Genomic DNA, 576,716 nt, shown 5'->3' on the forward strand with positions numbered 1-576,716 from the left:
CTCTGGTGCGTGACGTGAACTCGGATGACATTAGACACACGTTAAAGTTAAATTTCACAAACGCTGCACCGATCGAACATGCCGTGCAACAAAAAAATGGAGGGAACTAAACGCAAATGGTCACTCACTGTATTCACTAATTTGCGTATAACATCAAGTTGCCTAAGCTGTCCTTGATCGCTTTCGCATTGCGCATTTGTGGAAATGCGGTCGCCGTGGCTGGGAGTCGAGTCTGCGCGCTCGTTCTCGGTTAAAGAATGCCAGGGACTGAGAGCCACTACGGTTGAGTAAATGTATAAGCAGATGCCTGTGAGGCGAAATGGAGCGATAACTAAAAGGTGGTAAGTGAAATTCTCGTTACGCGGTACTAAAGATTAGATGAAAATTTAAAGGGGATGCCTTGAAGCCGACTATAAGCATGTTTCGTTCGCACCCCATGCTCCGTGCGCGCATCAGTTCAGCCGAGCATTGGGCGGAAGCGAAGTTTGTGCTCGTAGACGTCGTTCGCTTCTGCGCACTGTGCATTCCCGTACTGTCTTATTCGGTGTCGATGCTGGCCTCTGGACATCTCACGACAGCTCACAGTAATATTTAATATCTGATATGCAAATGGCTCAGGCACACTCCCAGCATTTATGTGCGAGAGCCTCTGAAGTCTTGATGAATTATGGTTTCCAGGAATTCGCGTAAGAAACGAGGCTTGTAAACCCTTGCTAATATCTGTGTCCAGCCGTGGCATTAATGTGCCGTGCTTAAAAAAAATTGAGGGGCGGGGGCAGGATTTGTGAGTTCCAATCAGCACACAGGTAAATTTGTTTTGGCTGCGACGCATGATTTATTAACTGGAGTTCTTCCCATGGTATTTAGAGCGGCTATACTACCACACGAGATGCGCTGGTTAACGGCTCTGTTATCTACTAAATTATGCAATGAAACAACAAATGCTGCCTAAGTATTCTCACTGCGACAAACATGTATCGCCAAGCCAACCACTCCTTTACAAAGGCTAATAGCTTTCTTGAACCATTCGGTTATTCGCTTACATTCACGACAATGACCCCTGTCAATGGTTTCTGCACATATATTTTTCTAGGGTCTGCCTTTCGTCAACGCCAATTTCACGCTGATTTTTACTATGGAGTGACTTTGTATCGCGAATTATACATGACGTCGAACGCTGCCTAATCAACTCTCATTGATTATTACTTACGTGTATTCATCCGTGACTTGAGTCACGAAAGATTCAAATGTAGGCTCCACGAAATGCCTGTGAAACGAAAGAAAATTATGAACACGGAGTTTAATAACATGTAGCTTTAATGCTCAGTGCAAAATAGGCCAGACAGAGCGTCATACAAATGATTATCGCTCTTTACTTACTCTTCTAGGCGAACGCGCTGTCTTTGCATTTATGGAAGGCTCTGTCACATCCAGTTCACGAAAATAAAATTAAACTTGAAGTGTCCATTGGGTATTTCTGCATAGCCACATGTTCCTATCACACCACCGTGCATCACTGTAAGGACTGTATCTCTATTACAGGGTGAATAAATCAAAGCATTGCTAGGAATGATTTATCCCCTTCTGGTAGCCAAATTCAGTCGTCTTTACATTTTTTTCTGACACAACTGAGACATCAGCCAGAAAGACCCCACTTTTCTATGGGTTCTGAATACCTGCTTCATCAGACACTTCACCGATGAGCCCGCAGCTAACGCGGATAAATTGCACAATCATTTGCTGCACCTTGATTGAGTGAAATATGCTTGCGCCCCCCCCCCCCCCCCCCCCTGACTGAGTACACTTCCTTATACGGTTTGATTTTGCTGCGAACCTAGAGTTACTGTATATGGCTGCCATATATATATATATATATATATATATATATATATATATATATATATATATATATATATATATATATATATATATATATATATATATATATATATATATATATATATATATATATATATATAGTAACTCTAGACATACCTTTCGTACCGCGACCTCTTGAGGTCTGCACTCTTGAGTCGTAGCCCACTGGTTAACACGTCTTTCGGTTGACCAGCGCACTGCATCTTGGTCTGGAATACCGTTTCGGCCAGCTGGCAAAATCTTACTTTTGTTGCACTGGTGTACGTACGGCAAGAGCAATTAAATCTTCATTGAATTGCCAGTGCCTAATTTATTTATTTGACATACCCTCGGGGCCGAAGCATTAGAGAGGGAAGTGGGAAACAAGAAATACAAAGGGAGAAATAGATAGAATGAAAGCAGCATGTGAATTATAACAAATCAATGCATGGTTACTATAAAGTAGCAGGTACAAAAATTGTATTTATCATACAAGTTAGCTATAACCAAATTAAGAATGAAACGTAATAAAATAAAGCAAAATTAACCATCTTTAACATAAACATAGCAGGTACAAGATGGGCTCCATATATGCAATATTAGCTATAGGATTTTTAAAGACTTCGTGATTTAGAATTGTAGCAACATTTTCGGTAAAGTTATTCCACTCGTCAGATGTGGGTGGGAGAAATGACAATGAAAAGGAATTAGTTCTGAAAGGAGGTGTGCCGACTTTGTTAGCATGGTCTAATCTTCGGGATATGTATTGCGCTGACTGAAGCAGTTTGTGTAATTCTGGGTGATGAAAGATTTTATGAAAAAGACAGAGACGAAGTTGTTTGCAATGTGATGCGAGAGAAGATAATCTCAAACTTGATTTCATGGCGGTCATGCTTGCAGTTCTGTTATAATTAGTAGACAAGATAAAACGGACTGCGTTATTCTGGACCATTTCAAGAGAATGAATAATGTTTTCATGACCTGGATCCCAAACAGGCGCGGCGTATTCCAACTTTGGACGTAAATTACGACGAAAGAAGCCCAAATCTCTGTTAGCGTTGCTTACGACGTAAGCGCAGTTCAGGCAATGTTGCTGTTAATACGTACACCAAAGTATTTGTAGCTAGACACGGGGTCTAGGGGAACGTTGTTAAGAAAGTAAGCGTGTGGCGCTTGATTGCTTCGTGATACACGCATGCATTTACACTTGTTAATGTTCAGTTCCATACACCATGTCTTGCACCAACCTTAAACAACGTTAAGATCATTCTGTAGAATAATTGCATCGTTCACAGTTGTTACTTAATAAAATTGGCTCTAGTTTTCTTAGACATTCTTTGGCTTTGCATTGTCTTTTCCTGCATTTTAGGATTTACTGTATTAATCTGCTGAAGCCACTCAGAGTGGTGAGAACATCTTGTGCTGAAGTGACTGCATGCTCTTATTATTTCGCGCGAAGCTTCTGATATATCCCAGATATATTGCGTAACCGGCTGAACCTAGATTTCGTTCATATGTGGTCCAATCAGAAGGAACACGTTTTAGACGAATTTGCGGCGTCATGCGGCACGTCGGCCGGTTTTCATGCTTTGCTGGCCACTTCGGCCGTCCGCGCCGTGACCTAGCATGTCAGCGCTGCTATCGAAAGCGTGAGCAGACTTTGGCATCGAACGAGTGACGCCGGCCGACGCCAACGCCGAAAATCCATCGAAAACGTGTTCTTTGTGGTTGGGCCTGTACGCGAACGCTCAAACTTGTTGCTTCCAATAAGTTCGAATGCACGTTCACTCCTTGTTGACGGCACTAATGAAATCTGCTCAGGGCATGGAAAGATTGATCATCATCATAATAATAATCATCATCATCATCATCATCATCAGCCTGATTACGCCCACTGCAGGGCAAAGGCCTCTCCCATACTTCTTCAACAACCCCGGTCATGTACTAATTGTGGCCATGTCGTCCCTGCAAACTTCTTAATCTCATCCGCCCACCTAACTTTCTGCCGCTCCCGGCTACGCTTCCCTTCCCTTGGAATCCAGTCCGTAACCCTTAATGACCATCGGTTATCTTCCCTCCTCATTACATGTCCTGCCCATGCCCATTTCTTTTTCTTGATTTCAACTATGATGTCATTAACTCGCGTTTGTTCCCTCACCCAATCTGCTCTTTTCTTATCCCTTAACGTTACACCCATCATTCTTCTTTCCATAGCTCGTTGCGTCGTCCTCAATTTGAAAGATTGATACTGCGCTGTAAATTTGATATGTAAGTTGTGCATAGCATTCACTAAAAAAAATGTCATGCGTAAGAGCAAAATGGGGCTTACCTTGATGGCGCGTAATGGCACTGGCAAGTCGACAGAGATTCGTGAGTGTCCCAAGAAAAAGGATCACCTGCAAAATCTGTCTCGAGCTGCTCGTACGAACCTCTGAGCAGCGGCCTGCACATAATAGAACTGAAAGTGTTAGGAACTTTGCAAGCAGCAGAAGCCACTCATTTGTTTTGAAGTGTGCTCGCTGCTCTGACCTATATAGTTATGCATCATACACGAATAAACCGGCGTAGGCAATACACTAGCAGTATTAAAGCGAATGATAAGATGCTTTAAGACTAAATTGAAAGATTTCAAAGCTCTATATGAAATTAGCGATGCTTTATATAATAGAAATATTGGTGATATGATGTGTTTTGAAAAACTTGCCCATGGGCCGCATGTTCAATGCTAACGCGGAGGGGCACTGATGGCATGCAGTGCTACAATGCCGCTCTCGTGAAGTCATGGATTTTTACCGCCGCTTCTCGGAGCTAGTTAACTGCTTGTCAATAAATAAAAGGTCATATTATGTTCCAAACTAAACAAAGACTACATGTGAGAAGTTGTTTAAATTTTCCTTCCACAAAACCTCAGCACGCGTAAACCCAATGAAATTTTGGACATGACGTTGACGTCATAAGCTCTAATGTTCCAGCGTGAAATAAAAGGAAGGGAAGCTCAGCGGTCATTTTCGTTACTAATACCATACCATTCACAATAACCTCATGGAATCAAGCTTTACAGCGTCGGATTTAGTGCCTCAGGCTGGATGGTATATTTAGTGCGTGGTGTTCGTTAGACAAAATTATGTAATATGCAGGTGTAGGAATTGCCAGCTATCACTGATAAGAAGCCAACAAACGAAGATTACTATAATATGATTACTAAAAGTCGGGCCCCTTGGTTAACCCCCTTTCTTCTCGTTCAGCTATCATTGAGTCATTCCAGAAACTTCCTAATGCTGAATAACATATACTTATAACCAGCGTTCTCACATTCAATAGCATTCCATGGTAAGCTCGAACAGAGCCCATTTCAATGTAGTCATCGTAATGAAAGAACCGATGGAATCATTAGTTGCACAAGTGTGCCAGTAAATACCTTATTCCGACAAGCAGCGCTAACATTGTTATAAGCACTCTGAATGGCCTTCTTAGCTCAAAGGTCTTCGGGCTCGGTAGTACCACTGCGAATTTAGACGATATTTAACGCACGTTAGCAATAAGTAGTAAAAAAATAAAGACCAGAAATGGCTGTGGTCGACTGCTTTTATGGTGACGTTCATAGCTTCTCCGTGAAGGCAAACAGTAATCTATTCTTCAGAAAAGAATTTTTATATGGTAATAATTTTTGTTAAGTTATGAAAAAAATTCGAATTTTTAGACAACGAAGAAAAGCTTGGTATCTCTTACATTGTTTACTCGAGAAATATCGCTTAAGAGGAAGCTTTAGCTCGGGCCCAACTCCAACGCGGCCTATTCAAATACATGTAAAACGTAAAAATGTTTTTCTGAGATAACCCCTAGAGCGATTTTAATAAAGGTTGTTGTATTCGAGAGATAAAGTTAAATTCTAGTAACCGTTAGAAGTGCAATTTAGATTTAGGGCTTGAATTTTGTTAAAAAGATTCTCAAAAATTCGTATGTTTGAAAAATATAGAAGCAAGAACTTTATAAATTAAAAGCTCTGCATCAAGAACCGATATCGCAGTGCTGTAAACGGCAACTATTAGAATATTCAAAGCGGACAAATTTGATATGCCATTTTATATCTTGCGTGAACTTGTTACGTTGGTTACAAGGGTTCTGCAAAAGCTGTATTTCAATGTTACGAAATTTTTGAGATTCATGTGTAACATATTAATTTTCGCCGCTTTAGATTTGCTATTAGATGCAATTCACATAATTGTGATATCATTTTTCATTGCTGAGTTACAGAGTTGCAAACTTGATAATTTCGTTTGACGAAATTATCAAGTTAATGACCTAAATGAAAAATTCAAAACAAGAAGTCACTAGATTTTAAGTTTTTCTTTTAAATGCAACAAACCTCGTCAAATTTGGTGCAGTGGTTGCCGAGAAAAACTAATTCTCCTTTTACATGTATTTAGACAGGAGCACCCCAACTAAAGCTTCCTTTTAAGTTTCACCCCAATAACCTAACATTTAGGAATATCGAACCCAAACCTTTGAAGTTCCACACTTGACCAGATCACAATCAATCAATCAATCAATCAATCAATCAATCAATCAATCAATCAATCAATCAATCAATCAATCAATCAATCAATCAATCAATCAATCAATCAATCAATCAATCAATCAATTGATTGATTAATTCAGTTCTATTTACAGCAGTGACGATACATGGTGAAAAAGGGCGACCAGAGAAAAAGCCATTTTGCTGCGGCCTGATAAGGCTTGGGACGCCCGACACAACGGCGACAGACTGGTGCTATAGCAGGGAAAAAAGTACCGTCGACCAAAAAAGTTTGCGGACTGTAGGAACAGAAAACGTTGAATTTCTGACTAGCTTGTATCAGTAGTTAGTAAAAATGTCTCTCTGAATGCTGTTCGCGTATACTAGAGACACCGGAGACTGGAAATGTGAATACCAGGCTGGGTTGTGAGGCTGCGAATATTTAAAGCTCTTTCTGAGATCCCATGCTCCGTAAACTTATTTGTTCGACATTACATATGTAGTAATATAGAGCAATGTAAAGAACAGCGCTAATGTATTATGTAATCATAGAAACTCACACAAGAAAGATTAGTTCCAACATTTGTAACAAGGCTTTTGGACTATATCACAAGAACAAAAATTTTGCTTATGACTGCAGCAATAGCGCCACCATCACGACTTTCGCGTTTCAAAGATTTGATCGACGGAAAATAAGCGCACAAGAAGACACACACGAACAGCCGAGAACGACACAGGACAGGCGCTATTTTTCCCTACAATAACGGAGACACACATGTTGACTTGTGACGATGAAGTAGAAGGTACACATGTAACTCCGGACCAAAGATTTGATCTAAACAGCATGCGGGGAGCACAGCCAGAGGGTCCTACCAGGAAAGGCTTCTGGTGATCATGCTTCCACCACTGGACCACCGGTGTCGTGGCAGGCACAGCGCAGAACACGACGCTGTTACACAAGGGGTGGTGTGCACAGTAGGCCATGATCTGCTGAAACAAGGCGTGCGTAGCATGGACGCTCGCTCCCGCGTTCGCCGATCCCAACGTCCGGCGTCCGCCCGTGCGCAGCATTCACCGCAGCAGTTTCGACAACACCCTTGGACCCCGCAGCGAGCGGGCGCGCCATCGCGCCACATGCAACTGTGAGAAAGGGAATGAGCTTTCTTTTTTAATTTTTTTTTTTTGCGTGGGGTAGGGGGGGGGGGGGGGTTCGGGCGCCATAACTACGATATGCTTATGAGGTACGCCGTAGTGGGGGACTCGGGATTAATTTTGACCGCTTTCGCTTTGTAGCGATCAATGAGGCTTTCTTGTAGCAAGTGCGGAAACCTGCCAGGATGTTCCACCTACCCCGTTGCGAGGCACCAAACTTGCCTCCGCAGGACCACGTTATATGGCAAACAAGCTGCGTGCTCGTCAGAACATTGCAGCAAACTCACAGAGAGCCGTAGCAGAGGGCCCGCGCGCGGCCCACCATGTTTATACGCGCGTCGTGCGCTTGCCGACCGCGTGTTTATCCTTCACGATGGTGGCGGAAAGCCGATGTGCGTGCAGGGTTGTCGGCAGTAGGCAAAACGTCTATACACAAGAACATAACTTGCAAGTTTCAAAGGCATAATATTCTTCTAAAAAATGACATCAAATACTGGCATTCGTTCGGTTAATTTGCAATGACAACTAAGCTCTCGTACGACTTTTTGCCGCCTTATTGCACAATTTATTAGAAAAAAAAAGTTGTGGGGTTTTACGTGCCAAGAACATGATCTGAACGTGAGGCACGCCCGTAGCGGGGAACTCTGCAATTATTTTGACCACCCCGGGTTCTATAACGTGCACCCCAAAAATGCACGGTATGCGAGCGTTTGTTTGCATTTCGCCTTCATCGAAACGTGGCCGCCATGGCCAGTAGCCAAACCCACGTCCTCATGATTAGAGGCACAATCCCATAGCCCACTAAAAAATGCATGTGTTCGAGTAGCAAACTTATTGCCTGGATGGCCTGATCCGTGGTCTACATTGGACGTACGTCTGAATTGGGACGCAATGTTTTCGAGCAGCTGGGCACGTACCTCTGCTCTCCATTGCCCTGTATCCAGTGCGTTGGTTCAGCCTGCCAAGGAGCGCCGACGTTTGCCAGTGGCTCGGTGTAGTAGAAGCCTGCGCCCCATGGCGCTTGTGGAAGGATGTCGCTCCTAGCGGCACTGTAGTACATGTGGCTGGATGGGTCCATGGCTGGTGGCAAGCCCTGGACGTATGCTTGGCCAGAAGTCTGCGGATGAGCAGGTGCCGGTTGAAAGTCGGAAGCCGCGGAATAGTTCTGAGCTTGCGGGTAGGCTTGCACCTGCGGGTGCAACTCAGCATAGCTCGCAGCCTGCGGATAGGCATACATTTCTGGATATTTGGGTGGTTGTGGATATTCGACAGGTCGCGTGTAACCAGGGTCCTGTGCATAGCCGACACCTTGGCTCGCAGGCAGCGAAGGGACAGGCATTTGTGGTGTGGTAGGAGCCTTTGTGTATACTGAAGCTTGCAGGGTATTGCCAGTTTGTGGGCGATCAGCAGCTTGCAGATATCCAGAGGCTTGTTCACGAGGAGAGCTCCCGAGTTGCTGGCCGGCAGCCATGTCGGGGCTAACATTCTCACCGTTTTTGCCCAAAGCCGCAGTGGCCTGCATCGTGCCTTGGCAGATTGGGAGTCAGTTGCCTTGACGCTTGTAGTCTGAAGGGGTAAAGCCTTCCTTAAGCAATGGCCCGTTATCTGCTTCAAGAATTACGGCAAGCTAGATTTCGCCCGAAGCTTACATTCTTCTCATCCGCGGCCTGTCTCCTCATAAGACGCCTCTTTCACAGGAACAAGCGCAGCGCTCCGTCTCTTGTAAAAACTGCTCCTTGTACGATTTTTGCTCCTTCCGTTACTTCGTTGGCAAGAAATCCTGCGACGATTTCTCTGCCGACAGCTTCAAACACTTCTTGACTGACGCGACACTGCTTCCTAGGAAGAAAAGCTATGGCGCCTTCGTCTCATAGCCCGCCAAGAACACAGCACCTCGTTCTTCTTCCTTGTTGCAGTTGTTGCCTTTGATGTGCCGCCTCCAAAGAGGACAACGACGAAGCTCCATGCAGCGCTAGCACACGCGCTCAGGCACAAGCGCGCCTCACGCGTCGAATGTGCCAGGTTTTCTTTCAACACTTGAGCTGCGCTGCGCAGTTTTAATGCTCGTTTTAGCTAAGCACATTACAAGGAGCTACAAACGGCTGTGCGGATGCAACATCGCGAATTCGGAATCGTTCCAACCCACAACGAATTTTATGTTAAGAATCGGGCGTTCAGCAGAAGCAGAAAATTATTGGGTATAGGCTGTATCGGGGACACAGCCGCAGTAGGGTGCGTGAAATGCATTGTGCGTGCTGCTGTCACAGAGTTGCCGGGGAGTGTGTGAGCGCAGTTAAGTATCTCTTCAAATGTCGCTTTTTACGAGCTTCGACTGTTCCAGCAATTACAGGCTTCCGTCTCAACAATTCCAGGCAGCGTAGCGAGCGTTGCCGATACTTTCAGCCAACCAGGATCGAAAGGCGGCTGCAAGTCTACGGGAAAAAAAGGAGCTCACCCTTTGTGCACCATTTATTCGTTCACGATTCTCTTCCTCAACCGACATTGCTAAATTCAACCATGTTGCGTACAACATGATGCGGCGAATCGATAATCGTTTCCCATGGTTCTCGTTGCAGCTTAGTTAAGCACATCCGTGTTAGGCAGGATTTGTGAGCGGGCTACAGTTTGTATTCCATAACTAATAAACTTGAATCGCGAAGGAGCAAACAATGGTGACAGTACGGACACTGTCGTCCCTGTTTTCCAGTTCGCACTTCAAGTTTATTAGTTATAGATTCATATCTCTCGTTTCACTGTAAGAAATGATACCAATTATATGTAAAGATGAGGTTGCTGTGCTATTGTCGATTACCTTATAGGAACACTCGAGCATATCACCAAACTGCGCGTCGGACGCTTTAGCTGCGCCATGCAGGTCGTGTGTGACCCTCCAAGATTGGTCAATAGATTTTTTTTCTTTTTTTTTCTTTCTTTTTTTCACTCACGTTTAATCTGTTGTAGGTCACCAGAATTCGTCAACCAGGTTTGCGGATTGTATAAATTGCTTAGGATCGAACAAAAAATATTTCATTTGTAGCTTAGTGTGGTTTCCGTTCCTCATGCAATGAGGTATGCAACCTTCAAGGTATACACTGTGGTCTTTGCGTCGCATCAGTATCGTTCACAGTCATCTTTTACCACGGTCCACACCAAATATATAGCATATATGTCAGAGTGTCAGTGTAGTCGACGTGTTGATTTCTTAATCTTGGGTCCAACAAAGAGTTTCGCAATCGACGTAAGTAAAGACTTGTTGAGCTTTGCACGAAAACATTCGAATGGCTGGCGCTAAACCTAATTGACTGGCTCGATATAACTGGCCGGATTCAGAGCTAGGCAAGAAAGCAAACAGCTCAAATAAGAACCACGACGTATGCAAGCAACTGCGTGCACAAATGGAGCGGCAACCGATACCTTATTTAGGATTAAGATCGTTCAAGACATATTATCCAGTTGAAGTATACCCTCAGGTGCCTTAATTGCAGACTGCAGCGAAGACAGTCATAAATAAATTGGCGAACAAGTAGTTCCATTTGTGCTCAGCGTCCCGTCTCATGCTGGTTTATATACGCAGTGGCAGTGCAGCAAGTTTCTTTAGACGCATAATTAATTGTGACATGCGCAAGTCTAATTATCTGTAACTCGTGCGGAAATCTTAACGGACAAATCCGAAGCTCCTTAAGTGCAGCTGGCCACACTATAGTGCACCTCTACTTGCAGGAGTATTGCCACGTAATGGCTCTAATTCATCGGACGTCTGTCAATAGCTACGGTAACCTGAGAAGACGCGCCCAAGGCCGACAGGCGCTGTCCCGTATGGACCACCGCGACGGGCAGCGAATTCCCACCGCCACCGGTGTTTTCCCCTTTCCGCGACCGCTGCGCAAGGGCACGCGACGAAGCCGGCAGCAGCTTGCCGACAAACACTTCGGACAGGGCGACAATGCATGCGAACGCCTGTCCGAAAAGCATCAGGTAGAAGATTGCTCCCACGTCGGTGAGCTTCATGGCTGCCACGACGGTCGTCGGCGCGCCTGCCGATTTACGCAGCGCCGACTCCATGGCGCGGCGCTTCCAGTCCTGGGGCAGCCCGGCCTCCCACAGCCAACGGAGCCTGTATGGACATGCACGTCGCTCAATCGGTGACTGAAAAGTAGTGTACCGAAAGACCATATTGGGGAAACATTTTGGCGCAAAAGATGGGCGGGCACACGAGGGGAGACAAATAGCTGACAGGTGCCACCAACAACAACCCTTAAATATCTAAGGACAGACAAGCAAATACGTATATACACGCGTACTGCGCAAGCGCGACATGCCGGTGCTCAAATCGTGGCAGCATATTGGAAAAATTCACAAGACGTCGCGTCTCACATGTACACAAGGATACGATATGCAACGCTGACATGTCCATCCACTTTTCCTTTCGTTATATATAAAACAAAAACGCTTCTAGTAACTCGCATGCGACAGTGTTCCACAGTTAGTTACCGAAAATTCGAAGCTTTTGTTTACGCCCACATGCGGTGCGTGCAGTCTTCTAAGAGGAGACAGGACGTGCGTCGAGTGAGTTCCTGAACAACACTTTGCAATGTGGTGAACGCGGTTTAAATCATGGATCCGGGACCTCAAGGAGGTGCGACGTAATGCTAACGCATTTCTCTCACATTTACCGTGAAATTGTCAATAAATTGGCGAAACACTTCGAAACGTGAATTAACGGCCTTCGAACTCAGTGGAAGATAGCAGCAGCAGAAATTTTGCATCATGCTTGCTCTTCACAGTGACAGTTTTATACGTGATCTTTAACTTCATTGAAGATAGCATCAGCGCACACGAACAAACTCTACTAATTTCATGGTAATGATGAGCTTCACTAAAAAACAAATATGCATAATATAAGAAAAGGCACTTCAATTGTGTTCACGCCTAGGTTCTTGCAGTGCAATAAAGTGGCTCATCAGCGCATTTACGCTACAATAGGGTACTGACAAGGTGACTGGACCTTGCTAGCGCAAGATTCAGGGGCATCAGTTTAACAGTTATTAATGCCCATCGTCAAACAATATAAATACCGGAGTATATACACAAACGAAGGAAATACCTACTCAAGCATCCACCAAGAAATCTAAAGATGAAAGGGAAGCGGAATGCAGCAATAATGAAACAGAAAACTTTGGGGCTGCAATAAATACGAGATGGTGCGAGGAATTTGGAAAAGTGTAATGGTGCCAGCGCTAACATACGAAAATGCAATTATGTGCTTTAAATAAAACGTCTCGTCGGAGTTGGAAGTTAAAGGTCGGTGGACCTATTGGCATTGGGAGCCCACGCTAAAACCACAAATGAGGCCACTGCCTCATTTGTGGTTGGGCTTGGATGGATTGGACATGGGTTGGGCTTCTTTGGAAGTCAGAGAAGTGCAGAGCAAAATTAGTTTTGAAGAAAGAACAATAAACACGGATGAAAAAAATGGCCGGCTAGAGCGCACAAATATTTGTACCTCGAATGCGTGGACACGTAATGGAGAAAGGCGTCAAGAAAGTTGGAAACCAAGTACAGGCTAAGTGGCTGCGTAAATAGGCAAACAGAGGAGTGATCAAAAAGAAAGTAAGAAAAACATATACGGTAAATTGGATACTAAGGATGGAAACAAGAAAGGCCATGGAGATTTGCAAAAACAGCAAAAAGAAATTCATGTGGGAAAATCTGTACGATAACACAAAGGGCAGTGCTTTGCTATTTGAGGCCCGAGCTGGCTGGGTAAAGACAAAGACCTACCGGAGCAAGTATGGGCGACGGGTTGAGACATCTGTGAGCTATAACAGAAGCCCAGAAAACGAATCAACACCTCGTAATGGAATGCCAAGGTGTCACTCATTGAGACCGGTAGGGAACGTGCACTTTCCAGAAGCACTGTGATCCAAAGAAGATGGAAGTCGAGACAAATAAGAGACGCTTAGAGTATTGGTGCTAAAAAAAAGCAGGGAAGAGGCTGATAAAACCGGAGTCATGGCTAGCGTAGTTAATGGTACAGTATAGAAACAGAGGTATGTTTTAGTGACGAAAGTAAAGATAGAGATCACATCGGCAAGACGCTACACGATAGATGTAGTAACACCTGATTAGATTAAGCAGGGCAGGCGACTATTTGTCGCCGCCCCGTTTCAAAGGGGATGCCAATAGACGTCACCATCATTTCTCATCGATGGACGGACGAACCGGAAATGCCACGTTGGGAACACTTAACATATGTATACCGGCTACCACGGGCAAAAATGAATACGGCCGTGCTTACTGACCGCAGGTGAATCTTCTTGATCAGGTCCTTGTCAAGCGTGCGCCGCACGAACATGGTGAACTCGTTGTTGAGGAAGTAGTCAGTGCCCATGTAGAACTCTCCCTCGAAGCCGTTCGGATAGATGCGCGCGACGGTCCAGTGGAGCAGGATGTCGTCGCAGAAGAAGATGGCTTTCTCTTCCAAAAGCAAATCGAAAGCTGGTTTGCTCAGGACCCAGCTGGCCGGTGCCACAGCCTTCCAGCGCTGCACCTGTCTCCAGAGGCGCTGATAGTCAGGTCGAGTTGAAGTCTGCAACGACCCCGAGAGAATTAGGGGCCGTCTCAGTAGAGTACTTTGAAGATAGTAGAGACTGACTAGCATTTAAACGTATACAAAGTGTCCTATGAACACTACTATGTAGCAGGCAATAGGGTGCTGTGCAGTTCCTAGGGCAGCACATAAACGGATACGCGCCAACTCTCCCGATTTGTCCGGGAGACTCCCAAATTCGGATCAATCCTCCCGATTTACGGACGTGACCATAATTCACCCCAAAGACTGCCTCAATCCTATCCCGAAAAAGAAATACAGAAAGAAACGTATTATGCAGCACAGCCACATGGCAATTACCATTATGCCCTACGTATCTAGCCGAAGTCAGATTTATTAAATCAAGCCATTTATGTGTCAAAAGTGAAAAATGGGATGGAAGCATGACTAAATTCAGAGTGCGAACTACTGGGACACAAGCTAAGGCACAAGAAAAGACAGGACATGGCGCTACTTGCAACTGAAAGTCTATTCGAAAGGTTAGAGACATTATAAACCCGACATGTACAATGTCATCAAACGTCATCAAACGATATAAAAGCAAATAAAAAACACACAAAAAACAATGAAGATGACTATTAATCGGTGTTAGCACACCAAAATAATTGCACCGTGTTAGGTCATATCTAGAAAAGATATTTCAGTGTCATGATGCGCTATAGAAACATGACTGACACACCCTGCCCCCTTTATCTTTATCTCGTGGGCCTCTACAACTTCTCTTGTGGTTCGATCTTTGTACTTAAGAAGGATTGTTGTATTTTCAAACTTGGGTGTGCATTTTCCTTGTGAATTAAAGTCTTTTACGTGCATTGCAAGATGTGTGTGCGCAATTCCTTTTGTGGAATTCGAATGTTCCTTCAGCCTAGTGCTAAAACAACGGCCAGTTTGGCCCACATATGTTTTCCTGCACGAGAAAGGCACCGAATACATCACTGAAGTTGAGCATGAAACGAAATTGTTTGCACGATTTACACAGCAACCAAACCGATTGCTTACATCTGTAGTGCAGCTGCTCGATCTTTCACTACGCCTGCGCACGGCTGAACAAATGGTGACGAGCTTGTTCTTCGCAGAGAAAACGGCACTCACGCCATAGCGAGACGCTAACTTCTTCAACCTATGCGACAGGCAGTGGACATAGGGGATGACGGCCAGCTTTTCCTTCTCAGTACCCCTAGCTTCATGTGTACGCTTGTTTCACTCCCTGCTTCCATAATCCTTCGAACGATTTTTCCCCGACGCAGATATGACGGCTTGTGGGAACCCCGCCATCTGGAACCGGGCTACTTGGCCTGACACGCTTTCGCTTACTTTGTGGAGGTACGACTTCAACAAAGCGTTCCTTAAGCTAGACAGAGCAGTACCATTCTTGATCAACTTGGAGTGGCTGGAACGAAAGTCTAGGATTTATGTGTCGGCAGTGTAGACATGCATAGAAGAGTGCGCGCGAGGCAAAGGTCCGAGATGCGTCGCGTGCATACCCGCCGGGGTGGCTTAGCGGCTGTGGTGTTGCGCTGCTAAGCACTAAGTCGCGGGATCAAATCCCGGCCGCGGTGGCCGCATTTCGATGGAGGCGAAATGCAAAAACGCCCGTGTCCCGTGCATAGGGGGAACGTTAATGATCCGCTAGCGGTCAAAATTAATCCGGAGTCTCCCACTACGGCGTGCCTCATAATCAAACCATGTTTTTGGAACGTAATGCCCCAAAATTCAAATGCGTTGCGTAATAACCGATTTTTTAAAATAAGAAATAAAAAAGCCTTGTAAAGCGGTAAAGATTATTAAGAGTTGAAAAGGGCCGCTGTCACGGGGCATGGTACACGTTCCTTAATTGAAGACGCGCCTATGTCATGCCGTCTCTGGTCAGAGTACGAGCGCCGATACATCTAATAAGTGTACTGGCAGCATTTGGAAGCTGTTTCTGACGTTGCTGTGGCTCAGAAAAGAAAAAGAAGAGCGAATTTGTTTTTCTTTTGTCCGTCTCTCCGGAGCCCGTCTACACGGTGACTCTTGGAAATGATTATGCCTCCATGGTTGAAAGAAGGGCAGCGCTATACAGCAAACACCAGGTGGCAGCGTCAGGCAGCAACGTCCGCGCAGACACCTCGAAAGCTTCGCGTTGTCAGGGTTGCGACACAGGCGTAGGACCTGCGCAATTTCTTTCTTGCCACTTTTTATCCCCTCGTATTCGTACCTTGGACGAGGTGAGAGATGAAACTGCACCGAAGCCTACGAATAGATGCAGGCGAAACCAAACCGAAGCAGCAAGAAGCTACCGCTCGTGTATCAAGTGACGAGGGCATATTTCTCCTTTACATTTTTTTATGACTAGGCTTCAAGATTTTTCACGTTACGCAACGCTTTTAGTTTTCTTTTTCCGCCATGGCCATAAGTGGCCATTATTTGGACAGCAGCACTCACCGTGGATAAGATGTCTTGATATTCTCATAGTATCTTTTTTACCAAACTCAGCTGTGGAAGTAGTGAAAGTAGCATCCGGTAATTCAAGTTAATCCTTACCATAGAGTGAATTTATGATGACAACTTGGCTTTAACGAACATTTATAAAGGAAGCCACGTGGCTGCTCCAAGGCTAAAGAACAAGGAAAATAACAAGTGTGAAAAAAATTTTTTTTTTGCTTTGCACAGAGATGAGCCAATGGTACCGAAACCTTTGCTAGCAGAATCATCATTTCATAATTATGTTAGGGTGGCTTCAAAACTATATACGAAAAGTTAAAATAGCGAACGAACAAAACGTAAGGACGTCTAAAAACTGCAGTGTCAACGGCATGACTTAAATTTGTAATCCTAGATTATAAGGTTTATTCAGGGCGAAAGTGTTTAACCAGAGAATACTTAATTGGCATCTGAACATCACTTGAACATCATTGGCGTCTGAGCTACGGACTCTTTTATTCTTAGGCTGTTATGCAATGGGGAGGGGGGGGGGCTTCAAAATTAAAAAAAAAAGTACAGCTGAGTTCAAAGAGCTGTTACCCTCAACTAGAAAGAAAATTACGCAACTAGTACTCAGAAAAATAATCGCATTGCGGGGAGAACACGACAATGAATAACAAAACAAGTGAAAAGTCACAGAAGCCACTACGAGTGAGACGGCGCCGGCAGTACGATACACAGATTGGGCAATGAAACTTGTGAACTGGTTGCAAGGTAGAACATTCCGGGTGTGGATTGGATCGTCGAGGCGAGACCTATAAGGTCGGAGTTTCGGAAAGAGAGGCAGGGCTGAGAGAAAAGTGAATCGCGCCGCCTTACGCTGAAGAGTCGTTCGTAAGTGCTTCCGCTGATGATGAGGGGTCGGATCTCAGGCCGCGCCATGACGTCCGCGAGGGTGTTTATGCGGCCAGTTTGGTCCTTGACCATCATGCTGGCCTTCATGATACCCGTGAATCCGGTCATGACCACCATGACCACGATCCACCAAAAGGAGGTCAGCCAGCGACTGTACGAATCCTCCGGAGGCGCCGGTGTAGCTGCAGGGTAAGCCACTCTCAAAGGAGCCTTTTCTTCACAGACGCTTGATACGAAGTGTTCAAAACGTCTCAAGAGTAACCGGTCACTTTGTCAGCTGCTAAAGAAACGGTGTGCTAGGATTACTTTTTCATTTTTAAATATTGCGCGCAGGGCATCTGAGAACGATAAGCCGTCATCATCTGTCCTACGCATCCTCTTCCTCTATCCATTGGGTCACCAATAGTCATGACGTAGTCACGATTTTAAGAACAAATCTTTTACTTAACTATCATTTACAGCCATTTGCAGACATGTAACGGATGCAAGATTTGATTACGTCATAATACTTCCCTTTTTTTTCAGAATGTTTAACCGCTCAATAGCCACTCAACTTAAAGAAGTACGGTAAGTATTTACAAAAAGCTCTTAAACTATAACTGTTCGCAAGAGTAAATTCCAGTTAATTACGAAGCTGGACACATATATTTTTAGTGAAGGCAGCCAACAAATGCGAAAGAACATTTACGAACAACAATCGTTGTGAATCAGGCCCCTAGTTTTATGCTGCAAGAAACATTCGCATTTAAACATATTTATCAACCTTTTTTATATAAGCATCAATGAAAATCTTCCAATTCTGGAATGTTACAAGGCTCACGCTTGCCTATTTAAAAAATAAAGCAGTGCGAAGTAGTTTGTGAAGTTATGGAATAAATGTGATAAGAATTCTGCCATCCTGAGACTAACAGCCATATTGTGCTTATACTTCCACAAAGCTAGGTTACTGAGCAGTCTTTATTTTATTAGCTTTGTAGGGGCCTGCCTAAAAATGCACGGCCAAATTTTTCAAGCGTAAAACAACGAAGCCGGCGACATTTCTGGTTTTACAACACTTTCTATGTTTTAAAGAGACGGAAGAGCTAGACACACACCATTGTGTTTGGTGGCTTACCTTCGAAGAACAAGTTTCCGATGAGGTCAATGAGCTGGTCAGCGAATATTCGCAAACGACTTCTGCCGCCTGCCAAAGGAATCGAGAGCAAGATGGCGAGGAACACCATGCTTGTGATGAGCGTCGCCCAAACCTGTTTCGACGAACAACAGGCGCACAAGAAAGAGCTTAAGGCATATGCCACATGTTTGATCCATCTCTCAAACATTAGACATGGGAGCGCCTCTGCAGAGACGGCAGTCTTCGATAATGCAGTAGCCTGCAGTCTTAATACTTAATAACAACAATATCACGATTGAATAAACGTCCAGGTGCTGTAACTTGTTAATTTAAAGGCCCCTCGCCAGGCCCCATCGGAAATTTTAGTTTTACACTGGAAGTTACGAAGGGAGGAGCAGTACACCGCAATTTCTTTTCTTCAAGTTGGTTTGTTATTCCAGGAGGCAGGAGGAATTAAAATGTCACACCATCATGCTGACAGGAGGTGAGCTTCACCGTCAAAACAGACGCTCCTCCTTTTGCCTCGACTGGCATCCGCAAGTGACAATAGAGAGTTTTAGAATAGGGGCCCCAATATTTTGGGGCCCCAAAGAGCTTTGCGGGTGTTAGCGTTGGGGCACGCAGGAGTGAAGAGCTTTAGAACAGGGCTTTGCGTTTGCAAATAGCGTCTTGCGCTGACAGCGCCACTACGGCGTCCAAGAAAAACGATTAAAAATAATTAAATAAAATATACCATCTTATGATATGAATAGTAATTTTGACTTGCGTGTATTCGCGTTTAATTACAATTTAGAGGTTATTCTTCAAGCAGCAAACAATTAGTTGTGCTTAGTTTGGAGCAACAAAACCAACTCTACGTGCCTTCACCAGCCAAGCTTAGCCGTGTTAGGCCTACGAGCCATAAAATCCACACTCGAATTCGGAATCAGCGGCGTCTAATGAATCAATCTTCATAACACACGCTAGTTGAGAGAAAGCGATAACTGCAGTCACTACTCCTAGCTTGCGAACTTCACGCATTACCGCGAATCGAACCCAGTTTGGTGCTAGGTTAGAGCCGTCGCTTCGATGGGTGCCGCCATGTTTGTTGACGCAAAGCTTTTGGGAACGCTATTTGAGCTCCCGCTAAATCGGTGAAATAGCGTTCCCAACGCAAAACCCAAACGCAGTTTGCGTCTCGCGCATGCGCAGTGGCTTCGACGCTATTTCTTTGGGGCCCCAAAGCGTTTGGGGCCCCTATTCTAAAACTCTCTATTAACTGGAGAGTTTTAGCGTATCGGGTATTCCGGTATATGCAAGGGCGTTTGCGTAATACCTAATATACCAGACGCTGGTGGCGGCATCTTGTGGCTCTTCATCCAACAACAATGCCTTAACATGTCAGCATTGAACCAAGCTTGCGTTCACAGGGAGATGTTATGCAGCTAACACGCTATGTGTGTGTCAGAACGCCACGGCAAACTCGACGAGAACTGAAGCAGAGCCCGCGCGGCCAACAGACGCGCGCCCTGTGCTCGCCCGCACGATACCCGCAAGTCTGCTCTGTATACGATGGCGGCTGGAACTCAATGTGGGCACAGGGCTGTCAGCGTTATGCTAGAGGTCTTATGAACCAATGAAGAGGTATTGTGAACCAACTAGTACAGCAAGCAATCATACAGGTCTATTAAATTGAGTGTTATCAGTTATATCACTTGAAAGAATGACACTTTAGCATTGTGAACTATTGCCTTCATTGTCAGTGCTTCAATCCGACTCTTTACGCCTACCGCAAGACAACAATATATGTGACGTTACGCAATGACGTCATGCAATGAAGGCATTGATGTCACGCTTTTGAAGCGAGATAAGTGGATGTAAAAAAAAAATCTACCTTCCACAGCGATTCTGTCCGATAATAAGCCGTCTTTTTCTATGATAGTGTTTCAAGGGTATAATCTGCAAGTCTAATTTGACTGGCATTTCACTTTAACTGTGGTATAAGGAATGGTACAACGAAGATCGCTTGTCTGAGCAAGGCTCACAACGAAGGCGCAAAATAAAACAGCGGACGAAGGAAGGCGACACGGGACAACCACGCAGGCGCCTTCCTTCATCCGTTGTTTTATCTCGCGCCTTCGTTGTAATCATGTATAACCAACTCGCCCACGAGCACGTGCTCAGTGAGCAAGGCGGACAATGTATCCTAAAAACAGGCGTGGAACAATATTTGATGCTGATGAATAATTGCACTGGAATGCAGGAGTGAATTACAAATTCACAATAAACACAATAGTAATTTCTTAAAAGCAAGCCCAAAAAACAATAGTGAAGTGAAGAAGATTATTGTTACTATACTTATTGAACAAGGCACAGAATATGACGTATTAGCCGAACAAGTTGGGGGACCATGATTAATTTTGTTTCGCTTTTCGTTTTGCATAATGAACCCTGCACATCTTGGTTTCCTTTGCACGTCAATCAATCCCATTCGAAGCGTATTTCTGTAGTACTGTCGAACATAAAGAACATGGTATGGTGTACGTGCGCATGCAAAAATGTTGGATATAAGTCACTAAGCTATATATTTAGAGCAATGTGTCACTTTCCTCCTCCTCCCATGTATCCCAGCGTTATTCTTATAATATATAATTCAGGTGTTCTATATGTCTTTTTTTTTCTTTTTTTGACAGCTACCGGTTAATTATTTTGTGTATTATATGCATACCCCACTCCTGCAATGGCCCAGCATTGGGCTGATAGTATAAATAAATGAAAGTAAATATGGATTCGCAAACAAAAAGTCAGTAGAAAGCCTACTAAGCCAAAGCGACATTTTTGTTTTCGACGCTTCTGACACGAGTGCGCGCAAGAGAACCAGCGTTAGAGAAATCTCCTCCATAATTGCTAAGCGCACATCGAACACTTTGAACTCGTGTAAAAAATAAAAGAAAAGAAGGTTCCGGCGCTTTTCGCGCACAGTCGAAGCAGTTGCGCAACACACGCGCCTGTGAATCCAGCGCGGTGACGTAGGCGAACACGTCTGTCTTGAAGAGGCGCTTGGTTCCACCGCACAGAGCGAGATGAATGAAGTAGTACTGCGGCAATGGCTGAGCGACCATGAACCGGCTGATGGTGGGCAGGATAGGTCCTATCGCCAGGTCAGCCTCCTGCGGCACGGGAAACACGGCGCATATAGCAGAGAATCAGTGATTGCATTGACGTACGTCGACACGCGTTTCTTCCAACTCTTCAAAACCTCTTGTATGTCTTTTTTTATTAGTGACTGATTATTGCTAATGAATGAATCAAGTTAATGAAACAGGATTCAACGACTGTTTCGGCATGCTGGCAGTAATGCAACTTCTTACCGTCTTTTGTGATCTCGAACAGTTACGACTCATGACACACCACAAGCCATCGTGGGGAAGCGACAAGAGAAGAAACATTTCACCACTATTCGAGGCGGGAATCGGAATCGTATCACTGTCGTCGATATATTTCGCACTTTACCAGAGTACTCAACCGGCAAAACAAGCCGAGAGCACTCACCTTCTTTTCATTAGCTTAGAAGTACTACATGCCTCAACTTCCGTCGTCGCTATAGCCATTTTTTTCGGCGTATTCGTGGCTTCAGTAGCCTGTAGTTGTTACCGCATACTCTATATCTTCATCGTCGGGACTTCTGCCTTACACAATCAAGGCACGTTTAGAAGTGGTAACAGTTGGTTCAAACAAAAGTTGCTGTTGACGAGCCTAAAACACCACTCTCGGGATCCAAAGTGTCTTGGTGTAGATGACTCACTTGATTCGCAGTGCAGAATTTTATTTACTTTTCTGGATTACGAGCAGCCATGAGCAGTATTTGGGGACAAGATGCGAGGTGCCGCGAGATCGGCGACGCGTTGTGATATTAGAGTGCGGTTAACGTACGATTACAAGCTTAAAAACTAAATATGGAATGGTTAAACAGTGTATGGCTATCCCAGTCGTAGGAGTTATCCATGTGCAGTGTTCAATAAATACCAAAATTAGTGCACTGCGTAGTATATAACCTGAAATCATTGAATATGCAAAAGAGATCGCTAACATATTGTAATTCCATTAAAAAAAATGCCCATGTGCTAAAAAAGCAGCTATCTGTTTACAGGTAAATAGATGGTGTACTACAGTGTATTGTCTCATGCACATACGAGCATGTATCAAAAGGTAGTACAAATGCTTGTTGTCAAATTTGTTCTTATTTCGTTGTATTGAATTTTACTGATTGTTTGCTTTTATGTAAATGTACCTAGTGTTGTTTGACACACATTACTGTATGACTAACACATGCGTCGTACGTGCTTCCTGATCGACATAAAAATAAACATCTTGGGGTCTTTATTATTTATTTACTTTGCTGACAATGATGTACTCAATCTTATCGGTACATTGCACACTGTTTGTTTCGAGTTGAAAAATTAGATTCTGGAGCTCTACCTGCCAAAACGACGATTTTATTATGACACACGCCGTGTAGTGAGGGATTCCGGATTGACATTCACCACCTGGGGTTCTGTGACGTGCCCTCAATGCACGGTACACGGGCGTTCTTGGGTTTCGCCCCCGTCGAAATGCGACCGAAATGCGGCGTTTGGTGTTCTGCTTGGCTGTACGTGTCCGAAGTGCAGCTCGAAGAGTAGGCCTAGTCAAGAGAGACAGGTGTTCTTATTTTGCCTCTCCTAGTGGGAATTTCTCGAAATGTCCGAATAAAAATGAAATTAAATGTGTATCAATGTACGTAGCGAAGGCGTATAGGCTCTACACAATGCTGAGCAGCCGAATGTAATTTGGCATTCTCTCGCGGGAATGCAATCACTTTTGTCAAAAGTTTACCTGCACCTAATACAAACTCGTATTTGTCAGGAAACTGGACCACTTTTGTGTCCGCCTTTCGGGGGCGATACTTACGTTGCGGCTGATCTTTCCCAGACAACCAGCCCAACTTCCGTTTGGGAAAGTGCCCGCGTAGATCTGCTCCTTCGGCACCAGGACGATGTGCCTGCGTAGGCGACATTCTTTACTCATATGACACATTTTTGGTGAACGTTTAATCTTTGATGAAGAGTTTGTCAGCGTTAACTAACATTTCAGTAACTTGTCACCACTTCATGCGCTTTTCCAGCGCTTGTCCGGCGTCTTGACATTTAGCGTGGCGGTTACAAAATGCGCTTAGTGTCAGTTATCAAATCTTACTGAACATAGGCATATGAATCCGCGTCCGTCTCGGCCGACTCAAGACCGAAACCGAAGCTCTACTTTCCTTCCAATGACGCGTGCTTCCCGAGTTGCATTAGCGTTCACAGAGGAAGAAAAAAAAAAAACGCTTCGCTGCGTATCAAACAAAGTTTTCACGGCGTGAATAAAAGACTTTGTAAAACATCGCCTTCAGTACAGTGCTGCTTCTTTCTAGAGGTTCTGAGAAAAATACAACGTGCACTGCAACAGCACGTGTTGCCGGAGCTCAAAACGCCCGTTGTCTCATTAAATTATCTTTTTTAAGGCCGGCGAAGGACGACATGCCAGGACAACAAAGGACAGCTCATCTTCGTCAGGCGAACATGCGGTGAACAAGTGATGCGTCGCGCCACATGCTGTCAAGTCTCGACTTAATTATTTCCTTCGTGACCAATCAGATGGTGTGTGTATATATATATATCGCACCTTCTCGTTTACTGCTTGTTGATGCATCATCCATCTTGCGCCCCCGTAACAATTGCCACGCTTTCATGTACGCTAGTGACATGACCACGTTTTGTTACACACACATTGAAATACCGTGATAACATCAGCCAATAAGCAATGGCACTACTGTATTATAAGCTAATCTATTTCACTGGATAACCTATTTTTGCACAATCAGTGGATACTCCCGCGGCATATAGAATCGAAGCAGACTGCTCTTTCAAGAACTTGGCGCTCTTTGGCCCCATCTGACCTTTGCGCCAACAAACTCTAATAATCAGCATCATATTTAAACAAGAACTTCTCATTTCTACTTGTACTTTAATTAAAGGTGTCAAGTCTCATACATAGCATCATAAACAGCTGCCCACTGGCAATAAGATCGTTCATAATGCAAACCACTAACACTATAAATGCAAGCAACCTAAATTTCAATCTCTCTGCCACACCTAACGTCTATGGTGAACTTTTATTTTTGCAATTTTGTGGTGCGAAAATATGAAATACGCAACCACTCTGCACTCAAGTGGCTAGGAGTTTCGTAGTTGCAGTAAAATGCTTCTTGTTTGAAAATATTATACACACACCTTTTATTTCCTTTCGTACTTATTTTTATTAAGTTTCAATCTTTGCCATGCCTGTTGAAATGAGCTGCTACTGGCCCAATGTTGTTTTCATCAATCAATCAATCAATCAATCAATCAATCAATCAATCAATCAATCAATCAATCAATCAATCAATCAATCAATCAATCAATCAATCAATCAATCAATCAATCAATCAATCAATCAATCAATTGATCGATCAATCAATCATTCAATCAATCAATCAATCAATCAATCAATCAATCAATCAATCAATCAATCATAGCAAATACAGTTACTGTAGCACCGACTTGATAGCTAGGGTATTTATGCGACTGAGCAGTACCTAACGCCGTCTGCACTCCGATTATTGCTGCCGTAAAAAAAAAAAGTCCATGTATTTAAAGTGTACATAAGAGAACTTGGGGTGACCAATACTCGTCCGATGCCTACCTCCACGGCGTCCCAAGTAGTTGTGAACGTGAATTACTATAGTTCTCTAAGTAAATGGATTTCATCATGGAAATAAGTTTAAAATTTAATGCTCTAGCGCTTACCAATATTTATACCCTCGAAGCACTAATCCTATATATTAAATGGCATGTGAACATAGGAAAAGCTGAGCAAGCTCCCTGTCTCTTTGTGTTTGTGCTTTTGTGTGTGCGTGTGCGCGCGCTCGCGCTATGCGGTTTCACGTCTCACTTGGAAATTAGGCCCCGCGCAGCTTCGTCGAGAGACCACCCAGGTTCACTTCGCGTGCTGAAAAATGCTTCATACACTTTCTACTTTGAGACACGCTGTCGAATGTGCCTCGAGCGCATGCATACCAACTCACTTGATCATCAGTGACTCCACAAGCAAATAGTAGACGTATCCGCCAAGCCCAGTGGCGACAACTGTCCCGTCGGGGTCACGGCGGTATCCAATGAGAGGCCGCATCTGAGCCGGAGCGATTACACAGCTGTTAACAGTCGCGCTTCCACATCCTACATAATGATTTAGCCCGCCTTTGAAGCTGGGTTACATGAACAGGCAGAGACAGCATTGCGTGACAAACTATACAATAACATCTACAGTTTTACGACTAAAGCTACACAACGACTCTTAATGTCGCACCGTTTGGGTACGGATAAATATCGACCCCCTGTATTCTTTTTTTTTTCAAATAACAGTTGCTTGATATCAGCACGATGAAATTCCTGCATTCCGCCCGCATTCATAACTCGTGACCTCGTGCTCGCCGCACAATGCCATATCCACTAAGCCACCATGTCGGACAGTAGATAATTGGCTATCAGGCAAACCAAAGGTTCACTGATTAACAGCTTAATTACTCAGTTCATGCCGCAGATTTAAAAACTGTCATTTTCCGAAGAGTATTCACTTTTGTCACATCCTTTAAAATACAATTTTGCGCCCTAACATAGCGAATCATGGCCGCCTGGTTAAGGTGGCCATGGTTCATTAAAAAAAAAGAGAAGAAAAAAAACGTGCCGGTTATTTGGACCGAAAGCTTCGCAGTTGAAAAAAATTGTTCTGGTCCGCGGATCGAACCCGGAACCCGCGCCTTTTCGAGAATGTTTGCCTTTCATGAAACTTTTTCCACCTTGCGGATTTCCGCAATACAGATTTGCCATATTAAAAGTTTAATATCAACTTCCCCGAATCATTTTGTTTCCGTAGATTATTGCCACTGTGACCGCGTATATTAGCACGTGAAGCACAGTTACCTCCGTTAAGCAGGCCCGGAGGACTCCAGTGAATGTGTCGTTCATGGCTCAATTCTCCTGCGAACTGCCCACTCTTGACCGTCGTGTTGGTGCCGGCAAAGCAACTGGGCGCTTTGATTCGAAGCAAGTCGTTGGGTTAGTGCCCGAAAATTAATACATAAACTAAACAATGCAGAGATGAAGGTGGTTCAGTCACTCCGCCGATGGGAGTACTGTCGATGAAACACTTCACGATAGCTATCGCAGGGACGACTCAACTGCTACCCTCATATAGGACCACGGGATGTTCATTACGCAGTTCCGTCTCTATACATTGACATATATAAGCATACGAAGAGTGTGGTATAGTGTACTTAATATTCTCTCCGTTTATCAGAACAAGAAATCGCTTTGAGATGAAATTAAATGTAAACAAATATCAGTACCTGTGCTCTTATCTATATCTCCCGTTTTCAGCTTTCTTTCTGGCAACGTTTTCTCGTGTAGACCTTGTTTACGTTCGCGTAAATTTGCAAATATTAAATTATTCAGAAAACAATAAATTTTTAGTAAAATTTTCGGTTCCTAACTTCTCGTATATAGAATAATTTGCCCATTTTTGCATTGGAACCCATGTTTAAATTACGCACGAAAAAAAAAACGACTCTCCCCTATGAAAACTCCAAGACAATTTTCGCAAGGATTACACTGTGAATTTGCCCCGCGACAGTCAAAGCTTCGCATCTGAACATAGCAGTGAAGTTCAAACGCTAAACATGTTTGGTGACAGCTTCACTAGTGCAGTTCTATCGTTTTGACAGTGGAGTTTTGTGGATCACGTCTAAATTACAAAGTTCTAGATGACTGTAATGCGAGGGAAACCCATTCTACATTCCTCCTAACACAGTCACTGACATATCGGGCATCTGAGTTGGCGATTGACCTGCCCCATTTTATTACAGACACGTCGCTTGTCCCGGCGTTAGCGGAGTTTGCGTAACGAAGGCAGACACACACTGACGTCATGCAGACGAAAAAACTGATGTCGTACAACTGCTGAACCGGTATGACAGTTTCTAATCGGCTAGAAAGGCGGGAGGGGGACAACTGCTTTCCGTCGAATTAATCGAAGGTGAGGCGTTTGCATCGCTGTTGGCATCTCCGACCTCGTAACGAAGCGAAGGTCAACTTTGACAGCAGGTATTTAGAAATACGCGTTTGTTAGAATCACAAAACGTACCACTAGTTCCTTTTGCCTGTGGCTGTGTCTTCGTGCTTGTGTTCGTGTTGAAAATTGCGCACTTGGCAAGTCGTGTTACCTTCAAATTAGAACACCTTGAGCTTAAATCTATAGACAGCAATTAGCGGTACAGAGGTGTGAAATAAGGATGAATCTACAAAAACAATATATCCACGCATACTTGCAATTGATCATCGCTTCCATTCTCTGCTGCGAATCTTTCCAAGGTTTGCTTGGTATAAGCAAAGCAAATCGACAAGAGTATCGATGCACAGCTAAGGCCTCACTGACAACAGTGAGCTGCACAAATTTTGTGTGTCCGTGCACGGCACGTAAGTGCCAGAAACGGTTGTCCGTTTTTAAGTGCGGACACTTAATTCGTCCCAGTCACGCGTCAACGTCTTGCACATGGCGCACGTTTCCCACGAAAAGCACTACTGCACCAGGCCCGTGGGTTCGCACTAGGAACATGAACGGGTGATCGGCCGTGAACTCGACGGCGCGCAGGTCTCGGCGGGTGACGACCGAAGCTGAGCCTGCCGCAGCCTCGGTGCCTTCCTCGGTCACCTCAAGAGCAGCTCGGTGCAGAGCCACCGAGACGCCGCCGGTGAGCGAAGAAGCTGAGCCGCCGCAGCCCGGGTTACCGTGGGTGGCCTGGCTGCTGCCACCGCCGGTAACGGCGACGCCCGAGAGGTCGGCGCGCGAGCTGAACAAATCGGTGACGCCCAGCGCAGACAGGGCGCGGCGCAAGTCAGATGTCGTCGACAGCTTGAAGCGAGGCAGCTTCAGACGGACCTGTGCGAAATCGCCATGCACAAAGTGATGCGCACTCTCAGGCAGAGTTGCCACACGCAATAACGGCCATCCGCAACCAAGTGTTCCTTCCAGAGGCGGCGCGCAACAGCCTCGTTACAGCTACCGCTAAGAGAACTTGGGATGCGACCTCAAGGCCGAACAATAAAATGTCACGACGCGTCAGCGTGCGGAGCCTGCATACCTTGGTGGAGCCGCTCACGCTGGCGATCATGGCGGCCAGCTCCGAGGGCGTGATGCGCCGTTCGAGGTCATCCAGCCCGTCTACCTTGTCCGGCAGCAGCACAACCATGGAAACGTTCTGGTTTCTACGAAAAATGCCGACGGTTAGTTCAGCCAATAGCGATATTGATATGACTCTATACCACAAAGGTGACAAAATATGATCCGTATGACTGCAACAGAGCAAAGAGTGAAAAATACAGATGGATAAAGCCAGCAAACCGTAGTTTTTTGCAGGAGTAGCTTGGGAAACACATGGTCATCAAGGCCATCGTATTTATCAGATTACTCGTTGAAAAAATGAGTGCTCGGACTTCTGGAAGCTAGTGAATTTTTTGGGATGTCGTTTTAGAACTACTGGTCGTAAGACGGATCGATCGGGTGATTTCTTGACGCGCGGAAACGTCGTGGTTGGGAGTGTTAACGAGCCCGCCATAAGCAAATCAAGAAAAAAGAAGTCTTACACATGGCGCCCTTGCACTTGTTGCACACTTTTGCTAATAAAACCGTTCGCCTACTATGACCTTGTTGCAGCAATATCTTAAAGATTAGACAGTTTAAGAGAACGGTGAAATGGGATAATTGGTATTCATTTATAGTTACTACAGTGCAAAATACAAAGACGAAGGGGAGACACGAAGCGAATGGTTTGTGATAAACCCATTCATAGTTGAATAATTCATAGAAATAATAATCGCCTATGAATAACAATTGTCTAAAATAATAAAAGCAATTACCCAACAATAATAATAGGAATAATAATAGAAAGCTTTTTAGTAAACCCAAGAGGCTCAATTAAGATCCCGCCGATGACTTGATAATGAAATATGCAAGACCGTCTAAAGTGATATGAAAGCAGATGCCTCGTGGCTCTCGGGACAAGGAGTTAGACCCTAAGAAGTCGGAGCTATTTCTCTCATGAACCACACAGACTAGCGGTTTTTTGAACAGTTGGCGCATTCGTGTACAACTTTCCAAGTATAAGCTGGCCAAGTTGATCGCTCAAGTTATTGAACCTTTTGGCTATTCGAGGTTTCGTTAGTGGGATCGATCAAGCGATCAAGTCCTCGAGGTTGGCCTCAGCTTTCTAGTGTCGCAAAGATGTTTCGACTTCCGAGTCTGACGCACGCTTTGACTCTGACATGACAGAGTAAGTCACGGAAACATCTCGAATGGAATGTCACAGTTGAAAAAGCTCGTCAGCATGAATGAAGCGATTTAGAGCAAAGCATGGGGTATGGACTATCCAGCGTACAGTGTACCGTATACCGCTTCCATCGCTTTCTTCTTTGCGCCTTGCTAATGTCTGTTTCTTCTCATAAAGGTCAATGTCTCGCAAGAGATGGAGAAAGGTGGTGGATGTACACCATTCACTCCTTGGAAGTTACTGACCGCGGTCGACTGATTGACACCGTATCTAGGTACATAACTGACGATGGGAAACTACCTCAAATTGACATCACCATTAATAGCACACTAAGCTCCCTCACCGTCACAGAGGCCGGAGTACTGAACCTTCTCCTAAACCTGGACACAAAAAAAGGGCCAGACCGGGATAAAATACCCAACGCTTTCTTGAAACGATACGCAGAATGCATGACGGAGTACCTCTGTATAATATTTAACAAATCATTAGCATCATCTGTTCTCCCACAGGATTAGAAATCTGCAAAAGTTGTCCCAATGCATAAATCAGGCTGCAAAGACGACCCGTCCAACTTTCGGCCGATTTCGCTTACGAGTACTGTGTGCAAACTTCTAGAACACATCATACTAAAACATATAACCGTTTTCTTAGAAAAGGAGAGTATCATATCACCATATCAACATGGCTTTCGCAGAGGCCTTTCTACAATCACTCAGCTACTGGAACTAACCCACGACATATTTAATATCGACCAACAGAGACAAACAGACCTCATCCTACTCGATTTCTCGAAGGCATTTGATCGGGTATCACAAAAAAAGCTCATAAGGAAACTTGAGATTACATTAGGTAAAGGCCCCATAATTGACTGGATTTGCGACTATCTTACTAACCGTACCCAGTTTGTGGAAGTGAACCGAACGATTTCCCAGACAGCCCGGGTAACATCGGGAGTCCCCCAAGGAAGCGTTCTGGCTCCCCTTTTATTTCTAATTTTTATTAATGACCTACCCGCAAAAATCACAGGAAACATTAGGCTATTTGCAGACGACTGCATTCTTTATCGAAATATTAACTCACATGATGACCACATAACATTAAACAACGACTTGAAAGCTCTGTCTAACTGGTGTGCCCACTGGCAGATGACCATCAATACTAAGAAACCTGCTGTTCTTTTAATCACCAGAAAAAAAAGTAATTCGAGCTTTATGTATACCGTTAACGACGTTCCACTAATACGAGTTCATGAACACAAGTACCTCGGATTAACGTTAACACATGACTTCAGATGGAACTCCCATATAAATAACGTTACAGCGACTGCAATGAAACGCCTTTTCTTTCTTAGAAGACACCTTCGACTAGCACCACCCGATACAAAACTTCTGACTTACAAAACTTTCGTCAGGTCAGTCCTTGAATACGCAAATGTTATCTGGTTCCCATACACTAAACAACTTATTAAAAAACTAGAAGGTGTACAAAGGAAAGCTCTACGGTATATATACAATAAGCATAAATTCACAGACTCGCCCACCGAACTACTTAACAAAGCCGGAATCCTAACAGTACAAGACCGAGCTGTACTAGCCCGTTCTAAACTTATGTACCAGCTCTTACATAACAAGCTTAATATTGATACCTCTAGATACATCTCCAGAAATGAAACACGGCCAACGCGGCATAAGAACACACAAACACTCAATGAGCATTCTTTTCATACCGATTGCTTTAAGAACTCATTCTTTCCTTAGCGATAAGAGAGTGGAATAAACTGAGTGAATCCATTAGTAACAGCTCCTCATTAGATACATTTGCTAATTCAGTGGAAAAACGTCTCCTTGCCTTACAGCTCTGATTTACATACTCAGGTTTGTTACAGATCTTCATAGCCTAACACTTTAATCTAAGAGTGTTCTTTTTGTATGATGCATTTATACGCATGACTGCATCCTGCTTTTTATATCCCATGTGTTCTCAGGTTTTTTTTCTTTTGCTTGTTTGGTTTCTTCTTTTCTCAGATTCTTCTTCAGTTATAGTATATTGTTCCCAAATATTGCATTTGTGATGAAGTACTTAATTCTTTTGTTTAGCGAAACCAAAACCTTTGCAATAACACACTTATGATTATATAATGTATTTATATTCTTTGTTCGCAAATACTACCATATGTACTTGCCCTTCATGTTATAATCCCATGAGGGGTTGACAGTATGGGAAATAAATAAATAAAGAATAACCAAGCGCTGCCACCAACTCCATAGGAATCGGGCGTTGATCTCGTGCCCTTGAGGCATGGCTCTGAATTCTATCATACCTGTACGGAATCGTGATCAGACTGATTCCAAGGCCCTCGTGGCGTCCGACGGCGAAGCGTCCCGTCCTGTACATCATCTTCACCTTGCGACTGCGCGTGGGCGTCTCATAAAAGGGCTCCAGCGTGGTGAGCTCAGGATCGAACAGCTCCGCCCAGCTGCCTCTGAAGTAGACGGCGTTGACAAGCGCCACGCATGTGGCCGAGTCCACTGAACCGGGCGGTAGAAGCTCCACAATCTTGGACGCTGTCTCTCGGAACACCCACTCGTTGATGGCATGCCGCGCGGCTTCAGGGTCGGCGACGAAGTCGACGTTGGCCACCGAGGCCCTGTACGACGAGTTGACAAGCGCCACGAACTCGGGGGACAGTCGTACGTCGAGGCCCGCGTACAGCCGGTTGGCAAAACGAAGACTCATTTCAGCAGGACCTTCTGTTTCATCGATGTCGAAGACATGGCTGAGACTCCTGATAAGCGAGGCGAACGCGTCGTGGATGGCGTGGTCGCCATCCAGGGTACCGAAACGTGCACTCGGAACGCTCCCGGAAGATTCCTGGGAAATGCATCGGAAACCTTCTCGGTTGCAAGCTGACAGCTATTGAAATCTATAGATCTTCGGAACTCAGCCTGATCCATCATCAACCCAGAAAGCTACGCGTACTCTAATCGCATTTCTAAAATGAACGAAGCTGAAAAGACGTTGATAAATGCACTGCGTCTGCTAATGTGCGAGGGAACTATCTCTCACCTGTTGCTCTCTCCTTTCTTTATCCCTAATCCCCTCTTCACCAATGCAGTGCAGGCAACTCGACATCCATCTGGTTATTAACGTCCCTGCTCTTCCTACTCTCTCTCTCTCTCTCTCTCTCTCTCTCTCTCTATATATATATATATATATATATATATATATATATATATATATATATATATATATATATATATATATATATATATATATATATATATATAATAAGGAAATGAGTGAATAGGTTTATAGTTACAAAGCAAGATCACGCGGAATTAAGGCGCACACAATGACGAGAAATAAATCCAACTACGATGCACTAAGAACAGATTTTCTTTTTCTTGCTGTAGCTCTGGGCTACGGCGCGCATTTTCGTCTTGACATTCCAGAACAGCAAACATTATTTGTAGTCAAGTTTCCAGCCAGCTTACACGTACAACTGAGCATCCCCCTGTCTGGTCCACTTGTCATTCGGGTATGAGTAGACCTCGCAATAGTGCTGCCGTAACCAAGCGCCCAACACGGAAGGCTACATGCATTACGACGCAAATAATTATGGCAGATTCATCCGCCAGCCACGGCAGCGACATGCCTGGCAGCTTATGGTGTAGCTGAGACTACGAAACGAAGTTCGCACACTGGGACCCTATTGAACTAACAAAACATATCAGAGTTAGTGACTCCTGCTCCTGAGCCGCCTCACCGCGTCACTGTCAAGACAGCCGACAAAAAAGCCCGTGACTGCGGGCTGCCTATGGCTCCTGGTATTGATAGGTAGCGATAGGTTTGTGCACAACGCACAACAATGGTAAGTATAGTTTCACGTACTGGTGATGAAGGCGAGCCTTTCAACTTTGACAGAGTGCTCATGAAGGAAAAAAAGGAACGAAAAGAGGGGGTACGCGACAATACAGACTCTGCATGTATAGTGACAGTGTGACCGTATACAGTACTTGTATATCTTGTTTACGACCATAATTCTGGGTAACTTTAATGCCGAAAAAAAGAAACGCATGTTTCGATGATCAGTTAACTATTTATTAAACAAACGTATTGATCGCATTGCGTGTATTTTTTTCATCACCGAACTGTTAAATAATCGACATGTTGATTTATCTGCCCCGAGATTATCCAAGTCGGAGCATATGTTTGCTAAGAACAGCGCATTGTTATTTCAAGCTAGCGTCCGCATAAACGGAAGCTTTAGAAAATTCAAATCTTCTTATGGTGGGAGTGATATTGAAATGCACATTGAATGTAGCCAGCCCCCCGTCTGCCCCATGCAACGGCGAGGAAAAGTAAGAAACTACCAAGCTTGGTGAGCAAGCACCCCACGCTGCATGTGCCCGTGCCTCGTGGGACAGATGATGTTGTCGGCTGATGTGCTTGGCTTCAACTGTTCTCAGGATTTCGTCCGACCCAACGGCCTAGGCTGCTCTAAGTTCGAGGAGTCTTCTTCGGTTTATCGAGAGAATTGAAGGCGAGAGCTTTATCACAGCGCATAGAAATTGTTCCCACGTGGCACGTCCGCCCTTCATTTTTTTTTAATTTTCGCTCCCGATCTTTATCTCGTAGTCGGACTTGCCTATAATAGTGCCTAGCCCGACGGTCCACACAGCACCCGTGACCGCTGAACCCGATCCGCGAAAAGTGCATACGCAGACTTTCACCCAGAATGCGTCCCAACACGTTCGGACGTCATCGGGTAGAGACACGACACGTAGAATAACTGTGTTTACATCCCTTCGAACCTTCTAGGCGTCTGGTCTGTCTTCTGCGATGCCCACCAACACCGAACTCGCTAAAGAATTGAGCATCTCGAATTACTGCTAAACAATACGCTTGATTCACTTGTCGACAGTCTGGCTGCCAAAATTGGGAAGAGATTTGATGATCAGAGAATCGGCAACCTTGCTTCTCTAGCTGAAAGCGCGCGTTTCATGAGCGAACAGTATGGCAACTTCAAAGCGACATTTAATGAACTGGTATCCACTTACAAAGCGGTAACTTCTCAGAATCAAGCGTTAACAAAGAGAACTGCTGACATGGAACAGTACGGCAGGGTGAATAACAACGAAATAAAGGCATTCCGTTATCACAGGGAGAGGAATGGTCTGCGATTTGGAAGAAGGTTGCCGATGCAATTGAGTGCCCAATTTCTTCTAGAGATATTGACATATTTCATCGTGTGGCAAGCAAGATGTCGGACAGGAACATCATTGTTCGCTTTTGTTCACGTGACAAGAAGAATTAATTTCTTCGCAAGGGTCGCAAAACTGTTCTGCCATGCTCCCAGATTGGCTTTTCTGGTAGAACAGATAGTCCCATTTACATTAATGAACACCTCACAGTCGACAACAAATGCCTATTCAGCATGGCTCCTGCACTAAAGAAAGAGAACATATGGCAGTTTTTATGGACTGAAAACTGCCAGATTAAAGCCCGTAAATCAACCCATAGCAAGGTCTTACGAATAAACTCGAAGGCTGATTTTCAGATCTTTGCGCAGGCGTAGCTTATTGCTACATTTCCTGTCCCGCGGACTGATTGCACACTCATCCCCGAATACTTTTCATCATGTCTTTGCTAACACCAGCCGAAGTTAAACCATTGCTTTCATCTTCTAATATCTCTATTGTTCATATCAATGCGCGAAGTTTGCGCAAGAAATATTGATACCATTTCTGCACTTACTGACTCACTTTGCCACTCGTTTTCATTTATTTGCGTTTCGGAAACATGGCTTGATAATGCGGATAGCAATTTATACGGTATTTGTCCATACCAAGCAGAATACTTCCATCGTGGTTCCACTATATTTGTTTCACCTCATATAAAGTATAAACGTAGGCTTGATCTTTTTCTTAATGTAAATCACTGTGAATCGGTATGAATTGAAACTGACTCACATCTGAATTCTCATAATCGTAACAGTTTCTTTCTTGGTTGTGTCTACCGCTCCCCTTCTTCATCTATCCCTAATTTTCTCGGTGAACGCTCCAAGGTTTTGCAAAACATTTCTCATGAAAATAAGCAAGTCCTATTTGTCGGTGATATTAACATTAACTTACTTGACGTCGATAACGGAAGTGTAACAGCTTATACAGACTATTTTGCTGGTTCCGGACAGGAATCATTAGTTACCTATCCTACTAGGTGTTCCACTCATGATACCAACACGCTTCTTCACCATGCTCTAACATCGCGCCAACTCCAAATTCTGGTGTCATAGATACTCAGATCACAGAGCACAGTCTCCTTTCAGGCCGAAATACTTCAGTCCAAGCCTTGCTATATTTCCTCCAGTTTTGACTGAGATAGTTTTGTTAACGCTATAACAAACACTGATTGGTCTGTAATTGATTCCCTGCATGATCCCGATCAACCTCTTGAAAATGTTTGTTGCATCATTCTAGAACCCGTTCGCGCTAACACAACTACCGTCAGATGCAGGAAACATTTTAGGTTTCCCGGTAATTCGTGGGTAACAAAAGGTTTACTGATTAGTATGAGAAAAAAAGAAAACCTATACAAAAAGACTAAAGAGAAACCTTTTAATGTACGCTTATCGGCACGTTATAAAAATATTGTAACATCTTGAATAACTTGCTAAAGAAGTGTAAACGACAGTACTACGATAATGAATTTGAAAAACACAAGAACAATCCCAAAAAACAATGGCAACTTCTTAATGCGTTCATGAATTTACCTAAGTCCAGTAATACTGCTGACAAAATAAATTACAACAATAAACTCTTACTGATTCTTCTAGCATAGCAAATAGTTTCAGTGACTACCTTTTTAACATATACAGCAGCTGTCATATGACCGCTACTTATTCCATTTATCACTGCAATCGTTCTTTTTTTTCTCTTTCCCGTAACTGCAGATGAGTTATGCTCCATGGTACTAGCTATGAAGAATGGCTTAGATAATATTTCTGTACTTCGTCTAAAACCTTTTGCACCACTTATTCTTGATATACTTTGTATTATAATAAATATTATTATTAAATGTGGTAATTTTCCCACTTCGCTTAAGAGGGATACGATTATTCCTGTACATAAGAAAGGTGATAAAACGGAGGTGCTTAACTATCGTCCTGTTTCTATTCTCTCGTCGATTAGTAAAATTGTTGGGAACTTATTTTGTAAGCGCCTAAATATTTACTTTTAAAAATTTAATTTGCTGCAGTCTTCTCAATTTGGTTCTCGTGCTGGCAGTTCTGCTAACTTAGCTTTAATATCCCTAACCGACTACATTCGTCCCTCGATTGATACGGGTAACTTCTTTGGTTGGGTATATTTGGACTTTTGATACGATTAATCATAATGTACTTTTTATTAAGCTAGAAGCTTTGGGAATTACCGGTCAAGTGCTAAAACTCCTAAAATGTTACCTGCACGATAAAGAACAAAAAAAAATTTGGAGGTGCTTATTCTGATAATAAAGTTATTAATCAAGGTGTACTACAAGGCTCCATAGTAGGTCCCTTACTATTCTCCATTTATATTAATGATTTACCTAGGTGTCTTAAATGTGCGCATTCTGTACTATACGCAAACGATATTAATATCTCCTTGTGTGACAAATCTTCAACAACCTTAACCCTTAAACTAAACAATGAGCTTGAACATATTGTTGCATTGGTGTTCTTCCAACCATTTAATTATCAATCCTACCGAAACTTAATTTATGATTTTCCAATCTAGCCACTGTATAAAGATAATTCTAGATGGTCATCACGTTCCCGTCTCAAACTGAATTATTTTTGGGCATCAAATGAGATTCTAACGTAAAGTTTCCTCAACACTTTGCCTTCATTAAGCCAAAGTGTACTTTCGGTATTAGAACATTAATCAAATAAAGAGCATATTTCTCCAAAGACGCGTTATTAGAGTTGTACTTTGCTTTCATTCAAAGTCACAGTAATTACGGCATTGTTTCCTGGGGAAATACATATTACTGCCATCAGGCACGTACGCAGGATTTTATTTCGGGGGGGGGGGGGCAACCCAAGGCAACTTTTCTATGCAAATGAGGGGGAGGGTACTTCTACTAGTACAAATGTAAATAGTGCCCACCGTCGCCATAAAGACGCGTAAACCCGGAAAAGAGAATTGAAATAACGTGTATCTCACAGGTACGCCCTTTTGATATACCTCTTCTTTACTTGGCAAACAAAGAACCACATCAAATGGACTCGCGCATTAAAGATGCGCAGGAAGAACTTTGCCAAGAACAAGTTAACGAGCGAAAGTGCAAAATAAAGATCTCTAGTAGCGTTTTTCGAATTAGCTCTGGAAGAATTATAGAGAAATGTATATTTGCCGAACAATCACATTTCTTTTGGATCCCTCGTTTACTGCTCTACCAAGTGCCAAAACCGACTCGTGTTGTTATTTGGGAAGTTGCGTAACGATGCGTGGTCACCAGTCCCGTACAGCCGCGTAGAGCGCAGGACGCTGCGGTTCTAGACGTACTGCGCCCACCGTGGAAGGTTAGAAAAACACCCCTATTAGCACAGCAGGGAAATAGCTACGTCAGGCGGCTCTATTGATAACTGTAGAAGCGTCATTAAAAACACACGGAATTATTCTCCACATTAGGCGGCGTTTTCTCTACTTGCTTTCTTAAATAAAAAGTTGTTGATCCATAACTATTTTCACAAACAGTTTTCGCTTTCCCTCCCTGTTTGGCCATTGCCTTGGCTTTCTCCCTTAGCAGAACGGTTAATTTCTCATCTCCTTGCGACTCTTGTTTCCAGTTGCCAATTTCGCACGAAAAGGGCTGTACAATTAGGGAAAAACCAGACGAGGTAACGGGAGAGAGAGAGAGAGGGGGAGGAGGAGGAGGGAGAGAGAGGAATACAGGAAGGCAGAGACGTTAACCAGTCAATAGCCTGGTTGGCTACCCTACGCTGGGGGATGGGAGAAGGGGAAGAGAGAGAAGGGAGAGAGAAGGTGTAGATACGTGTACGGACATCACTTGAATTAAAGCCGCTCGCGCAAACCAGAAGTTCTGAGAAAACACAAAAGTGCCTTCACTGCCTTCTGAGCCGATGATCGGTCGGGATGGTGCTCTAGTATTGTCTGTTCACTCAGAGGACGATTATCTAATTTCCTCAATGTGTTGGACAAAGATTGTCTTTGTGCTTGAAATTGAGGACAATGGCACAATAAGTGGTCACGTGGTCACAATAAGTGGTAAGGTAACGGGAGACAGTCATATTGCTTATGGGTTGAACGGTTATTGCAGAGTCTGATGATGGACGCTGTCTCGCATTATCTTATTTTCGATAAACCCATTACCCATATCGCGGGTGTATTGTTCCGAGGATCTGCCAGCGTCGCGGCGAGCCGTCACTCGAGGAAATAATGAAGCAAAAGGAAAAGTTAAACGCAACTGGCGCTTTCTCTGGCCACAACTCGTTCCATGAGCATACAGACCAGCTGACTATGAACCGAATCCATTTCCTGGCCCCTGGATGGGTCTAAACAAAGAAGGTTGAACTAACGAAGCAACTGCGATGCGCGTGATCGTTGAATAGATGGTGACATAAAAATTGTGTTGGGCATTATAAGTAAAATAAAATATGATAATTAAAACAATAAACTACGCTCTGCCTCCTGCAATAGATGGTGATAACTGAATTCATCTTGAGTTAATCGCGCGGGCACCGAATCGATGAGAAAGCTGGCCTCCACACTCCAGGAGATGCAGATAACTACCGCCAACCAAAAGGAGTGAAAAAATTGACAACATTCCACTCTGTGAAGATGGAATGGCAGCGAAAGCTGACAACAGTCAAAGCTTTCAAACGAAAAGCTGTTTGTGCTTTGACCCGCAGCTGTTTCAGCATAGCGGGTCAAGTGATCCACTGCAACAATAATCCAGCGGTTGCCTGCTGGAGTGGAGGGTAGCGGTCCGTAGATGTCTATACCAACACGATCAAGGGGCCGACGAGGGCAGGGAAGGGGTTGTGACGGGTAGACTTGTCCGGGAGGTAATTTTCGGCGTTGGCACTGAGCACAGGAGCGAATGAACTTTCTGACGTAGTTATACATGCCGCGCCAATAAAATCGGATGCGTAGCCGAGCATAGGTCTTGAAGAGGCCGGCATGTGCGCACTGAGGGTCTGCGTGGAAAGCGTCGCAGATAAGGTCACGGAGATGGCGGGGTATCACGAGAAGCCACTTGCGACCGTCAGAGAGGTAATTACGACGATAAAGAAGGCCGTCGCGAATGCAGAAGTGGGTAGCCTGGCGGCGAAGAGCGCGAGATGGTGAAGAGGTGGATGGATCAGAAAGGATGCTGATGAGAGCACTGATCCAGGGATCCTTGCGCTGCTCCGACGGCATGTTGCGCAGTGCATGAGATGGAACTGTGGGCTCAAGGGCGGATAGGCAAGCGCAGTCAGCGGAGACCGGTGAGCGAGAAAGGGCGTCAGCGTCCGTGTGTTTGCGGCCGGAACGGTAGAGGACGCGGATGTCGTACTCCTGTAGCTTAAGGGCCCAGCGAGCAAGTCGGCCAGATGGGTCTTTAAGGGTAGACAGCCAACAAAGGGCGTGATGGTCAGTGACGACATCGAAAGCGTGGCCATACAAATAAGGACGGAATTTTCCAAGGGCCCAAATAATGGCTAAACACTCTTTCTCTGTAACAGAGTAATTAGCCTCGGCCTTTGTCAGAGTTCGGCTCGCGTAGGCAACGACATATTCATCAAAGCCCGCTTTTCGTTGTGCGAGTACGGCGCCAAGCCCGACGCCGCTGGCATCGGTGTGGACCTCTGTGGGCGCTGCAGGATCGAAGTGGCGGAGGATAGGTGGCGAGGTTAGCAGGTGGCGTAATTTCGTGAAGGCGTCATCACAGGCGGGTGACCAAGCGGAAAGTTCTTTGTCGCCACTTAGAAGGGCTGTCAGGGGTGCACTTATGGAAGCGAAATTTCGAATGAAACGTCGGAAGTATGAGCATAAACCAAGGAAACTTTGAAGCTCCTTTAACTTCTTTGGTTGCGGAAAGTCGGTGACAGCGCGGAGCTTGGCTGGATCCGGAAGGACGCCGTCTCGTGATACAACATGGCCAAGAATAGTGAGCTTTCGGGCGCCGAAACGACATTTTTTTAAGTTAAGTTGAAGTCCCGCGTCAGTGAGGCATTTGAGAACTTGCTCGAGACGGCTGAGATGGGTTCGGAAATCAGCAGAAAAGACAACTACGTCATCCAGGTAGCATAAACATGTGTTCCATTTGAGGCCACGTAAAATATTATCCATCATACTCTCAAAAGTGGCTGGGGCGTTGCACAGGCCGAAAGGCATTGCGATGAATTCGTACAATCCATCAGGTGTTACAAATGCTGTTTTAGGTCGATCAGATGGTGCCAAGGGGACTTGCCAGTATCTGGAACGTAAATCCAGCGAAGAAAAGAACTCAGCTCCCTGCAAACAGTCGAGGGCGTCGTCGATGCGCGGTAACGGGTAAACGTCCTTGCGCGTTATCTTGTTCAGACGTCGGTAGTCGACGCAGAATCGAATAGAGCCATCCTTTTTCTTAACGAGGACGACCGGTGATGCCCAGGGACTGTTGGAAGGCTGCACAACGCCACGCTTGAGCATGTCAGCAACCTGATGGTCAATGACACGGCGCTCAGAGGCGGAAACTCGGTAAGGGCGCTGCCGTAAAGGTGCATGACTGCCGGTATCTATCTGGTGAAAAACGGTCGATGTGCGGCCCAAACCGGAAGCATGGCTGTCGAAAGAAGCGCTGAACCTCTGCAGGAGAGCAATAAGCTGGCTTCGTTCTGAAGATGACGTGCCATCGTCGATGGAGCAGTGGAAAGCGTCGATGAGTGACTGATCAATCGCAGAGTCACAAGTAAGTGCGCCAAGGCCCGCAGAAGTAGAAACGGCAGGAGTGTCAAAGATGCAAAAGGTGTCGACCGGTTGAACAAGGCCTAGGCATTCACCATGAGATAAAGCTAAAGGGCAGGCTGTGGGATTGTCGACGACCATTTTCGTGACGCTATTGCGAAGAGTAAGGAGAGCTAAGGGCAGCGGAGAACATCGGCGGCGAATGAACAGCTCAGAGGGCGTAAAGAGAACAGTGGCATCAGAAACAGCGGCGCACGACACAGGCACAAGCAGGGAAGAGCGTGGAGGGACGGAATTGTCTTCGGACACAAACAGTTTAACACTGGAAGGGTCGTTTTCGAAAAGCTCGACGTCGGGAAGTGCAGAAAGTTCGAGTTCGGCGTGACAACAGTCAATAACGGCGTTATTATTTGCAAGGAAGTCCCAGCCTAATATGATGTCATGGGAACAAGTGGGCAGCACGACGAATTCGACGGTATACAGTAGACCTTGAATGAAGACGCGAGCAGTACAGGCAGCGAGAGGCGTTATATTTTGAGCGTTCGCGGTTCGAAGGGAGAAGTCGGAGAGAGGCGTCAAAACCTTTCGTAGTGTGCGGCAGAGTTCGGCGGAAATTACGGATACGGCGGCTCCTGTATCTACAAGTGCCAGGACGGCGATTCCTTCGACAGAGACTTCAATGACGTTGGCTGGAGAGGGACGAGGACTTGGGCATTGCGACGTGGACGCAGTTCGTGCCTCGGGAACTGCGGCCATCAGTTTTCCTGCTCGGTGGACACGGGACGACGCCGCATCGGAGAAAGCGAGCGACGACGGGGAGATGGTGAGCGGCGAGTAGAGGCGGTTGGGCGGTCAGGGGAAAAGGAAGAGGTAGGAAGGCTGGAAGGCGAAGAGGAAAACGGAGCGGGGAAAGGTGGCGCTCGCCGGATGTTCTGAAGAGGAAGCATGCCACGACGACAATGGCGCGCCACGTGACCAGCACCACCGCAAGCAAAACATATTGGGCGGTCATCGAAGGTGCGCCACTGGTGGGGGTAAGGTCCGAGTCGCGGTTGAGGATTCGGAAAATGCTGTCGGTCGGGAAGCGGCATAGGAGGAAAATGCCGGCGGTCGTGAAGCGGCATAGATGGCGGCAAAAATGTCGGTGGTCGATGCATAGAGGGCGGCAGGGGCGTTTGTGGACGAGATCGGGAAACTGCTTCAGCGTAAGGAGCCGTGACTGGTGTCTGCTCAACGGCTGGAGGAACGGCTTGAGAGACTTGTTCTTGAATGAAGTCGCGGATCGTAGGATGCAAAGCAGGGGGTGGTTCCTGGACAGAAGATATCAAAGATAGCTGGCGGGCGACCTCTGCGCGAACGAATTCCTGGATTTTTACGAAGAGAGCAGCATGGTTGTCGTCGACTCCAAGGCTTGATAGAGAGTCGGCGAGTGGGGTGGGACGTCGGGTGTGAAGCCGTTGCCTGCGCAACTCGTCGTGACTCTGGCACAATTCTATCACTTCAGCGACAGTGTGAGGACTCTTCGATAATAACATTTGAAATGCGTCGTCCTGAATACCCTTCATTATATGTTTTATCTTCTCCTCCTCTGACATCGACGCATTCACCCGTTTGCAAAGGTCGACAATGTCCTCAATGTAGCTTGTGAAGTTTTCTCCGGCCACTTGGGCTCGTGTGCGCAAACGTTCTGCACGAAGCTTTCTTACTGCAGGCCGACCGAAAACTTGGGTAAAGTTGGTCTTGAAGACCAACCACGAAGTGAGGTCGGCTTCATGGTTTAGAAACCATAGTTTCGCAACGTCCGTAAGATAAAATGCGACGTTTCTCAACTTGGTAACGTCGTCCCACTGGTTATGGGCACTCACTCGCTCATAAGACGAGATCCAATCTTCAACGTCTTTGTCATCTGTGCCGGAGAAGATAGGGGGATCTCGCTGACGCAAAACACCGGCACAAACCAAGGTGGCCGGCGCCGTTGGAGGAGCTGGAGGAGTGCGTGCGTCGTCGGGCATGATGGGGGGTAGAGTGCGACTCCGAAGTTCCCGGGTGGTCGAAACCCCGCACCTCCACCACTTGCTTAGAGATTTATTAGCGACGGGCGCGAACGGGTAGCTGTCACAAGCTTTCGGCGAAAGACAGCAACCACGAGCTCATGCCGGTGGCGATAATGCTGTGGCGCAGGCGGCTACTCTTCTTCGTTACAAGTGTTTCACCTCCGCTGTGGGTCGGCCTGAAGAGAGTGCAATATTGGGCCGACCCGCGGCGGAGGTGAAGCAGGCGTTAAGCACCCATCATACGTGGGCCGCTCCTGGAGATAGGGCTACACCAGGCCGACCCTCGGCGGAGGTGAAGCAGGCGTGCATTTAGTCATGCCCTTAAGATGTTTTGCATATTTAACTAAGTTTACATCGTTCATTGCACTACATTTGCCATTTATATGTATTGACAATTTTTTTATGCACCACAGGCTTGCATACTGACAATTCTTCTCGCTTATTTAATTTTTCTATGTTGTATATTTCGCGATTGTGTTTGTTTCTTTTACCTAGCTTGCTCATCTTTCATACGCTTCTCCATTGTTTTTATCAACCGAGGGTCCCTTTGCAGTCTTTGACTTTGGGACCGTTGTCTGTATATTGTCTCTTACCCATTCATTGTATGTAAATAATAATAAACTGGAACTGAAACTGAGGCGGATTTCATCACCCATTTCATGCTGTGTGCACTTCACCCTATTGCCATTCCCCCTAGCCCCTTTGCTCCCCACATTGCAGTATCCAAGGTCGGTGGTTGAATCCAAAAGAAAACGTAAAGTATTACAACATGAATTTCTTTGCCTCGGCAAACTTCCTCCTCGTCATCATTTTTTCAGGCATGCCTCCAGCTGAGCCTCCCCCTCCTACAAGTACAGCAGACTGCTTCTTTGTTCTCTGTCTCTGTAACGACAGGCGTCGAACGCAGGCGCTGCGCGTTGAGCAACTGCTAGGCGTCTACGCGAGACATCCTGCGTCCTATCCGGTGCCGCAGCTGCATTACAGCGTACGACCACTGCACTTACAAGGCACAGCGCATGCGTTAGAGGAGAGGTACTCCTCCAACATACGGGCTCTCCTATCGCCTATACCAGTATACTCCAACCACTGCTGCATAGTCAACTATACTAAAACACCGCAGACACCAGCAACATCCTGTCCCAATCTACGCGTGAGCAGGCAATGTTGCTAGCACAATATCGCTTCTTATTCGGTCAGTAGCACGCGGATGGGGTCAAAACGTACGCCTGTGACGAAAAGATCTCGGATCTGTTTGGCGGTGTCGTTGCGGGCTCCGGCAAGCGTCATTCCCAGTGTTGCCGCGATGGTGAGCGGCGAACACAGCAGGTTGTTACCGTTGGCCTTGCTGTCCTCGTTGAGAAGCTGCTTGTACAGGTTCACGGAGAAAGCGAACAGTAACTGCCCCAACGCAGCTTCCATTGCCGCACTGCGGCAAAACAGTATCGGTGAACATTTATGCCTCGTATGGCATCACATAGCTTTTTTACGATAGCAGAGTGTCGATATTACAGAAAAAAAAAAGGGGAAAGAAGGATGGGTGACGCTGCCAACTATAATTTGCCAAGCAGTCACTAGCCATGCCATAGACTAGATTAACGTAATGAGTGGTACCGGCTAGCTAATTGTTGGTTAAAAAATAGGCGATTCAAAAGATAATTGGCAACGGATGTTAGTCAAAGAGCGGCCTTTATTCCTTTAGCGTGTTCACGCTTATACAATCTGAGAGGGACAGTACGCACCCGCCTATAATAGGATGACCCATAAAATTGAACAAACACGTGTGAAAGTAAACCCGCAGCAATAAGCTGAAAGCCAGTCATAAATATAGCTAATATAGAAATTGCTTCGAACATGAAAAAGATGCAGTAGTACACTAAGCGCCATGCAATGGCTAATCATGAAAATTGACGACAGAAGCCCTTTTTGGACACTGCGCTCCTTCGATTTAGACTTGATAATCCACTCAGAATAAGTGCTCGACAAAATCATATTTCGCGATGCAAACATCCCGGTGCACAGTTCGCAGTGACTGTGATCGAGGTTTTGCAACGAACCATGGGTGCGGCGTAGTCAAAATGAGTTTTGTTTTTCGACAATATGCGTGACAGATTAAGCGTGGTGTTACTTCGCGATCTCCTGCTGAACCTGCTGCGACCTCACTGCAAACTCCCCTAAATGCGATGATCCACAGTTTGGAGAACACGACGTTTAAGGTGTCGCGAAGATGGCCAACATCTGTCCCATTGTGGTACGTGGAACACTGTGAGCGAAACAACGTGTGACGAGGCGAACAAATCCTAGCAAAGCGTTGATTTTGGTAACGAGAAAAAAATAGCTTTACCTTGGCTGTCTATTTCACGTTGAAGATCAGTGCTACGATGAACACTTGGTGCGTAATCTTCTTCTGCTTCAGTGCCTGGTCGCAGGGTCATTTGATTGGTGGGTTGATCCTGCGTTGCAACCCACTACAGGGGTTAGGCCATGAATCGGGGCGCGGTAGAAAGAATCAGAAATACCTTTTGTAGATATAAAAGTGAGATATTAAGAGGATATTTATAGTACTTTAATGAATAATAATAATAATAATAATAATAATAATAATAATAATAATAATAATAATAATAATAATAATAATAATAATAACGTTGCCTAATTGTCTGAACTGTTATCTGAATATTAAGAAATTTGTTAAAGAGATGCTATTCATACAGTTATTTATGATGAGAAAATTTATAGGAAAATAGCATGGCAACATTATTGTATTATTTAGAAATTAAACATACGTTCTTGTTGCAGTAACCTATAATGCAGACGCACTATAGGGAGAGTAGCAGGGAAAGCGTAAGGCCCAGCCGAAGCTGGCGAAAGGGAGCTTCCAGATGACGTTCCCTTTCATTTGTTACATGCTTTCAGGTTCACTGCAATAATAACATTGAGGGGAACGAGTCACACTGGATTAGTGTGAATAAAAATTAAGCTGTAGTATCCAGCAATGCAGTCTGGTACATGCCACTCAAAGTTTCTTTTTTTTTTTGTGCAACGCCACCTGGTGAGTCAAGAACAGCTAAGGTGCAAAAACAATCAGCGTTGCATAAGACAGATTCGCATGGCGTGGCCCTCATGAACAGAAGGTTTTCTGAAACGTAGCAGCAGTAGTGTACGCCGAAGGTAGTATAGAACGCTCAAGACTGGAGGCACTTCCCTTTAAGGGATGCCACCGCAAGTGCGTCCGCTGGCTGATTTAATACTCCCCCCAAATGGACGAGGCGCCGAGTGTTGGTCAATTAATAAAATTTTGGAGAACATTAGATTAATTTAGAAATGACAAAGTGGAACAAATGGATAGGGTGTCAGCCATGATAACTGCTGAAGAAATAGACGCAGGGATTTCTTTTCTTTTGTATATTGCTAGGATTGCACAACACTTGAGAACTAGCTAGTTGGTATTCCATAGCCAGTAAACTCGGAGCGCAAGATAGAAAGCAGTGACGACTGGACGGACATGGACAAATGCTTGTCCTGTCCCGTCCTCACTGTTTTCTCCTTTGCGCATCATGTTTATTATTTGTTAGAATCATCGCCAATTACTCTGCCTGCGATATTAGTGTGAAGTGGAGTAGCGGAAGGGAAAAAGACCAATTTAATGATGATGGAAAAATTCCCGCGCCTCCTTCTCTTCGCTGACGGAAGAATAAAAAGAAGAAGGATCTGATGATGATGATAATGATGATGATGACGACGACGACGATGATGATATTAAAGAAAATGCGCGTTCCTGATCGGGCTCAAGTAAGGCCCTGCGCCTGCTTGGCCTTCTCCGCCCAGACCACCAGTACAAGCTGTCGGTCGACGTCCCCGGCCCTGAGCCAGGCGGTTCCATCAGTCTCTCTACTGACCGGGAAATAAGAAAACGGAAGCGAGATGCATTTCCACATTATGTGTGTGAGTGTCCCTGTTTGTGAACAGCGCCTACAGAGGTCGCTTTCCTTGACCTCTGTGATTTTGTTAATGTACTTTGGGTGTGGGTATGTGTTTTCTTGGAGTATTCTAAACGCGACCGCTTGCGTTTTATCGAGTTGCTTGGCCGGTGGTGGGAGCGTGCGACGCCTCAAGCGATGAATATGGGCTATATTGTGATATGTCCCGCAGGGTTCCTCGTGTCTGTCCTCCTCGTTCACGCCATCTGCATCCGCGGACGAGGCTCGGTGCGCGAGATCTCGAGCCAAACTGTGAGCTGACGCGTTGCCGGGCACAGTCGCGTGAGTCCACACGAGGGTTTTCCAGCCGCTTTTAAGAGGCGCCACCTGAGGACACGCGCCTGCTGGGAAATTCTACCGCGGACGAAATTGCTGATGGCCTGCTTGCTATCGCTGGTGACGGCAGTCGCTGCCGCATGCGTGGCCATGGCGATCTGGGTTTCCTCCGCTTCCACCTCTCGGCCAGCCGTGATTGTTATGCCTTCTATAAATCGTACATGGTGATCCGCTACCACCGCGGTCGTGAGGTCGCTGCGAGGGTGTCTCGCCGCGTTCACGTAAACCAGTCCAGCTTGCGAGCCGTAGCGTCGCCAAATGGCTTCGCTATGTGCCTGCCGGCGGCCCTGATGGAACTCGGGGTCAATGTTGCGGGGTAGAGGCAGGGCATAAATATGCCCCCTGACCTTTCGCGGAATCGTCACATACTCTGTAACCTCGAGGATGGCCTCCAGAGTGAGCTACCGGAGGAGCGTGCGGCCCGCTATAGGGTTAGAGAGACGACGGACTCGGGCTGTGTGAAGAGCGTCTAAGAGCTCCTAGATCATGTTGTGCATGCCTAAGGCCCCTAGCCTTGCGGTGGCCGCGTGGTCCGGAAGGCCCAGGGCTGCCTTTGTGGCTCGTCTGATCATTGTGTTTAATTTAGCTATGTCTGTGGCAGCGAGTTTGACATATGGTGTCGAGTACATGGTTCTGCTGGTTATGTACGCCTGCACAAGTCGAAGCAGGTCGCCCTCACCCATGCCGTGGTGCCGATTTGCCACCCGGTGAAGGAGCTGTAATGTGTAGTTGGTCGCCCTCTGGAGTTTCTGTAACATGATCGAGCTCGCAGCGCAGCGTGTTCTGGAAGTGTAGCCCCAGTATCTTGATACTGGGACGCTCAGGGATGGTAAGTCATCCGACCCTAACTTCAAAGAAGTGCCTCTACCGTGGTATGCCCCCCAGGACAGCTACTTATGCCGGGCTTTATCAGGAGGTATTCGGATTTTTCCGGTGAGCACGTCAGGCCCATTGACTCCGCATAAGCTTGTACGACGGCGATGCCCCGTTGCATGACCTCTTGAAGAGTTCGTGGATCATCCGCCGCCGCCCACAACGCCACGTCGTCCGCGCAGAGGCTGTGGTGAAGCCCGGGGATAGAGCACAACAGGTCCGGGAGCCCGCGCATCGCCGCGTTAAAGAGAAAAGGGGAGATGATTGATCCCTGCGGCGTGCCTCGCCTCCCCAGCTCTAAAATGTCAGTTTCGTGCTCTCCGACTTTGATCCGGCACTTCCGGTCGGTGAGAAAGTTTTGTACGCATAGGTATGCTCGGTTTCCGACCCCCAGTTGGGTCCGGCTTTCGAGCACCACTGCGTGGGCGACATTGTCGAAGGCCTTCTTCAGGTCGAGGTTCAGGAGGCATCGGCGAGCGTCCGCAGGACTTCCGGGTTGCATCACCCGCTTTTTTAACTGAAGGAGTACGCCTTGGGTGGACAGGTGTGTCCTGAAACCGAACATGGAGAGGGCGAACTCGTCCCCGTCCTCTACGTGTTCATTGAGACGGTCCAGGACCACGTGGTCCATCTGTTTGCTGACGCATGATGTGAGCGAAATTGGCCTGAGATGGACCCCACTTAGTAGTTTGCTGGTTTGGGTATCAAGACGGTTGTGGACGTTTTCCACTCTTCCGGGAGGGCGCCAGTCTTCCAGCATTCGTTCATGTACTCGGTGAGATGCTCCACCGCGGCCTCGTCCAGGTTGCGCGGGATCTTGTTGGCGGCGTCCTGCGCACTACGCGGTTGTATGGGACTGGTGACCACGCATCGTTACGCAACTTTCCAAATAACAACTCGAGTCGGTTTTGCTACTTTGTAGAGCAGTAAACGAGGGGTCCAAAATAACTGTGATTGTTCCGGAAATATACATTTATCTATAATCCTTCCAAAGCTAATTCAAAAAACGCTACTAGAAATCTTTATTGTGCACTTTCGGTTGGTAACTTGTTCTTGGCAAGGTTCTTCCTGCGCATGTTTCATCGCGAGTCCATTTCATGTGGTTCTTTGTTTGCCAAGTAAAGAAGAGGTGTATCTCACAAGTGTACCTGTGAGATACATGTTATTTCTATTCTCTTTTGCAGCTTTACGCGTCTTTATGGCAAATGGTGGGCATTATTCACATTTGTACTAGTAAAGTACCCTCCCCCTCATTTGCATAGAAAAGTTACCTTGGATTGCCCCCCCCCCCCCCCCCCCCGCAAAAATATCCTGCGTACGTTCCTGCACACTACTGATGATATACAACACCTATGTCAGGCCAATATTATAATTTGGGTGTGTTCTGTTCTTTGGAGATGCCGCTTACACAATTCGTCTCCTTGTTTTAATTTCTGGAACGGGATGCCCTCCGCCTCTACCTCGGCCTCCCCAAATTCTTACCGAAGGCTGCACTGTATACCTGGAAGCGCGAGTGCGTTAGTTAATGGGTAGGCTTCATCTACTTGCTGTCCAAACCTCTCTGCAACTGCGCTAATGCCGTTCTAGAAGACACCAGACAGTGTTTATTAGTCAGCCCACTTTATTTTTTTATGTCCATTGGCCCCGTTTTCATACGCCACAGGTGGTTTTTACGCAGGTAACTCCAGCCCTTGAATGTTAAACTCTATAACTGCAGCAAAGCCTACTACTGTCTCTCTAGAAATTATTTTTGATAACATCTACCCAAATAATGCGAGATTTTATCTGCACGAATTCTAAATGACTTGCTGGATGGTTACTTGACTCATATTCAAACCAACGCTATATAATAGCTGCAGATGCCTCGCAGAGCAGCGAAAAGGCAGGTGTAGGAGTTTTTTGCTCATTCGCCAAATTGATCCTATTCGATTAGACTTCCTGATTTTACTCCTATCTACACAGCAGAATTATTAGATGTAGTTCTAGCATTGCGCAAATGGAACACATGTAATTCATCAGTAGCTATTATCACCGACTCACTCTCTCTATGTTCATCGCTGACAGCGTGTAGCGACAAAAAAATTTTTCAAGCATTATATCTTTTGGCTCCGTCTCATTTGCGTTTGCTTCGTTTAATTTGGGTGCCTGGGCACGAAGGTTTCCTTTTGAATGAGTGTGCAACCTCATTAGCAAAGGCTTCCCTGGGTGGCCCTTTAGTATCTGCCGTTCCCCCAACCGTCTATACGCTGCTGCTAGGTTTAGGAGATTGACAATGAAGAATGAGCTACGTAAATCTAGTGTGGCTTCGCATTCTGATTACCACCACCTACTATTCCATCGGAGCCGTAAATTCTGCCCAGCACACAAATTAGAGATTACATTAACAAGGCTACGCTGCCGCATACCGACACTAAATTTCTATGCGCGCAGGACTGGCTTGGCGGCATCTGCTTTGTGTATACAGTGCGGGGAACCAGAAACAATTGATGACTTTCTCCTTGCATGCCGACAATTCTCCTCAGAAAAAAAAGAAAGGGGGGGGGGCGCTCGAGGACCCTCTAAACAAGCTTGGCCTCAGCATGAACGTCCCCGTTTTGCTTTCGTTTGGAGCTTTCGCATTGAGGTAAAGCGACCAGAATGTTTGCACTGCGATGAAACACTTTATCAGTGATTTCAGTCGGCTGCCCTCTTAAAACGGCCAATTATAATAATTAATTAGAACACCGAGCAGAATATATCTTCCCCTACTTTTTTCTTTATTTTTTTTTCCAATTCATTTTTCTCCAAGCGACCCAATTCTTGGCCGATCCCCCACAGTGGGTAAGTGCCATTTGTACAGATGATCCTCCTCCTCCTCCTCCTTTTCCTCCTCCTCCTCCTCATCATCGTCGTCGTCGTCAACAACAACAACAACGCTGCACACGGCCGCGAATCATCACACGCATGCAGAGGAGCTGGCACCCACTATCCCACTATGGTGGGGCCAATGCTAGAAGGAAGCGTCACGCGAACTAGGAGCAGTCAATCTCCCATATCTGGTAAGTGTCATTCCCCCGGTATTCTCACGTGTTATACCGGTGTCGTGTGACGCACTTTCAATCGCGATCGAGCCCGATCAGGATCTGAATTCTCGGCCGCGATTTGCTCCCTCCCACATCTTGCGCAAGGGAGCCAATAGTAACCGAGAAATTCGATCCCGGTCGGATTCGATCGCGATCGAAAATGCACCGTGTGACTCTCGTATTACGCTTCCTCTCGCGACTACGGCTTGACACTTCGTGTTAAAGGGACACTAAATAGAAACACTAAATCAGTTTAGCTCGTCTAGATATTCTTTCAAAACCCTGTTTTCGAAAATTGAACTGTAAGCGGTCGATTATAAGAGAGAACATGGAAGTCAAAGTTAATTTTTTTTGGATTAGTAAGATCCTGATGAGGGCTAGTTGGTTCATATTTAGATCTGACGTTGAACCACAGCGCTTGTTTGTGTTTTTTGTTTCCTCGTGTCCTTGTTTTATTCGCGCTGTTCAACCTCATATCTATTTTTGTTTTTGTTTTCGAGCGATACGCCAGCGCCGGTGTACGTCACTGAAACGTAACGGATATATAAATGTATATTTTCGGAGTTGGGCGATTGTGGCGATTGTGGAGTAAATGTTCTGTGCACTTGCTATAAATTCAGTCTTTGGCTCTTTTAGAATAAAATGCAGTCCATCTTTGCCTATTAAACAACCAACTATACCCCAGCAGACGCTGTCGAAATGTATTACGAGACGGCGAGCTGGTGCGAGAACTTCAAGGCAGCGTCGCCACCAGTCTCCAGTGTTGCCAGATTGGGCTATTTGTAGCCAAATTGGGCTACTTAAAATATTTCCTGGCTGCTTTTTAGATAATTTGGCGTTGTGGCTATTTTTGGGCTATACGCTCCCTGAAATTTTTAATGGTAAAAAAGCGTGTTTTTGGAAGAGCGCTACGTTTAATTAGTAGCTGCTGCAGCCTTTTCGCGGCTTGCTTGCATTCTTTGCTTCCGTCTACGTGGCGTGTTTCCGTGGAGAATGTCGTGGCTTTTATTGGCTAGGGATTCTACGTACGGCGCATTTAGCCAAAGCCGCTCTCCTGCTCGCTTGCTTGAAAGTGAAACTATGGTGTCTGGATAGTGAAACAATGCATGCATGAAAGCTGCTGCTGTTGTGCTCGCTCTGTGTGTTTGTCTCGCCTCTTCATTTGTGCACAATGGGGAAGTGGGCGAAATACCCAAGGAAATACCAGAAAGAATGGGAGCAGAACCCAGATTTCAAAGGTATCTGCTGTTAGCTAATTTTATAGTCTACAACAGGTTTATAGCATAAATTCACAGTTTACTATTTTTTTAAATAGACTGGATCATGCCTTCGAGACAGGAGGGCAACGGAGACGCCATCGACATGGTATACTGCAAAGCATGCAAGTGCAAGCTGAGGCCGCACGTGTAGGACCTCAAGGTCCATGTTACGAGGCACAAGCACATTCAAAATATGAAATCGATGAAGCTTGCATCTGTAACCAGGCCTATCGACTCGCACTTCAAGCCCGGGCCTTCGAAGCCAACATCAACTCAGCTGAAGATCGCAGAGCTGCGCCTGGCAGCGCATGTCGCCGTGCATAGCTCGCTGTGCTCTGCGGATTACTTGGCTCCACTGTTGGCAAGTACATTTCCCGAGTCAAATGTTGCGGTCGGAGTAACGCTTGGACGCACCAAGTGTACGGCTCTGGTCTCAAAGGTTCTTGGACATACCTTCCGAGAGATGCTACTCGAAGACATCGGAGAACAGCCCTACTCCCTTATCATCGACGAGAGCACGGACATTTCATGCGAAAAAGAGATGGGCGTTGTCGTTCGGTTCTTTTCTATGAAAGCAGATGATTTTCAGACCAGGTTTTTGGGATTGATCCCTATCACTGACGCGTCTGCTAACAGCGTGTTTGTGGAACTTAAATCTTTTCTTGAGTTATGCCACCTAGATTTAACAAAATGTGTTGGCATTGGTACGTACCTACGGTGCCAGCGTGATGTGCGGCCGGCACCACTCGTTATATTCTCTTCTAAAAGAGGAAAACCCAGAACTTATACTTGCGAAGTGTACTTGCCATTCCCTCCACCTAGCCTGCAGTGAAGCAACCGCTGCTCTTCCTGCTAACATTGAATTTCTTGTGCGGGAGTGCTATAATTGGTTTTCATGTTCACCAAAACGGCGAGAGCAGTATCGCCTTATCTACTCTGCTATCAATGAGACCAACCCAATCAGGTTGGTCAGCATAGCGAACACTCGGTGGCTGAGTGTTGCTGCAGCTGTGAATCGCATTATCGACCAGTGGACGGAGCTGTGGTTGCATTTTCAGATAGCTCAAAACACAGAGCGGTGTTATATAGCACGACTACTGCACGAAATGTTCCAAGACGAAAAAAATTATCTGTACATGCTTTTCATTCAGCCCATCATCTCGGAATTCGACAGAGTCAATAGGTTATTTAAATCGGAAAATCCTGATCCAGTTAAGCTTTTTGAAGATTTAGATATGCATGTCAGGTCGATGCTGTTTAGAGTGGTCCTGAAGGAGCATGCTTGTCCAACTGCAGAGTGGGAGAAGCATTTGCTTCACGTACGTGCGTGTAACTACGGAACTGTTTTCTCTGACGCCTTTCACAAGAGCTCGCTTTCAGACGGCGAGAAGGACCAGATGCTTGACCGCTGTCGTGTGTACCTTCTGGCGTGTATCAAATCACTGCTAAAAAGGCTGCCTGACAACCTAGAGCTACTGCAGAAATTCAAACTGTTGAGGCCCAGATGCATTCGTGACACGCTGTTTCGTACGTTTCACAGAGTCATTTCCATTGTTGCAGCACCGAGTAGTACATCAATCCTTGAAAGCGAGTACGGAACTTTGCAGTCGATGCTCCCGTCTCTCGCTATGAGTGACAATGTGAGTGAATTCTGGCGAGCGGTCGCGAAATTCACTAACAGTGCAGGCGAACCTCTCTTTCCTAAATTGTCGGCAGTTGCCGTCGCACTTCTGTGCTTGCCAGTGTCAAACGCCGCTGTAGAGAGAGTTTTCAGTCTGGTGACCGTAACTAAAACAGACCATCGAAACAAACTAAGCGTGCGTACTTTGGAAATTATACTCCGTGTGCGATGTGGCTTAAATGAGTACGGGTGCTGCAACAATTTTGAACCAAGCCCGCGTTTCTTGGAGAAGTTTAACAGTGCTGTCATGTACGAGTAGTGGTGTGAATGAATGAAGGGCATAAACTGGTGTGCGGTAATCTGAAACATGTTCCTTGAGTGGCCATGTGTCAACGCGAGTAAGATTTTTATAGCCTAGTGATCTCGCTTTTTTTTTTACGAATGCGATAGTTTTCGCTTTCTGCTGCGTCACTTGGTCTAGTCAACTGTAGGTATCTTTTGTAACAAGTTTATTGTTTTCTGTTCGAATTTTAGTTGCGAATAAAAAAACTTCATCTCACTGTCCGATGGGTAATGTTGGCTACATTTTGGCTACTAACTGTCTTGGCCTGGTTGTGTGGTTGGCTAATTTTGGGCTACAATTTTCCTATACCTTGGCTACGGCACTCTGCGCCATATGGCAACACTGCCAGTCTCTCGTTCTATAGCCTCCTCTCTGGCTGGCCGAGCCTCTCCTCAGAGCCAGAGAGCCTTAGTTATTGGTGTTGCAAAGAATAACAAAGGTCAAATTATTTTTCTCTTTAGTTAAGCGCTTTCTCAGTACACGCCGTGTGCCGCTGCAGCGCGACTCTATCCGCCAGTATTCCCCTCTGAACCAGGCGAACGAACAACGCTCTGTGCAGTGTGAATGCACCTGCAGCAGCTGCAAGCTGAAACGCAGAAGCTCCGAATTCGGTTTCTTGAACACCACGACGGCGAAATGCGGCAATGTCACGTGCCGCGATCTAGGTTACTGCATAAAAAAAAAAGCCTATAAGACAGTATAACATTGTACTAGGGCGTCATTGCCTCTTACAACGTGGTAACTACTTCATACTAGCAGCACACCTTCATCGAGTTTCTGCACAAGCGTTTTTTGTTTGCGCAGTTTGGTGCCACGAATCGCTGCTCTGCAGCTTTGTTGAGTAGAATTAGTGCCAGTGCCAAAAGACGATGCACGATCTGCATCGGTAGAAGAACGAAACTTTATATGCAGAAAAGACTTCGTTGCCCTTAAAACGGTGCAACGACTTATGGTGGGGCAGCTATTTCAAGGCACCGCTGGCCCTTGCATTGTTACGGCATGAATCCACCATAGTGGTTTCACATCATAACCACCATAGTGGTTACGGGGAGTGAAAGAGAGAGAGAGAGAACATGAGTCTACAGCGCACTTGCACATGCACATGGTATGAACCATAGTTATGCTATGAACCATAGAGGTTCATAACACACTATGGAGGATTGGCTAAGAATCGGGGGACCTAATAAAAAAGGGTTAAACGAATCTAAAAAGAAGCACTATTGAAAAAAAAAATTCGTGGTTGCAGCATTTCGATGGGGGCGAAAGGCGAAAATACCCGTGTACTTATATTTAGGTGCACGTTAAGGAAGCCCTTAAATAACCAACCCTTATATATCGATTTCACTGATTACGAGAAAGCGTCTGATTCAGTCGAAACCTCAGCAGTCATGCAGGCATTGCGGAATCAGGGTGTAGACGAGACGTATGTAAAATACTGAAAGATATCTATAGCGGCTCCACAGCCACCGTAGCCCTCCAAAAAGAAAGCAACAAAATCCCAATAAAGAAGGGCTGCAGGCAGGGAGATACGATCTCTCCAATGCTATTCGCAGCGTGTTTACATGAAGCATTCAGAGACCTGGATAGGGAAGACTTGGGGATGAGAGCTAATGAAAAATACCTTAGTAACTTGCGATTCGCTGATGATATTGCCTTGCTTAGTAACTCAGGGGACCAACTGCAATGCATGCTCACTGACCTGGACAGGCAAAGCAGAAGGGTGGGTCTAAAAATTAATCTGCAGAAAACTAATGTTTAACAGTATCAGAAGAGAACAGCAGTTTACGATAGGTAGCGAGGCACTGGAAGTGGTAAGGGAATACATCTACTTATTGCAGGTAGTGACCGCGGATCCGGATCATGCGACTGAAATAATCAGAAGAATAAGAATGGGCTGGGGTGCATTTTGCAGGTATTCTCAGATCATAAACTGCAGCTTGCCATTATCCCTCAAGAGGAAAGTGTATAACAGCTGTGTCTTACCAGTACTCCCTTACGGGGCAGAAACCTGGATGCTTACGAAAAGGGTTCCACTTCATTTGAGGACGACGCAACGAGCTATGGAAAGAAGACTGATGGGTGTAACCTTAAGCGGCGGATAAGAAGAGAGCAGATTGGGTGAAGGAACAAACGCGTGTTAATGACATCTTAGTTGAAATCAAGAAAAAGAAATGGGCATGGGCAGCGCATGTAATGAGGATGGAAGATAACCGATGGTCATTAAGGGTTAAGTACTGCATTCCAAGAGAAGGGAAGCGTAGCAGGGGGCGGCAGAAAGTTAGTTGGGCGGATGAGATTAAGAAGTTTGCAGGGACAACATGGCCACAATTAGCGCATGACCGTGGTAGTTGGAGAAGTATGGGAGAGGCCTTTGCCCTCCAGCGGGCATAGCCAAGCTGATAATGATGCTGATGATAAAGAAAGCCAGGTGGTCCGAATTTCCGCAGTCCCCCACTACGGCGTGCCTCATAATCAGAAAGTGGTTTTGACACGTAAAACCTCATAATTTTCTTAATTGAAAATTTCAATAGCTGAATGAAGTCAGATAAAATTTAAGAATTTAGCAAGGGAGTCGTCCTGATGCAATTATGTATCTTGTCACAGGAATAAGCGACTTTCTTTTATTCACCTTTTAATGACTTGCCCATAGCCGCTGGATGGTATTTATATTGTCACGGAGCACCCTCTTTTTTCACTGACACGCAGATCTTTGAAGATGTTGCGTTACTCTCTCATATTTAACAAAGAAATTTTAGGTGTAGGCAATTGGTTTTGCACATATAACTGTGTCTAAAATGGTCTACTTTCATTTTTTTTTCATCATTTATTGAATAACAGCATTAAGTAACTTACGGGAGGGGCTTGGGGGGAAGGTGGAGTAAACCGATTTCGTTTGCCTCTGGAGCACGATCTCACTCTAAAACAGCGTGGCTCATACCACCTCATGCGTACTGGTTGCTGCTATACGCCCGTGCGTGAGGCCAGATATCGCTAGTTCAAATTTAGAGGGTGTACAATCTGGTCTAAACGCGCACCGAAATCCTAGCTCCACGGCCAGCTCTGTAGCTTGAGTCTCTTGTCAAACTAGAAATAAAGGAGAAAAACGTGTACCCCACGTTGCGAAAAAAGTGCAGCTCACATATAAGAGCCGGTGTAATGTAATTGACATTGACGAGAGCAGTTGTGGTAGCTGTTTCCACTCTTCCTGCCTTGCCTCCTTGCTTTTCGGGCTTTTTCTTTCTTCAATGACGCGGCTGTGTTATAGGTTGTGGGAGATGTAGGGGTTCTCCTCCGTACTCTTGGGACAAAGGAACGACAACACATTAGTGCAAGCAGTCACAAGGGCATTTATTGCACCTTTCATAGATCAATGCCTGCTAGCCGAGTTGCTATCCCCAAAACATGCCGATGGGCGCGCGACAAATCTAGAAGTCCGACTTACCGCGACCGCATTGCGAGCGAATATATTCGCCCCATGCTGGATCCCAACGCCTGGTCGTTCGCGTGTACAGTCACGCGAATGGTGGCACGTTCGAAGGCGGCCACGCGTGACAGTCTCGCAGAAGCATCCGACGGCGCCCGCGCCCGCCGACGACCTTGAACCCAAGAGCACGCGCCTTCTCTCTCGGCGCCCGAGTAACCCCGCCGCGGCGCGATAGTCGCGCCATCTCTCGCACGGCGCTTGTACCACTCCGACCGCCGCGGGCGCCAGGCCACGTGGGCCGTGCGGGAAAACAGCATCTCAGGGGATGCGTGAGAGTCGCGCATCCCCACAAGGTTCCATCTGTTTTCTAGTGCAACACGTCCTGTATCACTATAGAGAGCGATGACAGTCTGTCTTGCGGCCATGGAGCCATAAACTAAGAAAATGGCGCAATTGCGGGAGGAAGCACTCGGGAGGAATTTCCGTGACGCGAGCTGCTTGCGCTGTGTCATTCAGCAGCCACTTGTTTACTCAGAAGTAAGCTACGGGCGACCCTCCTTGCGAGATGTGCGTTGCGATGCCTGCTCGTTCGGCTGGTGGGCGTGAGGTGCGGCTCGATCGAAGGCGGTAACAAGACAATCGAGCAGGACTCGCTCCAGGGGTATGTGTAACCTCCTTGTTTGCACTGTGAAAGACAGTCGAACGGACCTGCTGGGGACCTCGGGAATTTACTGAATCGCTGCGCTCATCGAGCGAGAAGAATGAGGGAACTAGCCAAGAGGCTCATTTTTTTAGTTACAATTATAAGCAGAGAATGAAGCCAGGTAAAGCACAGGGGTAATAATTTTTTTTAAATTTATATGTATAGCCTGCGGTTGAAAGGATATGTCATCTCGTGCGATTGGCTGCACCAGTAGTGACGTCGTTGCTCTCCGTCGCAGCCGAGCGAGCGCGCACTCCTGCTCCGAAATGGGTAGGCCACGCGTCATACCTACTCCTGAGGAGCTAGCAGCTTTCGATCAGCAACGCCGCGAGCAGAACCGGGAACGAATTCGTTTAAACCGTGCCGATGCTGCAGCCCGTGCACAGGAACAGGCTCGTGCAGCCGAGCGCAAGCAGCAACTGCGTGCCGAGGATCCGGCAGCTTACCAAGTCGTCGTTTAATGAGCCGTCGGGATTAACTCAGTGATAAACAGCGGGACCGCACGTTCCAGCTTCGCTGGTTAACCGTACGGAGTGCTTAGGCGGTGATTTTTTTATTTATTTCCTTCATTTCGTTCTGACTAACTCAAAAGGAGCCTGTTCGAGGGTACTGCTTTATAAAGCGAAAAGGAGCGCAGCCACGTGTTATTCTCCATATTTCGCAGTGCTTATTTATCCGTCGGAAAAAAATTAGTACGCTATTAGTACGTCGCTGAAACTACCGCAATTATATGTCCCTTGGCTGTGCCTACAAATGCCTCATTGACACTTTGATAGTTATAACAATACGTCTCGAGTTAGGTAATTACAATTAGCTAAATAAATCTCAGTAACAAAAAAATTACTGGCAGCTACTCCATTGTACTGGAAACAATATGCACTACGTCTTCTTTGAGTAACGCATTGGCTTTTTTTTTTCTTGGTGCATGATAGTTTTTGGGACACCCTGTATATATTTATGACCTCTGCATGCAAGTGACGATGTTTTCATTCCTAATAAATGTTGCAAATTATTAGAAGTGTTTTTTAATGAGTCGTTAGCTTTGCTTACTGGAAAGAGAAGCGATACTGAGACACATATATCATTCACATGCATTTCACACACCGTTGATAAAAAACTGTGCCGAAGGGGTGAGTCTACAGGTTTTTTTTCAGAGTCAAAAAAGCACCCAAAGCATTTTGAAGCGTGGTGAATATTTTGCAACATATTCATTCTCTAAGCACAAACTATCCATACCTTTAGAAATAATTTTTAATTGGCTGCCTCGTTCTCTTTAAAAAATATAGTAAACCTTGTCCGGTGTATACATTTAAATATATTGTGTATGTGCATAGTGTTTACAGCGGAAAATTAAAACAATGTTGAAGTGAGAAAGTATACGGACGAGGCAGTCGCCGATGGTCCTTCTAATGCGCTTGTTCTATTGTCAGGATTTGCAGAAATAAAGCAAACTATGAATTAAAATACGTGCACGTCCGCGCCAACAATGATGCAGTAAGCTATTAGCCACAATACAATTTTAAGTGAAAAGACCGAGGCAAGTGAAAAGAATCCTCAAATGATGTGGGTGACAAAACTGGCAATGACACGTTAGGTGGGGGGGGGGGGGGGGGGGTGAGACTTCGGCATCGCCGGAAACTTCGGAGGGGGCTCGAGCCCCGGAGCCCCCCCCCGTAGTCGGCGCCTACGCTTGGCAGTGTTCTTCCTGCGCTTCTTTTTTACGTGACTCCATTTGACGTAGTTCCTTCTTTGCCAATTAAAGGAGAGGTGTATCTCACAGGCTTATCTGTGAGATACACCTTATTTCATTTCTATTTTGCGCGTTTACGCGTCTTCATGGAGAATGGTGGGCATATTTGAAACAGAACAGCGCGGTTTTCACGGGGACAAGCAGGGAGAAACGACACGGACGAGCGCTGTTTTAACGAATGGTGGGCGTTATTCACATTTGTACTAGTAAAGATACCCCCCATTATTTGCATAGAAATGTTACCGTTAAAGTTAAGGTTTCCGTAGTCGCCGGGTGGCGGATCACCCTCTCCTTCAGGTGTGCTCGAGGATGAGAGGAGTCGCCGCCGCTGAGACACCAGGCTATCACGACGAAAGACCACACAAACTTTGAAATTGCCCTGATGGAGAGAGTTCCACTCTCGAAACTGTTGAGGCAAATAAACTTGTCTTCAAGTTTTCGTTTACCACAACGCCTCCCTTGTTCCATCATTTCTTCAAATAACAACTGGGCCATTGATCGCATATCCTCTCCTTATATATATATATATATATATATATATATATATATATATATATATATATATATATATTGTGTGTGTGTGTGTGTGTGTGTGTTTGTGTGTGTGTAAGCGAAGATATGTATGAAACTGATCATAAATCAAATAGCACGTAAAGTGTAGTCAGAATAGTATGAACAGCAAGAAATAAAAAGGACTTTAAAATAATAAAGCGGTATATTTAGTAGTCGACGTCATCATAATTATATCACGGCGGCACTGGAGACCATTTTTCTATGCCGGTTAGGCCAGTGAAAATGTTTTCCTATTTTTCGACAACGTCTTCACTTTTCTTCACGCTCGACACACTTGCAACGCCTTGCTATATTCTAGGCACTTGCCCAACATTCAAATTCCGCGCCACTTGAACCAGCTTTGGCAATGACATTATCTAAAACGAGTACTGATCGTAAACGTAACAAGCTAGTCAGGTATAAAGTATATATATATACAACTAACAAAAAAGGAACATTATTTTATGAAAATGTGAACATATGTTGACGGTAAATTGACAACATCGCTTTTGCCGTTGGCAACAAAGGACATCGCCGAGCATTCAGTTTTTGGAGTTTACCGATGCTGGGTAAGGTTTCTTCGCTGTTTACAAATTGTCGGTGACTTCAGCTTCATAGGAAAGAGTTATTTTCTTTACACTAAGAATGTACGGAATTGTATGATTAGAGAGGCAAACCTAACGGCTGTTTCATAACCTTTGAAAACACGAATTTTTGATGCCTCGCCGGTGTCAGCTACGATTTTTCCAACATGGCAGCGAACCATGCTCGGGCGCTCGGTATTTTTACCTGTGTATATAATACGGAAAGCGCTGTATATATCATCGCAAAATACTGTCCGAAGTTTGTACAAACTGAATACGCGCGATCGGTTACTTGGATTTGTCTTCATTGGCTGCAAACGAAGCATATAAGCAGACTAGCGTTGGCTCGGACGCCGGGTAGTCGTTTCCGACGTGATGAAATCAATGCTTTCAATATTTTGCTCGTGAGGCTGCACTGGATTTTCTGAGTTTCTGTTGGGTTCTCGCCATCCGGTATTGTCACTTTAGCGTTTCAGTTACTTTTGGTCTTTGCTTGCAAGCTTCATCAAAGTTCTCCGCCCTTTGAGAACGCGCGCGATCGTTTCAAAACGGACTACGTCATAGCTTGGTTGCGTACTGTTTTCCACGCTAGGCACGGAATTCGACAGCGTGTTGCGTCTGGCCCTGCCAGATATGTTGCCTGTTTGTTTAAGATATTGAGGCTAACAACACAAAACTGCCGGCCTATTTCCCATTTCGGTTGCTGTGTTGAGTGCACGCGTTCATTTTTGAGAGCGGGCGTTGTGCTCACAGCTGAACTTATACATAGTGTGTGCGCTGTTACATGCTTAAGAAGTGTAACAGCCAGCGGCAACAAGCCGTTGCGACCATACACACCGTACACAAATGACGCTAGCGCGCTTGCTGTTGCGTGTGCGACATTTTATGTGTGTGGCCGGAACGAAGGCAATCTCGCATTCAGACTTAACTTACGGTGCCGCATTGCACGCGGCACAGCTCCTTTTTGAGTCATTAAGTCGCAGAAGACATTTCTGCACACATGTTAACATGGTATTCATTGAATGATGAACTTGGAACATATCACTAATGATACGGTTTTGGGATAACTGCAATGCCAAAAGGTTAAGGTCGTACGCATACAAATATTTAACTGTGCTTACAAAACAATAATTGCATGCTGTGCAGCCTATCAGTGAAAGCTGCTTTCTAGAAGCAGCGCTTCCACAGAATAACTGTTTTGTTCAGTGAATTTTACATACATAATTTTACAGTACTGAGCAGTGTACGCCAGTTTGAACAACCCATGTTTTGCTTCTTCGCATTTTTACATCAGTATACTGTGAATTGCTAAAAGGAGGACTTACATAAAGTGTTTGTCTTGTTTTTATTTGTTTATTAGATAGCTTTGACCCAGTAATTATACTATAAAGGCTTAATTCCTCAAGAGCGCAACAAATAATTGTCACCTTTTAAAGCTACAAGTTTTAAAGTGCAAGCGAAGGGCAGTGCAGCTTCGGTCGTTAAAAAGAAGACTATTCACGCCACTGAAATCTGATGTGGTAGTCTCTTGGCACCCGACACAACCGACATATGCACACACAGAAACACACCATGACCATGATGCTGACAGTTGAGTCAATTCAGGGCTTAACAGAACATGAGGAGAGAGCAGGTTGCCTTGCAAGAGATGTGCACAGATCAAGATATGCACAGTTTTGGCTAGTTTGGTAGCTCACAGTTGCATGGTCATTGTATATTGGAGGCAGTGCACTTGGTGTGCATCTTTAATTTTTGCGCCAGTACTCCTGTAAGCTTGGTTGTTTGAATGGCTTTGGAAAAAGCAGTAAGAGCATGTGGCAGGTCACATCAATAGTTGTGTGCACAGGTATGCCAAGTATAGTTTAAACATACTTGGAGAGAATAAATATGTTTATTTTATGTAAAATATATTACCTTATGTCTCAGCCCATTCCCTTCATTGTCACGCTGGCTTTATTTTACCTGGAGACATTCATTTGCTGCTGCTTTACACGAGGAAAATGGCAGAGGTGTGTGTGAGGCAAAAAAGAAACGGGTATAAAATAAAAAAAATGCAAACAGAGCTCAATTATCTGACCAGCATTTCAAGAAAACTAGTGTTATACTAAATGGTTATAACTTTTGTTGGCTTTGTGAGGCCTTGCATTGTGAGCCTTTGCCAAAGCCAGTGCCTGCAACAGTGCATTGTGATTTCGTGCAGATGAAAGATGACCATAGAGAAAAAACGATACAACCCTCGCTGCTTCTTTGATGTGCAGATCGGGGACGAGTCTGGTAAGTCACAGTGGTTTGGGCCCGGGAAGTCGCTTCTTGGGTTGTTACAGATGGGTTTCAGGGGACCAGAGTAGCAGAAAAAGAATTTTAAATGAATCAGTAGCATCTAAACATAGGATATTGGGGGTAATAATGGAAACCCCATCACTTAGATTGGCCATTGGTGGAATGGGTGACACAAAATTAATAGAACACAAAAGAGAAAAATTGTCTTCCACACAACTGTATCACACAAAAATACAAAGGAAAACAGTATTGGTTTCCTTTGAAGCTTTGTGCTGCAGTCAGGTGGATGACAATTTTTCCCTTTCATGAACTTTCCTCCACCTTGCGGGCTTTTGGAGAACTCATTTGCCAAAAATAATAAAATTGAAAAAAAAAAATATACAGGATACGGTCTGGGGTGTTAAAGCATGTAGTGCACAGTACATTAATTGCTTTGTATCTTGGTTCTGAGGATTAGATTAATTTCTTTTGTAAAATATAAGATGATGCCATTATAGAGTCAAACAGAGTCTTAAGTTTGGAGAATTCAAGTTTATGGTTCAGGGAACTTATTGACATATTTCTGCTGGTGCTCAATCAGCGTTGGTGCTCACTATTTCCGGAATTCCAGTTCAGTATTTTGACCTGCTGCATCACTTGGTAGGATGGGCATTAAAATGCCAACTGCAATGAAACATTACTGTATAGACTTGCGCAAGGGCTGCACCCCTAACGCAGAAGCAATCACTTTTGATGCTCCATGCTGCGCACATGCATCGGCAAATTTTCATGCGCTGCTCGTTTCCGCATGCTGCTACTAGATGGCGAGAGCTGTGTGTTGGTCTCTGATGCAATGGATCCGGGGTGTGCACGAGTCGCCGGCTGTGCCGACACCCTTTTGACTAAAAAGTTTCAGTCCTGACTAAAAAGTTAGGACTGTCACAACTAAAATGTTTCAGTCCCGTGTAGGGGCCGCACCTCATCAAAAATTTTGCAAATATGTGTGGCCCTTACACGAGTCTGTATGGTACTTTGGCTGAATTGGATATAAATGACTAGTATGCACTACTGAAGCAATCTAGGTAATGCTGCAGGACCAGGTATAAACAGATGCTTGCACCTGGTGGTTAGGAGATGTGATGCAGATCCCTGCACATCGCCTTCTAGATTTTCATCGTGCCACAGCCACTGCCTAATCTTGGGGGGTCATGCATAAAAGTCACAGTAGTTTTGTACATTCTGGCTTTGGGTTATTTTTGGCAAGCGGTAATTCTGGGGTGTTTTGCTTTCTTTCGGTTTTGGTACCAAAGGCATCTCTTTTCATGACACATCGACTCCACTCATTTCAAACCTAAAATTTTGCAAGGAGGCTGCTCTATACCTACAACATCAGAAACTAGGCTTTATGGTGTCCAAACTTTCGTAGTAGTTGGTCTTTAATACCCTTTGCTAGTTCTAGACAGTCTAGTGCTGGTGCTTTCACAATGTCTCCAGCCTACGCTTGGGAAATCTTGCATACATCTTCTTTTTGGCAGTTTAGCAGGATGACCTTGCCTATTCTTTATTGGCTTTTTGTGGGGTACTGCATCTCGAAGTTGGTTTTCCTGATGCAAAGGCTGTATTCCAACTTAGCGCTGCCTAAATTGTAACACTTCGTCTTTTTAACTATCTTTGTGTTTCCTCGCCCTACTGTACACACTCTCTTGTCTTCCTCCCCTATTGGGGGTGGGGAAGAGAGAGCTGTATAAATTCTACCTAGAAAAGTAGTTGCTGCCCTGATAAAGACAAGTATTTATTGAAACATTGTCTCCAGTCACTTCCCTTGTTCATCCACCGTTGAAACTTGACGAAGTCGTGATCAAGGAAATTAAGGTAGATTCACGCAGTGCTTGTGTGTGAACATACCTTAATTTTGTTGTCCTTGTCTTTGTTAGTACTGTTTGCATCAAGTATGAATGTACACCAGTTCGTCCAAGTTCCTCTGCTACTCCACTGTTGATCACTTCTCAGTGTGATAAGCATTTAGTTTGGTCCCGAGTGGTTTGCTGTAACAGGTTCCTACTGTACTTCCTGAAGGTGACGGCTAGTGTTCATACTTTTCGGAAAGCTTGAGTGTTGCAGAGGAAGCTTAAGCACAGCACCGCTGGATGGCTTAAACTTATCCCAGGTCATAAAACATAATTACTATATTTTTCACTGAGGGTGTACATGTGGAAGCAAAAGTCTGGAGACCATGACTGCCACAGATAACTTTTTTCGCAGCCTAAGCGTGCACCTTGAAATCGAGTGGTGCAGTGTACAGGCTGATGTTCAACCAATGAAACACATATCCTGTTTGGTAATGCCAGAAGAAAATTAAGTTATTTTGATGGCTGCCATTGTTCACAAACCTTTTCTCCCGATGGCATCATTGTGTGCAGTATGAAGAGAGCTCTGAACCAATAAGTATGCCTGGTGCACAAATTCAAACGTGAAATTTGAACATGCATGATGTCATGCTGTGTAGTAGTAGGTCCCGTGGAAGTTTTATATTTCTTTGCATACATTAACCAAATGTTTCCTGTCATGTTACGTGGTGCTGTATGTGATTAAAAATTAGTTTTTGGCACAAACATTCTGTCATGTGGTAATACCTTAAATATACTGTAGGCTTACCTTAAGCTATGTTGCCATGTGAATTGGAGTCTGTATGTTCACTTTGGACATATGCCTCACATACGCATGAGTGAGACTAAGGGCTCTGTAATAGTTTTCTTTTCTCTCTGTTGCAGCGGGAAGGATTGTTTTTGAACTGTTTGCAGACGTCTGTCCTATCACATGTGAGAACTTCCGGGCCCTTTGCACAGGTTTGTATAGATTTACTATGCTAAGCTTATTTTTGAATTTATATAAATTTATAGAGCTATGTACAAAGGTTGGATGATGTTTCACAAGTTAATTGAGCACAATATATAGACATTATGTAGTGTACACCTTGATGAAGGGTGTTAAACCGAGCTTGTTTAAGCCATATTGAGATTAGCTCTTGTTTTCTGTTTATCTTTTATTTTGGCTAAGCCCTCTGCCAGTGAGTGTGCCTTTTGGAAATCTGGACACAGGCTCTGTAGCTAGCTAAGAATGCACCCTGCTGCTAGTGACCCTCAATAAGCAAGTGTTTGACAACAGTGTCTGCTGTGAAGACACCACCTGCAGTTTAACTTCTGTTACCTTATACCTAGTAGTAACTCACTAGCTTTCTTTTAATTTCATTCTTCAGGAGAATGTGGCATAGGAAAGACAACGGGCAAGCCACTCCACTACAAAGGTGCAAAGTTTCACCGTGTCATTCGCAGCTTTATGATCCAGGGGGGAGACTTCTCTGTTGGTAAGCAACACTGTCTTCTTTTTACCTTTTTGTTGAATACCTGACGTGACTCTGAACAGTTGTTGTAAATATAATGCTAGCAGTTCTTCTCTCTCTTTCTTTTCTCAGTAGCTGGAGGATGAACAATGCAAGTGTGCCTTCAAGATAGATTAATAAAGCCTTCACATGCCTAGTGACATACACATATTTGATGGAACGTGCAGTCACGTGTGTCTGAGCTTTGCATTTTTGTTCTCTGGTTTATGTAAGGTGCACTAATAGGCATTAAGTTAGTGCAAAACACTGGACTCCTGAAAATGGCACTATACATGTCATCACGCTTGCAATGCCCTTGTTGGCGACTGCGCTGAGAAAAATATTGCTGTTACTAGTGGTGTCAAAACAGCTTACAGTTGTTCATTTGCTCGTGTCATACGTGGCAATGTAAACTTAAATTTGATGTACGTATTGTGGCGAATAAAGCTTATGGGGCCTTAACTCTTTCGTTACCACACCTATTCAAATCAATCACCAGTGAACAATCCTTTAGATGGCCAATTGCGACTTATTGGAGCCGTTTCTTATTCATATAAGGCCATTAAGTAGTTAGTACAGGCACTGCACTTTCAGAATAACTTTAAATTTTCGCACTCCGGCGATGTCGTGATTTTTGACGGACGTTTTTGCAAACTAATGTGCGTATGTTGTAGCGAAAAGAGGCGTGGCTGTCACCTTCTACTGCACTCGAAAAAAAAAGCATGCCACTCACGATTACGCCGTACTAGCATAAAGATCTTGTAATCAAATGACTCCCAGCGCATCACGAATTAAATTATGTCACCGGCTTTGCTGTCCAACAGTGTCGAGCGGTGATAATTATCCGAATATGACGCCGCCTGTTCACTAGTGAGCTTCGGTTTGGACTCCGAGTCATTTTATTCCACTAAAGTATATTTCTGAAGGTCCGCCACATGTCCAAATGTGGACCTGGCTTTTGCAACCAGTTTTCAAGAGTTTCGGTAATGTTTCTCGCGTAAAATTTCAGCAAGGAGCGCTGCCGGTGTCACTGTGCAGTTATCGAAAGCCGTTCCCATGGCGTCGTCCCGTGCAGCTGCATTGCGAGAAAAGCGTCCTGCTCGAAACTGTGCTGCACCCCCACTTGAATTTAGTGATGAGGACTCGAATTATGATTCTGAAGATGACAGTAAAGCAGATTCAAGCTCTGACGGTGAATGTGTTGAGTCAGCATCGGACATCTGCAGCTGTTCACTAGCAAATTTCCTTTATGGCCTTGAGCCGTCTCCTTCCTTGTGCTCGCTTATCTGCTGATCTTTTTTCACGACCTGAGAGCTCAACTGATTATCTTCAGGGTGCATACTTTGCTTGGTTATGACGTGCTGCCATCGGGAGTAAAGAAACTTCTGTTCACGCCAAGAAGGCCCAGCACTATGGATCAGCACAACACATCTTACAACAGTATGGGATTTCTTTCTACTCTTCTTCTCTGCAGAGGTGATAAAGACAATGTGCAAAAATGCAAATAGATATGCTTGGATGCATAATCTTGTAGTTGCCCGGCTACGCTGAAAGCAAATTGTCCTGGAAGAGTTGCATGGCTCTAGACAAACTGGTGAAGCAAGTTCCTTGGACTTCTCATCGGACCATCCTCAGAAGGTGCCGAAAAGGCGGAACTGCAAAATGGGCTACGAAAACCTCAAAGTTCAACAAAAACCATGCGTTTTGTGGGAAAATTGTGGAGTTCATCTATGCTTCACAAAATCCAGGAACTGCTTCATTGCATGGCATGACCGATGAACTGGTCTTAGTTTCATTTCTGTATCGGAAGAATGGCGGTGTACTGAGAATTTCATTTTTTAGACACTATTCCTAGTTTATCTTTGAAATGTATATTCTGAATTTTCTTTGATATTTATATTGTCATGCCGTGGGCAGCTCCAGTTATATTGCTCAAGAAGAAAGATGACTCATGGTGATTCTGTGCCGCCTACAGGTGCCTAAACGCAGTGACAAAGAAGGATGTGTATCCTCTCCTGCGTATAGATGACGCCATTGACTGTTTGCATTCTGCCTCGTAATTCTCCTCTGTCGATCTGCACTCGGGCATACCCAGACAAGGAGAAGACTGTCTTCATAACGCCTGATGGACTCTTCAAGTTTAACATAATGCCTTTTGGTCTGTGTAATGCTCTGGCAACATTTTTATGGACATGGATTTTATGGACAACATTTTTATGGATTTATGGACATGATTCTGTACACACTGTGGTGGGAAATATGCGTGTGTTACCTGGACGACCTTGTCAGTTACGGCAAGACATTTCACGAGCACAACCAACGACTGGAAGTTGTCCTGGACTGCATACGGCAAGCTGGACTGATATTAAACTCCAAAAAGTGCCACTTTGGTGAGCATCAGACACTTGTTTTGGGTTTCCTCGTCGACAAAGAAAGCATCCGTCCAGACCCGCAGAAGCTTGCAGCCATTCGTGGCTTCCACCAGCTGGAGACGGCGAAAGACCTCAGCAGTTTCCTGGAATTATGTTCGTACTTTCGCCGTTTTATTAAGGACTTTGCACGCCTAGCTCAGCTGCTCACGGCACTCCTTCACAAGGACACACCGTTTATATGGACTACTGAGTGTGAGTCTGCATTCCGTCAACTAAAATTTCTGCTCACCGCAGCTCAAATTTTGTGCCACTTTGATCCTGAGGCCCCAACTGAGCTTCATACCGATGCTAGTGGTCTAGGCGACGGAGCAGTACTCATACATATACATGGCGGACGCAAACAAGTCATCGCCTACGCAAGCCATACTCTTAACAAGGCTGAGCGGAATTATACCGTAACCGTATTGGAATGCCTCGCGGTAGTCTTCGCCACTCACAAGTTTTGACCATACTTGTATGGCCACCACTTCACAATAGTGATAAACCACCATTCTCTTTGTTGGTTGGTTGGACTATGCGATCCATCTAGCCGATTGGCTCGGTGGTTATTACGGCTTCAAGAATACAGCTGTTTCATCACGTATGAGAGTGGTCGCTGTCGCACTGATGCTGATTGTTTATCTCACCTTCGGTCAGCAAGCATGCGAGATACGGACGATGATTTAGATGAATACCTCCTTACTATCTCTAAACAGTTTCCTGATGCGACCGCCTTCAAGCGTGAGCAAAAGCATGACCCTTCCATTAGACCTATTCTTGACGCCGCTTGGTCACCAGCACGAGGCTCACCTTCATTAAATTGTTGATGGTTTATTGTATAAGATGAATTATTCTGCTCATGGCGCTCCACTTCTCGTGGTTCCCCAAACATTGAGAGCTATGATTCTTCAGGCCATGCACGATTACATCACGTCAGGCCACCTTGGCTTTGCTTAGATGCTCCACCAACTGCGCCAACGTTTCTATTGCCCAAGCTCTGGAAGACGGCGAAGTAGCACGTTTCCAGCTGTGCAGTTTGCCAACAACATAAGCAGTTAACGCCTTCTGCGGGTACCCTGCAGCCAGTTAAGCCCTCGACCATGCCATTTGAAAAAGTTGGTCTCGACTTGCTGGGTTCGTTCCCCAAGTCTACTACCAGATGTCGCTGGATTATTGTGTGTGTGGACTATTTGACCCACTATACTGAGACGGTGGCACTTGCTTCGGCCACAGCAGCTGACGTGTCATCTTTCCTGCTATACTCCATGATGCTCCGCCATGGTGCTCCATGCATTGTGATTAGTGATCATGGACGGCAGTTTACTGCGGACGTTGTTAAAGAACTACTACGTCATTGTAGATGGGATTACTGGCACTCGACCCCTTACCGCCCGCAAACAAATGGCCTCACTGAGCCCACGAATCGTACCCTGACCAACATGCTTGCCATGTATGTCTCCACAAATCACTAAAATTGGGATTCTTTTTTACCATTTGTTACGTACGCTTACAATACTGCCAACCATGAAGTCACAGGTTATGCACCTTTCTTCATTATGCGCGCAACCCCCAAAGCTTTATCGACACTATCCTTCCCTGCTCTCCACATGATGACTCTTCCGTAGGCCAGACTTTATGTTGTGTCGAAGAAGCCTGTCGACTGGCCTGCCTCCGGACTCTTTCCTCTCAAGATTGTACCAAGGCTCGTTATGACGCTCGACATATGCTCGTCACATTTGCTCCAGGGGACTTTGTTTGGCTTTGGACACCGGTACGGAAAAAGGGGCTGTACACAAAATTTCTGTCATGGTACACTGGCCCATACGTCATACTGAAACACTTGAGTGAAGTGACATAGGTCATCGTAAGACTGACTTCGCACCACCTGCGGTCACAAACGCAAGTCATGCACGTTGCCTGATTTAAACTGTACCACTATCGGGCTACGAAGCTGTCACGCTGCATGACACAGCTGAAGGAAGAGAAAGTAGAGGTCTGCATGAGGAGCTGGCTGCTGCCTGTTCGCCTTGCATGACTATCCTGTCCCTTGTTCTATGCTAACCACCTATCATATTGTATAAACCCATCCCATCTGTAACAATTTCTTTGAAGATATGTTTTTTTATTGTTTTGATCAACTGGCGGCAATAATAGCCGTTTCTAGAATTTTTGTTTTATTTTATAATTTTTTTTGGCAACGTATGTTTTTGGAAAGAGCATTTCATATGCACAATATGCTATGCTGCGGTGTGTGCTGGAATATTATATGTTGTGGTAAATAACTTTTTTCTGAGACCTATAAAAACAACCATTTTCTCGCGGTAACGAAAGAGTGAATGAGGCGTCAATATCTCCTGTCAAATGTGCCCTACAAGAGCCCTGTTGGTCCTTCCCAGCACTTCGCTCCTTTATAATTTTTTAAACACATGTGCCTTGAGATACACAAAAGAAAACTGTTGAAAGTTGTTATACTGGCCAAATTGTCTCCCTTGGCAGCGCAGAAAATAAACCTTACGTTCAGTCGTGTTGGCTGCTAAGCACACTGAATTACAGACTTCTTAACAAACAACTCCTTTGCCAATTCTTGCACTACGAAATCAGAATTGATTCCTGTTGCGGCAGGCCTTTCATTATGGCACAAATAATATGTGGATAACTCGGAAAACATGCAGAGAGAACCTGTAGTGTTTGTTTCACCTCTGGACGTACGCTGTTTATGATTCGCTGTGCTGACTGATGATTTGCCTGTCATTCTTTCTATTGGTGTTGCCAGGTAATGGAAGCGGTGGGGAATCCATCTATGGTGGGACCTTCAAAGGTGCGTTCCATGTTCTTTATTGATAAGGCTTAGCTGAAGTTGGGTTGTTCGGGCCTGCATGCCATAGAGGGAACATGCACTAACAGCACTTGGGGTCAGAAATGCATTATATATCAGAAAAATATAGAGTTCAAGTCACTCTTAACCATCTGTTATGCAGTACCGGATAGGAGGCAGCCTTTCCTGACTCCTGTTTTTCTTCCCGCAGAACTGAATGTATACATATAGCTTGGCTTAGAATACAGCTGCTGAAAGAAGCTAGTCAATGAGTATGCTTCTTGATGGTGTGCATGAGTGGAGGAGCGTCTGGCAGAGGTGACGGGGAGGGGGAGAACAGTTAAGAAAGTAAAAGAAACTTGCTACAGCTGCCATTGTGTAAAGGGAGTGTTCAAGCATTAGCCATGGTGCAGGCTAGGCGATTTCGTTTCCAATCTCAAGCCTGCTGAATTGCTTGAGGGTCTGGAGTTCCTGCATCCTGAATGACATTTCAGTTTGAAGGATGTATTGTAGCATTCTGGTTTAAAATACTACGCTCCTCTTCGATGCTCGAAGTGCTCACTGGCTCTTCAAGTGTACACTGGCACATGCCATGATGTTAAAAACCACACAGGTAATGCGATGCGACTACAAATGCCTGTCACTGACACACAAAAAGACAGGCAAAGCGTGGTCACATCATAGCATAACTTCCTTGATATTGTGGCCGCAATATGGGGGTTCTGCCACCCGTGATGCGTGGAAGGAAACACCATCCATTGGGAGTTGCAGGAAACCAAGATTTGCGCCACGTGACGGAACACTCCTCTTTCATTGGTGGAAGTGCACAGTCATGCACTTCCACCATTGAGAAAGGAGAGTGGAGCAGGTCTGGGAGATGAGAGGTCTGCAGACCATGCCAACAACACGAAACTGAAGAATAAGCTAAGAAAAGCTAATGCTTTAAAAGGAGCTCACTCACACCAGATGTGTTCCACTAAAGTGTGCATGTAGCATCCAGTCAAGTGGATCTACAATGAACGCCTCTACAGTGAAGTGATCTGTATATCGAAGGAATAATTCTGTCCCGGTTCTATTGTGAGATGGGTGCACTACCTTTACAACGAAGCGACTGTGTGATGAACGATTTTTGGAGGCCCCAAGCACTTCGCTATAAAGGTGTGTGACTGTACATGGTTGCAACATTAGGATGCTCATTTGCTGGAATAGGAAATTCTGTGTGAGAGTATATTCTCTTTATTCAAATGTTATTCTCATTATGTATAACATAATTATATCAATTAACATCATGAAATGTGTAGTGCATGCTTAAAAGAATGTTGTGCTTGATTCTGGGACAGATCTTAGTTCTTGAAAGCTTATTGAAGGTAGTGAATCATTTTATATCATCAATTTGATTGGTGTTGTGGAACAATTGCCTTGGCACTTGACTAAACGCCGATTTACGGCTCGAGCATAAATCGGCCTTAATCCTTCGCCACAGAGAACATTTGCATAATGCCTTTTAGGAAGATGACTCATCTCAATTATTTCTGTGCATTCTTGCACATTGTTCATAACAGTCCTTTATTTTATCGCTCTTTGGTTTCCTGCTAAAGCAGCACAGGTCTGGTCAAGTTACTGGAAAACAAACTTGGCTTTGTTCCCATTTCAATTATTAACGCTTTTGCTGTCAAGCTGTCTAAAAAAGAAGTATGGAAATTTCCAAATCCTTTTATCCTGCTAAGCTGTTGCAGATTTATTTTAATTAGAAAAGTACTTTGAATGTGCTCTGGTATAGTAATTAATGAAACACTTTTCTACAGAAATGCCATGAGGCTTTCCCTTAGCACATGTTACAGCTAGTGCTTTTAGACACCATGTTAGACTGCATTGGCTTTGGGATCGGCCCATGTTTTTAGCAGAGATGGTGATACCTCCAAATTGGGTTAAGTCCGCCTATGATGCTATTGCATTAAAACGTTCCTAGTACCGTTCGTCATAAATGACACATAATCCAGAATATTGACAACCAGCATGGTTCCTTGGCATGACTTCCAAGATTGGGTGGCATCTTGGACACCATTGTCTGGGATTTACATCATATTTGCTAACCAACAGATGCATGTGTCATCTTCTCAGTTGCTATTCAATTGCTGCTTATAAGAAATTTATACAATTACCAGCCTTACAGCATTGCCAAGTTAGCTTCAGTATTACATTTTTAACTTATTTTGCTGAAGTGAAGTTTTGTTGTCATTGGCCTTGAAGAGAATATGGCAGTTTGGGTGTCGGCTGTGCCGGTGAAGTGGTGACTAAGTTGCAGTCTATTACATTGAAATTCTGTTGACACAGCTGCTTATTCTCTCTGGTCATTTTCAACGCAGATGAGAGCTTTGAGCTCAAGCATGATCAGTCATACCTGCTGTCCATGGCCAACCGGGGCAAGGACACTAATGGATCGCAGTTCTTCGTGTGAGTTAAGCAACTGCTGTGTTTTGTGTTGTCATTTTACAGGGAAATACCCTTTCGAAGAACATCGTTCGAGTAAAGTAATCGGGTAAAGTTATAAAGCCCCAATGGAAATACCACTGTACTTCAAGCAGAATGCAGGAACCTTTTCTTTGTAATTTCCATCGCTCTTTATTCACTCAGTATATCTGCCATTTAGTACAGTTCATGTGCAGGTCATTTGTTTTTTTCCTCTTTTGTTAGCTCTGTTTTGTGTTGTGAAATTAAAAGGTTTCAGTGTCTAAGAGCGGTAAGACTCCATGTTGTCGAACAAAAATGCTCAGAAATGCAGGAGTTCCTCGGAAATGCATTCTTATGTAGGGCTAAGAAGTATTGAGTCCGATGTCATTTGAAGTTTTTAATTGAGTTGTCATTAGAATAATTAGAAGTATTTTATGCAAGTACGACAATATTTTTCTGCACTGACTGTATGTTTTTGTTTAATTTGCAGAACAACACAGCCAACACCTCATCTTGATGGGTAAGCCTCATTTTCTGCCCATCATGTCAAAAACCTAAATGAAATTTGAGGATTATGGTTTTGCAGTAAAAGGCATTTGCAATGATGCATTCATCTGTGGATTGCCATAAACTGGTAAGCAAGCATTTATTTACTTTTAGTACTTGACAAATATGGGTACCACAGAGCAGGAAACGTGGAGTTGAAGCAGTGCTTTGTCATCTGGCCATGGAATGTCGCAGATGCTTCTGAACACTCGGAGCTTGTCACATGCTGACATCATTTATGGTATCATCAGGCCATTATCTTGGCAGCTACAGTTGCTAGGTTCTGGTTGTCGTGAGAACTGAACGTGCTTTCACTCCATGCCAACAGATGCCACCCATCTGCCCTTCTCAGGAGCTGTAAACCTTATCACCAGAAGTATCTGAGAGCTTCTTTACATGCTAAAAATGAATTTAGAACTCTTTTTAAAATGCATGTCAAATGTACTGCTTCTTACTATGAGGATAGAACTTTTTCGTAATAACTGTGCCCTTGTGGTAAATTTTTTTATTGCAATTTCCACTACTGTAGAGCCTTGTTGTCATGATCCCATTATGTATGATTTCCCAGCACCAACATTCGCGATCAAGAACACATAAAATTTTTGGGACCACAACATTCATGTGGGGACGAATTACCAGCGAAGCTGTTCAGGCTGCATACAGTGAAATCTCAATATAATGAACTTCAGAGGACTGCAGTAAATCGTTTGTTATTCTGAAAAGTCACTATAGTGAACGCCACAAAATTTACCATTCCATCCATTAACCCATTAGTTCATAAGTTGTCACCATATGAGCTATCCATGAAAATGTCACAGTTGGCTTCCGGCCCAGCTGTTGTTATTTTCCATAGATTCTGCCTCCACACACTTCCAAAGCACTGTATAATAAGAGTGACGCACGCAAAACAGACGCTGACTCTGAGAAAACTACCGACAAAAGGTAGCTCCATGTTGCCTCCAAAGTGCAATGTTTCTTGCTGTTTGTTTTTCACATTCCTTGCCGTAGGCAGTGCAACTGCATCGCTCGAGGCAGACACTTGACCTATGCCAAAGCGCAAGCACGCGTAAACGACACATTTCCGGAAAGTGCAATGTGTGACCATGTGGCAACCTCGTTAACATCTGCGCAGTGGCGCCATCACTATCTGCCGAAGCAGTTTCACCACACAAAACTTTGCTGATGATGCTGGGGCGTGACTTGAATCTGTTCAGCCAACCTATGCTGGCCTTAACGTCATCTGTTCCTATCATGCAGGCATAATCGAGCACTTTGTGCCGCACAATATCACCGCTAAGGGCAACTTTCTTGGCCCGCATCTCCACGAACCAGGTGTAAACTGCCTTGTCCAAGGCCTCGTGCACCGGCTGAGTCACTTCCTTGTACTTTGCTGACGTCCCCAAAGCTAGTGCTTTGGCTATGGCATCCTTGCTCTTCAATATTGTCAAAAGAGAGCTTGCCAGAATTTCAGATTCTTCCGTGATGACTGACTTTTCTTTCCAGCTTCAGCCTGGGCAATAACTCGAGCCTTCTCTTCTAGCGACAAAAACTTGCGTTTCGTCAGCTGCGACATGCTTCAGCTGACGATCCAACAGCTTCAAGAGACAATGACCAAATGGCATGCAATCGTTCGTTGTCAATCATGTGCACCCTAACGCCTCGTCGTAGCCTACCGGGATTTGATCTCGCAACCACTACTTCATATAGTAATTGGTGTTGTACACTGGAACCATTTTCACGATATTTTGCAGAAAATGAATAATTAGAAATACTATAAAAGTAAAATTATTGTGTGCATGTTATATTTATGTGCACCATTTTCCTTACCAATATGACCCAAAACGTTTCCTTGGAGCTCAGATGCTCCTCCACAAGAGCATGTTGCATCGCCATCACCAACGTGGCATGGTGGCTTTCTGTTTTGTTTACGTTGCGTCATGGCCTGAGCAGCTCCAGTTTGTGTAGTTTTTTAATGCTATCAAGGTCAATGGTTTGTCAAGGCATGAAAAACAGTCTTAGGGGTTTCGATGAGCTGCAATTTAAATAATTTTGCTCATGTCTGCTTTGTAAAAAGTACTAAAAGCTTTACGTGAGAATGTGTCCATGAAGTAGTTCATTTTGGAGGGAATTTCGATGCATAATGTTCTATGGGACATTGACGGGGAATGAAAAAAATTTCGTAGTGGCAAAAATTTCGTTGAAGTAAACTTCGTTGTGCTGGGATTTGACTGTATACTCCTATCTCATGGACACTTTTTAATGGATATTGAGTGTAATGGCCTTTGAGAATTGCAAACTCTAATAAACATTTGGAAGTTGTGTCGCTGCTACATATAAATCCTGTTGGCCATTAAGGTGCCTCATTTATCTGGCACAAGTCCCTGTGCAACCATAACCAGTGATGAACCTACATCCCCAGATGTGACCAGCTCTGAAATTTAAGAACTTAAAGAGCCCATTATCAACGTTTTAGCACTTAAGGTAATACTGTAATATAGTTTTTAGTTGTATTGTCACCTTCATCCATTTTTCAGTGATTGGTTTGATTTGCTTAAGTGTTCTTGCAACAATGAGAATGCTGGCTGTAGTATTTCAAGACCGTGGTATTTTTGTTGAGATGTGGGATTGACAGTCATTGTTGATGAAAGGAAAAAATAATTTTTTTCAGGGTAAATAATATTTTTATTCTTTTCTTTTTCAAATACTTTATTTAAGGTGCACCTATGTAATACAAACCTCCACCTTCCACTCAAAGGCGTTTGAGATTTCAATAGAGTTTCATGTAACTGTTGATACAGTAATCGTTAACCTGACGACTATTGAAGCTGCCTTTGTTAGCAGTCCTTGTTAGTAGTCATCACATTGAATTGACAGGCTTTCAGTACAAAAGCCCTAAGAGGGCCCACGTAACACAAGTTTCAGCGTGGCATCCTCTCTCATCTTGCCTGGTATGACCCTTGATGTGTGTCTCGTGATGTGCAGGGTGCACGTGGTGTTTGGGCACGTGATCAAGGGTGAGGATGTGGTGCAGGCCATTGAGTCCCAGCCTGTTGATGGCAACAGCTGCCCTGTGCAGCCAGTGATCATCGCCAACTGCGGCGAGCTCGTGCTAAAGCGCAAGCACAAAGGTGCGTTTCACGAAGACTCATTGTATCATTGGCACCTTGTTGCTTACTATTGTGGTTAAAGGTTCTTAACATGGTATATCCCAAGAAGTTTCAGAGTTCCTTCCACTCTTGTATCAGAGAAATGTGATGTTAGCTGATGGCCTTTCATGCTGTACTGGGATAGTCTTCCGCTTTGCTTACTAGATATGTAGCTTCCCTCCTTGCTCATTTTCACTGATAACTTTTTGTAGACTCTTAAGGGATGCGGGAGATCAGATCACGAAACTAGAAAAAAAGAGTCTATTTTTGGAAACCACGTGTTTCAGTATCTGCAACGCCTAATCTACATTGTATAAAAATTGTTTGGCTGAAAACGCACTAAAAGTGCCTGAAAAAAAATTTGTTTGTCAGTGTGCAGGGCAAGAAAACAGCTTTAAATCGCACAAAATCACCGCTATCTTGGTATCATTGAAAAACTCAGTTTCGTCGCTCTGCTTCTGAATTCTTTGGTCATCGCCATCTTGTAACTAGCACACAAACACAAAAGAAATGTGGGTCAGGTGGAAGTGGTCACACGGGCCCTCTGATGAAAGCGGGTCTTCGATTGGCTGCCGTGCTGAAAGCCATCGCCCTATTGGTTGCTGTGGCCACAGCGGGCAGCCGTAGTTGTCTGCTTGGCAAACCATGTCAGGCATGCTGGCGTCTTCATTTGATGCGCAGAATTCGGATTTCTGAGAGCAGTCAGGTTAGCGATGGATCGTCGCTCGTTTGAGGAGAAATTTTGGACGAAGCAAGCCTTTGAAAAAAAAAGAAGCGCTCGTCTTCTCCAGTGAGAAAGAGACGGTGATTAGCATCCATGTTTTGCAAACACAGTTGTGAAATTGAGTGCATTCGCTTTGTTAACTTGCAAGAGTTCTAGCAGGAGCCAGCAGGGCGAGAACTTAAAGAGTGCATGCATTGGTGTTGCTTTGTCATACTTTCAGTAGGGGCGTGCGAATATTGAATATCATTGTATCGAACTGAATAGTGAACGTTTGAATCATTTGATTTGCGAATGGTATATCTACTATTAGATTTTTTTGAATATCCCATATATTTGAGGTAGAGAGCTGCACAGTGCCATATGTTGCATGTGCCGCGGAGCACCTCGTGCAAGATGCCGTCCAAGTGAGTGTTTCAGTCATTTATGGTGCAAGGAATGGTGTGCGTGCCGTGGATGGGCTGACGTTGTAGGGACATCGTCACTGTGAGTGCTCGCTGACGTCGGCCTGAGGCGGGGTCACACACACAGCACCCGAACGCCGCAGTTAGCAGAATGACGCTACACTGGCCTGGGCCGCGTCTGCCGGTGCAAGGTTCATCTGGGTAGACAGGTACAATTGAAATGATACTGCTACATGGAGAGAGGGAACGGCAACAAAAGCTGCATGTATTTCGTCAAGTGCGAAAGCATGTGCGAAGATCAAGCCGATTAGCTGGCGATAGGCAACAGATCGTGTTGGACAAGTGGCGACGATCTTCGTGCTGCTTCAACAGCTGTAAATCTAATACCAGTGTCACACATACACTTTTGATCAAAATCGGGGCAGATCCAGATCAGATTTTACACGGCCCAATGATCCGGATAGAATTATTATCATCGGCCGATTGTTGGCAACACTCAGAACTTCACAATGGCTTGGCTACAAATTCAGATTTGCAAAATATGGTTAAATTTTGACAATATTTCAATTTTACAGCTTATTATTGCCGATAAAAAGGTTTTAGTACGTTTTTTATTAAGCTGCCTTCAGTTTTTGTTTTTAGTGTTTTCAGAGTACTGTGCTGATAAAGTTTCATATTAGTATAACTAGAGGGAAATCTGGTGCTGCGATCGTTCGACCATCATGGGAATTATGGGAAGTACAGGCTACGGATTGGCATTCTGTTGACTGGCGAACTAATCTACAAATATTTTTTGGCAGTTTTGGTTTTGCTCCAAGCGCATTTGCTATAACCTGCAGTGGGACTGTGCAACGCAAAGCTTTCTGCCTTTGTTCTGTTGCTCAAAGTGGCGATAGCTTGCTCGGCCAGCGGCTGGGACGATGTTTGTGTCACGGTGGGGTGTCGAAGCCCTGACAAGAAAGCGACGGCATCGTAAACGTTGAAAGAACATGTTTTGACCGTTTGGACCTTGGTTTGTTAAGTGTGTTAGGTTGGCGCTGTAGCATTACGTGCTTTATAAAACATCAGAATAGGAAAAAGAAGGCACTACTGACACAAGAAATAGACAGTTGTACTTCTAGTGGCTTAACAATCAAATTTTATTGAGGGCTTCATTATGCATTGCTCGTTTATGTTCGGATTGAAATGCGTGTTTTAGGACTTTGAGAACACAAACTTACTTGTGGTAGGAAAGGTTGCTGCTTCCTGGCTGTAGTCTAGTGTCGCAAAATGGATAAGTTCAAAGCCACGCCGTAACGCTTCGGAAGCGGTACGTCAACATACAATAAAATGAAGCTACTCGTGGGAGGCCACAAGCGTCCTAGCTAGCCCACGCGGTGACGCCAGCATTGCCAACGTGCTCTTGCACACTAGCACTCACCTCATCCAGGATGGCGCAAAGTTTGAATTATCGGTGGCGGAGCGGATTTCAGTGTGAATTAGCGTGATGCGTTACATATTGCTTTCAATACATTGTTGGACAGACCGTGGTGGCTACTTCGAATTATCCTAACGAGCTTTTACTGTATTCGGTATTCACACACCCGTATATTTTAACTGCATGCTCGATCAATTGATGCTTCATAAATCCCATCACGAGCACTTGCCTGAGGGGTGGGTATGTGAAGGGTGGAATTGATTATTGTTAAGACAGTGATCCTCGATGGCAGAATCAAAGCTCACTAAGTCATTGATCTTTGCAATGTGTCACCACGACTGGATATAGAGTGAATATGTTTGCCCCATGTTGGGCACCAACACCTGGTTGTTCGCTTGTGCTGTCATGCGAACGGTGGTGTGTTTGAACAATCGTGTTCATCCATTCTGACATCCTGCTCCTAGGCCTTGTGAGACGGTCTCACAGAAGCATGGATTGGCGCACGCGCGGAACATCCACGCCGCTTACAGACCCTGAGCCAAAGAGGAAGAACCTCCTCCCTGTCATGCCCGACCATTGCCTCCTTTACTAGATGCCTGCAGAATGGCTCGAGCTCCCAGCATAATGGGCCTGCCCTCAGTTGTGAAGAAGCGTCGCAAGGTGGCGCTTGCGACCGACATTATTATCACAGTCGACAGGTGCTGCCAATGGCTGGTGACCCAGCTCATGGTGTCTGCTTGGTCGGTACCGCAGTGAAACGATGGTCGGCACAATCCTTTGGGTGCGCTTTTTAAAGGCTGGTTGTTTGGCTCTAGAATAGCTGTCGTCTGTAATGCCTGCAAACATACGCTGAGCTATGATTAAGGTTAATGGCCTTCGACGTTGGCGTGCACGCATGATGAAGATTTCGGAAGCCACGCGAGGTAGTTCCCAGTTGTTCCGCCAGCCACATGTGGCGCTCGTGACCAAAACTAGTGAAGAGGAGGAAAGGGAAAGTGTCTGGCAGCTGGTCTTTTGCTCATGCAGCTGGCATCTAGTAAAGGAGGCAATGGCCTGACTAACCCTGCTACTATTAGGTGGCGATAGCAGTGCAACCCCCGCGCTACCTTTCATAATATGCTGCAACCACACCGACCGCCGCTGGCACTTAGCTGTGGGGAGAAGCTGGATTACAGGAGACGCAAGAGCCATGCGCGGAAAACAGCATCGGGGGACTCGTGATAGTTGAGCATCCCCACAATGCGGACGGTTAAAATACCATTCCAGAAACCTCTCAGTGCTTGTTTTGCGCACAGAAAAAACTTAGTGTAAGAGAAAATTGCATCTGAAGAGTACGGATACCTTTAGTGCAATTCAAATCGCCCGCCCCCAAGTTGGGGAGTGGTGACGTTGCATAAGCGAGCTCCATCCTTTAGAACCCTCTGTAAGCAAAACGGTGCCCTACAGAAGGCGGTGCAGTTTTTTGTGCAAAATACAAACACATAGCCATTGAGAAACCGAGCCAAGATGTTGGATTCACTGCTGCAGCTGCTTTTGCTCAAGTAGCATGGACTGTTTGGGCATCCCACGACATCACGTAGACCTGGAAAGCTCTGCTGCTTGCGTTTTGTGGGAGTTTTGCGAGGCAGCAAAACCAGAGTAGCACTTAGCGATAATGAAACTACTGAAGCACAAAGGCACAGGCAGTGCAGAGTTGTCTGAAAACGAAACGTTTTGACCACCCGCATCGTTGTCAAGGGTAACGTCGAGTTGATTTTTTCTAAAAATCGAATAGAACTGGACAAGTAGCATTTTCTTCCATCTTATAATGGAATGCAATTAACTTTTTATGATGAGAAGTTGAGTGCCAGCGACAGAAATAAAATGAGGAGTGCCTTCGTCATCGGGCTAGTACTTTGATGTCCCTGGTGAGTCTTAAATTGTGTCCTGCATTTACCTCAATTTCCCGATTACTAAAACATTGTTCTCATTAATATTGAGGTCGTAGGTGTCCTCGAGCATTGATGTATCACTTCAGCTTGACTTAATATTTGCCTTTAGTGTCCCTTTCATCTTCAGTTCAGTCTTGTTTGTGTGCAGCAGTATAGTATCGTCCTGCACTTAAACATATCAGATCCAGACATATTCACATGCTTATATTTCTCTGTCATTGATGCTTCAGGGACTCTCAGAACTATCATATGATAAGGTCACCTGTACACACTTACAGAACTCGTGCCATGGTGTACATTCTGTCAGTTTGTGTTGTCCTTGTAATCTTGGACTGTTCTTTTTCATTTTATATGTATGACCAACTATGTCAAATCACGTTACAGCTCGTAACTATGCACTCATACGAAAGTTTTCCATGTATGGCTGCCCCCTTAAATATTTTAATATTTTAATGGTGATATCACAGTGCAAGTCGATGGCTTTGATGGTAGGCTGTAAACAATGCCATGAACATGCTTTTGGTTTCATATCTAATTGTAATGCGCAGGCGATTTTCGGACCCATTTTCTCTGAAAAAAGGTGCATGTTAGGTTCATGTAAATACGATATTCAATATGATAAAGTGAAATAACATTGCATCATGTGTTGTTGTTCTGGAGAATTGCATGCATCACAGGATTAAGTAGCATAGTGGTTAATTTAGGCATGGGCCACTATTCTGTTTGCTATTGTTGTGGAGTCATTTGATAAGCACAGAATATCAAATGCGCTATGGACCGTACGAAGGACATGTCGTGGTTCTTCATACAGCGATAAAGTGTTGTCTGAGAGTGATGATGATTGACATTAAGAAAATAAATTTACATTCTGTGAAGGTAAAGTTTGTTGGTTTCGTCCTTTTCACATTGCCAGAATCCTACGCTGGTATAATCCTAGGCACATATAGTTTTTCTTCTAAAGAATCGGGCGCGTGATAAATTTCTGTTTTATTTAAGAGCTATAATGTAATTTCTATGTTAGTTTCCTACTTTGAACTCTTAATCCAGTGTAGAAAATGCTAAAAAAAAAATCCCAAATAAATCAGCTGTGTTTTGATATTTTTTTCTGTCTCTTGTTTAATTTGACCTGCTGGATAATTGGACCAATTTCGTCAGTCCTGCCAAGATCGAATTGAAGCAAGTTAACTGTATTCGGACGGTGCAGGCTATTCGTCTAGGATCATGCATGGTATATACTGTTTCACAGCACAAAAGTGCAAGTGAGTGACGAGAAGTCCCGTTGAGAAACACCCTGCACCACAACCTCTCGGTGTTGCTATTTGTGCAGACAAGAAGCACAAGCGATCAGCATCCAATGCACCCAGTACTGGAGCAGAGGAAGGCTCTTCGGGGGAGAAGGCCTCGGAACACAAACACCGCAAGCACCACAAGCACCACTCCAAAAAGTCCCGCAAGGACAAGTCACGCAAACGGGACGCCAGGTGGGTTGTCATTGCTTGCATCTGTGCATTTGTGGTGTGGGTGGATTGCTCTGTGTTTGTAGAAGGTAGCTTGCTGAGTATGTGTCTTCCATCGTGGACTAGTCTGTTTGGTGTAGTTATTCAGCAGAGTTCATGAGGATCCTACACCTTTGAAAACTCTGAAATTTTTTGAATTGCTTAAACATCCTTGAATATTGCTTTAGGCCAAACTTAAGTGCAGTTTTGTTTTGACACACGTAGTGGTAGCTCAGTGGTTATGGCGTTGCGCTGCTGAGCTCGAGGTTGCAGAATAATCACTGCTGCAGCGGCTACATTGTAGTGGGGGTAAAATGCAAAAACATTTGTGGCTTTTAGGTTATGTACTCGTTAACCCTTTCGCTGTCGGACGTTTCTGGCCGTGACGCACCCCCAGTGTCGGCTTGGTTTCAGGGAATGAGCATAACAGGGAATGAACATAGCAATTTATTTTTGATTATGATTGGCATACAAATAACATAGTCAATGCAATATGCACATTTCAGTGTTCTGCAGCTGTTGTTAGTAAACATCATCATCATCATCAGCCTGACTATAAAATCTGTTCAACATCCGAATCTGACGATGCGGAACCCTCTTCGTCTCAAGCGACTTTGTCCGAGTCCGAATCCGAGCTCGGCTCGTATTCTGAATCGGAATTCAGCCACCGCTCCCATGAGCAGACGAACGTCCCGCGCGCCGAGCCATCCGAAAGTAACCGCGCGCAGGGAGGATGCGCTTTCAGTCGCCCGCGCAACGGAGAGAAATGGGACGTTGCGTGATCAAGAAGACAGAGGGAGATGAAAAAAGGCTAAACAAAGTTCGAAGGGCTTTACGTTTACTGCTGCAAGTCGGAAGCGAGGGTGCGGCGAGAGAGCGAAAGCAGCAATCGAGTCACCCTTTTTGGAGAGGCAACGGCACGTGCGCCTGAACTTGACGCGCCGTAGCAGGCACACCAACAGAAGAAAAATAAAAACCTTCAAACCAGCGGAGATTACAGAACAACCCTTGAACCCATAACCACACGCGCGCGACGCATGATCCAGCGAACGCGGAGCCACCGCGCCACTCAGCAAAGAGAAAGTGGGGAGTGGCAGTCGCACCGTACTCTTCAATACATGGGTTAACACAGGTCGGAGCGAATATACGAACTTGTAGAAAGAGTCAACAGATGGCGTGGCCAATCCAGGAGCGCCTGTTTTTGCGCTCAGGCGCGAAATTTTGAACGCACGATAGAGAACGTACCGGTACGTCAGTGACACCGTGGGGGGGAAGCGCGATGACGTACCGGTACGTCAGTGACAGCGAAAGGGTTAAAAAACCTGAGTTGGTCAAAATAATGTGGAGTTCCCCACTACAGCGTGCCTCGTGATCAGATTGCGATTGTGACTCGTAATAACCCAGAATTTAGTTCTTTTAGCCCTTGTAGGACATCTTGCCTTCTATTTATCTGACTGTCTTTTCTAGTTTCATTTTTAATGTAAAACTTGTATGTTTAAATGTCATAATGTGTTGAGCATAATCTTGCTAGTCAGTTACTTCTTTTCTTGATCAGGAATGTCCTTTCTACGTGTAGCTTTATATTGTATTGAACGATTGTTTGTTCAGCATTTGAAAACCGCTTTTTCCTACACTTGTAACATCATGTTGCTACGCTTCTGCTTTCTTGTTATTGCTGTGCTTTTTTTGAGCTAAGATTTCTCTCTGTCTGATTGGGGTCTCCCTTGTGGCAGTGGGGACAAGCAGGCAGACAAGGTGGACGACGACGCCGAGCAGTCCTTTGTCAAGCCTGAGGAGATACCTGAGGTCCCTGCAAACAACTTTTTGATGCGGCGTGTGCCTGATGAGCCGGCACCTAACTACATGTGAGTGCAACGATCTGCTGTTACTGCCAAAACTATCTTGCAGGCCGTGGCTGTCATTTCCCTGTCTTCTCTGCAGCAAATATGTCCAATTGAACAAGCCACACAAGGTGATGAGGCACGCCTCGCTTTGTAGCTTGACGACTTCTGAGGCTCGTTTAATTTAGGGCAGAGCAGTTAATGAAAGAAAGCCAGGAAAGTCAATCACAAAGTGATAAACGTAAACACTGGTGATCCTCCTGGAAGCAGCTCCTTAAAGCAAGTTGCCTGTACAGGTTTCTGTGCTCTAGACTGTGGGGACCCCTTGGACCTCCGTCTCCGGTTCACAAAACGACTTGGGTCATTAGGCCATGCAATCGCGGGGGGCACACTATTCTAGCCTTATTTTGGATAGCATACATTCCCCGCTATCGCTGGTGCCGGAGTGACGCAGAGCCTGCTGCTTGTGCACGGAGCTCATGTTACGTCGTGCGCCATGCATATGAACAGTGCCCGAAAACCGGGTCCCTGTTGCCCTCTCTTCAGCAGCTCTCTCTTTCAGCATCTGAAGCACACAGGCGCCTTCGCCTGGCAGGTTCAGCTTTGGTGCTCTTGGTTGTTAGACATGCGGACCCACTTGGTCCCGTGCCCCTTTGTGCGGCGGAGCTAGCTCAGAAGAGCCTGTGTGGCTGAGTGGACTTCCTGGGAGCTTTCATCCATAGTCTGAGACTGACACCCTAGTGCCGTAGCCCTTGTATTGTACCCGCCTTTTGTACATAACAGAGAATAGACCCTTTCGTATGTACCATGGCTAGAGTCGTTTCTACGCCTCGCCAGTGAGTCAGCGAAGCTGCCGCAGTGTCCCTTTGCATGCACTGTGGAGTGGGGACAAGATATGTGGCTCCTTAGAACTTGACTAGCTGGTACCAGGGACGTTAGCCCGAACTCCCACAAGATGAGCGGGCTGGGTACTGTGTATAGCCCCCTCTGCAGTGCCTTGCCATGTATGGTCGTGTTCAATATGAGGTGCAAAAACCGTGCCTATGGTTGAAGGTGCTCCAAGATTGCACGGTGGCGCTGACATACTAAAAATGGCAGAACTATACACACTTTCAATTATTGGTATTTATGAAACCAATTTTTCATACGTCAGAGCCATCATGCAATCTTGGAGCTCCTTTGACCACGAGCGAGCGCTTGTGTTGCAGCTCATACTGAATGCGACTGTGCATTGATTGGCCACTCTTCACTTTTCAGCTTCTAAGGTTTACCGCGCTTCATTCCAGAATTGCTGGGTTTACACGTCATACTCTGCATTGACAAGTGGTCCACTTTGTTTCATTGCCTGCTTTCCTTGAGCTTTGTTTTTTTCTTTTCGATCTGCCAGATATTTAGAGGCAATTGCATCTACAGTAGAACCTCGTTCACACATACTATAAAGAAAACACAAGAAAACATAGTCGAACCAACTTATAACGATCCCAAATATTTTGGTCTATCAATTATGACGATTAAATTTCAGTGCACTTAAGATTTTCCAACTCTGCCTATTGAAACTGCTTCCATTTATGATGAACATTTTTTAAATTGCCATACTGTTACAATGAACGCTTTGAATCTAGCCAAGGTAGAAAGAGGGCGCACGTGAAGTACCAAAGGACGTAAATGTGACCAAACTGGGTGCATGGGAGCACCCCTCATTCCAATCCAACCGTGACGGTGATAAGGCCTTCGAGATGAGCAAGCAACTGCCAGGCGCGGATTTCAGAAGCCGTGAAGGAAGTCACTCACTTTTGAGGCATGCCTTCAGGGAGGACGTGTACAGTATAAACAGCATGGCATGGGGGCATGCACTGGCATGTGTGCCTTTGCGATATTGGATGCCACGACGGCGGCGGCACTCTCGTCGACACCACGTGCGTTACACCTATTTATGTCCTTCCACCATGGGTACAACGACCGCTCAAGCGTTCCTGTCATTAACTTCGATACTCACATGACCCGAATTGGCAAGCACACTGTGCTACGTGCTGCCGCCACACAAAGTTGCAAAGGGTCGGCAGTTACAACGCCGTTATCAGGAGTTCACGATTTACCTACGCTTGGTTTACGCATTGCTGATTGCTGATAACAGTTCGCATTGATGTTCTACCTTTCGGACCTTGTATTTTTTTGCCCATAGTAATAAGTAATGTAAATTTCGCGGCTTCCTCAAGCTTATATTTGCGCTGCTCGAATTCGGTCTGGGTCAGCAGCTCCTTTGAGTGGGGCATTTTGGTGGGAAGTTTTGATGTGCCCACTTCATAAGAAGTGTTTTTGTAGCAGGAGACGCCAGTGCGATGTGCGTTCACATTGGTAGAGCTGGTAGGGCTTGATTAACCAGAGACGCACTGTTTTGTTTTTCTAATTCGTAGTGTTTTGAGACAGCAATCGGAAGCACGCTAGAATACAATGCTGCCAGAGCGAAATATGACACTCACTTCTTGCCGCCTGCAGCAGGGAACTGCGGCGTGCTTGGATTATCGCCTGTTAAAAGTGTGCAGTATGTCACACGCACTGTGAAACAGATAGGTTGAGATACTTATCACAATAGGGTTCGCGGTGATTGCTGTGAATGTAAGGTGTGACAATCCGCGAGGAATTTTGTTGGTACCCGGCCCAACGGACCGACGGGCGAGCCGACCGATGGGCCGACCGACGAACCGACCGACCGACCCTCTTGTCCTGCCTGCTGTTTTCGTTCTCATATCTAGCCCAACAGAAAACTCTCCTGGAATATGCAGTGATCATCGCTACTTGGCAGGCTGGTAAGGCAGCAGAGGAGTAGGTGTCGAGACTTCAAGATTTGTGCCATTGGGTTTGTTTCTCTTGTAAATCAAGTGAGGCAGCTCCTGCGTGATAGAGGTGACAGTGTTGCTGATGCGGCTTGTTTTCATCTTTGCAGGCAGCAAGGCCGTAGAATGGGGAGCTTCTACAGCCGTCGTCCTCAGGTCTCCCGCTCAGGCCGCAAGATCAAAGGCCGGGGCTTCATGGTGAGTTAGCCCATACTCCGTATGAAGCTTTTCTTCCTACTGCTGTGTAACAGCATGAATGTACGGTAGATAACCTGCCCACCGGTTATGCTGGTAAGAGCACTATGACATAGATGCATGAGGTTTGATTCCTGACTGCACTGGTCATATTTTGGCTGGTAAGAGCACTATGACATAGATGCATGAGGTTTGATTCCTGACTGCACTGGTCATATTTTGATGTGGACAGATTGCAAGATTCCTTGTGTGCCAGGCTTTGGGTGCATAATAAAGAATTCTTGGTGGTCACAATCAACCTGGGGCCTTCCACTACAGCATCTCTAAAATCCTGTGTGTGGTGTAACACTCAACTTGAAGCTTAGTGTGCAAGGGAAGCTTCGGTTGTAGCCACACTCACTTGGACTGCAACCCACAGTAAAAGTATATTGCAGCGATGGCAGGTTTAGGTGAGTAAGGCATGACAATGTCGTACACTCGAGACATCATTCATTGCTTGGATGATAAGCAAGCTGGCTCTAAGCGGAGTGGCATACTTTTATTTATTATCATACTCTCAAGGCCCGGAGGCATTACAGAGAGGAGGGGTGATTATTACAAATAAATTCGTTGATGAATATTCTTGAAGTTTGTGGCGTCAGAAATGGCAGTGATGGAGGAAGGGAGGTGGTTCCAGTCATTCGTCGTTCGTGGTAAAAAGGAATAAAAATAAACATTGGTGCGACAAGTGGGAACTTCAACCTTAAAACGATGATCCGTGCGTGACGATATGTGATTAGTGACGATATGAGATTAGTTCTTCCTTAAGTGTTTCGTTAGTGTAATAAACCGTAAGGAAAAGGCATAGGCGAAAGTATTTATAATGTAACTCTAGGTTAGGCAAACTAAGGGTTAGTTTCATTGACCAGACACTTGCATGATAAGAATAATTAGAAAGAATAAAACGTGCAGCTCAGTTTTGAATGGATTCGACGGTATTCTTTAGCTTTAGAGTAGAAGGGTCGAAAATGGCGCATGCATATTCGAGTTTGGGCCTCACTAAGGATTTGTACAGAAATAACTTGACAGCTGCAGTTGCCGACGAAAAATTACGCCGTGAAAACCCAAGCATGCAATTAGTGTTACCGTAAATGTCATTTATATTAATGTTCCGGTTAAGATCGTGTGTAGTATGGATACCAAGATATTTGTATGGTGAAACATTTTCTACAGGTATGTTGTTAATATTGTACGTAGGAAGGGTGGTATTTCTGACAGCATGCAGACACACGCATCGCCTTACATTTATTAGAATTGAGCTTCATTTGGGATCGAGAACACCATGATGCTACTATGCCAATGTCTGATTGAAGAGTATCGCAGTCGCAAGGGTTAGAAATGACACGATAGAGAACACAGTCATGGGCGAATAACTTAATTGATGATTTAATTTGGTCTGGGAGGTCATTAATATAAATTAAAGATAATAATGGTCCTAGAACTGACCCTTGCAGTACACTGGAGGTTACTCAACCAGTGGAAGACAAACATTCGTTAGCATAAACAAATTGTGAACGGTTAGACGAAAAACACTTAATCCAAGCAAGCACATTAGGATCAATATTGAGGTTACCTAACTTAGTTTGAAGTAATGCATGTGAAACAGTATCAAAGGCTTTGGCGAAGCTAAAAAAATGCAGTCAATAATAATGTTAGCATCCATCGCCTGGAATAAATCATTAGTGAATGACAAAAGCTGTGTTTCGCAGGAAGAGTGTTTTCTAAGTCCGTGTTGGTAGGGGGTAAAAAATAAGTTTGACTCAAGAAATTAAACCAGGTGGGAGTAAACTATGTGCTCCATTAATTTGCAGGGAACGCTGGTTAGGGGTATAGCTCTGTAATTAAGTGGGGAGTAACGATTACCAGACTTATGTATGGGAATCACCATCCCTGCCTTCCAATTGTTCGGAAGGATGGTGGTTTGAAGTGATTGAGCAAAGATTTCGCTCAGAATTATAGATGAATAAGTAATAGTTCCCTTAATAAATTTCGAGTTGATACCATCTACTCCAGTGCATGCAGAAACTTTTGAGGTCTGTATCAACTTTACAACGCCATCAAGGTCAATGGAAATAGGAAACATTGGAAAATAATATACGTCAGGAAAAACAGCGCTTGCGTACAGCACAGAATCCGAAAATACAGAGCTGAATGCGTCATTCAACACTTCACAACAGATGCTGCGATCGACAGGTTCGTTGTTGAGATCGCACAGTTCAATGGCACTAGATTCTTTCCTGTTGACCACACTCCGAAATTTCTGTGGGTTGTCTTTCAAGAAAGAAGGCAACGTGTGCTCATAAAATGTTTTTTTCGACTCAGCTACAACATTCTTGTAGTCGCTCAGTGCTATTGTGGAAGCATTCCAACGCTCATGATTGCCAGTTATTTTTGCTTGTTAGAAAAGCCTTTTCTTTTTGTTCAGTAAACGTATAAGACTCAAGTTGAACCAAGGTGTGCGAGAATTAGAATAAATAGGTTTTTGCGGGATGTACCGGTTAATTAAGGAGTTGGCTTTTTCTTTGAATATTCACCAGTTTTCTTCAACCGATCGGGAGTGGGAACTTGGAATGTAGCCAATGATGAAAGATTCTAGTTCGTTATTAATGGCAGCAAAATCAGCATTTCTATAATCACGAATAACTTTGGACAAGGTAACAGACGGGATGGTTAGCTGCAAATTACACTGGATTATACAATGGTTGCTAATACCCGGTAGGTAAGTTTGAGGCGAAACAAATTTCGGGGATGTAGTGAGGATTAAATCTAGGATAATAGTCGAGTGTGCTGAACGTCAAGTAGGCTTCAGAACAAGCTGGTGCTGGTTAAAATCGAGGCAAAGGCTGATGAATTTGGAATATTTAGAACAGCACTCTTGGGTTGAAGGGGGATCAGTATGCCAGTTAATGCCAAGAAAGTTAAAGTCCCCGAGGAGTATTAGTGGCGTGGATGGGTACCGTAAAATGAGACTATTTAAGGCATCCTGAAGGTCTAAATAAAATGCGTTAGGTGAAGAAGAGAGCCTGTAAACGACGCAAATAATAAATTTATTGCGTTTGAAGCCTATGCGCGTGCGCGCTAGCTCTAATGGTGACGCAAGCTGGGTTGCAGCAGTGGTAATTGAGTCACGAACACCGATAAGTACACTGCCACCAGACCGCACATCATGGTCATGTCGATAGAAATGGTAAAACACCCTCGCATTCCAAAATTTCACGGTCTTCAATTTTGCTAGAAAGCCATGTCTCTGTCAAGATAACAATATCGGCACTGCACGTGTCAACAACAGAAGATAAAGCATCCCGCTTGTTGCATACGCTGCAAATAGTTGAATACAAAAGAGATATTTTTTTCCACCGGACCATGACTCCGCTATGTTTGGGGATTGCTAGGGCCATCAGAAGGTGTATTTATGACAGAATTTGTTGAATGAAGTTTGTCTATGGCGATTTCGCAGACTCGATCAGTTACCGAACAGTAAACGTGAGTTTTTTTTTGCAGATTTGTAGACTGTTAAAGGCGTAGCATATATTTCTGTCTGCTAGCCTTTCCGAATTCAATCAACTTTTTATTTGACAAGCGTGTGGCACGGCAGTAGTCTTTGCTAACACAAATACCAGAACCTTTGAAATTTTTTCGCTCAGTGAAAACCTTTTGCTTATGCTTTGAGGACGAGAATTTTACGGTTGTAGGCCGGTGTTTATTTACTACGTAGGAACCCAGCCTGTTGGCGCGCGATATGGCTTTGTCTATTAAAGTTATCTGTAGTAAACTGGTAAGGCAGTTTACCCTTGTAGTTTATCACTTACCCTCCGTAAGTGATAGAAGTTGGCTTACCTCTTGTTGAATATGGTTGGGCAACAAGCTCATTCATGAGTGATGGGGGCAAATGTGATTTGAAATCCTTACACAATTTTATCACAATGGTTTCATTAGCGAAGCGCCATTGCTGCATCCATGCATGGTCTAATGCAAATGCTACATCATCTATACTGGCATGTAGCGCTACCGGACACCATCACCTGAAGGCAGTCGTTCTGGAAGCGAGACACCACCTCACTGGAGGCAGGCACAAGCACGGATGCGGCCCCTCCGTGACTACCTTGAGCTACAGGATGGCGAGGAAGAGGGTGGCCGAGAAGAACAGTGAGTGTGCTTTGGCAGACCTTTTGTACTTGCCACTGGCATTGTACAGCTAGCAGACCCACCATGTATGCCCCACAGCTGCAATTTCAAGTGAATATAGCCACAGGGACCGGTTGTGCATCTTTGTTAAACTGCTGCAACACAGTTGAACCAATCAATATCTGATGCAAAGAGTGTTAAGCTGTAGCAGCACCTTTGCTATTTCTTGTGGAATTCTTTGTGGGGATGGGGCCATAATACAGTCCCCGGCCAATAATTCGAACACGACAGGGACTGCCAAAAAGTCTGCATAATCGAGAGTCCAAAATATTGGATTCACCGGAAAAGAAGTGCCTTTATCCCAAAAGTAGTCAACAGATTCAACATTGTGATCTAAAAACAATGTGTTTGTCTCTACTGATCCAGGTTTACTGCCATTTGCGTGCTGCACCTAAAGCTAAACCACGGTCAATAATGTGCCTATGTATCCCATAAAAGGTGTGTAAAAATGTGTGCTATCCCCCACCCCTCCCTTTCCTCACATTATCATTGTCACAACAAAGATTAAAGGATGCGACAACTCAATATCCCAGGCCATTGTTGCAGTGCACGCCTCTGTGTTTCAATCTGCATGAACACAAACGCAACATTCTGGTGCACGCGCATCGGGGGGGGGGGGGGGGGGTATTCTGTAAGAGTCCAATTAGTGGACTGTCCATTTCAACTGCTGCTGATTAGCTGGGGCCGCTCTTCCAATCAGCACATCAGCAGCAGCCGAAACGGACAGTCCATTAGGTGGACTCTTGCAGAACACCCCTCCAGGTCTCAACAGTTTGCCACTAAACCTCGCTGCTTGCAGGGTACCTGAGGAGGGAGAGCTCACCAATCATACGGAGCAGGCCTCGAAAGAAAAGGAAAAAGAAAATAGATCACGGCGTAGGTGAGATGCACACCACACATCTTAAAAAGTTACTGTTATAGTAATTTTTGTTTAACCGAGTGGCTGTCTCTCGTGCTGTTCCAGCAGTATTTCCCTTGTGTGCCATTGAAAGGACAGCAGACACAGTTGGAGAAAAGGGATGGAATTTTCTAGCAGTGAAAAGATAGGTAATGCTGTTGAGTGTGAGCTTAAATTAGATGTAGGTAAACAGTCTGTGTGCAGCAAGAGAGAAACTGTTATGTTCTCTGTCCATTACTTAATTTTGCTAGTCAGTTGTTAATGCCACAGAAGTGCACTGAAAAAAAAAAAATTTTTTTTTTTTGATCAAGTGCTTTTAAAGTGGCCCTGAACCACTTTTTATCGATGAGGAGAAACGAATTTTAAGTTAAAATAGGCTAGTTCAGAAATACTTTGCCACAAAACAAACTTCAATGCGTTCAGCAGAAGTGGAGTTATTGGCAATCAAACACGGCCTTCGCGGTGCACCTTCCTCAATGTCTTGCACTGCAAAGGCTATGGCAGAGCAGGGCGTGCCTACAGTGCACCATCTTTTAAATGTCGCCATGGCACGCAGTTCAAATTTCATTTTGTATGTTACCATAAACACCGCTAGTTCAATTTTGGTGCCTACGACACGCTAAACATAAGCCAAACGCAGTTCTCCTCAGTGAGCCACAGTGCGCTTAGCCAGTGGACTTGTCGCAGCACCCCGTGGCAGCTGTGGTATCTACACTATCTATGGGAATCCGCTTTATTACGAAATAAAGCGTCCAGAAGAGTCTGAGGAGAGGCTTCTGTTGAAAAGAGAGCATTTGAGAGAAAGGTGACATTGCGCTGTGCTTGTGAGCTCTAACTGCCTACGAAAGCAAGAGTACGTGGAGATGTTCACAGCAGCGTATGCTCTCTGTGGATTATGTTATTTCACCACGACCAAGGAGTGGTTCAGGACCCAGTATTGTATTGTAGAAAGGCATGAATTTATTCGTGTCGCTCTAAAGGTGGTATTGTAAGCTAGTCTTAAAAGGGCAAGAGTGTCAGAAAGGGGATCTTATGAATGCTAGAAATATGGTGCTCCATAAAATATGTAGCTTAGAAAGCACAGTGCAAATGCATTTTTTGTTTCTATCTTTTGTTCTCGCAGCCCAAGTCTCTCAGATAAGCGGCGAGAGCGACGTGATCGGAATGTTGACCGCAATCACGACAGAAACCAAGACAGAAACCAAGACAGAAATCAAGACAGAAATCAAGACAGAAATCGTGACCGCTACAGAGACAGGCGAGAACGCCGCGATCGGGACACAAGCCGTCGGTCACCACACCGAAACACCCAGGACGAAAACCAGCCACTGCCTGGTGGGGACGAGCAGCCGCGGCGGCGGCAGCGTAAGTTTGAGGAAGACCCACGGTCCAAGAAGACTTCGAGGGAGGAGCGATCACCAAGAAGACGTTCCCGTTCACCTAGGGAGCGGCAGACACGGCAGCGGCCCAATGAAGACAAGAGTGGTGGAAAGCCATCAGGGTCTAGGCAACACGATGTCCTGACAACATCCAACAAGGAGAGGAGCCGTGAAAACAAGGCAAAGTCTCCTCAGAGCAGTGTAAGCATTTATTTCACATGGAAGACTTGCTCTGTTGTTGTTTCTTGTGTCCTTCTTTTTGTTTTTACAGCCAAAGCCACTTATAATGATACAGTCGACTACCGTTATTTCAACCCTGATGGGACCGCCAAAGTTGATTCAAATATCTGGCGGTTCGAATTGAACAAGGTGCAGAAAAAACATCATAACACACTGCTAATTCATTTGGCAGTACTTGCCTGATTCTAAAAGCCCCGAATCAAATGCACGTCTGCTTTCTATCTGTTCAAAGTAGAAAATTAACGTAGAAATTACGTTAAAGCTCCTACACAAAGTAGAAATAGTGAAGCAAGAAAAATGGGCGCTGGTCTACTATGTGTTGCACAGTGGCGGCTGGTTTTCTAAAATCAGTTCCACCGCAATACAGCCGTGTTACGTGGCAATGCATACAAATGCGACATACATACACATACATGTACCGGGGTAGGGTTGGGGGGGGGGGGGGGGTTGGCTTTGGCCTTGGCCTTGTGCACAGCGTTCCTTTTCTCTCAATTCGACACGCTAACACACCTTCCCTCGTTGCCGCACCCTCCCGCCTTACACCCTCTCCGCTTTAGAAGAACTCCACCTATATATACTGTGGCAAGGAAAGCATACGTCACCTTGAAGACAAGTCCACTTGTCGAAACGTTGACTCCTGCATTCACTTTTTTCACATTTGCTCATCATCCACATGCATGGTTTATGGTTCAATTTTCTTGGGGGGGGGAGGGTGGAGCCCTCATTAGAATCAGGTAAATACCGTAATCAGTAGGAGTGTGCAAATGTCGAATATTGGCGAACCGAATCAGATAGTGAATGTACGAATAATTCTATTTTTCAAATATTCGATGTATTGTATGTAGAGATCCGTGCAGTGCCACGTGTTGCATGTGCTGCGGAGCTCCTCATGCTTGATGTCGCCCAAGCGAGCGTTTCACTTCGTTTTTTATCCGCATAACGACCCAGCTAACGCAGGTGTGAACTTTGTCACTGCGAATGCTCCTCGACGGCGGCCGGGGCTGCCTTGGTTGGTGCACGGTTCGTCCGGGTCAACAGGACTGATAGAAATGTTAATGCAGCATTGAGACAGAGGGAACGGCAACGTAAGCACTGCGTATTTCGTAAAGTGCAATGATCAGGCAGATTAGCCACCGATAGGCACACAGATTGTATGTAGAATCTTTGACAGGTGGCAAATTACTCCAAACCTGACAATGAAATGGAGTGGATGGCGCATGCTCTTTACTGTCAGTGCCAGCAATGCAAGTCATGTGATGTGCGATCCTTTTGTCTGTCATGCAGACTGGCCTTACGATAACCCTGGCTGTAAAGTCTGGATAGCCCCTCTGCATTTTAGAGAGAAACTGGAAAGCAAAACTTTCTATGCAATATTATGGAATAAATGAAATAAATATAAAAACAAAGAGTTCTGCGAAATGTACGAGGGCGAGTCAAATGAAAGTCAGCCAATGCGAATATATCACTAACGGCGTACTTTGTTTAAAAGTAGTCTCCATAAGCATTTAGACATTTGACCCACTGACTAACGAGCTGCGTGATTCCCGTCTCAAGATTCCTTGGGTTGCTGCTTCAAAAAGTCTGTAACTGACTCTTTCACATCATCGTCCGACACAATTCTGGTTGCTTCTAGCTGTTTTTTCAGATGCTCCAAAATGTGGAAGTGACAAGGCGACAGGTCTAGGCTATATGGCAAATGTTGCAGCGTTTCCCACTTGAACATTGCCAGTTTTATGTTAACGACATCAGCAACATGGGGTCGGACGTTGTGGAGCAAGATGACCGCATTCCTCAATTTTCACGTCATTTGTTTTTTATTGCGACAAGCAGCCGATCCGACGTTTTACAATATCCGAAACGATTGAGTCTCTCTAGGTTTAGCAAATTCGATCCTGACGACCGCAAAAAAGTCAACACCTTTTCGGCAGAAATGACAGCCTTTGATTTTCTTGGGGGTTATGAATTAAAATATTTCCTCTGTAAGCTTTGTCATCATCTTTCAGGCTCATAGTAGTGGCAGCATGATTCGTTCCCGGTCACAATTGCAGACAAGTCGTCACCCGCATTGTGATATAGGATTAGATGAGTCAAGGCAGCGCCGAACTTCTCCGTCTTCTGGCCATGGTTCAAAATCTTGGGCACCCATTGCGCACACAAGAGCCGATAACTGAGATGTTCACGAATTATGGTGTGACCCGAACCATGACGGATGTTCACACGTCCTGCCAATTCACCGATGCTTATCCCCCCCCCCCCCCCTCGACTCCCTCTGATGTATCGCGCGCGACAAGAGGCGGCGAGCTTCCTCTCTGTTTTTCTCCCTTGCGCACACAAGATTGAGCCACCCCATCGTCAGCAAACCCATGCCACCCCACCCCCCTTACGCTTTCCCTCACACATGCAGCATGCAGTCATGATGTTTTCGCCCTTGGACTTTATACGGAACATGAGGGCGACGGCAGGAATGCGCCTGGAGGGTCCACATGATTGCTACCGCAATAATATAACGAGTATCCGCCAACTGAAGCGTCCCTTGGTTCATTACTTTCCACAAAAGAAGTAACAAAATCAAACTTTCACCATGCGACAATTTGCTGCGTCGCAACAATGTATTTTTTTCTTTTGTAGGGCGGGGGTATGGAAATGAAAAAACGCAAGGAAGGCATGTTGATTATAACCGAATGCCTACTTTGGGCACCTAATGCGGCTACCGAAGGAATATCGAAAACGTGAGATGATTGGTCCACAGATAACCATAGGCATGCTGCGCGGTATCAGATCCTAATTTTACGGATAAATTCCGCTCAAGCGAACGCGTTGCAATCCGTCGAGTCCCCGCAGTGATGGCGGCGAGTAACCATGCATTTGTTTCTTTTTTTCGTCTGCTAGCCAGAAAGCGTCCAAAACTATGCCAGACGATAATCCACTCAGTCAGAGAAAAACGAACGCGCATCGAAGTGCGCTGCGCGGGGATCGGGGCAACACGAGAAAAACGCATGCGCTCTGGCTGGTTCCGGCAGCCCGCGGGTAGCGAGAACAAAATAAAATTGAAGAGGCTCGATGTGTTCTCAGGAATGAAAGTCAAAGTAGAAAAATAAATAAGAACGTAGTTACCTTTGCTGGCTTTAGTACCTTGACATGGATGCTTTGGCACAGGTGAAAGAAAAATGTTGATATTCTTTTCTGTGACATACTGCCACAAATGAACCACCACAACCCTTTGTCTCATCGGACCTCGTTGCGTGCTTTGTAAACTTGTCTGATAGTGTGTTGATTTGGCTTGTCTCGATGTATGGTCAGATGTAGGACTTTAGAAAAGTCAACGCACCTTTGGCTTCAAATGTTTATAACAACATTTAGCCCACAATGTTACGGAATTGAAAATCTAAAGCACGACTTTGGAAATGTCAATGAATCTTTCCCATCAACAGTTTATGAGAACTTCATGCCCATAAAATTCCAGAATTGAAATCATGCGCTCCGTCGATTGCGCGGCGTCCGCGAGATGCCACGACGAGCCCGCTTGCCATCAAAACGCCCTTGAAACTTTGTGCTCGGGAGGGGCTCCTTGCGCTACGATATGCGACTCCCTGTGCATGGGCGTTGCCGCTAAATCCAGTCCGATTTCGCAATGTTCGTGCTGAAATGTCTTTTCGAGCATGAAAAGGTCATTCTAGAATAAATCCAGCATGATTTCCGGCACCGGGGGTTATTTTGGTTGGCGGCGCACGAAAGCACGAAAAATTTTGGGGGGGGGGGCTGAAGCCCCATAGGCCCCCCCTCCCCTGGCTACGCCCCTGGAAAGGGTCACTAAAGTCTACAGGTTTTTTTCAGGGTCAGAAAAGCATGCAAAGCGTTTTGAAGTGTGGTGAACATACAACAACATATTCATTCTCTAGGCATAAGCTGTACATAGCTTTAGAAATAATTGTTGTTTGACTACCTCCTTCTCTTTAAGGATACCTGTATAATAAACTTTGACCTGTGCATATATTTAAATATATTGTGTATGTGCATGGCATTTACAGTGGAAATTTAAAACAATGTTGATGTGAGAAAATACGGGTGAGGCAGCCGCTTTTAGTACTTCTAATGCAGTTGTTATTCTATTGTCAGGGTTTGCAGAAATAAAGCAAAGTATGAATTAAAATCCATGCGCATCCGCACCAACAATGATGCAGTAAGCTATTAGCCACAATAAAATAAGTGAAAATATTGAGACAAGGCAAAAGAAACCTCAAATGATGGGGGTGACAAAACTGGCAAAGACACGTTAGGGGTGGTGTAGGATTTCGCATTGCCGGGGGGAGGGGGGAAACTCAGTCCCCCTGACCCTCCCCCCCCCCCCCCCCCCCCCAGGAAACTTTGGAGTGGGCTCGGGCCCCGGAGCCTCCCTGCAGTTGGCGCCTGTGGTTATAACAATTAAATTTGGCTACTGGGTGTGTGCCGGAAGGAAAAAAAAAAAGCACAACATCCTTGAAAAAAAAAGGAAAGAAGGAAAAGAAAACGAATGTGAGCCACTTTGCTTCTTCCTACCTTTTTGCCTTGTGCCCTGCATGGCATGCCTTCTAGCAGCATAACATTACAGGCCTTCCTACACCCCTCTCCCGTCTCCTTTCCATCCTTCTCCCTTGCACCAAGTGCGACATCGCTAGCGTCGGAGAGGCTAAAAGGAGACTGAAGAGGAGGGATGAAGGAATGCCGTGTAGGGTGCACAGCACTAAGGCGGGCATGGTGACTCGGCTGGCGTTTTCTTTTTTTTTCTTTTACTGAATTTTGCGTTACTCTTCTTGACCGCACAGGCACTCTGCAGCCAGATTTACTTGTTATAAGCAATAATATGGCATGGGAACATTGTAGTAAGCGGTATATTTTATCATAGAACACAGACAAAAGGAGCAACACAAGGAGCAGTGCTCTCTAACAACTGTACTTCTTCCTGTCTAATGAAAATTTTTCGATGTTAGTCCCCTCTACTTTTTTAATGCAACCCGGTTATAACAATTATTGGTTATAACAATGGGATTTTCTCGGCACTTCACTATTGTTATAGGTGGACATGGCTATTTTATTAAGGTGTATTCTATGACTGTCTTAGGCAGCATGGAAGTGAAAATGGTGGCATTCCTCAGGATACTTGCATTGGCTAGAGGGCTGTTAAGCTTTTTCGTTGTTGTATTGGAGCTATGCGTGCCAGATATACAGGGCCTAAAATGTATTGACATTGTAAATGTCAGCAGAGCTGAGACCTACTAACAGCAACACATGAGTGCCTAGCCAACAGTACCATTCACACTATTTGCTGACCACAGCTGCCTCTATCTCCTATGGTGCTAACAAGGGTCAAAAAAATTGGGAAAGATCCGGAAAAATCCTGTGGCATGATAAATAGCCTGTGTAGCTAAAAACGCATGCATCTCATGTGTGCTGTTCCAACTGTGGTGACTATGTGTCGGGCTGCTAAGTGCGAGGGTGTGGGATCCAATCCTGGCCACGGTGGCCGCATTTCGATAGGGGCGAAATCGGAAAACACCCATGTACTTACATTTAGGCACACGTTAAAGAACCCCATGTGAGTGAGGGAGTGAAAGAACTTTATTTCAGTCCACAGAAGACACAGGAAGACCCCTGTGGTCCAAATTTCTGGAGCCCCCCACTGCGGCGTGCCTCATAATCAGATTGTTGTTTTGGCACATAAAACCACATAATTTAATTTAATTGTTTTCACTATGACCGTGTGCATCCTGGGATTGAGTCTTCATGTGCGAAAGCCCCTGTTCATGGCCTTCTTAATGCCGGATACATTCCACACTTCTTATGAAAGGTATTGCAAGGCCCCATTAAAGTATGGGCATCCTCACATAACTTACATCTTGACATCTCTTGTTTTTTGTCTTTGTGTTTTCTTCCTGGACTTGCAAATGATTTCAAGATGCTCATGGGAAGTGGCGCCTCTCTGTGCTGCTGCACAGTGCTAAGGAGCATGTGTGTGTACGTGCAGCACACACAGTTTTGTGCTTACTGCATGCTTCTGGTCACATGCATTGTCTTGCTTCCCATTGCAGTGCCTTCCAACCATTCATGCATATGCTGGCTGTCTTCCTCACTCCTAGATGTTTAAAACAACTTTTTTCATCCAATAGCACTTGTGCAGACATGTCATACCAACATGAGCCCTTGCATCAAGTGTGGTAAAGTTGATGCCTGTGCCAGAGGACAACTCGACCTCTGCAAAACACACTTTACTTGCTAGTGACTACTGAGATGGTTATCGGAGCTAAAATAAAGGCTCATTAGTTCAAACATCCCTTTAATAACTTATTTATATTTGCACCTCACCTGTGATGGTATGTGTTATGGTGCTGCTGTTAATATGGAAAGCTTTCTCTTGGACTCCCTGTTGTGTGTTGTGGAGTCGCCCCAGCCACAGCTGAGGTATTTTTCTTCGTCCTTTTCTCATTCCCATGACGTTATCCTTATCTAGGCGATAGGAATACTAGTATGAAACTCCACATCATCTCTGTGATGGATTCTGTGCCTTCAGATTTAGTTCTGATGCAGTACTGTGCCTCATCACAGCATCCCACTCACTGGTGCACTTGATTAGTTTCACACCATTCTGACAAGTCATGTGCATGCCTGGCCAAGGCCTTGCAGCTGCTCAAAGGCCTTCAACATGCCTGGCTCTGTGGAAGCTTTCCTTGAGACATGTGACAAACTTCCTGCCAAGTTACCATAGAGAGTGCTGCTGAGAAATCATGCAGCATTCAAAATTGGTTCCTCCTCAACCTTAATTGCTCTGTAGCATTGGGAAACAATGAACCTGCTAAATGCGTCGCTGGCAATGTCCACTCTGCAGTGCTCCGGTACGCACACCTTCAATTCAATGTTCTTCATGGTGGATAGTGACACATGTTGTGCTGAGCGATAACAAATGAGAGGGTTGCAGCGGCTGCCAAGCCTAGTGATTTGGCAAAATACTAGGCTTATGCCTGCCAACATTTACAATTTTATTGTTAAATGTTCAGTTTTTAGAGTGTCCTAATGATAAGAGCCCCTTTATATTAGTAATTTAAACATTTATATTTAATTTGCTTCCTAGTTTAGGATAAAAGTGGTTACAAAAGAATACAGAACACATTCATGACAAATTTGTTAGCCTGATTTCTTGGTCAAAACTTAGTCTGACTGAGATAGTTGGTTCATTGCTCTAATAGGTATATTAACGGCGCAAAAGAAAAAAACGAAAACATGAGTAAAAGCATGCATAAAACACATACAGAGACCACTGCTGTATTATTCAGACCTACTAACAGTGGCCCTCAAACTTATTGAACCAGCTTATAAATGAAACTGAATTTTCTGCGGCCATGACATGAATGTTTCATGAATAAACTTTGTGAACATTTTTGTTTGTCAGTGGCACATATTGCTCTTGCTGCCACTATAGAAGAGTGCCTTGCTGTTCACAGTGTTCTTACAGAACAAACCCTCGAAATTTAAAATTTAAATAAACAGTCAACATTCTGAGTAATAAAGCAATTTTAGTATCTTTCACCATATTTTAGTATCTTTTGGCTTCAGACAATTTCTTTATTTTTTTTTTTTAGCTGTTAAGTTTGGCAGGTCCACAGACTGTTCTTGCATTAACTCCAGCTGAAATGTATAATAATGGCTGCTTTGCATATGTTACATTTTCTGGTTGGTCAGCGGGACACGTAATTACAGGTTTCTTTCATCTTGATGAGCGCAACGAAAGCATGGTTCAAGAATTCTATATGCAGCATTGTCTGCATGAAGAAGGATCGTGACCACATTCGTGTCGGCCAGGATTGGCACTTGTTTGCAAGTCTAAGGAGCACAGCATCCCCCATATTCATGGTCTGCATAGGTGGGGCCTCGAAGCTCCAGCCATCAGGCCCCTGCCACAGACTAGTCATTCCTCCTCTTCTTGTCCCAGTGACTCTTTTTTTTATCTTGACGATAAGAATATTAGCATCAGACCCATCAATGTGTTGTGTAGATTTCGGTCACTTGGCCACCTGCTGCTGCCACGTGCTCAGAAGCAACAACGGCTGTCCATTTGCATTAATCCAGCTAAGCAGTGTAGTAGCCACTCTAGACACTATGCTACATGAAAGCCATTAACAACCATGTTGAAGCTACAGCAAGTCACGTTTTGAATGTAAACTGTGTGATAAAATTGTGCACATTTAAAAAAATAATCTGCTGGCTATTTTGCACTGTCAAAAGCACCCCAAGGGGTATAAAAATGATTAAGGATGTGCTTCTAACAGTCTGCAGAACCTCACTTCTCTTGTATGCAACAAACCTAATCAAAATTACTACACTGCAAACCAAAGTTTTTTTCATTTTTGTGAATTTATATAGCAGCTCCTGAAGTAAAACTTGCTGATAAAGGTGATGGGAAAAGCACATCTTCTACAAACTGCCTTTCTCGAAGTTGACATCTGAAGTATATTTCATTTCAGAGTAGGAGCTTTCATCACTGTGCTCACAGGTGTCTCTCTCCCAACTGCTGATTGAGCAAAGTGCTGCTTAGCTTTGGTGACCCAAACTGAACCGGCACACTCAGCATGACATGGCTGAGGTCCAGGTTACAATTCTTGCAGATGCACTTAGATAATAACTACAAAACCTTGGGCTGCTGAAACAGCAGTCTTATATGCAGATAACCACCATCTTGTGTTTGCTGAGGCATTCTTACATTTTGTTTACTGCTTAGTGAGGTGTTTATGGTGTATTCAATTTGTCATGTGTACTGTGTTTATAACATTGTATTTTGTATTGCTTTACACTGCTTTCCACAAAGAATCAGCTCTGTTAATGGGTTTATCTGTGATGTTCTTGTGAACAAGAAGCTTACAGTGAGCTTTTGTTTCCAGAAAGACAAGCAACAAAGGTCGCACCTCTCGCATTCTACGCAGAGCTCTAGACCTACAAGACCTCACGTGAGACGCTTCTAAAGACTTCTTTTGTGTGTGCTGGGGTTTTGTTCAAAAGCTGCATGTACACTCTGAGGTTTAACGCGAAGGTGCAAGATAAAAAACATTTGTTGCAACCAACCCTATGTCACTTTTGCTCTTTGTTCGAAAGGTGTCATCTTCTTTGAAGCCAGCCTCAAAGGGATCAACAGAGACAAACCATCGTGCTGAGAAATCGAGTGGCGGTGCAGCAGCATCTGCCGCAACGGGCCGGCAGACAGCGCTTCGGTCATCTTCCGAGAAGGGAGCAGCCTCATCCTCTTCAGCGCAGCAGGGGTCTACAGTGATGTCACGTCCTTCGCGCAAGTTTGAAGAGAATCCACCACCAACTCGAGGTTCCACAGAAGCAGCAGTCGAAGAGGTGGCGTCTGCAGTTCTTCGCTCTAGGCTTCCACTGGCACAGCTGCTCGATCCAACAGAACCACTTCCACCAGGTGTGGAGCCAGATGAGGTGAGGAATTTGTCCATAACACCGCTACATTTGTGAGCTTGGGGTCGATAACTAGTATTTGACTGTAAACAGCAGTTGTGAGTTTTCGTTCATCACACTTTAGGTCAGGGATGGCACAATGTAACAGAGGATATAAAACAGGATCAAACTACTAATCATGCAGTTTTATTAGTTTTGTTGCCGCTTTGTGCAAGTGAACATATTATACTTGCCAAGTGAAATCTTCATACCACAATGGATTATGTCCAGTATGAGTAAAATCAAGTGTCACGAAAATCATTTTATATATACTTGTGTAAAGCAAAGAGTTTTTATGTGAGGAGGATCCTGATTGACTGATATATCATGATTGACTGATATGTGTGAGGATCCTGATTGACTGTAGTGAAGATTTGCATCATATATGATGTAGATTTGAGACCTTACTCTGTGATTGAAGGGAACAGTGTCTAGAAAGGTAGTGCTGGGTATAAATACAGTTCAAAAGGATCAGAATCATTACAGTCTCTAGCTTTTTGTTTGTATAGTGCTTGTTTAGTACTTGTTGAGAGCACAATAATTTAACAGTGAAGCTGGGCTGTCCGAGCAATGATATAACTTGAATATACATCTGTAATCTTACCTTGTACCTGCATTTATAAAAATTGTAAAGCGTCAATTGCATTTCGTGATTTTTGCAAAAAGCGAGCTCAGTTATGATACATGGAAAAATTTTCCATTTACAGTGGTTTCGAGTCACATAGAATGAGATTGAATAAAGTGATTGTACACTTTTTGTTTGTAATGGGAGCAATTACTTGTTTTTCTTTTTGCCTGCTATTATAACTTTAATGTTTAAAAACAGCGCTGAAGACTTGCACCAGACAACAGAAAGGAGGATGGGATGCACATGGTGCTGCGTGTGTCCCTTCCTCCTTTCTGTTGTCTGGAGTAAGTTTTTAGCGTTATTTTTAGACATTATGGAAATCCACCAACTCGCCCAATCTGCCGTTGTTCTTTAGTACAACTGCTTTTATTTCCAGATATCATCTGGCCTGAACACTGCCAGCTCCTTGCCCCTGTCACAAGTCAAGTGGAGCAGGTGAGTAGCATAGCCTATGCTGTCACTTACGAAGTGTAACAGGGGACATGGTGTAAGAAAATTAATTTTGAAGCACAGGCAAGATTTAAATAAAATTGTGAGACCATGCTCACATTATAAGTATAATGTGTGAATACTCAAATATTTGATTTTGAAGCGGGTAGGGAACATTCGAATGATTTTAATGGACATGGTGTAAGAAAATAATTTTGAAGCACAGGCAAGATTTAAATAAAATTGTAAGACCATGCTCACATTATAAGTATAATGTGTGAATACTCAAATATTTGATTTTGAAGCGGGTAGGGAACATTCAAATGATTTTAATGCGAATCGAATATCTAGTATTTGATGTCTCTAATATTCGGTATACAGTAGAAACTCGTTGATACGTTCCCGTTATGCATGTTTTCCTGGCACCAGTGTTTGCAATTGAGAACACAAAAAATGACCCAACAGAGTTACTCATTTGTTACCAATTGGTAACAAATGTGAGCATCATGTTTCGCTTCGATGGCAGCTGGTGTCGCCCACCTGCTTGATTTAATTTCAGTTTCCCGTCGCCCTCTTAATACACCGCGCAATAGGAAAACAATGAAATGCGTGTCGAGCTGCAACGATCCGCACGACGCTTCGCATTACATCGATGGCAACAATAGTCGAGTCTGTCAAAATTTTTTAGTTATTCCAGATCGTACATTTTCCTGGTTAGTATGCTTTTTCTTGCGTTTTTTTCCAAAACATATGAACGAGGTTCTGCTGCATTCGGTGAATGACCCGACTGTGGTTGGTGCCTCGACTCGTACAGCATTCCCACAGAGTGCGACCTCAGCTGGTAAAAGATTTAGCAGCATTGATGGGAATGATAAAAACGATTGACTTAATGCAAGCAGAGGGAACAACAAAAGCAGTGCATGTGGAAAGCACAGGAGCCTGTGTGAAGATCGGGCTGATTAGCCACCGGGAGGCATGCTGATTGTATTGGATACATGAGTTCACTGTTCAGGCACGCAGATTTGTGTAGTTCGAAGCTTTCCGCCCACGTGCGAGCACATAGATGAACTTTGCACACATGCTCCTGGTACTTGCTGGCTGATCAACCGCAGACCTGAACACCGCTTCAACGGCTGTCAACCTAACCTGTATGCATGGTCTCGTGACTGATCACTGGTGAACCATGTGCAGAAACATATGACTGACAAGCGTTCCACAAAGGTTTACAGCCTTTTATCGCATCGGCCAGCAGTGAATTTTCCTCATGGCCACACTGTCTAGCCTGCCAGCCCTAGTCAGAACTGCTTTGCTTGGAGTTGGTGACCAAAGTTGGGGACCACCCCCTTTGGTATATAGAACAGCTTTGCTATTTCTTAGCTTCAGAAGCAAAGAAAGCACTAGATTCTGTTCCACAGGCACATTTTATTAATATAAAATATATGATAGTTATTCAAAAAGTAAGGGTCGTTAGGCTCTAAAAAAAGTATATATTCGTTAGTAAAAGTTTTTATTGGCAGGTTTAGTTTAGTACAAACCTACTTCACTTTTCTACATATTCACCATTAACTCCTAAGCATTTTTCGTACCACTGCGCCAGTTATCCCTCTGTATAGAAGTTTGCTGCCTGGGAATTGAACCAGTCGACAACGGTGGTCTTGAGTTTCTAGTTTCTCGTCTTCATACCGTTGGCCCCTAAGCCACTGTTTCAAGTGCAAGAAGAGGAAATGATCACTTGGTACAAGGTCGGGTCTGTAAGGTGGGTGAAAGAAAGGTTCCCAACCAAACTCTTGAATCTTCACCTTGGTTCAGGCAGCAGTGTGAGCATGCGCATTGTCATGGAGGAGGACAATTCCAGATGACAGTTTCCTGTGCTGTCTATTTTTGATCATACGTCTCAGTTTCGTGAGCGTTTCTAAGTATACGTCAAGTGTAACTGTAGTCCCACGTTCCATGAAATCAAACAAAAAGATGCCTTTTTCGTCCCAGAAAGCAATAGCCATCATTTTCCGACTGGAGTAAGGAGATTGCTTGAATTTTTACAGTTTTGGTGAAGAGGGGTGGTGCTACTGCATTGATTGTTGTTTTGCTTCCACAGTGGCGTAGGATATCCAAGTCTAGTCGCCTGTAACAATGTGCGAAAACTACTAATCTCCGTCTTGTTGGTAGCGGTCCAAAGACACTCGTCCACTTGACATTCTTTGCTTTTTTAGTTCGTTGGTAAGCATTCTTGGGACCAACGATGCACACACCCTGTGATATCCTAGCTTTTCAGTTACAGTCATGTAAATTGTAGTGTATCCAACAAGAGGAAATTAATCATCCAGACCACTAACTGTCAGTGGTCGATCTAATCGCAATTTCGGGTCTTTTTGTTGAACAGTTTCATTGGTTTGAATGCTGGGCCTGCCACTCCACTCTTCATCGTGCACATTTGTGCAGCTATTTTTGAAGTCTCGACACCATTCTCTGACCTTTCCTTCGCTCATCACTGTAGGTCCATAAACTGGGCACAACTCCCCATGAATTTGATAAACTGATGATCCTTTTGCATGCACAAATCATTTAATTACAGCTCGCACTTCACAACAGGTGGGGGCAACAATTTTTGCGGACATTGTTGTCTACATTTCCTGACAAGCAGGCGACTACTGGACCTAAACACTAACTTCGTTGCCTTCGTGAAGAATTAACAAATGGTGTTGCACAAATAAAACTTTATTCTGACGTGTAAATATTTAAACATAAGCAAATGGCTCACACATTTTGAATAACCCTTGTATTTTTCGGACCTTTGTATGCCAGCACTGACAACAACAGAGTTGCTGGCATACTAATTTGGTGTTTCCTTTAGTAAGAGTAGAGCACACTACACATCTTGATTTCTAGGTACTTGAGTTACTGATAGCTAGCAACCTTCTTGTAACATAATCAGCCTCTTCGATTTTCGGAGTTCTGGCAGCCCACTGGCAGCTGGACGGCACCCAGCTAGTCCCGGTCCTGATAGGAAGTCACGTGTGCTGGGATCCCAAGACAACCCGAAGCTGCTCGAAGTTTGCGAAATCGAACGTCGGTGCAGTTGGTCGCCGAGTAAATTTAAACGTGCTACCAGCATGGCAGTGCCAGTGAGGTCGGCGTGCGCTCGGTGTAGTCGGCCCCATTTATATGCGTTGCCAGCTTGAAAATATACAGTTGCATCCAGGGATACGATCACTTTCGCGAGATTTCGTGCGACTTGGCGCAGGACGTGCATTGGGCCAACCTCACTTTGCACAGCACCACAGGTAGCCTCCGACGCGTCCGATACCAAGATGCGAAATTGCACGTAAGTGATTGTATCCTTGAAAACGATCACTCGAGAATGCCTGCTCGCAGCGATCATGTCGCCCATCGGCGACATTGATAAGTTGGCGTTGTGTCGTCACTTGACAATAAAAAGGCAGGATAAGGGGTACGTCTTTTACACTTAAAATTTCGTGCTGACCTGCTTGGGCTTCAAGTTAAGAAGTTTGTTTTGGCCGATGGTGCTTCTCTTATGACCTTAAGGAGCTGGGGATGCGGCTAGCGCATGAAAATGCATGCCGCCTGTGACCAGCTAAAAGTTTCACACAAAAAACAATATTGGTCACGATTATGAGAGTAACAAGCTAATGTATGTGTGCCTATTATTCAACCATTGCATTCTTAACATCAACAGCCTGCAGTTCGAACACATATCAGTTTCAAGCTGCTACCCAAGCAAAGACGGAGGCTATACAGGCTATAGCTGCAATACCTTTTCTAACTGCAGAAGAAGGAGCTATTGCCGCATATATACGCGAGATATGTGAAATGGTACACCACCAGAGAAATATCAACTGAAGATGCACTGCAGTGTATATGAATGAGCATCTACAACTTGTGCAGAACACGATGCAGATAAAATGCACGCGTGAGAGCGCGGCGCGCTGTTCACTGCTAGGAAAAAGCCTTCACGGGACACACACACACACAAGAGCTTCAAATGGTTCACTATCACTTGTATTGCACCGCTTCGCAATGCGGAACGGTGCGTTAGAACCTGAGAAGATAACACTAGAAGTAAGGAAATCTGAAGATGACCATAGCCAGTTGGCTGAACAAGGTGAAGTCTTCAAGTGCCCGCATTGCAATCTACCAAGTCCCCACAAACATGGCGCCGAGCGCTCATCGCCTCTATTAGTCGTCTGCTAGCCAGAGAACTTCCAGAGAGCAGCCAGACCGAAATTATCTTGGCTGGTTCTGGCAGCCTGCGGGTAGCCATAACCGTCCAGCCCGAGTAAAACGAAAGCCCAGCGGAAGTGCGTGGCGCAGTGGACGGAGCAATCGAAAAAAATGAAGGCACTGTAGCCAGAAGGCGCGGGTAGCCAGAAGTGAAAAATCGAAGAGGCCCACTATGTGTAGCCTCCTGAGCATGTGCAGCATCGTGTTCTTTTCACAAAATTTGTAGGCATAAATATTTTAATACGAAAGTGTTAAGGGCCCCGTGCCGCAGAAAATCCGGCATCGGCGCCCTGCATCGGACGTTGCTCTGGCAAAAATAATTTCGAACCTGGTTCCGAACCACGCATACCCAACCACATTCTACCACCAAAGTTGCTCATACCTTGTACTTCATTCTTTACAAAGTTATTCGTCGGAATTTTGAAAACGGCAGCCCACAAACAAAGCTACTGGAAAGAAAACACCGACGGCGCATATCTTTTATGTTAGCTCTTCTCAGACAGAAATATTAAAAGTGTGAAGCAATAACAGGAGATGACCCACGCAAGAGGCCGCGTTTCTACCAGAAAGCTTGCCTTCGTGCACAGCGTTAGCCGGCAGCTTTTTCGGGTAAACATTACGGTTACATAAGCTGCAGTTGCCGGGAAGCATGAAAAGCAGTCAGAGTGCTTTGAATGCTTTCGCGTTCCACTCTTAAAGGCGAAGCTTAAGTGTCCTCCAAATCTTTTTTTAAGTTTTCTGATATTCGATTTCATATACGACTTTTTTTTCTTGATTCCATTCGATATTCGATCTGTGATTGCTTAGAGAGATGTTTGTTTGGAAATTAACAAATGGGCTGTGATGCTTATGCTTTAGCTTTCCTAAAGAGGGCACGTCATTTATAGCTGGTTATTGTTCATATTTTAGTTTTGTTTACTGCAAATATGCATGTGATGACTTAAATTAAGGAATTTACTTTTTAATATGTTGCTGCCTAAGCCTGATCTGCATAAAAATTAGTACCTAGTGGTTGACTTTGCTTCCGGCATGAACTGTGCTTGCAACGTCAACGGTGCTTATTTAAAAAAATTTTTTTTTTGCTTTTAGTGGCGGTTCTTCCAGCGCATCTGGTGTGACGCCAGTGCCACCATCCACCAGCAGCCGATGGCAGAGTGCTCCCTCCACGTCAAAGCCCACTGAATTGAAGCAGTTAGACCGTTCATCCCAATCTACATCGCAGTCATCATCGGCATCGAAACCATCCGCATCCACTAAAGAGCCAGAGAAAGCGGGACTGGCAGACAAGGGACCATCGGTAGCCAAGTCATCTTCAGCGACTATCAAGCCTGGGCGCACAAGCCAGGCCAAAGAAGGTGCAAGTAAGGCCGAACAACCAGCGAACAAGCCAGCAGTCACAGCCACGAAGGGGGCGGCGGCATCAACCAGCAGTTCCCGATCTACTGCCAAGACAGCGAGGGAGACATTACGGCGAGAAAAGGACGACTCGCCATCCTCGCGTTCCCGCTCACGAAGCCGCAAGCGAGGTCGGAACCGATCATTGTCACAGCGTCGGCGCCGACGGTCATCGTCTTCATCGTCAACGTCGTCTTCATCTTCCGACGGTGGTGGCAGTGGTAGCAGGCGGCGAACCAGGGGCGGCCGGAGTCGACGGCGCAGCAAGAGTGCCTCAACATCAGATGGTTCACGTGGTGGGGGAAGCTCCCGCAGGGGCCGGAGGCGCCGAAGGCGATCGTCCAGCTCCAGTTCGAGGTCGTCAAGTTCAAGTTCAAGTTCCAGCAGCGACGGCCATGGCAGTAATCGCCGAGGGCACCGGAAGAGGTCACCAGGTCGTCGCAAGAGCAGGCGCCATAGGTCGAGCTCCAGTGGGTCAAGCAGCAGCGACTGAAGCTTTATTATTGCAGTCAATATCATAGGGTGAGAGGAAAAAGAATGTGCTGTAAGAGACCTCTTCCTGTTGCAGCAAGCTGGCTTTCTTGCATGCCACTTTTCACTGGCGTTGCTTTACCGTTCGTGCCCAAGGCAGCCTTGTGCGATTGGTGATGTACAGCTCCGGTTTGTGCAAGCCCTGTGGAACCGAAATGAGGAGCAGCTGGTGCGCAGTGAAGGTTGTAGCTTGCATATTTCAAAAATGGTTCCTGGCTGTCGGACAGTGCCATGGCCTCAGAGAAAAACTTGGGAAGATGGCACATTGTCTGTTTCTCCACTCTGTCCTTGACTTTGTGATATGGCAGCCTGCAGTAAGGAAGTCATTCATTTTTCAGTTAATGAAAAATGATTGCTCATTGCACTGTTCTGTTATTTTCTGGTTTCCTTTTGTCTTGATTTCTTCTTTGTGCAGTATCATCAGTTTGCGTAAGCAAGCGCCCATTCCTGGCCTGCCACAACCGTAAGATATGCGTCATGTTACTCGAGCAAGCATGAATTGTTGTCTGTAATTTTTTGGAGTATTTAGGAAATGCTTAGTCACCATCTAGGTGAATGTCAGCCTGCGTGTGAATTCCTGTAATTGGATTCACCTAAGGGTGATCGATTTCAGCTTGTCCATATGCATAGCGATTACTTGGCTGTTCATCAAGGCAGACCTTTGGAACACTGCCATAGTCGGTCACCTGTTATTTCCATCCCGACGTGGTGGCGAATGACCAAAAACGCAGCTGTGGAGAGTCGCGAGTGTCTATTCCTGCATTTGAAGTAAAGAACAGCAGATCGTCCCAGGAATGGCATCCTGTGAGCCTGCTCATCTGCTGGACTTAGGGCTTCATATGGTTCTAAGTGAGTGCGAGGTCACTGTCTAAGACTTGTATTTAAGAAAGACCGTGTAGATTCCACAAAGGCAATGCGATCCATCCATGTGCTGCGTTGATGTTGGATAGGAGGACATGTCCATGGAATAAAACCTTTTATATCAAGGATTCTTATTTGAATCCGGCCCTATGGGGCTGAATGGTATGCAAGCAAGAAAGCATCATTTACATAAGAAATTTTGATCTCGTATGACAACAGTCAGGTGCAGATGTTCTTAATAGCCCCTACAAGCTACTTATAAATTGTCATTGAGCAGTGGTAGGAAAACTCTTAAGCAAGCACAGTCAGTGAACTTCGTAAAGAAAAAAATGAATTATAAATGTTACCAGGTTGGGATCAGCAAGGAACTGCTCGGTTAAAAAAAAACTTTTCATTTGCCATTTAGTCATTGCATGCATTGGCGTGGGTACCACTAGCAACATTCGTGATCATTTGTTTGAGCGGTGCGTGGCATGCTATATTCTGTAGGCTTGGGAGAAGAAGTATGGATATGTCATTTAGTGCCTCCTTGCAAGTTCGGTTGGTTTGTAGTCGGTAGCTTGGACCTCGGCTGTAGGCATTCGTTCACTTTAGCAGTAAGCGTCTTTATTTTGTTTTATAATATTGAGGACCAGAAGCCCCTGTGCTCACACTGCTATAACATTTCACAACACCCTTGTCCGAGCTTACTGTATAAAGATTTTGTTGCTTGTGATAGCGGACATCATAAAAAGCAGTATTGGTCGCATTCTTGTCCTGGCTGCCTTTCCTCAATTTATACTGTGGCTCCGGAACTTCTTTTTACAGTGGAAACTATTATTGTAATGCAGACCTAGTAAAAACCTATTATGAAGGCTTCATAGTGTTGCAGGAAAGCTGCACTTAATGAATAAGGTCTTGACGCTGAAACTGTCATCTGCTACTGAGCATTGTCTTTTCACAAAGTTGTGCTAACATCATTTTAAATACCTGGCTCTTGGCTGGGTGTTTTTCTCTTTGCAATTGAACACCTTCTGACCTTGCAATCTTATGCGTCAAAGTGAATGTCGCTTTGAAGCATTTATTTCTTGCAGGTATGCTGTGAAAAGTGGTAACACAGGTGCAAAAACGTGACTCAAGCACCTACAGAATGAGAGTAGTTGGCTGCCTCCGACTTAGCCATGTTTTCTTTTCAGAGGGACAGACAACACTGAAATTTGCCAGCATTGGAAATGAGAAATTGCAGATGTTCGCCTGGTTCCTTACCTTCCCTGCTACTCTGGATAAAGTGTGAAAGAGAATACAACACACATAAGAAAGCACACAGTGCACCAACAACTGTCTGCAAGATCTTGTAAATCCCTGCTTAAGCCAAAAGCATGGTGGTGAATTGCCCAGAATAGGCCACCTCCTCTATAGCTCTGAAGCACTACCCAAGCTTTGAAAGGACTGATATTCTGGACATGACTTCTTGGTTGACTGAATTGAATGGCCAGATATGACTGCAGCCTGTAGGACCCCGAAATGTTGTCATAAGTGTACTGTGTTCTGCCATGCTGGCACAACAATGTTTGGCAGTGTTTGTGGGTTTCCTAACTACATTTACGACCGCCTTAGATGTTCTTTCCTTTTTTTTTTTTTTTTTTGCAGCAGTGCAATTTCTGGGCAGTTTTGCTTTCTATAAAGCTATTTGCCTAGGAACAGCAGTATGCAAAGGTGCAGGGGGCACAGATAAATCAGTCTAGTGATAGACACGCAGGTGATAGCACTGGATCTGTGGCTACGGGCCACAGTGGCAGATTGTTCCTTGGTATTCCGCAGTGTCAACCGCACATTTGCATGCTTGTGTAGCAAAATGCTGTGTTTTCCTTTTTTTTATGCAATGGGTTATGAAAAGTGAGATAAACTCAAACAATGCTGCTTTTGCGGCAGAGTCTTGAAACAGTTAAAACTGACATTGACTTATACAACCTGCGTCCTCCTCTTCCTTTCACAGCCAGACCATGTGTGCTTGTGACACTCAATGTGTCTCGTGTGTGTCTACCTTTGTCGTGTGCTTTTGTCATATTTGCACGCACTGTACAATATTTCATGACATTTGTTTCGTGGAATTCACAATGTCAATTAAAAGAGTTCACATTTTTCTCTTGCCCCGCACCTTGTCTCGATCCTGGTTTGGCTGGAACAAAAGAAGCGGTTATTTAAAGCGCCTCGAAGCTCCTGATTGGTCTACAAACATTTCACGGTCTGCTTTTTTTTTAAGCGAGTAGTTTCTTTTTGTTTTGTTTTTTGTTCTTTTCCCTATTTGTGTGTTGGACCACAGCCGAACTTTCTACACCAATCGCATGTACTCGCGCAACTCAGTTGCGCGATGCATTTGCCACTGAGCACCAACTAGCTCTTTGAGATGCACATGCTGTCGGGGGAGAGCTTTGTGACATCTGGAGGTTTAGATGCTGTAGTGGAACACACTGGAAGGGCTCCCCTCTTTAATCGCCACCCACTCGACCTGTGGTGGCAACAGGAGTGTCGCCTTCCACACCGGCGCCATGCCGCGGTTTGTGCTGCTAGACACGACATATGTGACGAATGCGCTTATATGCGTTGGGCACGAGGGTATATGATGAGTAAAGTGATGTACTGGGCTAGTTGGTGCTCATTCAATTTAAACTGCTCTAATTGGCTCTGGTCACGGTAAATGACATGGACACCACTTGCCACGGTGGAGACATCTTCAGGGAGTGTGCCGCTGGTACTCTAGCCGAAGGACAGTGTTGCCATAAGTTTTTTTTTTTTTTTTTTTAAGTATGTTGCTAAAGCTTTTGAGAATTTTGGGTAACAGTGGTTTTGGAACACTATTACGCTAGCATGGCGTAAGTCATTCACCAAAACGTCTCGCGTTTGTCTTGGGTCCATGTGAGAGAAATAAACTGAATTTACCAGAAGTGTGTCGTGGACCTTGACTTAACTGTTATATTTGCATATCAACGCACGATAACAGCTGAAATTTGGTGTTTACCCTCAGATTGTTAGGTTCCACATGCAGCACGATCTAATAGGAAACAAAAGCAGTCTGAATTTCCTAGCATGCAAAGGCTCTTGGTCTACATTCTCCCTGAAAATTTTCGTTCTCAGCGTTCTTGAAAGGATGCAAAGTCGCACGTTAAAGGCAACGCCGGCAATTTCTTTATCATATCAAGGTAATGGCATTTCTAGGTTCCTGAAACCCCTCTGACACGCAAAATTGTTCCACAAATTAAAAAAAGCTTTTAAATAAGCAAAAAGGCGCGATAAACTTGGGCGACACTTTACCAGGAAACGGTTGCGGTGAACGGTATGCACGGATGCGAGCTTTCTTTTTTTTTTTTCCGCCTGGCCGGTTGGCCGGCGCTGCGATGGTAGAAACTAGTGTGCTAGGATACGGCTTGGTGGGACGAACAGCTGGGGCGGCGCATGCTTTTCAGTGAGGTGCGCGACAACGAAAAATGCTGTGGCGGTGCTGCGATTGAAGTGGATTGGGCCACATCAAGGTCACGCCATTGGAAACTGCTGGTGATGTTTCTCAGAAGGGTCATTCATACTACTTCGCGTACTGATATATGCGTTCGGACCGCTCAAACTGTGTTTATAATTGCATGTGACAGGTATGTATGCCTGTCACATGTGTTGCTGTATGTTCACCTCACTTCGAAATGCATTGCCTTCTTTTTTGACCCGGAAAAATGAACAGATGCCTTTCTTTCTCTTCATTTTATTTTTTTTAATGCAGCTCGGTGATTGCGCAGCATTGCGGCCGCAGTGTCAGCTTTCATTCTACTATGTTATTGTACGGTTCCCTTTGGAGAACAAATTTTTCTTGTTCTTCAAGCAGCCTGTATCTCTCGTGTGTATTTTTTCTGCATATAGTTTTCCATAAGTAGGTCTTTCAAAATGCAGATGGCAAAACATGTAAACTTCCTGCTTGCCGCTTCAAACAAATAAAACGTGGCCCATCTGGCACCCTGTACTCAGATTTATGGGAAGTATTATAGAAAAAAAAAATGCAGTGCAACGTTCCATTCATGTTTCCATAAGCGGCGACTATGGGAGGGCGCTGGGGCCCGAGCCCTTTGGGAGATTTCCTCACGGGGGGGTGGATGGCGATGCTGAAGCCTACCCCCCCCCACACCTAACGTGGCGTTGCCAGAGTTTTGTCACCGACGTCATTTAAGGTTTCTTTTGACTTGCCTCGACCTTTTCACTTAAAACTTTATTGTAGCTAATAACTTACTGCATCATTGTTTGCCCAGGTGTGCACAGATTTTAATTCACACTTTGCTTTATTTCTGCAAATCTTGACAGTAGGAGAACAGGCGTGTTAGCAGTATCAGCAACGGCTGCCTCATCTCTATTTTCTCACTTCGACATTGTTTTAAATTTCCACCGCGATCACAATGCACATGTACAATGTATTTAAATGTATATGCAGAACAAAGCTTATTATATTTTTAAAGAGAAGGAGGAGGTAGCCAATTAACAATTATTTTTTAAAATATGGATAGCTTATGCCTACAGAATGAATATGTTGCTGTATGTTCACCTCACTTCAAAATGCATTGCCTGCTTTTTTGACTCTGAAAAAAAAAAAAGCCTGTAGGCTTTAGTGACCCCTTCGGCAGAGTATATTATCAAAGGAGTGTGAAATGCACGTGAATGATATGTGTCTCGTATCAGTTGTCTTTCCAGTAAGCAAAGCTAATGACTCATTAAGAAAAACACTTCTAATAATTTACGTCTATAAGGGATGGAAACATCGTCGCTTGCATGCAGAGGTAATAAATATATGCAGCGTGTCCCAATTAACTATTGTGCACCAAGATTTTTTTTAAAAAGCAATGCGTTACTAAAAAAAAACGGAGTGCATATTGTTTCCAGCACAGTGGAGTAGCTGCCAGTAATATTTTTGTTGCGGAGATTTAATTAGCCAGTTGTAATTAATTATCTAACTCGAGACATACTATCATAATTATCAATGAAGCATTTGTAGGCACGGCCAAGGGACATAAAACCGGTATTTTCAGCGACGTACTAATTGCGTACAAATTTTCTAACTGATAAACCCTGTGAAATATGGCGAATACCACGTGACTACGCTCTCACCCGCATCATAAAGCAGCGCCGTTGAACAGGCTCCTTCCGAGTTAGCCAGAATGAAATGAAGGAAAAAAAGAAAGAATCACCGCCCGGGCATTCCGTACAGATGGTTAACCAGCGAAGCTGAAACGTGCGGCCCCGGTGTTTATCACTGGGTTAATCCCTACGGTTAATAAACAATGGCTTGGTAGGTTACCGGATCCTCGGTACGCAGTTGCTGCTTGCGATCAGCTGCACGAGCCTGTTCTTGTGCCCGGGCTGCAGCATCGGCACGGTGTAGACGAGCTCATTCCCGGTTCTGCTCACTGCGTTGCTGATCAAGAGCTGCGTGCTCCTCAGGAGTACGCATGACGCGTTGCCTACCCTTTTGGAGCCGGAGAGAAACTGATGCGTGCCCGCTCGGCTGTGACAGCAACGACGTCACTACTGGCTTAGCCAACCGCGTGCCTCTTTTTCACTTTGTTTTTTTCGTGAGTTCGCGTGGGGTTGTGGCGGAGGAGTTTTCAGCGTACAGGCGACAGACGGAGGGACGAATTGGCTAGCCATATACAGCCTCGCTGTAAAACATTGTGATCGAGCTAGTGCCTTATCTGCCACGCCTTGTCTGAAGTAACATGTCGCGTTTGGTGTTAGTTGGAAACAGCATAGATAAAGTGCATGGATTGTTCTTTTTTTTTTTTTGCCACAAAACCTATCACCACAAAAGTGAATTGACAACGTCAGTGCAAATGTTTATAGGTGCGTTTTGTTTCATCCCAGTCATCATGTCTTTCTCTAATGAGCAGAAGGTAAAAATGATCCTTGCCTTGGGAGCTGCAAATGACAACAACAGGAAGGCCGCAACTATGTATTAGTCATGGTAAGTGTGGCGGCAGACCAAACACATTGACTATCATCAGAAATTATGAAAACTTGAGACAAACCAGCAGCTTCAAGAAACAGCGGCATAGGACTCCCTCCATCTTTGAGTCCTAGCCTATGTACAGATGTTCTAGCATTTATTGCCTCAAACCCTCATGCTAGCATGCAGGACGTGGCCACCCAGGTACCAATTTCCCAAGTCGTCAGTTTGGAGGATTCTAAACGATGGTCGTTCACCCGTACCACCTTGCACCAATGCTTGGAAGATAGGGACCTGTAGAATCGTCTAGGTTTCTCGAATGCGGTCCTCACAAAAGCCAATGAGTCACCTGACTTTTTCAGCAACAACATGTACACAGATGAAGCCAATTTTCAGAGAAACGCCCGGGTAAATTTGTATATTTAACACTATTGGAGTGACTACAATGCACACTGGGTAAAGCGCAATTGGCACCAGTAGCAGTGGTTCAATGTGGGGTGCGAAATTTATGCTGGTGCTATAATCAGTCCCATCTTCAATCGTACTGATTGGACAGCGTGACGTGGATGAAATCCTTGAAGGAGTGGTGGATGAGCTTCTCAGCGAAGTCCCGCTGTCACGTCTTCGACTTAAGTGGTATCAGCAGGATGGAGCACCAGTACACAGCTGCAGCCGAGGACGAAACTGGCTGGATGCAACTTTTCATGCGCAATAGATTGGAAGGCACAGGCCTGTAATTGGCCGGCTAGGTCACCTGACCTCTGTCAACTCGATTTCTTTCTTTGGGCTTAAGTGAAAGATTGTGCTTACATGATCGAGATGGATGTCAAATTAGCTCAAGACAAGGATAACGGATATCTGCCCTAGGATTCGAGCATCGGTCGTCAAGAAAGCCACTGAAGATGTGATAATGCGGACTCGGTAATGCGTAGCTGCAGAAGGAGACCTATTCGAACACGTCCTCTAGGCAGCAGCTGGTGTTCAACGGCGCTTACGAATACATAGATAGTAAGGGCAGGCGGAAATCTGATGTACTTCTTTTTTTGTGTGCAGGTGTCCCGATCGCCATTTCAGCTCATTTAGAAGTGGGTATTTACCTTCTTGAACGCATCGGTTTTGTCTTTTCACAACACGTGGGTCACTTCCCTGTCTCTCTATTTCCCTTTTATTTTTTGCCATGAGCCTACTTTTGGAGCAGGTATATACTCTCATAGAAACTAAAACCGTCACTTTAAACTGTCGTATAGCTGCGTGCGCACTCTGTCAATGTGGAACGAGCAAAGCCGGGATTTTGAAACGTGCTATGCCTATTACATTGCTTTTCACGTTTCGTGAGTTGTCAGAGTGGTGCTTCAGCCGCGTTATGTTATCTTTGTTATCAATGTGATCAGTCGGCCTTGAGAGACGGATAATAAGTATTCCGTATTCTATGGTACAATTGGTATAGAAAGGGACAAATATATAATGCCGCCTCATTACCGATCACAACGCGTGGACCATGCGCTAAAGGTACAAGAAGTTCCATGCAAGACAGAACATTTTTTTCAAAAACTATACAAGAATGGAATAGGTTACCTGCCAGTGTCGTCAACGTCATGTCAAATGATATATTTTTTGCCCTGTTGAAGTGACTCAACTAGCCCGTTTCTTTTACCTTTAGGTTGAATTGCCCATGTATAACTTACCGTGTTTTGAAAAATCTGTAACTTCTGTTGAACTTTTGTCGTTTTTTTCACGTCAGGTAAAAAAAACATATCTTTTGTGAACGTTTATAACTGTTTTGTAAAACCTTCCCCGCCACTGTAATGCCTTTTGGCGCCTGTGGGTACTGAATAAATAAATAAAATAAATAACGTAGAGAGGAAGGAATAGCTTCAAAGCAGCAAAACCTGCTGTTGGTGCTACTTCCGTACCATTGTCAAGGTGATGCGCTGTCTCTTCGGGTTTGCGACAGCCAATGCAGTTGCCTTCAATCAGCTTATTTGAGGACTCTGCTTTATGATGCTAGTGGGAGCGCCGTCGCATGGTATTTTCCATATTTCGTGAGATTTGTTTGCCAGTCGGAAGAAATTGTACGCAACTAGTATGTCGCTGAAACACAGCAGTTAGATGTCATTTGGAGGTGCCTGGGGGTGCCTACAGATGCCTCATTGACGCTTTGATAATTTAGGACAGTACTTCTCGAATGAGATAATTGCAATTGTCGAATTAAATTTCAGGAACAAAAGAATTACTGGCGGCTTCTCGACTGTACTGAAAACAATATGCGCTAGGTTTTCTTCGAGTAATGCAACTGCTCTTTCTTTAAGTCTTGGTGCATGATAGTTGGGGCACCCTGTATAATTCACTCAGTAACTGAAATGAGACCAAGGGAATCACTCGAAATCAGAATCAACAGCAGTCATGCGCAGGAGCACTGATACTTGGTCTCGGCGAAGCAGTATTAGTGATAGCGAAGTATACAACAATTACACGAAGGAAGATTAGATGACCGAGAGATGCTATTGGTGGTGGGAGAGCACTCGGGCTGTGAAATTAAACTGTCTCCTACTGTGAGGTAGGAGTCAGATATAAGGCCGTCACTTCAGTGAATAATTCTTTGAGTTCATATATGGGGTTCGGGAAGCTGGTAGGGCACCAGCCCGACCAGCTTGTCTTCACCCTCCCCGGAAAAATGAAGACTTTCTGCCTATGCATGTTTCCGTCTTCCTCGCGTCACAGAATCCTGAGTAATTGGTACGGGTTCTCTTATTGTGGTCGGACGTCGGGCACCGAAAACAGTTTCAGGTGGTCATTATATGGTAATCTGTGACCCGTGAGCCGTGTAAAATTTCTTGTCCAGTCCATATGCATGCTTGACAACAACAACAACAACAAAAAAAGAAAAGAAGAGGCGGGGCGGAAGCCTAATTAGTGGCTACATAGTGGATATGGCGTTGCGCTGCTAAACTCTAGCTTACGGGTTCAAACCAGGCCGCAGAATTCGATGGGAACAAATTGGAAAAACACTCGTGTACTTCTTTTTAGGTGCACGTTAAAGAACTCCAGGTGGCGAGAACTGAACAGGGTGCTTCATAATCGTATCGCCAGACGTAAAACGCTAGAATTTGTTTAATTACAAACAAAAAAAAAAAAAACAAGGAAGGTAGCTACGTCCTTCGGCTTTTTTTCTAGAGGTGTAAACGAAAGAAATTATTCTTGAGTCTGATTTCTGAGAAAACATGTTACGCTTATCTTACATTTCATCCCTAAATGTAATGCCGTTTCGAACTGTACGTCCGCGCAATTAAAGCTTCTGTATTATAAACAGCTGATTTTATGTCCAGTGCACAATCATAAGGATAACGAAGTAATTAAAGGAACGGCATGGCCTCACCTACTGGTAGATATATTTGTAGATCTGCTTTCGTTGAAGATAAGTGTACCACATTGGGCACCCAGTTTTAATGGGCTGCAAACATAGTGAGACTGTCAAAAAATGTTTTCCTTGCCTGAATCAAGTTAGCAGATTTACAGGATGCCCTAAAACGGGGCGTTAATTATGTTGAATGACAGCTAGGAACTTGTTCAGTAGAACCGATTAGCACCCCCGCGTTGATTATTTCAGGAACTGGTGCGCCTCTGTGCAACAGCCACTACTCTCCAGCAGCACAATCATTCGCAATAAATGTCCTCACTTTCATCGGCCCCTCGCCTTCGAGACTTCAAAAGTGCTGTTATGCGTTATATTCGAATGGAAACGGATATTCGATCATTTTTAATAGTAAATTCTGAAGTCGAATGCGATCTGAACAGCAAATACCATTTGATTAGACTATATATGTTCCTACTTCATTTCGCCTGCTGGCACGTTGAAGGAGATCGCCAGACAAGGCACGGAGATTACTTTGGTAAAGACTTCCCGGTCTCTCCGATTCAGTCTGAGTACATAGGCAATATCTTGTCCCTAACACTGTTCATATTGATGTCCAATAATTGCCTTGATTCCTTTTCTCGGCAAGTTGATTGGTTCATGGGGCTGGCGCAGCTTTTAAACGAAACATGCTTTATTCCGGTCAAGAGTTTTCACTTTTTCAATCAGTGCATTCAGAATATTTGATCATTTTTCTGTTGCGTATATATGTCGTTAATATATATGTCTGTGTACCCTTAGATTTACCTATAGAAGTGCAATTGGTCTGTGCATATTTTTGCGCCACACAGTTAATAAACCTGGTTTATTTCACTATAATGCTGTTTTCTTAATTCCTCTGATAAATATTACGCCAACAAGAAGCGCACGTAAAATGACACGATATCCATAAAAAAATTTTACGTAGTGCCATGTTGCAGTTAGGCGACTTCTGTGGCAAAAGTTACGTGTTACTTTTAGAAAACAATGGTAAAAATAGCAGTTCACCTGAATAAAACTACAACTGTTACCGGCCGACAAGAGCCGCGGGTGCATCAAAGCAAGTAAGACCAGAAACAAAATTTTACCGCACGGACTTTCTGCGAGAAAAACGGCGTACGCCTGCGTCCGCGCTGAATGAACGCGCGCTCGCTAGCAGACGACGCACTTGACAACGACAGTAAAATTGAAGACGTCATATTGTGTAACCCATGCCTGAAATATGTATACGTAGCAAAAAAAGGTATCAATATAAATTTGCTATTGAAATAAAGCACCATTACATGAGGCTACGCGTGCAATATGTCCCAGCGCCCGTAGCGAAACTATATGTTGAATATGCCGCGAAGCGTGTCTCCGCCCCAATCCAGGTAGAGTCACTGGAAAAAAATTAAGATTGTTTCCAGTGACTCTACATCAAATTCGCTCGCACCGCCCTCGCATAATTTTTCTACAAGCGGTGCCTCAGCAGAAGAGCGCCGAAACAGAAAAAGGAGGAAAACAAGAAAGAGAGCTCGCCATGCAATAAGCTACATAAATGCGCAGGGCGGCAGAAGGAAAGAAAGGTGGGGAGAGTTCGAGGAGCAGTTAAATAGAGAACAAGTAGGAGTATATGCGGTTACAGAAACGCACCTTAGAGACTCGGAAAGGCCGCCAGTGATGGAGAATTATGTTTGGGAAGGGTGGCAAAGGAACTAAATCGCAAAGAAAGAAAGGGGGAGTCGGTGTGCTCATCCATCAGGGAGTCAAATGGAAGAGTAAATTCAAAATGTCAAGAGAATCTTTGGTTATCCTGTACAATGAGTGGAAAGAAAACTTGGCTAGGCGTAACATATTTGTAATCTGGAAATAATTGCACAGGGGAGGATCAAGAGTTAGTGGAATGCCTAATTCTTGATATTAAGGGTTTTGGGAATGATGCCAAAATAATCCTATGAGGGGAAATGAATGCCCACATACAGGATCTAGATGGCTATACCGACAACAACTGAGCAACATAATTTCGTTATCTTGAGTACAGGGCCTAGATGTGATGGGCAGACCACGTGGGAAGTGGGAAACCGGCGATCGACCATTGATTACTGTCTGACGACAGAAGGAATTCATGATAAGCTGAGAGAAATGGTCATTGACGAGGAAGGGTATAGCACCATAGACGATACATAAACCATTGTTGGAATCTCAGCGCTGACACCCGTTGTTGCAAATGGGTCGCAAGCCCCAAGGGTAGCGTTGGCCTGGCGGCCTGGGGCACAACTGGAAGCATCCGAAGGTCCTGGCAAAGCATGAGCCGACTGGTAACAGAACAACTTGTTTATTCTAGCATCGCAAAAGAGCGGGCGGTCAGGTCGACCGAAGTGGAGAGACGGGAGAGCACGTAACTCAACAGAAGAAATCGGAGCCTCTCTCTTGGCGTCCGGGGGCAGCTGCTCTTATACTCTCGGAGTTGAGGGCAAGAGGAAGGCCTCGTGACGAGACCACGTGACGGCGGGGCACGGACAGGCTGAGAGACACGTTGAGACGAGTGTAGTGACGCATCCGCCAAGCCGGCGCCGGTCAGACCTCCTCGCTTCACACTTGGGGAGCTCCTCTCCCCGGCTGCCGCGCTTTGACAAGCGTGGGCACACACACACACGCACACACGAAGACACGTGGCACTGAAACACGCCTGGACGCGCTTGGCGGGGAGGCTTTGCGGCAGCTCCGAACGGGCCAAAATGTCCGCCGCTTTGAACGAAGCCCCGGCGTCCGTTGCATCCGCGCCGGCTATACCGCGCGTCGTAGGCGAAACGTAACACCATATGGTTCCAAAACGATCCAAAACCATATGGTTCCAAAACGTTTATGACCATAAACGATCGGATCATTATGAAAATGGGATATGTAGTTGGGAAAGAGAGCAAGGAGCGAAGAATACCCAGTGCAAATTTGAATGCTGAACAAATAAATATAGTGACACGAGTCGAGGAAGAACTTAGCAAATGACCAAGCAGAGTGGGAATATAGTGAGCTTCTAAGTGTAATAACGACAGAAATACGGAAAGAGAAGCAACATGCTCGTTGGAAAGGAAAAAAGAACCTGAACATATGGTGGAACAGGGAGATACAGGAAGCGATCGCCGAACGACAGAAAGCATCCCGAGAGCACAGGCAGGCAAAAAAAGCGCAGTTGCGGCAGGATGAAGTAGCCAGTAAATGGGAAATATACCGGGAGAAACAATATATGGTTCAAATACTGGTTCAACCCAAGATAAAAGGTGAAAGTGAATGTTGGTTGTCAGAAACACACGAGAAAAAGAAGGCCGCACCTAGAATATTTGGAACCACATGAACTTATATGGCAGGAAGTCTGGCACAATACAACAACATATCCTAGATAAAGATGAAAACAGACTGGATGGGAACACGGCATTAAATTACATCCGAAAAATAACAGCCGAATATTTCCAAGGCGATAACGAGGTTGTATTTGAGGAAAAAGAGGGCATGAAAGAGAACCAGATGGATAAGGAGCTGGTGCTGACAAATTTCAACTGGAAGAAAGCCGAAGAGATAAGCGCACAGCCACAGGGCTAGACGAGGTTCCCATTAGGCTGATTAATGAACTAGGAACAAAAAGTAAGGAAGCTCTGTTGAAAACAGTAGCAAAACTTTAAAAGATAGATGAATACCAGACAGGTGGCGACTAAGTAGAATGAATTTAATTTATAAAGTTAAGGGGGAGAAAGACTTCGCTGATATAGACCGTTGGCCATTACAATGGTAATATACAGGTTAGCAGTGCAGGCAATTAAATTAAAGCTGCAATCGTGGGCAGAGAATAATGTCATTTTGGGAGAAATTCAGCATGCCTCCGGAATATATGTAGGCGTCTGTATGATAACTTATTTGTCCTTATTACATCGGCAATATACAGGTTAGCAATGCAGGCAATTAAAGCTGCAAGCATGGTCAAATAATAATGGCATTTTGGGAGAACTTCAGAATGGCTTCAGAATAGGTAGGTGTCTGGATGATAACTTATTTGTCCTTACTCAGTGTATTGAAATATCAAAAGTAGGAAGCAGACCATTATATCTGGCCTTTTTAGACATTACAGGAGCCTATGACAACGTAGACCGCAACATTTTGTGGGATATTCTGGAAGGCGAAGGCTTAGACGATTGTATACAGCTTTTGAGGGAGATTTACCTAGAAAGTACCGTTTGCATTGAATGGGAAGGGATGAGGAGTGAGAAGAAAGTTGATATCAACAAGGGACAGAGGCAGGGGGGCCCTTTATCCCCACTGCTGTTTATGATGTACATGGGGAGGATGGAGAGGGCGCTAGATAGAAATAATATCTGGTCTAATCTCTCATACAAACAGGTGGGCACACTAATAGAGCAGCAGTTTACAGTTTTGTTTTATGCGAATGACATTGTGTTGCTAGCAAACAAGGAAAATGATATGCAACGTATGGCTAATATCTGTGGAGAGGAAGGCGCGCGAGAATCTAGGTTTGAAATTTAGCGTTAGAAAAACAGATGTTGTTGTATTCAGTGAAAACAGTGAACAGAGCGTCAGTACAGGGCCAGGAAATACCTTACGTGAAGGAATATAGATACCTTGGTATATGAACAAACAAAGGCAATAGATATATGGAAACACAGGACAAGAACAATAACAGTAAAGCGGAAGAGAAATGTGGCCATAATGAAACGCAGAGCGCTATGGGGATACAATAGGTACGAGGTGCTCCGGGTTAGGTGGAAAGGTGTAATGGTTCCAAAACTTACATTTGGAAATGCGGTTGTTTGCTTGAAATCAGGGGTACAATCAGGACTCGATGACAACCAAAGGTCAGTGGGCGCCTCACATTGGGCACTCATGGGAAGCCTACAAATGAAGCTGTGCAGGGTGAGAGGGGCTGGAGAAGTTTTGAAGTGAGGGAAGCTCACTGTAAAATGGATTATGAAGATCGAATGAGGATATGGAAGAAACTAAATGGGCTGGAAGAGTGTTCAGGTATTTGTGATTCACAGTGGAGGAAAAGAACTAGGAAGCTTACCAGCAAGTACGCAATTGGTATAGTGAGTATTGTGACAGCAAAGCACGTCAAGCGCAAAGTCAGAGAGGCTGAGACAATCTTGTGGGTGGCCCCAATGGAAAAGAAACCTGCTATGAGTAACTACTTAAGAGGAAACAACGAAATCAGGAAAGAAACAATTTATGATAACTCAAAGCGAAGCTCTTTACTTTTCGAAGCGAGATCAGGATGCCCAAGGCGAGATACAACAAGGAAGAAGAAACATGTGCTTGCTGTGACAAAGCTAAGGAAACTATGGAGCATGTTTTATTAGAATGTGAAGATATCTCCGCAGCGGTCTATTTAGGCACCTCTGGCCTCCTTGAAGCCCTTGGGTTCAGCCAGAGCAGGGAGAAAGTAAACATGTCCGCAATAGAGATTAGTAAGAGGTGATTGAAAGATTGGTGGAAGAAAAATAAGAAAACGACAAAAAACAGACGCGTACAAAAACAAAGTTCACAATAGGGGTTCAAGATGTTTGGTTATGGAAATTCATCGGTTTTTTTTCCTTTTACTTTTTCTATCTTAACATAGGTAGGACATTAGGCAATATAGTAAGAGCTTGGTGGCGCAACCCATCACCCCGTTCCAAAGGGGACGTCCATGGCAGTCACCCATCCATCGAGCCGTTCGGCCCATTGTCTAGTACACCGTAGTAGAAATCCAGCGCGGCGCGCTATGGTTGGTAGCATTAAAGCGGGAGGCACATGGTGCGATTTTGGGTGCGATCGGTCGTACGACCATTCGCATCGGCAACCGCACTCAACAGGTTCCCAACCAAATCCGCCGCACGCGGCGCCGAATCGCACGCCGCGCATGCGACCAACTTGCTGAATATTGTCGTGCGACTGCCGCATCGGTCGGGCGACCGCAGCCAATGACAGCGCCGGTAGCGCGAACGTCACGGCCACGTCGTAGACCCGACGGGGTGGAGCCAGCGAGCGAGCGCCTCGCCGCTCCGATCATGTCTGTTTTTTTTCTCCCTGTTCGAAACGAAGGTCTCTTTCGCCGCTGACGGCGGCACATAAATAAGCTGCAATTTGTTTCTGACACGAAATAACTTATAGAATAAAGTGGCCTCGAAAGAGTGCATGTTATAAAACGTTGCGCGATATAGTAAATCGTTGGCGTGATTTCTAATCGGACGTGGTCAGCGCAGACGCGCCAGCAATCGTCTATACGAAGCGGGTCGCCTGACTGGCGTGTTTACTCATCGCTACTAACGGCACCGAGAAAACTAACCGTATTTTCACTTAAGATAAACATGAATGTTCAGACATTGATTGTGCTGATGAATTTAGGCGCTTTATTACGAGCTGCGGACGCATCGGCATGGGCCCCCGGCCTCGTATAGACGGCCGGCGAGCTAGGCCTACACAGTCTCCCAGCAATCGCAAGCTCGCCTGGCATGCTCGTTCGCTTCCGTCGGCGCCAATGAAATCAAATGTGCTGCAATTTAAGAGTCAGATAAGTGTGTACATGTTGTGCCGACTAACATAGGCGCTTCGTTATACGAGCTGCAAGCGATCGTGTCACAAGCGCCACCGCTGTCGGATTCGACGGCCGAGCGAGCTATGCTTGCCGCTGTCAAAGGAGCCGTTACTGCTAACGCGGCCTTGCGGAAACACGTCTACAGTGCTTCCATAGGCGTGTTTATATTGCCATCGTTTGTTTCAAACAAGAGAGCTGTGCAAATACGTTTGCTTTCACTTTCTGTTCGAAGTTATGCAGCATTCCGAACTTCCACGCAGGGGCGCCGGTTCTGGGCGGAGCTACCCGCCGCTCGGTCATTCGTACCATGTGTCCCGAATCGCCGCATGCGGCAAGTCGCATACGACGCGCTCATGGTGAACATGGTGAATCCGCCCGTCCGTCCCGCCCTCGTACTCCCGCGCGTAGGTGGCTGTCCGGTTGTTTGGACTAGAGATGTAAAATTTCATGAAATTTTGAGAAGCGTGAAAAGAACTGGTTTCTTTCATGTTTTTTTGTTCAGAAAGGACGCGGAACATTTGAAAAGAAAGATGATTGTTCACAGAACTATGAAAAAACCCGACATATTTATTTCTCTAACACTGAAAAGAATATAACTGTTACGTTATTGCATCCCAGAAGTTCCAGCAGAGCTTCAGGGTTCGAAATCTACGCACGATTTGACGTCAAGGCATTGATTCCTCATCTAAGCGTCAAGACCGACGTTTGTGTCAATCTGTACGTGTCCGATTCATTCCCGCTTGATGCGTCAACGCTTCGCTGTGCAGCGGCCGAAGCCTTTCGGACATGAGGTTCGAGTGCACGTACACAAGTTCTTGCTCGCGATCCCCTGCGAGCCTGTTGCGTAGCTTGGTGTGCACACTTTCAAACTCGGACCAATTTCTTTCACATGCCGCAGAAGAAGGAGGAATCTGCAGTACGGGACAGGCGAGGAGGCTCAAGGGTTGGTTGAAGCAGTCCTTGCCACCGCGTGGATGGATCCAGGTGCTTCGCAGACTCCCAAACTCCTTTTGACCAAACTTATAGATAAGTCAAGAGAAGTCGCATCGCAACAGAAGAATTTATACCGGGGAAACTGTTTTTTCCTTTTCTCAAATTTTATCCTGGTTGAAAAAAAACGAAGAAAGACCCTACTTCTCCTCCGAAATTTTCAATGTTTTTTTCACCGCTTACATCTCTATAGTCTGGACCACATACGGACGACCGTTTGCAACTTTGCCATACGCCCGCCTACTCGTCTCTCATTAGCTGGTCCGAGGCGGACGACGTCGGGCGTCTTCACGGTAAACATGGCGCTTACTTGAAGCGAAGCGGGGACGCGAGGCCTAAGCTACAGCCGCGTTAGAAAGAGTCTATTTCTTCTCGTCTTTGGGATTTTTACTACAGTTATCCAGCACCCACGGAGATAGTCATCGAAAGCAGCAAGCCAATGTACCCTACCAGGCCTCATCAGTGCGTGCGATCGCCAACAGAAACAGACGATGGCAGAGAGCCATGGGCAGGAAGACGAAGATCCATCTCTGTGCCAGCCAACATCGGCAAAGCACGACAATTGTCGCAGACAAAACCCAAGACAAACACAGTCATGCAAAAACCCGGTGATACATGCCTCTAGTGTCCGGTCTTGTAGAACAGGCAAACATAGAGCACTTCATGTAGGAGTGCTCGGGCCTTGGTGATATTCGGCACCGGGTAACCGAAGAACTCCCTATAGATCAATTACCGCATTCCTTCAGTGGGGCCATTCCAACTAGGGAATGGCCTCAGGAGCGAAATAAGACAACCTCTATCCTGGTCTTCACTGACAGCCCTTTCAAAGAGCAAAACGTGAAGACCGCGGTTACTAGTAGGTATCTGGCTCATTCAAGTCATTTACAACAACACCGATTCTCAACGAGTGGCTGCACGTGCCCATGTTCGTAGTTATCGCGCGATATTTCCATTTTCCTTTATCGTACGATATTTTCATTTCTCTACGAGCGGTACCGCCTGTGCGTTTCGTTTATTCTTTTAGCTTTAACCGTTTTTTTTTTTTTTTACAGCGAAAGCTGTATATGACTAACCTTCCGTAGTTTTTTCGGCGTCCGTCAACAGAAAAAATGCTGGTGACAGTGCAGAAAGGGTCCAAGCTCAATGGCACATACCCCTGTGGGCTCGGGAACCTGTAACGTGGCTTTGAACTATTTTTGTCACACGTGGGACACAAAGAGGTCCCAGACACACGGGTAAGAACAGATGCTTTTGAAAAAAGAAATTAAGAACAACATGCGTACGAGGAGCGCCAGAGGGAACAGCAACGAGGATGCCAACGGCGGTGGCGCGAAACGACCACCGACGAAGAACGTTCCCACGATGCTGAACGAAAACGACAATCGCGAGCCCGGGCACCTCCGAACGAACAACGACGCCAGACTCGCAACGCAATACGGCGGCACAGGTATCGGATGCACCGCGTGAATGACTTCAAAGGTGTGGATGCCAAGTTCCAACGAAACTTTCTGGATAAACATTTCGGATTTAGTCGCAGAGTGCGCGACCGTCTGTGGTTCGAGAACGACCTGACGAGGATCGGAAATGTACGAGGCATGACTAATGGGGACCGTGCGCTACAGGCACTGTCCCGTACGTTCCTAGACCTTCCCGGCGACCGTTCTCGTGTTGCTCAACGTTCGTCATGCGCATCATGGCAAAGAACTCCTCGGCCGCGAGGATGCCTTCGCGCTTCTTCACCGCGGCGCACGGCGAGTCATTCAATCAATGAAAGCTGACGGCAGTCAAAGCTCTCAAAGGAAAAGCAAAATGCTTTCGCCGCCATTCCATCTTCACAGAGTGGAATGGGTGTCATTTTTCAATATCACCTAGCTTAGGCGATCTTGAAAAAAAAAAATAGTTAAAGCTAAAAGAATAAACGAAACGCACAGGCGGCACCGCTCGCAGAGAAATGAAAATATTGCACGATAAAGGAATATGGAAATATCGCGCGATAACATACGAACATGGGCACGTGCAGCCACTCGTTGAGAATCGCTGTTGTTCTTTGAAAGAACGCAATTCGGTATGTTAAGGTGGATTGCATGAAAAAACCGGTATCACTTTCAGGACAAATCAAGATGTCCATGTAGCTAACTGAGAAAATGGGCTAATGAATTTTTCATTCTTTTTCTTTCTTTTAATTTCTCTTGTTCGATTTGCGAAGTTAAAACCGAAACACAGTGAAGTCATATCTGCCTAGCAGAAATCCTGATATTAGGATCACTTTCGAATATTCCTTATCCGTCCCCAAATTGTGCTAAAATATACACGGGCGTTGCGGTTGTCGTTCCTAACTGTATATAATAGGGAGGCTCTTGTGAAGCAATCAACAGAAGTGCCAATGTATTTGGTACCAAATCTTTGAGACTCAGATGATAAAAGCGGTGCTCGTCTTTGAATTTCCGCTAAGGCATTACTTTACAGTCGCTCATTTCCAGGGCTGGATTAACCTAAGTACTAAGGGGGGCTGCAGCCCCGGGCCCCTCCGACATCCAGGGAGCCCCATGGCAAATGTTTCCTTGACGGGTCCCTCAAGAATTTAAAAAGTCCCTCATCTGGGCCCGTCGGAAACTTGGTTATGCAAAATAAATTCTTAAGTTTCGTCCAGGGAGCGGTGTACCACAAGAATTCTTAAAAAGGGTTTATTAGTATAGCCGAAATCATCATCATTAGCCTGTTTTATGTCCACTGCAGGACGAAGGCCAAATGCCAATAATCTGCCAACAATCTGTGGTGTGACGAGGTGACCTGGCCTTTCCTCCACAGAAGCACTTTTCCTTTTCTCGACCAGTGACGGCGAGCGACCTTCCTTTCTTGCCTTTCCTCATACGCGAAGGGGTTCACATGCCAGTGCGTGCGCTTTCTGGTATACGCCTGGATTGTATGCCACACTTACAGAGCAATTTAAAGTGTCCATGCATAACTAAAATGTATTTTTGTTTTGTTTTACAACACGCGGTTCTCTTTTTTCCTAAGCGATGGCAATGGAGTAGTTCGTGGATTAACTTCACGGTTATATGATAGTGACGTGCCCGTTAGAGAATAAGCATTAGATAACAACCCAACAGAAGAAAATAAGAATGTTTTCTCCAAGCAGAAATGTTGCAAACGTTATATCAAGATGCAAGATGTCTTCTTATGTACGTTCATAGGCATATAACTTTCTATCTGAGAATGAAATCGAAAACAGCAGGCGAAACCTGTAACAGTCTAAATATCTGGCATCTTTATTGATCATCGTGATCGTCGTCGTCATCATCACTGGAGCCGCATGACATGGTTGGATTCAGGCCAGGGCTCAGTACACAAGATGTCATGCTCAAACTTAAGCATGATATCCTAGACCGATACAACTCAACTGACACCAGGGCGATCCTAGGCCTCGACTTCACCAAGTCATTTGACAACGTTAGCCATAAGGCTATCTTGGTAGGCCTCGAAGAGGTAGGTGTGGGACACAGGGTATATGCATACGTCGACTTTCTGTCACAGAGGGAGGCGAATATAAAATTTCTGGGTGTAAAATCCCCTCCCATCACACTTGGGAGCAAGGGGACCCCGCAAGGGTCGGCGCTATCACCATTCCTATTCAACATAGCGATGAGAGGTCTCCCGGCGAAACTCAATAAGATTAAATCGATTAAATTTAGCATGTACGCGGATGATATCAACATCTGGGTTAACAGTGAGAGTGACGCAGCCACCGAACTTAAACTACAGATATCGGCGAATACGGTGGAAGAGTATGCGGCCAGCAGAGGCTTGGCGTGCTCGCCACAGAAATCGGAGCTGTTAATCATTGAGCCAAAACATCAAAGGGGACACGCTGGGAGCAGCAGACCCATCAATGTTTTCGTAAACGGAAATGAGGTTCCCAAGGGGGAGGAAATCAGAATTCTGGGCATGCATATCCAGAGAAATGGATGCAACCTCACGACTATCAAGAAGCTAGAAGGATATGCGGCGCAGGTCACGGGGATCTTTCGGAGAATTTCACTCAAAGGCAGGGGCTTCAAAGAGAACAGCCTCCTCAGACTCATGCAAGCCTTCTTTAGCAGCCGAATAGCGTATGCCACACCGTATCTTCTGTTTAAACGAGAAAAAAAGGAGAAAATAGATGCCATCATTTGGAAGAGCGTTAACAGAGCCCTAGGGCTCCCAGACTCGACCTCGACAGACCTCCTCCTCAAAATGGGGGTTCACAACACGCTAGTTGAGCTCACTGAGGCAGTGCGAGTGTCTCAGTTGGAAAGATTAAGCCAGTCTAAAACAGGGAGAAAAATCATGGAATGGGGTAGGAATCCAATGCGACAGGGGTCCCCCGACTGACAAGAAGGTCATTCCGTTGGACGCGCGTAAACGCTTCCGAATCGTCCCCCTACCTAAATATATGCAACCTATCTACAACAAAGAGAGGAGAGCTCACAGGGCTAAGGCTCTAGTAAATAAACTTAAAAAACACACCTAAAAAAAACATAAAAGAACTTAAAAACACATAAAGTAGCGTACGTGGACGCCGCTTGCGGCAGAGACGGGGCTGCGGTATCGACGGTGGTTGATGGCGACGGGTGCGTTAAGATAGCGTGCTCCACATGCACGAGGGATGCCTGTGCAGCCGAGGAGGTTGCAGTAGCGCTCGCTTGTGCGGGTACAAAAGCGGGAGTAATATTATGCGATAACAAATTAGCTATCCGAAATTATAACAAAGGGAGAATCTCGGAAGAGGCCTTCCAAATTCTACTCAAAAACCCTCCCAGGAGGGACATAACTTTTATTTGGGTTCCGGCCCATGAAGATGACCCAGACAACGAAGCCGCTCACGAGCTCGCCCGAGCACTCTACCACCGGGCAACTCTAGAGCAGCCAGTTCCAGGGATCAAAGATAGCATCATCACGTACAGGGAAATTGTAGATCATTACAAAGCCGAAAGAAGGATCTTTCCGCCTCCGAATCGGTCTCTCTCTGGAGGACGCTCGCATTTGGCGGCGCCTCCAGGGAAACAATTATACATCACCACATTGGATCTGCTTAACACAGACGAGGGACTATAACGACGCCCTCTGCAAAATTTGTAAGCAAAAAGGTACGTTAGACCATATAATATGGGAGTGTGCTAGCTCCCCATGGGCCAAGGAAAACATTGACAGTAGAGAAGCCTGGGAGGCCTTGCTCCAGAGCGAAGCTGAAGACGACCAGCGTCGAGCAATCCACCTGGCCGTTGAGGCCGTGAAGACTCACCGTCCTCAACGCGCGGGGACTGCTTCGTCCTCCGCCCCCTACCTAGGTGTAGGTTAAGAGGCGGGCACCCCAGCTTGGTGGAATAATAAAGTTTTCAATCAATCAATCGAGGCAAATTTAGCCTCAGGCCGCAAAATTTCTTAATCCATCACTGATCATGTTTACAACTTCTACACGTAACATGAAGTTAAAACTTAGCATGTTTGTGAATCTGTTCAATAACAACTACTTGGACATTGCGATTTTCTATGCAAGTAATGTCTGCATATTCAGATAACCCAGTTGATCAGATCGAATATCGTTTTCAAGGCGATTAAAAAAAACTGCACTAACTAAAATAAATAAATAATACACAGCATATTGCAAATTCATCTATATTTGAGCTTGCTTTACGGCTTCATGCCCAAACAACAAGGACAAAACGGGGCGATCAAGAGCGTACATCAAAAGGCGGAGTTCTGTCCGCTCTTAATTGTCCCATTTTACGCGCAGTTCTTTTTTTCGTCACACTTACCGCACGTATGTGCGCCGTGCCGTGTGCCATGCATCGTGCTCCATGCCGTCGCAGCATATGAGCATTCGACGGGTCAAAGGCAAACATTATTTTCGAAAGCTCCGGAAGCGTGAGCACATCTTCGCTATGCAGCGAGAGACTTAGTAACCTACGGGGCCATGCGATAGCCTTTAGCAAGAAATCAATATTTTTTTGGTTACTTTTGATGCCTTATTATTTATCATACGTGAGTTCCGAACAACAGCGCGTATAATGCTTCCCTAGCGCTGCTAAAGCTTTCGTTCTCGGCCCACGGGATCTTTCATGCTACGTCACATCGACTGCAGCGCCAGTCTTTTCAGTGGAGGTGCTCGCACCCCCCCCCCCCCCCCACCTCCCTTCAGACGTGCCAGTTACTGGCTCTGCTCTCTACGGAGTTACACTAGACAATAACAAACTCTAACTAGATATCCACACTGCAGCAGATGTACGCCTTGAAGCGCATCATTTTTTCAATAAAGCTAATAGCTTACGTTTACAATCATCGTCGATGATTTCTAGAGATCCTTTTTCCAACTAGCAGCTCCTTGCTGTATAGTCCAGCTATCACCCGGGAGAAGAATCCACACCTATAGGCAGATGGCGGCCTCGTTCAGCAATCTGTAAAGAATGAAGACCTCAGTGTCTTTTAGAGGGACATTAACATGAATATTAAGTTAAGCCGGATTGATAAATTACGCCTCTGGAAAAACAAAAGTATCACTCTTACCGTTACCGAATTATTGGTAAGCCAGGAAACAGGCAAATGCGAAAGAAAGGCGGTGACAGCACCTTGAGGCTTTTGCACTACCTCCTTGTGACGTAATGGAGTTTGACAGCGCCTGCTATGCGACTAGTAATTAACAGTTTTAGTGGTAAACAAGGATCGCTTTGCATATTACAGGGACCAGAGGTTCCAGCCTAGTGAATTCCGAGGTCTTTCTTTGAACAGGATCGCCCAAACTTGCGCAACATATATTAAAATCTGTGACGTCGAACTAACATAGCGGCATAGCGGCGCTGCAGCTTGGGTGCGAAATTCAAAAAGCAAATCGTTGCCCTTCATTTTTGCCGCTAATAAGTAACATTTTTTTTCCATAGAAGAGATGAAAATCGAGTCTGGAAGTAAGAATTCACCAGACTGAATTAAATTAGTGCTGCTCTCTGGCGTCCCTTTAAAACCACAGAAGCAGTCTTGCTTTGCTACATGCCTTTTTCTAGACACGGGTGCGCGCATGTTTTGGTGGCGCGTGCCATGGTGCATATACCGGACTTGCCAAGCCTCGGGTAAAGGGGTAAGGGCTGCCATTTCTCGTCGCCAAGCGTTGAGTATTCCGCAACTTGGCAGACGCTGGTACATGTCTATTAAAGGCTTGTTCTATGGCATTGGGAGAGGGGGGTCACAATTTCGCGATTACACCTTTTTCCTGCTATCGCGTATAGTTATCGCCTCATTTTGCACATACTTGGGCATACGTGTGTGTAGTGGTCGCGAAAACAACCGAGCTTCCTCTTCACTACAACGTAGTGGTCGTGGCAAGGCAGCGCGAAACGGTTAATACCTTTCTGATTTGCCTTTCCGATTTGGCTTTGCGAGCTCTTCGAGATCGGCACGTGTGCGCTACGGGAAAACCATTTTCTCTCTACGTAGCTGATAGCGCTCGTTCTCAATGCATTCACCTATATCTCTCTCGGTCACTGCTGTGCATATACTGTATACGCTGCAGTGGCCCTTACTTATTTTGTGTGTGATCCCACAGCGTTAGCCCGCACCTGCAGCTTTCCCCTTGCAGTGTCAGCGTTTCTGGTTGCTGTCATTGCGTTTCTATGTAATTACGGGACAATTAACCGCGGCCCTATATTGTTGAAGAGGCGGTGATGCCATTTGCTCGTTTCGTCGCAGACCTTTGAGGCATGCGACATCTCTACCGCCCACGGATTCCCTGAGCTGTTCATGGCTGCCATCGCGTTGCAGACATAGCAGACAAATTATGAACGAGACAAGTAGCTGTCACAGAACGAAAACACGGAATTTCGCGTAGCTCGAAAAAAAAAAGAGGCATGGAAAAGGGGGTCATGGACAATAACTTTTTTGCCATTTCGAGGTCATTAAAAATAAAGCAGCCCTCATCCTGCTCGTCAAGGGACACCTTCAACCAACTGCATTAAATACGAAATGAAAAAAAGCATTTTAGCCCTGTGATGTATACGTGGACGACCCTTGTAGGCATGATGGCTCAAATGCTTAAAGAGAAGTCGTTACAGACTCATTTTCGATGACCTCGTATGCCACTTGCCTCATGGCAACTGGCATAGAAAAATATCGACAGAGCATTATTCTCCCCAACTCTTCGCAGACATCTGCAAGCCGCGAGGTTACATTGTTGTGGTGGCGACGGGTTGGTTTCGGGGCACGTTGGCCACTGTACAGTGACTTCCATTCATTGCGATTTTACAAATCTGTATATGCATTCATAGAGGTTAGGAGAGATGAAAAGACATGGTTTCGAAACTGCCGCCTTACCTGTGTCCTTGAGCGCAAGAACCGAGAGGCACGTGCTCGCTAATAGGGCTGCATCTCTGAACCGAGAGGCAGCCTCTCAGAAGAGAATGCGCTGCCGATCACTTCGGTGCATAACATGCAGTACACCTGCATCATTTAAAAAAAAAAGCTAACGTTGATTTAACGTCAAAGAGCGGGTCGTTGCCTAGGAACATTGCTGGATGTAGTGGAACTTGTTGATGGCGTGGTAGACGGAAGTGATTTTTTTCTGTGAGCCCCTAATTCACGACATTACAGCAACACGTGAAGTACAGCCAGTGTCTCGTCACATTTGCCACAGATAGGTGGCTCATCACCAGCCAGCAAGTAGAAGTGTGAACCATACGTGCGGTCGATTCTCATTCGACGGAAGATGACCTCGGTTCGTCGTAATCTTGATATGGGTGGCCAATTCCCTAACTGTGGTTTAGTGATACGCAGCTTTTTAGATGTTTCAGTGTCCCATAAGCGTTGCCAATAGCTCCTACTCTTTTCTTCCGCAAAAAAGGTTTCAAGTCTATAGCAGGGACAGCTACACAGAAGTTGGTGGCTTTCGTAGTCCTTGATGTGATGGTTTCATCTGCAAGCATATTGCCCTCAATATCTCTATGGCCAGGTAACCAGCATATTGTAATATGCCGGTTAGAGATATACATTGTACATAGAAGTGAGTAAAGATTATTAAACAGGGGATTTTTTTATTTTTAGTGAACATTATGGATCTTACGAGACTTAAGGAGTCAGTAAATATAGCAACTTCTTGTGTCTGTTTTCTTGGTGTATTTGACAACCAACAATACTGCATACGTCTCGGCCGTGAATATACTCATTTCCGGATGTAAAATATCTGATTCGGAGAAGGATGGACCAACTGCTGCGTAAGACACGCCGGCATGAGACTTAGATGCGTCAGTGTGAAATTCTTGACACGAATATTTTGACTGTAGTTCGAGGAAATGCATTCGAATATGCGCCTTTGGAGCATATTTTGTAACGTCTACAAATGAGGTGTCACATTCTATGTCCTGCCAGTAATACGGCGGCAATGGCGGCGCTGGATCAATCGGGCTATGCTGAAATAGTTGGACATCCGTTTCCTCGCTGAGGCTTCTCGCGCGCAAGGAGAAAGGCTGTCTCACTGCAGGTCGATTATAAAAGAGTGTGGCGCTGTTCATATCGTTTACGCTAGAATGAGAGAGATCTATTTATGTCATCTGTTTAACCATTCATTACATGCGAATTCCTATCCAGATGTATTCAAAATGGCCAAAGTTGTACCAATATACAAATCGGGCAACCATAATATTCCCAGCAGCTACAGACCGATATCCGTATTGAGTATGGTAAACAATATCTTTGAAAAATTAATCGCTCAATAGCTGAAGAACTTCCTTAGCAATAATAACATAATTTGCCCGGAACAACATGGTTTCGTCCCAGGGAAATCCACATCAACAGCGGTGCTTACTTTATCTCAAATACTGAACTCTGCCCTCAACCATCAAAAGATTGTTATTGGAATTTTTATCGACATAAAAAAGGCGTTTGATGCCATTTGTCACTCGGCACAACTGAAAAAACTGAAGTGCTATGGTATTATCGATGGTGCTCATGACTTCTTTTCCAGTTATCTCACATCGCGAAAGCAAAAAGTACTAACTGATGTTTTTTTATTCGCATCTAGGAATGTCACATGTGGTTTACCGCATAGATCCGTATCGGGTCCCATTCTATTCGCTCTATATGTTAATGATTTCCCGCGAGTTCTACAATCATCAAAAACATTAATGTATGCGGACGATACTGTAATTTTATTCACAGGTAGTTCACTTGAAACCTTACAATATACTGTATCGAATGAACTGCTGGCTGTTTCAATGTGGTTTCGTGAAAATCAACTATTACTAAATGCCGATAAAACAAAATACGTTATTTTCCATTCACGAATGAAAACTCTGAACTACGTTTCAATTAGCATATCATTAAACAATCGAACCATTGAATGTGTTCCGACTATTAAGTATCTAGGCATTATATTTGACAGTAACCTTAACGGGAGATACCAAATCAATACCGTTTGTAAAAAGTTGTCATTCAACTGTTACTCTCTCATACGAGTACGTCAATCCTTTGATTTGACATTGCTACGAATATTATATTTTAGCCTATTTCACTGCCACCTTATACTGCAGCGGTGGCGTAGAGGTAGAACACCCGCCTCGCGTGCAAGAGGTCCGTGGTTCGAATCCCGGTGCCGCGCAATTTTCCACAGGATTAAAAAAAAAAATCCGCGTGTTGATAAAATTGCATAAACAGGCCTAGAGTGTGGCCTGATCCCGGTGACCAGAACCGGTAACGCACTCCCTCACCAGAGCAGGATTGGCCACCCTGGTGCAGCACTTGGCCACAACCTCCTATATGAACACAACAATCAAACCCCGGCCCTCAGCCCCCAGCAGCTGCGAAGCAACTGACCACGGCGGCGGTCAGACCTGCGACGCTGCAGAGGGTGCTAAGAATCCCTGGCTCCGGACAGGCCGCCATTGGAATATGAACCTGGCAACGTTTAACGCTAGAACGTTATCGAGTGAGGCGAGTCTAGCAGTGCTATTGGAAGAATTAGAGGGCAGTAAATTGGATATAATAGGGCTCAGTGAAGTTAAGAGGCCAAAAGAAGCATATACAGTGCTCAGAAGCGGGCACGTCCTGTGCTACCGGGGCTTAGCGGAGAGACGAGAACTAGGAGTCGGATTCCTGATTAATAAGAATATAGCTGGTAACATACAGGAATTCTATAGCATTAACGAGAGGGTGGCATGTCTTGTTCTGAAACTTAATAAGAGGTACAAAATGAAGGTTGTACAGGTCTACGCTCCTACATCCAGTCATGATGACCAGGAAGTCGAAAGCTTCTATGAAGACGTGGAATCGGCGATGGGTAGAGTGAAAACAAAATACACTATACTGATGGGCGATTTCAATGCCAAGGTAGGCAAGAAGCAGGCTGGAGACAAGGCAGTGGGGGAATACGGCATAGGCACTAGGAATAGCAGGGGAGAGTTATTAGTAGAGTTTGCGGAACAGAATAATATGCGGATAATGAATACCTTCTTCCACAAGCGGGATAGCCGAAAGTGGACGTGGAGGAGCCCGAACGGCGAGACTAGAAATGAAATAGACCTCATACTCTGCGCTAATCCTGGCATCATGCAAGGTGTGGACGTGCTCGGTAAGGTGCGCTGCAGTGACCACAGGATGGTAAGAACTCGAATTAGCCTAGACTTGAGGAGGGAACGGCAGAAACTGGTACATAAGAAGCCGATCAATGAGTTAGCGGTAAGAGGGAAAATAGAGGAATTCCAGATCAAGCTACAGAACAGGTATTCGGCTTTAACTCAGGAAGAGGACCTTATTGTTGAAGCAATGAACGACAATCTTGTGGGCATCATTAAGGAGTGTGCAATAGAAGTCGGCGGTAACTCTGTTAGACAGGATACCAGTAAGCTATCGCAGGAGACGAAAGATCTGATCAAGAAACGCCAATGTATGAAAGCCTCTAACCCTACAGCTAGAATAGAACTGGCAGAACTTTCGAAGTTAATCAACAAGCGTAAGACAGCTGACATAAGGAAGTATAATATGGATAGAATTGAACAAGCTCTCAGGAACGGAGGAAGCCTAAAAGCAGAGAAGAAGAAACTAGGAATTGGCAAGAATCAGATGTATGCGTTAAGAGACAAAGCCGGCAATATCATTACTAATATGGATGAGATAGTTCAAGTGGCTGAGGAGTTCTATAGAGATTTATACAGTACGAGTGGAACCCACGATGATAATGGAAGAGAGAATAGTCTAGAGGAATTCGAAATCCCACAAGTAACGCCGGAAGAAGTAAGGAAAGCCTTGGGAGCTATGCAAAGCGGGAAGGCAGCTGGGGAGGATCAGGTAACAGCAGATTTGTTGAAGGACGGTGGGCAGATCGTTCTAGAAAAACTGGCCACCCTGTATACACAATGCCTCATGACCTCGAGCGTACCGGAATCTTGGAAGAACGCTAACATAATCCTAATCCATAAGAAAGGGGACGCCAAAGACTTGAAAAATTATAGACCGATCAGCTTACTGTCCGTTGCCTACAAAGTATTTACTAAGGTAATTGCAAATAGAATCAGGAACACCTTAGACTTCCGTCAACCAAAGGACCAGGCAGGATTCCGTAAAGGCTACACAACAATAGATCATATTCACACTATCAATCAGGTGATAGAGAAATGTGCGGAATATAACCAACCATTATATATAGCTTTCATTGATTATGAGAAAGCGTTTGATTCAGTCGAAACCTCAGCAGTCATGGAGGCATTGCGGAATCAGGGTGTAGACGAGCCGTACGTAAAAATACTGAAAGATATCTATAGCGGCTCCACAGCCACTGTAGTCCTCCATAAAGAAAGCAACAAAATCCCTATAAAGAAAGGCGTCAGGCAGGGAGATACGATCTCTCCAATGCTATTCACAGCATGTTTACAGGAGGTATTCAGAGACCTGGACGCAACGAGCTATGGAAAGAAGAATGATAGGTGTAACATTAAGGGATAAGAAAAGAGCAGATTGGGTGAGGGAACAAACGCGCGTTAATGACATCTTAGTTGAAATCAAGAAAAAGAAATGGGCATGGGCAGGGCATGTAATGAGGAGGGAAGATAACCGATGGTCATTAAGGGTTACGGACTGGATTCCGAGGGAAGGGAAGCGTAGCAGGGGGCGACAGAAAGTTAGGTGGGCAGATGAGATTAGGAAGCTTGGAGGGTCAACATGGCCACAATTAGTACATGACCGGGGCAGTTGGAGAAGTATGGGAGAGGCCTTTGCCCTGCAGTGGGCGTAACCAGGCTGATGATGATGATGATGATGACTGCCACCTTAGCTATTGTTGCGAGTCGTGGGGCCAAACGTACATTACATACCTTACCCGGTTATTCCGATTACAAAAACGAGCTGTTCGTGCGATTACTTTCTCCTCGGTGTTTCATCCCTCTAATCCTCTATTTCAGAGGCTGCGTATACTGCCGTTTACTGACATTCGGGACTACAAGATTTTCTGCTTAGTAAATAAAATAATAAACACAAACACACCTCTTCCGCGTGCCATTTTCACGTTTCCGTCGTTAAACACACGGCATGCACGCAACGGTAACCTTAATCTCCCTTTATGTTCGAATGTGTGCGGCGAAAGATTAATTCAATTCTCTGGTGTTAAGCTGTGGAACAATTTGCCTCTTGAAATAAAACTCGCAAGAAATTTTGACATCACATGCAAATGCCACTTCTTATCTTGTCAAGCACGTTCTTGAGCTTTGTTTTTGTTTTGTTCGTTTTTAGCCCAGTTCTGTGATTATATTTAGTATTTACCGCTTATGTATGATACTTTCGCTATTTTGTTTTTATAAGACTACTAATTATTGAAATACATTTTTTGTATTAGGGGGGGGGGGGGAGACCCATCACTAGCCGCTTTAGGCTATGGGACCAAATATCTTTGTACCCACTTTTCCTATTATTGTGTAATAAAATTCCCCTTTTGATTTGATTTGATTTGATGCTCAAAGTTGGCACTTACTTTTAAAAAGCTCGAATGTGACCACTGCATGTGGATTGACCACCCGCTAGCTTCTTCGTAGAGGCTTGCTACAGGGCTTGTCCTGCTGGCGCCTGTGGCCAGTCGGATGCCTAGATGGTGCACGGGATACAGTGTCTTTAGAGCGCTTGACGCAGCTGGCTGGACACTATGGCGCCGTAATCCAATCGCGTACGTATGAGGCTCTTGTTCATAAAGTTCATGAGGTTCATGAGGCACTTCCTATCACTACCCCACCTAAAGTGTAACAGCATTGTAGTAATGACCATTGTTTTTAGGCATTTGTTGTTAAAACATCTTATATGTGGGATGAAAGTTAACTTTGAGTCCAGTATCATGCCTAGAACTTTGTGTTTTGTGGTCCGCGGCACGAGCTGTCTGTGCAGTTCTATATTGGACTCTACAAGGCAGCCTTTTTTTTCGTGTGAAAAATACACATAAACATTACAGAGAATTTAGCTGAAAGCCATTTTTTTTCTGCCCATTTACACACCTCGTTCAAGCCAAGCTGAACATGCATGTCGCTCACAGATAGGGAGGTTACATGACTTGAATCCTAATTGTATACATCATCTACGTATACGGAATAAAATATATTCCGCAGTATACATGACCGCAAGGAGTGAATTTTTACGATAAAAAGGGTAAATCTTAATACCCCTCGTTGTGTACCCCAGTTTCTTGAATAAATGGCCTGGATAGAGCGTTGACAACTCTAGCACGAAATGTACGGTGTGCTAAGTAACTTTCAATTACATTCAGCACATTGTCTCGAATACCCATTTTTGAGAGGTCTCGTAGAACAACATATTGCCAAGAAGTTGTGTCGTATGTCTTTTCTATGTCTAAGACCCGCCGTGGTTGCTCAGTGGCTATGGTATTAGGCTCCTGAGCACGAGGTCGCGGGATCGAATCCCGGCCACGGCGGCCGCATTTCGATGGGGGCGAAATGCGAAAACACCCGTGTACTTAGATTTAGGTGCACGTTAAAGAACCCCAGGAGGTCGAAATTTCCGGAGTCCTCCACTACGGCGTGCCTCATAATCAGGAAGTGGTTTTGGCACGTAAAACCCCATAATTTAATTTCTAAGAACACGGAAAGAAAGAAGTGCTTATGGATAAAGGCGTCGCGAATGTTTGTTTCAATACGCACGAGATGGTCGGCAGTCGACCGACCTTCTTTGAAACCGCACTCATAATGATCAAGCATTTTGTTCAGTTGAAAAAAATGTGAAAGACGACGATCTATCATTTTTTAGAACAGTTTGCATAAGCAGCATGTGAGCGCTATATTGGGCGGTAACTTGATACGTCGGATGGCTGGGTCATCACTCTGTTTCGAGACCGGGACTAAAACCGCTTCTTTCCACGTGGATGGAAGATATCCGGCAGGCCAAACAGAGTTGAAAAGTACCAGCAGTGCCACCTGTGTGTACGGCATGCAGGTTCCTAATCGTGTCACACACGATTCTGTCAGCTCCCGGTGCCGAGCGCCTACATGCGCTCAAGGCAGCTCGCAGCTCGGCAATATTAAGCTGACAGTTGTGCGGTTCATTCGGTCGGCATTTACGGTCCAGTGATTTAAGTTCTGCTATTGGTTGTATTTAAGAAATGGTTATGAGTAGCGTATGGAGATTGATAGACGCTCAATGTGTATGCCAAGGGCGTAGGCCTGGCTTTCAAAAGTATTCCCTTGGTTATTGACCAAGGGCAATGGGTGGATTTGCTGCCTCTTTAGCCTTCCGAGTCCATTCCAAACTTCCTGCTCTTGTGTGTAAGAATTTATGTTTGATAGAAACCTCTCCCAGCTTGTTCGCCTATATAGCCTGCCTCCGCGTCTTGCTTTCCTGTGACTTGACGTATTTAAATTAATGAGCGCATGTATCTCGGTACCATCTGCGCTGTGTGCAAAAAAAAAAAAAAAAAAAAAGAAAATGCCTGCGTGTGGGCATAATCTATCGACTGAAATGTATGACTTTAAGTGAGCTCCTAGCATGTCTTGACTACTTCCGAAGCGGTGTGTATACATTTCGCCATGACCAAAAGGCAAACCACTGAAATTATCGCGTTTTAACGCAGATCCCACCTGTCTTTGGTAAAACTGAACTTCCTTTTTTTTCTTTGCTGTTCTACTCACATTTATGGCATGATGATGATGATGATGATGCACATAAACATGCAAAAGTTGGGTCTTAATAAAGTTGAGACCAGCAAAGGGAAGCAGCAGACACAACACCTGCGCAACGGATTATTTACTTATGCACGCTGGTGTTTCGTACATTTACAAGACAATGACTAATAATTAAAATTAAATCATGGTGTTTAATATTGGTAAGCTGCCCAGCGCCTTATGAAGGACACTGTAAGGAAAGACTCCGCATTAATGTTGACCACCTAGGGTTTCTTACCGTGTCCCTAAAGCACGGTATAGTGTTTCTACATTCCTCCCTCATTTGAATTTACGCGGCGCCATTTGGTACGGCTCCACTAAGCCGCCGTGATGGGTATGGCTGATAGGTGTAGAAGTTCATCTTGTACATCGTTTAAAGCTGCAGTATAAATGGGGCGCAAATGAGTACCTTCACGACAATGCAATACAAATCGTTGTCCGAAGACCTTTCACCTAAGCGAAGTGCGCACCGTGAAAATGTGCATCACCTCTGATAAAATATTCGTTTTCGAAGAGTAATACAGTTTTGTGGCTGTTTGATGTACGGAAGAGGCACACTTTTACGAAATAACTACATCATCATCATCATCATCATCATCATCATCATCATCATCATCATCATCGTCGTCGTCGTCGTCGTCGTCGTCGTCGTCATCATCATCATCATCACCATCATCATCAAAGACTATGCACTAAGAACAAGGTGCCTCACGCGTTTGAATCAGAAATATGTGCCTTTTCAATGGGATGAGTCGTGCGAAGCTGTCTATTGTGAACTTGTAAAACTAGTATCATCGGACTCCATCTTGCGAATACCGGATTTTTCTCTACCTTTCGTACTGAACACAGACGCATCAGATTATGCTGCCGGTGCAGTTCTATACCAGAAATCCTCAAAGCAAGCTGATCAAGCCAAATACTACATTGCGGAGTATTATAGCTATAACTTGAAACCCGCTGAAATCAATTACTCTACCACAGAAAAGGAAGCTCTGGCCGTCTTAAAAGCTATGCAGTACTTTCGCACTTACCTGGAAGGTGCCAAATTCATACTTTTCACTGACCATCAAGCACTGACTCAACTTCTGAGCATGACCCAGCCAAGAGGCCGCATTGCTAGATGGGTGAACTATCTACAACAATTTGATTTCGTAATTTCGCACCGCCTTGGCCCGCTCCTCACTGACGCTGATGCACTATCAAGATTACCTGTACACGAATGAAGCAAGAATCCATAGGCAATCAATCATATTAAGTTGTGGGAAGGTACAGAAGAGCTTCAGTTTATCAATGGAAAGTATCACGTACCACCAGCTATGGTTCCAAGGATTCTCCATCTGTACCATATTACTATTATTAGAGCATCGCACGCGTAATGCGAAGAGGTGGGATCGTTCCCCACCTGCGGCAAGTTATTTTTTCATCCACTTTCATTGCCATTAATTTATCATTTCTTTAACTGAGTTAGTAAGTACAAGTAATTTCCTTTATGTTTTCCTTGGCGTCTTTGGCTTCACATGATATGATTAATAAAAATCGGACCCCTTGGTTAACCCCTTTTCTTCTCGTTCATCTGTGCCACGACACTCCTGGATCGGGAAGAAATGATGGCGCACTTATAAGAAATTGCTCATGAGATTCACATGACCGGGCATGAAAAACGACATCAGCCATTACATTCGCACATGCCACCTCTGCCAGGTGAACAAAGTTAAATTCAAGCAATAGACAAAAGTTATGACAAACCCTCAATATTCAAGCGTCCCGTTCGAAGTAATTCGTTTGGACTTCGCAGAGCTCAAAAAGAAGGGCGAAGGAGTCAAGCGAACGCAAGCTTTCTTGCTCTCCATAGATGAGTGCACAAGGACGATTGCAGCTAAAGCTGGCAAAGAAGACGCAAACAGCGTAATAGATCTCCTTGAGGCTGAATGTTTTAAATAGACAAAGACGCTAGTCTACAACAACGGGCCGGCTTTCTGGAGTGCCAATTTATCAAAGTGGGCACAGTCACACGGGATAATGATCAAGTATTCTCCATACCACCGGCGGCAAACGGCCCAGCGGAACGTGCCATACAAGACGTCAAAAAATATCTGAAGGTCTACCCAGACTTTGCCGGTGGCTGGGATGCTGTCTCGAGGCCGCTGTGGAACATCACGACAGGCAGCACACCACTGGTTTAGGCTGCAGCGCTCATTTTGCCACTTCGGGTACAGCGCCCATACTTGTAGATCGTGAGCTAGGCCTTCTAGAGAACCTCAAACTCGCTGAAAGTAAGAAAAACTGTCAAAGAACAGGAGGTCTACAAGCGCCGCATGAAGAGAAACTTTGACAAAAGGCACAGTAGCGAGATACCAGACATACAACCTGTAGACTGTGTCCTTGTAAGGAAAGGAGCTGTACCTTCGAATTCTCAATTTTACAGACCATTTCAAGTGATCAAGACTGCACCCCAGCATGGAATATTGAAGAACGTCTGGTACAGGGGAGCCTCGGATCAAACGGAGTGCGCCTCTATTGGAAGCATGTTCAAGTATTACGCCAGGAGGTGTAATCAAAAAAAGTCTGGAAGAGTGAAGCAGTCTGCGCTGGATGCATGAAAGACGACGTAGAAGTGGGCTAGGCGTGAAGTGAGGACGAAGAAGTTAGAATAAAATGGCGGGCGACACCCGTCTCACTGAGATTGTCTTTTCTATGCCGTTCTAGTTAGAAACGCTACAATTATTATTATTATTATTATTATTATTATTATTATTATTATTATTATTATTATTATTATTATTATTATTATTAATGGAAACACAAGCAAACAAAGGAAACAGGGAGGGAGCAAGCTGTCAACAGCCACCGAGAGGTGCACAATTAACGCCTGCCTACTCTTTCTAGAGGAGGGAATGAAAAAGAGGAGAATAAGGTAGGAAACAGAGAAATAGGAAAGAAAATAGTAAATAAACAAATGACAGACACGGACAAAAGGAAGTAGGAACACGGAAAAAATCACTCCATGCTGACTTGAGGGAACCATGTAGCTCGGCAACAACGCTACGTTGCTGTGCTGGTAAAGCGGGGACGATTATACTTTCTAAGCAGAGTTCGTAGATGCTGTCACTTCAAAAAAATAGCGATAGGCCACAATTACGATCGCGGCCGTTGATATACAAGCAGTGCTCTTATGCAGAGAGAACAGACCACGCATGAACGTTTTTTTTTTTTTTTTTTTGCCAACCAGCGCCCACTTCGAAGGTGCGGCAGATGGGAGGGGCACTCGCAGTGACTTCACGCTGTTTGCACACAGGGAGAGGTATTCCTCCGGACGAGGTCGTAGGGTCGTGGCGGTCTTTGCGACAAATGACATGTTGCCTCAGAAAGTTTGTGTGTGCTGATTTGAGATGTGTTTTCTGAACACACCTCACCTTCGGACTATAATCATGAAAGAGTTCTCTAATGTCATCGAGGTTATGGAGAAGTCCCCTAACGTTCAATTGAAATATTTGCGTGTCCATATTGACAAGAAGTTTGTTTTGTGTGTTCAGGAAGTGTAAATCAGCTTACAGAGCCCTTGTTGGGCCCTGTGATGTGGGGTTTTTCTTTTTTGGAGCGATCGCGAGAATCTCGCCGCTCCATAGGCGCTAGCGGTGCAGTCTGGCTGGTTATGTCCATAACATCTTGCGAGGCGCTGGAAACGTGCTTTTGCGGGTGCTGTGTTTGATGTGAAAACCTCGACCCGTGGGACGAGACCTTTGAGGACGCCATCCCGGAGGTCGATGGCTCCATCTACCGGGTGGCGGAGCAGCGCTAGCTGCAGCCGCCGAGGAGGCGGATGGCGGCTCACTGCGTGTGAACCAGGCAGCCGCCGGAAGCTGTTGTGTCGCTGCCGCTGACGCACCACATCGGCAAAGGTGCTCCTTAGGAGATATGATACCCGCCTGCGTGCTTCCTTGAATTATATATTTTCTTTGACTTTGATTGTGAAGATTTATTTCTTCCAAGACGTACAGGACCGCTAGTATGCGGCATGCTCGCCATCACAGTTGACACAGTGTGGAGTGTTCTGACATGTTTCAGAATGTTCAGTGGCGCTAAACTATAGGCACAAGTCAGCCGGACTAGACAGTTATGTGAACTGTGGCCAAACCTTCGGCAACTGAAGCATCCGAAAGGATTAGGCACATATGGCCTAACACGAACTTGAGGTACCCGGCCTCGATGGACTCGGGCAGAACAGTTGAGCCGAAAGTAAGTGCTAGTTGTTTGGTCTGGATTTCTTTTCCATCACGCCTCATCTTAATTTGTTTCCCACTAATAACCTTCTGATCACATCTATTCTTCCCCTTTTCCCCTCCCCAAGTGGAGCGTAGCCAACCGGGCAAGTCCTTGGTTAACCTCTGTACCTTTCGCTTTTCGTTTCTCTCTCTGCCTCTAGCCCTCTAGGAGATTAGCCTCAGATAGATCCAACAAATCAGCATCGGAGACGACGACGCGGGTGGCATTCACGGTACGGTGCGGGGTCAGCTGTTACTGGAACATCCCCAAAGGACATTAGATTGGGCAGTTTTTCACGTTGTTTCCGATCGCGGAACTCCTGCTGCGGATCACCACTTGCCATTTTCGATGCTTTGTAATCTGCACCGAAAATTTCAGTCAGGGATATCGAGACGGAGGAAGGATGAGATCGTTCTCGCCGTCTTTACAGCTTTGTCAGAGTGGATGACATATATATATAATTTACATATCTGGTACGTCCTCGCTTCTAAGGGCGATCAGGGTGTTTGGGAAAAGAACTATCCATAGGTGTTTACTGGCACTACCTGACATTTACCTGGAAACGCCTATGGGCGTTGTCAGGTTAATTTTAGTATACGCGTGCATAGTCGGCCGTTCGTCGCCGTGACTACATAGTCGTGCTGGGTGTTATAAATATATGAGTCCGGTTAGGTATAGATATGTTCGGGCTGCTTTGTTTAATGCTTTGGCATACAATTGTTCTACTGTTTACAGACACATATTTAATTCAGAGTGCACAGACATCGTCAGTACTGCTAGAGATAAGAACGGCAAAGTCGTACTAGCAACACTTCGTTAAAGGACCCAGGGCATCAACGCTGTGTTGTTTGATTGGTGAGATGTGTTCACTGCGCTACTTCACATGCTACTGCGTAGGTAGTTTGATGCGACTGAAATAAAAAGACACCGTCATGTCATCAGTTTAGCTGTTTCAATGTCTTAGCGCGGAACTTACCTAGATTTAAACAAGCTTCCTCATTTCCCTAAACAAGGCATTGGATCCCTAGATCTAAGGAAATTTCTCTAGATTTGGCAGCTTTGGTACCGAGGGCTTGGCAGCGTCAGTGACAGCGACTAAGCACAGTCTCGCGGAATGGCGGACGTGCGTGCGCCGATAGGCCTTGCTGTTAGCAAAATGCATAAGTAGCATGGCAGTACACGATACATTTGTGCACATATGTGTTTATTTATTTCCTTATTTATTTATTCAGACCTGGGTAACAGTCTAACACCCGTTACAAAGGGAGTGGTCACAAATCATCATCATTATTATGTATGGAAGCTACTTCTTTCTCCCGACGCGCTCTGCAATGACCGCTTGTTGTGCCGCTTGCGCTTGTGAATGTTTGGTGTTTTATTTATTTATTTTATTGAAGGTGCTCACAGGTTCCGTTGTGCAGCTTGGCGTGATAGGGGTTAGGAAAGGCTAAATATATTCTAAAGGAGTTGAGGTCAACTCGGTACATAAAATTTGACAGCAGGAAATCAAATGTTATGCAATAGTTACCAGTAAAAGACACAGTTGTTGCTTATACCCCTCTACATGGTAAGGCTGGAGAAAATCGACAACTGTAGAAATGCACGTGCAATTCTTGCAATTAAGTGTCCCACATGAGAAAACGTATCAAGGTCAACTTACTCCTTCCTATCAAGGATACAATTCAAGTAATACATTAACATTATGTAAAAAGACGGCTTACTTCATTTTTATAAGTGACAGGATCGTCAATGTAATGGATATAGCAAAAATAAACTACGAAGCGATTAGTTAACTAGTCGCGCAATGAATTGGCTAATATGAATAATACGAACTAACAGTTCATTAATTAATTGAGAGTTGATCAATTGGAACTTATTGTTGCCCAAGATGTTTAATTATTTGTATAAATTTAAGTAGTCAGATAATAAAAATTAGTTTAATAACCAATTAAAAAGTTCACAGTTTCGCCGGAAAGACGAAGCATCGACTGCGTTAGCAAATTAACAGATACCTATACGAAGTAAGGATAGTAGTTTTATTGGCCGTACAACTTGTAAACAGAAATACTAAGTCAATTAACAAGCATAGTGTCATGCACGCACAAGCAGCGCGTCTCATTGGATGACCGCGGAAACTCGCTATCAGAACGCTAGAGTGAGGAAGCGCGGCAGCAGCAGCGAGTGAATTGACCTTCGTGCTGCCTCTCGCATCAACGCGAACTAAGCCGCGAAAAGATAGCGCAAGGCGGACTCTGTCCCCCTCGCAGATGGCTTTCAATATACAGCGGCCCAGGCGGGCAAGCGGGGACGCCCGTGCCGTCCGGTCGCTCTGGCCACCCGAAGTAGAACGCACCCCCCTCACTACCCTCACCCTGGAGCGTTGCGTGCAACGGAAGACGGCGCGCTTAATCCCCGCTTGCTTCCCTTGCGTGCGCGAGATTGAGCCGCGATCGCCGGCTCAGCCTTCGCTTTCACTCGCACATACAGCACACGGCGCGCGGCGACGATTTTATCGCCCTTGGACTTGATACGGAACCTCACGGCGACATCGATGGTGACGCCGACGGCAGAAATGCGCCTGGAGTGTCAATATAATTGCTATTGCAAGGCTAAGTAGGCGTGCGTAACAATATTGCGGTGACAACCACTGTATGTAATTCAAACTGGAATAACTCGGGGAAAATCAAGCCTTTATTGTAAACGAATGTGTCGCTTAAATTACATATAAACTCAATAAAAATATTACCGCCCGAAGCACTCCGTACATATGGCAAACCAGCGAAGTTGAAACGTGCGGTCCCGGCGTTTATCACTGGGTTAATCCCGACGGTTCATTAAACGACGGCTTGCTATAAGCAGCCGGATCCTCGGTACGCAGCTGCTTGCACACTCACTTGCGCTCGGCTGCATGAGCCTGTTCTTGTGCCCGGGCTGTAGCATCGGCACGGCGTCGACGAGCTCCTTCCTGGTTGTGCTCGCGGCGTTGCTGATCGAAAGCTGTCTGCTCCTCAGGAGTACGTATGACGCGTGGCCTACCCATTTCAGAGCCGGAGAGAAACTATTGCGCGCTCGGCGACGACAGAGGGCAACGACGTCACTAGTGGCGCAGCCAATAGCGCGCCTCTCTTTCTCTTTTCTTTGCGCATGCGGATGGGGTTGCGCCGGAGGAGTTTTCGGCGTACAGGCGACACACAGACGGACGAATCGGCGAGCTATACGCAGCTTCGCTGTAAAAAAATCGCGAAGAGCATAAACTAACTTCGACGCACACGCCAGCCGTGAACAAATACCACAACTGACAACAGCAGAATGAGCGACAGGTGGCGGCGGCGGCGGCGTTGCTTTCGCGTAGGCTGGCATCCAAGTGCCAGATCCTTCCACGCTTACCACCTCACGCCAATGCATAGCGCGCACCGCTCCTGAACACAATTTCTCCATCTGGTATAGTGCAGCACTGTGTATGTACCGCTCTTCAATATAAATAAACCTCTCGCCAACTTGGGTCACTGAATATGTGGCACAGAGTGTGCGGCATGCGAGGGAAGGCCACGCTTCTCGTCTCGGAGGTCACGTGCGGGTTTTCGACAGCGCCACTAGATGGCAGAGCGTGTCCAGAACGAAACGTGATAGAGGAGCCCGGTTGTCGAATGACGCGTTTCTCAGCGGTCGCCACGCACCGGCGGGGCAGGCATCGCGGCGCCGCCGCTAGATGGCGCCAAGTGCTCTTAGGGAAGCGCGAAATAGGAGCACCGCCGCAGTACAGTGTGTTATATCGCTATATTGGTTCAATGCCAAACGCGTTCTCATCGACTATCATCGTGAGGTTGGTACTGCAGAATTTTTGATAAGGCACCAACTGTGTATCACTTAACTATACACATCTTAAGCTGTTCCATGTGTAGTATATAGTTGCAAGCGGATGCCTTTTGCCACTACTTTGGTGTGCGAAATGCACTGGAGGAGGAGGGAGGCAGATATATCTGCTTGTAGGGCATCCATATATATATATATATATATATATATATATATATATATATATATATAGGACAAACACAGCGCTCGTGTTTGTCCGTCTATCGCTGACCCTTTATGCTTTTTCTTTCCGCACTTCAGCGCTTCGCGTTGCAGAAATCATACCATAAACTTAGACGAACTACTTCAAATCGCTGTCCTTATCCAATGCATCTACGTCGTATAATGGAGTTCACCAGTTCCAGTTCAGCTGTTTCGATGTAAATGTATGCAAATCACCGTGGGGCAATTAGCCCTAGAGCAGGTGCTTTCCATGACGCATGTCGTGGGTCGGCGCACGTAGGACAGATCACTCGTAAACGTGTACGTCCGCTTCGACGCCGTGCGTGTTATGTTTATTTCCTGATGTCACACAGTTTGGTAACAGCAAGAAATTTCAATAAAATAAGCGGAAAACTTCTCTTCGCCGAGAAGTTGGCACCGTCGGAAAGAAAGAAGGCAAACAAGCACGCAAGCTAAAGGAGTGAGCCAGACGCAGTTGTCTATCACGAAGGCTGTAAAATTTGATATGCGTTCTACCGCAGTTTTAATAGTTCCCCCGAAGGACCGAATTGAATGTGTCCCGTGCATTGGGGGCACGTCAAAGATCACCTGGTGGTCAAAATTAATGCGGAGTCCCCCACTACGGCGTGCCTCATAATCAAATCGTGGTGTTGGGACGCCAAACCCCAGAATACAATTTAATTCGTTGCCGAATTGAAAAAAAAATGATAGTTATCTGAGCACAATACCGCCAGTGTGTCAAGCGACAGGATTCGACGCAATTTTTGATAAGTTGAGAGACAGTTGTGAAAGGCTCACACATGTTCTGCTGCTTCTCCGTTGTTCTTGACATGCATGCCACGCCGTTAATTTTGGCTTGTAATGATGTGGCCGCGACTATCCGCTGTTGACCGAACTTGATACGGCCAAGTTGGGTGGTATAAAAATTTTGCAAATAAAATAACATTACAACACGCTCGAAAAACTTGTGTGATTTTCCTTAATTAAAATTATTGTTTCTATCATTCCAACGTGTCAAAACGTCAGTAATGTCAGTATCATAAGGAACTGCAGCGTTACCGCGAAATGTAAGAGGTGCTAAATCGGGGCTGCGAATTTAATCTTTCTATGACACATCAGTGAAGGAACGAAATAAATAAAGCTCTTAGGAGCGAATGTTGGGAAACTATTAAAAACTCAGAATCGCTTTCGTTACGTCAGCTTATCCGCTGTCCGACTCATCTGTGCCCAGGTCACAGATGCGCCTGTGACAGAATATTGAGGAAAGGTCTGTTCTAAGGATTTCCAGTAGCCCGTCCTTACAGATTCTTGAGAAAATGTGTGCGCCGTTGTCCCGGAAAATAGGGAGGGGACACTTATTATTTCTTTAAAGCTATCAACAAAGCCTGATGGATATATTATTAATAAGAAAAAGCAAGAGAAAGTGGATACAGTAGTATTAGTTATGCATCAAAATGTAATTTACGGAAGAGCGCTATAGTTTCACTCTGCCCTCCCCTCCCCCCTCCCCCCCAAAGAAAGAAGAATATATACGAAAAGGTTCCATCAGCTTATACAAGCACAAACCCTGAAGAGTGGTGCTGACAATATTGGCGGCAGTGTAATCGACTCGTGCATTGTACGAACTAAAAATAAATCAAAAATAATTCTTGTAACAATATTCTGTCGCGAAGAAATCCCGTTTCAGCGAACGATGAAAAGAAAACGATGAAAGAAAAAAAGGGAAAGAAAAGATGAGAAAAGTCAGAAAGTTAAACAATATTGCCGAGAGCTGTAAATAACAAACATGCATCGGACAGCGGCTACAAAGCGCCGGGCTGCAATTTTCGCACCAAGAAACTCGACGTTTATATGCATAGGAATCATATATACATGCACGCACTACGCGCAAACAAGATTTGCACGTAAGCTCCCTAGCTTGACGCCATTGCTTTCTTTTCTTTTTGGAAACCAACGAGTGATTGAGAATTATTGTGCAAGTGGCACAATGACGGTGCATGTACACGAGCAGGGGTCAAAGTAATTGATATTTTAGCTTTGTGAAGTTGTAAGTGCATGTACATTTCATTAAATGTGGTATCGTTTTTATATAGCTCAATTTCCTTTGCACTGCTCGGCATCGCGAATGCACCTGTCGCGTGCACGTGTGATGAAGTACAAAGAATACATGCTAGGTTGCGGAGCCCGATTTGTGTACACGTTTCGGTCCACGAGCGACGCCTGAAGGCGCTATGCCTCGTCTGCGAATGCCCATCTCCGTCGACCTAACAACAACAACAACAACAACAAAGCACTACTTAGGTGCCCTGTTGTTCTTTCGTACTTTTGAGTGGTGCAGAATGGATAAAATGGAAGTGCACAAAATCCCGCCTACTATATAGCTAACGGTGCTTATGTATGTTGCTTCAATATGGCGATCAACCCGCCATGGTTGCTTGGTGGCTATGGTGTTGGGCTGCTAAGCACGAGGTCGCGGGATGGAATCCCGGCCATGGCGGCTACATTTCGATGGGGGCGACTTGCGAAAACACCAGTGTAGTTAGATTTAGGTGCACGTTAAAAATCCTCAGGTGGTCTAAATTATTCCGGAGTCTCCCACTACAGCGTGCCTCATAATCATATCGTGGCTCTGGCACGTAAAATGACATAATTAATTAATTAATTAAGTTAATCAATATTGCCATCAAGAGGTGCAACACATACAACAAAAACTTCGCCAGCTTATAAAAAAAAAAGAAAAAAATGGAATATATATATATATATATATATATATATATATATATATATATATATATATATATATATATATACGGTTGATCAGTTGTACTTTTACCGGAATTTAATAAAATGTCTTTGGCAGAAGGTACATTGCTTCTCCCTGTGCTGGATTATTTGAAGAGGCGGACATTAAAAGCAGGAGAAATCGAAACTCATTTTCTGTTTCTATCGAAGCACATTCAACAATTAACTTCATAATTAATTATATTACGACACTATTGCAATTTACGCATTGTAGCCGGTGAGTTTGCAAGACGTATCCACTTTAAATTAATTTCCGGAAGACACCGGTTTAGCAATAATATTTCCCAAAGTGTGGGGCAAAATACATGAGCGAACCGCTTACTCTAGGGCTCCAAGGCATAGAAGAGCGTCTTGTTAAAAAAATAAGTTGAACAGTGCATTTTTACGGCGATTTCGATGCCATATATCTCCAAACTGGTGCCATTCTGGAAATTCTTTTCAAGTGAATACTCCTTGCAAGCTCACCACCTAGAATTAGTAAATTGCAATAAGTGCTGTGAAGTAGTTAATTAACAAGTCAATCAGCGATCTTCTTGTTAATCAGTTGAATGTGTGTTTCAGCTTCCCGTGCAAGTAATGCCGCCTCTGTGAATAATTCCGCTCAATAAGGACCAGAACTATGTTATCCGTGACATGCATTTGTTTTTAATTCCTTAAAACTTAAATATGATCACAGCGTATACGTATGCTGTCACAACACGGCCATCTACACCGAATGTGCAGTCCGCAGCACCCCTCTACCTCGACGGACGAAAACAACACCGACGACACGCGACCTTGAGTCAGGTAATGAGAACTGTGCAGCAAATTTGAATTTATTGTGGAATGAAATGAGGTCAGATGAAGTAGGGAAATGGAACTTTTGCAGAAGCAGAATGGCCCGGAAGGCACTCATGATAGTTTGCTATGACACTCGAAGAATCTGCGATGTGGCGCATTGACGTGCAGAGCAGTTTCATTCAAAAATTACTAGAAGGCAACTCAGGCGCGGCAATCGTTTCAGCTACGATGTGAATCTAGGCCTGTTCATCTGCGGTTTGTCGAATCTTTGCGCTTGTAGCAATTCAGACGTTCTTGCGTCGTTATTTTCCCACGGTATATGTTTCTAATTTTCTGCCGTTGCTTCCCCAGGATGAAGGAAAGGGCCTGTATACGAAATTAATTCTTTGGAAACAAGTGTTATACGGGACAATGCATAGGCCAACAAACAGAAAAATGCAGCATTATTTTGTCACACGTATACATAGAGAGTCAGAAGGAGTCAAACTCGTTTTTGTATGCGTGTGTTCAGTTTTCGTCTAGTCCCATATACAAAATAAACTTGCCTTTGTCGCTCATAGACAATTTACGTGTTTGTTTCCTTTCCTTCTTGTATTTTTTTATGCTTTTTCCATTCTCCGCATGTGGCCCTTTTCAGACTATATATTATCTGCACAAGCAGGTGGTATAAAACACCGTGTTGTCGTTTTATACCTTCTCTTGTCCTTGTCTTGTGTTGCGCTGTAACGAACCTTACTATGAATCCCAACCAACCGGTCCAACTTGCCGTTTTTTACAAGCAAAGCTGTCTGATGTGCTTTATACATGTACGTGTTTTATGTTTATACGCAGATGTTGATTCGGCGTGTATGTAGCATTTTCGCCCTGACGTTTTAAACAAATTCTCTTAAGCTCACATAGCGATGGTTCCACCTCGCCTAACTGCTAAGCAGCCACCTCCCGTGGTTCTATAGTGAAGCAGATCCCAATGAATTTCAAGTTATCACACGTAACGACATCTACAACGGAGGACTAGCAGCCCTCCGGGCCGCATTGAACTATGTCACAGATGAACCGGTACAGAAATGGTCATGTTCTGTATTCCCAAAGCAGCTCATCGCAGCCTCCAGTCTGCTTTACGTCATATAACATACAAGCAGATGGTTCCCGTCATAAGGGAAATACACCATCTTGCTCTATAAACAGGCCGCGACATGATCTTTCAGTGATTTCAGGTCCACTGCGGCATCGTCGGCAACCACATTGCTGGCAAGGCTGCCCGGTCTGCCCACGAAGACACGCAGATACTTCCAATACCTTATGGCGAGAACCGATGCTGCCAGGGAACTTCGCCTGCTTGCCCGAAAAAAGACAGCTTCTCTGGCGTTCTGAGAGTGTCTCCAATTGTTAACTGCGTAAATTGAACCCATCGCTATGGCAGCAAATGTAGCTTTTCCGGCTGCGAAGCAACGTCGTTGTACCGCCTATGGCTGGGAGTGGCATTTGCCAAAGCTTACACTCCTACTTTGTTGTAATGGCCGATAACACGACATGCGACTCCTGTCAGTGCGAGGAAACCATTGAGCACCTGTTGTGTATCTGTCCTCGCGGCGACGTCCAACGCCTCTCTCTCTCAGTACAACATTAAACTGTATGGACTAGAGACCGTTCTCTGAGCCAAATAAAGTCTGACCGTGGCCACATCCGTCGATGCTATCCGCGCTCCGGTGCAATTCGTGAAGTGTACCCGCCTATAAGTGACCGTATACATATTCCTCCTGTGAATCCTTCCTCATGCACGCAGTTTTCCTTGTCTCGCTCTTTTCGTCTTTATAATCCCCCTTTCCATCATCCCCAGTGTAGGGCAGCAAACGGGACGTTCGCCTCGTTGACCTCTCTGTCATTTCTCTCCTTTCTTTCTCTTTGTTTTCTCTTTGCCTTTCCTGTGTTTTCGTGCACGTGTGTTCATTCAATATGCGATATTTTGGTTATTTAGCCTTATCGATGCATGGCATGCAGTTTACTGACTAGAAAGAAGTGTGAAACGGCTGCGGTTTTGTTGTGAAACAACCCATTTTTATCGCATGAAAAGTACGAATATGAATCGTGAAATTGTAGTGTAGCAGTTCGGCACACCCTTCGAATCTGTCCTGGATTTCAAATGGAAACGAGATTATCATCGACATTCTTCCAACTCACTTACGACCTCAATTTCAAACTTCCGCCACGCCTCGCACCGCGTTCGCAGCTTGTGCCACGTTTTTAATTGTGCTATTTTATTGCTCACTGTCCATTCTTTCCGTGTCGCTACGAACACAGGCGTATGCGCAACTCTCCTCTTCTTTATCCTTATAGTGCTGCTATTATAGCAAGGCGCGTGATTCCTCTTTCAATTACTAATGGTTTGCTGAGGCAGTTTTAGTAAGAGCCGCGGAGCTACAACGTTTACTGCTGGGTGTTTCTCTCTGCGTGGCGCTCTTGTTAGAACTCGTCACGCAAGGAATGTTTTCAACTTCCGCGCATGCCATACGAGCACGAGTTGCGTGTGTCATCCTGCCTTATGTGCCATTGTGTCAAGGCTAAGGATTGCATGCATATAAAAGGCGCTTACTAAAGGTTTCTCAATTATCAGAACACGTGCAAAAATATGTCAAGATACGATGACAACTATATATATGTGCAATATACAGACAACTCAAAGTGGCTGAGTTCATACTGTGTGAATCAATATCGTGTATCTATGTTCAAGTTAGCTATTTTCCCCTCTTTGAAGGATAAGCTTTGCATGAGATGTATCACTTATTAGGGTGACCTCCCTCTACATAACTTGTACATTGGCCGCGGTTGCTTGTATAATACAAGCCTGCGAGAAAGTCTGAGAAGGCACCTCAGTAAATTTATTTATTTATTTCAGATACTGTCAATCCCAGCGGGATTTTTACAGGTTGGGCATATATTATACACTCACAAATAGCGAAAAAAACAGGTTTACATGATTTCAACAATAATTGCAATCGACACAAAGCAGATTTACACATATGGTAGGAAATAAAACAAGGGTACATTTCATTTGGCAAAAGGGGGTGAAATTACATAGGCAAATACAATGCTCATACAGATTTCATTTTATACAATGACTTGAGTGGTGTTATTTCCGGCTAACGTAATCTAAATATTGCACAACAGCTCTTCTACAAGGGTTATAAATTTCGGCAACGATGTGTTAGTCGTTATGAAGGGGTCCAGGCTATTCCATTCTCTTATTGCAAGAGGAAAGAACGAATATCTAAAACAGTCAGTGCGAAATGCATATTCTTTAAGTGTTAATGAATGCTTATGGCGGGAAGGTCTGGTGTCAGCTAGGGATATATACAACGAAGTATTTATTCGTAATGCATTGTGTATCAATTGGAACAATAATTTTAGTCTTGCTAGCTTGGCGCGGTTTCGCAGAGTAGGAATACCGGCTTCTTTTAGCAGTTGGGTAGGTGAATCGCTATTCTAAAATAAGTCATGCTTCTGGTCTACAGATAAGGTCACCGCCCGTAGTTGTGAACATATTAAATTATCTCTTGCCCTGAACATCTCACTTATGTAAATGCAAAGCGTAACTACAAAATTTGCATGTATGTAGGGCTATACTTCGATAACATTCCTTATATTTTCTGCTTCTTGTTCGACGATTGTTCAGTCGCAAGTGAGACATAGTCACGACGCATCAAGAGATTCACTAGAGATCATTTTCTTAGAAAAAAGCGCTGCTCGCGTTTTCATTGTGTGGAATAGAAAATAACACTTTATTCCTGTTGTTGATGTAAAAGGAGAGGGAAAGAAGCTACAGATGTAGCTTGACAACACCTCTTTCATCTCATGCATGAATAGAGCAAACGGCGCAGTTAAAAAAAATTCTTAAAAACAAAACAAAACGCAAAGTACAATTGATTAGAATATGTAGATGTATATATTGCATAAAAAAAAAGAGAGAGAAAAAGAAAAAAAAACAAATTATTACAGCTAATGAAAGTAACAAACTCTCAAATGTACATGCCATAGGGTATAATAACCAGAAAATAAAGCAACATCTAGTGAAGAGAAAACACTCGCAGTCAAAAGTAAGTTGCTTAGAAGTTCTCTGCTCACAGTGATTAAGTATTATAACAAACTTACATTGCACATCGTTTATTCAAAAATAAATTTCAACCAGGCTAATGAAACACATATAAATAATAACGTTAGATCGTTAGTATTCGAGACTTTAGGACTAATCACGTTGTATTTCCTCTTGTGGAGAGGAAATACAACGTGAAGTTACGGTTGCGCATTAATGTTGACATACAATATTTGCTAAATATAATTATAACGTACAAATTTTACAATTATATGTGCTAATGTTTGTAAAGGTTTTTGTTGTTACATGTTTGCTATTGTCCAAATTCTCGATGCCACATGGACAAGAAGTGACTGCGAAATCGCTGTTCCGTAAGTGTTCCATATTAACGGGAAGTTCACCCCTTCCTTTCTCACTCGTTTTATTTCTTTTTAATTATTGGTGTCTTTTTCTGCCATACTATTCCTGAAGTGTATCTACCTAGTTTTATTCCTTCACTAGTATGCTGAAACTAACGTACCCCCTATTTTCCTTAAAAATAAATAAAGTATAAGAGAAATTGGCAAAAACACCTGCGAACATTGTTGTTTTTCACAGAGCAGAAGCGAAATTGTCTTGCAATAAAATAAATATCGGAAAAAGCCTTCGAATAGCAAATGCGACAGTCGGTCATAGTTTCTGCTAAACACAACAAAGGTAAGTTTCGCGATGTCGTTTAATCACTATGCACGTACGACAAGGCTATATAGCTTGCAAAAGTGATCTAAGCCCACACTTCTCAGATAGCGCGACGGCGGAAGTAACTAGCGATGAACGAAATGCCTGCCGATAACGTCTGGAATTTGTCCTTGTGACATTGAACTACATAGATAAGGGAGCGCCTCACGAACAGTAACTGCAGGAATACCGTTTTGCACGCTGTGAGAGCGTCGCTCCATGTCATACGTCAGATCCTCCATCATATTCGTTTTTTATTTGTTTCAGCAGGGTGGTCACAGTCAACGTGATGTACACTGAGTATGTTCCAGAAACAAAGCCAGTACACTCTAAGAAGAAAAGGAGGAAATGGGGTATCGAGGTTACTCCTTTAGGGGAGCAACTGATCTGCCACAACCATTCCTCCCTTTAGGGGGTAAGTGCGTGGGGATGAACTGTTACTCCCCATGCCGTTACTCCTCCGAGGACTAACAGTTGCTCTTTTCCGATGCTCCTCAAAGGAGTAACGGTCATTATTGCCGATGCTCCGCAAAGGTGGAATTAATGAAAGTAGGCATTTATACGCTAATACAAAAGATTACTGAGCTGAAAAAAAAGGTGCCCGAAAGCAGGATTCGAACTCACGTCCACACGCTCCCATGTCAGCTACTCTAACCACTGCACCACGGCAGATTGGTTGACGGGGTATGAAATTGAGACAAGTTAAGCCACGGAACGCAGGTGCGGCAATGTAAAAGCGACTCGGAATTTTGTGTGTGCTGTGCGGGGAGAGTGTAACGCTGAGTGTACTTGAAACCATAAGCGAGTGCGAAAAGAAGTCTGCCCGAGTATTTTTAGGGTGCTTTAAACTGAGGCACTACACGATGTAAACGTGTAGCGAGCTCAAACGGGGCACCTAAGACGACAGAGACGGACAATTGCTCTGTCGCTTAGTGTGTCCCGTTTGAGCTACACATCGCTTCAGTTAAGTTCGTAATCTCCTTGGAACGGAAGGAACTTAGGTACAATTGACCAGCAAAATCTGGCAGTCTATCAATGACTTGCGCGTTTAATGTGTATCGCTCACTTATGGGGTGCGCACGAAGGGCATGGCTCTTCACATTCCAACTTTAAATTTCACGCAATTTTCTCACGAAGAGGCAAAGTGCTGCTTTGCATGTAGTTCAATGGACAGTGCACGAACTTCGAACTATTCACGATTTATAGACAATACAGTTTTTGCCGCATCACTGCACGACACGGACGAAAACAGCGGAGCGCATGGGGAGTAACTGTTGCCGTTCGTCCTCCCGTTGCTCTCTTTCCGACCAGAGACTAAACACTTACTCTCCAAAATTTGCACACGGCACGCACATCCATGCAGTTACTCCCTTGAGGGACGAAAGCGCCCTTTTTGGGACTAACTGCGCAGTTACTCCCGTTTTCCCCGGAATTCTTCTTAGAGTGTAGTGTGGCGGGCATATTACGGGCCGTTTCGAGACGCTATAGACGCTTTGCGCGCACTTTGTGCATATGTGAACAATAGTAAACATGGCGCGAAAACCCTGCTTGACCTTGAGCCCTGTTCGGAAGCTTCTCCAACCGGCGCAGAGTGCACTGAGGCAAACTGTACGCATTACTTGTTCTTAAAACGAACCGGGAGATTGGCGCGCAGGCAGGACAGTGCAATGCGCTCGGCCTTACCACGCAATCACCGGTTACTAAAGTTTACAGTGGTGTGTATCGAAGCCCGTGGAAGGCATGGTCGCGGGACCAAATCTCTTCCACAGCGGTGGCATTCTGATAGTATTGTAAAAAAAAAAGAAAGAGGAAAACTGCTGTGTGCCAACACCGTCCATTTATTATATAAGCCCAATGTTTATCACGAGCTCTCCATTATGGCTTTCGTCATGACCAACATTAATTTTTGCAACTTTAAGCCGCACGTGGGCAGTCCAGCAAGCCCGTGAGGCGGCGTTGAGGCAGGGCCTTGACGTTCCCCCGTGGGAGACCTGAGCCCGGGTCGCGTTAAACCTTGCCGGACATACAATGAAGTTGTATCCATCCATCCATCCATTAAGCCGCACCACTGACCACTTCAGTGAAGCGATAGAACTGCAAGAACGCGACAGTGAGGACAGAAAAGGGTATCCATTGTGACGAGCAAATTACGTGCAGCGTTTGCGAAGGACCGTGCTGAGGATTTCTTCGGCGTGCATTGAACCAGGGCATTGCAGAGTCGCGGGAGCATTTTTTGCATTCCATGACGGTCCATTCCGTGACGACGAGGGAGGAAAGTTCATGTTAGCGTCGCGGGATTCTTTATCCGAAAGCAACCATAAGAGATTTTACATGCGTTTGAAGAGTAAAAATTTGGCCCAGTATATGAACGCGATCTTCAGCGTTACTCCCTGCCTTTCGTTTATCCTTCTCGCTCTGCTTATCTTAGGGGAAATCTTAGGAGAAAAGGTGAGCGGGAAAGAAAGTAACGGAAGAAATATATTAAGAGGTCACAAATAAGGAACATTATGAATATACAGATGGGACAATGCATTGAACGTTATCAGTCATTATATATATGAAACCGAGTTGTGAAGGCGCACGTAGCCGTGTTTCGTTATTATGGCCCTGGTCAACAAGAAGTATTTGAATTCTGGAAGCTTTTCGGGGCAACCAATTTTTTTCGTATTCATTTGTGCCTGGGCAACATGTGAACTCGAACTCCGGGACAATACACCTGTCGTAAACGCACAGAGCTCGTGCGATCCCACGTATGTTTGCTTGTTCAGTATGGGTGGTGTCGGTATGGACGGAACCTCCTCTAAATGAAGGAGCGAAAAGCCCCGCACATAAAGTGCTTGAATGCGCGCGACATTCTTTGAGCTTTCTTTGAAATACAAACTTTCTCTGAACGAAAGCTGTCTTTGGGAATGTCATCAACACGAGGCTTTCATCATAGTCCGTCACAGCCATGGTCACAGCACTGCACTGCAATTTAATAAAATAAAGCGGAGAGCAGAATACCGCGCTTCAACTCGCTCAAGTTTTTAAAATTTTAATTCGAATACGCAGTGCTGCGTGCAGAAACAAACTCTATTTACACATTTGTCCCTTCAACAAGTGTTCCTAATAACGAGTCATGACTGTATGTACCTCTGAATGTGGCACAGTGGGAACTTTGGTCAGAGTCTGCCTCCCGTCGCAACCTTAGAACATTATTAGCACGTTGGTGGGATTCTTGGTGCCGTGTAGTTTTAATTGTCTAATAGAACTGAATTCTAGGATTTTACTTGCCAGAACCATGATCTGATTATGAGGCACGCCATAGAGTGGGAGGCTCCGAAATAATTTTGGCCACCTGGGGGTCTTTAGAGAACCCCTCACCAGGTCTGGCCATTTCAAGCTGACAATCGCGGTCCATACAATGTGCGCTAACGATCGTGTCTGCTAAGTGTTACCTCGCTACGCGCTGCCAGAAAGAGCTGAAATTTCAAACCAAACGTCGTTTGCCTTTTCCCTCGCGGTCGTCGCGCTCCTACCCAGAGAGGTGACGTATTTGCCCAAGTGCGCCTACGTAGATGTATATGATGTGACGTCGCTCATAGTGACACGTGACTTCGAGAATCATTCAAGGCAACATCTGTCATTTGTATAATTTGTTACTTCAATAAACGAATTCAAGTTTAGAATGGTATCTGGATAGCGCAGAAAAAGACGGACACAAGAAGACACGGAGACTAAGAGAAGCCCATATTGCCACCCTCGTTAAGTTTAGAGAAATAATAAAACACACAGACCTAATGTCTGCATGTGTTTTTTTTTTTACTTCGTACTGTAGCAAGAGATATGTATACTTCCCTTTAGTCTGCTTGTTTCCACATCGTTCAGTCGCGCGCGCAGACAACAAAACTATGTAATTTTCTACCGTGTTCCAGCACGCGATCATGCTCTGTGATCCGCTTCTGTTTGCCTCAGTGTTCATGCATCACTGACTTATACCGCTAGTCAGGTGTTCTTGTGCACAGCGCGCAGCAAAAAAAAAAAAAAAAGTGCGCCACACATAAAAAAGGCAGGAAAAAGAATAAGCCGGCAGATCCCACGCCCTGTAGGAACCGATGTTATGCGAAGCAGTGTGCGGGGAGCCTACCAAGTTACCGAAACGACCATGAGAGCACCAAGACGTAGACGGCTATTTCATGACCTACATGACACGCATGTCATGACATTCACGTCATGACCTATCATTTATGTTCGTCATACGCTCTTGTCATATGCCAATTTTGGTACATATCAAGACGTAGGTGGTTGTTTCATGACCTACATGACACGCATGTCATGACCAATCATTTATGTTCGTCATACACTCTTGCCATACTATGCCGATTTTGGTACATGGCAGGACGTAGGCGGCTGTTTCATAACCGAAATGACACGCATGCCATGACATTCATGTCATATCATTCATGTTCGTGATATACTATTGTCATACTATGCCAATTTTGGCACCTACCAAGTTAAAGAAGTTGAAGCTAAAGTTTATTGACATTTCGGAAGCTTACAGTACATTTGTGCAGGATGAGTGTACAATCGGAGGTCCCAAAGTAAAAACTGTCGGGTGGACGTCCCAACAAAAAGAATGCAGGCGTTGAGTATATTAGTCAGCAGACAATGGCGGATTAGCGGGATAAAAATACATTATCAACATATACATGAATATTGTGGCAACAAATAAGAATAATTACAGGTTGTTTTAATACAACGAAATCAAAAGAAGGAAAACGAAGATATCAAACCGCTAGATTATCTAATAAATGAATTTTAAGACATCGACAAAATGAGTACATTGTACATGGTTTTAAAGCAGAAGGTGACATGTTCCAAAGTGACATACATTAAATTAAATTATGGGGTTTTACGTGCCAAAACCACATTCTGATTATGAGACACGCCGTAGTGGAGGACTCCGGAAATTTCGACCACCTGGGGTTCTTTAACGTGCCCCTAAATCTAAGTACACGGGTGTTTTCGCATTTCGCCCCCATCGAAATGCGGCCGCCGTGGCCGGGATTCGATCCCGCGACCTCGTGCTCAGCAGCCTAACACCATAGCCACTGAGCAACCACGGCGGGTAAAGTGACATACATGAAAATCTTGCTGTCATTTGGTCGTAATGTTGTCGTACTTTAGGTAAAAGTAGGTCGTGGTTGATGGAAAACCTGGTGTTGTTGGTATTCATAAGCCTAACATCAGTAAAACTGTGAATAGATAATCACGATTTGTAAGACGAAACATAACGATCACTAATTTATGGCTAATAAGTTTGCTTAGAGGTAAAATATTCAGGTTACAAGAAATGGGGGCTGATGGAGATTGAAATGAGTGGGAGGTGATGAGTCACAAAAGTTGGTTTTGCAAACGCTCAAGTTGTCCAAGATGCGACCAATACGAGGCAGTACGAAAGATGACTATGAATAAATGCATAATATAAAGAAAGAAGGATTTCTGTTTCAAAGTAATATTGAGTTTTCATGATAACATGAATGCCGAAAGAAACTTTTTGAATCAAGGACTCAGCATGCTCACGGAATTTTAGATGTTTATCCAAGATGACTACAAGAAATTTTGTAGACTCAGATGTGTGAATGAATGTCCATTAAGTGTCACCGTTAAGGAATAAATGTTTAGCGATAACTGAGGGGAATGAAACACCATGAATTTTGCCTTCGATGGATTGATTCGTAATGCGTTCGTTACGAACCATGAGATAACATTGTTTAAGTCGACATTTAGTAGCTGTTGTAGCGTAGGTGCATTCTTATGCGTGATAAAAATTGTAGCGTCATCAGCATAAAGGAGAGAGTTAGTGTGTTTCAGTTTAAGCGGTAAGTCGTAATGAATAGCAAGAACAAAAGAAGCCCCAAGATGGATCCTTAGGGAACGCCAATGTTAGTGATTTTTGGTGTTGAGAGACAATAACTTACCTCAACAACCTGCGTCCGATTTGTAAGATAGCTTTGAATAAGCTGTAAAGGTGGTCCAGATATTCCGTAGCAATCAAGTTTGTGAAATAGGATGTGGTGATTAATTGTATCAAACGCCTTAGTGAAATCAATAAAGCGGGTGTTTCATGACCTACATGACACACATGTCATGACATTCATGTCATATGACCTATCATTTATGTTCGTCATACACTCTTGTCATACTGTGCCAAATTTGGTCCCTACCAAGTTAATGAAACGACCATGTGAGCACCAAGACGCAGGCAGCTAGATAGACACTGTCAAAGTGGCAAATGTTCGCCAAGAAGTGCTTTGCATTTACGTAGTTAAAACAGCGCCATATAATGGCATATATATAATGTGTACCTATATAATGTGTACCACTTCGTAGAATAAAACAATTGTTGGAAGTTAGCGCTGTGCCCGCGTCGTACCTCTGTCTCTCGTCCCTTTTTGTGCGCTAAAAACCTAAATGTTATGGAATACCAACATGCCCAAACCTACGCTCTTTCAAGTTATTATAACAGGTGCTCTCCTGAGGCCTCCGTTTGCCGGTTACATGTGCACTCCTGGAGCAGTGCTTGTAAAAAATCCAATCTATAGTCGTGACGAAAAAAGCGACCCGCGACTTACACAACACCAGTCAGAACCTTCAGACACAGCCATCACCAAATGGGGCGTCCGTGCCCACTGCCTCACCGCGCGGGCAGCCAGCGGCGGAGCTAGACCGCACTCCGCAACGCCGGCATGTCTAGGGGACAAACGCATACAACACACGCTAAAGAAACCTCCTCCGCAGTGCCTAGGCAGAGTCATAAATTCAAGGAGCAAAAGTTCCCAGATTTTCTCTCTCGCGCCCGCTCTTACTCGCGCCTGCGCACAAACGACTGGCGATCCCTCAAATGAACGTCTCGTGCTAAGAGACACGACAGCGGTTGCGGACAAGCTTTATAAACTGAAGTTCAGGGTACGGATGGTACGTTTTTACGATTTCTGAAAACTGGATAAATTGAAGTTCACAGTACGGTACGGTACGTTTCTGCGATTTCTGAAAAATAAACACTACGCGAATTTGTCAAACGGACTCGCACGGCGTGCAGAGTCAAAGCTGCATTAAAGCAGCGCGTATAGTAGAACCGTAGAATCTAGACATTGCACTTGGACCCTTGTGTTACCACCGTGGTAGCTTGGCGGATACGGCTATGGCTCTAGGTGGCGGGTTCGATCCCGACCGCGGCAGCCGCATTTCGACGGGGGCGAAATACGAAAACGCTCATGTACTTAGGTTTAGTTGTGCATTAAAGAACCCCAAGGGGTCAAAATTATTTCGTACTTTGCCACTACGGCATGCCTCATAATCCGATTGTGGTTTGGGCACGTACAGTCCCACAATTCATTTAAAGCTTAAAGGAACACTAAAGGCAAATAATAAGTCAAGATAAAGTGATAGAGTAATGCTCGAGAATCTCTATAATATTATCGCGAAGAGAGTCTTAATAATCGAGAAATTGAGGTAAAAGCAGGACATGATTAGAGGCTCCCCTGGGACATTCAAGTACTTGCCCGATGACGAAAGCACTTCTCAGTTAAATTCTGCCACTAGTACTCAAGCACTCGTTACAAAAAACGTCCTTGTATTGTATTATAAGACGAAATAAGATGCTACTTATCCAGTTCTATTTCTTTACCCCGACAACGACGCGGGCGGTCGAAAGGTTTCATTTTCGCCCGACTCCGCGCCGCCCACGCGTTTCACCGGTTTCGCTATCGCGTAGTGCCGCGCTGGTTTTGCTGGCTCGCGAAACTGCAAGTAGCAGAGAGTTTAACTTCCATGTGTTGTCGCGGGATGTCCGAACGGTCTACGCCACTTGACCAAAAAGCAGCTGCAGCGGCGAATCCACCGCTTTGTCTTTCAAGGGTCTTTATCTGCCTTGGCTCGGTACCGCCGTCTGTCGGGCGCCGTTTTATTCACCGACGGCAGCGACGGCAGCAAAGGGTTACGGTGGCCTAAAAGGGTAGTGATTGCGTATGCAACGTCACCACACCCCCGGTTAAGTGGCGGTAGATTTGAATTTCGAAAAAGGTATCCGAACCCTTAAGATACAATTTTTTCGTAAACTGTCTTTTCATGGCATGAAACAAGCGTTACGAGGTTTCTGGAATGGTATTTAAACAGTCCGCGTCGACTTAGTATTTGCCTTTAGTGTCCCTTTAACACTTCTGCCACCATGCGATGTGCCGTATGAGGGAATGACAATACTAACCTTCTCTGAGGTTATGAACAATGGCGCACAACAACGCGCCTCAAGCAATCACGTCTCGCTGTGTGTTCTGTGTACTACGAAGCATAGGAGGAAAGTTTTCGTTTTCCCGGGGGAAGGGGGGGGGGGGGGGGGGTCTGCGACTAGCTTTACAGTTCAGTTTCACAGCCTCAGTCCTGTCGCACCACCAAGAATCTGGCGTTTCTCGGTGGTGTAATCTTTCTTCGTGTAATTGTCGTATACTTGGCCATCACTAATGCTGTTTCACCTTTCCGGCAATACTGCAGCCTCTCTCTGTCTTTTTTTTTCTTTATCTGAGAGTTCGAGTATAAGGGCTCCTGCGAATGACTGCTGTTGATTCTGACTTTGTGTGAATCCGGCTTGGACTCATTTTGGTTACTGAGCAAATTATACAGGGTGCTCCAACTATCATGCACCAAGACTTAAAAAAAGAGCAGTAGCGTTACTCTAGCCGCCAGTAAATTATTGTTACTGAGATTTATTTCGGTAATTGCAATTAATTATCTAACTTGAGAAGTACTGTTCTAATTATAAAAGTGTGAATGGGAAATTTGTAGGCCCTCCCAAATTACTTCTTACTGCGGTGTTTTCAGCGGCGTATAATAATTGCGTACAATATTTTCTGACTGGCAAGGAAACCTCACGAAATATGAAAAATACCACGTGACTGCGCTCCCACGCACATCATAAAGCAGCGCCTTCAAATAAGCATATTGAAAGCACCTACGCTGCCTGTCGCAAATCCGAATAGACAGCGCATCACCTTGATCATGGTACGGAAGGAGCACCAACAGCAGGTCTCGCGTTTCGCAGCTATTGCTTACTCTCATTTCTCCGTCACACTTACTATCCGTCTCTCAAGGCCGAGTGATCACATTGATAACAAAAGCCCATTCATAACGCAACCGAAGAGTCCTCTGACCACGCATGAAACGTGAAAAGCAATGGAATAGGCATAGAATGTTTCAAAATCCCGGCTGTGCTCGCACTACATCAAGAGTGCGCGCGCAGCTATATTTCGCGCCAGATACTTGCTTCGGACGAAAGCCAAATTAAACTGATGGTTTTATTTTGATGAAAGTGTATGCGTGCTGCAAAAACAGGTTCGTGGTAAAAAAAATAAAAGCGAAGCAAACAGACCGAGAAGCAACCCAGGTGTAGAGAAAAGGCAAAACCGATGCATTCAGGAAAGAAAAAATACCGCTTCTAAATGAGTCGAATTAGCAATCGGAATGCCTGCACAAAAAATACAAAAAGTAAAACATCAGATTTCAGTGTGCCCTTATTCGTAAGTCCCGTTGAACACTAGCTGCTGCCTAGAGGGCGTGTTCGAATAGGTCTCCTTCTGCAGCTAGGCCAGTATACTGCATGAGTTCGCTTTATCACATCTTCAGTGGCTTTCTTGATGACCGACGCTAATCTGACGTCCGTCTTGATCATGTAATCACAATGTTTCACATTACCTCAAAGAAAGTAATCGAGTGGAGAGAGGTGAGGTGACCTAGCCGGCCAAATTACAGGCCCGTGCCTTCCAATCTATTCAGCATGAAAAGTCGCATCCAGCCAGTTTCGTGCTCGGCTGCTGCTGTGTGCGGGTGCTCCATCTTGCTGACACCGCATAAGTCGAAGACGTGCCATCGGGATTTCGCCGAGAAACTCACCAACAACTCCTTCAAGGATTTCGTCCACGTAACGCTGTCCAGTCAGTGTGTTATCGAAGAAGATGGGAGCGATTATAGCGCCGGTGTAAATTCCGCACCAGCATTGAACGACCACTAGTAGTGGTGCCGCTTGCGCTTTGCCTAGTGTGGATTGGAGTCACTCCAACAGTATGCACAAGGCACACTTACCTGGCTGTTTCAACAACTTACTGGCATACAACAACATAGTCATTCTCTAGTCATAGGATATATCCATACCTTTAGAAATAATTGTTAATTGGCTACCTCCTTCTCTTTCAAAAATATAATGAAATATTTCCTGTGTATATATGAAATATATAGTGTGTACAGTGTTTATAGTGTAAATTTCAAACAATGTTGAAGTGAGAAAATACGGATATGGCAGCTGCCGCTGGTGCTTCTAATGCGCTTGTCTTTTTATTGTGAGGATTTGCAGAAATAAAGCCAGTAATGACATTTAAGGTGTGTGTGGGGGAGGGGGGAGGCTTCGGCATCGCGAGAGGGGTGGGTGCTCGCCCCCCTCACCTGAAAACTCCGGAGGGAGCTCGGGCCCCGAAGCCACCCCTCCCCGTTCCCATAGTCGGCGCCTATACTACGAAGACAAACAGCAGTGCTGCACGCAAGGTAACATTTACCATCAACTCACCGCTCTTGTATTGCACTAAACGCCGAAGAAATGATACATCTGCCGTCAACATCACCGCTAATTATCGTCAATCAATGCAAACAGCACTGATAGCTTCGCTTACATAGATTCAAACAGCGCGTGGTATCCGCATAATTTTTGCACTTCGTCCCCATTGAAACGCAGCTGCCGCGGCCAGGATCGAACCCGCGACCTCGAGCTTAGCAGCACAACGCCACAGCCGCCGGGTACCAGCGCTTCTGTGGCCTTCTGTAGTTGTGATACGCGAGCAAGATCTTGTCCAACGAGAAAGGTTTTCCGTGTAGCTGGTTTTGAGCGGCGCAGTTTAGTGCGTTGCCTGTGGTTGCAAAGGAACTGTAGGAGACTTTCTATGTTGCTGTCTGTCCTTTCGAAAATAAGAGGATTGTCCTTCAGCCTTTTTAAGCTTTGAACTATACTTATGCGGGGGGCTGGAGAGGGGGGGGGGGGGGAGAGGTGTTCTTGCTGCTACAGGCAGTGTCACCCTGGCAGTGAGGGTCGGCAAATGTCAGTGTCTCATCGAGCGCCGCTGTTCAGATAACGGATCGCGCTTTCGAATCATACTCTCGAATAAGAGAAAGCATGTCCCGTCCCTTGACCTTTTTTGATATTCTTTTCACGCCGATTGAGGGCAAAATAGCATCAAAACTTTCTTGTGTCGCCTTCGCCAGGATCGCCCCCTTGCTACCACCCTCCTCTCCTTTTTGTGCTAGCAACTCGTCAGAGCGTCCTCATTGCATTCATTGTACTGTGCAGGTCAAGTTCGTTATCACGAGAATTAGAGGTCGGAAAGTCCTGAAAATTAAAGGTCGGTCCTGCGTCAAAACTTGATTGCTTTTCGAGCGATCTTTTTCGCCAGAACTGCGTGTGTATGGTTGAAGAGCAATTCAAGGCTCGTATGCGGCAGCCGCGGATTCTTTCATGAGAGAGAGAGCACAGACGAAGCCAATTAGTTCGCTGTCACTGTCCAATTCTGCGTGCGCACAAACGTCAGCTGGCAGGGAAACGAAGCAAAACAAGTAAACTAGTGTTATGTTTGACCTTGCGATCGAGGTATATGATCGTACTCGGTACGTAGGCCTTGCGAGAATATTGGATTCAGGCAGCGCAATTCTTCGTCGTTCGTGAACTTTGCCAATATGCTTTCTATGTAGACGCTACATAAAGCAAGCTAGGGTTGACAGAAATCTAATAGAGAAAAAACAAGCACGATCGCTACCTGCTCGGGTCGTGAACGCGAACGCCAGCATGCATTGCCGGCGATCAGCTGTCGCTGTTCACACGGACAAAGCAGTCTTTGTCACGCCGGCGTGTTAATGCCGGGTGCGCTACAGTTCGGCAATAATAAAGCTAGCGGCCGCAGTGAGCCTTCTCGGAGCGACACAAACTGTCGGGGTGGTTGGGGAAGCTATCGATGCGTCGCGGTGAACGTGTCTTCGTTACGCATGCAGACCAGAGGCCGGACTCAGTTTCAGGAAACTCCACCAAGGTCTCCACCACTTGTCTTTAGCGTAAGCGCGCGTCCCTGCTATCTGAGTGTGCGCCCTGCGAGACCAGAAGGGAGCCGTTCATTTCCTGGTTAGTGCGGCGTTGCGTGCAAGTGGCTCCGCTAAATGGCACTCGCATAGAAAGTGGGAAATCGAGTGGCGCGTCGCCAAGAGAAGCCGCATGTATTCTCCTCGAGGGCTTGTCCCGCCATATACATGCTGCGCCTTTGGTTACTTGAGTGGATGCTGCGATTAGTCGTGAGGCAATCCGGTCATTTGATGATCTTGGTAAAGTGCACTATAATCGAAAAAAAAAAGTCCATAACACCGCTTCTTTCTGTTGAGTTGGTGCTTTATAACCTTGCCGTTCAGCGGGCGTTATGGGACACATCACATGGACTTTATTGGGTCGCACACGACGTATCATCATGTTATGTCCTTCGTATACCTGTAGCAAAAAACGGCGGTATCAAGAAAACACGCAACTTACTGAAGACGGGTATTTGCCTAACAAATACCCGCGCTAATTAATTGTAGTAAGAGCCGCATTAGCTCTAGATATCGTTTCATACATTTAAATTGCAAACATAACTTGTTGCACGAGTTAAAGTTGCCGCGCGACTGGCCTTTCGAGGCGCTTTGCGTGTATTCGGGGGCTTCTTTTACGCTCGAAAAAAACACTTTTATGTAGGACGTATTGAGCAACGGAAAGCTGTATCGGGAGTTTTTTCATGATGCACTACAATTTTCTCATTGACGCTTTTCATCTAATTATAATATTTGAGAAGTTGAATAATTAATAATATTTTCCTATACCAGGAAAACCGATAACGTCATGATCATCCGATCAGATGGTCCGAAAATACGCACCGTTGACCCCGCCTTCGTGGCAAGGAAGCGCAAGAAATATATATATATATATATATATATATATATATATATATATATATATATATATATATATATATATATATATATATACGGGAACAAAGGGGGTTAACCAAGGGGCCTGACTATTATTAGTCATATCATAAGAAGCCAACAAACGACGCCACCAAGGACAACATAGGGGAAATTACGTGTACTTAATAATTGAAGAAACGATAGATTAATGGAAATGAAAGTGGATAAAAAAACCAACTTGGCGCAGGTGGGAACGATCCCACAACATTCGCAAAACAACTTGCCGCAGGTAAGAAACGATCCCTCAACCTTCGCATGCGAAGGTTGTGGGGTCGTTTTTCACCTATGGCAATGCTTTTTCATCCACTTTCATTTCCATTATTGTTATCGCTTCTTTACTTCATTTATTAAGCATAAGTAATTTCCCCTATGTTGTCCTTGGTCCTTGGTGTCAATGTTTGTTGGCTTCTTATGATATGACTATGTGTGTGTGTGTGTGTGTATGTGTGTGTGCGTGTGTGCGTGCGTGCATTTGTGTCAAGACATTCTTTCTTGAAGCATCTGGCTGCAAAATTTGAACGAAAACAAGTAACAGTGGCAAGCGCAAGGTTTTCTGCTGGAGTGCTTAGAGAAGACACGCGTATTGCTGTACAGTGCAGGCAAAGCAGGCAGCGCGCATAATGACAAACGGTGGTCTCGCACAGCAGCGGTCGCAAATGCCTCGCTGCCGTTTCCTACGCGTGCAAGCGCATCGTGCACATTGCGCCATCGCTGCACACTGTTCACCGTTTACTTCGAAATGCATTTATTTATTAAAGCGAAGCTTTCTTTGCATTTTGCTTCGACTTTCTCACTGCTGCTGCTGCTGTCCAGCACACCGCGTTGGGGGGTGGTTCAGGAAAGTGGCAGAGAATAAACGCGAGGAACTCGCTTGGACTGCACCGCGTTGAATGTGTACAATACCCTCTGGAGCTCCCGGGTCGTCGCCACATTAGCCTCTTGACAGCTATAATTATCCGCTAACCCCCGCAAGCGCTTACCTTTCTACCAACGTGCAAGTCCAGAGGGAAGCTAGATAGAATGGAAGAGAGGAGGGGGTACAGGAGGCAGAGAATGGGCAGAACCGACGTAGTCGCGAAGCGAGTGAATAACAGCCTTGCCACTCTTCTCTCGCAGTTCCGATACATATAGAAGAGGGGGGGGGGGATAGGGAAAAGGCTACTTGAGAAGGCAAGGAAACGCTGGATAAACTTAAGTTCAAGGTACGGTACGGTGCATTTCTGCTATTTCTGAAAAATAAAACTATGCAAATCTGTCTATCGGACAACTTACACAGGGCGTGCAGAAGCAGAGCCGCATTAATTAAAGCTCACCGCAGGGTCTAGGCTACACAACGGAAGCGGTCGCACGTCAAATCAACACTTCTGTGTAGGCCGCGATAGTTTTGCGGCTACGGCATTGCTCGAGGTCGCGCATTTGACCGAGGCAGCCGCATTTCGACGGGGGCGAAATAAAAAACGCTCGCGCACTTTGATTTACGGACACGTTAAGGAGCACAATGGTGCCAAAATTAATCTGGAGTGCGCCGCTACGGCCTGCCTCATAATCCTATTGTGGCTTTGGCACGTACGACCCAATAATCTAATTAAAGCTTAACGCTTTTGCCATGATGCGATGTGCCATGTGAGGCAATGACAATGCTCAACATTCTCAGAGGTTATGAAATATGGCGCACAACAACGCCTCAAGCAACCATCACTCCCTTTGTGTTTTGTGTACTACGCAGACAAACAGCAGTGGCGCACGCAAGGTAACGTTTAACATCAACTCACCACTCTTGCGTAGGACAAAACGCTGAAGAAATTAAACATTAGCCGTCAACATCACCGCTAGTTATCGTCAATCAGAGCAAACAGCACAGAAAGCTTCGCTTACATCGATACCCGCAATGCGTGGGATCTGCATATTTATTTATTTATTTATTTATTTATTTATTTATATAACGGAAGAAGCGACAAGTGAAACTTTGGGTGCGTACTGATATTAGACGAAGAATTCATTGGGCAATCGCGGCAACGCATGTTACGATCAATTGGAGTAGTCGAGCGCAATACAGGGGTATACACGATAGAGGATCTGCTCTATAGATGAAACGCTACGGAATGAAAATAGCGCATTTTCTACGCACTAATATGCGGGGAAGCGCAGTCACTTGCCGACCTCCGGGCTTCCTGGCCGTGGCTGAGTAAATGGTTGAATGAAAGATATTGTGGTGGAGAGAGAGAGAGAGATGAAGCAACGCCCTCTTCAGGCGCGACTGCTGTTGGGGGTCGTCCCGCGTGCAGCGTATATGCGTAAACCCTATTGTGCAAATATTGAGCTTTCTATATATGTAGGCGTACGCTGAAAGCTAGCATTTTTACATACTTGTGCAACGCCACACGGATGAGGGACAAGGAACAGGCGACACGATTCTCGGCGGTCAGAGCCCTGCTATAACCAGACTATTGCGTGGCGACTTCTTTTTCATCTTGTGTGTTGCCGTTCCATTACGGCTGGAAAGCGACACATCCAGCTCCACGGTCGTGAGTAGCGTTGGCTAACATTCCCAATGCTGTAGGTTTAGTACATGTGTACAAATACCCCCAAAAGTTAAATGACGTGCGCGTAGAGTTTGTAGGCCTCATACAGGGGTTGCGCGTTCAGCTACCGCCGGCGTCAAGTTGTCTTCTTTTCCACTTTCGTTTCCATTTTTTCTTCATTATGAACACGAAGGTTATCACCAGGTTTGACCCGCTTTCATAATTCATGAACACTTCAAACAGAAATAGTTATTTTCCACTGTGCCTTGCTTGACTTCATTGTCTACTGGCTTCACGTGGTATACGGCGTTCGGGTGCAGAGCACGAGGATCCGTGGCAACAGCCTGTCGAGGGGCTCGAAAAGAAAGAAAGAAAAGGAACTGTTACGTGCTCGTCAGGTGCACGTTAAAAACGCCAGCTAGCCAAATTAATCCGGAACCCTCAACTACGGCGTCCCTCATAGACCCAGTGTCGCTTTTGGACGTCACGCCCCGTCATTTAATTAATTTAACCCGCGAGTTCTGTTCATTGTTCTTGATCAGTCCAAGGTAAGCAACGCCGTGTGTGAGCGCGGAGACTGACAACTAAGAATTCTCGCCTCGAGGCGAACACTAAATGCGATGCGTGTGGCCTCGAGGCAGGGACACCTGCCCGCCCGACGTCATGTTCCCTGTCTTGAACATTTGTCGGAAGCGCAGAACTGCGTTCGCAAGGCCATGACAACGCCGCACCGTCGACACTATGTTCTGTCCATACCCTCCCTTTCCCAGGCAGCGGTCGTCCGCTGGGAGGCGGCGTATCGGAAACCGCTCTCGTATTTCTGTTGCGCCTGGGAACGGCCGGGCTCAGTCGCGTAACCGACGCGTGGATAGCGCGTGTTGCTCTTTTGCGCGTGCAACTTTTGCGAAGAGCGACGGGACGCGGAGCGCCGGTGTGGAGTGCCCGTCGTCCCTGTTGTGACGATTTAAGAGACCTGCTCGAGGGAAGCCGCCGTTCGACCTGACCTGAAGTCATGGCTTTGAAAACATAGGAAGCTCTACCTGCGCACTCGTGTGATTAGCAAGCTGCGCGTAACTTGGAGTGGAAGACAAAAAGGAATAAACAAAGCGGAGCTCAAGTCAGCCAACGTTTACGCCGTTGCCAGCGTCAAGACACCACAGGGATCTTTTGTGCACAGGCCTCCGGACGTGCCTTCACCTGAACGAAAGCAGCAGAAGAGGGCACTCTTTGGTCTCAGCGGTATTTGGCCGGCCGAAAGCGAGCACATCTCGAGGCAGGGCCAGGAACTCCCACGAGTCTCGATCGTGTCGCAGCTGAGGTGGTGCTTCGAAGTCTACGGCGACACCGCCATCTGTGCCCGAGAAGAGGGGCGGCTTTGATTGCGCGCCCATTATCGTCACAAGACAGCTCGCGCAAACACGGTCGACCTTGCGCACACGCTCTGTGCCCGTCGGCAGGTTCCCTTTCTCGGGCGACGACGGTCCGCTGTTTTTGGCCCGTTCGTGGTGGCCGAGGCCAAGGAAAACAAAAACCTGTCCCGACAGGAGGAATTCTAAGTCCTTTCGTGCGGCCCCTGTGCTCTCTCGTTTCGTCCTGGGCATCATCGCCTGGCGGGTGAACAACGATCTCGCATCGCAGTCCTTTCTTCCCCACGGGTTGCATACCTGGTTGCCCGCAGAAGCGAAAGCCGAAGCAGAGTGAAGTCCGGGCGAAGGTAGTGCCGCATTTGCCCCATAGTCAGTACGGGGGTGCGGGTGGTGCTCTCTGGGAGAGAAGTCGGTAACCCTTCCCCGTTATTTTCAAGCGACGGCCTCTCAGGCTGCCCTCTCACTCACCGCCGCCCTCGTGGCGACGACCGACCACGCTGCAGGAGAGAAGGGGTTGCGCGCCGAGCCGTCCTGTGAAACCACTTTCCTTCGCAGAACACGCCGCGCACGCTCGCTTCGCCGAAGCTCGCGCCGGGCGAAGCAGGGACGTCTCCTCCGCGTGGCAGCAGACGGGTCGACTGCAGGAAGGGCTTCGCTCGACGACACCCAAGTCCGCAACTGCCGTCACACAGAAATCGCCCAGCAGCGAGAGTCATGCGGTGAGAAGAAAAAGTGGCGCGCCGGACTCCCGCTTTCTGCCGTCGCGTCTAGTGGGTCCGCAGAGGAAGTCCCCGGACAGCTCGCAAGGGCCGTGAAATCGGCACACATTTTCTTGTTTATTCCGTGCTTCGTGCCACAGGCGGCTAGCAGTCTCCCGTCGCAAGTGCGTGCCCGCGCTGCTCTGTGCAAAGACGCGAACACTCGCCTTCCACGACGCCGAGCAGGAAGGACTGCGGGTGGACGCCGCGCACGCAGTGCCCGGGCTTGCACTGATCGTGCTGGTGGCGGCGGTGCTTGCCTCCGCGGATTCCGCTGACTGCTTTCGCCGGGCTGCTTTCCAGTTCCCGAGAAAGGAAGATGGATTCCGGCGCAGTTCTTCTGAACGTTTCCAAGTTGGACAACGACTCACCGCCGAAGTGTTTCGAAAACCTGGCATTGGATGTCCCAAGTGGGGTAATCGACGACGCGATCCGTAAGTGTTACCAATATATCCTTGTGCGCTTCCCAAACAGCTCTAGAAACGCATTCCCTGCTGCACTTCCTAGAAGTATTGCGGGCACGTCAGCACATAAGCACAGGCAGCACGTCGTTTCCTGGCTGCACTGTGAAGGCACTTTCGCTTTCCGACGATGTGAGGACGTCGTCACGTGCATACATAATTTGGAATGGCTGCACGTGAACGCGAAGGTTATTGACGTTACAATGAAGCTGCTCATGTTGCTGCACTACCAGTGGCAATTCTCCTTAATAACATCGATGCTATCGCAGTAGTGACACCGTTAGTGTAGCGTAGCGTTGTAGTAGCACTATAGTTCTGCTGTTTGAACAAACGTTCACTCTGAAATAAAATGTATTGGAAGCACGTTTTGTGAAAGAAGAGGTTACATTATAATGTAGTCGCTGTTGAAATAGCAGTCATAAGAAAACTGCGGCATAACCTGCCGCATTACGCTCGCAATGCCTGGGAAGACTTTGACATCATTGTCGCCGGAGATCCAAAACATTGGCGTGTGGATTCTTTTTTCCGTACTGCTTTCTCGCGCTTTATCGGGGTGTTGTTTCGAAACTCTGCGCTGAACTCGAACTCTGGCACGATTTCAGGTTGCTTCAGACTGCTGAGGCAGACAGCCTGTAACAGCCCGAGCTCTGCTTCTATTTCCATTAACATCCGGAGATATGGTGCACGTGCCCCGGAAGTTCTGTTTCCTTGGCTAGCGATATGGGGAGAGCGGCTTCGCTGCACGCTCTCCACCGATTTGCCAAATAGCTCCGATAACTTATTATATGGAATAGCTTATTTTACAACCTTGCTGTGCGTAGTTTGCATAGATTTTCGAAGTTTGCACAAGTCTAACTCGTAATATTTTGCAAGTGCTAATCGATGACGGTCTTGGGGATCTTCTGCGTCTTCGGCTGCACGCTTCGGAGCGCTCTGGCAACGCTTTGCGAGTACTATAGGAAAACAGCGAACGCATATCAGGTTAATAGGCGAGTCTATAGCGATAATCGGGCTCCGTTATCGCTAAGCCCACTTAGGTCTGTATTAAAGCTTAATTGCGGTTTTCCCCCCTAGAATGCTGTCGGAGCTTTATGAAACACGAGTTGGAATAACTGACAGTGCTGCGTGCGCGGCTGCGAAGAGAACATTGAGTATTTTTTTGTGCCGCTGTCATCGATTTCAGTCACAAAAACACACTCTCACAATCGCATTTGGTACGACTGGGCGATCGGCTGCTGTTCGTGCAGGCGCTACTAGAACACCGTCCCCATGCCTGGTCGGCCTACAAAGGGCGACTGGCCTGTGTGAGCGCCTTTGACTGCGGCATGCTATCCGCGCGCGTGCGCGAATTTACCGCCATCTTTCGTTCCCCTATATCTCTCTCCAATCTTTATATTCCTTTTTAGTCTTCCCATAGCGCAGGGCAGCTGACTAGACGCTTTTCTTGTTAACATCCCCACAAGCAGTTGCGGCGCGGCAATGTAGAAAAAATATTTTTGAAAATTTTTCATTCCGGCAGTGACACATGTCCAGCACTTCTTTTCTGACACGTCGTAGACTGGATTAGAAGCAGACTGGGTGAGGGAGGGGGAGGGGGAGAAACAAGAGTGCAGAGCAGTGCAGATGGACAGCGTAGATTTAATCTAAGCGCGAATAAGCGCGCTTTGAGGGAGCATCGAAAGTGGTCCACACTGTTTTGTTAGCGCGGTTCAAGCGAACATGTTAGACGCTCCTTGTACTGGGATGAGGACAACGACAATAACAACGGCCGCAGTGTCGTTATCAATGCCGCAGTGACGTTATCATCAGAGTCAGGTGCGTGAGAGCTTGTGTTAACTTCAACTGACTATATATTAAGACGAAAGCCTTTCTAGGTTCATGGTGAAGTTTGTGTCAGCAGACCTGATGCCGGAGTGTCAGCCGAAGCGTCATCACGCCATATGAAGACAGGTTAAAGACAGATTAAAGAATGAAAAATTATTGATAGTGACAGTTAGTGAATAATGTTATCATAGAGATGGTTAGAGGTTAATAATGACTAGTAATGACTGCTAATGACTTGTAATGACTACTAATAACTCCGAAATGACAATATGTCTAGCGACGGCTTGTAATGACCACAATTGATTAGAAATGACTAGAAATGTCTAGTAATGACTACTAATGACTTGTAGTGACTACGAAATGACCAAAATGTCTAACTAAGGCTTGTAATGACCACAATTGATTACAAATGACTAAAAATGCTTACTAGTGAGCAGTAATGACTAATAATGACTGAAATGATTTGTAATGACTATGAAAGGACCAATATGTCTAACGACAACTTGTAACGACTAGAATTGATTAGAAATGACTAGAAATGCCTAGTAATGGGCACTAATGACTAAAATGACTACTAATGACTTGTAATGACTACTAATTAGTACGAAATGACCAGTATGTCTAACGACGGCTTGTAATAACCACAATTGATTCATCATCATCATCATCAGCCTGGTTACGCCCACTGCAGGGCAAAGGCCTCACCCATACTTCTCCAACAACCCCGGTCATGTACTAATTGTGGCCATGTCGTCCCTGCAAACTTCTTAATCTCATCCGCCCACCTAACTTTCTGCCGCCCCCTGCTACGCTTCCCTTCCCTTGGAATCCAGTCGGTAACCCTTAATGACCATCGGTTATCTTCCCTCCTCATTACATGTCCTGCCTATGCCCATTTCTTTTTCTTGATTTCAACTAAGATGTCATTAACTCGCGTTTGCTCCCTCACCCAGTCTGCTCTTTTCTTATCCCTTAACGTTACACCCATCATTCTTCTTTCCATAGCTCGTTGCGTCGTCCTCAATTTAAGTAGAACCCTTTTCGTAAGCCTCCAGGTTTCTGCCCCGTAGGTGAGTACTGGTAAGACACAGCTATTATACACTTTTCTCTTGAGGGATAATGGCAGCCTGCTGTTCATGATCTGAGAATGCCTGCCAAACGCACCCCAGCCTATTCTTATTCTTCTGATTATTTCCGTCTCATGATCCGGATCAGCGGTCACTACCTGCCCTAAGTAGATGTATTCCCTTACCATTTCCAGGGCGTCGCTACCTATTGTAAACTGCTGTTCTCGTCCGAGACTGTTAAACATTACTTTAGTTTTCTGCAGATTAATTTTTAGACCCACTCTTCCGCTTTGCCTTTCCAGGTCAGTAAGCATGCATTGCAATTGGTCCCCTGAGTTACTAAGCAAGGCAATATCATCAGCGAATCGCAAGTTACTAAGGTATTCTCCATTAACTTTTATCCCCAATTCTTCCCAATCCCGGTCTCTGAACACCTCCTGTAAACACGCTGTGAATAGCATTGGAGAGATCGTATCTCCCTGCCTGACGCCTTTCTTTATTGGGATTTTGTTGCTTTCTTTATGGAGGACTACGGTGGCTGTGGAGCCGCTATAGATATCTTTCAGTATTTTTACATACGGCTCGTCTACACCCTTATTCCGTGATGCCTCCATGACTGCTGAGGTTTCGACAGAATCAAACGCTTTCTCGTAATCAATGAAAGCCATATATAAGGGTTGGCTATATTCCGCACATTTCTCTATCACCTGATTGATAGTGTGAATATGCAAACTTCTTAATCTGATCTGAGAATGCCCCCTGCGTATGCAATTGATTACAAATGACTAAATATGCTTGCTAGTGAGCAGTAATGACCTATAATGACTGAGATCACTACTAATTACTATGGTATGACCAGCATGTCTAACGACGGCTTGTAATGACCACAGTTGATTACAAATCACTAAATATACTTAGTAGTGAGCAGTAATGACTAAAAGAAAGAAGAGAAAGAGAAGAGGCAAGGAGAAATAGGCGAATGATAAGAGGAGGAAGAGTAGCCTTTCGCCGTTCACCTCTTAACAGAAATCTTAAGAGACCCTGTAAATTTTACTTCAAGCTTAAGATGTAATAGACACATTGTTCCCTAAACGTGCCAGTTTTTGTATTTACACTTTTCTGAGTTGCGCACTCTAACCTTTTTACGTGGTCATCGTAAGCGCATTTCCTAAATAAATGGCACAGCAAAAACAAAATACTGAATTTGTGAGAACATTTGTCATTATTCTTGAAACAAACTTCTTCGCCATCCTTCGGACCTGATGTTGCCCGAGGGCTTGTTTGCACTCGCTCACGAATGTGGACTGTCGGAAAATATATCTGTCAAAGCGTATTTTTGAGAACCAGGACAAGCGGCGGATACATTCCGACGTACATGAGCGCCTGACGTTGATTTCTGAGTGAAAAGGGAGTACCGAGCAGCATGTGGCAGACAGGAAAAGTAGCACCTGTCCGCATTGTGCGCATTCCTCTCGCTGATGGCATCGACATGCGCGCGCATTGTGTGCGCGACTCGGCGTTAGTACTGCATTGAAATTTCGCATCAGGGAACCAGTACACTTCGTTTTCCTTGAGGGAATTTTTCTTGAGTCGCCGTCACATCTTCGTCATTCAGGACTCACATAGTTGCAGAAGAATGCAATTATTATAACAGTAAAATGAGGTAAATGGACTGTTTCTACTGGCGCCAATAAATCATGCTTGAATGAGGCAGAGCAGATTCCGGAGAGCAAAACCAGAAGGTTGCACTCAAAGTAACAGAGTGCTTTGACAAGTGCGAGCTAGATGTTTTTTGCAGAACGTACCATGCAGCTATTCGAATCTTTGACGTGTTCAAGTATATTTACTGAATGTCGCCGCTCAACAGGAGAAGAAAAATGCAAAAACAAGAAAAATTACTACAGTGTGAAGCAAGATCAATGTGAGCCGCATATAGAAAGCGCATTTATGCGAGCGTATTGTAGTAAAGTTATAATTATTGGTGTTCTTACGCTATACCGCTCTGGACCTAACGACAAAAGAGTTCTTGCGCGGCGGCCTGTAAGCGTTATCAGTATGGGTGATCTTCGCAACGGCTGCTGTATACACACCGCTCCAATGTCTCACGGCTATATAGAGGCAGCAGGGAAAAAAATGTGAGGAAAAACACCGAAGAAAGGAGAGCCCCGAGTCAAGGACGTACTCGTGTTCTGTGACTGGCTCGGCTGTTTTGCGTCCAATTGCCAGGGCCTTTTGTCATTCGACGCTGCGATCATTTTCACTAGCTGGCTGTCATCGTCATCATCATAAGGTCCACTGCAGGTGGAATGCTTTTCCCGCGATCCTTGGTTATTCTTGGCCTGGTGAAGTCGAGTTCATTCTATGCTATAGGAAGAGAGAGTCTGTTTATTGAAGAATGAAGTGGTTCGCTGAATTCTCTGCCATGATCAGCGTCGGCGGCTCAGTGGCTTATGACGTTCTGCTGCGAAAACGAAGTTGCGGTTTCGATTCCCAGTCGCTCTTCCCGAATCCATATGAAGGAGGAATCCATATGAAAGAGGATGGGGAAACGGCGCCGCGGTAGCTCAATTGGTAGAGTATCGTACGCGAAATGCGAAGGTTGTAGGATTGTTCCCCACCTGCGGTAAGTTGTTTTTTCATCTACTTTCATTTCCATTAATTTATCGTTTCTATATTTCATTTATTAAGCACAAGTAATTTCCCCTATGTTGTCCTTAGTGTCAGTGTTTGTTGGCTTCTTGAGATAATTCTTGAATACAATAATACACGCACCGCGTAAATATAAATGAAAACCGTGTATATCGAACAGGGTGTGCGTGCTTGTTGCACGATACCACGGGCGTTACTGCATTTCGCCACCGTCAAAATGCGGCCGTCGCAGGCGGGATCACCAAAAATGAGATTGTTTCTTTTGCTCAAACAAGGAGTGGTATGCATAGTTCTTCAGGAGCGAATAGATTAGAACGTTGAAAACCTGTCATAAAGCTACCGTGCTGTTTAAAATGTATCTCTGGAAAAATACTTCAAGATACAGTCCCATGGACGCACACAACGTCTGCACATTAGTACAATCGGCCGTTTCTCAAAATAACGCACCGTTCATTTTCAGTTGGTACTCAAAAACTAAGCACAGTTGTCTAACGGGTCTACAAATAATCAACTGTTGCAGTATAGCTTTTCCACAGCCTTATAACGTCGTAGGACATATAGGCGCGAACTCCTTAGCTTGTCTCTTATCGTGCCGCGTTGTACGTCCCCTGTTCACATAAGCTACAGTCACAACGTCGTCAAAATGTACTCTCTATGTTTTCGTCATCAATGTCGGCGATCAGCACTTCGCTTACTGATGCCGCTCTAGAAGATGGCTTCGGCGACAAAGTGCGCGCTACAGGCCTTTATTGGCGTCGACACAGGCTTGTTGATCCGAAGCTTCATCATCCGCTTCTGTTTAGAAACGCGTCCTTCGTAAAGGAATGATGACCTATTCCATCCTTCGGCTCTCGATTGGTGCACTAATACACGCAACATATCCTCTTGTTCTTACATTTCTTTATGGCTTAGGCACAAGCTGTCAACGTATCAGGAACGCGCCTACGTATGCGGATAATCCTTGAAGCATTTCTCTCACTGGCCGCTCCGCGGCGCGATCGTCCGTGTGCATTGCGAATAGCAGAAGCAGGGCGTCTCACAAATACCACTACGTAAGGCAAATAAACGCGACTTCAGGAATATGGTGTGTCGCCGCATTGCTCAATTGCTTTTCGCATTACCGTCGACAGTCATCCTGAGACGAGTTCTGCCGAGATTATTGTTTTGTTTCTCTTTTTTTTCACTTTTTCTTTGTTTCCCTTATTTCCTCTCTCTTTGCTTAGGGCAGCAAACGTAACGTACTCCTGCTTGATTAAAAAAAAATAACATGAAATTACGGGGTCTTATGTGTCAAAACCACGATTTGATTACAAGGCACGTCGTAATGGGGGGCTCCGGAATAACTTGGACCGCCTGGAGTTCTTTAAAGTGCACCTAAATCTAAGCACACGTGTGTTTTCCCATTTCGTCCACATCCAAATGCGTTCTGGTTGATTTCCCTGCGTTTTTTTTTCTCTCTCTCGAAGTTGTGCCCACGTCTACTTTGCCCACTTTGTGACTCAACAAATTGAGCATCGGCGCATAGCAACAGCTCCGTACAGGCGACGCCGCCTGCCCGCCGGTGCCTTGCGAGAGAGAGCGCCGGTACAGCATGATTGGTAGTGACAGCCAGCGAGCACGCTATGGGAGCCAAACAACCGGACTGTGAAACGACAGCGCGTCTGCCACATTTCGATTCCGAGCACTAGCCACGCATTTCGCGCTCAAAAAGGATTTAAAATATAAAGACGAGAAAAGAAGAATCACTGGAGCGGTGCAGCAGGCCAATGTGCGCGTGCTAACTGCCCGTAGACAAAAATGTGGATAATGTACCAAGAATTAACTTTGGTCAGAATCAAGAGATCTGGCTCGAAGACAAAAGGAGAGTTTCTGTTAACGAATCAGTCATATGAGCAGGCAACCGATGAACCAATTTGAATAAAATTTGTTGCAGTCGCAAAAACAAACATTTTCGCTTAGGCTGCACACCACATCACAAAAACTGACGAAAACTGCGCATCAAATTAAAAACGCGAACTCTTCCTTTGCATAGCTGAACTTTAGACTTTCTTTTTTTGTACTCCGTTGCTTTGGACTTTGCTTCTGTGTTGTTTTGTTACTTTTGTTTCACGAGTGTCCTTTTTGTTTTTCGTTCTGCTGTTATGTTTGTAGCATCGGGACGATGCTTTTTGAAAGGGGGGCATTGACACGTGTACTTCTTTGATCTTTTTCGGCTGACCGCTTTTCGCCACCTAACAAATGTTATCGAACAGCGCAGGAAGCGCCAGCGTGTATCAGAACTTTCTCGAATATTGTCGATGGTTCTTTTTGCTGTCTGTTGTCACCGAACCTTGTGTAATCTGATTTCATGTATGCGCGACGCGAATGGTGTAGAACTTCCTGGAAGACATGCGGGTCCCAGCGATTACACTGGAACATTCGATGACTGATGTATAAAAGCCGACAGGCTGGACCCGCTGATCAGATTTTCGACGATCGCCGACTGTGTTCGCCACTGTCGTCGTTCTTTGAGTGTAACTTGCTTTTGAGGACACAGGTTCGCCCAATAAAACGCTAGTTTCGTCATTCACAGTTATGCAGCCTTGTTCACCGTCACTACCACGTGACAATCTAATGTTTTCGCATTCTCACACGTATTCTCACACGTATTAAGCATTCTTAACTTTTCCTGCCGAATATTTTTTCAAGTTGTTATTTATTGCAACTCACTGTGGTGGCATAATGGTGGTAGCGCCATGCTCCGCTGAGAACGAGGTCGCAAGTAGAATGCAAAACGCTCGTGTACTTATACATATTTAGGCACATGGTTAAAGTGCACCCGATTATCAAAACAAATTTGGGGCGTCTGTCGTAGTCCAGGCGCATAATAGTTGCAAAAAAATTGCGCTTCGCCTTACGATAGTTCTGTAAACAATTCAAGTTGTGCTTTATTGTCACCCGTACAACTGAATGCGCGCACCGATTCGTCATTCCGCTCAACACTGCGTGCTTGAGTTTGGTTAAGTTTATTGCTCTCAAATTCGATGTTTTATAATTGGTCACTCGCTAACTACAGCCGCGCTTCCATTACAGCCGAGGCATAATTTCTAATGAGAGGCACTATTGAAGGCCTGCGTGTTTGAAGGGGCCACACATAAATGTATAGCGAATAATATATGCGATATGTTTGCAGACAATTATTCTATATTTTTTTTTCTTTATACGGCGTGATAAGAGCTGTCCAAAATGTTAACACAGAGGGAACATGCATGCCTCTTTGATGGTGTTGGCTTTGGCGAGAGAAGCTATTCGATGATTTATTCCTGTCCTTGCTACTCGTATACCAGCCAGGCGCATCGCCGACATTTATAACACTCTTGCGGGGATTTAGTTCGCATCCGGCAGCTTTAATTATACGACCTCGAAAGCTATGGCACATCCCACGGTCAACGTTTACAAAAAGAGCTATCCGTGGTTCCTGTCCTGCAAACGAACCAATCCGTTTTTTTTTTTTTTTTTTTTTTTTTGTGAACACCAGTGACCCAGATGCGCTCCCGCATTTTTTACCTGCTCTGTATATTAGAGAATTACGAGTCTTATGACTCACCACCGCGCTTCGAAACGTACAGAGATCGGAAGCAAGCAAATGCTGTCGTAGTCCGCAGAGTGACAGGCTTAAATAAGTAACATTGGTTGCTTATCACACAAGAGCAAGAATTGTAGAAAGAGACAAGAACAAGAAGTGTGATTATATTAGATGCAAAAAAAATTGAAGGATAGGCTTCTTTAGGGACGACCATCCCGAATGTGTTACTGAGGCAATAATACTGAAGAAGAAAAAAGTCAGTGATGAAAAATTTATGAAGAGCTATTTAACCCCGGCTGCTATCCAAGAATGCGTGTAGCCTGCTTTGGGAGGTGGTTATTTGTAGCACTATGTGGCACTACGTGTTATGCGTGGCATTCCCTTTACCACCATGTCTTACACGTGCGCGGGAACAAACCGCTGCTCCGAGCTCGTGCACTTCCCCAAAGAACACAGCTCGCAACTCCGTGCAGCGTCTGCGACCGTCTCTGGTTGCCGTTGTTGTTTACACGTCGTTATTCCCATTTCTGCCCCTAAATGGCTGCGGCGAATTGGCTTGGGAAGTGGCGGGGGTGAAAAGGTGAGGGAAGCAGTGATAGGGGAGACTTAATTATCGACGCAGCGTCTCAAACAACGGCGTCTGCGTCTTCGACTATACAGGGTCCTGAATACTTCGCTGCGCGCGTTCGAAAAAAGATATCCCGCTCACCGCTGCACTGTTCTTGCTCAAATTTTGCAGAACGATCGCACTTTGGCACAGTTAATTGCCTGGTTTTCAAGAAAAACGTGCAAATTCGCCTACGCTTACGGGGATGGGAGGTGCTGCCGCGACGGCGCAAGTGTAGACTTGTTTCGCCGCCTGCCGTCAGCCGCAAAAAGCAGAGTTTCAGCGAGGGCTGTCGCGTGTTGCTCGCTCCTGGAACCATAGAGTTTCCTACCTGAGACGCTGCAGCTGACGGCAGGTCGCAAAACAAGTTTACGCTTGCGCCGTCGCGGCAGCAGCTCGCATCCCCGTAAGCGCAGGCGAATTTGCACGTTTTTCTTGAAAACCAGGCAATTAACTGTGCCAAAGTGCGATCGTTCTGCAAAATTTGAGCAAGAACAGTGCAGCGGTGAGCGGCAAATCTTTTTTTCGAACGCGCGCAGCGAAATATTCAGGACCTTGTACTCCTTTCCCTGCATAGCAGTCAACGCTGTGGTAGCTTAGAGAGACTTCTTGCACTGGCTTCGTTCGCTCTTGGCTATAGTTCGATCTTTTTTGACCGCAATTGCACGCACTGTTTTTATACAGTCTCAGTTTTAACCCTTACAAACAAACACATTGTGGTATTAGGTTGCTAATGCTGTTGCTAATGCGTCGTTTTAGACGATTTTTATTTTTAGTTTTGTTGTTCTTTTCGGGTATTTTTGTTTGCAACCCATCGCGAGAAGCCTCACGTACATGCTCGCGCGAGCGAAGCGTGGACGGAAGGCGCGGAGAGATGATTTTCCTTGAACGAAATTCTTGCATAGCTTCCACAGCGTTGACTGCTATGTGTGGAACGGAGTATGGAAGCCCTGCGTGTCACGAGGGAAGAATGTGAGAACACCACCCTTACCATAGGAACCACCGAATAGTGGTATACCATGTTACCACGCTGTTTTTACCGCAGTGTCAGACTGAGCTGTCTTCGGAATCGGCTCACGAAAACGGTTAGACACTCGCAAGAAATGACGGTTACTTTCCAAGGGATCTTAAACTCAACATGCACTAGACAGAATAACAAGACGCGAGCACGTATAGGTGAAGCCGTATGTAAAAGGTAATAATAATAAACCACCCTATTCAAATGTCCACCAACAACTGTGAGTATACAACAACACTTTCCAGCACGTATTTCTCTGTTAAAAGAAGACGCACACACAATGTAAATGTTGGAATGCACAATATATATATCGAATGCACATGTTGGAATGTATGTGAAGGAATCTTTCATGAAGCGTTCAACTAATTAAATGCTGTGGAACTAAACATAATTCGTAAAATTGCCTTTATTATTATTATTATTATTATTATTATTATTATTATTATTATTATTGTTGTTGTTGTTGTTGTTGTTGTTGTTGTTACTTTAATTTCACCTCAAGTACGCTAGTCAGGAAAAAGAAACTATGAGAAATAAGATCTCAACATGCACTACACACACAAATATGTCCCAAGCACATAAAAGGCGCCACTGTTCGAGCATTAGAAACGGGCAGTAGTCTATTTCGTGGGACAGACATGCATAACGCGGGGAAGTGGGAGTGCGTACAAGTTGTTCCATGTTTACATATATAGGTACACCCGTGAGCAAAAGTATACAGACCACAGGGTCAACGGAAAAAGCTAAATTTCAGTGTAATTAAGATGCATAAAGTGAAATTGACGAGTTCGCTGGCAAGTTCTCAATGCCAACTTTGGACTGCAGTTCTCAATTTGAGTTGTATTCACAGGCAGAAGAAAAAAAATTGGTTATATCGCGCAATTCCTGGTCCGTACACTTTTGCTCACGGGTGTACATGCAGCATACATATTTAGACACAAATAAGACCGCAAGGGACCGCCTTTATTTTAGTCATATGCAACGTGTAATCTCATGCAAAAAAGAAAAATAATTAAAGTCTGAACCGCTAAATATAATGCGCTTTTCTATTAAGACGAGGTATATGTGTGCTTTAAGGATACCTAATATGCAAAGCCAACGTTATAGCAACATGCATTATGTCGCAATGTATTGTTTGACTACGCAGAACAACCGATGCGCTCACTAGCACTATTTCTTATAGCCAGCCGGAGCATCCATTGGTGGGTGGTAGAGATGGTGAAGCTCGTGGGCTGCACTAAACTAGGTGTAGTCCTTAGTCCTGGACGTCATTGGTCGAAGTCACCGCTCGAGCCCGTTGGGCCAAAGCTCGTTGTTATTCTAGTCCGGAGCTGCTGAGCAGGGTCGCCTTCCAGTCCTCTCGAGTTGGGTGGGAAACAGGGGATAGCTTGGGATTCTGTTGGCAGGCCCAGACCATGTGATATATATTTGCCAAATCACCACCGTGCTGGCATTGTCTATTGATTTTTGGATCGAAATGCTTAACTATAGCTGGGCAGAGCAACGTATTAGTTTGGAGGCGCGTTCTTCTGCTTTGGATAGGCCTTTCGCCTGAGGGGGATATACCCGGCGCTGCTCGCAGAAGTAATCTCGGATTGCACTGAACCGTAGTAGAGGGGTAGGACATTCAGGATGTTTAGGACAACAAGGATGTTCCCAGGGAATGAGTGCGCGGGCCGCTGCATGTGCAGCTTCGTTACCTCGGAGGCCCTGATGGCCTGGAGTCCAGATTATTCGTTTTGACGCGGGATCTCGGTCCCTGATGCAGAGTTTGAGAATTTTGTTGGCTAGCGGAGAGATTTCCCCTGCCAAGTAGCTTTCACAGGTCCTTCGAGAGTCTGTAAGTATGCATTGCGATTGAGGGTCTGCAGCCGCCAAGGCGATAGCGACCTCCTCTGCTTGGTTTGGATTCGCGGCTCTAAATGAGAGTCCATCCAGCTGGGAATTACCCTATGTATAACCGCCGCCGTGTGATATCCCCGGGGCGATGGTCCGGCTACATCAACATAGTAAACCCCAGAACGGGAGCCAAGCTGTCTTTCGTGCGCTTTGGCACGCGCCTGTTTTCTTCCTTCATGTGTTTCCTTCGCCATATTACGAGGGAGGGGGGGGCACCGAGAGTTTGGTGCGCCAAAGCTCTGGAATGTGCTCTGTGCGTGTTCAGGTTCGCAATTCTGTTGAATGCAAAGGCGGTCGAGGAGGCGACAACCCGGGGCGGTCTGCATAAGCCACGTGTATTGATTCGTCAGGTGTGCCTCCCTGAGCTCCTGAATAGAGTTAAGGACCCCCAAGGCAGAGAGTTTCTGATTGGAAATTCCAGCGAAGCCGAGTTCGAGACAAGCAGGTCGCCGCGCCCGCGTTTGATAATTGATGACTACAATTAACGCTCTCGGGCAGTGCTTTCGAAATTAGAAGCTTATTTGACCGATTATCTCTAAGCGTAGAAACGTTGAGCCGTTTTCTTTCAGTAATAGTTAAAAAAATTTGTTCACTGTTCGAAGGCGGATGTAAAAGTTCCGTCACCAGTCTGGAAGTCTTGTACGGCACCATCTGTAATCTTTTAACATTGAATTTTCGTCGGAATGTTTCTCCTAGCGAACGCTTTGACCTAAGAAAAATCATTTTTTTGTACTCCGACAACAGTTCGCTAAAGACGAAATTTTTTTATTAGAGAGTTTTAGAATAGGGGCCCCAATATTTTGGGGCCCCAAAGAGCTTTGCGGGTGTTAGCGTTGGGGCACGCAGAAGTGAAGAGTTTTAGAATAGGGCTTTGCGTTTGCAGATAGCGTCTTGCGCTGACAGCGCCACTACGGCGTCTAAGAAAAACGAATAAAAATAATAAAATAAAATATACCATCTTATGATATGAATAGTAATATTGACTTGCGTGTATTCGCGTTTAATTACAATTTAGAGGTTATTCTTCAAGCAGCAAACAATTAGTTGTGCTTAGTTTGGAGCAACAAAACCAACTTTACGTGCCTTCACCAGCCAAGCTTAGCCGTGTTAGGCCTACGAGCCATAAAAGCCACACTCGAATTCGGAATCAGCGGCGTCTAATGAATCAATCTTCATAACACACGCTAGTTGAGAGAAAGCGATAACTGCAGTCACTTCTCCTAGCTTGCGAAGTTCACGCATTACCGCGAATCGAACCCAGTTTGGTGCTAGGTTAGAGCCGTCGCTTCGATGGGTGCCGCCATGTTTGTTGACGCAAAGCTTTTGGGAACGCTATTTGAGCTCCCGCTAAATCGGTGAAATAGCGTTCCCAACGCAAAACCCAAACGCAGTTTGCGTCTCGCGCATGCGCAATGGCTTCGACGCTATTTCTTTGGGGCCCCAAAACGTTTGGGGCCCCTATTCTAAAACTCTCTATTGTGCATGCTATAGGTAGGCTACATTAGAGCCAGCTATCCCAAAGTCTCAAACTTGTTACTCAAGCAACAGCAAAAGAAAAGGAAAGCAAGAAGAAATGATCAAAAGCATTATATATACATTCATGAATACAAGCGCATTCGACAATAGTTAGTAAACAACAAAACTGCGTCATCTCACCAGCGTCATTTCACAAGTGCTTTGGTGGCGATCCAATTCATTTCGACGCATATCATTTCAATTCTCTAGAATAACTTTGGAATACATTGGTCATCTATTACGCGAAAGATGACATTGTTTGATTCGTTTTAGATACGATTTTTGGATTGCGGGTTCTTCAGCAGCCACACATCGCATAATTGCGCAATTAATAAACAACAACAACATCAAATGACAGCTCGAGTGAAGCTTTCCATATTTCTGCATATCAACTAGACAGAAGTTACCGACTATCAAGCAAGTCGTCTACGGTAGCCACGTTACCGTAGATGGTGTATTCCGGCTCTGAATTGGAGCCGTAGCTGGCTCTACGATCTATGAAATTACGAAAACGTCGACGATCGCACCATGCTGGCCATGAGGTCTCTTGCTGGCCATGAGGTCTGTTTTCAATCGCTACCGAGCCACATTGGAATCTCAGGGAATAAGGTGGCAGACAGATTAGCTACTGCAGCGCACGCGTTAAGCACTGTTGCGTATCAAATTGGCAGACTTTCCTCCTGTACCTCGACGGCCGTTCCGACGACTATTCACCTGCGCGGGTACCCCAGGTGTGTCGTGGCACCCGACGTTGAGGATTGACGGGCAAAGAAAGAAGCGCCCTTCATGCTGTCGAGAACCACCGCCTTCGGTGAAAGGCGCAGCGAATGCGCCGACCGCCGACTTCCGAGGAAACGGTTCCCGACCCTTGCCTCCCGATTGCCTCGCAAGCGGGAAAGAAGGTGGGACATCATGGGAGGATATCTGCGACACAGTGCGACAACATAAGCGGAGTGCACCGAAAAGTTCGACAACTCTGGTTTGCCGGGACAAGGTCATCCGACTCCGAACTGCGAACCGAATCAAAATCCTAGGAGTACGTTGACACCCGTGATAGTTTTGCATGAGACGCCAAGAGCATTCTTCGCACCCTGTTTCACAAACATTGCAAGGGCACGCAGTTCGACGAACACGCAAAGCTTTCACTCCTGTACAGAATTGACCCATTTCTGTGGGTTTCGCCTAACGAAACGATTAAGCGCAAGTTGGACACGCTTCTCCGTCGTCTACACTTTTGTGTAAGCTAGACGGTCTACTTCTTGGGTCACAATCAAAAGAGAAATACCCCCACGGTACAGTTTCTGTGACAGTTCCGACGCCTCATTGGATTATATTATCATAGAGTGTCCTCAATATGAGACTGCATGTGCGTGACCGTTTGAACATCATTGACATACGTTCTCTCGCAATGAATAAAGTGCCTGGACCGTATTCATGGTCTGGCAAGCAGAGGCGTGCCGTCAGTGCCCTTCGCGATTATTTAGTGGACGCTAGAGAGAGAAAGAGAGAGAGATAAAACAAGAAGAATTGCAGGGAGGTCAACCAGACGAGCGTCCGGTTTGCTGCCCTACGCTGGGGGAAGGGAAAGGGAAAGTAGAAAGCGGGAATCTTATTGATTATCTATAAGCGAGATTACGTGTTTCAACTTTTCTAGAATCCTTTTATATAGCTGATGTCGCGGCCGTGTTGTTCTTATACAGGGTGTTTTTTTTTAGCTGCGCCAAATTTTTTAAAGACTGCCTATGGCAGATAGCACAATTCTGACCCTTGATCTAACCAATTCTGACCAGTTCCGATATGATAATTTTCAAAGGGTGCGACGAAATGCATTGGCGTTCGAGTTACTTTTTTAAGAAACCACTGTTTTATTCATTGAAGCACAAAAGTAACTGGAACACCCATGCATTTGGTCGGACACTTTGAAAATTAATTAGAAAATTTTAACAGCGCTGACACATGCATCCACAATATAACAAGGACGAGACACAATATTAATACCGCGGAACTGGTGCTAAAGAAACTAAATTATGGGGTTTCACGTGCCCAAAACCGCTTTCTGATTATGAGGCACGCCGTAGTGAAGGACTCCGGAAATTTCGACCACCTGGGGTTCTTTAACGTGCACCTAAATCTAAGTACACGGGTGTTTTCACATTTCGCCCGCATCAAACCGCGGCCGCCGTGGCCGGGATTCGATCCCGCGACCTCGTGCTCAGCAGCCCAACACTATAGCCACTGAACAACCATGGCGGCGGGTAAGAACTGGTGCTGTTCAAGAAATTTGTTTCAAGTGGATACGCCATGCGAACTCTTCGGCTATAATTCGTAGATTGAAATATGTGGCGTAAATTAAGTATTTAAAAGTTAATTATGATAATTACGTCAATTATTCATTTGAAGATATTGATTTCTCGTAGAAGTAATGATCGCCTCATAGAGTAATTTAGATCAAGGGTTAGAATTGTGCTATCTGCCATAGGCAATATTTAAGAAATTTGATCCAGCTAAACAACATCAACAACAAAAAACTGTATATGTATACATGAAACAGCGTGCGGACTTTTTCAATCCTGTTTGATGAGTGATCAGTGTGTGCTGGTATCCGTAGAGACATTCTTTGTATGGTTGTGGTCATGCGTGCATAGGGCTTGTTAATATTTTACTCTTGCTTTTCCTTTTTCTTGCTGCTGTCTTTTCTTTCTTGCTGCATCTAGAACAACAATAACGATGACGATACTAACAACGAGAGGTGTGAAGTTGAGTACGTGCGCTGAAACAACAGAACAATATCTGAACTTAACGCTTGGTAAATTATCTCGCTTATATTATATCCCGGTACTTCTAATTGTCCCTATTGAACATTTGAAATATATGTTCTTCAGAATGTAGTATCAGCACAGGAGCGCAATGGCTCGTTGTTCATCCTGCAGGGGTTGCTTGAACGAAACATGCTACTCGCGGGTAACTTTGAGTGACAGTAAATTGCCTCAAAGTAAGTTTTCTATAGTGACGAAGGTAAGAACGCTTCGTGCCAGTGCCATTACTCTACAGCTTGTACCGCACGCCACCATAACTGAGCTGAAGTTCACTTAAGGCATGTGGATCAGTTATGCTAGCGCATGCCTGTTAAGTTGACATATGACAGATGCGACACGAACAGCTGGGCTTACTACATTTTTTGAGTAACGGTCACTTTGCAACTACAAGAGAACAAGTGAAGGGCACAGGATGCAGCTCGGATATATAAGCCAAGCCTCAGTGATAAGACACTGTCATACTGCATGAATAGTAAATTGCAGTGATACCTGACACCGCAGAGCGCAGCAGTAAAAATTTCGTACCATTTATTATGTTATCTGTCGCTAATGCAGTTTGGCTTTTGTTGAACAATGAAGCACAACTGCCGTAGGTCGTTAACAGAGGCTAACAGTAACTGCAGTTCGCCCGTGTATACCTATAGGACAGTACAGTCAGCGCGAAGATTTTATATTTTGGTAAATTTACCCTCGCTCGAATTCTTCGTGCAAGCCACCCCAGGTGTCCTTTAATTTGCGCAATTGGCAGCGGAAGCAATAGGAATAGGAATGTGAAAGTGTATGCGTTGCACACGTGGTACACGAAGAACGCAGAAAACGAATCGTATCTAATACGCCATGCATCGCCGTTTCGCGCGCTTCACCTTGAAACACGGAACGCCCTGAATGGTGATAGGAGCCCATTGCCTCTCCTCTCTCACCCGCTGTGCATTATTTTTGTAGGTTTCACATGCATTTTTTAATGAGAACAATCAGTTACGAGGGGCCTCAATCGAGAAGGCCAAAACAATAAACGTGGGCGATCACTTAAGCTGGGGTTACCCCGCTGGGAAAGCCTGTTGGGGCTAAAGCCTCCTGAGGGCCCCCGGCTCCGATGTCTTGCTGTGCTAACAACTGAAAGTACACGCAAGCATATTGCACATGTACGGCACAGCGCGCCGCGGTACACCGAAACAATACCCTGCGATGCAATGCGGTCGCTGCGAACGGAACAACGAGCACGTGAGTTCGCCGTTGGTGGTGTCGTGGTGTGTTGCGTGACTGTGACGCGCGCAGTGTGTATCATTGCAGTCTCGTCATTCCCATACGGAGTAATATGCTAGGCGTGCCGCCAGGCAAATCTTTGCAGGAATAACTTATGACCCTTTGTCTATCCATCTCTTTACGGCCGTTGGTCAATTAACTGCTGCGCCGATTTTGAGACGTGTTTCTCCAGAAAAAAAAAAAAGGTTTAAATTATGTGTAGTGATAGACCGAAAAATGTCGATCGGTCGATAATGATTTTCGAGGTTTCCTATAATTGCGATATTTTAAAATCTAAAGACACAACATCTTGAAAGCTCGGAGCCTGGCACCAGGAAATGTGAATACCCGGCCGTATGTGAAGTACGTCCAATTTATGTTTAGAGCTTATTGCAAATGTGTTTTTAATTTACCTCTCCTGTCGTCTTTCTTGTACACGTCTTTTTCAGTTCTCAGACACAACGCCTCTACATCATGCATGCGTGGTCATTGTTAAAACGAACTATTGTTATTCAGTGCTACGTGGTCAGGCGGGCCTTTACTTTGTGAGAATTTTCACCAGAACATTACAGGAACGACGGTGATGGCATGTGGTGCTTGTGAGACGAAGTTACTTTCTGTGCAAGCGGGGCAACTTGAAAAAAATTAAATAAGGAAGGTTAGTACGCGCTTGGGGACCGGTAATTTGTTGGTGCATTACAGATCGCGTGAAAAGTGTCCCCCACTAGATTAAAGAAAAAAAATTCTTCAAAAAAAGGTGGAAGCTTGCGTCCGCTGACAAGGCGTACTACTCGGACGTTTCGTGTTTCACGCGCAAGTGTTTTCACGCGGTATAAAGCAGACCCTTCTTTCCGCAGAGCGAAGAAAACAAAAACAAGAAACTTCGCCTTTCCGCATCTACCAGGCCTGCTGGTGTCTTCGCGCAGGGTGTTCTAGGCCTGATGTTTTTTTCTGTTGCTTTGTTTTTGCTTGCTTCCGTTGGGCGGTGCCCTCGGCATTAGGTCAGTTGTCTTTGCCTACAAAACTGTGAATGTTTGAAAGATTTAACAAGGCGCGCGTTGGAATATGTTGGAAAAATACCAAGTATGATTAAGCAGGGGGAAACACCAAATGGAACCAGAAATTTCTAATATGTCAAAACATTTGGACGATATTTAAACCATGCCGCTCGACCAAAATGCGTTTTGATAGAGCAGCCGTGCTTAAACGTTCCATCTCCTTATAGGTTAGGAAAATCTAGGGCGCAATGTTGCTGCGCTTCTTTCTGTTCCTTTCTATATATATTTCTTTCTTTTTGCATGTTCGTCCCCACGCGACAGGTTCATGCCCCATAAAACTAGATTTAGCTCTGCACTCGTAAGGGCAACGCTATGTTTTGTACTCTCTCGGAGTTATGCCGACAAACATTATCAGAGATTCAATGGCAAAAGAAAAGAAAGAAAGACAGACCACTCGCTCGTTCGCTATGTTAAACTTCTGCAGTGGTTTGCTTGCTAAAAAAGCCGCAATTTCGCCGCGAAAGGCGAAGCACCAATTGCGAAAGCAAACTAGTGGACAGCTATACGAAGTAAGGATAGCAGTTTTATCGGCCGTATAAACTCGCAAACATAGTCATAATCGCTAAATTAACAAGCTTGGTGTCATGCACACACAAGCGAACATGAACACATCTCACTTGATGACCACGGAAACTCGCTTTCAAAACGCTGAAGTGAGGAAGCCATCAGCAGCAGCGAGCGAATTGACCTTCGTGCTGCGTCTCGCTTCAACGTGAACTGAGCTGCGAGAACACTGAGCGTGGCGAACTCTGTCACCTTCGCAGATATGGCTTTCAAGATTCATCGGCCCGGGCCCGTTGGCTTTATATGGCGGTTCCCGCTGTGACCGCTCAGTGGCTATGGTGTCGGGCTGCTAAGCACGAGGTCGCGCTATCGAATACCGGCCACGGCGGCCACATTTCGATGGGGGCAAAATGCGAACACACTCGTGTACTTAGATTTAGGTGAACGTTAAAGAACTCCAGGTGGTACAAATTGCTGGAGTCCCCGCTACGGCCTGCCTCACAATCATATTGTGGTTTCGGCACATCAAACCCCATGATTTGTTTTATTTATATGGCGGTGATCAACAAATATCGAGCCCCTCGGTCTTCCTTCATCTCGCTCCCTAGTTTGAACAACATCCAACACACGCATTCATTTTGCTGCACGCATTCCCCTATACGAGCGCGAAGGCTACTGTACCAGCTGGGCAAGATGCCTGCGCAGCTTTGTGGTTCTGAGAGAGAATGTCGCCGCCGCAGGCGTCCGACAGGATGTTGATGGCGCTCTCGGGATGGATGATTTCGTCGGCCAAGGTCTCGTTGCTTTTTGAGCAATTACGAAATGGCAGGGAAGCGCAATACCTTGCCGGCCAGGCCTGTACACTCGGTTGCTGCTTTCGCGCTCTTGGAAATTTAGCACGTGCCTATACAAGGTGTATCGACGACATATTTCATTTTATTTGAAGGCGAAAGCCTTAGATCTATATGTTTCAATGTCGCATTTTCAGGTACAGAAAATAGGAGCGGTCGTGCTCGCCCGTTCGTCATCGTCTTCTTCCACATCGCTGCCACATCGATGCCGCTGATCATGCCGAAAAAGACGAAGTTAATTAATTTAAAGTTAATTAAGGCACTCGAACCCACGACCTCCAGTGGGGGGGAGCCGAACCCACTTTTGCTGTTAATTAAGGCGAAATATATTAGGGCACACTTAATTAGGGTAGCTTTAATTAAAGTACTCGAACCCACGACTTTATGGTGAAAACATCAAGTAATTTGATGGATGTCTCTTGAGCGCGCAGGCTTTCGCCTTCACCTTCTTTGGTGTATGCGAAAGTGGCGTGCAAATTTTTTTTCTTCGTTCAACTCTCTTTTTTGTTGCTGTTGCTCTGGCTCCTTATCAGAAAATGAAAATTCACGGCACGCAGTATGCTGCCAGAACCGCCGGTTCTATTTCCTATGAAGTAAGCGCATACCCTTGTGAGGCTGGCTTGAGCAGAAAGACTCTCCGTGTGCTATTAGCCGATAGTTGATGTTGGCTACACCAAGACATGGCGCCCAGGGTTCGAATATAACCACCGCAAGCGGAGAAAATTGCATTACTATTTATGACAAATTGACAGCGCTATAGCTATTCTCGGCTCGGACTATAGTCAGTAGGGCTTCATGATATAAGAATAGCACAATAGACGTGGCAAGAAAGAAAGGACAGTGCGTCAGCCCTTTCTTTATTGTTCCGCCCCCTTGTGGTCTTATATCACGCTTGTGTTGATTTTCCGGCGACGTTAACTGATTTATATTGGACCTCAGGGGATTGCTGATTGCATTCACAATACCGCTGATCATGAGAAAATGAAGTATTGTACTTTATCTGCTCCACAAGGTCGTGTAGAGACATATTCTTGAAAGAAAGCGGTGTCTCGGAGAGTTGCTTTCATTTTCAAGTTTTCAACTTTATTTGATGAGTGTGAGGACCCCCCTCACCTGTCTCATCTTCTCCCGGCGGTTCGCTGTGCGGAGAACGTAAATGCGCGTTAGACCAGCTCCAATTTGACTGTTCGTTCACTTCTTTGGGGTGAGAAGCTCAAAAAGCATGAGCCGCTAGCCGCGATCGCGCCAGGTTAATATTCCGTCATATTGTCCAATTCACCATTTTGTCAACTTTGATTGGCCCATAGAGCTGCTACGGTCTCCATGATTGCCTCCGATCGCCGCGATTGCAGAATTTGACAATAAGGCGAAATTTTGAGAGTGTCCAGGGTTGTTACGAAATGTAGCAATTTTATTCAGATTTTTTGCTTTACGCGCTATTCCGGGCTGCGCTCGGACCATTGACGTATATTGACCTTCACGTTCAGCCGGTCGTGGTTAATACGGAAGGAACAAAATTGGGCGAGAGGAATCGCAACATTGTACCCGCCCAGCATGGCATCCGCAGCCGGCGCGTCATGGGATGACACATGCCCCCGCACCAAATCACGTGAAGCAAACTTAAGGAGAGATCAAGCGCCCTCCGGCACCCTGTTTTGCTACGGCGCGCTAAATGGGGCGAAATTGTTTGTGCTATCAAAATTTTTTGTCTGTTTTAATAGGTGAGCGTATTGTTCCTTTTCGTGTCTGAGCCTGTTGTTCCTTGTTCGTGCTCTGCTAACGTCATAACCGTGATCAGACGTCCGTGAACGGAGGGTGATAAGAAAGCTATAGAATTGAGCAAAAATACTCTTACATTATATACCGGCCTTGATTTCCTACGGGGTGGCCATTAGCTGCAAACGTGCTATTCGCAATGGCGGCCTAATATTATAAATGAGAAAGTTACTTAGCAAATCTAAGTAATACGGCTAAATGACGCATCAGGAGTGTTTCTTGTGCCAGCTGCTGTTGTGAACCTCGGCCAGGAGAAAATATACCAGTGTGCCTCTAATTGTTTATCTTTAATGATTAGAAACTGTCACCGCCGAAACCTCCCGGTATAGATAAGATGACTTTGAACGCGCTAGTGTCGCCGTTTTGAAAGAGCCATGCGTGATGATTATGCTATTTTGTGCGCTTGAGCCGTTAGAAAAATGTCTACTTGCCACTGAAGGATGATGTCCAAATGAAACGCGTTTGCATGCTTGGCGTGCTCACTGTTAATTCGCCACTATTTTGCACGACGCTTCCGCATGTGCCAGTTCGCACATGTTCGACATATGGTTAGCGACATCTCCGAATGCCTCGGAAGTTTCTGGTGTTGCACTGATGGACGTTGAATGCGCGGCATCCGACATTGCGTGAAGAGTCCGGTTCTGAAGGCCAAAGGCGATGTGGGATCTAGCGGACATGTTGGGTGAACGTAGCGTAGAGACCGCGTGCTTCCTGTCACGAGAGCAAGGCGCCGTTCTCAAGGCCAAGGTCACGCCACACGTCATCGGTGCCGAGTGGAAGCCTCGCTCTAAGGGCCCTCAAACAGCCGTTGCTTGTTCGACGAAGCCTTGTCCTTGTGCCGCTTGAATGCGGCTGTTAAGAATACTAATGCTGACGCTCGTCACGTTAGTCATCTCCAGCGATACCTGTGAGAAGGAAGGATTAGCATAACGAACGTTGTTAGTGCATTCCACTGGAACGTTTCATTTGTGTGCTGTCGTATAGGTTTTTGATGTGCTTCATCACATGACTTAGAAGGCGCACTGTTTCGTACATGTGTACAGAGTTATTTGTGTGGTGTGGATATCAACGTCCGCTCAAGATGTAAATACGCGTGCAATGGAGACTTTCCATTTACATCTAGTAATAAAGGTGGCAGAGTCTGGGGAGAGGATGTTTTCACGAAGATGGGCTTGTTGCGGAATTCGACGATCACATCGATGATTTTCTTTCGTTTCTTCCTTCTTTTTTTATTTCTGACTGGCTTTCGCGCTCCAGAGATGTCGATCTATTCTTTCCTATTTAAAGTTGTACTAGCTTACACTGAAGGTCATACACACGATGAAAAATATCGGAGAGCTTACACGTATGAAATCAGCCTTGTAGCCTTCAAACGCATCAATAAACTGAAACTGAAACTGAAACTGAATAGCTGCTGCCGGTTGCTTTTGCTTTCATATGTGAAAACTCGTGCAGTGAATTAAATAGCTGGGAATTTAACGTTTATTGACGTTATTGTCAGTTATCAATTTGTAGGCTGCGTTCAGAAGCAACCGATCGAAATGTTGCCATCAAGCTAAAGATATGCTTAGTCCTTGGGGTAAGAGCAGTGAAGCTGGATCTGGCGCACCTAAAGGTAGTCATGTTCCATTTTATGGTATAGACAGTCTTGAAATACTGGTTTTCTTCAAAAGAATGCATGTTTTCTTTTTAAAGCGAAGTTTGGTGGCGATTTTGAGTGCGATCTGTCGTACAACCATTCGCATCGGCAGCCGGGCTCAACAGGTTCTCAACAGAACCCGCCGCATGCGGCGTCGAGTCGCACGTCGCGCATGCGACTAACTTGCTGAATATTATTAGAGAGCTTTAGTTTAGGGGAAGCAAGCGGCTTGCGTTGCCAAGAATTAGGGGCGACGGTACTGCGCATGCGCAGACCCATACGTATGGGTCCGCGCATGCGTAGTACCGTCGCCCCTAGTTCTTGCGCACGCAAGCCGCTTGCGTCCCCGAAACTAAAACTCTATTAGAGAGTTTATCCGCGTCTCCCATCAGAAGCATTGCAGAAACTGCAGCGCTTCCCTTTCTACTAACGTGCGAGTCCAGAGGGGACATAAAACTGCAAAGAGGAGGGAGGGGAAGAGGCAGTTCTCATACAAGGGGGGGGGGGGGGGAGGTGACGTGAGAAGGCAAGGAAACCCTACTACACTGCTACTACGACAGCGGTTGCGGGAAAACTGGATGAGCTTAAGCTCAAGGTACGGTAGAGTAAGTTGCTGCTATTTCTGAAAATAAACATCATACAAATATGAGAAGTGGACAAACTACGCAGAGCGTGCAGAAGCAGAGCCGCATTAATTAAAGCACACCCCAGAGTCCAAGCGACACTACGGAAGCGGTCGACCGTCAAATCAGCATTTCTGTGCCCACCACGGTAGCTTTGTGGCTATGGCATTGCTAGAAGTCGCGGATTTTATCCCAACCGAGGCAGTCGCATTTAGACGGGGGCGAAATAGAAAACGCATGTGCACTTAGATTTTGGGAGACATTAAAGAACATTACGCTGTCAAAATTATTCCGAAGCCCGCCATTATGGCGTGCCTCATAATCCGATTATGGTTTTGGCGCGCTCCCATGTGTAGGGTAGCAAACCGGTTGAGCTAAACTGGTTAACCTCCCTGCCTTTTCTTCTCCACTTTTTCCTTCCCTCTTTCCTTGGCACGTACAGCCCCGTAATCCAATTCAAGTGTAATACTTCTGCCAGTGCCTCGCTACCTATCGTAAACTGCAGTCTCGGAAGAGAACATCAGTTTACGATAGGTAGCGAGGCACTGGAAGTGGTAAGGGAATACATCTACTTAGGGCAGGTAGTGACCGCGGATCCGGATCATGAGACTGAAATGATCAGAAGAATAAGAATGGGCTGGGGTGCGTTTGGCAGGCATTCTCAGATCATGAACAGCAGGTTGCCATTATCCCTCAAGAGAAAAGTGTATAATACCTGTGTCTTGCCAGTACTCACCTATGGGGCAGAAACCTGGAGGCTTACGAAAAGGGTTCTACTTAAATTGAGGACGACGCAACGAGCTATGGAAAGAAGAATGATGGGTGTAACGTTAAGGGATAAGAAAAGAGCAGATTGAGTGAGGGAACAAACGCGAGTTAATGACATCTTAGTTGAACTCAAGAAAAAGAAATGGGCATGGGCAGGACATGTAATGAGGAGGGAAGATAACCGATGGTCATTCAGGGTTACGGACTGGATTCCAAGGGAAGGGAAGCGTAGCAGGGGGCGGCAGAAAGTTAGGTGGGCGGATGAGATTAAGAAGTTTGCAGGGACAACGTGGCCACAATTAGTACATGACCGGGGTAGTTGGAGAAATATGGGAGATGCATTTGCCCTGCAGTGAGCGTAACCAGGCAGATGATGATGATGATGATGATGATGATGATGACTTCTGCCACGGTGAGATCAGCCCTGTGATGTGATGACAATGCTCGACCTTCACAGAGGTTATGAAGTATGTCGCACAACAACGCCTCAAGCAAACACCTCTCCCTGTGTGTTCTGCGTATTACGCAGACAAACAGCAGTGGTGCACGCAAATTAATGTTTAACATCAACTCACCACTCTTGTGTTAGACTAAACGTTGAAGAAAGTAAGCTTTAGCCATCAACATCACCGCTAATTGTCGTCAATCAAAGCAACCAGCACGGAGACCTTCGCTTACAGTCGATTGTCACAGTGCGTGGGACCTGCATAATTTTTTTATCCAACCTCACACACTCATTTACCTATTGCAGAAAGAGTCGGACCTCTACCTTGTGCCATTCAAAAGTTATAGCCTAATTTGTGGCGTACACTGAACTTGGTGAAACCAAAATTCACAAATTTGTATCATTTTTTACTTTACTTTTTCGAATATTAATAAGTAAGTTAAGTTTATATTATGCTCATATCTATAACATGCGGTAGTACATGTAATATTTTCCTACATTTTGTTAACGTTTGCTAAAGCTCACATTAGGGGGCGCTTCAATTACCTGATTTGGCAAGAGACATAAGATGCATCTGCGTTCCAGAAGTGCTGAGATTCAAGGCGGATGGAAGCATTTGCAGGCCAGCAGATGGAGTAACCAAGAGTCGCTTAGAGTATTGGTGGTAACTGTACAACGTAGAGACATAAGCTTTAAGGTAGAAATAACGGATCAAGGAAAGATAGGCAAAACGTTAGACACCGATAGATGTAGTAAAAGCTGATCAAATCAAGCAAGGCTAGCTGACTGCCACCGCCCGCCTCAAGGGAACGCCAATAAAAATCAAAAGAATAATTGGCAAAGGGTAAGAGAAGAAAAGCGTTTGCCTAAGCCTGCCAATCTTAAAGTTTGGCCCCTTTGATGCAGCCTAAATATTCTTTTTTCAAAGCTTTAGACGCATAAAGAGTACTAAATGGTATTTCTAACAAGGTACAGCACTGCCGTAATTTTATCTCCTAAAATAAATATATTTGCCTTTATTTGGCTCTAAGCCCACAATGCGGTTTGTATGTTTCTGTCCGTTTACGGAGGAGAGTTTATGGAGAGTTAGTGGGCCACTAGATACGTGCTGGCTGTTGTCTTGCCTAGCAGGCAACGCGGGCCACTGGATGTGTGACCGAACTTGCTGCTGGCTGCACTCTGGCCTAGTCGACATCTTTGGTCACTGCAGGCGTACGTGTCACTGGGTGTGTGCCCGAACAGACAACTTCGGCACTGCATATGTGGTAGTGGCATGCGCACATTCTTGGCCAAGTCCCCGTAATGAATATACGGCACAAGGCGTATAAGGCCTTAAATATATTAAAGCCATAGTGGAACATCTCATAATGCAACATTACCCAATGGCCCTCAGTCCCCAGCAGCTGCGGAACACCTGAACAAGCCGGTGGTCAGATTTGTAACGCAGCGCAGCAGAGAGTGCTAAGAATATCTGGACCCGGACAGGCCGCCAATGGAAACGGACCCTTGCAACGTTTAACACCCGAATACTCTCGAGTGAAGCTAGCCTAGCAGGACTCTTTGAGGAACTATCAGGCATTGTTTGGAATATCATTGGCCTTAGTGAGGCTGGAAGAACTGGTGCGGCTTATACAGCGCTGACAAATGGCCACGTCCTCTGCTACAGAGGGCTACCAGATAAGAAGCAGTTCGGAGTAGGATTCCTAATCCATGAGGACATAGCAGGAACCATTGACGAATTCTAAAGCATTAGTCAGAGGGTTGCAGTAGTCGTAATGAAGCTGAATAGGAGGTATAGAATAAAGGTAGTAAAAACCTGCGCTCCAACTTCCACTCACGATGATGAAGAAATAGAACAGTTTTATGAAGATGTTGAATTAGTGATACGAAAAGTGGAAACTCAATTTACTGTAGTCATGGGCGACTTCAATGCAAAAGTGAGGAAAAAGCAGGCTCGTGAAAAGACAATTAGCAACTACGGTGTGGATTCTAGGAACACTCGAGGAGTGTTCCTAGAACACTCCTCGAGTGTTCGAGTGATTTGGGAAACGAATAAGCTGCGAATAATGAACACCTTCTTCAGGAAGCGTTGGTACAAAAAGTGGACCTGGAAAAGCCCTAATATTGAAACAAGAAATGAAATTGATTTCATATTTTCTGCCAATCCCAGCATAGTGCAGGATGTAGAAGTGTTAGGTAGGGTAAAGCGCAGTGATCATAGGTTAGTGAGGGCTAGGATTCACCTGAATTTGAAGAAAGAAAGAGTAAAATTGGTCAAGAAGAAACAGGCTAACCTTGACGCAGTAAGGGTAAAAGCAGACCATTTCAGGTTGGCATTTGCAAACACATATGCAGCCTTAGAACAGTGTGATGAAGATGGCATAAAGGCAATGAATGAAACCGTAACCAGCCTGGCTCCAGAAGCACCAATTGAAGTGGAAGGTAAGGCGCCAAGGTAACCAGTAGGTAAGCTCTCCCAAGTAACAAAGGACCTAATAAAGAAACGACAAATACTGGAAGAGTCCAACTAAAGAGATCAGATAGAATTCGCGGAACTGTGAAAACTAATCAACAAGGAGAAAACTAGGGATATTCGAAATTATAACGTGAGAAAGACTAAGGAAGCAGTAAAGAATGGACGCAGCCTGAAATCAGTGAAGAGGAAACTCGACATTGGACAAACCAAGATGCATGCACTGAAAGATAAGCAGGGTAATATCGTCAGTAATCTCGAAGATATAGTAAAAGCAGCGGAAGAATTCTATACTGACCTGTACAGTACCCAAAGCAGCCACGGTACCTCCATTCGAAGTAGTAATGAACAGGTTACAAAGGCTCCTTCTATATCCAGCGATGAAGTTAAAAGGACCTTGGAAGACATGAAACGGGGAAAAGCGGCAGGAAGAGATGGACTACCACTCGATTTAATCAAAGATGGAGGAGACATTATTGCTTGAAAAACTAGCGACCCTTTATACGAACTGTCTATCGACTTCAAGGGTCCCAGAGAACTGGAAGAATGCCAACATTATACTAATCCACAAAAAGGGAGACGTTAAAGAATTGAAAAATTATAGGCCGATTAGCTTACTTCCAGTATTATATAATGTATTCACCAAGATAATCTCCAATAGAATAAAAGCAACACTGGACTCTAGTCAACCAAGGGAACCGGCAGGTTTCAGGAAAGGATACTCTACAATAGATCACATCCATGTCATCAATCAGGTAAACGAGAAATCCGTTGGGTACAATCAGCCTCTCTACATGGCTTTCATAGATTACGAAAGGCATTTGATCTAGTAGAGATACCAGCAGTTATAGAGGCATTAAGTAATCAAGGAGTACAGGACGCTTGCGTAAATAACCTGGAAAGTATCTACGGAGATTCTGCAGCTACCTTATTTCTCCAGAAAAAAAGTAGGAAGATACTTATAAAGAAAAGGGTCAGACAAGGAGACACAACCTCTTCAGTGCTATTCACTGCGTGCTTGGTATAAGTATTCAAGCTGTAAAACAGGGAAAGCTTAGGAGTAAAGGATCAATGGCAAATGTCTCAGGTACCTACGATTTGCAGATGACATTGTACTGTTCAGCAACACTGGAAACGAGTTACAACAAATGATTGAGGACCTTACCAGAGAGAGTATAAGCGTGGGGTTGAAGATTAGTATGCAAAAGACAAAGATAATGATCACTAGGTGGGCAAGGGGACAAGAGTTCAGGATCGCCAGTCAGCCTCTAAAGTCTGTGAAGGAGTACGTTTACCTAAGTCAATTACTCACAGGAGACCCTGATCATGAGAAGGAAACTTACAGAAGAATAAAAATGGTTAGGAGCGCATTCGGCAGACATTGTCCGATCCTGACTGCAAGCTTACCCATACATTAAAGAGAAAGGTGTACAATCACTGCATTCTACCGGTGCTGACAAATGAGGCAGAAACTTGGAGACTGACAAAGAAGCTCCAAAACAACTTGGAAAGCATATTTAGCGGCAGCGAACAGGGACAGAAGGGAGATGATACCACAATGCGCTAACTTCAACAACTTGATTTTCAGGAAACACCCACCTATTTAACCCATACATTGTGGTGTCGTCTCCCTTCTGTCCTTGTTCGCTGGCGCTAAATATGCTTTCCAAGTCAGTTTACCAACACGCCCAACAAATAGCAATGCTCGAAAACAAGTTAAGGATCGCGCAAAGAGCGATGGAACGAAGAACGTTAGGCGTAGCGTTAAGAAACAGGAAGAGAGCGATGTGGCTCAGAGAACAAACAGGTATGTATGATATTCTAATTGACTTGGAATAGAGCTGGGCAGGTCAGCAAAGGTAAGGTTAGGTCGGGTCGGAAAAGAAATGAAGCTGGGCAGGTCATGTAATGCTTATGTTAGATAACCGGTGGACCATTTGTGTTACAGAAGGGGTTCCAAGAGAAGGGAAGCGCAGTCGCGGATGGCAGAAGACTAGATGGGGTGATGAAATTAAGAAATTCGCAGGCGCTAGCTGGAATCGGTTGGCGTAGGGCAGGGGTAATTGGAGATCGCAGGGAGAGGCCTTCGTCCTGCAGTGGACATAAAAGATGATGATGATGCTTCTGCTGCTGCTGATGATGGTGGTGAAGATGATGCAACATCAGCAACTGACACCGCCTCGTCTAGCGCTGCCACTTGACGGATAGCTATTGCAACGAAGTTCCAACCAGGTTACTATATAGGGGTAGTTGGGGTTGCTACAAATTTTCGACTGAATTTGATGTGATTGCAAGATATACCACGTCCTGGTACTGTTTGGCGTTGTAGATAGCAGTGAGGTTGCCACTTCGTCTCTCTGCTGGTGGGCCCGTAAGGTTTCGTTATTCACGGGTGGCAGGGGGATACGCAGCAGGCCAGAAGAAATCTATTGCTGACATTGACGATCATTTTCGATGGTTTCTGCCTCCTTATATTTTGTTAAATACTTTCTCACCAGATGATAAAAGCTTTTCAGCTGCAGAGTCACGGAAAGACATCAGACTTCACAGCTTCCTTCGGCTCAGAGCTCGTTCAGTGCAACAGCGGCATTGTCCCACAATGAAGACGGCCCTTTTTTTTTTTGCTTGCTTGCTTGTGCCTCAAATGATTCGGCTCATTCACTGCGAGGGAACGGCCAATAAGCTGAAGGGGTTAGGGTGGTTAGTTGGAGGGAGGGGGGCAGTCGAAGAATAGCACGCTAACTTAAAGCGAGAATTTGGAAACAGTGAAGAAGAAACGAGACACAAACTAGCGTAAAGACTAACTGACTAACGCGAACTGTCCGCTTTTGCGACACATTGCATTGAACCCCACAAGCTGCACTAATGCCAGACCACCGTTGAAGCGACGTAATAGTAGGGGCGTTTTACGTAGTTAGACGCACATGCAGCAAGGCGGTTACACGCGTCACTCTGCGCGTCCTTCGCGAAGGAGGACAAGCACTGCAGCCTGGAGTGGCAAGCTCTGTAACCACCCTTATGCACAAAACTGACAAGAAAGCGCCTTTGTGTGCGTGCGTGCGCGCGCGCGCCTGTATGTGTGTGTGTGTGGCCAGATTCCTCGAGCGATGATTAATGAGCGTGAAGTACTTGTTAGAGGGAATGAAGTACTTGTTAGAGTGAGCAGCCTCTAGACATCGTAACATACTGCCTAGACAGCATAAATTACGTTAACGCATGTTTAAGTGGCTGTGTAAATGCACTTATTAAAAGAAATATGTGTTCCCCTCAGCTGTCGCCTTTACATCTCGTTCGCTGTCATAAGCGAGTATTATGGTTGTTTGAGTTATTTACTGTTTTAGGTAGCTTCTTCCGGTGAATTGAACAATGCGCACTGCGACGAACGAACAGAGGATGTGCATGCGCACGGCTGTGACGGCTTGGCGAAACCACGGCTTTTTTGACCGGAAACGGCCGGTGTTATATGAGCGTCCTCATCCAAAGGCGTGCCGGTGGCGCAAATGTTTTTCGTTGCGCGTGTTTTACGACACGAATACTTGCAATGCGGATGCCACATTTCTGCCCCAATTGTTACGTCATTCCTTCGCACGATAAAGGTTCTGAGGGGCTTCGGACGTTGGTTATCTAAGGGGATATATTGAATAAACATTTCCCATAGCAGATTCTTCTCGCTGGCGGCCGGAATTCTCTGCCCAGACAAAAAAAGTTCTCCTCTAAATCTCTAACAGAAATAGTAACACGGAAATAGTTTTAATTTATGTATTTCATTGCATTAAAAACATTGACAACTTTCGTCGCCCGCTTTTTCACAACACTTGAATGTAATATGAAGAGACAAAAATGCCGTGGTGCGAAGAAATTGTGTCGATTGGCATCCTGTGAACAATCTTAAAGCATTTTTTTTTTGCACGTGTAAGCAAACGTTAACATCTACTGACTGATGTGAGCAGATGCTTCTTAAATAAGCTTTACAACTTGGAAGCACTAGAACAAAAGCTGATGTGACATGAATTGCATCACTTAGGAGATAGAAGGTGAGCAATATTGATACATTGCGCATAGCTCTGAAGCAGGCACGTACCCTATGGGGGGCCCAGGGGGGCCCGCCCCCCCCCCCCAAAATTGCGCGGCATACCCCCCCCCCCCCCCCCCTCATCAGCCCACGCCACCACTCCTCACACACATTCCTGAAGCGCCGACAAATCAATCTACTTGGCGGTCAACATTTTGCCGTCTTTTACAGCGAAAGCAGTGTACGACTAACTTCTGTAGTTTTTTTCGGCGTCCGTTCACAGAACAAATCATCATGTGGGCCGATCCTGCATGGTGATAGTGAAGAAAGGGTCCGAGATCAATGGCACATACCCCTTTGGACTCGGGAACCTACAACGCGCCCTTCGGAGTCTTCGGGACGGGCCCATGTATGGGGAGCTCTTAACGCCTGCTTCGCCTCCGCCGCGGGTGGGCTCGGTATTTCAATATTTTCGGTATCGGCCTACGTATCCGGAGTTCTTAATGCCTGCTTCACCTTCCCCGTGGGTCGTTCCGGCATTGCACTATCTTCGGGATCGGCACACGTATGCGGGGTGCTTAACGCCTGCTTCACTTCCGCCGCGGGTCGGCCCGATATTGCATTATCTTCAGGCCGACCCGCAGCGGAGGTGAAACACTTTGCTTTTAGTTTGAGAGCTTTGACTGTCGTCAGCTTTCGCTGCCATTCCAATCTTCACAGAGTTGAATGGTTGTCAATTTTTGCGCTCCTTTTGGATGGCGGTAGTTATCGGCATCTCCTGGGGTGTGGAGACCAGTTTTCCGATCGATTCGGTGCCCGCGCTACTAATTCAAGATGAATTCAGGCAGGGCGTAGTTTATTGTTTTAATTATAATATTTTATTTTGTTTATAATGCCCAACAAAACTTTTATCTGACCATCTATTCAACGATCACGCGCATCGCTGTTGCTTCGTGAGTTCAACCTTCCTTATTCAGACTGATCCAGGAGCCAGGAAAGGGATTCGGTTCATAGTCAGCTGTTCTTATGCTCGTGGAACGAGTTGTTGACGGAGAAACTGTCAGCTGTATTTAACTTTTCATTTTTCTTCATTATTTCCTCGAGTGACGGCTCGCCGCGACGCTGGCAGATCTTCGGAACCATATATCCGCGATATGGGTTAAATAAGATGGAAAATTAGATATTGCGAAACAGCGTCCATCATCAGACGCTGCAAAACCCATAAGCAATATGACCGTCACCCGTTACCTCGTCTGGTTTTTCCCTAATTGTACAGCACTTTTCGTGCAAATTTGGCAACTGGAAACAAGAGTCGCAAGGAGATGAGAAATTAAGCGATCTACTAAGGGAGAAAGCCACGGCAACAGCCAAACAGGGAGGAAAAGCGAAAATTGTTCGTGAAAACATTTATGGATCGATATCTTTTTATTTAAAAAGGAAGTAGAGAAAACGACACCGGAAGTTGAGAATAACTCCGTGCGTTGAATGACGCTTCTACAGTTATGAATCGAGCCGCTTGAGAGAGAGAGAGAGAGAGAAGAATACAGGAAGGCAGGGATGTTAACCAGTCAATAGTCTGGTTGGCTACCCTACACTGGGGGAAGGGAGAAGGGGAAGAGAAAGAAGGGAGAGAGAAAGTGTAGGTACGTGTACGGACAGCACTTCAGTTAAAGTCGCTCGAGCAAACCAGAAGTTCTGAGAAAATACAAAAGTGCCTTCACTGCCTTCTGAGCCGATGATCGGTAGGGACGGTGCTCTAATATTGTCTGTTCACTCAGAGGACGATCGTCTAGTTTCCTCAATGTGTCGGACAAATACTGTCTTTGTGCTTGAAATTGAGGACAATGGCACAATATGTGGTCAATGTTCTCCTCGCATGCGCAAACATCACATGCAGGACTATCAGCCATTCCAATTAGTGCTGAGTAGGCATTCGTGAAGGCCGCTTGACGTATCCACTTCCCTGCTGTGCTAATGGGGGTGTTTTTCTAACCTTCCGCGGTGGCCTCAGTACGTCTACAACCCCACAACGTCCTGCACTCTACGCGGTTCTACGGGACTGGTGACCACGCATCGTTACGCAACTTCCCAAATAACAGCACGAATCGGTTTTGCTACATTGTAGAGCAGTAAACGAGGGATTCGAAAGAACTGTGATTGTTCCGCAAATATACATTTCTCTATAATTCTTCCAGAGCTAACTGAAAAAGCGCAACTAGAAATCTTTATTTGGCACTTTTGCTTGTTAACTTGTTCTTGGCAAGGTTCTTCCTGCGCATCTTTCATGCGCGAGTCCATTTGATGTGGTTCTTTGTTTGCCAAGTAAAGAGGTGTATCTCACAGGTGTAGCTGTGAGATACACGTGATTTCAATTCTCTTTTGCGGGTTTACGCGTCTTTATGGCGAATGGTGGGCATTATTCACATTTGTACTAGTAAGAGTACCCTCCCCCTCATTTGCATATAAATGTTACCTTGGGTTGCCCCCCCGAAAAAAAGTCCTGCGTACGTGTCTGCTCTGAAGTATACCACTAACTTGCGAATATGACTTTTGCAGAGTTCAGGTAAACAATGTAACTATTTCACGTAGCCCCTGAACTAGCAAGTCGCATTTGTCTAATTTCGACAATTTACTAGATGCACATTACACAACCGCTACATCTTGTTTTGGTGTGGAGTAGCGGAGTTGTTAACTTGACGCTTCAGTCTTCTTTTTTTCGACTTTACCAAATTTTTTCATGTCTTCAGCGTAGTATGTCTGTGTAGTATGCACAGTGCAGCATGTCTCTGTACAAGTTGAAGACGTATCTTTATCTCTGCACAATGTGGTTGCTCAGGCACTTGCACGCAGAATCACAATGTATGGTAGTTTTGCTTTTAATGTGTCTCAAGCATGGTTACAAAGGGTTGGTGCAATAATGAAAATTATTCTGCGAAGTACCACCTATGTTATTTATGCATATTCAGGAAACTTCCTTCATAGCTTCTGTGTGCGTTAATTGCGGCCGTCGCTCAAAATTAAATTTATTATAAATTATGGAGTTTTACATGCCAAAACTACGATTTCATCATGAGGCACGCCGTTGTGGGGGACTCCGGACTTCCTGGGGTTCCTTAACGTGAACCTAAATCTAAATACACGTGTGCTTTCGCTTTTCGCCCCCACAGAAATGCAGCCGCCGTGGCCGGGATTATTGCGGCCGTTACTCGTGCCAAGAGTAGCTGTGGCTGCTTACTGGGACAATATATCAGTTTTTAAATATAAAAGATAATAACCGGTGAACAATGTTATTCCTTGCAATGGTGCCTTTTGTATTTCTAAATTTAGACCTGAGTATGGTAAAAAAAAAAGCGCTCTTCTTATGTTCGCAACATGCCCAATAGTCTCGTAATGAATGCAACTGAAGTAGGAAGGAAATGCAAATTAAAATAGTGACTACAGACTCTATCAGCTGATACATTATGCACACCTAGTATTAACAATATATGCCGCGTACAAACTCAACACTCTTTTCTTCTTAGATACAGCATGAAATATGAATTTTGCAGCCTTGTTGGTATGTTCTTTTTATTTTGTAACTATTCATTTTGATATCCAATGAGATAAAATTGCTCATTAGTGGTCCAGTCTTACAAGCCAACGTGCGGTGGACCCGATATAAGCAGCCGACTGCACGTCACCTTTCCTGGAAAGGTGATAATAATAATAATAATAATAATAATAATAATAATAATAATAATAATAATAATAATAATAATAATAATAATAATAATAATAATATTTATTTATGCACCACAAGAAAAAAATACATAGTAAGCGGGCCTGTCGAAGCCTAAATGGCTTGTGTGACTAGGCGCGGCAGTGCCGGCAACAGCGATGAGGTCAGTGTGTGTACATACATGCGTAACCTTAGTGCCGACAAAATATTGTGCATAAATGAAAAATAAATACATGTCAATACAATGTAGCGTGAACATATTTTCACGCTTATATAGATGAAAAACAGAAAATTTTGATACATGGTAGTCCAACATAGTGAAATTTTTTTTTTATGCTTACATAGAACAAAAAACAAAAATTAAAAACAAGTTATGGCAACGTAATGAACATTTTTGTAAGCTCATAAAGATATACAGGTTAATACAACCAAATTACTTCACACAAACACATACCCATACATAAAAGAAAACTCAAATGGAAGATAACATCTTCTTTAAAACCTTTTTTGATTGAACCGAGAAAAATTCGTCAGGTAGATCATTAAAGATTTTGGGCACATAGACGCATCGCCGTGCCTCGCCATACCGAGTTGATGAACGAGGAACATTGAAACGAATGTTGTCCCTCAAAAGTCGAGGAGCTACATATTTTTCTCGGAATTGGTCGTTCCAAAAATGACGAAGAACAACAGTTTGCTTAAATAAGGACTGAAATGAAGGAAAACCTAACGCGGAAAATGAATTGTCACCTGACATCTGGCCGCAGCCATAGGTAACACTTTTCAATATATTTTTTAGTAAACTGTCAATTCTCGTCTGCCATCTCAATGCGCAGAAAGCGAAAACGGTGATTCCGTATCGCAAGATGCTGTATGCGAGTGCATGCACTATGGTTTTCTTTACCGATAATGGCGTGAAACCTTTTATATTAAAAAGCAACCAAGCGACACTCCTAAGTTTGCCACACAGATATAATAATAATAATAATAATAATAATAATAATAATAATAATAATAATAATAATAATAATAATAATAATAATAATAATAATAATAAATGTATTGCCATAACAAGTATACAGAGTTATCATCAGGCCTAGGTAATAATATAGTAATATTATTAGACAGCAATAATAATAATAGACCTTCTTATATTGTGCCCAGGAGCATTTATGAAGCCTTTGTACTGGTGCACTTAGAAACTAGGACGAAACACAATGCACCGAAAGGAAAACTGTGGCAGACAAAACAATATCACGTAGAGGAACCAACACGAGATATAATGAAAGCTACGGTGTCAAAGCTAGTTAATCTTGCGATATGGTTATTGCCGCCGTCATATCGTTGTCGTGGATGTTAAAGGATACATCCCACGTAAAAAAAGAAGTAGCCTGCTTAACTTGTAGTCGTCCTCATCTCCTTACAATCACCAATTAAGCGTTAAGAAACTTTGTCAAAAGCGACCCTCACTACTGCTAGCCAGTGTAAGAGTTTGTTGTGTACGAACTTGCTCGCTGAACGCGGAGAAGTCTTGGCGCAGCAACGCTCAACGCGTTGTTCTTAATGGTGCGCAGCGGCGGTGGACTTCAAGACCAAGGCCGACGCGAACGGCAACGGCCGCCACAACGGGTTTAGGAACTTCGAGAGCATCGACCTGACCTGGAGGAACCTCTTATACAAGGTCAAGAAAGGCAAAGGTATACGCGCTGCACACCGCGGTCGCAGATGAAAATTTAGTGACCAGATCTGTTTTGGATGACGCGCTGTCTCCGCAACTATATTAGACTAGCTTTTCTGACTTTTATAAAGCGAGCAGAAGCGGTAAGCCTCGTGAGCGGTGTTCCCCCGTTGAACCCGTTGCAATGGACTCTCCAGGCAGCGAAAGGTCATGTGTCACTCTTGCTTGTTTCTGTCTTATATAGTGTACCAGCAAATTATTGTTCGTGAAAATTCTATACCCAGCTCCATCTCCTTTCTTCTCTTCTTAATATAATAAGATACCTTAAAATCTGGCAGCATGAAGACTGAACCGCAAGCACTGATGGGATTTTCTTGCAAATACATAAGTACTGAAGAAGTGGATAGTAGTTCAAGTCGAGGAAAGTGCAGAGCACTCAAGGAAAAAAGGAAATGACTGAGAAGTGACATTAACGCTTAGTTTTGGATTAGACTGAAGGTGACTAAAAAGACGGAATCGAAAACGGCACGCCTCAACTGCTGACCGAACCCGCAACTTCTGCATGCCGTGCACAACGTTGCACTTATAAGCACGCATTGCTTGGCTTCATTGGTTGCCTGGAATTTCTGGTAGTTAGGAGTTAATATTCAGAGTCACACTTGTTTCCTGTAATCTATCTTACTGCTTAATTGCGAAGTTTTAGGTTGTTAACTTCTTGCGTCGCGTCCTTGCATAAATGAACAATGTGATTCGGGCAATATTTCTTTATCAAAATGAAGCATACTAAACGTTCCTCACTGCCTCGTGACTTCTTAATTTGCATTCGTCTCTCAGCCCGCAAGTACTTAGTCAACAACATGAGCGGTGAAGCACGGTCCGGTACGCTGACTGCCATCATGGGTCCCTCTGGCGCGGGCAAGACGACGCTGCTCAATTTGCTCACGGGCTTCTAGTGAGTGAACCCTCTTTCTCAATTCTCGTCCACAGATACAATTCAAGTTGGTCAGGCGCGTTTGTACGTAATCATCCTTATTGTCATGTTGATAAAAGGGAGTTTTAGAATAGGTGCCCCAAAGGTTTTGGGGCCCCAAAGAAATAGCGTCGAAGCCACTGCGCATGCGCGAGACGCAAACTGCGTTTGGGTTTTGCGTTGGGAACGCTATCTTACCGATTTAGTGGGAGCCCAAATAGTGGCCCCAAAAGCTTTGCAAAACATGGCGGCACCCATCGAAGCGACAGCTCTAACCTAGCACCAAACTGGGTTCGATTCGTGGTAATGCGTGAAGTTCGCAAGCTAGGAGAAGTGACTGCGGTTATCGCTTTCTCTCAACTAGCGTGTGTTATGAAGATTGATTCATTAGACGCCGCTGATTCCGAATTCGATTGTGGATTTTATGGGTCGTAGGCATAACACGGCTAAGCTTGGCTGGTGAAGGCACGTAAAGTTGGTTTGCTCAAAACTAAGCGCAACAAATTGTTCGCTACTTACAGAATAACCTCTAAATCGTAATTAAACGCGAATACACGCAAGTCAAAATTACTATTCCTATCATAAGATGGTATATTTTATTTAATTATTTCTAATAGCTTTTTTTTTTGACGCCGTAGTGGCGCTGTCAGCGCAAAACGCTATCCGCAAACGCAAAGCCCTATTCTAAATCTATTCACTCCTGCGTGCCCCAACGCTAACACCCGCAAAGCTCTTTGGGACCTCAAACTATTGGGGCCCCTGTTCTAAACTCTCTCATAAACCATAACTGCACGAGTTGCGCAGTCTGACGACGACATTACGTGCACGAACGAACACTGCGCTATAGCGATGGCCCGAACCAGATAAGCATATCTCACCTCTTTCATAAACGGCACGCAGCTTTTACGGAGACCGGAGATACAACTTTTATCGAGAACTTGGCTGGTATCGTGAGAAAACGAGACATAAGTGGGAAAAAAGAAAAAAAGAAGCCAGCGTGATAGCGTTGCAGAAAGCATCGGATGGTGATTGTCAAAATCAAGGGATAGATTTTCGTTAAACGTGCTCAGATACGCTGCTGAGGACACTTCTCGGCTAGCTATGTTGGTTAATGCTACGAGGCTGTGTGGTTTGGATGAGACTTTGCGCTGTATCCTGGACCGGCCCGCGTTACAAACCAAGTTAAAACCCCGACCTGACACATATCGTGCGCCGGTATCAGGATTGGCCTACCAGTTCACCATCTTTGATCACACCGCGTCCGCTATCGGTCCACTTTCCTCGGCCAGACAACCGTCTAGGCAAAGTACGGGGAACAGGCAAAGAGAGCTGCTTCGATTTAAATGGCTTCGGGATGAGCGTCAGTACAGTCACTGGTACGCGGCAAGCAGTGACCGCTTCTGGAAGCCCTCCATTTATAACTTAGTTCAGACGCCTTGACTTAACTTTACTTCCAGAGGCCTCATTGCACAAGAATGGTGCGGAACCGCATTAAAGCGCAGAGCGAGAATCTGAGGTGTTCCCATATATGCGCTCCAGGTGATTTCATGCTGAAATACGCAGGGACTATACTCAAGTATGGAAGTCTAAGACACGTAGGAAAGTTCTACATTTTTTGTTGTGCAATATATTTCGCCAAAAGGGACTCGTAACTTTAATGGGCACTGCATCTCCGGACGCACTGTACACGCGGGATTTATTAGCAGACAACGCTGTGGACACCGCATTGAAAACATACACAATGCGTTGTAGACAACACGAGCGATCGTCTCAAGGAACGTTTAGCAGATTCGCTTTCGTTGCGCCCCGAGAGAAAACTTGCGTGGCCGCGATCTGAGACTAGGAAGTCCACCACTTCCGCCAACTTTTGTCCCGCCCGCTATTGTCCCGCCGTCGTGGAGTCATGGACTCTTTTCCGCTTGGTGCGGCGTTTGGCGCGTCTTCATTACGTTGCGCAAGCGCCGTGACCTCGGCGCGCTCACGTATCTCCGCCCACTCAAGTCCGGCCGGTAGATGTACGTGACGGCATGTGCATGGCCCACGAAGAATTTGTGCCCACGTTCGCATTTAAAAACCGACTGGTGCTTTTCGATTGAAGACGGGGCCAACGTAGTTTGCTTCTTCGTCGAGATAACCGTGTTAAAGAATATCTGTGTGTCACGGGAAAAGGAACACGGTTAACGCAAGCGTTCGCCTTTATATTTTACCATTTTGTGAGAAATGGACACCGTAGCTAACGCTGTAACATTAGCCATGATGCGCATCCTGTTTGTATAACAGAGCAGCCCTAAACATAAGCGTGTGCTTACAGTTTATATCCGTCCAGGAATGCTAACATCGCATGTGATACAGATTATGCATTATGGATAGCGCTCACACCGGGCCTTATACACACTTTAACATTACAGGAAACAGTAAACAGGCCCGCGCTGACACCGCAAAAGCCACGCATGGACCTAATGGTTACATAACCGACGGTCTGCTCAGCTATGCGAGTGCAGCGCGAGCAGATGTCACAACCACACTGTGCTCGTATTAGCTGTATTTCACTACATAGGTCGTTTCTAAGGCAAGGTTTTTGCCACTCTTGGCAATTAAGGGGACAACGGAGCTCAAATGTGTAGTTTAAGTTGTCACAAGTTCAGTTGAACCTTGGTATGCAGCATAAGTCTATCCCCCACTCCAGCATCTCTCATAGCCCCAACGTTGCTTTGGGACGTTAAACCCCATGAATGAATGAATAAACGAATCAATAAATCAATCAATCAATCAATCAATCAGTCATTCAATCAACCAATCAATCTCTGCCAAACATGTACAACAATTGAACCTGAAACGCTGTACTTGCTCGGGTCATTCGAATGTCGCCGCATCTAATAAGGCGAGACAAAAGAGCCGGAGACTTCAATGCGGCTAGTGCTAGTTGTGTAGGGCGCACTAATATCATTCTCACGAAGCAATCTATTCGTTTTGCAAAGATAATTTTGCGATCTCGCGTACATACTCTTTATAATGTACCGGCCTCTTTCCATACATTGACTTGCAGCATCTAGATCTGCTTTCTAGAGTAAGACAACACGCTTCCTTTTTATAGCCTTCATACCAAAACGGGTCCTCCGAGACAATGCGTGGCCCTATAGCAGACACAGACGTAGCGAGAGAGCGGCGATGAATAGGTTAGTTAATTTCTGTCTTCTGTGCTCATTTGTGCTACAGAAGCATGTAAAGTCTCAGTTAGAACCCACTTACCAGGCTTGTTACTGTCGCCAGACAAAGTTCATTTCTCTGATTTTTCCCTCCACAGCGACAAGGGCTACAAGGGCGAGGTTCAAATCAACGGTTACGTGCGTGACCAGGCGCTGTTCAACAAGCAGAGCTGCTACGTCATGCAGGAGGATCGACTGCTTCCTGCCCTCACCGTTTACGAGGCTATATTCATGAGCGTTGAACTGCGCATGCCCAACATGGCACCAAAGGACAAAGCTAAGAAGGTGAGCCGGGGATAGGGCAGGCTTCTGTAGTTGTCATACTTGCAGACACACTTAAGAAAGCGGGTTACAGAAGCCACAATTTCAGGCTACTTAGGAATGGGGGAGGGCATTTCTGCACTTCACAATCACTTGCATAGAAAAATTAGAGTTGGCCGCAAGGTAAACCTTTCTTGTTAGGTTCGAGCTTTAGCTCCAGTTTAACTCTCATTTTCATGTAAACATTGGTGTAAAACGCAGATATGATCTTCTCATACAGCCGCTAAACCAATCTTCTATGAATTAAAGAGATAAAGTGAAATTCTATGGACTATCACACTTGAATTATAACTTAGAGCTTCAACATGCTTTATTTATTTTTTTCGAGAAGCCTGACCCTCGGCATAAGCGTGCCTATATAAAATCGTGGAGGCACTAAACATGTAGGAATTGTAGGAGCGGCTTAGCGAACCTAATATGTAAGAGCCAAAATAAATAATTATGCCTGGCTCTGCTATCGCAAACACAAGAGACCAGCAGAGCTGGGGGAAGTTAAGGCTTCAGAAAAAATCCATGCCGTCTTCCTCTGTGGGGGGTTTCACTTGGGACTGGGCGCCATTTGAGGCGCCCGCCGCAACAGGAGCGATTAGTTGAGACGAAATATGCGTCGGTGCGGTGCGCCAGACGCTGCACCGACGAGACGCGGCGGCAACCGCCGCGCCTTAGCTCTGATGCATGCTAGCTCCGACGCCGTGTACCTGCTGATCGGTCCGGGTCAAGCCCATATCGGCGGGTTCCACACCCATATGGGCAGAGCAAGAGCCATTTTGACATATCACGGAAGGCTAATGGCCGATTTGGAATAAAAAGAGATTGGAATAGTTTTACGTTATAGCGACCCAGGGTCGGTATACCAGGTTATACCGGGTTATACTGGGGTTATACTGACTCAGGCTCGGTATAACGTAAAGTTATTCAAATCTGTTTTTATTCCAAATCGGCCATACGCCTTCCGTGATAGGTCAAAATGGCTCTTGCTCTGCCCATATGGGTGTGGCACCCATGTGCACCCATATGGGCTGGACCCGAACCATTTTGACCTATCAGGGACGGCTAATGGCCGATTTGAAATAAAAAGCCGATTGGAATAGTCTTACGTCATAGGGCCCACGTATCGTCTTGAAATCCGCCAAAACGAGCGCGTGGATTTTTATCAGAGGGCAATGACGGCGGGGGGGTCACACCACCTGTGTCCCTGCCGCGCCGCTCCTTCTCCCCCGCTAGGCTGCACCCACCCTCGCCGCGTCGCTATGCTGCGCGATGCTATCCTTATACTTTGCTTTCACTCTCTCTCGGCGAAGCTGCGAACGTCAAGAAAAACCCAGCGAGGTTCCAACAGCTCCACTCTAATAATTGTCTAGTTTGTTGAGCTCGTGTTTTGACAGTTCTTAGAATCTTCCCTCAAGCAGCCCTTCTTCCTAGGCAGAGTAACAATTGGTGAATATCCGCTGCAGATGCTGGGGCCTCTAAATTAACGCTTATTTGTATTGTCGGAGATTGGTAAACAAAAAGAAACATCAACCACCATTTTTAGAGCTTATTAGCCCTGCATCGAGAGCAGATATGTTCAATAAGTAAATTGTCTTAATTAGAAGGTCATAGCTGTTTTCATTGCAGAACTATGTAGTTGCGAACTGCTTGATTGAAAAAAAATTGCCACTGCTTCTCACAAAATTGAAAGTGTAAATAAAAGATCTGGTTTGAATAGAAATCCCTTAGGGCTGAGTTTTCTATAAAACAAACACCCCAAAAGACCACTGCATAAGTTCTGACTCGTAGAACGTTCTTTCAAATCGCTAATTATATGATGAACCAAAAAAAAAAAAAAGAAAAACGAAGGTTGAACTTTTTTTTTGAATTGGACGCTAAATTTGCGACAGTGATGACATCAGCATGACTTAAGGGATGCTACGGTATTTCCAATGGTCAGGGATTAATTTTTTTTTTCTTCTTCGTAACAACTCTTGAAAGTTGTCAGGCTGAGCCCGTACTCGCAAACGCGATTTAACTTTTACCGACAAGCACATAGCTAGCCATAGCACAGAGTGAGCAGGCGCTGCCAAAATCGATTTGTATGGAACTGTTGCAAGAACTTGTAGGTGCTGCCGGTCGCCCGCCTTTAATTATCATGTTATTCCTGGTTTATCAAAAGTCACTTCAAGTGACACTGACATATTTCTAGAAGTTTAAATAGCAGTTTACCCAAGTGTATATTACTTTTTCAGTTGCCCTCTTAAATTGCGCAGCTCTCTTTCAACAAAATTCCCACTGTAACACAACATTATGCTTTTGTACTATTTTTATTGGAATTGACTAAAAGCATGTTTAATATTAAGTAAGAAAACTGGCATGGTATTTCATACGCATTGAGTAATTCCTTGCGTAGCGCTATCGGTCATCATTTAGCGGCACTTATTTTTTCAAGCTGATACTTGAGGAGAAATCGTACTATATAAATGCATTGCTTTTCTTAGACACAGCAGAGGTAACCCAAAAGCCACAGAACCAGGAATTTGCTGAAGTGTGCCTTATAACGGTTCCACGGATCGCTTAAAGAGGCCCGGAAATAATATTTTGAACATTGCAAGAAATTGTTACCTTTCTGGCGTAGAGGCTGCTGCGAACATGTGAGCCAATTGCTGCGGCACTGCATGCAGCAGGTAATTTACAATATCGTGACAAAAACAGCAAGGAGTCTCTCGCTCTCGCTTCCGCAAGGCTATTGGCTGATTTTCCGATCGCAAGAGCATTCTAAGTAAGACATAATTTATAATTTCGAGTTAAATAAATGAAAAAAATATATGTATATCTGCAATCTCAAAAAAGAAAAAAAAATCAATTAATTTTTGCACTGCGCGTAGCTGCGCCCGCTGTGCGTGGCCTGCGAGATGGCAGTGGCGGTGGCGGCCTGCGTAGCGCAGCCTACCGCGGCCGCCTCGGGGTGGTGCCGAGACGAGCCCTTTTGCCGCTGCGGCACTCAATCTTTTTTTCTTTTTTTTTTTTTTGCCGGGACTTTTCCCTTCTGCTTTCTCCGCTGCGGAGCCTCCTGTGCGCTAGCGGAGACGAAGAGAGAGAGAAAGCCGGGTATCGGTGCGATAAACTGCATATATTTGGAGGTCAATAGCGAGGCCATTCTATGATTAGCTGGGAAAGTGTTTCCGGGCCTCTTTAAGTACACAAATACTGGCCCCGAAACCTGACATTTTGGAGTGTTGAAATCTGGTACAGAATCCTCAAGAATACTGTGACATCAAAAAGTATCACCGATAATGTATTTGTCTTAAAGTTAGTCATAAATTTTAATATTATCGGATTTTAATATAGCGTGTATATTTCTGAGGGCCACGTGTTGTTTCTTTTCCCGTTTGAAAGTAACGCAGAGGGCGGAATGTCTGGGCGCGTACAGGAAATTTACGTGAGTATATCTTTACATACTTGCCTTCTGTGTTCTGGCCTGCACTTCAGCATCTGTGTTGGAGCTTTGGGCGCTTTGAGCTAACTGCAAGTCGAAAACACGGAATTAGCGCAAGTGTGCATTTTGATTTGAACTCAGAGATGAGGCACGATACACTGGGATACTATATTTATGGGATTTTCACACTGTCATCAAAAAAGAAGAGAGACAGGAAGACGTCATTTTCTTTTGTGTGTGTAAGAATGGTGCACGTCTAGCGCGTGCGCGAAACTTCTCATCAGTTATTTATATTCTGCAGACCGTCTTTTAGTAGGAAATGGTTGCGTATACGTTGTTAAGAACTCAGGAGTGTATTACCCCTAAAGCCGTTTCTATGGCTAAAACACTCTACAGGGAAGCGCAGATGTGAAAACTTAGAATCGGAAGACCAGTTAAGCAGTGACACAGCCGGTTATTGATGAACAGATGAAGTGTACGACTGAACGATACTAGATGAAAGCAGAAAAAACAAATGTCATCGATTACTCCAATACTTCCTCCACCTTGTGCAATTTGGCAGAACTGATTTGTAAAGGCTATTGTATGACAGGACAATAACTAGGATAGGTAGAGAGGCAACAGCTCAGCACCGCAATGCACCGCAAAGCACTGCTCTGCACAACACAACACTGAACAGCACTGAAGTCACGGCACAGCACAAAGCACATCCACATAGGGGAGATGAAACGTCAAAATTCTACAGTATGCATCAGGCCATTTCCTTGCACAATGCCTATATACTTCTTATTCCTGAAATTAATTTTGCTATTATTGGTTGTGTTGGTCCTCGTAAGGGTGCAACTACTGCTCCTAATAAAGCCTAATTGGACATGTATGTAACTCCTTCGGCTTCCTGTGGTACACTTTTAATTTGTTTCTCGACTGGTGCAGCTTAACTGCGGCGAAGACGAGTTCAGCAAAAGGCTGGATGGCCGTCGCAGAGTTCTTCAAGAAACTTGATGATGATGATTATGATGATGAACTATAGGCACTTATCTAGCGGAGGATACGCCATGCATCCGCTAGAAACATAATTTATATACGTCAGAAATGTAATTTGAGGCACATTGACTGTAGGACCATAGGGGAGCCGGTTTGAGAGGCCGGTCCTGGACTGCCGAACGCACTATCATAGTGCAAAAAGCTGTTCGTTTTGAGTTCTACACAATGAAAGTTGTGCGAAAATATAAAACAAAAAGATAAAGGTCATGCTCATCTGTTTTCTTTTTTTGATGACATTGAAAAATGTTGGCCCTTGGTCGACTGTTTTTCCAGAATGTTTGATTGTAATAGGGGAAGACAGAAATGACACGACACACAGGGAAGCAATAAAGAAAATATTAGCGCCGACACGCTGTTTAGGTGTAGGAAAAGCAATAAGACATTTGCTACGATGAATGCTAAACTGTGCAACTAAGAACGAGGGAACGTTAGAATACTCAAATAAATAAAAAAACAAGCTAGGCGTCAGTAATCGGACACAATGTCACTCTACATCAAGAAAGGTACTAAAGCTTTCAGCGCTTTCCTTTGCTCGTATGAGTCACTGCGCGGCCGAAGCACTTTTGCTGCAGTAATAGGATGATCATCAAGACGATTCACCGTTAGCCTCATAGCACTAACTTGTGGTTCGCCATAGAGGGCATCTGAGAAGTACGGGCTTATGTACAGGCGCCGACAAAAGTGGTATACTCCACGCAGCGGGAGCCGGAGCAACGGCAAACTAGTGTTCCTGTATATGCTCCCGCAGGGAGCAGAGTTGCGCATAGGTCCGCCGCCGTGATCCAGCTCTGCAGCGAAGCCACTCCTCGCGCGCGCAGGAGCCAAATGCCGCGCGGTATTCCGCCTTTTTCTCTAGTGGTCGCGAGCTACAAGCGCCAATTGTTCGCAGGCGCTTAGCAAAGGGCACTTCTTAATACAGGCTACGCTCGAACGAGTCATTCGTGCAGCCGGAGGGGGTGGGCTTCCAACCAACCGAAACTTTGTATGTACCGATGTAAACACGCATAAACAAACACGCACGAACGTACAAATAGGGGGTAGGACCGCCTTTGATTCCCCAAAATAAAATACTCCCGTGGCTCGAACAGCTCCAAAGTTCGCTCGCAAACGCGCAGTACGTTGCCACAAAAAGCGGTGCAATGATTTTCAGCATGCATATGAAGTTGTCTTATCACGGTCAGAAAGCAAGAAATGTTTTAAAGAGTGTTTAAAACTTCACACACGTAAGGTGGACACTTAGCGCATTTTGGCTGCCGAAACAGGCCGATTAATGACCGTCGCCAAGAGAGCTATCGTGCTTGCAGTTATGTCAGTGACCGTTAACAGAGCGCCATTTATCACTAACCATCGTTCACAACAGCTGCACGTTTTCGATACATGCGGTGCTGACACAGATTTAAGCGCATTTCAAATGTTGACATGCGCACATTTTAAGCAAAGCTTACTTTTATTTACTATTACTATTTAGTACTACTTACTATTTAGTAGTGCTTACTATTTAGTAGCAGCAAATCTGCAAGTAGAAAAAGAGTCAAGATGCAAGAGCTTCTAGCTGCTCCTCTGAACGCAAGATCGACGGTCCACTGATTGCAATGGCGATGGTACTGACGGAAACGACGAGTTCGCATGAGTCGGCGACGCGCCCGTAAAGTTGGCTTCGCAGCGGAGCGGATCATTTGACGTCATTTTTCGCGCTCGGCCAATAGCGGTGCGAGCGGTGCCGGAAAAGTTATGCGCAACTCTGCTCGGCAAACTGCATCGCAACGCCATCTACAGGCAGCATCTGGGATCGAGACAGCCAATGGGTGCCCTTCATTATCTGCAAGCATGTCGCTTGACTCGTGTTAATGTTTCGTGCTTCAGCTCGCCAAAATGCCGAGCGACGCCGTTGCAGTAGCAATCTGCGTGGAGTATACCACTTTTGTCGGCGCCTGTACATTCTCATGCATTTGCGGTCACGCTTGCAATAGAGCATTGTTGTTCCGCCAATCGGATAAACCACATGCAGCAATCAGCATACCTCCTTAGGTGTAATGCAACACACATTTCTCGACGTTCTCTCATCTTCCTTTATATTCCTATTTGCAAACATGCCAACCTGTGAACTTAAAATTCGTAAAATCCCGCGGATGCAGTTTTACAACATGTACTCCCCCCCCCCCCCCCCCGGTGATGTCTTTCTGACGCTTTAGGTAAAGTAAAAATAAATAAATCGCCCTGTTTCTAGACCACAGTGACTTTTTGAGCTAATTTGCAGTTGCCAATTTTGCCTGCTTCAGGAACTTGTCTGTACATTCGAAGGACGATGACTGAATTTTTTTCACCAACAGAATATTTTTTTTCGTAAAACTAGATGCAACATTCGTGAAATCCTAAAAGGAGCCCAAATTCGTAAACATTACGCAAAAATCTGGCAGTTTGGCAAGTATGCTATCTGTCAAAGAGAAGAATTTCCTGGTCACAAAAGCTTAAGCGTTTACTACGTACATTACCGCTTCTAACATCTCAGACTTTACCCTACTCGGAAGTTATAGCAGGACCCTCTTGACTAATAGAGCCGCTGATAGTATGAGGATTGTACGTCTTTCTGGAAACAGTGGCCAAAGTCGGGCCTGGGTTTCAGCCAGTTTTATTCGCACATGAAGCCATTTTCTGCTGCATCTATTCAACAACCATTTCTATCGATGCAAGTAAACTTAAGTGGCATAATTTATGTTACGTCTCCTGTTTTATTCATAGGTTGAGCGGTCGATCGAAGAGTGGGGCCTGGAGGTGTGCCGCAACACTCGTACAGAAAACCTCTCTGGCGGCCAACGTAAGCGTCTGGCCATCGCACAAGAGTTGGTCAACAACCCTCCTGTTCTTTTCCTCGACGAGCCCACAAGGTAAGCTCACAGATATTGTTTTGAGAAAGGTAAATGACGCAGTAGAGGCACGCTCAAATTATTATGGCAAATAGAGAGAGAGCTCAAGTTTGCATATGCAAGGTGACTTGAGCCTGCTACCTTTTTCATTTCTGCGGTTGCGCTACGATATAGAGCCAGGCAGCTGTAATCCACCATTTTTCATTTTTCTGTGCTGCCTTCTGCCGCACGCCGCTGGAAACGTTTTGGAACGGTGCCGGGCTTTCGCCTGGTGATTTGAGAACCTGCGCCCGTGTAAACTGTGCGTCGGTTGTGTGATTCGTGGATTGCGATTAAATATTAATAGCTTCTCCGGTGCCACATGTCGCTCCTGCAAGCCATGTAGCACTCACCGACTACTTGGCAAGAGGGCCCGAGTGCGCTGTTGCGCTAACAGTGCGGCCGATAGAGGCGTATGCCGACGCGGCTGCATTGGAATTTGTTGTCGCTGACTTCTCGGCGCTTGCAGCTCGCTTTTTAGAGCGCAGCTCTTAGGTGCCCGTTCCTGCGGCGAGCGTCGGCGTCGGCGCCCCTCTTAAGCGAACGAGCACAGCGAAGAATGACAGCGTTAACTCGGAGCGCAGCGGAAGATGAAAGACGGCGATAGCGAAGAGAGCGCGAGGAGGAAAACGGAGGAGGAAGGTATGGCGAAAGCGTGAGAAGAAAAGCGTAGTGCCGCGGAAGACGGGCTCTGCGGCGACGATGGCTACGAGGTGGCGCAAAACAAGCGCGCGTCGTCCACCGATGACACCACCAATACCATATATGGAAACAAAGTGCTGCATGAGCGGAGGTCTGTCTGCGGCGACTGCTGTGAATCGCACCCGCGCGTCACCCACGCGCTGCCTCTCGCGATCTCCTGATTAGCGAGGAAGTCACACCACACTTTGCTCCATTTGCAACGGGCCGCAGAAGGCCGATTGTCCGCGCCAGCCAATATATCGCGAAATGAAGACACGTGTAGAGCTGCGCTTAAATTTGACATAGGAAGTATCCTAATCGTCGTTGAATTTTAAAAATTCATTTTGCGCATTCATTAGGCATTTCGCATATTCAAGAAGCCTTTAAGCGCAGTCTTCCCCGTCGGATTTACCAAACAGTGCATTTGTTTACATCGGCATTTACAGAAACAGATCCTTGTTAGCTTCAAATATTGTGGAAACGGAGCATCGCTCGCATGAAATAATGTCGAAACATAGCAAAACATATATTCTGTGCATATGAGCAGCGTTGTTCCACCCTGAGACGAGTGAATATGTGTGGTCGAGCCGCTCAAACAACGGTGGCTGTACACCGAAAAATAATCAAATGCAAAAAATAATCTGAGTATCTCCAAGTGACGGCAAGCAACATTACCTTGGTTCTGCCCAGTTCGCGGCATTTGCATATGTTTTATAATAATAATAATAATAATAATAATAATAATAATAATAATAATAATAATAATAATAATAATAATAATAATAATAATAATGTAATAAGACGGCACACTTCAGAATCATGCAGTTATCTTCATTATTTGAATAAGTATTGCTCACGAAGCACATCTTTCCCCAATGAGACCGCAGTTACAACTGAGTCATTACCATATCCCCCATAACAGTGAAATTGTTTGGTTCACAGAGGTTCGGTATGTATGTCTGTCATGCAGTGGCCTGGACAACGTGTCAAGTCTGATGTGCGTGCAGATACTAAAGCGGTTGGCCTCTATGGGACACACCGTCATCTGCTCTATACACGCACCTAGTGCCAAGATCTTCTCTTACTTTGACATGGTGAGATGAATCTTTTATCATAGCACACTGTCATTTACCATACATTCTAGATGTCTTCTTTGATAAACAGGCCTGTCAGGTCAAATGTTCCATCGAAAAATGTACGTCTGCGGGCTTGTCGTCATCCACAGAGATATCCGAGGGAGGCTTCGACACAGTTTCAGGGGCCATCGCTGTGATTGTCTGAGACATTTCCATTTCCAGCACTTAGGGAATAAAAAGAAACACCTGGGAATGAGACAGAAAAGATGACAGGAGGAAGGACGCGATCTTCCTAAGCATCCTTGATAGTCCTTTCGTGATTTCTGTGTCCTTCTAAGGTGCATGCCTTGCGTATTTCACGCACAGCTTTGGGGAAATCTGACTTCTGAAATATTTAGTTCTTACTAGTCGTCATATAGGATTGTTATGCACTGATTTTATCAGTTGAGCACTAGCTACAATAAAGGGCAAATAAAAACCTCTTGTTTGATGAAACCTCAGTACAATAAACCATACATTTACAGTAAAGGAGCAATGCACAATGGGTTGTTTCGTGTTATGTTGTGAACGCATTTGTTGTAATGTTTCCAGACTGCAATAAGCAACTAACTTGACACAAGCCATATTCGCACGAGAAGCAGCGTTATGCTAAAGTTGCTGCGTCAGAGATACAGGTGAACCCTACGTGTCGCTAATAACTCATACTTTTCTCTTCGCAGCTGTACATGGTTTCTGCGGGGCGTTGCATCTACAACGGCGAAGTGGATGACCTGTTAGGCTTTCTGACGAGGCATGGTCTGCAGTGTCCGCAGTTCCACAACCCTGCCGACTACAGTGAGTCGCACATACGAAGAGAAAAATGAGTCAATTTGTAATATACTCACAATGCATGGTAGCCACCGTCCACTCACGACGTTTCTGGCTCTAATTTTGTAAGGCAATCGATAATTGAGAACTAAAGTTGAGAACAATTTGACGGGCAAATACGCACAAATAAGGCACTGGATACATCTGTCAGTTATTTTGCGGGCAAGATTTATAGACTTCTAAGCAATTTAGTTGAAGCAGCTACATCAGCGAGCTATACCTTTCTTCCCCTTAGGTCAAAATTTTGTTTGGTAGCATGCGGGCTAACGGAAAGGAGAGCTTATTTGACCACAAAAGGAGTATGCTTGCGTAAATTACAAGATCAGTTGCTTCATGATAATACCCGCGATAGAATGAAAAAGCTCTGCGTCTGTTTTTCGACGTTCTATTTCGTCACCCTTTTGAGCACAGTTTCATTAGGTAAGTAGGGAGAGCACATGTTTATTGCAGTGCTTATCTAACGTTGCTTTTTTCTGCAGTTAGCGAAGTGGCGTCTGGCGACTACGGTGACTACCGCGACGTACTGAGCCGCGAGTTCGAGCTTCCCTTGCCGGACGGCAGCACTGCCGCCAAAGGCACGATGACAAAGTACGGCGGGCTCATCATGACCAGCGAGGTGCGTCGAGTGGTCCTTGTTCGACGGTGGCCATCGTACACTGCGAGCCCCTTAACTATTTGTCAATATTACACGAAGGGAACACATTTGTCTCACTAGTAAGCTGTTCATAACAGCCATACGTGGCCGCACCAGGAGGGATAACAAAGATGACTAGGTCAAGATTATGCTGAGCCAGGAGGCCTGAGCCGGCCAAGAAGATTCGGTCTGGGGCAAGTTCCTATAGCCCTGATAAATATTTCTTCCTGGCTCTCCTCCTGCTCCTTCTTTATCAGTGTTGCTCGCACTGGCCTTTCTGTTCTTGTGTTGTGGCGACCGTTTTGTCTATACATACGATACCATTTCCGGCGAGCTTAATTAACCCACAAAGGCAAATAATGAAAACTGATAATGTGCTGCATGCGCTAGTTTACTAACAGAGGGGCATGTGCACGTGAATGTTGACGTCATGTACGTCAAACGTACCCGCACGTATGTAGCACACATTTAGGAGGACGCTTTAGCTCGGCTTTACCTCTTGTAATCAAAATACAACAGAGCAACGCTCTCTTTGGTCGAGTGTCGGACTTCAACTAACTTTATCGCAATTCAGACAGGAAGTTAACTTCTACAGACCACTCGTCATCCGATTTTGATTTAGTTCCTCGAAATTTTTTCAAGGTTTTCCAAATGTTGGTACCAAGCGATCCAGTAACCCGATAACTGTTGACGCAGCGTGTCCCATACGCAAATGGCTACTAGCATCCGACATCAGGGCATTGGCTCGAGAGACTTCAAAGGCAGACAAATATTATTTAGGTGATTTCACCAGTGGGTCTGAATTAAAGTTGTCGAATGTATATTGAAAGCTGCACGAAGGCTGTCGACGGTAAGTTAGAGGCAGTCGGAGGCGACCAGAACGCTATCGAAAACGTGAATCGGGGAGTACCGCTGTGGCATGCGTACGAAAGTTCAAAAGGCTATCACCGGTCTATTCTATCGCATGACGAGGCGAGCAAGTCGAGCTTTGTTTGTTCTTTTTGTGGCGGATGTCAGTGCTTCCAAGAAGTTGCTGAATAAGTTAACAGCGCACTCGTTTAGACAATGTGCACATTTCTTTTAAATCATATTATTATGGCTCAATTGCTTTGATTACTGTCAGCCTTTGTATTACGTAAAGTAGGCATAATTTAGCACATTCAGCAAGCATAAAGATGGATGGTAAGCAATGTAATTTTCATGTTCAAGTAATAATTCCGCAAGTGAACTTAGACGCGCCAAGGCTTAACGTCATGTTTTTCACGTGTTTTAATGAGAGAGAAAGCGTTTTTTCAAAGCCATTTTTTCTCCTACAGGAATAAATGTTTTCTGTAAGGAAATAATGGCGATGAATTAACTAGAAACTTATCATGTACCCTCGTCCAGGCTTTCTGGAAACTAATAAAGGTTAAAAATAAGGTTGATTCTGCGTCAGTTGTTTCTTCCCAGCATTCCTTAGGTAGTGCTCACAGGTGTGGACAACATAATATTTATTCCTCCCGTCTTGTTCTTTCTTTTTTAAATCTACAGCAAAAGGCTGAGGCAAACCGGATGTACTCTTTCAAAGTCAACCAGTTTCATCAATTCCAGATTCTCCTGAAGAGGTGCTGGCTTTCAGTTTTCCGTAACAGGGTCAGTGTTTTATTTATTCTATGATCAAATATTTACTTTCTTGTTACCATGTATTGAGCGACGTCTTTTTTTATAAATGACAGAACACCCGCAAGTGTGCAACTTCATTAACGCAGGATCAACAAACGTGAAAGCCTTAGAATGCGACAGTGTTGTGACAAAATTAATTTTTGACTTTGCACAAACCCCGTACTCATGAAAAATAAAATAGATACAATGAATTTTAGCCACTGAAACACTTTAGGTCTCAAAAGACTGTTGCAACGCTCCCCCTCCCTTTCTCCAAAAAGAAGAAAAAAAAAAGAAAAAAAAAAGCAGTGCCATTCCACTCTGTGAAGGTGGATGACTAGCGAAGCTGTTTAGCGCACGACACATAGGTGACTCAGAACATTGAACAAAGGTACGGACATATGTAGTGTCCTAAGCTGTGGTGACCGTGGGAATACAGGTACGCACGCACATTCGCGTATCACCTCTGTTATTAAATGTGTCCGTCGCGCCGCGTAATGGCTCATAACCCTTTAAAGGGCCCCTCACCAGGCCCCATAGATAATTTTGGTTATACACTGGAAGTTTTTACGTGTCCTCTAGGGAGCGTTCTGCCGTAAAAATTTTTGAAATCGGCTCATTAATAGCCGCGATAGAAATATTTCAGTGCCGTGAAGCCATAATTTCAGGAGGCGAGCTCCACTGCCATACCAGACACTCTCCACTCGCCCCGTCTAGCCTCCGTATGCGAAATTCCTTCCCTGCGTTCTCTCACACCGAACCTTGAGGATGGGCCCCGCTCGCATTTTTTTTTCTCCTCGCTTTCTTGAGGCGCGGCGCGCCTCTGCTGACGGCGTTACGTGCGAGCTGTTGCGATTGTCTCGTTTCGCGCAGCACACGATTTTGCGCGCTGTGCACGAGGACGTCTCACTAGCGATATAAGTACACGAATACTGAGGCAGACACAAGCGGATCACAGAGCATGAACCCACGCTGGAACATGGTAGAAAATGGCATAGTTGCGGTGTCCGCGCGCGCGACTGCACGACGTGGCAACAAGCAGACGAAACGGAAGTACCTCTCTCTTGCTGCGGTGTGAAGTAAAACAAAAACATGCAGACATTCGGTTTGTGTGTTTTGTTATTTCTCTAAGCTTTAATTCGTCTCTTCTACCAACATATTTTTCGAAGTCACGTGTCACCAAGAACGACGTCACAGCGCGAACACGTGTACGTGGACACATTATAGTAGGATACAACTTAAAAAAACAGCAGTTGGCAACCAAGGCACACGGACCGCGCGGGGTTGTTACTCCGCCAGCCAATCACAGAAGCGAACAAAATCGTCGTCAGGCGACCATTTCAAAATGGCGTCGTACTTGATACGTCCGGTGCGTCTGCTGTTCTTGAAGAGTGTTTTCGTCGGCGGAAGCGATGAAGTGTGCAACAGACATGGACAGAGTGTATGTAGTCTGAGCATATCACTCTTCAAAAGTCAGCGGTGCAGTTAATTTCACTGCTGACCCCGTTTTATTCATGAAACTTCACTGCCAAATGAAGTGAAACTTGACAATAAATAGTTGCAGCGAAGCATGCGTTTTATTTCATTTCAATGAAGAATTAGGCACGTACAAAATTATGCTCTTTTAATTTTATTTTTGTGGTAACCACCTCATTTATGAAACAGGAAAAGTTTGAAGTACGAACTATTTGCAGCCTCGCGGTGGAACAGTGGCTGGCGGTTATGGGGCCGTGGGCTGGGCTTCATTGCAGAATTGAGTTGTATCCGACCATAGCACATGTGCGTCATCCCCCGGCTTCGAGCGCGGCGGCCGCGAGGAGAAGGGAAAACGGCGTTCAGTGAGAAATTTCAGATCTTTCCGCGGCGCGTAGCGATGTAGTACTTTGCAGACACGACCGTTATCGCGCATTGTAAGCTCTGCGCTTGTCAGCTCAATATGGCCAAACCTGGTAAGGGTCCCTTCAAGCAGTGGCTCATACCCTCGCAAATGCGGCCTCCCCATTACGACGACACAAAAGTGAAATTCTACGCTGGAACGACGAGCGGCAGCAGAACAATTGCTGATGATGATAGTTTTTTGCACAACGGAACCAGCTGTGGAAGAAGACGACGACGAACGCGCGAGCAGTGGAACTAGCGTGTTTGCGCGGTTGGCGCCGAGAAATTTTTAGCAGTCCTTTTTGAAGAAGTTATACAAAACATATTTTTCAAGAACATCTGTTCTTACCCTTGTACTTAGGACCTATTTGGGCGCCACGTGTAACAAAGGTACTTCAAGGGCACGTTACAGGTCCCGAGCCAACGGGGGTATGTGCCATAGAGCTTGAATCCTTTCTGCACTATCGCCTACACTTTTTTCCAGATCTTAGCCATAGACAACTTCGCTGTAATAAGAAGCTCTATATATACAAAGCCAAATGCGGTAGACGAGTCTTCAAAATTTGTTTTAGTCCTTCTCTTCTGCAAGATGACGTTACACCTAATGTCAGACATTTGGGAAAGCATTATAGAATATGGTGATGACTATAGGGCAGCGTTCGATGTCTGCTATTCAACCTAACTTTTGAGTGCAGCTGATGCGTTTTTTTTGTAGTTTCCAAAAAGAGCTGGTCATCTACTGTACCGCGTATAAATGATGCACGGGGACTGTTGCTGCTAAAATATGTTTAGCTGAAAACACGTGCGAAACTATCGCTCCTTATTTCATTATGCCTATAAATTAATTAGTTATTATTCTTCATAATTTTCTTGCTTGGAAAGGACGTTGCGCATTGGTGAGGCTGATATTTTCTAAGCGAGCCAGACTAATCCATGCACCGCCTATTGCTCACATGATGTTTAAACAGTTCGGGCGCCAGTTTAATCCCTTGTAGACGTGACCAGAGGGCAAATTTTATCATGTTATCGAGGGGTGCCGCATCTCAAGCAAGACATACAGGTTTATAACATTATCTAGTAATAAGTCCTAATGAAATGAACCGAGATTCACAGCTGCTGATTCCTCAGTCTAGACTAACACAACGCGTCGCTAGTGATTAGGTAACGAAGCAAAACAAAGAGACCTTTGCACTGCACTAAAATATTAGATTATAACACCACCGCTCTGTCGACGAAGATCACAGTTTCGTCAGTAAGGGGCAGAATAGGAATTGCCACCGTGTGCAAGGAGTTCAAATTAAAGCATATACGTGTATAATGACATTAAAACTACGCGTGTACTTAAATAGCATACTGTAGTGTGACGTCATCACGCCACTACCCAGTTCATGATAATAATGTTATTATTATCATCATTATCATCACCACCACCACCACCACCACCACCATCATCATCATCATCATCATCATCATCATCTCACTACTTTTTGAGCACCCATGACTCACGACAAAAAAGATATATTATTTTCGAGAGTGAAGAGGCTCATGAGTGGAGCGGCGACTATATTCTCGCTGAATTCGGTAGCTCCGATCAGAAAAGGAAAAAAAAAATTCAATTATGGGGTTTTACGTGCAAAAACCACTTTCTGATTATGAGGCACGCCGTAGTGGAGGACTCCGAAAATTTCGACCACCTGAGATTCTTTAACGCTCACCTAAATCTAAGTACACGGGTGTTCTCGCATTTCGCCCCCATCGATATGCAGCCGCCATGGCCGGGATTCGATCCCGCGACCTCGTGGTCAGAAGCCCACACCATAGCCACTGAGCAACCACGACGGGTAAGGAGAAGGAAGTGGACCCGTTAGCATAAACCTCGAGCGTATGTCAGGCCTTTGTCGCACACACAGCGAACAGCCCCGTAGCCTGTTTGAGGCTCCAACACGCACGAAAGGCATCGGTAACGGCCTTGAAGTAACCCTTCGCAGCAGAAAGGTTACCAGGATGCCAGTGAGCATGGCGAAAATACGAGCGGTTGATATGAAAATATCATAAAGCACATAAGAAATACATTTCTAGCCGTTGTTTTTGCGTGTTTTACCTGTGTAATCTTGCTGTGAATACGAATAATTTTAGATAGTACAAGTCACCTAATGACTAATTTAGCCTGATTTATTATTTATTTAATTGAAGCACGCAACATTTGGTCTCCCATGGCCACATCTACTTGTCTGTGGAATAGCGGCCACATTTTAATTCAACGTACTTTGCCTCTTATAAGGCACTTTGGGGGACGTATAAGTAGGCGAGGTTGTCACCTACTTATAACAGCCTCGCCAGGCTTTGGGGCTGTTCAATAAAAGGAATACGTGTCGGTTGGTGCGAGATGAATCAGTATAGCTTGGTTCTCTAACCATCAGACAACAGAGGCATGCATAGAATTAGTTAATGTGCACTCTCCTACCCACGTGACAACTATAACGCTTAGAGAAGGACGGCACGTGAGAGAGCGTATAGATGAAGCGGGGCCCTACTGTCACATTCAAGAAAACACAGATTATGGTTACAACGCCAAAACATTTGTTGCGTCAATCCGTCAACCACGCAGGATGGAGTGTAGACGTTGAGCACACGACGCGGCACGGATGAACAGATATTTAGAGGTGTCCGGTCTTCCTATTGGATAAAATGTCTTGTGGCTTCCACAGTGCTGCAGGGAACTACTGAGGTAGAGTATAGTTGTGGGGTGCATTTGCCGCCATAAGTAAATATATCAGATTGAAATAAACTATACGATGCGAACGCAGTTCTAACAGACATATGAGTTCTAGACACGGCATTTGCAGTGGCAAAGTAATATTTTCGTCAAATTTCAATAAACATCCAGAGTTTTTCCGGAGGTTTTGATCATATGGCGATGGGATACAATGCAAAGTTAGATCACTCTGTGAGTAGGTCTTTACTCCGGGGAAGACAAGCGTTCGCAATGTCGTCGTGCGAGTAAGCAAATAGCTGCGACCTCTCATCATGTGCTGTCGCGTGAGAGCTTTAGGTCGTCTAAAGGTTTACGCGATGAAAGGACGCAATTACACAATGAAACAACAGACACTATCTAAATGCCCACAATGCAACAAATACACGCCTTCAGAGGCACGCTTCCTTTAATACAGCTTTCTAGAAGCGTTCGGCAGTTCACTTGCATTGACAATCATCGCCAATGGTTTCGGCGCCATTATAAGGCGTTTAGCATTCTTTAGGAATGAACAGCGATTTCGTGTGACAGGCTAACCGTTTTCGTGGGCCGATTCCGAAGGTAGTGCAGTCTAATAAAGCGGTATATAAAAGCCGCATGGTGGTACGGTATCTCCATGCTGTGGTGGTACCTTGCGGTACCGCATGGTGGAACGGTGGCATGGGGAACGTTCTCACATTCATTCCTTGTGACAGGTAGCGTCTTGAGACGCTGATCTGCGACCAGAGACGTTCGCGGACGCTGCACGGAGTTTGGAACTGGTCTTTGAGGAAATGGCGCTCGAAGTAACACTTGGCTCCCGCATACGGGTAAGGCACGGTGGCAGGGGAGCAAACCATAACACGTTGTGCCACATAGTGCCACAAATAACCACTTCTCAAGGCAGGATACACGCATAAATGGATAACTACCGGGGTTGCTCCTTCATAAGTTTGTGTTTTTGTGACATAGACGCTATGGTTACATACAAAACATTAAACTGTGTACAGTGCCGCCACATGTTTTTCTACGTGATCGATAGATCTGCTGATTGCATTTTCTTGGGTGCAGGTGGCCACTCCCTTGCGGCTTGTGGCATATGTGGGCTTCGCGCTGATGCTTGTCATCCTGTACTACGACATTGGCAACAAGGCGAGCACGGTCACCCACAACGCCACAATGTTCTTCTCCATGTGCTGCATCTGCGTCTTCCAGACCATTCTGCCCGCCGTCATAGTGTGTGAGTCCCGGCACGTGCGCAAGAACGAAATATTGTACAGCTTCGCTCGCCACTCTGCGTGACTGTCATTGTAGATCTATTGTTTTAGACCAAAAAAGGGCGAATAAAAGACACTTCGCGTGTTTGGCTTTGAACTACGCATATAATCAAAGAACGGGCCGACTTCTTTGATCATTCCACTTCTTCACATTTTTCATTTTTACAGTTCCCGTAAACATCTCAGTACTGATGAGAGAGCAAAGGAATTGCTGGTACAGCCTCAAAGTTTTCTACCTGGCGAACTATGTCACGGAGATTCCGTTTCTGGTGAGTGATGACGTGCTGCATGAAACATGCGAAGTTGCTCGTCGTGCAGCTTACGCTACGGCGAAGTGTATCAACTAGAGTTATACCAAGAGCGACTTATTTATTTATTATTATTTATTACATACTGTCAGCCTGGATGTCAGGCTTCAGGCCGGAGTGGGGTACATAACAATACAGTATATAGGAATACAATGTACATTTGGTCGAGCAAGTACGGCATTGGAAGAACCCACATAAGCCATACAAAGCGAAGTACAAACAATAAGCCACGACAATGTGAACTATCGTTAGCTATTGTGGAATGCACTTAAGAAAGAAGACACCGTCGAACACTCAAACACATTGGCAGGTAGGGTATTCCATGTGCGAATTGTGCTCGGGAATAATGAGGCTTTGAACACATTTGTTCTGCACAAGAACTCGCTCACCTTTGAATGGAAAGAACGGGTTTGTCGCTGGGTAATTGAATGAAAATAAGCATTTTTGTTTATTCCAAGTTGGTTATGGTAAATTAAGTAGAACATTTTCAGTCTTTTCTGGTGTCGTCTTACCTGTAGGGTCTCTAAATTGGCTGTTTGCAAAAGGGCTGATGGGGATTTTTCCCAACTATAACAATTATATATGAACCCGACGAATTTGCGTTGGACACTTTCAAGTTTGGTAATATTGCACTTTGTGTGTGGATCCCAAACAAGTGCTGCATATTCTAGAATTGATCTAATGAAAGTTTTGTACGCGAGCAATCTAATTTCTGTAGAGAATTTACTAAGGGTTCTTCTTAAATACCCAAGTTGTTTCATTGCCTTATTTACAGTGTACGTTATGTGGTCATTCCATTTCAGATCTGATGTAATTATGACTCCTAAGTATTTGTATTTTATAACCTGAGATAAGGTGTTTTTATCGATGGTGTAGCGGAACTCCAAGGATTAACTTTGCGTGTCACATTTATGGCTACTGTTTTTTTATAATTAATGCACATTTGCCAAGTTGAGCACCAGGCTTGAATTTTACGTAGAGACATATTTAATAATCCCTGATCGTCGTGACATAAAATCTCATGGTAAAGTATACAATCATCGGCAAACAGACCTATTTTAACGGATATATTGGCAGCAATATCATTTATAAAAACCAAGAAAAGTAATGGTCCCAGAACGGAGCCCTGAGGAACACCGGACTCTACAGGGGCAGGGTCCGAACTGATTCCATCAGTATATACTGTTTGATGCCTGAATGATAAGTATGCCTCTAGCCATGCGAGAAATGTATCACTTGCGACGAGTTACCCATCTAGTTCAGCATGCGGCACTGAGGCTGTTTGCATAGTTAATAATCTGCAGTGCTTCAGGGGTAACAATTTGTACCGCAACCGAAAAGTGCCACACTGTACATTAGGTCTCACTGTATAAAGTGCAAAAGCTAGTTTATTCGTGATTATACATTACGTGCAATCGTGCAATCCAAATGATTCATTTCATTTATTTGGGAATTTGTTGGAACATTAATATAAAGGAATATTGACAAGATTACTAGCTTGATCTACTTGCCCGTTTGCAAACTGACATCTTCGAATAAGCATTAACAAATAATACTGCCTGGAACACACTTGAATTTGACTTCTAAGACCACGCATATGTAGATGACTTCGAACTGCCTTGCAAGGCTCATAATGGGTGTTGGGACGTGGGCGTGTGCGGAAGCAGCTAGGAGGGCAGCTTCTATCAGTTCCAGCCGCTCAGTCTACGTACTTTGAGGACGTAGAGTGAGCTGTGAACTCACATGTGGCGTAAACCGGTTCCGCCGAGCCACGGCACGCTCATCCGCGGGATGGAATAATGGTTTGGTCTGTCATATGAATTCAGCCTAAGCACAGAGCTGCCTGACAGACGTGATCTAGGGGTCTTGTGAGGTAGACTCGGAGCCCTGTTGTCATGACCATATCGCTGTGCCCTTTTCGCTTGGACTCTTTCCGAGTGCAGGTGATACCGAACGCTGTGCTGATCGCCATTGTGTACTATCCGACGGGACAACCGAAAGAGCTGTGGCGTGTGGCAGGCGTCATGCTCTTCTGCGTCCAGATATGCGCCGTGTCGCAGGCAATGGGGCTCATCGTGTCCGCAGTGTCCAAGCTACAGGTGAGACGTCAGGTTGCCTAGCAAGCCCCCTATAAAACGAGTGCGAATCAGAGAGGACGAGTCGCTTTTTTGTTTTGTTTAGTGAGCTCGTGGCGTGATCCTTTACTATCAATGCCGTCGCGCTGCTCAGCGTGAGTGCTTTATTGAATTGATCGCTTTCGGAGATCTCACTTTCCGTGGACGCTGATTGGCTATACACCGGGTGGGACTGCCGCCGCTCCAGTGAGTCTTCACTCCAGACTGCACGCCACGCAAAAGTGAAAGTAACCCGAAAATGATCGATCGAGAATACGCCGGGGCTACAAAATTGTGCCTTCCGTGAAATACTATTTGTCTGCTGCTATAATGTTTCCGCATTTACACGAAGGGAGACTATAGTAAAATAGGACGACGCAGGGAAGCAAGAAGTGGACGAAATGTGTCATCTATGACTGGTATTAAGTTTTAGAAATGAAATGTTGCTCACACGCAGAAAGCACCCAATCCTGTCCGTAATTAGCAAGTGGTCGCTGCAGACGCGGAAATTTTAGACAGGCAAGTGTTTTTTCTTCTGGTGCCCGAAGCGAACATTTGTTGATATATCACCGTCGTTGAAATTCAGAAGAAACGGATCTGGGCATGGAAATGCTATAACAGCTGATTGACGATCACCAGAGCTAGAGAAGGCATAGCAGAAGAGGTAAAAATGATCTCTAATCGGCGATTTGAAGGTGGTCGGACAGCGACGCTGTAAACAACCAGAACGATTACCCATTGCGACGTTGGTTGAAATAATTCAAGTGGCGACATTCACATGTACTTTACCTGGTTATTAGTCTAAAACGTTTCGACAGCCTGCGACTTGACTTGCGTCGCTACTTCGTGCACCTACAAAAAGTGTTTCAGAGAGAAGAGAAATTCGCCGTGCCTCGTAAGCACGCTGCTCTTCAGGAGTCTCACTATTCGTGGCCTTCCCATAGCACTGTCCCAACAGATATCAGTCGCTAGGTGGGTTTTTCTTTTACGTACGAAATTGTAGTTACGTCAATTAATGCTTCGTATGCTACAGTCAAGCTGCCGCAGCCGCGGCAGCTTGCGCGACAGTAATCTTTACTGGGAAACGCATGCGGCGAGGAGCGCTACGTGCTTCGCATCGGATGTAGGTGCAGGAGTGCCTTATCATCAGTTATAAACGAGAAGAAAGGGGGTTAACCGAGGGGCCCGATTTTTATTAGTCATATCATAAGAAGCCAACAAACACTGACACCAAGGACAACATAGGGGAAATTACTTGTGCTTAATAAATGAAATAAAGAAACGATAAATTAATGGAAATCAAAGAGGATGAAAAAACAACTTGCCGCAGGTGGGAACCTAAGAAAGTGGATGGGGAAACGGCGCCGCGGTAGCTCAATTGATAGAGCATCGCACGCGAAATGCGAAGGTTGTGGGATCGTTCCCCACCTGCGGCAAGTTGTTTTTTCGTCCACTTTCATTTCCATTAATGTATCGTTTCTTTATTTCATTTATTAAGCACAAGTAATTTCCCCTATGTTGTCCTAGTGTCAGTGTTTGTTGGCTTCTTGTGGTGTGACTAGTAAAAATCGGGCCCCTAGGTTAACTCCCTTTCTTTTCGTTTGTTACATAACGAGGGTCTAGAATCCGGCAACATTGATGCCTTCAGGTAGCATACGTTAGTTTATTGACCAGTTGCCTTCACCCAAAAAGATCACGTTATCGTGACGCCTGCGTCCGCCGCCAAGGTCTGTGAGTGGTGACGCTGGCTAACACTCCCAGGGTTCTGCTAGGACACATAAATACCCAAGAAAGTGGATGGGAAAACGGCGCCGCGGTAGCTCAATTGGTAATCAATTGGTAATCGCACGCGAAATGCGAAGGTTGTGGGTTCGGTTCCCACCTGCGGCAAGTTGTTTTTTCATCCACTTTAATTTTCATTAATTTATCGTTTCTTTATTTCATTTATTAAGCACAAGTAATTTACCCTATGTTGTCCTTGGTGTCAGTGTTTGTTGACTTATGATATTATCATCAGTTATGTGGTTCGGATGCTTGTTTTGAGCTCGATCTTTATTGAAACGTGTACTGTTCTGTATGTTGTATGCGTGATTTCAAAGAATGTATGTACTGTTCGCTTCACTTTGCTGAGTACTTGTGGCCTCTGCCTTACCGGAGTATGAGCTATTATATTTGACGGTATGAGTCATAGAAGGTGGTAGTTTTCTGTTGACGTTACACCACGCAAGAAATACCGGGATCCTTGCCACAGACAGCTTCTCTGTAAAAAGCATAATCGGTGCTGACAGAGAAATAAATAGAGCGGGTGGTGTTGGAACTCTTAAGTAGTACATGATGGAAGCCATTATTGTTGTAAGGCATGGATGGGTGACATTTGCCCTGCAATGCACTTGGTTGAAGATGGTGACCCCATTAGGGGCTGTCGTGTCTCACGAACGTTTTTTACTCGTCGTTCAAAGTACACTGCTTTGTTGCACAGAAATTTCTTTCTTGCGTATCACACAGACGGCGGTGTTCCTGGCCCTGCCTATCGTGTCGCCGGCTTTCTTCTTCTGCGGCTTCTTCGTGCCGGCCCACCTGCTGACGCGGTACGCGCGCTGGTTAACGGATATCTCGTACATCTACTACGGCTACAACGGACTACTGCTGTCGGTGTACGGCTATGGCCGCCCAACTCTTGAATGCGACCAGTTCATTTGCCTCTATGAGGACCCCGCACAGTTCCTCGAGTTCGTCGGTGCAGCGGACAAGAAGTTTTATGTGTTGGTGCTTGCGCTGCTTGCTTACGAAGCCATATGCAGGACCATCGCTTTCATCCTGCTCAAGATCAGGTTAGCTAGAAAAGAGTGAAGCGTTTCAGTTCGAGCGGCTGCGAGATTACCTTTCATGTGTGTGTGTGTGCGCTCGCATATGTACAGTATGGTGTGCGAACGTCGGGCATTTGGCTTTGTTTTTTGTTTTTGCTTCAGCCGCTTGCAAGCGGAAAGCATGGTGACTCGTACGGAACTGGCACCTTTCAGTGCATTCCGCGGCAAAATAGGCGCTGCTGAGGAAGCTAAGTGAGCCGACGCGCTGGAGTGGTGTGCCGACCATTGGCGGTTGGCGGTCGAGACTACAACAATGCCACTTAAGGCGGCTCTCCACGTAGTGAAACGGATACCGCTCAGAGCGATATACGGCTGTGACGCCACGTGCAGTCTCGTCGCCTGTGTCCTGCTGAAGATCATAATAGGCTGGAATGAGTGCAGTTGTCGATTTGCACGTTTGCGAAGTTGCTTGTGTGCGTTCGCAGATTTTTATGTGACGGCGAGTGGAATTTTCTTTTTTTCTTATTTGAGCTGCATCAGTTTTACATCAGCCTGTGCGGGTAACATAAAACTTCAAAACATGTGGCACATTTGTTCATCTTCGCATAAGACAGCATGATAGACCATTTGGGTGAATTTTCGTAAGAGTAAGGGACGATGACACGCATGCACGTTTTGTTTGTGCGATTAGCATCCTTTGTGAACTACCCCCATGGCGGTGTGTATCTAAGCTCTTTGGCCCAGTGACCCAAGTTGTCTGCTAGCTTGGGCCACACAGTATGTACTGGCTGTTGTCTTGTCGAGCAGACAACATGGGCCAATGGGTATGTGACCGAATAGACAACTCGCTGCTGGCTGCTGTCTGGCCTAGTTGACAACGAGGATAGCTGGGTATGTGCCCGAACACACAAATTCGGCACCATGTTTGTGATACTGGTAAGTGCCCATTTTTGGTCAATCTCGCAATATGAATGGGCCGAGGTGACACAAGGGGCGTGTATCATTAAACATACTAAAGCGGCAGCACCCCATCCGCAACAGAGACCTCCACTTCGAGCGCGGCCGCTTGGTGGATAGCCATTGCAAATAAGTTGCGGCCGGGAAAGTAGGGACATTACGAAAATTCAGCGGGAGTGCAGCGATTACAACAAGGTATATACTATCGTGGTATCACTTAGAATTGTGGTAGGCAGCGAGATTGCCACTTAGCGTTTCTGCGGTGGCAATCCGGTGTGTCGCTGCATTGCTTTAATGCTAGTCGCATTATCGTCGACATTCAGCATGAGATGAGTTCTGACGATTGCTTTTTCTTAAAATTTTTGAGTTTCAATTTTATTTGCGTTCAGATGTCCCAATGCTTTTTTATCGGAATGGCGGATCTATGAGTGAACGAAGAAGGCAGCGGTGACGTCACTCTTCCGCCTTGGACTACACTTACAAGCGATGCAGCTTGCGGTTCCTGCCAATTTCTCTAACCTGGCTCCTTTGGCACTTACTTTGGTTTTGGTACACTGACTATAGGTAGCGTCAAAGGAGACCCTTTAGCCTCTTAATTAGGAATAACAACACACTCTAAGATATTTTAATGTAGCATACTTTCAAAGTTTTCTAGTCCTAAACGAGCGGCACATATGTGTCGGTCCACCCAACGGCAGTAGTCTTTTTGGGTACTTGATTGCCTACAAGCGTCAGTACTTCCAGGCGACTCTGAAGCTGCGGCGTAGGCAGGGGCCCGGTGGCACACCCAGGCCCGTGCCCCCCTCCCCGAAATTTCTGCGTTAGTACGGGGCCTTCCTAGCCCCCCCCCCCCCCCCCCCCCCCCGTTTTTCCCCTTCCCGGTCAAGTGGGTGGCCTCTCCCCTTTTTACTAAAAAGCATTTTTCGCTGCGTCATTAGGCTGAAGGCAAAGTTTTGTATACCAGAGTTGTAATGTGCCTGCTTTTGTACGCACGTACGACAGTGGCGTATAATTTACTGGAGTTGCGAATAAGCATTTTTATTTTTGATTATTTTAGCAGTTAAAAAAGAAAGGGGGTCGCATTGTCGAAGCACTTGTAAACAGTCTTATTTTCTTTATACGATGCACACCACAGGGTATGCAGAGAAACGGCATCAACCTAAAAGGTTTCCTCTAAGCGTCCCCATCGACAGACATCGCACAATCTTGAGCCGCATGTCAAATATGACCCCGTCCTTGCGCTTGAGATAATGTTTGTAGGACAACGTATGAGAGGCCATACTGGCTGCTGACGTTTTGCATTGTATTTGTGGAGTTTCTAAAATATTTTGGCTACGAACGCTTTGTGCAAGTAGTAAAGCACAACAGAATAAGGTCTTTCACCGAGGGCCGAAAAGGGCGAGCTCTGCAGTTGCAGTCATCCTATGTCAACCACTGCTAAGCACAGCGTGGGTGTTCTACAGCTTAATCGATGACAACTTAAATATTCAATACCCGCTGCAACCACGAAAGGACAGTGCACCTGCCCTACACCTCAGGAAAAGAGGCGAGCCAGCTGGAGTTCGCTCAAAGTTTGATGACTTTCATTTGCTAACGTGACTGCTAGACTAATTGGAAAATAAAAGCTCATTGTCAACCTTTGGTTGAACACTGATATCACGGGCGCCTATAAAAGTTGCCAGGATCTTCAGGTTTCATCGTAAAGCCAGTGACACAAAGACAGATCTGTACGGAGAAACGGGAATTTTAAACAAGGTAAATTGCTTGACGTCACGGAAATAAACTAGCCTAGTTTGAAGATGCGTGCTTTCGGGTGCCTACGCGTGCCTACGGGGGAATAGCTTTTTTGCGATCTATGCAAATTGTGTTTGAGTTAGATAGTGTACATATAAGCTTTCATTCTTCGGTTGTCACCGACTATAGGCATGATGAACAAAGTCTGAAAGGACTCACCAAGGGCGGGCAGAACCATTGGAAATGCTGTAAATGCGCTCCACACCACAGCGCTAGAGCAGCGAGAAACTGAAGATTGCAACGCGACACTTAAGCCACGTGTCGATCTAGTCGTACACTATGCGCCTTTATTTGAAGCGTCATTAAGCATAATAAAGCTTACACGAGTGATGGGCACTAAAGCATAGAGAAGATTTCACATACGTCTCAGCGCACAGACTTTGCGAACCTAATCTTGCATCACACGTGCTCCTTCGATGGCATGTGCCCGGAAAGGACAGCCGAGCTGGCGAGTGTTTGCACCAGCACGTAATAAACCGCAGATCTTCGTTCTTGTGCAGTAGCATTTGCTTGGTGATTTCTGCTTATCGGTGTCGCTCTTTCGGCGTCATTGGGACGAAGGCTTCTCATCCACCCTCATCGTGGAGACAACCCAGCCGCATTCAACGGTAAGGATGATTATGAAAGGATTAACCGTTTCTTTCTTCTCGCACCAAGTTACCCGTGAGGCAGCTCGTACGAAGAATTTTATTCGCAGGTAAATTTAACCGTGAATTAAATTAAATTATATGGTTTTACGTGCCAAAATCCCGATCTGATTATGAGGCACACCGTAGTGAAAATTTCACTTCTGGAAATTTGGCCCACCTGAGGTACTTTAACGTGCAGCTAAATCTAAGTACACGGGTGCTTCCACATTTCGCCCCCATCGCAATGCGGCCGCCGTGGCCGGGATTCGATCCCGCGATCTCGTGCTCAGCAGCCCAACACCATAGCCACTGAGCAACCACGGCTGGTGAAATTTAACCATAAGAAAAAGCCACTTGGGGTGCCTAAAGTGGCGTTGCGCTGACCTCTACAGAGCAGGAAATGCCAGGTGAGGGGCACCGTGAGAAATATTCATGCTGTGCGAATCTCTGCCACGCCTTTCTGGTCGTGGATAAACTTGGCACGGGGTAAAGTATTTTATGCTCGCGCCCCTTATTCTGTGAGAACGTCGCAGTGGTGGGCTACGTATTGTTTCGGCCCACCTAGAGCTGTTTAGTGCTGGGAATATGTCGGCGCAGGAACGCTTTTGCAATACCGGCTCCGTTTCTAACGTTGCGCGCCTGAACTGCAGATAATTAAAAAGGGTCACCTTGCTCTGCGCGACACAACACTAAAGGCCTCCGCAGTGGGTTGTGGAGTCGGAGTTGGCACGCAAATCACCTTATGTATAGAACCTCTCTATAGAATCGCGTGATCCCGAATTGTTGGTTGTTCGAGGCTTGCAGGCAGAAAACAAGAAGGTCGTACGGTCTGTAGGCCGTACGACCTTAAAATATATATGTACACAAGGTACCAAAACTCTGGACCGTACTAAAGCTTCCATAAAAACCCATACTTTCAAAAGGCGGTTCACAGAAAGTGGCGCCATCTGTGTTGACGCGGGCGACTTCCGTGGAACAAAATCAAGTATGGCATGACTTCACTCGAGCAAGAAACAAACACACACACACACACACACACACACACACACACACACACACACAACCCCACGTTTTTGGGCTTTGTAACTCTAGCGCATGCGTGCATATACGTTATGTGCGTATCTGCGAACATGGCAACCTTGGACGGCACCGAATCATAAATGAATATGCGCCGAATCACCTTATCACGGTTGACTACGCAATAATATATACATAAAATAAATAAATAGGTTAAATACATAAATAAAAAACACGTGTCCTTTCTTCTTGCCCTCTGACGTCAATTGCTGCCAACAGAGCGATGAACTCATTAGGCTCTTTAATAGACGTTCATAGAACTGGCGCTACGCACGCCACGAGCGTGGACAAAAAGAACACCGCAACCGTCGTGTCCGTTCGAGTTTCCTTTTCTGCTCGGTGTTATTTTCGTCCCCGCTGAAGCTTGTGCTGAAATGGCGCAAGAGCAGTGAATAACTGCGACATTGACGGCATTGGCGGCGCTTGATAATGACCGCATTGACGTATACCCTTAGAAACCGAAGACACCTTTTTGGCCTTTGGCGACGCTAACTATATAGTAGCCGCACGATGCTTCCTCTTTAGCTGTGCTGTGCGCACCAGACGGAGGGAACACTTTTATTAAGTAGAAAGGCGCACGAGTTCAGCGGGACCAAGCAGACAAAGCTGTTAAAGTACTAATACAACATAAGAATCAAGCTCGTACACGTACTTGATACATAATTGTTGACAGCGAGATGATATAGCAGCTTTTTCATGACCAAGCGTCGGTACGACTTCTGACACGGCATACCGAAATGGTAGCTCTCGCTGATATACGGGGTGTTCAAAATTAAGCTTTAAATTTTTTTTCAAAGTTAGGCACTGGGAGGCGGCGAAGACCACCTGTGCAACGAAGTTATGTGGCCAGCGGGACACAAAGTGAGATGACGATTATCGCTGTCAGCAGACAGACCCATTAACTAAAATTTAATATTATTTTTTTGTTGACTGCAGTTAGTGCGTATGTGTGTACCGAAAGATTAGAGGCAGTCGTGTGTCTACACAGTATCAGTTGGAAGAATTCTTCTAGCAAGGCTGTGCTCCGAGATATCTGACTCCAAATTTTAATTGTCGTTCGCATGATTGCGCATGCAAGAGAGCGAGGATCGGCGCAAAGGTCCTCCCTGATGTGACGCGGCTGTTGCGTGCGGCGTTTAGTCTGACAACAGGGCGGAGGCATATATGCAAAGATGATAACTGTTCCCCTTCCCTTCTCGGTCGGCACTGGAACAGGAAACTGGAAACATCCAGAAATATCACTTTCTGGTGGAACCTGAAGAATAAAATATATACTTGATCAAGTACAGAACCATGTTTTTCTTTAGTTAACCAACCGCAGTGTCTAAGCACCCTCTCAGGGCCGAAACTCCCCAGTGGGGAACTACAGTGCGTAGAATTATTTGTAATCATTACTTATGAAACCTACACTCTATCCTTGAAACTAATACTGCCATATTTTAACAGGTAAGCAACTCCAAAGGCTACCACGCACACGATGTCCGTTTCCCCTGTAAGCTCTTTTTTACCACCAATGTTGTGTTTGATAAAAAATTTTCGCGCAAAATTTGCCCGCCGAGACGCTCGCCTGCGTTCCAACGCGTCCTTTTCAGACGCTTCTCCTGTTATCGCAGATGGAATTCTCTGGTTGCTTGCGTTTTCCACGCGTTCCTTCCTGCACAAGCTCACGCCTGCGTCCTAACTGCGCCTTGGTAAAGCCAAATCGAAACGCAGCAAGCATCTCAACGCGCTCGCTTGCCAGTGACGAATTCGTAAACACGCTATGCCACTTGTGGATGCATGCGTCCGTGGCGTAATCATTCCTTCGACGGCTGTCGCGTGCTTCGTATGCTAGAATCGTGAGCTCCCTTAGAGCGGCGTCAGTGGCCCTTGCTGGCCGCGGAAATAGGATGAACACAAGTGGGAGCTGCGACAACCAGGCTATTCTACTACAGCTACCCACAGTGTGAACCACATCATGTTTCTACTCGGGTACGTACGTGTGAGTACCTTTAGGTTCGAAGATTTCCGGGACGCAAATGATGAAGCAGGCATGCTATCCGAAATGGTAGCCTTAGGAGCTACCGCGTGTGAGCGGTGAGTTCGAACAGCGCAGAAGCAACGAAAGGGATGGTTGACTTTAAAGAGTTACAAGCCAAAAGGCGGCGGTGTCTCATCAGAGACGCACAAGACCATCAGGTCAGGCTTAGGCTACGCTGGCTTCTGCACGGTGGGGACGATGAGGATGCCCGGGCGGCGTTGGCGGCCTTCGGCAAGGTCACCAAGTTTAATGTAAAATATAAATAAGCTATAGTTTCTATAATTAAGTTTGATTAACAGATATGTACTACGTCGTCATGCATGTATATGCGGACCGTACGCTATAGAAATTGATGTTTGAGACCTTCATTATTTGTCCTAATATATAGGTGCCAGCTGTGCTCTTCCAAGGTGCGGCTATAAATATTCCTGTCAAATAAAGAAGTCCCCACTACATTGCCGGTAATTGTAATGAAATCTGTAATGTCAGTCTGTCTGTCTGTCTGTCTGTCTGTCTGTCTGTCTGTCTGTCTGTCTGTCTGTCTGTCTGTCTGTCTGTCTGTCTGTCTGTCTGTCTGTCTGTCTTTCTGTCTGTCTGTCTGTCTGTCTTTCTGTCCGTCCGTCCGTCCGTCCGTCCGTCCGTCCGTCCGTCCGTTCTTTTACGCCGACCCAGTGGCCCAAGTCGTCTACCAGCTTCATCCACCACCGAGTAGTTGACGATGGACACGATAGAATATGAGTGGTTGCCTAGCCACTGCGGCATGCATGGCTATGATAAAGCGGACGCAGCTGCACTATTTGCCCATCACGGCGTTAACTGCGTTGCCATTCCTCTTTTGAGAGCCGATGCAGCGAAAAAGCTTACCGTACTTGTGCGTAATCTAGTGTTGCTTCACTGGAATTCATCCGACTACGCAGGTGCACCCTGTGTAGCCCTGGACCCTAATTTACAGCTTTGTATTCTATCCGCCGTGGTTACTTAGTGGCTATGGTATTTGGCTGCTAAGCACAAGGTCGCGTGATCAAATCTCGGCCACGGCGGCCGCATTACGATGGGGGCGAAAGGCGAAAACACCCGTGCACTTAGAGTGAAGTGCACGTTAAAGAACCCCAGGTGGTCCAAATTATTCCGGAGTCCCTCACTACGGCGTGCCTCGTAATGAGATCGTTGTTCTGGCACACGATTTATTTTCTTAGCTCCGTATTCCGTCCGAAATTCCACGACGTGACTGCACGCTTCTAATCGGTCTATGGCTTGGGGTAGCATTGTCGAATGCGCACTCCTTTCTGATCGGAATGACTAACAGCCCACTTCGTGACTTCTGCGGGTGCAGTGAAGTGATAGCGCACCTTCTCTGCGAGTGCCCTCGTTTCAACCCGCACAGAGCAACTTCGCTCAGTCTCGCTAGACCGATTGGACAAGCACCCATACACGGAAAACAACATTCATGGAAACTAGCCTACACGACGATCAGCGCAAGCTGCTATGAAGGCACTGCTGCGTCATTTAAAAGACACCGGACTGTGTGACAAGTTGTGACTGTTCACTGTGTGACGTAAGATGTATTAGTGGGACGTTGACGCTGTGTAATACTACGTAATGCCTTGGCAGACTGTAACAGCGCCCACAGAAACAGTTCTGTACTGTGCGCGTGTTTCTTTTTCTTTTGTTTCCGTATTCGTTTGCTGTCCTCTATCGCATCCATTTCCCCTTTCTCCTGTACAGGGTAGCCAATCGGAGATATTCTCTGGTTAACTTCCCTGTCAGTCCTTTGTCTCTATCTCTCTATCGCTCTCTCTTATCGTTTTGTCTTTAATTTTATAGGCTTTTACTCCTTTTGCCCCGCTTTGCAATGCAAGGACAGCGTACTCCAAGGCTAACGATGCGAGAGCTGCTTCACGTAGCCGCTCTCGTTTTACGCTCCACGCGTGACCGGCATCTCGCCGGAACAAATCATTTAAAAGTAAACAAGAGAATTCCTCCAACAGGAGAGCCCTCCCCTTCCAGTATTCAACGGAGGTGTGCTGCAGTGACCGTCTGGAGTACCATTCCAGACGATCAGCCAGGCTAACATCTCCAGCATGTCATTAAAGCTTGTCTCTCTTTCTCTCTCCTAGGCGGACAAATTTTGCTTTAAAAGAGTTTCAAGCCCTCTCACTCTTTCTACAAGAACGCCCGCACTGTCGAGCTTCGTCTCTCTCGCTCCCATTCTTCCCTATTAGACGTGCGACGACCACCATGTGTTTATGAGGCACGCCGTAGTGGGGTACTCCAGATTGATTTTGACCACCTGGGGTTCTTTAACGTGCACCTAAATCTAAGTACGCGGGCGTTTGTGCATTTTGCCCCCATCGAAATGCGGCCGCGTATTGAACAATAAATACCCTTACGGTGGGAACTTTGAGCGTGATTCTTCCAGCTTCTCACAGCGTTCGAGAAGACGACGCATCGCCATCTGCAAGCTAGTCAGCGAACCCGAAAGCATGACGACGAACGAAGTGGCAGGAGGAGGATTACAGAAAAGCAAGCGTTTCGCATCCAAACAGTCTATGCCATGCAAGATCGTTGATGTCGACTTTGTTTCATCAGCTGTTCAAGAACTCGTAGTTAGTCGATTCTAAGCCCCAACATTGTTTGTTGATCCCCCGAGACTGTCGTAGAATTACAATCTATTTCGAATGATGTAGGGTATTCTCCATCACCTCCAAGGTAACGTACAATCAAGCTACTTCCGAATTCCAGGTTGCTGTGTCCCTCAATATACTCCGTCTGCATAGAGGAGCACTTCGTGTAAAGAAATTACCGACACACAAGCACTTGGACTGCTACTTTTTTCGTGAACAGCATGGGGCCTCCTGAGCATGATTTCAACCTGGTGAAAATGGTTTCGGGAGTGTACAGCTGAGTGCGTAAAATTTGGAAAATGGAGGAAGAGGAGAAGAAATAGACGGAAAGGTAGGGAGGTTAACCAGTTCTCAGACCGCCTGGCTACCCTGCGCTGGGGAAAGGGGGTAAGGGGAATAAAAGATAAGGGACACTCGTTAGTGCGCTTCGGTCACATTGCTGTTGAATGCACCGGGTAATGCCAATGACTACTGCCAATGTGAGCGTGTTTTGCACAGGGCTGGGGAGTATCGAATATGCATGCGTCTTCCATATATGATAATAGGTCTGCTGTTACATGCTCTTCAGGTATATTGTATTTGTTTCATTATACATTCGACAAGGCATGTATCAGTATCTCTATTTTCTATACATCCTATTAAGTACCCTGCATGTTAAGATACAAGATACACTTATCGAAAAATCCACTAGACACCTAGGTGGCAAGTGACGCAGGTAAGACTTATCTTAAAGTAGGGCACTTTTATCTATTATTCCTGATAACCAAACACAATTTGAAAGTTCGGATGATGTGCGGTGTTCGTATTAACTATAATCAAAATTTCAGTAATTAACTTTCTAATTCTCATTAGGCGGAAATATGCAACTGCGGAAGTGATGTCAGCCAGCCTTTTGCTAGAAACATTGTACTTAGAACAGGTTTTCAGAAACACGGACTCGAAATGTGGCGTAAAATGCATTGCTATTCCAGCTAACCGTCCTACTGCATTTTTCACGGTGTAGAGCCAGCAATTAACTTGCTCTGTTTTATGACCATTTTCTCAACTTTCATGGTATAACAGTGTCTGGAACAGCAATGTCTTTCGTTGCAGATTTTGAGCGCACATTATAGAAGCGCTTATCTAGTCTGTGCCAAATACCCGCACATACACTTCCTAATGGACACCTGAAGCCCGTACACTTCCTAATATACACCTGAAGACACCCGTCTTTCCGCCGGCTACACCCGGGGGGGAGGGGGGGGGGTGACAGAAGACCTATGGGCCCCGGGTGCTAGCCGACCTAGCTACGCCACTGGCATCATGACAGGATATTCCACATTGATCGTCACACCACCAGTGCTTCATATCACTGTGAGCTTATGTGTGAGGTTAAACTTGCCTTTAAGCGCAAAAGCCATAACTAACTAATACGCAAAGTGATTCTCCTCCATAATAGCGCCAGACCCCACACTGCAGCAGGCACATGTGCAAAATTAAGTGGAATAGGTTGGACACCAGGGGACGCTCTAACCTTAGGACACCCTTCCTATAGCCCCGACGTATCACTGGCTTTGTGGCTCTCATCCTTTTGGGCGACTCAAAGAATCTATGAGAGGCCAATGATTAGAAGAGGACGATGCAATGGAGTATCTGCGCAACTGGCTGCTGACACAACCAATTTCATTTCATGGTGACGGGATCGAAAAACTACCAATAGGCGAGAAAAAAATACATTCTTATAACAAGAGAATATGTAGAAAAATAATGAATACTTAGTAAACTTCTTATTGCAAATAAAAATTATCAACAAAGATCTCATTTATGTTTGGTCCACACTTGTATTACTAAGCTGCTGGTGACAAATGCCTCCACGTATTTGGGTCTGTACGTCGCCCTCGTTTTGCTGCATCGTTTTAAAATTAGAGTCAAATATGCATCAACTAGCAAATCCCCCCCACTTCCGCCCCCAAACAAGAATTTTCATCGAATTCATTCTTTCAATTCTACAAGGGGTCGCTTTTTGAAATTGAAACTGGCGGTTTTCTATGCTATTGACGTTATTTTTCATGGTAACTGTCCTCAGTCGAGAACTTCTTTCAGTATTGTCTATTCACACGAATATTGTCGTTTCGCACAAGTTCCACGTTTAGTTTTCAGATAATTTGGTTTCAAGGTTAGTTGCTCTCGCAAAGTACTTTAGCATTCGCTGACTCGCAGAATTAAGACTGTAATCGTCCTTCCTGCACAGCATTGTCATGTTAAAAAGGGACCCGGAAGCAATCTTGACGATATTGTACAACCGTACTGAGTCGTTAGGGTAGGTCATCCCGATCATTAAGTCACGCACTTAAGTGATCCGCGTAAAGGGTGTAATTTATTATAAGGTTTAAAAATGTACATCGCTACCAATCGCAGTGGTGCCGCTCCACTGTCGGTTTCAGCCACCCCTCCCGAAATTGACGTAGTTATCCCAATTGACGTCAGTTGGGCGAGCTATCCGATTGGCTATCCAGGTCACTTCATCGATAATTTTCCAACTTTATAGTGAACAGATGTTGTTCGTAATAGTTGGAATGTTGGCTAATTTGTTTCTATAAAACAAGTTACAGAAAGAGAACACACAACGACTATTTATACCTACACTCAAGCCCTTCCGGAATACAGCAAGTGTCATCTGCTTGTGTTGCAACGTTCTCGGTGTTGACGGGAGCTGCGCGGTCAGTGCTGATCTTGAGCTTTCTTTTCGGGAGCACCTTAGGAGCACCCTTGTTACATTATGGGCTGCAAATCCAGCAATCCGCAACATGTCAAGTTGCGACATCGTGTCCGTCTACCGGGTGACATGCGAGCGGAGTGGCTGCATCGATTTGAGCTCTCGGTATTCGATCGGCGCCTGTATCTACGCGCTTGCGGCCGTCACTTCACGTCGGAGGATTACTACCACAATAGGGAGCAGAGATTTTTAGCGTGTCTGGTATTTTAGCGGACTGGGCATTTTACCGGATGAGCGGAGGGGCAAACGCAAACGGCCTGCACGGTGCAGCTACCTGGTGGCACAGAGGTGGCTTAGACAACCACAATCGCAGTAACCAAGTGTATTCATACTTAGCTGCTGGTGTAAATTTTGGGCAGCGGCCTAATCGTGTTGCTGCCGAACATTTACACTAGCAGCAAAGTAAAGTACACTTGGTTGCTGTAATAATAGCTGTGTTTGTCTGGTTGAGCTCTGCGCCAGCAGGTGGCTGCACCACTCCGGCAGCTCACGTTTATGCCTCCTCCCCTACGGCTAAACGAAAAGTTTGGTGGAATACCGGACACGCTAAAACTAGTGTACGGTATTCGGGCTAGCGCAAGCGGACTTGGCTTGGGCGTTTTACCGGATGAGTGCAGGCGCAAACGTGAACGCCCGACATGGTGTAGCCACATGGTGGCACAGCGCCCAACCAGACAAACACAGAGCTAATATAGCAGTAACCAAGTGTATTCTACTTTGCTGCTGACCTAGCTTTTCAGCAGGAGCGTAGTCGTGAACCCATTGTCTTTTTCAATGTTTAAACATGGTGTTTACGCATAATTACACCAATAGCAGCTCTGTATTTGGCTGTTTAAGCTCTGCACCACCAATCGGCTGCACCGTGCAAGGCGCTCATGTTTACGTTAAGCACCTTCATCACAGCGGTAGTAGTATGGCGGGGCTTTAGTTGACGCCCCCACCGATCGGTCGAAACGCCCAGCTGGCCGGCAGTTACCGGAATAGCGGACACACCGGGAGCGGCGACACAACGCTCGCAATGCGCGCTGCTTGGATAGCTCTCGCGGGTGGTCGACGGCCAGGCTGGAGAGGCTTCGCACGCTGGATTCAAGACAAGTGGAAGTAGACGACGTCACATCATGACGCAGAGCCAGTGATGGCGAAGCTTAGGCCCGATCACTCGGCGAACAAGTTTAGGACAAAAAGCATGGCTAGGTAGGAGGGTCACTTGTAATTGTCCGTAGCTCTCTTAATATGAGACGCTTCACTTAAATTCTGGCGCTAAGGTTGTACTGTAGCTGTACCCTACGCGTCTACAAAATTTGGTCAAACCGTTTCAGGGACCCTTTAACGATTTCACGGTTTCATACGAGCCAGAGCAGCTGTGGCCGAGAACTATGGATTGCTTGCGGTGAGGCAATGCCCGTTTATCTGCCACCCTTGCATATTGGTGAGCGTGGGCTGTTTTCTGAATCGGATTTCTGAGCGCGATAGCAATCACACAGGAGTCCTTGGGTTTAGCTTTTATATTCTGGGGCGTTCGCAACGGTCATGCATAAGTAAAATGGCAAAGTGCCTGTGTTGAACAAACAGCGAACGTTCCTTTCAAATTATGTAGCTGAACCAGCTTTGCCGCATTTACTAAATATACACTGTGAAAACAACTAAAATAATCATTTTACCAGAGGCAATAAATAAGCACTCCGAGAGTTTTAGAGAGAACACTGCTTCAACGCTACCCTTTTGCTGTGGTAGTTAACCCCTTGCACTGCACATCGGTGTGTTTCCACGTTTTAATGTGAGCATGAGTTTGACGTAAAGGATGCTCTGACATCTCTATAGGGAGATTAGAAACCATAAAGATCAAGTAACACTAAATTACGAACTTGCGCAAATAGCAAATTGCTCTCGGGCATCGCACATGAAGCTTCATTTAGACAAGACTTTTTATGAGAGTAAGCAGGAAAAATAGACACACACGCACCTATATGATCTAATAGCAAAAATTAAATATTGTTGATGATTATAAATTCTAGGGCATTGTTCTATCATCTGATTTCAAATGGTGCAAACATGTGTCACAGATATCTCCTAAGGCGTTTTCAGCAGTTTCTTCGCTTCATCATCATCATCATCATCATCAGCCTGATTACGCCCACTGCAGGGCAAAGGCCTCTCCCATACTCCTCCAACTACCCCAGTCTTCGCTTAAATGCACTTTAACAGTTGCCTCACCTGGCACTAAGATGCTAGTCTACACCTCAATAGTTTGTCCTGTGCTAGGATATGGCACTGCCTGTTGGTTCCCCCGTGCCAAACAGTGTATAGAAAGCCCAGAAGCAATACAGAGAAATGCCATAAGGTTACATTTTTATAAATACAACCATCATGATTCTCCGACAAATCTCATCAACAAAGTTTGCCACCCGACAATGTGCAAGCTCACTAAATTCTTACGCTTGAAGTTTCTATTTCACCTCTTTAATGGGGGCTACAAACTAAACAGCCGTACATTTCTATCTTTCTCAGAATGGCAAATCACTTGAACTAAATATCCTAAACATTTAATTGAATATAAGCTCACTACTGGCACATTCAGGTATTCATTTTTTCCACAGACAGACAGCGATTGCGAGTTATTACTCAAGGATATTATGATTTGCTCACCTAACAATTTTCTTGCTATGCTTGAAAAATAGGTATCTCTCCGTTGCTGGGTGTAATCGAACCAACGTCACCGGGGTTCCCCAAAGACAGCAACGAGACGCTTTGTCAGTCTGTGCCACAAATGTGCCGAGCATGGGCCGCTTTTAATGAGCCTCTCGCCGACTTGGGTCACCGAGTATGTCTCGCTGGGTGTGCGGAAATCCCGCTCGGGTTTCATTTTATTCACTTCTCTTCCCTCGGCTGCTTCTGTTGTCGACTTCTTCAGTTGTGTGCAGCCTTCTTAACTTCCGACTTCCTTGATTTTGTGTCGGTGACATCTTCACTTTTCTCTATGCTCCAAGCTCCCCGCTCAATGCACGCTCAGGTCCCATTTCATTCCCTTTAGTTCTTTCTCCCCATTTGGCTGATTTCTCTGTCTCTCGCTCTCTGCGTGTGCTTTTCTTTATCTTTTCACTCTCCCTTTATCCCTTTGCCTAGTTCACGGTACCAAACAGGATATTTATACTCTGGTTAACCTCCCTGCCCTTTGCACCCTATTTGTCTGTCTCTCTAGGCTAGTTATGATGCTGGCTTTATACTTCTCTGTAGCTGACTTCTTCAATTTTCTGTTGTTGACTTTGTCACGCCTTGTTTCTAGTGTACTGCTTGTCTGTTCGGGCACCTACAAAGTGGCGCAACACTTTTTTTTTTTTTTTTTTTTGCTGTAGTCGAGAATGTTCGCATACCCAGTGCCACATGTGAAGTTGCATACATTCACCGGCCCAAGCTGCCATTTCGCACACGTAGAAGAGTGGTTTAGAAGATGCGTTTAGAAGAATGGTTGTTTGGACTAGTTGATTAGGCACAGCAATGGGGGTTATAGCGCCTGGTTTTCGTGTGCGGTGAATGGTCCTTTCCTGTGTGCGGGCCTACAAATACGGTGTTTTTCTGGAAATAAACACTCAGTAGAAAGTTAGCGCTCGTCCTGTTGTCTCGCTCTTGTCCGTGACTTCCAGTGCTATGACCCCCGCTACTACATACGCAGTGGCCCAAGTTTCTGTCTATTCTGCATGGAGGCAGCCAGACCCTACAAAGAAGGGGGTCGAGGCAATGAAAAATGTGCTATAGAAAAGGAAATCTTTAAAATCTATCCGACAAGTTGAAGTGACCCCATGGCTGCCACCACCGACTGCGACACTCCTAGCCAGTTAAAAGCATATAACCACTATCATTGTAAAGAAAAAAAAAGTGAGACATTCGCTATCTTTAAACCAACCAATTTCCCGCAAGGCTGTATGATGAGGTCTGTTTTGTGTTCGGTCAGTATGCTCTTGTTGCAGTATTAGGGGAAGAAAGATAATTAAAATTTCAAAACGAATTTTTATAACACTTACATTCGTAGGAGTGTGATAAAAACGAACGTGTAGTGTCGGTGGCGACGTAAAAGGAAGAAATGTCATTCGTTTGCAGCCAAAATTTCGGATAGAAAAGCCCGAATTCTGCTTACGTTATGAAATAAGCCTCCGCAGCCTGCTTCAGGGATATGGTTGTTTACGGCGAATCCGTTGCATACCTTCGCTGGCGGTTTTTGCATGCTACAGGAGGGGAGCTTGGTAGGCCGAGCACGCGCACCTCGTTTTCATGGATGGTCTCTCAGGCATTCGACGTGTGAGAGAAAGTCCGTGTTGCTAGTATTTTGGTATTTCCAGCATATATAAAGTATAAAGACGGACGATCGCAATTCTAGCATTGGTGGCCGACCGCTTCTCAGGCGAATGAAAACCACGTGCATGCAGCGACGGGACGCACATCTTTTACGCGGGTAATCTCCGCGGACTGAAATATTCTGCTCACTATAGAAGTATTCGCATCAGCGACAAAGCAAAAGAAACAGCATGAAAGTTTATTGCCCGGCGCCTTTACGTCACTCCTGATGGAAATGAAGAATGAAAAGAAGAAAAAAGAGCGCATTCATCCAGGGTGGAAAATAGATGCCACATTATAATTTGTCTCCGCTCATATTAGTATACAGTGCGAGCGCTTATGGCGCCACAGAAGCTCCTAAAGTTCATTGCACCTTCATTACTGTCATAAAGAGGGCACAGAAAAGTACGCGCAGTAATTACCAGCGTTCCTTCGTCAATTCTCCAAGCTATATTCCTCACAAATTTCCTGCAGAGCTCCAGAGAGTTATTTTGCAAGCTTGACGTTTTTTTACCCAGTGGAGTAAAATACAAATAAGTTTAAAGCGGCAATAATGTAGTGTAGACATTCTTGCTGCGATTAGTAAACCACTCTTGTGGCCGTCTTCGCCATGACTATGTGCGGTGCCATACAAGTCGAAGAGGGTGTCCCAACTAGCATTAGCCAAGCTGTAGAAACAAAGAAAGATTTAATAAACCTGGTGCAAGGCACGATCTTAAGACATACGGTATTCGGTCGTCAGTCCTTTGGCTAACGTTAGCTGCGACACACGGTACAGTGGCAACAGCAGCATTGCTAATAGCAAAACCAACAGCCACCATATCAAAGCAAGAAAAATAAGGGTGAAACTAAAGCTTTGGAACTTGGTAGGGTTCAGAAATGGCGTAGCATTCAATTTCTTTGTAAATTTTTTAGAGAAATGTTGCTACATCCATAGAAGTGAGGGCCATAAGAGTCAAGCTAAACTCGTTGTTCACCCGCCGTGGTTGCTCAGTGGCTATGGTGTTGGGCTACTGAGCACGAGGTCGCGGGATCGAATCCCGGCCACGGCGGCCGCATTTCGATGGGGGCCAAATGCGAAAACACCCGTGTGCTTAGATTTAGGTGCACGTTAAAGAACCCCAGGTGGTCGAAATTTCCGGAGTCCTCCACTATGGCGTGCCTCATAATCAGAAAGTGGTTTTGGCACGTCAAACCCCATTATTTAATTTTAACTCGTTGTTTCTACCTGGCAAATGACGTTGGTAATGATTTCGTCACGATGGAGTATCATACTGCGACGTGCTTTACAACTCTCTCAATCCGTAAGTCATAAAACCTAACTTCCTTACATTCTTTAGTTCACAGGAACTAGAGAGAGAAAGAGAGAGAGAGAGAAAAGAAAGCGTTGCTCCACAAGTCCGGTCCGAGAGCAGACAAGTATTCACGGATGCATAAGCGATGTTACTTAGAGTCCTCGGTTGTTTTGTTCGCGACCGCCTGCAGTTGAAAAAAGTCCCTTTTATTTCACTTCGTATCTGCATGAGAGCCGAAAGGAGCTCCTAAGCCGCCTAATCCCGTTTCAAGTTAGTTTTCATCACATGCTAACACGCTACGAACGCGAAAAATCAATTTTCTTTAAACGGCCACCGTTGCATTCTGAAAGGAGCATCGCGTACTCGGACAAAGTAACTATCTGTCCATCTTAGAAAGAAATTAGGCGTACGGACACGGGCCAAAGGGGAGGGACAAAACCAAAGTCTTTCTAATTCCTACCAACTAGCTCAATCCTAGCATTCTATCACCTCATGCGTGTTGCGGTAAAGACTACTTTCCTTTGCCTAAACGCCGTGGTGAGCCTTTAACATGGTGTGGCGAGTATTCATGTTGATGCGGTTGCGTGAATTTTCATGTTATCTCGCAGTTTTCGAAACGCACTACACATGCGAACGCATCAATTTCAATGTTAGAAGCACTACAAAACAGAACCGCCAGATTCGTTTTAGCCAACTACACTGTAAAAAGAAAGCTGGTAATTTAAAGAAAATTAACGGAAATTTTCTGTACCGTAAAAGAAATTTCTGTGAATGCTCTGGGACAGAGATATGTTAAACTAAGAAATAGAAACTTTCTGTTCTTCTTGACCTCCAGCCTATAAATAGCGTCAAAAGTAAAATATAAGCTTTATAAATTGTTGTAAGTGCATAGACAACTGTAAAATAAAGCTTTACATTTTTTTTCTTTTGATACACGCCATTTATTGCCTATACCACGCATGACACGCTGTTTGCGGTACTGCTTTGATGTCCCGTGCCATAAACAAGATGGCTGCTATTCAAGTGAACTCATGTCGACACTGCTCCGTTTCTTCTTTCGCCAATCGCAAAAGGTGAGTGGTTTTGTTTACTACAAACAGTGCACGTCGTATTTTTTTTACCCAATATTTCCCGCGTGTTCATGACATAGAACAGGACTACAATGCAGCCCACAAGGAAAGAATTGGAGGACGCTTAAGCTTCGCCTTTAAGAGTGGAACGTGATAGCATTCAAAGATCCCTGACTGCTTCTCACGCTTCCCGGCAACTGGAGCGTATCTAACCGGGTAACCGGGACGTTTACCTGGAAACGCTTGCCGCGAACGCAATGCACGAAGGCGAGCTTTGTGGTGGAACCACGGCCTCTTGCACGGGCCGCGATGCGGCGGAGGCGAGCGCCAGCTGGAGTTGTTGCAAGGAACCGGGCGCGCTGCTCCGTGGGCCCCAAGTGCCCTCAAGACACCCATCGCGCCGGCGCGCGCAAAGTGGCAGATGCCACGGCCGGTCTGTGAACGCCCCGGTTTGTGTGTGTGAAGGGGTTTGTTTAAGTTTTCGCGTAACAGAATTATGTTTTTTTCATATAGTCAAATTACAATCCGAGAGCTATCATGTCTGTAGATTGTGTGGAAGTCGTAGTTTACGATTTTTCTATGTATTTTAGCTTGAGAAATTTAATTAGTTTAATTAATTTCTGCCATCATATGAAAGGCCTGGTTATACGCGGTTTGAATACCTTTTTGCCAACACGACACGCGATGCGGGACGTCGGATGTACTGCGATGCGGACTCCTTAACGCTGTCGCGTACAAACTCAGGCGGGTGGCGAGAAAATTTAGCAACTACGTGTTCCGACATTTCCGTGTAGGTTGCGAATGTGCGATTTGGATATTAATTTTAGCTTTAGTTTTTTTTTGTTATAGCACACGTAAGCTCTAGCCAGTGGGCTTGACAAATGTATTATCGTCTATTCTTGCATTTCGGAATGTGCTTGTTTTTGCTGTGGCTGCGAGAAAAAAAAAAAAAAAGCACGCATGAGTTCTCAACAAAGCTCACTCAGCGACGTTAGCACTTAGCTACGATCGAATGTTTAGTTTATTGGGGTGACCGCAAAGTGCTGCTTTTTTTTCTGCTGTGCACTTTTTTATTTGCTTTGATGCTGGCATATGAACCCACCGCATATGAGGGCGCATGACTCCAGTATTGATTTTGTGGCTTCGTTAGCTGCGGTTCAAGTGTTTTAGTGCGTTGCCGTAAGGGAATGATTTTTTCCTGGCCACTGACTACATCGTTTCATTTTCAAGATACTTAGCGGGAACACTGGACTGCGTGGCTTGGTCAACTATCTGCTTAATTTAAAAGGACAGCGCAGAAGGTTCCAGTACCCAAGCCATAAGCGCCGACTACGGGGGTGCTCCGGGGCCCGAGGGCCCTCCGGAGTTTTCCGGGCGATGCCAATGCCCCTGGGCTATGCCGAAGCCCCCTCCATCCCCACCCCCCTACGCCTCCACAAACACGCACGTAAAGCACCATTACCAGGATTTGTTACCCACATCATTCAATGTTTCTTTTGACTTTCCTCGATTTTTTCACTTGAAATATTGCTGGGGCTAATCGCTTATTGCATAATTGTTGGCGCGGACGTGCACGGCCTTTAATTGATATTTTCGCTTTACTTCTGCGGAGGACATTCAATTGCGCATTGAAGCACTAGCGGCGGCTGCCTCATCCATATTTTCTCGCTTCATTATTTTAAATTTCCATTGTAAGCACCATGTACATATACAATATATTTAAATATACACACAGGACAAAGCTTATTATATTTTTGAAAAAGATGGAGGTAGCCAATTAAAAATTGTTCCTAAAGGTATGGATAGATAGCCTATATATGCCTAGAGAATGAATATGTTGCTGTATGTTCACCACGCTTCAAATTGCTTTGCGTGCTTTTTGGACCATCAAAACCTCTAGACTTCAGTGACCCGTTCGGCAGAGTCTTTTATCAATGGCGTGTGAAATGCACGTGAATGCTGTGTGTCTCAGTATTGCTTCTCTTTCCAGTATGCTGTGCTAACGACTCATGAAAGAAAAAAGCATTTTTAATAATTTACAACATCTGTTAGGGATGGAAACATCGTCAGCTGCATGCAAAGGTCATGAATATATGCAGGGTGTCCAAATTAACTACCACGCGTCAGGATTTAAAAAGAGAGCAATGCGTTACTCCAAGAAAACCCAGTGCATATTGTTTACAGTACAGTGGAGTAGCTGCCAGTAATGTTTTTGTTACTGAGATTTAATTAGGTAATTGTGATTATTTATCTAATTCGAGACGTACTATCCTAATCATCAAAGTGTCAATGAGGCATTTGAAGGCACAGCCAAGGAACATCTAACTGCGGTATTTTGAGTGACGTACTAATTGCGTACTAATTTTTTTCCGACTGATAAACCCCGCGAAATATGGGGAATGCCACGTGACTGCGCTCCCACCCGGATCATAAAGCAGCGCCCTCGAACAGGCTCCCTCTGGGTAACCCAGAACGAAATAAAGGAAATAAAGAAAACATTGTGATCGAGAGAGTTCCTTATCTGCCGCGCCCCGGACGAGCAGGTCGCTTTTGGCGTTAGTTGGAAACAAGCTGTGATAGCTGTTGTCTTAGCGTATATAAAGTGCAAGGATGTTTTTTTTTTTTTTCCACAAAACCTATCACTACAAAAGCGAATTGACAACATCAGTGCGAAGGTTTAAAGGTGCGTTTTTTTCGTCCCAGTCATCATGCCTTTCTCTTATGAGCAGAAGGTAGACGTGATCCTTTCCTTGGGATCTTTCAGATCCCAAGGAAAGGATCTGAAAGCGTCATGAAAGACGATGAAGCGGGTAAGCTGCACGCTCTTCCTCTGGGCCGCCATTAAAAAGAAGCGTCTACTTTGCAAGACTACGTCTTCAATCTACATTACAATATACATATCAGTCATGGAAGTGTGGCGGTAGACCAAACGCATTGACTATCATCAGAAACTACGAAAACCTGAGACAAAGCAGCAGCTTCAAGAAACAGCGACGGAGGACTCCATTTTTGAGTCCTAGCCTACGCACGGATGTTCTAGCATTCATGGCCTCAAACCCTCATGTAGCGCGCTGGACGTGGCCGCCCAGGTACTAATTTCCAAGTAATCAGTTTGGAGGTACATACTCGATGACGGAGTGGTTTGGGGGGTCCGCAAGCAAAACGGATGTGCGGAACACGCAAAAGACATCGCGAGAATATATGGGCGGCCTGGTCTTTCTTCGCATTTCCCGTAGGGTGTTAAACAAGCACTTCATACTTGTAACGTGTCAAACTAAACTACAGACGCTCATTTCTTTTGTTGCATACGACCCGCCGTGGCGGTACAGTGGCTTTGGTGTTGCGCTGCTTAGCCCGATGCCGCGACATCAAATCCCGGCCGCGGCGGCCACATCTCGACGTGAGTTAAGTGCGAGAATGCCCATGTACCATTAAGTGGCTGCATGTTAAAAAACCACAGGTGGCCAAAATTAATCCAGAGTCCCTCACTACGGCGTGCCTCATAATCATATGGTTTCGGCACGTAAAACGCACGAACTTAATTAATTATTCTTGCATGTGTTTTGGTCTACGCACAGGTGGACGTGCCCAATCCTTTCTTTCAAAAAGCAAGCAGAAGATGGCATTTATCTTCATTGGTGTAGATTCTATCGTAAACCACTCAGTCACGCTTTCTGCGAAACTCTGAAGAGCCGAAGAAGGCGAACAACAAACTGTGGTAAAAAAAGAAAAGATAAATGAAGTATCGTGCAATGCACACAAATTGGTGCTTCTCATGAACTTTATGCAGCTGTTCAGTTATCAGTTACGACAGCCTCACATTGGACACCTTCAGTCATCTTGAGCCCTCTAACTGAGCCTTACTGAAAGGACCGGTGATGACAGCTCAAACTGTGCGAGAAGGTACGGCTGAGGGCCCCGACGTTTTTATATAATGATTCATCCTGTCACAGGTGAGGAGCACAACTATCAGCCTGGAAACCGGACCGTTCCACATGCCGTAAAAAGTGGTCAAGAGAGTTTCCAGGTATGCCGAAAGGCCTACTAAGCTTTCTCCTGAACACTGTACTACTTCCAAACTGCATGCGCTCACATAAGTAGTAAAGTATACGACAGACAAAAGACGAGAACACAGCGCCGTTTTGTAGAAGTGCTAAAAGCTCATAAGAGGTACTTTTGTGAAATCACGAGTCCTTCCTCAAGAAACAGTGCTGAAAAACGATGTAGACAGTCAGTGTTTTGCGTGTTGAATATGCTCGAAACCAGACGGCGATACGTAGTTCGCCTCTGGACCAGGTGGACAGTCTGCATATGCAACAGGCAAAGAAGAAGAAAATAATAAAGGACAAGATTACGCCCATGAAGAGCGGACCCCTATGCTCTAACAATTCACACTCCACTCCGTTCACGCCCGAAAAGTACACGGCCGCAGCCTTGTTCACGTGTGTGTCGAAAGAACGCGAACTCTGCATGTGTTCCTTCAACGCCAGTGACCGTGAACTCGCGGATGCATGACACCTCCTCTCCCTTTGCCTCCTCGGACCGCTCCTCTGCTGGCGTCGGCAGCAGTGGCCAACAACCGGTGATGTCTGGCGGCCTTCTAGCCGTCCTCCTTACAGCAGCCCACGTTGCTTTGCCGCCACCTGATCTGCGTCGCAAAAAAAATAAAAACACTCTGCGGGCGGTAATGCGCATTCTAATACGACGCGAAAGTTAGCGCATGCAGTGTCTACGTGGTTGTGGGCTGCCGGTGCAGCGGCGGTCCGTCGGTTTTTCCCTCCCTGTCTGCGATGCATACTACCGCGCTGCCTCTGATACACTCGTTTCCTTGACGATGAGTGAGAGATAGAGCGAGAAGGCTATTCGAAGCAGTGAAGGCTCCCTTTCGCCTAGAGCGACGCTGCAAAACAAAAGCGCGTGCCCCCTGCGGAACCTGTCCCAAGTGTAGCGTAGATGGAGCCAATTTAGTCCTTGAACCGGAAAGGCTGGCCGAGTTGCGGGCTGCTACACCTGCGAGAACGCTCACGAGTTCTCAACGAAGCTCCGCGAACAGATCGCACACGTGAATTCGTCCTTCGCTCGCGATGTGTGGAGTGAAAGTGTGACGTCACCCTTGTTGACGCTGTTTGCTGGCCAACTCGGAGGAACACCTCAGAAGCTCTAAGCGGAGAGCTTAGCGTCAACCGGCCTCTCTCCCTCTTCCTCGGGCAAGGAGGCGCTTTCCTTCGCGTTGTAGGCGTCAAATAGAGTCAGTAGTACTGGCACCGCAGGCCAACGGTGTTCGCTCTGTGGCTGCGTCGTTAACGGCCATAGCCTTTGGCTGTTGCTTTTGTTTTCGTGCGTGCGGGTGAGCCAGGAACGAACAGACGAAAATATGGATTCCGGACCAGTGCTTCTCAACATGTCGAGGCTGGGAAACGAGCTTTCGTCAAACTACTATGACAACCTGGCGTTAGATCTGCAAAACAAGGCGACCACCCTTCATGGCACGCGTAAGTCGAATGCGACCGTTCACTCTGCCCCGAATTAATGCAATTATATTGAACGGAATCAGGTGCGACACTGTTCGTGCGGACGCCGATCGTGGGGTTCACATCATTTGTGTTCCTGCTTTGCTAGTTGCTCCAATTATTGTTGCTTTTAAAACGAAGCTATCGAAGTATATCATTTAATGAACGCTTCACTTATACATTTATTCCGACATGTGCAATGGATTGGTTTTCGGCTACATAAGCTTCAGACATGATACAAAGGGCAAATTATTAAGCTAGCGTGAGGTAAAATAACAATATTTCGAATAAATTATCGCGGTTTGACCTAAACAAAACAAATCCGATTATTGTGGAAGAAGCACAGAGAAACAAAGTGAAACAAGGCTTTTCCTTGGCGTGATTGAGTATAAGGAACTTTATCAAACAGGTTATCTATAGTGACCAAGGCTACAGCATAAAATTGTCGTGATGCTCGAGTTCATTTTTTTATTGCAATTAATAATAGCAGTCATAGAACTTACAAGCTCTCGACTCGCTATTATTGCGGTAAATTAGTTTTGATTTGGTTGGAATTGTTTCGGTTGATACACTCTGCATTGATATATACTCTGCACTGAAATATAGAGCTGTCCGCCGCAATAATATTTATACCTTATGAAGTCTTTTTGAGCTTACCACTGCATTTCTAAAGTTCTCAAAAAGCATTTTTTTTCTTTCCATATATGAGCATTGCGCATCTCTATTTCGTACCTTGTTCGTTTGTACGGCGAAGATGAGAAATATATGTAATGTGCCAACTCAGCCATAAATTGCTGTAATTATTTTCGTCGGTCGATGAGCAGTGGACCACTGTCTCAGGCGTGTTTAGACCATTCCATTCTTTTTTTGTTTGACTCTTTTATTTCAGCATTCATCTTTGAAAGCACACATGCTAGGAGAGGAGCAAAAAATCCGCTATTTTAGTGGCTTGACAAAGGCCCCCGCCACTCGAATAACAGCGTGAGAAGACAAGGACGAGAAGGCGACGCAAACATCCGTTGTCTGTGTGAGTCCCCTTCTCGCCCTTGTCTTCTCGCGCTGCAATTAGTTCTCTATGAATCAGAACAAACTATCCCACCGACAAGCCTTAAAAAAGTGAAATCACTCGCACTGGGGTGAGCTGGAAAGCTGGTGATGGTTCGAGGTTCTTGCCAAACTGTCACATACGAAAAAAACAACAACAGATGAGCTTTTAAAATTATTTAGAGCAGTCAGGAGGCTATAGTAAAGGGAGCGTTAGTTTGACACGTAGTTGAGTTTTCGTAATTAACCTAGTAGTACATTCTTGAGCACCGAGTGCGTAGCCAAGCCTGTCATCAGGAAATGCACTGGGGCCATCTTTAAAACATTCCTCGCTCGCGAGTTCTCGGTATTGAGTGGGACATTGATTGACACCCGCCGGAACCACTATGGAAGCTCTACCACCGTTCTGTCACAAGTAGAGTGGTTTAGATACTTTTCATAAAGGATGCACCAGCACGATGACACGCTAGGCAAAGCGTTGAAGAGCACTTACAGGCATGCGAGCTTTCTAAGCTGCGTGTAGAAGGTGGAAAGGAAATAAGAGTGCGTGCGCGTTGACCGAGCCTAAAGAAAGAAAGTCCGAATCCGGGTGAAGGAAAACCTGATTTTTAAAGCCGAGTGTCCTCTGAGCGATAGTTTGCACGCAGTAACAGGCTTTCAGTAAAAAGTAACTGTCTTTCCTACAACGGATACAATAAGCACGTCGTTACATGCGATGGAAAGTGGTGGTGGAGGTGGTGGTAGTGAGTTGTAGCAACAGGCGGGTTTAACCTGGCGATCAAGGCCGCCAATTGCTACGCCCGAGCGTCTCTTGTAGTATCGCTACGGTGTTTCCACGTCCATCAGACCAGTCTCTCTTAAGAATGCGATAAGGAGACGGGAAGTTTCTTTGCGGGCTACAACTATTGGACTATGCCATAGAGAAATTGTGTGTGGAGAGCATCAGGGGAAGATATTGTAAGAAGAAAGAGAGAGAAAAAAACGTAACTTGCGGCGGTGGTGAGCTGAACAGGACAAATATGTTGACGGCAGGAGAATTATGAACAGCGAAACAGACAATTATTGCTGTAGCTGGAGGCTGCTAATCACAATAAGTGCGGCTGTCAAGGTCAGAATGAATGGATGCATTGATGCCTCGCATCTGCCAAGAACAAGCGTTATCAAGGGTATTGCGCGCCAGACTCGGAGTCAGCGAAGCGCTAAAGCCACTTTCACGCTCTGAAGAAGACACACACACACACACACACACACACACACACACACACACACACACACACACATATATATATATATATATATACGATAAACCACCAGGGCCTGCTACGTTTGAGGAAGAAAAACTATGCGGATCCCACGCACTGGGGGAATCGATGTAAACGAAGCATTCTGTGCTGTTCACTATGATTGATGATAATTTGCGTTAACGGTGACGGCGAATGTTTAATTTCTTCAATGTTTAGTCTAACACGAGAATGGTGAATTGATGCTAACCCTTACCTTGAGTGCACCACTGCTTTTTGTCTGCGTAGCATACAGAAAACACAAGGTAACGTGTTTGCTTGAGGCGTTGTACGCCATACTTCATAACCTCTGAAAGGGTTGAGCATGTTCATTGCCTCGCATGACACATCCCATCGTGGCAGAAGTATTACGCTTGGATTGGATTATGGGGCTGTACGTGCCAAAATTATGAGGACCACCGTAGCGGCGGACTCCAAATTAATTTTGACACCGTGGTGTTCTTTAACGTGTCTCTAAATTCAAGTGCGCGGGCGTTTTTTATTTCGCCCTCGTCGAAATGCGGCTGCCGCGGTCGGGATCAAACCCACGACCTCGAGCGATGCCATAGCAGCAAAGCTACCGCGGCGGGCGAAGGAGAGTTGATTTGACGTGTGACCGCTTCCGTAGTGTCGCCTAGACCCTACAGTTTAATGCGGCTCTGCTTCTGCACGCCCTGCGTCAATTGAACGCTTAACAAATTTGCATGGTGTTTAGGTTTCAGAACTAGTAGAAACGTACCGTACCTTACCTTGAACTTCAATTTATCCCATTTCCCCGCAAGCATTTCGTGGCTGAGTACCTTCTACCCATTCTCTGCCTCCTCTAGCCACCTCCCCTCTACCATTCTATATAATACTTCTCCTCTGGACAGTTACACGTAAGTAGAAAGGTAAGCACTGCAATTTTTGCAGTGCTTTCGCGGGTGATCACGGGTAATTGTATACAGCTGTCAAAAGGCTAATGTGGCGATGCTCAGGGAGCTCCAGAGGGCATTGTCCACATTCGACGCGGTGCAAAGGTCCAAACGAGCTTCTCGCGTCGCCTTTCGTCTCTGCCGCGCTCCTGTCAGGTATACACACGCTCTGAACCACCCCCCGACGCGGGGTGGCAAACAGCAGCAGCAGTGTGAAAATCGAAGGATAAGGCAAAGAAAGCTTCGCTTTAAGAACGTCCACTTGATTCCACTTTGACATAGAACGTTGTGTTAAGAATGCTTTTACAGAATAATAAACGAGTGTCGATGGGAGTGCCGAAGAGAATAAGACTTAATAAAGTGGCAGCGATGAATATCTTGACGCCGGAGTAGTCGTGAAGCAGTGGTCTCTTTAAGTTGCGTATATATGCAGGAAAGTGTTAGAAGAAAAGAGAGAGAGTAAACTTTGATGAAAACTGGTCCAGCAGTTTACCTTCGGGGCGAGACTGGGGAGAAGGAAGGCAAAAAAAATATTTAAATAAGAGAAATGAGAATAAGACATCACGAAATCTCACTGTTACCCCTTATTACCAGATGCCGTCAGCCAAGGGAATGCCAGGGAAAGCAGAGCTTGCCCATTGTAGGGTGCCAATTACCGCGAGCGTTGCGCCGAACGAATACTCTGGTCGTCCTAGTGAAATACCTATGTTTCATTTTTTCCACTCAAGCTTTTAAAGGCTGCCAGAGAGTTGCCATCTTGGTTAGAATTAGACTTTTCTATGAGAATGTGTTCTGAGGCAGCCTGTCCTAGCCTTATAAGATTACTGCTCTTGAAATTACTGCTCCTATAAATAATGTTTTTTTTTTTACTATACACTCTCAATCTAGTTATCTGACTGCGTAGTTTTCTGCAGAAGCTTTGCTTTTTCAGTCACAAACAAACCCATTCTTGTGTTTCACTGCCTGACGTTCAATTTCCTCATTGTCAACAGCGGATTTGGAATACTTGCTAGTTTGTTTCCTTCGCTGTGAATATAAGACAAGTCGGAATGAAACGAAAACTGTATAAACGAAGTAGAGCAGCGCTAATACCTAATTGCTTAAAATAGCGACCAGGTATCTTGTCATATCGGGCCGGTAATCATGTTTTAGACCTAAATATCTGCGTCTGTGAATGAATCACGCAAACTTTATGCAGAAAAGTGAACGTGGAATGGTGAATACATGGTATAGTTTGTTTTTTCCAGTTGACAGTTTCATTTCGGCTGGCGTTCAAATATGTAGGTATGATGGGCATGATTCTACTCTGGTAGGCGAGATTCAATCTGCGATGTGTCTACAGAAAAAATACTGCTTTATGCGACATACTGCAGTTGGAGCCGTGCTGCCGATCCAGACTGAAGTGAACGGAAATGGCCGCCCGAACGGGTTCAGAAACTTCGAGAGCATCGACGTTGCCTGGAAGAACCTTACCTACAAGGTCAAGTGCGGCAGAAGTGCGTATATTTCAACTAATGTTCCCAAACGTGGGATTATTACAGAGTGAACGGAGGAGTTCGACATTCGGTGGAAAAGAGAATAAGAGTCAGTCAGGCTCAAGGTAAAAAAAATTTAAAAAAGGTGTGATTTAAATGTTGAATGAGTCCTTACATTCTATGTGGTGCAAGGTATGGGACATAATGCAGAATGCTACTAAAACAAAATACACCTCATTTACTAACAAAATAACACCATCCTGACCCCGAGATAATTAATACAGGGAGTTCTGGTTGCTGGAGTACCATTTAATGTGCAAGTAGTTATTTCGGGTTGACTATCGCAAACAACCTAAGTTGGGAACCCCATATTACTGAAATTGGATTCCAGAGCCATTTTCACTCGAGCACATTTTTTCAAATGGCACGTGGACTCCTGCAAAGCTACGTTGATATCAGAATAATAAAAGGACAGTTGAATAAACTCAAAGGCCTCCGCAAGCGGCAGCGTATCAATAAAGATGCCGAATTTAGTTATCGTTTTTCCGGTAACTCTCAATCCCCGCTTAATGAAGCCACGTATGCCCATAACGTATGACCACACACATCGTTGCACACGACTGCGTCATATATAGATCAATAGTTAACCGTGCAGACAAAATTATGTTAAATGAGTCCTTACGTTCTATTCATAAGTGGTACAAGGTATGGGGCATAAGGCTGAATGCTAGTACATACTAATACATCATTTACTAAAAAAAAAAAGACACCCTCTTGATTTTACGTGCATATTAGACGATACATCAGCAACGACAACTTCCTGTATAAAGTCTCTCGGGGTAACTATCACAAATAATTTAAATTGGGAACCCCATATTACTGAAGTTCGTGCCACAGCCCAAGGTAAATTATCACTACTGAAAAGGAAACTGCATGGAGCAACGACTCCTGTCAAATTTAAAGCCTTCTTATATGACTCACCTTACATTACGGTGATATAATTTGGGGCACGTATCATAAATACTTAAGTGAGAAATTACAACAAATACGATGATTCGCAGGCCGCTCCATCTTTCCCGATTATTCAAGGTGGACCAGCGTTGGGCAGTTAGTCATGAAAGGAAAGCTCAGATAAAACCACTCGCCCATCGCCAAGTTGTATCCAGGTTGAAATTATCTCCGAGCTCTGTCATGGCCACTTGAAAATAACTCCGCTCAAGGCATTCACTGCGCACGGGTGCACAGCAAAATGGTCAAACAAACCACAAGTCACATTAACTCCGATAAGTATTCCTTATTACTAGCCGTATTGGAACAAGCGACAAGATGTAGTCGTCTCCTTTTCTTAGGTTGAATCTTTTGTTCATGTTATTGCAGACATCAAATACGGTATGTAACAAGATCATATTGCATTACTGTACGAGAGACAATTTGTATATGTATCTGAAATCAAATTTTTCTGCAATATTGTTACCTTCTAGGTATACTTGTTCTTCACTGCTGCTTGGGCCGAACTACGGCCTGCAGTATGTATAAGGAAAAAAGAAAGATAAAAAAACGTATATTGGCAAGATGTTTCCATTGGCAACGGTATAGTTGGAAATATGGACTCACCTCGTGAAAGATTCATGCCCTAAAGAGACATATTCAGCATTAATCCATGCCAGTAGTCAAGCAGTCCGCGACCGTCGTTATATGATGACAGGGAGGTTTTGGGGGTTCCGTTCCAAAGAAGAGTTCTCGAGACTGCTGTGCATGTCAGCGAATGGCTGAAATGACTATGCGTTTAAAGGTCGTGAGACCAAACGTATCAAAAGCAACCATAAAACGAATGTTATTAAGGCAGTAGATACTTTTATCAGAGTAATTTGCTTTCGTCCAGTTGCTCATTTTAAACGCCCCAGCCATGCATTTATACAAGATTGTGCTAAATCTTGTGGTGGTTTTGATGTTTTTGTTAACAGCACAGTTGTGTTGAAGAAGTTGTGTTACCTGAATTACGTCCTTGCTGATCAAGGCAGTGAGAGCCTCCAAGACAGCTCGCAGCGTCATGACCAGTGCAAGTAAAAAAAAGTTTTCATCGCGAGTGTAGCCCTAGAGAACATGACAAATGGTGCGCGCACACACACACACACACACACACACATGCATATATATATATATATATATATATATATATATATATATATATATATATATATATATATATATATATATATATATATAGAGAGAGAGAGAGAGAGAGAGAGAGAGAGAGAGAGGGGGAGAGAGAGAGAGTATCTGCAGAAGTACTGCAGGCCTGGAAAGTGTCCATGTAGGAGGAGTATCAAGGAGGAAAAATATCAGGCAATTACAATGAAAATAGACAATCAAGATTGGTATAGTTATATAACGCTAAACAAGCAAACAACTATACTATGAAAACGGGAAACAAACAATGAGCCTTCAGAAGCATTCTGTACAAATGATAAACAAACACTGCGGCTCGATACAAACGCTCTTTCAGAGTAAAAGTTGAGATTTATTAAGCGCAATATGGTCAGTTCTACTGAGTGTTGTTAAGGGTAAACTGTTGTATTGCATTTTGTTTATGTTTAAACTACTACTAAAGCGTTTCTTTTTATGCAATGTAGAACACATATCTCATTCACTGAAAAATGGCGAGTCAGAGACTGAAGTATCTAAACATACAAAAATCGGAGAGCTTCGCAGAAGCAGACGGGCACCAAGTATCCCATCTGAAAGTTGTAACCGCCCCTCGGTTGTCACGGCTGACTTCAACACTGCTTAACGGCTGCAGCATGCTGTAATGTCGGGAAGACTGAAGGAAGAGCACGTGCCTTGTAGTCTGTGTGTAACTGATTTGATTTTCTTGTTGCTCATTTCAGCCAGTAGGAACCTGGTACAAAACATGAGCGGCGAAGTGCGTTCTGGTACACTGACGGCAGTCATGGGCCCTTCCGGTGCTGGCAAGACGACATTGCTCAACTTGCTTACGGGTTTCTAGTGAGTACGGTCATTCCTTTCGCCAAAGTGACCTGCTTATTTCCTTGTAATTATTAAAGGTGTTGGTGTTTCTATTCCCATTTCTTCAATAGGCCCACAAGATTAAGATTAGTAATACCAGGTGGAAATTGTCATGTATAGAAGACTGGGGACCAGTGTCGCTGCAGTTGAGGTCTATTTCGCGCGTCACTGCACATTTACATCTACGCCTTGCTCGAATGCATTACATACGCGCCCTCGACAACGGTTCTAAGTTCCTTTCTGACGCCTCATAAAAACCTCCACATCCACCTACTGGGGCACTTTGATGTTTATCACCCCAAAACCTTATATGATGTAAGTGTTATTATCCGGGCTGGTGAGGGGAGGTGACATTTTATTTTTGTTGCCGCTTAGTATGTCGTGTGTTTTTCGTTGCTAGAGGTGACAGGTACTAGTTGGGGTCGAGAGCAAGGTTTAGTCAGGGGTACAGATATGAACTGAATCCGCTGAAATTTCTGTGGAAGTAGACTGGCTAGATGGCATTAGCTCTCCTTAGTTAGAACGGTGAGTTTCATCGAGACTATTTAGAGTAAATGAATCTGACAAAACCTTTTTTTTTATCTATTTGTTCAACTTTGGAAATTCTGTCGTCAGTGTACGTGTCCCAGGCTACGCGATGCGCATTGAATAATTCGTCTAGTCATTGTAGGGCAGCTGAATAATTTAGTGGATGGAGGGAAGCTGTGGAATTTATGTTTTAGAAAACAGTTTGCGAAATACCGCTGTGAAAATTTTTTTTATGTTTACGCTTCAGGCAAGTTATTAGTGATGGTAACTCTCACCTATATGTTGAAAGTTCCTCTAAATCTGAAGAACCGTGAGTGCAAGTGTTAAAAAGGGCATTGTTTTTGCGTTTTACGTGGATCGTGCTGTCAGCTGCATGAAGCAATAAAGAGGAGCACCTACGGAGCTCAATTTTTACAGTTTGCTATTCTCAATGAGCTTCCTCGGTAGACGTATAAAGAGATCCCGCTACCGACTACGCATGTGCCGCGATTCCTAACAGACTGCCCTGCTGCTGCAGTATATAAAGCCACAAAGCCACGCGGAGCCATTCTCAGCCAAAGCAATTAGCCAATGTAGTAGCCGCCAATTATGCTGACCCACTCTTTACATTCTGTTGCATGGTTTGGGCGCTTTCTTGCGCTTAGCTTGTACTAGACTCGCAAAGCGGCTCGTGTGGAGCGGTTTGTAAGAATAGGCGCCACCATTCCTAACGGCAAACAAAATGACAGCTGAAGTGCTAGCCATTGCAACAAAGACATATGAGGTTGTATAACTGCAACCAGTACTTGAATTCTGCATATTCCAGCACACCGCACCCTTGTCGTCCGTCTTTTTACGTTGTTTCAACACTTACAGCCCTTGGCGCTATACAGGGACTAGCCGAATTGTTTTTCTCTCCCTTACCGCGTATTGGAAGGCGCGTCAAAGATGCTTTCGCAAACCGCTTATAGCGAGGCTTTCTTCTTTCCGCATTGTTTTCACTCAGACTTTCCTGCCTTCGGCGTAGCCGATTACTCATGGTCTGCGTCCCACAGAAAGTACTCGGTTTTCTTAGCGCTGCCTGTGACCTAGCACCGCACAAGGTCACCGAATTTTCTTCCGGCCAACAGCACGTGACATGCAGTACGTGAAGAGCAGCTGCTCGTCATTCCACAGAGTTTTTCACATTCCTTGCTGACATATTGACAATATTGATACTACTTAAAGAGGAACACGGCGCTATATAGTGGTTTCGCGCGCCAGCAATGCAATGCTTCATCCAGCATGATGCGCAGTAAATGAGTTTGTATAAACTTCGCGGTTTAGTGGTTGCTTATTGTTTGATAGTATACTATCGGAACAACGGTACCAATTTGCCTGCTGAATTCATTGCGAAAGTCACCTTTCGACAGATTCTTTAGCAAGCAAAAATGTTTTCAAGATCACACCAGAATCACTTTAATCAAGCTTGCAAAAAACAAGCAGACTTTTACCCTGCAATGCCACATGGCAATCTTGTTTTATAATGTTTACAGTCTTTTTATTTATTTTTTATTCTCCTAACTCCCTTTAGGGTAGGGTAGAAAACCGGACATTTCTCTTGGTTGAGCGAACTATTCTCTGCCTTTGATTCACTTCTCTCTCTCTCTCTCTTTAGAGACTGTTTTTCTTTATCATACATTTCACACTTTTGTGTGCCGAGACGTATGCTTGCATTGAGCAGGCGCTCACATTAATGCAATCGCTTGTTTATGACAGAAAACGGATGCTATAAATGGGAACGGAAACACTCTATCTTGTTATTCTTTCTTCTCCACGTACTTTCGCTATGAAAGTCTTCTTAGCAACGCATATTTCAGTCTATGCGCAGTAATAAATAGATCATGGTAAAACGTAAGCACGAAAAATTGCAAACTAAGATGGTTCCATGACAACAAATGCGCTGAATATTTTAGTTAGGTGCAACCCCCGTATTGCCGCAGACGTTCGAAATGAAGAAATCTTAACAGTAACCGAGCGCACTTGCTTTATATACTTAGATAAGCATTTCATCGTCTTTGCGTTAGTTTTGCTTTTTTCGCCATGTCCTGCTTTCTTTCTTACTTCTACATTTTTTCCCCTTTTCTTTTGGTGAGGGGGGGGATGCCTTCGCCGATGACAGTACCACCGGAGCAGATTTGTTACTTCGAGAACGAGATCTTGTCCATGAATACAAATAGGCCACTGACGGCTTGTTAAATCGTGCGACAGGAGCCTCGAATAGAAATTTCAGCTGCATATCTAAATGCCGCGCACACGTTGTCAAAGACAACGCATGTGTCAGAAGGTACCTCTCATAGTGCATGCATGTGTTCTGCGGTCAACGCTGCCAGCCCTGAGAATTTAAGCTTCCACGAAGTTTTTGAAGAACTCAAGGTGTTGTTTAACCTAGGTCTTGCGAAATATACGACTACGCCCACCCTCGCCGTAGCGTAGTGGTTTTGGCGTTGCGCTGCTAGGCCCGAGGGCGCGAGATCGAATTCCGGCCACAGCGGCCGCATTTCGAAGCGGGCCGTGTGCACGTTAAAGAACTACAGGCGGTTAAAATTAATCCGTAGTGCCCCATTACATGCCTCATATTCATATCGAGGTTCTGGCGCGTGAAACATCAGAATTTCATTCTTAGTGACTATATACGACTCTCACCTCCCTCTGTGTCTCTCTCTGCGTGCGTGCATGCTGACGACCTCACCGTCTTCGCTAGAAACAGGCTCAGAAGCGCAGAGGCGACCCATCTTGTTCAACGTTTCATCACTCCTTCAAGCTGCTTGATCGCTTGAATTAAATGCAGCGTGGCCGTGCCGTGTTCCTTTCTCTCTCATCCTGACCGCACTGCAATCAATGCACTCACTGAAAGCAGCTCTTCCCGTCACCAAACACGCACTTTCCTTGCTTGCAGCGACAAGGGCTACACCGGAGAAATTCATATCAACGGCTACGTGCGCGAACGGGAGCTGTTCAACAAGCAGAGCTGCTACGTCATGCAGGAAGACCGCCTGCTGCCAGTTCTGACGGTATTCGAAGCCATCTCCATGAGCGTTGAACTGCGAATGCCGAACATTGAACCAAAGGACAAGGCCAAGAAGGTGAAATGCGTTGGAAGACGTGGCCTGACACTTTCGTTCTGCTTATGTTACGATTAGATATAAAGAAAAAAGAGAGCCTGGAGCCATTCGGCACCATGCAATGCCCCACCTGCTACTCCGCTGTAATGAATTTAGCAGCGCAGCTGACAGCTAGATATAAAAGGTAATGCATTACATCTTACAGTATGAACAGTCTAAGTGACCATTTAACAGGAATACATGCGTGTCAGGCTTGTGTTTGTTTATGTGTGCGTTGTGTAGCGCGAATTTGCACAAGCTTAGGAGATGTAATAATGCGAAGAAAAAATCGGCGCGTAAGAACATAGGGAGGGGGGGGGGGGGAAGGGGAGAGGCACAAGAATATGCCCTAATTGACGAAGACACTTACGATCGATAGATGAATAATGTTGACAACGTCACGGCCTATAGGAACCGAGAACAAGAGTCTAAAAATACATAAACGTGATGATGCATCTTTTCACCCTATAAAATTATGTGAGCTGGGAATTCCAGAGAAAGTCCTTCGCAACTTACCTGCGTACGCGAGCGCCAAAATGAGTGTCCGAGATTCTCCGAGAATTCCCACTGCCAGACTTTGGTCGTAAAACCGAGCTATATTATGCCACCTATATGGGCAGCGCAGTTCAGTGAGACTGAAGCGTTCTTGATTATTCATAAAACCCCTATTTTCATAAGATCTTTATTGAAAACACTAGGGAGTTTATTTGTCAGCTGGAGAATTGCGAAAAAGATGTAGTGCTATCTGGCTTGTGTTTTACCCATAACGTCTTATAGAACGACCGCTGGGAATGCGTTAAACCGTGCACGTTGTCCTAAGTTCACACAACCGTGCAAGAAATACGCACATTGTGTGCCCCAGTTACATCATCTGAAACTTTAATTCTTAAAGCTATACTTGCAAGAATTTTAGCAAGGCATATCGATCATCAAGTTATGTGTACTTAAGTCCCGACCATGCAGTGTCTTCCAATTATAGGAAGCCTAGTACACGAGAGAAAATCAGTATTCTCCGACGTTACCACTCGCAGGTAGAGCAGTCAATACAAGAATGGGGCCTGGAGGCGTGCCGAAACACTCTCACGGAGAATCTGTCCGGCGGCCAGCGGAAGCGGCTGGCCATCGCCCAAGAGCTGGTTAACAACCCGCCTGTTCTGTTCCTCGACGAACCTACAAGGTTGTCTGGCTCTCAGATGTCTCGACTAGGTCACGTAGTCCACAGGCTAACTACACCGCGAGTGCCTTAAATGATTTCTTAAAGGTCAAGGGATATGAAAAAAAGAGGAATATGCATGAGGCAGAAGAAAGAAACAAAAACGAAAGCTGCAAAAAAAAAAAAAGTTAGCACGCACTCCGTTAGTATCAGCTGATCGCGTTGTGACCTAGTTTTATTTCTCTTATTCCGAAGGCCTCATATCCTTACGTGGAATGCTCCAGCGGCGTGCTATGCTGTACGCGGTCGGTTCTGCCACCTGCCACAGAATTCGTTATAACCACATAGTTTCAACAGACAACGAAGAAAGGGTAAGCGAAGGAAACATGAACTGTTAAATTTAATGGAAACGTAGAAATGATTGTCCTGCCCTGATTTTCTGCTGGCTTCATGTAATTGCAACTGATAAAAAATCGATCCTCTCGGTTCCCCGTATTAATCTCTCTCTAGCACAGCATTTCTTCTAGATAGCTTCAGCACGCAAGGGTGGCCGCAGTCATAACGCATCGTGCTAGCTTCATGCCTCCGGTGAGTCACTCATCACTTTATTTATTGTGAACCTGAGCCGGTGCAATGTAAAATTTTTTTAGCTCGCTTCTATTCCGTCCTTATTATCTAATGTTGGCGTCTGGCCGATCACGGTGGTAACCTGGGCGGGGTGCCACTCGGACCACTGACGATAAGTACAGAATTGGGAAATTTGGTTAAAATTTGTGGTTGGGAGCAGCGAAATGGACGAAAATGTCCTTTCTGAGCTTTGGCGTGTGGTGGCTTCCTATAGCGGAGGAATAAACATGCCCTGCGTATTCTTCCCCCTTCATTTTCTGGGATTTTCTGCTTACAACCCGTTCTATCCCGCGTTGTACTTGCTGGGTCCCTTCGTTAAGCAAACATGCATTAGAAATGACGACGTGAAGAGGAAGGGGCTATTCGTATGAGGCGAGGAGAGCTCGCTGCACGCTCAATATTGTCAGCGGGCATGTTTCGGGGCGGGGGCCCGGGCACTCAGGGCACACAACACTTTCAGGCTGGAAACGTCACTATCGCGGCTTATCCTGCAGGTCCGTAGACTCTGACTGCTTTTAGCGCATAAGTCGGCTGTGACCACTGGCCTAGCTGGCAGCTTTTGATGTCAGAGTGGCCGGCTGTGCAGTGCGTCTGTGCAGTGCGTCTGATTGGTACACAGCACCTACCTCTCCGTACTATCACGTGGTCAGGTGCACCGAATATGGGCTCTTGTTTCCGCCAAGCCGCAAATGTCACTGGTAGGGCTTCCGGCCCATCCAACTATATACGAGTATGACTTGCCAAATGTAACACCGAGCCACAGCCAGTGAACTAAGTTTAAATTTTATAGGCTTCCGAGAGGTCTCAATGAGTGGGCTATCGCAGAAGCTTCCCTTTGCATTGTCCGAAAGAAGTACATCCGTCCAGCATTCCACTCACGACCTTTTCGGATGTCATGTAAAGAGGGCCTCAACGATTTATGTTGGGCTCAGCATTGCCGCCTATGTTTTTTCGCTAGGTGTCGTCAGTATTAGTCCCAGAATCATTGAGTGGCGCCCTCTCGCGTGTAACGTCAGTGGGAGAACTTCGCTGCCGCGCCGCGCGTGCGCTCGCTATACGTCAAGGCAACTTGAAGTTGTCGGCCGATGGGCTCTGCTCGTCGAGCATTTTAAGCGTAAGCCGGCAGGGTCGTAGAACAGCACGTACGGAATATTCTGGGAAACTATTCCCCGCGAAAGCGAGCGGAGTCGCAGTCGTGACCTCGCTTCTGGTGGATTGCTCCTGGCGTCGACTGCTAGTCATCATTGTGTGGACGTGCGTGTACGGCGTAGGTTTTTCGTCATCGCAGTTCCGTTGTCATGGCGCACTCACGATTTGTCGCACCCCCCCCCCCTTTTTTTTTTGGCGATGAATTTCAGCATTTGGTCTTCGGCTACTGCGTCTGCGCGGCGATACTGTGTTTGTCTGTGCAGCGCATGCTGTGTGTTCGGCCACCCGTTCCGTTGACCGAAGACATTCCCATTTTGCTGTTGCCAAGCACGGCGTTTGGTACCATTCCCAGGAAACTACGTGGTAACTGTGGTGCGTTAATGCATGCGCTGCTTTAGCAGCATTGAATCAATATGCGGTCTGGAACGTTTGGCACAGGACAAAATTAGTGGGGAAAACAAACTTATGTAGTGTTCTGCTGCAGTGATGACCTTCGCAAGATAGTTTCGTTTAACCTTGGATACTTTCACCGCCGCGCAGCTCGCCTCTGAATGCCAGTCGGTTCAGCGTAAACCTTTGTCCTTTTGCTCCTGCCATGGGTAGCGAGCACATTGCACGGGCGAGGTTCCTTCGTCGATAAGAATGTGTGCTGTTGCGTAACAGCACTAAAAGCGGCAACCTTTGCTTGGACCACCGTTTTTAAACTATTTTGTTCTGTAAACGCACCTTACGTAGTTAGAACTAAAACAAGAATTTGGATAAGCTTAGGCAACTGGAGCGCTAGACACGCACCCCATTAATACGCACTAAACACACACACAACAGCACGATAAAATGTTGACAGGCCTTTCGGCGCTTTCTTTCTGTTTATAACATAATATTACTTTTTACTTTACTTTTACTTATACTAAAAGCTGCGCTTAAATAATTTCTCCTTTCCTTAATTCCCTGAGTCAGTGAACGGCAGATATTGGTGACGATCAAATCAAGTCCACCCAATTGTATCCCGGATCCTCCCAAGGTCTTGGCCGCGCCCCTTTTAATTAGGGATGAGGGAACGGGTGATTCCCCCTGCTCTTAAAGGTCGCGCACTTTTATTGCACCACACACGCACACCCTTCCGTGGCGGGCCTCTATCGTTCGTTCACAAACACAGGAGAAATGGCGGCAGGCGGCCATGCGGCGCTGTCGGAAAACATACACTGTCAGCAATTCGTGGACACAGGCACGGCGTAAGAAGTAGCTCGAACGCAGGATTGCACAGAGACACCACATATTTCGGAGTATTCGCACCCCTGCCTTCTTAGCAAGCTTCTCAATGCACGTGCGCGGGGCAGAGAATACGCAGGGGCTCTTACAAAATGCCGTCGGGGCGTCATGGTCGCGCCAGCAACAACAAAAGACAATCTCTAAACCTGCCTTCGACTTCTTTCGGCCGCTTGCCCGAGTGGCCGGCAATAACGGTCTTGTTCGTCGGTTGCTATTCCTACGATCTTTTGGCGCCCGTTAATCGGTGCCGAATCGAATAATGCCACACCGTGACATACATAGACATACTATTCATTTAGCTCGTGAAGGACCCTTGCACTAATGAATAAGAAGTTCAAAGCGTATATATCGTATATATAGCGTATATAGTGGCATGGACTCTCAGTATGCTCTAATTTGTGTACTCTTGTGAGAGTCAGTGTACTCTCAGTTGCGACGTTTTTATCTTTATTTATTTCAGTCAACTCTTACCTGTTTATCTTAAAATTATTGTTGGTTTCCTTAGTTTCTGCTGCATAACATAGAAAAAAGGAGTAGCCGAGGCACTCTTCCTCTCAATCGCTCCCCGGCAGCCTTATGCATAACATAACAGAACAGAATCAAACTATCAACGGCATTGTGTTAAGGCAGAAAACACTCGCGCGTGGTCTTCAGCCTAACTAAGATCATCAGATATTGTTACCGTCTATAACAGCATAAATATCTCGACAAAGACAAAACATTCCTTGTTATCTGGTTCTGTGCTTGCTAAATCACTCCACCATCAGACGATACGAACATATCGCGACCGTGCTTCAGGCATCTTTCGCCCAATTTTGCTGCACTTACAGCGAAAAGAGCTCACACAATTTTCAAGTGCACGTTGAACACACACGACGGTGATTTCCCGCCGTCTAATATTCTGGTGTTTCCTTTGATCGCAGTGGCCTGGACAACGTATCTAGTCTAATGTGCGTACAGATCCTCAAGCGGATGGCATCCATGGGTCACACGGTCGTTTGCTCCATACATGCCCCCAGTGCCAAGATATTCTCTCATTTCGATATGGTGAGAATATTGATCACTTGCTCAAATGCAATAGCGCACAGTACCTTTGGCACTCTTTGATTCCAGAAAAGCATTTAGGCATTTCGCAAAAATATTGTCTCCATAGTACTTTCTTTAGGTTTAGCGCGGTAACCGTTGTTTGTAAGATAAAGGTAAGGTGCGTCAGCTTAGCACATCCCTTGCCACTGCAGGTCGTTAAATGTGAGTGCTTGCTCATGGGATCCACATCACTGTCAGAGTCAGAGTACGAAGTGGTAGTCTTCAGGCATTAAATGAACTACAAAACATTTGTGTATATAGAAGGAGGTCCCATAGTCAGAGACTGAATCGGGACCTTCTATGGTAGTGAATGTAGAAAAATTAATTAAAGCAGCAACCAGCAGTAGCGAAGACAAAGAATAAAATACATTGCGGGCAAAGCAAAGAAAAAGAAAGACAGACGTAGCGAAATGAAACAATAAAGTACATCGCAGGTAAAAAAAGAAAGAAAGAGCAGCAAACAAAGGACCCAAAAGCCACAACTAGACAGGGTAAAAAACAAAGGCAATCCAACACTCCTAAGCAGTTGTCTGATGGTTACAGGGTGAAAAATACTAAAAATAAACGAAAAAAGGAAAACATAAAGAAGCAACCACAATTAGGCAGAATATGGCATGGGTGTGAGGAAATTTTTCAGTTCTTTTTTGAATTTGCCAATTGATTGAGAGATTTTGATTGCCAGTGGTTTGGCATTCCAGAGACAGATTGCGGCGAAGTGTGCCGTTTGTTTGCCATAGTTGGTATGAACTGAAGGTAAAATAAAATTCTGATTATGTGTATACCTTGTCAAGTCATTGTAGTGCTTAATTAATGCGGCTGCTGCGGACACTTATGTCAAACTCAATGGAGAAGGTTAAATGCTCGAGTAGAATGGACTTGGGGCAGCACTGCGATACGCAGATAAACCATTGGAGCCGGTCGCTGAAGTGGCGGCTGCATTCCTTACAGCTGTACATGGTATCCGGAGGACAGTGCATCTACAACGGTGAAGTGGATCATCTTGTGGGATTCCTTTCAAGACACGGCCTGCAGTGCCCACAGTTTCACAACCCCGCCGACTACAGTGAGTCTATCTATATATAGCGTATTCAAACTTTGATGCACTGTGTATATTCGGTATGCACTTATTTCTTGTTATAAAACACTGTTTGTTTACTGGTGCCCTGGTTATCTTGTTGGGCATAAATTAAGTGCGGGTAAGCAATTTCAAATTCTTTTTTTTGTTTCGTAAACCTTGGTGCGATGTCTGCTCGTTATGTTTTGTTGCTCTTGCTGCCACAGTTTGCGAGATAGCGTCCGGCGAGTACGGTGACTGCTGCAATAGGTTGAGCGTTGAGTTCGAGCTTCCCGAGCCGGATAAAAGCGCGATCGTCAAAGGGACACGGTCGAAATACGGCGGAGTGATCATGACTAACGAGGTACGTCATGCACTTATTGCAAGCCTGTTGTGTTGCAAGAAATGTACGTACTTGCGTTTGCTGGAAACAGGCAGTACGTTCTCAAGCGTAACCTGCAACAACTCTTTAAAACTGCCACTTTTACACCTGTTATGCTCCCAATCTATCAGAAAGGTGATCGGAAGAACAACAAAGAAAATCACGCGCACTAAAGCTATTCGATCGAGAACTTTGGAGGACCAGCACATGTAAAGTTCAACTGGAATTTTGGCGGCTTCTCTTACATGATTTCACTTTCCTGGCAATGTTTTACTGTTGAGCCAATCACAGCACGGAAATGAAGACGATCGCAGCGCCATCGCGGCCAATCTTGCTCAGATTGGTTGCCGATAGGCGATTTCCAAGCGTTTGAATGTGTGCGAACCCTATAAAACGGGATATCGTGCCATTTTCTCGCTAGTTTGTGAGCGCGAGCAAGGTCTGCGTGAACATACTAGTAAATAGACAATTATAAATGGCATCATGGCCACTTACAGAGGTCGAACAGGAAGGTATATATGAAAGTCGGTGCCGTGCACTGCGGGGAATCTCGTTTCGCATTGAAATTGGCGGTGTTAAAAAATTTAAGTGCATGTTAAAGAACCTCCAATGGTCAAAATAAATCTGGAGTCCCCCAATACGGCGTGCCTCGTAATTATATCGTGATATTCCAAATTAAAATTTCAGATTTTTTTTTAGATGTCCCGGGAGCTGACACGGTTCGAAACTGCTCTGATCACTGCACAAATCTTGCTTGCTCAATGCACTCACCCACGCGGGATCTTGTCTGCACGACGGCAGTCAACCCGGAAGCGTACTGTTCCACTGGCTTTACTTGTGCTGACACGCATTGAGGTGGGGTCAAAATACTCCTGTGCTATACGACCCAATGTCGTTACAAGGTTGTGTAAATTTTCGCCTAAACTGCTCGTACATTTATGGGCTGTAAACACGACTAAGATGACAATCTATTGCCTTATGTTTGTTGATGGCAAAATAATGTTTTTTCTATTTTTGATCAAATGAAACAAAAAAATGGGCAGATTTTGTCTAAGCCATTCGTATTTCTTGTTAGTGTTATTTTTGGTTAACTCATATGCTGCTATCATGCCATCTACAATGGCCCTTCAGAAATATATTATTGATGCTTATTCAACAGCAAAAAGCAGAGGCCTACAGGATGTACTCCTTCAAGGTCAACCAATTTCACCAGTTTCGAGTCCTGCTGAAACGCTGTTGGCTTTCAGTTTTCCGCAACAAGGTGCGTGCCCTCTGTCAGTTATGTTCTTCTTGGTTTACCTGGCTCTAACCTTTCGGCTCAGTTGTAGGAAGTAGTACAAGAAAGTCCTGTATTCGTTTTGGGCTCCACAACCTTGAGTTTCTTAAAAGCCGAACTTTAAAACGTGGTCCAGCACGTCTGCCTTTGCTTTTGCCGCATAATGCAGGTTAAAATTAATCTCTTAATAACCAAAGTTTTTTCATGTGCCGATAATGTTTATGGCTTCACTGCGTAATGATTAACGGGAAACTACTTGTCAAATATTGCTCATTCAGTACTCCCGGCTGTATAGCGATAAAAATGTCACTCATCCGAACGACCCGTTTATTCCGACATCGCATTTCACACTGCGTGTCACTTTTGTAAAGATATAGCTAGCCTTGCTCACATGCTCTGGGGTTGCCCCCTGGCGACGGGGGCCAGGACCACCAAGAAAGAGTGGGACCGAGATCTACGCAGCTCGGACCTTGAAGCACAGCTATGGGCTATCCATCGGGCCCGCGACGCGGCGGAGGGGCATGGCCTCTCTGTCCCAACATGGGAGTGGCGCGCTCATCGCGCGCACCGAGGGACCTCAAGAAAGTTATTCATCCATCCTTCTCTGCGGCGGTTCATACTTTAGCAAAAGCCGCTAAAGAAGGCAACGATTTAAGTAGGGACGCCATACCTTCAATGTACAATGGTTGACACAAGACGAGAGACAAGGAAAGCGTGTCGCGCCGTTCCTTCCTCTCCAGTGTAACGCAGTGTGAACGCGATGACAAGTTCGAAGCCAACGAAGCGGTAGCATGCTCAATGTTCCGTGGCGCTATCCAACTGTGGTAGAGGGCAGTAGCCGCTTTGTTAGTCTTTGCTTAGGGGTCGATGCTACCGAAAACGAAACGGCAAGTACGACATTATAAAATCGTGAATAACTACAGAGAATAACGCATAAAGACATGCGTGGCCACTTTGATCTCGTTTGCACCCTTTCCTGGTACTGTTGGAAGGTGCCAGAACCATAATTCAATAAGCAGCCCATATAAAAACTTCCTATGTTAACCAAAGGCGGAGTTCGAGTTAAGCGCACCAGCGGTGAAAGTCACCCTGGGGAATTATTTGTTTAGCCAATTTCCTTTCCACCTCGCCTTCACGCCCCACTTTTTAAATGGGTTACCATTCTACATGGAACTCCTAGTCATTCTATTCGCACTTCCAATGCACTCAAGTGAACATACCTTTTTGCTTGCATAGTCGCAGCCCACGCATTACGAGATATCTTATCTCAGTTACTCGACGACTTTCTTTAAACTTCAGAATATTTTGGTTATTCGGTGCGGTGTGAGTGAAAGCTGCTTTGCACGCCTATGCAGGTGGCAACACCTCTGAGGCTCGTGGCATACGTTGGCTTCGCGGCATTCATGGTGATACTCTTCTACGGCATAGGTAACAAGGCAACCACGGTGACGAACAATGTCACCATGTTTTTCGCCATTTCCTGCGTCTGCGTTTTCCAGTCAGTCCTGCCCGCCGCTATTGTATGTGAGTATTTTGCAGCTCTTCTAACACACGCTGATCTTGCCAGTAATCACGTCATCAAAAAAGTGAAGAAAATTCTCTACTATAGCAGCAAGTGGTGGCGCTGCGTTCAATCGCACTACAATTATGTTGTGCTACAAGGTCATTCCCTGTGAGGGGATAAAGGTGTAAAATAGGTCCGCTGCTCCATTTCCTTGTTATTCAGCAAAAACAAAGAAAATTTCATTTTAACAATGATTCAGGCTGCCATGAACACAGATTTCAGCCAGTATTTGTGTTCCCGTCACCACACAAATGCGAGATTCACCGTAAAGCCTTTAAATTTGATGAAGCTGTCACCGATGTTTTAAAATGAATGGAAGGCACACACCTTAGCCTCAGCCCACAGCTAAGACGACGACAGCCTTTCCATTGCACCAAGCGTTTTACGAGCTTTGCTTGAACACAAATTTCGCCTGATGTGGCCCACCTCTTTCTTGCTTAGGTATACTGCGCAGGGGTCGCGGCATTTTTTCTTTAACAATGAGTGTACGGCCTCCCATGTTTAATGGGCGCACGTGAATTGTTGACGGTGTACATTCCTTGGCGCAAGGACCACATCGAGAGACATTCGGCTAGTTTTGAGCCAGCAACAGAAGGCAAACCCTTACACTGCCGTGCGCTGCGTTTTCATATTGTTCCAGTTCCGATGGAAGTACTAGTCTTGGCACGAGAACAACGAAACTGCTGGTACAGCCTGCACGTTTACTATCTGGCAAACTATATTGCCGAGATTCCTTTCCTGGTGAGTAGCAAAAACATTGTTGATGCTTTCGCTGATACTGTTGACGTTGAATTCCGTGCAACGTCTTTTTACAGTACACGGGCATCGTGAAGTAATCTCTGTTGCTTGAGTGCACAACACAATCTTTTGTACTTGTTTTGGACACCTGAAAGAATTTAGCACAGAATTATTTACGCTGAATTATTTTTTAACCTGCTGAATTATTTCTATCGGAATTCGGCTGATGTTTCAATGGCTACAATAACGGGGTCAGGAGTTAACATAGCGTTATGTTTTGACGCAACTAAAGATATTTACTACTTCGAATGTGATGCTATGCCAGCTGCGACAACAAATAAATATGCGCCCTTTTGTTCCAACCAAACCATTGTTAGCGTTGCCGATGGCGCCATGATACAGCCTGCTGTAATTTGTTATAAGAGACACAAATTCGTCATTTCACAGACGGAAAACTGTGACGGAGTAAATAAAAAAAGAAAGCTTGGTGGTTTCGCAGAAAAGGAAAAATTGTGAGCTAGTAAATAATAACAAAAGGATATATATATATATATATATACATATATATATATATATATATATATATATATATATAGAGAGAGAGAGAGAGAGAGAGAGATAAAAGAGATGAGAAAGGCAGGGATTTTAACCGGAAGATACACATCCAGTTTGCTACCCAGCACTGGGGAAGCGTTAAGGGGAGATAGAAAGATCGTTAAAAAAAAGTGCACACACATGACAAGAGTGGGAGATGGGAAAGAAAAGAAAAAAAAAAGAGAAACACACTCACACAAAGGAACGCAGGAGTGTCACAGTCGCTCAAGCAGGTCGCTTGTCCGGAGAAACTTTAGTAGCGCCTTCACCGCCTTCTGGTGGAAAGGTCGCATCAGCCAGCACACTTCAACATTGTCTGCTCAGAAAGCGGTCGGTCAACGAGGCGTACCAACGCCGTCACGAGCGACTGTCTCTGGGAGCTGTAGCGAGGACAATGACAGGGGATATGTTCGTTTGTTTCCTCGCTGTCGCAACTATCACAGGCAGCACTGTCAGTCATTCTGATGCGTCAAGTAAATGCATTCGTGAAAGACACTCCTAGCCATAGTCGGTAAGAACAGTTGTCTCAATTTGGGATAGTCCAGCTGGAAGGCGTAGTCAGAGGCATGGGTCCAGGCGGTACAGTCGAGTATGTTGGAAATCTGGCGTGTTCCACATGGATCGTGTGGCATCACGCGCTAGTATGCGAAGCTTTGTTGCTGCGTCAGGTCTTCATAGGGCAATGGGTTCCTTCACGGCACCTTCGCGAGCCCTCCTAGCAGCTTCATCGGCGTTTTCGTTGCCCTTGATGCCGCAGTGGCCTGGGAGCCACTCAGAAGTGATGCCATGTCCTTTCTCTGCTAGATGCTGATACAGCTGCCTCATTTCTAGCACAAGTTGGTCTTGTGGTCCACGACGTAGAGCGGATAGCAAATTATGCAGGGCTGCCTTCGAGTCTGTGAATATGCTCCATCTTCGAGGTAGGCCTTCATGGATCATGCGAAGTGCACTGCGAAGTGCAGCAAGCTCCGCAGCAGTCGATGTTGTCCGGTGAGATGATTTAAACTGAATAGTCATGGCTTTTTTGGAAAAGATCACAGCTCCTGTAGATCCATCCACAGTTGTCGAGCCATCAGTGTAAATGTGGAGATGGGTCTTGTATGGCTCGTGCATCATAAGCAGAGATAGCTGCTTGAGAGCTGGCGACGAAAGTCCTCGTTTCGTTCGAATTCCCGGTACTGATCTCGAGACTCGAACTTGTGGGCGATCCAAAAACCAAGGAGGTGCTATAAGCCTCTCGGCAGGTGTATAATCCGTAGGGAGGCAGTCACGGTACGCCGATATCTCCTGGCAAAAGGAGGCACTGGGCCGGTCTTTCGGTAGCGCGGCGAGGTGGTGGAAGTGCAAGCAACGTGCCTCATGTGTGCTCTGAGCACTTCCAATATCATACGAGTTGTGGCTGGGTAATCTGGAGCAAACGTAATTGTCTCCGCTGTTGATGTGCAGCGCGGCAATCCAAGACAAACACTGAGTGCCTGCACCTGTGCACTCTCGATTGTGCGGATGTTACTTCTGCAGGTATTGCTTAGTACAGGCAGAGTCCCCAAAAAAAATGGAAGGACTCTGGTACAGGTAAGCTGTACCTCAGATACCCGAGAAACAGCTTCGTAATAAACGTGTTTATGGTGCATTTGGGGATATTGTAATGTGTACACAAACCCTTCGTTGTCATGCGGGTTATTTATACTAAATATTTTGAATTATCACTTGTGTTTCATATTTCGGTTCCGCCAATACGTTGGTGCTGTTTTATTTGGATTTGTTGCCTTCTCATTTTAGTTATCGCATAAACCTAATGAGCTGAGATTATATTTTCCGGCACTTTCCACATTAGTTCAAAGGGGGAGATTTCTTTGGCAGCTTTCGAGCTTTGGAACTTTGCCTGAATCAATTATACTGTAAATTCTCGATTATTTATGGGCAGCTGAACGGAGGTGAGCTTGATAATAAGATGAACATGTTGCGTCCATGTTGGTCCCATGGTTGATAAGTGGTGGCAACATTGGTAGTTGCCCCAAATGGCAGGGGTAACAGCACACGTGACATATCCTATAATACTTACGGTAACTTCTTAGGTCTACACACATATGAGCAATTTCCTGGCTGAATTGCGCTTCACGTTATACGCTGTGTCGTAGTTTCTGGTCGTATTTTGAGGTGAAATGATCAGGAGCGACTCAGCTGAAACTTAGGACATAGACAAAAGGATGAATGCGAGAGCACCGTGCGTTTGAACCAGAGCCTCACATGCGATGCGTCTTGGCAACTCGGCCCTCGCTCAGGTCGTCCCCATCGGCCTGTTGATCGGCATCGTCTACTACCCGACGGGGCAGCCTATGGTGCTCTGGCGCTTTGCGAGCCTGATGCTGTTCAGCGTCCAGATCTGCTCCGTGTCGCAGGCCTTGGCTCTCATCGTGTCGGCAGTCTCCAAGCTTCAGGTGAGATAGCAGAGCAACGCATCGATAGAAAGAACGTGCGTGTTATGAGGTGACGAACGCAGCACTAGAGCCAGGGCATCGGCAACCACATATCAAAGTTGGGAATGTGAGAAATGAATGGCAGGCTGATGTCCAGGACTAAATAAGAAAGTCATACGGTTGATTACCTGCTTTGGTGACTATACCTGTCAAACTGAACGCCACGAGTTTTCCGACATGCACGATTAAATGAATTTGCCTGTCATTGACTACTTTCTCTTCGCCGCAAGAATTCAGCTCTGGCACTAAGAATATACACGCGTGGATTTTTTTTTCGTTTCTTTCATGCTCGAACCGTAGACGTACCGTATGTAGCATGTGTGGTGCGCAGTTTATCTCGAAATCTTGAAGCCCCTTCGCCAGGGACATCTGTCGTTAGGTCATGTTTGCATAGCTCTTGTAGGATTCGGGGTGATTGCATCGACTTTTAGGCTGTCTTGCATCGGCTTTTCGCTTTATTTAATCGAGACAGCTTCAGAACGACGGCAATTTGGGCAAGATGGAACAAGGTTATATGAATGATGCGAAAAAAGAGACAAGTATACTAAGTAAGAAAAGACAAGGACGCGTTACTAGCGGTATAATTATGGAATCAACAGGCCAATTAGGTGATAAACATTTGCCTATGCTTAATCATTGGACAAGTGTTGCGATACACTTACTTGCTTGTATTCTTTTAGGTATACATACACGTTGCTTTAAACATGCAAGTTCATTGTCATAGATGTTCCTCATTCTGCGTGCAAGAAAAAAAAAAGAAAATGAGGGAGGGAGAGAAAACAAGAAGGGAAAGGCAGAGAGGCTAACCATATTAAGTGTCCAGCTGTCTACTCTGCACAAGAAAAAAAAAGGTATCACTGGAGTGTAGGCCCAAAAGTCAGTACTCAGTCATTAAATTGAAAAAGAAGCCAATTTTACTGACAAAAGCCAGCAAAACAGTTGCTGGCGTTTTCAGCTCGAAATCGAGATAATTTTTAAGAGGCACGTAGCCAAATAATACTACCACCGCTCCACTGTTTAATATCCGCTGTTTGTATAGGATTGAGTAATTACCGAATGCCAGCTGAATCTTCCCCGACGCGGCATCGTTTAGTACGCTGGGGTACACTTCGCGACTTACCGCCGTATTCAGAAATGCATCTCGACTTCAAGCGCATGCTTGCCTTGATATAAATGACGCCTGTTGCGAACGCGCCAAAGATGCTCATTGCGTTTCTTTCGGTGCGTTCAAGACAGGCGTCATTAAAATCAAATCAAGCATGGGCTTCAAGTTAAGATGCATTTCTGAATACGGGGGTTAGAGCCGTAACCCCGCCTCCTTTCTCTGAAGTAAAACCCTTCTTTCTGGTTCCCGTGCAGACTGCAGTGTTCCTTGCCCTGCCAGTGGTGTCTCCAGCCTATTTCTTCTGTGGCTTCTTCGTGCCGGCGCACTTGCTCAGCCCGTACACACGGTGGATGACAGACGCGTCGTACATGTACTACGCGTACAACGGCTTACTCTTGTCAGTGTACGGCTACGGCCGCGAACACCTCGAGTGTGACGAGTTCGTGTGCCTGTACGAGGACCCGGCGCACTTCCTGGAGGTCGTAGGTGCTGCGGACAAGAAGATACACGTGTTGACTGTCGTCTTGCTGGCGTTCGAGCTGGCAGCCAGACTGACGGCGTTTGCTTTGCTCAAAATGAGGCTCTCCAGGAAGGAGTGAAAGCTCGGGGCCAGGCTTCTGGCGGCGTCTGGCCTCTGTGTATGTGTGCGCGCCCGCCCGTTGTGAGCGTGCGCAAGACTTCTCGAGTTATTCGGCCGTCCAGTGGGTAAAAAAATATTGCCCCCGGGGGCAAGTGCGCACAACTTTCATCGCTTTGTATCACCCAACCTGCAGGTCCGCATCAGGCCTAGTATAGAGTTTCGTGGTGTCTGTACAGGTGGTGGAGAAAACAAGAAAAACATTATTTTCTTATCGACACTTCACTCAGAGCCTCAAGATCGAACTTTCAAGCATCGTTAACACTGTTTACTACGTGGACTGTTTTCTTTAGTAATCCACAGACATGCGTATTTCAGTTCTTACCCCTAAAATAATTGCGGATATATAGTTATTTCCGATCGTTCATTTGTGTCATTATATTCATATCTAGGGCTAGCTTGTTTTCTTTACGAAGTATCATACTATATAGTATACTCACCGAGTGATGCATAAGACGGTCTTTGAGAGAACACTAATAAATGAATACTGGTAAGCGCATGTTCAAGACGGGACAAGAGAAGACACCGAAGCACGGGACAAGCGAACACGAATAGCCCGGAACACTAATACAGAACACTAATAATCCAGTGTGATTGATTAAGGGCTAGGCAGCGTGGTATGGGGGATCGGTGCCACTGAACGCAAAATTCAGCGTAATATGCCTGAATGTGGTGCATACGCACCACTTTCCTTTTCTTTTTGCGCGTTTGTGTGTGAGTGCAATGCGTGCTAATGGCAATATTGGCCAGAGGAGAAAACAGGAAATAGAGTACGACACGCGGTACTGCCACTATTGACAGGGTGGAGCAAAAGCGGACTAAGTCAGCCTTTGAAGTTAAATTTCGGTCGCTGACCGAACCGCACGTATGAGCTCCGAAACCTGTTCGTTTTATTCACAGCAGTGCTCAGCGCTCGTTTCCAGCGTTTGTTTGACGCAAACACACTTTATTTTTATTTTCCATGGCTCGTGCAGTCACCCACTGAAGGATGTCAACACCATCCTTGCGAGTTCCATACGGCGACAGGATGATGATGACCTGGCACAATTTAACGTCTAGAACACAGGTTTGTAAATTGTGTCGAGCGAATAACATGACTTTCAAGGAGGACCTCGGCTACATACTAGGTATCCCGTTGCAAAGAGTAATGCACTGCAAGTTTCATTTGCCTTCTTCGGTTGCCTGTATGAAATGCCCGATTCTAATAAAGTTCCACCAACGAACTTGTATTCTTTCAACAACGACCAACCCGAGAACGTGCTTCACATGAACGCAGTGTTTTACGTCGCCCACGGCACGTGAAATCTTAGCGGGCTAGCTTTTTGCCACGAAACCACCTGGAGCAGCGTTCCAATATTCAATTTCGAAGGCATTTTCATCTACTAGAAATGCCTGTGAGTTGACTGCGTGACGAATTGGCAAAGAAACTGGCGAGACAATCGGACTTTAGCGTGGTGCGCTGGCGCGAACGACTTCGCTCGGCCTTCGTGAGTGGGCGAACACGCGCGCTTTTTTCAAGTCTCCGACATACAAAGCGGCCCATTGCACAGCTGCTATAACAATACGGTTTCGCAGTACAATGACAATAATCCAAAACGCTGCGCAATGTCAAACAAAGTTCTACAAGGTACCACACATTAGCACGTCACTGCGGTGAGGTAAAGCATAACGGCAACAATGTATAAACGTAACAACAGTGCTAATTACTGATGAATCACTGTATACAGAGCCTCGCCTAATGTAATCGTCAGACACCAACTTATTTAACGCGTAAGGTAAACACGTAAGTTCCCCTACCGCTAAACCAGACACGATAAGACGAGCTGCTGCTTTCCTTTCACAGTCCTCGCCAATGGCGCAGCCAGAAGTTTCGTTCGGGAGGGGGTCTCACGTTTCAGCTCCGCCTCCTCCTTATAGAATTTGTCGAGGGATCAAATACATGAACAATAACTGCATCGCCATTGCCAAAGAAGCTGCAAACGAATTCTTGAACGCTACGCACTGTCAAGACAAGTAAAATATGTATTTTTTCATAAAAGATATACTCGTATGTGTCAAAAAATGTGCCCAATATAACTGATATCAATGCTTCCATGTTTTCTCTATATTTAATAAGAAAATATCCCACGAACTTTAGACCAATATCAGTTTGAAACCGCTGATATGAAAAATGTGAAGGCCATGCAATGAACAAGCTTAGGACAAATATTTTAATGCAACTTTGGAATTCAAGAACTTTGTTTACATATTTATAGATATGTAACGGCCAGGTAATATCTCAATGACGCTGTCCTTTGTTACAATGTATTGCGCAGGAGCAGCTGTCACCGGTCGTGTATATTGTGAGTAATTGCACAGAAATTATAGTCGCAGCAGAGAGCACATATAAAAAGCATGAGTTCTGCAAAATATGCGAGGGCGTCAAATGAAAGTAAGCCAATGCGAATATATGACAAACGGGGTGCTTTATTTAAATGTAGTCTCCCTGAGCATTTAGACATTTGTCCCGCTGACTAATGAGTCGCGTGATTCCCGTCTCATAAAACTTGGGTTGCTGTTTCAAAACTTCTGTAACTGACTTGAACATTGACTTGACTTGAACGTCATCGTCCGACACGAATCTGGTTCTATTGAGCTTTTTTTCAATCACCCGAAAATGTGGAAGTCTCAAGGCGACAGGTCTGGGCTGTATGGCAGATGTTGCAGCGTTTCCCATTTGAACTTTCCCAGTTTTGTGTTAAACGCATCAGCGACGTGGAGACGGGCACTGCCATGAAGCAAGATTACCTCATTTCTGAATTTTCCACGTTGTTTGTTTTTTATTGAGACACGCAGCCGATCCGGCGTTTCACAATAATGAAAAGAATTGATAGTCTCTCAAGATTTAGAAATTTCTATCAGTAATGGCCCCTGACGAGCGAAAAAAAAAGTCGGCTACACCTTCCCGACAGAAATGACGGCCTTTGCTTTCTTTGGGGGTGGTGAATTCAAATGTTTCCACCGTAAGCTTTGCCGACGTGTTTCAGGCTCATAGTAGTGGCAACATGATTTGTCCCCGGTCACAACTGTAGACAAGAAGTCGTCACCCTCATTGTGATACCGGATAAGATGTGTCGAGGCAGCGCCGAACCTCTCCGCCTTCTGGCGGCGGTTCAAAATGTTGGGCTTCCATTGCACACACAAGAGCCGATAACCGAGATGTTTATGAATTATGGTGTGACATGAGCCGTTACTGATGTTCACAAACCCTCCCAGTTCATCGACGCTTATCCTCCGATCTTGCCTGATCAGCCCATCAACCTTTGCAGTTGTGTTGGGAGTGATTGCACGGTGGCTTTGGCCCGGTCTTAGATCGTCTTTGCAACTTTCACGTTCTTCTTTGAACCGTTTGCTCCAACGCTTCACAATGGCCAATGAAATGCAATGTTCAACGTACACGGCAGCCATAGGCGAATAATTTCTTTTTAAGAGACACCTTCAGCTGTCAAAGACCTCACGACACCGCGCTGTTCAACTTTTGGAGTGTCCATTATGTCACGCAACCATGTTCAACCCAGTGTATGAGATTATTAAAGAACCTTTATCCTCACACCTGCGTGTCGCTTTCGTAAATGAGAGATGTATGTGTGCTACGCGCTTGCCTCGCAGATAATGAACCGAACCATTATTGCGCAGGGTGGGTTGGCTCACTTTCATCTGACTCGCCCTCGCACATTAAAAATTCGAAGATACAATGGGATATACAAATGCTAAGATACAGCTTGATAAAGGGCAAAAATTGGCACTGGAAACAAAGTTCACTGCACGTATACACAATACCTCGCAACAAGAAATTTAAATGTGCGTATAAGTCTCCAATAAATGTACGTATCTAAAGAAGTCACTTTATGTAACGCGTCAAACAAGGCAAATAAACATGTTGCGCAACCACAGATTCACAAATCACAGCACCCCCTCCCTCCACTCGCCTTGATGTATCGCCCGCGACAGGAGGCGGCGCGCTTCCTCCCCGCTTTTCTCCCTTACGCACACAAGACCGAGCCGCCATCGTCGGCTCACCCATGCCCCCCTCTCCGCCTCCCCCCTCTACGCTTTCACTCGCACATACAGCATGCGGCGCGCGGTCACGATGTTATAGCCCTTGGACTTTACATGGAGCATGAGGGCGATGGCAGGAATGCGCCTGCTCATATAATTGCTATCGCAATAATATAATAAGAGTATCCGGCAACTGAAGCGTCCCGTGGCCAATTACTTCCCGCAAAAGTAGAAGTAACAAAATTGAACTTTTGCCATGCGATAATTTGCGGCACCGCAACAATGTCTTTTTTTCTTTTGTTGGGTGGGGGCACGAAAACAAAAACGCAAAGCAAAACATGTTGGCAATACTCGAATGCATACTTTGGGCACCTAATAGGTCTACCGAAGGAATATCGAAGAAAACGTGAGACATTTGGTCCACAGAGAACCGTAGGAAGGAAGGAAAAAGGGGAGAAGGAAGGCAGGGAGGTTAACCAGTTTAGCCTAACCGGTTTGCTACCCTACACATGGGAGCGGGATGGGGGGGGGGATGAAAGATGAGGAGAAGAGATAGAGAGCACATAACACGGTACACACATCGTTGGTTACAGTCTGTCACTCTTGCGCGGTACGTGACATCACTGTCACAGCCGCTTGTCCAAGCCCGTCTCCTTCATAAACCGAAGTAGTCCCTTCGTCGCCTTCAGCTGCGATGTCTTCTGTCGGCGATATGTGAAAATAGTTGCAACTGACAATGGTCTATTGTCAAGGTGCGCTAGAACGGACGCCATGGACTGTCTCTGAACATTACATTCAGGACAGTCGCACAGAATGTGTTCCAGCGTCTCCTCGCAAAGACAGGCATTGCAGAGAGCGTTGACGGCCATTCCAATGCGAAATGAGTGAGATTTCGTGAAGCCCACCCCTAACCATAAGCGATAAAGCAGGGTGGCCTCGCTTCGGCGGAGTCCAGTTGGCATACAGAGATGCATCAAGGAGGGCAGGTCGTGTTGACGATTGCTCCGGATGGTCTGGCTGCTTGGTGTGCACCACAGAGAGAGCGTGATCTCCCGTAAGCACACTGCTCGGTATCCTACACCGATGAGAGAAAATTTTCCGGAGAGGTTGCTTTCAAGCGAACGCGTCGCAACGCGTCGAGTCTCCGCAGTGATGGCGGCGAGCGACCAGTGTTTCTTTTTCTGGTCTGCTAGCCAGAAAGCGTCCAGGGGCCCTGTAACGTAAAACCATTCCAATATATTTTTATTGCATTCTGCTGACGTCAAATTTGTGTAACCGGCGACGCAAGCATCGGGCGGTCACCTGCAGGATTGTCTGAACAGACTAATCAAACGCTCTCCTCGTTCATAGGAGGTCACTTTTGTTTGCTTGAAAAACGAATGACATTGCCTACACTGAGCGGCTTGTCTTATACAATTGGCTCACAAGAGGCGAGGAGCACGCTCTAGGCTAGAGGGATTCGATGGTGCTGAGCCACTGCACTGAAAGTCAATAACCGGATGAAGAAGGTGGTGCCAGCGTCTGCGATTGGTCCGCTTTCCCTTACTTAGCTTGCGGTGGCTGGTCGAAAATCGCGGCGGCATGCAACGGAAGCTAACGAATGACGCCAAACGGATCCTCAGCAAAAAAGAGTTGGCAAAACGAGGTCGTAAACGTGCCGAAAGTGCTCGAAAACGTTACACGGCGACGCAAGATTTATTATACGCAAATAAACCCATGCTCTCCGGCAGGTCCGAGCAGCCAGTGCCTAAGCGATCGGCGGCAGCCATCTTTTATTCCTTTCGGAACGGGGCAGCCTGCGGCTATTCAGAAGAAAATTCAGTTTTGTTCGGCATATTAATGCATCTTTAACGCGTACACGTCACTTTGACGGGGGGAGCTTTTGCGGTTTTGTGACGTCACGTGACAGACAAGTGAAGCGAGTGCAGCCCTAAAGCTTTTGACCAATAGCTGAGGTCTAATGGCGAAAAGGCGTCGAATCTTAAATCTATTTTTCTTTTATTCGGTCCAATCATGCATAATCAGTTTGTACGCGTCATATCAGATGGGGAGCTATCGCGGGTATTTGGTGACGTCGCGTGGCAGACAGGCGAAGTGGGGGTGGTCGAAAAAAGCTTTTGACAAATCGTGGAGGTCTGATTGCAGAATTGGAACAGAAAAGTTTGGAATAGTTTTACGTTATAGCGCCCCAAAACTCTTCCAGGCGAAAATCCACTCGGCCAGAGAAAAATGAACGCACATAGAAGTGCGCCGTGCGTTGGTCGAGGCAACACGAGAAAAGCGCATGCACTCTGGATGGCTGCGGCAGCCTGCGGGTAACGAGAACAAAAAATGAAGAGGCTCAATATGTCCTCGCGAGAATATAAGTCAAAGTAGAAAAATGAATAAGAACGTAGTTACCTTTGCTGGCTTTAATGTCTTGACATGGATGCTTTGGCGCAGGTGAAAAAAAATGTTGATATTCTTTTCTCTGACATGACGGCAAAAATCAACCACCACAACGCTTAGTCTCATCGGATCTCGCTGCGTGCTTTGTCAACTTGTCTGATATTGTGTTGATTTGGCTGTCTAGTTGTATGGTCCGATCTACGACTTTAGAAACGTCAATTCACCTTTGGCGTCAAATGTTTAAAACAACGTTAAACCCACAAAATGCTCGAATTGAAAATATAAACCACGACTTTGCAATTGTCAAGGCACCTTTCGCTTAAAATGTTAATGAGAACTTTATACCCATGAAGTTTCGGAATTGAATTTCACGCGCCCCGTAGATTCCGCCACCTCCGCGAGATGCCGCGAAGAGCCCACTTGCCATCAAAACGCCCTTGGAACTTTTTGCTCGGATGGGGCTGCTTTCATTATGTGACTCCCGGCGTTGCAGCGAAATTCAGCCCGATTTCGCAACGTTCGCGCTGAAATGTCTTTTCGAGCGTGAAAAAGTCATTTTGCACAAAATATAGAGTGATTTCCGGCGCCGGGGGGTTGTTTTGGTCGGCGGTGCATGACAGCACGAAAAAGTTTCGGGGGGGGGGGGGGGGGTCTAAGATCCCATAAGCCTCTCCCCCCTCCCCCCCACCAGCTACGCCTCTGGTCTTTGCGCATGACCATTCTTTGAATATAATAAAAATCAAGTTCGAAATGAAACGCCAGGAAACAATGTATTCTCTGTGTGAAACACCGAACACTTATTTAGCCTTTGCCTACGCTCAACGAAGTAAAGTAAAACGGTGTCGCTCACCTCGTTCTACTCTTTCGCAGTGTCCCGCTTGGTTGCAGCTAATACAGCAATCGATAGAAACGCATCTCGGTAGCCGTGACCTCATTCGTCTCGCAGTGTTACAAGCAAAAGTAAAGAAAAGGCGGCTTCTAGAATCGACCATCTTGCAGGCGTTGAACGACACAGATTGGCTGCGGAACCACCGCATATGTACCTGCGGCTTAAAAAATCTGAGTATTTGCGTTTATTTCGAAGTGCATTCGAGCCACTATTGCGTAGAAAGGTTACAAAATGTTTGTGTCAAAAATAAGGTTGCTGTATGGCCAAGCTAAGAAACTAAGGTCCTGCAGAAACCATTGATGATTATTATCTGGGTACCCTAATAGCTTTCTTATCGCACTGATTTGACCGTGGATGTCCGCGGACCACTGAAATGCAAAAGGTGTACCAGAAAGACTGAAGAAATCTTGCTTCAGTTTTTGATGAGACATGTAGGAATTTGCTACGTAGTGTTTTCGAGGACTAAAGGCAAAGATTTTGGTGGAGCAACGAACGATGTGAGTTTATTTCTACGTTATCGACGGTGATTTTCCGACAGTAACCACAGCCGATCCCACACGTCAATGACGAAGTATGTGTGCTTCACGAGGTACTTTTTAGCAGTAGCAGTCGAAAAATGATTTCTGGCGCTTCGCGCCGCTCAGCACTGAACATCTGGTCCTATCGTTGCTGCTGTTCGGCACTCCTCTTGGCCGCATAACGTTGTCGAGCCCTTTCGACGCGTAGACCACGTCGCACTGCCAACTCTCTTTCGCCGAGGACTCTTTTTTGGCAGCATATTCAGCGCCCTGTTGCACACTGCCGCGATTGACGAGGAGCCACCGCCGGCTGAACAAAGGAAAGAGGGCCATTCGGAGACGCCGACGCAAGCATGCACCCGCCGGTGACATACTTTCATTCCGCTCTCCCGCCTCGCTGGGATCCTTTCCCCGTCAGCACGTGCCTGGCCTCTCGTCTCTCGGTTAGATAACAAAAACCTGTCATGGTGGGCAGTGCCATTTGCTTTAAAAACAAACAAAAGGGGCCTTGTTTAAACGAGGGAAATGTTTGCTTGGGCTGTTCAAAAAACGTTGAGAGTACCCGCAAACGCTCCCGTCGACGATCACATGAATTTGACATCTGGAGAATCGAATAATCTCGGAATTGAACAGTTTTACGTTATCGCAGCCATGCCGAGTTTAATGAAGCGGGAGATGTTAGCCTGGCTGATCGCCTGGCATGCTGCTCCCGGTGATTTGTGATGAATATGATACACAGAGTGACAACACTAAGTCAAGTGAAAATAAGTACCTCGTATTGTTCCTTCTTTGTTCTTGTGTTCGGCCATCTGTGCTACCATGCTACTGCTGCCGCTGATGACATCAAACTCAGCAAGCTTCAAGTTGTTTGCCGGCATTAACCATGTCCTTGGTTCTGGGCATTTTCCTACCAGTTAAATATGCAACTCTGCCTCTTCAGATTGTCTTTGAAAGATTACCATCCTATTCAGCAGGAGAGCAGAGAATATGCCTATGAAATGTTCTGAGCAATAAGGCCCATGCCTAAATGATCTTATTTGGGCACGTATTCCAATTTCACTGTTCGTAAGCATACAAAATCTGGAAATGCCTTGCTTGGGCAACCGTTAAGCCGATTTCATTAAACACAAACCAAGCATGCACTGGCTCGCTTGAGGCACCATTAATGGCCTCGAAGCAAGGTAGAGAGTAAACATCGTCCGATAGCCTGTCCTTACCAGCGCGCTATATTAACGAGTAATATGCAGTTGCCAGGAGAAAACACATAGGCATCGGTATGGAGGGCTGTACAGATGATCCATTACACTGACGTCGCTCTCATCTAATGTCTCCTTCGTCGCTCCTCGAAGAGCACGCCACCGAGAGCGCGCACTTAGTCGGCAGGGCTGCGTTGACTAGGGCATTGCGGACTAGCGGCATCCCCCGTTGCTTGCACACCGAGAGCAGGCAACTCGCTCTCGCCATCCGTGAAAGAACCGCGCGTGCTCACAGTTTCTCCAGATTTGGCGGAAGAATGCTCGCCAAGAGTGCGTGCCGTCATGTTTTTCTTGCGAGCCTGAACCTGAGTAGAAAGAACCCGAGTATGCGAATGGCAGCCTCCATCGCAACGAGAATGAGCCAGAACTCGTGGATTGTCCTGTCTCCCGTCCCGGTGATCTGAAGCAGCTCGGCGGGGTCGTCGTACACGCATATGAAGTCGTCGCACGGAAGCTTGGCACGACCATAGCCGTAGGCCGAGACCAGGAGACCGTTGTACGCGTGGTTGACAAATGACACCTCTGTGAGCCAGCTCACGTATGGCTTCAGCATCTGGCGAGGCGCGAAAGCGCCACAGAACATGAACGCCGGAGACACGATGGGAAAAGCCACTGCTGCCGCTGACTGTGGGTGAAAATACAGAAAAACAACGTAAGTACGCCTTATTTCCAAATACTGTGTGTGTATTTGGTAGCGTGACGTAAACTTTATCCAATAGTCAAGACCAATTCTGAGGCCTTACAAAACCTCTCTCAGAATTGTGAGTTTCTAAATAACAACTGGTCATTCTGATGGCTTTTGAGAGCGTTCAGTCAACCTTATCACGTTGGAGTAATTAATGATGCTTTTGAAGTTGACATTCGTTTTTGTCGCGCACACAATTGTGGGTGTAAGCGTTTCTTGTACATATAAGGTCGTTAGACATGTGAAAGAAATCTCTTCTTGTGCAATGTAAAGCCCTCTTGCACCTCCAATAATATATTGATGGCGAGGACTACAGTTCCTTATTCGTAGGAATCCCGTAATGTTTCGGACGCAATTAAAAAAGACGCGTATCGTTCAAAGGTACAAGCATTCTCACAATATTTTGTATATATAGTCTTGTTTGTAGTTTAGGCTGCGAAAAAGCAACGGTCATCCTCTTATTCTTACAATACAAGCCCATTGCCGTGAAACTATGTTCAGTCACGCCGTCTTTTTTTTTTCTACGTTTCTAAAGCACATCATTGCGGTTATGTGGAGCGTATACAGCTACAGTGATTAGCGTCTGGCACAACAAGCTTTTCTTGTAACATTTTTGTTTATATAACTTGCAAAAATTCAGAACGGGGGTTAAATTATGTAGTGGAAAGGGCCGAACTGGTGCATTCTCGTGAATATAAATTCCTGGCCTTTCTTCATTATTAATGCGTTTTACTTGTTCTGCACATAGTACTGGTTGTTTGAGCGAAGCCACAGTGCACTACCACTAAAATGATTCAATGTCAATTCTTTTGCTCTTATCGCGTTGCCTACATTCATGACGCGCATTCCTTTTTTTTTTTTTTGCTACAGCGCTTCTTGCATGCTTTTTCCCGCTTACTTTGCAAGCATGACGACCTGCAGCGCGAATTTATTTATTTATTTATTTATTTATTTATTTATTTATTTATTTATTCAACGTAAGGATAAGTGTTGTTTATTAACTTTGTGTGGGAAGTTTGACTACTGATGAGCCCACTGTCCCAAAATTATAGCTAACACACACATATTAAAAAATACGCGAGGGAACAATATAAACAGAAAAAATATATATATAGTCAGAAGCCTTCACAATCGCACAGAGTAAAACTTCCTACCCTCACTTCATAAATATGCAAATGTCTTGATATAAACTGTAAATCTATGCATGCATAATACAGAGTCAGCGTGTGACCTGTGACAAGCACAATAACTCAGCTCATAATCAAATGCATCAGTTAAAATGAAAGCGTAAAAGAAGTCTGTGGTACGATAAAAGCACACCAAAGCACACAAAATGTCAACTAGTATGACAAGGCCAGTCATTATGGCATTGCGAGGCATAATTCGTATCACTTAATTGCACTATTCCCAAAGATTAATAAGATCACTCTTCACAAGAAAATCACGTAAGGCATTTACAGCTTATCTTTGTTTATAAGGACATGGAGAACCAAGCACCGAGCAATTTGTTTTTTGCAAAATATGGACGTCTATCTAAGGCGTCCAGACTATCCCGAAGTTTCTCTCGATGTTGGTTGAATTGTGGACATTCGTTGAGGGAAAGTTCTACTACAAAGGCTTCCGGGTGTCAAAGCGTACACAGTCTGAAGAGGGTCTTTTCCGTATGCGACATAAAAAACGGAACGTGTACGCCACATCGAGACGTACACAATGCAAGAGCGCATCTAAAGCTCGTTCCATCATGATATTTAATGAAAAACTTAACAAAGGGTCAATAATGTGCTAGAAAGACGATTTTGTTCGCTCATCGAACCAGGTGGTCTTTGATAATTGCGCCTCAGTTCCTGAAGTGCTGTTTGGGCGTCAGATAGAGCGAACGGTACAGGGGCGCTATAACGTAAAACTATTCCAAACTTTTCTATTCCAATTATGCAATCAGCCCTCCACGATTGGTCAAAAGCTTTCTTGGACCATCCCCACTTAAACTGTCTGTCACGCGAAGTCACGAAAACCGTGATAGCTACTCATCTTATATGACGTGTACACATCTGATTATGCATGATTTGATCGAACAAAAGAAAAATAGTTATTTCTGATTCGACCCCTTTTCACCATTAGCCCTCGGCTACTGGTCAAAAGTTTTCGGGCTGCGCCCACTTTACGGGCCTGTCACGCGACGTCACAAAACCGCGAAAACACACGCGTCAAAGTGACGTGTACGCGATAAAAATGCATTAATATGCCGAACAAAACTGAATTTTCTTCTGAATAGCCGCGGGCTGCCCCGTCCCGATAGGAATAAAAGATGACTGCCGCCGATCGCTCAGGCACTGGCCGGAGAGCATGAGTTTAATTGCGTATAATAAAACTTTTTTCGTGGCAGTGTAACGTTCTCGAGCACTTTCGGAACGTTTACGACCTCGTTCTGCCAACTCTTCTTTGCTGAGGATCCGTTTCAGCGTCATTCTTAAGCTTCCGTTGCATGCCACCGCGATTTTCGACGAGCCACCGCAAGCTAAGTAAGGGAATGCGGACCAACCGCAGACGCCGGCACCCCCCTCTTGATCCGGTTATCGATTTTCAGTGCGGTGGCTCGGCCCCATAGAATCCCTCTGCACTTGAGCGTGCACCTCGCCTCTTGTGAGCCAATTAGATAAGACAAGCCGCTGAGTTTAGGCAATGTTATTCGTTTTTCAAGCAAACAAAATTGATCTCCTATGAACGAGATGAACGTTTGATTAGCCCGTTCAGACAACTCTGCTGGTGACCGCCCGATCTTTGGGTCAGAGGTTAAAAAAATTTGACGTGAAGAGATTGGAATAAAAACATATTGGAATAGTTTTATGTTATAGGACCCCAGGTGTGAGTTCACATTATGCGCCGCAGCAGCCATTTTGTCCACTTCATTTCCCGTTATTGCAATGTGGCTTGGGATTTATTCTAAACGGATCTGATAGCCAGAATAAGAAGCGAGCGTCAATACTCTCTTAATTTCGTAGCAAACCGAGGGGTTGTCACCATGAAAATAGCGTTGTAATAGTGTCTCCAGGGCTGCTTTGGAGACCGGGTAGATTACCTCAATTTGACTACGTGTACGTTTGGCCACAAATGCTGCAGCTTGTAAAATGCCAAATAGTTCTGCTGATTTGGATAATGTTTTGTGAGAGAGACGGTAACTTTTCTTTACTTCACACGCTGGGACGTAAAATGCAGCAGTTGGACTGACTGACTTGATGCATCTGTGAAGACAAACTTGTGGTTTTCCTGCTGTCGACTCATACGTAGTAGAGACAGAAATTTTGTCTCCAATGGATGAGTCGAAAATTTCTTTTCTACACTAGTTCCTGGTTCAGCAACATTGAAGGCGTCGTCAGCCTTCAGCCATCTAGGATTAATGCCCGGCCGTTTGGTATGGTATTCTTGGGGAAGTTAACTCTACAGTGCTCGCACCGTATCACAGATAAGGCCACTGTTCTGCATAAGTTTGCTTCCTGGCGGATTATTTTCGTGCCGCGGTGACAGACGGAGAAAGTGGCGACACGTTTCTTGGACGCGAACAACTTGGATAGGTGGTTCCATCGCTTCTGCTATGACAAGATTGTCCAACGTCGAGTGAGGCACACCCAGGCACTTCTGGCTATTATGTCTGTTAGTCGGTGTTCATTACACTGAGACAGATTATGCATGACAGGCAAGGAATAGGCAAGGAGGAGAAGTGGGTCTGCTGAGAGATGTAACATTTACCTGCACGGTGCAGAGTGCTGACACGGAGAGCGCAATGGCTTGTGAAACGCCACACAGCTGGATGGAGAACAGTAGCATGGCGGCGAAGCGCCACAATTCCTGTGGTTGCGCTGTCGGGTAATAGATTGCGCCCATGTACAACGATACGGGAACCACCTGCAGGCAGTGAACCGACATGTGCATATATATATATATATATATATATATATATATATATATATATATACACGGAAAGAACAAGTCATTTTAGGAAAATAATAAAGAAAGAAACAGTCTTCCAGCGCGCGGCTGCGAACACAGGATGTGGCCAAAAGTGGGCGATTTGGCGTGGTTTTACAGCTGATATTTTGGTATCGCGACTATTCGAGGACAAAGAAGGGAAACACGTGCAGTGAGTGAGTGAGTGAGTGAATAAACTTTATTGTAGGTCCGGCGAGGACGCGAACTCGTCGCGCACCCAGCTAGTCCCACGTCGGGACCGGCAGGTCTAGCCCACCGGCCCGGTCACGGGCACGCTGGACGGCCAGGATTTGCTTTTCTAGAGCGGGGCTACGCAAAAGCGAGTGAAGTCCTGTCGTTCCTTCTTTTTTGTCCTAGTGTCATTTACCAAAGTGAGAGAGAGCAAAGGATAAATGAAAGGTAGGAAGGTTAACCAGGACGGAGCCCGGTTAGCTACCCTACACAGGGGAAAAGGAAAAGGGGGCGGAGAGATTAAAAGAAGAAGAGAAAGTCCACTGGGGATATCGTTCGCTCACTCAGTCCGGATCACAGACGGTGACTCAATCCGGTAGCTTTCAAATATCGCAGCAGCGCTTCTGTGGTTTTTTTGTAGCTGCGATATGCGAGGACATGGTCCCAAGATCTTCTTCAAAGTGAACGATTTTATATTTAACTGATTAAGAGCTATGCAGAGGTCATGTCCTTCATTTACAAAAGATTGACAGTAGCACAGTAGATGTTCTGTAATACCAACTGTAACTAACACAAGATTAGTAATGGGCTGCCAACTATTTTGTGACCATCGCAGTTATTCGTGCTGAAGTGAATTGTTACGCCCCTTGAATGATTGGGCACTATGAAATCGCGGAATTCTATTTTGTTTGAGTTCGCAGTGTCGCCCAAAGTGAGAAGCGGTGAGAGCGACAGGTTGCTCAACTCTGGACTTTGATGTCGATTCTGGTTTCTCCACACATGGACACCCTGTTCCTGTTGAACTTCCTCTTCCTTAGGGTGCACCAGCAAGTGGTAACGCTCTAGAAGCCTTGACACAGGGCCCAGAGGTTGATGACCACCAAAGGTCCCAGAACAGATTAGTTTGCAGAATCATCAACCGGCAAGCCATACGAGCCATGAGCTGTCGCCACCACTAAAACTACGGCATTACATCAGTGCAAGTGGAACGAAACTGAAACCTTTTCTGAAATGCTCCAGTCACATACATCTTAAGTTGTCGAATATCTTCCCATGCTGTGCACTTCCAGATGGTGGCAATATCGGTTATGCGTGGACGTAGCGTTGCGGAGAACATTTGAGTGCAGTTTTTACAAAACATGGCCTGCAACAGAACATATGAAGCATGCTAAACTTATCACAGAGCAGTAAAAGCGAAGAAGCAGAGAGATTATGCGCCAAAATATACGGCACATGTCGTAGCTTTACATAAAAAAGTAACTGCAGTAAAACAAACTGCGCACCGGAGTAGATATTGCTAATAGAATGCATCAGCTTTTGTAATTTTGTAACAAAAGGCTCAGTGGTGATGCGCGATTGAAAAGAGTCCCATTTTAGAATCGTGCGCTGTTTAAATGGCTTTGCGAGCTGCCCTTTCGACACACGGCTCGAGGTCTGTGAAGGTGATCGCGGCGTGGAAACGTTGCTGTGGGTTTCTGGAACAAGACGTCATGAAGAAATGGGCGGTGTAACGATCTGTAGAATAGCGAAATACGCTTCTGAGTTGCAACGTTAGTGTAATGAGGGTGCTCCGCTCAAATGCAACGTATGGTGCTTACCGCACGTTAACAGCACCAGCAACGCAAGTGTCGTCTAATCCTAGATGGAAGAGGCATACTCAGACTTTCGGCAAACTAACGCTACGAATGCGAGACTGTGTATATGGACAAGAACGTTCCCGAGGCTATACAAAATGGAGTAGTCCAGTGAACCGGTAGGCCGAAACAAAAGTGAGATTGATGTGACGGTTAAACAAAACGTGGGATTGTAACTGTAGCCCGAGTATACCGTCCACGTCTTCGAAAGTATGGTTGCTTGACTTTTCATCGAATGGGCAGTGAAATGTTGCTGACTGCTTCGTAGTGGAATACAAGAAAAAGAAAATGGAGTGGGTTTGTGCAGAGCACTTCTGACTCACGAGAAACGGCAGTTCTGCGAAGTAGTATGCCAGGTAGTACATCTTGAGACCGTACCAACAATTTCGCTGCTCCCTGACTAACACGGACACCTCCACCGGAACTGTAAGGAAAATAAGAAGAAAATACACGATGCATCAATAGGTCGATCTATTTTAATCAACGTTTAACAGCAAAGTTAAAGTACACCTCCTTCAGATATTTAGATACAAGAATGACATTTTGACGACAGTGTAATGCATTTATTCATAAATGTAGCAAGCCCTCGGTGTGAGCATTGTTAATCTTGCGTATACACCTTAAGAAAGAAAAGAAAAGCAGGAAGAAAAAAAAAACGAAGAAAGGCACGGAGGGCACATGAATGTTTTAAGAGACTACACTGGCCATTGTTGTCTCCTTTAGCAAGGAATACCTTACGTGAGCCACCAATTAGAAGAAATCCGATCTCGCCGTTCCGTGCTGTTTTCTTTTTTGTTTATGTCGATAAAGAAATACAACATACCCAGCGCCTATAACAAATGTATAATTGGCCTGTGATCAGCCACTGCGTTGACCGACAAACCAATTGTGAGGGGTATTGACGATAACGCTAAGCCAGTGAAATAGAACTGCCCGCCGAAGAGCATCTGTTTGGCGAGTAAGCGGACTGCTGTAGCGGCCTATACATGATTCAAAATTTGAGCTCGATATTCACGTATATTCACACGCCGCTGGGGAGGTTTTTCTTTTCAGCTATCTTTTTCGGCAGAACGCCATAAACGGTGTATTCGCCAACAAGAGCCACTTTTTCCGTGCCTTTCTTTCACATTGCATCTCCTGCGCACTTAGCACACGTGGACCCAGCTACCACCTGAAGAGCTTTCACTCGCAAGGACGATAGCACTCAACTATCAAGTCGTCGAACTTCCACGCGGGTTATCTCCTTCACATACAGCACTCGCACATACAGGCGAGGGCGCGCGACGGTGATTTTATCGCCCTTGAACTTTATACAGAACCTCACGGCGACAGCGACGGCCGATATGCGCCTCGAGCGTCCAAATAATCGATATCGCAATAAGAGAGAATGAGGGGAAGCGCGCAAGCACGGACGCAATCCAGCGGCATACAGTAAGCAACTTTCTCAGTCTATTATATAGGCCGTCAGACCTTAGGAACCCTGAGATCAGGCATTGAGGCAACACGCTACTTGAATTACGCTCCGCCAAGGAGTGAAAGTGGTCGATCGAGAGTTCAGCCGCATGATGGGCGTCTCTCTGCTGGTGTACGCACACACAACTGTCGAAGGGAACACAGTCTGGACGACGCAGATGCAGACCACGACGAAGTAAAGCTTCACGCTGTGCACCACCGTGGTGGCGCGGCTGCCGATGTCGTAGAAAAGGACGATGGACATCACCGCAAACGCCGCGTACGCCAGCACACGCAACATGGTCGCCACCTGCGCCAATACATTTGGGGCATTCATCAACAGAGCAATATTCTTACAGACCTGCTCCAGGTTATGATGCCATTCTATTGCTTATCGCGAACCTGCTGGTTCTTGCGTGCACGCGTGATTGTCCTGGAAAGTTCGGAAGGGCTAGGAAAGAAGGTTTTAAAATGTGATCTTGCCCCTGACTTCAGCCTGCACTCGCTTCTCCAGGTTTCGATAGCCAAATCATGCGTTATTATGGCGGACCTAGACTCAGTTCTTGTACATAAGTACTACTGCTTAAAATGATGCTAGTTAGAGAATTCAGCGCAAGTCATAAAAAAATTGTTTAAGTGTAAAAAAAATTGTGCTCTCCGCCTCTGCGTTATTTTATTTTTCCTTGTGTCAGATGGAGGAGCACTGTTTTGTGTTCGTACCAAACAACCTGCACAGTATACCTTGCCTGTGATATTCAGTTTCGTTTATGAACGTTATTATGTGCCACGCCCATGTATGATGAGCATAATCCACACTGAAATGCTATAGCACATGTAGACAGAAAAACGCGACCTGAAGTGTGGCGTAGATATGCTCGCGGCCGCTCGATCCAGATCATGAAGCTTACAAATACGCACCTTATTTCGTATAATCGATAACCAGCACCTCCTGAGCAACGTCCGGAACTGCTGGAACTGGTTGACTTTAAACGAGTACATCCGGTACTGCTCTGCTCTTTCCTGGGTCAAAAGCGCAGTAAATATAGCTTAAAACTTATAAGGAACTGCATATTGCACGTAAACATACTTTCACAATGCACCCTTGTTTCGTCGGCATAACACCACTAAATTACATATATTTACTACTTATGCGTTACGCACACGTTTCCTTCGACTGAAACGCAAAACGGAAACGCGCTCTTCAGCCTTCTAATACGCGATACTTAATTTATTTTATATGTACAAGTACTGTAAACCTTCAGTGAGAATATATCATAGAGGAATAATACAAGATTGCCGGGAATACAATATGCTACAAAAACATTAGAAATAAAGATGAAAATCCAGTTATTACAGGTTATGCATAGCAAAATATTTGAGACCAGCAAACAGCAAATTAGCACAGCTGGCACATTAAAGAACATCAGTCCAGAACACTATAACAAAGATAAAGCATCTTACACCGACTTCCAGAGCGAACATAAAGATTAAATTATTGATAATAAAAAAATTATTTCGGCATCCATGTAATGATTCTAGCTCAGACAGAAGAACAAATAAAACATGTGCACTTGATGGTTTTGAAGCCACTATAAATTTTACAATTCAATTAAGGGAAAAACACATCACCAACACGACTATAAGACATGCAAAGAGGCAGGGGATACAGGGGAACCAGACAGACTAACGGAGCTCCTTGTTTCTGCTTCTAATTTCACTCACCGCCTAATTTTTAAGAGGCTCGAAGTCAAACATACGTCACAGGCCCCGCCTTCATTTCTTTTTTCCTGTGGTATGCATTTCCGCTGACCGCGCCGCGCGCGAGCTGTTGTCTCGTTCGCGCAGCGCGCTGTGCACAAGGAAACATGACTACCGGTATAATTCAGTGCTACACGAATACTGAGGCAGAACAAAGGGATCGCAGAGCGTGATCACGCGCTGGAACACGGTAGAAAATGGCATAGTTTCGGTACCTACGCACGTGACCGCACGACCGTGGGAACAAGCAGACGAAGCGGAAGTACACCTCTCTTGCTTCGGTGCGAAGTAAAAAAAAAAAAAAAAAAACACGCAGACATTCCGTTTGTGTGTTTTATTATTTTTCTAAACTTCAATTCGTCGATTCAAGCAACAGATCGCACAGATAACAGATGTTGTCTTGAATAATTCTCGATGTCACGCGTCACCACGGGCGACGACACACTGCGGACACGATTACGTAGGCGCAGGAGCCCGACTACGTCACCATCCCTTTCCGGGAGGATTCGCCGCGAGTGAAGAGGGTAACGGCGTTCGGATTGAAATTTCAGGCCTTTCCGCGGCGCGTAGCGATGCAATTCTTTGGAAACACGATCGTTGGAGCGCATTGTATGCTCTGCGCTTGTCAGCTCAAAATGGCCAGACCTGGTGAGGGGCCCTTTAAGGAACGAATCCTCCCTGCCGTAGGTATATCTAGATTATCTGTGCGCGCGAGAAGCGCAGGCAAGTGAAGGTTAGCGGATGCACTGCAAGAGTTAGTAAGGCTCCACAGAACGTAAGCCTGCGAACACATCAAACGGCTGTTCCATGGTCGCACGTAGGCCGGGTCTACGCGCGTAGTGTTCCGCACCGTGCGCCGGCTATCGCAACACTTCGGTTCCGTGAAGTTTCCCTTACCGTGGGAAGAAGGCAACTCGGGCCGCAGTCAATGCATCTAAACACGGAGTCAAAAATTACGTTCTGCTTCCTCGCCGGCGCGCTGTGGTAGGGATGCGTGGCCACCCGAAATTTGTTCAATAAAGCAGAACAGTTCCTCAATACACAGCGAGAATGTGTGTTTGTGCTCATAAACTCCAGATGGATCGCAAATGGGTCGGTCTGTCGTACGTGTGTCCAGTGCATTCTTGCAGTGCTGTGAGAATGCGTACATTTTTTTCTTACCGCCAGACGTCTAGTTCGCAAGTCCGTCTGAGAGCCCCAGGAAGTCCAATCAAAGAAAAGTAAGTAGAAGGGAGCGGTAAAGGTGATCTTTGAAAAAAAAAAAAAGAAACACGCGCAAACTGACCAGCAGCCGGTACCTGCGGTTGATGAGAACAGTTAGGTTGGCTGGGCTTATAACGCATGTTTATTTTCGTAAAAGCCGGTAAAAGCAGTGGATTCGACTTCATGGCCCAATTTGCGAAGTTCATTAGGAACTTTTTTTCAACAAGACTTCGGCAACCGTAATGTGATGAGACAACATTTTAGGATTGCCGCGGAGCGCGCGCGTCCGAGCAGCCCGGTTGCGCGCCGGGCGGCGTGGTTTCGCGAGAAATGTAAACAAGAGAGGAGAACTGGCCCGACATGACGCCGGAGCAACGCAAACTTCCGACTTCACTTAGCTTCACAAAGAGTGACGTCAGGACCCCTCCTCAGTTTCTTTTCCTTCCTCCATGGTGCTGCCGCTTCTTTTTTACCATTTCGCTTCGTCCCGCCTCCGTGTACTCAGCAGATCACGTGACCTGCAACCGTGCCTGCCACCTAGCGCCCCCGAAACGCATGCGCTGTCGCACCCGGGAGAGCATGGCGGTGGTGGCGCCCGCGACGTCACGAATGATCCTCGAGAATCCGTGTGGTTGCTATTGCATTAAAGTGGCGTTTCAAATTTACGCCGTTCAAATTTACGTGCGCACTTGGCATTCACAATAATTCGCGGCATGCAATCACAACTCGGTTTGCATGTTTGAGCAGCGATTATTCTCTATATCAACCCCACCATGGCAAAGAAGCCGTCAATTTCCGGCAACATGACCTCCATCACAACTCCAGCCGCACGTGAATAAAGTAAAAGCTACCAGGGATGATTTGGATGCTGGCAACATTTGGCACTCAGATATAAAAATAGCCGCATTGCTTCCAGCTACTACGAATGATTAGCAAGCCGCAGCGAAGTGAGGTGTTAAATGAGATTAAGTTGTACGTTCCTTGAAATTTGCATTGCATGTGCGGCGCTAACAGCACTCGGTGAAAGTGTCGGACGTATAGCAATTATTATCCATATTAGTAAATGGCTCACCTGTTCCGTCATGACTTTTCCGCCATAAATAGTCGTGCTGCTGTAATCGACGCCTTGTTCGGCGCTACTAAGTGGAATCCGAAACTCGGCGCTTAGTCTTTCGCAGTGGTCGCTGTGTTCTTCCGAAGCTATCTCACAAACTGCGAAAAGAGAGAGAGAGAAAACAAGGGTAGGAAAGGCAGGGAGGTCAACCAGAACAGCATCCGGTTTGCTACCCTACACTGGGGGTGGGAACTGCGAAAAGAAAAATAAAGAAACCTGGCATTTGCTTGCTGCATTTACGCAAAACATACGATGGAGATGGTCAAATAAAATGGCCACGGGGTCAGAGATCGAGCCCCGCTCTCTGGCAACGTGGGAAGAGCGGAAACCGAACACTGAACCATGATCTCAGTCATCGCACACAACGTCATCGGCCGTCTTATGCATTGTGACGGCAATAATAGGAGGCCCCAGGCGAACGTGTAATCTTTACTTAACGTTTTGAAACAACCGTGATGGGTAATGAAACTACTGCTTATATCAGTGGCCGGAAAGAATAGGCACTCCAGGGCTCACGAAAATGAGTAGGAATGTCCTTATCAATATCTACGGTCTCGGGAAACTCAAAGCTTCACAAGTGGGCCAGCAGGCGGCCAGGCTGCGGTTCCGCGCGGGCAGCAGCTTCGAGATTTTATACGAAGTCTGCACGAACAACCGACGACAGATGGATGACGATAAAGCACGTAAGCCGTCATTCCGTAGTTTACTCTATCGAACTGAGCCATGATGCTGTGCCACCCTTGCAAAGAACACGCAGACGTTGAGCAAAGCTTGCCGTATGTTCGCTGGGATCTCGAATATCGCGATTTTTATTTTTGGCTGCTTTCATTACGAAGCTTCACAAGATCATGGTACCATGACCACGGGCTTCGAGTTTGCCTTGTTTGCAACTTACTGTAATCGGCGGGATTGTGATACTCGGGGCAGTGCAAGCCACGTTGTGCTAGGAACGGAATGAGCTCGTCGACCCTGCCATTGTAGATGCAGCGGCCGCTGGACACCATGTAGAGCTGCATAGAAAGGCATGCGGAGTAATTTGTGACAACTTTTGAGAGAGAATGACAAAGTTCAGTTATGTTTGGAGAGGTCGCCTTAGCGACATGTCGTGCACGCAAAATCAGGTTAGATGGTCAGGGGCGAAAGAAAGGAAGTGAGATAATGACAATATAAAAAAACGTACACATTATTACCTACACATGCCCCAAATGCACTAACACAAAAGTTACTTACAGAATCTCACTAAGGAATCTCACTTTACCAACCTTTGAGGTTGGTAAAGCGACTACAAATACAAATTGAGTTAACAATGTCATCACACGAGGGACACAACGGCGCGCTTTTTTAAATAAAGAATGTCCTGCGCATGCGGCCTTCAGACGAGTGGTTCGAAGGCAGGTTCGACTACACCTACCACGTGGTGCAGGAAAGATGCACCTGGGGCGATATCGCAGCCCGCACGTGGTGCTCTCAGCGTAACCTGTGGCGTGGCTATACGCTGAGGGCGCCACGCAAGTGGTGAACGGACCGCGCCACTTCTTGACAATGTATACGGGTGTGCGAATAGCAGCATGTTTTTTTTTTTGTTGTTGAGACCGAATACGAATTAAATAGAATATCAAATATCTCTATCATAGCTCATGAATATTGTACAGTTTTGTCAGCATTATTATCAAACAGTTTTCACATCCTGGTATTCACAATATCAGGAAGTTTCTGTAATTGCACTATATTAGAGAGCGTGCCTAAATTAAATGCACAAAGGGAATAGCAGTAACAACTAAGCAGTTCGCAAAATCTGGTGTCTTCAAAGCAGACACTCTTATGAATTATCATATACAGTTTATATAGACAATCTCGCGGGCTAATTAACATCTGTGTATACCTCCGCGAGCAAACCACAAATTGCGTGTCGGCTGTGGCTATGGCAGAGCAAGAAATCGCGCTTTTTCTCTACAGTTAGACTGATAGCAGCAGATGGTGCTTTACGAGTGCATACAGTAAGTTTCAACGAAACGTATTCATACTTAAACTAATGAGAGGACACAGGTGCTACATCTATGAATTGTAACAAAACAATACTTTCGGCTGAATTCCATGATTAAGCAAAAGTTAAATGCGAAAAACTGTGGTTTAGCAGGGAAAATCTGGCTCCCTAAGTGACGCTGCCTGCTCTAGTAGATTATGTTCACTGCGGATGGAATGAAAGTGATACCGTTTTGCTTCAGTTTTCTGTTTGATCGTGCGCAGTAGACGACGTAATGTATTCAAAAACTACTCGAAAATGTGGCGGAGGCTATCCATTTCCGAATAGCTTCGATCTGCGAGCCTGGAAGAGTCATGAGATGCCATGAGAACCCTTTTCGGGCCGGCTGTCGACTAGGACTCACTTTTCACAGCGGGCCCGGACTAGGGTGTCGCGTTAAATTAAGTTGCTCTCTCTCTCTCTCTCTCTCTCTCTATTCGAAAAGATTTCAATTTTCGCATGGTGAATATTCACCTTTAGGACCGAATAGAATAGGACAACATTCGTCGTTCGTTATTTGTAAGTTTCGAATACTCGCACACTCCCATGAAAATGGCATCAGGGTCAGCTTGCATTTGTGTGTGCAGTTCAGGCGGCACGGTCAGCCCTGACATTACTTGCTATGCCTCTGCGAGCGGGCAACACCTAAGCCACAACATTGTGGGCTCTCCTAGAAGGCCACTATGTGTAAGCTGTTAATTGAGGACAACCATGTGCGCTGTGACGTGAAGAATCTACCGCAAGAAAAGAGAGAAAATTAGGACAAACGAGAGAAAACACAGTACAAGAATGGCTATCGCATGCTCGCTCCGCGAAACTTTTCAGTGATGCTTGTGCATCAATTCGAGAAAAAGACAAACAGAATGTCAATGAGCAGGAAATGCGGAAGTACGCGAAGGAGTAAATTTAGATAACGGCATCTTTCGCAAGAATTGGAGATGTTATCAAGATTTCAAGCACGAATAAAAGGTCTTGCAGCTCAATTTACATTTCTTTGCTGATACTCGAAGTTTTTTAATAATTGATTTGGCCCAATATTGTGCATCGTACAATTATTAGGCTCTTCACATTGTAACATTCACATGGGGGCTACACCTATTCCTGCTACTTATTTGGCGATATCAACGGTATTTTGCGCACGTAGTAGCATCGTATAGGCAGTGAAGGTAATATGGACAACTTCTAGCATATGACGTATGGTAAACGCTATGTATTCGACCTGCATATTTGTCAATGGTTGCCCGTCATGAGCGCTCCAGCAGCTATCCTTCCTGTAAAGTGGTTAGCGAGGGATATCCCTCTCTGTGTATGAGCGAATTGAGCAATACACAAGAAAATTGAGAGAGAGAGAGAGAGAGAGAGAGAGGAATACGAAGAAAGGAATTAGGGAGGTTTACCAGGATTTAGCGCCGCGGAACATATCTGTTTGCTCGAGATTTTCATTTTGCTCTCTCCGGACTGCAACTCTGCAGTGGCTTATCTGGCGCGCCGTAGTGGAGGGCTCTGGTTCAATACTGACCACCCGCGACTCTTTGCTGCGCCCCCAAAGAGAACAGAAAGATTAGAAAAGAGAGCCAATGTGGGCGGAGAATGCGAGTGCAAATAGCCCTTGCGTGTGAAATTCTATAGAGCAACAGGAAAGGCGCAGTTACAGTGAGCATTCATAAAGGTTGCGGGCTTTCTGGCCTACAATTTACATGAACAGGTTGCGGGATAGGTTGCGCAGAGGTAGACTTCGCCGTCCAGCCCTCAGTCACGAAGAGAGAGAAGAGCAAAAAGAGACACAAAGGCGCCAGGACCTCTTGTCAATATCCAAAACACCTCAGCGGTAAAAAAAAAAAAAAAAGAAACAGCGTATTCGGGGTAGCGATGCGTGCAAGGTATCGCGACCATGTCGTCAACGCCGCCGTGCGAGAGTTTTCAACTTGCACTCTGCTTCAAACACGCCCGCCTTCCTTGTTTTCCGGCAGGTGTCGCAATTCCCAATTTACGGCATCTTTGTTAGCGGTGGTGTAAACAATGCCCTGAGGACTGCTGGCTCGGTAGTGATAGTACGCGACGCCGAGCTCACCGCTGCATTTTAGATTTGTTGATTGTCAAAATGGCTTCTTGCTGCCTCAATTATGTATTTATTCTGTATTCTTCTATTTAAAAAATTGACCTGCCCATTCCTATATTTCTACCAGCGGCAATCATTAGAGCTCCTCGAGAGGATGTGCAAACCAGACAGGAAAAACACACACTTGGCACAATACCACGTAAACAGTTGGCGTGAAAATTGCGCAACAACATTATTACACCGTACAATGGAGGTAAAGAAAAGCAGCCTGCTATCTAAGCATGCCGACGACTGAATTCTTTATACACGTACAAACTTTGGTGAAACACTCGCTTTTATGCTCATAACGAGACACAAAACGCACATAATTGGCAGTATAATTTTGGAGTTACAGCCAAACGTGTGCTTATTTTTTATCGCCGCATTCATTGCCAACCTTTTGTCGAAACAAACCGGTTCTCTGGCTTCTCCGTTCTCACCACGCAGCCACCCAACGCCAGAGTGACATGCGAGTTTGGCGAAAGGTGAAACGCCGCAACTGCGGCATGTGGCAGCTCGCAGCTTGCAGCCACGTGCATTGAACTTTTCTGCCAGCGTGCAGTGTTATCACCCTGCTTGTCCGGTTTACGATCTTTGTAGGTGAATGTACGTTCGATACAGCAATATAGCAGCGGGCAGTTGGAGGAGGAAGTCGTGGCGATGGCCTACCCGCCGCTTTGGCGGCGTTCCCCTGAGGGCTGAATGCGAAGGTGCTCGTGTGCTTGTATCTAGGCGCGGGTCAGACAGACCCAGGTTATCAAAATTAACTCTAATCTCTCTGCAAAGTCGGCTCTCATTGTCTAGGCCTTGCTTAGAGAAGTGAAATGGATCAATTATTAACCAATCAGCCAGCAAGATATAGAATCGCCCTGACCACCACCTGTCTATTTTTAACATGCGATAGCGCCATGTGAATAAGGTGGCGTTAGCAGCAGCACAAGTTAGAACGGAAACAGACACTCTCCTTCATCTGGATTCAGAATAAGTGTTTCAGAGTACTCTCACCCTGTCAAAGTAGGAGAATATCTTGGCGCTAGGAGCGTGTATACAACAGATGACAGTGTGCCCAGCGAAGGCCATCTTCTTAAGGGCTTGGACGCACATGAGGCTTGACACGTTGTCCAACCCACTGCAAAGTTAAATCAGTCACACACGGAGGTACCCTTATCCGCCGCAGGCCACAACAAAGTGCTGGAAATTAAAACCTTTGCTTAACAGAATTGCCACTGTCTAATAGCTTCATTTGGACTGTTTCACTGTTTCATTTGGACAAAGTGCGCAGTTTAAGAATGGGTATAACTACGGTATGCATTTGCAATTTCATTTCATTTAACACACCCTTAATACACTGCAGCAATGCAGAAAGGAGCAGGCATATATCATCAATAATATTAAAAAAGTAAGATCTGTGCTAACAGAGTCCTCAAACAAATATAAAACAAACTTTTTATGTCCTTCGTCGTGTGTTTACGAGTACGGTACGGTGGCACGGAGTAAAGACGCTCGAACTTTCCGCAGCAGTTGACACCTTCGTGTACAGCCACTTCATGTACACACGCACACACGCACGTACAAGACACGTACAGCTAATGAAAAGAACGAAAGCAAAGCGCCCGTTCGCAATTTCACTCTTGCTGCTTCGGAAATTCCTCTACATGCCACCCATGATGGAACAGCAAGCAGCTCAGGGAAGAACATTATGCAGAATAACGTCCACCATACGGAGCACCTCCCCTACCGCCTCTCCTCCATCCCTCGGATTGTGTCCTACGGAGGAGGTCAGTCGCGCTCCATGAAACATGGATGCAAGGAAGTACATCCCCGAAGACGGGCCCCTCAGGTTAGGTCAACTTTATCACGTTACTCTGCATAAACTCGTACACAACTCATAAGAGCCATCACAGCACTCTTCCGTCGCCTTCCATGGTCGATACGATGTCACTAACCACAGCAAGAATACAAAACAATGATGGAGCCATCATCCTCACCATCTCCACACTGTTCCTAATCCCAATTACGGTCCAGTGACACATAGGCCATTCGAATCACAAACCAGGCGGATTCGCTGCCATCGGCTTTTTCCGCAGAACGAGCGTACTCACGCTTAAGGTGACCTTACGGCCCTTTGAAACGGTTCAACCGAGAATCGGGTGTATATCAGTCGCAAAGAGAATGCTGGTGCACCCCTCCTATCGCGCCCGTTTTTGTCAGGAGAGCAGTCACCAGAATCTTAGGCCTGGTGCGCACAGTTAATGCGGTCATTTCGTACGGACAATTTCAGGCAATCTCTTTGCAACAGATAAAAAAGTAAAAAAAAAAAATATATAAGAGAAACGTGCCGGCAGAGGGAGCAACCGAAGGGCGGTGTCTTACGCGCACGCTTACACCAGCTATGCCGCAGAACTACTAACACCGACACGAACTTGGCATGCGCTCACCTGGTGGGCTCGTCGAGGAACAACACGGGAGGGTTGTTGACCAACTCTTGGGCTATAGCCAACCGCTTCCGTTGGCCGCCCGATAGGTTTTCTGTTCGAGTGTCGCGGCACTCGCCTAATCCCCACTCCGAGATTGACAGTTCCACCTGTCCGTGCAGCAACAAGAAAGCGCAGCAACAAGGAACACAATGAAGCAACGCTTTTATCAATAAATCTCTAGATGTGTCACAAATGTTTTCTTAGGTTGCAACTGCGCCTCAATAATGACCATAGGCAATTCCTGCGATGTAGAGTTGCTTGAGTAGTGCCAGTTAACTCGAGTGCTTTTTGATTAAGTGGAGAAAGCGCTTGACTACAAAACTGTCGCCTAGGAAGCACCGAGGAACGTTATCGAGGCACAGTGGTTACTCAAGCTGATTGCTGGCGCTGTCGACCTCACGGTCGAGCCGAGAAGAAGCGTCGACTAAAGGTGCGTTTTCAAATAACTCCGAAAGAACTCATACATAGTGCTAAGATTCATTAATTTCTTTTTCACTTACAGAGGCACTTCTAGAGCCACATTTGGCAGATTACTTGTAAGCCAGCAACAATGTCCGAGCAACAACCAACAATATATACAAACTTCAACAGTAGCTAATTAGTTCGCACACTTCGAGTGCACAATTGAAGCCGGCCAGTATTAAAGTGGCGTCCATTTACTATCTAACCTCCGGCTCATCATCAGTTTCCAGATATCCAGCCCTAAATGCGCAACACAATGCGTTAGCATACGAAGTTGTTCTGTCGAAAAGTGTGTCACACATTCTTTTCAGAAAAGCAAAACACGAAGCAACATGGCGTATTGCCGTACAAATTACGCAAGGATACCTAAAGAAATTGTATTTTTCTCGGGACTTGCGACAAGCGTACTTGGCTTTAGCACACTCTAATTGTGCATGTAAGTGCTTTAACTTCGATAATCAAGAAATTAATTTAACGATTATGTTTGTCATGTAATCATTCACTTCTGTTAGTTCTGTAAATAGTTTCCAGCTCTGTAGCTCATCAAGCTCAAGGGGCGGACTTGTGTTATCTGACAGAGGTGACATTGAAGACAGCATGTGCAGTTAAAAGAAAAATAAAGGAACAGTTGGTTAGAATGTTGGCTTGTGCTGCCTACAGGTATACGACGTCTAGCCTAGCTGCGCTCAAAATAAACTTTGCATTTTGGACGGTGTCTTACCACCTTTCCAGCGCTGCTCTGCATGAAAGGCAGAACGAAAAAAGGAAAGGTGTGTCGTAAGCGTTATTATTGCAACAAAGAAACATTGTTAGCAAGATAATTACCACGGCCAGAAACTCAAGTGGCATCTGCGCAATCAATGACACAAACTTCGCCGAACATAAGTGGCCGTAATCAGCAACATGTCGGTGACCTAGCAGAGCAGTTTTTTTATGAACACTAGGTGACCAGTAGTTACCATCTCCTCTTTGGCAATTTTCGACAACGTAGGCATGCGCAGTTCGACACTCATAGAGATGGCCTCGTAAACAGTCAGAGCAGGTAGAAGGCGATCCTCCTGCATCACATAGCAGCTCTGCTTGTTGAACAGTGCCTGGTCGCGCACGTTGCCGTTGATTTGGACTTCACCTTTGTAGCTCTTGTCGCTGCATATAAAGAAACGACTTACTTCACTTGAGAAACACAGCGTAGTTTAGGGTGCCACTGGTATAGGGCAATATGCTTACAGAGACAGTAGCAGATAGCAGGACAATGAGATAAAGAAATTCTTTTTTTTTTCGTAGATTGTACAGATCCCATTGGCACTTACTAACAGAATGGCATATTAGAAATATCAGCTACTTTGGTCTCACAAAATGTCTGTATTTACTGAACCAACAAACGCCGTGCATTTACAACGTAATAAGCAAGGTATTCCTTCCTACACTTGTTAACTTTCCAAACCGATTTTTGCGGCCCCATTCCATATTTCTATTATGAGGCCATCACTTAACGAACAAAATTAAAGACGCTATGAATCGCCTAATGGCCACAGGAATATAAAGACAGCACTTCAGTTCGTATGCAACATGCAGACAATGATGACCGGCAAATCTTAGTTTTTTTTTTTTTTCATTCCTATCGCTATAACACGTCAGCAATGACCCCCACCCCACTCCAATGGTAAATCGTTTCTCTAGCATAATTCTGCTTAATGGACATCAGCATACCTCAAAGGTCTATAACTTCCTATATTTAAACCGGCCACTATTTCTTCGCCAAACAGGCTGCGTGCTTCCTTTGCGTCTTACTTACACCACGTAAGTCCGTACAGCAACAGCACAGAGCCGGCATATGTCATTCAGTGTCCGTCAACTGATACAACCGCTATCGTTGAGTACGTGATCACGCGTTCTCGGCGATGTATAGGCAACAAAATTAGCGCTGTGTCGGCAGGTGCGGATACGGTACCCCATAACTGCTCTGGGATTTCGAAAGCCGGCAGCAATCTCCGGTTTCTCGATGCCCAACACCTCTCAAGGTTACTGCTGAATGATTTAGCAACACTTGTCTTATCCTGCATTCAGCAGCGAACGGCGATTTTAACATGTGTTTGGCTTGCGCAGTCGCAAATATCGCGTTACTCCACGGTAATGTTACGACAAGCTTTTCGTTCAAAGGTAATGCTGGCCGCCGTGGTTGATTCAACTTCCCGCGACCTAAATTGTCAACAGTACTCGTAAATATGTCGAAATATCGCGTCGCAATGCATACTCAACCACTATGATTACGTGTTAATAACATTGTACGCTACACGCATGTTGTTTTCATATAATTTACTTTTGCTTATGAAAAACGCAGGACTATAAGGGCACTAAGTGTACCCGCGCGAATTCGTATAGCTTAGGCGAAAATAAATACTGCTTCTATGAAAGGAACGTATCGTGTTACGTGATTTAAAGGGGATGCGAAGTTAATCGGCGAAGTTCTTCAAGGAACAAAATGTATTTAGGCTGATTATCGCGTGCCAGTTTCCACAGTGCTCAAATATATAGATGAAAAGCGACCTATAACGTTATTTGATATACTATTCGAAAGCCTCCAGGTGCGTTATTAATTTCTAATCGATGATGTCGGCTAATGCGTCCGAAAAAAAAAAATAGACTGCCTTGGGCAAAATGGCTGTGTTACACACCTAAAGGAGTTTATTTGGAGATTTGGACATTTTGGAGATTAAGGTTCAGAAGAGCCGATCAATACTTACTAAAACCCAGTGAGAAGGTTTAGCAGCGTTGTCTTGCCAGCACCGGAAGGACCCATGATGGCCGTAAGCGTCCCCGGAAGAGCCTCGCCACTTAAGTCGTCCACGAGCGGTTTTAACTCTGGAAAGACCGACGCCGTGTATAAAACAAGAAAGCAGATCTCCTTTGCCTGTGAGGCTGACAACTTAGCGTCGCTAAACAAAGTCGATACAATATCAATTCAGAGAATACTTCTGCGGCAGTGACAAAGCAGCTTCAGTTGCTTCAGTTCACGTTGGTGACCACCACGACACCCTCCAGTATCACAGTTCTAATTCTGCGCCATCCTACATTCTCGACATCAATTATTCTTGACATCGTGATAATTGCTTGAGAGCTTACTGCACATCGCCGCTGTTTATTATTACTCATTCCCGATTAAGAAACTTCTAGATGGTACATTGCCTTTTCTCGTCGCCTAACAATATAATAATGTCGTACACTGGCTGACTTTCGTCACCAAATGTTGAACATTGTTAAGAGAAAGGCAAAGAAAGTCAAAAGAATCTGAAGGAATTAAGGAAGATGTTCTCCATTGCTTATAGATGCATATGTTTATTCACTACATTGCGAATCAGCTCATACGCACCCGGTACTCATTGCCATCTTGTTGCGCTAACACTTTTGCACTTGCTCTCATTGCACGCTGAAATGCACGCGCTTAGAACACCACAGCCAAAGGTCTGCGCTGTAACAAATATTAAGCGCATAGATGCAGCCGTGACAACCGGGGCAAGGAAAATTCAACTCAATTTTGTTGCAATAAAATGTGTTTTTCAAGTATCACCCTTCGTCCACTTTCCTGCCTTCGTAAACTGTCTTCTTTTCTTTTTCTTTTTTTTTTTGCTGCTCCGTGCACCAGGGTGTATTCAGCAGTGTCACAGGAAGAAACTTCATCATTGAGATTTATGAAAATGTCCGTACGAGGTAAGGCGACACCTGTGTGTGGCAGGCGAATGGTTACGTATTGCTGGTCGACCACAGTCTATGTACGATCAAAGGCTCTTTGCGAAAGTGACAGAGACAATTAAATTCGATTAACTCTTTCAGAGTCTCTTGGATGCACTGAGCGTCGACATTAAACTTTTATCCAGTCCGCTGCCAAATGAGTCTGTATGTTGATACGTCCACAGTTACACTCGCGTAGATCCCCGTGGACCGAGAGTCCTCTTGTCTAGAGAATCGCAAGTCGTAGCAAAGCGCGAGCGCTTCCATCAGCCCACGCTCATCTCGGGAATGGGAGCACAGGCTAATGCGACTGCTCAGCATGGCGCGTCGCTTAGGAGGAAGCTTAAGCTCGGGCCCAACTCCGACGCGGCCTATTCAAATACATGTAAAACGCAAAAACGTTTTTCTGAGATAACCACTGGACTGATTTTAATGAAATTTGTTGCATTTGAGAGAGAAAGGTAAATTCTAGTGACTGTTGGAAGCGGAATTTCGATTTAGATCCTGAAACTTGTTAAAAAGATATTCATATATTCGACCGTTCGAAAAAAATAGAAGCATGAAGTTTACAAGTTCATAGCTCTGCATCAAGAGGAGATATCGCGGTTCTGTAAACGGCATCCATTAGATCATTCAAATCGGACAAATTCGTTGTGTCATTTTACATCTTACGCGAATTTGTTACGTTGGTTACAAGGGTTCTGCAGAAGCTGTATTTACATATTACTAAATTTTTTTATATTCATGTGTAACATATCAATTTTGTCCGCTTTAGATGTACTATTAGATGCAATTCACAGAATTATGGCATCACTTTTCGTTGTTGTGTTATAGAGTTGTAAACTTGATAGTTTCGTTTGCTGAAAACTTTCGGTTTTCGCGAAATTTTCATAAACAATAGACGACCTAACCCAAAAATTCGAAAGAAACAGTCACTAGATTTTAAGTTTTTCTTTAAAATGCAGCAAATCTCATCAAATTTGGTGCAGTGGTTGCCGAGAAAAACGAATTCTCCTTTTCCATGTATTTAGATAGGAGCACCTGAGCTAAAGCTGACGGAAGCTCTTTACCACATCGCTCGACGGTTGTTCGACATGTTTACTGGAGAGGAAGCGAACGGGCTTCGATGCGCTTTCGTCTCGTTCGTGCGTCACAACGATATGTTGTCGTGTCAGTATGTCATGACAATATGTTACGACAGCCTGTCACGACAGGCTTCGCCGATCCGATATGGCGAAGCCTGTCAGAATTTCTAGCCGGTGATGGTGTTCCATTGACTTTTGCTTCTTTTCCTTGAACATACTATCGCGGACAAAAAAAGAAAGAAAACGCGAACAGGTCAGGGATCAGTTTCAGCATTTCGTGTGATTTCGGCGCGATTTCGGTTTGCACGTTTGGCTTGGTGCCTTGACTAACTTTCGCGACCAAATGCGTTTCTGTGCAAAAACGCAGTTCCGAGTAGTAGTTCGAAAAAGGTATTAAGCGTTATTGTATCCCGTTAACGTTTTACTTCTGCACTGTAGTAATTTGAAGATGGATCCCTCAGCGTCTTCGATATTCGTTCAGTTATATCAAGCGGCGCGGCACTTTTCGTCTTTCTCGCCAATTCGCACTTAAACATATGGTGTACCCTATCCAAAGGAAATCAGCCAATGATGCCATTCACCTCAAGTGACGTAGTTGTGGAGCTACCGTTGTGGAGTTGACGTAGTTGTTCAAGTGACCGTTGTGGAGCAAATAAGTCGATTGGCGATCGCGAAGTGCCTAAACACAGCAATCAGTAAGCAGGGGTGCGACGTATCATATTACGTAGAATACTGAGAGTTTTTAATGCCGAGAAGATTTAGAACCAAATTTGTGAGGTATTGAGTAGGATGTTATGCTTTTGTTCATGTTGACTTTGTCTGTGTTTTCTTAACTTGCATTGTTCAGGGAGTATCCTTGAAAAAAAAAAATACGTCCGTTTGGACGCCAGTATTAAAAAAAAAAGAATGTTATCGCGAAGCAAGGTTTCCAAGTATGCTTTTCGCGTCAGCGGCAGACTACGCCAAGACCAAATTTTACATATATAACATAAGGTTACCTTGAGGTGCGCATTCTGTGCTCTGCTATCGCATTTCCTAAGCTTTTCGATACCAATTTCATACATTCACTCGTGTATAAGCCCGTAATTATGACGACGCGTGGAAAGCCTGCAGTTACTCGATAAAGTTAGGTTGTAAAAAATTAGTGGGCCAGGTTAAAAACACACTTGCTTTTTACTTGCCGCCAGTGTACAAGTGCGACCGAAATACATCAACACAAAGAGGAAGGCTAAACTTACGCTTTCCAGAATTCACCGTGTAGCTAAGGTTCTTCCAGTTTATGCGGATGCTTTCGAAATTGCGCAGTCCATTCGCTCGATCGCTGCATGTTTGCGCTACTGCTCCGCAGCTGTTTATTGAACCTGTAGGCATAAAGAAAAAAAAAGGTTAGGTGCTGGTAGTATACATGATCTTCTCCTGCAATAAATAACGCTGCTTTGTTTACATCAACAAAAGAAAACGGGGGAGCGGGGTGAGGACTGCCCAGGTTACTATTATTGCTTATTTTCAAATACTGTAAGCCTTGTACAGGTTTATGGAGCATACGTTTACCATCAAACGCCTTTATAAGGAAGTGCTCGGGACGTCCAATATTCTTCGTTATACAGGTCACGTCGTTGTAAAGGTTCTCAATCCTTCACTTGCAGTGTAACTTCTGGCGCGCTTCAAGATTCAATATTAGGTCCGCTTCTGTTTTTGATTTTAATAAATGATCCACCAAGTAATACTCCTGTTAAAATCCGTATGCACGCAGATTGTGTTTTGTATCATACGATTACAACTCCTCATGATCACGTTATCCTTAATGATTCATTTGTATCGCTTCAATCATGGTGTGAGACTTGTCAGATGCAAATCAACTTCCGAAAAACTGCATCTATGTCATTTAGCAAACATTCTTTCCCTTATCCGTTTACCTATTCGTATAATTGCTGCACTCTAGGAGGTGTTTCACAGTATAAACATCTAGGTCTTCTGTTCACCCAGGATTTTTCTTGTTCACATCACATCGAACTCATGTGCAATTGTTCGCTTAGAAGGTTAGGCTACTTGCAATGCACATTACGTACAGCCCCACTTAGCACACGACTCCTCACATATAAAACACTGGTTCATCCAATACTAGAGTACGGCTCTGTGGTATGGAACGCACACAAAATATCTGACGTCAACAAAATTGAACCTGTCCAGAAGAAAGCTATACGCTTCATGTATCGTCGCTTTGACAGGTATTTTCGACCCCGTTCCCATCTTCTTAGTCTTCAAATTACCAGTCTCTCTTCTCGTCATCACATTGAATCTTTGAAGTTTCTTTACACTCAAATTAACCTCCCACGATGTTCCCTACTCAGCAAATACATCGCACCCGCTAGAAGCACAATCATCAGATATCACCATGAGTTGAATATGTGAGCTTTTCACCATCACACTGGTCCGTTTAAATACAGTTGTTTTTGTCCGTTCTATAGAATTGTGGAATGATCTGGCTAGTTACGCAAGATCTCTACCACTCCATGGATTTTTATTGTATATTACTAATCATTGATGTTCAGTACTCTTTTTATGATTTTCCATGTATTGTATTTCTCCCCTTCTGCAATAGCCCTTCGGGGCTGAAGTATGTTGAAATAAATGAATAAATACAAGTCAAACGAATGTAGGTTATGTGGCCCAAGAGCAACTCCAGCATGTGCTCTGGGAAGGCAATGGACTGACGAGTAGCAACGGGGAGACAGCTTCTAGCGAAGGCCTCCACGCGCGTTGGTGCGATATGTTGCTCAGCTAAGCCCATGAAGATCAACTGTGGGTGGTCCAGCGGGCCAACGACGCCGCCAGAGCCCAAGGGATCGTGGCAGACGCCTAGACAGGATGAAGCCTATACTATAAACTTGCGGGGCAAAAATAAAGTTTTTAGCACCACCATCAACACAAACATGAGCATATGTCATGCCTTTTCCTTAATGTGCTTCTTACCGTTCCCTTTCTATTCCTGTAAGCTTGCCAGTACCAGCGGCCGTGCCAGTACCTAGCATTAACAAGTTCATAGATCAGATCATCATGAGATTAGCAGGGCAGCGCGCGTGGGCGGGCGTCTCACTGCGCGCTTTCTGCTACTCGCTGAACATCAAAGCCCCGACACCGCCGCATAAGTCTTCCTCGCGAAAGTGCTTGCTGCAAGCTCGAGTTGTAGCCGATGGCCGCTCACCGGTCCTAAGTTTCGCCATCCAAGCTGCACGCAGCTTCTTTTCCTGTGGGTACATGTGAAGGATGACACCTAACTTCGTTGCGTACGTCCGGCACTGCGACCTCGAGCCGTATATAGCCTACCACGCTGGACGCTGTTACGTTTCGCCTACAACGCGCGGTAATGCCGGCGCGGATGCAACGGACGCCGGGGCTTTGTTCAAAGCGGCGGACATTTTGGCCCGTCCGACGCCGCCGCGACGCCTACCCGCCAAGCGTGTCCAGGCGTGTTTCAGTGCCACGTGTCTTCGTGTGTGCGTGTGTGTGTGTGTGCCCTCGCTTGTCAAAGCGCGGCAGCCGGGGAGCGGAGTTCCCCGAAGGTGGGGCCTGGAGGTCTCTCGGCTCAACCGCTCGCGCCGTCGTGGGCCCCTGCTGCGCCGTCCCGTGACCTTCATCCCGTGACCTTCCCTCCTTCCCTTTTGGACCACAACGCCGAGGGTATAAGAGCAGCTGCCCCCGGACGCCAGAGCAGAGGCTCCGATTTGTACTGTTGAGTTACGTGCTCTCCCGTCTCTCCACTTCGGTCGACCTGACCGGCCGCTCTTTTGCTATGTTAGAATAAACAAGTTGTTCTGTTACCAGTCTTCTCATGCTTTGCCGGGACCTTCGGATGCTTCCAGTGCCCCAGGCCGCCAGGCCAACGCTACCCTTGGGGCTTGCGACCCATTGGCAATAACGGGCGTCAGCACCGAGACCCCAACAACTCGTGCCAGCGGTACGATTACAACATCTGGTTGCCAGCGGTGAGATCGCGACAACGGAGGCCAGCAGCGAAGAGATGCGGTTGACTGTATGCTGAGCAGCTCAAGGACCATCCGGGAGCAGTGCAACGAGCCCTGTGTGATGACCGGTTGCCTGCAGCGGAACGACTGCGCTGAAGTCTTGGCTGCGAGGTTTGGTGAGTGCGGGACTTTCTTCTTCTGAGTTTTGCCAGGCTTTTGTTAGTGTTAGAAACAGAGCTGGTAATTGTGGTTGTCGTTGCTGCCGGGTTAGTTTGCGGCAAGACAATAGTAGGCAGTAGAGAAAGCAGCATTCAGAGCAGCCATGGATTTGAAGTCGTTGCGCAAACCGAAATTGCTGGAGCTTGCGAGAGAGTTGGGTCTGGATGTCTCAGACAAACTCAGAAAACCAGAACTGCTAAGGGCTATTCTTGAGTTAGAAGCTGAGGATGACGAGCTGTCGGAATGCCTTGAGACCATTGAGGAGAGGGAGACGGCAAAAAGACAGGAGCGTGAACTAAAAGAACAGAAAGAGAAAGATGAGCGCGAACTTAAAGAACAAAAAGAGAAAGAAAAAGAAGAGCGTGACCGTCAACACGCGTTGGAAATGAAGCGTCTCGAGTTAGAGATGGAACGCGCTCGTAATGGAAGTCAGGCACACGGTGCAGGAGAACGAGTATTGTTCAAAATGACTGACCTGATGCGGCCGTTTAAGCTTGGAGAGGACATTGGTTTGTTCCTGGTTAACTTTGAGCGAACGTGCGAGAAGCAGGGGTTCTCTCGGGAAACGTGGCCACAGCGCTTGCTCACTTTGCTACCCGGCGAGGCGGCCGACGTAGTCGCTCGCTTGGAGAGAGAGGAGGCAGAGGATTTCGAGAAAGTGAAATCGAGTCTGCTAAAGAAGTACAGGCTGTCAGCGGAGGCGTTCCGTCGGAAGTTCCGGGAAAATGAGAAAGGCAGAAGTGAGTCATATACAGAGTTTGCCTACAGGCTTATGTCAAACATGCAGGAGTGGCTCAAAGAAGAGAAAGCGTTTGGTGACCACGAGAAAGTTCTGCAGTGTTTCGGGCTAGAACAGTTTTATAGTCGGTTACCTGAGAACGTGCGGTACTGGGTCTTGGATAGGCCAGACGTTAGTACGGTGGCTAGAGCCGCTGAGTTAGCCGAGGAGTTTGTGACGCGTCGGGCTCGTGGAGCTAAGGACGGTCAAAAGGGTGAATTTGGCTCCAAGTTTGAGAGGCCAAAGTTCACGCCCATGAGAGCAAAGGGGGACACACGTAGTGCGGATGCGAGTGAAAGCAGTCCGACCGAACGTAAGGAGACGGCGGCAACCGAAGCCGAACGCAGAAAGCGGTTCGAGATGAGGCAAGCGCGCGTTTGTTATACGTGCCAGAAGCCGGGTCACTTTTCGGCGCAGTGCCCAGAAACAAAACCAAAAGTCGTGTTTTTTTCATTAGGCAGCACTGACGAGAACATCAAGCTTCTCGAGCCTTACATGCGAGACCTCCTCGTGAACGGGAAAGAGTGCCGAGTGCTTCGCGATTCCGCAGCTACAATGGATGTAGTTCACCCCTCTTACGTAGAGCCCGATATGTTCACGGGCGAGTGCGCATGGATCAAGCAAGCAGTGGAAGCTCATAGCGTGTGTCTGCCGGTAGCAAAAGTGCTTATTGAAGGACCTTTCGGAGCACTTGAGACGGAGGCCGCAGTGTCATCTATGCTGCCCCCCCAGTACCCGTACTTATTTTCAAACAGGTCCGATCACCTCCTGCGCGAGAAGGGGCTTTTGTTTGGTGAGGCTAGCGTTCAGGCCTTAACCAGATCGAAGGTTCGGGAGCTCGCTGCAAAGGCGGTAGATGCGGGACCGACGTTGTTGAACGATGAAAAAGGGTCAGAGGCGCAGCAAGCTGGTATTCAGAGCACGCCCGAACGGGATAAAATTGAGCCTGTAGCGTTAAAGGCACCAGATACTGGAGAGGAAATTCCCGATGCGGGAAAGTTAGAAGAGCTTCCGGTCGAGCTTCCGGGACTAGGCTCAGTGACGAACAGGAAAGACACCGATCAAGTCATTAGTGACTTAATAAGTAAAGCATCGCTGTCGCCTGAGCAGAAAACAGAACTACACCAGCTCTTACAAGAGTTTCAAGGTCTGTTCTCTGAGAGGCCTGGTAGGACTTCTGTCCTTACTCATGACATAGAACTTACCTCCCCAGAGCCAGTACGATCCAAGGCGTACCGGGTGTCACCCCGCCAGAGCGATATTATGGAGGCTGAGGTAAAGAAAATGCTACAGCTCGGTGTTATTGAAGCGGGTGAGAGTGATTATACCTCCCCTTTGATTTTAGTTGAGGTACCGGGCAAGGAACCTCGTCCTTGCGTCGACTACCGCAGGCTTAATTCCATCACTAAGGATCAAATTTATCCGATCCCTAACATCGAGGAGCGCCTTGAGAGAGTGAGTAGCGCTCAGTTTATTTCCACCCTAGATCTTGTCAGGGGTTATTGGCAGGTTCCACTTACAGAAGAGGCTAGTAGGTATGCGGCGTTCATTTCACCAATGGGGACATTCCGTCCTAAAGTTTTGAGTTTTGGTTTGAAGAACGCGCCATACTGCTTTTCAAGCCTCATGGATAAAGTGTTGCGGGGACAGCAAGAATTCGCTTTACCGTATCTAGACGACGTAGCGATATTCTCCGCATCCTGGCCGGAACATATGGCGCACTTGCGGGCAGTGCTAACCCGCCTGCGCGATGCGGGCTTGACAGTCAAGGCTCCCAAGTGCCAGTTAGCACAGGCCGAGGTTGTCTACCTCGGACACGTGATTGGTCGGGGTCGTCGCCGCCCCTCTGAAATAAAGGTGGCCGCTGTGCGAGACTTCCCGCAACCGCGTACGAAGACCGATATTCGGTCGTTCTTAGGTGTCGCCGGCTACTATCAGAGGTACATCCCCAGGTACTCTGATATCGCGTCTCCCCTAACGGATGCTCTAAGAAAGACAGAGCCGCAAACAGTCGTCTGGGATGAGACGAAGGAAAGAGCTTTTAGCGCCCTAAAGAGCGCCCTAACAAGCCAGCCTGTGCTACGATCGCCCGACTACACAAAAGGGTTCGTTGTTCAGTGTGATGCTAGTGAGCGAGGTATGGGCGTTGTACTGTGCCAACGGGAAAATGGAGAAGTAGAACACCCCGTCCTGTATGCTAGTCGTAAGCTGACGAGTCGTGAGCAGGCGTATAGCGCCACCGAGAAAGAGTGTGCGTGTATCGTGTGGGCCGTTCAGAAATTGTCATGTTACCTAGCTGGCTCGAGGTTTATCATTGAAACGGATCACTGCCCTCTCCAATGGCTGCAGACCATCTCTCCCAAAAATGGCCGCCTCCTGCGCTGGAGCCTCGCTTTGCAACAATATTCCTTTGAGGTGCGTTACAAAAAGGGGAGTCTCAACGGTAACGCCGATGGCTTAAGTCGAAGCCCCTAACGTGAGAATCAGCCTCAAAATTGCTTGTTACTGATGTTTTTCTTCCTGAGGCAGGATTTTTAACTTATTGCTTTTGTATAGTGTTTCAAAGTGATGAGGTGCTTTCTAGTGCAATTTTCCGATTTGTGGACGCGTTCTGAGTGCTGCTAAACTACTGTAAGGAACTAGGCAGCAGTATAAAAGGGGAAAGAGCCTGGCAGGGCTTAGTGAGGGTTGTGCCGTGCTTGCTGACTGAGCGGTTGACTTTCAGGCGTGGTTCTAACGCTTGCCGGAAACGAGAACAAAAATGTCACCTCTCCCGAAGTCACTTTGCGGTGTCCTGTGTGCACCTGAACGTGAGAACGAGGCCTTCTCTGTGCGCTGCGCTCAAGAAACGCCCAGGGACGCCCAACTTCGGTTATGAGCATCATCGAGCGACATCCCTCCGGACAGCGGATGCAGTCCCCTGACCTTCGGGATCTCCTTCCCCCGGTGGGGCGGTCTGTTACGTTTCGCCTACAACGCGCGGTAATGCCGGCGCGGATGCAACGGACGCCGGGGCTTTGTTCAAAGCGGCGGACATTTTGGCCCGTCCGACGCCGCCGCGACGCCTACCCGCCAAGCGTGTCCAGGCGTGTTTCAGTGCCACGTGTCTTCGTGTGTGCGTGTGTGTGTGTGTGCCCTCGCTTGTCAAAGCGCGGCAGCCGGGGAGCGGAGTTCCCCGAAGGTGGGGCCTGGAGGTCTCTCGGCTCAACCGCTCGCGCCGTCGTGGGCCCCTGCTGCGCCGTCCCGTGACCTTCATCCCGTGACCTTCCCTCCTTCCCTTTTGGACCACAACGCCGAGGGTATAAGAGCAGCTGCCCCCGGACGCCAGAGCAGAGGCTCCGATTTGTACTGTTGAGTTACGTGCTCTCCCGTCTCTCCACTTCGGTCGACCTGACCGGCCGCTCTTTTGCTATGTTAGAATAAACAAGTTGTTCTGTTACCAGTCTTCTCATGCTTTGCCGGGACCTTCGGATGCTTCCAGTGCCCCAGGCCGCCAGGCCAACGCTACCCTTGGGGCTTGCGACCCATTGGCAATAACGGGCGTCAGCACCGAGACCCCAACAACTCGTGCCAGCGGTACGATTACAACAACGCCTTCAAAGGTAGCCACTATCTATCAGTGCTTTGAGGACGTGGCCGCTGTATCCACGTGATCCCTCATACCATGTCATGCCGGCGGTGGCGCCAGCTTTTCAAGTGGTGTAGCTCGCCCCCAACAGAGTAAATAAATAAATAGATGAATAATGATTAGAAAATTAATTATAATAAATATAATTATGTATCGTGGACGTTCGTGACATCAAAGAGTCGTTTGCTTCAATACTAAAATACGCCCCACATCGTGCGCTCTGGAGTAGATGCTGGTGATGTATCTGAAGGCTATTGTGCAATAAGCGCAAGGCCAGGCGAAACCATGTCCGGCAAGGTCTGCGTACGTGACACCGATATCGTAGGCCGCACGCCAAGCTTCCGCCTTGCGTGTTTGTCGCCGCTCTTCAGCACTTGATACTCTTGCCAGATCCGCTCTAAACAAGCAGTGCGCCCTTTTTTTCACAGAGCGCACGATTCGAAAGCGGCAGGTGCGATGGCACGTTGCATGCCCTGGTTGGTGCGTGCAGCACGGCAGTACTTCTGTCTGATGCAACTGCGCGGTTGGTTCGAGCGCATTGATAGACGTTTTCTGCGAGCTAGGCGGTGCTTGACGAACGTAATAAAGACACACGTAATAAAATAAAGGCACTCCTTACGTGGCCGCTATTGTTAAATAAGCTGCTTTCTTGGATTCTCCAGTGTGCAGCCAATGATGCAGGTTGTGACTTGTGACAGTGAAAAGGAGGAGGGGCAGTGCCCCCTTAACCCCTCCCGCATGGTAAGTACGCCTGCGCCAAGTTGACTGCGTCCCCTAACCACAGAAGAGCAATTGCATAACTCATAGAATATACCAGTGATTCTATATTACACCGTACTTGGTTACGTAGCCTTCATGTAAAACGAATTTCTTTTTCTCTTGAGATGGTGAAAATATGAATGACCTTTTTTTAAACTTTGTAAGAACGTTTCCCATTTTTCTTTCTTTTTCCTCGTCTCTTTCACTACCTCAGTGTATGCATTTCTGGAGTCTTTCAAAATATGACATCTTGACGGGCACGCTATCGTATTTGCGAAGTTGCGTAATATAGCACACACTCCGAAATGCTTAGGTAACGTGCGAAGAAAGATATGGCGACTGTTTCTTGCAGCAGGAAACTCAAGGACAGTTCATGACATAGATTACAAAATACGAACTATGTCAAAGGGCCAGAGCTGCTATTGACCAGTGGATGCAGGAGCTTCACACGTAGGCTAGAGGAAAAAAGGCACTCAACAAGGATTCAAGGCGGTAAGGCTACGTGAAACAAAAAATGTTAAAATGACGTTTCACTTCGTGAACGTGGGGGACGCGCAAGCGTATGTGTGCTACAGCGCACACGACGCTATCGGCCTTCGGTGCGCCTAAGCCCCTACACTGTCCGCATCGCAGATCGTATTCAAGACAGGGCTCGCGCGGAGCAGCCGCCGGAGTAGAACACCCCCTTGTAAACATTCGCTTACTCACTAAATTAACTAGCATGGTGTCAGCACGAACAGGCAGACTTGAACACTTCACACTCGATGACCGCGGACAAGCGCTGTGAAAACGCTGGGGTGAGGAATCGCGGCAGCAGCACCGAGCGAAGTGGCGCTTCAACGCAAACTCCATGGTCTATTTCGTTTTCATTCTTCGCATCCAATTCGCTCTCTCTGTTTCTCTCTCCTTCTTTCTGAGTACTCCCGGTTGTCTACTAACACTTTCAAATTATCCTGTACTTAGTTGCCAACTTTCTTGACCTCTTCCTCCATTCTGTGTCCACGCTTTTCGGGCACAGATACTTGGCACTTTCGCCGCTCATTTATTTTGATCCATGTTCCTCAGATTTTTTTAAAAAGCCAATTTTGCTCTTCGCCTCTCTGACTTCAAAAGAGGCCCAATCCATAACCGTGTCGACGCCAGGATGCCTCGACACTGCGCCGCTGTAGAGGCCGGCCACGTGCTGCACTACAGTGTGTACCAAAAGAGAATCATCGCTGAGCGCTCAAGGAGGGCGAACCATTGGACTAGTTTTGCATTACTGTTGCAGGGTTTAGCGCTTAAAACAGACGCAGTCAAAGCAGGGTTCCACAAAGAAAGGCGCTTGTGTTTATCCACTCTTCCTCACTACACTTTCTTTTTCTTTTTCGCTAATATTTTCAACGTTTATGTGAGACTTCTGTTCCACCAGTAAAGAAACTGCTTAATTGCGTGATGTCTAATATAACTTCAAGATTAGCCATCTCATGAAAGTGACTTATGTAAGAAGCGATTTAGTCCTCCACATCTTTGGCGAAGTTTTGCGCGATGTAAAGTGATGAAGTCATGAACAATGAACTGGAGAATCGCGGCAGTGGCACGTGCGTGCCATTGTAGCTCAGTGGAAAACACTGTCACGTGATCATATCCCTAACTTGTCAGAAGCAGTAGAGCATCTGCGTCTTCCTGCCTGCATGAACCGAAATAGTCAAATGAAATTCAAAAGAAGTGACCACAGGCAGCAAGAAATAATAATAATAATAATAATAATAATAATAATAATAGATAAACAAACAAACAAAACCGGTTGACTGATTTCGCGACTGCTTCGAGCTAAGTTTTCAGCGTAACAAAAACAGAAAAAGTGCCAAGGGATTCGGCGTCGAAGACAGCAGTGAAACCTATTTGGTGATAAACAGCGAAAATAAATTAATGGCTGGAAAAGAAGAGCAGAAGTTCACTTCGACGAAGCCTTTATATATACAGAAACACTCAACGATCCTACGCGGTTTATAATAGTCACCCTGTATCAAACGAGTGTCTAGACTCTGAGCTTCAACTTTATTTGGTTGCTGAGAGAATATTCCAAGGTGATAAAATACGTGAAAGAACGTCAACTCATTAGAATGCGAACTGCCCTTCGGACGACACCCGACTGTCCTGCACGGCCACGTGACCAAGCTAAGCAAAGCTTTCCTGAAATAGGGTCACCTTCAGGAGGAATGACTATTGGGCTAGTTGGTCGCCGTAGCCCACTTTGTTCTTTGTATCCGCTATTATTTTGGGATAATCTCTACCATAGTTATAGGATCACCTATTTTTCACATCGCATGGCACATTGGAGAAAGCGAAAAGAGCGAACGAAAACTAGAGAGAGAAAAATATAGTACTTCCGAAAAACTCTGCCGTCATGAAAAAAAAAAGCATGCACGCAGCTCCTTGATGCGATAGTCATTTAAGAAGCACACTTTTCTCATCCTTTATCAATAACTTGTAACGGTCAGGGGAGCGTTGCTCTTCAAAAAGGAGTACCTATAAAAACAAATGCAGCTTGGCTCATCTTTTTCCTGGGATTCATTTTGAAGCTGGAGTTCTATTAGCAATCTCGGCTGCCGTGGTCGGAGAAAATTAAATAAATTACATCATAGGGTTTTGCGTGCCAAAACCACGATCTGATTATGAGGCACGGCGTAGTGGGGGACTCTGGATCAATTTTGACCACCTTGTTCTTTAACAGGCACCTAAACCTAAGTACACTGGTGTGTGTGTGTGTGTGTGTGTGTGTGTGTGTGTGTGTGCGTGTGTGCGTGTGTGCGTGTGTGTGCGTGTGTGCGTGTGTGTGCGTGCGTGTGCGTGTGTGTGCGTGCGTGTGCGTGTGTGTGCGTGCGTGTGCGTGTGTGTGCGTGCGTGTGCGTGTGTGTGTGTGCGTGTGTGTGTGTGTGTGTGTGTGTGTGTGTGTGTGTGTGTGTGTGTGCGTGTGTGTTTGTGTGCGTGTGTGTTTGTGTGTGCGTGTGTGTTTTTTTGCATTTCGCCCTCATCTAAATGCGGCCGCCATGGCCAGGATTCGATCCCACGACCTCGTGTTTAGCAGCGCAGCACCAAAGCCACTAAACAACCATGGCGGGTCAGAGAAAATGGCACTCTCGCATGTATTTTCGCACACATTTGCAAATCCCCGAGCAAAAATGACAAATGCGCGCATGTACATGCGCTCACTTCAGAAAAAAGGAAAGATGCGAATATGGTAGCACGGCTACTCAGGCAACAGGACACTCGAGAAAGTCTCAGTTAATAATCTCGAACAAAACCTCTGCAGGAAAACAGAACACATTTGAGGTATACTGACAAAGTCGACAAAGTTATATTTAGCTAGGGAATCGGATGCAGATGTTGGAAGCACGTGCTTTTGTTTCTCCATTTCACTTATGCATTGAGGTGCTATGAGCGATGAAAATTACTAAAAAAGAATAATGCCTATCAACATGGCAAAAGTTAAAAAGAACTAAATTTTGAATTACGTGCATGATGTCATACATATGAGAGAGCTTGAAAAAGAAAGTAGGAAAAAAATTGGTAGTTTTCATTCAGCGGAGGACCAGACGGGGGCAGGCACCTCTTCGTCGAGGTGCAGAATGAAAGCAAGTTGCGTGATCGTTTGCCCAGAATCGGTAACAACTCACTAAACACAATTTTCGAAATAGACAAGGCAGCTGTATACGAACCATTCGTGTAGCTGGTTCTTTCAATGCCACGGAAAATGCCACACAAGGAACCGTCGGTCGTACAGGTGTCGGAGAGTCGGTAGGACGCCGTCGCAGGAAGCAAATCACCGGAAACCATCGCGATCACGCACGAGAAGGAGCGACAAAGACACCGCGGTGGCTGATCCCGTCCTAACCGGAGACGCGCGCCCTGTCCCGCAGTCTCCACGGCGGAGTTCGACGGAGCTTCGTAGAACGGCTGCTCGCCGGCCGCTCGACGACCCGGACCGCCGTTCGCGCTGTGGCCACGCGACAAATCAAACAAGCGAAAATAATCAAACAAGAATAATGAAAACTAGCGCGCACGCGACTTCGACGGTTGAGACGAGGGGAAGGGGTGGCGGAATCGTTTCAACACTTTTTTGGCTTCGTCCCAGCGCCGATAATAAGTGCGCCAAAAACGAAACGAGTATAGACCAAAGGCGTACATACAACCGGCGCCAATGAGAAAGCACGCAATGTATCCGAGGCAAAACCGGGAGGCTTGGCCTTCGTGCTGACGTCACGCGTTCGGCACGAAGGTGAGCGGAGCGCTGGTCTCCGCCGCTGGCCAGGAGAGGAGCATCCGAGGCGACGGCGGGAACTTACATGCACGCACCGTTGACGTGCCAGTGGAAAGTGTGGTTGGGGTCAGCGGGCTGGACGTTTATTCCCAGCACTGACCACCGGGGTGTGGCTCGCCCGAAACGTCGGCAGCTTGCTCCTCCTCTCTTGTTTGTCTTTGAGTTACACTAGGCGCATTCTCGCACACCACGCTAAACGCGAGCTCTGCACGCGGCGTACTTGAACTCGCGTGGAAGCCCGCGGGTTTGTCAAGTTATCCTCGGCTGTTTTACCGCTTCGGCGGGAGGGCATACATGGACGAGTAGCCGACACAGCTGGCCTTGGGGCATCTGTACTTCCCGTGACTTGAACCACGCCGCAGTGCGGAATTTACAGGTTAGGTCGGTCAATCAGTTTTCGTATTTTCAAATATGCTCGACCTTTGCAAATGTTCAAAGTCGGAAGGCGCACGGGCACCGTCCAATCGCGATACGATCGATAGGTCAACAGCCAATCGTCGGCCGCTGTTGCGCGTGGAAAGGTTGGTGAATTTGGCCTTCAATTAGTGTCAGCCGTATAGCTTCCCAGACGCTGCACGCTTCTAGTGAAACTGAAGCGTACGGTGTGAGCAATAATATATTGTGCCCCTAGATCAAGGTTTCTCGGTCCCACGAAGCAGGCGTCCAGTAAATAAGTAGTGAAGGTTTTATTTTTATGCACCTCGCACGAAATTACATATCGCGCAACCTGTGTTTCAAGGACCCTCGCCAGCGCTGCGAGTAAGTTACTGACGCTTTGCCTCGTATAAGTGTGCCAGTTGCAGTGGAGCCTTGCACTTTTGCAGACAGGTACACGAGGTCGCCGGCAGTAGCAGCGGTATCGATAATGCGCAGAAATATCTAGACATTTTATATACGCAGCACATAGGCTACAGAAACAGCGCGTCAATCTTTGTCTTTGTTATTATTTGTATGAGCACTCAAGGAGATATTGACCCCGAAATATAATACCAGCTACTACTTTTCGCTTGGGTGACATGCATCATATATCACAAATGTCACATAATATTCGATACACAAAGGTTTTGAAAAATGTACATTACAAAATGACACATTATAAATTGACTCATGTTGAGCATCAGGAACACCGCGGACACAGTACAAGTACGCAAATGACATTAGAGATAAATTGAATAGTAAAATTATCCTCTATAAATGTTGGAAATGCTACAATTGCAGTACAGGTAGTCAAAATGTCACATGAGAGAAAAATGCATACAATATACATAACTACAATACGCGTACGTGCAGTGAGTGTTTTCACCCGGTGAAACTCAGTATTTCTCCGGAATATCAGTGACCACTAAAAACTCTTTAAGAGCAGTGAGCGCATGATTTGATGCCTATTTCTTGGCTACCGTCCAAACAGCTTCTTTCGGATCATTGGCCTTCGATCTAGTCTCATAAGTTTTGCCGCCAATGGGTTTATCTGGTCATAGTATTTGTTGCATTTTAAAAGCAGACGTACATATTCATCTGAGCTTCCAGATTCGCAGTGAGGGCTTTCCGCTTGGTCCATACGATGTAAAAAATTTTTTGTGTACGGATACCCAGTCTCGGGAGGTCAGTAACTGTTTAGAGATGCCTGTCGAACTCTATCGGTATGTGAAATTCAACAAGGGGATCAATATTCTCAATATCTTTAAATCTTATCAGTTTCATCGAACCACGCTCTTTTGATATTTCCTGTAGATATGTATCTTAAAATACAATGTATTTCAGCGGTAGTTATGGGGACCGCGGGGGGGGGGGGGGTCGTTCTCTCTTGATGTGCCTGTCACGCTGCTGCTGCACTATATCCGGGTGTGTTACCGTGTCCTGGTATCCACTAAACCACGACTCTATGGTGCACATCATTAGCTTTAGTGAGTTCTTTTAAGGTTTGATACTTTAGCGGTGCGTTTACAGGTGGTGCGTTTAAGTTGCTAATAGACGCTATAGGGCTGTCTGCGAGTCACTGAAAATAACCCATTTTTGTGGCTCTTGTGTAGATGTTATGAACTCAACTGCGGACAGGATAACAATCAATTCAGCTCTAGTCGAAGACGCTGTTCGGGATATTCGTATACCTAAGTGAGGGCCAGTGGCGTAGCCAGAAATTTCGTTCGGGGTTGCGGGGCTCACGTTGCTGCTCGGCCTTCTCCTTATAGAATTTGTATAGGGATCAAATACATGAATAATAACCGCATTGCCATTGCCAAAGAGTCTGCAAACGAATTCTTGAACGTTAGCACTGTCAAGACAAGTAAAATATGTATATATTCATCAAAGATACACTCGTATATCCCAAAAATTGTGCCCGAAATAACTGATATCAATGCTTCCATGTCTTTTGTCGATTTATTAAGTAAAGAAAATGTCACACGAACTTTAGAACTGTATCAGTTTGAAACCAGCAAAGCAGTGCCTGCCACTGATATGAAAAATGTAAAGGCCGTGAAATGAACAAGTTGAGGACAAATATTTGAATGCAACTTTCTCCTTGAAGAACATTGTTTACATTTTTGTTCATAGGCAACGGCCAGGAAGAAATCTCAATGACGCTGTCCTTCCTTCCAATGTGATGTGCAGGAGCCGCTGCCACTGGTCGTGTACCGTTAGTAATTCCACCGAAATTATAGTCGCAGCAGAGCGCACATATAAAAATCAGGAGTTCTGCAAAATATCCACTAGCAATACGAAGATACAATGGAATATACAAATGCGAAGCTACAGCCTGATAAGGGGCAAAAAAATGTCACTGAAAACAAAGTTCATTGCACGTGTACGCACGCAAAACCTCGCAACAAGATATTTAAATATACGTATGAGTATCCAATAAATCTACATATCGAAAAGTCACTGTATAGGATGCGTCAAACAAGGCAAATAAACATGTCGCGCAGTCACTGATTCCCAGATCACGGAATCCCAAGGCCCGCCCCCCCCCCCCCGCTCCCTCCCTCCATTCCCGCTCGATGCATTGCGCGTGACGGAAAATGACGTGCTTCCTCCCCGCTTTTCTCCCTTGCGCACACAAGACTGAGTCGCCACCGTCGGCTCACACACGCCACCCCTCCCCCCCTACGCTTTCCCAGTTCTACGCCCCGATAGCCCCCCACGCAGATGCAGATGAATCAGGCAAAGTGGAGCCATCTGTGTGTACATGAGCGCATCCAGGCTCCCACGTACATATCTAAAATAGCACTATTTCTTGAGCAGCGACCACGAACGTATCTCGTTTCCTTTTTAATGATTCCTTGAACAAATAATTTGATAATTGGAACCGTAGGTACTAATGCTAGATACGTGGTATCTATCTTCCAATACTCATGAGTCGGTAATATATTAATATTTTATTGCACAATTTTGTGAATAGTACATTTGTCCCTCTTTAATAATTTTGATGCAACAGGATGTGTGTCATGTTGAGTAATTAGGCGTACCACATACCTGCACTACCCAGCAGTTCGCATAACGGGGAAGAGAAGCCGCGGTGTCTCTAAAATGACAATAGCACTGGAGGTTACCCAAACCCATTCGAAGACTCCTTGCTGGTAGCCTCTAGAGTCGTTCTTCTGAGATACTGGAAAGGCCATGTGAAATGGGGCCGGAATAGGATATATTTTGTCTTACGAGAGCATTATGAACTTGCAGCATTGATGACGCTGACCCACCCCATGTAGTACCGGCAAGTCTGCGTAGTATATTATTAATAACTAATCTTTTCTAATCAGAATGGCCGCAACTAACCGAAACATATATCTTATCAATTGAAGTCATAGCGCTGGATTGAGAGAGACAAGAAAGACGACAGGACGTGCGCTCGTCCTGTCGTCTTTCTTGTCCGCGTCAATCCAGCGCTATGACTTCAATTGATGCAACGAAACAACTAGCCCAGAAATCTGCGCTCCTATTTATCGTACTGATAGCATTACGTACTCACGACATTTGCTCAACCACAAATATTTTGTGCGCCGTTTTCGGTGCTTACGCAAGTTAATGGAACCGTCTATGTCACGTTATGTGCGGTATATGAACGTCCTCATTGGGGGACACGCGACGGCAACGTATCGCGAATAACACCTCCAACACGAGGTGCCGGGTGCAATTACCGACCGTCTCCGGTTATTTCGGAGCACGTCGGGAACTCCCACTTGCTCGAAAATACTGTCATACATTGGTGGAGCTGTGTCGCTTGACAATAGAAACGAAAGTTCATGGTACACCACGCCCACTGAACACGACATCTGTGCAACGCTGTGCTTACGACATGAATGTGAAGAGTGAATGTGAAAAGTACGCAGACAACGAGAGAGTCCTTCGGGGACGCGAAGCAATTGGGCAAAGTCAGGTAACAGGCCCTTATCCAGGCGCTCTCCTCCTTTCACGTAAGGCGACAGACCACCCACTGGGAATGGAGGGCACAACAACGGGGCACTGCTGCCAACCGTTATTGAAAGAGAGACAAAAAGAACCTCTTCACACAATTGGCAGGGATACCAGCCGGTGCACGCTCTGCCGCTGACATGCTGCACATCATAGGCAGGGGTAAGAAAATCGAATTATTCCGAAGCAGGGTGGGAAAATATGCTAAACAGTAAGGCTTAAGAAGTTCAGGAGCAAAGCTGATTGTATGGCAAATGCGTCGTACATTGGGGTCGTTTTCTTTTTTTTTTTTTCATTTAGCGAATGTCTAAGCGCGGTGAAGCTCAGAGCACGCATGCTATTTTTAGTTCAGGTGTGCGCTTTCTATTACATGGTTTTTTTTTAAAGAGGAGTGGTGTCCTTTGAAGTATAGGCACATAAATCTCTAAATGACTGCGTGAGCTTTGGGCCAAAAAAAAAAAGAACATATCAGTGATTAAAGGGGTTTGCTGGCAATATGCACAACAGGGGCACCTCCGCAGTGTTCAGTTACTGGATCTCTCTTGTTCATACTATACGCTAACAATTTTCCTTCATATGCAAGAGCTCTGAATGCATGCAGGCAACTCAATATTAGTATTTGTTGGCGATAACATTACAGAGCTAAAAACCATTGTCAATGACAAATCGAACAGCGTACTTTCATGGATTATAAAGAATAAGTTAACAAATATGTTAATCGACATATGTTGTTTTTCACTCTTAAAAATAAAAAAAAGGTAAACTATGGCAATTTGTGTTCCAATCTACAGCATAAACAACTGCATCGTGCAGCATCGATTAAATATGTTAGGATCATATTCTACTCACACGTGCACTGATAACCACACGCTAGCAGGATATCCTCCAAATCGGTGCATGGATGTCGCATTTTACTGAAGGTGCGTGGATGTTTTGGTACAGCTATTTTACGCACTCTACTTCGACAAAGAGAGAGAGAAAGCTCTTTAATGGAATTATAATTTTACCGGCATGTATGTAAGTGCCTACACGCTACTCTGCAGAGGGAAGGGGATCGGGGACAAAAACGCCCTAGGAGGAGGAGGGCGGGAATAAAGAAAAGAAACGTTGGGGGGCAAGGAAATATGTGATCATTGTACGTACAGGTGAGACAAAGGTCGAGTTTATACAGTGTCACTCGAATTAAGCACTGCGCAACATCTTTGTGCAACGCACATATAAGCTATCTCCTCCAGTCACTGCGTACACATTCATGTACGCGACTTATTTTTGCCATTTCTGTGAGACGGTGGCACGAAAGAAGACCAAGGAAAAAAAAAAAAAAACATCTGAGCGGGTATAATCCTTCAGTTGTGCCTGTAATGTGCAGGTAATTAGTACAATATCTTTCCTGAGATGTTATCTACAAGGAAAATCGTGTGAGCGTGCACAAACAGAAACGTGATCATTTATTTCACTAAAAATATAACGAGTTTCCTGACACATTCAAATGTGCAGCAATAGCAAACTGTGCTTATACTTTTTCTTTCGGCGCTTTCTCGGCTTTCGGCCGATCGCAGAATATCGCCTTGCTGCTTGATGAGGCCATTTAGACCTTCTCTGTCAACTACAGACACGTGACAAGCTTAGCATATGCATCTGCAATCCATGAAATCCAGTAAGTTGGAATTGACACTTGGCAATTGCCTAGGTTTTAAGGACCCGAAGATGAACCGTAGCGTTAAAAACACTAGCACATGCACTCAGTCGGAAAGGCGGCTTCGGGCAAATCGAACATTCTGCGCACAGAAAGTGCCTCCATTTTAGTCCTGAGTGAAATGCATCGCTACAGAGGACCGCTTTGGTAGAGGGAGCTGCCATTCTGCATGCAACATCTTTGCCGTAGGGCGGATTGGTAGCAATTGTGATTTTTTTTTTCATTTTTAGTAATGCTTGCATCCAATAATTGGCTTGTGCGTGATTTTCGAGAGGCTGATTTAATTCTATTTAGAATAAACATAGCATGACTGAGTTTACAATAATTAAATATTTAATTACTCTTTTAATTATGATGCCCTATAATATAGAACGCAGAAAGAGTCATTCTACCACCTTGACTAGCTTTCGATGGAGTCGAAAAGCACCTTGGCATAGTATTATGTAAATTGCACACATTTATCGACCGTCGAACATAATTCATGACTGAAGGAGACATTTGTCAATAATATCTGGTTTACAGAAGAAAGCGCTGAGAATTATCACTTAGAAAAGCGCGCTAATAGCAGCTAACCTATATTTGTGTATATTCGTGTGCTTCCGTTGGACCTAAACACTACTTTCAATACAGTTGAACTGATGCATTAAATAACAATGTACCAGTTGAACGATTAATGAGCTCAGAATGACTCTGACTAAATTGCCGTACTGATTATTGGAATCTGCCATGTAAGATATCGAAGCCAAATGTTTTGTGACTGAAGAGAACATAATTCAGTTCAATCGCAACTTTTTTATGAATATTGGCTGAAGCCGCGAACGTTGAATATGCTGAGACGTCATGCTTGAAGCCCTTATATATACATATGTATATTTCGGCCGGAGTCCGGCCGAAACGTTAATAAAGTTCTGTTATTTTTCCTACGTGCTTCTATTCTTAAAACTATTTCTGCGCCGGATACTATGAATCTAGGCTATATGTATGTGTGACATGACAGATGAAAAGTGAAAATGAGAAAATCATAGAGCAAACATGAGAAACTCCCGATACAGTTTTCTGTTGCTACATACGGGCTACATAAAAGTGTTTTCCGAGCGTGAAAGAAGCTCCGAATACACGGCTAAATTGCCGCGTGACTGGCCCGTCGAGGCACTTTGCGTGCATTCGCGGGCTTCTCTCACGCTCGCAGAAACACTTTTACGTAGCACGTATTGAGCAACAGAAAGTTGTACGGCAGTTTCTCATGTTGCTCGACAATTTTCTCATTGACACTTTTCATCTAACTATATATTTGAGAAGCTGATTTATTATAGAACACTAATTATGTAATTAGACGATTTGCAAAAATAATCGGAGTATCTCCGTTCAACGGCAAACACCATTACCTTGGTTCTGTCTGGCTACGTGGAATTTGCCTATTTTTTAAAATCTTGATGCATGATAGTTTGGACACTCTGTAAACACTCAGGTACGTAAAAACAAATCCGTTAGCGTGCACATGTTTTTATTTAAAGCGTATATACGTATATTGTGCAGTTTTTGTGTTGCAACTGACCCAAGTAAGTTCTTGCAGAAGTTCCCGATATAAATAAATTACAATATTAATTACCTAATCCATTATTTATATTCACGAACCCCCTTATTATGCAACACTAAAGATATCACAGTTTTGTGGATTGTACTTGACATGCCCTGAAGGGGACAAAGTGCTGTATTTCGTTCGTTTTTATGCCACGTTAGGCCACGTTAATATTCAGTGAATTAATGGAGAGAGAGAGAAAATAAAACACAAACCAGATAGGTTAACCAGCTTAACTCTCCGGTTGTCTATTCTGTCTATTCTGCACAGGGAAAGGGCAAAAATATTTGTAAAAGAAAAGATACAAAGAGGATCCCTCCGAACAAGCACGAAGAAGGTTACTGCAATGACAATGGTTTTTCATTCAGTGCCGATGCTTTTAAAAAATGCCCTAGCAGACAAACAAGACATCATCGCATTAACAGATGCAGCATACACTGCAATATCTGCTTCTCTTTTGGAGTTACGGAGTTGTGAACTTATTGTCTTGATCTTCTTTCTTCTTTTTCTCAACTCTCACAAGATTCTTTCTTACCCGCAATACTCTTCTCCTGTGAGAACCTCTAACTTCGGTTGTTCCTTTAACGCAGCAAATGGGAATTTGTTCAGTGATTGCCTAAGGAAATAACGTCCGCCTTTTCTTTTTCAATAGACATGGGAAAACCTGATCAAGGTCCAGCTTAAGCTTGCTCGGTACGAATGACCAGCGCTGTCTTCTATTTTATCTCGCACCTCCGAATTCACGGTATATATATATTCGCCTACGAAAGCGCCGTCCATTGAGCGGCGCTGAACTCGCTCATTGATCGTGGTAAAATCACTTATCGATAGGTGGCGCTACTGAACAGCACCTACTAAGGTGCCCCGACGCGTTCCTCTTCCTCGCTGCGTTCCCTTTCCCCGGTGGAGGGAGGATGCATCGAGGCATCCAGGCACCTACCCAGTACTTACAGGCGCGCCTATGGGAGCCTTCAAATTGTGATGAAGAAGGAGAAAACTCCGTGGTTGATGCCGTTATGTTTCTCGATCGCGTTCGTGGTTGCTTGTACCTCTTGCTCCGTGGCCTTGCAATGCACTTCCCAGCTTTTCGCAAGGGCAATAAATAAAAGCGAAGCCATCAAATCTAACATTAATAAAGCATTTCCTTAACTAAGCAGAAAAGCAACAAGCTCGGCACAGTGCCAACAATTGTCACCATGTGTGTTTCGTTTTTTCTGTGGTGTGCTTTCTCTGCGTTTTGCAGCAGAAAACACTACGGTACGAATACAACGGCAATTATCTAGAAGATCAAAACGGGTTGAAGCATATTGTTGCGGGGATGTTGGGAGTGTAGAAGATTATATTTACAATATATATACAAAATGAGTCTTAGTAGTTAAAACGGCTGACCACCAACAACCCGCAGCAGCCAGCGTCTCGCGATCTTCTCCTTCCTCTCTTCGTTCATCCTTCCGTAACAGGACCCCCCGGGTGGTAAAGCGCCGTCTCGGCGCATGGTAGGCGAAGAACTGCGAGCGAAGTATGGCTTCAGCCGCGAAACGTGGACGACGTCAACAGGTGGCGGACTTGAAGATGGATCAAACTGTAACGGCGCGATCTCGTAATTGACGTCGTTAACTTGACGTAGGACTTCATAAGGCCCTGTGTGGGGAGAGAGAAGCTCCTAGGAGAGGCCGACTCGACAACATGGTGACCAAAGCAGCACCCAAGCGCCTGGGGCGAACTGAACATCGCGATGGCACCGGTTGTAACGCTCTTTTTGCAGATGCTGCGAGGCTAATAAGCGAGACCGGGCGACTTGACGCGCCATGTGAGCGCGATCAATGACTTCGCGAGCGTATTCAGTAGCAACGCGGGGCACAGAAGGGAGGATGGTGTCAAACGGCAGTGTGGAGTCGCGACCATACCAAAGATAAAAGGGTGAATATCCTGCGGTGTCATGTCGGGACGAGTTATACCCGAATCTCATGTAGGCCAGCTTGGCGTCCCAGTCACGGTGAACGTTGGAAACGTACATCGACAGCATCTCTGAGTGTTCGGTTGAGACGTTCCGTAAGACCGTTCGTTTGTGGGTGGTAGGTGGTGGACAGCTTGTGCTCGTGGCACAACAGCGGAGGAGGTCGTCCACAACTCGAAACAAAAACGGGCGGCCGCGGTCAGTAACTGTCAAGTAACTATCAAGGTACACCGTGCTGGAGAATGACGTCGTGAAGGAGAAAATCGGCGACGTCTGTTGCGCAACTAGTCGGCAACGCCTTTGTTATCGCGAAGCTTGTCGCGTAATCAGTAGGGACGGTGATCCGCTTATTCCCTCTAGTCGTCGTCGGAAAAGGGCCAACCAGGTCAAGGCCTACGCGAAATAATGGTTCAGAGGGAACTTCAATTGGATGGAGTCGGCCGACAGGCGCCAGGAGAGGTTTCTTCCGCAAGTTGCGACATGACGACGCACAGAGCGGTAAAGACCCGGCCAGAAGAACCGGCGTCGTACGTGGTAATATGTACGCGCAAAACTCCAAGGTGTCCCGCCGTCGGTGCATCGTGAAGTTGTTCGAGAACGACGGATTGCAGATGACGACGAAGGACAAGGAGCAACTCGGGGCCGTCAGGGTTGATATTGCGGCGATAGAGGATGCCGTCATGTAGCACGAACATGCGGCACGTGCCGTCGGTGCTGCTAGATTGCACTCCGGCGATGATGGACTGTAAGGATGCGTCGCGTTGTTGTTCAGCGCGCATGTCGACCATGTCAGTCGTGACCATCACGCAGGTCACTGGATCATGCGCAACATGATCAGGGGTATCCACGGGGTGACGCGAGAGGCAGTCAGCGTCCTTGTGCAGACGTCCAGACTTATAATCGACAACAAATGAAAATTCCTGGAGGCGCAAAGCCCAGCGATCAAGCCGTCCTGTGGGATTCCAGAGGGAAGACAGCCAGCAGAGGACGTGGTGGTCTGTAACAACCCCGAAAACGTGCGGTCGTACAAATATGGCCGGTACTTGGCGACAGCCCAAACTAAAGCCAAGCACTCGCGCTCGGTGATGGAGTAATTTCTCTCGGCAGGTGACAGCAGGCGGCTGGCGTAAGCTATCACACACTCAGCACCATTCTGCTGTTGGGCGAGAACAGCGCGATGCCGTGGCCGCTTGCGTCAGTGTGGAATTCGGTCGGTGCAGAAGGATCAAAGTGGGCAAGTATGGGAGGGGTGGTCAGAAACCCGATGAGAGCGGCGAATGCGTGAGCCCCATGAGAATGGCGTCTTTTTCTTTAGAAGATCTGTCAAAGGCCGAGCAGCGTCGGCGAAGTTTTTGACGAAACGGGGTAAGTAAGAACACAGGCCGACAAAGCGTGGCACAGGGAAACTGCGTACGGCGCAAAATTTTTCCGGATCTGGTTGGACACCGGATGTGCCAATGAGGTGTCCCAACACGGTAATCTGACGGCGCCTGAATTGACACTTCGTGGAGTTCAGTTGAAGGCCGGCTTTTCGGAAGACCGCAAGAATTGCAGCGAGTCGGGTAAGGTGGCTGCCGAACGTGGGAGAAAAAATAATAACGTCGTCAGGGTAACAAAGACAGGTGGTCCATTTGTAGCCTCGCAGAAGAGAGTCCATCATACGTTCAAATGTCGCAGGAGCATTGCATAGGCCGAAGGGCATGACTTTGAACTGATATAAGCCATCCGGCGTGATGAAGGCCGTCTTCTCGCGGTCCATTTCATCAACTGAAATCTGCCAGTAGCCGGATCGAAGATCGACGGACGAGGAGTATTTAGCTCCGTGCAAGCAGTCCAAGGCGTCATCGATGCGTGGTAGTGGGTAGACGTCTTTCCGCGTTTTAGTGGCGATATAATCGACGCATAAACGCCAGGTACCTTCTTTTTCACAAGGACGACAGGCGAAGCCCAAGCGCTGGCTTATGGCTCGATGATCCCTTTGCGGAGCATTTTGTCCACTTCTGATTGGATGACTCGACGTTCAGCATGAGATACCCAATAGGGAAGCCGACAAATAGGATTCGTGTCTCTTGTGTTTATATACGGTGGTGAACGACAGATGTTTGGCCTAAAGTCCTGTCGCCGAAATCAAAGATGTCGCTGTACAATTCAAGCAGATGACGTATGTCCGTGGCCTGTGCAGAGGTGAGGTCAGGTGCAATCATTTTCGCGAAGTCATCCGTTAAGAAACCAGAGCTGTGAGCTGCAATTGGCGCTAATAAACCACTCGCGGCATTCAGACTCTCAATGTCGAATTCGGAACCACTAGAAACGCTGGCCAAGAACATGCCGGCCGGAATCAATTGAAGGCACAGGCTGAAATTCAGAAGCGGTAGAACGACGTCGCTGTTAGTAACCGTCACCAACGTACGCGGAACAGCAACGTTCCGGTTCAAAAGCATGTCGATGATGGGGCGAAGCAAATATTAACCGTCAGGAACCTGTGGTTGGGCGGTCAAAGTGACGTAAGTGCGTCTGCCTCGGGTGACAGACGCACATCGTGAAGCGAGCACAAGTGCGGTGGGGCGGTGCTCGGAGCATTGGCGAATTGAGGCAGTTCCAACTGAAGAACGCCGGTCGCGCAGTCGATGAGAGCAGATTGAGTCGATAAAAAGTCCGATCCAAGGATAACGTCGTGAGGGCAATTGTTGATCACAGCAAAGAGAAAAGAAGTAGGGCGGCCGGCTATAATTAGGCGCGCAGTACACTTTCCAAGAACAACCAGCACGACGCCGTCAGCCACACGAAGCACTCGGGCAGCTGCTGGGGTGAGGACCTTTTTTAAACGTCTACGTAGGCGAGCACTCATCACAGATACGTGTGTTTCAGTGTCGACAAGTGCTTGGACAGGTACGCCGTCTATTTTAACGTCTATTACACTTCTTCTTGTGGGCACAGACAGAGGATTTGCTGCGGTAGTAGGCAATGCAGCACCACCTCCGAGGACTGCATTTCTTAGTTTTCCGGAAGGGTGCGGCCAAAAGCCACAGGGGACAAAAGGCGACGTGGCTGCGGCGAACGGGAAGATGGGTGAGGTGTTTGCGGTGAACTAGATTGGTGTCCGCTTGGCGACGGTGAGCGGCTGTACCACGTGTTCCTAGCAGAGTTGTCGGCGCTGTGACGTGTTTGCGGTGAACTAGATTGGTGTCCGGTTGGCGATGGTGAGCGGCTGTACCACGTGTTCCTAGCAGAGTTGTCGGCGCTGTGACGTGTTTGCGGTGAACTAGATTGGTGTCCGCTTGGCGATGGTGAGCGGCTGTACCACGTGTTCTTAGCAGAGTTGTCGGCGCTGTTAGACTGGATGGTGGGCGAAACATTGCGGGCATGTCCATCAAAACGGCTCAGGTTGGTCGGCGTCGAGGTGTTGAGGGCCACGAGTTTCGACAGTATCGGGCGACATGACCAATGCCGCGACAGGTGAAACATATCGGCTGGTCGTCCGCAGTTCTCCACTCAGTAGGGTTGCGATAACGTGGAGAGAAGCGTCGGGGTGGAGTGAAAATAGTAGAAGGGCGTTCGTTAGCTCTGGGATGGGCGACAGCACACACAGAATGTAAACCAATGTCTTCAAGTTCCTGGCGAACGATGGCTTGTACGAGAGGAACTGAAAATGTGGTAGCATCAGGGCTACGCGAACAGAAAGCTGCGGGCGCCATAGCATCCAGTTCACGTCTAACGATTCGCACCACGTCCTCTGATAGCGACGCATGCTGCTGTGCGGGTTGATGTTCACACGACGACGTTGCGGCAGTATTGGGAAGTCTGGCGAATGGTTGCAAAACGCGTCGGCTTTTGGCCTGCTAGAATTGTCGGCACTCTTTAATGATTGCATTAACTGTAGAGCCGCTTTTGCACATGAGCAGATTAAACGCGTAGTCAGTGATGCCCTTAAGCACGTGCCCGACCTTCTTAGCTCCTGTCATGTCGTGATCGGCCTTACGACAAAGTGCCAGCACGTCCTGGATGTACGAGACATAGGACTCCGTGGGGGATTGGGCACGATATGCCAGTTCCTGCTTTGCGGCAAATTTACGGCCGGCTGGTTTGCCAAACAACTCTGTCAATTTCTCTTTGCATTGGTCCCAGCTGGTTAACTCCTCTTCGTGGTTTTCGTACCACACCTTTGCCGTGCCTCTTAGGTAGCACAACAGGTTAGCTAGCATAAGCGTAGGGCCCCATCTGTTGATTCCACTCACGCGTTCGTACATGGCCACCCTCTTCAACGTTGGCGCCATCGGTCCCGCAGAAAGTTCCAGGATCCTTGGGTTTGCACAACGACAACCGAAAGTGACAGAGACGTAGCATGCGACGGTGACGTAGGAGGCGGCAACGACGTTGATCCCGAGTGCTCACCGCCATTCATGTTGCGGACGGTGATGCGATGTCCACTGCGGAGCTCCGTTTCCACCCGTGGTACCCCGCACATCTCACCAATATATTACGATGATGTTTGGAGTGTAGAAGATTATATTTAATATATATATACAAAATGAGTGAGTAGTTAAAATGGCTGACCAACAACAACCCGCAGCAACCAGCGCCTCGCGATCTTCTTCCTCTCTTCGTTCATCCTTCCGTAACAATATATAAAAGAGATCCCACCGTGTCCTAATGCTTGTTGGCGTCAGTCTTCAGCTACAAACGATATTTGGTCACACAAATTATGATTAAAATGTTTTTAGTGAGGGATGGCTCGAAGGCCTAAATATTTAAGTAAAATGGCAACGAGAGAAGTCGGCCTGTAACAGCCAGTTGTTCTCTGCTACGCAGTAGCCAAGAAGCCGAAGAGATAGAAAAATGGTATGCGGACGAATGGTGTTAAGAACGGCCCAGCTGAGGTGCAAGTGTTGCCAGCCAGTTGCGACAACGGGCGTCAACGTTTCCTAGAGTGCCGCCGCAAACCTCTAGCCACGGCGTCACTAAATCGCCATTGTGACTGAATGCGTTCGGCGGGCCAACTATTGTTACCGAACCCACCAACGCGGACCTGATCTGCCGCGAGCGGGGGAGTTGCCGCGGGAACGTCGTCGGGGCCCCCTTCCCACGCGCCGACCAAGACGCTGGGCAATGGCTACCCGTGCGTGCTGCGAGGGTCCGCTCCGAGTTCTACGAAATTCGTGTGATGTCGGTTTCGGACCGTGAACCTGTGTGTGTACGCGCGTGTGTGTGCGCGCGTGTGTGTGTGCGCGCGTGTGTGTGTGCGCGTGCGTGTGTGTGCGCGTGCGTGTGTGTGCGTGCGTGTGTGTGCGCGTGTGTGTGTGCGCGTGTGTGTGTGCGCGTGCGTGTGTGCGCGTGCGTGTGTGTGCGCGTGCGTGTGTGTGCGCGTGCGTGTGTGTGCGCGTGCGTGTGTGTGCGCGTGCGTGTGTGCGCGTGCGTGTGTGCGCGTGCGTGTGTGCGCGTGCGCGTGTGTGCGCGTGCGCGTGTGCGCGTGTGTGCGTGCGCGTGTGTGCGTGTGTGCGCGCGTGCGCGTGTGTGCGTGCGTGCGCGTGCGTGTGCGCGCGTGTGCGTGTGCGTGCGTGCGTGTGCGTGTGCGTGCGCGTGCGTGCGTGTGCGTGCGTGCGTGCGTGCGTGCGTGCGCGTGCGCGTGTGCGTGCGCGTGCGTGTGCGTGCGTGCGCGTGCGTGCGCGTGCGTGTGCGTGCGTGTGCGTGCGTGTGCGTGCGTGCGCGTGCGTGCGTGCGCGTGCGTGCGCGTGCGCGCGCGTGTGTGTGTGTAAGCCGTCCCGGGGAGAGGCGGCGTGTTTGCAATGACTGGACGAACGTTTCCGTCCCCTTGGAATCAAGGCGAGGATCGAGTGTTTATAAACCGCTGTTGTGCGGCTGCTCAGCACACTTTCTTAAGCAGTCATGTTAGACTGAGACACTCTCTCAAGCAGTCATGTTAGACTGACACTCTCTCAAGCAGTCATGTTTGGCTGATGTACTTTTCTAAGCAGTCATGCTAGACTGATGTAGATACTGTAAATAAACCCATATTCCTCGTTCTTGATGACAAGCAGTCCTTCCCTTCATCAACGTCCTCAGCGTGGATGAGTTGGACGACGGCATGGGCCAGCTACTTTCTAATTCATGCCCGACTCCAATCTTGACAACGGAGCACGAGTGATGGGATAGAGCCCCCAATCATAACAATGGAAAGATGGCAACAATTGCAATCTCTATGCTCCCGCGCCAGATCGCCGTGACGTCATAGATTTTTGACGGTGTAAGCTCGGATCTAGCTAATTTGTTATCAGCAAAGCTACATCACATTGTATTCTAAGATAGTCAGCGACTCAAGTTTACAAGTGTCAAGAACATTTAGTAAGCTACAATGGCACAAATACGAAAAATAATAATTTGAATTGATGACGTAACACTGACGTATACCGGCGCTGGGATTCCGGCGCCAGACTTAGAAAGCAATACTTTGACCGCCATTTTCCTTGCCAATAATCAACCTATTACCGCAAAATTAGCGCAGCTTCTTTGACAGAAATTTGACCGAAGTGTTTGTCTTTTGGAATGCCTATAACGGAAGCGCTGCGAAGCCACTGCGAAGCACGGACGCTGTCTCCTCGTCAAACAAAGTTCAATACATTAATCTCTTGCCGGAAGACTGTCAGGAACTCTGTGATTGGATGTCGGCCCGAGTCCGCTTTGCACCAGCCGTTCTTCAAGCTTTGAAAACACGGCACGCCATCAAGGCGCTTGCTCTAGGCGCGACTTGTTTCAAACCGGAAATTGAAACTTCAGAGCACTTTCCTCTCTGCTCTGCCATGTGTATCGCCTCCGATGTTGTCCGTGCGAGGCTAGAAATACATTTTAATCATGCGCGCAGCGTCTTAGCTTTCCGCTTCATTCTATTGGCACCAATTACACCACCACGAGTCAGCTTTCCTAAATGTGTCGATGAGAAGGCATTGGTTAAAGAAGCGCTGCTCAAACCTCTCGTTGCGCGTTTCGACGACAACAGCCTTTCCAACTGCAGCAACATAAAGGGTCTTCCTAGGTTAGTAAATCTTGGTTCTGACGGGGCTAAATGTCCCTGCTATAATTGCACGTACAGCGCGAGAGTAGAAGACGGACGAGAAAGTACGCACACGCTGATCGTAGTTAGGACAAATTTATTAGACAAAAGGAAAGCACAAAAATTACGGGATCAATGAAAGCAAGCGAATTTTGTGGAGCCTTTTATTGATTGGGGAGGGGGTGTAGGGGATGAGATTGAAAACCAAGCCAAGCTATAGGTTTTGTAAGAAACAACTACTGGCAGAATTATTTATTCTTTACCACGCTTGCTTTTGCACCGCCACGGTAAAAACTACGTTTAGAGCTGCGCGAATGCTTGCATGTCTAGAGTTCTAAGTACAGCGAGATTACAGAAGAATCCTGCCCATATATGCCGAACTTTCAGCTCGCGCGCACTTCCACACGCGGTGATACAAGGGCTAATTCTGTTCAGCGTATCAGTCCAACTATCTACGGAGACTATATAGGGTGATCCAACTATCATGCACCAATATTTAAAAATACGCAAATACCACGTAGCTGGACACAGCCAAGGCAATGTCGTTTGCGGTCGCTTGGAGATATATTATTTTTTTTCCATTCCGCCTAATTACGTAATTATAGTCTTAATTATTCAACTTCACAAATATTATAACTATAGATGAAAAGTGTAAATGAGAAAATTGTTGAGCAACACGAAAAACTCCCGGTAAAGCTTTCTGTGTTTTTTTTATTGAAATGAATATTAGGAGAGGTTGGCTCCTTTATGGTGGCACTGGCTACTCCTTGTCACTTGGCAAAGGAAACAATTTTGCGTTAAAAGGGAGAATAACGACACGAAATATGGCACTCAGAAGAACACTGGATGAATAAAAAATATACAGTTCAACAGTACATGAGTCGCACAGTTCTGTGCATTAGTTCAGTCCACGTACGCTTATATAAAGTCAGATGTTTTGAACAGTCAAAACACACAACACATGTAATGCACTGCAAGTACAGAACAGAATTATACATATTGCGTAACAGTTGCGATCACCACATAAACCAATTATGAACCACGAACAACGTTTGTGTTACTCATTTAGCGTATTCGGGCCATCTGATACCTAATATTTTCCCAAAATGGTGGTGTCCTTAAAAACTTTTTCAGAGCAAGAAACGCTCTTTCTTGAAGGCCCACAGTTGGCCATGGGCCAAGTATTTTTTTTAGAGTGAATGGTCTTCTGTCTAATATAAACAAATTAGCTTGCAGTACCGTTCTTTGTGTATCGTATTTCGTGCACTCGAGAAGAAGATGATGCACATCTTCGTCTGGAAGGCCACAAGAACACTGCGTACTAGAGACACGTTTTATCGCGTACAAGATGTGTTTCGTAAATGCAGTACCAAGACGCAGGCGGTGTACCAATGTTTCAAACTTTCTGTTGTCTCTTAGATTTTCCGGCATTAATAAGTTTATACATGGGTCTATAAAGTCTAACTCCGAGTTTTTAGTTTGTTGATCAAACCAGGTAGTTTTGCTGAGGCGACAAGAAAGCTGTCTCAGGAGCAGACGGGCTTCACTACGCAATAGAGGAAGATTGGTTGTCTCCACGTTATTGTGCGCCCGATTTGCAGCTGCGTCCGCTGCAGTATTACCAGGAATATTGCAGTGCCCAGGTATCCACTGGAATGCAATTACGTGGTTCATTGCGCTTGCTTTTGTAAGTTCTTTGACTGTCTCATACAATAGCAAAGTGTTCAAATAATTTTTCTTATTGCTCTGTAGTAATGCGAGAGCGGATTGCGAATCGCTAAAGATAACCCATTTATGCGAATGTTTTTCTGCATGGTGTTATGAAACGCAAAGCACACAAGATTGCAAACAGTTCTCCACGGTGGAAGATGTCTCTCGGGATAATTTGAATGTTTGCTCTAGCGCTAAATGTGGAATGACGAATGCTGAAGTCGAGGAATTTTTATGACACGGACCATCTGCATAGACGTGGATGTACTGGGGATATAAGGAGTAAATTTGGAATAGTGCCAGTTGTTGTGCGGCTACTATGAACATGTCTCTCTTAGATATAATCCCGTCAACCGATATTTCTATTTTAGGACATGTTAACATCCAGGGAGGGTAACTAACATCCACTTTGCATAATTCAAATCTTGGTAATAATGCTTTATGTTCTCGAACAACATCGTGAATTTTGCTTTTGTTTCTTTCGGTAAGCGCGAGGTTTAATGGATGCTTCTCGTGTTGGGTTAAGATGCGATAAATATGTCAGCATGTTTCAACCGTTCGTATGACTGGAAATGGTGGGTGACGAGCTCCTGCAATTACTAAAGAACTCGAGGTAGCCTGCGGAACCCCAAGACACACTCGCAGCCCTCTTGCCAGTAAACGTTGAAGACGTTCCTCAGAATTTTGCGATAAACCATGGAGAATAGGTGCCGAGTAAGCAATTCTTTGTTTTATGAGTGTGTTATGAACCTGTAGTAGTGAAGAGACTGATCCCCCCCCCCCTTGTGCCAGCGAGTCGCCGAAGTACGTTTATTACTGCATTGGTCCGCTTTTCAATTGCACGAATGTGTAAAGCCCATGTTAGCTGGCAATCAAGAATAACTCCAAGAAATTTTTGTCGCGCATATTTTTTAGCATCTTGTATGTAACGCCGTCAATTCCCGGTGCGCTGCCTTGATTACTTTCATCGATGGCCGCGACCAGCTCCAGTTCGGTGAAGGCTTCGTCCATCTCGACGTTGCTATCGCCTTCATACTCGTGAGTCGGGTTACCGCTCTTCTCGGTCTTGAGGTATTTACTTGTGAGTTCACGAATGAGCTTCTCCCCGTCCCCGTCGTAACTGTTGATCGTTCTTGTGAGGTCTCGAGCGCACGCGCTCTTGCTTTTTAACGGATCTATGAGGTGTCGCAACAGCTTCCAAGTCTTCTTCGTAGACAGTGTGCCTTGCAGGTCATCACACATCTTCATCCAGTTTTCCCTGCATAGTTGTTCCGCATACTCGGTCACTTGCTTGTTGAGCGCGTGTATACGCGACAAAAGCCGAGCTGAACTACTAAACCTCGTCAACGCGTCCTGGGAGAAGGGTTCGTTACCAAAAGAATGGAAAGAAGCCGAGGTGCATTTCATTCCCAAGCCGGGGAAACCACCCCACGTCGACAATCTACGCCCCATCTCCCTCACGTCATGTGTAGGGAAGGTGGTCGAGCGTATGGTGTTCAAGAGACTACAGAGACATTTGGATGTCACTGATCAGATGCCACCGACCATGTACGGATTCCGGAGGCACCTGAGCACACAAGACGTCTTGGTGCAAATACACGAGCTGGTTATCAAGCAAGCGAAGACCCCTACGCCAAGAGCTATCCTGGCACTCGATCTCAAGGGGGCCTTCGATAACGTCACACACGAAAGTATTCTCCGTAACCTACACCAAACGGGATGCGGAAAGCGAACATTCAAATATGTACAAGATTTCTTAAGCAATAGAACGGCAACCATCAAAATTGGAGAGGAGAAGTCGACACCGATAGCCCTGGGAGACAGAGGCACCCCGCAAGGATCGGTTCTTTCACCGCTTCTCTTCAACCTGGCACTCCTCCCTCTCCCGACTTTGCTTCAAGACATAGAGGGCATAGATCACGCTCTCTATGCAGACGATATCACTGTGTGGACGTCGAGGGCAGGGTCGGAGAGTTGGATGGAGGAGACCCTTCAGACAGTGGCAAAGACCGTGCACGAGTTCGCTAAATCGTGCGGCCTCAGTTGCTCGCCACAGAAGTCCGAGTTACTCGTCATCAAGCCAAGAAGAAAGAAAGGAGACCAAGAGAACGTACGCATCACCATCGACGGGACGACCATAACACCAACCACGCAAGCACGTATCCTGGGTGTCATCTTCCAGAACAATGGCAAGGCGGGGGCGTCGATCAACAAAATCAAAGCTTCAACGGAACAAATTTCGAATATGATCAGAAGAGTCACAAACAGACAAAGGGGATTGAAGGAGGACGATGTACTGACGCTCGTCCAGGCCTTCTTGACATCGCGCATCGTTTACGCGGCGCCGTACCTCAAATTACTGAAAAAAGACAGGGACCACTTGAACGTCATTATACGAAAGGCAACCAAGATGGCGCTGGGCATTCCGAAGCATTCTTCGACCGACAAGCTTCTCGGCATGGCCAAGCACAACGTCGTCGAAGAGTTAATAGAAGCTCATCTGTCTAATCAAAGAGTTCGGCTCAGTCAGACGCCGGCGGGACGTCGCGTTCTTGCCAAGTTGGGCTGGCAAGAGGCAGAGCGGAAGGAAACGGGGCCGTTACCCAGGTTGTGGGCGCATAAAATCCACAGTAAGCCGCTGCCTAGAAACATGAGGTCGGGTCGTAACGACGGCCGTAGAGCGGCTCGTATAGCGGCCTTGACGGAGACTTTGGGTCAAATAGTAGAAGAGGAAGAGGGGGTCACTCTCTTCACAGACGCTTCGTTACCCAAGTTTTCATCAAAAGCAACGCTGGCAGTTACGACGCGGGATGTGCTCGTAACCTGCGCCTCCATCAAGACGTCTTTTCCAGAGGTGGCAGAAGAGGCCGCGATAGCGCTAGCACTCGCGCAGCCCAAGGTGGGAAGAATTGTCACCGACTCGCAAAAGGCGTATAACAACTACAGGAAGGGGTGGGTGTCTCTTGCGGCGCTAGATATTCTCCAAAGTAAACGCGACGTACCTGAAAGGAAAGTTGAGTTAATATGGACACCGGCTCACTCTGGGCTGGAGGGCAACGAACTTGCCCACCAGTTCGCCCGAGAGATGGAACACCGGGTTGAGGAAGGTGAGCCACAGTCCATATTTAGTTACAGAGACATTACGAACCATTATAAGACGGAGAGGCGCCGTTACCCCGATCCTCACAAATCGCTTAGCAGAGAACAGCAAGCGATCTACAGGCAAATACAGGCAGGATCATTCCCGCACCCTTACCTTCAAAACAAGATGTACCCGGAAAGGTACGACAAGGATTGTAACTTCTGCAAAAATCAGTTAGGCACGCTCCAACACGTCATTGGAGTATGCGATTTCATCAAGGCGATCCCCCCACCTCTTAACTGCCCCGCTACCTTACCCCACCCCTCATCCACCCTTACCGAGCGATGGGAGACCTTGCTAACCAGCACCGCCCTGGAAGACCAGCTCGTCCTGATCTCCAGGGGCCAGGCGGCTAGGGAAGCATATGGGTCCCGTGAAGAGGGAACCACTTCCATCGACGGCGTCTAAGAAGAAGTCGAGCTCGGCTCAATGAAGTTGTTTCTCTCTCTCTCTCTCTCCCAAGAAATTTATGCTCTTTCACAAACATCAAAGTTTGCCCATTAAGCGTAAGTTGGAAATTATTCAGCTGTAGTCTAGTGAAAGGAAGTACGGCTGTCTTTGCGTATGAAAGACTCATGCCTTTTTCTTTTAAAAATGTATCGATACTATCAAGACCCTCTTGCAGCGTTCTTTAAATGTCTTGTATATGAGATCCAGAGGCCCATATGCAGATGTCATCTGCGTACGGCAAATACTGTAGACCAGACGGGAGTTTTAGTGGCAAGGCTGCCATGACACAGTTGAATAAAAACGGACTGAGAACACTGCCCTGCGGAACGCCCTGCGTGATGCTGTGATAATTACTCTCTCCTTCGATTGTTTCCATAAATATTTTTCTGTCTTTCAAGAAATTTGATACCCATCGCAGTGCTCGACCGTGTAGGCCAAGCTCTAACATGCCAGCAAGGATGTGTATGTGACTTACAGTGTCGAATGCTCTTTAAAGGTCTAAAAATACTGCTACTGTCACATTTCCGCAACTACGTTCATGTTCGACGCATGTGGCAATGTCTAATACTGAATCCATTGTACACCTATTTTGTCGAAAACCGGTCATGTAATTGGAAAACACATTTGTGTGTTCACACCACCACTGCAGTCGGTGGTCTATCATCTTCTCCATTAGTTTGGAAAAACAGCTTGTGAGACTGACGGGTCGGTAGGAGTCAAGACAAAGGGGAGTCTTTCCTGGTTTTAGTACTGGAATTACCCGGGCTAACTTCCATGAATCTGTAAGAGTCTCTCTTATCCAGATATCATTAAATATCTCCAAAAAAGCCATTCTTCCTACTGGACCTAGGTTCTTTAACATCATATACGTGACACCGTCTGGGCCTGCGGTTGTCTTTGTACGGCATGACGAAAGAGCACATTTCAATTCATTTAGACTAAACTCACAGTCAAGTTGAGGATGTTGTGACATAAAGCACGCATGAACTTTCTGTTCTGCTAGTGCTGTCGAACTTGTAAATTGTAGGCAAGTAAACGGAATTCCTGGTCTGGATATAAGTGGACAAAACTCGTCAGCAACAGATGTTTCCGGAGTGCTTCGAGCTACGGCAAGGGCTCGAAAGGGATGGCTCTGGGTAACTGGACCACTAAAAGATCGGACAACTGACCATATTCTGGGAACTAGAGTAAACGGAGACAACGACGCACAGTATTCTCGCCACCCTCTCGTACCTAATTTTTGTAAGCGTCTGCGCGAAGTTGACCGAACTTTCTGTGCCAGCTTGTAGTCATCCAGCTTTCCACTGCGGCGGTAAGCCCGTTCTGCGCGTCTTCTAATTACTCTTAGACATTCATATTCCCCGTCGACTGCAGCGTATCCATTTGGAACAATGACTTGCTTTGTGCAAATCTCGTAAGACTCACACAATATATTTGCAAAACTTTGAAAGCTTGGATTTTCGCCCAATGAGTTACTTAAATAGTGGCGAAAACTTTGCCAATTAGTATATTTTGAGTAGCGCCGGGTCCCCTCACTCTGTATGAGGCGATGTTTTACCAGGATCGGAAAATGATCACTACCGTGCGTTTCTATGTCCGTTGACCATTCAACGCCATCAAGAAGGTTTTGTGAGCAGAGCGTAACATCTATGCAGTTTGAGTAACGAAACCCCCGCAAGAACGTTGGAGAGCTGTCATTTAACACGATCAGATTACTTTTTTTCTGCGGCAGACTCTATGATGATTCCACGGGAATCGTTATATTCACTGCCCCAGATGACGTTATGTGCGTTGAAGTCCCCACAAACCAGCACATGTGAGCTTTCTGTTGCTCAATACGTGCTACATAAAGGTGTTTTTCCGAGCGTGAAAGAAGCCCGCGAACACATGCAAAAATGCCTCGCGAGTGGCCGCTCGAGGCACTTTGCGTGTATTCGCGGGTTTCTGTCTACACTTAGAGAGGCTCCTAAAGCTTCAAGCTCCCCAGCACGAAAAAGTCCTATTAGCGAAACGGACAACACCGCAGACAGCGGTGCAAGACGGAAACCGACCATCTGGAGACGGAATAACATTTGTGAAAAAAATAATGAAAGAAGAGGAAATAATTAATTGTTTATATGGACTTAATACGAACGAAATATTAGCAAGCATGTTGTCACCGGCGTCTCTCGATTCATGCCCCCTGCACTATGGCGATTACATCGCCTTTGATGTTTGCCATTGCGAACGTCATACGGATCTGGGAACGAGAGTTATACTTGGCAGCTGCAGCAGCTTATCTGACACATGTCGAGTATATACTGGCGAATGTTCTTAGAAGGGAGTACTCTCTCGGCGCTTTTAGTTGAAACTTTTTGATACTCGGCCGACATTTCGAAACATATTTTCCGAAAAATTATGCCCATTCAGTTACGCTGGTGCATTGCCGCGAAGTTCCACAGAATGCCGAAAGAGCGATGCCCAAAATTCCTGGACATGTTGTACGATGAGTTCCGGAAGATATGGTTCGCTAAATTTTTCAATTGAGGCACCTGACCCCATTCGTATCGTATAGGCACTTCGCATAGCTTTTCAATTCTTTTTCGATATTCTGCCATGTGCAACGTCGCTACATGCAATCGGGCAGAGAAAGAGCGTGGTAGATTTGGCGGTGGCATAGTACCACATAGTACCATATATAGTGGCTGGTATATTTCGTGAAAATAAAAGGTGCGTCCTCACTTGCGGAAATAAGCGCGTGCAAGGCGGCGCGCTTATTTCGGCAGCGCTTGTGGTGTCGTCTTCTCGTCTCGTGTCCCTTCTACGTTTCGCGCTGTTAACACCAGGATGGAAAACCAACAAGCCCAAGTTGCTATTCTAGAGAATTCTTGCGCGAAAGCGCCTCTCGCAGCGCTTGTTGTTAAGCACGCGGCCTTGCGCGCGCTTATGTCCGCAAGTGAGGTGGTACCTTAAGACAAAGCATAATCAAACTACGAAAAGATGGAACAATTCGAGACGGGACATACGGCCCAGCACCAATGAACGAAATGTTGCTTTCGCCGAAATCTTTCATAAAGCAAGGAAATAATAATAACAATCACCTAAAAGAACAAGTGTCTTTCTTATAATGTTTTAGGTGATCAAGTACAAACATAAAATTCTGGGCTGGTTCCTGCTAATGAGGTTGCTTCCAGCAAAATAGCATGATTTAGAGTTGGCATAACAAGTTAGTTGTCGGAAATGCTACTTAACTGCTTACGCGGCCCTCAGTAAGGCCGCTGTGTTATGTATAAACGCACCCCTTCTTTCGCACTTCATCACTGTCCATTCATTTAGCACCTTTAGCCTCCCTCAGTGCAGAGCGGTAGAACAATATTAGCACACCTGCTTGGGGCCGACTTCTCTGCCCTTATATTGTAAATGCATACTCTCTCTCAATTTTCAGGCTCGTCCTTTCGTTGTAAACGTAGGCATACCTAACGAATGTATTGAATATTATGGATTTGCCCATTATAACTTTTTTTGATTACAACGCAGACGGTTCTGATTACAAAACACGAACTTCCGATTACTTGTATTTTATTGCTAAAAATGAAAACCTGGGGCCGGCCGAATTCACAAAATTTCTCGGCCCGAATTGACATAGCTCTTGGTTCATATGTGATGTTTGGCATTGGTTGGCCGCCTACCCTAGTAATATTTTCGCGGTGAAACAACCTTGCTGTGACGCTTGTGGCTGGGAGTGGCGTTCACGAACGCATACTCCTACCGTATGCGAATGGCCTTGAGCCCGATGTGCGACTCCTGTGGGTGCGAGGAAACCATCTAGCACCTATTGTGTGCCTGCCCTCGCTACGATGTCCAACGCGTCTCTCTGCGGGCAACTTTACACCGACTGGACTCGAGACCATTCATCGAGTCAAAGATACTCTGACCGTAGCCACGCCCGTCACCGGCTCGAAAAGCGATTCGTGCACTAGTGTAATACTTGAAGCGCACCGGCTTAGGAGACCGTTTATAGTGTCCCTGTGTATAGTGTCCCTCCCACACACACTCAGTGCTTACTCTCTCCCTTTTATGCGTTGCATATTGCAATCACTCAGTTCAGCCCTTGGGCGCGGCCGGGCAGCCACCATTGGGGGTATGAGCCACCATAGTGGCTCATACCCGTACACTAGAGTTTTATGCGTTGCATATTGCAATCACTCAGTTCAGCCCTTGGGCGCGGCCGGGCAGCCACCATTGACCTTTAGCGCAACCACGTGACGTGACGTCACGACAGCCGGAGGAAAAGCTGGGCCCCAACACAATATGCAACGCATTCTTGGCTTAACCAAGCTAAGCCTAGCCATTTTTTCCTCTTTCTATACCCCTTTCTCCCACCCCTAGGGTAGGATAGCAAACCGAATGCTCTTTTGGTTGACCTTCCTGCCTTACCTATCCTTGTTTTCTCTCTCTCTCTCTCTTCTCTCTCTCAGTGTCAGGATTGGTTATACATATTATTAGCGAAGGCAGTCGGCCAATGGAAAGGAGCACTTGTGAACAAGAGGTCAGTGAATTTGGCCCCTGTTTTGTATCTACCGTCCATGGTGGACCATAGCCGCGGAGATCGTTTTGTTAGGTTGATCGCTGTCATCAGTGCCCTGCGCAAGAGGGACAGTCCATGAGGAATGACGACGCCGTAGGTAGCCACGAGGTGAAGTGATGGTCGGGGTGGTATGTTATGGCTACAAGCGAATTTAGCCTGGCGATCGAGGCGGGCAATTGCTCTGCCCTGAGCGCCTCTTTCATTGCCACAGGGGTATTCCCCATCTGTCGAGCAGTTCAGTGTCTCTTGGAACTGTGAGATGAAGGCTTGAAGCTTCCTTGCGGGCTTAAGCGGATCCTTCCGGAAGCACAAGCTTTGAAGGCACGCATGTGGGAGGCTTTCCTTTTGCAAGTTCTTGGGGCGACCTTTTCACCATCGCAGCTTGGGCACGACCACAGAAAGCGTACGATGCCTCCTGTCTCAATGCACAGAGTACACAGTGGAGAATCGCTCCGTCCCATCTTCAATATCCATGCAGGGTATTATGCAGAACATGTCCTTATTCGGTGCATTATTGAGGCTTTCTTTCGACGAAACTGCCTGTTTACGCAAGGCGCATGTGACGAAATCAAAAGCGATACAAAGTGAACATGGATGTCCGATTTCGTGACTTGATTGCTTTTATTGCAAGAACAACTATATGGACACTCCAGGCGCATTTCCGTCGTCATCATCACCGTCGGCGTCGGTGTCGGCGTGATGTTTCGTATAAAGTCGAAATGCGATAACACCGTCGCTGCGCGCCCTATGCTGTATGTGTGAGTGAAAGCACGCGAGGGTGAGCCCACGATGGCGGCTTAATTTCGTGCGCGCGAGGGAGGAAAGCGGGGAGGTAGGGCACTGTCTTCCATCACACGCAAGGCACCAGGGGGCGGGGAGGCTTATTATATGCAAAGGTAGAAAATACACTAGAAATAGTGTATTTCTACCTAGAAATGGTGTGTGTGCGTGTGCGTGTGTGTGCGCGTGTGTGTGCGCGTGTGTGTGCGCGTGCGTGTGTGCATGTGCGTGTGCGTGTGTGCGCGTGCGTGTGTGCATGTGCGTGTGCGCGTGCGTGTGTGCATGTGCGTGTGCGCGTGTGCATGTGCATGTGCGCGTGTGCGCGTGTGCGCGCGTGTGCATGTGGGTGTGCGCGCGCGTGTGCATGTGCGTGCGTGCGTGCGTGTGTGTGTGTGTGTGTGCGCGTGTGCGTGCGTGCGTGTGTGTGTGTGTGTGTGTGTGCGTGTGTGCGTGTGTGCGTGTGTGCGTGTGTGCGTGTGTGCGTGTGTGCGTGCGTGCGTGCGTGTGTGTGTGTGTGTGTGTGTGTGTGTGTGTGTGTGTGTGTGTGTGTGTGTGAACGAGAAGAAAGAGGGTTAATCGAGGCGCCCCATTTTTATTAATCACAACAGGCCAACAAACAAGGACAAGGACAAGGACAACACAGGGGAAATTACTTGAACGTACTAATTGAATTAAAGAAATTATAAATTAATGTGAAATTAAAGTGGATGAAAAAGCAACTTGTCGTAGGTTGGGAAAGATCCCGCATCTTCGCATTACGCGTGCAATGTTCTACCAATTGAGCCACCACCGCGCCGTTTTCCCAGCCACTTTCTGGGGTATTTAGTGCTACTACTAGGACTAACCCTGGGAGTGTTAGCCAGAGCCACCATTCTAGTTATAGTTCTGTTAGTTGTTGTTATATATATATATATATATATTTATTGAAGTCGATCAAGTTCCATGTTGAATTAAATCAGTTCGTTTTGTTGTTTACGTAAAAACTACTTAGACCTTTGGTGCAGTGAAGGAGGTGCTGACGTGTCCTGATGTGAACTAAGACGTTTAATATGCTCTGCAAGCAGAGATGCTCCTGCCCGAGCCTGCACCGCGATAGAACTGTTCGCTAAGTTGCACGAGCCCTGTGGACCTAATCGACAACTATTTACAGAAAGCGTACTGTCAACACAACAGTTACATTCACATGTTTGGACATTGTACCGAAAATAGTCCCTTGTATATGCTGTATTCCTACCATATACTACTGGTAGGAAGGTCCAGGTCTGCAGGGACGTGGTATTTTGCGAAAAATGCATGAAATTCCGTATTCCGCGCGCGTGCGCTCTTATAATAGTGCTTCATTTGCACTGCAAATTTATATTGGCACCTTATTGCTACGTAGACAAAAAAAGAAAAGAAAGGAAGAAAACATAAAAGGAGAAGCCATGCGTCTATTTTCAACGCCAGTGCACGTTGCAGCAAGCTTTCCATTTCCCACTTTTAAGAAATGATTGCAGGAATCAGTTTTATTCACCGCAAAAAAATTCACAGTTGAGGAGATATATACACTGCATGATTGCACCTTTGTGACTGCTAAACACGATTACTAAAACAGGAGAATCAGGCGCAGTAAATCTGTTTCCAAAGGGCTATGAGGTTGGCGGGGACTGTGTGTGTCTGAACACGTGAGTTTGTCTAGCCGCCCATGCGGAAGCAACAGAAAGTTGACTATACACGATGCGTATACACGCCACTGCCATCGATCAACGTCATCGCGACTCGGCGTGGTTGCTCTCTCAGAGCACTGCAGTTTAAAAGTGAGTCCAAGATAAACTTGTTAACTCCGAAAGTCATGCTTTGATGAACGAGGGTCTGGATTCTATTCAATGCGGGGGGCAACATGGCTGTGTAGAACGTCGCAGCGTGCGAAAGCTAAAATCTGAAACTGCTATATTACAGCATAGCACATGTGGGGTCTAATTAGAATGGGTACAGCTTGTTTTTTTAACCTAACACATAAACGTCTGGCTCTGAACAACCTAAAAGCATTGCATGGCAGTCTTAATTTCCAGCCATCGCGCTTTGTGAACGCTTTCCGGTTGACGAAGAGGAGCACGAGTGTAACAATACCGCTCGCGCTAGGCCTCGCATATACCTTGATGGCGCCACCCGGAATCAAACGAGGCCTCACGGAAGTGTTTATTTCCATCGGTTAAAGGTGTTCGTGACTGGCTTACACGGGTGGATGTCAATTAGACACACACACGTTCGCACACGCAGGCACATACAAAAGAAGAAAGAGAGAAAGAGAGAAAGCAAGAACAGGAAAGGCAGGGAGGTCAAACAGAAGGGCATCCGGTTTGCTACCGTACACTGGGGGTGGGGGAAAGGGGAATATAAAAAGGAAAAAGGGAGAGAGTGAGCACTGAGTGCGTGTGGGCGGGACACTATGCACAGGGACACTATAAAAGGTCTCTTAAACCGGTGCACCTCAAGTATTGCACTAATGCACGATTCGCTTTTCATGCCAGTGACGGGTGTGGCCACGGTCCGAGTATCTTTGACTCGGTGAACGGTCTTAAGTCCAGTCGGCGCAAAGCTTCCCGCAGAGAGAGGCGTTGTACATCGTAGCGGGGGTAGGTACACAATAGGTGCTCGATGGTCTCCTCGCACTGTTAAGAATGGCCGTACGGGGTGGCAACGTGCCAGCTTTCAGCCCGCTGCACGTGTTCCAAGCCCACCAGTCGGGGCGCCTTCCGAGAACTGCGGACGGCCGGCAGCCACGTGGCGCGCGATCAACTCCGGAAATTGGTACTTGGCCGAGCCACCCGGGACAAAGCAGTTCTACGAAGCCCTCTGACGTCGGCACTGAAAGCTGGGCGGTACCGAGAACTGCGGATGACCGGCAGCCACGTGGCGCGCGGTCAGCTCAGGAATGTGGTACTTGGCCGCACCACCCGAGACGGAGCACAGTTCTACGAAGCCCTCGGTCGTCGACTCCGGAGCCTTTGTGTGTATGGGTTCGCACCTGTGTGTTTGCGTGTGTTTGGGCGTAAACAATAGTGCGGGGCGGCGGCAAGTTTACAATGCTTGGACGAACCTTCCCGACCATTCCTGCTCCGTCCCCGCCGAACGATGACGTCGAACTATGACGTCAAGCGGAGAGCTTATAAGCAGCGTTTGCCAGCTGCTAGGAGTGCTCGTGTCGTGATCGTTGTCGGGAGCTGAGTGCTCTGTCATGCTCGAAATGTAGTAGTGAGCTGTGTGCTCGTAAACTGTTTGCTGTATGTTAGTTTTGCGGGCTCCATATGGGAGTCGCGCTAGTCTGTCAATGTATGTCCTGTTTTAAATGCAAATCCTGCAATTAAATCCTGCTCGCCTAGCCCTGTCGTCCCAAGTTCATCTCTACAGCTACGTCTGCAAAACCCCTACATCTGGTTGGCAGCGGTGAGATCGCCTCCGAATGCATCAGCTGGTGGCAGCGCTACGGATCAACCTTCGTCGAGAGAGATCCTAAGGAACCGGGAAGAGCGAAGAAGAGAGAGCCTTCGTCGAAAGAGGTCCGAAGAAACTGGGAGTAGCGAAGAAGAGCGAGCCTTCGGCCCAGGGAGTCCGGAGGAACCGGGAACAGCGGACAAATGAACCGGATGGCAGGGTGCTGCAACCGTAAGTGAGCGCGTGGTTTTTTTCCTTTTGATTCGCCAGACTCAAATGTTGTGTGCTCATTTTGATAGTTCTGGGAATCGGGAGTTTGATGCATTGTGTATTTGCACAAATTAATTAAGGAAGAAAGTTCTAACCACCTGTCGGGGCTGCTGCCATGGATCTTAGAGGGTTGACGAGGTTAGACTTGTTGTTGGTGTGCGACGATTTGGGAGTTGAGGCGGACGAATGGATGAAAACGCCAGCTATGATAAAGGCGATTAACGATAGTGGCAATGATGACAAAAGCATTGAGCTTGCTTGGGAAGTGATACAGGAACCACGGGAGCGTGAGCGTCGTGAACGTGTGCGTGAGCCTCGTGAACGTAAGAGTGAGCGTAAGCGTGAAGAACGCGAGAATGAACGGAAGCGTGAGCTTCAAGAACTTATTCTTAAGTGTGAGCGTCACGAACGAGAAGGAACGCGAACGTGAGTATCAGGAACGTAAGCGTGAGCGTGAGCAAAAGTATGAGAGAGAGAAGGCAGCATTGTTAAAAGAGATACAGTATTGTGATCTGTTAATGGCACAGAGACAACGGCTGTCTGAGAATTCTGTAAGTAGTACAGAGCGAAGGAATGAGGCAGCGTCGAGCGGATTTTCGCCAAAAGCCGACGAGAAGAGTAGTGCCTGTGAGATTGGCTGCAGATTCATAAATGAAGGGAAAAGGCTAGCTGCTAACGATGCCTTAGTGGCAACAGAGGCCGTTAAAGGCCGCAGGGAGAGCGACGAGGTGCTGTGCCAACAGATGACTGTAGAGACAGCTAGGCGAGCTGCGAACAAATTGGCACAGTTACCACGCGTGTGCGTCGCTGGTAATGTTAGCGAGGTTGCTAGCGAAGAAAAGGGTACTGCTGACCCGACAGACGTGAGCACCCATGTCGAGTCAGATCTGCGTGCAGAAGTGAAGTGCGAACTGGACGATGCAGTTGAGAATAGTTCTCGGGGTGGCGAGCTCCGTAGCTCACGAGAGAACAACTGCATTGTTCAGGGATCGGTGCGGCTCTCCGCCAGTCTAGATAGCCTAGATAGGGATGATTCAACTGTTAATCATTCGGACTGTGCGCGTGAGACAGCGATCGATACCGACGGGCTGTTTGCAGATGCACAGCGTGAGCTGGGCAATGTAGTAGAGGGCAGTTCGCAAGAGTGCGAGTTGTCTAACTCGAGTAAAGCTTGCTGCATTGTGCCAGAGTCGGTTGGGCTGTCCGCCAGTCGAGGCAGAGAGAGTGTTGATTTAAATGAGAATCAATCAGACTGTGCGGGTAAGAGACCGATCCGGGCCGACGAAATGGGTACCGGCCAGCACGAGGCACGAGAAGGCGACATGAAAGTGAGTGCGAAGAGAAAGCGCCGTAAAAAGAAGCGCGGTAAAGGCCGAAAGACGGTAACAAAGGTAGCGCCGCCAAAAATGGCGAGAGACCCAAGAGGGCAGGGCGCGAGGGAAAAGGTGCGGTCGTCTCGGACGATGTTGACGCATCCAAAACGTTCGAGCCACAGGTCAAAAAGAGACCGCGAAGCATGTTCTGCGCGGACGCGGACAAAGGGCACGGGGCAGTTAAACTCCTCGTCGTTCCGTAGTTCTTTTTATAGCTCAGCGTGCAGTACGAAGAAGCGCAAGGTGGCGAGACGAGACCAGGTGGGGAGTAGCGACGCGGTCAATCGAGTTTGTGAGGAAAGCGGGGCGCCAGGACGCAAATTGGCAGGAGACCGTAACGTCTTGGGGGAGCTGATAGTGAGTCAGCCCTTTTGTTGTTCCTCGGCAGCCAGAGCAGCTTTCAAACCGCGACCACCTCGAGTCCGACTCAAAGTATGAGTCAGACGAAAGCGTTTGGAAAGGGAGGCCAAGAGCCCTTCCGTAGAAACATGTTGTTTTGTTTGATTTTTTGAGCATCGGAGAATTTTCGCGAATTGAGACTGGGATTTCTTTCAATGTGCAAGGTTTGAGCTTTGTTTGTGTTTTCGTTAGAGAAGCTCCGAGATTTGAAAGATGCGTTTTATGTAAACCTGTAGTCTCGCGAGATGTTCATTAATAAGTATATAGGCTTTCTTTTTGTGTATGCGTGAGTAACCTGTAGGTCAAGGTTACCGTTGAGAGGCCTATCGTAACGCGCGTGTGTGTTATTTAACCTTCTTTCTTTTTAGGTGTTTTTGATTTTTCTAAGGTTAAGCGCGTAGATTTTCAGTAAGTGCGTGATTTGCACTGAGAAGAGCTCTTAGGTCCATTAGCGCGTGTCCTGTGTGGACGGAAGGGAGCAGAACGTTTATGACTGGGTTGCTCGGGTGTGTCGAAGGCAGCCGTATTCTGACTTCTCTAGTACGCGTGCGAAGAGCTAGTTAGTAAAAGACACATTTGTTCGAAGGTTCCTCTGTGATGCGTAAGTTACGCAAGTGTGGTTGTTGGTTTAAGGAATGTGTCCTGTGTGGATTAAAGGAACAAATGTGAGTCAGCGTGATAAAAACTTTGTATGATGCAAGCACGTGTTCGGAATAGGGACCTCAAACTTAGCGCGTCTGTGATGACGTACCTGTGGAGTTGGCCAGACGGTTCAGTGGCAGCAGTACATGAGATAAGTACGCCACTCTGATAGGGTAGGAACAGGCTGTTCGCGAAGTTATGCTGCTGAAGTTATGATTGAGTATTGGTGTTTGAAAGGCTTCGGTTTAATTCTGCGTAAACCTTTACTCTTGTGCAGCGCGACGGTCGGGTTTGGTCGAACTCAGGAGAAAACGTGAACGCTCGCTTTGGCGGCACGAAATTTTGGGACAAAATTTGGGATTCCCAGTTGAGTGACTTGCATGGAAATTGTGATAGGAGGCCTGGTGGGTTAGCAGCTAATTCCGGGCGTTTGAACGCTGAGCGGTATTGTGTTGCCGGGTCGACTCTTCTGTGCCAGTTGTTGTAAGATGGTTGAAAGCATTCCGAGTACGCAGGGGTTGCAGAGAGCAAAGCCGTCATCTTGCTCGCCAGCCATTCTCTTCCTGCCCAGCGGTTGCCAGCACTGGCCAGGCGAGATTTTCCGGGCCATGGAGGAGCTGTTAAGAATGGCCGTACGGGGTGGCAACGTGCCAGCTTTCAGCCCGCTGCACGTGTTCCAAGCCCACCAGTCGGGGCGCCTTCCGAGAACTGCGGACGGCCGGCAGCCACGTGGCGCGCGATCAACTCCGGAAATTGGTACTTGGCCGAGCCACCCGGGACAAAGCAGTTCTACGAAGCCCCCTGACGTCGGCACTGAAAGCTGGGCGGTACCGAGAACTGCGGATGACCGGCAGCCACGTGGCGCGCGGTCAGCTCAGGAATGTGGTACTTGGCCGCACCACCCGAGACGGAGCACAGTTCTACGAAGCCCTCGGTCGTCGACTCCGGAGCCTTTGTGTGTATGGGTTCGCACCTGTGTGTTTGCGTGTGTTTGGGCGTAAACAATAGTGCGGGGCGGCGGCAAGTTTACAATGCTTGGACGAACCTTCCCGACGATTCCTGCTCCGTCCCCGCCGAACGATGACGTCGAACTATGACGTCAAGCGGAGAGCTTATAAGCAGCGTTTGCCGGCTGCTAGGAGTGCTCGTGTCGTGATCGTTGTCGGGAGCTGAGTGCTCTGTCATGCTCGAAATGTAGTAGTGAGCTGTGTGCTCGTAAACTGTTTGCTGTATGTTAGTTTTGCGGGCTCCATATGGGAGTCGCGCTAGTCTGTCAATGTATGTCCTGTTTTAAATGCAAATCCTGCAATTAAATCCTGCTCGCCTAGCCCTGTCGTCCCAAGTTCATCTCTACAGCTACGTCTGCAAAATCTTACAGCACCCACAGGAATCGCACATCGGGCTCTCGGCCATTCCCAAACGATAGGAGTACGAGTTTGTGAACGCTACTCCCAGCCACAAGCGGTACAGCAAGGTTGCTTCGCCGCGGGAAAGGCTAGATGGCAGTTGTAGCCGTAGCGTGGGGTCCAGTTTATATAACCGGCAGTTGAAGGCACCTGAACTCCCGAGATCTTGCAACTTTTTGCGTGCATGTAGGCGAAGTTCCCTAGCAGCGTCCGACCTCGCCAAAGGTATTGAACGCGTCAGGGTATCTTCGTGGGCTGACCGGGCAGCCTTGTCGGCTAGGTTGTTGCCGACGATGCCACAGTGAGCAGGAATCTATTGAAATATAATGGTGTGCCCTCTTTCCAGAGCATGGTGGTGCACTTCCCTGATGTCAGATATCTGCTCGTATGTTCTGTGACGTAATTCAGACTTGATGCTGTGAAGGGCTGCCTTAGAGTCACAAAATACGACCCATTTCTCTGTTGGCTCTTCGGTGACGTACATCATAGCGGCATGGAGAGCTGCAAGTTCTGCCGATGTCGATGTAGTCGTGTGCGACAATTTGAATTTAATTGTAACCTTGGCTGGAACGACGAATGCGGCAGTTGAGCTGGCACGTGAGGTCGAACCATGAGTATGTATATGTATGCGGTCATGATACGTCTGGTGCAGTAATAGGAGCGTAAGTTGCTTCAGAGCCGGCGATGGATGATTGGACTTTTTTGTAATTCCAGGAATACCAAAATTCACTTGAGGCTGTCGTAGGCACCACAGGGGAGAGGAAGGCTTCGTCGCCTGTGTAAAAGGTGACGGCATACACTCTTGATGAGCGTTAATCACTCTAGAAAAGGTCGCTTGAGGTCTCTCGGCTGGTAGGGAGGCCAAATGATGGTCGGGGATCCTTGACAGATGGCGAATGTGCGCTCTGAGAGAGTCGACAGCTACGTGTGTCTGGATGATATGGTCCCCAGCGATGGCAATTGTTGCTGCTGTTGAAGTGCACCGAGGCAGCCCTAAACACGCGCGTAGGGCTTGACCTTGTATGCTCTCCAAGGCGCGAAAGTTCGTCTTGCATGCAATTGACAACACTGGTAGACTGTAACGTAGGAGTCCGAGAAACAGCACCCTGTAGAGCTGCATCATAGAACGGATTGGTGCACCCCAGTTCTTCCGGCAGAGAAATTTAAAGACCTGAGCAATGGCAACTAATGTCTTCTTTAGATAGACGCAGTGAGGGCTCCACGAGAGGTTGCGGTGAATGATTACACCCAGAAAGCGATGTGTCTTAGCATAGGATACAGCTTGACCATTGATTGAAACAGGATACGATGACATTTGTTTGCGCGTAAAGCCAACCAATGCGCACTTTTCAGTAGACACGCTGAGGCCTTGTTCTCGTAGATAAGTCGCCGTCATGGTTGCCGCCCGCTGAAGCCTGGCTCGTACCTGAGGGCGAGTCACCGCAGAAGCCCAGATGCAAATGTCGTCGGCGTATATTGAGACGAACTGACCGCGGTAGGTACTCCGCTAGTCCTACCAAGACGAGTTTGAACAGAATGGGGCTCAACACTCCACCCTGCGGCACATCACGCCAGATGTAATGTTCCGAAGTTGGGCCGTCTTCAGTCTGTAATAAGCACCTCTCAGTCAAATAGTCCCGAATCCATTGATACATCCGGCCACCAACTCCAACAGCCTCAAGTCAGTTCAGTATGGCCTCATGGGCGACGTTGTCGTATGCTCCTTCTATATCTAGGAAAAGTGCCACTGATAGGCGCTTGAGGCTTTTTTGATTTTGGACCCAGGTTACGATGTCAATGACGTTGTCAATGGACGAGCGACCTCGACGAAAGCCCGTCATGGCGTCCGGATAGATGTTGAATCGCTCTAGGTACCATTCCAAGCGAGCAAGAATCATTCCTTCCATCATTTTACCGACGCAGCTCGAAAGCGCAATCGGACGGTATGATGAGAGCTCAAGCGGAGACTTTCCAGGTTTCAGAATGGGGATCAAGCGGCTCGATTTCCATTGTCTAGGAACGGCGCCGTTCTGCCAAGACTCATTGTAGTAGCTGAGCAGCTCATCACGTGCGTCATGTCCAAGATGGCATAGGGCAGCATACGCGATGCCATCAGGTCCTGGTGACGACGAACCCTTGCAGGTCGCCAAAGCAGCATCGAGCTCTTCGAGTGAAAAGAGCACGTTCATTTCTGGTACACGTGCCTCAGGGATTTCATTAAATGCTGCGTCAGTAATGGTGGCCACGGACCCAGCAACCCGTGCACAGAACTCTTCAGCCACTTGAAGTTCCGAGTGGAGTTGGTATAGGGCCAGAGCAGCAAAGGGCTTCCTTTGATGCGGAGATGAGCGAAGTCCCCTAACAGTTCTCCATATGTGCGAGAGCGATTTTCGGGGATCAAGCGACTGACAGAAAGTTTTCCATCGCTTGTCTTCCAGTTTATCCATACGACGCTGGACTTTCTTCTGTATGCGTCGTGAAGCCCTCAGATCCAAGGCACACTTCGTGCGCCGATACCTCCTCTCCGCCCGTCGGCGTGCCGCACGAAGCCTCTCCAGTTCCATATCCAAGTCTGTTCGCCTTGCTGGCCTTGTGAGCGAGCAGATGGATGGTTTCAATGTCTCTGCGATTGCATCTTCGATAGTGTGTGAAAGGCCTTCCCGACATGCGTCATCCATATCCTTCTTAAACTTTGTCCAATCAACTGGACGCAAGACAGTAGAGGAGCGTTGCTCAACTCCTCTAATGTTTATGTATTTTGGAATATGGCCACTTCCATGTATTTCAATGTCCGTAAACCAGTGGACGCTCGAGGCAAAGCGCCGTGACACCAAAGTTAAGTCCAAGCAGCTACTATAGGTGGTGCCTCGCAAAAACGTAGGGCTGCCGTCATTCACACAGCACAAATCATGGTCGGCAGCAAAGGAGGCGAGACTCCTGCCTTTGGAATCAATTTTACTGCTTCCCCAAGCTGGTGATGCGCGTTGAAGTCACCTGTGATAGCCCAGGGGCCATTGTTCATCAGTAATATTTTCTTGAGTCGTTCGCCGTCAAAGTGTCCCGCTGGGGATATGTAGGCTCCAATTAGTGTAAATGACACATATTTCTTTTGGATATTCAGGCAGACATATTGGTTGTCGTCATGAGGCTCTACCACGTTAGCGACATATGTAAAGTCCGTGCGGATGTAGATGATTACTTTCGTGCTCGCACCGCATGTGGACGAGACGAAAGATTCGTAACCGGACAGTCTGAGTGGAGTTGATGTAATTGGTTCGCAAATGACCAGTATGGGAAAGCGATTTATAAAAATGAATTGGCGAAAGTATGCTATGTGGGTCCTTAGACCCATAGCATTCCACTGAAAGATCGACGCACATTTAACTTCAGCGTCAGCGCGGAAGGGGACTATTGGTCGAGCCATGATGCTTAAACGATGCTAGCAAGCACTGAATTTAGTGCATCCAGTATTTGCAGAGCAATTCGAGCTGCTGGGGTTTGCAGCTTGTTCAGTATGATGCGCATTGTATTAATTAGCGATTGCAGCATATCAGCCACCTGCTTGTCTTGGTCGCACAAATCACTGACAGTAGACGTCGGGGGTTGTCCAGCAAAATTTTGCTGTGATTCTGTCGGTGGATGCTGTCGTTTCGGTAGAGCCGGCCAAGATTCTGCAGATGTGGTCTTCTCAGTTGCCTTGTCCTTCGCGGTCCTTTCGACAGTGTCTGGCCTGGGCGGCAGAGGAGGAGGTGGTGTTGTAGGAAGCGGCATGCGTGTCGCAGAGACAACAGCTTTCCTTGAGGAGCGCCGGCGACGGGAACGTCGCTTCCTGACTTTTTCGGCGGCTTCGCGATGAGATGAATGATCTCTCGCCATCTCTTTCAAGATAGCCATTTCTTTCTTAATATGCGGGCATTTCCTCGAGGAAGCTTCGTGTGACCCTCCGCAGTTTGAACACTTCATAACAGTTGCGCCAGATTTATCTGCAGCGTGGGGCTCGGCGCAACGGGGGCATGTTGCCTGATTTTTGCAGACGCTGCTCACGTGTCCTAGTCTCATGCATTTGCGGCACTGAAGAGGTTTCGCAATGAAAGGCCGCACTGCATGTCTGAAGTGTCCCACCTTAACATGCGAGCGTATATATTTACCCTTGAATGCAATCTTCACGCAGCGTGAACTGCCTAGCCGCTTAACATCAACAATGACCTCATCATTGGCTGGCTTGATAAGAATCGGCAAGTCGTTATTAAGGATGGCGACGTCTACGTCGTAGATAACGCCGCTGACTACGTCAGATCCCAGAGGGATATAAGAGCGCACCTGAATGCCATCGATGTCCGTTACGCTGTGTAGAGTGGTCAGAGCAGCCGCATGCTGGACATCAACCGCCAGTATATTTTTTCGGGTGTTGACTCGAATGTCTGATATTTCATTTGGCACCAGGGCTTCCAGTGACATCGACACAGATTGCCTGTTGAGTAGCTTCATGTTGACGGTGGGAAGCAAAGGCACAAATATGATGGTATTGGCGTCCGGCCTCTGCGTGTGTCTTACTGTTTGCGTGCTTGACGATGAAGACGTCCTGGTGTTTCTTCTCTTCGCTCTGCGGCTCTGCACCAGCTGGAAGTCGTCATCGGAAGTGTCCTCACTGCTGAGAGAGTAGACATGGGTGTCCTTGCTGTCGCTGTCGCTCTGCTGACCGTTTCGCTTCCTAGAGGCGGCCGCCGCTGACGCCGCCGTCGCCGGCAGACGTGCGGGGTCGTCCACTTCCATCACGACCGAGCAGGGAGCGAGGACCAGCGGATGAACTTAGATTTTCACAGAAATAAACTGGAGCTAGGAAGAACAGCTCTGTATCAAAAACACTTCGTCGTCGTCCTCCAAAACCCCCCCAAAAAAAGAAAAGTGAGAAAGGAACCTAGCTCCTTAAATATTCCTTAAAAATTGTCATGTTGTACTGACGGTGAAGAACGACGTAGTGTTAGAACTGTGAGTTACAACTTTAACTCTTTATTGCTTGTAAGTACACGTGTCAATATAAGTAAGAGTCAAAAATATGCTGCTTTCTCATAACATGCAGCATATCAACATGAAAGAATTAATGAAAAAAAGGACACTTCCAGATGTTGCACAATTAACTTTTCAAAGAATAGTGTGACAGCCGCGGAGAACGAAAGAATAATGGCCGTGTTTTACAATAAACAAATCATTAAGTTGTACACCGCAAAAGAGAGAAAAATACTAATTACGATTATATATTTAAAAAATTGTTAAATTATGCGGTTTTACGTGCCAAACCCCCGATCTGAACATGAGGCCCGTCGTACTGGGATGCTCCGGATTAATTTTTCCAACATGCGGTTCTTTAACGCGCACCTAAACCTAAGTACACGGGTGTTTTCGCACCCATCGAGATGCGGCCGCCGTGTCCAGGATTTGATTCGGCGACCTCGTGCTTTACATCGAGAAGCCAAAGCCACTAAGCAGCCACGGCGGGTATAGGGATATCTTTGTCATTGGTAATATAGGGTGTCTTTTTTTAGCTGCACCAGCTTTTTTTTTAAAATCCTTTAACAGACAGCACAGTTCTAACCATTGACTAAATTACTCGATGAGGCGTGGTCATCAATTCTACGAGAACTCAAAATGCTTAATTGAATAATTAACATAATTACGATAATTAACATTCTAAATAATTACTTTACGGCACATATCTGAATCTACAAATTGCAGCTAGCGAGTTTGCAAAGTACATCGTCTTGGAACGAATTCTGAGGATGGCACCAGTTTCGATATATGCGCCGTCAAACTTGTGGCAAAATGCACTGTTGTTCCACTAACCTTTCTTTCTTCTTTTTCTTTTTTTAGAAGATGCTGTTTTATACATTGAAGCATACCCGTCGTCGTAGGTCAGTGGCTGTGGTGTTGGGATGCTGAGCACGAGATCGCCGAATCAAATCCCGGCCACGGCGGCCGTATTTCGAAGGGGGGCGAAATGCGAAAATACCCGTGTACTTTGATTTCGGTGCACGTTAACGAATCCCAGGTAGTCCAAATTTCCGCAGTCCTCCACTACGGCGTGCCTCCTAATCAGATCGTGGTTTTGGCACCTACAACCCCATGATTTTTTTTTTTTTGCATTGAAAACAAAAGTAACTGGAACACCAATGCTCTTCATCGGACCCTCTGAAAATTATCTCGAAACTGCTATAGCTCTGAGAAGTTAAATACCTTAATTCACACTATTTTTGTGGCACCTCAGCATGGATTATATATGAAATATCCAGTGTTCTGCCCTCTGAAATACGATTATAGGCGGATGATTGTCTTCTGTATTAAAATGTGCGCGATGAATCAGACTGTACGCGAATGGGTGTGGACTTGAAGGGAATATAGCAGAATGCTGTATCACCAGTCAATTCTCTTTAAACACAAGAATGCCTGTGCACGTGCCATGTTCAAAGAAAATAACTAAATAAAGAGTAAAACATTTTCGACAACCGGAAACTAAGAAATATGCGAAATGTTAAATACTAAGGCGTCTGATTGTTCCAAGGAGGCTCATGGTCAGAAAACATTAATTTGGAGAAGGGCAGCGGATTGGGCAAGTTGGTGTTCCATGGTAACAATAAAATTCAAACAGCGCTAATACGTACAAAAACTGGGCACGCATGCGCCCGGTCATACATCGATGATCAGATGCAAACTCCGGACAGCCAACATACGCACGCGATGTACCTGCCTTGCAATCTACCCTTTATGTAGGAATGCCATTTCTTTCGCTGACAAGATTAAAGATGTTTTGCGTTAGCAAAAAATCTTTAAACTTCTTACTTCAAATAAATCAGTTGTAAGTTTAGCGCAGCGCCGTGTTTGTCTCCTCCTCTTTCTGGTCCTGTCGTCTAGCGCTGTTTGAATTTTATTGTTACCATTAATAATTTGGTTCGAAGGGCCGGGTGCTCTCTCGGTTTGTTAAAGCGCATTCTAAAACATCGACGTAAAGAGGTAAAGGAAGTCGCGTATAAAACGCAGTGTGTTGCCTGCCTTGGAACTCGCGTATCCAGTTCGGGATCCTTTTCAAAGTGTGCATATCAATGCTCTTGAACGCAGACATCTGTCGCTGCAAGGTTTGTCCTGGGGAAATACGACCGGTATTCAAGCATTGCGATAATGAAGGACGATCTCGGCTAGGTTTCACAAGTGCAGCGGTGTAAGAATCTGCGCCTTAAGCTTTTCTTTCTTATTCAATATGACACATTATTTGAGAATTTCTCCAAGAACGTATGGCTTTACCGCCCGCATTATGTTTCATCCCGCGAAAATCATGCATGTAAGGTCAGGCCGTATTACTCTAGGACAGACCTGTTTAAGTATTCATATTTTCGTTGGGTCATCGAAGAGTGAAGTAATTTGTCATCGGAGTTGGTGTACTGCAAGAATGTTGACTCGTTGAACGCAAACAGTTGCTCTCCGCAATTATGCCTTGGCGGCGCTACGAGACTCTCTGAATAAAATAATATCAGTGGATGTCGTGCGCCGCCTGTGTTCGCACAGCTTGCGTTGCGATGGAACCTTTCTTATTTCATTGTTCTTTTTAAATAATATTTTACATACATTGCGGTGCTCCCGCTTTCGGAGTCCCCTTTCTTTTTACATTCGCGGTGCAACTACGCGGCGTGCCAGTCTTGTGGCCACTGTAACGCTACACAGCGAGGGCACTGCGAGAAGCAGTCCCCGAGGAGCCGTTCCTCTTCTCTGTATACAGGGTCCTCGGCCCTATGTATGGCCGATAAGCCGTTTTCATTTTTTTTTTTTTAGCTGCACCAAATTAAAAAAAAAAAATTGCCTGTGGCACATAGCACAATTCTAACCATTGAGCTAGGTTACTCTGTGAGGCGGCCACTATCTGTATGAGATATCAAAATGCTTAATTGAATAATTAACATAATTACGCTAACTAACATTTTAGTTACTTTACGGCCAATATTTCAACCAAAAAATTATAGCCGGTGAGTTCGCAAGGCGTATCCACTTGGAACAAATTCTCAGGACTGCACCAGTTTCGAGATATTAAATTTCAAAGTGTCCGACGAAATGCATTGGTGTTCGAATTCATTTTCGAAAAGAACGCTGTTTTATGTATTCAAGCACAAAAGTAATTGCATAACGAAGTACCTTCATTATTTCCTATAGGGAAACGTTTCTTCGGTTCCATATTACCTGTTTCCTGCTTGGATAAGCACTTTATGAGATATGCACAGTGTATGTACCACATTTCATTGTTGTGTCAATGTTCTAACCACAATTCCAGATAGAGATGTAACACATTAAGTTGCAGGCCCTCATTTGTGAATCTCTGTTGCGATAAATGTCAAAACAAGTAATAAGAACAATGTTATATTTACTTTTTCAAATCGTTATGCGTTAAAAATACGAACTCTCCCAAGAAAATCACAAAGTGCACACATGCATGTATGCGTCTCCAGATGTGGCTCTTATTATAACCAGATTGCGTAGCTATATTATTTAGCCGATATTAGAACGTTTCTTCAGAGCATTTTGCTCCAAATATATCTTTTTGCCTGCGGCGGGAGTTCATGCTACGCATCAAGGAGAAATTTACGAAGATTTTCACTCGTGAGTTCTCTTTTTACCTGGCTGGCTGCTTTCGCTAATAATGTTGTCAGCATTAGGATTGACTGAAATTTGCTCTTACGGACAATTCTAGCCTATAAGAGCTTTCTGTGAATACGGGCTCAAAGCCTTTCGCCTAGCGGCTGTCGTGAAAAACTGGTGGTTTATTAACTGATAGAGTGGCAGTTTCTTTTTTCATAGCCTGGAGAGTTTCGTATGGGAATAAACGTTTTTAAAACATCAATTTGCAAAATATATGCCGTGAAACCTTTCTCTCACATAATAATACCTTGCACGAATGTATAGAATGAGATTAATAAAATGTTTTGCCAGGCACCGTTGGTACGGTCATGTTTATGTACTATGAGACGGGAAGCAAATCAATAAGATCTTTCCCCACGAGAACAAGGTTCTAGTGGGGTTCGCAGATATTATAATACTTTTGTTGCAGACACTATAATGCTGTTCATTAGATTTTCGTGCTTTGACATTAGAGGTGCCACTGTGAGCTGCAAGTTAAATGTTCTAGCCGACAAGACAGGTCACTGTAAAGCTTGTTGACTGCAGGAAAAACAAATTGAATCGTAGGGTTCTTCCTTCATACTCGTAAACCCTTCGGTCAGTCCTATTCACGAACCTAAATATGTCCTAGAAAGGCTTCCGCGACTCTCTACGTTTCCAGTTGCCCCTGTCTCGTACCATATTGAGTACCATTTGATTTCCTGATTTCGTCCCTGCATCTGCCACCAAGCAAACCACATGCCCCGGCCTTCTTTCGTCTTGTTTTCCGCAGTGTAGTTCTGACAAACTTGCTTGTTCTATGCGTTACGTGAATCGCCACTACACCTATAATACGACTTATTTCAGCCAAAATACTATTAATTCGCATTTGTTCTTTAACCCACGTTGTTCTTCGTGTCCTCGAGCATCACTCAGCATTAATACACTTTCCCAAGGCCGTACGCGCATTTATGCGATGGCAAGATGCGCACTTCTTGTGCCTTTTCCGACTCGGCCACTCATTCGCTCACTCGTCGTATACGACTGATATGATTTGACTCTGCTGAGTTAGAAAGACGTTTGCTATAAGAAATGCTCGCGGAAAAGCACTTCCCTTCAGTCATCTGCCACGCCCGATTTAGACGTAGCTCGTCGCATTTTACGCACCAGCGGAGACGTCCTGCGACATTCCTGGCTACGAGCCACCTTTTCTCCGACATAAGAACCGCCCCTGTTTAGAGATGGAAAAGGTTTCCGTAGGACAAAATCGCAAAGAAGAAAAAAGCGTGGCATCCGAAGAGGCGAAATCGCATGAGAGCGTGTGAACCACTCTGTATGCGGCAGCGATGCAGTTTGTCTCAACGTGCCCTGCACCTCGATAAAATGCGCCGTGCATTCAAGAGCTTGCACTTCCGGTCGTCTGCAGGTAAGCTACGCACATTGAATGCACGCGACGCTAAGCGGCGTGTTCAACTCCGGATAACTTGCGCCTCTTTCCGCAATGCGCGTGTGTGCATTGTCCTTACATACGCACAGACGAGCGCGTTGTCTGTCCATCTTTCTTTCTCTCTCTCGCTCTACGTGGGTGTGTGCGTTGTTCTACCAGTGCGTATGGTTATACGTGAAAATTTGTCGACCAGCCTATTTCACTTCCTATGGAACGAAACAAACACGTTACCTGGCCATAGTGGATGATGCGCCCCCCAAGTGAAGCTTTTTTCTATCCGAGAACTAGCCAATGGTTACCTAGCTGTATCAGTGATGCTGCGGCACGCTGAGTCGCGTGAAAGAAAGCTGACAATGCACGCAGTGGACCAGGACAGCGCTCGTGTAGTGGGCAGCTCTTACTGTGTGGGCTCAGTGCACGCTCCCCCCTTGTCTCCCTCTTTTCCTCTTTCTAGTTGCCCTTTCCCTTGGCCCCAGTGCAGGGTAGCAAACCGAACGTTCATTTGGTTGATCTCCCGGCCTTTTCTCTCCTTGCATCCCCCTCTCTTTCTCTCTCTCTCTCTCTCCCATAAGAAAGCCGATCACCCAAAGCGTGAGAATGAACCAAGGCCTCAGTAATGTAACGATTCTATTCCAATTCCTTTTCGCACTCCGTCAGTGTCTCAGGCCGTGCTCCAGCTACGCTGCCGGCCGGCCCGTGGGCGGCTGTTCATAAGTACGAGATCGAGCGAAAGGAATTCTTGCATTATACTGGCACAGATCGCAGACTGGAACTGTGATTGTCGTGACAGTTATTATCCGCAACGCGCATCCGTCTAGGAGCGGCAAAGTTGATCTCGGGAATTTCGAATACAGTGAACGCAAAACGAGCATGATCGCAATAACTAGGTGCTCCGAGGAGCTAAATACCGACGGCAAGCAAGGCGATACCGAGTATTAATAAAGGCGTTCGTCACCATATGCGCCCCACATACAGCCATTCTATTAGTTCGAGAAGAATGCATGCTCCCGTACGTGTAGTGAGACAATTGAATACAATCAATAAAGTGCGGATAAGTGAAAGTAACTGACACGATGTCATATAGAAAGAACACGTCAAAGTAATAAGAAATACAACAATTGTGCCTGGAGCAGCTGGACGACAGAATGAAGTTGAAGCTGATGAGCTTCTGAGATAGTTAAGTTTGTTTCCTCATTGCTGCATGCGGAATGCGACGTCATAGTAACCTAAGCTTAGCACGAGGAATACCCCCTTCTTTTTCGTACAAGGTCACTGCGTACTCGTAAAATTAAATGGGGAATATCTCACGACCACAATAGGACAAAAGGAGCATCACAAGATACTACTTGCCCAGCTCGCCTCACGAGGCTTTCACAATATCCACTGGTCGAGCTTCTGCACTTACGACAACCAGCAATATCTACAAATGCTTGATGGCTGCTTTCGGGCAAAGCACCGACGTAGCTGTTGGCTCTTACTTCCAGTCGGCTTCTTTCTGCTCGCATGTATTGCTGACTTATCATGTCGACAAATAAAATATTACCAGCAAACTTTCGGTGCCCTATGTGTGTGTATACCGCAGAGTTATCAACGGTACTCTCCTTGGTTGTCTCAATATTATACTTTCTGCATTTAACACAAAGCTATAAAGACACGTTATTTGTACACACGCGGTATGATGCCCCAGTGCTCTTGTTCTTGGATTGGAAGGAGGACCGGGTTACGTCTCCGCCTCCACCTCGTGCGGACTCGTTGTGAGCCGGCGGGAACGTTCTCGACTCCGGCTTGGCGAGGCTGCCTGTTACGAGCACAAACATTAAATAGTGCGGCCAGTAATTCAGCCTTTAAAGGCCGCGCAGGCCGCAGACACCAGTGTGAAAAAGGGCGTCTGAGCGCGAGCTATTTACGGAGCCGCCCGGACATTCGGCGGCCGTATACTGGCCGACCGAGCGGTCCATACTTTTCTAAACATTCCTCCTCGAGCCTGACTCATAGGCGGGTCTAAATAGGAGCCCGCGCACTACGCAGGCGGTGGTCTGTGCGCCGCACGCACATTACAGGCGCCTGCATCTTGAGCTGTTAAAGGAACAACTTCAAGTTCTTGAACAGTGACATTAGATTAACATGATCATAAAACACGGAACGAGCCTGAACAACCATTCGCATGCATACTATTCGGCTGTACTGCCTTGAATTTAATTTCTACAGACAGAAAATGGCAGTGTTGACAGCTCAAGGTGGCAGCACTCAAGTAGTAGGCGGGTCAACTCCTATGTATACGGGGCATAAGAATTTAATACTTTGATATAATTGCGTAACTGCGACAGTCGTTATGTTACGGTTTCTGAGTGGATCTTGCCTTCACATAGACCAATGCAAACGCATTGTCCATCAGGACGCAGCCCATTACATAACAAAGAATGACTATACGGGTTTGAGAATCTGAGATCTGGCAGTCGAATGCAATACACATACTCCAAAAAATATGGAGTCGCAATATTCACATGGACAGCATGTACTTTTCCTCTGTTGCGAAAATATAAAACAAAGGAGGAAAATTTAGGACGGAGGAAATCAAGGAAAGAATATGATGTTCTTAAATGTGAGAATTGTAGTTTGCAAGGCCTGGCAACTGAGCAACCTATGAATCAGCTCAGCCATGCGCTGCCTCAGTTGACAATTACGGTAATCAAACAAACAAGCTTGACGCGGCTGGATGCAAACAGAACGACTACGTGTCTTAAGGCTATTAATGAGTGTAATGGTCACCGCTTGCATCACCATAAGATCAACTAGAAATTACTGCAACACTACCGTCCCTCGCTAGTAGCAAGGATACGTCGAGTACCATAAAGAGTACGAAGCTTCGCGCATATTAAAAAAATAAACATGCAAGCAGTCCAAGCTTGAAACAGAGTTGTGTAGATTACTCCGTTTTGTTATACAAGAAATTACGCTATTCACATGTTTTTCGGTGCCCGACTCCTCTGCGAGACTGCGACCGACGCTATCCGCAGGAGATTGAGGACCATGAAGGAAATGCTGCGTTACAAAAACAGTGAGGCGCATCTATAACGAGCTCGAATTTCATCTCGCACCACCCCACTGAATCCCTATGAAAGTTACCTCTACGATCACATTGCTTGCGTCGGAATCAGCCATCGTATATATCAAAAACGTGCTTAATATTTTTTATAAACTGTCCCTTAAAATAGTGCTGTTTTTATTACACGTGTCACCGCAGGGAAAGCGAACGCAGTCCACATCATTCCTCGCGAGTTAATGCACTGGGTGAGACTTTTCTAACGATGGGAGTGAATGTGACTCCCTTCCGCCTGTGCGCAGCAGTCTTGCTCTGAAGTAGTCGCTTTGTCTTCATGACACATTCCTTAGCGCTTGGCAGTGGAGGATGCAACCACAGGCGAGTGCGTGGGGGACGCTGCTTTAGTTATTTACTTATTTTTCACGCTGCTTTTCGGTTTACTGGCTGGCTTAAGCAGTGTCGGCTCTATGTGTACTACCAATTCTGACCCACCGCCAACACCTTTGTCGTTTCTTTTGCGGGGCAGAACACCAGAGCGGAGCATCTCCCCGTGCCCCCTCGAGACTGAAAATAATCACTCCGTCAGGCCGCGCGCACTAACAGACAGTCTGCCAAGTTCCCTCTTCGTTAAGCAAGTCTGCACGCCCTGCTCAGCAATTTTTTGTTCGTATTCTTAATTATTCTACAACTCGTCTCAACGAGTCCGTGCAGTGGCGCCGAAGCTATACTACTGGTTATGCTGTCCAATCCAGCCAAGAAAGTGAGCCTGCATGGACAAACATTCCGGCGACGCTGAGGCTATTCCCATGCAGACAGACAACGTTCTAAGTGACGAAAGATTAGTGGCTCTTTCATCGCTCATACGTACACGACGAATCAATATGAAACATTTGACCTTCATTCCTAACGGCCACATAGCCATTTCTCTGACTAAAGCACTGAAACAGCAACAACAACGCAGCACGTGAGACCACCATACTATTTAGCATAAATTTAGAATGTTCCAACTAGTACTCCTGTAGCACTATTTGTCTGAACATCAGTTAGGCGTTCCCTTTCAAAGATGCGCCCCGTCGCGTCCACATTCCGCCCCAGCTATAAGCTAAAAGGCCGCGATAAAACGCGGCGCTGCTCGCACTCCTGCGATGGAGAGCGTCCATGCCTAATCAAGCAGGCCCAATGCAACTGTGCCTTCGGCCAGAAGCTGGACGCCCCAGGCAAGTTTAGGCAGAACAGCCTCAACAGAGTACGAAACTTTTTCCCCCGTCAGCTCGACGCCTTTGTTGTTAAGGCGAAAGCCTTAGACGTCTCATGGGACGAAAGACCCGATGTCCGGTGTCATGGAGCCAAAATTTAGTGGCACAAAAATTGATGGTGCCACCCACGACCATAGGTGTCACTCGAACCCACGACCTTGGGTTTTAATAAAGGCAAAGCTAGTAATGCACTCGAACCCACGAGTTTTGGTGGGAGAAAACAATAGGAAGTAACGATGCATTCCAATGAGAATGTCAAGTAATTTAATGAATGTCTCGAGAGCGCGAAGGCTTTCTTAGCCTTCATCCTCTCTAGCGTATGCTAAAGTGACTGTCAGTTTTTGCACTGTGGTTGGTTCAAAAAACTTCAGCGAGGTTCGCCGAGCACTGAGTAGAAGTCGTCGTGGCCCTAGCACAGCTCACGAGAAGTTCAGCGGATTCGCGGAAGTTCGCACACACGCTCGAACAGAGCAACGCAACCTTAGAATAGCTGTCACTTGTGCGTGTTGGTAAACGGTCACGATGTAAAAAGCGCTACTAAAACGGAGATTTAGCAAGAACACAGGTTCTTGCTAAGTCTCCGTTTCAGTATCACTGTTTTCCTGATCGACGCAACCTTAAACACCCCTGCCGTGACGATGGGCTGAATAATTGCTAACAAATTCTTCATTTCTTTTTCTTTCTTTTTTTATTAGGCTGTTTAAGAGGTGTTTTAATGGTGTATTATGAGAGCCGCAGGTCTGGAACGGACTCGATACGTGTCTTACTAAGAAAACACTGCAAGAAGACGGTATACAGAGGGAAGAAGCCGCAGATCTAATATAAGCCCTTCGTTGTGTGATTGTTTCACTCTGTGTCCCATCCTTGCACTGCTTTCTATTTTTCATTAAGTCATGCGAGTCCGCCGTAAAAAGGAGACAAACAACAAGGCTCGTCCCCACAGCATACCACGGGCTGTACTGCGGAGATCCCATCACCTGTGCTGCTCGTGAGCTCTCGAGAATGAAAAACAGCTTCTCGCACTCGGGCGTTTCGTGCGACAAGCAGCTTCGCAATAACGCCCCATCTTCGCGCACCTCTTATGACACATGCTGCCGAAACCGCACCGTAGTGATAAAGGCTGCGCATGCAACCGTGCTGCACGATCGACAACGCGCCTGCAAAATACGCGAGGTGAATTCCGTTATTTCGCTGTGTATACCAGCGGCACAGCGTGCCCCATAACTTGTACATGCTGCTCAGGCTTGGTCGAACAGTTTTCATGTCATAGTGCCCCAAGCCCGGTTCGCTCTCTGCATACGCTGCGGCGCAGTGCTTGCTGCCCGCCTTTCTACAATATACACAGCAGCCTCCTACCTTCTCTCTTGCAGTTTCTTCCTTCCTTTCTTTCTTTCAAACCTATCTTCCTCTTTTTTATTTATTTATTTATTTATTTTTATTCCTGCTTTTATTTCAAGGACGGCGGGACCGCAGCCGTCGTGTGCGGTGTTGGAAGAAATCCAGTTCGCGGCCCGCGTACATACCGGAAGACGCTGTTCTTGCATGACGCATGCAGGGCGCGTCTCTCAGCAGGTGCGTTACAGGGCGTTAATGTGTTATTTAGAAATTCGTAACGCAATGAAATATGACCATTAGGCAAAGTAAGAATTCTCGCGCTGCACCATGCACTACAATAAGAAAAATAAAAGTGAGTGAGTTTTGCAGGTATATAAGAGATAAATTAGCGTATCCTTTTCTTTTTTTGTCTGTGTGTGTTCATAGCAGGAGTAGTATTTCTGCTTGACGCATACAACTTGAGCTAACGAAACATTTAAGAAAGAACATAAAATTAGAGAAGATAATGTTAAGCTTCCAATGGTGCAATCCTAATTATTCAATAATAAGTGAACAGCGTAATGCATCGACGTTATCCCAATATCGTGCCCGAATAACTAGCCATTATTCCAAGCTGTTCATATGAATCATGAAAATTTTTCTTTCTCTCCTTGAGCCACTTTTCAAATTCAATATGTCCTGGATAATACATCTTACGGCTGTACGGAGATATCACACATAAAGTCTCACGTGTTTTTGACGGCGCCGGAGGTCTTGCAACAGGCATTTCAGGCTTACAGTGGCTGTCGTCGAAACATCCCTTACAAAAAGAATGCATGAAAATTAGTTGCAAAATATGAAATCCCTAATTTATATTGTCTGGTGCGTTAGGAAAGGAATAAATACACAAAAGTCAGTTATGCTATCAAGCACGGCACTTGGGTGATCAAGGGAATATTAAAGACACGCTAACCGCTAGTTCGCGTTCCAGCTACTGAATCAGGTTGCGTCATTCTCTTCGTACCGGAAACGAGGCCGTTTGCTGGCGCTTGGCTCCCGCATTACGCGTCTTGTTGGCCTCGCCGCGCGACACACTTTTCGCATCTGCAGAGCGGCTTGCCAGGCCGTACAAGCGCGCGTGCACCCGCGCATGTGCATCGCTATAATGCGCCATTCGCAAGTTATGCCGCACAGCTCGCATGCGCTGTGGACAAGTCACCTGGTTTGGAGCCTGCGATGACAAGCGCATTCAAGCTGCATTCAGCTAAAGCAGCTTATCAAACTGGATAACACTCGTGGGGCCGGCAGCACCGGAAAACGTGGCAATGCGCTGCGCGGTGTTTATTCTTGGCGTCGTCTCCCTCAGTCAACAGAGGAGAGCCAAGGCGAGTCGTCTCGTATATCTAGCGTGCCTTCGGGAGCAGCACGAACGGGTTTATGGAATGCCCAAAGTCGGTGGCAAGTGCCGCGAAGAAGAGTGTCAAAAGCGGCGAAGTACTCTTTCTAATTGATTTGGGGCGCAGTACTCGGCGTGCGGTGAGTGCCGTGCCAAAATTGTTGCGGCCAAACAGGAAGTGACGGATGGCTTGGGAGATGGTGAAGCTTACTGTTTTGGTGTACGGTGAAAGGAAAGAGAAATGTCAGCGGGCATAAATAATTAGAATTGAACTAAATAAATAAATAAATAAATAAATAAATAAATAAATAAATGAGTGTCTTTAAAGTTTTCCTACGTTGAATATCAACCAATAAATAACAGCAATGCATCATTTGTGGGACCTACTTACAAATCACATATATAATGGCAAAGTAGACACACGAAGTTGTAAACTACTTAGTAGGTTACCAGCATCAAGAAAAACTGTGAAAACCTTAACAAACCGGCAACTATATTTGACTCTTTTTGTTTGTATTTCACAATGCATAACTGCGCAGTAAAATTATTTCGGTGACACGACATAATTGTGTTACAGCTGCTTTGCATTCGTCATTTCTGATTTCATTTCCTTACACCACAACTCAGAAAATTCAAGAAATGTAGCCCGCTCCTTCTGGCAAATATAACGTAAGCGTTTCTTTTTTTGCGTTTCTTTTTGCCTTGCTTCACCGGCGCTCGGGGTTAATTCAATTTCTTTCGGAAGAGTGCTCGTTATTTTATTTTTCTTTCCCGTAACACACCACTGTGTCGTAAGAAGCTCGCGTAATCGTGTTAGTCATGGAATGATGGATAACGGTGCTAGAGAGCTTTCGCGTGTTTTGTATCAACGGCCTCCCACGGGACACTCCCGACCTCGCGAGTCAGAAGACACTCCAAGGTGGCAAGGAATGGCGTAAAAGCGCGAGGTTAGCGTTAAGGTTTTGCATTTTCCACACCACGACAGGAGCAGTTGAGTTCACACCGCGTTTGCGGCAGCAAAAGAAACTTTTGCTCGAACTTTTCACTCTGTAATAATGGTCTCTCCACTGTAAACCGACACGTGTCAGGGCTACTATTTCAATGCTGTCAACTTTCAGATTGTAATATCATCAACATATCAATATTTACTATCATCAATATTTTTTTTATTATAGTCGGACGTTATGGTGCATGCGATGGCCAAATTCTAGACTGTCTTCATGTCAGAACCATCGCTGTTGTTCCTCGGCTCAAATTTCGCTAATTCCAAACGGGTGTGAACAACTGGGCCATTTGCCTTCATAGCTATTTCCGATCGACGTCGCTTTCGAAACATGTGACAACGACCATGTTTCGCGTAATCTCGCGAGGTACCGTAATTATTAATCCCCTTTGCCCAGTAAGGTTCATGTGCTCTCTCCAGAGGCTCACTCTTCCTTTGAATCTCTACTTGGTGTTCTAACATAATGCAAAAAAAGGATATAAAGGACAGCGCAGAAATTCGGCTGTCTATATTGTAGCCCGTATACTACATAATGATACCCAAACTTCGTTTTAGCTGACACAACCATTCGCTTGCGCCAATACATAGAATAGTCAAATCACCAGGAGTGCAGCACGAGAAACTAATCTAACTTGAGCCAACGCGCGAAAGAGCACGTAGGACGACAGTGGAGACGAAGACACCGTGCTGTGTCATCGTCTCTTCCCTCGTCCTGTGTGCCCTTTTGCGCTTTAATTGCCTCAAGTTATGCAATAGCAACTAACCCACCATTATGTTCTTTTAAACTAATCTAGTTTACCGAACCTTTTCTACTGAGCTTTGCTAGTTGCCTTTCTTACTTCCTTTACAGGTCACCCATTTCGACGATCGTTAGCGTGTGTAAGCAGTAAGCGATGGGACATTAAGCAAGTAGGTAGTCGCACAAATGAAGTAAGTATACGTATAAGTCTGAATTTCGCGCAGCATGTAAAGTGGATACCGCTTAGAATACTTAGCATCTACCCTTAACAACTATTCCTCCCCGCCCACTCCTTTTCTCCGCCCGTCTGACTATAGCAGAAAGAATTAAAAGAAACTAAATGACTAAAAATTCGGTTCTCGCAAATTTCATTGTCCCCACATTTTTCTGTAATTTTATTTTTTATTGTTCAACTGAACGGCGCTGAACAGTTCTAAATGGTTCCCGGGAGTCTAAGCGCCTTCTCGCAAGTTTACGCAAACTCCAACGGGAAAATGTGTGGTCTTACAGTGTCACACTTGAGAAATTTCAGAAATCAAAACAATTCAGCGACCTTGTAAAACAAAGCACGAAGCATACCTTTCTAAAACCTTTCATTCGTAGCTATTTCATTATTTTCTTTCAGCTAAGAACGAAAACTCCAGAACCAATGTATTCGTAAAAAAACCGCCTTACAAAGGCGCTCTCGTACAAACGTTCTATTTACAACCAGACACAATCGATTCAGGTAGATCCACCATCATAACTTGACACTTTTCGTTCATGAACGTGTACATGCTGCGGAGAGAACCCACTTACCAGACGTGTACTACACGCAGAAGTCACCGTTAACATAGGAACACTATAAATTTAAATATGTGCACTAATCTATGGGCGTCAACATGCCTATGAAGGCAGCAATACTTGCAGCTACACGAGCTATATACATACATACATACATACATACATACATACATACATACATACATACATACATACATACATACATACATACATACATACATACATACATACATACATACATACATACATACATACATACATACATACATACATACATACATACATACATACATACATACATACATACATACATACATACATACATACATACATACATACATACATACATACATACATACATACATACATACATACATACATACATACATACATACATACATACATACATACATACATACATACATACATACATACATACATACATACATACATACATACATACATACATACATACATACATACATACATACATATATATATATATATATATATATATACATACATACATACATACATACATACATACATACATACATACATACATACATACATACATACATACATACATATATATATATATATATTGTAGTGGGTAATATGCAAGTGGCACTGTGCGGACTGCCACCGCTGCGGCGCGAGACACGAGCGCGGGTTGTTGATGCGAAGCGCTAGGACTCGTGATCTAGAGCTACCTGCGATCCCTCGAACGAGCTACAATAAACCCCATTTCATTTGGTGGAGCTGCGGGGTAACCTCGAAAACTGGAACTCCGAAGCCGGACGCTACCGACTGCTGCGACCATGCCTGACGAAACCACCCAGGAAGATGCACCACAGCCTCCGACGATCATCGTTTCCGGTGCATTGCGCCAGCGTGATCCTGCCATCTTTAGCGGCACCGATGATCATGACTTGGAGGATTGGTTGTCATCTTACGAAAGGGTGAGCCAGCATAACAAGTGGGACGACATCACGAAGTTGCACAATGTGCTGTTTTACTTAACCGGCGTCGCGAACCTCTGGTTCCGAAACCACGAACACGATTTCACAACGTGGAGCAGATTCAAGACAAGTTTCACAGAAGTGTTCGGGCGCCCCGCTGTGCGCAAGCTTCGCGCAGAACAACGCTTACGGGGGCGCGCGCAACATCACGGTGAAACGTTCACAAGTTACATCGAAGATGTCATTGACCTGTGTAAGCGCGTGAATCCGTCAATGGCGGAACAGGACAAGATAAAACACATTATGAAAGGCATTGATGAGGACGCATTTCAAATGTTGCTAGCGAAGGATCCGCGTACCGTGGCCGAAGTTATCAACTTGTGCCAGAGTTTTGACGAGCTACGGAAACAACGCATCTTAGCTCGGCGCCCACCGCCTACGGAAGATTCGTTAGCAGCATTGGTTATTGGCGACAACCACACAACTTTGCTGACGCAAATAAAAGAATTTGTGCGCGAGGAGGTCGCGCGACAGCTCTCGATTTTGCCGACCACGGAGAAGCCTTCTCAATATTTGGCTCCAGCGATCCGACAGGTAATTCAAGAGCAAGTGACCGAAGCTCTTCCACCTCCGTGTCAGCCGGCTCCTGTGGCCGCGCCTCTGACGTATGCTGAAGCCGCTGCACGGGCGCCTCGTCTGCCGGGATTCTCACCTCCGCCTTCAGCGCCTCTCCAGCCGGTGTTCTCTCATCCGCCCTCGCCTCGCCAGCAGGTCGCTGCCTTTTTCAGCGCACAGCAGCAAGGTACAAATCCTTGGCGCACTCTTGACAACAGCCCAATATGCTATGCCTGCGGTACACCGGGACATGTAGCGCGCTTCTGCCGCCGGCGCTTGCCGGCCTTCGTGGGCACCGCGCGACCACCCAGCTCCGGCTTCCGACCTTTCCGTATGCCTTCACGACCACCACCGGAAGTCTACGCTGCTGATGACATACCAGCACCGCAGTCACAGCTCTACAATACTCGTCGCTCACCTTCCCCTCGTCGGCGCTCACTCTCACCCATGCGTCGTAGGCCCAGTGCCAGTACTACTGAGGCGGAAAACTGATTTCCGCAGTTCCTGAGGCACGAACTGCGTCATCGTCGGAACATCAAAGTCCTCGTTTTTCCCCCGCTAACGTTATTGAAGTGTCTGTTGATGGCATCAAATGTCTTGCGCTCGTCGATACAGGTGCTGCTGTATCTGTGATTAGTGAGAAACTTTGCCGTGAATTGCGGAAAGTGACCATGATGCCTTCGGTATTATTGCTTAGAACAGCCAGTGCACAACAAGTTCAGCCAGTCGCTATGTGCACTGCCAGGGTGTTGATTCGAGACATTTTGTATTCGATTGATTTCTTTGTGCTAATTTGTTGCTCCCACGATGTGATTCTCGGTTGGGATTTTCTGTTGCGCCATCACGCGGTCATTGACTGTGCACGTGCTGAGGTTCAGTTCTCCGTTCTGTGCGATTTGCCATCTCACGACTTTCAAGTTCATGATGTTACCAGGATCTGTGTAGCTTCAGATACTGACCTTCCCCCTCACAGCGCGGTATTTGCCCCTCTTTCATGCGCATCGCTTGCCGAAGCGACGGTCATGTTTTCACCCGCTGCCGTCTTCATTCGCCGCCAGCCTATATTGTTGCCTTTCGCCCTCCTCACGGTTCACCATGGGGCTGCAGAAATACTGATTTCTAACCCAAATTCGTACACTTTGGCTTTGCACTGTGGCGAGACTATTGGTACCATCCAGACTGTGGACGTTGACGTTATTATGCAGTTCCCTGTTCCCGACGACGTGGATACTGCCAACGTAACAGCACTGGCACCCCATGTGCCATCTAACCGAGTACCACCGGATGTTTTTTGTCGCTCTATTACCGGGGGCACGGCCTGCCGTGCGACACCGTGACTGAACTCCTGCACCCCTCGGGCTGCCCTTCACGACACAGGACACTTCTACGTGCGCTCCTGACATTCGCCGAGGCTGTCGGCCTCGCCGACCGCCTTTAGCTCCATCCCATTTCCGCGGCGTGCTGCTGTTTCTGGTGCTCTTTCTCTCCCCCTACTTTCATTCCCTACCCCCTGTGCAGCGCGGTTGAGGTGTCCTCTGCTGAGAGACAGTTACTGCGCTGCACTTTACCCCAACCTTTCCTCCCCATCATCTAGAATCTCCTCTCTCTCGCTCTATTGCCGATGACCTCGAGCCGACACAACGTGAGCGGCTTATTACTCTTTTAAATGATTTTCACGCCTCTTTTGACTGCAACCAAGCATCATTAGGCCGCACGAGTACCGTCTCTCACCACATTGATACGGGACACCACGCACCATTACGCCAGCGTCCGTACCGCGTGTCATCCACCGAGCGTCGTGTCATCGCCGAGCAAGTTGAAGACATGCTTGAACGTGGTGTTATCAAGCCATCCTGCAGCCCTTGGTCATCTCCTGTAGTACTCATTAAGAAAAAAGATGGCTCGATTCGTTTCTGTGTGGACTATCGTCGCCTCAACAAGATTACACGAAAAGATGTCTATCCTCTACCGCGCATAGATGACGCCCTGGATTGTCTTCATGGTGCCGAATTCTTTTCTTCTTTGGACTTGCGATCGGGCTATTGGCAAGTGCCAGTGGTTGAATCCGACCGCTCGAAGACAGCTTTTATTACGCCTGATGGCCTGTATGAGTTTACAGTAATGCCATTCGGCCTCTGCAATGCACCCGCGACATTCGAAAGGATGATGGACAATCTTCTACGAGGCCTCAAATGGAAGACGTGCTTGTGTTATTTAGACGACGTGGTAGTTTTCTCCCCTGATTTCACCACTCACCTCTCTCGTCTCCGCGAAGTCCTTACTTGCCTTACCACCGCCGGCCTTCAACTTAACTTGAAAAAGTGCCGCTTCGGAGCCCGCCAGCTGACCATACTTGGCCATGTCGTGTCCAAAGACGGCGTCCTTCCCGACCCTGACAAACTTCGTGCTGTCGCAGAATTTCCGCGGCCGACTACAGTGAAAGAGCTCCGCAGTTTCGTCGGTCTTTGCTCTTATTTTCGCCGCTTTGTGCGCAATTTTGCCTGCATCATCGCTCCCCTGACGAAGCTCCTGGCTGGCTCTGGTGACCTTCGTGACTGGACTCCGGCATGTGACCAAGCCTTCACCACTTTGCGTCGTCGGCTTACCTCACCGCCTGTTCTACGCCACTACGACCCGAGTGCACCGACTGAAGTTCATACCGACGCCAGCGGCGTTGGTCTTGGGGCCGTCCTTACACAACGGAAGCCTGGCTTTCCAGAATATGTGGTTGCATATGCGAGTCGTGCTCTCACGAAGGCAGAATCCAATTATTCTGTCACGGAAAAAGAATGTTTAGCTATAGTTTGGGCCTTAAACAAATTTCGCCCTTACTTGTATGGCCGTCCGTTCGACGTTGTGACAGACCACCACGCGCTCTGCTGGCTTGCGTCACTGAAAGACCCGTCGGGGCGTCTTGGACGTTGGGCTCTTCGGATCCAAGAATTTGACATTCGCGTCATTTATCGATCCGGGCGCCAACATTCTGATGCAGATGCGCTCTCCCGTGCGCCCATGCGATCCGACGAAAGGCCACCTTCATCCATAGAGTGCCCGGTTGCTATGCTTGCTGTTCCTGACATGCCGTCTGAACAGAGAAAAGATCCGTGGATTCTGTCTCTCATTGACATTCTTAGCAGTTCTTCAACGTCTACATGCCCTCGAGCCATTCGTCGCCAAGCCACTCACTTCGTGCTACGGGACGCCATCTTGTACCGCCGAAACTATCAGCCCGACGGTCGCAAATGGCTGCTAGTCCTCCCTCGCCATTTGCGTTCCGACGTATGCACGTATTTCCATGCAGACCCACAACCAGCTCATGCTGGCGTCCTGAAAACCTACGAGCGGCTCCGCCAGCGGTACTACTGGCGCGGCATGTATTCTTATGTCCGCAAATACATTCGGTCATGTGCAGCCTGTCAGCGACGCAAGACATCTTCTCATCCGACAGGCCCTCTGCAACCTTTACCGTGTCCTGCACGTCCTTTTGATCGGGTTGGCATCGACCTTTATGGGCCTCTTCCGTGCAGTGCTGCCGGAAATCGTTGGATAATTGTCGCAGTAGACCACCTGACAAGATATGCTGCAACTGCTGCACTTGCTTCGGCTGCTGCTCGCGACGTCGCCGCATTCATCTTACGGCATTTCGTCTTACGGCACGGCGCACCGCGAGAACTACTCAGTGACCGAGGCCGTGTCTTCTTGTCCGAAGTTATTAAAGAGCTACTCGCCGCGTGCCGCACTATTCACCGCACCACTACGGCGTATCACCCACAAACTAACGGTCTAACGGAACGATTCAACCGCACCCTTGGGGACATGCTCACCATGTATGTTGCGTCGGATCATTCAAATTGGGACGATGTCCTCCCTTTTGTGACGTACGCATACAATACCGCCGTTCAGGCTACCACAGGCTTCTCACCATTTTTCCTTCTTTATGGGCGTGAACCATCCACTACCCTCGACACCGTACTACCATATCACCCGGATGCCTCTGAATTCACCCCTCTTTCCGAAGTTGCTCGCCATGCTGAAGAGTGCCGCCAACTGGCTCGCTCGTTCACGTCGGATACCCAAGGAATCCACAAAGATCGTCACGACAACGATCAGCCCACACAGTCCTTCGCCGTGGGCTCTCACGTCTGGCTTCGCCTGCCCTTCCAAGCTCCAGGCCTTAGCCCAAAGCTTGCTCCGAAATATCAAGGTCCGTACCGGGTCGTCGCGTGTACTTCGCCTGTAAATTATGTGGTCGAACCGGTGACACCATCTTCGGACAAACGCCGCCGTGGCCGCGAGACTGTTCACGTCAGCCGCCTGAAGCCGTACCACGACCCCCTTGTATCATCGCCTTAGGTCGCCAGGATGGCTCCTCTTCGCCCCGGGGGTAGTTGTAGTGGGTAATCTGCATGTGGCACTGTGCGGACTGCCACCGCTGCGGCGCGAGACACGAGCGCGGGTTGTTGATGCGAAGCGCTAGGACTCGTGATCTAGAGCTACCTGCGATCCCTCGAACGAGCTACAATAAACCCCATTTCAATATATATATATACATATATATATATATATATATATAGGGAGAGCATTGGGAAACTACCCGTTATCAGAATCAGAATCAGTTTTATTGATGACAAAATGAGGATAATTACAACATATGTATATACAGAAGGAGGTCCCGTAGTTAGAAACTGAAATGGGACCTCCTGTGCATGATGACTAGAATTAATAATACATACAACAATGGCAACATCAAAAATTTACGAATAAAGGTTTTAGGAGACAAGGCATAAATGAACAGAAAATCAGCATATGTACGTATTAAATAAAAACAAGGCTTCGACTTAGTCAACGAAAGGTGAAACTACAAAAATAGCTAAGAAGAAAGAAAGTAATATATATATATATACAATATATATATATATATATATATATATATATATATATATATATATATATATATATATATATATATATATATATATATGCGGGAAGGAAATCAAGAGACAAAGAGAAAGTTAATAATACAACTCATACTATACTCAAATGGGAAAGTCGGAGGAAGCTAAAAGAAAATGCTTAAGTTCTGTACGAAATCTGTGAGCTTTGAACAATTTTAAAGGGAATGGTAATGTATTCAACAGAGATAAAGATGAAAAGTGTAGTGACTGCTTACCATAGTTGGTGCGAACTAAGGGTAAAATGAAGTTAATATCTTCAGTAAATCTAGTATTATTTGTATTAGTAAGGGATGTCTTCGGTATGATGGTTGCTGGAATATCATTGTTTAATGCCCTAAAAATAAATATGGCCAGGTTATATTTAACAAGGTCAGTCACATTCAAAATATTATGTGCATGTAACAGCCGAGTTGCGCTAATGCTACGAGGTGAAAATGTTATTAGCCGAATAGCTCGATTCTGAATGACTTGCAACGAAGTTAGGTGACTGTTATAAGTGTTTCCCCATGATTCAATGTTATAGTTAATATGAGAATAAACAAAAGCATAATAAAGCGACATGAGAGTAGGAAATGATAAATATGGTCGTGCTTTGATTAAAACGCGTATCCCGTATGCCATTTTCTTTTTAACATTAGCAATGTGAAGGTGAAATTTGAGATGGCGGTCAATTTCCACACCTAAATAGGTGCAATGATCAACTGCATTGATTAGGTGATTGTTGAGTGAAATAGACTGAAGGAGCTCAGGCGATCGTTGATGTGAGGAAAAAACGACAAAATTGGTCTTATTATGGTTAATCTGTAGCTTGTTAAGTTCACACCATGTGGAAATTTTCACGAGATCTTCATTGAGCTCGCGTGTTAGCGTTGATATACATTTGTTAGAGCTAAATATAGTAGTATCATCTGCGTACAGAATACACTTCGATGAGGAGAGGCAACTGGGTAGATCATTAATATAAATTAGGAAAAGTAGAGGACCTAATATGGACCCCTGTGGTACACCAATGTTAGTAGTAGCTTCTTTAGAGTAGTACCCAGAAATATTAACGATTTGTTTTCTATCTTGTAAGTAACTGCGGATTAGAAGTAGAGGCAGACCAGTTATTCCGATGGCTTCAAGTTTAGCACAAAGAATTGTGTGATTAATTGAGTCGAAGGCCTTGGATAGGTCAACGAATATCGAGGCTGCAAATTTACCTTCATCAATCGCTTTTTTGAGATAATCAGTAAGAGATATAAGTGCCAGATTAGTTGAAAAGCCTGAACGAAAGCCGAACACGTTATGCCCACGCACAGCACGTACTTAGGCCGTTGTCTTAAAGAAACGATGTTAATGCCGTGCAAAATTAGCTCTAATGTATGCTTATTTATTTGTGTTTCTTTTTCAACGAAAGAAGTGGCCATGCTTCATCAAGTGAGGCGTGGCCGGCACTGCCGAGGACATGCCACGCACCAGAGCCACAGCAAATGACTCGTCACTTAAAGTCAAATGTCACTACAGTTGACCAAATGCAAGACAAGGACTCACAAGTGATTGCTATGCTCAAATCGCTCACGAATGTCATGCGTCTACTACTGACGAACATGGACACTCCGGCTGCTCGTAGCGCACTGCAAGTATTGGACGCGCTGACTCCAGTACTTGAAAGCATCGCATAGCACCATGGCCCGCCCCTCGCTGCCCTTCCACAAGGAAGTCAAGAAAGCATCTTTACTGCAGTGGAATGCCCGTGGTCTCAAATCGAGAATTTCAGATTTTAGACATTTTGTCTTCGAAAGCCGTTTTCCCATCCTCGTAATTTGCGAATCGAACATGCAGAATGTTATACGCATTTCTGGCTATGAGGCATTCATGTCCTCTACCTGTGGTGATGTGAGCAAGGTAATTGTATATATTAGATGTGATCTGACTTACGTGTTGTACCCAGTCCCGCCTCACGACGAAAACCAGTACGTTTGTTTAATCGTGAAAACGACTAAGCTTACGTTCACACTCGTCGCTGTGTACATTGCTCCTTCAAGTGGCTTCGACTCTAAACGACTGCACGACGTGCTATCCGCGACACCCGGCCCTACTATTCTCACAGGAGATTTTAATGCTCACCATCCGCTTTGGGGGAGTTTGAAGATGGACTCCAGGGGAAGGCGACTAGCATCCTTTGCCATACAGCACGACCTTTACTGCCTCAACGATGGTAGTCCGACATATTTACGTGGGCCTACGTACAGCAGCTGCCTAGACTTGACCCTGGTTTCTCGGCGTCTTGAAAGAAATGTGCAATGGTTTACAGACATCGAATCACATGAAAGCGACCATATTCCGACGTACCTGAAGATCAAGGAACTATCGAAATGCTCCTCCATGACCCTCCGGCGAATCGACTGGTGGGCGTTTCGGTCGCACATGGAGGGAGTATGTCAGCAACGGAACCCTTCAAGTCTGGAACACGAAATTCAAAAAGCCATGCAAGAGGCTACGCGTAGTTTCCAGCCTTGCCCGAAATATGAAGAATTTGAAGCAGAACTGCAGCGACTACGAGCAATTCGCCTGCGGGCTGAAAGAATATACAGGAGAACTAAATCCATCCATGATCTCCTAGAGGGGGAAGACGACGACGACGAACGTGCCAGTAAGCGTCGAAGACCGGCTCCCGCTTCTGAAAATGGTTTCGGTGATTTAATTTGAGCCCAGTGCGACTATTTTAGTGCCAACGGACTCTTTAAGTTGTGACGATCCCGTAGACACCCGACTCTTGAAGGTGGGTGGCCTTGTTGCGATATTATCGGCCTTTTCCGTCCAGACCACGCCGCTGCGACGCTAACCCTAGCCGCGCTTGTGTTAGCGCGGCGAAGTGCTGCTGCGGCGCCAGCTTTTCTCGTCAGTGTCTGCAGTGATGGAATGTGAAGTGGAAGGGGAGCTTCTGTCTCCCGAGGAATTTTCCAAGGATCCCGGATGGCAAACAGTTGCTGCCAGGCGCTCCGGAGCCAAATCGGCGCCCGTCGAGCGAGTTGGTGCCATTTCTACCGGCGCTAATCCAAATGACAACGCGACCGCAAAGGGTCGCCGAGACCGCAGCAGCACTAAAGCCAAAATTATTCGGGGTGGAAGGATGCCTCCGCTGCCCAAAGAAGACGCGAAGATCATCGTCAGGCCGAAGGGAGGTCTGAACATCAGCAAGGTGGGGCCGACAGTTGTGGCCGAGGCCATATGGAACGCAGTCGGTTTCGACCAGGCGAAGCGGGACTCGGACACGATGTGCCCGAATTTCCAACAAAATATCATGGTCATCAGCACCCCCAGCAGAGAGAATGCGACCCTCTACGTCAGGGTCGAGTGCATCGCTGTTGGCGGCCAGCAGCACGAGGTGAACGCGTACGAGGCAGCGCCCAACTCTACGTGCAAAGGCGTGATCCGCGGCATCGCACCAAGTGAAGGCCCGGAGGAGCTCGATCGCAAGATTGTCAACTCAAAGAACCCGCTGGCCTTGGGAGCCAAACGAATCAAGAGCACGGGCACCGTGGTTGTGGTCTTCGACGGCTACAAGGTGCCAAACTACGTGTCGTACGGCGGCACACTTGTCAGGTGTGCATTATATAGGAAGCAAGTGGAGGTGTGCTACGCCTGTGGCCGCCTCGGGCATCGAGCGGACGTCTGCCCCTCGCCGGACGAAACTATGTGCAGGGGATGCGGCATCGCCAACCCGGACGAACAACACAAGTGCGACCCCAAATGCAGGCTGTGCGGAGGCCGACACTTCACCGCTGCCAAGGAGTGCAAGCAGAGGTACCAGACGCCGTACCTCGTCAGACGCAGGCGCCGGGACCGATCCCGAGCCAACAGAAGCAAGTCTCCGGCCCTCGCCATGGGCGAGCGACAACTCCCGACCGCCGCCAGTCACTCCGCGACTCGCGGGAGCTCTAGATCCAGGAGCCCCTCTCCACCTTCCGGACGCCGTTCCAGGTCCAGGGGCAGATCCCGGTCCAGGGGCAGATCTATGTCCAGGGGCAGATCCGGAAGCCGCTCCAGGAGCCGCTCTGTCTCATGGGCCCGGTATGGGTCCAGTGCCGGCCAGCAGAGGAAGAGAAAGTCGACGCTATCGTGGGCAGATATGGTTGCTGGCGGCGCCCATGCGAGATCCACCCGGGGCCCACGCGACCCGCTTCCAGAGCAATCCAGGGAGGCAGAGGTAGCGCGCCTTATGAAGGAAAACGCGGACTTAAAAGAAATGATCAGAAAGATGGCTAGCGAAATGATAGAGATTAAGAAATTAGTAATCAGTCAGAGTGTTACATCCAACGCGTCGGCGCCGACCGCCACAGAAGCACCAGTTCCGGCCTGCGACTCGGCTGGCGCCGCCAAGCGTAGGGCAGTTTCCAGTAAGGACGATTCAGATTCGCAAACTTATGAGATCAAAGGCATGCTGGCCACGCTCACTAAGAGCGCGCAGCAGTTACAACAAGGCTTAGCACAGGTGCAAGTCGCCCTAGGAGACCCGAGGAGAGGCCTAGGCGCGCTGGCCGATCGCATGGACGCCCTCGAGCGTCTGGTGATTCCGAATAATACGGCCGTAACTCCGATGCAGGTCGTTGTTCCGAACGCGTCGGGGACTCAAATCAGGGCTACGAGCACATCGGCACGTCAGAGTGGGGGGAACTTCTTGCGTGCACCTCTGCTTACAGCGGGTACCCCGGACAATTTATCTAATCATGGATAGTGCCAAAGAGGAGTTCAAAATTTGGCAGTGGAACTGCAGGGGGTACTCCAATAAGAGGGCTCCTTTGCAGCAATATTTAAGGTCACTACGTAACAAACCACAAGTAATAGCATTACAGGAAACCCTCGTCTCTGCCGCATCCCTCTTTGGTTATCGTGCCGTCTCCGTGCAGGCCGAAGGTCGGGGAGTGTGCACGTTAGTTGACAGGAGACTTACACACTTGTCTCACGACCTGAAGCTGGCGAGTTGCAAGGTCGAATACGTCATGGCGGAGGTTCTGCTCAATACGAGACAACGCAACCAGCGGAGAAACAGCGTGTTCATACTAAACATCTACAGCAATCCTAGGGACTCGCAACAGCAGTTCAAAACGATACTCAAGAAGTCCGTCGACCTGGCCGGCACCCATCCCTTGGTCGTCGTCGGAGATTTCAACGCACCGTACGGCGTGTGGGGCTACGTCTACGACACGAGCAAGGGTCGGGGTTTGTGGCAGAACGCCAACGAAATGGACCTCACGCTCATCACGGACAAGGCGTTCCCCACCCGAATCGGCAACTCGGTTAGCCGGGACACCACCCCCGATCTGGCGTTCGTGAAGAACGTCGAGGGAGCCGAGTGGAGCAACACCGCAATAAATTTTGGTAGCGACCATTATGTGCTCGAGACCCGCTTCGAAGTCACCCGAAGTAAATCCAGACAATTCACTGTCACGGACTGGGACCTTTTTCGCAAGCTCCGCGGCAACGACAGCGCACCCGTCCCAAAAGACCTGGAAGATTGGTGCGAGCGAATCAAGAGTGACGCCGAGTCATCCACTAAGAAGATCGTCAGCGACCTGGAGGTAGAAAAGATGGACAGTAGGCTGGCCCATCTGATCGAGGCCAAGCAGGCGCTGCTTTTGAGATGGAAGGGACAAAGGTTTAACCGAAGACTGAGGAAAAAGATCTCCGAACTTAACAAGGCCATCGAAGATCACTGTCGGACCCTCGGCAAGCAGCAATGGGACGAGGTCTGTGACTCGATCGACGGGCAGATGCGTAACGGCAAGTCCTGGGGCATGCTTAAACATCTTCTCGACGAGGGCAGCACCAGATCCAGTCAGAGACACACGCTCGCCAGAGCCTTTCACGAGGCTACCATATCCTGTTCCGGGGACGAGCTGGTTGCCAAGCTCATGGAGAAATACCTTCCCATAAAGCATAGCGACGAGGAAGACCGGTTTCCCGACTACCTCGGACCAGCCCGTCCGGAATTGGACGAAGACTTCACCGTGGGGGAAATTAGGCAAGCCATTTTCGCGCTCAAGGGGAAGTGTGCGCCAGGTGCCGACAGAATCACCAACAAGATGCTGCGGAACCTTGACGACGGTTCGATCGCATACCTCACCGAGAAGATCAACGAGACGTGGAAAAACGGTAGCGTCCCAGAGCAATGGAAGAGCGCCAACGTCGTCCTGATCCCCAAAGCCGGCAAGGCTCCGAACGTGGACAACCTCCGACCGATCTCTCTCACCTCCTGCGTTGGGAAAGTGGCGGAGCACGTCGTCCTCAACAGACTAAACAGATATCTCGAAGAGAACAACATCTATACTTACAACATGATTGGCTTTCGTGCCGGCCTCTCGTCGCAGGACGCCATGAAGATGATCAAACATCAAATCATCGATGGCAGTACCAGAGACACCAGGGCCCTGCTCGGACTCGATCTCGAGAAAGCGTTTGACAACGTTCTCCACGAATACATTCTGGCCTCCGTGGCAGACCTCAAGCTGGGCCCCAGACTATATAACTACGTCCGTTCGTTCCTGACGGGGAGGAAAGCGAGGCTGCGGATCGGCGACTTTGTCTCCGACGAGGTGCTCCTGGGCGCACGGGGCACGCCGCAAGGCTCGGTCATTTCGCCTGCTCTCTTCAACATTTGCATGATCGGCCTCTCGAGGAATCTGGCCCAAGTTGAAGGAATCAAACACACCATCTACGCAGACGACATCACCATCTGGTGCACCGGCGGTAGCGAAGGGCAAGTGGAAAGCGCCATGCAAGAGGCGGTAGACGTCACAGAGCAGTACCTGCTACCCACCGGACTCAGATGTTCCCCGACCAAATCTGAGCTTCTCCTTTATAGAAAAGAAAAAGGCCGCAGACCCAGGGGCTGGAAACCGGTCTCAGAAAGTGACATTCACCTGTTCACTCGGAGCGGTGACCCGATACCCAGGGTCGACACCATCAGAGTCCTGGGTATGTTCATAGAATCACGCGGCGGCAACGGCACTGCGTTACGCAAGATAATTGCGAAAACCGACAATGCTTTTCGCCTCGTCCGAAGGGTCACGAACAGACATCGTGGCCTCAAGGAGGACAACCTGCTTCGGCTCATCAACGCCTTTGTGCTGTGTCACTTTACCTACACGGTGGCCATGCACAACTGGCTCAGAGCCGAGCGGGAAAAGCTTAATGCCCTCATTAGAAAATTCTTCAAGAGAGCCCTCGGGCTGCCCGTCAGAACGCATACAGAGGACCTCCTTCGGCTCGGCATACACAACACCATGGAGGAGATAGCCGAGGCTCAGGAACGGGCCCAGCTAACTCGGCTGTCCACCACGCCAGCCGGCAGGCGTATCCTCGAGGAGGTCGGACTCGCACCAACCAAGAACTTGGCTGAAGACACCCAAATCCCCAGAGAAATAGGGGAGAAGATCGTGGTCGCCCCTTTGCCCCGCAACGTTCATCCCGTTCACAACGCAGGTCGTCGCAAGGCAAGAGCACTTAATATACTAAAGCAAATAAACAAAGACAAAATCACAGCAAGCTTCGTGGACGCAGCTGCATACCGAGACGGCAAGGCTTTTGCGGTTTCCGTCATTGACACGCTGGGCAAAGTCATCAACTGTGCTTCCGTCCGGACGACGAACCCAGAGGTGGCCGAGCAAGTGGCCATTGCACTCGCCATGCAAGACGGTCGGAGAGACAGGGTGTATAGCGATTCGAAAGCCGCCATCAGGGCATTCCAGAAAGGCCGGGTAGCCCGGCAGGTAGTTCACATTCTGAAAGGCGCCAAACAGGGCAACACCTCCATGCACTCGATCCTTTGGTTCCCTGCACATGTCGGGGCGATTGAGGGGGTTCCTCTGAACCTCAACGAGTCTGCCCACGAGGCTGCGCGTGGCTTTACCGACCGCGCTGCCCTCGGATCGGGCGACTCTCTCCCCGGACACAGAGACGCTCCTCTCACACACAACGAAATCACGAAATTCTTTTACTTAGAGAGAAGGGTTTTCCCCCCGCCTCACTCCAAGCTAAGCAGGCCGCAGGCGGTCACACTAAGACTTCTACAAACGAACTCGTACCCAAATCCGGCGTCCCTTAATAGCATATATCCAGAGATTTATCCAAATTGTTCTTGCGTGGCCTGTGGTGAGGTAGCTACGTTGCCTCATATGCTCTGGGAGTGCGGGTCGCTGGGCCCGACGTTCACCAAGGAAGAGTGGGACGCGCTCCTGCGAAGTCCTGTCTTTGAGGATCAAATCCTGGCCGTCCAGCGCGCCCGCGATCGGGCCGGCAGACTAGATCTGTCAGTCCCGTCGTGGGATTAGCCGGGTGCGCGTTTTATCGCGCTTTGCTGGACCAAATAAAAGTTTATTCACTCACTCACTCACTCATCTCCTAGAGGCAAGGCGGATGCAAAAGAAAATTCAACGTCGCATCGATGCACTACAATATGAAAGATGGAAACGTTTCTGTGAGTCGTTGGATCCACGTCAGCGATTATCTCAGATATGGAGAACCGTTCGTGGGCTTCGCGTATCACCGCAACAGCGTGTTCCTTTCAAATCCCTCGCTTTGCACCGAGGTCGCAGCGAAATTGACATTGCTGAAGAATTTTGTTCAAGACTTGCCAGCTTGCAGTTCCAACGCGCAATTACACCATGTGCCACTCCTGTGCCACGGGATTCCCGCATGGATGTAATTTTTTCGCTGGAGGAGCTTGAAGCGGCACTGGCGACTTGCAGGCGCTCTTCGTCACCTGGCCCGGACGGGGTTACCTATGCGGCGCTCGCCATTCTTGGGCAGAAAGCACGACTCATGCTGCTAAACCATTACAACGAGTCTCGGCGCAACGGTTTGGTTCCACGTGAATGGAAATGCAGCCGCTTGGTTCCACTTCTCAAACCTGGTAAATCACCGTTAAACTTGTCATCGTACCGCCCCATCGCTCTGGCCAGCTGCATAGGGAAAATAATGGAAAGAATGATTTTGACGCGCATGGAATGGTACCTGGAAAATTACAACGTGTACTTAGATGCTATGTCTGGCTTCCGGCGTGGGCGCTCATCCATAGATAATGTCATCGATTTGGTTACGTTTGTTCAGCATCAAAAACGTCTGAAACGACTCACTGCTTCATTATTCCTAGACATAAAAGGCGCCTATGATAATATAGCACATTATGCCATTATAGATGCTCTGACTGAAGCCGGAATTTGTGGCCGCACTTTTAAGTGGCTGTGCAGTTATTTGACCGACAGGCATTTCTTCGTGATGACCGAGGATGGTGCCACGACTCAACACCAAACGTGCCGTGGAGTACCGCAAGGCGGAGTGTTGAGCCCGGCGCTATTCAACCTAGTGCTCGTCGGCCTAGTCCGATGCTTGCCCAGCACAGTTCAGGTATCAATATATGCCGACGATATCTGCATTGGGGCGTCTGCTGTAACACGACTGCAGGTACGAGCACGGCTACAAAAGGCAGCTACGCTAACATCAATGTACTTCCGAAAACAGAACTTAGAGGTGTCTTCAGAGAAATGCTGCCTTGTTACATTCACTCGGAAGGAAATGAAGCGTTACACTGTAAAGGTCAATGGGCAAGCAGTAGCAAATGCACGGAAACACCGCTTTTTAGGGGTAATTATTGACCGCGACCTATCATGGAGCCCACACGTTTCATACCTAAAGAAGAGGTTAATGACAATAATACATCTCCTGAAATTTCTCGGCGGAAAGTCATGGGGCACATCGGTGCGGTCAATGCTGCAGCTTTATAACGCCTTGTTCCTCGGTTACGCAAGATACAGCCTTCCTGTGCTCGGTAACACCTGCAAAACAAACCTGCGTGTACTCCAGGGACTACAAGCTCAAGCCCTAAGGACGTGTCTCGGTCTTCCGAGGTGTGCATCTACAGCGGCAACGATTGTCATAGCTCGAGATCATCAAATATCAACGTACTTGGCAACCGACGCTCTCAGGGCGCATATTCGGCACGTTGCCCGACTACCTTCTCACCATCTTGCCGCTCTACCCGCAGAAAGGCCACACGCAACTTTCAGTCGTATAATTGTTGCCAATCGTACCTCATTGCCTTCGAACTACATGCCTGCAGCAAGACCATCCTCACCTTTATGGTGCCTGCACAGACCTGAAATGCGCCTCACCATCCCAGGAATCATGAAGAAAGTAAACATGCCGTCGTTTGCCCTTAAGCAGGCCACATTCGAACTTTTACATGAGGTGCACAGTGGCCGCGTACACGTTTACATCGATGGTTCAGTCACATCTGCAAGCACAGCTGCCGCTGTGGTGATACCAAGAAGATCCGTCAAAATACAGACGTCACATGTATAAGCAACGACAGCTGCTGAACTAGTAGCCCTGCGTGCGGCTCTTCATTTCATTAAGGAGGAACAATCCCACGCATGGTCAGTCTTCTGTGATTCCAAGGCAGCCCTACAGAGTGTACTCTCAGCACTGCGCCATGGATCACATGAGCAGCTCGTCGCAGAGATCAGAGAAGTCCACCATCGACTAGTTGACGAAGAACACGATGTAATATATCAGTGGTTGCCTAGTCGCTGTGCATACATGGCAATGATCGAACAGACGCAGCTGCCCGATCTGCCCATGACGGCGTAAACTGCGTTGCCATTCCTATTTCGAGAGCCGACGCAGCGAAAAAACTTTTCGCACTTGCGCGTGACCTGACATTAGCCCAATGGAATTCATCCGATTTCACAAGTGCACGCCTCCACGTGGTGGTGACGTTAAGAACACAGTAGCAATACTGTGAAAGGCAAAACTAGACTTTATTGGGCGAACCTGTGCCCACAAAACAGGCTACACTTATAGCACAACGAAAGCGGCGAACACAGTCGGCGATCGTCGAAAATCTGATCAGCGGGTCAAGCGCGTCGGCTTTTATACAGCAGTCATCGAATGTTCCAGACTAATCCTTCGGACCCGCGTGCCTTCCATAAAGTTCTACACCATTCGCGTCACGCGATGTAATCAGATAACTCAAGGTTCTGCGACAACAGACAGCCGGATGGAAGCATCGATAACTTTCCAGAAAATTCGGATACATGCAGGCGCATCCAGCGCTGTGCGATTACATTTGTTAGGCGGCGAAACGTGGTCGCCCGATAAAGATAAGTACACGCGTCAATACCCCCCTCTTAAAAAGCATCGTCCCGATGCTACAAATATAAGAGAGCAAAACACAAAAGGACACTTATTAAACATAAGTAACAAAACAACGAAAAGAAAGTAAGTCCAAAGGTCAGTTACGCGAAGTCCCAAAGTTCATTATCGCTGGTAGTACGGCTTGAGTCGCACAACGTGGACTATTTCGGGTCGGGAGCGGCGCCGCTGTGATAGCGAAATGCCGACTGGCACGACCTCATAGTCCAGTGCCCCAACACGTCGGATGATCTTGTACGGTCCGAAATAGCGACGCAAGAGCTTCTCGCTCAGTCCTCGTCGGCGTATAGGGGTCCAAACCCAAACACGGTCACCGGGCTGGTACTCGACGAAGCGTCGTCGGAGGTTGTAATGTTGGCTGTCGGTACGCTGCTGGTTCTTGATCCGTAGGCGGGCGAGTTGTCGAGCTTCTTCGGCGCGCTGGAGAAAGTTCGCGACGTCAAGGTTCTCTTCGTCCGTGACGTGCGGCAGCATGGCGTCGAGCGTCGTCGTCGGGTTCCTGCCGTAAACCAGCTTAAACGGCGTGATCTGTGTTGTTTCTTGCACCGCCGTGTTGTAAGCGAAGGTTACATACGGCAGGACCGCGTCCCACATCTTGTGCTCGACGTCGACGTACATTGCTAGCATGTCGGCGAGGGTCTTGTTCAGGCGCTCCGTGAGACCATTCGTCTGCGGATGGTAGGCAGTTGTCCTCCTGTGGCTTGTTTGGCTGTACTGCAGAATGGCTTGGGTGAGCTCTGCTGTAAAAGCCGTTCCTCTGTCGGTGATGAGGACATCTGGGGCACCATGTCGCAGCAGGATGTTCTCGACGAAAAATTTCGCCACTTCGGCTGCGCTGCCTTTCGGTAGAGCTTTGGTTTCAGCAAAGCGGGTGAGATAGTCCGTCGCCACGACGATCCACTTATTCCCGGATGTTGACATCGGAAACGGCCCCAACAAATCCATCCCAATCTGCTGGAATGGTCGACGAGGAGGTTCGATCGGCTGTAGTAATCCAGCTGGCCTTGTCGGTGGTGTCTTGCGTCGTTGACAGTCTCGGCATGTCTTGACGTAACGGGCGACGTCGGCGGTCAGACGCGGCCAGTAATATCTTTCCTGTATTCTTGATAGCGTCCGGGAGAATCCGAGGTGCCCAGCGGTTGGATCGTCGTGTAGGGCGTGCAGTATCTCTGGACGCAGCGCTGATGGAACAACAAGAAGGTACCTGGCGCGGACTGGTGAGAAGTTCTTCTTCACGAGCAGGTTCTTTTGTAGTGTGAACGAAGACAACCCGCGCTTAAATGCCCTAGGGACAACGTCGGTGTTCCCTTGCAAATATTCGACGAGGCCTTTTAGCTCCGGGTCTGCTCGTTGCTGTTTAGTGAAGTCTTCCGCGCTTATTATCCCAAGGAAGGCGTCGTTGTCCTCGTCGTCTCGCGGCGGGGGATCGATTGGGGCGCGTGATAAGCAGTCGGCGTCGGAGTGTTTTCTTCCGGACTTGTATACTACCGTGACGTCATATTCTTGTTGAGGCTCCACCGCGCCAGCCGTCCGGAAGGGTCCTTTAAGTTAGCTAGCCAACACAGCGCGTGGTGGTCGCTGACGACTTTGAATGGCCTGCCATAGAGGTAAGGGCGGAATTTAGCTGTAGCCCAAATGATGGCGAGGCATTCCTTTTCAGTCGTAGAATAATTGCTTTCCGCTTTTGACAGCGACCGGCTAGCATAAGCTATCACCTGTTCGACTCCGTTTTTCCTCTGGACTAGGACGGCACCGAGGCCTAGGCTACTGGCGTCAGTGTGGATTTCGGTATCGGCGTCCTCGTCGAAGTGTGCAAGTACCGGCGGCGACTGCATGCGTCGTTTGAGTTCTTGAAATGCCTTGGCCTGCGGCGTTTCCCACTTGAACGCGACATCACATTTGGTTAGATGTGTTAGCGGCTCCGCGATGCGTGAAAAGTCCTTGACAAAGCGCCTATAGTAGGCACACATGCCAAGGAATCTGCGCACTGCCTTCTTGTCGGTTGGCTGCGGGAACTTTGCGATGGCAGCTGTCTTCTGTGGGTCGGGGCGTACTCCTGATTTGCTGATGACGTGGCCTAGGAACAAAAGCTCATCGTAGGCGAAGCGGCACTTTTCCGGCTTCAGAGTGAGCCCTGATGAATTGATGGCTTCTAATACTGTCGCAAGCCGCCTAAGGTGATCGTCGAAATTTGCAGCGAAGACAACGACGTCATCCAAGTAAACAAGACACGTCTGCCACTTCAATCCTGCTAAAACCGTGTCCATCACTCGCTGGAACGTTGCAGGTGCCGAGCACAGTCCAAATGGCATAACCTTGAACTCATAGAGGCCGTCTGGCGTGATGAAGGCGGTCTTTTCGCGATCCCTTTCGTCGACTTCTATTTGCCAGTAGCCAGACTTGAGGTCCATCGATGAGAAGTATTTAGCATTGCAGAGCCGATCCAATGCGTCGTCTATCCGTGGGAGGGGGTATACGTCTTTCTTCGTGATTTTGTTCAGTCGACGATAATCGACGCAGAAACGTAGGGTTCCGTCCTTTTTCTTCACTAAAACAACTGGAGACGCCCACGGGCTTTTCGATGGCTGGATGATGTCGTCGCGCAGCATTTCCTCGACTTGTTGTCTTATAGCTTCGCGTTCTCGCGTCGAAACTCGGTAAGGGCTCTGGCGGAGTGGTCGAGCGCACTCTTCGGTTATTATGCGATGCTTTGCGATTGGTGTTTGTCGAATCCTCGATGACGTCGAAAAGCAGTCTTTGTATCGTCGAAGCAGACTTCTGAGCTGTTGCTGCTTAATCACGGGGAGACTTGGATTTATGTCGAAGTCTGGCTCGGGAACTACGGTCGTCGGGGTAGATACGACAGAATCCGAGAGGACAAACGCATCGCTGGTTTCCTGTATTTCCTCGATGAATGCGATCGTCGTGCCCTTGTTGATGTGCTTGAACTCCTGGCTGAAGTTTGTCAGCAGCACTTTCGTGTTTCCTCCGTGCAGTCGAGCGATCCCTCTTGCGACGCAAATTTCACGGTCGAGTAGTAGACGTTGGTCGCCTTCGATGACGCCTTCTACGTCAGCGGGTGTTTCGGTGCCGACCGAAATAACGATGCTGCAGCGAGGTGGGATGCTCACTTGATCTTCGAGCACACTCAAGGCGTGGTGACTACGAGGGCTCTCCGACGGTATCGCTTGATCTTCCGACAGCGTTACTGACTGCGACTTCAGGTCGATGATTGCGCCGTGTTGGTTCAGGAAGTCCATGCCGAGAATGACGTCTCGTGAACACTGTTGCAGGATAACGAAGGTGGCAGGGTAAGTCCGGTCATGAATGGTAATTCTTGCCGTGCAGATTCCAGTCGGCGTAATGAGGTGTCCACCAGCGGTCCGAATTTGGGGGCCCTCCCATGCAGTCTTAACCTTCCTCAACTGGGCGGCGATGTGTCCACTCATTACGGAGTAATCGGCCCCTGTATCGACTAAGGCAGTGACTGCGTGGCCGTCGAGAAGTACGTCGAGGTCGGTGGTTCTTCGTCTGGCGTTGCAGTTGGGTCTTGGCGTCGGATCACGGCTGCGTCGTGTTGAACTGAAGCTGGAACGTCGCGTCGTCAAGCCATCTTTCGTCGGTGTAGTCTTGGCTTCCTGACTTCGTCGGGACGGCGGCGTGTCGTCATTAGGTCGTCGAGATGGTTTCTTTGTCGTCTTCGTCGGCGGCGGAGGATCTTCGTCAGTTCGACGAACAGCAACCGCACCTCCATCGGTTGCTGCTTTTAGTTTTCCGGATATGGGCTCGCAGAGCGGCCCCGGGCTGGGCCGGTGTATGGTCGGCGCTGCGGCGACAGGTAGCGGCCTGGTGACGGCGAACGGGACGGTCGTCGAGGGCTCCACTGAGTAGCGGCGAGGTAGTCGGCGATGTCACGAGGGCGTTCACCTTCCCTCGGGCGCTGCGCGTTCACGGCGAAGCCTCGCAATCCCAGGTCGCGGTATGGGCATCGGCGGTACACATGGCCGGCTTCGCCGCAGTGGTAGCAGAGCGGGCGGTGGTCAGGAGCGCGCCAAATGTCCGTCTTCCTCGCGTAGGTGCGCTGGGCGACGGGTGGTCGTGCTGGCACGGGCGGCGGCGGACGACGGAATCGCGGCGTGACAGGGCCCTGGCGCGGTCGCGGAGGGGGACCTTGACGGCGTGCGACGGCGGCGTAGGTCATCGCTTGCGGCTCAGGCTGCGGCAATTCAGGGGCTACTCCAAGTTGTTGTTGGAGTTCCTCACGCACGGCGTCGGCAATCGTAGCCACTTGAGGCTGTGTTGATGGGAACAGCTTTTGTAGCTCCTCCCTCACGACAGCTCGGATAGTCTCGCGTAGGTCGTCGGTGGCCAGTGACTGAACTCCGGCGTAGTTTGTCGAGTTCGTGCGGCGGTCGAACTGCCGGTTTCGCATCTCGAGTGTCTTCTCGATGCTGGTGGCCTCGCGAAGAAACTCGTCGACAGTCTTCGGTGGGCTTCGTACCATCCCGGCAAAAAGTTCCTCCTTTACACCACGCATGAGTAGGCGGACTTTCTTTTCCTCGGACATTTCCGGGTCGGCGTGGCGGAATAGGCGGCTCATTTCTTCTGTAAAAATCGCGGTTGTCTCATTTGGTAGTTGCACCCGGGTTTCTAATAGCGCTTGGGCTCGTTCTCGGCGTACAACGCTTGCGAATGTCTGCAAGAAGCCGCTTCGGAATAGCTCCCAGGTCGTCAAGGTGGCTTCTCGGTTCTCGAACCACGTCCTGGCAGCGTCTTCCAATGCGAAGAAGACATGTCGCAGTTTGTCGTCGCTGTTCCACTTGTTAAAAGCAGCGACCCTCTCGTATGTCTCAAGCCAGCTTTCCGGGTCCTCGAACGTTGAACCGCGGAACGTCGGAGGCTCCCTGGGCTGCTGCAGCACGATGGGAGATGCTGGGGCTGCCATTGGGGTGGACTTGGTGGTGATCTTCCTGGTTTCAGGCAAAAGTCCGTGCTCCGGGGGCAGTTGTTGAAGACGGCGGCTTGCTCGATGGTCCGGGACTACGTTGGTGCTGTCTTTGTGGTCCGGGCTTGGATCACGGTTTGTCGGGGGCGTCCGGTACATGAAAGAAAAGCACCTCCACCAGATGTCACGTGGTGGTGACGTTAAGAACACAGTAGCAATACTGTGAAAGGCAAAACTAGACTTTATTGGGCGAACCTGTGCCCACAAAACAGGCTACACTTATAGCACAACGAAAGCGGCGAACACAGTCGGCGATCGTCGAAAATCTGATCAGCGGGTCAAGCGCGTCGGCTTTTATACAGCAGTCATCGAATGTTCCAGACTAATCCTTCGGACCCGCGTGCCTTCCATAAAGTTCTACACCATTCGCGTCACGCGATGTCATCAGATAACTCAAGGTTCTGCGACAACAGACAGCCGGATGGAAGCATCGATAACTTTCCAGAAAATTCGGATACATGCAGGCGCATCCAGCGCTGTGCGATTACATTTGTTAGGCGGCGAAACGTGGTCGCCCGATAAAGATAAGTACACGCGTCAATACCCTGGACCCTAATTTACAGCTCCGTATTCCGCCCGAGCTTCCACGACGTGACTGCACCCTTCTTGTCCGTCTATGGCTTGGAGTAGCATTTTCAAATGCCTACTCTTTCCTTATCCGAATGGCCGACAGCCCACTGTGCGACTTCTGCGGGTGCAATGAAACGATCGAGCATCTTCTTTGTCAGTGCTCTCGTTTTAACCCACAAAGAGCAGTCCTCTCAGCCACCTTAGACAAACTGGACAAGCGCCCAATGACAGAAAACAAGATCCTTGGAACCTGGCCTACGCGAACATCAGCGCGATCCGCTGTGTAGGCGCTGCTGCGATACTTGAAAGACACAGGACTTTCTGACAAATTGTGACTGTACACTGTGTGACGTAGGACTGTACGGTGACACTGCGTAAGACTAGGAATGCCTTTGCCGGCTGCGTGACAGTGCCCAAAGAAATAGTTCGAGTGTACGTGCGTGTGTGAGTGAGTTTAGGTTTTTTTTTATCCTTCTTTCTTTCTCACCTATTCCATCCCCTTGCCCCTCCCCCAGTACAGGGTAGCCAACCGGAGATAATCTCTGGTTAACCTCCCTGTCTTTCCTTTGCCTTTCTCTCTCTCTCTCTCTCTCTCTCTGTGTGTGTGTGTGTTTCTTTTCTATTTATGACCGCTTCTTCATTTGTTCATGTGTTACCGTAATAATTTTTTACTTGAAAAGGAAAATTGAGTAACAGTGTTAAGTGTATTGCTTTCCACCCTTCACCTAGTACCAAAAACTACTTACCTAGGGCAGAGTCGGTTTTATGTGCATAAGATGGAATGTGACAATGTAAAAAAAAAAAGAACTCGCGCACAGTGAAAGTGCCAGAGACATGTTGACTTTAGTGGGAAGCTGGTCATGTTAGCAAACATTGCGCATGGCCTGTCATGCTACTCCAGGCGTTGAGCGAAAGATATGATACAGAGAGTGATCACGGAAAGATATTGACGGCACAAAGACACAAGCTGCACAGGTATTTCAGCACTGTTGAGTCTATGCTGGATAGAGCCAGTGTGAGTATTGCCTGTCGAATGCGTTTGCATTATTAAGAGTGGAAGGAAGTGTGGGAAGCAGGTAAATTGGTACAGGTAGGTCACGTGACACACATATATATATATATATCACGTGGTCACATACGTGACCACCGGCAGTTGCGCTCCGCACTTTGAAGAGGCAGGACACGTGTGCCGAGTGAGCTCCTGAGCAACACATTTGCAATGTGGTGAACGCGGTTTAAATGACTAATCTGGGACCTCAAGAAGGTGCGAAGTAATGCTAACGCATTCTCTCGCATTTACAATTAAATCACCACTGCACCATTCTTTTTTTTTTTTCACTACACGCGAGCGCACACGTTTTCCAAACTCTGGCAACGCGCGGGAAGGCTCGCTGTAGATGCAGAGGCCAGGAGCGAAGGCTTTCAACCTTCTCATACCCCCTCTCACTTGGTATTCCTCGTCGCGCAGCGACTGCCGCACGCATCACCTCTCCGCGCATCCTCTCCTCCCCCCCTCTCTCTCCTCTTCCACGCCGCTCCTAAGCGCCGCTCAGCAGCGCTCTTATCGGCTCGTCGGCTCGGCAGCCAAACAGTCTCTCCTCGAGCAGACGACGCGGTCGCGGCACCGTCTATCACGAGGAAGAAAAAAAGTATTTTCTTTGTTTGCACGCTCCTTTCTTTCTCGGAATTATTATTATTTTAATTATGTTCACGTCTCGTCATTGCGCTTGTAACCTGCGCAAGTGTCTCGGTGTGCCTGAATTGTGTCTGTTCTGCATCGGCATCGACGACTCGCCACTCCCTGTTCTTCTTTAGTGCGAACAAGTATAGCTTGTATAACGTGGTCCTGTTCCACGCCTTCGTCGTATTTGCCTGGGATATTGCAGCTCAGGAAGCACGTCGCTTCTTCGGCATCTGTCGCCGACGTGTCCGACTTTTGCGTGGTTGCCAATTCCTCTCGCCTAGCAAAACGTTTTTTGTCTTCTCTGCACTACTTCACTGTCATGTAAGTGAAACCACCCATCGTTACTTTTCGCTGCACATACGCGCACTTAATTTCAGCGGCCAGTTGCTTTATAACATGAAAGTACGAGCGGATTTATTTGATTAACTTTTACACAGTGCCGGTAGTGCGTGTTGGAAGGAAAAATTGTCTGAATTTAGGACATTGAGTGTCACAAAGTGCATGCTTTTTAATGCGTGAGCATTCGAGGGCTACTTCCCTCGGAAGCCTGTTCGTTCGTTCGTCTGTCTGTAACGAGTGACACGACGTGCTGCATATATATACATGCGGTCCTATGGGGGCATATATAAGAATGCCTTATGACTACCAATCACTACTGACATTTATGATTATGACTATATATATTAATATAAAAGTAATTTTTTGTGTGTTTGCGTTATACTAAATGAACATCGCTTAAATCATCAATAACCACCCCAGCGCAGGTTTTAAGGAGGGACCACAAATTTTTTGCATGTGCTGAAGACGCCTAACAGGAACTAGCTTATACCCACATAGTGCAAAGTGAAACGTACTAGCAAGTAAAAATTAACAAGTCTTTCATTCCATGCACGTGATATTCGTGGTATTCATACACAGACGCAGAGTATGTTTTCGCCTGTTTTCTAACCATTTTCGTCGCATCACCTTCTTTCTCTTTCCGGTTTCTGCCAAAAAAACTTTTAAAATAGCAAGTAGAACCAAAAATGCTCTAAGTAGTGAGAAAATACGTGTTCTACAGCTAATGTTGCGAGAGCGGATTCAGATAGTATCAGAAATTAGATGTAGAACGAATGTATAGAGAGAAGCAAGGAGAGGCAGTGAGGTCAACCAAACCCATGTCTGGTTTTCTACCCTGCACTGGAAGAACGGGATAAAAAGGATGAAATAGAGAAAGAAGTGAAAATAAAGAAAGTGAGATAGAAAGCAATAGTTGCGCTTAAACGTGCGCAGCAAGCTTATATAAACGGTCGTAGAGACCTGTCGACTTGAGGTGCTGTAGCAATGCACTCACTGCTAACTGCGCCAGTGACACGCGAGCACAGTTCAAGCACCTTCGCTTCTGCATATGTTCAAGCATACGTCGCCTTGAAGAAGACAAGTCAACTTGTCTAAACGTTGGCTCCTGCTTTCACCTTGTGCTCGTTTTGCTCATCGTCTTGAATTTCCATCTCCCGCCTTCGCCCTGTTTTCTCTCATTTCTGAAAGTTAGCTTGAGTCTAGCCGGTTTAATGTTGCCCAGAGAAGGGAGCCCGAGACATTTTAGCGGGAACACAGGCAGAGGAAGTGTTCGATATTTTCTTCGATCCCACAAGTGGCACACACATGGGTGTCACCCGTACCAGTTCGGTACAAGTAAGCTTTTGTAGATGCCATCCCAATCCAGACGTGGAATGTCCCATCGTAGCGACAAATTCTTGATGGCAGTTGCAGCTTTAAAGATGGATCCATGACGCTTGGAAAGACTAGGAGGCGACTAATAAATGTACTGATAGTTTGAGCCAGGAGGTAAAGCTTCATAGTAGCGTCTGTTAGGGCTTTTATTTTGTGAGAATAACCTATAAACAATTGTTCGCTGTAACCTGTCTGCATCAATTTTCAAATATGTATGGTTACCCAAACGAACCGGACAGAAAATGAGCATCTTATTAATCGCTGATAACACAAGTAACTGGTGCAAATTTTAACAACTGCTGGAGTTCTCCGCGCCGAAGTCCCGATCTGATTATGAGGTGGGGGACTCCTGAATAATTTTGGACACCTGGGATTCTTTAACTGATACCTAAATTTAAGTATACAAGCACAGCAAACTCTGAACTACTTATCTGGTGACGTGAAACTTTGCGCGCTTTGATGTTTTTCGCGATAGAAGATACGGCACTTATTATCTGTTTTAATTCACACAATGAGAAACCGCAGCCGTTATCTAAAGCTTGTGAATCAGCCGCTCTCCCGACTATAAGCACTATCGCCAAACCGCTTTTGTAGAGCCTGTGGCATCCTTTCTGCAATGCATATGCTTGGTTAACGAAGTACTTAATTAGCGCTGTTGCGCTTAATGAACAACAGACTGACGTACGCTTTTATTTTGTTGATCTTTGATAAACCGAGAATCCCTCTTCTACTTTTCTTTGCAAACAGCCTCCTTCAAAAAAAGTGCGTTGCAACAAAAGACGATCGCACATAATTCTTAAGCAACGTGAAGACAACCCGTCAAAGTAAACCTAAAAATGAAATTAATAACTACAAATCACGCTAAACTTAGGGAAATGGCGAACGAAAGAAAAAAATAAGCGAGTATCCCACGGCGCCATTAAAGAAAAGCAAAAAGGCAGCCACCTCGAACGATTTCTAAAGCAAAAGGACAAAAGAAAGAAATCGTGAGGTGAAATTAGAATTGTAAGCTAACACGGAAATTGGGGGGACCGTTGACGAAAAAAAATAAAAAATAAAACCGAGAGAAAAGTACGCAAGGCGCACACGCGATCTCTCAGTACAGCCTAAATCTTGCGCAAAATGTCAGGTTGAGAAAGAGCAGCACTGCAGAGAGCGCCGCCTTCTGCGTTCGCCCTTTGAGCACCAGTACAAAGTAACGAGTTTAGTTGTGACGTTGACTTCAGACATCCGCTGTTACTACCGCTGTTCTTTACGGCGCATGTGTGCTTACATTTGCAAAGACTGCTTCGTTCGAGCTGTTCCCGTTGCTCTTCCTTAACGCTCGCACGCAGACTGTTGTTAGGCGTGCTAGAATACAGGAAGCGGGGTGCTCTGGTCTTTTTCCGTGCTCACTCGATGTATCTGGACGTAACTATCCTCTGGAACAAAGCCAGTTCCAATGGCCCCGTTCTTCTCGGCGGCGGCCGCCACGCCCGAGCCGGCGCCGACACTGCAGCTGCACCGCCTCGCGGCCACGGCAAACATCGTTCGTTTGTGTTCGGCTTCTCGACAGCTTTCGCGCCCGGATTCGTTTCAGTCCCCTGCATACGGCACGTTGTAATACGTCGTGCTTAGTTTTTTGGGCACAGGGAACGAGGCTTGTATGCCGCCCTTGCTGTCTTTATAATCTTGCACTCTTGAACAATGTAAACGCAAACGCGAAATCGCGAAACAAATCCCCATACATACATACATACATACATACATACATACATACATACATACATACATACATACATACATACATACATACATACATACATACATACATACATACATACATACATACATACATACATACATACATACATACATACATACATACATACATACATACATACATACATACATACATACATACATACATACATACATACATACATACATACATACATACATACATACATACATACATACATACATACATACATACATACATACATACATACATACATACATACATACATACATACATACATACATACATACATACATACATACATACATACATACATACATACATACATACATACATACATACATACATACATACATACATACATACATACATACATACATACATACATACATACATACATACATACATACATACATACATACATACATACATACATACATACATACATACATACATACATACATACATACATACATACATACATACATACATACATACATACATACATACATACATACATACATACATACATACATACATACACACACACACACACTTACGCGCAGAGAAAGAAGACTACTTTCGTCATTTCCGAGCTTCTCGACTGCGTCAGTTTTTCTTGTTTCTTTCCAGTACTGTTTTACTTTTTTCCCTGTGAGACTTTTGATTTTGAGATAAGATTATCAACCATGCAACTCCGAGGTAAAAGCACAAATTATCAAATACAATGGCTAATGAGGTGCGCCTTTATTTGATAAGCCTATCTGTAGTTCATCTACTTTCATTATTATCTTTATCGCCACCTTCGCAACATTGCCTTCGTGCAGTTGACCCGTTTCATTGGCGATTCCACTAAGTTGCTACCAAGACGTCCTGCTCTTTGTCAAACATCCGGTCCTCAGCGCCATTCTTCAAACTGGCTGAGGGGATATAAACTGCGAAGCTCGCTTACAAAGAGGCTAATAGCAAAGCAATAAGCTAAGATAAATTCACATTCGCAGCAATGCGATCTGGCTTTAAATATTTGAGATTATACATCGCTGTATAGTGAAGTGTTCGACAAAAACTCGTCTGGCGAGGAAACATACTGGTGTCAAAAAACGTGCACTCGCCAAGAATAAAAGAAAAATAGAGAACATGACATTTCGAGCCCTGTACGGGTCCCTTGGTCACAATGAAGATATAAGCATGGACGCGCGGCTATTTATGCCCGAGGCGGCGCAGCCTACGGGTGTATATCTCGGGAAGATTACCCCGCATCCTGTTTATCGTGCGTCTAGTGGTTGAATGTAGTATGATTCTAAAAGCAAATGGGCAGATAAGTGTTTCTCTTTTGCGTGATGGCTGCCGAGTCCCAGTCAATGCTGTGTCTGGTTAGTTCGCGATGTTCCGCCAGGGCATTCGCGGCTGTGTGGTCCTTGGCGACGTCATTCATGTGTTGTTTCATATGCTCTCGCCGATGTACGACACGTCACACTCCTTGCATGGACTCCTGTAGATCACTCCCGAGTAGTCCGTGTGCTTAAAAGGGTCTTTGCGCGAACCACCTGTTAAAAATTATGGGGTTTTACGTGCCAAAACCACTTTCTGATTATGAGGCACACCGTAGTGGAGGACTCCGGAAATTTCGATCACCTGGGGTTCTTAACGTGCACCTAAATCTAAGTACACGGGTGTTTTCGCCCCCATCGAAATGCGGCCACCGTGGCCGGGATTCGATCCCGCGACCTCGTGCTCAGCAGCCTAACACCATAGCCACTGAGCAACCACGGCGGGCGGAACCACTTGCTGGCCAAGGTTTCGGGAAGACACGTGTACTTATCTTTAGGTGCACGTCAAAGGAACCCAGGTGGTCCAAATTATTTTATAACACGCTCCCTCACCCCTAGAACGTGCCTCATAATAAAATCGAGGTTCTGGCACGTAAAACCCCATAACTGTCTTACTTTTTAATAACATATCACCCTGAACGCCTCCACATGGCAGATAAATCATTCGGCTGAGCACCACCACAAAAGCACGCAGACATTCGCTTTGTGTGTTTCTCTAAACATTAATTCGTTTGCTGAAGCAACAGATTAAACAAATAACTGATGTTTCCTCGAATAATCGAAGTCACGTGTCGCTATGAGCGACGTCACAGCACTTCCAGGCACGTAGGCACACTTGCGCGATAGACGTCGACTCTGCGGGTGGGAGTGCGGCGCCCGGGAGGAGAAGGGCACAATACGTTTGGTTTGAAATTTGAGCTCTTTCCTCGGCGCTTAGGGATGTAAAACTTAGCAGACACGATCGTTAGCACGTATTTTATGCAGTGCGCTTGTCAGCTAAAAAATAGCCAGACATGGCGAGGGGCCCTTTGAGGCAGCTAAAACAACCCCATGAACACGTTGTGCAATGTCTTATCGGGCTCTAAGGCTACTTCTACAAAAAGAACGTTGGCTCAAGCACAGTGCATGCATGATAAATCCGGACGCACGATTCGAAGCTCCGTCGTTCGTCTTCGAGTTGCAGAAAACGTTTTACAGCTTTGGTATATCTGACTTTCACTTTTCGTTTTTTGTTTTCCTTCGCTGCAGGCCTTCTGCACTTACCCTCCTGGTAGCGGCCTGGCTTCTAGCGATAAGCCGTGTGGGTTCGGATGACCCGGTGCCTGACCTCTGCAATCTCATTGACCAGCCCATGTACTGTCGTTGCGACGCCAGCGATGCGGACGAAGTGACCGACGTCACGTGTTACGTAGGACGAAAGCTGCCGGATGACCATGTTGTTTTTCGATCGTTCGAACGGCAACCGAGTGTCACTTCTGTAGCATTCACTGCCTTTGGTAGTGAGTATAAGCTCGACTTTGTCCCGACGTTGGCATTGCTCCACACACCGCACGTGGAGCGGCTGAAGGTCTCCCAAGCCGTGCTCGGGGACGTCAAGCCTCACTCTTTCCACAACCTCTCGCGTCTCGCCGTGCTCTCACTGGACTCGAACGAGATTACGAGCTTGGACGCCGAGGCCATCGCGGACCTTCCCCGCCTCAAGAAGCTCGAGCTCGGAGACAACAAGCTGAGGAGGCTGCGCGCCGGCTCCCTGAAGAACCTGCCCTCCCTGACGTACCTCTTCCTCGAGCGCAACCAGCTGGAGGTGATCGACGACGGCGCCTTCGAGGATCTGGGCGCCCTGCGCGAGCTGGAGCTGAGCGACAACGCCATCGAGAAGCTGAGCGAGCAGAGCTTCCGCGGCCTGGGGCGCGTCGCGAGGCTCGACCTGTTCCGCAACAAGCTGACACGCCTCGAGGCCCGCGTGTTCGGCGGCATGCCCCAGCTGGCCGAGCTGGACCTCAAGTACAACGCGCTGTCCGAGGTCGACCCGCTGGCCTTCGAAGGGCTGCCGCAGCTGACGGTTCTATACATGTCGTACAACCGACTGCGCGTGCTGCCCGCGCACATGTTCCGCGGGGCTCCCAACCTTGTGTCCGTGGACCTGTCGCAGAACCAGCTGCTCACGCTTACCTGGAGGACGGTCCAGGACCTGGCGAAAATCGACGCCGAGTCCTTCGACATGAGCCTCACTGGTGAGAGGGGCCAACCTCTTCCAGTTTGTGGTATTTTCTTTCTTCGATGCATTTATTCGCTCAATAGTTATTCTGACACCATGATGTTGATAATGAGCGCATACATATGGATGTATATATATGCAAATAAGTTCCTGAAAATGCCCACATAGGGGAAGTTTTAAGAAAGAGAAAGCTGGCAGCCACTACAAAATAGCACTAAGCTACAAAGGAAACACACACGGGTCTCCCAGAAAGTTTCGCAGTTGAATAAAAATTTGTTCTGGTTTGGGGGATCGAAGCCGTATCCAACGCCTTTTTGGGGCTAGCAAATGATATCTCGATGTCAACTAGGCCAGACCTTGCGGCAGCTTGAACCCGAATTTAACTCGAACCCTTTTATACGCACGCACGCACGCACACACGCACGCACGCACGCACGCACGCACGCACGCACGCACGCACGCACGCACGCACGCGCGCGTATGTTATTTTTGGTAGTTTAAACAAGATACCACATGACTCCATAGCTTCCAAAGTACTAAAGCGAGCCTTACTTTCCAATATCTTTACTGGTGGTTCGTGCGCAAGAGCTTTCTGATTCTTTATTCGTCCTAAATAGCGTGTTTGTGCCGGGCAGCACGTATGCCAACGAGAACGCGAGCCGCAACGCGCAGCCGTAGTGCACGAGAAAATTTCGCCCTCGTGCTCTTGACCTTGAGAGCACTCGGAGACCCGGCATGCGTGAGACCCGACCCGCAGAACAGAGCGGCCACGGGGAGGTGTATACAAACTCCGTCCGCTACGGCAACCCCATCCCCACGGTGAGCCGGCACGCATGTGGGCTTGGGCGAGCCTATACATAATGCACCCGTGCCGACAGATTGGTTCCTGTCGCCGTGCTTTCCAAAGGCAAGCGCTAGTACATGAGATAGGCTAGCCTCCTTTCCGTGGGGGACGGGCTCTCTATAACCGGCGCGATCCTTCCAGGCGCAACAACCAATATAGAAACCCCAGGCGGTGTTCCATGCTCTTTCTTACTATTCGCGGCGTGTACAGCGAGTTAGCCCGATCAAGTAAGACCAGAATCTGCACGCTGCGAACGCGAGAAGCACGCGAAAGCAGCAAAACGTTTTCTGAGTCGTACTGTGCTTCTATTTTCTGCCCCTGGGCCCGGCCGTATATACAACGCCGCCTCTCCTTTACTGCCACGTCCTGCATATACAGGGTGTGTGGCAGAGCTGCGTGGGGCCTGCCGATATAACACTCAGTCGGCTACGCGCGCTGGCGTGTTCGAACACGGGTAGTCGTCATTTCGGTATAGCCTCCGAGCTATTACGCGTGTTATTGGCCACAACGCAACGAGAGACCGTGACTTCACCCCGCCGAATATGTTTACGCCGCGTGCGTCTGGCAGCGAAGCTCGCCGCATCGTTTTCTCAGACAGTCTAAACAAAAGAATAATCGGGGCTTCATGATTCAGCTGCTCCTAGCGTCGGCTGTCGCGTCCGATCTCTCTTTAGCTCAGCCTTGCTTCGTTTTCTTTTGCTTGTGCGATCCTTTGGTTAAGTATTGTTCTTTGTTCTTGATGCAGTTTTCTTCAGGTTGTTCTATCTGTCTTCTTGAATGTCTTGTGCGATGAACTAATAGAATCATAATTGCAGCTTCTTGCGCCTCGCCGATCACAAGGCTAGCACAAACAGGGCCCACACTGTTGGCTCCTCCTGCGTGCGTTATTTCTTGACTAAAGAAAATATTTCTCCGAGTCCGCGCTATAACCTCTGAGGCGTTTTCTTTTTGTTTTTTGTACTGCCAAGCTTCCGCGTACATCTTGATTTACTTTACTTGATACTCCTGCCTTCTTCTGGACGTCTATCGTGTCCCATGCATGTCTCTGTCGAGAACAGAACTACACCTCCAGACTGACAAGTATACTCAATGCGTCCGCTGGCGTTGTTCGTTTCTCGACTTGTTTGCTTGCACGCTGCCTGCACCACGTTGTAATCTTATTATACTGCATGAAACATATTTTCGCCCCACTGTCAACAGATTCAGGTGAAGAATTAAGCAATTCAGTGAAAGACGTTTACGAATAGAAAGAATATACAAAAAAATTCAAAGGAAGGTCTGCGAAATACAACAAAAGTCATCTCCTTTACGTGCAGCGAAGAAAAAAATTGCAGCTTCGCCCATAATGCAAAGCAGTGACGCTAAAGCAGGTGCAATATTGTGCACGGTAAGTTTCGCCCTGTTTTGTGCGACAGCGCGCGCTGGGCATAGAGTGCGCTTAAGTTAAGTTGCATCGGAGGAGATGACATCGGTGTGCGCACACACATATATCGGAGACTAGAAATTGTGCGCTTACGTATACCTAGCTGGCGTTGTTCAAGAATTGTGAAACCAAAATTACTTGTGTCCGTGAATGATTAATGAGGAGTTCGGGATGATTATTCAATTTAAAGGAGGAAGAAAAAAAGACACGTGATAACCATGAGAGTGACCATGCAGTTGGTGACGGACAAGGAAAAAAAGAAACTACGGGAATACGAAACTCTCTGGCAAGGTATCTGATGCACCACCGTCATTATAATTATACAATTAAAACCACGTTCGTGTAGTCATGTTAGTCGCCGAGGTTGCCCCGTGTCATGACATGCAAGACGCGTCATGTTGCAACCTTCAGTGTTTGCCGCGTAACAGTGCTTTAAAGTGCACAGATACTGAAGTCATAGCTTTAGTCTAACAGAACACCGGTTACCTGTACTACGCTTACGTGGATTGTCCATGTGCACTTCATATTCTTACTCTTTTTCATTGTAATCGTTTTTTTTTTAATCTCGTGTGGAAGCATTACTTTAGCTTCGGTAGGCGTGACATGAAAGAATAACACTGATTTGCTGGTTAGTTCTGACGTACAATCGGCGGTAAAGCTTATGGGGCACAGGGGACAATGAGCCAAATTTCCGTGAATTCTGGCCCGAAGGAATCGAATTAATCTTCAATTTTTAGCAGTCTTTGTGACCAAGCCACTCGGTTATCCATTTAATTAGTCGCGTGACGCATAGACAGAGCGGAAATTTACGCTTGTCGTGGGACCCGCGTCTCGCATCAACTTTTGTAGCCGCCTGTACACCACAGCTACAGAAACGCAACGAAGGACGCCGTAATCGAGGGCTTCCAGTTAATTCGGTCACTTATGGCTCCTCAGCGTGTCACAAAATACCAGTGCAGACGCACCTTTGCAGCATGTCCTCAATGCAACGCTGCCGCCGATCTCGCGTTCTGCAGTCGCACGCCCCAGCGCCTGATCTATACCACTGCCGCTGTCTGACGATATCGTGGGCTACTCTTTCTTTGAGCGTTTCTCTTGTCATTTGGTCTTTTCTGCCTTCTGGCTTTCTTTGCCGTGTGCGCAGTTTTCTTATTCTTTTTAATGGCTGAAAATTATTGATACATCAGAACGTCATTTATACTGATACCGTTTTCCTCGCCTAGAACGCGGGTGCACTCAGCATCTGTAGTAGCAAATGCGGAAGACACTTTCAGAGATGAGAGCCTTGCAAGATGTCGCTCTCGTCTTGCACTTTTCCGAGCCTGAAAAAAGACAAACAATTCGCACAGCGTCCAGTTTCCAGAGGAAGCTCCACTGATTTCGATAAGATGGATGAAATGGGCAAACGCAATCCGTCAAAATCGCGCGGGGCCAAGCAGAGCACTCACAATGCGTTCCCCATATACGTTCGTGCAAATGTTTTGTTTGTTTAATCTGCGCCATCTTAGAGAGCCCCGTTTCCCCTCAGTTGCTCGCAATTCTTTGATTTCCCTCTCAATTCTAGCTTTCTTCTGCCCAACTTTTGCTTGGTGCTATCGCTTCACTATCGCGTTCCCTGCTCCAACAACGTTCCCAAGTCCCAACTTCTGTGACTGCCGCTATAGCGTTAGGTTTTCAGAGAGCACAAACGGCGCATCGCTGGGACTCTTATAATTTCGTTCGAGCTAGCATTTGAGATAATACACACCGTATCCACTTCAGTAATGTACAGATCCACGGCTCAGGCAATCACAGGCGGCGGTTGTTCTGAGGGTAACAGAACATGACGGGACACAGACGTCCTTGGTTAACCTCCCTGTCTTTCACTCTTCGTTTCTCTCGCTCTCTCTCCCTCTCTCTCTCTCTCTCTCTCTCCTAATAGCGCTGGATGGCGAAGCAAGCATTGCTCACCCGCCAGCCCTCTCATCTGCCAGCTACTTCTTTCCCTAATAAAATAATTCACAGTCGAAATGCACAGCACTGAAGGCCTAAGGCTTTGCGCACAGACACAGTTTGACCGGTACTGGTGAAATTATGATTAGAGTTTAGTTATATTTTAAAAGGGAAGAAAAAGTAAAAGAACCTGACGACGATTCGGCGCCCCAGCTCAGAGCCAGTACAGTCATAACTGGCAGCAATGTACGAACGTGCAAGAAAAAAAATGCTGTCTGAAATATGTTGTCCTCTCATTACAATTACACTTCAGGACAACGCAACGGGACGTAATTACTGAATAGTGTCAAAAACGAACCATGTGCTCTTGAAGAACACGCATAATACACCACTTCTTTTTGATACGAAAACATCAAATAGCCCAGTGAGTCAAAAGGCCAGCATCTGTAGCAGCGAAACGGCCCCTAAATTCCCATTGGCTGCGACGCCACGTCACGCGCGCGCCTCGACGTATCAGAGCGGGCGACCAGCTGCCGCGCCCGGGTGTTGCGTGAGGGCGTCGCCGCGAAGCCACGTACGCCACCCTCGCTCTCGAAAGCCTGTGTTATCCACGCGTTCCTTGTCCGCGCAAGCTCTCGCCTGTGTTCTAACTTCGCCTCGGTGATCGCTATAAAAAATTAATGTATAAAGAAACAGAATAAATTCGAAAGGAATAACGTTGGCGGTAGTGAGTGTCGAAGCTACGACCCCACGCTCAGAAGCCGAGTGTCCACTGGGCTAAAACGAAGGCGAGTTCACTCTGCTTGATGACATAGTGCTACTTCGACCGAAATTTTCATTGCCAAGCCCGGCGTGAGCAAAGCGTTGACGTCCATCACCGCGGGTTGCTCGGGGGCGTCCTCGTTAGATTATACGGCAGTCGGGCAAGGTAGCATGACGTCACGGACCGAAGTGCACCGGCCTTGCGCTATCTGGGAGGCGTTGGCCGAGCGTCTTAACGCGTTCGCTTGCCCGCGAGGAGTTCATAACTGGAAGGACCGCTCACTAGCGTTCAAATGGTCATTAAGGCCTTCGCATTCGCAGCTGATAAGAAGTGCTCACGTGTCATCAGATTTTTGTCCACCAGGTATAAGACATAAAATTTCGGAGTGACATCAAACAGCTTTACCGAGATTAATGAAAACCTAGTTATAACCCCACTTCAATTAGCCGCAATAATTTTATATCCGTCCACGATTCATCGCCATTGGCAATAGCAATTTAATTGTGCGCAGATTGCGTAACACAGTAGAAGTGGACGCAACAAAGTAAAGACTCATTTCCCATCAGCGTTAAACTCGCAACGCGAAGTTATCATATGCATTGGCAGGGTTGGTAGCCGAAAAGACGTTACGTCAACGAACGTCCGCCATTATAGCGAGGCGTCATGCTGAACGTTACGGCCCGCAAAAGCCAAAGCGCCGAGATCGATAGAGATTACTTTCTCAGCAAAGCGTCGAAACTGAACGCACGTCAGCGTCTCAGCAGGCGGCTTTCTCTTTTCACCTTTGGCCAGCTATTGCGCTCATCGACGTTCGCAGAAGAGTGTCAGCGACACTACGGGTAGTAACTTGTTTCTGTCAGCAGTGAAACAAAAAAACTCGGATTTAAGAAAGGAACGGAGAAAGCGAACACATGAAAGTGACGGGTGCTGATTTTATCTGAATTCGTTTTTGACCATATATATACTGCAACCGCAAGTTGCCTGATGTCGTTGGAGCTACAAACAGAAAAAAACTGTGACCTCCAGAAGTACGTAAACAAATATGCATATAACAGAGTACACCTTAATACTCTATCACAAAAATTCTGTAGTACCCATAGCATAATTACGCGCCCGTTGGTACTGTCAAAAGTCGCTGTGCGAAAACGCCCGCCTGACGGGCAACGGCTGCGTCATCTGGCCTCGTAAATGTTGCATTGTGAAGCGCACACTGTCCGTGGAATGACAGCATAGCGCTGATGAGAAGCAAACGTTTGTTTCGATTGGCTTCGTGGTTACGGAAGCAACTTAACATAAACCAAGAAAGCCAATGACGCACCCCACAATTTGTGCTTGTTTGCTTCCTAAAACTGCGCGGCCTCATTCCGTCGTTAAATTTGTATTTATTTAGATCTGGTGTGGCTCTGTCCGCTTAGTTGCCATTTCTTCAACGAGTCTATTGATCCGTAATTACTATTCTGCCACCAATATTAAGAGGAAGACAAAAATTTTTAGTAGTTCCGTTTCGCCATCTTCAGTTTCCTTTAATTTAACTCGTCATTCTCTGCTTTGGTATACCCGCCGAGGTTGCTCAGTGCCTATGGTGTTGGGCTGCTGAGCACGAGGTCACGGGATCGAATCTCGGCCGCCGCATTTCGATGGGCGCGAAATGCCAAAACACCCGTGTACTTAGATTTAGGTGCACGTTAAAGAACCCCAGGTGGTCCAAATTTCCAGAGTCCTCCACTGCGGCGTGCCTCATAATCAGAACGTGGTTTTGGCACGTGAAACCCCATATGGGATATGTTTGCCTGAAGCAATGCGAGTACCATGCTAAATTTTCGAAAACGTCCCCAGCTTTTTTTTTTTTTTCTTTTTCAGTGCCTGTAACATTTTTTTCTTAAGGTTGTCACTGGAAAACATTCTTACTCATATTTATTATCGTAAGTTTCTCTTTAATTTATGAAATATTAAATAATTTAAACTCATTTTAGAACAGCCTGCTTCCTGACCAGTTCCGCGCATGGAAACGAAAGCAAGAACCAAGTGCGACGCGGTCCCGCCGTAATGCCTTGTCAAGTTGACGAAGAGCGATGAAGAACTGCCCATGTTTAAGGGTGCTCTACTTACTTGGCGCAAAAGGTTCTTTCTTTGTTCTTGAAACGTTTGTTATTTATCCTATTATTACACGTCGGCGACGTAGTGCCACCCACTGGAGTATTCAGAGTGACAGGGAGTGCAAGTTATAATCTACTGCCACTGTGCCGGAACTACGAGGAAGCGACATTGTGCCCGATACCGCAGACTGAAGTTTCAGTAAGCGTCATGCGCCCGCGAATTCTGAAAACCGCCAAATTAAGAAGAAAATCTCTCTCTCTCTCTCTCTTTCTTTCCCCCGACGAGTACCTCGACTCGTCGGGGCTCTCGGCGAGACTATAGGAAATTTCTACAAAGACGGATGGCCTAACGGCCATCCCACCACCTCGGGCTTCCTGATTCGCCACTACTTCGCTTCTACTGGGCCACCACCTATACGGTCTTACCCAGCCTACTCCTCCGGTCGAACCCACTGGGCCCTCCCTGGCGGGCTGCTCTGATGCTGCTAGGACGACCTTCTACCTTTCTCCCTCCTACCCTATCTCTCTTTTAATCCCATCTCCCCACCCTGCTGGCGCTGAGCCGTGCTCCCGCATGGGTTGCAGAAAATAGTGCTAGCCTTTCCTCCTTACCCACAAGAACCACTTCTCTCTATATATATTTTCTTTTTCTTTACACATACTGTCAATCCCAATGGTGATTATAACAGGTGGGCGAACAGTCAAGGAAATAGAAAATGTATACAAAGTCAATGACGGCATTGCAAAGAAGTGCAGTTATTAGGTCGGCATGAATAGGACGGTTTCTATTAATGTAGAGAGTAATACAATAGTCAAAGCTGTAACATAACCAAAGTCTATAATTGAGCCGGGAAAACAATACAAGACCAAGGACCTCGAAGAGAGAACATGGCATTTAAGGTATTCAGCGAGGCACAAAATTTCTCGCGATAACCCCACTGACCCTGAGAGCGCGTGATTGGAGAATTATTTGTTTATTAAACGAAAAATTATGGATATGAGTTACTACGCGTTTCGAAGCAGTAAAGTGCTGATTTCTTAAACATAACATTATATGAAACGAGAAACCGGCATAAGGGGAACGTGGCCATGAATTCAATAATGGTGACATGCCTTTACATCCATCATTCGCGATGGCAGTATAAAATCTATATTAAACATATTCTGTAGAAGCATATAATGTCTGAATAGAATAATCAATGAGAAATGAAAACTTTCGATACAATGATAAGCTTTGTTATCAAAATCAATGCAGTAATGGAAAATGACTTCTGACTATATATATGCAATAATCAAGTCAGGGCCCGACTTCTTGCGTCCATCAATTGCCTAAGTTACAAATGCGCAATTGGAGCTTCGATTGCTTTGAACGTTGAAGACTTAGGAAAGCTAACAACAATTGCTGCAACGAAAAACGCATACGCTTTCGTATAATGTGGCATTAACTGTTTTGATGCAGTGTTAATTCTCTCAGGTTAGGTTCATTAACAAAAGCACTGAATTTGCGCATATGACACTGCTACTCCTCGTAGTTTCTGCTCATTCGTGCGTACGTGTATCGTTTCTTTTTTTTCACCTTAATTTTAATAAAAATTACTGTCGTACGACAAAAAGTAGCAAAACAATAATGTTTACGTAATTGAGCTGCTTTCTTTAAAATCGCAACGAAACAAAACGATTTCAAAACGATAATGTTTACGTAATTAAGCTGTTTTCTTTAAAATCAGAACGAAACAAAACGATTTCTGTCCAGCATATCCCACCACGCGTGAGGAAGCGCCAAGAAAGTTTGTCCATTTTATATTTCGTTTATTTTGCTTTAATTCTATATTTTATTTTTTTTTCTGTACGCTACGTTTATCTCTCGGCCGCTCAGCGTGGTTTCAGAATGATTCAGCGAACATTTTGGCGCACAAGAACCAAAACTACGTAGTTCGCAAATTTAATTTTCGAATATTTGCCCTGTTTTATATTTAATTTTGCAAGTTGCTTTCCCTCCTGCCAAATCTAGGTTTCCTTAAAAGTATTAAGTTACACAGTATGAAATTTCACGAAAGTGTACGAGAGTGTAACAATATTAAGTTACACTGTACGAAGCACATGCAACAATACTAAAAGGCTCACTAAAAATGAAACACTGCTCAGCAGCTCACTAGTGGAAGAAGAAAAAATGTTCGCGTGCCTTTTACCGAGTCATGCATGAGCAAAGGAATTAACCTTTCAAGAAACACCGACGAACATCCGGAAATGAGTTTGCACGTGCGAAGTGCGTCTTTAAAGGATTGTTTCTTTATCCATTTGGCGGAAAAATGTCGACATCATTATGGGAGAAAAAGCAGCCAGAACTCAGTGTGACGTCGCAGATTTATATGTGCTTTCTCGTATTAGAACCGTCCGTTTAGCCGCACGATAAACTCTCGAAAAGTTCCTAGATTAAGCATTCAGTTCTCTCAGAATCGAGTTCATAACTCTTCTTTGCCAATATTTGATAAACTATACCTGTGTAGACGTTGTCAGAATCTATGAGGTCACGCCAAACTGCTGCGGGAACTTCGGGACGGCATCACCCACTCATCTTTTGTTTCTTTATTTTTTTAATAAAATTTTTGCGTTGTTTTATGTGGCAAAACAACGATATCATTATGAGGCACGCCGTAGCGGGGGACTCCGGATTAATTTTGTCCCTCTGGGGTTCTTTAACGTGCACCCAATGTACGGTGCACTCGCGTCCTTCGTATTTCGACCTTATCGAAATGCAACCACAGCGGCCGGAACCCGCGGCCGGGATTCGATCCCGCGCACTAAGGCTTAGCAGCGCAACACCAAAGCCACTATACGCCACCACGGCATGCTTCCTCCCCCCCCTCCCCCGTCCCTTCTTTGCTTTTTGTGCCTCACTAAAGCCCCCTCTCGAGGTAAAATTGGCTTTTTTGCTATATATAATGAAGATTAGTAAAGCTCAACCCACTGTTCTTCGTTAGCGTCCCTTTAGAAAGCCCGAACAGCGCTTGTCATCACCTACTCTGTTGGGCTGGCTGGGAAAAACAAATTGAACTGAGCTGGTGCTCGTCCCTCATAAATGTGTAGAAACGGTTGCATAAATAGATATATAAAATGAGTGCGGTCTCGTGCCAGCCTTGTCGTTACTATCATTCCGCTAACTAATCTCGTTGCAGGTAAACACCCCCTCCCCCCTTTATACTGTACTATCAAATGTCTTTTCGGTTGCTTGGGAAGAAAATACCGTCGTCCACTTTCTTGTGCGGCCGCTGCCAGCTTCTTGAGATTCGTCACACGAAGCGATCCCTCTCGCACGCGAGGCGCGCGCTCGCGCAGGTCGCTCAACCCCCGCTCGGCTTTTCTCTTCGCAGTGAGGTCTTTCCACAGGTGTTCAGCAAGACACAAATAAAGGACAGACTGATCGCGTTGCTTTTTGCTTGACGCAAACTCAAACAGGCGTGTTGCGTCTACCTACACGGCGTCCCATTGTCCATCTAGATATTCTACGTCCTAGCCTTCTCTCGCTGTACCGCTTGCTATTCAACCGCATGATGTGCCTGCCAACGCATTTTCGCCTCTCTTCCTGCGGAAGCTAGGGCACTTTGCTCTCGAGCACGCAGAGCACGTGGCTGAAGGCTGTGTGCGGAGACACGTGGACGTGTAGCGACGTCGGGGGAAAACGCCATTTTCCCTCCGGAAAGCATTGTCGCGCGCAGCTCTACTCTGCGATGCCGGCTAATGCATCCGCCCTCGCTGGGCTCTTTTTCTTCTTTTTCTTTTTAAAATTTCCATGACCTCACGGGTGCTTTGTAAAGTGCACAGTCGATTCGCAGGTATAGATAATGAAAACGTTCGTGTTTTACTTTAAAAACTAAAATGAAATTCTGGGGTTTCACCTGCCAAAAACTACGACGCGGTCATGAGGCACACCACAGTGACAGATCCCGGTTTAATTTCTACCCCCTGCGGTTCTTTAACGAGCACCCAGTGCACGGGCATCTTTGCATTTCGCCTCCATCGAAATGCGGCCGCCGCGTCGGGGATCTGCTCCCGCGTCCTCGGGCTTCGCATCGCAACGTCAAAGCCGCTACGCCACCACAGCGGGTCATGTTCTATCCACGATTAAGGGGAACCTTCCCCTCGGGGACAACTGCAATTTTCATATTTCAATTTTCACAAAAGACACGTGGAACGCACAAGATGATCTTATAAGACAACCACTGAAGCGACTTGCATAAAAAATGAATGTATTTGAGAGAGAAAGTTCAATTCTACTGACTTGTGTGAGCAAGCTACTTTTTAGTTAAGGCCTCAAATATTCATTGATTCATTCATTCACTCATTCATTCATTACATACCTGCATCGAACATGCGGCCATTACAGCAGGGGGGATTACATTTTAAAGGAAGAAACAAGTGATCACATACATAAAGCGCGAAAAAACACATCATTGGTTTCAATATTAACAATGTCAGGCGAAAGAGCATTCCATTCACTTATAGATTTAACAAAAGCAGAATACCTAAAGACGTCACCCCTGAAAGAAAACTCTTGGACTTTCAGCGCATGGTCGCGTCTCAACGACGTATAAGTAGGCGACCTAATATATCTTTCTCTCTCAATCTCTGTTTTTGAATAATAAACAGCGCGACCCGCCGTGGTTGCTCAGTGGCTATGGTATTGGGCTGCTGAGCACGAGGTCGCGGGATCGAATCCCGGCCACGGCGGCCGCATTTCGATGGGGGCGAAATGCGAAAACACCCGTGTACTTAGATTTAGGTGCACGTTAAGGAACCCCAGGTGGTCGAAATTTCCGGAGTCCTCCACTACAGCGCGCCTCATAATCAGAAGGTGCTTTTGGCACGTTAAACCCCATAAAAAAAAATAAACAGCGTGAAAAGATTTCATCCTCAGACTTTTTCGCCTGGGTTTCAATGCTTGCCACGATAATTTAATTTTACTTTCTGTCATACTTAATGTTCTACTATAGTTATTAGGAACAAACCTAGCTGCTCTATTCTGCACTCTTTCAAGCTGTTCCGTGAGATCAGCCGTGTACGGATCCCAACAAATACAACCGTAATCAAGTAAACCACGAACATAAGTGAAATACGATTGCTCTTTTAATTTATTCGGTAACTGACTGAAGTTACGCCGGAGGAATGCCAATGAACGTATTGCCTTATTCTTAATATGCGTAATGTGCCTGTTCCATCTTAAGTCAGATGTCATTAAAATTCCTAAATATTTGTGTCGTCAAGCTTCTTTAATGCCATATTATTCAAGGTAAAAATGCATAACTGAAATGCGCGCTTCTTTGGAAAGGTGACGTGAACACATTTTTAAACATTTAGTGACATTTCCCACGTATTGCACTGTGTTCCTATAAGGTCTCAGTCAGTCTGTAATGATGAAATGTCACTTGCGTCATCTCTGACTCTATAAATGACACAGTCATCCGCAAACATTCTAAATGAAGACGTAAAGTTACATTCAATATCATTAATAAAGAGTAGAAATAAAAGAGAGAATAACACGATGGTAAATTTAAAAAGAATCTAAGCGCAGTGACTCTGACCGTAAACAGAGGCCGCACATTTTAAGCGGCATTTGTCGGATCATCTAAGAGAGGCAAATATAATGTATTAGTTTAAATCTAAGGTGAACTTAGCATATCGTTTACGAAAGTTTCGCAGACGTCTCACAGGTGGTAAATCTTTCAGAGCAGTATACAATACATAAATTTCGTCCTGTTTGTACAGCCCCGATATATACAATGTTATCGTTCTTATTAACAAGCCACTAAATTGTAATATCAACGCTTCATTTCACTGGATTTTTCCAATTTCCGGCTGTTTTCTTTTTTGAATGAATGACGGCACAACCAAAACGTTTACTGCTAATTCAGGTAGATTTCCTACCGTACTAAATTTTAAGAAGAAAGAACGTCAATAAAGTATAGACTCCGTCGATACTGAGCAAAGCAATTTCTCCGTTTCCAGATATCCAGCTAGAGCTATCGAGACAAAAATCAGTCATACTTACAATACATACAATAAGGTGTGACGCACGACCTCATTGTCTATTCTTGATCTAAGGAGTCTTTGTACTCGTTATCATCACGATGGTTTTATTTGTCGCTTTGCCTTGCATAGGCACGGTAAAAGCAAATACCGTGCAACCGTCAAAATATCCCGTGACCCCCCCCCCCCCCCCAAAAAAAAAAAAACTTAATATTTGACGCATCTCTAGCGGTTAAGGGTAAACAGAAGACAGTAAGAGAAGAAAATGCAAAACTCAGTATATTCTGTTTTTTTTTTCCTTAATTAAGCGCTGAAAACGCATCAGACATCAAAATGTCAACTAGCCCACCTTTCTGCCATCCGAATGACACTTCTGTGCATAACATTGCTAAAGAAAATACTGCGCAAACTCCCTAGTGGGACGTGTCAGATAATGAGTAAGCGTTATTTCCATTCGCTCATCTTGCACTCAAAAAATGAATGATTGAGTGGCCGAGTTCGGCACACCATGGCTCAGTGTCAAGGATGACGCAATGTCCTGCAAGTATTGCAATGACCTGTTGCAACTACCTAATTGGCGAAACTAATTAGTTGGTATTAATCTTCCTAGGCAAATTAAATCGTAAATAATCTAAATTAGGAATAGATAATGTAATATGAATTATTCTTAAGTGCTATTATTAATCTTAGTTTGGCTCATATAATCGTAATTAATCTCAATCAGGCTTAAGCCATCATAAATACATTTACTTATTCTTAACTAATCAGGATCAAGCCAATGTCAATTAGACGAAATTAACCGTAATTGCTCTTGAGTAGGGTAAGCAATTTAACCTAAATTACATTTTATTAACTTTGTTGTTAATTATTAGTAACTCTTAGTTATTCGTAATTGATTAATCTCTATTCGTTCTTTTTTGCCCTTAAATAATCTTAAGAAGTCTTGTTTAGGCTTAATTACATTTTTCGTAATTAATCGTCATTTATTAACCCTAATAACTCCTAATACCTCTTCAGGAATCACTGTATGCATGTATAATCCTAATCATAAATCTCAGTAATCATACATAGCCATAAGGCATTCTCGTATACATTTTTTCTATATATATATATATATATATATATATATATATATATATATATATATATATATATATATATATATATATATAATATATATATATATATATATTAGCTGCACCAAATATTTAAAATGAGAAAAATATAAATCATGGTAACGTTATGTTTACCATTCGAGTGTACGGATTGGCAGCCTCTAGACACAGAGCAATTTCCACAATTACGTGCGTTTTCCACAAGCAATTTCCACAATTAACTTTTTATTTATTAGCAATGGGTGTCTACGGCAAATGAGTACTTTGGGGGCCGTCCTCGACACCACTTTGTCCAACGATCAAATTTGGAATAGCGGAGTCCACGTGGGAATTACGCGAACAATTAGTTCCCCTTGGCAGGCTCCTTGAAACCGAAACTGGCTGGAAAAAGAGCGTCTGTCGTCGATGTCGCCCCCCCCCCCCTTCCCGCCTTTCGTCACGTCTCCGAGGTCACCGCCGGTCCGGCCCCGCGAGCAGCTCGCATTATCTACTTGCTGTCTGCGGCGTTGGCCTAGCGCTTCAATGCCGGCGGGCCGCCAAATTTACTTCGTCATTCCGTTGGGCGCCACGTTGCCGCTGCAGCGCCGACTCCGCTCTTTGGACGTTTATAAATCAGTCTGTAGCGTCAACCATAGGGTATTCGTTTTTTCTTTCCCTTCACTCGGTGAGTTATGTTTCTATCTGTTTTAGTTTACGCGTTTTTATTTACACAACTCGCACGCGCGCGTTTGGGACAGCTCTCCCGAAGAAAGTGAATTTTGACTAAACGTCATTTTCTTCAAAAAGCCTGAAACGGCATTTCGTCGGTGGAAGTGGACACGTGGCGCACAACGGAATGACGAAGTAAATTTGGCAGCCCGCCGACATTGAAGCGCTACGCCAACGCCGCAGACAGCAAGGAAATAACGCAAGCTGCTCGCGGCGCCGGACCGGCGCTGACCTCGAAGACGTGACGAAAGCGGGGGGATGGTGGGGAGGGGGGGGACTTGGACGACACAGACGCTCTTTTTCCAGCCAGTTTAGATTTCAAGGAGCCTGTCAAGGAGCCTGCCAAGGGGCACTAATTGTTCGCGTAATTTCCACGTGAAATCCGCTATTCAAAATTTGATCGTTGGGATAGGTAGTGTCGAGGACAGGCCCCAAAGTACTCATTCGCTGTAGTCACCTATTATCGATAATTAGAAAGTTAATTACCCTAAATTACCGTAATTGCGGAAATTGCTCTATATCTAGAGGTTCCCAATCCGTACACTCGTACGGTAAACATAAGGTTACCGTGATTTATACTTTTTCTAATTTTACAAATTTGGTGCAACTAGAAAAAAACACCCTACGAATAGATCCGCAGATTTCCGAGGGCAGCAGCCCTAGAATGCTTACGCATTAGAACAACTATTCCATTAGTTTCGCTAACTTCGATTCGCGAGCATTCTTTGAAGTGTCGAACATCTACCGCGCACTTTCCGGAGGTTGCAAGTCGCTCAACGAGTTATCACCCAACATTGCTGAACTCGACGCGCACCGAAGCTGACTGCTTGTGAAAGCACCATTGTACATGTACCTGCGCCAGGCTAAACCCAGCCAATTCCTCAATAGGTCGTCACGCAGTTCATTGTCGATACGCAAGAAAATAGTTATGCAATGCTTCCGCAATAGCGCTGTTTGTTTACTGGATATTGTCACGTTGCAGTGTCGGTGAAGAACCAGACAGTGCCAGAACTGTGAGTTAGGAATCTAACTCTTTATTTGGCGAACTTGTGCCCAAAAAGACAAACAACCCTTAAATCGCAACGATAGGGGCGAGCACACTCACCAAATCTGAAATGACAGGCCAAGCCCACGTGCTATTTATGCGTGTATCACGCTACATGGGCTGCAAAATAATCGCTCGCCCTGGTTTACATTCGAGAATGTACCACAGCATTCGCGTCGCGCGCACATGCAATCTGATTAGACACGACTCTCTTGCTACAGAATCCGCGACAACATTAAAGAATTTTCGGTTTCGGTATATAGGCGCGTCCTAATTGCGCCGGACGATAGCTCGAAAGCAGTGATAATTTCGTGAAAGCTGTCACTGACAAAAAGCAAAATAACATGCGCGTGACAACACGAGCTTGCGTATTTGTACTTTGTCCTGTAGCAGTAAAGAACTCTTACCGTTTGCCGACGATGCATCGCAGGCAACAAGTTCAGCTGCGACTGCCGGTTGGCCTGGATTCTACACCTGGAGCGAGCCACGCGGCATGCCAAGTTCCGGAGAGAACTGCGCCACGTCAAGTGCGATTTCGAAGACGCCACTACGGCCAACGCGACCGGCGGCAGCAAAGTGGTCCGGCTGAGCCTCAAACAGCTGGGATGCGCCGAGGACTACGAGCGTCCTGAATTAGCCGATCGACCTCTCACGACTGACACTCCCGAGTCCGCGCTGCCTTCAGCGCACCCTTACGACAACGATTACGAAGACGTCAGCGATGACGAGGCAGACGGCGACGAAAGCGTCGAGAACTCGCGCGATTTTTCGCCGTACGACAGGCAGCACTCGCGAGAAGAGATGCCTTCTGTAACAAAAGAAGTCGACGTCATCCTGAGTCAGCAGAAAGCTCTTGAGAAAGACACGACCGTGTCGTCGAATGGCCATAAGGGTGCTCACGGCACGGCTGCAGAAACTGTGCCGCGCGAGGCCATGACAGTGCGAATTTTCATTTTATTGTTCTCTGTCTGTGCGCAAAACTTTTGCAGATGATGAGGTTGTGTCTGTCTCTGCAAATTGTTTTTCCGAAAAGATAAAATATAGCGCTTGGTGAAGACAGGGTCAGTATAACGTCGCGATTCTACCCCCTCGATTGTGCGCCACATTTATCATCCACCGTTCGATGCCAACTAATCCCGTTGATAATGCGAACGGAGCGCCGCTCTGACCACGGATGAAGCGCAGCAAGGAATGGCATTGGAATATAATTGTTACATTATCTCGGTCAGGATTCCACAGGCACCCCCCTCCCCTATATTTCCTTACAATTTCATAAACTTCAGTTACTCATTAATCGTGATCACAGGGCTTTCATGGTACTTTCAAAAGCATTGATGAACGGCATCACAGGCTTCGCGCTCCTCTTTGGGATAGGCATCATAAACACTTCAAGAAGCCATGTACGATCTCGTATACCTGGTGACTAGCTGTTTTGAACTACCCATTGTTACATATTCTGGGGCATACATTTTTTTTTCCGCTTGGGTTGCCACTCGGCATAGCGTCAGTATGAAATTAAACATAAGCATGCGAGCCCGTTTCATAGAGATACTGCAATAGTGACTTATAAAATCTGTTGTCCCTAATCCAACTTTTGTAGTCTTCAGCTTGATCACTGTTCACTTTCACACCTTGGAAGTACACTTTCGCACATTGCCTTTATCTCGGGCACGTCCAAAGTAGATGGCGGGCATCCGCTACATAGGCAGGAGCAGAGCACTTCTGATTCGTCTTCGTGTGGTTGACCCCAAGCACAAGTGATGGCTGGTGTAAGAGCCGCCCCGGCCCGAAGTCACCGGAGAGAGACTTCCTCCACCCGAGAAAGATTGTGGGGAAGGGAGCAGACACGCGGGGGGATGAGGGCTCGCGGGTCATGCCGGATGATGAATTTTCCGGCAGTGAAAACGGAACGGAGGTCAGAGGGAAAGGACAGAGGAGTTACGCGTGTCGAGAAAGAGTGAGCAATGTGGTCCACAAGGTCGCTGTTGTGGCCGTGACCATGCGCCTGCACCCAGTGGTCAGTAATGTTCACACGTGTAGAATTGGGAAGTTTGTGTATACCTGCTCACAAATGGGCAGCGTTTTCGTTGCTTGTTTGAGATGCCTAACTGCGCCGAAGCTGTCAGTACAGATGTGGGCTTCGTTGATTTTAGGGAAGTTGACAAGGATTTCTATCGCATCGTGATAGCCTGCAGCTCAAATAATAAAGGGTCTGAAAAGTTCGTTGCATAGCTGCGAGGGGCCTGGATCTCAGGATGTGTAGGACTTGAGAAGGCTATTAGTCCTCCTTTTCAGTTAACCGCCGCGTCCGTGTATTTCACACAGTGCCCCGTAGGTACAGTCATTTCAATGGTTGCAATCGGTTGAACCCTCCAGCGGAGCTTTGTTGTCCTGTTATTGGTTAGTGATGTATACTTCCATGATGGAAGATTGTCCAAGTTCGTAGACATGGCACAATCTCCATAGAAATAGGAATGAAGCACCGCGACTGTTGGTATGTGCCATCTTTTAAGCTTTCTTGCTGTCGCTGCACAACAAGCTCATAAATCGTGTTGAGCTGTGCGTGTGTTTGTAGCCTTGGTACATGTCTTAGACGAAGGGAGGGCTGTAATTGTTCTCATGGTACTTCTGTTGATAACCTCAATTTGCAAGTGACCTCCTAGTGGACATGTCCGTTTCGTCTGCTGCTGGAGTTCTGATTGGCTGGGCTGGTGGGGTACGCTTCATAAGGAGAGAGGCGCCCCCAGCCAATCAGCACTTTAGGAGCAGACCAAATAGACATGTCCACTAGGTGGACGCCTACAGAATAGCACCCGTGCATGCTTAACAAAATCTTCCGGCGTAAGGTTCAGAGCCACTCAGATTCCTGATGCTGGGTCTGCATGATAACCACCGTGCTCCATGGCCTAAAAAGTGCGTCATAATTTCTTGTTTCTTGCTCCGAAACCTACACTCTTATGCAAAAGTGCACCCTTTTCGGTGTATATCTGCAACACAACAATAATCGTCATCTGCCTTGCTTGTGTTCCCTTTCTTGAAAACGCCGCGCTCGCTACTTCCATGTCGGGAATGCTATGTCATGCTGATAACGCGCATGCCGTTCGTTACTGGGAAGTACCGTGCTCGCCGCGTGAGAGAAAGGAAATACGGACAAGACAGGTGACGATTATCATTGTGTGGCAAAAGGGCGTAATTTTGCTTAAGAGTGTAGGTGCTCGCACCAATCACGCCAGCTGTTTCATGACAGTTGCTTTTCGTAGCGCCGAGCACGCGCAGTGATGCGGTTAACCAAAGCGCGGGCTATATTTTGCAAAGGGTCCCGGTTAGCCAGGTGTTCCGCCTGATGGTACTGTGCCCGTAGGCTGAGAAGGTTTAGGTCAGGCGTCAGTTGGTCCGCATTCACTGTCGTAGAAATCGTTTAGTCGTGTAAAATTGTAAACTGGAGATGGCAGTCGTTACACCAAATTCCTTTGCTCTGTCATCGCCGCGGACCTTGCCCCAACCGGGTACCCGTATCTTGCGACGAAGTTTATTCATGTATTTAGTATGTATGCCTATTAATACTGGTGAACGGTGACGCCCCAATGCACCTGGTTCAGCCGCCCATGTGGGAGATCCAGGACCAAGCCACCAAGTGAGGTCCGGTGCGTGAGATCGAGTTGCCGGGATGGTAGGTACGCCTGGATAATTCAAAAGGGCAAAGTTTGAATGTGTGAAGACTTCGTAGATCTACTAGCCTCTTTGCGAGTCATTTTCATAGCCTCACATGATTTGTACGGAGCCTCCAACAAAAACCGGAACCCCTGGACCCACGGATCTGATGTGGGGCAACCAACCGAGATTGAGGCGTGTGCTGCGTGGTTTTCCGTAAAATGAGGTAACTGTTAATGTTTTGGTCGGACGGGTTAAAACCGAAACCCCTTCTTTTTTGTTGCGTGCACCATTTATCGAGGTTGATCGGTGTTTGAGGGATGTTTGAATTGATATACAGAGTATCCTTTCCAAGTTTTTTTTTTTGTTTTTTGTTGTTGTTAAAGAACCTCCCCGCTTTTCTGTAATGGAAAGGGTATGGTAACAGACGAAATGTGGGATTGCACAGAGTTTGTTCGGTTCCTGTAGAAGCAACGCCAGGCAACGCCGTCTCTGAAGCACCAGTGCTTGCAGAGACGTGCTTGCAGTGCTTGCATAGCTGTCGGGTTATCAGTGACTGCAGTGTTGCGCCAGTGGGTTGTTGCCCACCGACAGAGCTCGGCGTCTGCATTTCAGGCCTAGCCGCCGCACACAGTCTCCGGGCGCTTACTTTTGGTTGAAGACAGGTTGAATGCTTGGAAATGGTCGGTTTCAGTGACGGCACCTTACAGTTGGCCAGCTTGTATGGTCTGCACGTGCTAAGAACGTTCTTCAAAAGCTTGGAAACTGAATAGCCTGATGTTTTGTTGCTGTTGCCTCAAAACGTTACTCGTATCCACAGGGGGAATTTGCCACACTGGGTTGACTGAAAAATGCACCTAACAAGATACCAAAAGGGGGGAAGACAAATATTCAAAACGAAACATTAGGCAACTGAATGCTAATAGAAATTTCTAGAGGGCCTATACATAAATTTAGGATAAAATGAAAATAATGTGTCCCACGGTCAGTACCCTAACAGCGAAACCTTCCTGACGCTTCAATGAACTTGTTTATAGCAGTAATCATTGACCCATTGAGCCACCACTACCACAGATCGCCTTCTTTGTCTTCCATACCTTTCACTACGGAATATTTCATACTTTCAACAGAACAGATTTAATCAGTTGTGTTAGTAAATGTTTTCGTAGGTCATACCCGTTTAGTAACACTTGCGTTCGCCGAGCCACTGCAGCATTCGTGGCGCACGCATCCAAGCTCTGCAGTCTGTAATTCCTCAATCCATAATGAAGCTTACTTCTTGAGCCTAACCACATAGGACGTACGCGAGCTAATTATTGATGCACTCTCATATTTATAAACAATATTTTTCGGCGTAATTTCCAATGCATTCACCTATACTATACATCTGCGTTTGATATTCGAGCCTGATGACGCCGGTTGTCTGGCTGGTAGGAGCCCGCACTTCAAGCGGCTCTATAACAGACATCAATGAACATAAGCACTCATCCAGTGACCCGCTTTTTAGGCTCAGAATTTATAGCTGTATGCTGCGGCGCATTGTTCTGCTCTCCGGTATGAGGCCTCTCAAAGCGCTGACGTTGAATTAAATTGAATGAATTTATTTTCTGGCTCACTGAAGCGAGATGAGGTGCAGACTAAAAGCATAAATCCTGACAAGAGTCACAATCCCCACGACTAAATTATAATTCGTTTGGCATGTAAAGCACCATAATCCACCAGCCCATCTCCTAAGAACGAATAAAATATAAATATACGTCACTCTCCTCAACTGTACACTTACTCACGTAAGTTATAAAAACATGGCATCCGTAAACAATAAACGTTCTGTCGATCCTTCCGGAATCGAGTCTTACTGCGGCAGTTGCACACTCGTATCTCACTGCTGAGTGTGTATTTTGATTGCATACATTGACTGGGTTGTAGAAATTCATTTCCTTGACCACTCCAGTGTTTCTAAATTTTCCTCGCTAAATTGCATACCGTTCAGCCGCTTGTTGTGCTCTTCCGGCACGACGCAAGACGCGTAATGAGCAGGCACGTGTTTTATGAGTTACCGCTCCTGTCCTCCCTTAAAGCTGAGAAAATGTGTCAGATAGTGTAAGAAGGTGCATTTCGTGTTTTGCTCAATCGCAGGACCATAGCTGGCGAAGACGAATCGGTCTTTTGCGCAATAAATGTGTACTCGAAAGGTGTGGTCATGGTGACAACAAATGACGAGGTAATTGAGATCATCTAGGCTTCCGATTTAGTGCAAGTTGCAAGCTAGCACTTTAAATAATACAACTGGGAAAAAGAAAATTGCCGGATTCTGCGCAGAAGTAGGAGTTGGTGGTAAGCGAAGCTTTTTTATCTTTACTGAAATGTGTTGACTTCATGGAGGAGGAAATAAATTTATTGCGTGTCCTGCGAGTTGGTGGGGAGGGCCAAAGGCCCCGCCTAGGTGACGGCCAGGAGTTCGTGGGTCCTGGCGGCATCCTCGGCCCGCTGGACGGCCCATAGTTGATCCTCGAGGGCGGGGCTGAGCAGCGCGGCTTCCCAGCGCGTGCGAAGGCTGTTGCTAGCGGCCCCGTTCTCGTTATTTTTATGTATCCCTCGGCATTCCCATAATATATGCTCCAAAGTGGCTCTGGATTCCCATGTGTTGCATTTGTCCGTTTGATATATATCCGGATATATGATTTACAAGAGCGCAGGATTCGGATACGTCCTAGTTTGTAACTGCCGCCATGCGACAGACAGCTTTTCTGTCAATTTTGGGTGAGGTCGTGGGAATATGCCCCTCTGTAACCTACAGTGTTTCGTAATGTCATTATATGTTGTCATTCTGTCCTCCCACTCCCACTCATTTACTGCACCGTCACGTCCGGAGGGTGTCGGGGCGTCACTTGCGACTGCGGCTCGGTCCGTAAGCCCTCAAGCCGCGTCGTGTGCCGCCTCGAGCCGCCCTCCGCGAGGGTGTGAGCGGGTGTCCATGTGATGTACACCTTTCTTTTGAAATTTTGACCTCCTGCAAGAAGAGTAGTGCCTCCGGGGAGATTCGGCCGTTGGCAAAGTTTGTTATTGCCGTCTGAGAGTCGCTGACTATCCCGGTTGCGATAGTCTGAGCTACTGCGAGCGCTATGGCTACTTCTTCCGCTGTCTCGTTACTTGTGGTGCGTATCGTCGCGCACGTCTTACACTGTTTCTCGCTATCGATTACAGCCGCCGTAAACCCTTGTCTGCGACTGTATCGAGCCGCGTCTACGAAGACTGCGTCCTTGTCGCTGCCGAATTTCTTTTGTATCTGCTTCGATCTGTTCTCTCGTCGGTCCTTATTGTGTTCTGGGTGCATGTTCTTTGGTATTGGGGGTATTCCCATTGTCTCCTTCGTCTCTCTCGGGATGTACACCTTGACACCATGCTGTGTGTGGTTGACTTCATTTCGTCTTTACTTTTTTTGTAGATCAACACTTCTCGCTCACTGTATGCTCTGGTCCCACTTTGTTCCTTTTCTCTCCACGCTCGGTTGCTTTTTTGTCGCCTCTTCTTATGCTTGGTAATTTGGGCACCTGCCAAGTGGCATGTAACTTTCCCGGGAATTGGCAAAGAATGTTCACCCACCCAGTTGTACATACCCACTGCGAAAGTTGCTGTATACTCGGCAAGACCGCAACAGCCTGTTGCCAATGCCCCCAAAGTGGGAAATAAAAGGCAAATAAAGCTTCGTTTTAATACATTTAAGGCTTCATACCCCTGGTGTCAAACCACTATCATCATCAGTGTCTTTTGTCACCACTACAGGACGAAGGCCTCTCCCTGCGATCATCAATTACCGCGATCTGGCGCTAGCTGATTCCAACTTGCGCCTGCAAATTTCCTCATCTCATCACCCCAACTATAGTTTTCTGCCGTCCTCGACTGTGCTTCCCTTTCCTTGGCACCTATTTTGTAACTCAAATTGCCCAATGGTTATGTACTCTACGCATTACATGGCCTGCCCAGCTCCATTGTTTAAGGCGAAATACCTAAATGACTGTTTGCAATGTCTTATAGCCAAAAAACGCGGTGTCTAGTCGAGTGAAACAGAAAATATCTTTATCAGCAATGGCTCATACCCGCGTAAGCAAGCAAATATGCAAATATGGCTCATAGCCCCGTAAGCAATAGCTCATAGCCCATTAAGGCAGAGGCTACAAGTGCTCGGCAGAGTGAAGCGAACAGTGCCTACATTCATTGAGATCTCTTGAATTCATTGAATTCGACCACGAGTGCTGCTTTCTCCTGCTGAGAGAGTGCGGCGTAAAGTCGAAGGGAAACGCCGTTGGTGCGAGTCTGACCCCGCTATACGAGCGCGCGAAGCTGCAGCTAAGCGTGGAAAACGAGCCGACGAAGCCGAACTGCGAAAGCAGCAACGCGACGACGCATTATGGCAACGTAGAGAGGTGGCCGAAGCTCACAGACAACGGCTCGTCACACGTGTAATTCGCATTGCGGCTCGTTATGTCTTGCAAGAAATCCATCCGATCGTTTAAGTTAATTCACTACCAAGTGTACAGCAAGCTTTCGCCTTCACGTGGTACAAGAGTATAACATGCTGCCGAACTTTTTCTCTTGATGTCAACTAGAATAGCGGCTATCCCCATTTGCTCTGTTATCCACACCGCTCTCTCCCTGTCTTTCAACGTGACGTCTAAAATTTTTTTCGTTCCATCGACACATCTATTCTGGGGCATGGGTTGAGAATGGGCACGTACCCAGTTGACCCAAGCTGTCAACTAGGCCGGAGAGCAGCGAAGAGCAAGTTGTCTATTAGGGCATGTGCCCCGGATAACCCAAGTTGCCTACTCGGCAAGACAGCAGCCAGCACGTACTCAGTGGCCCAAGTTGTCTATAGATATCCGCAAATATATCAGGCGAGGAAGCTACGTCGAAGGGGGGAAGACGACGACGACGAACGTGCCAGTAAGCGTCGAAGACCGGCTCCCGCTTCTGAAAATGGTTTCGGTGATTTAATTTGAGCCCAGTGCGACTATTTTAGTGCCAACGGACTCTTTAAGTTGTGACGATCCCGTAGACACCCGACTCTTGAAGGTGGGTGGCCTTGTTGCGATATTATCGGCCTTTTCCGTCCAGACCACGCCGCTGCGACGCTAACCCTAGCCGCGCTTGTGTTAGCGCGGCGAAGTGCTGCTGCGGCGCCAGCTTTTCTCGTCAGTGTCTGCAGTGATGGAATGTGAAGTGGAAGGGGAGCTTCTGTCTCCCGAGGAATTTTCCAAGGATCCCGGATGGCAAACAGTTGCTGCCAGGCGCTCCGGAGCCAAATCAGCGCCCGTCGAGCGAGTTGGTGCCATTTCTACCGGCGCTAAGCCAAATGACAACGCGACCGCAAAGGGTCGCCGAGACCGCAGCAGCGCTAAAGCCAAAATTATTCGGGGTGGAAGGATGCCTCCGCTGCCCAAAGAAGACGCGAAGATCATCGTCAGGCCGAAGGGAGGTCTGAACATCAGCAAGGTGGGGCCGACAGTTGTGGCCGAGGCCATATGGAACGCAGTCGGTTTCGACCAGGTGAAGCGGGACTCGGACACGATGTGCCCGAATTTCCAACAAAATATCATGGTCATCAGCACCCCCAGCAGAGAGAATGCGACCCTCTACGTCAGGGTCGAGTGCATCGCTGTTGGCGGCCAGCAGCACGAGGTGAACGCGTACGAGGCAGCGCCCAACTCTACGTGCAAAGGCGTTGTAGCAAGTAGGTGACGCCCCCTCGGACATAATCTTGGTTCGCCCGCCAAGCTCGGCGGCCTGCTATAGCTCGGCAGGCAACAGTGGTCACCCGCACCACAATAAACACCGACGAGCACGGCAGCTCGCCGGTCAGTAATCTTTCAGCACCACCACGCTGAGAAGCCCTCCCTTGTTCACGACCCGGGGTGGATCGTGACACTGGCGACGAGGATGGGATCCTCGTGACTCTAGCGACGAAGCTGGCGACGAGTACCTACGGAGCGTCGCACGCCGCCGCGAGCGGCGAAACACCGCCCCCCGTTGCTGTCGCCATGTCGCTCTACGGAAGGCTCGAGCCGTTCGAGGGAGATGGGTCCGCCTGGCAAATTTACGAGGAGCAAGTCCACGTGTTCTTCCGGGCAAATGACACACCCGAGGCCAAACAGCGGGACATTTTCCTGGCCAGCTGCGGGACCCGCGTCTTCAGCCTCCTGCTCGACCTTCTCAAGCCAGCCACGCCGCACGTTAAGACGCTGGGTGAGCTGCTTGCCATACTGCGCTCGCATTTTAACCCAGCACCGTCCACACTAATGGAGCGTTTCCGCTTCAACAACCGGAGCCGCCGGGAAGGAGAGACCCTCGGGCAATTCGTTGCTGCGCTACGAGGGTTAGCGAGTGCCTGCGCCTTCGGGGACCAACTGGACTCGCTGCTCCGGGACCGTTTCGTCTGCGGAATCAACAACCCCGCCATGCAGACGCGACTCCTGGAGCTTCCCGACCCGTCGCTGGACGACGCCGTGAAGGCAGCGCTGGCAATGGAAGCTGCTGCCAAGGACGCCGGCGAGATTTCCCGTGCGACTGGCTCACCGTCGGTGGAAGCGGCGGTCAACAAGTTCGCGACAAAGGGCAGTACCTGCGGTCGCTGTGGTGGTGCCCACTCCCCTTCACAGTGCCAGTTCTCTCAAGCACAATGCTTTACGTGCGGGAAAACTGGGCACCTGGCACGTGTATGCCGAAGTGGGAGGACGAACAGCAAGCAGCAGCCTGATTCAAGCCCAGGTACAACACAAGCCCGCGGCCAGGGTAGCCGTCGCAAGGGTACGCGGCGGAGGCATGCGGCAGCAAGCTCAAGCTCTTCCGCGGCCAGGCTCCACGTCGTGGCCGAGGACCCGCCGATTTTCGACATGTGGCACACAGGCTTTGTACCGTCGTCTGTGCCGCCATACATGCTGACCGTCGAAATCTGCGGGCACCCCATTTCCATGGAGCTGGACACGGGGGCCAGCGTGTCTGTAATGGCCGGGAAGCTCTTCAAGCGGACTTTCCCCGGCGTGCCCGTCGAGGCTTCGGGCGTGATGCTGCGCAGCTACTCCGGGCAACTCTCCCAGGTCCAGGGTCAGGCACAGGTCAGCGTTCGCTTTGGCGACAGGGAGGCAACCCTTCCCCTTTACTTAACGAAGGGGTCGTCGCCGACGCTGCTGGGCCGAAACTGGATTCATGCATTGGGCGTTCGTCTGCCACAGTACCAGAAAGCCAGCCTGCATGTAGTGCAAGACGTTCCGAGCCTCCTGACCCAGTTCAAGTCCCTGTTCCAGCCAGGGGTGGGCACATTTGCCGGCACGACAGCTGGCATCTATGTACCTGAGGGAGCCCGGCCACGCTTTTTCAAGCCTCGCCCACTGCCGTTCGCCCTGAAGGACGGGGTTACCCAGGAGCTGCAACGGTTGCAGCGAGAGGGCATCCTGGTGCCCGTAAAGACATCTGAATGGGCCGCTCCCATCGTGCCAGTCCTCAAGCGAGATGGCAGTGTCAGAATCTGCGGGGATTTCAAAGTTACCATCAACCCCGTCGCTACCGTCGAGAAGTACCCGCTGCCCCGGATTGAAGATCTCTGGTCAGCATTGTCCGGTGGACAAAAGTTTACCAAGCTCGACCTCAGAGATGCTTACCAGCAGCTGGTGCTCCAGGATGCCTCCCGGAAGTATGTCACTATATCGACAACTTTGGGACTCTTTCAGTACACGCGCTTACCGTTTGGCGTGGCCTCAGCCCCAGCCATATTCCAGAGGGAGATGGACAACCTCTTCAGGGGCATGAGGCACGTGGCGGTGTACTTGGACGACATCCTGGTTACTGGCAGCGACGACGGGGACCACCTGCAGAACCTGCACAACGTCTTGGCACGACTACAGGACGCCGGCCTCAAGCTCAAGCTGGAAAAGTGTGTTTTCCTAGCCCCCAGCGTTGAGTACTTGGGACATATCATTTCCCAGGCAGGCCTAGCCCCGGCTCCCCGCAAAGTTGATGCGGTGCTCAAGGCACCTAAGCCCCAGAACAAGAAGGAGCTTCAGAGCTACCTGGGCCTCATCAACTTCTACAGGAGTTTTCTGCCGAACCTGTCGCAGCATCTACAGCCGCTCCATCTTCTGCTTCGAGATGGTCAGCAATGGGTCTGGAAGAAGGAGCAGGACCAGGCTTTCCAGCGCAGCAAGGAGCTAATCACCAAGGCTCCAGTGCTGGTGCATTTTGATCCTGCTAAGCCTGTAGTCCTTACCGTAGATGCGTCGCCGTACGGTGTGGGAGCCGTCCTGGCACACCGGGACAAAGATGGCCAGGAACACCCTGTGTCGTTTGCTTCCCGACGGCTTCATGCTGCAGAACAACGTTACAGCCAGCTGGACAAGGAAGGTTTGGCCCTCATGTTCGGTGTCGAACGCTTCCACCAGTACCTTTGGGGCCGGAAGTTCGAGGCGGTCACAGACCACAAGCCGCTGTTGGGGCTGCTGGGGCCTGACAAGGCAGTTCCTGTGCAGGCATCGCCTCGAGTAGTACGCTGGGCCTTGAGGCTGGCAGCTTACAGCTACCAGCTGGTTTACCGTCCGGGAAAGGACCTGGGACCTGCTGATGCCCTGAGCCGCCTGCCCCTGCCAGAGGTGCCTGATGCTGTTCCAGAACCTGCTGAAGTGTTCATGTTGGAACACGCGTACCCGGAGGTGCTCTCCAGATCTGCGGTATCTCAAGCGACCAGCCGGGACCCAGTCCTGTCTCAGGTGGTCAAGGCGGTGTCCCGTGGAGAGGAATTGGTGCAGCAGGCCTGTAGCCACAAGGCCGCTGAGCTGAGCTTGCAGCAGGGCTGCCTACTGTGGGGTTCGAGGGTGGTGATCCCACAAAGTCTCCGGTCCAGGGTTCTGCAGTTGCTGCACGCGGGTCATCCAGGGATAGAGAAGACTAAGATGGTGGCCCGGTCCCATGTTTGGTGGCCTGGCCTGGACCAAGACATCGCGCATTTGGTGCAGAGCTGCCAAATCTGCCAGGAGAATCAGCGAGCCTCGCGTCATGTGGAAATCACCCCCTGGCCGTTTCCACAGAGACCCTGGTCCCGCCTACATGTGGATTTTGGGGGACCCTTCAAGGGCCATTACTTCCTGGTGGTGGTGGACGCCTTTACAAAGTGGGTAGAGGTTATACCCGTCACCACCCCATCAGCAGGCGCGACCATTGCAGCGCTACGACAGGTCTTCGCCGCCCAGGGGTTGCCAGATGTCATCGTGTCCGACAATGGTCCTGCTTTCGCCAGCGCAGAGTACCTGGCCTGGCTGACGAAAAACGGAATCCGCCGGATGATGGTTCCACCGTACCACCCTGCTTCAAATGGTGCAGCCGAGCGGGTAGTGCAAACTATCAAAGACAAGCTTAAGAAGAGCCAGACTGGGGATTTCCGGACGCAGATTGCTCGGATACTATTCCAGTACCGGACCACTCCTCACGATGTCACTGGCCGTGCCCCCTGTGAGCTCCTGCTGGGTCGGATGGTCAAGACACCCTTGCACGTCTTGCATCCGGACCTTCGATCCACAGTGCTTTTGAAGCAGCTGAAGCAGAAGCTGGCTGCTGACCAAGGATGCCGTCCTGGGCCTTTGCCAGAGTCGGGAGCTCCAGTTTTCGCCAGGAACTTCCGTCCTGGCTCACCCTGGTCTGCCGGACAGGTGGTGTCTCCTGCCAGCGCCTCATCGCTGCTCGTCCGCATGCCAGACGGGGCCATGTGGCATAGACACGCCGACCATGTCAGACCACGCCTCGGGACCCGGCCAGCACCCTCGACTGCCACTGAGTTCCAGCCCGCAGGAGGACTAGCGGCAGCACCAGTCGCTTCTAGCGGAGTACCACCTACCTCGGAGGCGGCAACCGTAGCCAGTGGTGCGGCACCCGTGGGACCGGTGTCAAGCCCGGCACCACTCGCAAGGCCGACCACTACGGACCCCCCGGATGGAGCAAGGCTGGCTCAGGCAGCACCCGGCGTTGCCACACCCGACCCGTCAACACCGGTGCCCAGGCGGAGTACTCGACGGCGGAGGCCACCAGACCGTTACTCGCCTGGGTAGCAGGCACTGTCGACCCAGCAAGGGTAGAGGCAGAGCCTCATAGTGTGAACTTGGACATTTGTTTGAACTTGGACGTTTGTTTTTTATTTTAACAAACAAACTGGGGGTGAGGGGTTGTAGCAAGTAGGTGACGCCCCCTCGGACATAATCTTGGTTCGCCCGCCAAGCTCGGCGGCCTGCTATAGCTCGGCAGGCAACAGTGGTCACCCGCACCACAATAAACACCGACGAGCACGGCAGCTCGCCGGTCAGTAATCTTTCAGCACCACCACGCTGAGAAGCCCTCCCTTGTTCACGACCCGGGGTGGATCGTGACAGGCGTGATCCGCGGCATCGCACCAAGTGAAGGCCCGGAGGAGCTCGATCGCAAGATTGTCAACTCAAAGAACCCGCTGGCCTTGGGAGCCAAACGAATCAAGAGCACGGGCACCGTGGTTGTGGTCTTCGACGGCTACAAGGTGCCAAACTACGTGTCGTACGGCGGCACACTTGTCAGGTGTGCATTATATAGGAAGCAAGTGGAGGTGTGCTACGCCTGTGGCCGCCTCGGGCATCGAGCGGACGTCTGCCCCTCGCCGGACGAAACTATGTGCAGGGGATGCGGCATCGCCAACCCGGACGAACAACACAAGTGCGACCCCAAATGCAGGCTGTGCGGAGGCCGACACTTCACCGCTGCCAAGGAGTGCAAGCAGAGGTACCAGACGCCGTACCTCGTCAGACGCAGGCGCCGGGACCGATCCCGAGCCAACAGAAGCAAGTCTCCGGCCCTCGCCATGGGCGAGCGACAACTCCCGACCGCCGCCAGTCACTCCGCGACTCGCGGGAGCTCTAGATCCAGGAGCCCCTCTCCACCTTCCGGACGCCGTTCCAGGTCCAGGGGCAGATCCCGGTCCAGGGGCAGATCTATGTCCAGGGGCAGATCCGGAAGCCGCTCCAGGAGCCGCTCTGTCTCATGGGCCCGGTATGGGTCCAGTGCCGGCCAGCAGAGGAAGAGAAAGTCGACGCTATCGTGGGCAGATATGGTTGCTGGCGGCGCCCATGCGAGATCCACCCGGGGCCCACGCGACCCGCTTCCAGAGCAATCCAGGGAGGCAGAGGTAGCGCGCCTTATGAAGGAAAACGCGGACTTAAAAGAAATGATCAGAAAGATGGCTAGCGAAATGATAGAGATTAAGAAATTAGTAATCAGTCAGAGTGTTACATCCAACGCGTCGGCGCCGACCGCCACAGAAGCACCAGTTCCGGCCTGCGACTCGGCTGGCGCCGCCAAGCGTAGGGCAGTTTCCAGTAAGGACGATTCAGATTCGCAAACTTATGAGATCAAAGGCATGCTGGCCACGCTCACTAAGAGCGCGCAGCAGTTACAACAAGGCTTAGCACAGGTGCAAGTCGCCCTAGGAGACCCGAGGAGAGGCCTAGGCGCGCTGGCCGATCGCATGGACGCCCTCGAGCGTCTGGTGATTCCGAATAATACGGCCGTAACTCCGATGCAGGTCGTTGTTCCGAACGCGTCGGGGACTCAAATCAGGGCTACGAGCACATCGGCACGTCAGAGTGGGGGGAACTTCTTGCGTGCACCTCTGCTTACAGCGGGTACCCCGGACAATTTATCTAATCATGGATAGTGCCAAAGAGGAGTTCAAAATTTGGCAGTGGAACTGCAGGGGGTACTCCAATAAGAGGGCTCCTTTGCAGCAATATTTAAGGTCGCTACGTAACAAACCACAAGTAATAGCATTACAGGAAACCCTCGTCTCTGCCGCATCCCTCTCTGGTTATCGTGCCGTCTCCGTGCAGGCCGAAGGTCGGGGAGTGTGCACGTTAGTTGACAGGAGGCTTACACACTTGTCTCACGACCTGAAGCTGGCGAGTTGCAAGGTCGAATACGTCATGGCGGAGGTTCTGCTCAATACGAGACAACGCAACCAGCGGAGAAACAGCGTGTTCATACTAAACATCTACAGCAATCCTAGGGACTCGCAACAGCAGTTCAAAACGATACTCAAGAAGTCCGTCGACCTGGCCGGCACCCATCCCTTGGTCGTCGTCGGAGATTTCAACGCACCGTACGGCGTGTGGGGCTACGTCTACGACACGAGCAAGGGTCGGGGTTTGTGGCAGAACGCCAACGAAATGGACCTCACGCTCATCACGAATCGGCAACTCGGTTAGCCGGGACACCACCCCCGATCTGGCGTTCGTGAAGAACGTCGAGGGAGCCGAGTGGAGCAACACCGCAATAAATTTTGGTAGCGACCATTATGTGCTCGAGACCCGCTTCGAAGTCACCCGAAGTAAATCCAGACAATTCACTGTCACGGACTGGGACCTTTTTCGCAAGCTCCGCGGCAACGACAGCGCACCCGTCGAAGACTTCACCGTGGGGGAAATTAGGCAAGCCATTTTCGCGCTCAAGGGGAAGTGTGCGCCAGGTGCCGACAGAGTCACCAACAAGATGCTGCGGAACCTTGACGACGGTTCGATCGCATACCTCACCGAGAAGATCAACGAGACGTGGAAAAACGGTAGCGTCCCAGAGCAATGGAAGAGCGCCAACGTCGTCCTGATCCCCAAACCCGGCAAGGCTCCGAACGTGGACAACCTCCGACCGATCTCTCTCACCTCCTGCGTTGGGAAAGTGGCGGAGCACGTCGTCCTCAACAGACTAAACAGATATCTCGAAGAGAACAACATCTATACTTACAACATGATTGGCTTTCGTGCCGGCCTCTCGTCGCAGGACGCCATGAAGATGATCAAACATCAAATCATCGATGGCAGTACCAGAGACACCAGGGCCCTGCTCGGACTCGACCTCGAGAAAGCGTTTGACAACGTTCTCCACGAATACATTCTGGCCTCCGTGGCAGACCTCAAGCTGGGCCCCAGACTATATAACTACGTCCGTTCGTTCCTGACGGGGAGGAAAGCGAGGCTGCGGATCGGCGACTTTGTCTCCGACGAGGTGCTCCTGGGCGCACGGGGCACGCCGCAAGGCTCGGTCATTTCGCCTGCTCTCTTCAACATTTGCATGATCGGCCTCTCGAGGAATCTGGCCCAAATTGAAGGAATCAAACACACCATCTACGCAGACGACATCACCATCTGGTGCACCGGCGGTAGCGAAGGGCAAGTGGAAAGCGCCATGCAAGAGGCGGTAGACGTCACAGAGCAGTACCTGCTACCCACCGGACTCAGATGTTCCCCGACCAAATCTGAGCTTCTCCTTTATAGAAAAGAAAAAGGCCGCAGACCCAGGGGCTGGAAACCGGTCTCAGAAAGTGACATTCACCTGTTCACTCGGAGCGGTGACCCGATACCCAGGGTCGACACCATCAGAGTCCTGGGTATGTTCATAGAATCACGCGGCGGCAACGGCACTGCGTTACGCAAGATAATTGCGAAAACCGACAATGCTTTTCGCCTCGTCCGAAGGGTCACGAACAGACATCGTGGCCTCAAGGAGGACAACCTGCTTCGGCTCATCAACGCCTTTGTGCTGTGTCACTTTACCTACACGCCACCGTGTAGGTAAAGTGACATGCACAACTATCGGCCATGCACAACTGGCTCAGAGCCGAGCGGGAAAAGCTTAATGCCCTCATTAGAAAATTCTTCAAGACAGCCCTCGGGCTGCCCGTCAGAACGCATACAGAGGACCTCATTCGGCTCGGCATACACAACACCATGGAGGAGATGGCCGAGGCTCAGGAACGGGCCCAGATAACTCGGCTGTCCACCACGCCAGCCGGCAGGCGTATCCTCGAGGAGATCGGACTCGCACCAACCAAGAACTTGGCTGAAGACACCCAAATCCCCAGAGAAATAGGGGAGAAGATCGTGGTCGCCCCTTTGCCCCGCAACGTTCATCCCGTTCACAACGCAGGTCGTCGCAAGGCAAGAGCACTTAATATACTAAAGCAAATAAACAAAGACAAAATCACAGCAAGCTTCGTGGACGCAGCTGCATACCGAGACGGCAAGGCTTTTGCGGTTTCCGTCATTGACACGCTGGGCAAAGTCATCAACTGTGCTTCCGTCCGGACGACGAACCCAGAGGTGGCCGAGCAAGTGGCCATTGCACTCGCCATGCAAGACGGTCGGAGAGACAGGGTGTATAGCGATTCGAAAGCCGCCATCAGGGCATTCCAGAAAGGCCGGGTAGCCCGGCAGGTAGTTCACATTCTGAAAGGCGCCAAACAGGGCAACACCTCCATGCACTCGATCCTTTGGTTCCCTGCACATGTCGGGGCGATTGAGGGGGTTCCTCTGAACCTCAACGAGTCTGCCCACGAGGCTGCGCGTGGCTTTACCGACCGCGCTGCCCTCGGATCGGGCGACTCTCTCCCCGGACACAGAGACGCTCCTCTCACACACAACGAAATCACGAAATTCTTTTACTTAGAGAGAAGGGTTTTCCCCCCGCCTCACTCCAAGCTAAGCAGGCCGCAGGCGGTCACACTAAGACTTCTACAAACGAACTCGTACCCAAATCCGGCGTCCCTTAATAGCATATATCCAGAGATTTATCCAAATTGTTCTTGCGTGGCCTGTGGTGAGGTAGCTACGTTGCCTCATATGCTCTGGGAGTGCGGGTCGCTGGGCCCGACGTTCACCAAGGAAGAGTGGGACGCGCTCCTGCGAAGTCCTGTCTTTGAGGATCAAATCCTGGCCGTCCAGCGCGCCCGCGATCGGGCCGGCAGACTAGATCTGTCAGTCCCGTCGTGGGATTAGCCGGGTGCGCGTTTTATCGCGCTTTGCTGGACCAAATAAAAGTTTATTCACTCACTCACTCAAAGCTACGTCGAACTCAGAACATTGTGGAAGAGTCAAGGAAAGCTTTTCTTGAAAACATACGTTCTGTACGGTTGAGCAAAGGTTGCAAATTTTACCACTAAGTTACTACATCCGCATATGGTGTGCAGCGGCACTAAATTCCTGAAGGAGCCCGTGTTATTGAAACACAAAGCACTGGCTGTTAAACAGTGTGTTCATTTCGATGTTTCTTCGACTGCAAGTGCATTTGGCTTTTTATTGAAGATCATTGCAATTTGTATGGCACGAAGACAGGCGAAACCAAATGCAGCTATCTTTTCCTCTTGACCAATCAATTTAAGATGTCTCAGAAACACGACCATGATACGTTGCAAACCTGAGTAAAACACACTGCTGACAAAGTATTCTCAAGCTTTACCTAACTCTTGTCAAAATCGGCATGTGCGAAACGAAAACACGGTGATGATACATATAAGTGCATGACAAAGACAGAGGCGAGATTTCCGTTGTATAACGACTCCCTGAAAATGCCGTAGAAGCTACAGAGGCTCGCGAGTTTACCCTTTTTTAGAACCTACAATTAAAATGAGAAACTGTAACCATTTCCAAAAGCGCAAATGTCTTCCATGCTCTTACAGCGTTCTAAACGGCGAGCTTATTGACTAGGGGCGCTATAACGTAAAACTATTCCAAACTTTTCTATGCCAATTCTGCTATCAGCCCTCCGCGATTGGTCATAAACGTTTTTGGACCACCACCACTTCTCCTGTTTGTCACGCGACGTCACGAAAACCGCGATACCTCCCCATCTGATATGATGTGTACACACTGATTATGCATGATTTGACCGAAAAAAGAAAAATAGTTATTTCTGATTCGACGCCTTTTCGCCATTAGCCCCCGTCTATTGGTCAAAAGTTTTCGGGCTTCACCCACTTCACCTGCCTGTCATGCGACGTCACAAAACAGCGAAAACTCACCGCGTCAAAGTAACGTGTACGCATTAAAGATGCATTAATATGCCGAACAAAACTTAATTTTCTTCTGAATAGCCGCAGGCTGCCCCGTTCCGAAAGGAATAAAAGTGGGTAACGCTGATCGCTCAGGCGCTGTCTACTCGCACTTGCCGGAGAGCATGGGTTTATTTGCGTATAAAAATACTTCTTGTGTGGCCGTGTAACATTTTCAAGCACTTTGGCCACGTTTACGACCTCATTCTGTCAACTCTTCTTTGCTGAGGATCCGTTTTAGCGTCATTCTAAAGTTTCCGTTGCATGCCGCCGCGATTTTCTACCAGCCACCGCAAGCTTAGTAGGGGAAAGCGGATCAATCGCAGACGCCGGCACCACCCTCTTATCCAGTTATCGATTTTCAGTGCACTATAGCTCTGCCCCATCGAATCCATCTCCACATGAGAGTGCTCCTCGCCTCTTGTCCGCCAATTAGATACGACAAGCCGCTCAGAGTTATTCGTTTTTCAAGCAAACAAGAATGACCTCCTATGAACGAGGAGAGCGTTTGATTGGTCTCTACAACCCTGCGGGTGACCGCCCGGTGCTTGCGTCGACGGTTACGCAAATTTGACGTCAGGAGACTGGAATCAAAACATATTGGAATAGATTTACGTTATAGGGCCCCATGTTGCTGTTATGTTCAACAATAAAGAATGCTTCCAAGTCGCCTCGTATTAGTGAAATAGGACAGAAATCCTAAATTATATATTAATATGAAAACAGCGTTACCATTTCCTAGAACGTGCGCAAACGGAGCATATAAAGTATAAAGTCTTGTTTTTCTGTTATAGAAGAATCCAGCGCTATACAATACGACTAGCACTTCGTGGAAACATCTGAAGAATTTATTCAGATGTCAGTAATAAAGTATCTACTTAGTGATGTGGTCATAGCTGAGACATACGTGTCAAACAACAAGCTTTTTCTTATACTGCTGTAGGCTCATGTTTTACTCTAGGGTAACATGCATAAGAAACCTGCAGACGATACATTTGAGAGCCCCCGCCCCGGAAAGCTCACAATAAAACACGATCAGTTTGCATTTATTCTTCAAACCGCAGTTTTAAAATGCAGGAAGTTAACTTTCATCGCATCTATTTGAACATAACGGGGACTAATCGCTTTTCATGGGAATAAAACGAAGAAATAGGCACGTTTCCCGCAGCGGACGCGATGAACAAACATCCTGTCTGATTTGCCGTACATTTGCGACGGTAGGTCAATGCGCATTGTTCACCCTGCTATCTCAGTCAGAAAGTCGTGGCATTCATCGTTGTTCGGTTAAACTAGCCCAAGTGATAAAATTACCGTCGCGCTGACAAAAGGCAGAATTAATTGCAAGAACGCGCAACAGCCATTACTCTGACAGTGGTTTGGTGCCCAATAGGTAGTTTATGTTTTCCTCGCCACGGGGCTTTACTCTCGAAGAGCTGACTGCATTTTGGTGAGGACATTTACTTTATTCTTGTGTTAAAAATTTGGAACGCCGTATTTGTTCCAGTGTCTTGTTAACGCATTAAAAATGATCATAATGTACAGTACTACATATGGCAGATAAATTTTTTTTCTTGTTTTCTCACACATCAGAGGTTTGGCGGCGTTCGCCCGAGAAATGGCGTGGCAGAAGGAAGCCCTCGTACTCGCGTCGACTCTCGTAGCGTACACCTTGTCATCGCCGGACGTCGTCGTTACCACCTCTCAGGGCAAACTGCGAGGCCGGTCTAATGTCGTATTTGGAAATCCTGTTGAGACGTTTCTCGGCATCCCCTATGCGCTTCCGCCGGTAGGAAACCGAAGGTTTCGCAAGCCAGTGCCTTTGACCACTTGGGACGGCATCTACGACGCGACTGTGCCGAAGCAGTCCTGCATGCAGCCACTTCCGTCGGGCAGCTTTGCAGCCAACGTACCCTTTTCTGAGGACTGCCTGTATCTTAACGTTTGGACACCGAGGACGTCCGACTCGCTGCGCAGACCGGTGTTGATGTGGTTCTACGCCGGCATGTACATGGTAGGCTCGGCGTACGTTGACATATACAACGCCACGGTGTTGGCCGCCTCCAACGACCTCGTGGTGGTGTCATGTGACTTCCGCTCTTCCATGTACGGCTTCTTCGACTCGGGAGATGACGAAAAGGGGCCCGGCAATGTGGGGCTTTGGGACCAGCGTCTCGTGCTTATGTGGATCCGTGACAATATCGCGGTGTTTGGCGGAGACCCCGACCGAGTGACCCTCTTCGGGGCCAGTTCCGGGTCCATGCTGGTCCATGCTCACGTGCTCTCACCGCAGAGCAGGGGACTGTTCAGGCGCGTGTACCTGATGAGCGGCACGTTAAACGTCAACGTTCATGCTGACTCCACATCAGAGAGCATCCATAAAGGCAACAAAGTTGCGGCAATTGTAGGATGCGCGACCCCGTTTCAAGACCTCACTACGCATACGCGGCGTGTTCTGGACTGTCTTCGAAACGTAACAGCCGATCGCATCGACACAGCGACGGTTATCGCCATGCTACCGGGGCTAGTGTTCTTCATGCCCACGTTCAGGAGTGAATTCATGCCTATGCTCCCTTCGGCCGCCAGCGACGCCGGTCAGTTTTCTCCCGTGGACGCAGTCGTAAGCGTCACGTCGAATGAGGGCAGCTTTGCATTCGTGAACCAATTCGACAAAAGGTTGCTCGATCCCTCTCTAAGCGATATTGACATGGAAACGTTGCAAGCTGAAGTAGAAGAGCTGCTCCGCATGTGGATAAAAGAAAAAGTGTTACCACTTGCCCAAAGTTACGTCGCCACTGCCGTTCCAGGCAACAAAGTAGCGCTGAGAGATAAGGCTGTTGACTTCCTAGGCATGCACAACGCGTACTGCCAGAGCAGATTTTTTGCCGAAAAGCACTCCATGCTCGCAACCAACGTCTACGCGCAAGTTTTCGCACATAGGTCGAAGAAGTCAACGCTGCCGGAGTGGGTCGCAGCGTCTCACATGGATGACGTTCCGTACACTTTCGGAATTCCTTTCCTGGAGCCGGACAAGTACACCGACGAGGACAGGCACTTCAGCGCAGTGCTCATGAAGAGCCTGGCAGCGTTCGCCAAAAACGGGTGAGTACGGCCACGCTGCTCCGAAGCAAAACACTCCCGCCCCACGGTCACGTCACGCTCCAGAATTTCGCCATAATGTCGAGGGACGTTTGACTTGTGCAATGAGAGGCAATTTGAAACCAGCCACCTGCAGGGACATCGTATAGTATTATCTTTAAAACAACTGGAATCAGTTTACTTGCAGCCTGTGCAGTAACCGAGCATTTTCTTAAAAAGCACTTCTGAGAAAAATAAATGTTGCGAGTGTACCATCTCATAATCGGGTAAATGAGGCAACGCAGTATTAGTTCATTAAATGTTAGTAACTTTTATTCAAGAACACGTGCCTACGAGAATTTACAAAAACAAAATAAAATGGAAGCTTAGGATAAAAGTAATTATAAGAAACGAAAGCCACGCACCAATCCCGGTATTCTGGTTCACGCTTCGCGTGGCACCCTTCCTCGGCCATTAACCGAGCGATGCCAGGTAACAAAATGACAGTGGGCGTCAAAATATTAACTCCATACAAAAATAATGCAATTGAATTTCACTCATGCTTTTGTTGTTCTTGCTCTTTCCCCATTCTCTGCGGTTAATATTCCTTCCCCGTTGTAGATGACAATAGTCCAGCAGCCGGCGACGGTTGTTATACAACGCCGCGATTATTTTGGGGTTTCCAGCAAAGGAGGGAGGATTTGCGAGAAGCGCTCAATGCAGTGCACGTCTGCGAATGGCTGAAATGACTGGGCGGCTAGACGTCGGGAGAGCAGAACGACGATCAAGAAGCTTTTTTTTTTACATAGCGACACTTGCTGTGGGCTCACTCCGCAGGTCGTTTTGACGTCCTCTGGTGTCCGCCGCCATCCGTCATTGAAATTCCAAAATCTTTTGCAAGAAAATTACAGAGAGAAAAAAATAAAGGAAAATTATGATTGTGCCGCGAGGAGTTACGATCAACAGGATGGTAGACCAGAACTTTGCCTCTCAGCAATTCTGCCGATGCTCTATGCATTGGCGAGTCATACTGATCCTGGAGAGTGTGATCCCGCCAGCAGCTGCCGTGACTGGCTGACGTTCACTCAACATCAGTGTGCTGAACAAAGCTGGCGTTCGTGCCTTCTTCGTCTTCTAGCACGTCGCCTTTCCAGTCGCGGACGTGGTCCTAAATTAGGTTTTCTTTTTCTACATGTAATGACAATTTGGTTGAGCGCGTCTGCTTCATCTTAATCGGTCTTCATCTGGCACTTGGCTTCTTCTCATGGTTACTGAATGACGCTGACGTCATATTGTTTTCTTCGGGGATAGTGCGAGTCCCATTAATATGCGGTCCCAAATAAAAATTTGAGAAAAGGTGCACGAATCTAGTAGTAAGAAGTGAAGGGATTTTTTTGGTAGGGGCCAGTGGATAAAGCCGGAAAGTGATAAGCAGTGATCGAACGAGGAATGTCGCTGAAGCCAACGTTCCGACAACGGACTTGTCTTCGTCAGGGCAGCAACTGCTTTCCTTATCAGCGATTTTATGTGCGTGTAGCTCACTGTCCTTCAATGAGGGAGAATGAGGAGAATGAGCCAGTGCGTGGCGTGTTGTATTATTTCATCTCAAAGTGCTCACACAAAAAAAAAGGGGGGGGGGGGGGGGGGGGGGCATGATAAACACTACCGGAAATTAGAGGAGGAGAGACAAAGGAAGGTTTGAAGAAATGGTGACAAGTGGGGGAACTGGCATTGGGTTCTTTCCGGAAGTGGAGATTTTAAAAAAAACCTTAAACAGAAAAGAACGTACGTGTTTGAGCAAGCGCTGTCAATGCAGTGTGCCTTGGCTTTTAAGAAAGCAGGAACTACGGATATAATCCTTCCGGAATTTGAAAAAAGAAAGAAATTGCGGCCGTAACTCTCTTAAGGGGAAGTATCGCGGTGCTTAGCATAATATAGTGTCTCCTTATTTATATGACCAAACATCATATGGAAGGGTCAAAGGGTATCACAAACATAACCTTCTTCTTTGGTCGAGGCACGTGTGCAGTCCGAAAGCAGCAGCAGCTCTGGTGAACGGCCCAATGTTTGCGCGAACGAGCGCGTGCTTCCGCGGCAGCAGGTGCGCGCCAGCAGCCTGGTAGCGGCGGCTCGAGCGCCTAAAGGGAGCGGAGCTTCGGGCTTAGTTGCGGTCGGTGTGGCCTTCATGCCCAGAGGACCCAGGTCCCCGAAATTATCGCATGACCACGTGACTCACCTTACTTGAACCCTTACTACATAGAGAATACAGATTCGCTATTTTCAAACTCCTAAGTAAGCTTGTCACTTCATTCTACTCACAAAACTAAGATTCCGTCTCGTAAATGACATCTACTTTAAAATTATTTAATTAACTACTCCCTATATGGTTATAACTTTGGATACTATAGAGATTATTAGGTCTATAGTTTAAGGCTGTATCATTATGTTGCGGGGTTTGTAACCGGAAAAAAATAATGTTTTTGTAAGGTAGACTGACAAATTAAAAATGGCCTTGCATGACCTTGCTGAGAGCTTACTACGTAATGCTTCGCACTGGAAAAGAAGGAGGAGGGGAGCAGAAGGTAACTGAGTCAGAGGAGCTGAGTTCTAGAAATCTGCGTTCGGCTATAGGAGTATAAGTGGAAAGGGAAACAGGTAAGAGGAGAAAGAGAAAAGCCGAGTCATTCCACCGAGAGGCGCAGCTTCCACAAACGAATAGGGCTGACACTTTCCTTACTTCTCGAAAGAAGATTAAAACTGCGAATGTTCTCCAAAACAAACCCCGCACGAAGCAGTCTGAGTCTTACTGCGCATTATGTTTCGCCAGCTCTCACTTCACTGCCTGGGATTCCACTGTTCTCGCTCGTTCTCGTCGGAAGTATCTCATTGCGTGTTCGCACATCTCGGAGGCACCGGCAACACACAAGGGGCGCTTCAGAACCCAGTGCAAATATGTAGCACAACTTGCTGTTGCAAGTGAGTCCTAATTATACCATCTGGTTTCTGTTCTTTTTTACGCTATGCGGAATTTTTAATATTTCTTGCGGCAGATGGCACAATAGTAGCCCTTGAGCTGTACTACTCGTAGAGGTGGACATTACCTGGCATGAGTAATTGAAATGCACACGCGAGTAAATAACAAATTTCATTTATAATGTTTCCAAGTAATTCTACTTTACGGCATATATCGAAATTTACGAATTATGGCGTTTGGGTTGGAAGGCATATTCACTTGGAACAAATTCTCAGGATGAAAGTAGTGTCGAAATACTTTTCTCCCCAAAGTTTGCATAAAATACATTCAAGCTTTTTTCTTTCTTATAATGCATGAGGCGGCCTTTCGTTAAAAGAACTAAGTACAATGCATGCATTTTTACCACAAGCATGACGGCGCGTATATAGAAACCGGTGCCGTCGTCGGAAGTTGTTCCAAGTGGATATGCCTTGCAAATTCACGGGCTTCAATTCGCAAATAACGATATGTGCCACAAAGTAATTAGTTAAAGACCTAATTATGGAAGTAGTGTCCATTATTTAGCTATGCACCTTAATCTATTGTGCAAATAGCATCCACTTTTATTATCAATCCAGTTCAAGAACTGAAATTGCACCATCTGCTAAAGGTAATTTTTTTTTTATTCTGTATAGTTTTAGAAAAACAACATATATGATCTAGATATGACGGTATTGAAAACAGGTCTCCGAAATGTTATAAGCAGTTCCCGTTGAAAAGAACTCGCTACTATTTGCTTCTCTTCCGGTGCCAGGGTGCCAAACATTCCTGGGATGCGGGACTGGTCACCATTCTCTGCCACTTCTCCCAACTTTGTATGGCTTCAGCCTGGAAACTACAGCCTGCTGAAAGATTTCCTCGGCACAACCTGCGACCTGTGGAGAAATTTTCTGTAGGAACTGCAGCGCCTTTTAAAAGCTGCTGACTGCGACAACGCAAGTCGTTTGTGATCAGCAACGTCATTTCAGTCCAACTTTTCAAGTGAACGAGTAATTACATATGTTCACACGTAGCTGCTTTTTGACGAAAACTTTAGTGCTGCAACGTTAAGCGAGCTCCAACCAGTATTCGTACAGATGAAGTGCTGTCGCATTTTTTTTAAATCTATTTTGTTCCGGCTTTACCGTGACATAATAAAGAGAATATTCAAAAAGAAGCATCTTTTTGCAGCCCCACACTGATATTATTTTAAATCTTTATGCGCCATGCTTCGGAAGACGAAGTCAGAAAACTAAGGATGGCCGCTTCCCGTGTCGCCATTTCTGTCTATTCCTCTTCGTATGTGTTTTCCTTTTTCGGCTATCGGCTTGCTGTTGAAAATCAGAAAAGTTTGCCAATTAACGCACTTTAGGTTCAGCTTTACTCTTAATTTCTTAATTTTTATTTTATGCCACGATGTTTTAGATATGCTTCAACGAAGACCTTAAGCGTAACTGTGATTCACGCAAGTGCATGAAATTGTCCTTAAAAGAAGTGCGGCCACTATAGGGAGGTTACTTTGTTCAGCTACACACTGCTCACTCAGGCCATACCGGAAACTGTCCGACTGCCGCTGATTCAGGCTAACTAGCTGATATTCAACAGTTGACTTTGCTTAGTCAAGGCTAAGCCTTCAAACGACGACGTTTAAACTCAAAGCCGGTTAGTGCCAACGGTGTTCCGCAGAATTTTCCCCTGTAATGCGCAACGAAGAGAAGCATACTTTCTGGGTTGTTACCGCTTTTGTAAGAAAGGAACAATATGGTCCAGGCTCTGGAATTCTGGCTTCAATGTCATTGATGAGACGAATCGCAATGGCATAGTAACGCTGCGAATGACAATACGCACATTTTTACAAAGTTAATGAGAAAATTGAGTAATTGGTGTAATCTCCTAAGCACTAGACTTAGACAGGATAAAGCGCCGCTTCATCCTGTTCTTCTTATCCTCGGTGTGTACTAGCACCTAATTTATTTACAGCCTTATTCACGAACAAATCCCACAACACTGAATCATGCCGCTTGCATTCATACGTGTCTCTTTGAAGCCACCCACAAATATACAGTATAAAACAATAAACAAACATGTATGCGTCTCTTGTGCGATGAAATGAAATCAATTGATAATTTCTTACTACAGGTTGTCGTCGTTTCTCTCCTGGGTTGCTATTCTCGACATTGTCACATTCAGCTACATTGTCAAATTCTCCATCTTGTCAGCTCTGCTTGGTTCGCAGGGCAGTTACAGCTTCTCTGATTGGCTAGAAATGACGCCATTACAGAATTCGACAATATGACGGAATTTGACAATGTCCAGAACAGCACCCTTGCTTCCTCTATAGGAGCATCCATGCTTATAGCCACACTCGCAGCCCCCTTTGGCGATTACGCTGACCTCGCTGTTAAACTTTTTATTAACTGCTTCCTTTGTTTCTCTCTGTCTCTCTCTCTTTGCCATTTTCGTTGTGTTCATTCAAACATAAACGATGCGTGCCTGACTGCTCATTCACATACTTTCTTTTCTCTCCTTGCTTTCATTTATTTGGCTTTGTTTTTCTTAATTCCGATAACTTTCCCAACGATACCCGATTCGTGACCCATTCCCTCAGTGGCTATGCACCACTGCCGCCGCCGTCATCATCATCATCATCATCATTTACGTGCGGGTCTGTCGCAAACATGGACACACAGAAATTCGTAAACGTGAGCTCCCGCTAGCGATGAACAAAAAACAAAATAGCGCATTCTCGAGGATTTCATTGGCATAAGCCGAAGGCGAGGAAGCGTTGTCAACACCAGAACACTTTCCTGCCGCTACGTGGAAACTCAGCAACGTTTCAATCGATTGTACGCGACGTGGCTTTGAAGAATATTGCTTTGGTCGAAAAACTTTTCCATTGCAAAAGCACAATACTGGTTTCTCGCAGTTTCAGTGTAAACAGCGGAACGACCCTAGTACCAAGTTCGGGCAGGGATTAGCTCAGTCGCGGCTCGTACATTGAAGTTAATTTTCGTAGAATCTTTAGCTTTAATGTACCAATCGCAGAAGTGTCTGCTGCAGAACGGGTTATCGCTCGCGCACTTCAGGATTGCAAGGGCATATGCAGTCAACAGTCGATTGATCAAAGCACAGTTCTTTTTATATTTCTTTGTAAGGGTAAGGAATATCTCGAACTTTCCCCGGCTCGTTCACTAACGCCAACTTCTGAAATCCTGAGTGTCGCAAAGGTTTGCGCAATTCTCGGTATTCCTTTTGTGTACTTATATTTCTTTATCTACGTCACAATATACTATACCTGTGTACGCACTATTGCTACGGCGTGGGAAGAGTGAACACATGACGGTGAGAAGCTACAAAGTTTATTTATTTATTTATTTATTTATTTATTTATTTATTTATTTATTTATTTGCTAAGAGATAAACGCACGTACGAAAACCTCAAATGTGAGAACAAATTAAAAAAAAATGCCTTTAGAGAAGGTAGACGTCGAACCAAACGTGTCATAAACCAACAAAAAAGAATAGTGAATTAAGCAAGTTGAATACATACAAACATAAACAAAGTACCTTCCAGACGCCTTCCCTTCAGTACCTGCAGGAATACCGTGTAAATCCAAGTTGCCAGTCACAAAATCGAGAACACTGTCGCATCCTTGGACCACGACTGCATCCAAGTTTAGAAAGACGGATCATGCAGATATGAACGCTCTACTGTAGCGTTCTCGATCCGGGGAACGAGACAGTGAGGGAATAAACTTTTATTCTGAGCAAGCGCAGTCTGCACCCTGCTGAAGTGGGCGGCCTCGTTATTTCAGGTAGCTGCGGGCCACCTCCCGTGCCCGTCCGATCAGGCTGCGCTGTCTATTCGGGTCCAGATCTGATAGATTGGTCTCCCACTGCTCTTCGGTTAGTGCTTGGGTGTCTACGGTGCAATCTTTTTCTACACATCCCCATACTATATGGCATAGGACGTCTGGGACATCGCAGTAAGTTCAGATGTATAAATGCTAAGTAGGTGAGATTCGGTGCAATAGGATACCGTGGACGTAGCTCTTGGTTTTCAATGTCCTGAGGGTTACTCTTGTTGAGTTGAGGGTTACTGCCTCTTCCCTAGTTAGGCTAGGGTGAGGTGGTGGGCAAGTTCTTCTGTCTAGCCTGTAGTGTTTCACAATATCGTTGTACATGTACTTTTTCGAAACTTCATCCGTCCTCCTTTGCGTGTCCTGTGAGAAAGCCCGATGAACCTGAGCTCGGGTGGAGACGTCGGCTGCCTCATTTCCTAGAAGGGACCTGTACCCCGGAGTCCGAAAGGTGTATATATCTGGTAGGTGCTTCTTTGCCGCTAAGGCTGTGGTGCCATCTGCTAGGTTAAAATCAAAAATCTTTTACACCTCGGCATCGTCTGTATAGGCTTATCACCGTCAAAACAAAGAGCTGATCTCAATAACAACGACAAATCATACCTGATGTTCTGCCCTCAGCATGAAATGAGGCTAAGCGATGGCTTGTTTCCTCTTTTAGTTCTTGCCATCGGAGTGCAGAGCAAGTAACAAGCGTGAACTTGGATCGAAGACGGCGTGCGAGAGTGCATGTGAGGCACCATGGCCAGTGGTGTAAAATATAGAACATGTCTAAGGTTGCTAGTTGGGCAGCACGCGCTTTACGTTTCTTCTTATACTGTACCTTATACTTTGAACTAAACAATCGCTTATTCTATATGTGATTTAGTTATGTCAAAACATACGCGGGCGTGATAGCGTGAGCGGAGAGACTTCTTTTTAATCAGGGTGGAAGAATAATATGTTATTCCAACCTGCTCTCAATATTCTTCCCTCCATAGCTGTGGGTACGTACCAACATAAAATGTCTCACTATAACACCTAGAGGGAAATCTGGCGCCAACGTCTAGGGGAGTTTCCTAAGGGGCGCTATGCCGTCATGGGAATGACGGTATATGTGTCTGCTAGGCTTGTGTTAGCTGGTGTTGTAAGAGGCTTCGTCTAAAAACGTGGATATGGCTACACAAATAACGGGTTCTTAAAGTAAAATCTTCATGAAATGTTTCCATTCACGGATATTACATCTTTACTCACCTACACTGCATTACCAACCGAAGAAAAGAAGAACAGACGACAAACCGTTTCAAAGCGAGCGCGAATCTTGTCGTCTGTGCTCTAACTTTAGCGGCCCGCTGGTACTTTTTACGTATCAGATAATTGTACATGCCATAACAAGTTCTCATAGTTAAACAATACATGTTTTTGCGTAATAATAAAGCTAAAACAGCTTTTTACGTGCTGTTCTAGTAGAAAATGAATCATTGTGACAGATGGAACGGTGCTTGCCAGGCGCGTCTTCAAGGTGTCCTGGCTAATTCGAGAACGATGCAAATCCGAAGTCACAATATACCGACATTCCCATCCATACCACAACGCAGCAGCGCCAGATTTCCCTCTATGCGTACTAAGGAGGTTAAAGAAGTGTGCTGGAGTGGAAGTCGCCTATACCGGCCTATAGGCTCGAGTGAAGCCGGCGGCGCCCATCTTACGCAGGGCAAGAAGCGGCCTCCCAAGAGCTTCGCAGCGCTCTCGCCGACATTCTCAGCGGTTTTTAAACGCTTAAGTGGTTTCAATGTTCTAATGAAACGCAGGGGGCGATGAGGCGAGCCATATTGGAGGTCTCCGCATCGCAGATATTTGAGTACTGGGGCATTTTTTTAAATTTTATCGGCATGTGTATGCAGCTGCCGCAAAGTGCAAAAAATTCGCGGAATAATTAGCGTTTTTTAGCCTTCGTTAATGCAGTGTATAAATTGATCAATCATGAAAGCTGTCAGAAGAAAAAGCAATGAAGAACTGAAAACGTAGCATGAGAAATAGCAGTACATGCAACAGGCGTCAGTATTCATTATTATCTTCATTATCATCAGGTGTCGCCGGTGCTTTATTATCCTCATTGAATAGAGGGTCTCGGAACTTCGGTGGCGGCCGTTTCCTTTCAGCCTGAAATACAAATTTTGCTTTATCTTAGAACAAGGCAGTGCTAATCGGCAACCTTATTTAAATGAGAAGGATAAGAGTAACATGTCAACTGCTTGTACGTCAACTTTCCTAGAAACGCACGAGATCACTAGCACATTTTCGGATCCGCAGAGCAGCGCGCACGGCAAGACAAGACGATCCGAAACACACAAGCTGCGGCGACTGGCGTGCTTTTGCCCTCCCCCCCCCCCCCCCCCCCTCCCCGCAAGATGGCGACGCGGCGGCTTCACTTGACAGGCGCTCCCTCCACTCCAGCAGTTTTTCTTTAACCTCTTTGGAACGTGCCATTCTTGAATTGATCATCATTATTAAGGAGGCTTGTGCTGGCTCGAGCCCGCGCCGTCTCGTGCACGCATTCGGCGTTCGATCGTGCCTTCGAAAAAAAGTCGCGAGACGTGCATGGAGCTCAGCACAGAGCCATCGAAGCCACCGGCCCGGACGCCTGTCCATATATCCGCAACCGAGATGGAAGACCTGACTGAAGACGGGGGTGTCATGAAAAAGGTGGGTTCAGTGCGATAAATTAGCTGACTTCTGTTATATCGGGCATATTACTCAGTACGATATCAATGGAGACATTATACTCAGTCCCTCTCCGTTTACTCAAATTCAAATTAGCGGCCGTTCGTCGTGAAGCTATCAGCACAATGGAATTCGGTACCTCTGCTGTCGTGAACTGGTCACTGGCATCCGATCATTCAGCTATGGCGGCTGTAAATCATGCGTCACAACCTGACACATCAAGCGCAGATAATGCACCCCTGTACCCTGAACCACCTGCTGCAGGGCGCACGCAACAAGCTTCATTCAATTTGCCAGGATGCGAAGCGCGCGTGAGAAGCGCCCGCAGCAAGAAGACACCGAAGAAGCTGCAGGGCCGCTATTTTGTAGCGACGCCTTATGCCTTATTCTATGCTATTCTTATCATCCACCACACACGGCCGCCTGATCCCGTTGATAATGTGGGCAGACCGTCGCTCTGACCACTGGCCAAGCGCGAAAAGCCTGAAAAAGGATAGAATCGGAAAAGGCATCGCTACAAAATACCGGCCCAGGACTACGTTAGGAAGTAATGGACAACCGTTTCTTTTTTTTTTTTTTCAAGAGGGGATATGTTATATAAGGCATCGCTGCCTACCGCAACGTCATTAGAAGGCGCATGCTAGGAGCCGCCTAAAAAGACGAAAAAGAGGATGGAATAAGCGGAGAGGGGCTGAGTAGTGTATCCATTGATATCGTACTGAGTAATATGCACGATCTAACACCTTTGTTCATTGATGGCTGTAGCAGGTAGCCGCAGCCACCGTGGTGGTAGCACTGCTCAGGCCCCGCGTTCTTTCAAATGCGTGCGGCTCATGCGCGCGGGTATATATTAAGGCCGACACACGATTGTGCAGAACCAGGAAAGCTGATCGGCTGGCTTTCAGTCGTAGAAACGGTCGTATTGGGCCGTTATACCATTGGTGTCATTAGAAAGTTGAGCGCGTTGCGCACAGCGTCTGCATGCACAATACGCCTTTGGTGGCGTTTTGGCGTGGCGCTGTCATTGCGGCTTGAAACGCTTAAACGCGTAAGCGCCTACGCACCATCCAATGCCACGTTTGCTCCATCTCTCAATCTGGTTGCAGCACGGTGGAAGCTACAAGAATTCTTAGCCAATAGCAAGGCCGAATGCCCCTCGAGATGTACTCACCCGCGCCGCGTCGTCTGCTCAGCGTCTGCTTGCCATATACTGTTACATGTTCCAAGCGCCCGTGGTGTCGTCGTCTTTCTTGTGTGTGTTGTTTTTTGGCGCAAAATCTTTTCAGTATGCAAGATCACCAACTAGCCCAGCAGTTAACCCTTAAAAGTATGTTACATGTTCCATGGTTAGTGGATCGGCGCAAAAAATGTTTTGACACCGTAACGATAAGCTGCGTTTATATGCATGCGACAGCAGGGCTTCGGCTTACCTGTACGCTTTCCCTGCGGTTACCTTGCAGCCTCCTTAGCAAGTAGCACGCGCGAATGCCCTTACAAATGTTCATCCGCGCCACAGTGTCTGTTCGCCGTCTATATATGTATACTTGGCGTTTGCTCGCTACCGTCACCACGTACCATGCTAGAGCGGGGTAGTAATGATGAAAAAGAAAATTAAATCATGGAGTTTTACGTGCCAAAACCACTTTCTGATTATGAGGCACGCCGTATAGTGTGAGACTCTGAAAAGTTCGACCACCTAGGGTTCTTTAACGCGCACCTAAATCTAAGTACACGGGTGTTTTCGCATTTCGACCCCATCGAAATGTGGCCGCCGTGGCCGGAATTCGATCCCGCGACCTCACGCTTAGCAGTCTAACACCATAGCCACTAAGCAACCATGCCAGGTAATTAATGATGCAATGAATCATTAGGCTTTTATAACGTTCCGCATCGTCAATGCATCACCAATGCTAATGCTGTGGTGCCATCTGATAACTAGAAATCAGACAAGTTTTACGGCTCGGTGCCACGTCTGTAGTCCTAGCAGCGTGAAAACAAGAGGCCGATCTCAATAATTACGACAAAACATACCGAATGATTTGACGTCAGCTTGAAGTGAGACTCATATAGCAATGACGAATTTTGGCGCTTGTTTCTCGCTGACAGGGCGGATAGCCAGTAACAAGCGCGAATTCGGATCGAAGCGGGTGGTCGGCGCTGCATGGGCGCTGCTATTTCGCCACGGTTATGGGGTGGCTGTTACGATTACAGGCGTAACTGCCGAAGTAATTCCGGTATACGACGTGCACGCGCAAATGACCTAACATGTGACGTACCGCTGTATCATATTATGTAGCGAGTAAAAATGGCTCTCTAGTGTAGCCAATAATCAGCCAGCTATGCCCGGAACTATATGCAGTTCTTTTTTTTTAGCTGCACCAAAATTTTTAAAGATTGCCTATGGTAGATAGCACAAGTGTAAACCTTTATCTAAATTACTCGATGAGGCGGCCATTACTCCTACGAGAAATCGAAATATTCAATGGAATAGTTAACGTAATTACGTTAGTTAACCTTTTAATTAGTCACTTTACGCCACACATTTCAATCTAGGAATTATAGCCGCTGAGTTCGCACGGCGTATCCACTTGGAAAAAATTATCTGGGCAGCACCAGTTCTGAGATATTAAGTTTCCAACGAAGTGCACTGGTGTTCCGGTTACTTTTTTTAATAAACGACTGTTTAATGCATTCAAGCACAAAAATAACTGGAACCGCATGCATTTCGACAGACACTTTGAAAATAAATATCTCGGAAGTGGTGCGGTCCACAATATTTTTTCCAAGTAAGTACGCCGTGCGAACTCAGCGGCTATAATTCGTAGATTAAGATATGTGGCGTAGAGTAACGAATTAATTGGATAATTAGCGTAATTATATACGATAATTATTCAACTGAAGATTTTGATTTCTCGTAGAGGTAATGGCCGCCTCAGCGAGTAATGTAGATCAAGGGTTAGAATTTCTCTATCTGGCATAGACAATCTTTTAAAAAATTGGTGCAGCTAAACAAAAAAACACACCTTGAATACCGCTGCGCAAGGATGCTTGCCTGTGCACGCCTCGTACCTTCGGCAGTGCTGCAACCAACTTGTGATGTGGAATATAGGCGCACCTTTCTGAGGAGCCGGATGTCACAGCCTGCTGAAATTTGGAGACAATGCGAATGTGTTAGTAGCCAATAGTATAAAATCTGGATATATCCAATCGTTTTCGAATACTTCCCTTTGTCGACCGTGCATCATCAAACATGAAATTGAAGTAAACACGCGATAACTTTCATTCCATCCATAGTTGACATGATGTACTAGAGCATGCTACGTCGCTCTGGAAGCCAGTCTTTTGCGGCTGAACTACGACGACTCGCAATAGAATTTTGTTTATATCTAATACTGTAGTGAGTACTGTGCGGTACAACGTATAGATACAGCACCTAGTATGTGCTCTTTATCAGATTAAATACGAAGATGTTTCACTGCAACATAATTAATGCAATGTTGAAATTAGCAGTACGTTCAAAGATGTTCGATAATAACAGTAAGGAAGCTGTGTATTATTCGCCAACTATTCAAAAGGTATTCGATATTCATTTCAACTGCCTTGTGGCATTCGACTCGTATTCCGTTAGATATAAGAAACTGGGGGCCCTATAATGTAAAGCTATTCCGATATGTTTTTATTCCAATCTCCTGACGTCGACTTTGCATAACCGCCGACGCTAGCATCGGGCGGTCACTCGCAGGGTTGTCTGATGAGACCAATCAAACGCTGTCCTCGTTCATAGCAGGTCACTTTTTTTTGGCTTAAAAAACGAATAACATCACCTACACTGAGCGGCTTGTCTTATCTAATTCGCTGGAAAGAGCCGAGAAGCACGCTCAACTGGAGAGGGATTCGACAGGGCCGAGCCACTGCACTGAAAGTCGATAACTGGATGAAGAAGGTGGTGCCGGCGTCTGCGATTTGTGCGCTTTCGCCCACGTAGCTTGCTGTGGATGGTCGAAAATCACGGCGGCATGCAACAGAAGCTGAAGAATGACGCTAAAACGGATCCTCAGCAACGAAGGGTTGGCAGAATGAGGTCGTAAACGCGCCGAAAGGGCTCCAAAACCTTACACGGCCACGCAAGAAGTTTTATTATACTCAAATAAACCCTTGCTCTCCGGCAGGTTCGAGTCTATAGCCAGTGCCTGAGCGATCGGCGACATCCATCTTTTATTCCTTTCGGAACGGGGCAGCCTGCGGCTATTCAGAAGAAAACTCAGTTTTGTTCGGCATATTAATGCATCTTTAACACGTACACGTCACTTTGACGCGGTGCGTTTTCGCGATATTGTGACGTCGCGTGACAGGCAGGTGAAGTGTCTGCAGCCCTAAAACTTTTGACCAATAGCCTAGGGCTAATGGTGAAAAGGCGTCGAATCAGAAATAACTATTTTTCTTTTGTTCGGTCAAATTATGCATAATCAGTGTGTACACGTCATATCAGATGGAGAGCTATTGCTGTTTTCATGACGTCGCGTGACAGACAGGTGAAGGGGGAGGGGGGAGGGTAGGGTTAAAAAGTTTTTGACCGATCGCGGAGTGCTGATTTCAGAACTGGAATAGAGAAGTTTGGAATAGTCTTACGTTATAGCGCCCCGATATTCGCACGCCCCTAGAAATCTTCGTCACGCAGGAAACACAGCTCGGAGCATTGGCAACAAGCATGCAGAGCGTATGCATGACCTGAAATGCCCGCAAAGTTATACTCGCCACACCCGGAGACAATGTGAAAATGCACTTCATTTGCTACTCAGTGTGCTAACGAACGCATGGAAATGAGCAAATCAAATCTTCATTTTCTTTTCTTTTCCCCCTTATTGGCGTGTCGCGGTGCTGATGTACGTGCGTACCGGATTCTGCAATCCAAGGCTCCACAAGAAGTTGAAGTATTCTGGACTTGTTGAACAACAGACATTTCCCACCATAAACAAACAACGAAACAGTTCTCCGTCCAATTTCGACAGTTCTCCGCAGCTGTTTTCTCCCCTTTGTGGTGTTGGCGTCCCGAGATTGCACCAATCGCTGCCATCGATGCGACGTTCGACCAACCAACTTAGAGGTAAAGCGTTGCAGACCATCTGCGACCAGTGCGATTTCGATTTCCCTCGCATGCGACGGAAACTGCACTTCCGGTGCGACGAAAAGTGCGGCATTTGAAACGGCCTTTGCTACTACGTTCCTCAGGCAAATCCCCCCGTGGTAGCTGTGCGCGATCTTTCTTCTTCACCATTCGTATAACTCGATGTAAGGGAGCAGAAGACACAAAGGAAACCTTGCAGCAACAGAGCCTGACAGTAGATGGTAGCACACCATGCAGTCTCAATTCTCAGCCAGTCGCTTTTCTCATCAAGAATGTGGCCCTCATCTTGTACATAACTGTGTCGATTGGCGCGCGTTTTACCGCAGATCATGAAACCAGGGTCAGGGCCCGTTGTCACCCGACACGCTATCGTGACGTTCCACTACAACGCCTATGTCAAATGTAGCTGGACCGAGCGGATAGATTCAACGTGGATGCGAAACACTCCCCACCGCTGCAAGTGAGTGTCCCAGACCAGACGGTAACGATGCCTTCCAATGGGCGCGCAGGAGATCGGCCATGTTCTGTAGAAGGGAACTGGCGCTTGTCTCCGCTGCACCATGGAAACTAGCGTCATCCCTCGTGGGGGCACACTGCAGGCCGTTATGGCTGTTCCTGTTCGCCCATTGCGAAGACGCACAAGAGAGAATGTTGCCAATGGATCTTACTCCCGGCCGCCATGCGCATGCTGCTTCATCGCCAGAGAATGGCAGCCGTTGAACCAGCATATAGTTATCTGGTGCAAAGTACTCAAATTGCACTTCCCTCAATCCTTAGATTGGTTGAAAATATCATTTGCTTTTACATTTCTTATCCTTTGTAGAGTAACTGTTGTTGTTCACTTGCATCGGTTTCTCTTGACGATACTAATATTGTGCAGTATGCAGGTGCAATTCCGACTGCTACAATTTTTTTTTCAGCGCACAAATTGAGCATTTAGTGTATTCGCCGTGAAATATATAGTATTTTGTACTGCAACACAATACAGCACTTTCGCTACGTGGAAAGGTACTTATCAAATGATAAAAACAAAATCAAGTAAAATGCTTCAACATACTGCCTAAAGAGGAGTGTTTCCTCCGCAACGCAGCCTGGAAGAATTAGGAGTACTGGGGCTGCAGATCGCTGTGCAGAGTATGCGACGGGGCGAAGAATGTCACGTCAAGATCGCGGCGGGGTATGGATTCGGTGCCCAGGGGTGCCTCCCTCGCATCCCGCCGAACGCAACACTCGTTTATGAGATCGCTTTGGTAGACTTCACCGAGACGGAGGACGACGGCGGCGCGGACATCGACTCCCGACTAATGCCTACCAACACTCTCTTTGGGGTGAGTCGACAGCTTGCTGTCGCGTTGTATGGCACCGGTTGCTTGGTAGTGCCGTCTTCATGGAGTGTGGAAATGGTGTTGGCCAAATCGTGCACGGTACTACGACTAATTCCTGAGTATTACAGGGACGTACGAATGAATTCGGCATTTCACATTAATGCTTGGAGTAGCCTCTTAACGTCTCCGCGTTAATTCACGGAGTAGCGAGAAACTGCGCGCAGTGCTGCTAGAGATGTCGACGCGTCAGTTCGAAAAAGCCCTCGTCATGCATCCCTCACAAAAAAGGCCAGTTTGTGATTTCGTTGTGCTCCGTCAAATGTGAGCCTTAGTGCGGCGTAGGCCCTCTTCACAATAGTCTGTCTGCAGAGCTACCGCACGTCATAAACGCGATGCACGCCACAGTCACGTATCCGTACCTTGGATTGGGTTTCGTGTTGAGGTATACGCCCTTTACCTAAGGCGCCAATACGCCTATGGAGTTCCTTCGCTATGCTCGCTGGGGAGCGTGCGGCATGCAGAAATAGATGTAGTGCTGCCAGACAACGGCCTCAGAAGAGCACCTGAGATTGTAGCAAAGCGGGTGGTGCAGGACAATCAAGGCAGCACGCAAAGTGCAACGGGGGAATCGAAAATCTGGAACGAGCGTGGCCAAAGGCCAAAGAGGCCAAAGCGTACCGGGGCTTTGTTCGCATGGCGAACAGCTGAACGGTCCAGGTTCCTGCTTTGGTGCCCCCCTCGCTTTTTCTTCGTGTCTTGGAGGCGCTACCAAAGTGTCCTAAATAGTGGCGCGCCGCTTATGCATCGTACTTACGCAAATGTGAATGAGCGCGCTCTTTGTGGCGCGTACATGACGTCTTTAGACGAAGACTCTTCCCTAAGGCGCCGATACACTGTAAAATAATTTACACCCTTAAAAGCGAAAAAGGGTGTAAATGTGTCTATATCTCACACCGTAGGTTGTTGTTTGTATAACCAACACCCCAAGGGTGTGAGTTATAGACACATTTACACCCTTTTTCACGTTTAAGGGTGTAAATTATTTTACAGTGTACGCGGCTGCAGTCGGCTTTCCATTCCTCCCGTGCGGCGGCACTACAGTCGCCGCCTCTACTCAAAACAGGTTGACAATTACGCGCAATCCCGTCCGTACAACGCCACGTAGAATATCTATATATATGCAATCCCAGCCTAAGATCACTAGTGGGAGCCGTTGCTCAAGCGCTGCTTGCACAGCCCAGCATGGCGTCGCCTCTTTCTTTTTTTTTAACACCGTGCGCATTGCACTCGAAAATGTGGTGACATAGTCGCATTAGCCCGCATTGCCGATAGGTGCTGTGTCCTTTTGACGGCCTTCAGCGACGGCTTCTTCTGCTCTCCTTCCGACGCAGATCTGTTGTCGGAAACAACGCAACGGCAACCGTATCTACGCGGCCGGCAACGTCCCCGCTGCAGAAAGTTGCTACGCGGCGGCCGCTAAGTTCCTGGAGTCGGCGCCGGTTCCGACCGATGATAAGAACAACAACAAAAGGCGCAGGCTGCTCGTTAAGCTTTATTCAAATCGAGCACAGTGCGCCTTGCGCATGCACAATCCCAAGCTGGTACGTACGGGTTGACATGTGCTTGCCAAGCGGGCCGCGCGATTCATCCAAACGGGCTGATACAGAGTGGCATAGCTGGCGCTTTATCTGGCGCGCCCCTCCCGCGACAGCGCGGCGCCTTGGTGTTAAGAGAGCGTCCGCTAACTGGTGGTTGATGCGTCGTGGAAAAAGTACGCGCTCACAAACTCCTGCGGAGCGTGTTTGAGGGCGCTGCTTTTTGATACGCGCGGACGGTTAGTCACGGGATATTTTATGCGAAGCATATTAACGTAGGTTTCGGGCCTTCGCGCGACGCCCGGCGGTGGCCACCATTGACCTTCAAGTGACCTTCAAGTGACCTTCAAGTAGGTCACGTGACATGACGTCACGTGATGAAGTCACACCGGCTGCAGATGGGGCCTCATATCGCGCCGTCGGTCGCCTCCCGGCGGTGGCCACCATTGACCTTCAAGTGACCTTCAAGTAGGTCACGTGACATGACGTCACGTGATGACGTCTCACCGGCTGCAGATGGGGCCTCATATCGCGCCGTCGGTCGCCTCCCGGCGGTGGCCACCATTGACCCTGAAGTGAGATCACATGATGTGACGTCACGTGATGACGTCACACCGGCTGCAGATGGGGCCTCATATCGCGCCGTCGGACGTCGCCCGGCGGAGGCCTCCACGCTTCGGTTCGCGCCGTCGCGCGCGACGCGGCGGCGGCGCCACCATCGCTGCATCACGTGATATGTGACGTCACGTCAGGGATGAAGCGGCGCGCGCCCGCCGTCGCGTCAGTCTCTGTGCCCGCAACCGCGCCAGCGTCTTTGCGCCGGGCGTGTATGCGGTCAAGATGCCTCCAACCCGCCGTGGTTGCTCAGTGGCTATGGTGTTAGGCTGCTGAGCACGAGGTCGCGGGATCGAATGCCGGCCACGGCGGCCGCATTTCGATGGGGGCGAAATGCGAAAACACCCGTGTACTTAGATTTAGGTGCACGTTAAAGAACCCCAGGTGGTCTAAATTTCCGGAGTCCTCCACTACGGCGTGCCTCATAATCAGAAAGTGGTTTTGGCACGTAAAACCCCATAAAAAAAAATAAAAAAAAAAAGATGCCTCCAAACGCTAAGGATACGCTAAGGTTAAGCCCAGTGGATGCTTCGCATCCACTGGACTTAACCTTGATAAGCCTCCAATTTTTTTTTATTTTTCTCCGGCTGCTATCAGTCGGAAAAAATTAACGGACAAAAAGTAAATGGCTGAAGACATAAACAGTTTTAAGTTTCTTTCAATTTTCTACAAATTATTCATTGATAGCATGGTATTCAGAGCAGTAGTTAAATATTAGATAAATGCAATTTATTAATGAATTGAATGGCATCGAAAAAAATTTCTTGGCGGCTGCTCTACTCGAATGTGAACAATATGCACTTGGTCATAAACGCGATGCATAATAGCTTTGACGTCCTGCATACATATGAGGATTTCATGCTTATCGCGCTGACGCAACTCGGCGTGAGGCGACGCCTCATTGACAAGGCCCGAGCCGGCGTCGCCAATGTTTGCGGGCTGCAAATGCTGTTCAGTTGCATCGGTTCCCGCGTTGGATAAAGAAGGAACGCAGCTTGCAGATCATGCACTGTTCCAACGCGTGGTGATCGGGTTGCGCCGTGCTAGTTCGCGGGGAGAAATTTATTTGATCTATACCGTGTGAATCCAGCTCGATGACCCTTTGAATACCTCTAAGGTCCTCCCCAACCTCGTTCAGGCCGTCACGATCTCCCGGCGTGCCCTGCTGCTGGACCCAACAAACGCCAAGGCGCTTTACCGATACGCTGTGGGACTGCGCATGCTTGGCGAGTACAAGGAGGCACATCATGTGCAGCGCCGTTTGCTCGCTCTGAAGCCGCAGTCTGCGCACGTCAAGAAAGAGCTCCTGTTGCTGGAGGGCGGCCTTGTCGAACTGGAGCGAGACTACGAAGACCCGTACGAGTGCGTATACACTCTATTCAAGCGCTTATGCGTGCGCGCGCACTCTGTGTGCTAACCACCACTTGGCGGCTGAAGTGAAGCTCTCGGAACTGTGAGTGAGTGAGTGAGTGAGTGAGTGAGTGAGTGAGTGAGTGAGTGAGTGAGTGAGTGAGTGAGTGAGTGAGTGAGTGAGTGAGTGAGTGAGTGAGTGAGTGAGTGAGTGAGTGAGTGAGTGAGTGAGTGAGTGAGTGAGTGAGTGAGTGAGTGAGTGAGTGAGTGAGTGCGGTGGGCGGGCGAGATTATATTACCCTGTTTCACTCCATATATATCATTTGTTGATATTAAAGAAACAAATTATGAACTACATTAAGAAAGAACGTTAAACAAAATATTTATTTCAACGTTTCGGTCGGGGACCGCGCTATATATAATCTCAATTGCGAATTACTATATTGCATTGAGAGAGGCATCATCGACAGTTGTTTTTCTATTCAACTGACGTATACCTGATTCACTGACGGTGACCATTCGGGGCCGGTAAAATATTTTAATTCGTTTCCTGAAATCGCACAAAATCTACATAGGATGCAGGTATAAAAGGCAACGAATACCTGACAGAGGTCCCTGATCCCACATAGCAGTAGCAGCAGTACAATGAATAAAAAATACACAATTTCCACAAACATTCTTAATTAAACAAAGTAATCGCAGTTTCACCTTGAAAGGGGGAGCATTGATTAAGACAGCAAATTATTGGACAGCTATAGGCTGTAATCTGAGTTGTTCTATCAGCTATATAAACTGCTGTAAATATGCGCTTACTAACTAAATTAACAATGACAGTGTCACGCGCGCACAGGCAAACACGAACACACGTCACTGGATGACCGCGGACACTCGCTCTCAGAACGCTGGTGTGATGATGGCAGCAGCATCGAGTGAATTCCCTTTCGGGCTGCCTCTCGCTTCAAAGCGCAATAGGCGCGCGAGAATACAGCGCAAATGAAGCCACCATCTCGGTTCGGCTAGCCTTCGAACCCACCTCAGATTACCTCCAACAGCCGCGGCCGGTGTAGAAGCGGAGACGCAGTCTACCCTGGCTCCCCCCCCTCTCCCCTTCCAGCGCGCGCAAAAAGCCGCCGAGCACCCTCCTCGCCTTCCTGACTTGCGCGCGCGAAAATACGTGGTCGCACCAAGCCACCATCCTTATCGGCTCAACCTCGCATGCTTTCCCTCGTACCTACAACACACGGCGCGCCGCCGCGATCTTATCGCACTTGTACTTCATACGGAACCTCACAGCGACGACAACAATTCTCCTGGAGTGCCCGTATAATTGCTATCGCAATAAAATAATTGGCGTTTTAGCTATTCAGCACAAACTTTATAGCGATGGCTCTTTCCTGTCCTATTCCTTTTTTTTTTTTTTTCGCCAGTGGTCAGAGCGACGCTACGTTCGCTTTAGATCAGTGATCAGCTATCCATGAACTGTGGACAAATGTGACTAATTAAGCGTGAGCCGGAAATAATTAGCACGCAATTAAGTTGCTCAAGCATCGCAGTTAGAAGTTCCTTATGATTTTTCCTAACTTCTCAATTGATACCTTGACAATGTGACACTAGTGATCCCGTTAGATTATTATAATTTAGATTTGGTTATGCTAGGTTAGGGTGAATTTATTGTCAACAAAAAGTTACTAGCGGCAACTTCAGTCAACAGTAAAAGACATGTACTTAGTTTCCTTCGCATAATGATCCATCTCTTGTTCTCTTTTCTTTATGTTAATGCATGGCAGCTAGGACATTCTGTGTATATTGGCCCACTGTCATGACGGTGAAGAATGAGACACTGCCAAAGACGTGACATCAGTATCGCCCAAAAGGCGAAGCATCGATTGCGATAGCAAATTAGTAGACATACGACGACAATACGAAGTAAGGATAGTAATTTTATGGGCCGTATAGACTCGTGAATTTTCGCTTACTAAATTAACAAGAATGCTGTCGCGCGCGCGCAGACAAACAGAAACACCTCATTCGGTAAGCGCTGATATTCGCTGTCAAAACGCTGGTGTGAGGAAAAGCAGCAGCGAGCGAGTTGTCCTTTGCGCTGCCTCTCGCTTCAACGTGAACTATGCGGCGAGAACACAGCGCAGACGAAGCTATTAGCCCTCGGCGCACCTATAGACTCTGCACTCATGGCAGATCGCTTTCAAGACAGAGCCCACGCGGCCACGCTCAGCCGCGCCATACGCAGCCGCCGCCGGAGTAGAACTCTCCCCCCCCCCCCCTCCTGGTGCCTTGCGTGCGATGGGAAACTGCGCGCTCCCCGCGTTCCTTCCTTGCTCGCGCGAGATCAAGCCACCACCCTCGGCCCACCCTCGCAATCTATCTGTACGTCTACAGCATAGGCGAGCGGCAACGATGTTATTGCACTTGGACTTTCTGCGGGACATCATGGCGATGGCGACGGCAAAAATGCGCCTTGACTGTCCATATAATTGCTATCGCAATAAAAGCGAACGTTTTATTGGGTGACCCTGATTGCTCACAAAAACAAGCAACACTCGGAGCAAAACGAAACGGCGAGCACGTAATTGTGGGAATCTGATCTACGGCTCAGACGCGTCGGCTATTTATGCGTGATTCATCATACATTCCAGCGTAATCGCTGGTGCGCGCGTACGTTCTAGAATGTACACCGCTATTCGAGTAGCTCATGAAATGTGATAGACAAGGCTCCCGCGTTAGAGAAATCGAGATAGTTCCGATACATGAAGACGCCTCCTGCGTTGAGCGATAAGGTTGTAACAGTTGTAAACGGGTGAAAAACTGCCGCCGGAAAACGATTAACACGCGTGTCATTCTGCATTTATTACCATGCTCTGTAGGGGCCAACAAAAAGCAGCATGCACGTGAGGCATTCTCTTAACGGAGTCTACTTGAGTGGCACAAAATGTTTTCTGCACTCTTTTGCTTTATATATTTAGTGTTTTCTGCCTTCACTGAAGGTAAAGCAGCCTATAGTACAGCCCACGCCATGCAGCGCCACGGTTGTTAAGGTGAACTAACAGGTACAGGCAGCGGCTCGATATGATGGGAAGCTGATGAAAATTGTGCAGATTGCTCCGAACTCTATTTTTCTGCCACTTTACGTTTTGCTCCATAGTGCGAGCGTTCGTCGTATATTGACCTTGTTCTCTTGGTCCTGTCCATGTGCCTCACACGTCTCAACAACAGGGCTTCGGACGAGCTGGATTTGAAAGAGGCGTTTCAGCGATTGTCCATCGAACAGGCCGTGGAACCGGTCACCAGGAGCCTGATTCGACAGGCCTTGGAAGCGCTCACTACGGCAGAGCCGGGCACCGAACTGTCTTTCGTAAATATCTTCAGCCGAGAAGACCTCGCTTACATCAACATGGTGTGTTGGGACCTAAGGCTTCCGTGCTACGACGTCCAGGGAGGCCTCAAAGCGCGCCGCCCTTTGTTGTGAGCTCGTTCCATCCTTTGCACAGCCGGATTTGTGTACCACAGGCACCGGCTCCACCAGCAGTACATGGCAGCCGTGGTGCGTCTAAATAAAACCGGCCGCCAAAAAGTGTCGTGTCCCTACTGAACGCTTATGTCATGGAGAAATAGTGAAGCATTTCAGTATGTAACTCCAACTTAACCAGAGGGATAACAAACCAATTGACGATCACGTTCGAGCATGCACGCCACCCTGCTTGGTTAAATTAGCAGGGGGTTAAATTCGGTGTTTCCAATACGAAGGGAACTTGGTGCACCAGCTATTCGTATTGGAAAACTAGCTATTCTGCATTTTCGAATATAGAAACCAAATATTTCGCAACAATGGACTGCTAGAAGTCGGGTTAGAGAGCTCCGCCTGCTAAGCCATCGCCACCTCTATTTTTCTGGCTAAGCAAAGTGTCACGAATGACTAAAATTGACGCGAAGCGCGGAGTTTTCGAAGCAATGCCAAAAAGAATTGAGTAATGCAAGTTTTGTTTTTGGTTTCGCGTTGGACGTCTATAGACTACCGGTGAGTTTTGTTTGTTGCCGGCAATGTACTGTTTCTTGCAGTGTATAGCCACGTAGTTTTATTTTCTTTCTTCCGCTATACAACCAGTGCCGTTTTCTTTGAAACGTGTCATTTTACGTGTCTACGGCACAGAAGTCCTTCGGCAGTTTTTCTTTTCTTTTCCCACAACTACTTATCTTTCTTCAACCACCATTTATTCAGCGTTCTCGAGAAGCGTTCATTTTGACAGGCTATTCATGGAGTCCTGTTACTGACGATTAGTGATCTTCTGATTAAAGTTATTTCTCAATGACCCTGATAGTTGGCTGTTCTTTTTTCACTAGTCTGTACAAGCGTGGTACACAACTATACTGAAATAAGCATTTCTGCTCCAAATATATGCGGCTGCGTTCGCCTCGATTCGGTGTTCGATACTTACTATTCGTATTATAGGACATCTTTATATTCGCTCATGTCTAGTTATTATAGAATGAAGCAAGAATTCGCCATTAGGTTAGGTCAGTGTAGCTCGCTCTGGCTAGAGCGACTTGTCCATCTCGCCGCTTTCCGGCTGACCGTATAGGTGCACCCATCCGGGTGAGTAGAGGACGTGCGTCCGCAGAGAAGGCGGTACATGCCTTCTGTGTAGAGAAATCACACACGGGCATATCGCTCTCTGCAAGCCGATTTGCTGAAACACAGCTGAAGGGCCCGGGACGAAAGAACCTAACTTAACCTATACCAACATAATTCGACGCTTTGTCAAGGGTATTAGTAAAATATACCTCGAAGGAAGTCAGTTACAGTGGTTTGACATATAGTGGAGATCAATCCGCTTCGACGATTTTCATCATCATCGGCAGCAACCTATTTTACTAGCAATTATTCAAATCCAAACTGGGTGTACTGATGAGCTGATTGGTCGGTTTGCCTCTGTATGGTTTATGCCCACTATGGAGGATCCGACTATTTTTTTAGGGGATGAAAATAAAAAAAGGAAAATAACAAATACGTAAGAATGTAGCAAGAAAATCGTACTGAATTTTCTCAAGATTTTCTCAAATGGTGTCGTTCTGCAGGTGACTACATGAAGTTGTTTCTCTCAAAGGCTGCGCAGTCATCCCTGAGGCAATGTTTGTCTTTGACAGTGCCCGCGACAATTCTGTCTTGGGAGTCTCTGATAAGGAGGACAATATCAGATTCGCTATTCAAAAGTTTCGAATGTTCGCACACCCCTAGTTGTGTGTATACCGCCAAGTACTCGATGTTCTTGAAAAGATAGCGCTGCCTGCTGTTCGATGCGTCGTGGTAAGCGAGTTCAGAGGATAGGACGAATCACTGGTCTGCTGTTTCGCTCATTGGTTTTATTTCTCGGCTATTAGTGCATTATGGGCACGTTGTAGTACATTTTCCGTCATGAAATTGTATTTGCTCAGGCTTGAACGCTAAAATAAATAAGTAAACTGCCACGGTTACAACATTTCATTGCATAAGTCCAAGCACACAAACACTTATACAAAAGGAATCTCAGCACCTCAAGTTGTGTTTATAAACCCACATGAAACATTACATCAGAAAGATAAATAAGAAATAGGTCGATTAAAAAGCGATTCTGAAGCTTACACTTTCCAATCCTTTACTTCGCAATCAAGTTCATAACCCGCCGTGGTTGCTCAGTGGCTATGGTGTTGGGCTGCTGAGCACGAGGTCGCGGGATCGAAACCCGGCCACGGCGGCCTCATTTCGCTGGAGGCGAAATGCGACAACACCCGTGTACTTAGATTTAGGTGCACGTTAAAGAACCCCAGGTGGTCGAAATTTCCGGAGTCCTCCACTACGGCGTGCCTCATAATCAGAAAGTGGTTTTGGCACGTAAAACCCCATAATTTAAATTTAATCAAGTTCATACACGCCACACACGATACCACGTCTATTAACAATGCTCCACACACATGCTACATACTATGTAATCCGTACCACAACAATCAATATGTGAGCTGGTCCGAAATATTGCTACGTTATTGAAACACTGTTCACATAGTTCAGTGCACAGTCTATGTTCTGCGATGTGAACGCACACACCTCATAATCGCTGCTGCTGGTCAAGAAGTCGACTCTGGTACCCTTTCTCTTCCGCGGCTATATCACTATAAACTAGAGCGCCCAAGACGTTGGTGCTGGCGTCGCACATGATTGATGTCCCACGCGATCCTCTGGCGTTGCATGTCGTTTTGACGTGCGTGGTCATTCTAGACGGACGCCTCCTGTCCGTGTGACCGGAACCAGGACGGTTAGACCAATCTAATATTGCATTATTACAACGTTAACGTGTGGCTAGCGCAACAAGCGAGTACACATAATACATTCAAAACGGTACTCCGAAATAAAGACAAAATAAGGAGAACGTGTCACTCGTCGGGCAGCGAAATGTAGTCAAACAGTTCAAACAGCACTGCGATATAGTTGACTGCCCAAGTAAGATATAATGAGCGCAACACGCAAAAAAGAAAACGACTTCGGAAGTGACAAAATAAGAAATAGCGCTCTTAGAAAAAACGGAAGCGTGCCTATAGTGAAGGCACTGCTCCCAACACCAAGCAGGCTAAACGTCGACTGGCCGCCATGTTAGCGCCGAGGTTTCGTGGCGTCTCCTAGTAGAGGATGTGCGGTCGTATCTGGCGGCACTGCTCGGCACGTGTTGACGCTGCCAGCGAGAAGCCGTCGAGCGCGATCTCGACCGTGTCGTTGCCCAGGCCGTGGAACTCGGGCCACTCGGCGCCTTCGCGCAACTGAGGCAGCGTCCTGCACGGTTCCCGGAACAAGTAGCACGCATTGCGTTTCACGGGCCAAAGTCCGGTTGTATGCGATGAGACACACGAGAAACGCCGAGTTCGCGTTACACGATATCATTATACATACGTACAGTCTGACTAAGCTGAGTGCTACTTCGTTTACATCGAGATGAAGCGCAGGGCCATGCCACGCAGCCATGCACACACAGCCACTTGTTCATCGTGGCGCCTGTTTGTTATCGTCTGTAGCGGTCTTCCCGACACGCCAAGGACTCCGGAATACTTCTGACCGCCTAATCTGCGCCGAATCTTTGTACGAGGGCGTTTCCACGTTGTATCCATAACCGAACGTGGCCGCCAGAGCCGAAAGTATCGAGCCCGTGGCCTCGTGTTCAGCGCAATTCTGCTGTAGATATGACTTATGTTCGAAAACATGAGCACCTCAGTGCTATGGACGCACCCCTCCTTTGCGAACGTGGCCACAAGCTTTATGAGCCGGCGGCTGAGGTCCTGCTCCTGCGGCGTTCCCAGTCCTCGGCGGAGCGGCACCCCGAACACGAAGTCCAGGTCCTCGTACTGCGCCGGAAACGAATCGTTCCAGTCGCTGAAGCTCGGCTTGTGAACGAACACGTAGCTGTACACGCGGTTATTGCCCGAAGACAGGTGCTCTGCCAGGTACTGTACCGGGCACGAGGACAGCACGTCGCCTGCACACGCCGAAGGGGCCGCGTGAAGGGCGGTCCAGAAAGTTTCGATGCTCTTCTGGGAAAACGCAGAGAACAATGTCTCCCGCGCGTGCACCTTACTCCGAAGGTCCATGATGGAAAGGTGAAATCCTGCACGTTCCCCTCGGTCCTCTTCCTTCACTGCGCGCTTGGCGCACATAAGCCGCTTCCAGCATGCTTTTCCCGGCCGCTATACTTATATAGCTAGAGAAAATGCGTGTCAATTAATGGCGCTATCGGTCGCCCGCTGTGGTTACCCAGGCAACGAACTTGGAGCTGATGCGCGTCATAAAACTTGCTACGCCGTTAACGCGAGTCGTTTCAGATGTTTTACTTTGCGGGACTCGCTTACCAAGCAGCTGCTTGAAGTGCGACAGCGCCCAGGTGCGGTTGCCCCGCTGGTCGGCGTTGGTGTAAAGCGCGATGAGCCGCGCCACGTCCACCACGCCGTACGCGGCCAGCAATTCGCCAAGATTGATGGGCTTCCGGAGGCTCATGTAGACCTCGGCCAGCACAACGCCCTCGCCGGAGACGGTGCCCAGCAGCACCTCCTTCGAGTGGATCGCGTCCGACAGCAACTGGCTCGGATACGCTGCAGCGGTGACCCCGCCCGCTGTTAGTACACGTATACGTGCAAAAGAGATGAGACCACTTGAAAACTTTTCTTCCTCACCTATAGTTTAGAGGCACTGTCTCAGCTCCTTTTTTTCCTCTTTTTTTTTTCTTGAAGCTTCCCACAAGGAATCTGGACCATTGGGCGAAATGGCCCTGTTGCAAGCTCTTGAGCGAAAAGACGACTGTCACGAGTGGAAAACACGACGAAAGCGCTTTTGCTGTGCCGATCCATCCTGCATATTTCGGATTTTTGCACTAATAATCCTGCTTTCGAATCCTCACAACAGGAGTTTTGCAGTAATCACGGTGAATTTTGGATGCCTGAAGACTTCGAGTGGCTCGACATCGCCTGCATTCTTGAGAGCGGTGGGCATAGAAAGGGTATTCTGTAGATAGTGCCGTTGAACGGATACGTGTGGTATCTTCTAGTAACCATATTTTGCGCCAAACAGCTGCTTTTGACAAACTTGAAGCTGATCCTCGGCTATTAAGATACGCATAAGTGATGTTTTGATCCTGCTTGTAAACTGAGGCTGAGATTTCACAGGTTTAATTTGGCGGGTGCTAATCACGCATGTTCTGGTGGAACGAGTGAATGAATTGCGGCAAAGTAATAGAAACGTAGTTTCATGTTGAGTGAACTTTGCATGGGATCCATAATCTAGCATGTACGTGTTTCATCTACGGCTATGCAACTGGGTGTATCCAGGACCGAGTGAACGGGTCGCTATGCGGTATAGCACTGTGTCTGCGTCGCCGCCTACGTTTCAAATTTTTCGATGGAATGTCTTTCGAGAACGGAGGGATTACACGTTAACGCAACATCGTCATTTTCTGGTATTGCAGCTCCGTATTTAAGGGGAAAGACAATAAATTATTTAAGGGATTGCTTCTCGGAAGAGCCCGCATGCAGTAGAATGTATACAGTGGGAGGCGTCAAGACTCTTCGACAGATAAATCATTCCGCAGCAGTCGCCAATTTATACAATACTTTGTCCCTCTCAAGTATCCATGCGCCAGCAGAGTCGAAGGCATCCATTAACGTCTTCCACGCTCCTACATGTCTCGCTGTGCTGTCCAAGGCTGGGGTTAATGAGCACACAACGGGTGTTCGATCGCAGTAGTGCCTTGAATATCACGTTCAACTTACCCCGCTAACTCGTTCAGATACTTTCAGTAAATACTCCAAGCAGTGATAACTTTCCATAAGCGTTCGAGAGTCTGTTACGTGCCCTAAGTTAAGCAACTGGTCGAGCGCCCATGGCATGATAACAGATGGAACCGGCATCCTCAGTCATAACGCCGCCTATGCCATTGTATGCCAAGGTGCTCCTCAAATAGCCAAGCGTTACTTTCGAGACCCGTTCTATAGTGTGACCAGAGCTGCCGCGGTACAGCATACCAGTGCTCCAAATCTTGGCAGGGCCAGGATTCACACTTCTCATGCTATTTCGGCTCGGACAGTGGCTTCAAAGCCTTTGGCAAGGATTCTCGGTAGCTGCGCCGCTTACCAGGCAGGAACTCGGTGTCGAAGCTGGGCCCGAACACGAAGTCGATGTCTTTGTGCGCTTTGCGCTGCACGAACATCTCGGGCTCAACCTTTCGCAGGCACTCGAGCGCCAGCTGTGGCTTCTCTTCCTTGGTGTTGCACTTGAGATTCACTTGGAGCGAGCGCACGTTGCTGATGCTCGCGTCGCCCGTGTTGTTCTTGAAGAGGCGCAGTGCAGAGCCGCTCTGCAGGATCAACCTGAATAAACAAATAATGATTATGTTCTGAATAAGCAAACTGAAACTGAAACTGAAACCTGCGCTCGCCACGTATAGGCACAGGAATGGAGCTGAGGACATCGCAAGAGACGCAAAATAAAGCTTTGTTCTTTCTCGTTTCTTTCAGCGATAGAAAACGGAACAAAAAAGAGAACGAAATTTCTAATGCTTCAGCCATACGTTTGCTACCCTGTCGTCTTTTTAACCTCTTACGACATGAATTTGCTTTTTCTAGTGAAAGAAAATGTGACAAGTGTTTATTTTCGCCAGAAATGCTGGACCAAGCCTCAGTTTTCAAAAGAAACGCAGTGTCGCGATTTTCTGAGCGAAAATAATTTCGTATCATGTCATACACCATGTAGTTACGGGAATATTTTACAAGCATGCAGAAAGGCATTTGAATTGCAGAAAACCTGGGAAAATACCGCAACCATTGAAAAAAACTTGAAACTCAGCCGTAATATATGGTATTTTTCTCGAACCTCGGTATATTACAAGTTTATTTAAACTTTGATGACATCATTCTTGATTGACTAAATTAGCTTCAATATACTTAAGCCGGATACCGCATGTGCGCTTCCTTATATATAATTTTTTTTTCCTTTGTGCGGACTAGGAGCTTGACGCAAGCCGCAAGAATACCTTCTTTCTCCGAGAGTTCTTTGTTGCTCTTCTTGCCTTTAGCTCTTGTAACACGGCTGGCGCCACGCTATGTCGATTATAGAAAAACTTGAAATGTTCATCTTATCACATATAAATCGCAATAATGGTGCCAACCAACAGATGATCTTTAAAAGTGCTACATTTTCTCAGCAAATCTGCTTTCTCACCACAAAACAATTTCTGCTCTCGTCCGCAAAGCAACCCATAGCTGCGTGCTGTATGATACACACGATACGGCCAGCACTACTTGTCTCGGAGAACCATCGGAATATCTTCCTGGTTTAAAGCATAACAGTGGACTCAAACAATAAACTGAACCCCCGCTTTTGTTACTGCGGCGCTGCTTTCTAGGGCAGGGATTGCGAAAATAACCAGTTTGTTTACGATGTTTTCGTGCATTGTGTGACGCGCTGCCGGCATGCATATTTTGAGAGAAAAATAACTCTCAAATTATTTCCAGAGTTACAGTCGCTTTTAATTTCAATTTCTCTGGTAGAGATGACACAGATTCCGGGTAAATAATATATGTGCTGATTTCCATTGTGTTGATTCTACCTAATCAGAGGACGTTGTTATGTGTGTATCACATATGACACGCAATACGGTAAGTATTGTAATGCGCTAATTACGTGCTTTAATAATGACCGATCATTGCTTTATCATTCTCTTTTGAAACTTTCAGTTCATATTTGCAGCTCTTTTGTCACTGTGGGGTTCACAAAGTCCGCCGTGTGCTTCACGATTAAACTTAAATGTGAAAGGGCCTCACCCATTTACTAGCCTACAAAGAAAGAAAAAAAACACCACGAGTACAGGACGCAAAGTGAACGAAATACACAACGAGGCGCATTGTGAGGCTATGAAGCGGCGGTAGCAAAATCGCCTCTGGTCGCTACCGTTGCGAACCTCGTACGCAAAGAGGCTGTGCATAGCTTTCATGCTTGGGTAATCAGGCTAAGACTCGCAAGATACCCGAGTGTAGCCATAATGAGTATCGTAGAAACTTTGCTGGGTGAATTTACAAATAATTATCCAGAAACATACCTTCTTCACGGGAAATGAAGCTTATGGCGGTAATAACACACATTCACAAAATAGCACTTCACCTATAAAAGATCACCACGAAACCAGCAGTGCGTTTGGTTTTTACCGCCCCACACGTATTGCAGATTCACTGCATAAAAGTATACAGTGACGAGCACAATAATGTAAAATGCGAGAAGGAGCACGCAAATAGCGTTCTCCCGTTGTGATGCAGACGCCGATATCCTATGGGACCAATGGGTAGCTAGATGCGTAAGTGAGCGTCAGCGTGATCAATTCCATTCGTTCATGGCAGTGCACGCTGATCACTTGTAGCCATAGAGTTTCTCACTACATTACCTAGAGGGAAATCTGGCGCTGCTGCGCTGTGGTATGCATGGGAATGCCGGTATATTGTGGATTCGGATTGGCATCGTTCTCGTAGAGACAGGACACCTTGAAGACGCGCTTGGCAAGTGCCGTTCCGTCTGTCACAATGATTCATTTTCTACTAGAACAGCACGTAAAAAGCTGTTTTAGCTTTATTATTGCGCGAAAACATGTTTTGTTTAACTATGAGAACTTGTTATTGTGTGTACGACTACATGTTACGTAAAAAGTGTCAGCGGGCCGCTAAAGTTGGAGGACAGACGACAAGGTTCGCGCTCGCTTTGAAACAGTTGGTCGTCTGTTCTTGCTTTTCTTCTCTTGGTCATGCATCGTGGGTGAGTAAAGATATAATATGCGTGAATGGAAACATTTTATGAATATTTTACTTTGAGAACGCGTTATTTGCGTAGCCATATCCACATTTTAGACGAAGCCTCTTACAACACCAGCCAACACGAGCCTCGCAGACACATATACCGTCATTCCCATGACGGCACGGTGCCCCCTTAAGAAACTCCCATAGACGGTGGCGCCAGATTACCCTCTAGGTGTTATAGTGAGAAACTCTATGCTTGTAGCTAACATCTGTGAAGATTGCTACTACGTACTTGAGTTTGAGTTGCCGTTTCATTAAAAAAAGAACCTGGAGGTATGGGAAGCACACACACACACACACACACACACACACACACACACACACACACACATATATATATATATATATATATATATATATATATATATATATATATATATATATATGCGGCCAGTTGTGTTTTCATACAGTTTCATTTCCATTAATTTACCCTTTCTTTAATTTACTTAGTATGTTCAAGTAATTTTCTCTATGTTGTCCTTGGTGTCTTTGGTTGTTGGCTTCTTGTGATATGATTAATAAAAATCGGGCCCCTCGGTTCTCTTTCTTCTCATATATACATATATATATATATATATATATATATATATATATATATATATAGCTTTAGAAACGAAGATGCACACTTACGAACATTACATCTTTAATGGTTTTAACGCTTCGGCCGTGGCACGGCCTTCGTCGGTTTATTCTGACGAAGGCCGGGCCACGGCCGAAACGTTAAAACCATTAAAGATGCAATTTTAGTAAGTGTGCACCTTCGTTTCTAAAACTACCTATGCACCGGACCTACAGAACTTCTCATTGAATTATATATATATATATATATACATATATTCAAAAGGGGATATGCCTGAATAAGAAAGCGCGCCACCGCTGAAGCTGCAGCACAAAAGAGTTTCACCTTGCAGTCGTCGACGGCGACATGACTGTAAACGCGTACGCTTCGCTGCTTCCTTTCCTACATCGGGTGGGCGCTCTGGTGTGAGGGGTAAAAGAAGCGGGCAAGCGGGCACAGTGGTCAGCTCGCTTTGTCTCCCGTCTTCATGCTGCCTTTCCCATCTGCCAAACAGCCTACGTAAACAAAATCCTGCTTTCGTGAGCCATCCACCGGAAAAATGCGCGAGGCGGTTTCAGGTAATCCTGTCAGTTTCTGGAAGATAGCTATTTATTTGTCCTTAAAGGGCCCCTCAACAGGTCTGGTCATTATAAGCTGACAAGCGCAGAGCATACAATGCGCGCTAACGATCGCGTTTGCAAAGAATTACATCACTCCGCGCCGCGGGAAGGTCTGAAATTTCAATCCGAATGCCTTTTCCTTTTCCCTCCCGGCGACAGCTCTCCAAGCTGGACGGTGACGTACTCGTGTCCCTGTGCCTACGTACTCGTGCCCACAGTGTGACGTCGCTCGTGGGGACACATGACACATTATTCAAGGCAACATTTCTTATTTGTGTGATCTGTTGCTTGAACTGACGAATTGAAGTTTAGGAAAATAATAAAACACACAAACGCAATGCCTCCGTGTTTTTTGTTTTGCATCGCACCGAAGCAAGAGAGATGTACTTCCGCTTCGTCTGCTTGTTCCTACGGGCGTGCAGTCACGTGTGCAGGCACCGAAACTATGCCATTTTCTACCGTGATCCGGCGCCGTGATCATGCTCTGCGATCCGCTTATTCTGCCTCAATATTCTTGTAGCACTGAACTACAACGCGTCATATGCCCTTGCGCACACTGGGGTAAATCGTGCCCTGCGCGAAACGAGTCAATCACAACAGTTCGCGCGCAACGCCGTCAACGGAAGTTCGCACGCCGCAAAGTAAAGCAAGGAGAAAAAAATCAAGGCGGGGCCCGTGACGTATGCGCCACGCGATCCTCGAGGTCCGGTGTGGGAGAACGCAAGGAAGGTATTTCGCTTGCGGTGGCTAGACGAGGCAAGTGAAGAGCGTGGCTCGCTATGCAGTGGAGCTCGCCTCCTGAAATCATGTGTTCGCGGCACTGAAATATTTCTATCTCGGTTATTAATGAGCCGATATGAAAAAATTTTGGGCCAGAACGCTCCCTAGAAGACACGTAAGAACTTCCAGCGTATAACCAACATTTGCTATAGGGCCTGGTGAGGGGCCCCTTAAAAGTAATTTTCGCCACGCGTCTGCAGAAGAAATCTTGTGACGCGGTGTCCAAAACGACGTCCGACGAGTCTGAAATATGGCTGCTAAAAACTGCTGGGGCCTGATGGAACTTTTTGGAAACTTGCTGGTCGAGGTTGTTGGTACCATGGGCCAGACGCTGGATCACACGTGGAATCTTGTGCTATGTAGCTTACACGTTAAAGTATGGCCAAACTAGCGGGAGAATGCATGTAGCGTGCCTCCTGCACGCCAGAACTAATGGCATTTTTTCCCTGTCGCCAAGAGAATGGATCTTTCTATCGCTCTCAGTGATTCGGCCTTCGGGCGAAACTTTTCCCCCTACATAGTATCGATCGATTTGCGGCCATTGCGCCTGATGTGCGTTGTACCTGGGCACCCCCTTGACCCAGTGGGGTTCGGGCGAGAGCAGCTGGTAGCCGACGGACACGGCGCCGGCCTCGTAGCCGTGTAGCACCAGACGCTCCGGGTCGCCGCCAAAGAATCGCACGTTATCGCGCGTCCACTCGAGGGCCAGGCGCTGGTCGTATAGCGCCAGGTTGCCCGGAGAAGACTCGCTGTTCGCATTCGCCCTGAGGAAGCCCAGTGGGCCGAGCCTGAAGTTGGGAACCACGACCACGAGATTACCCAGCGCAGAGAGCAGCTCGCCGCGCAACAACTCCTGGCTGTTGCCGCCATAGTAGAACTGGAAGCCGTGTAGGAACACCAGCACTGGGAGGCCCTGCAGAGACGCAGACGTGACACAATCGGGCCGAGCTTCCGTGCTTATAGCGGCGTTTGTTGATTGATCAAGACAGTTGCTGTTGGAAAAACAGCGTTATAGAGATGAAAAAGATCGGATCACATAAACACGCCAATGATGCCAACTGTTTGAATCGTAGGTTTGTCGCGCGTGCTCAACGCTGTTGCGTGAAGTTGGCTCGAGCCAACGGCAGAACGGGAAGACTAAGATCTGCTCAAGGGTGTTTCGTCTTCCTCGTTTCCACAAACCTCATTCTAGCCAGTCAGCCCTTGCAGTAATTTAATGTCCCAATTACAAAGCAACGCAGCGGCTAAGAGAGACGCCGTAGTTTATGGCTTCGGATTAGTTTTGAGCACGCGGTATTCGTTAGCGCGCACACAAAGCACAGTATAATGCGGTAACATGTCGAGGGTGACCTTTGCGTTGATGCTGGGCGTCCACAGGTTGAGCCGCAGGCAGTCCTCTGAGCCGCTGTTGGCCGCGTCGTACACGGAGAAGTTGCCGATGCGCAGGGGCGGCTGCAGGCAGGGGGCGCTGCCCCCCGTGTTCTGCTGCGCCCACTGGCCGGGGCGCACGGGCCGCCGGAACCGGAGCTCGCCGCCCGTCGCGTTGCCGAACGGGATGCCGAGAAAGCTGTCGCACTCGAGCCCACCTTCGACACGCTCGTGTGAGCCGCGGTACGTGCCTGCATGCGGACATTCAACGACCGCGGGAGGGTGACTCACTGACGACGAACTGAATAAATGATTTCCGGTTTCTTAACAGTCGCTGTAATACAGCGCATGATGATGCTGAACTTGCCTGACATTCCACACTTACTTGATTCAAGTATACTTTATCTCAGACAGAAGTTCGCTAACCATTGAAATGCTGGTCGAAATGCATCGCTTCATCATTTCGTGTCCCGGCACTATTGGTTAGAGACCGCGTGCCTGACGCGTCTGTTTTACACTCTTCGGAAAAGCTGTCTGCGACCTTTTTGCTCACCGGACTTCAATTGTCGATAACAAGGACAACAGAAATATTGGCCTAGTCCTCCATCCCATAGCTCCAAAAATAATAATAATAATAATAAAAGAACACTTCACAATGACTCTATTGTGAAATTGGGACGTGATTGTTGACGTGTTGACGTCCATCTCGACGCGGCCTAGGACAATCGCGTGAGGCGAAACTGAACTCAAACTGAACGTAAATTGAACGCGCGTTTCGAACAACGATCTCCGATCACGCCCCTGCTCACGAAACGGCTGTACTAACAGAACTTCGCAATTACTGTCACGATCCACCCGGGTTCGTGAACAAGGGAGGGCTGGAGGCACCCTCCGTTACACGCACGCTCCGCAGCGTGGTGGTGCTGAACGATCACTGACCGCCGACCGGCTGTGCTCGTCGGTGTTTATTGCAGTGCGGTGACCAATGTTCCCTGCCGAGCTTGGCAGGCCACCGAGCCTGGCGGCGAACGAACATTATGCCCGAGGGGGCGTCACATGCTTGCTCACGGCAAGCGCCTGAGCGCTTGCCACATCCTTCTAGCCGCCAGTACATAAGTCCTTCCTCGGCTGAGCATATGCGTGCGCCGCTAAAGGCTCACTCACATTAGGCCGACCCGACACCGATTTCGGTCTGCCGAATGTCGGCGACAGCGTTCTTTCCCTCGTGTCGGCGCCTCTGTCACACTGTACCGACGTCGACAATCTGCCTGAGGTCGCCGGAGAGGTCGGCGTCGGTACAGTGTGACAGAGGCACCGACATGAAAGTAAAGAACGCGGTCGCCGACAGTCAGCAGACCAAAATTGGTGTATGGTCGGCCCAGTGTGAGTGAGCCTTAACGACGATGCATTCCAGCGCTTTGAGCTGTCGTTTTGCGCTGTCGTGTCCTGTTCTGCGATAAAGACCTAAGTTGTGAATTGCCAACTCTCCTGAACCGGCCTTTTGCTATCGGTTTTATTCCAGACGACCCGCTGGGTATAGACGGGAACAGTGAGCTGTGTCATTCCTGCCAATGGAGCGTCACTTAATGTTCGTTGTCGTCAAAAGGCGAGAGCAGTTAGGAAATCGTGCGACTCTGGGGTGACGCAACTTGTCACCCAGTTCAGAAAGAATTCTTCAAATGTGAAGTTTGCTTATCGAATACATGACAAATTTTCTTAGCCTGAGCTAGTCCTCTTAAATGAGGACGCCTTGATTGTGTAACTGGCTATAAATATCTATAAAACACCGGGGTTTCGCAGAGATGCGACAGCCCTTTGGGAATGCTGGACTCGCTTTCGGAGGTCGCGGAAAGGCTGAGCCCCGGTATAAAAGGAAACATCTAATTGCACTGTTACATTTCGTCGCGCAGAGCTAGCTGGCCTCCGGGGTCAATATTAGTATTGATGTACCGTTCCCTTTCTTCTCTTGACCTCGGTAAGTCATCGGGCCATCTTGTATGATTAAAGAAGTACCCATCCAACCGTCTTTACCCCGAGGTATACACAGAAAGATGCCCATTCGCGACACGCGCTGTGACTGTGGCAGACAGAGTACCCCATGCGGCGTCCACTTGTACAGTTATCTGCGTCTTGGCCAGCACGGCGAACAGCACCAGCGCCACCATGGGCAGCGCGATGACGAGCACCACGGCGCACAGCAGGGGCTTGCCGCGGCGCTGGCCTGTGTCGGCGCTTGTCGGGTTGACCACGTGGCGTTCGAGCACCTTGCCCAGCATAGTCTCTTCCTCTTCTCCCCGGTGTAGTCCGCCAACCGGAGCCATTGACGCCTGAACGCGGGCAATGACATCGTCCATCGCTCGTGCCCTGATAACTCGTCGCAAGAATATCAGGTACCTCGGGCGTACCACCATTACCGGTGATCCTTACCCTGGAGAGCCGCCGAGACTGGTTAATTCTGGTCGGATTGTTCGGTGAAATTTGCGTCTCCGAGGGTGCCGAGACCGGGGACACTGGAGGAAACGGGCTACTCTGTAACCCAGTGCAGAAGAGTTAAGTGGTAGAGCCGGAAGTGGAAGCGAGTCAGCACGGAAATACTCGTAAAAATAAACGGCTTTTTTGGGTAAGCTAACAAACGCTGTAAAACAACTTTGCAACCGTCCCCAAACAATAATCGTCACCTGTTCCTGCTTGCGCTTTTTTTGTTGAAAACTCTGCGCTCGCTATTTTCCTCTCACGAATGCTATGTCATGCTATAATGCGCATGCTGTTTGTGACCTTGATGTGCCGGGCGAACAGCGGTAAAAAAAAAAATGGAAATGCGCGCAAGGCAGATGACAATTCTTGTTTGGGGACAAGATAAGCGTCAAAGCGTTGCAAACTTGTGTACTCCTGTTTTGGAAAAATGCGCCGAAAATAGGACACGAATTAGACCTCGAATCATGCGCTTTTTGTTTCTCAAAACAAGTACATCTCGTTCAAGCAAGGCCTTATTAGTACATATACTAGACTTCATTCGGTTCACGTATGACTCTTTTCGTTGCGACAATATTTATGACTCCTTGGACTGTCGCGTTATGCCCTATTGTTTCTTGCACATCTGGATCGAAGATGCACGAGCAAGTGTTACGTACGAAGACCGCCTTGCGCGAGTTGAAATAGGGCGAGTTCTCGCTGAAGCTCCCTGGGGACGGCGGTGACGGCTGATGCGACGTCATCGCCCCGTTCACCTGTCGCCACAGCAGAGAACGAGGAAAGAATGAAAAGGCGTTGCGGCACTTCGTGAGAGTGCACTATAGAAATAGGCGACTATAGCTTCTTCAAAGGCCAAACTTGGCGCCACCTATATTATCGTGGCGTCATGACACAGAGCACATTTACTGCAGCTCTGGCGGTGGTGCTCATAACAAAAATGGAGTGTTGCGCGTGTTTGTTCAAACTGACTCATCTGTGGCGGCTGAAGCGATCACAAAAACGGAGCGAGCGACTGTATCGTGAGGTCATCACGCATTAACCCCATTCACCTCCTGAGAAAAAAGAAATGAAGGTATACGTACCAGGTTGAATTATTTAAGGTGCTTTTTGACTCTTGCCAGTATTCTGTTTTTCAATAACTTTGAGAACTTAGACCTTCATTTATTGCAGTAAAATGACATGGTGAAAATTGCATGCCACGTCTGCTTTAATATCTTTTGTTCTAATACTGATATTGTTGTTTTGTTTTTCTGTCATGGTGAAACAACGCCAGTCCGAACGTTTTTTAGCTTAATATATTTCTGCATAGAAAATGCTTAATGTCATTGGCGGTTCTGAGCCTCAAACGAGCTAAAAATCCAACATCAAGCTCTGCAGAAAACGGTAACGCCGGTTGAACAGCAACACTGTAGCTTGCTTGATCACACCATGGCCTATAAATCAACTTGCGAAAGCAGTTGCGCACAGTCGCGTCGCCGAAACTCTCCAGATATCTAAACAGCACTTCAGCAAACGATGCTCGTCAAAGGCCCGTGGCACGTCCCTTCGCGAACCTCCCTAAGTCATCTATTGAGGATGCCTGGAGGGGTCGCGGACTCGTTAGTCATGCGGAACACTCGAGGCCTTGAGAAGTACTTGAGGAGACCTGAGACAGACTGGAGAAGACAATGCGTGATGTCTTAGGTCTATGACATTGTACTGCCCAATGCATAAAGTCAGGGGGGGTGCAGACTGCGCCCCCCCCGCCCCAATATTTAAGCAGGGGCTCGTGCGAGCTCGCCTCGCGCAGACACGCGTTCGTGCCCCTGCTCGCACGTTCGCGGTCTTCCTCCACAGCTGGCTCCGATGCCGCTCATCATGCCAATAAAGGGCAAAGTTAATTAAGATAGACATAATAGTTCTGCGGAAACCCGCAAGGTGGGGAGAAATAATTAATAAAGGGAGAATCAGACATCCACCCGTTCGTAGCAATTGCTACAAAGGAAACCCATACGGATTTCTCGAAAGAAAACCTTCACAGTTGAAGAAAAATTTGTCCTGGTCCTCTCCACCTTGCGGGTTTCCGCAGAATTATTACGTCAAACTCTTGCCTTTACTTCGTGTTGTCGACAAATTCGACTTCGCCCTGCCATCTGCTGGCCGCCTGGTTGGCTCAGATGGTAGAGCGGTTGCCCCGGAAAGGCGGTGGTCCGGGTTCCGGACCAGGACGAATTTTTCAACTGGGAGGCTTTTCTTTCGAGGAACCCGTGTGGGTATCCTTTGTAGCAATTGTTACGAACGGGTGGATGTCTGACTTTCCCTTTATTAATTAGTTAAGATAGGGTTCATTGAGGCACTCGAACCCACGGTCTTCGTTGGGAGTCGAACCCTCGAGCTTATGTGGAAGTCGAACCACGACCTTTGGTGTTGAGGCGAAGTTAATCAAGACAAGTTAATTAAGGCAGCGTCAATTATGGCACTCAAACCCCCGACCTCCTGTAGGAGAAAAAAAAAGTGATAAGAACAACGCATTCAATGAGAATGTCAAGTAATCTAATGAACGTCTTTTGAGCGCGCAGGCTTTCGCCTTCGCCCTCTTTGGCGTATGCTAAAGGGACTGTCAATTTTTATTACCGGCAATACCGTGTGCGGGGTAATCTTAATTCTCTAATTTTTCGATTAAGGATTTAGTCGTGATTAATGGGTTGATGTGGAATGAGTGAAAACAGGAATGCAGGTGTTGCCGTAATGCTGCATGAATTTCCCCGAGGCGCTGCACATGACGGTCACCACCCTTTTTCGACTAAGATTCTTGGCACAGCATACTGTTTCATGGGCCGCATGAGCGTGAGGCTACTTCCTCGTGAATCAGTCAAGGTTCACCTTAGTTTCTTTAGGTGACCTGTTAATTTTCACTGATTTAGTTGGGTATTATGAGTGCTGTGTTATACCAAATACGCATGTATTTTGTCCACTTTTTAGGTAATTAAGTGCGAAACCGTAAAATATATGGTTGTAGTGCCTGAGGATGCCAATGAAGCAAGGCAAGTAATAATCCGTGTTGCAGCCAGACTTATTTGCTTTCAGTTCACATGTTTTTAACCATTAAATCACTTCCCGAGTTATTTTTGAAAAGTGTTTCCAAAATGACATTTCTTTCCAAGTGCTTGATTGAATCGGCACATTAAATAAATGCGCGAAATACACTCAGAATACAGTTATTTGCAGAATAACGATAAAAATTTGTTCAATTCTAGAGAACGTTTCAGCGCGGCCGCGCGCCCTATCTTGGAATTAATTTGCCGTGTGGTGCAGCATCTCTTGTGGCTTCTTGCGCGCTCTGTCCTAGCGCACCTAGTACAGAATGTCGTGTGATCTCAAGCTTAGGAGACCCGTCAAAGCGAGAGGCAGCATGGAGCGTTCGTTCGCCACTGCTCCCTCTGTTCATCGCGTCATTGTTGCGACAGGGAGTTTCCGCGGTCATCGAGTAAAATACATTCATGCTTACCTGTGTGCGCTAATTTATTCAGTAAGCGAATGTTTATCGGAATTCATACAGCCGATAAAATGGCTAACGTTACTTCTTATAGCTGTTTAGTAATTTGCTATAGGAATCAATGCTTCGCCTTTGGGGCGAAACTGACATTCCTTCCTTACGTGCTTTTTGTATTTTTCGCCAGCTCTACTGCCGCGATCCTGTGCTTCGCTTTAAATAGATAAATTGATGTAGCCGTTGCCGTAGCACAAATGGTAGTGCATCCATACTTGCCAACTCTCCCGATTTATCCGACAGACTCCCGAATTGCGACCAATCCTCCAAATTTTACGGGCACGGCCAGAAATTTTCCGAAAATCTGTCCCAACGTAAAGAAAAAAATGAATGCAAGTAAAAAGAACACACGTCTTCCAGCGCAGCCACATTATAATTGTCAATATGCGCTAGGTAGCTAGCCAAAGTCAGGTATAAATCCAAGCCTTTTGTGTGTAGTCAGCGTAGGTCTAACTCAGTGCACTGGCAGACTGAGATATGCGTTAAGAGTGAGCGTGAGTGAAAAGTCCGATATGCGCTTCATAATGGCAGGTTTTGTTAAGTCAGCTTCAGCGCTATACATTTTTGTTATGCGGAGAAGCATATAAAAAGTAAAAAGAGGCGGCTGTGAAGTAACAGGTACGTGTTCCTGAATTATACACGTGGGCATGGGCCGTCTTCGATCAGAGCACGAGCGCTGAGACGTCTAATAAGTGTGCTGGCAGCCATTCTCATTATTTTGTGATGTTGCTGTGGCCCTCCCGAAAAGGGCGATTTTTTTCTTTCTTTTATCGTCCCGCCCTCGGCGAGCTTCCCGAACTTCGAGGTCCCCAGTCTGGCAGATATGTGAAACACTCGCCTAATGCGGATGTTGTAGCTTCAGATCCCACCGCCAGTAAGTTATATTTTCGTGCACATTCATTTCCTTTTCTTCGTTCCTCTCTGAATTTCCATTTGAACCACAGCAGCTGATTTCATCTACGCTTTCCTTGGTTTCATTGTCTATTGGCTTTCTATAGTTGTAATTATGAGGATTGGAGCCCCTCGGTCTCCCTTCTTTTCGTGCATATATACACATAAGGCAAATGTATATACTGTATATATACATGAGTTCACTCCGGCGAAGGCCTGTTTTCTGGCGGAAACGTCAGTAAACATATATGCCATAACGTTCGTCTTTTTTTTTCGTTCTTTTTTTAATGTTATACCTTTGGGTCTGGCGCGAGACCCTTCGTCTTGTATGCACACACACACACACACACACACACACACACTCATATATATATATATATATATATATATATATATATATATATGTGAGCATGTGTGCGCGTACGCGAGCTATATTGGTCGCCGCCCTATGAGGGCCCCCCTCCACTGAAGGAAGACTCTAAGCTCGGGTACCGGCATGGCACGGATGACATCACTCAGAGGACACGGCGCTCGTGTGCGTATAGTGTTCTGTCTGCGATGTCTGTTTTCGCGCAATTACGAGAATGTGTATTATATGTGCTCGAGTGTTGTCAGTTTGGTTGGCATAGGCTAATAGTGGAAGGCAGCTGTTATGCCGCAAAGTCTTGTGCGTCGTCGTCTTTGTGCCATCTCTTGCGCCGTGACACGAACACCTAACGGAGCAGGGTCTTATTTAGCATGTCCTTGTATTCTCTATAGCGCCCTGTCTATAGTCTCGTTACCGGACGTTCGCTGGGCGCGACAGGCGGCGGTGCGGTCAGCGGTGCCGCGGCCTGGTCATTCGGTGAGACGGTGCTCCGTCGCCTCTTACGGACGCGGCGTTCGGCTAGGCTCAACTTGGACGGCGAACCCGGAGCTCGTCGCGAGTGCCGGCGCCGACCCGCACCGGTCGATGGGCTGCGCGCGCGCCCACTGGCACCGTCGGTCTTGGGCCTGCGCAGGGAAAGCTGCGCTCTTAGAAATAAAAAATGTCGTCATATTCACTAACTATTATAAATACTAACACGTTACTTGTCCCAAAAAGCACTACCTTCGTGGTAAGTGCAGGTAGTAAAACTACAGTACTTTTCACTACCTGCGGAAGCTAGAAAAAAAGCCCATACTTAGTACTAACTAAATACTACCTCGGTAGTGCAGTTACTAACGCAACTGAAATATAATTACCAACAATATACAGTTAGGCCTATTCGATTTGTAAAGGCCGCTTGCATTGTTATATGAAGTCGATAGTATTGTAAGAGCATCATCATCATCATCAGTCTGGTTAAGCCCACTGCAGGGCAAAGGCATCTGCCATACTACTCCAACTACCCCGGTCATGTACTAATTGTGGCCATGTCATCCCTGCAAACTTCTTAATCTCATCCGCCCACCTAATTTTCTGCCGCCCCCTGCTACGCTTCCCTTCCCTTGGAATCCAGTCCGTAACCCTTAATGACCATCGGTTATCTTCCCTCCTCATTACATGTCCTGCCCATGGCCATTTCTTTTTCTTGATTTCAACTAAGATGTCATTAACTCGCGTTTGTTCCCTCACCCAATCTGCTCTTTTCTTATCCCTTCACGTTACACCCATCATTCTTCTTTTCCATAGCTCGTTGCGTCGTCCTCAATTTAAGTAGAACCCTTTTCGTAAGCCTCCAGGTTTCTGCCCCGTACGTGAGTACTGGTAAGACACAGCTGTTATACACTTTTCTCTTGAGGGATAATGAGAAAAGTGTATAACAGCTGTGCCCTTACCAGTACTCAAGTACGGGGCAGTAAGAGCATAAGAAAGTAAAATAAAAAATGTATACATAAAAAGAAAGAGAACCGCGTCCTTTGGCTATATATTAGGGCATATACACATAATCTTTACCAGGGACATTACGGGGCACTGACTCCGGGTAAGAATGTACTACATATCTCCAACAAGCAATGATAAGCAAGAACACACTTAGAATGGCGAATGGTTACTACGCGACACTTACTCAAAGGGCATCCTCAAGGATATTTATAGCCGTAGCATGAAGGAGCACATGTTGCACCGGTGAGCATGAAGGCATTTGGTTAAAGAATCAAACCTTTGTGCGCAAATTTCTACAGCCAACTGTCTGCATATATGTATGCTACGACGTCGCACCCAACATAATGGACAACGCTACAATTAATCTCAATTTTGCATAAGACTGCCACAATCTCAGCATAATAGGCCACTGCCAGACGAGTTAGTAGTGGCTTAGTAGCTACTTAGTAAAAGCTACTAAGAAGCCTTTCGGGCTTGTAAAAGCAACACTTACTAGCTTTACTATAGCCGCTGGCTAGTAAAGAGCTACTAAGAAGGCAGTAAAGTACATTGTGATCTAGTAAACACATGCATTTACTAGATATTTACTAACTTTATCTTTGAGAGTGTACCCTGCGCCTACATATATAGGACGTGGCTGACGTAGCACAGTAGGGACGGTTAAAGTTGAGCTATGCCAAACGCTTGTGTGCTTATAATGTATCACCCGTTATGCCGCAGACGTGCGAACACGTATACATATAGGGCCGCTTTCTGACTCATTTATTGGAAGTGGAAATCTGCGCTATGTCGTATTGCGTGTTCAACAAGTTTTCGATGTTGGCCAGCTAGTTTGAACTTCTGGGAATTACCCGCCGTGGTTGCTTAGAGGCAGTGGTTTTGGGCTGCTAAGCACAAGGTCGCGGAATCGAATCCCGGCCACGGCAGCCGCATTTCGATAGGGGTGAAATGCGAAAACACTCCTGGGTACTTACATTTAGGTGCACGTTAAGGAACCCCAGGTGGTCCAAATTTCTGGAGTCCCCACTACGGCGTGCCTCATAACCAGATCGTGGCTTTGGCACGTGAGACCCCATAATTTAACATCTGGGAATTTATGCTCCTTATGTCTTCTTTTATTTAGGCACTGCAGAGGTACACCGTTGCATTCTTTTATTTATTTCGCGCTAGCGTCGACCGCATGGCATGTCAGCGCCTTATAACGGCGAGAAGCGGCGACAGTATATACGAGCAAGCGCGCAGTGCAATTTCATGGTGGGAGAGGGAAAAGGCGACGTGGGATCGCCAGGAAACGCTGCTACTATACACGAATGCAGGTGCGGACAAACTCGATAAAATTAAGTTCAAGGTACTGTACGGTGCGTTTCTCCTACTTCTGAAAAATAAAAATCATGGAAATTTGTCAAGCGGACAACTGACGCATGGCGTGCGGACTCAAAAGCCGCATAAAAGCACCGCAGCGTCTGTCCGAGATGTTGCATGTCATTTCAACACATCTGTTCCTACCTTGGCAGCTTTGCGGCTATGGCATTGCTCGAGGTTGCGGGTGCGATCCCGACCGCGGCTGCCGCATTTCTACGGGAGGGAAATACAAAAACACTCGTGTACTTATAGATTTAGGTGATCGCTAAAAAAGATCAGGGGGGTCGAAATTAAACCGTAATCTGCCACTACGGCGTGTCTCATAATCCGATTGTGGCTTTGGCACGTACAACCCCATAATTCAAGTTTAACACTTCTGCCATGATGCGATGTGTCGTGTGAAGGAATGACAATACTAACCTTCTCGGTGGTTATGAACAATGGCGCACAACAACGCCTCAAGCAAACACGTCTCGTTGTGAGTTCTGTATACCACGCAGGCAAACAGCAGTGGTGCACACAAGGTAACATTAACCAGCAACTCGCCACTCTCATATTGCAGTAGATGCTGAATAAGTTACGCACTCGCCGCTAATTATCGTGAATCAAAGCAAACAGCACAGAAAGATTTGCTTACGTCGAGTCTTACAGTACGTGGGATCCGCATATTTTTTTTTAATTCGAGAGCGTCAAACGGATCATTGAGCGAACAGCCGGCGTCTGTAGCAGCGATACGGCACCTAAATTCCCATTGGCTGCGACGCCGCAGCACAAGCGCACCTCGACGGAGCAGAGCGAGCGAAAACCTGCTGCTGCACTATCCCACCAGGTGTTGCGTGAGTGGACTCAGGGGAGACGGCATCGCCGCGTCGGTGGCATGCGGCGTTAGCACCGCGGGCTTTTCTTTATGACAATACCTCAGACGTGCTGGCGCATGCGCAGTTTCGAGTACTAGTAAGAAAGGTGTACAATCAATGCATTCTGCCTGTGCTGACATATGGGACAGAAACTTGGAGACTGACAAAGAAGCTCGAAAACAAGAGCGATGGAACGAAGAATGTTAGGCGCAACGTTAAGAAACGGGAAGAGACCGGTGTGGATCAAAGAGGAAACAGGGATAGCCGGTATTTTAATTCACCTTAAGATAAATAAATTGAGCTGGGTAGGTCATGTAATGCGTAGGTTAGATAACCGGTGGACCATTAAGGTTGCAGAATGGGTGCCAAGAAAGGGAAGCGCAGTCGAGGACGGCAGGAGACTGTGTGGAGTGATGAAATTAAGAAATTCGCAGGTGCTAGCTGGAATCGGTTGGCGCAGGACAGGGGTAATTGGTTATTTCAGGCAGAAGCCTTCGTCCTGCAGTCGACATAAAATAGGATGATGATGAGGATGATATGATTATGCATATTTTTAAGCACATCATTTCAGCTATCTTAGAACTGTAAATAGGAGTACTGAGACAAAAAGAATGTCGAAGCGCGCAGTAGATGCTATATACTCGGCAGTGTCGAAAATCGCCCTTGCGAAGCCTACACACATGAACTAAGCGAAGAAAACGCTTTTGGACACGAGCAAGCCGCGCAGCAAAGACGACACTCACGGGCGGGGCATAGATCGTCGTGCCTCCTGGTTGCTCTATTCCGACCTTTGGAGAAGACGCTGACGGCAAGCGCGAATCCGACTCCACGGTCTTGGTCTTCTTCTTATCCTCGCGAGCAGCGCGCGGCTGCTAATGATGATGATTCCGCACTGGCCAGAAGCGGGCGGTAGGACAATAAGAAAAAGGGCGACACTAATAGCAAAGCTAGAAATTATTAATAATACCATTTCACGTGAGTATTTACATCGGAATAGTGGTACAAAATGAAAAATATTTTGTTTGGTATCAGTCAACTATATATAGAAAGAACATCAGAAATTCAACGTTAAAAAAAGAAGAGGTTAAAAAAGAAAGACGGGAGAGAAACCAGGATTACTTGAGGAATGGCTGAAATAAAACTCAAAATTTGGGTCAGAATTTTTAATAAATAAAAAAAAAAGCATGGCCACCGATAACGTGGGGATCTCCTCCTAGAGATAATTTAATTGAAAGAAGGCAGAGAGGTCGGCCTGAGCTAATGCGCTCTAGCCTGCTACTCTGCACAGGGGGAGGGGGAACGGGGACATAGAGGTGTGATTAGGGATGACGATGACATAGCAAGAGGGATGCGCAAAGGTGAAAGCAAGTTCAACACTCTGATGATAAACATTCACAAATATCATCCATGAAGCCACTATCAGGTTTCGTATCAAGTCTGTAGTCACCAATTCAAGTGAACTTAAATATAGAGGCGCTAGGACGAAGCTGGTGTGTGGACCTCCCCTGCGTGAACAGCACAAGCACCAAACAAAATCTTTATAGCATATAAAGTGCTGCGATAAGCGACTCTAGCACGGCGAGCACTTGAAGGGCACTTTAGCGGCCGGAGTCTCGAGACCACCGAGAATCACGCGCGTTGACTCTACTATAGTGCTTCAGCATTTTCTGTACCCTCTCCTTCTCATTCATTGTGTTAATCTCCTTGCCTACCCGTAGCGTCACCGGTTTCATTGGCCCTATAATTCTTGGCTTCATGGCGCAGAGGACCGCTAGTGCCCGCTGGCATGGCCGTGGGCCTAGAGGGCAGCGAAGGCCATTCCGTGTCTGTATCAGCCGGTGGAGGTGAATGTTTGCCGCGTGCTCTCGTCGACCTTGAATTATCAGTAGACGCCGTTACCGTCTTCGATGCACGCACAGGCAGAGGTGGTCGTGGTACCTGTGCCACGTTAGGTAGTTATACTGAAATGGCTTTGTGATGCTTCTGTCGCGAGCGTTGGTCACTTTGGCGAACAGATTAAGCAGCCTCTTTACGTGAAGATTGATCTCTTGCCATTTTTCGAAGAATACGAACCTCTTGTTTCATCTTCTGGCATTCTTTCGAAGTCGCTTCGTGAGAGCCAGTACAGTTGGGACATTTAAATGAGAACGCCTCACAGTCGGTGGTATCATGCTCTCCGCCGCAACGCGAGCAGGTGGCTTTGCTTCTACAAACAGCACTCACGTGTCCTATCTTGGGACATTTCCGGCACTGAATAGGCCTCGGAACGAATGGTTGTACTCGGTGTATAACGTAGCCCACTTTGACAGACGCTGGTAATGTCGAAGAAGCAAATATTAACTTGATACATCGGGAGTGCCCCAAGCGGTGAATCTCAAGAATGCGCACCGATGACCTCAAAAGACTCTTGATTCACCTATACTAAAGGTATGCCATATACCTATAGCGGAGGGCGTACACCACCAGAGTTACCATTTATTGATTTCGTCACTAAATTTAGCGACTTTCTTATCTGTTTAGCGACAGTCTTTAGAGCGCACCTCTTGTTGGCGCCCGTTCCTGGATTGAGCGTCGGCGCACCTCGGCGCAACCGCGTGAACGCGCTCGTGCTCGCGCATTGTTCGTCGTCTTGCGCAGCTGGCTCCGATGCTGCTCGTCATCCGAGCTTAGCCACACTTCGCCTTCTGCGAAGGAGCTGACGGCACTGGCCCATTGCCAGTCGGTGCGCTAATTTCTGCCTCAAATTATTTGCCTCAATATATCTCGAAATGAAAAAAACGTATATAGCTGCGCTAAAGTTTCGCATTATAGATTATCATAATCGTCGGGCGCTTTTTTCGATTTAGTGACCGGCGGCTTTTTAGCGACGTGATAGAACAAACGGCGACATTTTAGCGACTTCGAAGTTAGGAAAGTTGCTTCGTAAATAGCCTTCTAGAACGCACGTTATTATTCAAAAGCTACATGTGAGTGGCCGAAATTTATTGTATACTACGTGTAGGCTCTGTGACCATGATGAAGGAATGGTTACCCTCATGGGATTAGCAGTGTGCTCGCAAGATGCGTTCTTTCTTTAATATTACTATTATTTACGAAACCGAGTTGAATGGTTCTTAACCGTCCGGGTCTCGCGCTTTCACTAAATATATTGGATTGGTGAGCACTTACATATTTTATTTGCGAGATCTAAAAGGCAGCAGGTGAATAATAAGATAGATCGGTTAAGACACGTTGGCGGGCTAGTTGGTTTGAATCTATGATAGAATGTGTAAGCACGACTGAACGAGGACGTAGAAAGAAACAGATACACAGAGGCAGTGCTACTTTCAACTATAGATTTTATTTTCGCCCGCATCCATAAATATATACCGTACTAGCCGAAACGAACGATACAGCAAGAAATAACATTCAGTTGTGCATGTCGATGAACCGTACACGTGTTTAATGCATGGTAAAAACATACACTGCAATAGTTACACCGATAAACCAAGGAATCGTATCTCTTTTTCAGATAGCGACACTGACGGCTTGTTCACGCACCTATCCTTTAATTTTGCAATTTCATAGTGCTCCACAACCTCCCTTGTCATCCAGCTGTGAGCTTTATACAAAATAGATGCACTTTAAAACATGGGTTTGCAGCGACAATCTTGGTAATGAATGCTCAAAGGACCTGCGATTATAGTGACGTTATATTGATGCTCTTTTAGTCTCTCATTGATGCATCTACCAGTTTGACCAACATACGTTCTTCCGCACAAAAGCGGAATGGCATAGATAACGTTATGACTGCAGGTTACAACTTCTTTGCGATCTTGAGTAGAACATGCTTTCCTTTTGTTATGCTCTAAATTAACTTGTTTGCATAGCTTCTGTAGACACTCTGTAGAGAAAACTTCTGTAACTTCTGCAGTCCACCCACAACAAGCCGAGGGTGGACGTGGTTTTCTCTGCCCGTGAGCGTCTACAGAAGCTGCAAGGTGAAGCCTCTCCCATCGGTCCTGTATACCCGCCGTTGTGGCTTAGTGACTACATATGGCGCTGCGCTGCTAAGCACGAGGTCGCGGGATCAAATCCCGGCCGCGGCAACGACATTTCGATGCGAAATGCAAATACGTCCGTGTACCGTGCATTGGGTGCACCTTAAAGAACCCTTATGAGTCAAACTTATTCCGGAGTACCCCACAACGGCATGGCTCATATTGAAATCGTGGTTTGGTGCGCGTAAAACCCCAGAATTTTTTTATTACCATTGTCATGCGTCCTCTGTCTGCATCCTATACCTGCAAAGGAAACGGCAAATGCATTGGCGAAGGCATCGCCGCCCTTTCAAATTCACCCTTCATCATTTTTTATCATCGCGGCATGATTTCAGAGGCAAATGATGCTGCGGCCATTCTATTTGTCCCACTCCTGCTAACAGCCTCATCTGGAGGCTAACAGTGCTGTATAAATAAATAAATAAATAAATAAATAAATAAATAAATAAATAAATAAATAAATAAATACCCCGTCTATAACAAGTTTCCTGGATTTCAAGCATCTGTATTTAGTCCCTGCCAAAGTAATTTATGCCAAACAAAAAGACCTAAGCAGCTATCAGTAGGGTACGCTGTCACATCCCATCTTTGAATTTTTATTTGGTTTGACACATTCACCAATTTCTTCTTTCTGTGGGAAGTATGAGGCCACAGAACTATTTTATTATTTGTTTGTCCACGATTTAGTACCTTAAAAACAGGAACTATAGAAACATTGATGGTCTGCTCGGATTCGATGTGACTATTCCTAATTGGTTGTCCTTGGGTGCCTCGACTCTTGTGCGCAGCAAAGGGAAGGTTTGCGATGCCATCCAACATTTTCTTGAAGGGTCAGTGCGATTTAAGCTCTAAATTCAGAACTTACAGTTTCTTTTGCTTTGGAATTGAGCTAAATTTTTGTTTTAATTATCTGTTTTCACAAATTCATTCTCTCCGCCCTATTTCTTTATATTCTTGCCTACATATATATTCTCAAATTCTGTTTGAACTATTTTACATTTCTTCTTATTTTATATAAAATAATGTATGTTTTTGGCCAGTTCCTCAGAGTGGGTATGTGCCACTAACTCCAAGGCTCTACATCTACATCCTGATATTATCGCACCATCTAATCTTCAACCATGCTCATCTGTGTTTCTCATTCCTCTGAACCCATTCTGCTTCTCTGATATTGATAAACGGCTGTCTGTTCCATGCATCGCGTGACCTGTACAACTTTATCTAATGTTCATTTTCATTTTTCATTTATTATACCCTCAAGGTACAGTTATACATTGCATAGGGGAGAGACAAGCGTAAGAAGTGAATACAGAGGCGCTGTCAGGTACGTCCGACCTAGAAGATATGTGAGTAACGTTAAAAAGTAAATTGAGTTTCATGAGCAATATGTTTTCTGATGGCTGATATCAGTTACAGACGAAGCAAAAGTAAGCCCTGGTTTACAGCTGATGCGCAAAGATTAGTTCACAAGAGGCAGAATGCAAACAATAAATTAAAGAAAAGACTGGAGGGAGGGTCAAACGAAATCTTGCAAATACAACTAAAATAAATGGCGACATAAAAAAATGCGCAGGCCAATTACTTTGAAACCCTAGATTTGAGAATAAAAGATCGCCCGAAAGAAGTGCGACAGATCAAAAAAAAAAAAAAAAAAGACGGGAAGGATGATCTAATGATACCAACTATCGTTGACGGTGGCACGTTTGTGTAGTATAACAATCGACAGAAAGCTGATTACTTTATCTCGTTTTTTACATATGTATTTTCTACTCGTGCACACACGCTTGCGAATTTTCCTAGAATATTTTGTGATGTTACTATGGAAAAGGTTGTGGTTAGTCTGCACTGAATTGAAGCTATTTTAAATAAATTAAATCCCACAAAAGCCAGTGGTCCAGACGAATTACCGAATGCTTTGTTATTATCATGTGCATGCTCAGTTTCAAAATACTTATATCGGCTGTTTACAATATCGAACGAGGAGGGCAGCCTGCCCTTTGATTGTAAAAGAGCAAATAAAGTACCGGTGCACAAATCTGGACAACGAAGTTAGGTGTTGAACTACCATCCCGTGTCAATAATTAGTATAGTCTACAAAGTGCTGAATCCTGTTCTTTTCTCTAACATAATTAAACATTTAAATAAGAATTGCCTGCTAAGCAATTGCCAGCATGGTTTCCGCAATAGATTTTCCTGTGTCACACAGCTCAGAGCATTAACTCATGATGTGGTAAGTGTATTGGATAAAGGCACGTGGAACGATCGATTGTATAGTTCTTGATTTCAGGGAAGCTTTTGACGTAGTGCATCATGATTTCTTAACAGAAAAGTTGTCGTGGTATGGCACTGATACCACTGAAATTAATTTATAAATATTAGCGGCAGTTTAGACGTTTGAGAGTTGTTATTAACGGAGAGAAATCGGCGGATGGTACGGGACGTCAGGAGTACCACAAGGGTCGGTGCTAGGCCATTGTTGATTGTATGGACTCTTCTATGCTCATGTTCGCGGATGAGTGCGTATTGCGCAGGGTTATTAATAATTTAAATGATTGTGTAACATTGCAAGGTCACATCGACAGGAGTGATGTGCCACGTGACATATGAACCTTAACGCAAAAAAAACTACACATCTTTCAAAAAAGAAATTCAGTCTAATTATAATGTTAATGGGATACAACTGTCGACTGTGTCAAATTTTAAATATTTGGGAGTGTATTTCACCACAGATTTATCTTGGACACGTTACATTGATCACACTAGTGCCAAAGCGTTTCGTGTTCTAGGTTTTATGAAAATAAACGCAAAACAATTTCCAATCAAAGCAGCGGCTCTACTCTATCTTTCCAGGGTCCGACCAATACTTGAATATTCCAGGACGGTTTGGAGTCCTTGGACCCGAACGAACATATACAAACTGGAAAGGACACAGATTGGGGCTGTGGGGTTTGTATTTAAGAATGAAATGGCTGGTGTTTAGAAAAAGTTTATTTCAACAAGAAACGATACGAACACTGTCACAATCACGGCATAATTCCACCAGGACGATAACATATGCAAAAAACGAAGCATTGTATACACGGCACGTCTTCAAGGTAGTGTCCGAGTCCTCACAATAAATTTTATTGTAAGAGAGGCCAAAAAGAAAATTCGGTGCGACATGCTGCAAAAACGACGTATAATTCATAGATGGAGACTGTTCCTTGATTTTTTATTCAAGAACAGGTATCGATCGCATGAACTATTTACATATACCTTGCTACGTGTCTAGGAGAGTTGATCACGAACTCAAAGTGAAAGAAACCTTATGTTAAACTAACATGTTTAGTAAGTCTTTTCTCCCCAACACAAATCGAGTCTGGAATCGTTTACCAAGTGACACTGTCAAGATAACTTCAAATGATGTGTTCGTCAGTCGCTTCAGGATGTAACAGTATAGACATTAACATGTGGTGTCTTATCCTATGTTGCCTATATTGTGCATCTCTCTTTCTTTCTTTCTTTTACGTAATCCACCCTTCACCGCTGTAACTTGATTATACCTAGATAAACAGATAATGAGTAAAATACAAACAAGCAAAAAGAAACATTCTAAGAAAAAGTCAGACAAACACGTGGAAGTTAATGATTAATAAAAAAGAAGGAAAATTCACTGACGTTTGCGATACTCCCTAAATCGAATTTGGAGCAGCTCGTTTAGCAGCAGCGGCAGATGAAGCATTTCCACCGCTCGCATCGCTCATTGTTCAGAAAGGAAGCGTGAACTCGGGAACGCGTGGCTCACGCGGCGCGCATTCTCTATCGGCGGTGCAAGCGAAGTAGCGCATGCGCAGTAGGTCCTAAGCCCATGCCAGCGCTTTGTTTCCATATATGGCATCGGTGAACGCGCTCGCCGAATGCCTGGTAAACACCTCCTAGACAGGTTTTCGTGAAATATATAGGAAGTGTTGGTCCAACCCGCCTGGTGCCGCCGTGAAGCACGCCTCATGCAGCACTGGGATGGGATGCGTCGTTCATCGAGCGGCCGCGAAATGGCTGGTGTTTAGAAAAAGTTTATTTCAACAAGAAACGATCGAACACTGAGTCATAATCACGGCATAATTTCACTAGGGCGATAACATATGCAAAAAAACGAAGCATTGTATACACGGCACGTTTTCAAAGTATTGTCCGAGTCCTCACATAGAACCACGGGAAAGCACAGTTACACATAAACTAATTGTCACATGTATAAAATGATGTTCCATATGGTTTGGGTTGGTTTGGGTCTGGTCGTTGGTCGGTCCGTCGGTCGGTTGCTTGGTCTTTTAAGCCCATACCCACTATGGGGAATTGGCCAAGAATCAGATGAGTTATCAAAATAATTAGTCAAATCTAAAAAAAAAAACACGAATGAAAATTTCAGACATGTGAAAAGAAAATTAAAATAAGACAAAAATTTAAGAATTCAGCAAGGAGGTCCTTCTAATTCAGTTAGTAACTTCTCACCAGCTGCACAGACATCCCTATGGCAATGTCCTAGAGGGTAGGCTAAAGACAGAATATACGGAATGACAAGGCTCAATCCAATACGGTGAAATGGCTTTTCTAAAATATTTTTGTTAATAATGAGAAACAGTGGCATGATAAGAAGTGGTCTATCGCCTCATCATCGCTTCAATATAAGTGCAAAAACCTCCAGACCAAATCACTAGACCAGAACTGCCCTCTTGAAAATGTTTCCCTTTCGCGCTCGCTATTTTCCTGTCGAGAATACAATGTCACGCTGATAACGCGCACGCCGTTCATGACATTGAAGTACCGGGCTCGCAGCGTCAAAGTAAGAAAGTAAGAAAAGGTGCACAAGACAGATAACGATTATCGTTGTGGGACAAGATAAGCCCCTAATGGTGCAGACTTTTTTACGAGTGCATACGTGCAAACTTTTTACGAGGACAGCGGAAACTAGAGAACCACATTAAAATTTTTCGAGCACAGCAGAAATTTTTGAGCACGGCGTAAGGAAAGCGTAGGAGAGGCCCCGGCCAGTACGGACGTATTGGAGAAAGTGTGGCGGAACTCACGTGCTGTTTTTCGCAAAGGAGCACTGGGGCTGGTATCCCAAACGTCAGCGTTGCCATGGCAACCGCGCTCCTGAAGTTCTCGCTCCTGCTCTAGGCCTCTGAAAAGTGATACGTTTTTTTCTGCCCGTGCCTTTCTCGCAGCACAGTCTGTTCGCGAGACAAGCTGACTTTGAAGTGTGATGTGTAAGCTTGAAAGTTGTGTTTAGGGTCTTTAAGTGTGTGTCAGCCAGCAACAGCGACACTCCAATAATCACGGCTCAGGCTTTCGTCGTCGACTTCAACGTACCACGGAAAAGCACAGGATCGCGTCTGTTTCACTAAAGTCGTTACAGAAGTTTCGTAGGCTTTGTTGTGACGCACGGGAAAACAATATGATAAGGCTAGTACACAGGCTTTCGTCATCAGTTGTATTGTATACGTGGCTCCGTACCTCAGACTCCAAGTCGCAGAAAAAGAAAAGGTTGATAGAATCATTAGACGAGTTTTTAAACAGGCGATGAGACTTCCGATAAATACCTCTAATGAGAAACTACTTGAACCAGGGGTTCACAATACCTTAGAAGAGCTTATAAAAGCTCAGAAAATAGCACAATATGAATGACCGGCGCAGAGTAAAACAGGCAGAAATATACTAGATCAACTGAGAATAAACTACACAAATCAATTTGGCTCCAAAAGGATATCCCTTATGACATGCGGAAATGTATGATAATCCCACTAATACCAATAAGCATGCATCCTGAACATCATCAGGAAAGGAGGGCAGAAAGAGCCAGAAATATACATAAAAACTTTAAGGATTCCCGAGAAATCACCTATGTAAACACGGCCAAGTATAAAGGAAATAACAATATGACTAGCGCAGTAGTGGACTACAGAGGGAATCATCAGGTCAGCCGTTCGGTCAGAACGAGCTTCGCAGAAGAGGCAGAGGAAGCAGCCCCCTGGCAATAATAGCATGCATCCGCCTCAACTACACTAATCATAAGCGACTCGTGGACGGCTCTGAGAAACTTTGCACAAGGGCGCATATCAGAAATAGCTATAAGAGTATTGGCTGAATACAAAGACCAGCGAAGTATACGTTTAATCTGGGCATCTGCTCACTCTCTTTACCCGGTAATGAGGCTGCACACGAGGCGGCTCGAGGACTCACAGACCGAGCCTCTGGATCGACCTCGTCGAGGGGGGAGGAAGATTGGAGATGTGATAGAATGACCAGTTACAGGGAGATCACGCAGCAGTATAGACTAAGCAGCTAAGCAGGAGAATTTACCCTCCAGCACACGGGTCATTAAAGGGAAGCTGAAAGCTTTTCCAAAAAAAAAAAAAGAGTGAAGAGCAGTACACCGTGGTTTTCAACCCTCTGAATTCGAATATCACATCGAAATTGAGCGAAAGAAAGCGCAAACATATTTTATTTCGACGAAAAGTGCAGCAGCAGACACGCCCAGCTCGCGCGCCTCGTTTCCGCCTGTGATTGGTCGGGCGCCTCGTGACGTCAACAATGGTGTTCGTCCGGACCGACTGCTGCCGCTACACACGAAGCACGGTGCAAAGTAGTTTGGTGTTGTTTTGCTGAGACGGTCATGGAAATTTTCGAGAGCTTGCGTTTCTCTGAGGATTTCGGCGTTAAGTCCAAACTCTACGAGAGCGATTTTGCGCGCGACGGTGGAGTTCGGCTCGCAGACGACGAGTGAACGCGACAGCCATCGCCTCGCTTGTAGCGCTGTCGCTGTCGCATGCAAGATCACTTGTAAGGGGTTTATACTTGTACATACTACACGTATACATACGTACATACTTGTACATACTACATGTACGAGCCGATTGCGAAGAGCCGGCCTCTCCAAGAAGCAAAAAATGCTAGTGCAAGCACTGCTTTCCACGCGAACGAAGGCGAAGTGTTAGCATCTCCTCGTGTTGGAAATGTTCTTTGGCGAGTATGTTTCTTGCTAAACTGCATTCAGCGTTCCAGTGAGTACATTTCCGGGCAAACAACTGTAGTGTTATGTTCCTGCATGCCTCCTCGTAGAACGTAAGCGGTGATGCGATCTTCAGCATTTGTGCGCTGCCCCAAAGCTGTCGGCAATCTACACAGACGGTTTAATCGCGGGAAAAGTTTATCGGCTGTTGTAGCACGTGTAGTATAGAACCTTCATCAGTGCGCCATCCGCACGCTACTCGTAACCGGCGAATTCCGTCGGCTACGTGAGATGGTCGGTTTCTTATGTGTGCGAGAGAAGGGGGAGCGCAGCGTCTTGGCGGGAGCAGGCTTTCCAACACATGCAAACTTTACGCTTGCACTACGTTATGGTAGCTGCATGCAGGCTGTTTCACAACACACTATAGAAAATTCGCGGCGCTTGGCGATGAAACCTGCATCAAGGGTGGGCGATAAACATGCACCTTCCGTTCAGCGTGTTAACTATTTTTTTTTTAAAGAGAACACAAAGCACGCATTATTGATAAACTCCGGTAGTAATCGTCACGGAAGTGGTTAGAGCACAACACTGTTGTTCTTGAGCGCTTGAAGTTGTTTCGCTTCACAGCAGCCTCCCACTTAGCTGAAAACTTCTTGTCTTGCAGGAACTAATGGAACATCGGAACATAATAATGTAATTATGGGGTTTTACGTGCCAAAACCACTTTCTGATTATGAGGCACGCCGTAGTGGGGGACTCCGGAAATTTCGACCACCTGGGGTTCTTTAACGTGCACCTAAATCTAAGTACACGGGTGTTTTCGCATTTCGCCCCCATCGAAATGCGGCATCGGAACATCGTCGCGGCCGCTGGTGTTCGTGTAAGCGTAGGCTGCACAGAACGCCGGCATGATCGGCCTAAAGTTGAATTCATGCTGCGCACGTCAACTACCACTCCTATATACACACAAATAAAGGAATGTAGGGTCGAGCGAAGCAGATTAGGACGGCACGCACGCAGAAATAAGCCCGGTCAGGCACGGTCTCGGAGACTGAGAAGGAGCGGAACACCAGTGTTGACGTCACTAAGCCGCGGTTTCCGGTCTCCGCTCGCATCGTCAGCGTCAGCAGCAGCGCGCGGCGCTCGACGGGGGGCGGAGCTACAGCGCAATTTTAACCGACGATTGCGTCGCTCCTAAGTGAAAAATCCCCCCCAAAATTTTACCTTCATGGTTTATAAGGTTCCCGCATCCGTATATGAGCGTCTTATTGAATTCGACAGACTCTTCAGCTTCCCTTTAAACAAGAGACAGGTGGTTGCGTGGCACCTCCTTCAGGCACAGACTTTCCGAAGTCCGGTAACAATGAATCACTACGCACCGGAAATTTATTCAGACACATGTAAATTATGTAATAACAGGGCGAACCTCCGCCACATGCTCTGGGCCTGCCCGGCGGCCCCCACGAGGGTCGAATTGCCGGGTGGGCGGGGGTAGGAGGCAGCGCTCCTCAGCTCCGACCCTCAAGTAGAGGCACGCTTAATCCGGCAGGCTGAAGACACCGCCAGGGCCCACGGGTTCATGGCCGACGTCTATACTCCGTTCCATACATAGCAGTCGACGCTGTGGAAGCTACGCAAGAAGTACAGTCAAGAAAAGTTATCACTCCGCGCGTTCCGTCTATGCTTCGCAGCACAGTGTCCATGCTTCGCTGCGCGCCAACAGCGTTCGCTCGCGCGAGCGTGCACATGAGGCTCCTCGCGACGGGCTGAAAAAAAAATAATAATAATAATAAATAAATAAATAAATAAATGAAAATAAATAAATAATCTAAAACAACGCATTAGGAGCCGTATACCACAGTATGTTTATCACGAAGGATTAAAACTTGTTTCATTCAATACTGAGCGTATATAACAAACAGTTGCGCACAATTGCGGTAAAAAAAAAAAAAAAAACGCGAACTATTTCCAAATGCGAACGAAGCCACTGCAAGAAGTCTCTCTAGCCTCCACAGCGTTGACTGCTACTTTCTCCACTCCCCTGCAAGGGGGAGGAGGGACCCTTCTGCGAAATTGAATGAAGTTTGTTACTCCTCCTCCTCAGAAGCACACACTTGCGGACGCTCGTATCAATGCTAGTTCAAAGCTCAAGCCTATCTGCTGCAGCGAACTGATTGGAGGCTCAAAGGGAGATGGCACACCAACAAGGCTGCACTCCAGGCTTCAAAAACATGACGCCAGGTTTTCTCCTATTTTGTTTTTTTCCTCATGCTTTCCTCCGTGTTTTTAGTCACAGTAGGTGGTACGTCCGGAGGCGCCGGACGCCGGAGCAATAGGACTCTGCCTAGGCACTACGCAGGAGAAGATGGGAGAAGCTTCTTACTGCGTGTTGTAGCGCTTCTATTGCAGCTCCCGTATACACTAGCGCCAGAGTTTCCTCTAATAATTGTTGTGTGAAACTCTATGCTTCGGGCCACCGCAGCCCCGAAGCTACAGTGTCTATCCGAAGCTTCCAAAGACAAACTTCCTCCACCTGATAAATGTTTCAGGGAAAAAAGCAGAGACATGGTATAAGTGCATGCACGTTCCGTGTTCGGAGAATGTTCTTCTGGGCTAGGAAAACAAGTCCGAGTGCATTCTGAAGTATTTGAAGAACTTGCGTCAGATGCTTTGATCGATTTCGGTTCCACTTTCTCGAGTTGTGCTTGCTGATACCTTCAGTGTTCTCTAAATTTTTTTACTGGTACTGGCGGTATTTCTATTTGTTCAACCGTTGTGAATATTCTTGTGTTTCAGAGATCTATTTCTAATTTTGTTTTTTGCTTTTTGTTTGGGCGATATGCATCAGGCCACTGATCAGGCTCTCACTCCGGTAGCTAAATAATTATATTGAAATCACATTCACGCACGCTGAATTGTTGAGCCTGATTAACGTTACTGTTATTGTAGAATTTGGTTTTCACGGTAGATTTTAGGTGATGTTTTTCATTTTGTCATCGATGTAATGTTGATAGCGGCCTCGTGTGGCAGTGCAATCGCTGCAACTTCATTGCGCGCATGATGCAGCGTTTGCGTTCGAGGAGCGCTCTTGCTTTCGGATAAATTGTGCTGTCGCTGTCACATTAGCAACGTTCATGTCTCTTGAAGATCCTGATGCTGAATAATGTCTGAAGAAAAATCTTCCAGCGATGTCACAAGCTCGTTCTTTGACGAGAGCGAAGCAGATACAAGCTTCCTCGGTATTGGTAAGGCGCCTTTTACGTAATTTTATGACGTGTAAATTTATGGCAGTGGGTCTTGTTTAGTTTCATCGTTATTGCATTTACACTGTCAAAGAATATTGCTGAGAGATGTATGGTGAAGAATTTCTTCCGTAATCTACACTAAAGTAGGTTACTGCGCAAAGCCCTACTTTTACGAACTAGCCGCATAACTTTCGACACTTGCTTCTAGTCCGTAATGAGCTTTTGTTCATAACGTTTTCACTAAAGATGACGCCCAGGCGAGCTTGTACGACCGTAACAGGGTGTGGGCATTTTCTGTAGTGCAAGACCTCTTTGCTAAGCTGTTTTCCTTGTCTTCAAGGCTAAATGGGCCATTTTCTTCAAAATGTTTTTGTTCCCACATGTTGATCGTTCGTGAAGGATACTTGCCATTGCACCTTCCCCGTGAGGCCTGCCAGCTAACGTAGTATGTCATGGTTTCTGTTGTGATGCAAAAATGATTGCTTAATCCGTTGGCTTAACCATTTAGCTGATATGAAGCACTTGGTGTATCCATATTTCGACAACAATTTACCAGCTTACTGCCAAGCCAGTACTCTAATTTCTTCAGAAATAGTGATGATCGTTCGGTCAAAAGGTTCATACAGGTAAAGCTTTTATGTAAGGAAATCAAGTAACTACGCAGTTGGCGTTCTTTGCAGGTTCTACCGTCCTATATTTCAATGTGTATATTTCGGGCACACCGCGTAGGATGAACGAGGAGTATAAAATAAAACACCCATCACGTGCGCAGCCAGTCCATAAAGAAGCTTTTTCGCAACATGCTTTTCTTCCTGAGGGCCAGTAGCACCGGGCAAGTAGTATGAGCAGTCATTAATGATTGCGAATAGTTAGAAAAATATTTCATCCATAATTTGTCTAATTATGATCACGCGTCTGTTTAAGAGGAATCTTGAGTAACAATCGCCCAATTACCGGAATTTATCGTTGTTAATATTCATGTAACTTCCATTACTATAGACATTAAATTTAATTGTTTTTAAATACAAACATTGAAAGAACTCAACTTCAGGTGTACTAAATTTTAGTATTGTTAGAACCAGAACTAATTATGGGATGTAGTTAACCAACTGGCAACTCCGTATAATATTTGCAATGCATTTATTTCTTAGGAGTACTTTCTTAAATGTTAACTTATATCGAAAAGAGCAGTGCACTGAAGAAAATCACTTTCTTATGCTTGACTATTCGTTAATGTTATGCCATGACGCTATTTGTGTTCAGGTGGCTCAAGATGCCCGAGGCCTGGCCTAGTAAGGTTTGTTTTGCCTGTGCTATCCGGGCCTATGCAACATGACAACCATATATTTATCTATTGACTTATGAACCATAGAATAAAAAATTACTGTAGGTGCTGTAGAAGTTCTACAATACCGTCTTGTAAAGAGGTAGCTTGATGGCACCATGTAAAAGCAGAATTCTGTATTTGTAAAAAGGGCTAGCTTTCATTGAATTTTAACAGGATGGGTCGAGGCATTTTGTCACTTTTTTTTGTGCATAAAATGAGTCAATATTCATATCCGTAAAAAAAAAATCTTAAGAAAATGAAAAAGTAATAAAATACTAGGAAACACGAGATCACCCTAAATAATTTACTGTAGTACTTGTTCCTACGAACCAGTTTCAGTGCCTTGGAAGTCGAAGCGCCTTGATGTCGGGATACATCAGCTTGCTGCATTCCTGTCGTCGCTGCAATTGTCACATGATTGCATAGTCATAAGAAATAAGTTCAGCACTCTCATTAATTTTTTTATGAGCAACATTATTGTACTTAGCCTTATTTCTCCATGATGTCAGCAAATATTCTTTGTCATGACATCACAGTAGTCTCAGTGACACCAGGGCTGGTGTAATGTAGCGATTCCTCCCGCTCGATCCAATTCTCTGCCATTTTTATCCACCATCCACGGCTGGCTGATTCCTTTGATAATGCAGGTACTGTGCCATCTGACCACTGATGAAGCACAACAAATAATGGCATTAGAATATAATTGTTACAATTATCTTGGCCTAGATCCCGCATTTCAAGACCAACTTTAGCATTGAATTAAGATACAAGTGTTTTCAAACTTTTATACTTGCTTAGTGTTGTCCCTCGCCATGTGAGAATTGTCTGGTAGAGCTTTCGTACCTTTAAAGGTATGTGACAGCCAAAGCGTGACAAATCATCATCATCAGCCAACTTTATGTCCACTGCAGGACGAAGGCTTCTCCCTGCAACCTCCAATTACCTCTGTCCTGCACCATCTGACACCAACTAGCGCCTGCAAATTTTCTCATTTCATCACCCCACCTAGTCTTCTGCTGCCCTCGACTGCACTTCCCTTCTCTTGAAACCCATTCTGTAACCATAATGAACCACCGGTTATCTGCCCTACGCATTACATGGCCTGCCCAGCTCCATTTTTTCTCTTAATGTCAATTAGAACATCGGTTATCCCTGTTTGCTCTTTGATCCACACCACTCTCTTCATGTTTCTTAACGTTACGCCTAACATTCTTCGTTCCATCACTCTTTACACGGTCCTTAACATGTTCTTGAGCTTCTTTGTCAGTCTCCAAATTTCTGGCCCTTATGTTAGCACCGGTAGATTGCATTGATTGTACACCTTTCTTTTCAAATGACAAATAGTGGCATTGAAATACAATTGTCATAAATATCTTGGCGACGATCCTGCATTTCGAGACCAACTTTAGTATCGAACTAACATACAAGTGTTTTCAAACCTTGATACTTGCTTAGTGTTGTTCCTTGATATGCGAGAAGTGTGTGGTAGAATTTTTGAACCTTTGGAAGTATGTGTCAGTACTCCTTTAGTGCTCACTTGTCATTTGGTAAGGACAATCCGACCTGTGGTATTTTAAATTATAAGAAATAAATATGAATACCAAAGGAAATAATATTGGTTGAGTCATAAAGCATGCCACTGAACTTGAATTGAAGCTGTTGTCAGGTTAATGACAGATGAAATGGACCAAGGTCCATTTCATTTGTCTTTCATTTGTGAACTGATTTGTACCGGTTCTATTGCACGCAACTAGTCATGCGCCTTCTGCACAAAGCCTACACTACTGTTTCTAAAAATGTGGGAAACTATGTTGACTTGTTCTGCAAGAGACGTAAAAGCAAATGGTGACGTATATCAGGTGGGCAAAGTACTTTAAAATATGGATTGCCATAGACATTCACTTTCTCATTTATCTGTTTGGGCATTTCATATTGGTCAACACACTCTGTCCCGTCTAGCACACTTATTCATGTGTAGCATGCTTATTCCAGTCTAGCAGTGATCAATCTGATAAAAAAGATGAAAGCATACGCTTTCCTAGTTGACTTAGGACTGTATTACACTCATATAGGGTGCAGGCTTCCTCTGAGAAGGCTGGCACTAGCACTGGCATTACTAAGCTGGCAGTGACCTCCTCCCCCCCCCCCCCCCTTTTTTTTGTATACTTGGATGAGGGCCCCCCTGTGGAGGCTGCCCCGGATCTGCCCTGCACTACATTTGGCAATCCTATGAAAATCTGCAAAGTGGAGGAAGTTTCATAAAAGTGGCTTAATGCTATTGTTGGGTGCATGACAGTTCACTTTGGGCACTGCATTTATTGAGATTAGTAATCAAAGAGAATGAATAAGGATTTATGAAATTAAAATTTTTGCTGTAATTCGTTGTAGCATCTTTTATTCATTATGACTGAAAAGTGTCCACGTTGAGACATATTTATCTTGAGGTCTGCACGTCACTTGTAGGAACCTTAGACAAACAGCAAAACCAACCACAGGACGTGTGCTGACATTGTGTGCACCATATAAAACGGAAGATTTGGTAAAACAGCTGATTAAATTAGAGAAACACGTGTCAACTCCTTTTTGGTCACGGTGTTGCTAACGAGGTACTTGAACCCATTGCCATTAAATTTTCACCTGCAAACACAGCACAAACCCTTATTCGCTCAATGATTCACCCTCTTTACTTCCAGTCCTCAACTTCATCTCAACAAATGGATGGTTCATCACATTTGGACTCATCGGCTTGTACATGCTGTACAGGAAACTTGGCTCATATCTACCAACAATGAGGAGCAGAGTCTCACCACCTACACCACAGAACTATGGTATAGTGCAGCACTTGTCACTCTCATTTGTGGATTGTCAACAAAAGGTGTTGATCGTGAAGGCATGGCATGCAGCCCAGTCTATATGTAGCATTTTGTGCAGGGCATGCTTTTTGCTTTTTCATTAGCGCTGCAGTTCACAAGTCATGATATTGCAGGTGCATTTTGTGGTAATTCTTCTCACTTTCTTACCTTTGTCATTGGCTTGCACACAGCTGTGCCCTTGCCGTCGCTAGAATGTCCTACCAAGCAGGACGGGTTATATGAAGAAAATAGTAATGCACAAAACTAACATTAACAAATTATAACCTCATGTCTCTCTTGCAATGATCCAAGTAACTATTTCATTGATAAAAACACATGAAAGGCTTGATGATTGGATGCCTGATGCCATTCTTGTATGTCTCCATACCCATACTCTGGCATTGTGAAATTTTCATTTCAGCATTCTCTTTTTACTTTTTCTTGTTATTATGTGTTGTGTTTTGCAGTTGCTTTCAAGTTACATTTGCTCTAAACCTCCTTTTTAGCTTTTCCTTCATTCATATTGTGTTTATTCCAACAACCACAGATCACGTATCTTTGTTCAATAGCCTAAGTTTGATTTTCCTAAGCTGTATAGATATGAGCATACTGTGGTGGCTCAGGGGCTTTGACACCCTGCTGCTGAACATGAAGCTGGGGGTGTGTTTTGCAGCGGTGACAAGCACATTCTGAAAAATCACCGGACTATAGAGAACATGATTACCTTAACTCAGCGACTACAAACTGTTGAGCGAGCGAATGACACAGTAGCCGACTCTCCTGGCGGGCAAATGCCCAACAGGGTTTATTCAGTCCTTATGTAGTTGTGGATGCTGTGCTGCCATCCAGCGGTACTGCTGTACACTACATCCTCCCTTCGGTAAAACAAAACAGAACTCTTATGTACTCCGAAAGAAAACGTTCACAGGTCAATCCTTCTCGGCCTGCAGATCTTTCTGCCGAACCTTGAGATGCATGGCATAGAAGTAGAACCGCGGGGTGCCTCTTCCATAGAGGTGTTTTCCCTAGATGATGCTGTTCTCTGGTCTTGGCCTGCTCGAGCAGCTCCAGGCATTGTTGTGGACATGGTGGTCTGTACCGCCACGGGAGTTCCAGGTGGGCTGACAGTGCATTCTGCAGGACATCTCGTCATTGGTAACAGGTGCATCTGGTTGCGCTGGAGTACACCCGTCGGAATGTCCACTATGTAGGAGCGGGGGCATTGAGCTGGCCCCATGACGGTCGCAGGGGAATTGACGTTCCTTACCCAAACCCGCTCACTGGCCTGAAGAGGCTGTAGTGTACGAACCGCATGTCTTCAGTTAAAGTTGGATGCTTGGAAGCTCCGGTTGTCTTGGTCATGCCGAGTCAATGGGACCAACAGGGGCCAGGCTGGCTCCAGCTGGCACGACGTCTTCAGTACCCTAGTCTGTAGGTGCCTGCCCATGAGCAGCTGAGCAGGGCCGACTCCGTTTATCCCGGGGGTGTCCCAGTATGCCAGAAGCACCAGGTAGGAATCACCCGCCCTCCACAGCAGGTCCTTGACCATCCTCCTCATCCGTTCCACTTCCCCGTTCGACTGTGGAAAATGGGGTCTGCTTGTGGCGTGGCGGAAGCCATAGGACTCGACGAAGATGGAGAACTCTCTTGCAGAAAACTGAGAACTGTTATCGCTGCTCACCAGTCTCGGGATTCCGTGACGCACAAAGACGCTCTTGACAGCGTTGATGACAGCAGGTGCTGTAGTCGAGCGCAGGCTGATGACTTCAGGGAAGCGTGACCGGTAATCCATCGGAAAGACGTAGTCCTGGCCGTTCAGGTGAAAAAGATCGAGACCCACCTCTTCCCAGGGCCGAGTTGGAGTGACAGTAGCGCAGGCTTCAAGCGCTGCACCCTGGTTTCAGCGCACGTGGGGCAGTTAGCCGCCAGTGTGTCTACCTAGTTGTTGATGCCCGGCCACCAGACTGATTCCCGAGCCAGAGCTTTGCACCGGTTGATGCCTTGATGCCCGTCGTGAAGAAACTCGAGCATGCGGCGCTGTGAAAGGCGGATGGCACGGCGATGCGGGACCCCTTCAGAAGCAATCCTTCGCAGATGCTGAGGTACCCTTGGTACTGCCAGTACCTTTTCACATGGAGAGGCAAATGGGATTTCCGGGGCCAGCTGTTGGCGCAATACTGAAGCAGTAGACTGCACTCGCCATCATTGGCTTGGGCCTGGTGCAGGTGCTCGAGCTGTGACAAGACGATGTCTGGGAAGGAGTGGACGACTCCTTGTGACTTGATTCGCGCGGTTGGATAGAGCGTAATATAGTGGCGCGGGTGAAAGCACATTTGCAGTTGCCAACAGCTTTCCCGGTACATGAAGTACTTGGTACTGGAAACGCATCAGCTTAAAGTGAAACTGCTGGATCCGTGGTGGCTGCAGGTCAACGTAAATGGATTTCAAGAGCACCATCAGAGGTTGATGGTCCATCTCAACGAAGAACTGAAGTCCACGGACACATCCCTTGAACCTTTGCATCGCCCAGCTGGCCAGCAAAGTTTCGTGGGTGTAAGGGACCACGATGTGAAAGCAACAGCCTGACGTTCACTGGATGGCTCCTTCTGAAGAAGTGCTGCCCCGAGGCCATAGGAGCTGGCGTTGGCCAAGACGGTGGTTCTGTATGCGGTGTCGTAGCGAGCCACGCAGAGGTCAGAGCACAACAGCTTCTTCAGTTGGGAGAAGGCAGACTGCTTCGCATGGTCGCAAGTCCAGGTAGATAGTGTTGGTGGTGGTGATGTTGAAGCAGGCGGGGTTAGCCTGGCATACATAGCCGGCAATTGTTCCGCCTGATCCTCCTTGATCAGGGGTGTGTCACCAGGTGTCGATGAGCCCCGTGTCTCGCAGGAAGGCTATCGGCAGTCGTTGCGCTCTCTTCCTGAATGACGCGGGCCCTCCGGGGAAAACGTCTTCAAACGTCCTGTGCGTAAGACCGCTCTTTTGTAGGTGTTCGACCATCGCTTTTCTTTCTGTGTCAAACTGCGGGCATAGCCAAATGAAATGTTCGATGTCGCCAATGTCACCACAGAAAACACAGAGTGGGGAAGCGCGAAGCCCAGTCTTGAATAACCAAGCTGGGGTGTACGCGGAGTCGGTCCTGATGCGGTTTAAAAGCGTCGCTTGTTCGCTTGTAAATCCATGAGTCACACAGGATTCGTGTGGATTCTTGTGCATCTCTCTAAAGTGAAGGTGGATTGCACCCTTAGGGTTTTGAAAAGCTTTTGGAGCTTTCACTTTTGGGACACATGTCAGCGCTAGGCGTGCAAGGGCGTCAGCTTCCTCGTTTCCATCAATTCCTGTGTGTGATGGAATCCACTGATGCTCGTTAGGTCATCGATCAGTGCCAGAGACTGCCTTGTAAATTTCTCTAGAGGTAGGCCCCGATGTAATCTCTGTAATGCTGACTTGGAATCCGTCAGCACCACGACATCTCGTGCAGAAAAGGCCCGTAGTTTCCGCAAAGCCGCGGTGATTGCGGCGCTTTTTACTGTTGTAGAGGAAACTATGCGATCCAGTCGGGCAGACCATGACACATCAAGGGATGGTATGCAGAATGCCGCTGCACAGCTATCTGTTTGTGCGCACACCGAACCGTCTGTGTACTCTTGTAGATGGCTTTGAAACACAATGCTGAAGTGGTCCAGAACAATAAACTTTGCTTCGGCAGTTGAAATGGTGCATTTCGTCGGTAGGTGGGGTACATTGAGGCTGCAGGTAACGCCCGAAAAAGACCATGGTGGGTCAAGGTGACTTCGTTTAGGCCATTCCAATCCTAAAAATCAGAAGGTGTTCAGCGCCGCATGGGAATGCGAGCGAGTTCTTGCTCTTAGCCGCCGGAGAAGCGCCGTGCCTGCGCGTGACTCGCCCAGCCTTAATAGCTGCGTCAGCAAGGCCTGAGATGCCAAGAGGCGGAGTGGAAGAGACTCTGCCTCATTAGTGACTTTCTTGTTTGAAGCCACCGTTGGAACTCCCATCGCCAAGCGAAGTCCCTTTCTGTGCACTGCCTCCAAGCGCTCGAATTGACTCATTGACGGTGATATCAGAGGGAGCTCATAGAGAATGCGGCTTGTTATCAGTGCAGCATTCAGTTTAAGCATGGATATAGGATTGTTTCCCCCAATGTACACCTGCCAATCGACGAAGTGCGTTGACTCTGTGCACTGATGCAGCCACAACACTTTCGACCGCACCACGCCATAGTACCTTGTTGTCGATGGTGACGCCTAGGAATCGAACATGAGTTGCACGAAGAATTGAGTGCCCTCTGATATTCAGCGTCAGACGTGTTGACTTGCGTCTCACTCCCGGGAAAAGCATGAAGGCAGATTTTTCTGCTGATAAAGATAGGCCAAGCGTCGATAAGTGGCGATCGATAGTGGAGATTGCGGCCTGGGATATCCGGGCCAACCGTTTGTGTTGGTACCCCGAGATCCAAATGCAGATGTCATCTGCGTAGATGGACATTTTAACTGCTGTCCGACCTACTTTCAGGGCATCTGGAAGGTTGGCCATGGCAAAGTTAAAACGCAAGGGAGATAGGACACTTCCTTGTGGGACGCCGAAGGAAATTCGTCGCTTGTCACTCATTATACTTCCGAGCTTAACTTGGACACATCGATCACTGAGAAATTCATGGACAAATCGAAGAGCATTTCCCGAGACACCCATGGCTCGGAGTCCATTGATGATGCCTGTATGAAGCACACAGTCGTATGCCTTGGCAACGTCCATAAGGATGGCGAGTGTGGAAAGGTCGTCTACACGATGATGCTCGATATGGCTTAGTAGATTCAAGACACAGTCCTGGGCACTCAACCATGGACGAAATCCGGTCATACACGATGGCAGTCATTTCCTTGCTCAAGATACCATGTTAACTTCCTACATATTAGTCTTTCCATCAACTTTGATACGCATGATGTTAGCGATACTGGCCGATATGAGGTGAGGTTTGTAGGATCCTTTCCGGACTTGAGCACTGGCACCACCCATGCTGTCTTCCACGCTTTTGGGATCTCTCCTGTGCTCCAGACGTGATTAAATATGTCCAGAAGGGCTCGTTTTCGTTCATATGGCAGATTTGTCAGCATCTGATTGCTGATTGAATCGGGACCCACAGCACAGCGTCTTCTTAATTTGCTAAGAGCCAAATCCAACTCGCGAAAGGTGAACGGCGTATCCATGGTATGGAATGCTTCAGACAACAGAGGGTTCGATACTCCTGCTGATCTGCCAGATGTGCATACGTCTGCAAAATCTTTTGCAAGGGTTTGCAAATCTTTTCCTTGCTTTTAAAGCAAGTGCTTCGAATGGCCTGTGTAGGCGAATCTTTCCGGATAGGCTATTCATTACTCCCCATATCCTTGTCATGGGAGTAAACGACGATAAACTCTCACAGAAAGCAGCCCATTGAACTTGTTTTAACCTTTTTGTGTGACGACGGATGACAGCGTTTATCCTGTTGTACTCAGTTTTCGCAGCTGGATTTCCCGTTTTTCTCATTAGTTTTCGCTCCGCTCTTCTACGCGCTGCGCAGAGGTTCTTTAGTTTCAAATCAGGAGTAGGGAAATGATCTGGCAGTTTCAACATTGAGGTAGCCACTCTTTTGCTCCGCTGCATATCTGCGAACAGCTCACCAGGGGATTCATCCAACGCTTCTCTGTATGTGTCCCAGCGTGTCACAGCACAGAATTGTCGCCCAGCAGTGTGAAATCCGGTGATGTTGGGGAAGATCGGAAAGTGGTCACTGCCCATCCTATCTGGGGCCGTTGTTCACGATACGACAAGGTCTGTAGAATGGATCACAAAGTCTTTGGCACTCCATGAATCTGGTGGTCTGAAGAAAGTCGGTTTGCCATCGTTCGCGATACATAAGTCAGCAGCATCCGCGGCTGCGACAAGTTCCTTGCCTCGGGAATCTGCAGTCTTATCTCCCCAAAGCGAATGATGTGCGTTAAAGTCGCCACAGATTATTCTAGAAGAGGGGCAATGAATGCAACGGTCCTTTATAAACGCCTCCATGGAGACCTTCCTGCGCGGACTTATGTACACCGACACCACACTGAGTTTTCGTTTTCCTAGGCACACTTGCACAGCGGCGACTTCCAAGAAGGTAGAACAAAGGTCTTGCACTGGTAAGGTGACGTGAGGTATTTCTCGCCTGATGTATATCATCGCACTTCCATTTGCAAATGACGGTATACTCTGATTTCCATGTCTGATGTACCCTGGGATCGTCCTTCCATTTGGGAGACCGGCCTCCGAGAGGGCTAGAATTGGTATAGGTATGTCTCGAAGGAAAAGGCTGAGTTCAGAAAGACGCTGTAGAATACCGGCGCAGTTCCATTGCATCATTAAGGGCACTTTTTGACGACGGAATGGACCAAGTGGGCGAGAAATTGCCGTTATGCTACTGTGGGTATGTGGAAGTAGAGCAGAGTATTACTGACTCAAGAGCCAGCACTGCTTCCAGCATATCCTTCGTTGAACTAGCAGGCATCTTCGTGACGTGGGAACGTAGTGCCGTGAACAAAGCGCGTATCACATGCTGGCAGTTTTCCTGCTGACTGTTTCCAACTGGTACTTGAGGTCGGTTTACTGCGGCCGCATAGGTGCGTTTTTCGGACTCTTTTCGAACAGGTTTCTCAGCGGCTGTGACCGTTTGCGTTGGCTCAATAACTTCGTTTATCGGTGTGAGACGCGGGAAATGAGATGCGTACTCTGTTTCCAAACCAGTTACTTGTGGCGCTCTGGACGTCTTCTTCGTGTTCGATGGTGCGCTTGCACTCTTTGGACCCAGAACAAACAACTTATTTCTTCACTGAGCAGCTGTCCGCGCAGGACATCGACCGTAGCTAGCAGGATGGTCACCGCCGCAATTTGCACACACAAAGTTGTCTTTACTTGCACACGTCTTAAAGTCATGAGGTCCCCCACAGCGCTTGCACCTCTGTTCCCCACGACAGTACTTAGCGATATGTCCGAAGCGCTGACACTTAAAACAGCGTGGTGGTGTCTCCACGTAGTCGATAAGCTCGTGTCTGGTGAAACCAAGGTTGATCTTCTCCGGGCATTCAGAATTTGCAGCAAATGTGAGAACCACCGAGTTAGTGCGCCTTGACTCCCATTCAGATGACAAGGTTTGGACCCGACGGATGATTCTTCTTGCATGGAATACTCCCTGAGGTCTCAGGTAGGTGAGCAGCTCTTCATCCGAGTACCATTTAGGGACTCCTCTAACAATGCACGTGTTTTTAATATTGCTACGGCACAATATGCGCGATCACGAAAGGCCAGCAGTGTGAAGACGACGACGACGATTAGAAGCTAGCGCGGGCTGTTGCCTCTTGGCCAAGCGCAGCGTATTTTTCCTTGTAAATATATTTGTACATAGCTTTTCGTCTGCGTCTTCCTACGTAACATATCTGGTGGAGGTGGACGTTCCCTGTACCTCGTCACGGAGCTTCGCAGTGGACGGTACGTCGAGCCTTCCTTCATGGCTCCCGGCGACGACAACCCGACTCCGCCGGCTCCGACACCTGCTGCCACTTCGACGACCTACATCACTCTCCCCGCTCCCCGTGATCCTGGCGTATTCTCGGGCCAAGATGGGGAAGACGTCGATGACTGGATCAGCCTGTATGAACATGTCAGCCGCAATAACCGGTGGGACCCTACTATTATGCTCGCCAACGTAGTCTTTTACCTCGGTGGCACACCTCGAGTTTGGTATCGCACGCACGAAGATGAGCTCACCAGTTGGGATTCACTTAAGACACAGCTTCGAGAATTGTTCGGCAACCCCTACGGTCAACAACTTGCCGCGCAGAAGGCGCTTTCCGGCCGTGTGCAGACGTCAACAGAGCCCTATGTCACGTACATTCAGGACGTCTTGGCTCTGTGCCGCAAAGTTGACACCCACATGACTGAGTCAGACAAGGTTTCCCACATCCTCAAAGGCATTGCCGATGACGCCTTCAACTTGCTCGTTTGCAACAACGTAGCGACGGTGGATGCTGTTATAAGAGAGTGCCGCCGCCTGGAACTCGCCAAAAGCCGACGTATTGACCAGCAGTTTGCCCGTCTGCCCAACACCCCAGCGACATCTTCCTGTGCCGACGCTCCTCGTCCCAACAACACTGCCGATGTTACCAGGATCGTCCGGCGTGAGATCGAGGCCGCCTATCCGGCTGCCTTCGACTCCAGTCCCGCCAACACATCTGCAGTCACGGTCTCACTGATCCAGGCAGTTGTCCGCCAGGAGTTTGAAAACATGGGTCTTCACACCATCTGCTCGGCCCATCGCCCTAATACCCGCCCGGCTTCTTCGATTTCGCCCCGTCCCGCATCTTCTTACCCACCACGTTTCCGCAACCCATCTGAATGGCGCACTGCTGACGACAAGCCTATTTGTTTCCACTGCCATCGAATCGGGCACATTTCTCGGCACTGTCGTAGTCGCTGGAGTTCCCCGAGCCGGCCTACTTATACTGCCTACTCTCGCCCCTCAGGTGGCCCTTCTCGTCCCTATGCCGCACGCTCCGATAATGCCGCCACTGATTCTCCTGCAACGAACCGCCCCTATTCTCGTTCGCCTTCGCCCCAACGACGACAATCTCGCTCTCCCCAGCCCCGTCGCTCCTATTCGCCGACTCCCTTCGGACGCCGCTCCCAGCCGGAAAACTAGACGATGCAGCGCCTCGAGGTGACGCTGCATTGCTCCCTACGCCGCCAAATCCTCTACTGACTTTGCCCACTCATCTGAACCTTCTTGACGTGCAAGTCGACGGTGTTTCTGTGTCTGCTCTCATAGACACTGGGGCGCATTTGTCCGTAATGAGCGCTGACCTTCGTAACCGGCTCAAGAAAATTATCACGCCCGCCACGACGCCTGTTGTCCGTGTCGCCGATGGCGGAACAGCCCCCGTAATTGGTATGTGTACCGCCCGCGTCTCCTTCGCCGATCGCTCAACAATCGTGCTATTCACAGTCATCGCCCACTGTCCCCACGACATCATCCTCGGCTTAGACTTCCTTTCCGCACATTCTGCTCTCATCGATTGTTCCGCCAGTACTCTCCGCCTTGACCTGCCTGTTCTGGATCCTGCTGAACCACACCCCAGTCGCCTCAGTTCCGCCGACTTCGTTCGCTTGCCACCTTCGGCACTGACCTACGTTGACCTAGTGTCATCCCCACCAGTCCCCGACGGTCACTACATCGCGGCTCCTATGCAAGACGTCCTCCTTACACATGGGATCACAGTACCCCATACAGTTTTATCTATTACGGCGAATTGCGTCTGCCTGCCAGTGGTCAACTTTGGCTTGACGACACAAGTGCTGCCACGTGGGATGTCTTTGGCCCAGCTTTGTTCGTTCGAGGATCACCCAGTAGCATCCATTGCAGTAGACGACACTTCATCCGATACTCCTCTACCATCGCAGTCGGCAAATTGTACCATCGCTGACTTACGGAAAATGATTGCCCCCGACTTGCCCTCCGAGCACGCTCGTGAACTCTACCGCGTTCTGTTTTCCTACCACGATATTTTTGACTTTAACGATCGTCCTTTAGCCCAAACTACAGCTGTCAAACATCGCATTAATACCGGCGATGCCCCTCCTATTCATCGCCGCCCGTATCGAGTGTCACCAGCTGAGCGTCAAGTTATTCACGCAGAAGTTCGCAAAATGCTTGCCAAGAACATTATTGAACCATCATATAGTCCATGGGCGTCACCTGTAGTACTGGTCAAAAAGAAGGATGGCTCATGGCGCTTTTGCGTGGATTATCGGCACCTTAACAGGGTTACCAAAAAGGACGTGTATCCCCTACCTCGGATTGATGACGCCCTTGACTGCCTCCACGGTGCTCGCTATTTCTCTTCTATTGACCTTCGCTCCGGCTACTGGCAGATTGCCGTGGACGATCTCGACCGCGAGAAGACTGCTTTTGTCACACCCGACGGTCTTTATCAATTCAAAGTGATGCCGTTCGGTCTATGTAACGCCCCTGCCACTTTTGAACGCATGATGGACTCCCTTCTTCACGGTTTCAAATGGTCCACGTGCCTGTGCTACTTGGACGACGTTATCGTATTCTCCCCAACGTTCGCTACGCACCTCGAGCGCCTCTCAGCAGTCCTGGACGTTTTTCGGCGAGCCGGTCTGCAACTCAACGCATCGAAGTGCCAATTCGGCCGCCGCCAGATTACCGTCCTTGGACATCTCGTTGACGCGAACGGAGTGCAACCGGACCCAGGCAAGATCCATGCTGTTACGCACTTCCCTGTTCCGAAGTGTGTCAAGGATGTGCGCAGCTTCATCGGCCTTTGTTCGTACTTCCGCCGTTTCGTGAGAAATTTCGCCGCCATAGCACGACCACTAACCGACCTTTTGAAAAAAGACGCTCCTTTCCAGTGGGGCGATAACGAGGCCTCTGCATTCTCTCATCTAATCGACATTCTCACAACGCCACCCGTTTTGGCCCATTTCGATCCTTCTGCGCCTACCGAAGTCCGTACTGATGCCAGCGGTCACGGAATTGGAGCAGTACTGGCACAACGCCAGCGTGGCCACGACCGTGTTATCGCTTACGCCAGCAGGCTCCTCTCACCCGCGGAGCGCAACTATTCCATCACTGAGCGTGAGTGTCTGGCCCTAGTTTGGGCGGTTGCGAAATTCCGCCCATACTTATATGGCCGATCCTTTTCCGTTGTCACAGACCATCACGCGCTTTGCTGGTTATGCTCACTGAAAGATCCTACAGGAAGACTTGGTCGCTGGGCCTTACGCCTCCAAGAATATTCGTATACTGTCACCTATAAATCTGGCCGACTACACAAGGACGCTGACTGCCTGTCTCGCTACCCGGTCGACGAGCCTGACGACGCCGACAGTAGTAGCGCCAACGGCATTTTCTCTGTCTCTGCCTTCGGTAACATCGCCGATGAGCAGTACCGAGACCTATCGCTGCGAGCACTTATCGAGCGTCTGCGCTCTACACCTACCGACGCATCCGTTCGCCGATATGTCCTCCAGGGTGGCATTCTGTATCGAAGGAACTTCCTCCCTGACGGCTCTGACCTTCTTCTTGTCGTGCCAAAACAGCTACGACAGACTGTGCTCTTTGAGATGCATGACGCACCCACTTCAGGACATCTTGGGGTAACCCGCACGTACGACCGCGTCCGCCGCCGCTTCTATTGGCCTGGTCTCGCTCGCTCCGTTCGACGCTATGTTGCTGCCTGTGATCCCTGCCAGCGTCGGAAGACACCTCAGGTGCTACCTGCCGGTCATCTCCAGCCGATCACCGTCCCTGTGGAACCGTTCTTTCGTGTTGGATTAGACCTGCTCGGTCCCTTTCCCACGTCATCTTCTGGGAACAAATGGGTAGCCGTCGCGACTGATTACGCCACCCGATACGCTATCACTCGGGCTCTCCCTACCAGCTGCGCCACTGACGTCGCGGACTTTCTCTTGCGTGACATTATCTTGCTTCATGGCGCCCCGCGACAGCTGCTTACTGACCGTGGTCGAAACTTCCTCTCGAAAGTTATCGCTGACATTGTGCGTTCCTCCTCCATTCAACACAAACTGACTACTTCATACCATCCTCAAACCAATGGCCTGACAGAGCGGTTAAACCGTACTCTTACCGATATGCTGGCCAAGTACGTTTCCAAGGACCACCACGACTGGGACATTGCCCTTCCTTACGTAACATTTGCGTACAATTCTTCCCGGCACGACACCGCCGGATTTTCTCCCTTTTATCTACTGTACGGTCGCGAACCTACCTTGCCCCTAGACACGGCACTTCCTCCTGCTGCGGTCTCAACAAGCGAGTATGCGCGCGACGCCATCGCCCTCGCTGACCATGCACGCCAGCTTGCCCGTGCTCGACTGACGGCCTCACAGACCACTCAGCAGTGTCAGTACAACGCCCGCCATCGTGACGTACAGTTTTCACCTGGTGCGCTCGTGCTCCTGTGGTCGCCCTCTCGTCACGTCGGACTTTCAGAGAAGCTCCTTTCGCGATACACAGGGCCCTACCGCGTGCTGCGCCAGGTGACGCCTGTGACTTACGAAATTGCTCCTGTGGCCTCAACCTCGTCCTCCCCTGTGGCATCTAGTGATGTCGTACACGTCAGTAGGCTCAAGGCCTACTACACTGCTTCCGAGTCCGATCTTTAGTCGCTCCGGGACGGCGCTTTTGCAGCCGGGGGTAGTGCTACGGCACAATATGCGCGATCACGAAAGGCCAGCAGTGTGAAGACGACGACGACGATTAGAAGCTAGCGCGGGCTGTTGCCTCTTGGCCAAGCGCAGCGTATTTTTCCTTGTAAATATATTTGTACATAGCTTTTCGTCTGCGTCTTCCTACGTAACAATATAACTGTGTGGGACGCGGGCAGATATGACTACGTCGCCAATATTCTTGGTCTCTAGAAGGACGTTGGCTTGTCCTTCTGTCTCTACATCTAAGAGCAATGCTCCCTGTGCTGTGAAGTCGCTCTTCACTGGTGCTCCACCGAGAATCGTTTCAAGCTCAGAATACAGGACAATAGGGTTTACTTGCCTTAAATCATCTCTTTCGGATGCTGCAGTGATTAACACTGGAATGCCCTCCGCCCTGTCTTTACGATGGGTACAATTCGGAAACCACCCTCGTCCATGTCTAGGTCTGAAGGGTTCACCACGTTGTCGTCCTCGATGATAGTTGACTCGTCTTCAGATTCACCAGTGTCTTGTTGCTTGCAGTCAGGCTGGCTTGTACAAACCAGTTGGTGTTTCTGACCCGGTGTCAGCCCTTGGGAGGTTATGGCGGGGTGCTCGTCGGTGCCAGCTTGGTTCCTTCTAGCACCTTGTGAGGCGGCGGGTGGCGCAGCACCCGTCGGTCTCCGATACGGAAGGTACCTTTTCGAGTCGACAGACGTCTTGAACCGTTCTGACCAGTAATATTACCAGAAAATAACGATAAATGTAGGCAGAGCTATTCAGACAGGCTAGCAGCAGGTTCGTCGTCTTCTTCTTCCTCCCAAGTCCAGGTAGAGTTCTTGAGCAGCAAGGCTCAGATCGGTGCGGTCACCTCCGAAACGTGGGGTAAGAAACGCCCGACGTGATTCACAAGGCCCAGCAGACGACGGACCCCTGCGACATCGTCGGGTGCATGCATGGCTCTGATCACCACAGCCTTGTCTGCGTTTGGAGAGATGCCTTGAGCGCTGACCACGACGCCAAGGATCTTGACTCTGGAAGTGGGGAACGAGCACTTCTCCCAGTCGAGTGTGACTTTTGCCTTCGCTAGCTGATGCATGACTTGTCGGAGAGGGCGGTCGTGCTCGGAGTGTGTCTTCCCAAAGACGAGGATGTCATCAATCATGTTCACCTACTTGGCCTTCGAAGATCCCGGACATCTGCCGCAGGAAGTATTCTGGTGCAGACGTGATCCCAAACGGCAGCCGGAGGAAGCAGTAGCGGCCAAACGGGGTTATGAATGTGGTGTATTCTTGGGACTCGGGGGACAGCTTGACCGGGTGAAAGCTCGATGAAGCGTCTAACTTGGAGATAACTGTGACTTCTCCGAGCAACCCAAGGCATTGTTCCACAGTAGGAAGCACGTGACATTCTTGGAGAATCGCCTTGTTGAGGCGAGTCAGGTCCACGCAGAGCCGATAGCTGCCCGGGACCTAGGGGACGATAACCACTCCAGCACACCAGTCAGTGGGTGTGCCCACCTGACGAATTGTCACCTCTGCTTCTAGCTTGTCTAGCTCAGTCTTGAAGCCATTGCAGAGAAGGAGTAGAAGGCACCGGGGTGCGCTCAAATAAAAAGGGGTGACGTTGGGTTGCAGCCTGATAGTGTAGGCTTCAGGGAGCGCCCCAAGTCCTCGGAAGAGGCTGGAATCGAGACAAAAGTCGCCTGTGGGCTGTGGAGTTCCTGAGACTTGGTCCCCGAGACTTGGTCCCCGAGAAGCCCAGCAGTGGGACCGTCTTGGTTGCCAGGACCTAGAGCAGCTGCTTGGTGAACTTGCCGTGCCACAACAGGGTAGCGATGTAAGTGCCTATGACCGGCAGGATGTTGTTATCAGAGCCTTTCAACTCGCTCTTGGGGTCTTGAAGCTTCGAGGGGACATCAGGAAACGTACTGGGTATGACAGTAACTTCGGCACCGGAGTCCACCTTGAAGGAAAGTGGGCACCCATTGACGAGTAGCTTGACGATCGGGCACTCTCCCTCAACTGCATGTAGCTCGATGGAACTGGCAGAAGGCTTCTGTGTATGCTTGCCGTTAACGTGCCTCTTCTTGAGGCACATGTTCTCGAAGTGGCCACTCTTGCGGCAAAAGTTGCAGGAGGCTCTGCAAGTCGGGCAGTCAGCGTGAGGGTGTGATGCGCGCCCGCAGAATATGCACAGCTGCTGGGTTGTCTTATCAGCTGGCGCTGACTTTCCACTTGCGAAGGCGAGTGGCATCGACGGCGAGCGACGATAAATTAGCCAAGTGACAAGCCTTGCGCTCATGTTGGCAAATGTGCGGGAGCACTTCATGCAACGTCATTTTCAGGTTCTGACAAAGCTGGTCCGAGAGCTTGTGGTCAAGGAAGCCCACGAGAAAACGGTCTCAGACGAGCAGCTCTTCAATGTCAGGCGAGGAGTAGTTGCAGTGCTTGACCATCATCCAGAGTGCAGTGAAAAACACGTCGGCTGTCTCGCCCAGTTGCTGCTTACGGCGGTGAAAGCGTGCTGATTCTTGCAGCTCATTCGGCGTGTGGACAGAGTGGTGAGTGAATGCCTTCTTCACGGCATTGACATCCTTCAGGTCCACCTCTCGCAGCGTAGTGGACGCGAGGACAACTTTGACTTCTGGGCCCATGCAGTAGAGCATGGAGTGCACTTGGACCCCCGTCGGAACGACGTAGAGTCCGGTGGCGAACGAGTAGTCCTTGTACTACAGCAGCCATGAGGGCCAGGAGCTGGGGTCGTCAAAGTCAAACGCTGACGGTGGACGCAGCTGGGCCACGCCTTGTAGAAATGGAGCGGCCGATGAAGCAGCGGACTTCCCAGCAGAGCCTTCCCCGGTGGCCATGATGGAGGGAAGGCGACTTCTTCGACGAAGAGTGGCGGCAGCGAGGCCAGGCCGTGTGCCGAAGCTGCAAGTGCAGGATCACCAGAGACGGATCCCGCCCACTTCTGACACCATGTCGAACAAGCGAGTGAGAGACACAGCAGCCGACTCTCCGGGCGGGCAAGTGCCCAACAAGGTTTATTCTGTCCTTATAAAGTCATGGATGCTGTGCTGCCATTCAGTTGTGCTGCCATACACTACGCAAACAACAAAGTTATTCCTTTTTTCACAGTGACTGCATCGGGCTTGTGTTCTGGCTTGTGAACTTGGAGATAGTGTTTTGCAACTTGTGAGCCATCTGTGGGAGAGTGACCTTCAATGCTTTTTGTATCCTTATGCCTTTGTTCTTCACAAGGGGTTTCATTCTTTCTCACATGTCGCATAGAGAAGTAGCTGGTGCCTCTATGAGTTACCATCTCCTTACATACATGTAAAATATTAAAAAAGCCTGTTTTGAGCTCTTGACTACTCAATATGTTTCCCTTGTGACCTCGAATATAACTTCCCCAGTACTGCTGGAAAACTTTCAGAGAACTCCGGTATTCTGGAGAACCTTATTGGACTCTATCTGACCCTTATCAACCGTTATCATTAGGTATCAAACTTAATACAATCAATCCGATTCTTATCTACCCTTGCCTGTCCTTACCAACCTTATCGGACATGACCCAACTCTTGCTAACTCTTATCAGTCCTTATGAACATTATTGGACGTGATTCGACCCTTATCAACCATTATAAGTGCTTGTTAACATTATCAGAATTGATCTGCCTTTTATAAGCCCTAATCGCTCTTTAGCACCTTATTCATCTGCGTCGGACCACCTTAAATTCCGATGAGAGCCCTATAACCCCTCATTGCTCTTTATCATGTTTATCAAGTCATTGACTGCTTTTCTGCCTATCTTGTGTGGAGTGCATGAGCCCTCATAGATCGGTGACATTTTGGTCAGTGAAAGTACGCCCTAACACAAGGTGCATTCCACGACCACCAAAATGCAACAGGGATGTGGCGTGTTAGGCATTAAATTTTTGAAATATCGGAATTTCCCTGATGTCTACAATGCACAAAGTCAGCTCTAGATGTGTTTCTAGATATAACTTTTGTTGCACCATCACCAATTATTTCAACAAAGCCTTCATAGAAACAATGTTTTATGGATTCTTTTCTTTATAGTGATTCGTCTTATGCAACAGACAGGTTTCCTTGTTGAGCCTGCATAGAAATGCTTATGCATTTAACCCTTTCCCTACCGAGTTTTTTTTTGGTGAAAAACAATGCAAAAGTAGATTCTTTTTATTTGCCTAAATAATTATACGCATTTTGAAACAACCAAAAGATATCCTTAAAAGCACTTTATTCGTAAGATACATACAAAATATTTTTTTGAAAGTGTGGAGAGGATTGGCTTCACTGCACTGCACAGCGGAGAGTTCTGACTTTCTGTAGTCCTCATTGCAAAATATGTCTCTTTGGAAACTGAAAACCGATACTGTGACAAGCGGGGCCCATGCTTGTAGCAAGGGATGTCAGATCCCTAAATTGTAGGCTCAGTGTGGTACATTTCAAAGCAAGGAATAGTGCAGAGTGCTACTCCACATTCCTCGCACCAGGTACGTGTAGTGGTTGGTTTCACGGAAAATGAAATCTGTTAGTTCATTCGTTGGAAACAATTCAAAACATGGTGCACAGTTGCCATCCTCTGTCACAGGTACCTTTATGCCAGGCGTGGCTGTGAACCTTGTCCACTGCCGACATGTTGAGACGCTGTCATCGCTGCCACTCTAGGAGAAAAATCAAGCTTCTTCACTGACAGAGTCCAACAAATCTTTTGCGCACAATGCATTTTTTTCCTTTTTCCTGAGCGGAGCCGTTGCTGCCGTTGCCGACACGCGCACTCGCATGCTCAGAGGAGGACGCCATTATTAAATCCCAGTTGCCAGCATCAAAACATTACTTAGCAAAAGTGCAAGCTTTGAATGCATTTATTTTTTTACTATGCCATCTGTTGAAGGCAAAAAGAACTAAACAAAATTCATCAGAGTTGCTTGACTGCGGAAGTGCACATGCGCTTGTTCCAACGTGGGCGAACCCAGCTCATCTTCGGTGGGAGCAGCACAAACCGCGTGCATGAGCTCAGCTCGTACACGGTAGGGAAAGGGTTAAAAGCTTTAATGTCCAATTGAACATCACTGAGCAGTCCTTCACATTATGAACTCCTCACTGACAAGCAAGTGCATTGAGATGCTTGGTGCGTTTGATTCGGCCTTAATGAGGCGCAGTTAGAACGCAGGTGAGAGCTTGCACTGACAAGGAATGTGTGGAAAGAAACATTTCATCAAAGGGACTATAATGCTATCGCGTTCTCACCCGTAAGCAAGTCTTAAGTGCCTCTGCAGACTTTCTTCTTCTTTTATGTTATGACTTTCGTGGTTATCGGTTGCGAGCTGATAGTGTGCATATTGCGAAACCTTCGGCAAGCATTTTACAATTATTTCATTGCCTTCAACGGGCCATGGTAAAGAAGGGGGCAATCGAAGGTGCTGTGTACCCTGTAAAATGCAGTGCGTCGGAGCGAATTGTTTTGCATTCTGGTTTTAGCTTCGTTCCACTGAAAAATGTTTTGTTCCAATTCTGCTCCTTAACGAAAAAGAAAGTTATCCGTAATGGTTCATAATGGTTTTGGTTCGCATACAGAAATTTTCTAAGCAAAGTAATGATAAAAAATAGTATTTATTTTTCTCAGTAAATGAATTATGAATTTCTGAGATCAGGCCCAGTGGCTTGAGTCATGGCACTGAGCATGATCTTGGAAGCAGCACGTCATCGAGTGTACTCGCCAAAATGCAAGGCCGCTGTTCCAATAAAACAAACTTAGACAAACTAAATGAATTTAAAAACTACTGGTAACAAAGTGCTGTACCGTAGAAAACGGAACTATAATCTCGTCGGAATGCAAGCTCTGGGTTTTGCTGCGAGGCTGCTCTGCTAGTGCACCGAATGGCAGGGTTAGACTAGTAGAGCAGTCGCCCGGCTATTGCTTGCTCTATCCCTGCCTGAAGTACGCGCTTATGCGAACCCCTGAGATGTGCTTTATTGCTGACGTTGCCTGACGTCAGTTGTTTCGAATTGCGGACTTTCCCCTTGTTCCAAAAACCAATAAAAAATATATTCGTTTCACTCCAAAACAAAATAATAAATGATATTGTGGTTAAGTTCTCATTACAGCCAAAAGTATAGTCTTTTTCATTTTTCGTTATTGTTTTCCTCTTATTCTGACACACTTGCGAAATGTTTGATACACAACAACGAGAGTTTAACAAAGGAAACGTCGCAGTGAGGGCCTTATATAGCTTCGCCGCATCACTGTTGGGCAATGTGGTGAAATTTACACAGTGTATTGTAGAAAAAAGTGAGAATTGTGGACAGCCGATCTTGTACACGAACACCCCACGGCACACTCTGGCAGCCCATATCTGGAGACTGCACCTGAGATCTTTTGCCATCCACTTTATAATATCAGGTCCTGCGGCCTGAAACTGTTGGCTAGTAATACTTGTATTTTTGTGTGATAAATGTTCTCGCAATAATACATATCTTTTTGCGGTGAAGCTTAGATCAGCCATTATGGAACGCATACAGTCATAGAAAAAGCACTTTGTGCTTCCCGTAGCTTTGTTCTTGCTAAAATCTTGCAGAAAGATCACATCTTATAGCCTGGACCATTAATTGTAACCCATGGCATTGTTACTTGCCTTGTCAAGAAAAAAAGCAGCAGATTTGTCTTCATCTGCACTCTCAGATGCGTCCCGGAGCAATTATTCGAAGCTAATCACAAAGAACATGCTCTGCCAAAGTGTAGACAACAGAAGGCACTTAGACGACAAGTTTTAGACATTATTTAGATCTAGGAAATTTATGCAATTCCTTGCCAGGTATGTAAAAAAAAAAAGCTATGCGAATTTGTCTTCATCTGTGCTCCTCAGAGTTGGTAAAGTCTGAAACATGCCTGTGATGTCACTTTTGCCGTCTGCAGTATGGCAGAGAATACGCTTCAAAATTGGATTCCTATAATTGCTCGGTGGTGCAGACGAACACAAATTTGCACTTCCTTAACAATCTAGGCGAGTAGCAATGCGAAGTGTTACTTTGAACGGCCCAGGCAAAAAAAAATGTAATCCTTCTGCAAAATTCGAGCAAGGATGGATATGTGGTAAATGCAAAATATTTTTTCTAGAATGTTACGCGAAAAGCGTACATATCTGTATAAGACTCTTGCCAACGGTGCTCCCAGTAACAAAGTGAAAAGTGCTGACTTGCATGATTTTTCTAGCTTTAAGGCACAATGAGGGATATTTTGTACATATGAGAAAAATTCAGGAAGTTTGCACAAGACTTGCTGGACTAAAACAGCAAGAAAATGCATTATGTTGCTTGCCCATCATAGCATCCATGCAAGTGCATAGCAGTAACCGACAATAGCAAACCCGGTGCAGTTTCATCCGGTTTCCTCAGCGGGCTGCCACTATCTGTGTCTGAAGGGCAACAAGGAAGCGGGGACAAGATGGGAGATGCATTAACAACTGCCGCTTTCCCCTCCACTGGTTGTCGAGAGGAGTGTGCATGCCTGTGCAAGCTCTTGCACTGAATTAACTCATAACAATCACCCAGTGGCAGACATATGTGGGCTATTGTGGTGGTCTATGATGTCACATGCGGGACATTACAGAGTGGGTCTCTACACCCGCAGGAGAGAGAGAGCTATCTTTTGTGCAGCATTGTGGGCTTCCTGCTTCACCCAACAGAATAATATTTGACTCCAATGCTCATGATAGCATTGTCTTCAGATCGCAAGTACTTTCTTGTTCAGAAAGTGTTGCAATGCCCCCTTAAACATATAGATATAAGAGTAAAAATACTATTTCGCTTTCATTTTCTTCGTGCAGGACCTTCAGACGCAGATGAATTTGTGCGGCGGCAAGAAGCTCTGGAGCGGGCACGTCGCAAGATGCAAGAAGTCCAGGATGCATTAGCTGAAAAGCAGAAAGAAAAAATGGCACAGGTAAGGATGTAGATAAATGCTGTCTTGATTAAAACAGCAGATTTTGTGGCACAACTTGGTTCATTTAAAGGGGTCCTGAATGTTTTTTTTTTTTTTTGGTGAGAAAACTCGCAGCTTGGTGGAAAAACAGTCTGTGGATAGCATACGCTGCTCTGAAGATCTCAGCCAAATTTTGCAATTGTGCGTGGCGTGTGGAGCTCGCAAGCCAGAGTGCGACGTTACTTTTTTCCCGAACACACTTTTCAACAGAAGCCTGCTCCTCACTCTTTTCTGGATGCTTTATTTTGTAATATAGCAGGTTCCCCTGCACGGCTGCTATTGGCCGATAGCTGGCATCAACCAAGAAGGGTGTTTGGAGCAGTGTGCTTCTTCCTACTGTGACTGTGCATATTTATTGACGCAGATTAATAAACAGGCTGAAGCATAGGCGCCGACTATGGGTGGGCTCCAGGGCCCGAGCCCGCTCCAAAGTTTTCCGAAAAGGGAAGGGGGCAGTGAGAGTCCTCCTTAATATGTGATTACCAGAGTTCTACTACCCACTTCATTTAAGGTTTCTTTTCAGTTGCCTCTACCTTTTCAGTTAAAATTTTATTGTGGCTAAAAGCTTACTGCATCACTGCTGGTGCGGACGGGCACTGCTTGTAATTCGTCATCATTGTCAGCCTATTTTATGTCCACTGCAGGACGAAGGCCTCTCCTCGCGATCTCCAATTGCTTCTGTCCTGCACCAACTGATTCCAACTGGCACCCGCAAATTTCCTAATTTTATCACACCACCTAGTCTTGTGTCGTCCTCTACTGCGCATTACATGACCTGCCCAGCGCCATTTTTTTCTCTTCATGTCAATTAGAATGTCATCTATACCCATTTTCTCTTTGATCCAAACCACTCTCCTTTTGTCTCTTAAAGTTAAGCCTAGCATACTTCGTTCCATTGCTCTTTGCGCAGTCCTTAACTTGTTCTCAAGCTTCTTTGTCAGTCTCGAAGTCTCTGCCCCGTATGTCAGCACCAGTAAAATGCACTGATTGTATACCTTCCTTTTCAAAGATAACGGTAAGCTTCCAGTCAGAAGCTCACGATGTCTGCCGTATGCGATTCAACCCATTTTTATTCTGTGAATTTCCTTCTCATGATCAGGGTTCCCTGTGATTAATTGACCTAGGTAAACATACTCCTTCACAGACTCTAGAGGCTGACTGGCGATCCTGAACTCTTGTTCCTTTGCCCACCTATTTATAAATATCTTTGTCTTCTGCATATTAATCTTCAATCCCACTCTTACACTCTCTCTGTTAAGGCCCTCAATCATTTGTTGTAACTCGTCTGCAGTGTTGCTGTATAGAACAATGCCATCGGAAAACCGAAGGTTGCTGAAGTGTTCACCGTCAATCCTTACTCTTAAACCTTCCCAGTTTAATAGCTTGAATATTGCTTCCAAGCACACAGTGAATAGCATTGGAGAGATTGTGTCTCCCTGTCTGACTCCTTTCTTTATGGGTATCTTCCTACTTGTGTAGAATTAAGGTGGCTGTGGAATCTGTAGACATTTTCCAAGGTATTTACGTACGCAATGCCTCTATGACTGCTGGTATCTTTACTGAATCAAATGCTTTTTTGTAATCTATGAAAGCCATATAGAAAGGCTTATTATACTCTGCGGATTTCTCGATAACCTAATTAATGACATGGATGTGATCCATTGTAGAGAATCCCTTCCTGAAGCCTGCCTGTTCCCTTGGTTGACGGAAGTCCAGTGTTGCCCTTATCCTATTCGAGATTATTTTGGTAAATATTTTATATAATACTGGGAGTAAGCTGATAGGCCTATAATTTTTCACTTCTTTAATGTCTCCCTTTTCGTGGATTAGTATAATGTTTGCATTTTTCTAGTTTTCTGGGACCCTTGCAATTGATAGACATTTCATATATAGAGCCGCCAGTTTTTCAAGTATTATGTCTCCTCCATCTTTGATTAAATCGACTGTTATTCCATCTTCTACTGCCGCTTTTTCCCCATTTCATGTCTTGCAAGGCCCTTCTGACCTCATCTCTAGTTTGTGGGATTCTCATCCCCGTGCTCTTGGGACAAAGGAACAACAACACAGTAGTGCAAACAATCACAAGGGCATTTATTGCACCTTTCATAAATCAATGCCTGCTAGCCGAGTTGCTATCCACAAAACATGCCGATGGGCGCGCAACAAATCGCGGAAGTCCGACTCACCGCGACCGGATAGCGAGCGAATATGTTCGCCCCATGCTGGATCCCAACGCCTGGTCATTCGCACGTACGGTCACGCGAATGGTGGCGCGTTCGCACGAGGCCTCGCGAGATGATCTCGTAGAAGCATGGATTGGCGCACGCGCTGGACATCCACGCTGCTTGTCGTCCCGAACCAAAGAGGAAGAGCTTTCTCCTTTTCGCAGCCAAGTAACCTCGCCGGTAGGCGGCGTTAGCAGCGCAACACTCGCGCCATCTCTCACACTGCGCTTCAACCACACCTACCGCCGCGGGCCCCAGGCCACGCGGCGAAGCCGCACTGCAGGAGACGGGAGCTATGGGGGAAAACAGGATATCAGGGGACATGTGAGAGTCGCGCAGCCCCACAAGTTATAGGAGGAGTTTCTGTAGACTGTTCATTATCGTTTCGAATGGAGTTCTCCTGAGTCCTCTGGGTACTGTTCAGGCCAGCATAGAATTCTTCCGCTGCATTTATTATACCTTCGAGATTGGTGATGATATTGCCACATGCAGTGGCACAGCAAGGGGACTAAAGAAGAAGAGAACGAGGTTCGTCTCGGCATCGCGCATCAACGGTTTCGTTTCGTGAAGGACAAACGCCTGGATCCCCATTCAGTGTGTATACTTCAGCAGAGTATACGCGACAATTTGGTGGAGCTTGCTGGGTACACCCAACTTATGCAGGAGACCCCACTGGGCAGCAAGAACCTCGCACAATTGGAGTTGACTCCAGTTCACCGCACAAGCCGGCGAATCCGAGGCCTCGCCCCAGAATTTGGAAACCTCCCGGAAAAAGTGATGACTACGACCACTGCGACGTTTACGGAAAGGGTGACACCGACTTACCTAACACTGCTGAACCCCCAAGTGCCGACGGCTTTTCATGGCGACATATTTGAAAACGTGGAAGACTGGCTGGCGGAGTTCGAGCGCGTGGCTGCGTTTAACGAGTGGGACAACAACGCTAAACTCAGGAACGTCTACTTCAGCCTCCAAGATGGTGCTCGCACGTGGTTTGTGAACCGCGAAAGTGCCCTGTCATCCTGGCCTGAATTCCAGCGCAAGCTACTGGAGACTTACTCCAGCCCCGATCGCCGGGAAAAAGCGGAGCGAGCCCTTCAGTCACGCGTCCAAAAGCCCAACGAGAGCGTCGCGATGTACGTGGAGGACATGACGCGTCTCTTTCAGCGTGCCGATTCGAGTATGTCGGAAGAGAAGAAGGTGCATCATCTGATGAGAGGCGTAAAGGAACAGCTCTTTGGCGGTCTTGTTCGGAATACGCCCAAGACTGTCGCGGAGTTCCTCACCGAAGCCACCGCAATGAAGAAGACGCTTCAGCAACGGTCGAACATGTACAACCGACAAGTAAATTCCGCCTGCACTCCGGATACGCCCGTAGGCTTCGGGTGCGCCGACGCCTTGCTTTGCGAGCTGATTCGCTCAGTGGTTCGCGACGAGCTGCAGGAGCACCACGGTACGTCGCCGCCGCCAGTCAGCTCCCTTGCCAGCGTCGTACGCAACCAAGTACAGCAGGCACTGCAGGCATCTCTTTCCAGCAGTGAAGCGCCACCTCTGCCAAGTGAATCCCGGTGCAAGACTTACGCAGAAACGTTACTGAGCCCCGCCCAAGCTTTCGCACCTACTTATGTTGCGTTGCAATCGGCGCAAGCCGCTCCGACAACCCCGCTACCGTACTTCGACGACCGCCGAACACCCGCGAGGAAATCAGAGGTTTGGCGAGCACCCGACCGACGACCGCTGTGCTACCACTGCGGCGAAGCTGGTCATGTGTATCGGGAGTGCCTCTATCGACGACTCGACCTGCGGGGTTTTTCCATCGATTCGCCTCGACCTAGGATTGGCCAGAGGCCTCCCGACATCGCAGAATTCATTGAACAGCAGCGTAGGCCGGGTGTATTGCAGCGGCAGTCACGCTCACCCTCACCGCGGCGATATTTCCCTGCTCGTGATACCACCTCGAGGAGAACGCAAGGGCGATGACCAAGTCCACGCCGGGAAAACTGACGTCAGCGACCTTCCGAGGCGGGGCCGCTGATACTCGACGCGCTGAAGACCTCGTATCGTGCCGACCGCAGAACAGCGAGAACACGACGACGCCAGAACCAGTTCCCGCCAACAAAATTTCACTGGACATACCTGTGTTGATCGACGGCAGAAAAATGAGTGCACTTGTAGATACCGGCGCCGATTACTCCATTCTTAGTGGCAAACTGGCGAGCGTTCTGAAAAAAGTTACGTTGCCCTGGAATGGAGCACCAGTTCGTACGGCAGGTGACCACGTCGTCACACCGCTTGGCTTATGCACGGCGAGAGTAGAAATTCGCGGTGCTGCTTTTCTCGCCACTTGTCTGGTTCTACGCGAGTGTTCCCGCGATTTAATTCTTGGGATGGACTTTCTCCGGGAATATGGCGCCATTATTGACCTCCGCGAGCGCTGCATCACTTTCTCGACACAAAGGGCAACAACACAGACCGACGCCGTTGGACCCAGATCCGCACTTCTCGTTTCGGACGACAGCATCACGATACCGCCGCGTGCGAGTGTTATGGTTCCGGTCAAGTCCGACGAGCTACGAGACAGTGAAGCCATTGTAGAAGGCAACATATCTATGTTGCTGGCCCAAGGTATTTGTGTAGCACGAAGCCTTGTGGAACTTCGTGATAGCCAGACAGCAGTCCTCGTCACCAACTTTAGCTTTGAGCATCGGCACATTTTTCGTGGCACTGCCGTCGCCTACGCCGAACCATCAACGGACATCGTCGAGTGCTTTGCTTCTGAAGTGGACACAAACGACGGTTCGCTCAGAGACGTCGATATAGACTCCGAGCTTACGGACGACCAAAAGAGCGCACTGCAGGAACTCTTGAACGAGTTCCGCGCGTGCTTCGCTCGGTCTACTAAGGCGGGCCAAACGCCAATCATGAAGCACCGAATCACGACACCCGCCGACGCACGCCCCATCAAACAACAGCCTTATCGTGTCTCGTCGAAAGAACGTGAGGCAATTCAAGCCCAAGTCAAGGAGATGCTAGATGATGGTGTCATTCAGCCTTCGCACAGTCCGTGGTCGTCTCTGGTCGTTCTGGTCAAGAAAAAAGACGGAACGCTTCGTTTCTGTGTTGATTATCGACGCCTCAACGATGTCACCAAGAAGGACGTGTACCCACTACCACGTATCGATGACTCTTTAGACAGGTTGCGGCGAGCTAAGTATTTTTCGTCTCTCTATCTAAAGAGTGGTTACTGGCAAATTGAGGTAGATGAACGAGACCGCAAAAAAACTGCTTTCGTCACTCCAGATGGCCTGTACGAATTCAGGGTACTTCCTTTCGGGCTCTGTTCGGCACCAGCAACTTTCCAGCGAATGATGGACACCGTTCTCGCTCGTCTGAAGTGGCAAACCTGCCTCGTCTACCTCGACGACGTGGTTGTTTTTTCGGCGACATTTGACGACCACCTGAAACGACTGCGGCAAGTTCTCGAAGCCATACGATCGGCTAACCTCACCCTTAAGCCTCAGAAGTGTCACTTCGGCTACAAGGAGCTTATGTTTCTGGGACACATGGTCAGCGCGGAAGGCGTTAGCCCCGATCCCGCGAAAACTGCCGCTGTAGCCACATTTCCAACACCGACCGACAAGAAAGGTGTCCGACGCTTCCTGGGCCTTTGCGCATACTACCGGCGTTTCATCGAAAATTTTTGAAGATGGCGGAGCCGCTGACTCGACTCACGAGGGACGATGTATCGTTCGTCTGGGCCTCAGAGCAAGAGACTGCTTTCACTGAACTTCGACAGCGTCTGGTGTCAGCACCAGTTCTGGCCCACTTTGACGAGGAGGCGGACACGGAAGTTCATACAGACGCCAGTAACGTTGGTCTTGGTGCGGTACTTGTACAATGGCAGGAAGGTATTGAAAGAGTGATCGCCTACGCAAGTCGCACACTATCACGTGCAGAGACCAACTACACCACTACGGAGAAAGAGTGTCTTGCCGTCGTATGGGCGCTGGCCAAATTTCGACCTTACCTATACGGCCGCCCATTCAAAGTTGTAACCGATCATCACTCGTTATGTTGGCTTGCAAATCTGCGGGACCCTTCTGGGCGACTGGCACGGTGGAGTCTACGTTTGCAGGAGTACGACGTGACCATCGTGTACAAGTCAGGCCGCATACACGAAGACGCTGACGCACTCTCGTGCGCCCCTATCGACACTCCCGACCAAGACATTGAGGACGACGGTGTTTTCCTTGGGGCCGTAAGCGTTACTGATTTGTCCACACGGCAGCGCGCAGACAACTCACTACGACCTGTATTCGAACATCTGGAAGGACAAAACCCATCAATACCCCGGCACATCGCTCGAGGATTGTAGTCTTTTTGTTTACGACATGGCGTCTTGTATAAGAAGAACTCCGTTGCCACCAACAAGACATACCTTTTGGTCGTTCCAGCAGACCTCCGTGCCGAAGTTTTATTCGCCTGTCATGACGAGCCTCCGTCTGGCCATTTGGGTTTTACGCGAGCGCTTGATAGAGTGCGCAAATTCTACTACTGGCCGAAACTTGCCGAGTGTGTTAAGCGATACGTCCAAGCCTGCCGTGAATGTCAGCGCCGAAAGTCGCCAGCTGTGAAGCCTGCGGGATTGCTGAATCCGATTGACCCACCTGGCAAACCTTTCGACCAGGTCGGCATGGATCTTCTGGGCCCATTTCCGCTGTCATCTTCTGGCAACAGGTGGATAATCGTCGCCACAGACTATTTAACGCGATATGCTGAGACAAAGGCGTTGCCCCGAGGCACAGCTTCCGAGGTTGCCCAGTTTTTCATACAGAACATCGTCCTACGGCATGGCGCCCCATCGCACGTCATCACAGACCGAGGCAAAGCCTTCACAGCGCAGCTCATTGAAGACGTTTTTAAACTCAGCTGCACAACCCATCGACGGACAACTGCCTATCATCCGCAGACAAATGGCTTGACCGAACGACTGAACAAAACAATGACTGACATGCTGTCTGTGTACGTACACATACAGCACAAGACATGGGACGAGATACTCCCATACGTAACGTTTGCGTATAATACTGCTACGCAAGAAACAACACGCTTCACGCCGTTTTACCTCGTTTACGGCCGTGAAGTGCAGACTATGTTAGAAGCAATGCTGCCATGCGACAACATCGATCACCTCGATCTCGCCCAAGATGCCGAACTCTTCGTGCAACGAGCGGAAGAAGCCCGTCAGCTTGCCCGAGTGCACATAAAGAAACAACATAACATCGATGCACAACGTTACAATCTCCGCCATCGACAAGTCGAGCTCCAACCTGGCGATCAAGTTTTGGTCTGGACTCCCGTGCGCCGAAAAGGACTATCCGAGAAGCTTTTGAGTCGCTACTTCGGACCTTACAAAGTGTTGCAGCGGATTAGCGACGTGAATTACAAAGTCCTTCCTGACGGAAGCCAGCCTCCCCGACGTCGACAACCGCAATCCGAGATTGTGCATGTTGTGCAGTTGAAACCGTATCATAGCCGCTAAAATCCGACGTCTTCAGCCGCTTAGGTTAGTTTTTGTTGTTGCTCGTCCCTCAGTGCCTTGTGACTATATCGCACACCACAGTGATTGTGACTATAGCCTATGTGTTCGTCCTAGGCCATCTCGGCGCTCTCACGTCAAGCCTATGTATGTTTTCATTCTTTTATTATTATTTTTTTTGAAGAGGGGGTAGTGCCACATGCAGTGGCACAGCAAGGGGACTAAAGAAGAAGAGAATGAGGTTCGTCTCGGCATCGCGCATCAACGGTTTCGTTTCGTGAAGGACAAACGCCTGGATCCCCATTCAGTGTGTATACTTCAGCAGAGTATACGCGACAATATTACCCTGCTTATCTTTTGAGTGCATACATCTTGGTTTGTCCGATGCCAAGTTTCCTTCTCGCTGACTTCAGGCTGCATCCATTTTTTATGGCTTCCCGAGTCTTTCTCATGTTATAATTTCGAATATCACTTATTTTCGCCTTATTGATCAGTTTTGACAGTTCCGCGAATTCCATCTTATCTCTTGAGTTGGACACTTTCATTCTTTGTCGTTTCTTTATTAGGTCCTTTGTTATTTGGGAAAGCTTGCCTGCTGGTTGCCTTGGTGCCTTGCCTCCCACTTCAGTTTCTGCTTCTGAAGCCAGCCTCATTACGGTTTCATTCATTACCTCTGTCATCATCGTCATCTCTCTGATCTAAGACTGCAAATTTGTTTGCAAGTACCAGCCTAAATTTGTCTGCTTTTACCCTTACTGCCTCTAAGTTGACCTGTTTCTTCTTCACCAATTTTACTCTTTCTCTCTTCAAATTGAGGTGAATCCTAGCCGTCCTCGCTAACCTATGATCACTGCACTTTACCCTACCTAACACTTCTCCATCCTGCACTATGCTGGGATCGGGAGAAAGTATGAAATTAATTTCATTTCTTGTTTCACCATTAGAACTTTTCCAGGTTCATTTTCTGTTGCTACGTTTCCTGAAAATGGTGTTCATTATTCTCAGCTTATTCCTTTCTGCGAATTCTACCAGCATCTCTCCTCTAGCGTTTCTAGAATTGACACCGTAGTTGCCAGTTGCCTGTTCACCCGCCTGCTTTTTCCCCACTTTTGCATTGAAGTCACCCAGTACTACTGTATACCGAGTTTGCACTTTTCTCATCGCTAATTCAACATCTTCATAAAACTGATCTACTTCCTCATCGCCGTGACTGGATGTTGGAGCATAGGCTTGTACTACCTTTAATCTGTGCCTCTTATTAACTTTGATTACAACTACTGCTACCCTCTCATTAATACTGTAGAATTCGTCAATGTTGCCCACTATGTCCTTATGGATTACGAATCCTACTCCATATTGCTTCTTATCAGAGAGACCTCTATAGCAGAGGACATGGCTTGTAATTCATACTTTCACTTTATTTCTGCAAATCACGACAATAAGAAGACAAGCACAGTAGAAGCACCAGAGGGGGCTCATTCGTATTTTTTCACATCTTTTTAAAATTTCCACTGCAAACAACACCATGTACAGACACAATATATTTAAATATATATACACAGCACAAAGATATTTTTTCAAGAGAAGGAGGTAGCCAACTAACAATCATTGCTAATGGTGTGAATAGCTTATGCCTAGAGAATTAATATGTTACTGTATGTTCACCTCGCTTCAAATTGCTTTGCATGCTTTTCTGACCCTGAAAAAAACCTGCATACCTCAGTGACCCCTTCTGCAAAGTGTTGTGTCAATTGCGTGTGATATGCACGTGAATCATATGTGCCTCAGTATTGCATGTCTTTCCAGTAGGAAATGCTAATAACTCATGAAAAAAAAAGTATTCTAATAATGTACATTTATTAAGGAATGAAAACATCACCACTTGCATGCAGAGGTAATAAATATATATGATTCACTCAGTAACCAAAATGAGGCCAAGCCGGATTCACTAGAAATCAGAATCAATAGCAGTCATGCGTAGCAGTGCTTATACTCAAACTGCAGTTTCGCCGGAACGGCGAAGCAGTATTAGTGATAGTGAAGTAAAAGACAATTCCTTCAAATACACAATTCTTTGAGGTTACATAATGTTTCTTCAAGTGAAACTATTAGTGAAGGTAATATATATATACGCACAGACTCATACACACACAGACACAGTAAAACCTTATTAAACCTCGCTTAAACATTAGTTTCGTTTAGAAGTAGTCCTCTTAGAGGCTTTTAAGTAAGCTTAAACATCTTGCATACATAACATTTATTAGATAACATTATTAGATTAGATTTATTAGATTATTAGATTTACCAGCTTGAGATGGTGAAAAGGAAAGCGATTAGGTTTATTTATAACAAGTACAAAAGGCTTGATTCACCTACGACATTAATGAAAACAAATCACATCCATCTACTTCAAGTACGTAGGAAAATGTCCCGTTTGTTGTTCATGCATAACTTTTTAGCACATAAACATGTCGCATCCCACAGTACTTAAACAGCTATCATCTAGACGAACACACCACACAGGAAGTCATTTACTGGAACCAATTTTTGCAAGAACTGAAACCTTCAAACACAGTTTTTTCCCGAAAACCGTTTCCAAATGGAACGGTCTCCCAGGGGCCATTTTCCAGTCCCCTAATTTTGTTTAAGCTCTAGAACAGCATTTGTTTGAGTGAATGAGTGCTGTATATGGTGCATATATGTGCATATATGTATAAATATGTATATGTGTATGTGTATACATATTTTTGTGCTTGTTTATTAGCGGCAAATCTATTAAACTGCCGTTCTTTTCTCTTTTTCTTTTTTTTTTCTTTTTTATGTCACAGTGCATTTTCATGCCTTCTACAACCCCTCCTGCATGGGCAATAACTGTTGGCCTGCAGTATTCTGAAATAAATAAATAAATAAGTCAAATCCTCGACTCAGCGGCCATTGAACATAATGCGTTTTGTACCCACATAAACCGTACCAGGTTATTGCGTACATATCGGTTAATACGTGGTGTTTCCGCTTTTGGTCGCGCAATCACGACGGTGCGTCATCCCTGTCGGCCGGCCCGTCAGAACAACAAGCCTCAGCGATCGGTACAACGGCCTCCAAGTGCCTTGTACATTTGCATGTGAAGCCACATCAGCATCAACATCATTTCGGCATCGCGTAAGCAAGAACTCGTGTCATGCCAAAGCTTGGATAAAAAACACTAGGTGCTCATGCTTGTTCATGCTATTGAACATGCCACAAAGTTGCCGCAGGCACACGACAGGGTTCTACCGTTGACTACGGTGTATTGCATTTGGAATGCGAAGGAGTTACTCGACAGCGCTACTGCAACCACAAAAAGTTGTCAGCTATAAGGTTAGACTTTTCGCCATCGTTGCCTCTGTTGCTGAAGTGTTGCCTAACTACAGTGATGAGGATGACACAGAAAGCGACATCACGGGCAATTCAGGCCTGACAGTGGCAGAAGCTGCGTGTTACATCAGCCTGATGAATCCAATTGTCGTGACGAGAACAGCACCCTGCAATGAAAAAGGCGCCCCACGACTTCTGCAGTGCTATCGTGCCCATGCACGGTCAATGTGCAACACCAATGACGAATCTGCCATGCGAGTGTTTACCAAGAAGAAGGTGCTGGCCGAAAAGCTGGCGCGCAGCTTCAGTAAGTTTGAGGCCGCTGTTGTCGCTGCTAGACCGCCGCGGCATCAAACGAAAATAACAGACTTTTGTTGTGCAAAGTAAATAAATAGTGCACGTTTTTGCCCTCTCATCGCACTCTCCGAGTTCTGTTTTTGACAGGTAAGTGGCCGATCTCACACTATTTCGGTTAAGCAGTACTACCATTTAATACATGCTTTTTCCTAGCTCTGGCCAACTACGGTTTAACGAAGTTTCACTGTGTAATATATATATATATATATGTGTATATATATATGGCTGGCTTCGGAAATCTGGTGCTCACCCCCCCCCCCCCCTACAATAAGGAAGTCTTTCCACCTGTGGGCTGAAGTAAGTGATAATCTGCTTTCGAATTTTGATAATAATTACGTACTTCCGGAAGAAGCCAACAATCCATGATTTCAGATAATCTTCCCAGGCGGAAATGTGGGATGCAGCGGCATTGCACAAATGGATGTTGTACGCTGCCACAAACCTGTGAACGCCCGACGATCACAACATGGTTACACGTGTTTTGCCACTCTCCCACAGAGAATGCTGGAACGTCGATTGCGTGTGTCATATGGTACATTTCTCGTCGCACGTCCCCTCCAACTTTCTCTCCGGATGTACGCCGCATTCCAGTGGCGGGTCGAGTGTTCCGGCTTTTACTGCACTGCGCCACGCTCTACTCCTGTTCTCTAAATTAAATGCGCCATAAGACACAAACCAGTTTGCTCCTACATACTTTTGACCACAGAGCGGGGGATGCTATACACTACATTCTTACTGTAGTCGACAAAGGGGCTCTGATGTTTGACATTGGAAACTCGTTTCTCTTCTTATTGGACAAGTCATCCCGTAAAACTCAAACAACCTATTTGGAGCAGAAAAGACAATATCCACTCGCTGGCCTATCTTTCTTAACAGATCTTTCTTAACACCATGTATCAGTTTCCTGTTTTTGAAAGCAGGCTCATCATGTTTGCTCCTTGATGCAAGAGGGAAAGCGGAAATGGCCGAGTTTCCCCTGATAGACTATTCTTTGCTGTTGTCCATTTCATTGCTCAGGAAGCAGTGGCACATCACATGTATGCACTCGCTTATGGTTGGTACATGAGGGCGCAGTCCAACCTAATTTTGAGCGACAAACCTGCTCGTCATTCCAAGCCTGCAGTGAAGCCTTTTTCAGGCCCCATCTGGGTAAACACTTCTCAAAAATCTGTGGCAACGTGACAAGGGGTGGAGAGCTCACAGTCGCATATATTTTTGGGCACAGTGGTCTTAACCAACAAGTGAGAGTGATGGAATTAAATTTGTTCAGCGTAATGTGGGTATTGTGACAGTGAGACATAGGTACATAGGTGCATTGTTACATGGATGCCAACTTTACGATTTTATTGTAAGATGCCCAGATTTTAAAGCATGTTTACGATTGTGGTAAAGACAGTTTTAACATTCTTTGTTTGTGTACATCGTGGGGCAGAAACAGTTTCAAAGATACAAATACAGTCATTGACCAATTTTGAGAGCCAGCCCGCTCGATTGTTCGGACAGATACACACAGCAGTGCCAACCACTTCACTGAACCCGTGTATAATGGCAACCATATTTTCAGCCACTCTTGCATGCTTATTTCATCTATAAACTTCAAAACTAATTCCGTCTTTGTCGCAGATCATTCTAGGTATGAATGCACAGGAGTGTGCCTGTTTACAGCATTACGGCAGAACAAATGCTGTGAATTCTTTTATTAACAGTCCACATCGTTGATGTTAGAGCAATCAAAATTGAATATTTTTTGGCTTTGACTATAGTATTTCTCAAACTTTATAAGACCTGTGTTGATTCTCTGGTGTTCTCATTCTTAATTCCCTGATCTTCGGGTTTGTTTTTCTGTTTTGTAGCCACCTCCCATTTTCCCTCAATGCTTTCTGCCCACAGCTTTTTCCTAAACATCTAGTCCTTTATTCTTTCCACCTGTTCCTCATGTTTAATATGCTATCTGTGGGTGCCAATTTTTTTTTTTTTATTATTTATTCATTATGGGATGTTGCCGAGCTCAAATTCAGTTGTTAGGCTTGTAAGCGACCATGTTGGCATCTTGCAGGTTTGTTTCACATGGATTCTTTCTTTTTACCTCTCTTTCTATTCGCTGGGGTCTTGTGTTGCCTGCAGAAAGTCTTGCGTTAGGTGCTTCTTGGTCGTTGCTGTGTCAGTGTCTCACAAGTGGCTTGTGTACGTAAGCTAACTTTGGGAGTAACTATCAATATGATGTCCTACTGTAGTGGTTGGCTGATTTCGACAGCTGGTTGCCTTTTTGTTAGCTTAATCTTCTATTTTGAAACTTCTGCTTTAAGCATATTGCCTTTTGTTTCTCTGCTGCAGCTTGAAGAGCAGAAACGACAAGAGAAAATCAACAACTGGGAGCAGTTCCAGAAGGGACGTGGCCTGGGCTCGAAACTGCGAGCCACATCTACAAACGAGAGCTCTGCTGAGTGTAGTGGGCTCTCACGGAGGCCGAAGAGTAGTCAAGACAGCAGTGACCGCCTTCGTGGCTCTGATTACAACCCACTCATGGGTACCTCGGGAGGCTCCTCATATAGGCCAGAGAGGAGATGCGTGAGCCAGGGCGGCGGATGAGGTTAAAGCATGGGGTTCAGCTTTTTATTGATGCAGCTGTGTTGTTGCTTTTCTTGTTCGTAATGTGTGGCAGGCCACTGTGCAGTTAAGAAAGCAGTGCATTCTTATATAATCTTTGAGCAGCTCTCCTAGCCGTAGCAAAACTGCTATGTCAACCACCAATTGTTTTTAGAAGATGAGAGCAGGGAAAAGAAGTGAAATTGTCTTGCATTCAAAATTTAGGTTCTCAAGAACTTGCAGATGCGCTCTGAATGTTTGTGCACATAGTAGAAGCTTGAAGAAATTTTAATGGTTCTCATTTTGCAGTGACTTCTAAAGTGAAAAATGCAAGCTTGTTGGTTTTACACTTTGAATAGCTAAATTGGGCTAACGTGTGCCAGTTTTCTGCAAATTCAACCTGATATTTCAGAATTACTTCAACTGTGATGGCACAACTGATTGAGTGAGGGTGCTCCTTTTACCTGGCTGCTGGCACATCTACACGAAAGTGTATGACATATTCTTAAGGGATTGCAGTTTTATGAGTGGACATTATAAGGTTTGTTGGGTTGCAGCAAATTCTTGAAGCACGTGTAAGTTGCCATCAAGGTGCCAATTCTCAAAGGCTTTCGACTGCGAAAGAATGTTTTACAGGCTCACAGCATCGAAGCACTACCCAACAACCTGTTAAACCCTCCATAATTTTTACTATTTACAACTGTGCTGTCCCTCTTGCTCCGTGCTGTCAGTTGTGGTGTACTTACAAGTGAACTCGAGTGCTTTTCCCTGGAATGGGCGCATGTGCAATAGCCTTGTCATTTCATCTGAGAAATGCTTCACCACTGCTGCAGAAGTATGAACTCCCCTGCTTTCTGCCACTTGAGTTTACCTCACTGCGTGCTTGTTGTATTAGTTCTTTGAGACCGAAGGTAGCATGGGACAGACACAAGCACACAGACTCATGAAGTCGTTACTGGAACTGGTTCACAGCCAACGGTATTGACGGAACGAGGCATCTCAATCTGGTACCTGCTTTTCGGAGACACAATGTTAATAAACCTACATCTCCATGTTCATAGTTCAGAGTCTCTTTATACATCCCTTTGGACATTGAAATTACGTTGTTAATAAACCAAATTGTCTGTTTCAGGCATTGGTCTTAGAAATAACCTTGCCACCATCAGTGTTACAGCTACTCACTTTGATAGTGGTGGCAGTTGTTTAAAGAGAAATCGTAAATATATAATGCAGTGCTGGTAACGTCATTCTCAGCTTGCTTACCTCAGCTTGCTTGCTTAAAGTGATTTACACATTAATGTTACAGTAAAACCCCGTTCATAGGTTTCAGGGGCCACTGAAAAGGAATGCATGATCCCGGAAAATGTAATGTCTGATAATGCTTGCAGCAGCACTAATTATGAGGCAAAAAGCTACTGTCTACAAAAACTTATTTGATGTTGAATAGAAAGCCTACAAATTATAGAGAAGTCTCATGTTATTGCTGCCTGGCAATTATACTGCCTTGGCAACTCCCAAAATCTTCATTGGAAAATTGCAAAAAGTTTTTAAAATTTCCTTCTACTTCCCTGAGTGCTTGCTTAAAACATGCTCATTGAAAAAATATTAAACATATGCTCTACTTATTGTACTCAGTGAATTCATTGAATAACAAACCACGTCTTGAGAAAGACAGTTGTTTTCCTGCACGTAAGAGTTGTGAATAATATTCGCTTACTCTCAACAGTAAAACGCAAAATGTAAAATAATATGCATGAGTTCCAAACACTGCAGTAGGATGAGCAGACCTGTGAGGCTTGTTCCAAGGTGATTAACCCTCTATTGCATGGCGTCTCATATTTGGCACTTACCGGTTACCATTTCTTTGGCGTGTGTGAGATGCCCAATTGTGAATGTGATCCCATTAGAGTAATTCTAATAGTTATGCGCACTTATTATGGGCAAGTGCTGCCATCTCTTGAGCGATACGCAAAACAGAGGGGAAGTAGATTTCGGGAAGCGACATGACACTCTGAGGGGGCAAACACGAGCAATTGGAATTTTTTTTTTCTGAACAATTTCACCGCAGAAACACAGAAAAATTATTTGGCACATTTTATGGTGTCATCAATTCAAGCCCGTTATTAGTTTTCTCAATTTCGTCCGCAACTACAGCAGAGAACCCGAAATTGGTGTGTGCCATATTTGGCACAGTATGAACGTGAAAGACAAAAAATGGTAACGTGCTGCCATCTGTTAAGTGGCACACAGTGAGCACTGTTTCACAGTTCCATTTGAGGAAAATCTCTTTGTGGACGAACAAATTTGTGCTTTTAAAGGCAGAAGTAGCCTGAAGCAGTATAACCCAAAAAAGCCATATCAGTGGGGCTACAAAATTTTTGTTTTGTCGGGCATCAGCGGATTTTCATATAATGTTGAGCTACACAGCGGGCAAGAAAATGTCATCAAAGATGGCACACCTGATTGTGGCGCAATTGGTAATGTTGTAAGGCTCTGCGACCCTGTTCTCCGCAACGTGAGACGCAAGGTTTACTTTGACAATTACTTCAATAGCCCGAAGCTGCAGGTCGCTCTATCACAAGATGGAATTTTGTCGCTCAGTACGGTGAGGGCGAATCGTCTACTAAACTCTCACCTGAAAAGCGAAAAGGAACTGAAGGAGCTTTGTTAGGAGAGATTCAGTCCAAAAGAGTAAGCACTGGTTTACCTCCGCCAAGGAGTTTCACAAAATTGATTGCCCAGCGTAGTAAAGGTCTGCAACAGACACATGGGCGGGGTCAACCTGCTGAACTCACTGCTCGGACTTTACCACATTCATATCAGGTTGAAGAAATGGCACTTTCGAATTTTTACGCATATGCTAGACTTATCAGTAGTAGCAGTATGGCTATTGTACAGGAGGGTGCAGGAGCAGCTTGGGGAAGAAACAAGTGCTACCGCTGGCTCAATTCAAAACAGAAATTGCAGAATGCCTTACCTCGCATAACAAGTGCCTACCAAACAATCAACCAGGAAGGCCTTCTAGTCAAGACATCAAATTCCAGGTTCAAGCCAAAAAAGCAAGGGGGCCAGCTGCTGCAATGCCACCCAAAGACTTTCGATCTGACCAGGTCGGCCACTGGCCAGAATTTGATGAGAAGAGACAAAGATGTAAGCGGCCATCTTGCACAAAGAACTCGTCGGTAAGATGCAGGAAGTGCAACATTCATCTGTGCCTGAACGCAGCAAACAACTGTTTCGTTTCATTCCAAACATCGCGCTAAAAAGACCACCGTCCGTGAAGCTTTGTTTTTCACCCATGGCAGCAAGACCGCTCGGCCATATTCATGGTGTGCAATATTTGGCACAAAGCTGTATCTTTATGATACAGTCATTATAACTCTGAAACATTTTGTATATGTGTTTGTTCATTCAATCAATAATAAAAGCTGAAAAAAAGATTTTTAGAATGACTTTTTCATAATTCATGCAATAGAGGGTTAAAGCAATAGAACTGCAATATGGATGAGCAGGGCTCGTCCTTGGTGGTATTGGTATAAATTGGTAGGGTCAGCACAGCTCAGGCTTGAGATTTAAGGGATTAAGCAATATTGGGAGTGATTGTTGCAGTGAATCGCACTAAATGACACTTGGTTTCTATGTGGTGTTTGGGTTAAATCTTCGACAATAGCAGCCTTTTGTGTAGCACTCGAAGCCACTTATCGGTTTTTGTGCTACCTTGTACATTAGAGTTACAAACAACACAGGGCATTGAAAGTCAAGCCTACGAATGCGAGTGTAGGGGGACCGCTTTTGACTTCGTCAGCCATGTTGAAACTGGGGGTGATTCTGCCCCACATGGCAGTCAGCTTGGGCAATGCTGACGAGTAGGGTGACAGTGGTGATCTGCCATTGCACTTTTTGGACATAACAGCCAAGAAGAGAAATGCAACAAATGGGAAACAATTACACATGTCCCTTTGGAAACTAAACTGGACTGGTGCTTCAGAGTGCAAGAGCCGGGAAAATTTATTTACGCATTGATGAGGCTTTTGTTTAGTTAAATTTTGAACAAGTGCCCAGTCCTGTTACTGTGTAGATTGCTGTTTGTGTGTGTGTGTGTGTGTGTGGTGTGTGTAATTTCCAAAATCTTGCCTTTACCTTGGGAGAAAAGGTGATTATATTATATACAAGAATTCTATAGATTTCTTATTGGAGTTCAGTCTGACTTGGAGAGGATGAAAGTCATCATAAGCTTGGTTTATGGCTATCCGGTGACGTGACTGCATGAATTTTGTCATTACAAGAAAACTAGTGGATAAAATGCTGCTTTTATGTTGTATCGTAACTAAGTGGCAAATTTTTATTGCGAACTTCCTTTAAGTACTTGGTTAGGCAAGGTTATAAGATTTTGGACATGATTGTGATCACGAACGATATGCTTCCTCACCACGTGCCTTTTTTTATTTTATTTTTTTAAACCACAGGTTATGGAGAACACTAGGGTGGGACTCTTGCGCCAAAGAAACGCTAATACCTGCACCAAACTGCGACAAACACAGAAAATTGAGGGAAATTGCGCCATGCTGCACCAGAAAGGATTCGGCGTGTGTGCTCCGGCAGCGGCCGCGAAAAGCGAGCGGATTCGTTTTCAGAAAAAGAGCGCAGCCGTTCCCATACCGCGCCTCCCGCACGTCTCGTAATTTTCGTTCTTGTAACGCTGGACTTTTCGGCGCTTCCGGCAAGTGGCTGGCGCGCGCGCGCGTCCGTGCACTCCCGCTTGTCGCTGTCGCTTGTCGTAACGGCGAGGGCAGCTATTTTAGAGTATTAGAATATGGTTGAGTGGGCCGAGCGGCGCGGCACTCCCTATAGACAACAAAAAGTAGGCCGAGGACACTGCGAGCGAACTAGCTTTATTTATTTTACATACTTTCAAGGCTCATAGGCGCTACAGAAAGTAGTGGTACGTACACAGAAAAAGAATGCAGAACAATGAATAAATGATTTGTTAGATGGCGACCTCGATGCGTCTGTAATAGCGGCGACCGATGCGCGAAGGTGGTTCCAGTCATTGCACATACGAGGAAAAAACGAATAGTACGCGTTTGTACAAGATGGCACGAAAACTGTATGAAGGTGATCGCTGCGGGATGAAAAGTACGAAGGCGGTGTTAAAAGTTTCTTTTTTAATACCAGGTTGTGGTAAATCTTGTGGAAAAGGCAGAGGCGACTGTATGCGCGACGTATTCCGGTATGTTAAGGGTTTGCTTCATGAGTGTTACGCTAGTATGACGAGAGTGAATAAAAGTGGGACGCTCGATTCTGAATGGCTTCGAGGGAGAGAGTTAGTGATTGAGAGAGACTCAGATGGCCGAGGCGCATTCCACTTTTGAGCGAACAAGTGTTTTGTAGAGCATAAGCTTTAAAGATGCTGGAACGGCGTAAAAGTTTCTGCGCAGATAGCGTAGTGTGCGACTAGCGTTAGAGGTTATATGTTCAACATGCTTGCGCCATAATAGATCGTGAGTGCTATGAAGGCCCAGATACTTGTAGAAATTGACAGACAGGGGCGCTATTCAGAAAATACATGCCTGTGTCAGTATTATTAGTGCGGCGTGAAATGCGCATATATTTACATTTATTCACGTTTAATTTCATGTTCCATGCCTTGCACCATATGGATAGTCTTCTTGCAGTTTAGTGGAATCGATGGGGTCACTAATCTTACGATCTATTGCGCAGTCATCTCAAATAAGTTTACAATTTCATGCTGTCAGGGAGGTCGTTAATATAAAGAGCAAAGGCTGAAGGACGGATCCCTGCGGGATATTGGGGGAAGCCCGCGCTGCAGCGCAATCAGTGGGCGGGAGTCTGTCCCCACGGCCGGTATAACGTAAAGCTATTCCAATCTGTCTTTATGCCCATATGAGCGAGGCCTGAGCCTTTTTGACCTAATGGCAGATTTGAAACTAAACGTTGCAGTTTTGCCCGAAAGGCGAAGCATCGATTGCGATAGAAAATTAGTAGGCAACTATACGAAGTAAGGATAGTATCTTTATCGGCTATATAAGCTCGCAAACATTCGCTTACTAAATTAACAAGCATGAACACATCTCACTCAATTACCGCGGAAACTTGCTGTCAAAACGCGGGGGTGAGGATGCGTGGAAGCAGCAGCGAACGAATTGACCTTCGTGCTGCCTCTCGCTTCAACGCGAACAAAGCGGCGAAAACAGCGCACACGAAACTAAGCATTCTCACTTTCTCCCCATCCCAGATCGCTTTCAAGATGGGGCCCGCGCGCCTACGCCATACCCAGTAGCGCGCGAGATGGAGCCGCCAACGTCGGCTCATCCTCGCACGTTTTTTCCTGGACTTTATACGGAACATCACGGCGACGCCAGAAATGCGCAGTAAAACAAATTGGAATAGTTTTACGTAATACGAGCCCAGGGTTGATCACAGCGCTCTGGGTCTGCGGTGATATATATGGTGACGCAGAAATGCTACCGCGTCGATTGGACCGCCTAATTTGAAAACATTTTCTGCTATAATCATGAACGTCAGCTCAGGTATATATTCAGGGTGTCTACCAATCGGAAAAACCGGGAATTCACGGGGATCCTAGTCTGGAAGTACTCCGGGAATTCGTCCTTCTATCAGGGAAAATTAGCTGTAATTTTATTGAAAGCGAACGAAAGTCGCGGTAATGCTGACTCGCGTAACAGAGATCGTGATGAATCGTCGTTAGACGCCGTGTCGGCTGGAGGAGTTGCCAGTGTACAGTCAACGACCGACTTTCCGGACACCCGATAATTCGGACGGTTTCGCGGCACCACCACGTACCCTGTAGAGTTAATGTATAAGAACGTCTGAAATTTCGGACGCAAGAGCCCTTCGTTGTCCGATTTTCCGGACTTCTTGCCGCGACCGTAGGTCCGAAATGTTAATCAAAGCCACCACTCCCGCCGTTCTTATTACCTCGCCGCCTCGAGCCAGCGCTGCACGCGGATCCGCTGGCAGCCCTAGCAATAGTACAGACTCCGCGTTTGTGGTACAGGGCGTTGCATAATGCCGGTTCCCTAAAATTAGCTTCGCCTCAATTACAGAAATGTTACGCGGTGAAGCATATGCGAAAGTAATGCGGTCATCATACCAAAAATAAAACAAAGTTAAAATACAGTCAATTCAGGCACTCGAACCTATAACTTGGTGAGAGAAAACAAGTAATAAGTACCAATGCATTCGAATGAGAATGTCAAGTGACTTAATGAATGTCTCTTGAGTGCGCAGGCTTTCGTCTTCACCCTCTTTGGCGCATGCTAAAGTGACTGCCATATTTTTTCGTTTTGACTCGGTAGGTGCGTCGGCCGCTTGCCTTCATAACTTCGTAGTCGCCGTCCATGATTGCGTCGATAGCGACTGCGGTCAATAGTTTTAGATT

The 576,716-nt window shown here is 46.5% G+C and overlaps 11 protein-coding genes across 16 annotated transcripts; 7 read left to right on the plus strand and 4 right to left on the minus strand.

The window, feature by feature from the left end:
* Positions 1-9,793: 9,793 nt before the first annotated feature.
* Positions 9,794-18,703, minus strand: LOC126531752 (uncharacterized). The gene is made up of 4 exons (XM_050179459.3): positions 18,568-18,703; positions 17,418-17,635; positions 13,828-14,114; positions 9,794-11,639 (listed from the first exon to the last, which is right to left on the minus strand). The coding sequence occupies exons 1-4, from the start codon at positions 18,674-18,676 to the stop codon at positions 11,267-11,269; spliced, it is 987 nt and encodes a 328-aa protein (XP_050035416.1). The 5' UTR covers positions 18,677-18,703; the 3' UTR covers positions 9,794-11,266.
* Positions 18,704-25,695: 6,992 nt separating this feature from the next.
* LOC126532236 (ipis-1-like) lies at positions 25,696-32,836 on the minus strand. Its single transcript, XM_055070417.2, has 3 exons — positions 32,307-32,836; positions 28,802-28,925; positions 25,696-28,599 (listed from the first exon to the last, which is right to left on the minus strand). The coding sequence occupies exons 1-3, from the start codon at positions 32,720-32,722 to the stop codon at positions 28,192-28,194; spliced, it is 948 nt and encodes a 315-aa protein (XP_054926392.1). The 5' UTR covers positions 32,723-32,836; the 3' UTR covers positions 25,696-28,191.
* Positions 32,837-62,371: 29,535 nt separating this feature from the next.
* On the plus strand, positions 62,372-116,729 carry Moca-cyp (nuclear cyclophilin protein Moca-cyp). Of its 3 annotated transcripts, XR_008612773.1 has the most exons (19): positions 62,372-62,442; positions 64,658-64,731; positions 67,488-67,562; positions 67,973-68,080; positions 73,280-73,324; positions 75,688-75,775; positions 76,263-76,292; positions 79,301-79,446; positions 85,265-85,418; positions 87,167-87,298; positions 90,219-90,306; positions 94,346-94,488; positions 95,327-95,407; positions 96,549-97,005; positions 105,951-106,016; positions 106,162-106,500; positions 107,523-107,581; positions 112,904-114,203; positions 115,777-116,729. XR_008612773.1 is itself a non-coding variant. In XM_050179457.2 (18 exons), exons 2-18 carry the CDS (start codon positions 64,665-64,667, stop codon positions 113,700-113,702), a joined length of 2,877 nt encoding a protein of 958 aa, XP_050035414.1. In that variant the 5' UTR covers positions 62,372-62,442; positions 64,658-64,664; the 3' UTR covers positions 113,703-116,729. The 3 variants fall into 3 exon arrangements, 2 of the variants coding, with proteins under 2 accessions (XP_050035414.1, XP_050035415.1); XM_050179457.2 differs by having other exon boundaries at positions 112,904-116,729; XM_050179458.2 differs by lacking the exon at positions 105,951-106,016 and having other exon boundaries at positions 112,904-116,729.
* A 64,125-nt stretch (positions 116,730-180,854) lies between these two features.
* Positions 180,855-251,381, plus strand: LOC126531756 (ATP-binding cassette sub-family G member 1-like). Its single transcript, XM_050179464.2, has 13 exons — positions 180,855-182,481; positions 220,152-220,274; positions 221,090-221,207; positions 224,530-224,716; positions 231,948-232,093; positions 233,763-233,886; positions 234,588-234,702; positions 235,215-235,351; positions 236,900-237,001; positions 242,691-242,859; positions 243,065-243,165; positions 245,148-245,303; positions 247,824-251,381. Exons 1-13 carry the CDS (start codon positions 182,367-182,369, stop codon positions 248,166-248,168), a joined length of 1,938 nt encoding a protein of 645 aa, XP_050035421.1. The 5' UTR covers positions 180,855-182,366; the 3' UTR covers positions 248,169-251,381.
* Positions 226,623-448,211, minus strand: LOC126531754 (ATP-binding cassette sub-family G member 1-like). Of its 2 annotated transcripts, none has more exons than XM_055071458.1 (13): positions 448,102-448,211; positions 332,889-333,011; positions 329,581-329,698; positions 327,796-327,982; positions 326,336-326,481; positions 324,903-325,026; positions 320,672-320,786; positions 319,735-319,874; positions 316,620-316,721; positions 315,843-316,011; positions 314,573-314,673; positions 312,205-312,360; positions 226,623-228,251 (listed from the first exon to the last, which is right to left on the minus strand). In XM_055071458.1, the coding sequence occupies exons 3-13, from the start codon at positions 329,634-329,636 to the stop codon at positions 228,180-228,182; spliced, it is 1,368 nt and encodes a 455-aa protein (XP_054927433.1). In that variant the 5' UTR covers positions 329,637-329,698; positions 332,889-333,011; positions 448,102-448,211; the 3' UTR covers positions 226,623-228,179. The 2 variants fall into 2 exon arrangements, with proteins under 2 accessions (XP_054927433.1, XP_050035419.1); XM_050179462.3 differs by lacking the exon at positions 226,623-228,251 and adding an exon at positions 306,477-308,400.
* On the plus strand, positions 254,327-299,909 carry LOC126531755 (ATP-binding cassette sub-family G member 1-like). Of its 2 annotated transcripts, none has more exons than XM_055071457.1 (13): positions 254,327-254,553; positions 276,797-276,919; positions 279,787-279,904; positions 283,371-283,557; positions 284,607-284,752; positions 288,697-288,820; positions 289,808-289,922; positions 290,141-290,277; positions 291,455-291,556; positions 292,927-293,095; positions 293,776-293,876; positions 296,750-296,905; positions 298,304-299,909. In XM_055071457.1, exons 3-13 carry the CDS (start codon positions 279,810-279,812, stop codon positions 298,646-298,648), a joined length of 1,677 nt encoding a protein of 558 aa, XP_054927432.1. In that variant the 5' UTR covers positions 254,327-254,553; positions 276,797-276,919; positions 279,787-279,809; the 3' UTR covers positions 298,649-299,909. The 2 variants fall into 2 exon arrangements, with proteins under 2 accessions (XP_054927432.1, XP_050035420.1); XM_050179463.2 differs by lacking the exon at positions 254,327-254,553 and adding an exon at positions 271,947-272,167.
* LOC126531759 (uncharacterized) lies at positions 423,702-448,751 on the plus strand. The gene is made up of 3 exons (XM_050179466.3): positions 423,702-425,062; positions 430,775-431,760; positions 448,125-448,751. Coding segments are annotated over exons 1-3 (1,551 nt in total). The 5' UTR covers positions 423,702-425,060; the 3' UTR covers positions 448,688-448,751.
* Positions 448,752-468,768: 20,017 nt separating this feature from the next.
* LOC126531757 (acetylcholinesterase-like) lies at positions 468,769-470,325 on the plus strand. Its single transcript, XM_050179465.2, has one exon. It carries the CDS (start codon positions 468,838-468,840, stop codon positions 470,323-470,325), a length of 1,488 nt encoding a protein of 495 aa, XP_050035422.2. The 5' UTR covers positions 468,769-468,837.
* Positions 470,326-479,539: 9,214 nt separating this feature from the next.
* Positions 479,540-494,424, plus strand: LOC126532237 (inactive peptidyl-prolyl cis-trans isomerase FKBP6-like). 2 transcript variants are annotated; one of them, XM_055071459.2, is made up of 6 exons: positions 479,540-479,834; positions 485,304-485,437; positions 486,068-486,305; positions 487,694-487,903; positions 489,651-489,874; positions 493,094-494,422. In XM_055071459.2, exons 1-6 carry the CDS (start codon positions 479,730-479,732, stop codon positions 493,344-493,346), a joined length of 1,164 nt encoding a protein of 387 aa, XP_054927434.1. In that variant the 5' UTR covers positions 479,540-479,729; the 3' UTR covers positions 493,347-494,422. The 2 variants fall into 2 exon arrangements, with proteins under 2 accessions (XP_054927434.1, XP_054927435.1); XM_055071460.2 differs by lacking the exon at positions 487,694-487,903 and having other exon boundaries at positions 493,094-494,424.
* A 2,101-nt stretch (positions 494,425-496,525) lies between these two features.
* On the minus strand, positions 496,526-508,182 carry LOC126531753 (acetylcholinesterase-1-like). Its single transcript, XM_055070584.1, has 8 exons — positions 507,980-508,182; positions 507,648-507,879; positions 505,535-505,803; positions 504,748-505,097; positions 499,518-499,753; positions 497,744-497,983; positions 496,830-497,373; positions 496,526-496,676 (listed from the first exon to the last, which is right to left on the minus strand). Exons 2-8 carry the CDS (start codon positions 507,871-507,873, stop codon positions 496,526-496,528), a joined length of 2,016 nt encoding a protein of 671 aa, XP_054926559.1. The 5' UTR covers positions 507,874-507,879; positions 507,980-508,182.
* A 22,376-nt stretch (positions 508,183-530,558) lies between these two features.
* Positions 530,559-570,353, plus strand: LOC126531762 (selenoprotein S-like). The gene is made up of 4 exons (XM_050179470.3): positions 530,559-530,782; positions 534,803-534,937; positions 555,078-555,193; positions 569,042-570,353. Exons 1-4 carry the CDS (start codon positions 530,701-530,703, stop codon positions 569,294-569,296), a joined length of 588 nt encoding a protein of 195 aa, XP_050035427.1. The 5' UTR covers positions 530,559-530,700; the 3' UTR covers positions 569,297-570,353.
* The last annotated feature ends 6,363 nt before the right edge of the window (positions 570,354-576,716 follow it).

Source organism: Dermacentor andersoni, chromosome 5, assembly GCF_023375885.2.
Source record: "Dermacentor andersoni chromosome 5, qqDerAnde1_hic_scaffold, whole genome shotgun sequence".
NCBI classification, from domain to species: Eukaryota; Metazoa; Arthropoda; class Arachnida; order Ixodida; family Ixodidae; genus Dermacentor; species Dermacentor andersoni.

Bases quoted from the DNA above. Each gene is read 5' to 3' on its own strand.
- LOC126531752 (XM_050179459.3), bottom strand. From the start codon at position 18,676: ATGGTGTTCCTCGCCATCTTGCTCTCGATTCCTTTGGCAGGCGGCAGA. The intron at 17,636-18,567 runs GTAAGCCACCAA...CTTACCCTGCAG, and splicing joins CGGAAACTTGTTCTTCGAAG to CTACACCGGCGCCTCCGGAG. The intron at 11,640-13,827 runs GTCAGTAAGCAC...ATGTCCATACAG, and splicing joins ATCAAGAAGATTCACCTGCG to GCTCCGTTGGCTGTGGGAGG.
- LOC126532236 (XM_055070417.2), bottom strand. From the start codon at position 32,722: ATGAGTCTTCGTTTTGCCAACCGGCTGTACGCGGGCCTCGACGTACGA. The intron at 28,926-32,306 runs GTATGATAGAAT...CATTTTTCGTAG, and splicing joins CTGATCACGATTCCGTACAG to AAACCAGAACGTTTCCATGG. The intron at 28,600-28,801 runs GTATGCAGGCTC...GATTTCGCACAG, and splicing joins GCGTGAGCGGCTCCACCAAG to GTCCGTCTGAAGCTGCCTCG.
- Moca-cyp (XM_050179457.2), top strand. From the start codon at position 64,665: ATGACCATAGAGAAAAAACGATACAACCCTCGCTGCTTCTTTGATGTG. The intron at 79,447-85,264 runs GTGCGTTTCACG...CTATTTGTGCAG, and splicing joins GCTAAAGCGCAAGCACAAAG to ACAAGAAGCACAAGCGATCA. The intron at 106,501-107,522 runs GTGAGGAATTTG...TTTTATTTCCAG, and splicing joins CAGGTGTGGAGCCAGATGAG to ATATCATCTGGCCTGAACAC.
- LOC126531756 (XM_050179464.2), top strand. From the start codon at position 182,367: ATGGATTCCGGCGCAGTTCTTCTGAACGTTTCCAAGTTGGACAACGAC. The intron at 182,482-220,151 runs GTAAGTGTTACC...AATGGTGCGCAG, and splicing joins GGTAATCGACGACGCGATCC to CGGCGGTGGACTTCAAGACC. The intron at 224,717-231,947 runs GTGAGCCGGGGA...TTTTATTCATAG, and splicing joins CAAAGGACAAAGCTAAGAAG to GTTGAGCGGTCGATCGAAGA.
- LOC126531755 (XM_050179463.2), top strand. From the start codon at position 272,050: ATGGATTCCGGACCAGTGCTTCTCAACATGTCGAGGCTGGGAAACGAG. The intron at 276,920-279,786 runs GTGCGTATATTT...TGCTCATTTCAG, and splicing joins CAAGGTCAAGTGCGGCAGAA to CCAGTAGGAACCTGGTACAA. The intron at 293,096-293,775 runs GTGAGTATTTTG...ATATTGTTCCAG, and splicing joins CCTGCCCGCCGCTATTGTAT to TTCCGATGGAAGTACTAGTC.
- LOC126531754 (XM_050179462.3), bottom strand. From the start codon at position 329,636: ATGGGTCCTTCCGGTGCTGGCAAGACAACGCTGCTAAACCTTCTCACT. The intron at 316,012-316,619 runs GTGCGTATTTGT...GTATTGGCGCAG, and splicing joins TATCGATTATACGAAATAAG to GTGGCGACCATGTTGCGTGT. The intron at 314,674-315,842 runs GTGCGTACACCA...TTTTCCTTACAG, and splicing joins GTTCCCTTCGACAGTTGTGT to TTCCGGTGGAGGTGTCCGTG.
- LOC126531759 (XM_050179466.3), top strand. The intron at 431,761-448,124 runs GTGAGAGGGGCC...GATGCATCGCAG, and splicing joins CTTCGACATGAGCCTCACTG to GCAACAAGTTCAGCTGCGAC.
- LOC126531757 (XM_050179465.2), top strand. From the start codon at position 468,838: ATGGCGTGGCAGAAGGAAGCCCTCGTACTCGCGTCGACTCTCGTAGCG.
- LOC126532237 (XM_055071459.2), top strand. From the start codon at position 479,730: ATGGAGCTCAGCACAGAGCCATCGAAGCCACCGGCCCGGACGCCTGTC. The intron at 486,306-487,693 runs GTGAGTCGACAG...CTTCCGACGCAG, and splicing joins CTACCAACACTCTCTTTGGG to ATCTGTTGTCGGAAACAACG. The intron at 489,875-493,093 runs GTGCGTATACAC...TCTCAACAACAG, and splicing joins GACTACGAAGACCCGTACGA to GGCTTCGGACGAGCTGGATT.
- LOC126531753 (XM_055070584.1), bottom strand. From the start codon at position 507,873: ATGGCTCCGGTTGGCGGACTACACCGGGGAGAAGAGGAAGAGACTATG. The intron at 497,984-499,517 runs GTAAGCGGCGCA...TCACCGCTGCAG, and splicing joins CGACACCGAGTTCCTGCCTG to CGTATCCGAGCCAGTTGCTG. The intron at 496,677-496,829 runs GTAAACGAAGTA...GGAACCGTGCAG, and splicing joins GCCCTGCGCTTCATCTCGAT to GACGCTGCCTCAGTTGCGCG.
- LOC126531762 (XM_050179470.3), top strand. From the start codon at position 530,701: ATGTCTGAAGAAAAATCTTCCAGCGATGTCACAAGCTCGTTCTTTGAC. The intron at 530,783-534,802 runs GTAAGGCGCCTT...CTTTACTTCCAG, and splicing joins TACAAGCTTCCTCGGTATTG to TCCTCAACTTCATCTCAACA. The intron at 555,194-569,041 runs GTAAGGATGTAG...TCTCTGCTGCAG, and splicing joins AGAAAGAAAAAATGGCACAG to CTTGAAGAGCAGAAACGACA.